The sequence below is a fragment of the Pelodiscus sinensis genome, chromosome 15, assembly GCF_049634645.1.
Source record: "Pelodiscus sinensis isolate JC-2024 chromosome 15, ASM4963464v1, whole genome shotgun sequence".
NCBI lineage: Eukaryota > Metazoa > Chordata > Testudines > Trionychidae > Pelodiscus > Pelodiscus sinensis.
Genome location: NC_134725.1, coordinates 19,509,340 through 20,048,124, shown reverse-complemented (window position 1 = coordinate 20,048,124; position 538,785 = coordinate 19,509,340). Strand labels below are relative to the sequence as shown.

At 43.9% G+C, this 538,785-nt stretch overlaps 5 protein-coding genes and 2 long non-coding RNA genes across 11 annotated transcripts; 3 read left to right on the top strand and 4 right to left on the bottom strand.

Moving 5' to 3' along the window:
- Positions 1-15,347: 15,347 nt before the first annotated feature.
- Positions 15,348-98,058, bottom strand: LOC102456507 (uncharacterized). The gene is made up of 7 exons (XM_006134607.4): positions 97,909-98,058; positions 56,157-57,154; positions 30,408-30,459; positions 30,215-30,317; positions 27,695-27,858; positions 17,121-17,366; positions 15,348-16,215 (listed from the first exon to the last, which is right to left on the bottom strand). The coding sequence occupies exons 1-7, from the start codon at positions 97,990-97,992 to the stop codon at positions 15,478-15,480; spliced, it is 2,385 nt and encodes a 794-aa protein (XP_006134669.3). The 5' UTR covers positions 97,993-98,058; the 3' UTR covers positions 15,348-15,477.
- A 14,944-nt stretch (positions 98,059-113,002) lies between these two features.
- Positions 113,003-162,693, top strand: GOLGA3 (golgin A3). 3 transcript variants are annotated; one of them, XM_075898357.1, is made up of 24 exons: positions 113,003-113,177; positions 118,247-118,529; positions 121,387-121,665; positions 122,538-122,650; positions 129,575-130,269; positions 131,284-131,395; positions 132,069-132,375; positions 133,142-133,344; positions 133,675-133,812; positions 134,987-135,148; positions 137,803-138,171; positions 139,387-139,464; positions 140,048-140,311; positions 142,095-142,189; positions 143,961-144,177; positions 147,914-148,057; positions 149,159-149,356; positions 150,489-150,605; positions 150,765-150,904; positions 152,382-152,514; positions 152,721-152,843; positions 153,721-153,885; positions 156,494-156,657; positions 157,315-162,693. In XM_075898357.1, the coding sequence occupies exons 2-24, from the start codon at positions 118,397-118,399 to the stop codon at positions 157,520-157,522; spliced, it is 4,557 nt and encodes a 1,518-aa protein (XP_075754472.1). In that variant the 5' UTR covers positions 113,003-113,177; positions 118,247-118,396; the 3' UTR covers positions 157,523-162,693. The 3 variants fall into 3 exon arrangements, with proteins under 3 accessions (XP_075754472.1, XP_075754473.1, XP_075754471.1); XM_075898358.1 differs by having other exon boundaries at positions 113,003-113,531; positions 121,387-121,542; XM_075898356.1 differs by having other exon boundaries at positions 113,003-113,531.
- A 6,807-nt stretch (positions 162,694-169,500) lies between these two features.
- ANKLE2 (ankyrin repeat and LEM domain containing 2) lies at positions 169,501-233,707 on the top strand. 2 transcript variants are annotated; one of them, XM_075898360.1, is made up of 13 exons: positions 169,501-169,664; positions 178,574-179,062; positions 185,695-185,889; positions 186,629-186,822; positions 196,749-196,937; positions 197,580-197,702; positions 198,586-198,652; positions 199,343-199,524; positions 204,864-204,970; positions 205,951-206,144; positions 214,862-215,666; positions 216,886-217,017; positions 230,329-233,707. In XM_075898360.1, exons 2-13 carry the CDS (start codon positions 178,585-178,587, stop codon positions 230,567-230,569), a joined length of 2,907 nt encoding a protein of 968 aa, XP_075754475.1. In that variant the 5' UTR covers positions 169,501-169,664; positions 178,574-178,584; the 3' UTR covers positions 230,570-233,707. The 2 variants fall into 2 exon arrangements, with proteins under 2 accessions (XP_075754475.1, XP_075754474.1); XM_075898359.1 differs by lacking the exon at positions 169,501-169,664 and adding an exon at positions 169,675-169,984.
- A 3,233-nt stretch (positions 233,708-236,940) lies between these two features.
- Positions 236,941-261,181, bottom strand: PGAM5 (PGAM family member 5, mitochondrial serine/threonine protein phosphatase). Of its 2 annotated transcripts, none has more exons than XM_075898361.1 (6): positions 260,880-261,181; positions 251,318-251,496; positions 246,734-246,859; positions 243,333-243,421; positions 240,628-240,761; positions 236,941-238,658 (listed from the first exon to the last, which is right to left on the bottom strand). In XM_075898361.1, the coding sequence occupies exons 1-6, from the start codon at positions 261,098-261,100 to the stop codon at positions 238,508-238,510; spliced, it is 900 nt and encodes a 299-aa protein (XP_075754476.1). In that variant the 5' UTR covers positions 261,101-261,181; the 3' UTR covers positions 236,941-238,507. The 2 variants fall into 2 exon arrangements, with proteins under 2 accessions (XP_075754476.1, XP_075754477.1); XM_075898362.1 differs by having other exon boundaries at positions 240,628-240,758; positions 260,880-261,180.
- A 5,981-nt stretch (positions 261,182-267,162) lies between these two features.
- On the bottom strand, positions 267,163-292,103 carry LOC112547679 (uncharacterized). The gene is made up of 3 exons (XR_003091471.2): positions 288,839-292,103; positions 277,860-277,988; positions 267,163-275,095 (listed from the first exon to the last, which is right to left on the bottom strand). It is a non-coding gene; the product is annotated as an uncharacterized LOC112547679 (long non-coding RNA).
- Positions 292,104-294,700: 2,597 nt separating this feature from the next.
- Positions 294,701-536,886, bottom strand: ZDHHC8 (zDHHC palmitoyltransferase 8). Its single transcript, XM_006134609.4, has 11 exons — positions 536,444-536,886; positions 349,560-349,681; positions 345,336-345,493; positions 339,773-339,945; positions 335,938-336,040; positions 331,530-331,621; positions 329,124-329,256; positions 327,436-327,553; positions 324,882-324,991; positions 320,547-321,583; positions 294,701-307,348 (listed from the first exon to the last, which is right to left on the bottom strand). The coding sequence occupies exons 1-11, from the start codon at positions 536,545-536,547 to the stop codon at positions 307,165-307,167; spliced, it is 2,334 nt and encodes a 777-aa protein (XP_006134671.1). The 5' UTR covers positions 536,548-536,886; the 3' UTR covers positions 294,701-307,164.
- Positions 519,244-524,324, top strand: LOC142818492 (uncharacterized). Its single transcript, XR_012895983.1, has 3 exons — positions 519,244-519,517; positions 520,108-520,255; positions 524,286-524,324. It is a non-coding gene; the product is annotated as an uncharacterized LOC142818492 (long non-coding RNA).
- Positions 536,887-538,785: the final 1,899 nt, after the last annotated feature.

Genomic DNA, 538,785 nt, shown 5'->3' with positions numbered 1-538,785 from the left:
ATCAAAACAGCCTGTCCCCACTATGGGGGGATCTTTGAAATTAGTCTAAGACAGGCTCCGTTATTGTGGATACACTACCTCAACTTAGCACCAGGGAGTAATTACTTTGAGGAGTAGTTATTCTGAAATAGCGGCAGCGGAAAATCCACACTAATGCTATTTCGAAACAACTATTTCTATATAAGCATTATTCCCAAGTAAAGCAGAAGTACAGATTTCAAAATAACCAGCCCTTTATTTCTAAATACAGGCAGTCCCTGGGTTACATGGATCCAGCTTACATCGGATCCCTACTTACAAACGGGGTGAGGCAACCCCGCACTAGCTGCTTCCCCCCAGCAGACCAGAGAGACGCGAAGCTGGTGCCACCTCCCTCCCCCCCAGCAGACCAGGGAGACGCGGAGCGGCTTTTCTCAGCAGACACCTCAGCTTGAGAATAAAGGACTGAGGGAAGTGAGGTGTGGGAGAATAAAACAGCTCTGGAGAAATGTTTGTATCAGTTCCGACTTACATACAAATTCAACAGGGACTGCATGTAACAGGCTTAATAGTATGGAGACTCTGCTTATTTAGAAAAAAGGGAGGTTATTTTGAAATAACCCCAGTGTAGACCAGGGCTAAGATGACACAGGACTACTTGTTTTCAAAATTGCAGACTAACATGACTACTCCTCTGAGACGTTTTCATGATAACTGAGTGTAAGAATCCTTATCTGTGGCATGTGAGAGATCTGACTTAGCTTCCCTTATAACTGTTAAGATAAAATTGCAAAGGATTTCCAGTCTCTGTAGAACTAATAACAAATAAGCTGTAATACAACACAGCTCCATTGTACTTAGAAGTAACTACAGAGACACAACTCTGTTTTTAAATAAGAAAAAAAAAACAAAGGCCAGGAATTTTGTAGAAATGTATTTTCTTCTGCCTTCATGCAAGAGTATCTAGATACTATGGTCACTGTCATGCCAGAAATGCTGACAGAACTAAAATAAGATTTAACAGCAAGCTTCAGAAAATGAATATTGTAGTGTTAGAAACCAATCTAAATAAGCTAGTTGTATATGTACATGTGAAAAGATTCTGAATGGGTACGACAGATGGAAAAGTTAAGTCTGTTGTAGGAAGTTGCATACTTAGCAGCTTGGAAATTTTTTTATCCACACTATACTTCATATGACTATTGAGTGAAAATGGTAAAGCCAGCCAAATTTGTTATAGTTTTAAGTTTTTATGAGCTAGGATTTTAACACTTCTGAATTCTTACAGCTCTTACATTAACATGGAAATTGAATCCTTTAATATTATAGCTAATCCTTATGGCTGTTTTTTAAGCCATCTGTCATTCATTCTTCAACTAAATTTGAAAAAAAAATTAATACCCACACATTAGGCAATATAAAGTGATAGTATAATCCTGCTCTGTGAGCTATAAGAACAAGAGACCTGTAGACATTCAGACCTGTTCTGCTTTGGATGTCCTACCAGCTTTGGTGGATTTAAATACTGTGCGCTCTATTTTAGCATCAACTGTCTTGTACCTAATACGATTTAAAAGGAAGCAGTTAGTTTTTGGCATTACCAGAGTGAAATCCAGTCACTTAAATAGCTTTAGCATCATACAAGCAGCTGTGCCTTACTCTATTTTTTAGTGTAACAGTCTTTTAAATGGAGACTTTAATTTTGATGGCTTAATTTAGTGCTTTTGAATTTTTTTTTTCTTTTGAGGTGGGAATTGGGGAGTTCTTTCTAAGAAGATCATCACCATTAAACCTTTTATTTACACTTGCTAGTAAAACTTTTCTGGAAAGCAGTTTTATTTCATGCTGTCTGTCTTCATGGAAAAAGAAAATACAGCACAGGGACTTTTTGCTTGTTCTCTTGTTTTCACTATCATTACATTTTAGCAATTTAAAGAACACATGTAGGTAATTTTCCCACCTTCTTTTGCCTGACAGCCTTTCTGTACTAAATTTGGAAACAATGGTCTCAATTACAATGTAAGGGAAAATCTTCTCTTTGGAAATGCCAAACATGCCAAGATTGTTTCTAAATCTATATTGCAGATCATATTGCTTTTTTTATGGTTGGCTGTTTTGACTTTTGGTGAGGTAATTTCATTGCTAGAATCATAGAACCATAGAACTGGAAGAGACCTCAGAAGGTCATCAAGTCCAGCCCCCTGCCTTAGGCAGAACCAATCCCAACTAAATCAACCCAACAAGGGCTTTGTCAAGCGGAGACTTAAACACCTCTAGGGATGGAGACGCCACTACTTCCCTAGGTAACCCATTCCAGTGCTTCACTACCCTCCTAGTGAAATAGTTTTTCCTAATATCCAACCCGGACCTCTCCCATCACAACTTGAGACCATTGCTCCTTGTTCTGCCATCTGTCACTACTGAGAACAGCCTCTCTCCATCCTCTTTGGAACCTTCCTTCAGGAAGTTGAAGGCTGCTATCAAATCCCCCCTCACTCTTCGCTTCTGCAGACTAAACAGACCCAACTCTCTCAGCCTCTCCTCATAAGTCTTATGCTCCAGCCCCCTAATCATTTTGGTTGCCCTCCGCTGGACCCTCTCTGTGTCCACATCCTTTTTGTAGTGTGTGTGTGTGTGGGGGGGGGGGGGCAGAACTGGACACTACACTCCAGATGTGGCCTCACCAAAGCCAAATAAAGGGGAATAATGACATCTCTGGATCTGCTGGCAATGCTCCTCTTAATGCAACCGAATATGCCATTAGCCTTCTTGGCTACAAGGGCACACTGTTGACTCATATCCAGCTTCTCATCCACTGTAACCCCCAGGTCCTTTTCTGCAGAACTACTACTTAACTGGTTGGTTCCCAGCCTGTAACTATGCTTGGGATTCTTCCATCCCAAGTGCAGGACTCTACACTTGTCCTTGTTGAACCTCATCAGATTTCTTGTGGCCCAATCCTCCAATTTGTCTGTCATTCTGTACCCTATCTTTGTCCGTAAGCGTATCTACCTCTCCCCCTAGCTTAGTGTCATCTGCAAACTTGCTGAGGGTGCAATCCATCCCCTCATCCTGGTCATTAATAAAGATATTGAACAAAACCGGTCCTAGAACTGAACCTTGGGCCACATCCTGACATTGAGCCATTGATCACTACCCACTGGGTCCGGCCTTCTAGCCATCTTTCTATCCATTTTACCGTCCATTTATCCAATCCACATTCCCTTAACTTGCTGGCAAGAATGTTCTGGGAGACCGTATCAAAAGCCTTGCTAAAGTCAAGGTATATCATGTCCACTGAGCCAGTTACCTCATCATAGAAGCTAATCGATTGGTCAGGCACGACTTGCCCTTTGTGAATCCATGCTGACTATTCCTAATCACTTTCCTCTCATCCAAGTGCCTCAAAATGGATTCCTTAAGGATCCTTTCCATGATTTTTCCAGGAACTGAGCTAAGACTGACCAGCCTATAGTTCCCTGGATCGTCCTTCTTCCCTTTTTTGAAGGCGGGCACTACATTTGCCTTTTTCCAATCATCTGGGATTTCTCCCGATCTCTACGACTTTTCAAAGATAATAGCCAAAGGCTCCTCAATGACATTTGCCAACTCCCTCAGTACCCTTGGATGCATTAAGTCCGGACCCATGGATTTGTGTACGTTTAGCTTTTCTAAATAGTTCCTAACCTGTTCTTTACCAACCACGGGCTGTCCATTTTCATCTCATTTTGCATCACTTAGCGCAGAAGTCCAGGAGCTGACCTTGTCCGTGAATACAGAGGCAAAGAAAGCATTGAGTGCTTCAGCTTTCCCCACATCATCTGTCACTAGGTTACCTCCTTCATCCATTAGGGCCTGCACACCCTCTCTGATCACCTTCTTGTTCACATGCCTGTAGAAACCCTTCTTGTTCTCCTTCACATCCTTAGCCAGTCGTAATTCCATCTGTGATTTTGCCTTCCTGATAACCCCCCCCCCCCCCCCCGCATTCTCGAGCTATACATTTAAACTCCTCCCTGGTCATTTGTCCAAGTTTCCACTCTTTGTAAGCTTCCTTTTTGTGCTTAAGTTCACCAGCGATTTCCCCTGTAAGCCAATCCGGTCTCTTCTCTTCAATCTGTTTGCTTCTCTTGCTACGCGTCGGGATGGTTTCTTTCTGTGCCTTCAATAAGGCTTCTTTAAAATACTGCCAGCTGTCCTGGACTCCTTTCCCCTTCATGTTAGCATCCCAGGGGATTCTGCCCATCAGATCTGAGGGAGTCAAAATCTGCTTTTTTGAAGTCCAAGGTGTGTATTTTACTACTCTCTTTTTTTCCCTTTGGTCAGGATCCTGAAATCTACCATCTCATGATCACTGCTTCCCAAGTTGTCACCCACCTCCACTTCCCCTATTAGTTCCTTCCTGTTTGTGAGCAGAAGGTCAAGCTGCACGTGGCCCCTGGTCGGATCCTTCAGCACTTGTGTCAAGAAGTTATCCCCAGCATTCTCCAAAAACTGCTAAGTTCATTAGTAGCTATAGCATTTTTTGTAATTCATTTTTCTAAGGTACCATATGAGATTTGACATCATACATTTCCAGAAAGACCACTAATGTGTTTTGAAACTTCGATCTTCCTGTCAGCTATTCCTTCTAATGCTGATGCTTGGATGGGTTAAGTGACTCCTTTGGCTTGGATATTATTTACATTTTATCCAAGCAGTACATTCTAGCTTTTTGACAAATTGTGTTAATATATCCAAATATTTCAGATGTTTCAAGAAGTGAGATTGGGCCAGACAACCCAAACTGTTTTTTTTACCTTCAAGTGAGGGATGGGTGGAGGAGGAAAGGAAATAAAAGCAACAAAAAATTGGTAAATTTTCAGTCATTTTATAAAATGCAGTCAAGAGAGCTGAAAGGCGGCTTCTGCTAGCAAACTGACTTCATCTTCCTGCTCAAGCAACTCCTTGTATTAAAAATTCTAAATACTAATTGTAGTGAATATAAATATTAAATCTCTCTATTAAAAAAAAAAATTTCCTGAGGGACGTCATCTCGTCTTTAGACGTCTCACCTGCATCTTCCCCCCCACCCCTTTCCCCAGTGCTTGAGACTTAGGGCTGCCATGCTGCTGCCTCCCTCCTGCCCCCGCCCCAATGCTTCAGGGGGAGAGCATAGGATCTGGCAAGGCCTCAGCCCAGCACCCTCCCTTCTCCCCAGTGGCCAGGGGAGAGTGCATGGCCTGGCCTTGGTCCAGACCCCTTTCCACTGGTGGTCTAGGAGTGCAGGGCCTGGCAAGGTTCTCAGTCCCCACTCCAGAGGTCCGGGGACAGAGAACACGAGCTGGCCTGGCCTTTCCTTGGCCCTGCCTGATGGCAGAGGCAGAAGAGCCAGAGCTGCCTATCCCTAGAAACAGGAGGTTGGTGAGTGTAGTGAGCAGGGGATGCAGCCCCCTAGTGATTGTTTAAAACAAAAATGTTAATCTTCAGGTTTAGTGTGACAGTAACCACATACTTAACTGTGATAGGTATTTAATTCCCTTGAATTTCTAATTTTAGTTATTGGTGAGTAGCTGAATCAAACTAGCATCACAAAATTTTGTTCTGATATTTGGTGGTAGGATGGTTTCAGAGAACTGCAGCTACTTTGATGCTCTTACTATCAGTGAGCAAAACTGGGCCCATGCCTTTTTAGGGTTACCATTTGTCCGTTTTTCCCTGGATATAGCCTCCTTTTTGTCTTTAAATTTCCATCTGGCCGGGTTTTTTACATATCTAAAAATGTTCGGGATTTTGCCGTGTTCATTCAGTGACCAGACACTTCTCTGCTCTGAGTCCATCCTCTCCTGTGCATGCTTCCTAGCCCCACCAATAGCCTCCCTGAAGGAAGTTTGGCCTTTCTGCGGCCTATAGACTCAGCAGGGTTTCCTTAGCAACGAGTGGGAAGGGTTGCTGTGAGTGGACCTGGTGAGAACAGTGGCGCGCAGCCAGTAGGTGGGCTGGGGGCTGCATGCAACTCGTCTGTTAGTTATGGGCCAAGCCCAGCTCCAGAGCCACCATATACTGCATGGAGGAGACCTCCAGGCTCCCAGCAGCGCCTCAGAGACCCGCTGCCCTCACCCCCCCGTAGACCTGTGGCTCCCAGAGCCAAATCCCGCAGAGCCTCTTTAAACCCCCCCTAATACTGGACCCTTGTTCCCCAACCCGGAGTCCCGCTAGCACCCCCTGGGCTTGAACCGCATGTCCTCACCGAAGCTGTGCAAACATCCACATAATCCAAACCCTGTGTTTTTCTTGAGTCCTGCTTATGCCCCCATTGTCATGCACCCCACCAAGCCCTAAAATGGCGCTGTAGCTCTAATCCTGCATCTCCTTCCAGAGTCAGAATAAGTTCCTAGGGGTGGAGGGTCCAGGATGGGTTATCAGGGTCGGGAGTAAGTAGTACGCAATATATTATATACTCATGGGCTGTGTCTAGACTGGCAAGTTTTTCCTCAAAAGCAGCTGCTTTTGAGGAAAAACTTCCCAGCTATCTACACTGGCCGCTTTAATTTCCGCAAGAACACTGACTTCCTACCGTCTGAAATCAGTGCTTGTTGTGGAAATACTATGCTGCTCCCGTTCAGGCAAAAGTCCTTTTGCGCAAAGCTTTTGTGCCAAAGGGCCAGTGTAGCCAGCTCAGATTTGTTTTGCACAAAAAAGCCCCGATCGCAAAAATGGTGATCGGGGCTTTTTTGTGGAAAAGTGCGTCTAGATTGGCACGGACGCTTTTCCACAAAAAGTGCTTTTGCGGAAAAGCATCCATGCCAATCTAGATGCTCTTTTCCGCAAATGCTTTTAACGGAAAACTTTTCACTGTTCTCACCGGGTCCAATCACAGCAACCCTTCCCACTCGTTGCTAAGGAAACCCTGCTGAGTCTACAGGCTGCAGAAAGGCCAAACTTCCTTCAGGGAGGCTACTGGTGGGGCTAGGGAGCATGCACGAAAACTTTTCCGTTAAAAGCATTTGCGGAAAATCATGCCAGTCTAGACGTAGCCATGTTGTATACTCACTGTTACTTGTATATGCACACGTTGTATTCATGTGTTGTGTATATAGTATAACACATGAATACAATCCCTCTCAGGAATGTCCTCTTTTTTGAAAGTTTGAATAAGGTAACCCTAAAATAACTAACACTGTGGGTAAGGGAGAAAGTTGGAAGGCACACTTCAATCTCATTATGAACTACCATCTTACTGTGTTTCTGACTAGGAAGACTACAGCTATTACGTAGCCCAAAGCTATATTTTACTTTATCTTTCTAATAAAATATAAAGTGAAATGTAGAAAGGCTTCCATATCAAGTTTTACTACAAGTTAACACTATAGAAGAACTTCCAAATTATGAACACCAGAGTTACAAAGGGACCAGTCAACCACACAATATGCAACCAGACAGCAGCAGAGACCACCCCCTCCAAAAAACAAAACAAGCAAACAAACAAAAAGAAATACTTCTGTTACCATTAGGTACTGTGTTAAATGTATTTTTAAAAAGCTATAATAAGGTAAGGAAGCATTTGGTGTTTGTTTAATTTAAATTAAGTCAGTTAAAATCAGCATTTTTCTTCTATATTGCAAAGTTTCAAAGCTGCATTAAATTAATGTTCAGCTGTAAGCTTTTGAAAGCACAGCCTTAATGTTTTGTTCAGTTATGTTCAGTTTGTTCAGTTGTTTCAGTGAGATGAACAATCATTATTGCAGAGGTTTTGGTAACTCTGAGATTTTACTTGTACTTTTCTAGGATTTAGATTAATAGTTTATTCTCTTACAAAGTAATTTCAGGAATCAACCAGAGAGAATGTGCGGAACTAGCCTTTATGTGCAAATCTAACACTATCCTCGTGGCTTGAACAAGACATGAATTGAGTGGGGGCTGCTATATTCAACACCCAAATGGTATCAGAAGCTAAGTATCTACTGTCCACACTATTAGCTTTATTTAGCATCGACACTTTAATTGACAGAGTTATTTTCTTTCTTCCCTTCCCAACTCACCTCTTTCTGTTTTTTATGTGAAGGTCCATGCCTCTTTGTCCATATTTGTCATCTAAAAAAGTGGGTTGTGCCCTGAAAGCTCATGATACTATCTTATCTAATCTAATCTAATCTAATCTAATCTAATCTAATCTAATCTAATCTAATCCTAATCTAATCTAATCTAATCTAATCTATATTTTAGTCTCCAAGAGTATGTCTACACTACAGGGAATGATCAAAGCTGCTGCTGTCAGTCTTCCAGGATTCAAATTAGTGGGTCCAGTGAAGATGCCTAATTCTAACTGAGAGGGGTACTCTGGTCAATGCCAGTAGTCCTGCTTCCACAAGGAGTAAGGGAAGTCGAAGGGAAAGTGTTCTTACTTCGACTTCCTGCAGCATGGACAGGACCAAAAGTTGAGTTAAGGTATTTCAACTTCAGCTACACATTTAATGTAGCTGAAGCTGTGTATCTTTATTCAACCATATCCTGTAGTATAGACATACCCTAAGGTGTTACAGGACCATTTTGTTTAAGTTTTTTTTTTTTTTAGTTCTAGACAAGCACAGTTACTCCTCTGAGAATTTCCTCTTGATACTTTTTTGCAAATAATTGTTAAATTACTTTTCTCTTCTTGTTAGTGGTTTTTAATCTACTGTACCTAAGAAGAGTACTATGTAAATAAGAATAGGCTAGCTATAACTATGCCAGTCAAAAGTAATCAACTATCATGGTCCAAAAGCCAGCTGTTGAGCAGGCATCCTAGTTTTAGCCTGCCTGTACCACTTTTGTCCTCACTGTACCTCTGTTTCCTTATTTACAAAGTGGGGTAACATCTGTCTAAGTCAGGTGTTGATTGATAATGTTTTTTAAGGGTACCATGGGAACTTATGTCACCCATTACAAAGATAGTTTCCCCAGTTATCACCCCTAATATCATTACCTCACAGATACTAACCTTCCCCCCTCACTCTTCCTCTGTTCTAAAATCTGATTTGTCAATTTTATATGTGTTTACTTTTTTTTTATTGTATCACTTTGGTATATATGGTGGTGTCAATTTTCTTCCACAAATTGATTTGAGGAAGTGGGTCTGGCCCACGAAAGCTCATCACCTAATAAACCATCTTATTAGTCTTTACAGTGCTGCATAGTCCTGACTCTTGTTTCAGCATCTCTAAAGTTTGCAACAGAAGCTATAGCTAGTCTGAAAATAAGTATATTCAAATTTGTATCAGTCTTCAAGAAAAGGAGAGCCTTGTATGTATAGTATTCATGCTGGTAATCTCCCTGCACTCCACCAGAGTCTGTTTGCCTGGTTATTGAGTGGTTGTGTATCATTGTAGTAGATATTATGGAGGTAGCATATGCTGTCAATGAACATTAGAGGGTTATAGACTTAGGAGAAGGCAGACATGTTTACTCTGTGGCGACAAGGCTAGCTATGACAGGAAATCAGTGTGGATAATGTAGGCAATAACTTTGTCTTATGTAATGTAATTAGATAAACAACATGTAAAGATACAAATCTTGCTTCAAGGCAGGAAGAATCTGGAATGAGCTTATTATGTCAAAAAAGTTCACCATAATATTTCTTGATCTTTCTATGTGCACCAATTCCATTTGGAAACAAGACATGGGAATGAATGCATGTGAATTGATTCCAGTGCCAGACAGGACAATTCTGATCTAGTTTAGTGTTTCTCAACCTTTTTTATAAAGTATCCCTTTTATTTATTTATTTTATTTATATAAATAAAATAGGTACCCCCAGTACCTAGTTTTCAGATGCACACAATTTTTTGTCTACCATTGCAACACATTTGTTTAAACAACTTATTCGTAACCGGATGGGCGATGAAATTTCTGGGTGTTAAAAGTAAAAAAATAATAAATCACTGTAAAGCTTAAAACAAAAATTCAATTTTCCCCAAATTTCAGTTGTGTTGATGTACCCCCAGACTTCTCAAGTACCCCTAAGGGTACTTGTACCACTGGTTGAGAAACACTGGTCTAGTTTGATCACCTGCATAACACAGGCCAGAGAATGTCCTAAAAATAATTCCTAAATAATACATTTTAGTAAAAACATCCAGTTTTTATTTTAAAATTTTAAAATTGCCAAAGATGGAAAATCCACCATAATTGATTCCAATGGTTAATCAATCTCACTGTCAAAATTATGCCTTTTTTCCAGTTTTAATTTGTTTAGCTCCCACTTCCAGCCTATTCCCTGTCTAAAGCAGTATTGTAGTTACTAATTACTCCATGGAACACAAGTCATTCAGTTCAGTCTTAAAACACAAAAAGCAAACAATAATACCAATGCAATTTATTAAACTAAAGAAATTTGCATATTCATAAACACAGATGGAGGGAACCCTCATTCTCCCTCTGTCCACCAAAGCAATTACTGAAGGTAAATGGTCACTCAAGCCTTTTTGAAAAGTATTTTTTTAAATACTTTTATATTTATTTTGCAAGTTGAAGTCTAAAAACAACAAAGCATAATGATGCTGTATTACAATGCAAGTGTTACATGTGAAATTCAATACATAGGGAAAGAGTTAATTAGAATATATAGAACATTGCAGATTTCTCTAAATATATTAGCTCTTCCCTTTAGCTCTTGTCACGTGAATAAAAAAAGCAGAAGGCAGATTTTTTTTATACTTAAACATTCAGCTAAATGCAGGCTGGCAGTAATAATATCTAACTGAAATCTTGTGTAGTTCTGTTTTTTAAAAAAATAAGGTGCTATGGGATATTCTTTCCTTTCAGCCACTATAAAAACAGTGCTTCTATTTTTACACATAAAGCATGCCAGACAAAATTAAGCCCATGTGTTGTTCCTCTCAGACATTAATAGGTGTCAGATGGAAGCTGGAATAGCAGGTGAAATCTTAAATAAATCAGGGCCAAACTGGGGTTAAATATTTCAAGAGGCAGGTTTAGATGTCTATGAATAGAAATATTAATTTCCACTCATTCAACTCCTAGTATAGTGGATACAGGGTAGATTGCATGAGGATTTTTCCTACCTTTGGCATCTGTTTATCACATATTTAGAGCCTTCTAGCAATTTTTAGAACAACTTAAACCAGCTGCAGTCAGCTTTATGTGACATGATCCTTTCAGTTAGGAAAGTGAAATGCTTTTAGTTGTGGGTTAAATATGCACACATTTCTTGCTAACATCGGAAAATATCAGTGGGAGGCAATTAAAATGCTGATTGGGTTGTTAAAGGCAATCGAATTACCAGGCTTCCCTTTGATTCAGTCTTTCATTTCATGCCCTGAATTTGTAATCAGGGAGGCACAGCTACTAAGGAATTCATTTCAAAAGAGGGCTGTGAAGTCTGTCCCACTTGTATTTGCTTGCCTTTTTAAAAAAAACTTGCCTGCTAAAGGAAGGAATTCTGTAGTCAGTGAGTTAACAATACCTGGTTTGATACATTATTAAAACAATAGCAGCTGCAAGTATTACAAAGCATGAGATGCTGAAGCCTTTATTGCAAGTGAATACATGTTTGTTTATAATATCCTATTGCCATGAGGAATGTTCCCTTAATTATTCAAACCTACACAGCTGTAGTAATAAAAAGGCCTAAAATGCAAGTCCATATATCACAGGCCTGCTGTGAAGTTAGAGGCCTAGGCAACAATGGTCAAGACTTTGCTAATATAGAGCAAAATTAAGTTGTGAGCAAGAGGCAGGCTTTGCTCACAGAAGTTGGCAAGAATTGGGCAGCTATTGCAAAAACACTCCTCATATCAAAGAGGTACTAGGCAGAGGCCACTAACACATTCCAGAGGGATGGTAACAGAACACGTAACTATGAGGTATCTTGGTACTACTGCATTCCCTACAGATAACAGACATACTAACCCAGGTTCAGAATGGGATCTAGCATGTCAGCATGATGGATAATAATGTTTTAACACAGTGGCTCCTAACTGCTGGACTGATGCTGGGCCAGGGTGGATGCCAGAACTGAAGCCAGCTGTTTGTGGAAGCTCTATAGGCTGGGGCCCTCTGAGCCATCATTCAGCAGTTGGCTTCAATTCTGGCAGCCATGGTGGCTGATTTTGCCTAGTGGCGGCGCTGAGGAAGCAGAACAGGAGGCGTCTCCCCTTCTCCCCCAGGTAAGATGGCAGTCTGGATGGAGGTTCTGTGCTCCCCTCCCCGCCTCTACCCATGGGGGTGCAAAGGAGGAGGGAGCGTGCACCGCCAATGGCCATGCCCTCTTTCTGCACCGCAGTAATGGCCACACTCCCTGGAGGGGGCTGCCGCACTCTGGGGATTGTGGGGATGAGGTCAAAGGACAAAGGGCTGTTGGGTGAGCATGTGGTGGGGTCACAGGGCAAGAGGTTGTTGCCATGGGCAATAGGGGTCAGAGGTTAAAGGGTGAAAGGGCATGGGGTAGAGGTCAAAGGGTGTTAGGTGCTGGGAAGCAAGGGGCTGGGTTGGGGTTAGCAATAAAAGGGCAAGATGGGGTGGGTTGCAGTGGGTCAGTGGTTATGGAGACAGGTGTGCAGCTCATGCTTCTGTCTTACGGGGCAGCAGATCTGAGGGTGTCTGAGCAGGGTCAGGGAGCCTCAGAGCTTGTGAAACAGGGTCAGTGGGGCAGTATCAGGGTTTGGCACAACAGGCAGTGATGGAGTTTGTGGAGCAAGGGATACTGGGGATAATGGGGCAGGATCAGGGAGCACTGGGAGTGCTGGGGCAAGATCCAGGGAAATGTGAGGTTGTCAATTTAAGTCAGGAGTTGCCGGGACACAACATGCCAAGCTGACAGTGGATGCAGGACAGGCTCCAAGCAAGACAGAAGAGGTTGACAAAAGGAAGGGGGTGTTGGGAGGCGATGGGCATTGGGATGATAGGCTTGTGGGGTAATAGTTAGTGGGATATAGAGGATATAGATGATGGGTCTGGCAGGTTTAATAATTCAGAGACATAGTTGGCTGGATGGAGTCAGAAGGCTGGAAGCAAAGGCATGTTCAAGATAGGGTTGATGGGTGAGTGGGTCAGTGGACAGGTAACATTTTATTTGCATATTTGTATATTCATTATTCATGCAAATATGCAAATAAAATGTTGCCAGTCTGCCAAAAGTTTGCTGGTCCGCAGTTTAAAAAATGTTGTGAACCCCTGATTTAACGGAACCACCATTTACAAGGTGCATCAGAGGGTGGTAGTGATACATCAGGAGCCCTTCCAAACCCCTAATTATTTTTGTTGCCCTTTTCTGAACCTTTTCCAATGCCAATATATCTTTTTTGAGATGAGGCGACCACATCTGTATGCAGTATTCAAGATGTGGATGTACCATGGATTTATATAGAAGCAATAAGATATTCTCTGTCTTATTCTCTATCCCCTTTTTAATGATGCCTAACATTCTGTTTGCTTGACTGCTGCTGCACATTGAGTGGATGTTTTCAGAGACCTATTCACAATGACTCCAAGATCTCTTTCTTGATGAGTTATATATATAAAATGATGGGGACTTAGTTGGGATTATTTTTTCTGATGTGCATTATTTTACATTTATCAACATTAAATTTCATTTGCCATTTTGTTGCCCAGTCACTTAATTTTGTGAGATATTTTTGAAGCTCTTTACAATCTGTTTTGGTCTTAACCATCTTAAGCAGTTTAGTATCAGCTGCAAAGTTTGCCACCTCGCTATTTCCCCTTTCTCCAGATCATTTATAAATAGATTGAATAGGACTGGTCTCAGGACAGATCCTTGAGGGACCCCACTAGTTACCTCTCTCCACTTGGAAAACTTACCTTTTATTCCTACCTTTTGTTTCCTGTCTTTTAATTATCAATCCATGAAAGGACCTTCTCTCTTATCCCATGATAACTTACTTTATTTAAGAGCCTTTGGTGAGGGACCTTGTCAAATGCTTTCTGGAAATCTAAGTATACTATATCCACTGGATCCCCTTTGTAGACATGTTTGTTGACTCCCCTAAAAAAACTGTAGCAGATTAGTAAGCCATGATTTCCCTTTACAGAAACCATGTTGACTTTTCCCCGATAAATGATGTCCATCTATGGGTACGTCTAGACTACATGCCTCTGTCGCCAGAGGCATGTAGATTAGGCTACCAGGCATAGGAAAATGAAGCGGCGATTTAAATAATTGCCGCTTCATTTAAACTTACATGGCTGCCGCGCTGAGCCGACAAACAGCTGATCAGCTGTTTGTCGGCTAAGTGCGATAGTCTGGACGCGTGGGTGTTGACATCAAAGGTATTTGTCGACCACCCAGGTATACCTCATCCCAGGAGGCATACCTGGGTGGTTGACAAATACCTTTGACGTCGACACCCGCGCGTCAAGACTATCGCGCTGAGCCGACAAACAGCTGATCAGCTGTTTGTCGGCTCAGCGCGGCAGCCATGTAAATTTAAATGAAGTGGCGATTATTTAAATCACCGCTTCATTTTCCTATGTCTGGTAGCCTAATCTACATGCCTCTGGCGACAGAGGCATGTAGCCTAGACGTACCCTATGTGACTGACAATTCTATTCTTAACTATAGTTTCAACTAATTTGCCCTGTACTGATGTTAGACTTACAAGGATCACCTCTAGAGCCCTTTTTAAATATTGGTGTCACAAAACAGGACTGAGGTACAAAATATTGGCATCACAAAAGCAGAAATAGATATGAACAAGACTTTGTACTGAAGTGGAATGGTTTCCAACTATTTGAACACTTTACAGTTAACTTTTTATGTATAAAAATGCAAGTCCAAATTCCACTCTTGGATACCTAGAGTCCGCTTTAGCTGACATCAGCAGGAATTATACAAATGTACCTGAGAGCAGAATTTGGTTCATAACTTGCAGCAAAGAAAAAAGTGACACCACAGTAACCCCGAGAACTGGTCTACATTTTAAGGTACGTGACAAGCAATGTCCCCCTTTAATTTTTTCCATCTATATGTGGAATAAATTATATGTGCACTGATATACATATGGATGTGCACCATCAGTAGAAATACATGGTGTGCGGCTGTGGGTGTTCTGCTAATCAGCTGGGTAGAATCTGAATCCCTCCTGGGTGGCTGTCCAAGCTTACAGGGAACAATGATGCCAAGTAATCAATCAGATCATTGATTTTTTTCCCCAAAAATACCAGAAAACAATTACTTAGTATTAAATACCTTCTTAGAGGAATCACTTGCCACTCTTTCATAAGCTACAATTAAAATTCCATGTGGGAGAATAGGACTGAGAACATGATTGTCATGTACATTAGGTCCAACTGAGTGTGCGAAAAGACAACTTTGTTTTGTGCTTTGTTAGGTTACCTTTTCCCATAATTCTAATCTGCTGATGGGGGGCGGGAGGGGAAGTTTCCTCTGTCCATACTTGCTACTCTCTGTAAGCACAGAAGCTTCTTCTCCAGCCAAAAAGGGAACCGCTGTGGTCCTTATTGGATCTGTTCTCTCAGATTGCTTTAGTTGCTCTGGAAGGTTCACTGAACCAATGATTGACAGAGTGTATGAGCAGCTAACGAGTCAAAATTCTGCAGTGACTCAATTGTATCCACGTCTGCAATAGGCAAGCTGCACTGGACCCTGGAAGAGCTGTGGGTTTTCATGTGTTCTCCATACAAATTGGGAGACTTTTCCCAAATGGGGAGATCCAGTGAGAAATTGGGAGGCCTGGCTGAGCTGTCTTCCTGAACAGTCAAGACTATTGGCTGTTTATCAGGCATAGCTTTCACTGAAGCATATGCAACATTTTGCTCAGACAGAGTATCTCTACACTGACTCAGGTGCTCTGCTAGGACCAAAGGTTGCTGGTCATCTCCTTCTTCAGAAATAGCAAAAGTTGGTTTGGATTTGTCCATTTCTAATGAGAGCTCCTTGGTTTTCGAACAGTTGATTAAGTTGCTTTTGAAGCCAGCAGGGCCCAGGCTTTGGCTGTCAAGTGGAGGTGTCATCCCCACATGTCTTGAGGAATCCAAGGACCTCATCTGCTTGCAATCAGGAGAACTAGTTAAAAACCCAAAGTAAGGGTTCCCAAACCTGGATTTCTTCAAGCTAGAAGAGCTCAGTTTTCCCTGCCTTTGTGTAGACTGAGTGAGCAGATATGATGCAGTGCTGGCGGACGAGTCAGAATAAACAGCATCTGAGATTCCCTCTATTTCAGTGGCTGAAATTACTTGTCTGGTTGTTGCACTCTGGTTTCTTGTAGATGTAGAAAGACCCTATCAAAATAATAAAGTTAATACTTGGAACACCATCAGTCTAAGAAACCTTTAACCTTAGGGAATTAAGAACTGAAATTTCATGGTGCACTTAGCATGACCAAGAACAGAAGTTGTGAGATTCAGGCATCATGCTCCTAATAGTATTAAAGACAGCTTCCATAGGGGCCCTTTATGTCACATGGCAGCTGAAAAGGGTGAGGCCCTGGATGCATGTGCATAGGCATACGCAGTACATTTCATTAGAGTGTGCATCCAGGAAATTTTATTTTTTATTGGCAAACATTTATTGAATACTCGATCATAAAGGACATGCTGCGAGCGAACGTGGGCTTTCTCTACATTTATGCATTCGGTGCTTATTGAATAATACAACAATCCATACTCTAAAACTAAAAGAGCATATCATGCGATTAAATTAAAACGCAAAGCCACTTTTTTTTTTGAGACATTAGGGTGTGCCTGGGCACACCCAGCACACCCCCTGTGCACACCTATGTGCATGTGTGTGCACACAAGAGAGACAGAGACTGTTAATTCACTTTATCATAATACACTTCATTTGGGATTTGATACTGTAGCACTGAGAAGCTGCAACTCAGGGCTAAGCATCTGAATGAAGGATTATTTTCCTTTAAATTTGCTAATTATTTCTATAGAATGGATCATCTTGAGTCATTCTGCACAATTTTATGATTATATTTTAGGTTTCTATTAATTTACATATTACTGCTACACTGCAAGGATTCCACAGACCCATGGTGAATAGCTGTCTCTCTGATTCTGCAGATGTCATGCCAAGTGTGCTTGTTATAGAGTTAACATTATGCTTCTGTATTTTCTCATGCATAAAGTATTGCTTTTTTGGGAAGGGAAGGAAACATGTAGTTCTTGTGGATACTTACACTGCTGTCTACCAGCTTAGTGAAGGGGCTGTTAGTAGTCCAGCTATACCATTTTTTCTGTAACTGAGGTAATGGAGCCAGCAAGTCATGAAATGTGCGGGCACTCCATGTCCGTTGCCTTGGATGATGGTTCTCTGCCTGCATGTTCCCTTTATCCATAGTACTTGCTCCTGGCGCCATGTTACCAGAAGTCAGCCAGTCTGACACAGAAGCTGGACTTGTGACACTTCTTTTTAGGTTTTTGTCCTGAAAAATAGAGAAATCTTTCAACATCTTCAAGTCATAGAGCTCAAATGCACTTTACATGATAAGGCCCTCGTGATATTCAGAAACAGTGTGAAAGTGATGGGTTCTTTAAATACGTCTTTCCTTGGGACAAGATAGATCAATGAAGAAGCTTGTTCAGAATCTCCCTACAGTATGCCAGAACAGCATACCTACCATGTTCACCATTACCTTGCCCCCACACAAAAAATGTTTACTGTTTTTGGCCAGTGTTAAAATATTCCTAATTCAGTTAAAAAATCCTTATATGCCAGAGAGACTCCCACTGTCCTCCCAAGTAAATGCATAAGGATTTGTTTACATCTCCACACAGTGACATTTATCAAATAGTCACTTTCTCAAAAACCTCTTTAGGACTTTTAAAGACTGATAATGTCTATCGCAATTAATTTGACTATTTGAATCCAATCTAGTGTTCAGACTAATTTGTTGATTTTTAAGTTTGATTGGGTAGTTGTGTTACTTAATTTGCAATTTAATATGAGTAATCTCAGCGTCACTTTGGCACTATGTTTTATTGATTTTGTTTATGAGTTTTAATAAGATTTATTTAAAAAAAATACAAAATTTAATTTCTCAATAAGAAGTCTGGGTCCAGAACCCATTGTTCAGTCTTTGGTTCTCACAGCTCTCTTGATCTAAAATCATGAATGTTCCAGCCTGAGCTAAAAGTCCTAGATTTGATAACCAAAGATTTCTTTAGTTTTGCCCCATGTTTTGCACTCAGTGGGACAGACACCATGGGCACTTACAGCTAGATGTGTTTACGGTTGCAGCTCTCAGCACCCAGAAGATGTGGGGGATCAGGCAAAAGAGGTAGGGCTGGGGGCAAACAGCCCTCAGTGTTGCTTGGACCATGGTGCTAGGTCTCCCCCAGTCCTCAGAGGCCCATGGAGCATTTGGGGCAGTACTCTGGCAGGGTGCGTTTATACAGCATAGTTATTTTGAAATAACAATGGGAGTGTCTACACAGCAATTCTCTATTTCAAAATGATTTCAAAATAAGACGGATTATTCCGAAATTTGTAAACCTCATTTCATGAGGGATAATGCCCATTTCAAAATAGCTATTTCAAAATAGGGAGTATGTGGATGCAGCAGCTGGAGTTATTTTGAATTAAGGGGCCTCCAAGAAATCCCACAGGTGCCCTGCAGGCCTCTCCATACAAACTCCTCAGGACTCTATAGCTCCTCTTCCCTTCAGCCCTCAAAGCTGCAGGCACAGGGGAAAGAGCTTATGGCAGGAAGCTGACATGAACAGCCTCCAGCCACACTGCTACTGCCACAACCACTCCAGGCACTATCATGAGTGACTCTTGAACCCTCCAAGAGCTCTTTCCCACTCCCAGGGAGCAATCTGATGGCTCCCAGGAGCCTGCTAGGCAGCAAAAGAGGCATGTGCCATCCTGGTCTGGGGCGGAGAGCCTGACCCTCACTTAGGTGTGGGACTAGGAGGAAAACCTCCAGGATCTCTGCACCATACAGTCCAATGACAATGTCTCTGGCTGCATGGCTGACAGTCTGGCCAGAAAGGGCCACATCCAGACACAGGAGCAGGTCTGTATTAAAGTGAAGGAGATCCACAAGGCCTATTCCAGTGCAAGGGAGTGCAGCTCCCGCTCCAGGGCAGAAACCACAATCCTGCACCTATTACCTGAACCTGCATCACATCCTGGGGGGTGATGTAGCCCCTTTCCCACTCCTGGTGGTCAGCTCAGAGCTGCCTACCCAGGGGGCAGAGCTGTGGGGAGGAGGAAGAGCCGCCCAACACCAGGGGAGCTGCAGGCACTGGAGGACGCAGAAAGAACTGCTTCAGGAGCACATCACTGTGCTCCGGGCCCTGCATGAGACACGGGACCAGAGACTCCAGGTGGACATGCAATTGTGCAGAGAGACCAGGTGGGAGATGCTGCAGCAGGGCCACACCATGTGCACAACCATCAAGTCTCTCCTCGACCACCTGGAGCCAGTCCCTGCCCCTCCTACCATTCCTGACCCTGTTCCAGCTCCACATTCTGCCTCTCCTCCTAGCTTTCCCCCTTCCTGTGGTCACTGAGATCCCTGCACTCGAAGCAGTGGAACCATTCGACCCAGGCACCAATCCCAATCCCACCCCTGAGCCTCTCCTCCTCACTGGAAGTGTCATCCGCTCCCCTCCACCCTCCCACCACTTTCCTCTCCCAGTTACTTTGACCCCAAATAAAAATCACACACAGTTTATTGTTTGTTTGTTTTTTGAAAGTGTCAGTTTTATTGTCTTTGCGGGGAATTGGGGAAGGGAGCAAGAGAGGGGTGAGAGAGGAAAGGCAGAGGGGCAAGGCACAGGTCCCTAGTGGGGAGGCCCTGGGGAGAGTGTCACTAGGGTCCTTGTGAGAAACTCCCTCAGGGTCTCTTGGATGTGCAGCCCTGCCAGATGCGCCTGCCAGATAGCAGCTGTGCCCAGCTATTCAAAGGCCCTGCCTCTGCCCTCCACCCAGAAAAGAATGCCTCCCCCTTCTGCTCATATTTGTTGTGAAGCACTCAACATGTGGCCCAGCATCCAGCTGGGTGACGAGGCATCTGAACCTCAGCTTGAGATGCCCAAAGGTGCCCTCTACAACCATGTGGGCCCTGCTGAGCCTGGCATTAAAGCGGTCCTTGCTAGGGTAAAGGCTTCATAAGCCACAGCATGAGAAGGTAGGCCACGTCTCCCTTGAATCACAGGAACATGTCTATGTCTCTGACTCGATGATGCACTTGGGGAAGAACGTGCCAGCCTCCAGCTTCTGGAAGACGCTGGAGTTTCTGAAGACACAGGGGTTGTTCCCCTTCCCTGACCATATGACATAGATGTCAGTAAGCTGCCCATGGTGGTCAACCAGGGCCTACAGGACCATGGAAAAGCAGCTCCTGCGGTTTATGTAGTGAGATGCCCAATGGTTGGGGGTCTGGATGGGGATGTGGGTGCCATCAGCACCCATGGTGGCAAAACTGATGATGATGGAGCCCACAACGCCCAGGTGGATGACTCTGCACAACAGGATGGTGTTGATGGCCTTCACCACCTGTAGAAGATGACAAATAAACAGATAATCACAGTAGTGCTAGAGCAGTGTTTCCCAATTTTATTTGGCCAAGGAAACCTTTTCAGCTTTTCAGAATTTCAAGGAACCCCTAGGTTTGTTAAGCAAAAAAAAAAAAAAAGAGAGAGAGAGAAAGGGGAACCCACCAATATATAAAAATCACATTCCTTCCCTAATACCCCACCCCTCTGAGGTCCCACCCTCTCTATTCCTTCCCTAATACCCCACCCCTCTGAGGTCCTACCCTCTCTATTCCCCTCCTCTCCATCACTTGCTATCCCCAGCCCTTATACACTCTCACTGGGTTGAAACAGGAGGTGCGGGCTCTGGGGTGGGAATGAGGGATTTGGATGTGGGAAGGTGTGAGAAGTGCAAGCTCTGGGAGGGAATTTTGGTGCAAGAGAAGGAGATGTTGGCTCGGAGAGGGGGCTGGGAAGTATTGGGCTCAGGTGGAAGGTTGAGGTGCCGAGCAAGTCACAGGCTTGTGGATGTGAGGGTGCAGGAGTTTGGGTTGGGGTGTGTGAGGGGCTTAGGGCAAGGAGGTCGTGAGTATGATGGGCTCAGGATGCAGATTTGTGATGTGTGGATGGTGCAGGAGTGTTGTGGCAGAAGATTGGGGATGTGGGGATGCAGGAGTTTGGGGATGTGAGAGGCTCAGGACAGGGGGTTCCAGTGTATGATAGGCTCAGATTTGGGTCAGGTGGTGAAGGAGTGTTATGATGCTGCAGCGAAATGGGGCTTTGGCCCCAATTGGGGGCTTGTTGGCCAGGCTTCATTTTTAAATAAAATATGTCAAACTCAAAATGTTTCAGCTTTGTCTTTATTTATGAGAGGGGTGAGGAACCTGTTTTGAGTCAAGGGCCACTGACCCACAGAAAGTCAGTTGAGGCCACACCAGTGAGATGCAAAAAAAACCCCCAAGCCTCACTAATGTGGTCCCAACTGTGCTGGTGCAGGCAGGAGACAAGGTGCTAGTGGGTGCTGGAGCCGGGGAGAGGGTGCTGCTGGGTGGGAGGATGCTGGCACAAGTGGCGGGGTGCTGGGAAAGGATGCTGGGGTCAGGGACATGGTCCTGCTGGGCACTGGGATGGGTGGCAGGGTGCTGGGGCCAGGGACGGGGTGCTGCTGTGTGCTAGGGTGGATGGCAGGGTGCTGGGGCCAGGGACAGTGTGGTACTGGGTGCTGCAATGGGTGGCAGGGTGCTGGGACAAGGAACAGGGTGCTAGGATGGGTGGCAGGGTGCTGGGGCCAGGGCCAGGGTCCTGTGGTGGGTGACTGGGTGTTGGGGCCAGAGACAAGGTGGTGCTGGATGCTGCGGTGGATAGAAGGGTGCTGGGGCCAGGGACAGGGTCCTGGGGTGGGTGGCAGGGTGCTGGGGCCAGGGACAGGATCATGCTGTGTGCTAGGATGGATGGCACAGTGCTGAGGCTGAGGACAGGGTCCTGCTGGGTGCTGGGGTGAGTGGCAGGGTGCTGGGGCCAAAGCCAGGGTCCTGGGGTGGGCAGCATGGTGCTGGGACTGGGTACAGGGTGCTGCTGGGTGCTGGGGACAGTGCTGGTGGGTGCAGGGAACAGGGTAGCTGTGGGGGGTTTGGGCGGGGACAGGGGCAGCTGAGACCAATACATGGCAATTCTGCAGCACCTCTGGGTTCCAGGAAGTGTGCGACTGCACTCCTCCTTCCCAAACAGCTGGCGTGTGTGCTGCCTGAGCAGTGGGGGCTCTTGCACTCCAGCAACTTACTTTTGCGATGCCGTCCTGTGGTTGGGGGAAGGGCACGGTGAGTCCCAGGGCAGAGCGTGCTGCCTGCACAGTCAGAATTGCACAGACCCGGGTCTCCTGACCTCCTCCCCCATCCTGCACCATGCAGAAAGTCCCCAGAACTAAGTTGCTGGGTGCCACACCCCAGCTGTTCAGGAAGCGCATGCCGGCTCCTTTGGGTAGGGGAAGTGCTTCTCTCCCCACTGTGGGTCACGTGGGGGTCACCCCTGTCCAGCACCCACCTAGTGTGCTGGCTGGAAGCAATTGTTCCCTCTGCCCCCACCTCGCTATGCCTCTGCGTCGCCAGGGAGGAATGGGAAACAAGCTAGCTGGCTCTCTTTCTTTCAGAAGGGGCAGGAGAGTGCTGGCTCTTCATGGAACCCCTACTTTCAATTAGTGGAACCCCAGGGTTCTGTGGAGCACCAATTGGGAAACACTGTGCTAGAGCCCTCAGCAGGTCCCCGATCCCACCCATCTCTTTCCCCCAGCCAACCACACCAAGAGCAACCCCCTATGTAGTCTACCCCCTTGGCAGAGCTGTGAGAGAGCGGGACAGGTAAACCCTCGAGGAAGGAATCTTCCCCCATCTCCCCATTTCTATAGGGTTCCCCATTCCTGCACTTCACACCTCCCTCTCTCTCCCCACCTGCTCCCAGGACTCTAGCTCATGAGTGCCATACCTGCATGACAAGGGTTCTGACAGTCAACTTTCCCATGCCGAACTGGTTCCTGACAGATCGGTAGCTGTCCCACATGGCGAATGTCCACAGAGTGATGGTGACCCACTTCTCCAGGGGGATGGCGCGTTGCATGCATGTGTCCTGTCATGTGAGGTCAGGGGCGAGACAGGCACACAGTACCAAAAAGGTCTCCTTGCTTATGCAGAAATTCTGGAGCCACTGCTGGTTGTCCCACTGTTCTATAATGAGTCAGTCCCATCAGTTAAAACTGGTGTCCAGCTGCCAGAAGCGATGCACGGTGGGGTGCAGCTGGAAGAGCTGTGTTCCCAGACAGATGGGGAGGGTCTCTGCAATGCAGGTTGTGTTCCTGCAAGGCCAGGAGGCCAACGCACAGAAACTGCTGCAGAAACTGAAGCACAATAGATACGGGCCATTGTGTGTCCAGAGGCAATTCCAGCTCCATGGTGGGAGTGCTGAGGTGTATGCAAGGAGAACCACAGCAGTCAGAGAAAAGGCTTTGCTGTCCCTCAGAGAGGTAGGCAAGCAGGAGAAGAACCTGAGAAATTGTTGTATGGGGGGGTCCCTTTAAGCACGAGTCTCAGATAGTCTCAGGCAGTGGCTGCAGGAAGTAACTGTGTCCTAATGCCCTGCCTGAAGTGGTTCTGGATGGCCTTACATGTGAGTTGAAGTCTAATCAGTGTAGACACTCTATTTTGATGCACTTTTTGTGTATAGACGCCCTATTCCGAAATAAGCTATTTTAGAAAAAAAATAGCTAATTTCCAAATAAGCATGCAGTGTAGATGCACCTTCAGTGAGTTAAAGGGATCTGGGGTTCTGGACGCTGCTGCAGGAACAGCAATGTTGGCAGGAAGCCACAGAATCTTTAGAATCACTGGGCCCCAAGGTAACCATCTCCTTTGCCCCCCCAGGCAGCAGGCCTGTTGGCACCAGTTCCCGAGATATCCCTGATGCAATTTAAGAAGGCAACAAGTTCTAGCCAAGAGAAGGGGCAGGGCTGGCCTTACCATGAAGCGAACTGAGGCGGCCACCTAAGGTGCCAGTTTGTGGGGGAGGTGTCACTAGGACCCAGAGTGTAGAAAATTGTGTCTGCTACTGGTGCAGCGAGGGGGCATCGGGGCGTCATTTGAGCTCCCCACCTCAGGTGCCAAAATGTTGTGGGCTGGCCCTGACAAGGGGATAGCTCTACAGTGTAAGATCTACTCAGTTTATATGTAGAATTAAACAAGTAAGATCAATAGAGATCACAACGTGTGGGAAGGGAAAAGATGGTGGAGCAAAGGCAATAAACATGGGCTAAAAGTGGTTACATAAATAAAGCAGTCACACGATTTCCATTTTTTTTAGAAATTAGCTACATGCCCTATATTTTTCCCTGAAAAACATGTACAGGATTAATGTAATCCATTCTTATCAGTTCTCTCTCTCCTCTACTCTTCCCACATCTTAACAAATGTACTGAGGCACTGCAGTGAAGTTTGTCTCCCCAGCACATTGCCTAGAGGTACTCTGGACTCCCAACAGCAGATTAGTTGCTGGGGTGTGTGTTTAAGCCCAACCCTACCCCACCCCAGCAAAACTCAGGCTCACACTCAGTGGGAGGCATGGGAGCTGCTGGCCAGCTACTATTTCTCAGTAAAAGGATTTAGATAATCTTTGAGAAAAGCTTCTTATGATTCACTTTGTCTAGACTAGCATTTTGGGTGAGGTGAGTCTGGAATCCTTGTCTACTGTAAAAGCCCAAGATTTCACACCTCCATAAACTTTAGGATAATGTCAGCATTACAGCCAAGAAAGTTGATGCATGCCAGTGGATAACAACATACACAATTTGCATAGGGTATCCTATGCACATACAAACCATATACTAGCACATACAAACCATATAACAACAGAGGGGAAGACACAGAGTGAGGGCCACAATCTAATCTTATTCAGAGCAATATATAGGAGGCTTAGAGAGAATATTTTTCAGGACAGCCTCCTTTCTTCAGATGTAACTTGTGGCCCCCATCTGTATATATTGGGAGCATTTCAATTGTGTGTGTAAATACTTCTAACTTCTTCAATGGTGATGGAACAATATTTAGCGTGAGGGTGTTGAGCTGGTTATCCCCCTTCTTCTGCTTTACCCATCCACATCCCTCTCTGCTCCAGGCTAGGACCACAGTGGATTCCATGGGACTTGCAGAAGGGACTCCTAGAAGCAGTGGAGCCAGAAAGTGAGACCCCAGGCAGCAACAGGGACCCAGAATGTCAGCTGGAACCCTGCTGTGGCATAGAATCATAGAACTAGGACTAGAAGGGACCTCAAGAGGTCATCGAGTTCAGTCCCCTGACATCATGGCAGGATCCAGTACTGTCTAGATCATCCCTGCTAGACACTTATCTAACCTACTCTTAAATATCTCCAGAGATGGAGATTCCACAGCATCCCTGGGCATGCAGATCTAGTGAGTATGGCTGTACACCTACTTCCTGCACCTATGAATTTCTTAGATAGCTGCACTTCTGACTCCCATATTGAGGGTACAAATATCACTCATAGAATGAGGATGCACATCAGCTTGTTTGAAGTGCAACTGTTTAGATAGGGGCCTGCAAGCCATTTTGTAGGCCAATTTGCTTCCAAATCAGGGCGGCTGGGCCCCAACCATGCTGAAAATCTAGCATTTATATTAGAAGGATTTCCTTAGCTTTTTCCTATTCAGGCCTTCCACCATATCACACAAGTATGGATTCATTAACCCCCTAATCCAGATTCTTTAGCTATCTAGCTAAGAACATGCTTTGGGAAAAATTATTTAGCAGTAACATTCCTTCTAAGCCTTTGGTCCAAGATCAAGTAGGGAATGAAGAGGGAGAGGAAATAATGGCATGATTTTGGAAGGTGAGCATTCATATTTCAATAATTTCTATTAGATTTGTGGATGCTCAACATTTTTTTTAAGTGGGAAGAATGAGAATGTGGATTTTCCATTATCCAAAACAAACTGAGGTTTTATCTGATCACCACCAGATAGAGCTCTCACCAAAAGAGTCATACTTAAGAAGAATCATATCTTGCCAATTTCCACTCTATCTTCCTATGCAGGGTGTGTGTGTGTGTAGGAAATTGTGCCATAGATTGTTTCAGGTGGAAAGGAAATGTTAGATAATGTAAAAATTTTAAAGCTAAAATTTGACTTCTGCCTATGCAAACTATTTCTTTTCTTTTACACCTTAAATATTTTAAGATATAATTCAGCTAAAGAATGGTAGATTAAAGTGGTGTTTCCCAACGACTGCTCTGTTGACCTGGGCTCATCCTGATATAGTTTAGGAAGTCAGTCACTGGTATCAAAAAGGCTAAGAATCACTGGATTATAGTATTAAAACATTTTTACTTGGGTTTTAGAAAATAAAACCTGTCTATCATATAGAAAGCTATTTTAAGAAAAACTAGGAGGCTGTGCCACTGCTCACTATGCTCGCCACCCCCACCCCCCTTTCTCTGGGGGTAGGTGTCTGTCCAGGTGGGAGGGGGAAGGAGTGGGCTGGGGGTAGGTGTCTGGACAGGGAGGAGGGGCAGAAGTGGGCTGGGGTGCGGGGTCTCAATGGAAGGGGTGAAGGGGTTAGAGTGTATTGGGGTCAGATGATGGAGGGGATGCGGGGCAGCCAGGAGGGTTACGGGGAGGCCTTGGATGGCAGAAGGGACCCAGGGTGGCTTCAGGGGGGGTCGGGTGTAGATGGTGGAGGGGATCTAGCATGACCCGGAGGGTGGGACAAGTCAGGCTCAGATGATGAAGGGGACCCAGCCCCAGCAGCTCCTCCCCAGCAGCACACCCCACTGGGACATGAAGTGAGAGCCAGACCTGGAGCAGCCCATTCCTGGAGGGGTACCGAAGCTGACCACAGCAAATGACTGAGGATGGAAGCAGAGGTGGGAAGTGGCAGCAGCATGAGGACATAGATGACATGATGATGTCATTCTGTCATCCCACAGGACACACACACATATATATATATATATATATAGAGAGAGAGAGAGAGAGAGAGAGCAATGGTCCATATTCATTTGTTTTCACTGTTCTATAAGTTGGCTGTTTTTAACTAATGGACATAATTCTAAAGAGGTCCATGTACATTATTAATACTCTAGGAAAATCCTAATCAATACTGCACCCTAATACTGGCCTCCAACTAAGGCCATGGATGCAGACACTCTATACTTTGTATTCCAGGAGAAAGTCCTATGAGATGCATGAAGTACTGGTATGCACATGCACTAGTTCATACTATACCACGTTTAGACAGCAAGGGTTGGCCCCAGAAAAATTTCAGAAACATACGCTAATCACCACCCTTAATCAACACAAGCATAAGGATTTTTGAACCATATGAGTTTCTGAAGAAACATCAGTAAGAGCTGTAAGGGTGTAAGCTAAAATAAAAGAGAACCCCCCTCCTCCAAAAGTGAAACTTCTATATAATATTTAAATTTTAAAAATTTAACGAAATATTTGTAAAGCGCCCTAACACATAAAGCAACTAATTTACTGGACATCATTTATTAAGCTTCACAACTTAAGAGCTATAGTAATACAGCTAACAACAGTGCTGCATAGTACATAAATAATATGATGGAGTGAGGAACTGTGGGGTTATATGACATGCCCACAGCAAGTAAATGATAGAGCCAGGAATGGAACCTGGGAGTTTTCATTTTCAGTGCCTTCCTCCAAACTCTAGAGATCTTTTCCTGCCATACTCTCTCTGGTGTCTCTACCTGTATTCTGTAAGTGGTAAAACTCAACCCGCTGGCACCAGGACTGGCTGAAATAATAAAGACTTCATCGCTCCCAGTTTCAGTGGTCACTGCAGACACAGAAGAGGGCATGTCTGGGTCAGTATGCTGCAAAGAGTGTTCTGCGTTGCCTCCAGAGGAAGAGACTAAGGGAAGGAAAGACACGGAAAGATTTTTTTAAGTGACAGTATCCTTTTATTTAGCCTGGGCAAGTAGACCACCTTCCTTTTCACATTCTAACCCAGCCTAAAAAATGAATCCATGGCTGCTAGTCATTGAATCACTTGTCTTATCCTAATGGACTGAAATTTGGCTAGGAATCCAGGACTTAACAGCAAAGCCCTTTTTAAAATAGAAATGGGCCCAAAGTTGTAAATGCAACCACCTCTGAGAAAAGTTCAGCTCTGAATCCAAAATTTGCAAGCTGGCTAAATTCATCTTGTTTTTATCTGCATGTAAAATATCTCAGGGTAGCAAGTGGGATTTTATGGGGAGATAAGAGGGCAGTTCGGGCATCTGCACCTGACAACCTGTCCTCCCCCACCTCAAATCCTAAATTCTGAAGAATTCCAAAAGTTATATTCATGTTATAACTCACTGATCAGCTGGGGACTTAGACTGCCAGAACTGTCTGGTCACAATCCTCTCAGTGACCTTTCCCAACAAAGGGAAACTGTTGATAGTTAGCAAGACTGTGAGAGCACAGTGTTGGGATTTTGAGCTAGGATCTTACAAGAACTGTGATACAGGGCACCACTAGTGCCAGCTGGCAAAGGGTTCACTGGTCTATAATAGCAACTACTAACAGGCCTGACAAACTCTACTCAGCATAAGTAGTTAACACATATTTCAAGTTCCAATTTCAATGGTCCATTAATGGTTTATTTCACCTTGCAACAGATGTTAACTACTTATGCCAAACAGTATATTTCACTTTGTATTGAGCAGTGACACTTTGAGGACACACCTACACTTCCAGAAAGATCGACACTTTGGAGGTCAATCCTCCGGCATTCGATTTAGTGGGCCTGTTAAACCAAATACTAAGGGCACCCCTGTTGGCCCCAAAACTCCTCACAGTCTTGAGGAATAAGGGAAGTCAGTGGGAGAGAAAATTGATGCAATGTACGTTAACTCCAGCTACACAAGTCACATAGCTGGAATTGCGTATCTTGCATCGATTTTCTCCACCTGATCTGAGGGTTAAGTCTACACTGATGCTTTACTGTGCTATAACTTTCTGACTCAGGGGTATGAAAAACATCCCTGCCACCCCTGAGTGCAGCAAGTTGCAGCTCTCTAAAGCGCCAGTGTGATCCAGACTACAGCTCTAGGAACTGTATGCTTAGTGCTGTTATTTACCCTCCTCATGGAGCACCTCATAGAGCTCTCTCAGCACTGCACTGGACATGCTTTTTAAACTTTTAAACATAAACAAAGCCTGACTATGTTTCCCAGACCTGAAGAAGAGCTCTCCATAAGCTTGAAAGCTAGTCTCTTCCCAACAAAAGTCAGTGTTATAAACAATATTACCTCAGCTATTTAGTCTCTCTGGAGAGAAACGCTGATGAACAATCTTCACAAACGTTAGATCCAGTGCCTCTGTATAAGCTTTTATCAGCCATGAAGGACATCGCTTACAAGTTATGAGTTGTAGTCAAAGCATCTCAGCACTTACTGCTTTTACTTGCTGGGGTTTGGAAGATGGCTCACTCTAGATCAGAGCAATTTTAACCACACTGTTAATATAAAAAAGCTTTGGACCTATGATTGCTCTAGAAAATCTGAGACCATGTCTTCACTCAGTGGAAGATCAACACAATCGATCTTCTGGAGTTCGATTTAGCAGTCTAGTTAAGTCCCACTAAATCAAAATCAGAGAGTGCTCCCGTTGGCAGCTGGGACTCCTTCTCCTGCCACAAATAAGGGAAACTGACAGGAACATTTGCTCCTATTGGCCTCCCACTGTGGGGATGGTGGAGAAATTCAAATCAAGGTACATCAACTCCAGCTATGTAATTAACATACGTGGAGTTGTGTATCTTGATTCAACCTTCCCCTTTAGTGTATATCTGGCCTGAGTGTTCCAAACCCAGTGCTTAGACAGCCATGCTCTCCAGGAGACACAAAGAGGAGTGTGGTAGGCAGAAAATCACAACTCTTGGAGATTTCATCACAGATGTTTTATGGCCAGCAATATGACAGAAGAACCAAGGCCACATTTGCCCTGCTAACTAAGCATCTGCACTGTGCCCCTGGATATGACTGTGTCTATTGGCAGGGTTCAGAAATGACACTTATGAGTATTCCTTGTCAGGGAATTACTCTACCAGTAAGTGGAAGGGCAAAAAAAGAGTAATTCCACACCAAACACTTTCTAATATGTGATAGCTTGCGCTGTGCCTCCTCACATACAGCTGAAGAGGAAGATCCAGGAAGAGAGACTGACTTGATTCACTGAGCAAAGAGCTATGGATTGAAACAACATGTTCTCCTACTTACCCACTTGGTCCCGGCTGACAGTGTGATTGTTGTTTTCATTCTCTCGAGTTGGCACCACAAGCTGGAGCTCATTGATATCAATGGCGGAGTTCTGGATCCCATTCTACAACTCAGAACATGCCCCAGTAAACATCTACAGTTAGACAGCGTAACAGCCAAGAGAAACAAAATCACCAAAACAAGTAGCACTAACCTCCTGCTCACTGCGTGCATTGGAAGGGTTCCTTTTGGGACACGTTTTTTGCCTGAGGAAAAGATAGCAACAAGCCCATTAATTAGTCTGAGGATCCATAGGAGAAAGTTCACATCCATGTTCATTTCAACAAGAGAAAAGATAACAGAACAACTATGCACCAGCACTTCTATTCATGAGAGATTCCACAGCTCTTAGTATCAGCGCCTGTGTGCTAGGGAGAAGTTGTTATCCCCATCTTAATGGGGAGTCAGCTAAGTTATCTTGTTAAGAATGTGCCAGGTGTCTGCAGCAGCACCAGAAATAGGTGCCTGATATCCCAAGTGTCTCCACCTATCTTCCCCAGAAAGTGGAATTTGGATTTATGTAAGTAGAGTGCACTGCCAAATATGTAATCATCTCCCAGTTGGTCTCAGGCTATGACCTAGTTCATTGGCTTAACCATACTAGACATTTTATTACCCAGTGAGTCAAGAAGTGGCAAATTTTATTTATTTCTATGAAAATGATATGAAGGAAAACAACAGCAGCTCATTCCCAAGTAAAAGAACTTGTCAAAGACTGAAAGAAACCAAAAGAAGATTCCTTAACCAGATCTTACCAAACCAGATCTTTTAAAACTGACATTATAGAACAGCCAGAATCACTAAAGTACTGGTGAAATAGAACTTGAAGACTCCTCTGAAAGAATCAAAACACATCCCTCAAAATGCGCCAGGGACTAACAGAGATCAAAGGTCTCCAAAGAAAGATAATTATTTAGGTACAAGCGGGAGTTATCTGGCGTTGCTCGGGAAAGTGGAGGAACAAAATTTAGAAAAACAGTACTCCATTATCATTTTTTTGAATGGTAGAAAAGTTGCACTGAGTTCTATAGGGATTAAAATATATATAAAAAAGTATAAAGCAACCAATTTTACATGTTATCATAAACAACTTTATTGTAAACTATATTTTTTGTTTCATTATTCTTAACAAATATGTACAAAGTTTTTCCATTTCCAACTCTTGAACACGCAACATAGAGTTGTCCATGTGAAAAGCAAGATATCTCCAAAACAATTCCAACTACTTTAAGTTACTGTCCTTGTGCTTTGTCAGTATACATTGTCAAAATATAAGTTGACAGTTGATATAAGTGAGGTGAGGAGTCTGAGGGAAAGGAGGGGGAAAGGAGCCATGCGCCTGTTGCCGGTGCCTGGTGGATCTTAGGACCCACGGAAAGAGGCAGCAGGGACGCAGCAACATCACCCGGCCACCCCATAAAGCGAGGTGAGTTTAAACCCCAGGCGGGAAGGTGGGGGGGTGGGTGCCCCGGGCAGGGGATCGGGTGCAGCACGGCTGGCCTGGGGGGGTGGCTGGGGTCGGGGGCAGCGAGGTTGGCCTCAGGGAGGGGCCAGGGTTGGGGGTAGCATGGCTGGCCTTGGGTAGGGGAGGGGTCGAGGGCAGTGCGGCTGGCCTAGGGGAGAGGAAGGGAGGGGAGGGGACTGGGGGTGGCATGGCTGGCCTCAGGGAGGGGAGGGGAGAGAAGGGGGCCGGGGTTAGGGGCAATGCAGCTGGCTTCGGGGAAGGAGGGGAGGAGGCCAGGGTCGGGGGCAGCACAGATGGCCTTGGAGAGGGGAGGGGTCGAGGGCAGTGCAGCTGGCCTACGGGAGAGGAGGGGAGGGGAAGGGGTTGGGAGTGGTGCGGCTGGTCTCAGGGAGGGGAGGGGGCCGGGGTCGGGGGCAGCACGGCTGGCCCTCCCCCCAGAGCTGCTTCCCATCCTCTCTTTCCTCCGGCACCCAACTTCCCCCCAGCCAGTCCCGGCCCCCCAGTCAGTCCCTCTTCCCCACCCCCCCCCGCCCAAGATCAAGTATGTCCGTTTTTTTGGGGGAGGGTCTACTTGGCAACCCTACGAGTTGGACCCCGTGCAGGCACCAAGTGATGGGGAAACTGCCGGAACTTTGGAAACCAGAGACTGTGGGGTGGAGGTTTGTGGCCCAAAAGGGGGTTGAGAAACCTAAGACAGACAGAGTAGGGGGAGCACCAGAAGGGTGACAGTCAGGGCGACCCTAGAACTCTGTTACAGACCAGTTGGCGGCTGCTGGAAGAGGAGGGAAAAATAGGGGGTAAGGGTCAGAGTCTTGGGATGTATTAGGCGAGGCATTTCCAGTGGGGATAAGGAGGTGTTAGTGCCATTGTACAAGGCATTGGTGAGACCCCATTTGGAATACTGTGTGCAGTTCTGGTCTCCCATGTTTAAGAAGGATGAATTCAAACTGGAACAGGTACAAAGAAGGGCCACTAGGATGATCCGAGGAATGGAAAACCAGTCGTATGAAAGGAGACTCAAGGAGCTTGGCTTGTTTACTTTAACCAAAAGAAGGCTGAGGAAGAACATGACTGCACTCTTTAAATATATTAGAGGGTAAATACTAGGGAGGGAGAGGAATTATTTAAGATTAATACCAATGTGGACACAAGAACAAATGGATATAAGCTGGCTAGTAGGAAGTTTAGACTTGAGATTAGACGAAGGTTTCTAACCATTAGAGGAGCGAGGTTCTGGAACGGCCTTCCAAGGGAAGTAGTGGGGGCAAAAGATCTATCTGGCTTCAAGATTAAACTAGATGGATTTATGAAGGGGATGGTTTGATGAGATAACATGATCTTGGTAACTAATTGACCATTCATTATCAGTGGGAAATAAGTCAATGGAGGGATGATAGGAGTTACTATAGAGAACTTTCTGGGTGTCTGGCTGATGAGTCTTACCCACATGCTCAGGGTTTAGCTGATCGCCATATTTGGGGTCGGGAAGGAATTTTCCTCCAGGGTAGATTGGCAAAGGCCCTGGAGGTTTTTCGCCTTCCTCTGTAGCATGGGGTACAGATCACAGCTGGAGGATTCTCTGCATCCTGGGGTCTTCAAAGTATTTGAAGGCTTCAATATCTGAGATATAGGTGAGAGGATTATTCTAGGAGGGGTGGGTGAGATTCTGTGGCCTGCACTGTGCAGAGGGTCAGACTAGATGATCATAATGGTCCCTTCTGACCTTAAAGTCTATGAGTCTATGAGAAGAAGAGGCTTGTGCTGAGAAGAGGGGGGCAGGTCATGAGAAGAAAGGGGAAGGCACCAAAGGACAGGGTGTAGAAGAGAGACAAATGCCAGGGAGCCAAGTGGAGACAATGAGGAAAAGGGCAGGAGGGGAGGTGTCAGTGACAGGGGGGACAGGATGATGCTATGAGAGGAGAGGGGAAGGGCTTTGGGGGCTAGAGGGGAGAAGGAGAGGTGCTGGGAGAAGGCTTGAAAGAAAGGGTGGACATGAGGAAGGCGGAGATGGAGCAAGGCATGTGTGAGGGCACAGGAGGGGCATGAGGGGAACGGGGGCAGAGGGTGGTGAGGGGATGGGCATCAGGGAAAAAGAAGGCAAAGGGGGCAGGGGCAGGGGCAGTGAGGGAAGGGGGAGGCACCAGGAGGGTGCAGGTCTAAGGGAAGGTGCAGGTGCCAGGGGATTCCGCGGAGTGAAGCAGAAGGGCAGACACCTGCAGGGGAGGGACGAGCAACAGAGGAGAGAGGCAGGGCAGGTATGCAGAGGGAGGTGTTAGGAGAGGGGATGAGGAGGGGTAGCTCACATGATCAGAGTGAGGCTACTGGAGGAGTGGGCACAGGGGGAGAGGGAAGGGCTGGTGGAGGAGGGCAGGTCTCAGGAAGGCTGAGGGCAGTGAGAAGGGCAGGAGTCAGGATAGCATAGGTGGATGAGGGGCTGGGGGAGCAGCAGGCACCAGGGGAGCTGATGGAACAAGGGGAGGAGACATGGCAGCAGAAGGGAAAGATAGAGGTTCATAAGATATTTATTAATAACTTGGGTGCCACAGTGGCACATCCAAACAAGCCGCAAACTCAGTACTGGTGCACAACACAAAATTTATTGTGCTCGTAGAGGGAACACTTCCCCCAGCCTCTCTGCCCCCGAGTTAATGTCACACACATTGGGGTAATGCAATTGCAGGATAGTTGCATGAGGGGGGTTTGGTGAGGGCCAAACTAATCCCTATTGGTAAGAGGATGGTGGGAAAAGTCTTTGGGGAGGAGGGGGGGGTCACATGACACCTTTTATTTCTGGTCATGTGTCCATATTGCCCCAAAAGTGTTACTTCCAGAGGCGTGGCTAATGGGGGTTAGCGGGTGTGGCTAATGGGAGTCAGGAGTGTGGCTAATGTGGGTCAAAGAGTACATTTTTAAAAAATTCTTTGGGTGCACACCCTAATAAAATGTGCTGCGCATGCTTATGCTGCCAAGCTCTGTGCAGCCCCGGGGAGAGGTGTCGGTCTCTTATCTCTTCCCACCCACAGTACCTTAAAGCCTTCTCCTGGATAAAAGGTTATTCATACAAATATTGGTTGTGGTAGCTCTTATAGTGTCCAAGTTATTAGCGCACAAACATACAAACATTCTTCTTTATATATTAGATATAGCAGGACTGCACAGGCATCTTACAGACAGGTAAAAATCCTAAGGTCTAGCTCTGAAACCTTACAGTCTAAAATTAGACACACAGCATTTTCCTCCACATACAGTTTACTAAATGTAATAAAGATTTTTAATCATTCATTAGCTAATGTTTCCTTTTAGGGTTGGTGAGGTGGAACATGAGTTTACAGGCAATTTGGAAGAAATATGGGTTTTTGTTACTGAGGAAGTAAATGTGTGGTTGTGCAGGTGGCGTCGGCGAAAGGGCTTTGGTTTCTTCAATCACAGGACTCTGTTCTGGGCACAAGGATTGTTAGGAAGAGATGGGATCCACCTAACCAAGAGAGTAAAAAGCATCTTCGCAGGCAAGCTTGCAAACTTAGTGAGGAGGGCTTTAAACTAGGTTCATTGGCAGACGGTAACCAAAGCCCTGAAGTAAGTGAGGAAGTCGGATACCGGGAAGAAACACAAGGAGGAATGAGCAACAAAGGAGGACCCCTGATTTGGATGGAGAAGGTAGGCGATCAACTGGTTATCTAAGGTGTTTGTACACAAAAGTGAAAAGCCTGAGAAACAAACAGGAAGAAATAGAAGCCCTGTCCCAGTCAAAGAACTATGATTTGATTGGAATAACAGAGACTTGGTGGGATGACTCGCATGACTGGAGCACTGTCATGTAAGGGTATAAACTGTTCAGGAAGAACAGGCCGAGAAAAAAAGGAAGAGGAGTTACATTGTATGTAAGAGAGCAGTATGATTGCTCGGAGCTCCAGTATTTAGAGGGAGAAAAGACTGTTGAGAGTCTATAGGTTAAGTTTAGAGGTGGAAGCAACAGGAGTAATGTTGTGGTTCATGTCTGCAATAGACCACCGGATCTCCTGGATGAGATAGACGAGGCTTTCTTCAGACAACTGAGAGAAGCTTCCAGATCGCAAGCCCTGGTTCTCATGGGAGACTTTAATCACCCTGACATCTGTTGGGAGACCAATACAGCAGTACATAGACAATCCAGAAAGTTTTTGGAGAATGTTGGGGATAACTTCTTGGTAGAAGTGCTGAAGGAACTGACCAGGGACCATGCACAGCTTGACCTGCTGCTCACAAACCAGGAGGAACTAATAGGGGAAGTAGAGGTAGGTGAAAACCTGGGAAGCAGTGATCATGAGATGGTAGATTTCAGAATCCTGAGCAAAGGAAGAAAGGAGAGTAGCAAAATACACACCCTGGACTTCAGAAAAGCAGACTTTGACTCCCTCAGAGAACTGATGGGCAGAATCCGCTGGGATGCTACCATGAAGGGGAAAGGAGTCCAGGAGAGCTGGCAGTATTTTAAAGAAGCCTTATTATTAAAGGCACAGGAAGAAACCATCCTGATGTGCAGCAAGAAAAGCAAATATGGTAGGCAACCAGATTGGCTTACCGAGGCCATCCTTGGTGAGCTTAAACACAAAAAGAAAGCTTACAAGAAGTGGAAACTTGGAGAGTTGACTAGGGAGGAGTATAAATATATTGCTCAAGAAAGCAGGGGCGTTATCAGGAAGGTGAAAATGCAATTGGAATTGCAGCTAGCAAGGGATGTGAAGGATAACAAGAAAAGTTTCTACAGGCGTGTTAGCAATACGAGAGTAATCAGAGAGGGTGTGGGACCCCTACTGGATAAGGGAGGTAACCTAGTGACAGATGATGTGGGAAAAGCTGAAGTACTCAATGCTTTCTTTGCCTCTGTCTTCACAGACAAGGTCAGCTCCCAGACCAATGCACTAAGCAATGCAGTATGGGAAGGAGGTGGATAGCCCTTGATGCGGAAAGAACAAGTTAGGAACTATTTGAAAAGCTAAACATACACAAATCCATGGGCCCAGGTTTAATCCATCCAAGGGTACTGAGGGAGTTGGCAAATGTCATTGTGGAGCCTTTGGCCATTATCTTTGAAAACGTATGGAGATCGGGAGAGATCCCAGATGACTGGAAAAAGGCAAATGTAGTGCCCATCTTTAAAAAAAGGATGAAGGACAATCCAGGGAACTACAGACCAGTCAGCCTTACTTCAGTCCCTGGAAAAACCATGGAGGGGATTCTCAAGGAATAAATTATGAAGTACTTGGAAGAGGGGAAAGTGATCAGGAATAGTCAACATGGATTCCCGAAGGGCGAGTCATGCCTGACCAATCTGATTAGCTTCTCTGATGAGGTAATTGGCTCTGTGGATATGGGGAAGTCAGTGGATGATCATACCTTGACCTTAGTAAAGCTCTCCCATAATATTCTTGCCTGCAAGTTAAGGGAATATGGATTGTATAAATGGACTGTAAGGTAGATAGAAAGCTGGCTAGACTGTAGGACCCAGCGGGTAGTGGATCAACAGCTCGATGTCAGGTTGGCGGTTGGTTTCTAGTGGAGTGCCCCAAGGATCTGTTCTAGGACCGGTTTTGTTCAACATCTTTATTAATGACCTGGATGAGGGGATGGATTGCACCCTCACCAAGTTTGCAGATGACACTAAGCTAGGGGGAGACGTAGATATGCTGGCGGGCAGGGATACGGTCCAGAGTGACCAGGACAGATTAGAGGATTGGGCCAAAAGAAATCTGATGAGGTTCAACAAGGACAAGTGGGACGAAAGAATCCCAAGTATTGTTACAGTCTGGGGACCGAATGGCTAAGTAGCAGTTCTGCAGAAAAGGACCTGGGGATTACAGTGGATGAGAAACTGGATATGAGTCAATAGTGCGCTTGTAGCCAAGAAAGCTAATAGCATATTAGGGTGCTTTAGGAGGAGCATTTCCAGCAGATCCAGAGAAGTGATTATTCCCATTTATTCAGCTCTTGTGAAGCTACATCTGGAGTATTGTGTCCAGTTCTGGGGCCCCCACTATAGAAAGGCTGTGGACGCATTGGAGAGGATCCAGCGGAGGGTGACCAAAATGATTAGGGGTCAGGAGTGCATGACTAATGAGGAGAGACTGAAGGATTTGGGTTTGTTTAGTCTGCAGAAGAGAAGAGTGAGGGGGGATTTGATAGCAGCCTTCAACTTCCTGAAGGGAGGTTGCAAAGAGGATGGAGAAAGGCCGTTAACAGTAGTGATGGATGGCAGAACAAGGAGCAATAGTCTCAAGTTACAGTGGGAGAGGTGTAGGTTGGATATTAGGAAAAACTTTTTCACTAGGAGGTGGTGAAGCACTGGAATGGGTTACCTAGGGAAGTGGTGGAATCTCCATCCCTAGAGGTTTTTAACTCTTGGTTTGACAAAGCCCTGGCTGGGTTGATTTAGTTGGGATTGGTCTTGCTTTGGGCAGGGGGCTGGACTTGATGATTTCCTGAGTTTTCTTCCAGCTCTATGATTCTATGATTTGTGCTGAAAAGAGAGAGACACTGGCCTTGCGGATCTGGTCGGTAAAATAGTTTCAGGTAGGTGCAATAACACGACAGGACAGGAAGAAGCAATGAGAAGCATGGCTTAACAAAGCAGTGCTAAAAGGATAAATAAAAAAATGCAAGAACAAGATTGTGCCTTGTTTAATCTACAGAAGACATTTTGAAACAAGGGTGCAAATTATCTGAAAGAACATTTACTCCTTTCTACAGTTTCTACATTGATGCCAAAGAAGATTTCATCAGAAACATCTCAGGCCCCTGATGCTGTCTGCTCTGTTCATATCTCTATTTGTCTATGCATTGTTCCTGAACTGAAATCCTTTAAATGCTTCTCAGACCAGTCTCACCCAGACTATGGGGAAGTAGTGTGTATGTCTGGAAAGCTTACAGCCAAGGATGCAATCCAGAATTGCTCCTACTACTCCAAAAAGATTCCCACTTCATACCATTACATCTCATATCACATGCCATTTATCCTATTTGATGAACTCAGAGGAGGACATTCTTCCTCAACCCAGCACCTTTACAAAGTCCTGCAATGGGGGGGAAAATGTGCTCGGAATGATCATAGAATAATAGGACTGGAAGGGACCTCGAGAGGTCATCGAGTCCAGCCCCCCGCCCTCAAGGCAGGACCAAGCTCCGTCTACATGATATGGGGATCCGTTGTTACAGGAGCATGACATGTTCCCATGTGCCTGTACAGTATGATTTGAGAGGACTATGATCAAGTGATGGCACCCAGGAATATGAAGATTTCACATGAAGCCTGGCTCTTTTTTTCAATCAATCAATGTTTATGGCTGTCTTCTTCATAGAGAGAACTACTTTCTATTCAGATCTGTCCCTGCCTGTGTCTTCAAAGTTATATCTATGCTGCATGAGGTACAATTCTGCTTAAGGAGGACTGAAGTGTTTTTACTTAGATTTGCCAATCCCCACGCTTTCAGAGTTTTATTACAGCCCATTCTGACAATATGATCTGTCCATCTAAGCTAGGCTTTGATGGTCATTGCCTCAATAATTGTTGCTTTTGCTCATTCAGGCATGTCGATTGTTGAGACTCTGTCTCACCAGTGGACCTTTGGAAAAGAGCTGAGACAGCATATGTGAAAATGTTTCAAGTTGTTTAGTGTGTCTAGGGTAAATTGTCCATCTTTCACACCCATTTTAAATAGGCTGCTGTTACCACTGCATTATATATCCTCAGTTTTGTTAACTGTTTGATGGTGCATTGATTGAGTATCCTCTGGAAAAAAAGTCTTTCAAAGGCCTGCTTGCCTTTCATATTAATCTGGTATTTTATGAACCAGGGAACAGTCATTGAGATGGTATTGCCAAGGTTTATTAATTGTTTGACAATTTTTAGTTGGATACCATGGGGGAGGGGGCAGATATGATGTCCCCTCGTCTGGCAAAATCCCTCATCTGGGACTAGTTAAGTCCCGAAAGTGCCAGACCATGATGTCCAACCTGAAGATGCCCTTTTGAAACTTGTCCATTGTAGAATTCAGAATTGCTATAAAAAAAGAGAACAAAAAGGGCACACAGACTTGCATCACTCCATTAGCTATGGGAAATGGTTTAGAATGGTACCACCTGAGATTTCTTGACCAGTATGCCTTCATGGAATTGGTGTAAATTTGATGGGGCAGACAAACTTTTCTAAAATTTTCCAGAGGCCATTTCTTCTTATGCGTCAAATGCTTTTTTTTAGATCAATGAAGACTGCATATAGATCCATGCTTTTGTTCCTTGCAGCTTTTTCCTGAATCTGTCTCACAATGAAAATCAGGTCCATGTTGCTTTGATCTGTTCTAACTATACATTGAGTCTCTGGATGAAATTTCTCCAATACTATTTTGACTAGCCAACTGAGCAAAATAGGAGCTACTGAAAACTAAGAGATACTCTTGCAGTTACCACTGTCACATTTGTTTTTTTTAATTTGAAATATTTTATTTATGACTGCATCTTAAAATCCTGTAAATTTCCTTGGCTCCCCAGTTATCCCTCTCGATTTCAAATAGACAGTTGATAGTTTGGGGGTCTGCAAATTTAAAGATTTCATCTGGTATATTCTCCTTGCCAGTTGATTTACTTTACTTCACTTCTGTGATAGCTTATTGCACTTCCTAAATGGTAGATGGTATATGAAGAAACTGCACAGGTAAGTGCTAGACAAGTTCCTTTAGCACCCATAGGTTGATAGTAAAGGATAGTAGAGGATGGTTGAGTAGCTCAGTAAAATGGCTGAATTTATCTTCCTTGGATATTGACTTTTTGTCATTTTGCCAAGACTTAAACCCAGCATTCTTTTCATAAAAACATAAAAATAGCTACAAACAGAAGATCCATCTAGCTCAGTATCCTGTCTTACAACAGTGGCCAATGCAAAGTGGCCCAGAGGGAATAAACAGAAGAGGTAATCAAGTGATCCATCCCGTTGCCCATTCCCAGCTTATAGCAAACAGAGGCTAGAAACACTATCCCTGCCCATCCTGGACCTATTCTTCATGAAATTATCTAGTTCTTCTTTTGAACCCTGTTAGGGTATGTCTACACTAGCCACCCTAGTTCGAACTAGGGTGGCTAATGTAGTCATTTGAACTTGCAAATGAAGCCCGGGATCAAAATATCCCAGGCTTTATTTGCATGTTCCTGGGCCCCACCATTTTTAAATGCCTGGTAGTTCAGACTCCCTGCCCACGGCTACACGCAATGAGGAGTAATGGTAGTCCGAATTAGGGGCTTTAGTTTGAATTACCTAGTCCATGCCGCGTGTAGCCCTGGGCAGGGAGTCCAAATTACTGGGCATTTAAAAATTGCGGGCCCGGGAACATGCAAATAAAGCCCGGGATATTTTAATCGCGGGCTTCATTTGTAAGTTCGAATGAGTACATTAACCACCCTAGTTTGGACTAGGGTGGCTACTGTAGAAATACCCTTATAGTCTTAAGACTTCACAATATCCTCTGGCAAGGAGTTCCACAGGCTGCATTGTGTAAAAAACATACTTGCATTTGTTTGTTTTAAACCTGCTGCCTATTAATTTCATTTGGTGACCCCATGGTTTTGTATTATGAGAGGGAATAAATAACCTTTATTTACTTTCTGCAGATGAATTATGTTTTTATAGACCTCTATTATATTTCCCTTTGTCATCTCTTTTCCAATCTGAAAAGTCATAGTCTTATTAATCTCTCCTCATACAGAAGCCATTCCATACATCATTTGTTGCCATCTTCTGAGCCTTTCCAATTTCAGTATATCTTTTTTTGGATAGGGTGATCACATCTGAATGCAGTATTCAAGATGTGGTGTTGTAACATTTTGTACCATGGGAGAGCATTCTGTACCCCCACATAGTGTATTCCCCATTTTTATGTGATCCTGCAGTCAAAGCATGCCATGGTACTGGGGAAAGGTTATGAATGGCAGAAACCCACTGCTCTATCTAAATACATATTTCTTTAGTGCATATGAAGTTAGGAGAATTGCGTTGTATGGTTGTCACTAAAACATGCAGTAAGTTGAGAAGCCAGCCAGATCACAGAATCAGTATACTGGAAGGGACCCTGAGAGGTCATTAAGTTCAGTGCCCTGCCTTCATGGCAGGACCAAGCACCATCTAGATCAGGGATGGGGAGCTTAAGGTCTGGGGCCTTTTGTGGGGTTGGAGCACACAAAATCTACTGGTCTGGGCTATCCTAAGCTCTGGTGTGTGAGGGAAATGTGGAAAGTGTCTTTTTCCTCAGTCAGGAGCTTTATCAGTGAGAGGTTTTTTTCTGCAGCCCCCAACTGACTTTTCTGTGGAATAACAGCCCCCGACCTAAAAAAGTTTCCTCATCCCTGATCTAGACCATCCCTGATAGATGCCTATCTAACTTGCTCGTAAATCTCTCCAATGATGGAGATTCCACAATCTTTCTAGGCAACTCATTCCAGTGTTTAACTGCCATGACTGTTAGGAAGATTTTTCTAATATCCAACCTAAACCTCCCTTCCTGCAATTTAAGTTCATTGCTTCTTCTCCTATCACCAGAGGCCAAGGAGAACAATTTTTCTCCCTCCTCCTTGTAACATCCTTTTAGATACTTGAAAAATACTCCAGAGGCAACAGGTAAGGAAAATAACCAACACGCAGTCAGGGCGACAAAAATCCCATCAACAGCCATTGTCCAGCAAGCAGGGTTGCCAGGTGTTTGGTTTTGAACTGGACAGTCCAGTATTTCAGCTTTCTGTTCGGGAAACAAATTGAGAAAATATAAGTGAGAAAATAGAAATGTCTGTATTTTCTAAATAAGATGTAATATTGATTGTGATGTAATGTCAAGTGTGCCCGGTATTTTTGTTGAAACCATCTGGCAACCCTACCAGCAAGGGGACTACAATGCTATGACTCACCTGCATGAGGTCACCAGGGATCTTAGTGATGCCCCCCCAGACATGCCTTTGCTTGTGCTCTCCATGCACATGGGATTGAGGGTATAAAACAGAACACACTACCACATGCTGAAACTTTCTCCTGCTCCCACCTATGCTGCAAACAACAAGGACACTGGAAGACTAAAGACTCCAGAGAGGAGACTGGTCCAAGTTTAAAGCCTGTATATAAAGGGCAGAAATATTCAGTGGGGTAGGAAAAACTGCTTAATCTAGTTATTGCCCAGTCTAATAGGGTTAAGAGTTTAGATTGTGTGCGTATATATTTTTTGTAACTACTTTGACTTTTTGCCTATCATGCATAGTTACTGAGAAGGCAATAAATTGTGTTACTGTTCATCTTTACCAGTGATTTTGCCTGAAATGTCTGGTACAGTTTCTCAGGAGCTTTACAAAAGCAGGTGTATATCCACTTTCCATTGATGAAATAATGAATTAATTAATACATTAGATGGTGTATTCCTGAGGTACAATACTGGGAGCAGGAGGATGGGGGCAGAATTTAGCTGTTGCTTTATTCTGAGAGATTTATGAGTGGCCTGGGAGCATTCATGCAATCTAGCATCTGGGTGTGGGGCTTCACATATAGTTGTGCTAAATAATGACAGAACGGGAAGGGGTTGGCTGCTTGTCACTAGCAAAGCATTGCAAGAGACAGCCCAGGCTGGAAAGTTCCCAGGGGACACCCTAAAAATCCTGTGAGAGGTGTTCCATGGATTTATGTAGAGTCAATATGATATTTTGTATCTTACTAGCTACCCCTTTCTTAATGATTCCCAACATGCAGCTTGAGCATCTTTTCAATTTCATTGTCACTTTCATCAAACCAATCCTGGGGCCAACTTTCCTTTTATACCTAGAGTGTCTTCTTGGGCTTGAAGAAAGATCAATTTGCATTAGGGATGTTAAAATTTGTTTAATTAAGTAACCATATAACCGCTGTAAATTTCAGTGGTTACACAGTTACATGGAGGGTGGCAGCAGGACTTATCAGGAGGAGTCTTTTTTAACCTCTTTGAACCATAATTAAAAAAAAAATCCCATAGAAAACCTCCAAGATCCAAAGAAAGTCACCTCTATGTGTCTCTTGAGTTATGGTCTCTTAAAATTCAAATAACAATGATCAGTGGAGCACAAATGTATGTAAGTTTAGAATAACTCCCAGTTTATTAGTTTTGCCTTGCCATAATGTTGAGTAAAAGGTATATATTAATACCAAATATAAAAATCTCAGTTACTTAGCTGGTCTGAAAAAACAAGCCTCCTTGTTTTAATACTAGCAAGCTCTCATATAGAACTTTTCATTGGTAGCTCTTGACATGTTTTCCTGGGAAGGTCTGTGTCATTATTGCAAATTTAAAAAAGGGAACCTGAGCCCTAAGCTATGTCTACACTGCAGAAAAGCTCTGCCGCATCCAAGGAACATGTCCACTTTTTTGGAACAATTTCCAAAAAAGCAGGTGCATTCTTTTGCCATCCCTGTAATCTTCATTTTACAAGGAAGAAGGGATGTGCCTAAAGAAGAGGATTATCTGAAATTTGGCCCCGTGTAGATGGTCCAAATTTCGGAAAAGCCTCTTCTGAAAGAAAAACGGAAAAAGAAACACAAAATGCAATTCACAATTTGCATATCTTTCCCGACTTTTCTTTGCAGTCTAGACATAGCCCTAGAAAGGAAGTGACTTGCCCAAGGTCACCTAGCAGACCAGTGGCAGAACAAGAATATAGCCTGCATCTCCTGAGTCCCAAACCAGTGTTCTATCCATTTACCATATAACCCCTCTTACATTCCTCTTCTGAAAGAGGAATGTAAATGAGCCTGATCAAAAATGGAAATGAAGCGCAGATTTACAAATCTCGCATTTCATTTGCATAATCACATGAGAGTGCTTTTTCGATAAAGGGTTTTTCGAAAAAGAAACCGGAGTCTAGAGAGAAGATGCAAGAACCTGAAAAAATGTGTATGGGTTCTTTTGAAAAAGGGGACACAACAATACCATTTCTGAATCAAAGGGTTTTTCGAAAAAGTGCTTTCACACAATTATGCAAATGAAGCGTGAGATTTGTAAATCTGCGCTTCATTTGCATTTTCGATCGGGCTCATTTACATTCCTCTTTCGGAAGAGGAATGTAGTTTAGACTTGCCCTTAGTAAAGCAAACACTTTGTCCTATGTGAGCCAGCATATTTGGGGCTGAGGAAAGCCAAAGAAGTATGGCTTTTGTTTTCAAACAGATAATTCTTTTGCCTTAGAGAGCCAAGCAATTAATATAGGATCCCTTTCTGTAGCCCACTTTCCTCTGAATGAACTGTTATACACACAAGTGGAAAGAGTAAATGATTTAACGGGCTCACGCAGTGGTGACTATTATAAAGTCAACATTCACTAGCAGCTACCACACCACAGTATTCAAAATACCGCAGATATTTCCTCTTCCAAATATAGAGGAATAACTGCAGTATCTATTAGGCAACTAAAAAAACGAGTGCCCCTGTGCTACTCAAGACTAAAGTACTGATGTAATACAGGCAAAATACTAACTAGGGCTGGCTGAAGTGTTTGTGGAAACTTTTTTAGTGGAAAATTGGGTTTTTGACTAAACTAAATTTTGTGGGGAAAGAGAAGTTGCTTTCCACAGAAATGTGTGACTGTTCATAAAAATAAAATGAAATTAATACCTGAAAAAGTAATCTTTTGTCCAGAAAATTCCCCCCTCCTCAAAAAAAATTTAAATTCAGAAATGATGCCACAGTTCCTCATACCCCTATTCTTCTTTTTGGGCCTGGTTATCCATTGAGATTACATCTCCCATGATGCATTGCAGCAACTTAGCAACAAGGAGACCATGGTGCATCATGGGAAATTTAGTCCGGCCAGGTAGCCCCATCCACAGTGTAGAATGATGCTTTATAACCCCAGACTTCAGCTCATGTGAGGCACAAAAATACCATTTCTGAATCAAAGTTTTTAAAGGAAAAATTACGGGTGGTATTTTTTTCTGAAATTGTAATTTTCTGTAGAAACTTTTGAAAAGGCAACTTTTTCCCAGCCCAGACAGACTTTGCTGAAGTAGCAATAGCTACCTTTAATGGAAAGAACCAACGTGTAGAACTATGAGCTAACCCATGGGTGGCCAATAATTTCAGAAGTGGCTGCGGGCCAACCCGGAAAGGGTGGGGCCTCGGGCAGAAGGGGCGGGCTTGAGAACTACCGTGCTGGGTAAGGTAATCTTATTTTCTGAACCAGCTGCAGCTAGTAAGAACAGTTTAATGAAATTATGAAACAGATTAAGCATTTTAACTTTCTCGTGTTAGTTTATCAAATTTCATTTTAAATAAAGTAAAATATTATGTCCAACACAAAAGGTTTCCATGTATTATTTATGGGATGGATGAGGAATCCTTTTCAGGTCTGGGATCACTGACCCACAAAAAAATCAGTTGGGGACCACACAAATGAGAAGCAAAATCTCCTCCAAAACCCCCCAACACTCACTAATGTGGCCCCAATTGAGACACCTCACTCCTCTGGTGCCCCGGCCTCACGGGGTAAGAGGAAGGGAAGAGGGAAATTGAGGTTCAGGGCTTCCTATAGACCAGATTTACTTATTTTTTCGGCCCTCCTTAGGCTCTGGGGTAGGGACAAAAATGAGGGGTACGGTGTGCGAGACAGGGCTGCCAGCAAGTAGGATAAGGATGGGGTGCAGGATCTGTGAGGGAGCTGGGGTGCAGAAGCAGGTTGGGAGTAGGGTGTCTGGCCAGGTGGAGGGAGCAGGACAAGGGAGGGTGCAGTGTGTGTCTAGGAGAGAAGATGCAAGAACAAGGGAGGGTGTCGGAGAAGGTGAGAGTGCTGGGTCTTGGAGGAGAAGGTAGTGATGGGATTGGGATGAGGGTAAGGGGGTCTGGGCATGAGGGGAAACCTTACTCGGCTTTGTGCTCCCTTGCAACAACAACTGCAGCCACACTGTCCCAGCTGCCCCGGAGTGAGGTCCTGCTGCCGCGGCCATGCAGTCCTGGAGACCAGAAACACCACTGCCACAGCCATATGATCAGGGGCTGGGCCAAGGCCATAGGCCACCCGAGAGGCTGGAGGTGCTGCTGCTACAGCCACACAGTTGGCCCCAAGGCCACAGGCTGCCCTGGAGGCACTGCATCCACAGGCCGCCCCAGTGGTGTCACTACAATAGCTTGGGGCCAGCCTCGAAGGCACTGCAGCAACATGGCCTTAGGCCGTTCCGGAGGTGAGGTGGTGACGCCACTATCGTGGCCAGGAGCCACCCCCAGAAGCAGCCACGGCAGCAGCACTGCCAGTCTCCAGGTCCAGCCCCAGATCTGTGGCCCTGTTGAGAAGCCTCAGACCCAGCACTACCTCCTCTCCAGCAGCAGCACAGGGGGTGGACAGGTGGGGCTAAGCTCCTTTCCACCCTCAGTGGGGCCTGTAATTAGGGGATGGGGCCTGTAATTGCCTCTCGGCCCAGATCAAAGCCCAAGGCGGGTCAGATCTAGCCTGCTGAGAGGTTTTTGCCCGTTCCTGGGCTAACTAATGGTCAATGACATGCAGGCAAGGAGAAAGGGGCTTCTTGGGTTCTGTACCCAGCACAAAGCTGCAGCACTTGGCAGATAACCATTCTGTTTTTAGAACACTCTAAAAGGTCAGTCAGATTCCCCAGAAACATATTACAGCAGTCAGAAATGCTACCTGGCAACCAGTTGGTCAGTCCTGCTTTATATCCTGTCCAGTCATTATGTGGGTCTTGTGTTGGATGAAATACGGCAACTTCATTTCTGCCCACCAGCTGGCAATACAGGGAGGGTATTAACCTTTAAATCAGTGTCTGTGGGGAAAGGTGGGAGTAAAAGGCTTCCCTTCGTGTGAAATAGTTGTAAATTATGGGGCGATAATAAGAATCAGCTCTTTGGCAGTGTTCACCAATATAAAATGCCACTTCCCCATGAGCTGCAACCATTGAGCAAAAGTCTTATTGCACTGGGCATGATTAAAATTAAATAAGGTGAACATGTCTCTTGTTCCTGGGGGCTTGAGAAAGAAAATAACCCCCCTTGCTACTCAAGCCAGGCCTCCTGGCCAAAAGTAATTAGAATTATTGGCCATCTAACAACTGACTCTTTCATTCCCTCCCCAAACACTAAACAAAAGCAACAGTGTGGCAGAAACTTGGAGTCTCCCCAGAGAGCTTCACTCTGGCTGAATGGACTCAACCTGGGCTGGCACTGCAGATGACTCCAGTGCCAGATGATGCCGGGTGCCAAGCCTGTCCCGTGTCATTTTATCATTGGCAAGGCAGAGCCTGCTACTTCTAGCTGAGCAACAGTGGCAGCTTAAGAAAAGGGGATGAGGTGGGGAAAGCATAACACAGCTAATCTTCCACTTGCTCCAATATCAGAGCAGCAGGTGGAGTGGAGAGAAAGGGAGGCAGAGGACAAGTTTAGAAAACAGTCTTCAGGTTTATTATTAGTAGCTTCTGTTGAGGTTTCCTCTGCAACAGCACATTCCAGTCAGAGCAAGTGTAATTCCTCTGAGAACTAATCCTGTTTCTGAATGTCCTGCCTCATCAGAGAGCCTCCTAGAGTGGTCTCTTACCTGTGCACTAACTGGATGCTCTCAGGGACAGTATCTGCCATTATGGGCTGTACAGGACATTGCCATAATTTCTGTAAAAAACCACCTTGTCCTTAATTTTGAACTTTGGTATGCTCTGGGTAATGCATAGCTGCTGGAACTATGGGTTCTGGGGGTACAGCTTGTAGTGGTCTCCATCATAGAAAGTGTTTATGGTCAGGTCCAATGGCTCTCAGCCCCCCTGCTGTAATTCGGTGGCCAGCTTCATTATAGAAGATAGATCTAAACTGATACCCCAGATCAAATCCTTATAACCATGTAGCAGGCACTTCTCCACATAATGGGCTCAGGAAGGACTCTGAAATTCAAAACCACCTTTTTAATCAATCTAGATTTGACCTTTCCCCAAACACTGTAGTGTGGGCATGTTCCTTCTTATTTTCCCATCCTTGATTTGGAGTCAGTCCCCCTCTCTCTTAAATTTGACTGATAAACATTTCCCGGAGAGAGAACCAAAAAGGGGGCTAATTTAGGCCATAGAAAATTAGAAGTAAGTTTGGTGGTCTCATTCTGAGGCAAATTTCTGATGTGCTTAATGGCTATCACATAATTTTACTCCTCATCCGCATATACCAATATAGGTGAATAGCACTGGAAAGCTCTTATCAAAATAAGCCCCAGATTAATATCCTGGAGGTGCATAGACAGAACAGGAAGAAAAAAAATCTTACAGAGCATCTGCCAGTACTATATAAATTGGCTTAATCAGCACTGTGAGACCTCACTTTCACAAGCATCATGTTTCACTCATGCATACGAGTTTGACAAGAAATCAGCATATGCTCAAAATAGCCTATCCCCTGAAAGACAGGGAGGAAGAGCTGCACATGAGTACAGATAAGCAAGATAGGAAATGGCTTTAAAAATACAAATCTACAGCCTAACTTAAAGAAGGCAATTTTCCCGGAAACCACATCAATGCAAAGATGCAGGAGTCAAGCTATCTGGGACAATTATTTCCTGCAACTTTAGTTCAGTAAGCATGATGAGATACGCTCACAATAACTATATTTTAAAGAAATTAAAATTTTGTAATTCATGTGTTAGCATCCAGCTAATTTCCCATTTTAAAAACATCCTGGTTGGAAAAGCCAATTAAAACACAGTCTGCCTCTTACCATCAGAACCATATCTGTTGCAACTGTATCTTTAAATATAGGGTTGCCTTTCAAAACAGGCTTAGTGTTTTCAAGTGGTCTGAAAGCCAAATCCATGGTTTACAACCCTCATCCATTCGTGCTGATTATTATATTACACCTGAAGAAGTTCCACTGAAATTATTGGTAGTACTTAAGGAGTAACATTCTACTCAAAATGAGAGAGTACTGTATTGGAATGTGGCCCAATATGAGCTGTAACTGCTATTATAGCAAGGGAAACAATTACTAAAAAACCTGGCAAGAGCTTAAAAATAAAAAAAAACATATGTAGACTGTAGTATTTTTCTATTGTATACAAACTATTTAAGAGCAGGCAAAACTGTGAAGTCTAACTTTTGTATTAATTGGGGTCCTTTAAGATGGACTATGTCTAGATATGTGTCTAACTCTTAAAGTGTTGCAAGATTTAGTTTGCTAAGCAATACAAAATAACAGCTGGATTCTGAAGAAGGGAATGTCCATTTATAGCAGAGAAGATTATGTTTAAACCTAATCACCTTGTGTATATCTGTTTAAATGTAGTGTGGCTGTAGAATATACTTTGAATCTATTCAGCATATCCAGGGACTCACCCTCCAATAGGAACACAATAAAAGTAAGTCTTATCACAAATTCTTGAATATTATCAAAAGCTCTTTGAAAATTTTGCAATCTTAAGGAGACATTTTACACACACACACACACACACACACACACACACACACACACACACACACACAGTTAAAAACATTAAAATGTTTCAAAGTCTATACAACTGTAATTTGGCCCCCTTTGCCATATGCATGGTAATGATACAATTTTTAATTACATGAGCATATGACTTTTTTAACTATATTGTCAAGATAGCCTTGCTCTGATGAGGAATCAGAGATGTGCAGTAATGGAAACTGTCTCCAGGACCCTGGCTTTGTTTGTTACAGAAACTGGAAGGTATATCATCATGAATTAGGCAGAGAATTTCAAGGGAAGAAGAAAAAAGACAGTTTCTTATTTAAGATAGTTGAATGCTGCTCTGGAAATCTGAATTCTGTTGTTGCAGAGGATCTGTACAAGGAATACAATTTGTTGGACTTTTTTTGTCACAACCAAAATACCTTGCAAAAAAAGCTAGATTTCAGATAAGTTTATTTGGATAAGGGAGGAAATCATACCAAAATTTTGTTTCATTTTCAATTTGTTAAGAACAAAAAGAAGTTTCTGAACAAAGAGATTTTGAGGAAAAGCAGAAATAAGACTAGATTTTTCAATTTCAATATGCAGCAAAAGAAAAAACATTCTTCTGCAGGGCATAGAATATTAAACCCACTCCAGGAAGAATATGCTACTTGTTATAGGATAACACTGATATGCCTCCCACTTGATAGAGGAGGCATGAGTCAAAGGTTTGATGACCTATATAGAGCTATTTAATTTAATCCCTATTTTACTAATTAATTTGGGATTTTGAGGAGTTCATAAAAATCTTAGTTCATAAGACAACATCTCAAAATTACAGTGTGTCCAGACCATAAATTGCAATATGCTGTCCTTCATTGTTTTTTTCTTATCACTCAAACCACTGCAAATTAGTGCGCTGAAGGCATCAGAATGTGAAGGCATATTGACTTGCTTGTCATCAATATTACTTTTATTGTGGCTTCCTCCCCCATCAAGGAAAAATGGTTTGTATAACTGATCATTTATATGGGGATTCATAAAGTTGAGGTTCTATTGTAGCTTCCTATAACTGTTACAGGCCCATCCAAAGAGCAGCCAGGCATGTGGCACTCTGAAATGTTCTGAAGTTCATTCTGACTTTGGTGTCCCTTCGGATACTTATCATTCCTAAACAGTCATCCACCTGCTTGTTGTACAACATTAATCTAAGAACAGAAAAAAGATAATAGAGCAGAGAAAGAAAAATAAACACTGATAGAGGTGACTTGGGTTTGCTTTAGTTCTCAGATAACTCAAAAAATTTTAATGGTTGGTTAAAGCAGGGACCTGGGAACTAGAAATCCTGAATTCATCTTGGTATAAGGTCTTCCTCCAGAAGATTAAATGACACAATGTGGTCCTTAATCTCTGTTCCCCAATTTTCCCTATCTTTAAAATGAGTATACTGAGATATACTTACCTCATAGGAAATGTTAGAATTAAATGTTTTCATAACATTTTGAGACTCTTGGATAAAAGGTGACAGAGAAGGGGGAAACTATTATTTAATGTAAGTAACTTTATCATGATTACAGGCAGTCCATGGGTTACGCGGATCGGACATACGTCGGATCCGTACTTATGAACGGGGCTTTTCTCGCCCCGGAGGACGCGGGCGGCGGGACCGCCCAGACGCGCTGCGGTCCCGCCGCCCATGTCCTCCGGGTCGAGAAAAGCTGCTCCGCGTCTCCCTGGTCTGCTGGGGGGCCCCCCAGCTGCTATAGAGGGAGTCCCAGCAGACCAGGGAGACGCGGAGCAAAGCCGCAGAGGACCCGGGTGGTGAGACCGTCCAGACGCACCACGGTCCTGCCGCCCAGGTCCTCTGTGTCTTTGCCCCATGTCTCCCTGGTCTGCTGGGGGGGTCGCAGGTAGTGCGCCTCCCCCCCACAGCAGACCAGGCTTTTCTCGCGGACGCCTGGGGCAGAGCAGCTGGGGCACTGCCGGTTGGTCCCACAGCGCCGCTCCTCGGCACTACTGGACCAACCCGGCAGCACCCCAGCTGCTCTGCCCCAGGCGTCTTGATTCAGCCGCTGCTGAAACTGACCAGCAGCGGCTGAATCAGGACGCCTGGGGCAGAGCAGCTGGGGTGCTGCCGAGGAGCGGCGCTACTGGACCAACCCAGCAGCACCCCAGCTGCTCTGCCCCAGGCGCCCCCAAGTCAGCCGCTGCTGAAACTGACCAGCGGCTGACTACAGGAAGCCCGAGGCAGAGTTGCTCTGCCCTGGGCTTCCTGGAATTAGCTGCTGATCAGTATCAGCAGCAGCTGACTTGGGGACACCTGGGTAGAGCAGCTGGGGTGCAGCCACCGGGTTGGTCCCCGCAGCGCTGAGGTGCGGCGCTGCGGGGACCTACCCGGCAGCACCCCAGCTGTTCTGTCCCAGGCGTCCAGATTCAGCTGCTGTTGAAACTGATCAGCGGCTGATTCCAGGAAGCCCGGGGCAGAGAAACTCTGCCTCGGGCTTTCTGTAGTCTGCCGCTGGTCAGTTTCAGCAGCGGCTGAATCTGGACGCCAGTCCTGACTTACGTACAAATTCAACTTAAGAACAAACCTACAGTCCCTATCTTGTACATAACCCGGGGACTGCCTGTAATGTCGCCTTAAAACTTTAGTGACAGTTATAATTAAAATATAGAAACAATATCCATGCTGACAATACTTAGATTGGACACTACTGGGGAGAGGGATTAGTATTTTGTTGTGTGTCTGTGTGGGTGCATAGCACAATGGAGGAGTTCTGATCCAGGATTGGGGGTCAAAATGCATTACTTCAGTTCAAATGAATACTCAAAAAAGCTTCCAATCCCCCCACTTTTTCTTTGAGAAAAAGATAATGGAAAGTAAGTGAAAAGGAAACAAATGTACAAAATTGAAGATATACATGGCACTTGGCATTGGGTTCATACTTATCAGCAGAAGCAAGTCAGAAGTTTAGGTTAAATTTCTGATTCTGATCTTCTTGTGCCCAGGATAGATGAGTACACATGCTAGCTGCTCAGGTATTAAAATGGAGACTGCAATTTAGATATTGGCATAGAAAGTACGCTTATTAAGTTTGCAGATGATACCAAGCTGGGAGGAGTTGTGACTGCTCTGGAGGATAGGGTCATAATTCAAAATGATCTGGACAAATTGGAGAATTGGTCTGAGGTAAACAGGATGAAGTTTAATAAAGACAAACGTAAAGTGCTCCACTTAGGAAGGAACAATCAGTTTCACACATGCAGAATGGGAAGTGACTGTCTAGGAAGGAGTACAGCAGAAAGGGATCTAGATGTTATAGTGGACTACAAGCTGAATATGAGTCAGCAGTGTGATACTGTTGCAAAAAAGCAAACGTGATTCTAGGATGCATTAACAGGTGTGTTGTGAGCAAGACACGAGAAATCATTCTTCCGCTCTACTCTGCACTGGTTAGGCCTTAGTTGGAGTATTGTGTCCAGTTCTGGGCACCGCATTTCAAGAAAGATGTGGAGAAATTGGAGAGAGTCCAGAGAAGAGCAACAAGAATGATTAAAGGTCTAGAGAACATGACCTATGAAGGAAAGCTGAAAGAATTGGGCTTGTTTAGTTTAGAAAAGAGAAGATTGAGGGGGGACATGATAGCCGTTTTCAGGAATCTAAAAGGGTGTCATAAAGAAGAGGGAGAAAACTTGTTCATCTTGGCCTCTGAGGATAGAACAAGAAGCAATGGGCTTAAACTGCAGCAAGGGAGGTTTAGGTTGGACATTAGGAAAAAGTTCCTAACTGTCAGGGTAGTCAAATACGAATAAATTGCCCAGGGAGGTTGTGGAATCCCCATCTCTGGAGATATTTAAGAGTAGGTTAGATAAATGTCTATCAGGGATGGTCTAGACAGTATTTGGTCCTGCCATGAGGGCAGGGGACTGAACTCGATCCTTCCAGTCCTAGTATTCTATGAAAACAGCTGCCAAAAGAATACAAAGCCAAGGCTATCATTTTTTGCAGAAATACCATACTACAATAATATTAGTAAATTATACATAGTATTAAGAAATACATCAGACTGGAATTTAACCATATATTCTTCTGGTGGTCAGTTTATCTAATCAGGTTTGGTTCTGAATTAAATAAAGTTAAAAAAAATCCCTCGTTGTACTTTTCACCATGGCGCACCAGTTATATTTCAGATTTCAAGGCAGGCTCTGTCTGAGAAGTAGGGATGTCAACCAATAAGCCTAGGCTTATCAGTTAATCTTGTCAATTACACACATTTCCTACCCTCCTGCTGGCTTTGTATCAGAGGCAGCAAGAGGTGGGGGATCAGAAGCTTGTGCTGAGGGAAGCCAGCTTAAAAGCAGATTGTGCTTTAGGAATGGGAAGGCTTCCTTAAAGCAGCCTCTGTCTGCTTCAGGCCCAAGCTCCCCACAGACAGAGGCTGCTCTGCCTCTCACAGTGTCAGTTTAAAACCCATCTCCCTGCACAGATAAGCTCCCTGCCATCCCGCCCAGCTGCCTCTGATACAGAAGCAGCAGTGTAGAGTGACAGCAGCCCCTGTCTGTGCGGGTCTGAGCTCCCCATGGACAAAGGCTGCTCCCATGGAGGAGGGGATGGGGAAGGCTGCCACAAAGATGCCTCTGTCCGTGGCAGTCTCGGTTGGCCACAGACAGAGGCTTGTCCCTGGCAGCAGAGCCCCTGTTCTCAGATGTACAAGGTCCCTCTGGACAGAGGCTGCTCTGTGTCTTACGGTACCAGTTTAAAAACCAACTTCTCCGTGCAGACCATGTGCCTGCTGGCCCACGCTGCTGCCTCTAAAGTAGAGGCAGCAGTGTAGGGTGGCAACAGGCCCTGCTGGTGGGTGGGGGGGGGGGAAGGTCTAAGCTCCCTGCAGACAGAGACTGCTCCTACGGTTACCAGGTAGGTTTAGAAAAAATACCGGACACACTTGATGGGGGGAGGGGACTGCCCGGGAGGGGGATGGGGCTGTCTCGGAATGAGGGGTGGGGGCAGCATGGCTGGCCACAGGAGATGGGGGAACGATGGGGGGAGGGGCTGGGGGATGGGGAGGCAGGGGCAGCATGGCTGGCCGGAGGAGATGGGGAGGGGATCGGGGCAGCACGGGCACATGCAGATCCCGGGGCACTGTCAGTCCCATGCACAGTCCTGAGAAGCGCGAATGAGTCCGGCTGCGGCTCCACCACGCGCTCAGGAGCAGGGACAAGGCTTTTCCTCCTCCCCAAGGCAACAGAAGCAGCCAGGACTCCCAGCACCGATTGCACCCCGCCTCCCAGCCACTCCCCCAGCCACTGCCATGCTTCCATCCAGCACCCAGCCAGAAATCCAGGAAATACCGGACACTGCACATGTGCAGTTTTGTCTGGATTTTTTTACTGGACAGAGGGCCCAAAAACTGGACTGTCCAGTAGAATACCGGACACCTGGCAACCCTAACTGCTCCACCTCCCACGGTGCCAGGTGGGAGCTGGTTTGCTAGGGGAGCCAGTTTAAAAATCAGCTTCCTATGCAGACTGGCTGCCTGCTACCTCACGCTGCTGCCTCTGATACACTTCCCGTGGAGCAGCTACTGTCTGTAGCAAGCCTGGGCCCACTGCAGACAGAGGGTGGTCCAGCAGCCCCTGTCCGCGGGGGTCCTAGCTCCATGTAGATAGAGGCTGCTTTGCAGCAGCCCACACTCCCTCCACAGCAGCCTCTGTCTGTGGAGAGCTCAGACCCCTGTGGACAGGAGCTGCTGCCACCCCTACTGCCACCCTGCACTGCTGCCTCCCCTCAAGGACTGGCTCCTGCCTTGTACCCAAGCTGCTTTCTCTGAGACAGACACAACAAGGTGGAATGACAGGGGACTCCTCAGGAGTGGGGCCAGAGTGCACTGGCTGCTGGACCCAACCCCTAGACTACTGAATAGTCATGTTACTGATAAGAATTAATGAGGTTTCACGACTATTCAATTACCCGATATCTAATATCCCTACTGAGAAGTTTAGATCATCAAGAATTTCTTACCTGCAAGTTATGCAGAGAGTAGACAGAAGAACCAGGGCAAAGAAAACTATTCCAGTTATTATTGCCAGCATCATTGTGCTTTCCTTTTCATCCTGCATCACTACATCCAGGACATTAGTTTCTGTGATGTTCTTGTATTCAAAGAGCATTGCAAAGCCCCTCCCACGGTCTGTGGTAGTTATGAGCTCCATAATTACCTCTACCATCTCCAGAGAGGAACTGAAGACCATGGTCTTGTTTAAAGGCAAGTTTGTGCCACAGAATCGAGAGGAAAATGTGATGAGGTCAGAAACATATAATACATCATGGGGACACACATCTGCAGATAACTGCTGGGTGGTGGATCTAATGTTTGGTAAGACAGTTGATACAGTCTGACTCTGTCCACTGTCCTCATCTCTCCTTCTAGCAATGTGGTGGGCAAGCAGGACTTTCCTTTTCAAATCTCTGTTCATCTCTAGACCACTGATATCTTGCTGCACAACAGTGGTACTGCCAGCCACAGTGAATGGCAGTCCATCTGGATGCACCTTTGCTATTTCCCTAGGTTCTTCCATCTGTCTGAACGGTTTTTCTTCATATGTTTGTTTGTATTCTTCTTTTTTGGAGGTAGTTACGGGGAATCCATCATAGTGGCCAGCAAGACTCTTTGGCTGGGCTCCTGAGCTGCTATGTTTCTGGCTCGCCTTTGAGAATTCTGCCAGACCAGAGGTTTGTGTAGTAGCAAGAGCGCTGGGAAGGTCAGAGTTTTCTTCAATAGGAAACATCTCTTTATTGTTTCTTTTAGAAGAAGAAAAAAAGTCATCCCATGGGTCTGGAGCTTCATTTGAGCTCTCAAATACATCAAAGTCAAGAATTTCCAAGATAAGATGGGTCCTAATAGGAATGAAAAACTGCCAAACACAATGTGTCCCTGGGTAGTAGTTATTTGGAAAACCTGGTGATAAAATAAGGCCTCTTTCCATGGATTCCAGTACTGCACCACAGGAATAATATACCTATGAGAGAAGGAGAAATAGACAGACAAATAAAAAGCAAATTGAAATTAAAAATCACGTTTTAAAAAAATTGATGCGTATTAGTGCTGTAAACTAAGGAGATGATACTGCTACATCTACTATCTTAAAAGGACCTATCTTCAATTCATTGGCATAAAACATCCCTTAAGAAATGAAAATTCATAAAGCTTTTAAAAAGCCAATCTTCTACATTCACCATTTGGAGCATTAATATTTAATACATTTTTGGAAGTGTATGGTGCATGTCCAGTCTCCCTTTAAGTGACACATGTTTCAGACGACAAAAGCTTTCATAGCATCAGTGCTTGTGACAGAGAAGGCAAAGTGACTTCTCTCACATACTTCTCTGTCACAGCACTTTCATTCTAGATTCCTCCATAGACATAGGGAAATCTCACCTCCACCTTGGGCAATATTCTTGAAAGGAAGAAAGTTCATAAATAATCAGATCACCAGTCAATGTCTAGGAGGCATGTATTCACTAGTGTTACAGAAAAAAGGATTTTTTTTAAATGTAAAATGATTAGTCATTTTGGCCTGTTATCTGTTCAAACACAAAAGGAGCTTGGCAGAACAACAGACAAATCTGTATATAATAATAACAATGTCAAAACATTCCAGATTTTTATTCTTGTTCCTCTTCCTTTGGTTCACTGAAATTTTAAAATCATTTCTTTGAAATTCAAAGAATTATTAAATCTCCTCAAACCGTCACCAATTTTGCTCTCCTTTCCACATTTCCAGCACATGAATAAATGACTTTCTGCAGGTACTTTCAATTTTTTGAGCAGTGGAAAATGAAGGTGGGTCGAAGTGGGGAAAGAGAGAGCAACAATATTTTATGCTGGAATGAAAATATTCCATGGCCAGATTTAAATAACAGTCAAAATCTGTTCTTATCCTGGATCAAATGAAATAATTATTTAATAATAATAATGTAATATGATTTTATCATTTGGGTTAAATTAAAGCATCAAGTCTCACGTGATTAGTTTATTTATAGAAATGAAACTCTGCACATCTTCATTACCTATGCTCCATGCAGGCCTGATCATCTGTTCTAATTGTTATTACTGTAAAGTTGTTTACATGGGATTATATGGTGATTTGGGGAAAAATTAGCTTATTCATTCTTCTTACAACCCAGTCACTGGAGTGTTCTACAAGCGTCACCTGAATTGGCCACTCTTTGGTAGAGCCCCAATATGAATTAATCTTTTATTTGAATTTTACGAAACGTATGAAAATTTCTAGAGGCAAATAGGCTGTGTCTACATTGGCGCCCTTTTCCGGAAAAGGGATGCTAATGAGACACTTCGGAATTGCAAATGCCGCGGGGGATTTAAATATCCCCCGTGGCATTTGCATGAACATGGCTGCCGCTTTTTTCTGGCTCAGGGTTTTGCCTGAGAAAAGCGCCAGTCTAGACGGGATCTTGCGGAAAATACAGCCTTTTCCGGAAGATCCCTTATTCCTACTTGAAAGTAGGAATAAGGAATAAGGGATCTTCTGGAAAAGGCTTTATTTTCCGCAAGATCCCATCTAGACTGGCGCTTTTCTCCGGCAAAACCCCGAGCCAGAAAAAAGCGGCAGCCATGTTCATGCAAATGCTGCAGGGGATATTTAAATCCCTCGCGGCATTTGCAATTCCAAAGTGTCTCGTTAGCATCCCTTTTCCGGAAAAGGGCGCCAACGTAGACACAGCCATAGTGTTTATCTTGGATCTGAAAGATCACTGGCCTAAGTCTACTTGAAGTGGCCACGTGAAGTGAATTAATGGGCTCCATCTAAGTTCTACTGAACAACTTGGACATCACCAGAACAACCACTGTCAGATGCCCTGATTTACAGATGATTTCTCATCTCAAAAAGTTGGCAGAAGAACTGTGTCTGATTTTACATACAATATAACAGTTCAACAGTCATTGAACTTTCAGTCCAGTCCTGTCCATCCAGCACTTTTGACAACTTCATCCCTTTTTCTCTCAATTTTGGCTTGTATGTGTTGTTCTAGGTGGATTGTGTTTCTCCTTAGCAGAAACCCCCATCAGTGAAGTCTCAGACTAAAAATCAGATATTCAAAAAGATTTCTTTTGATTCCCAGAACTACCTGATGACTGTAAGTTGACTCCAATATGTAGCTGAAGGATTGCTGAATATCAGCAAGTAAAATGCATTTCACTTTAAATTGCAAAATTATGCTAAAATAGTCACTTACGCGGTGCAAGCATTTATTTGCTATAGCCTGGATTCAAAGCTCTGTCATAGAAGAAAGGCAACAAGAGACAGAATATGCAAGACCGAGCTACGAATAAAAGATTCCTGAAGAAGAGACAAAACAGATGCATTTATAATTCACAAGTGAACGACTAATAAACCTTTCAGTGAATTTGAGTCATCTGTTAAGACAGTCACCACATTTACCATGTTATAGAGTCATAGACTTGCAGAAACAGGCAGAGAATTTGTTTGATACATTTTATTTCCAATCTTTCCAGATTATAGGATTTATTTTTTAAGGTTGTGAAATGCCCGACATCACTCAGATAAAGTGCATCTCCTAAGAAGATTTTAGCATATAGTCACAGATAGGGAGGGAGTCTCACATCAGTCTTCTGAGTTTTCATGAAGAATATTACACAGAAGAACTGCTGTAGCGAAAAAGAGCCATCAAAAGATACCTTAGCACAATGAGAATGGAGAGGTCACAATTTGGATTACTTATCCCCACCAGTCTATGGAACTGAGCAATCTGCTCAGACAGATGAAGGTTCCAAAGGATGAAGTGAGGAGAATAGCTGGCATCAGGGGTCAGTGAATGGGGTTTGATGGCTTCTAGGCTCAATTATGGGAGTTCCTGTAAGTAGCAAGAGTTATGAAAAGAAAAAGAAAACCAGGGAAAAGGCGAATGGGAAGATACCCCGTACCTAGTAAGTGTTCAGAGCATCACTGAACACAGTTATAGAGAAGGTACCTGGAGTGTTGTGGGTTGTTCATTACTTGTAAGTGCTCCCAGAGTCTCATAGTTTTTAAAATGCCATTGAAAGGCTAATTCTCAGTTCACTGTGGCCAGGAATTACCCTGCTTACTTCTTGAACTTAGACAGTTACTCTACACAGATGATGAAAGTATACATGTGGGCTGGAGAGGCCAATTTACACACCTGAAGAGTGTGCCAGGCCCAATGAAACCAGTTAGGGAGAGGTGTGGTGGAAGTAGAGGCAGAGGAAGTTTAACCTACAAGAAAGCTGTACGAAGAAACTCTGTAATCACTTCCTTGTTAGTATCAAGTGAAGACTCCAGAAGGAAACAAAGTTTGCTCTTGCAGGTGAGGAGAAAGACCAAGGCAAGACTTGGTAGGACATCCATGGAAGGGACAGAAAGGAGTCTGCTGGAATGACCCTGATAGCCTTTCCAGTAGTCCCTGGACTGGAACTCAATGTAAACATCAGACCTCAGTTCTCCTGCTTCCCACTCAGAGAGATAGAGTACTAGAAAAGGAGAACCACTATGCCACTCACAGCTGACAGGAGGGCAATACAGAAGTCAATGCAGTTTTCTACAAATGGTATTATCCTGACTAAAAAAAATATATCTTAATGCTTCTATCTAAATCCATGGTACACCCACATCTTGAATACTGTGTTCAGATGTGGGTGCCTCATCTCAAAAAAGATATCTTGGCATTGAAAAAGGTCAGAAAATGGCAACAAAAATAATTAGGGTAGGGAACAAGTGCCACATTAGGAGAGGTTAATAAATCTGGGACTTTTCAGCTTAGAAAAGAGGAGACTAAGGGGGGATATGATAGTGGCCTGTAAAATCATGATTGGTATGGAGAAAGTGAGTAAGGAAAAATTATTTACTTGTTCCCATAACCCAATAACTAGGAGTCACCAAATGAAATTAATAGCTACCAGGTTTAAAACAAACAAAAGGAAGTTTTTCTTCATGCAGCACATAGTCAACCTGTGGAACTCCTTGCCAGGGGATGTTATGAAACCAGGACTTTAACAGGGTTCAAAGAAAGAGCTAGATAAATTCACAGAGGATAGGTCCATCAATAGATATTATCCAGGTTGCTCAGGGGTTGTGTCCTTAGCCTCTTTCAGAAGCTGGGAACAGGTAACAAAGGGTGAATCACTTGATGATTACATGTTCTATTCACTCCCTTTGGGGCAGCCAGCATTGGCCACTGTCAGAACATACAGAAGACTGGGCTAGATGGACCTTTGCTCTGACCCAGTATGGCCGTTCTTATGTTCTAAAAAGGAGTCTTTTTCATGTTTCAGGAACAGAAGTATAGTGATTGTAATGGCAGCATCCCATGATACCAAGATAATATATTTCCTTATTTCACTTTTTAGAAACCCGTTGGAAGCAGAAATCTTTTCCCTTATTTAAAATACAAGTTTAAGATATTATTCTGGGCTGCTAAAGGGTGACTTACTAACTTTTGGCTCCAGAGAAATCAGGAGGTTGAGGCTTAGTTTTGAGTTATATGGATTCTACAACGGGATACAGTTTTGTGTAATATGAGATAGAACAAATCTTACTCCTACTACCTTGAATAAACCACTCTAATAACACTGTCTGAACAATGTAGGATTGCTCTACACTGTGAAATCTATAACAAAACAAGAGCTTAATATAAGTTAGATTGGTCATACCTTAGTGCTTAACTGGCATTGGAAAAAAGAGATAAGATGTCAGCTAAGCCCTGAATGTACAATAGCTGCCCTTCTGTCAAACTTCCACAAATTTCAGATACATGAAGGGGGAGATTCCAGTACTAGGATTAAAAACAGTGATGCAGAATCTGAGTATTTTCACCACATAATTTGAGTTAGTTACAACAGTCCTGGAACAGAGAAGGTCACAAATGACAAGCTGTCAATCCCGTTCAGAAATCTCAGGCTGAATTGATGTTAAAGTCCCAGGATGCAACTCTGCCCCAAGAATGACCTCTGTTTAAAGGAACTTAACTAAAGAGCAAATTCAGCTGTTCTTCCACAACGCTCACAAATAGTCAATCTTCCTTCAAAGACTAAATGTGGTGCCCATGCTAATAACTGACTTGTAAAACTATGTGCAACAATGCCACCTAGTGATGCCCACCAGAACAATGCTTTCAGGTGGCCACAAGTAACTGAATGTGGAACTGCCACTACTCTCCCCTTTGAGAGACTCAAATATCATCTAGCTACACTAGCATCATCTCAGCAAGAAATCTACTGTCAGCCAATTAAGCATATTATAATAGAACCCCTTGCCTTATGATCAATTTATACAACATTCAGACGTTGATTGCTCTAGTAAAATCAGTCACCCAAGAGAGATGCATGCATCAGAAATGTACAGAAGCCAAATCTCCATCTTGCTAAGACAATGAATTTCACAAGGCATTTTTCATGTGGAAGCCAGGTCATTCTAATTATTAGTATTAGCTCTAACTGATACTCCCACAAGCCACAACTTTTTTACCAGCACTCAAATGGCTCTTCAACACTGCTGTGAATTTTTTCCCTAAAACTTTGGAATTTTTTTTAACCTCAAAATTGAATCACTTCCAATCCAGTTCCTAAAGCCAAAATTGTACCAGTGATCAGTGGAAATAAGTAGCAAAAATGCCATGCAGCAGTGGGAAATGGCTTATGGAAAGTAAGACTTGAGTCAGCTGAATGGTCTCCAGAAGAAATAAATTACTATACACAAAGCTTTCCTGTGATTTCTATAGCGTTACCATTCATGGACCAAATCCTGAAGTTCTTATTTAGGCAGAAGCCCAGAATGAGGTGTTGCCAGCAAGTTAAAGGAATGTGGATTGGATAAATGGACGGTAAGATGGATAGAAAGATGGCTAGAAGGCCGGGCCCAGCGGGTAGTGATCAACGGCTCGATGTTAGGATGGCGGTCGGTTTCTAGCGGAGTGCCCCAAGGTTCGGTTCTAGGACCGGTTTTGTTCAATATCTTTATTAATGACCTGGATGAGGGGATGGATTGCACCCTCAGCAAGTTTGCGGATGACACTAAGCTAGGGGGAGAGGTAGATACGCTTGAGGGCAGAGTTAGGGTCCAGAGTGACTTAGAAAATTGGAGGACTGGGCCACAAGAAATCTGATGAGGTTCAACAAGGACAAGTGCAGAGTCCTGCACTTGGGATGGAAGAATCCCAAGCATAGTTACAAGCTGGGGACCAACCAGTTAAGTAGTAGTTCTGCAGAAAAGGACCTGGAGGTTACTGTGGATGAGAAGCTTGATATGAGTCAACAGTGAGCCCTTGTAGCCAAGAAGGCTAATGGCATATTAGGTTGCATTAAGAGGAGCATTGCCAGCAGATCCAGTGATGTCATTATTCCCTTTTATTCGGCTTTGGTGAGGCCACATTTGGAGTATTGTGTCCAGTTCTGAGCCCCCCACTACAAAAAGGATGTGGACGCATTGGAGAGGGTCCAGCGGAGGGCAACCAAAATGATTAGGGAGCTGGAACATTTGACTTCTGAGGAGAGGCTGAGGGAGTTGGGTCTGTTTAGTCTGCAGAAGAGAAGAGTGAGGGGGGATTTGATAGCAGCCTTCAACTTCCTGAAGGGAGGTTCCAAAGAGGATGGAGAGAGGCTGTTCTCAGTAGTGACAGATGACAGAACAAGGAGCAATGGTCTCAAGTTGTGGTGGGAGAGGTCCAGGTTGGATATTAGGAAAAACTATTTCACTAGGAGGGTGGTGAAGCCCTGGAATGGGTTACCTAGGGAAGTAGTGGAGTCTCCATCCCTAGAGATGTTTAAGTCTCGGCTTGACAAAGCCCTGGCCGGGTTGATTTGGTTGGGATTGGTCCTGCCTAGAGCAAGGGGCTGGACTTGATGACTTTCTGAGGTCTCTTCCAGCTCTATGGTTCTGTGATTCTATGACATCAGTGCAGTTGCATATAGTAACTCCAGTTCTGACAGAACTGTGCAGATAGTATGAACTCTTTCCATTCTCGCAAGCTCTGAATGATCACAAAACAGGCAAATGTCAAAGTGAAGCAAAGGATCAAGTGGTTTGTGCCTGGTCACTCATCCTTAACTCATGAAGACAAAGTGTATTTCATGTTCTCTGTAACAGGTAAATCAATGTGAGGTTGTTAATGTCTATATTTTTGGGTACTGCATGGGATCAGGGCTGGACTGAGCCATTGCGGCACCCTGGGAACATAGTTTAATTTTGCATCGGGTTGGGAGAGGACGCTTGTGCAGCCCCACCCCCGCCCAGCGTGTAGGGGAGGGCGCGCGAACCTGGCGGCGGCAGGACACACATGCCTGGCCTGGCCTAGCTCAGCTACCACCACTGGCATGCAGCCCGTGGCCGCCCAGGGAGGGGCGGGCCGAGCCTGGCCATGCAGGGCCCCGCGGCTGCAGGGGGTTAGGGCACTGATGGCCGGTGCTGCGGAGGTTAACGCATCCCCCGTCCCAGGAGGCTGCTGCAGGGTGGCCACTGGGAGCTGCTATAGCCCCTTACAGCTGCTCAGGCGCCCCCCATAGGTTGGCGGCCCAGGCAGCTGCCCAGCTAGCCCATGCCTTAATCCGGCCCTGCATGGGATTTTAGTTAAATATCTGCAAAGCCTGCACTTAGGTGAAGGGAATAGACCTTTCAAGATGTCCTCAACAAGTACTGGGTGACGACCTTTGGCTGACAAGCTAGGTTAACCAAAAGAAGGCAGGGTAAAGGAGCTTGGATGTATGAGCTCTGCCCACGCACAAGTGAGAATGAGGTAGTATAAGTGTCACAGAGGGAATAAAAGGAGGCCATTGTAGCATGTAGCTAGTAAGAAGGGTGTGCAAAGAAGCATATTAGTTTCTGAGCTGTAAGTTCCAAAGGGAAATCCAGGTGATCGGGGGAGACATAAAGGTAAGCGATTAGCTCATTTCTAGCAAGAATTGTGTTTGAGCTCGATTCTAAAAACCATGCCAATACATTTTCCTTGTCTACACTAGATGTAGGGAACTGCTGCTATCTGCAGCAGTCATTGCACATAGTTCTCCCAGCATAGCAGGAAGGATCCAAAAATAATCATTTTTAAAAAGGGGGAGGAAGATACAAAAAAAGAGAACCCCTCCTCCTGATGTTTGTGTAGTTTCTCATTTTCAGATCTCAGATTCCCTATCTTGGGACCTCTCCAATGTAGTTTGTTTTCTTTTATATTTACTCACCCAGAAATATCAGCTCCCTTGGAAATGCACCAAGAAGCACAGTGAAATTCTGCACAGAGAAAACAGAACACACACACTACTAAAGTTTTAAACAAACACAGAAAAGGCAATCCAAGTTATTGGTAATGATAATCTACTCTTTGCCCTTCCTGTGACCAAAAACCTAGGAGTCCCAAATAACTTCTTTTTCCTCTAGATCAAAAAAGTGCTACTACAGGCAGTCCCCGAGTTACACGGATCCGACTTATGTCAGATCCGCAGTTACGAACGGGGTTTGCTGCCCGTCTCCTTGGTCTGCTGGTTTCTAGCAGACCAGGGAGACGGGCAGCAAAGCCGCGGAGCACGCGGGCAGCGGACAGCCCAGACGCGCCGCAGCTGTCCTGCTGCCGGCGTCCTCAGAGGCTTTGCTTCCCATCTCCCTGGTCTGCTGGAAACCAGCAGACCAGGGAGACGGGGAGCAAAGCCGGGGAGCACGCCGGCAGCGGGACAGCCGCGGCGCGTCTGGGCTGTCCCGCTGCCCCCGTGCTCCGCGGCTTTCCTCCGGACGCCTGTGGTACAGCAGCTGGGGCGCTGCCGGTTGGTCCCGTAGCACTGCTCTGGGCGCTACTGGAGCAACCCAGCAGCACCCCATCTGCTCTGCTCCAGGCGTCCCCGATTCAGCCGCTGCTGAAACTGAGCAGCGCTGACTACAGGAAGCCCGAGGCAGGGTTGCTCTGCCCCGGGCTTCCTGGAATCAGCCGCTGATCAGTTTCAGCAGCAGCTGACTTGGGGACGCCTGGGGTTCTTAGGTTGAATCTGTATGTAAGAACTGGCAGCCAGATTCAGCCTGTTGAAACTCATCAGCGGCTGATTCCAGGAAGCCCGGGGCAGAGCAACTCTGCCTCAGGCTTCCTGTAGTCAGCCACTGGTCAGTTTCAGCAGCGGCTGAATCTGGATGCCAGTTCCGACTTACATACAGATTCAACTTAAGAACAAACCTACAGTCCCTATCTTGTACGTAACCCGGGGACTGCCTGTACATAAGTTCTAGCTTTCTGGAAAAGGTCTCACATTTCTGTTGTGTTTATTCACAGATCCCAGTTACAGACTGAGCAAATGAACTGAAATGTCACTTGGCTCTGTACAGGCTAAATAAATGCAACCTCTTCTCAAACCTTCACCCATCTTGGTTTTATATGCGGTGAAGAAGGAATAGGGTTGATTACTCTACAACTGGTCACCTCCTCTAACTTTTCATAATGGATATTATTACTTTCCCTTCCAGGAAATTATTGTTATTGCTTTGCTTTGAACAGAATATGAAGAAACCAATAATACTTAACATTAGGGGTAGAGAAAGGCAAAGGGAAGATACACATGCACAGACTTAGGGTATGCAGTATTGTAAGGCCCCACCCAGAAATTCAACTAGTACCTTGTGCTGTTCTATCCATTTTGGAAAGAGACTTCACTTTGAAGCTTTGGTAATTTTTCCACAGTGAGGGCAGAGAATATTGCATGGGGTTTCTTTTATGTGTTTGTTTTTAAAAGTGTCTCTTCCAGGAACAGCAGCCTGATCCTTCTCAATACAATAAGAACCATCTGAGACCTATAGGATCTATAGTCATACTGCAGCTAGCTCAAGAAGTGCTATAGGAGGGTGCAATTAGGATCCACTTTTGTCAAAAAACCTATCTTAAGGGCCAAGGTTTTCATGTTTGGTTGCCTAACTTTGGGTACCTGACTTGAGGTTCTGGGCACCTCCAGCTCCCATTGAAATCACTAGAAGTTCCCAGATTGTGCCACACCAAGGCCAAAATGCAAAGTTTCTAACATGTCTTATTTTATTCTGGGGGTGGGGAAGGGGATAGCGGAAGGAGGTGACAAATGCCAGGTCCCTTGGCCAGGTGGAAAGACTGGCTCCATGCTCCCAGAAAAAGCAGGGCCTAGGACAGAAGGGGTAGTGGTGGGAATTAACCTCACCCTGGCCAGTCCTTCAGTGCTGCTAGGAGAACACTGCCTGGGACTCTAGTAGCTATTTAAGGGGCCCAAAGCTCTTGCAGCTGTGAGCCTTGGGCTCTTTCAGATTGGTGGGCCTTAGGGCAGTTTCCCCATTTTTTGTCCCCGATTGGCAGGACTGCCTTCTCTCATCAGTGTAATCTTCTACGTCTGTCTTTAAATCCCAATCTAATGGCTTGTACCTACAGCAAAAAGTTAGTGTAGGAACACAGATGGATGCCTCAGACAATGTCTACATGAGAAAATTGGATTGGCATCATAAATGCTGAAATATTAGCTGGTGCAACTCCTTCCCTGTCCTCCCTATGCTTTTGGAATGCCATGAACAGCTGATTCGTGGCATTCAAGTTCTGGGAGGGAAGGGGATGAACAGAGATGGGGTGTACTCATGGCAGGAGGCAAGGAATAGGCAGGATAAGAAGAGGAAGGATAGGAGCTTAGGGAAAAGGGTGGTGTGGGGGCAAGGCCTGGAATAGACAGGGAGGTCAAGAACCCTCCAGCAAGATGAAAAGTTGACGCCTACGGTTGACATAACAATGTTGCACAAGAATGTGAAAAATCCACATTCTTGGATGACATAATTAAGCCAACCTAAATATCTATGTATACCGTGGTAGGTCAATGGAAGATTTCTTCCTTTGACCTAGCTACCACCTTTCGGAGAGAGGGATTACTTATACCAACAAGGAGTTTACATTGCAGCAGCTTGAAGTTTTGAGTGTAAACAAGTCCTTGGTTTTGTTGTCGTACTTCAGTGAAGTCTCGCTATTCAGAAATATAAGCTTGCTACACTGACTCTTCCTCACCTAGCCAATTTTCCTCACAGCTCTACAAAAGCTCTAACTATCTCTTTAGGATTCCCCCTCCCTCCTGTTTTTAGAGCCACACACAACTTCAAATGTTTTTCAGAAAGGAAGGAGAATTGACAATTGACCTGTGTGGATCCAAAATTTGCCTGTATATAATCCAGACTTTGGTTAGTAAAAGCTTATTTCCACACATGGGTCAAAAATAAGAGCAGTCTTCTGATCTATGAGGAGATTTTTTTAAAATTAAACGTAAGTTAACCTTGAACATGCAAAATGAGAACTAACTTAATCAGTGAGCATGGGAAGGAAAATCTTTTTGTTATTATGACACGCTGGCAGCTGATTATCAGCAGCAAAGCATGCCAAGTTTAATATTTACAGTCTTTCTTGATAAAGAACTAAGCCAGCTCCAGCTCCTGCCCAGAAATCTGGGAAAACTAAAGGCATCTTTCCAGGCTGCCTGTAACACACAGTACTTCCCCAATGGCAAGCATTTAGAGTCTGTGTAGATATAAACAAAATGTTTATGGGGAAAAGGAAACAGTCATAAACTTGGGAAAACACAATGACAATATACAGTACAAATGCAATTAAAGAGTAAGAACATGAGGACATAAAAATGAACATACTGGGTCAGACCAACGATCCATTTAGCCCAGTATCCTGTCTGCTGACAGTGGCCAATACCAAATACCCCAAAGAGAGAGAACACAACAGGTAATTCTCATGTGATCCCTCTCCTGTCACCCATTTCCAGACAAACAGAGGCCAGGGACACCATTTCCACACTTCCTGGCTAATAACCATTGATGGACCTAACCACCATGAATATATCTAGCTCTTTTTTGGACCCTGTTCAAGTCCTAGTCTTCACCACATCCTATGGCAAGTAGTTCTAGAGGTTGACAGTGCGCTGAGTGAAGAAAAACTTTCTTTTGTTTGTTTTAAACTTGCTGGCTATTAATTTTATTTAGTTACCCCTTAGTTTTTATATTATGGGGGAAAGTAAATAACTTCCTTATTCACTTCTTCCATAAAGTGATGATTTTATATCTCTCCCCTCCTAGTCTCCTCTTTTCTAAGCCTAAAATTCCCAGTCTTTTTAATCTCTCTTCACATGGGACTCATTCCAAATTCCTAATAATTTTTGTTGCCCTTCTCAGAGCCTCATCCAATGCCAGCATATCTTGTTTGAGATGAGGCGACCACATCTGTATGCAGTATTCAAGATGTGGGTGTACCATGCTTTTACATAGAGGCAATAAGATATTCTCTGTCTACCCCTTTTTTAATTATTCCTAACATTTTATTTGCTTTTTTGACTGATGCTGCACACTAAGTGGATGTTATCAGAGAACTATCCACAATGACTCCAAGATCTCTCTCAAGTAATTGTAGCTAAATTAGTCCCAATCATATTGTGTGCATAGTGGGGATTATTTTTGCCAATGTGCATTACTTTACATGTATCAACATTCAATTTAATTTACCATTTTGTTGCCCAATCACTTAGTTTGGTGAGATCTTTTTGAAGCTCTTCACAGTCTGCTTTGGTCTTAACTATCTTGAAAAGTTTGGTATCATCTGCAAATTTTGCCACCTCACTGTTTACCCATTTCTCTAGATCATTTATATTTATAAGTTGAATAGGACTGGTTCCAGGACCAACCCTCGGGCGACCCCACTAGTTACCTCTCTCCACTTGGAAAACTTACCATTTATTCCTAACCTTTGTTTCCTGTCTTTTAACCAGTTATCAATCCATGAAAGGATCTTCCTTTTTATCCCATGACAACTTACTTTACTTAAGAGCCTTTGGTGAGGGACCTTGTCAAAGGCTTTCTGGAAATCTAAACTTTAACTACTGGGGATACCCCTTGTCCATATTTTGTTGACCCTCTCAAAGAACTCTAGCAGATTAGTAAGGCATCATTTACAGAAACCATGCTGACTTTCCCCCAACAAATTATGTTCATCTATGTGTGTGATAATTTTATTCTTTACTATAGTTTCAACTAATTTGCTCAGCACTGACATTAGACTTACCAGTCTGTAATTGCCAGGATCACCTCTAGAGCCCTTTTTAAATATTGGCATCTCGTTAGCTATCTTCTGTATCATTAGGTACAGAAGCTGATTTAAAGGATAGGTTACAAACCACAGTTAATAGTTCTGCAATTTCACATTTGAGTTTTTTCAGAAATCATTGGGTGAATGTCATCTGGTCCCAGTGACTAGTTATTGTTAAGTTCATCAGTTTGTTCCAAAGCCTCCTCAAAAGGAACCTCAATCTGGGACAATTCCTCAGATTTGTCACCTAAAAAGGTTTGGGAATCTCCCCAATATCCTCAGCTGTGAAGACTGAAGCAAAGAATTCATTTAGCATCTCCACAATGACTTTATCATCTTTGATGGCTCCCTTAGCATCTCAATTGTCCAAGGGCCCCATTGGCTGTTAAGCAGGCTTCCTGCTTCTGATGTCCTTAAAACATTTTACTATTACTTTTTGAGGTTTTGGTTAGCGGCTCTTCAAACTCCTTTTTGGCTATTCTTATTATATTTTTACACTTAATTTGACAGAATTTATGCTTCTATTTTCCACAGTAGGCTCTGACTTCCACTTTTTAAAGATGTCTTTCTATATCTCACTGTTTCTTTTACTTACTTGTTAAACCATGATAGCACTTTTTTGGTTTTCTTACTGTGTTTTTAAATTTGGGGTATACATTTATGTTGGGCCTTTATTATGGTGTCTCTGAAAAGTTTCCATGCAACTTGAAGAGATTTTACTTTTGTTACTATCTCTTAATTTCTGTTTAACTGACTTCCACATTTGCATGTAGTTCCCCTTTCTGAAATTAAATGCCATAGTGTTGGACTGCTAAGGTGTTTTTCCCACCACAGAGATATTAAATTTTATTACATTATGGTCACTATTTCCAAGTAGTCCAGTTATATTGATCTCTTGGACCAGATCCTGGGCTCCACTTAGGACTAAATCAAGAATTGTTTCTCCCCTTGTGGGATCCAGAACCAGCTGGTAATTTTATCTCTGCATCCTGTCCTGAGGTGATGTGTACCCAGTCATAGAATCATAGAACCATAGAGCTGGAAGACACCTTAGAAGGCTATCAAGTCTAGCCCCCTGCCCAAGGCAGGACCAATCCCAATTAAATCAACCCGGCCAGGGCTTTGTCAAGCCAAGATTTAAACACCTCTAGGGGTGGAGACTCCACTACTTCTCTAGGTAACCCATTCCAGTGCTTCCCCACCCTCCCAGTGAAATAGTTTTTCTTAATGTTCAACCTGTACCTCTTACACCGCAGTGTGAGACCATTGTTCCTTTTTCTGACATCCATCACTACTGAGAACAGCCTTTCTCCAGCCTCTTTGGAACCTCTATTCAGGAAGTTGAAGGCTGCTATCAAATCCCCCCTCACTCTTCTCTTCTGCAGACGAAATAGTCAATATTGGGAGAGTTGAAATCCCCTGCTATTGAGTTTTTAAAATTTGATTGCTTCTCTAATCTTCCTTAGGATTTCATAGTCACTATCACGGTCCTGATCAGGTGGTCGGTAATATATCCCTACTGCTATATTCTTATTATTGGAGCATGGAATTACTATCCATAGAGATTCTATGGAACATTTTGGCTCGTTTAAGATTTTTACTTAATTTGATTCTACGTTTCTTTCATGTATAGTGCCACTCCGCCATCCGTATGACCTGTTCTGTCCTTCCAATATATTTTACCATGTATGATTGTGTCCCATTGATTGTCCTCATTCTGCCATGTTTCCATGATGCCTATAATATCAATATCCTCCTTTAAAACTAAGCACTCTAGTTCACGCATCTTATTATTTTGACTTCTAGGCTGTGTCTAGACTGGCAAGTTTTTCTGCAAAATCATGTGATTTTGAGGAAAAACTTGCCAGCTGACTACACTGGCCGTTTGAATTTCCGCAAGAACACTGACGATCTCATGTAAGATCATGTAAAATCATTTGCGCAAGAGGGCCAGTGTAAACAGCACAGTACTGTTTTCTGCAAAAAAGCCCCGATCGCGAAAATGGCGATCAGGGCTTTTTTGCGGAAAACCGCATCTAGATTGGCCATGGATGCTTTTCCGCAAAAAGTGCTTTTGCGGAAAAGCCGTCCTGCCAATCTAGACGTGCTTTTCCGAAAATGCTTTTAACGGAAAACTTTTCCGTTAAAAGCATTTTCGTATAATCATGCCAGTGTAGACGTAGCCCTAGTGTTTGTGTATAAGATCCACTCCCTTTCCCAGTAATTTTGTCAATTGGTCATTTAACTGCCTTCCCATCTGCCCATGATATTATCCTCTGGTATCATCTCACCCAGCTCCCAAATCCCACTTTTGGTTTGGATCAGCGAGTTGCAATGTTTCTTTAGTCCTCTCTCCAGTGCCAAGGAAGTTTTCTGCCTTGTGTAATCCAGAAGTGTCATCACCTAACCTAGTTTCATGATTCAGATTTATTTAAGGTGCTGGGTGAATAGAGCCTTGCCAGAATCCACTCCGCTTTGCTGCTGTGCTCTGTGTTATCCCTCACCACGGGAGGGGAGCCTAAGAGCAATGGAGACTTTTGAATGAAGTCCTGGATGCCTGGGAATAAGCTTTTCCCTCTCTTTGGGAGCCCATGCTCCTGCACAAATCCCATGTTCACATTATCACTTGACCACTGACTACCAGTGTCTCTAGGGCTGTGTCTACATTGGCATCCCTTTCCGGAAAAGGGATGCTAATGAGACACTTCGGAATTGCAAATCCGTGGGGGATATTTAAATATCCCCCGTGGCATTTGCATTTACATGGCTGCCGCTTTTTTCCGGCTCGGGGTTTTTGCCGGAGAAAAGCGCCAGTGTCGACGCGATTCTGCGGAAAGTAGGAATAAGGGATCCTCCGGAAAAGGGCTTATTTTCCGGAGAATCGCGTCGACACTGGCGCTTTTCTCCGGCAAAAACCCCGAGCCGGAAAAAAGCGGCAGCCATGTAAATGCAAATGCCACGGGGGATATTTAAATCCCCCGCGGATTTGCAATTCCGAAGTGTCTCATTAGCATCCCTTTTCCGGAAAGGGATGCCAATGTAGACACAGCCCTAGGAGAATTGGAAGTAGCCGGCCTATGCAAGTGGGGCTCTATTCAGCAGCATTTGATAGAGCTATGGTTCTCAGCCTTTTTCTTGCTGAGGCTCCCGCTCAACATGCAAAACACTACGGCCCTCCTGTGCCACAACTGGTTTTCTGCAAGGTCTGCAGATGGGGATGGGGTGGTAAAGGTATCAACTATCCCAGAACCCAGATGATTTAAAACAGTCTAGGGCTATGTATACACTCGCGGCTTCTTGTGCGATAAATATGCAAATGAGGCTAAGCGTGGAATATCGCCAAGCCTCATTTGCATACCTAATGAGTCACCATTTTTGCAGAAGAGACTCTTTTGCCAGAAGGAGCTGTCTACACTGCCCCTTCTTGCACAATGCTGCTACGCCGATTATTTTCAGGAATAACAGCATTGTGCAAGAGGGCAGTGTAGACAGCTCCTTCTGGTGCAAGAGCCTCTTCTGCAAAAATGGCAGCTCATTAGGTATGCAAATGAGGCGTGGCAATATTCCACGCTTAGACTCATTTGCATATTTCTCTTGCAAGAAGACACAAGCGTAGACATAGCTAACAGCACAGGGATAAGGCCAGCTTCCTCTGCACTGCTCCTTGAAGTGGCCAGCATGTCCTTGCAGTCCCTGGAAAGGACAAGAGGTGCCTGCATGCTGCCCCCACTCCGAGCGCTGATTCAGCAGCTCCCACTGGCCAGGAACTATGGCCACTGGGAGCTGTGGGTGCAGTGCCTATGTACAGCGGCATGCAGAGAACCCCTGGCTAGGGTTGCCAGGTATCCGGTTTTGAACCAGACAGTCCAATATTTGAGCTTTCTATTCGGGAAACAAATTGAGAAAATAGAAATGAGAAAATATAAATGTCCAGTATTTTCTAAATACGATGTAATGTAGATTGAGATGTAATGTCAAGTGTGTCTGGTATTTCTGTTGAAACCATCTGGCAACCCTACCTCTGGGCCCTCTGCCTAGGAGCTGCTACCAGAGGGGTGTGTCAGTCACTTTTCAGAGCCATCTGAGGTAAGTCCCATACCCCTAATCCCCATCCCACACACCAACCCCCTGCCTCAGCTCAGTGCCCACACCCAAACTCCCTTCCAGACCTGCTCGTGGCCTGCCAGAGAGGCCCGGATCCCTGGTTGAAAACCATTGTCACAGTGGCAGTAGAAAGCATTGAGCCACTGAGCTTACATTTGATTATTTTTTAAGAAGTGATTGCTCCTGGGTCTAGGACCTTTGACATTAGATGTAATACTGACAACGGTAATCCAGGCTTGGGTCCTAAACAAGTAGTGAACCATATTGCTGCCATTGTGTATGACACCACAGTGTTCCAGAAAAAGGCATATAATATCACATATAATATCCCTGCATATAATATCACATTGCATTCAGACTCTGTCACAAGTGGGAAGTGTCAGACATTGCCAGAGCCTCAAACTCTTCAAATTGCCTCCAGAGCCCTGGGCTGCACATTCCAGCAGCATTAAAGGTTGTTTGGGGGAAGGGAAGGGGTGGCATTGGGGTCTGGATGCTGCTCCAGACCATCTCTTCTTCTTGAGGCCCCAAACCTTCTGGAAGTATGGCACTGCATGCCCAGGGGGCCAGCAATTTGGTTGGCTCCCATGGGAGATGTTGGATAGTCCATTTCTGAGACAGAGAGCTGTTAAATGTAGAAAGCATTATAGGTTGGACAGGACAGTGGTTCTCAACCAGGGCTTCTGGGCTCGCTGGGGTTAAGCAGCCCCAATGTTACACTCCATGGAGCCCAGGTCAGGCAATTGAAGTGCCAGTGTGCAAGGCTGACTCATGGGGCCCTAAGCCCTGTCACCTGCAGCTGAAGCCTGAGCAACTAGTTTTGTGGCACCTAGGCAGTTACCCTGCTTGCTACTGTCTAATGCTTAACCTGACTTTTAATTGCAGAAAACCAGTTGTTTTGGCACTGCTGGCCATGGAGCTTTTATAGCATGTTAAGCAGGCTTCAGAAAGAAAAAGAGTGAGAATCCCTGCGATAAGAGACAGATTAATAGGTATGTACTTGCCTGTCCACAAATGTTTGCCAGAATATGTGAATATCAGGCTATAAACAAAGAATGAATTGCTGCTTTGGTAGAGGCAGGGGAAGAGGTGTCATTCCTTTTCAGATCCTCAGCTAAGATTTAGTTGGACTGACCCTGAAAAAGTTCTTGTCAGTTACAAACCACAGTTCTCTCCACTTTGTCCATTTGATAAGAGACATACACATAATACTTTCTGCTACACTAGTAAATTCACCCAGAATGGTGTTTACAGGATTCAATCTTGTGTTTTTGAAACAGGGCTGAACAGATTTCAATCCTGTCTACAAACTGCCTATTGCATACACATGTTCTCAGCAGTGGGTAACATTTTCTCAAGTAGATTAAAACACTTTGGGATTTGACAAAAAACCAAGACTGCATTTTTTAACAGATGCTCTTGTTATTTTGATAGGGAACAGCAGTTTCACTACATGAAAGTGTTTATGGGATGTGACATTTCCACTCTGCAAATCCTATTTCTAGGAAATGGTCCAAGCGTTTTCAGAGTCCTTCTTGGCACATATCTGACAGCTTTAAAGATCCTGTTTTCTTGTGTAGCACCAAATTTTGTATTATATTTTATCTAGTTTACAGGAGAATGAAAAATGCAGGTAGGACTCCTAAGCAAAGTAAGGCTAGAAAAAGCCTTGATCTGGGAATGAGGAGTTTCACATTTGAAAGAAGGGCAAACCTACCTTCCTCACTTCTTGGGAGAAATAAACAGAAGAGCCTAACACTTTCACAGCTCTCTCCCAATAATATGTGATGGTCCACGGGCATGGTGGGAGAGGGGAAGGAGAAAGAGCTACAGGGCTCAGCGTTTCCTTACCGACACGAAAGGAGTATCCCCATTTGTGCTCAGGGGAAGAAAAACGAAAGGATTCCCAAATGGGAACATCTCTTGGAGACAGGGGACCAGCAGATTTGCCATGCCCTTGGGCCTCAAGTGGAAGGGGTGAGGCTGGGGCAAGCAGTCCTCTTCTGCACTACCTGGAGCATGCCATGCCCCCATAGCCCACCAGCTGGCTCTCAGAGCCACCCAAAGTGTACTGTGCATCATTCTAGCATCAATTTAAAAGGATTGTGGCTCTGGCCATCGCCACTTTGGTTGCCCTTTTGAATCTCCTGAATCTCCTGGATTCAATCCCAGGAGCAGCTGCTTTCCCTTTACCTGCCCTGTTATCTGGCCTGGTTGGAGACAAGCAACTTGCTAGCCAAGAACCACCAACCAGACAGCACTGTGGCTATGACAATTGCAGTCTATCCCCTTTAATGGGATTTTCTATGCATGGTGTCAGGGCATGTCTGCACAGCTGGCTGCAAACATGGAAGCAACCACACATTCTAACTGATCTGCTGAATGGTAAGACGAGCCATCACCAAAGTGTGTATCAATCAAAAGGTAACCCACACAACTAGTGGGTGTGGTTCACTGTCCCATGTAGTGGCACTTAGACCACTTACAGAGAGAGATAAGAATGAGTGAGCTCTACAGCCCTGAGCCACAAATCAGCTGGCTTTACAGATCAAGCTGTAGAGGCTCCTACACTGAGATCCCAGGTTCAAATCCACCTTTATGTGGTTACAAAAGCAGCTACAGAAGAGTCAAGAGAAAGTATTCACAAACCTTTGGTATCCCCACTGCCAGCTTCCCAGTGCAGACTAATGTATTGTGATACCTGGTCTCAGGCAGATTGTATATCTGTACCATGAAACCACTGTCCTTCCACTCCCTCACATTTGATTTTCTCAGACAAACCAATCTGGGAAAAGGCATTCCTATCCCAGAATAAGTAGACCCTCGTAGGCTGTCTACACTATGCATTTATTTTGAAATAAGCTGTTCTGAAATAACCAATCCCAAAATAACTATTTCAAACTATTCAAAGAGGTAGTCAAGTTAGTCTGTAACAGGAAAAACTTTAAAAAACCCCAGATAGTGAGATAGCACTTTAAAGATGAACAAAATATGTAGATGGTATCATGAGCTTCCATGGGCACAGCCCACTTCTTCAGATGACCGGAGTGTTGGATGTCCAGAACCCCAAAAATAATAAGGGCGGGGGGGGGAGGGGTGAGAAGGAAAAATGGGAGTACAAGGGGGAGAGAGGAAGAGGCAGTGGGTAGATAAATTTCAAAGGGAAAGCAGAGCCAGTATGTAACAGGAAAAACTGAAAATCAACCAATAGTCTATTAGCACCTAAAGACTAGATAGCTAAAAGAGGCAGATGAGAATCATTAGTTTGCAATGTAAAGGAAGAGTATTAACACTACGGTGGGCAAAAGCCTTCCAGTGGGCTGGATCCAGCCCCCCTAGGGCTTTGATCCAGCCCTCAAGGCAGTTTCAGGCCCTGTCCCCTACCTCGTTACCTCAGAGCAGGAGACAGGCCCGAGCCCTTCAAACTGCTTCTATTTAAAAGGCTTGCATCTTTCCCGCACCTTGCCTAGCAGTTGCAGGGAAGTCACAAGCCCTTTAAATAGAAACAGTTGAAAGGGATCACAGTCCAGAAATGTGCTAGAGGCGAGGGGAGCTGAGAGCCCTCTCAGCTGTTACTATTTAAAGGACTTTCCTGTTCCCCAGGCTGTTAGGCAATGCGTTGTCTAGCAGTCCTGGGGAAGGCACTAGCCCTTAAAATAGAAACAGCTAAAAGGGCTCAGAGCTCCCCTCACCTCTAGTGCATTGCCAGACTGCGATTCCTTTCAACTGTTTTTATTTAAAGGGGTCTTGTGTTCCCCGACTGCTAGGCAATGGGTTGCATGACAGACACAGGGCAAGTGCCGGCCCTTTAAATAAAAGCACTTAAAAGACTTTGCAGCTCCCCCAGCCTCTAATGAGTTGTTAAGAAGCCAGAGATGTGAGCCCTTTCTTCTATTTAAAGGACTCACCTGATGGGTGGCTGCATTGCCTGGCAATCACCTGGCAGGCACAAGCTATTTAAACAGAAGTAATTGGAAAGGCTTGTAGCTCTCAGTCCCACTGGCCCATTGCCTGGAAGCTGCTCAGGAGGTGTGAGCTCTTTCAACTGCTTCTATTCAAAGGGCTTTGTGACTGCCGGGCAGCTGCCAGGCCTCAGGTTAGAAGAGAGGGGCACAGCCTTGTTCTCCTCTCCTTTCACATATGCGGTGGACAATGCTCCAAGTGACCTCCAAATTGAGTTTATTGACTTTCAGAGTGATGCCTTGCTTGCAGAGCAATTCAAATCAACCCCACTTCTGGAATTTTATGTATCTCTCAATGAACAAAGCCTTCTGAAGGTCAAGGTTCATACCCAAAAGATGCTTGTACTGTTCAGATCAACTTACATCTGTGGGCAGACATTTTCTGTTGTGAAATTCAATAAATTTAAGAACAGCTTTTCTATCACTGATGACCACCTTGCAGTAGTGCACCTTGCAAAATCAGAAATGACACCTGACTTCACGTCCCTTGTTAATGCCCGACATAGACTTTCTTCTTCACACTGAGTTGCATTTTTTATACTTAAATTTAATCCACATAAGTTGCATTAAACTCAGGTGGGCAATAAGTTGCATGTGGCTTCTTCCAGTGCTTATTAACCTGTGCCTCTGTAGATACGGCCATTTAAAGCTCCTGTTGGCTGTGTATCACCATTCCTAGCCCACATGAGCTGTAGGAGGTGACATCCCAATTCAAGCAGTGCCCATTGGCTAGAGATGGTGCTCCCCAGTGAGTAGGAGGTTCAAGCAGCTGTACCAGTGGAGGTGCATATAAATAAAGCACTGGTGGCCTGCAGGGGCTAACCCTGGTGAACTGTGTCTGCTCCATGGGTTGGACCCTGCCCACCACTGATGTAACTAAAAGTTTAGCATTAGTGTTATTACAAATCTTACAAGTGTTCTCAAAATGCTAGTGTTATTATTACAAATGTTACAAGTGTTGCCCTCTATGATAATCTTTGGATAATGTTGTATGCATTTAATTATTATTAAAATTTAATTACTTTGTTGTGTAAAAAATATTGGCATCTTTTTACAGTATATGGACTGCCCCTTCTGCCCAAGGTCCTGCCCCTCCTACCCGAGGTCCTGCCCCTTCTGGGTCAGCCTGTGGACACTTCCGAAATTTGTGAAGTCTTTAAAGTGAAGTGGCCCCTCTTCAAAAATTATTGCCCATTCCTGTTCTACACACACATAAAGAACCATTGGCACCTTCATTGGTTGGTTGGTTGATAATGTCCCAGCCATCCAATATCGCGATTTAAACTATTTACATGAGAATTAAACTTGTGAATGAAGTGGAGTTCCAAACCTTCTCTGTGTATTTGGTTTGTGGAATTGGTTTGTACCAAAACAGCAACTTGGCGATCCCTTAATGAGTGTCTAATGGAGGTTAAAGTATTCACCAACAGGTATGTTCCCTTTTTGGATATCTGATTTGTGTCCATTAATTCTTTCCTGTAGCAAAATGCAGGACAATGTAGCACTTTAAAGACTAACAAGATGGTTTATTAGATGATGAGCTTTCATGAGCCAGACCCACTTCCTCAGATCAGCTTTTGATCTGAGGAAGTGGGTCTGGCCCACAAAAGCTCATCATCTAATAAACCATCTTGTTAGTCTTTAAAGTGCTACATTGTCCTGCATTTTGCTTCAGCTACCCCATACTAACACGGCTACATTTCTATCACTTCTTTCCTGTAGGTACTGTCCAGTTTGGCCAATATACGTGGCAGAGGGGCATTGCTGGCATTTGATGGCATAGATCACATTAGTGGATTTGCATTACATCCATAGTGGCCAGGATGGTAGATTACTGATGTTTTGAAGTTTCCTCAGAAAGTAGGTGGCGTCGCGGAGGTAGCTAGGAATGCTGGTGACATGGGATCTGAGAAGAGAGTCGATTTAGTCAGATAATCCTGTTGTAAGTGTGCCAATGCTTGAAATGATGGATCGTCTGGGATTTCCAGGTTTGTGTATCTTGGGTTACAGATAGAAAATCCTGGTCGGGGATTTGGAGGGGGTGTTAGTATAAATTTGGCCCTAAGCAGCATCAGGGGGTTCATGAGCAGTTGTTTCAGACTTTTATGGTATTCTTTAGTGGGAGCACAGGAGAGAGGCTTGTAGACTCTGGTATTGGTGAGTTGCCTCCTATTCATAATCTGTTCTGTTCATGATGACTACAGCACCTCCTTTGTCAGCCTCTTTGATTATGATGTTAGGATTGTTTTTGAGGCTGTGTAGAGCAGGGGTCTCAAACCTTTTTACGCACAAGATCACTTTTTGATTTTAAGTGGAACCCAGGATCTACTTCAGACCCAAATACCCAGGCCCTGCCTCCTTTGTGCCTCTCCTCCAAGGTCCTGCCCCTGCTCACTCCATCCTCCCTCCCTTTCACCAGGCAGGGACAAAGGGTTAGGGTCTTGGGCTAAGGGATTTGGGGTGTGAGAGGGGCTCTGAGCTAAGCCTGTGGCAGAGAGTTGGGGTATAGTAGGGGGTTCAGGCTCTGTAAGTGTTTGGGTCCAGCGGGCTCAGGACTGGGACAGGGGTTTGGGGTGCAGAAGAGGGTTCATGACTGGGGCAGAGGCTCGGAGCTGGGTCTAGCTGGACACTGTTTACCTCAGGTGGCTCCTGGGAGATTCTGGTGCCTCCTCACCTGCCTGGACTTTGGTGACTGTAACATCCCCCAGGTGGCCTGCTGTGTGCTCCACAATCTTTGTGAAAATGTGGGGGAGACTTTCCTGCCAAGGTTGAGGGCAGCAGTTGAATGGCTCACCAGGGTTTTTGAGCAGCTGTGCACTAATGCCACTCAGTGAGCCCATCAGGGGCTGTGCTTATCAGGGAGGACCTGAGGGAGAGTTTCTGCCAAAGACAGCTATGAGACTCTCCTCCAGGCCTCCCTACAAGGGACCTCTGTAGTGCCTGTGTGTGCCTTTCCACCCACATCCCTCCCTATGCCTACCCTTCTTCCTCCCCCCTCCCCCCGGCCACCTGTAGATCAAATAAAAAATACTTTTTGATTTGAACACAAAACTCTCTTATTTTTATTTGAGGAATACAACAGGGGAGGGACTTGGGAAAGAACCGAGTATGGGGGAAATGGGATGGAGGAAGGGCTCAGTGATGTGGCTTGGGTGTCTCTGGATGCCTTGGCTGCCAGAGAGGTCCAACTACCCTGTGTGCACAGCCCTCAGCCATGGGGGCTAGGAGGAGAAGCCAGAGGGATGGGGGGGTGTCATGTTATTGGATTTTGAGGGGAGCAGCCGGGTCACTGCTGCACCCGTGGGCGGGTGTTCGCCCCAAAAGTGGTACAAAGAGAGCCATGTGAGGTGTCAAACAAAAGCTTACTTTCCACTGATTCTGTATATGCTCTTCATATATCTGTATAATGTCTGTGTGGAGTTATGAATATGTACTCTGTATGGAGACTGGAAGTTTCTCTGTATGTGGTTGAGTAATGAGCCAGGAATGTTTGCCTATGGACATATTAATGAGCAAGTCTCCAGGGAACAATGGATCTCCGGAGGCCAAAGACACACCTGACCACTTGCCATGTGACTCTAGCCAGCTTGGAAGAAACCAGGAAGGAGATATAAATATGCCATGTGGATGACTCCATCTTGGTCTTCAGATCTGCTTCTGACCCCAGATGTGGCCTCACAGGGAATCACAAGCCGGAAAGAACTGTGGACCCATCCTGGCATAGGATGTGCACCAAGGACTTTCAAGCCAGCAGCTGTAACATCTCTGCTGCAAGCCTACATTGAGAACTGGGAGATTCGATGCATGTAATGTATGATACTTTAACAACCTTACTCTCATGCTTTTCTTCCTTGTAGTAATAAACCTTTAAATTGTAGATTCTAAAGGACTGGCTCAGCGTGATTTGTGGGTAAGATCCAGGGAGTAAATTGGCCTGGGATCTGTGGCTGGTTTCTTGGAACCAGACAGAACTTGTTCAGGGAAGGTGAGATTGGTCTCTAAAACCCCTCACCTGTGTATGAGGCCTGGGGCCATCTGGAGCATGGATATTTCTGGGGGGTGGGAGGGGTTTTGCTCATGAGGCTTCAGATAGGCAACTGAAGCGCTCTGCAGGGCTGGTTTGTGGCCTGTTTGGAAAGGTCTCCAGTCTGGGGGCTATAGAGAGCCCCGAATTTGAGCAATTCTCCCTGAGCGGATGCCCTCAGCTGTGCCCAGACCCGGCCCGGTCCATCACAGGGTGGGTGCTGGGAATTGGGGAGGAGTGAGTCCTGGGGGTGGGGATTGGTGGACCACTCAATGGCGATGGCGAGGCACTCCACAGTGGTCATGAAAGTGGGGCACATGATCTCGTGCTGATGGACAGCTGCTCCTAGATGCATCGCCTCAGCTCCCAGTCAGCCCAGCACTCTTCAGTGTTGGCAACCCACCCCTGGTGCTCCTCCTCAAAGTTTCAGTTGAGGGCACACAGGTAGTCCATGTGTTTTCAGACCAGGTCCTCATGGGGTTGCCTGCAGCTGAAGGTCTCATGGGATTAGGAAGATGGCACAGGAGGTGTTGGATGGCCCTGCTATGAAGAAAAGTGAGAAAGGCAGTCACCCCAAGAGACATTAGCTATGAAGCCTAGCCCTCATCTCTGAACCAACACTAAAAGTTTCAATTCAGATGATGGCAATATGCTTTGAGCAAGGCCATCTGTTGCCTAGACAGTAGGCACTTTCCTGCAGGGGCACAGATGACCTAGGTAAAGATGTTAAGAGATGGGTAATCATGTAGTTGATACGATTTATACTGACTGCATGATTAGTTGATAAGGGAAGGCATGGCACTTAGAAGGAGCAACCCCCACTGTGACTTTACAGTTTAAACCCTAAGTAAGAGCCGGCACACAGACAGCTCAGCTCCTGCCACATTTTAATTGCAGAGCTGTAGCGGGGGTAGCTCCTGGACCCAGCGTGAACCAGGATTGAGCCAAGCTTGCTTAGTCCTGGCTCATGCTGTGTCTAGCAGCCCCTGTCTGCAGTCAGCTCAGAGTGGCTGGGAACAGAAGCTGGTGCTGGAAGAAGCTGGCTTAAAAGCTGGGTCTCCCCAGCACTGGCTCGTGCTCCCCCCTTGCTGCCTCTGATGTAGAGACAGTGGGAAAGAGGAAATGTGAATAGTTGACTCAACTATCTGATAATTGACTACTCCTTTACATCTCTAGTCCCAGGGGCCCTTACTACCCTCACGTGCTGGGGGCAAGCAGGCATGGGAAGGGGAGGGGGGGGGAATGCAGGGAAGGGGGATGTGGCAACTTAGTTTCTTTCCATGTCCCACACATGCCAGGTCTGGCAGTGGCAGCATCCTGCAAAGAGAGAACTTCTATCCCTGCTGGAAGAAAAAGGTTCCTATGCAGGGAGTCAGTGTCGTCTGCCTCACCACACTTGACTGGGAGCAGATGGTATGTGAGAGTGTGGGCATAACCTTGTGCCACGTGTGGCACTGCTGTGTGGTTCCACGAACCCAGCCTCCTTAGTGGTCGCTTGTCATAGGAAGATGTCCCACCACAGAGGCCAGAATAAGGCAGGCCTGTGCAGGAACCTTGTGAGAAGGGGTTCTTATGTGAGAGCCTCGTGGGACTGGGTGCTCTGGACTGGTACTCCATGTGCACCCATGTACACAGGTTGTTGTGCAAACCGCAGGCTGAGAAAGCCAAGCAAGGAGTGCACAGCCCTTTATAGCCCTTTGCCTTCCATCACATGTAGATAGGAAAAGTCATGGTACTCACCAGAACTGTCTTCCCTGGCTTCATCCAAGCCCTGGGAGACATCCTGGGAGGGGGGTACCGGCTCCAGGGAGATGATGAGCTCCTGGCTGGTAGCCATGGTGTCAAGGCCTGTTCCTCCTTATCATTCTCATCCTTATTATCCTCTTCCACAGCCCTATGCTCCTGGAGGCTGACGATGGGGGTGTCCAGGCTGAATTGATGATGGGGGGGGGGAGGGAGTCTCCCCTCCCAGGATGGCATCCAGCTGTGCATAGAAATGGCAAGTCTGGGCTGTCATCTCAGAGCAGGAAGTTTCCTCCCTGGCCTTGATTCAGGACTGCCTCAGTTCTTTTATCTTCATCCGCACCTGGTCAAGGATGTGCCCCTTCTGGTCATAAACACCAGCATTTCTGCATCTGGTATGGAAATCCTGGAGGTTAGACTCTTTGGTCCAGACTTCAAGGTGGCCTAGTATCTCTGCACCAGTCCAGGCCCGCACTCTCTTTCACCCCTGACCAGGGGCTTCCAAGCTGGCTGCAGCTGTGCTGGCAGCCATGGGGGGCTTGGAAGGAGCACTGGGGTAGCTCATGGCTGCAGTGAAGGCTGCTGCTGTGTGGCATAGGGTTAGCCAGCCCAGTGTGTGCCACAAGTCCTTTCCCTTCTGACTACAGCTTTAAACCTTGCAAGAGAAAAGAAGCTATAGAGTTTTCAAGGGTGTGGACAGAGGAGTGACCAGGATAGCTGTGAGAGGCCCTGGAGGTCAATTATTTCGAACAACAGCTGAGCATCCACACCAACCCTATTTTGAAATAAGCGTTATTCCTCATAGAATCAGGGGTAATTATTTTGCTATAACAAGCCCATTATTTTGAAATAATTTCAAAATATAGGGCTTGCTGTGTGGATGCTTACCTTGTTATTTTGAAACAACAGGAGTTATTTCAAAACAACTCCCCAAAATAACTCCCCAGTACAGACATGCCCATAGGAAGCTATAGCAGTATATTTATGCTATAAATACACCTTACTATATTTATAACAATATAGTTAGAACAGGAGATTTCCTTGTGTAGATAAATCTGAAACACCCATGAGGGAGAAAGAGTAGACCTATTGAGACCGTGGCTGGAATAGTGGTCAGTTCTGGGTTCCTTTATTATAGGGAAGACGCAGAGAAATTGGTAGTTCTGAGAAGAGCAACAAAATTACTGAGATGGATGGGAGACTGCAAAGAGCTACATATGTATAATTTTGCTAAGCCGAAGAACAAAGGGGTGGGAAAACTTTTTTTCCTGGCATTTGGGCCAGGATCCAAAGTTTTCTCTCTGTGTTTAGAAGGAGTCTTCTTCAGTGTAGACATTAAAGCAAGCTATATAAATATTTCTAGGTACAATAGGTAGTAATGGGATGAAGTTAAGAGACAAAGGTTTTGTCTACACTATAAAGATAAATTGGGAAAAGATATGCAAATTGCGAACCGCAATTTGTGTATCTTTTCCTGCTATTCTTCCACAAGAGGCTTTTCCAAAATTTGGCTCGTCTGTACAGTGCCAAATTTTGGAAAAACCTACTCTTTTGACAAATCCTTTCTTCCATGTAAAACGAGGTTTACAAGTATAGTGAAAGAGCACATCCATTTTTCTGAATTTTTTTTTCAGAAAAGCAGACACATTCCTTGGATGCATCAGTGCTTTTCCAACATACCTCCAGTGCCCCAGAAAAAAGCTGCAGTCTAGATGTAGCCAAAGTTGAGATGGGATTTTAGCATAATATTCCTGGCAGTGAGAGCTGTTAGGTTGTTGAATAATCTCTCAAAGGAAGTGAGGAAGCCCCAGTACTGGAAACATTTGTAATCTAGATAAAAAACACTAGAAATAAAAGTTCTGCGCTAGAAAAGCAGCAAACTAAGTCCCAGAATTCATGTTTGATCCTTGAGAAAACTAGTTCTTGTATGACTGTGAAAGCAACAGATTTCAACCCTATTAGGTTCTGAAATTACTGCAGTGTTTATTGCTTTTTTTAAGAAAGGTTTGTGATTTGCATGCAAAATGCCATATCAAATATGATCCTACCTCCATACAAAGATGCCATCTGTTTTTCCCCATTTTTTTAAGCAAATGCTAATGCCAAGTGCCCTCATCCCCAAAAAATTAATGCCTTAGAAAGAGAAACAAAGGCACTATTTAGAGAATCTCCTCAGGCAAATAATCATGAATTTGATGGGAGCACCATAAATTACAAAAGTAAAGTGGTGTAATGAAGAGTTCAGGATGCCATGATCATTTGCTTCAGGGCTTCAATAGGTCAATATAGGTCCTTTTTCTACTAGAGTGAGCTTCAATTAACAAAATGTACACAACCCACTATAGAAAAATGTAATAGTAAACGATATGGCTGATGGAAATTGGGGGAGGGGTGGAGAAGGAACTTTCATAAGGTCAATCTGGTTTTCATTTTCTAGAAATTGAGCAGGCCAAAGCAGTAAGTAAGTAACTCACATTAAAGAATAAGGGAATATGGACAAAATATGTTTGGATTTCTCATCAACAAAGAAGAATGTACATCAACCAAAATTTATAGATTTGTAGTAAAATAATCTTTTTTGTTGTCCACTATAGGTCAATAAGACAAGCTGTGTATTTATAAAAGCAGTCTTTTGTTATGGAAGTCTTTTGTTGAAAAAATTCCAATACCTAATCTACATTTAGTTCCACTGTCCAAAATTTAAAAAAAAAATTATCAAAGCAGACGTGGACTACATGAGTACATCTCTTTCAAAACTTTAGTACAGAAAGTGAGTGGGTGTTTTGTTGACTATTTCATGTTCAAAAAAAGTTCTGAGCTAAAAAAAAAAAAACAACCTACAGTTACACACTTAAAAGCGCCTTGCAAATCAACAAAGGCTGGTTTGAGCTTGGATTTCTTTTTCAGCCACATGAAGTGATTGTTCTTTACCCCCAGACCTTTGGATGTTTCACATGTTTGGTGTTTATGCTGTAAAACCATATGGAGAAGAAAACATTCCACATGTGAAAGCTCATCTGCAAACATTCCGTCTCACCACTTATACCTCAGAATCATCCCTGTGCCTCTTCTGATATTCTCCTCATGTCACACAAGGAAACAAGTTCAAGATAAAGAAACTGGGATAAGGATTTACAAGACTCCTGCTCCGCCAGGACTTCAGAGTACAGGATGCTTGTAAATTGCATTTTACTGCCTGCACACAAAGACAGAATATTTTGGGTAATAGTGGGAGGGTAGAGGGAAAGAGGAAGAATATTAGGAAACCTCCGGGGCACTGCTGCCAGAGGGGAAAAAATGGAGCATTGAATTTGTTATTATATGGTCCCAACCAGAGAACAGTTTATTTTTCCAAATAAATCTGCTTTGCAGACACCCTTTCAAGTTATCAGGAAACTTGGAATCAGTTACTGTTACTTTCAGAAGCAAGTCAAAATGTTCAGCCTACCAGGCTTGACATTGCCAAGGTCAGCTTTAAAAACAAACAGCTACATGGGGCCGTGAAACTCAGACAGGCAGGTCTTAACTCCATTTGAAAACACAACTCCCAGTCAGACACCCTCTCCCCATCACACATACACACAGACCTACAATGTTGGCAGCAAACTAAAAGACAAGCAACTCATGGCTTGATCCTCAGTTTCAGCAGCTTGAGGCCCCCTACATATTATGCAAACCCTGCAAAGAATCCTTTTAAAAGAGCCTGAACTATCATTTGGGCTGAAGAAGATTTAATAAGAGAGACAGCTCAGAGTCCTGCTAAGTGGAACATATATAGGCAATTAATCCAGGAGGGCACCTGCCAAACAGGTAAATTGAAGATGTTTAAAGAACCGGTGATCAGTCCACTTTAGATGCTCTCTTAACGCTGCAATAGCTCTGAATGGAGATTTGCATATGTCCTTTTGATCTGATGTTGCAATCTGGCAGCTAATAAAAAAGAATGAAAAGAAAATTGGATGAAAAAGCAGACAGTAATAGGTCAAGGCTGATTCGTCAATTGCTTGCATCTAATTAGTTTGCCTTTGTTTTTGGAGCTTTGATGCCCACCCACGCTTTGTATTTAAGAAGGAATGGTGATCCATGTGCTCCTCTGAATTAGGGGTTTCTTTTAGTTTAATTAGATACTTGTAAAGCTCTCTGAAATCCTAAAATAAAGGTGCTGTGAAAGCAAAGTATTATGACTGTTCTGTTATTAAAGGCCTCTGCCTGTACGGAGTACACCCCCCCAGTGTCCAACTACACCAATAATCAGCCAGATTACAACTCACTGAAATCCAGTAGACTGTAATTGATTTAAGTGAGATCCTAGAAAGAAAGGAAGCACACCAAGGGGACATAGCTTTTTCTTCTCACATTACATCACTTCTTTTTCTTAGTGTATGTGCAATATACCTCATGTGGCATGTGACCAGGATTCATCATCAAAATTGGTTTGCTGGGTAAATTATTAGATTGCCTGGCTTGGGCCAAGTAATGATGGGGAGTGCAACATGAATACTGATCCATGGCACCTTTCCCACACTTGGATTTCTTCTCACTATGTTTCATATATGTTGTATTGGGCATGGAATGAGTAGGACAATGTACTACAGGTTGAATCTTTCTAGTCCAGCTCCCTTGGGACCTGATGGGTGCCAAACCAAAGAATTTTCCAGACTATGAGAAGTCAATATTGAAGCAAGCGGTCCACTTTATATTTTACTGAGGTGAATGAATGGAACAATGCTTGCAATGCTTCTTAATAATGAATGAATGCACTGATACATCATATATTAGCCTGTGCTTAGCCATGGCTTATCAGCTATCTAAATAACTAAGTGTTAGTGTTGTTACACAATTTTATTATATTGACACAAGGAAATAAGTAGATAATGCCTAAAAATCATCCTCATACTTAGTGGCATTACCAGCACTTCCACTGTTTATTGGGCTCTTAGAAGACATTTAAGGGTAAATTAGAGCTAAATAACAGCACAGAATACTGAGAGCCAGGACTGGTGGTCATAAACAAACTTCATGGGGCTACAGGACACTTGACCACACCCATGATAAGTGAACATGCGGCTATCTAAAATCATGCTGGACCATGGATGCTGGCAGATCAGAGAGTGCTGGACTAGAGAGTATCAACCTGTAACAGGGATTAAGATGTTCTCAAATGGGGGTCTCAGTGATTTCAAAATTGCTAGTAAATGAAAAGTATTAATACATTATTTTCAGGATAACTAATCTACACATAATTCAAGATACTATAAGTTACCCACCAGTAATATTAAAGGACTTTTCTAAGCAGAAAATAGTTTTGTTCTATTAGCATCTTTCATATTCAAGGCATAGCCTAACCCCACCCTCCCATCTAATTAAGATTCATACTAATTACAGGCAACAATACCAAAAGTAAATCTGACATTTAATGTTCAACGTGCATAATCCTAAGGCACAAATGCAGAGCTGTGTTCTACGGCTGAGTTTTAACTTTGAAAAAAAATCCTACATGGCTTCAAAAATTCACAAGTTAAATCATAGTAGCAGACCAACCATCCACATATTCAAATGAGATCTGCTCAACACAGAAAAGGACATAGCAGGAGGGATCTGATAATAGTCTTCAAATATGATAAGGGATATTATAAAAATGATGGTGATTAACTGGCCTTCATGTCCACTGAAAGTAAAACAGGAAGTAATATACTTAATCAGTAGCAAGGGAGATTTAGATTAGATATTAGACAATTTTTCCTAACTATAAAGCTAGTTACATACTGGAATAGGTGACTAAGGAAGATTGTGGAATCCTAGTCATCGGAGACTTTTCAGAACGGGTTTGATAAACACCTTTCAGGGATGGTCTAGGTGTTTTACCCTGTCTCAGCATGAGAGAGGTTGGGGGGACTAGAGGATTTCTTGATGTCCTCACTGGCTTTACATTCTATGACCGTAGGAGAATTCTGTGATGCTAGGTATAGTCATTGTTCCATTTATGCCAGAGTTTGATATCCATCTTCTGGTAGAATTTGGCACCCAATATTTTAAGGATAAAACAAAAATATAATGTCCCCCCAGTCTATCAGGTGAAACAAATAAAAATATCCAGATACTACTATTATTTCTTGAGTGTCCCAGAAGTGAAGAAAGAGTCTCTTCACTTTTTAAAATAGCACTATGGGATCATTTCCTTCAACCTGAACATCTACCTAAAGGCATGTCTACACCAGGAAATTATTTATTTTGAAATAATAACTCCCAAAATAACTATTTTGAAATGGCATGTCCACATTGCAGGGAAGTCTCAAAATTAGTCTGAGGCAGGCTTCCTTAATGTGGATGCGCTACCTTGACTAAGAGCCCCAGGAAGCATTGGGGAGTGATTACTTTGAATGACTCTGGGGAGTAGTTATTTTGAAATAGCAGCAGTGGAGCATCCAAACTACCACTATTTTGAAATAACTATTTTGAAATAAGCATTATTCCGTGTTGAAAGCAGGAGTTATTTCAAAATAACCAGGTCTTTATTTGAAATAGTGGGTTTGTAGTGTGGACACTCCACTTATTTTGAAATAAGGGAAGTTATTTTGAAATAACTTCTCAGGGCAAAAAGTGAGAAAGGACTTTGATTACAGTTTTCTCCTTAAGGACAGTTTGTATCTCCAGTGGTGCAGAATCCCATTAACTTCTATAATGTAAGTGATTCTGTATAATTTCATGATTCCTCCACTCCTAGATTAGATCAAGAAGCCAAGGGATGTATCTTAGAATGTTGGTGGGGGGAAAAAAATCATGGTCCAACTCTAAAGAGTTGGTATGCAAGACTTGTGATATGCAAGACTTGAAGCCAAACTTGTAAATCTTTCCCATTTTCAGCCTTTTCAGTGCTTAAGTAATTAGAGCTATGACAAAATTATCTTTGGATCACATTGCTGATCAGTGCAACATTAAAGAAAAAGAACTTGACTCAAAATATTCTCATACACATAAATTTGCCTAGAACTAGGCATCCAAACTCCAGGATATTATTTCTCCAGAACTTCCACATGAACTTTACCCTGTAAAGATGCATCTACACTGCAGTGCTAGCACAAAATAAGCTACACAATTTAAGCTATGCAAATGGTGTAGCTTATTTTGAGATAGTCTATTTTGAAATTTAATTTTGAAAAAGACCACTATTCTGACCAGCCCTTTAATCCTCATGGAATGAGGTTTACCAGGACGTCAGAATAGCATGCCCATTATTTCGATTGCATTTTGAAATAATGGGTGTGCAGTAAAGACACAGAAAATGCTATTTCAGGATACCAGATGTATCCCAAAATAGAGCCACAGTCTAGATATACCTTAAGGGAAAACCTTCCTACATTATTGTAATTGAAATACCAGACTAGTGGCAAGATGCAAACTAACATGCATGAAAAAATAAGGATTCAATGATCTAAATTCAATTATGTTTTCAGAACACTGATTTGGACTCAGTAGGAAATATTTTAGACCAGAAAAAAAAACTAAATGGGATTATTCATTGAACTGATGTGGAAATGAAGCAGAAATTTTGTGAATAAGTTCATTGCATATCAGTTGGAGCGGGTTAAAAAAAAGCAGAGATTTATTATATAACAAATGAAATACTGCTCCAGATTTGTGATATACTTTCCTGAAGTGAACTGTAAAGTAAAAGTCACCATTGCCACTATAAACAAGTTCCATTCCTGAAGATGGATAATATAGAAACATTTATTGCCCAATATAAACAAGTACCTTATAAGAGCTCTGAAACCATACATTTTGATTGATCAGGAGAGTACATATTAGGGATGTTAAGGACTAGCCAACTATTCAATAAGCATTTAGTTATTGGCTAGTCTGCCAACTAGTTGATTCCAACCCCCCCCCCCCCCCCCCCCCCCGCACCCTACTGACTCTATGAGCGGTGCAGTGCTGCCCCTTTAAAATGCCAAAAGCGTGCCCGGAGTCAGCTGGGGACTTCCCAGTTAACCCCAGCTCCATGCAGCATTTCCTTAGAATATGGGGTCAGCTGGGGCTCTTGTACATTTCAAAGGAAGAATGCAGAAGTGCCTATTGACTAGTCCAAGAGTTGATGGAAATTCTATTGACTACTCAACTAGTCAATTAACCATATTTTAACATATTTCTAGTGTATATACAAAATAGGTGATTTAATTTACAAGGAAATTTTAAAATTTAAGAAGCAACTACTGAAGATCAGAATCAAATACTGTCATTAGAATATATTTTATTAAACGCTACTAATATTGGGGTAATCAAGTTTCTTGCTTCTGGATGTTAGGGAATTCCCCCTGTGGATTTAGGAAACATTCTCACTCACTCCACATATACAAGTCAGTACTCTAGACCTGCATGTTAACTAGCAAGATAGGCCCAGTATCAAAACACTCCATGAAACAAATACCAGCTAATGCAATACTAACAGATATAAAGGCATTGTAAACAACAAGAAAAGCTAGTGCAGTAGAAATATTACCAGATTTATTTAAACTTTATAATGTTCTATTCTACTGCTCAGTAGTACTGATAATGGATACAGTAAAGGATCTTGAGCTCACTGACAGGGAAATCTTTAGCTTCTTTGAAGATGTCTTAGCTGACATCTTGTCTTACATATTTGTAAAGGTCTACATATCCTTGCAGTAACCAATAAAGTAATAATTATATGGAACTGAAAAACCAATTAAAATAATAACTCACCATACACCTGGAGAGACAAGGTTGGTGAGGTAATATTTTTTATTGGACCAGTTTCTGTAGGTGAGAGAGGAGACAGACTTTTGAGTTTACAGAGCTCTTCTCAGGGCTGGGAAATGTACTTCGTATCACAGCTAAATACCACGTGATGAAGAATACACCTGGTTGTTTGGCTGAAAACCAGATTTGTAGTAATAGCCTTATTCTTTATCACTTTTAATATCCAATATTTAGCAAGGGACATTCTTTGAATACACAACACATATGGAGATACTTGAACAAGCTACCTATTTTTCCTACAGCTGTAGCTGAATTGCAATAGATAACTATTGTGTATGTTTTTAAGTGTTTCAGGTTTTACATACTCTGCTAAGGTGAATATTTTGCTGCTCCAGTTGCATAATTTACTAATACAGATGCATGCTTGGCTGACTGGCAGGATGCTATAGTTCAGTCGTTGAGATTCCGGATACATTGCCAATTGTCCAGCACGCTTTGTTGATCAGCTGCAGACTTTAATAGCTGAAATTTCATACACTTTACTAATCAGGCCACATTCTTTGCTAATTGAGGTGCATATTTTAGTAACTGCATTTTTTAATACTTGACTGGTCTTGGGAAGGATTCTGCTCTCACTCAAGACTATGGCAAAACTCCCACTGGTTTCAATGGGATGGGATCAAGTTCCTAGCTAGAGAGTCTGGGATAGTAAATAACCTCTTTCACTTTTTTAAAATAAAAACTTTTTTTGAATGCAGCAAGTAAATAGCAGTGTGTTTTGGATAAAGAGAGATTTTCTCTTTTAGGATTTTATTAATAGAACTGTACTTCACACTGAATTGGAATTTTGACTGCCTCCTATGTTTGGCTTCAAAGTTATATTTTTCTCCAGGATAAACAATTCATAGACCTGTAGATCTTGTTTCACTTGCTGTAGACAAACAGAAACAATAATCTCCCACCACTTCTTCAGTTTCTCCTTCATTTGATTTTTAGATCTATTTTTTTACTTGTTAATGTAGTGCTTCATTCGCATTCCTGGAGATAAAGTTCTATTTACCCACAAACCAGACACAGACTTCAAACAGTCCCAGCTTCTCCACATGAGCTTCCCAATGTGTCTCGGCTCTGACCTGAAATACAGACCACCTCCAGGGGTGAAAGGGCAGTTCAGTCTCTCTGGTTCACACAATACTTGACCTCTGTACTGAAACCAACAAGGGGGCCAGTTAGTGTCAATTTTGGATACAATTTTTAATTATGCAAACTAGATGCCACCTAACAATTCATTTGGAGCAGGCCATAATACAATTTCCAGATGGCAAGAGTTTTTTACTCTGCTAACCTGGTTAGGATTTGAACTATCAGCTTAGAGGGAAACTACAAGTCCCACTCTTTAAGAATCAGAATCCAGACAAATAGGATAAAACCAATAAGACTTCCAGTTTCAGGACCATAATACAATCCTTGATAATACCAAGCAAGCTCAGCCTGCTTCACATAAACACATGTTGTAAGACAGTTTTCAAAGGCCTGTCTTGAGATGTCATTATAGGATGCCTGCAGAGGTTAGTGAGACTTAAAAAAAAAGCATAGAGATCATGCTGAAGAAAATTGTTCTGTGACTGTATTTAGTGTGCTACCATAAAAAAGGCAGCTTCTTTAAAAGTCAGTACATAGCTAAGCTAACCATCTTAAAAGAAACCAATCAAACTGATAGATTTCAATGTGCGTGAACATTGACCTGCAAAGCTATTTTGCATCCACCAAAACATACAGCTTAAACAAACATTCCTCCATGTCCGACCCACATGCATGTAACTCAGCTAACACCAATTCCATCTAACTATACGGAAGAAATTACAATGCCAAACTAGTTCAGGAGTATCTAAAAAAATCAGGCATCTTGTGAATTACACAGCTGGACAAAGAATGTATCTATCCACATTAAGAAAACAAATAATACTCTACGTACCTTTTTAGTAAATGACGCAATTCCATATGAAGTGTTCCCAGTCAATTTTTACAAGATAACTACCACACATTAATTATCTTCCATACTATACTTCACACTTTTCTCGGCACCATTAACAATTGTTCCAAAAGGATTTGATTCTGCGCCTATTGAAGTCAATGGCAAAAGTCTTGTTGACTTCAGTGGGACCAGGGTTGTCTATTACTGCATTTAAATGGTTAGTGATCATCATTTTTTGACCATGTGAGAGTACATTGAAAAGGGAATATATATATATTCAAGCTGATGATTTTCTGGTCTTACCTATTTAATATAACCCATCTTACACCTATGTCCCTTTAGGGAAAGCACCATACACAGCCATTTATTGTTTAAATCCTGGACATATTCTGGATTACACACACATTTAAGTAATAATAGATGGTAAGGCAAGTTTTTACACCAGGCTACCCACATGTCTCAAGCACTTTATAAAACATTAAATCAAAGGGGAGGTTCTCTAGTAGACTTCATTTCATGTTATTGCATTTGTATGTTTGGATCTATGTTTTAGTAACTATAAAGGAATGGGCACAAGCAATACTCTCACAATCAAGAGTCTGCATTAATAAAATTATTTTTTCTGATCCATTTTATAGACAGCGTATTATCACAACTGAGGAGCTCTTCTCTCCAAATCATCTTCAAAGGACAGATAAGGGGAAACCATATGAAACATCCGAATCTTTAGCTTTAGATTTTGTATACCTGCGAGTTTTTTCCAGTTACATTTACTACTATTCTAGTTATAATGAAACCATTTTAATTTCTGCATGTGGTTGCACATATTGCACAATACAAGCAGCTTTTGATAATTCAGCATAAGCATATTCCCAAGTGACAAGTTAAACTGGAAAGAGATTCAGCACTCTTATTTTAGAATAACTCCTCACAGGAAGTTACACAGGTGTAACTATGGCAGTTTACCCTATACCCAATCATATCCTATTAGCTACTCTCCATGTAAACACACCCTTTCTGTTTCCTGCACATTGCCTGGTAAGGCACAAATATGGAAAAGGAATACAAAAATGAATACAAGATACTTTATATTAGGGCCCAGGGATTACTTTTCCTTCATATACATTGTGCCTTCTACAATCTCAATTTTCACCACTCAGCATTTCTGAGGCCCATAATTCAGACATAAAAGCAAGATACTACAAGCTAGATGTGGGTCTGGGCAAATTTGGATATAAAACAATAAACTATTGAGCATGATAATAATAGTCACAGCAGAAAATCCACAGCAGCAACCCACATAATAGGTAAAATCTTTGGGACAAGGGCTTTAGCTTTTTATTTTTCTGTAGAGCTCCAAGCATGTTTTGGGCACTACAGTTATACAACAAAGCAGAGACATAAAAAAATTATAAAAATTAACCAGAAAAAAGAAATAATGTAGTACAGTGATTTAAACAAGTCTTTGGCTCAATGCTGAGCCTTGCTATGACCCCTTTGTTCTGCCCCGGCAATCCTTGGTTGGCAGATTAGTCCATTGGGTAGTTTAGAGGTGATTTAGCCTCCTGCTGCTCTAAGCATCAGCAAGACATATCTGACTCTTGTGTGGCATGCTCACCTCAGCAGCACAAGCTCTTGCAGTCAGAACACTAACCTTCCAGTTCCGTCTCTGTCACACTTGTGTAACTGGGGATTAAGTACTGCAATAGAGGGCAACCTGTGGCCCATCGGGGTTCTATGCGTGGCCTGTGGTGTAAGACATTTTGTTTACAGTTGCCCATTTGAAGTGAGGCCAAATTCCACTGGTTTCCATCCACATAGGTTTTTTCCTACTAAAGTAACATACACACAAAGCAGGGGAACATAAAATGAGTTGCATGCTGATTGCACACTACATTGCCTAGGAAAGCCCTGCACTCTTTCTGCATCTAATTTAAGTGTTGCTATGGTTCAGTGGGGATACCCTGCAAATTCTAGGTACACAAGTGCAGTTAGCAAAATGACCCTAGCCTGGGAGACTATTTTGGTTAGAACAATCTTGAGCCCACTAAGATTGAGGGCTACTCACTAGCCTAGGTTGCCCATTACTGATGTACAGCTTCTCTACCTCAGGTCCCTCATCTCTACAATGGGGATAACAACACCTGGTGCCATTCCAAAGGATTAGTAGCTTCAGGAGTAGCCAAGTTAGTCTGTACAGGATAAACATAAAAACCAACAAATGGTCTGGTATCACTTTATAGACTAACAAAACATGTAGATGGTATCCTGAGCTTGATGATGGGAGTTTTCTCAGATGTTTTCAGATGAATTCTGATCATCCATAGAAGTGGGCTGTCCCCAGGAAAGCTCATGATACCATCTATATGTTTTGTTAATCTATAAAATGCTACCAGACCGTTTGTGTTTTCAAAGGATTAGTGTTAGCTGAGCCCTTGGAAAATATGAACTATTTTATACCTATAGTGTGATCATTAGCTTATACACTACGGGGACATGTACTTGGCATGACTTTTGTCTCTCAAGGGCTCATAAGACACAGCCAAGAGCTCTCGGTCACTTTCAGAACTAATTAATTGGCTCCAGCAGTACACTGTCATCTTACCAGTGCCTCCTACTGAGCACTAATCGGGTTTCCCGACACTGCGCTGGCTGCCAGGTGCGAAAAGCCTGTTAGATCTGGATGTGGCCGCGACTTAATTAAGAAGAAAAAAAGTCAATGACCAGAGAGACTTGTGTCCCGAAAGAACTTTTCCCACCTCGCCGCGCAGTTCACTCCGAGGCAAGGAGACGGCGTGGGGTATGTGGAAGAAGAGACTGGTGTCATTACTGTAGAGGGAAGAGGGGAAATGTGGCCCATCGGTGACAAAGCGGGGGCCAGACTCTCTCCACCCCTTACCCATTTACAAATCAAAGCGCCCACCAACCTACCCAGCCCCTTTAAAAACAACCTCCGCCAGACACACACGGGCAACCACACCTGTCCATGCACCCTCCTCTTCTAGCCAAACCAGCTCCTCCGCACACAAACCCACTACCTCCCCAGCTGTACGGCAGCCGCAAGGGTGTCCCCAAAGTCTGGGGGAAAGGGGAGCATGGCAGACCCGTAGTGGCGGGCGGGGAAAGAGCAACCCCGTTTACCTTGCCTTTGGCCCCACATAAGCAAAGCGCTGCTGCTGTCAGGAAGAACCACCTCGAGCTGTACTGGGCGAAAGTTTTATCCATGCTGACTGGCTGTGGATGCTCTGAGCGCTGCGTTGCGTGTTGTGCCCTGGCTGCAGCAAGCGAAGGCTGGAGCAGCTGTTCCTAATACCTACTCCCCCCCTCCCCGGACCTCCCTCCTTTCCCTCCCTGCCTCTGTCCCACTCGTAAACGCCCTCCCTCCTCCTGCATATTACTGCTGCCCTCCCCCCGCTCCTCCAGGGAGTCACCTGCGGGAGGGGTGGAAGCAGGCAGGGGGTGTGTACAGGGCAAAAGACTGGTCCAAGTCTTGCATTTTTCGCCCCACGCACTGTGCTCTCCAAAGTAGAGAGAGACAAAACCGAATTTAGGTCTGAAAAAAAATCCGCGTGATTTTTCAAGCTCTGGGAGGGAATCGGGGAGGCTGCTGAGGATGAAAGCAGGGAACGAGGGGAGAGAGGGGGAAGAAAGACGTGTGTGAGAGAAAGACGCAGAAAAGATGCTCTGCTGTCTCTCCCATCACCTTGATAAGCTGGCGGTTCTTTGGGAGTAATTTAACTGACAGTGGAGGTGGGAGAAGGTAGGGTAACCATATATCAAATGTGAAAAAAAGGGGCATGGTACCTAAAGAAGTCAAAGCCCCAAATACTGGGACTCTCCTTATATAATCAGAACAATTAGGGGGCTGTATCATATGACCTACCAGAAGCGGCTGAGAGATTTGGGCTTGTTTAGTCTACAGGAGAGTGGGGGGGGGGGGGGGGCGGGATTTGATAACAGCCTTTTACTACCTAAAGGGAGGTTCCAAAGAGGATGGAGAGAAGCTGTTCTCAGTAGTGACAGATGGCAGAACAAGGAGCAATGGTCTCAAGTTGCAGCGGGGGAAGGTCTAGATTGGACATTAGGAAAAACTATTGCCCTAAGAGGGTGGTGAATCACTGGAATGGGTTACCTAGGGAGGTGATGGAATCTCCATCCCTAGAAGATTTTAAGTTTCGGCTGGACAAAGCCTTGGCTGGGATGATTTAGTTGGGCTTGGGGTTGGTCCGAAGCCCCCAGATGCTGCCTCTTCTACATAGGTCAGAGTGCCAGGCTCTTTAAATCACTGGCAGCGCCTTAGGCCACATGTGCCCTGTGGTCCTGATGGTGCTAGAGGACGGGCTGGGGGATGGATGCTAGCCTGTAGCCCCACTCCTTCCACTGAAAGTCTGGGGACTCAGAGCTGGCCCATCAAGGTCTCTGTCAGCCCAGGGGGCTGGAGGTACCACAAGAATCCCATTGTGCTAGCTACTGTACATACATAAAATAAAACATTAGTCGCTGTCTCCAGGAGCTTACAATCAACTATATATTGGAGTTTGTCCATTTGTCTGCTTGTTCAAGAACTCCCTCTAAATATTAAGAACTAGGATAATCACATTCTATGTACAGTTTCCCTTCATCATAACTTAAAGCAAGGTCAGGGTTTGGTTGTGTCAGGGAAACAGGATGTGCCTGGAATGAGATTTTTCTGTATGCTTTTTATGAGAAGCAGAGATAGAATCACCAGACAGGTAAAAGGGTGCAGTGCCCCCCACATTCATAGAGCAGCAGTTCCCAACCTTTTCCAGATGGGGACACATTTTGACAATTCAGAAAGACTTGGTGACCTAGGGCAATTCAAAAAATGTGTGAATGGCTCCTTGAAAGCAACCGGGGGAGATAACTGGTGACCCTTTTGAAAGGTAATGGAGACCCATATTTGAGTCCCGACCCATAGGTTGGGAAACCCTGTTCATAGAGGGACACTGTGGGCTGTTCCCCTTTGACACAGAGTGAGGGGTAGTGTTTTCTCCATTTGCATTCTACTGGATTGTGCTGCCTCCCAGAGGAGGAGTGGGAAGTTGCATTTGTTGGTATCCAGATACTCTGTTAGCATAGTAGCAACAACTTAATAGATAAATGAGTTTGCCTGCCTGCCTACCTTAACACTGGCAATTGCAAATAACACCCAGTCCGCAAGACTTTTCCATTCAGAGAATTGTCACTGTTTTATTTTTAGAAAGTCTCTATGAAAACCAGTATTTTGGTTTCTGAGCTAAGATGTTGTCAGTCATTTATTGCAGATCCACACTGGTTTATGTTTTAATTTTAGATCTTGCTCTTCTTGTAGACTAGTCCATGAATTGTCTGTCACAATGTATTGTATTACTGTGTAGGACCTATTCTGGATAAATACACTTCCAGTCAATTGGAAGTCTTGCAGTATATTTTTTACAACAGTGCTCTCTGGCTCAAAGCATACTCTGATGTTTATAATGTAAGAGTGAGATTCATTGCTTTTCTAACACTCTCAGTTAAGTCCCTGATTTCAACATAAATATATGTTAAGCTTTCAAAAATCCCTCAAACAAGGAATATATTATTTCCCACAAAGGCTCAGTATGACACAAGTAAATAAAGAGATTCAGTCTGGTGCTTTCTTATGCTATGGTTGCTGAGGATGTAAGTCAAGAGCTAGCAGAAAGGGGTATTAGAACAATTACTTTTCTTTATTTTGACTGGACTGGAATATTATAAAACTAACTAAAGGAAAGGGAGAGAACATGCCCAAGTCTAGCTCTTTTTAAGGATCTTACTTCCTTGTTAGTTGGATTCCTTTCCAAAGGTCATCTGAGTGCAGGCACCCTTAATCCTTTTAAGGCAAGTAGGCTGCCATGTGGACTGTGCTATAGTTCCAGACAGTAGACCTCTAGCATGTACCACAAAGAAACATGGGTTGCTTTCTTGAGCAAGCTGTATTCAAACCTAGCTACTCCTCCATTCACTTCAGAGTTTCTTTGCTCTTTTCAACATCCCTCTGCAGCACAGATGTCTCCTTTGTGGTTTGTAATGTTACTTCCTAATTACTAACTAGTCAGAATTACAAATCTGAAGATACACAAATCAATTTGTAAATAGTTTCACCCAGGGCTGTTGAATCTCTAAAGATTTTCTTTTTATTCTCAACTTTATGAACTCCCCCTCCTCAGATAACAGAATGTTAGGTGTGCACAGTATCCACACTTAAACATCCTCCTTAGCACTCCTACTGCAAGTTGTCCCATGAGAGTAAAGTCACTGGGCCTCCAGATGTACAGTGGGACTCCAGAATGCCTTCCATGAAGAATAGTTTATAACAATAAGTCTTAAAATTCATCTACTGTACCCAACATTCCTTATAAACTGTGTGCTTATGCAACCACTCAGGAGAGATTCAGATAACACCTAGATGATTAGCAGAGTGCTCCCAGCTAGGTTTTTTGTTTTCACTGGTGGTACACAGTCACATGTGCTTTGGTGCACATAAAATTATTTCACATGTGGATGAAAAATATTAGTGGGAACTTTGACTGAAACTCACTACCTAATAAAAGTAATTTGCTATCTACTCTGGCTTCCCATTGACTACTGAGTCATAATGTATGCTCCATGTTCATTATGAAACCTCTTCACTCGACTGGCCTCAATTACTTAAGAAATCATCTTTCCTAGGAAGAACATAAGTACCCATGACAGCTACGTTTCACTGGAACAAGGGCGTTTTGTCAGCTTCAAGACACACATACATGTAGCCAGACAGCCTCAACAATTGGTCCACAACTTTGAAATTAACTTTAAAAGATATTAGAATGATTACAAACAGTAAACTAGTACTCACAGAATAAAATGTAAAAACTCTCTATTGTGAGAAGGCAAGGCCAAATAATAGTTTTAAAAAATGATATATGGCCTTGGTTAAGGAGACAGAACTTTGCAAGTTTACTCCTTTAGATATGTAAGGCATTCAGAAGAAATGGTCATAATGATTGATCATGATTGATTGATGTGAAGTTAACAAATTGATTTTTATTTTCTATGTTTAGTACAAAATAAATGTTTTCTCCTTAGTGAGTTGTAATGGGGAACTGGATGCCTGAGGCTGAATACAGCATACCAGGCTGGTTAGTTATTTAACCATTTGTGCTTTGTGTGTGGCCATTGCAGTTTTAAAAAAATAAATGAAGAAAATATTCTTGGAGCCTGAATAGAACCAAGTAAGAGGAACTGTAAGGGGGAGGAGGGGAGAGGATCTAACAAGCTCAGGAAACTGCAGCATGCATATAGTATTGTTGATGGTGGTTAGAGAACAAGGACTGTTAAGATAATTAGGAAAGCAAATCCACTTCTGTAACTGGAAAATAGGCACATCTGTTGTACTGTACACAGAGAGCCACCTCCTGGCTCTGAGGAGTACATAGTTTTTCCACTGCATGTGTTTTATCTTTTTTGATAAGGAGCTGGGTAAAAATGAAATGTTGATGATCTTCAGTCCTATGAGACTCATAGCTACGGCCAAATGTAAACTGTTTATCATCCAGGGTCTGTCACTTGGAAGATCTCACATTCCCTTCTTTACTAGTGCATTTTGAGGGTACAGTAGACTTCCGATAATCCGGAACCTATGGGACCTAGGTGGTGCTGGATTATCAGATATGCCAGACTATCAGGAGGTATTATAAACTGGTTATATATATACTGTATACAGTATATACTGTATATAGTGTTCTTAACCCTTTTTTAATTGTACATACTGTATACAGTATACTGTAATGTTTTAGTTTTTTTAAGCCTTTTTTACCCTTTTTGCTCAGTTCTGCTGCTGCTGCTGTTACCTTGTGACTCTTTTTTTGCCGAAACTCACTCACTAGACTCTTGCCATTTTGATGCCAGACTATCAGGAATGCCAGACTATTAGATGCCGGACTATTGGAGTTTTACTGTACATACAAAAAAAGTTATGGTGCAAATATCTTCAGACAGATTGCATCTTAAATTGCTTTACGTGGTTTAAATATGTTTATAGACTTAGGCTGCAACCCTGCAAAGATTAACTCATGTAAGTAGTCCTACTGAATTTACAGGGTGAATGCCTTAATAGGGAGGAACAAGCAAATAGTAAGTAAAGAAGAGATGTTTTCAACTGAGATTACTGTAGTGAGTTTGGAATCTGCAGCCTCTCTAAACTCTGATCTTTACTAGGGAGTTATTTCGAAATAAGTGGAGCATCCACAGTACCAAGCCTATTATTCTGAAACAAGCTGGTTATTCTGAAATAACTCCTGCTTTACATCAGCAACAACACCTATTTTGAAATAGCTATTTCAAAATAGTAGCAGTGGAGTGTCTACACTACCCCTATTTTGAAATAACTGTTCCCCAGCGCTTCCTGGGTCTTTAAGTTGAGGTAACGTGTCCACTTTAAGGAAGCCTGCCTCAAACTAATTTTGAGGCTTTCATGTTGTATGGACATGCTATTTTGAAATAATTATTTGGGGATTTTTTTATTTAGTTTCAAAATAGTTTCCTAGTGTAGAATGCCTTTAAAGGGTTACTGTACCACATCCTTGTTGTTCAATAGGTTAAATTAGAAATAATTTCACATACTACTATTGGAAATGTGCAGGAATTTGACTTGCACCCCATGTTTCTTTTCCCCAATAACTGGTTTAAATGTATTTATCCCCACATTAATGATTGAGACACACCATTAATTAAATAAGTAGTTAGACTATACTAATATTTTAACTTCTTAATGTATTTTTTCCAGGAATTTTCTTTCTATCCTGTTCCCAATGAGTGGTACTTGTATATACACATTATATTGTTGCCTTAGGAAGTGTTTGTCTATACAAGACCGCCCTAAGCACTTACATAAAAATTTGTGCAGGATCACACATATGTTGGGAAACGAATGCTTCCTTCCACTCTACAAAGTTGACCAGAAATTACTTTTAAAGTGATTTATTGTGATTCTATAGACCAAGGATCTCTACTATATCAGAGGGCAGTAAAACTAGAACTAGAGTACCTGAATTTGTTTTAGAAAATACAAAGAAGCAGCCTTCAGATGAATACTTGTTTAAAAAAAAATCAGATACACAAATATGCAGTAAATGAAATGGCTATGTAAAGGGATAATCTGATTTATCAAATGCATCTAATATGCAGCAATTTATTGCACCACATACATGTACTCTGTGGCTGTGTCTAGACTGGCATGATTTTCCGGAAATGCTTTAAACGGAAAAGTTTTCCATTAAAAGCATTTTCAGAAAAGAGCATCTAGATTGCTCTTTTTGCGGAAAAGTGTCCGTGCCAATCTAGACGCGCTTTTCCGCAAAAAAGTCCCGATTGCCATTTTCGTGATCGGGGCTTTTTTGCAGAAAACAAATCTGAGCTATCTACACTGGCCCTTTTGCGCAAAGGGACTTTTGCCTGAACGGGAGCAGCATAGTATTTCCGCAAAAAGCATTGATTTCAGACAGTAGGAAGTCAGTGCTTTTGCGGAAATTCAAGCGGCCAGTGTAGACAGCTGGCAAGTTTTTCCGGAAAAGCGGCTGATTTTTCAGAAAAACTGGCCAGTCTAGACACAGCCATTATGTATACTTCCCACTGGTACCCAGGGCTCTCAGGCATCTCACTACCACCAGTCCTTTACATGCGAATGCCTTGTTTATGCATGCTAGGAGTCAGGTTCCTAACTCTGCTGGCTATGGGCAACACAATATGCACCCAGTAGCCCTCACAGGCCCTCTACACAGATTAGTTATAGGCACAATCCAACCCTCAAGACCATCAAGTGTCTTCCAGGAGCATCCCACTCTGGTTCTATTAGATACTCTTAGGGCTTGTCACCACTTATCAGGAGATGGACTCTGCAGAGATTGAGCTCCTGGGGTTTGATTTAGTGGCTCTAGTAAGAACCCACTAAATCAACCACTGATGGCACCCCCATTGACTCCTGTACTCCACTGGGTTGCTAGGAGTAAGAGAAGTTGACAGGGGAGTTTTTCCTGTTAACCTCTTGAAGTGGGGATGCTGTGGAAATTTGACCTAAGGTACATCAACTCCAGGTATGCTATTCACATAGATGGAGTTGCGTATCCTAGGTCAGCTTTCTTCCCTAATGTAGACAGTCTCAGTATTCACAGATTTGTTGCTACCAGAGAGACAGTAGACTCCTCCACTTACTGTTTCCCCCTCAAATCAATGTTCCACTAAACACAGAGTACTTAGATATATTTATAGTGAAATCAAGTACAAGTTTATTTAACAAAGAGTGACAAATAATATTAAATATTGGAAACAACTGCTTAAAATAAAACAAAGTTATAACAAACATAATATAAAGCCTAGACTTCATTAACATGATATTTTCAAGTCTTGTAGAATACTGTTCACCCAAAATCCTTGCAATGTGCAATAGCCTGATGGTCTCAGTGCTTCCTGTTATTAGATAAACACACTTTTAGCTTGCCTTCTTGAAGGACCCTGCATATTCCTTTGCCTCCCCAGACATATGTCTTGCCTGAGATCAGGCACAATCTCCAGATTGGTTACCACTGGGAGACCAACAATGCACAATACACACAACTAAACAAAGATACATGTCTTTTCCTCCTTAGAACATTTCCAGAGTGTATCATCTCCTGGTGATCTGCCTTAATTCCAATACCTTAGGAACATAATTTTCAGTATAGACACATCACTTCTTAAATATTGTGTTTCCATCCATTTCACAATAATTATGACGACCAGTCGGCTGCTCTCAGTAGAACCCCTACATGCCACCCTTTGGTAACTAGTTTCCTTAGATCTGACCCAGGAAATGCCTATAACATCCTATGTACCAGTTGGGAATAAGATGTCTCCAAGTCAGAGTAGGAATCTAGACCTTTTATTCCCATTGTTCATTCCTTTGGTGGACACAGAAATACAGGCAGTCCCCGGGTTATGTCAGTCCGACTTAAGTCGGACCCCTAGTTAAGACCGGGGGGGCCGCAGCTAGTGTGGGGTGCCTCCCCCATGTCGCCGCCTCCAGTAGCGCGGGGGGCGCTTCCCCCCAGCAGACCAGGGAGACGCGGACCGGCTTTTCTCGCTGCGGAGGACACGGGCGGCGGGACCGCCGAGATGCGCCGCGGTCCCGCCGCCTGCGTCCTCTGCGGCGAGAAAAGCCGCTCCACGTCTCCCTGGTCTGCTGGGGGGGGGGCAGCTAGTGCGCACCCCCCCCCCCCCCAGCAGACCAGGCTTTTCTCGCTGACGCCTGGGGTAGAGCAGCTCGGGGGCTGTCGGGTTGGTCCCACAGCGCCGAGGTGCGGCGCTACTGGACCAACCCAGCAGCACCCCAGCTGCTCTGCCCCAGGTGTTCCCAAGTCAGCTGCTACTGAAACTGATCAGCAGCTGATTCCAGGAAGCCAGGGGCAGAGCAGCTCTGCCTCGGGCTTTCTGTAGTCAGCCGCTGGTCAGTTTCAGCAGCGGCTGACTTGGGAACACCTGGGGCAGAGCAGCTGGGGTGCTGCTGGGTTGGTCCAGTAGCGCCGAGGAGCGGCGCTGCGGGACCAACCCAGCAGCACTCCAGTTGCTCTGCCCCAGGCACGACCAATTCAGCTGCTGCTGGTCAGTTTCAACAGCAGCTGAATCTGGACGCCAGTTCCGACTTACATACAAATTCAACTTAAGAACAAGCCTACGATCCCTATCTTGTACGTAACCCGAGGACTGCCTGTATACACAAAGAGATTGACTTTCCAGAATCTCTTCTGACACATGGGCTACTTCTAGACTGGCATGATTTTCCGCAAATGCTTTTAACGGAAAAGTTTTCCGTTAAAAACATTTGCGGAAGAGCGTCTAGATTGGCACGGACACTTTTCCGCAAAAGTACCTTGCCAATCTAGACGCGCTTTTGTGCAAAAAAGCCCCGATCGCCATTTTTGCGATCGGGGCTTTTTTGCGCAAAACAAATCTGAGCTGTCTACACTGGCACTTTTGCGCAAAAGGACTTTTGCCTGAACGGGAACAGCACAGTATTTCCGCAAGAAGCACTGATTTCTTACATGAGATCGTCAGTGTTCTTGCGGAAATTCAAGCGGCCAGTGTAGACAGCTGGCAAGTTTTTCCGCAAAAGCAACTGCTTTTGCAGAAAAACTTGCCAGTCTAGACACAGCCATGGGGTATTGAGGGTGCCCATGCCTGGCAGTATGAGGCTCAGACACCACATTATGAGATTAAACAATATGTGTGATTCCGAACATACAGAATGAACTATTGGGATAGTTAACTATCTGATAAGAGTATTTTGAAGATTAATCCATTTGAGATGAATGTTACATATGCAAAACAGTAGGAACCATGGGAATGCTGGAGGAAGATGCAGCTCTATACCATTGGCATTTTAATTAGGAAGCAGGTTTTTCTCCAATTATTGGGGCTTCTAGGAAGAGCTATTTAGAGTACCCCAAAATCACTACTTTACTTATATGATAGCATCATACTAAATACCTGGTAACTGCCTACCTAAATATCATAAGAGTGAGCTATTGCATGCAGTCTATGTTCTTTAGTAGTGGAACTCCTGCAGAATCTGTTTTCTTGCTCTTACCTTTATAGGGCTGCAGTATGACTGTCTCTTTCTGAGGACAGCTGAATGCAATCCACAGAGTAGCCTGTTAATATCACCATAAACTTTGACCATTCAGGTTTTTTTTAAATGATTTAAAATGCTCAGGAACTAAATATCTGATCTCTAATGGATATCAGCTTCTGTTGGCAATAGTAGCTCAGACCTTGAATTTGATGCTACAGGGAGCTGCTCTGCAGTTTACTCCTGGAGGAATTCTGCACCAAAAATTAAATATTCCATGTAAAATGTTCTAAAATTTGGCATATTTTATTCCTTAAAATAATGCAATATAATCATGCTGGTTTCTATTATTTTGGAAATTTCATTTGAGCTACAATACAATGGAGGAGAAAGAAATTGGAGAGTATTGGAGGAAATCCCCAAACCTTCTCTGTCTAATAGTAATGTAGCTAGTAGTGACCCTTTATTTCTCATTATTAATCAACAAATATAGGCAGCCATATGCTCAGTGTCACCTTGAACAACCAAAGACCAAGTGAGGATTGAGATCTCAAACTCACAATTTATATTGACTACTGACCATCCTCAGAAAGGTCAGTAGCATACAATTCATGGACTATATTTTGATAGGATTTTTTTTCAGTCCAAAAATGTAGAATAGTGCTAATTACTGAAATACCATAAGAATTTACAATGCATTATTGTCCTTTAAAATAAAGTTCCTTTACACCGTTCTGGCAACATAAAGAAGCCTTAACACTTGTACACCTGTTTTATTCTCCTGGGGGAAATCACTAAGAACAATGGAAATAATTCCATTATTGCTACAATTCCAATACTTCAATAATTCCACTAAGCTGCTACATTCTTCTCTGCCTGATGGGACAGAGCCTGTCCTCCGCCTACCTTCATCTCCTCAGAAACACTCCAGAATCCTGCCCTTCCATTTTGAAAGTTCTGCAAGCATGGAGAACACACACCTGCCCAGCTTCCAGATGTCAGCAGTGATTTTACATCTCTACCAGATGCTCTGGGAATTCAAACTGACCTGTCTGCACTCTAGGGAAGAGACTTGTGACTGCTCTGTGACTTCCTTTTACTTCTCCATCCCAAGTTAATTTTTTTTTTTTTTAGGAAAGCAAAAAAATCTTCAGGGGCCATGAATTCTGAACAGGCACAGTGACAACCCTCTACCCCCTCCTCCCACAGAATTAAACAAAGTGGTTAAGCGGGTGTTCTCTACCTCTGATTTTGAGGAATCTCTGAACTTTGACTCCTTTTTTGTATTAAGGATGTGAATGGGTTAACCAGTGCCAGGAATAGCCCTCTCCTGTGGCCTGCCACAGATGGAGGACTGCACCAGCACTGAGAACTGGTGATGACAGCCCAAAGCCAGTGCTTGCAGCCAGCACCATGCAAGGCTGGGAGCGGGAGTTCTCCGGGATGGGAGTGCTGTAACTGAACTGGAGCAGCCCCTCCGCCCAGGGTCCTACTTAGTTGGTTAACCTGTTAAACCAAGAAGGATGGCACAATAGGAGTATGTCTACATTGCATTCCTCCTTCGAGAGAGGAATGCAAATGCAGACAAACAAAATTGAAAATGAAGTGCCAATTTGAATTTCTCATGTTTCATTTGCATAATGGTGGCTGGCTGCTTTTCCCAAACAGTGTATTTCGAGGAAAAAACCAGGGTTATTTTGAAAAGAAACCCTTCCTTCGAAATAACCCATACTCCTTAAAAAAATGAGGTTTAAGGGTTATTTTGAAGGAAAGGTTTCTTTTCGAAATAGTGTATTTAGAGAAAAAGACGGGGTTACTTCAAAAATAAACCCTTCCTTCGAAATAACCTTAAATCTCATTTTTAAGGAGTAAAGGTTATTTCGAAGGAAGGGTTTCTTTTAGAAATAACCCTGTTATTTTCCTATTTTGGAAAAGCGGCTGGCTGCCATTATGCAAATGAAGTGTGAGAAATTCAAATCCGCGCTTCATTTGCAATTTCATTTGTCTGCATTTGCATTCCTCTCTCGAAGGGGGAATGCAGTGTAGACATACATGTATCCTGAATGAACAGCAGCCAGGCTACGTCTAGACTGGCATCATTTTCCACAAATGCTTTTAGCGGAAAAGTTTTTCCGTTAAAAGCATTTGCGGAAAAGAGCATCTAGATTGGCACAGATGCTGTTCAGCAAAAGCACTTTTTGAGGAAAAGTGTCTGTGCCAATTTAGACATGGTTTTGCGCAAGAAAGCCCCGATCGCCATTTTCGCCATCAGGACTGTTTTGCACAAAACAGTTTTCAGCTGTCTACACTGTCTCTTTTGCACAAAAACATTACCGGAAAAGGGCTTTTGCCCGAACGGGAACGTCAAAGCATTTTCACAAGAAGCACTGATTTCAGACAGTAGAACGTCAGTGCTTTTGCGCAAAATCAAGCGACCAGTGTAAACAGCTGGCAAGTTTTTCCGCAAAAGCAAATGCTTTTGCGGAAAACCTTGCCAGTCTAGACACAGCTCCAGGGTAAGAAGCCATTACTGTGCTTCTAGAGTAAAACAGCTGAAACAATAGGAGATACTACCTAAAAACCACATGCAAAGCTGGGCAAAACAGTTAGGTGGGAAGAAGAGTTATGCTGGTTATTTTTTGGGTGGAGGTGCATATATCTTAGAGCCCTGAGTAGATACAAAATATGTATCCACATTGATATCTCTATCTGCAAAAATGAACCATGGATATTTGCATCCATTTCCATGAATACAGATTCCCATAGATAAAGCAGATAGCCACGGGTTTGCAGGGCTCTATGTATATCTATAAAAGCAGACACACTCAGAAGAGGGTCCAGAAAGTAAGAGAGAGAAAAAAAAAGTGTTTTGTAATGTGAGAAAGAACACCGTGAAAAAGCGTTTTGGGTAGAGTGCAAGCTTGTAAAACAGGTGAGGGACACCAAGGAAACTGTCTCAATGTTATTTCATTCCTACAATGTTAAAAGATGGGATCATATGTTCTTTGTAACAGGATTGCATCAAAGAAATATTTGACTCCATCCATATTTTCCTGCCAAAGGAAACTACTTGCAAATCCTCAGTCATAAGCAAAATGCTTGGGTCAAAAGGGAGAACATTAAAATTCCTGTGCAAATAACATCAGACATTGCTTGTAGCAGTTACTAAAATAATACCGCAAAGCATGCTCCACAATTTTATCAGTGTAACTCACTGATTAATGATAAAGAGCTCTTGAGCAAGAGGGCTTATGCCTGTCAAAAAAAGAGCGTAGCTCTTGCGCAAGGAGCCTTCTCTTACCATGCCGTACTGTAAATTTACTTGCGTAAGAGCGGGCAGGCAGTGTGGATGCTCTGCAGATTCCTGTGCAAGAACGGTTGTAGCCATAGAGTTTGTTCTAACACCCCCTTCTCCCTCCCATCTGGCAACGACTTCCCTGAGCCACTTCCCCAAATGATCCCTCCCACTAACTTTTCATCTGGAACCTGATTCTCCAACACACTCTTCCTGTCTTGCAGCACACTCAGCTCTCACCCAAATGCTTCTCACTTTCAGCACTTTGGCTCCTTCTTTCTCATATGCCACCTAAATAAAAGAAGAGGAGCCCTACTAAACCAGTCTGGATTGATTCTTGATTGATTCCAGGTAGTCTAGCTCTCTTTCCTCTGGAAGGCTCCTAATTAACTCCAGGTGTTCTGACTGGCCTGATTGTCCAGACTTCTTCTGGAAAGTTCCTGCTGGTTCTAGGCCAGAACTTGGACTGTGCCTCCTGGGTCTTGCAGTTCCCATCAGGTTTGTATGTGTGCCCCTCAGAAGCTTGCAATGTCCCTATTACTGCCTACATCAGCCAGTCACAGGTTGGAGACAGCCCCTCTAACTGTCCAAGGATCCTTTTTCCCACGTTGGCAGCCCACCAGTCCACTTGCTCCAAGTTCCAGGCCAGGGCACTGCATGGTAGCCACAAGTTGGGCTGTGAGATCTTACCCTAGCACCCCATAGAACAGCAGTCCCTCCCTGGGCTACTTCCTCAACCACTCCCTTTGTACCTCCTCCTTGGCATCATGGAGAAAGGCCCTTTTTGGCTTGCAGCCTGCAGTTTTTGCCTTTGCTCAGTCTTTCCTTTTCTCTGGCCCATCACTCTTTTCCCTCTTTTGTCTTGCTTGAGGGGAAGGCTTTTATAGTGCACCCACAGGCATTAACTGGCAGCAGGTGTTTCAATAGGCTACATTTAAGGCTGACTCCTAGGCTATGTCTACATTGAGCATTCTTGTGCAAGAAGATATGTAAACCCCCTCTCTTGTGCAAAAGCCTCTTGTGCAAAAATGGCAGCTCACTAAGTATGCAAATGTTCATCACCACACCTCATTTGCATATCTTTTTGCACAAGAATGTGCAATGTAGACATAGCCCTAATGTTTCAGGTGCCCATCTGACCTGATGGCTGAGTAGCAGTCTCTAGAAGCCTGTTCAGGGAACATAAGCCCACACCCATAACTCCCCGTGTACCTGCCCTCCACCAGACTCCTGCAGCCCACATACACAGTTTCTCACAATTTTAGGCATTTGCAGTTGAGTGCTATTACACAAGTACAGGCAGTCCCCGGGTTACATGGATCCGACTTACATCGGATCCCTACTTACAAACGGGGTGAAGCAACCCCGCACTCGCTGCTTCCCCCCAGCAGACCAGGGAGACACAGAGCGGCTTTTCTTATCAGACACCTCAGCTTGAGAATAAAGGACTGAGGGAAGTGAGGTGTGGGAGAATAAAACTGAGCTCTGGAGAAATGTTTGGCTAGAGTTTCCCCTACAATATGTACCAGTTCCGACTTACATACAAATTCAACTTAAGAACAAACCTACAGTCCCTATCTTGTACGTAACCCGGGGACTGCCTGTAATAAAAGCAGAGATCTGGCTGCTTTGCTTGCATGAGTTTTTCTAACTCAGAAGATTTCTACCTCCATGATCACTGAAGTGGAGAGCAGGGTAAGCAATGGAACTGAGGGAGCAAGTAAATCCCCCTTTTTAAAATGGTCCCTTTGCCCCAGGGGTTTCCATTCACATAACTTGAGGGAACCCTCATCCCTGGCATAGGAGAATAAATCAGTGTCCACATTAGTTTACAGCAGGGGTGGGCAAAAGGGCCTCTGATCCAACTCACCAAGTGAGTAGATCCAACCGTGCTTCTAAGGAGACTTCACGCATACCTCACACATACTCCCAGGCCCTGATTGGCCTAAGAGTGGAAGGAGAGTCTCCTTCTGCCATGCAAGCCTCTCAGCACTTAAAAGTAAACCACCAGCTGCTGCTCAGCTGGCAGTTGACTCTAATTGCAGCGCTCCCTTGCAGGGTAGGGGTAAGAGATTTCATGTGTTTCCCCGCCCCAGGCCCTGATTGATCTAGGGGCAGTAGCGGGAACCATGGGAATCTCTACCCAGGGCCACGGGACTATTTGAACCCCGGGGAAATCGCCAATTGTTCAGAACAGCTGGTGGTTCTCTCTGGGCGTGGCAAAGACTTTGCGCACTCGCGCTCCCCCATCACCAGACCAATCAGGATCTGTGGGCGGGGAAGCATAGAAGTGACCTGGCGTGCTTCTTCCGCCTGATGCCCCACTCCCTTCCGGGGCTGCTTAGGGCCACATCAAAAATTTCTGAAGTGGCTCCTGGTCAAAAATTATCAGCCCCCTTCTCCAGCTTACAGAGCACCTACTGCCCTCTTCTACTGCTGGACAGAGGAGCACGGCGGGGAAGACCAAGGCCTTCCATCGTGATCCGTCACGACACAGGGCGAGAGGGCGCGGTAACAATACCCCACCCCCATGCCAACACCACCAATTCCCCCCCTTTCCCCTCCCCCATCCCGGAAGGTGCCGGCGAAGCCCGTCCCCGCCGCTGGAAAACAGCGGGCCCCTCAGCCATTCCGCCCTGCCCCGCTCCCGGAGCCGCGGCAGCCCCAGGCCGGGGGGAAGAAGGGTCTGGGTGCGGGAGGGATCCCGGCCCGGCGCGGATCGGCACCACCCGGGCCCTCTGCGGCGGCCTTGCCAGCAGGGGGAGGAGAGGCTCGCGGCACCGCTCCCCCGCCCCCGCCGTGGCGCCACGTCTCGCCCTGGCAGCCGGAGGAAGGAGCCAGTCGCTCGAGCGCCGCTGGTGCCAGGTCTGTGGGGAGGGGCCGGGCCTGAGCGCTGCGCTCCGAGCGCCCCGGGACGGGGTGGGGGGCAAGAGCGGGCTCCGTGCCCGGGGGCACTCGGAGGGTGGCGCTGGGGAGTCTGGCTGAGACGGCTCCGGCCTGGGTTGGGCTCTGGGCTGGACGCGCCGCGGCTGGAGGGCCGAGGAGGGGTCCGCGCTCTGGCTTGGCCGGGGCGGCCCGCGGAGGTGCGGGCTGGGCAGGCCGGGGGCCTAGCTCCGAGTCCGCGGGGGGCGGGTTCAATCCCGTTGCTGTTTGCTTGTATGTCTCGATCATCCTGTCCCCACCTTCCCCGCACCCATCGGTGCTGGCGCTAGGGGGGCGGTGCTGCAGCCCCCCCTCCCCCCCTTGAACTGGCTTCCGTAGGTCCAATTTGTGTCAGCTGCCCGCAGTCCCCTCTCCCCAATAAAATGGTTCCAGCAGCCACGTCCACAGGGGGTTTCCAAGGCCGGGTGGTGGATGGCTCAGTGGTGCTGAGTGTCTCTAGTTTCTTTGGGGTAGTTGGTGCTATGTCAGTGCAAAATACTAATGTGTAATCGTATCTCTTTGCCTAATATCCAGTCTTCTGGGATCAGATTGGAGACTCCTGTCATCGTAGGAGTTTCTAGTTTATGCTTCTGGTCCCTTTTTCCCCTGTCTCTGATACTGTGAAACTTGGGTGTAAGGTTACCAGTCTGTGTTGTGCTTTTAAATACTTTTAATAAAATGGGCTGTTTTAGGGGGGATTTTGGTTTGGTAAACTCGTTGGTTTTAGTGCTGGCTAGAACCCTCCTCCCACCACTGTGTAAGGTGTCTGATAGGAGTCTGTGATGTGTCTGTTATAATGGACTTTAATAGTAACTAGAAGTTACAATGTGATGACATTACATGATTAGGAACAGAGTATGGTATAGACTCTGCCCTTTTGTTATCCCTATATATAAACAACAACAAAATTCTGCAGGATGACAGTGGTGTCATCACATCACTGTGCACACTGTGTATCTTCCCTCCCCACCCCTTTTCCTTTCCCCTTCCCCTTCCCCAGTGCTCAGCTACCACGCAGGGCCTGCAAGGCCTCAGAGCAGCCTCCCCCTGCATCTGGGAGTGAAGAGCTGGACCCACTACAGCTGAGAGAAGGGGGTTAAGATTAGGTTACCAACAGGAGGCGGGCAGGTTGTGAGGGGGTGACAGAAAGGGCCTGGGCTGGCGTGCTGGTGGGGGGAGAGAGAAAGGACCCCAGGGGGAAGAGGGAACATGGCCAGATTCGGGAGAGTGGGGAGCGAAACAGGGCTCTGGACTGGCAGTGTGGGGCAAGGAAAAAGGGCTTGGGCTGGAGTGGCTAGGGGAAGAGGAGGATCTTTGAGTGGCATGACTGGGGGCCGGGGAGAAGAGGCCTGGGCTGGCACTGCCACAGCCTGGCCCTCCCCAGTGGCCAGGGAGAGAGCCGGAGTTGCCTGCTCCCCACAAGAGGTGGGTTGGGGAGTTGCCTGCCCCCCACAAGAGGTGGGTTGGGGTGTATAGTTAGCAGAGGGCACTAGTTTTTAAGTCTCTCTGTTCAATGCCAATGTTTATGTACAGGGCAGACAAAAGTATTTGTAGTTGCCAGGAATGTGTAATAAATCATTTAAATTAGACTGAATTATGTAAGGTGTAACTATGGTGATTAACTGCCTTTATTGCTACAGTTGGGATCTGTGTTAGGGATGTGAACAGGTAATTGGTTACCCGGTAAGCTTCACACTTAACAGGTTATGCTTACCAGGTAACAATTAATGGTTACCGGGGAGCAGCCCCCTACCCATGGCTCACTGTGGGTGGAGGGTTGCTCCAGCCCTGTGGGGCTGCTGGCTCCCAACCCACATTGACTGGGAGTCAGCCACCTTGAGCAGGGGAGGGGTCAGAAATGGCAGTGGTGGGGATTTGCTGCCTTTTGCCCCATGTGATGCTGCTGACTCCCAGTCCTAGCAGACTGGGAGCCAGCAGCTGAGCTTAGGGTTGGAAGCATCTGGTCTGGAGAAGCCCCTGCCCATGGTGCGGAGGCTGCTCCAGCTCAGCTGTGGCAGGTGGACGGGAGGCTGCTCCAGCCACTGGAATGGCCTCCCACCTGCCCACCTCCATTTAATCTGTCAACCAGTTAATCTTAATGTTTATCTGGTTAACTAAACGGGATTTTACATTCCTATTCTGTGTACAATATGTGTTGTGATTTCAGCATTGGTAGCAGGCAACTATTAATGAGTTGCATGTAGTTTTAAAAAGTCCATATCAGAGCTTTTGTAATGTATTCATCTTTTTTGTGGAGGGAAATTCCACCTTAAAATGACTATCCCAGTCCAGATACCTGTCTTTCTAGAGTACATGGACAGGGCTTATTGGTTTTGGGATAACACTGAGTCCAGTCCTATGCATGTTAAACTACTAGGCTACGTCTAGACTGGCCCCTTCTTCGGAAGAGGCATGCTAATTTCTAACTTTGGAATAGGGAAATCCGTGGGGGATATAAATAAACATGGCCGTGGCTTTTTTTCCGGCTTGGGGAAAAGCCGGAAAAGAGCGTCCAGACTGGCGCGATCCTCCGGAATAAAGCCCTATTCCGGAGGATCTCTTATTCCTACTTGTAAGAGGAATTTAAATTTAAATTTAAATGTTTATTTAAATCCCGTGGGGGATATTTAAATCCCCCGCGGATTTCCCTATTCCAAAGTTAGAAATTAGCATGACTCTTCCGTAGAAGGGGCCAGTCTAGACGTAGCCCCTATTGTTTTCAGAGAGAGTTTAGCCTACATGACTGGTCTTAAATCTGGTGTGTGTTCCTCTTGAGACTATTACTCTCCAACGAAAGATCAAGTGGTGTGACACCTTAGAAATTATTGATGTATTCTGTGGAGATGGAGAGGGAATAAAAGATTAAGTTGCTCAAATTATCTGATTGTGTTTGGAAGTATAATTTACACTTAACAATTTTTATACTGTTAGCTAAAATTCTGGATTTAGTCAGTGCTTTTTAGTGTCTTGTGTTTGAACAGTAATATATATATAATTTTGTAATCTACACTCCTTTTATATTTGTTATTTGAAATTGAAATACATGCAAGTTTATGTTTATAATTTAACAAATTATCAGTTGGTGTCTTGCCTCAAATTTTACCATTTGGCTGTTTGACATAGCATTGGTTGTATGTGGAGGATTTTGTTAGGGCAAGACTACAGAGGATTTCCTAAGAAAAGGCCAGCCTTCATTGGCTGCTAATTTTCATTTTAACTGTCAACACAAGCTGTAATTAGTAGGTCATGCTCCTATAAAGTTCTGTCTGTTGGATGCTGTGCGGGAACCTGAGCTACAACTGCATAAACATTATTTAAATGAAAAGTCACATTCAAGCCTCTTTGCATTCATACTAGTAAAATAACAGACTTCAACTGGAATAATTCCCCCAAAAGAAAAATATAGCACAGGAGTCCAGATCAGGAATTATTAGGGTGACCATATGGCCCCTTTTGGCTGGGATGGTTCCCATTTTAAACCTCATCCTGGATAGTTTTACTTTGTTTGGCAAAACTGGGCAAGTTTTCTCTTGACAATTGGGATACATGCCCAGTTTTGCCCCAAAAGAGAGACGTAACACTCCCCAAGAGGGTGTGTAGAGCAACATTCATGGAGCTCAGGCAAGTGATCATCCCTAAGTGAAGGAGCTCAGGCTAGCCCTGCATGGTGGTACAGGTTGAACCTCCTAATTCTTGGATTTTCTGGTCTGGCAAAATCTGTGGTCTGGCAGGGCCATGGATGTTGCTGGACCAAAGAGCCCCAGAGCAACACAAGGGCTGGGGAGCTCTGGCTGAGTCAGGTGGCATGTGGGGACCCCCCCAACTAGGCGAGAGCCCTCAGCATCAACAGGGCTAAGAAGTGGCTGGGGAGCCCCTAGTGTCAGCCAGGGGTCAGCTGGGGAGCTCCACTGCGGCTGAGGAAGCCCCAGTGTTAGCAGGGCCATATGATCGGGTAGTCCCTCAGCTGCAGCAGAGCTACATTCAGTCTGGTGGCCCCAGCCAGGAATCCCAGAATACCCTCAGTGGCTGCGGGGTGGGGGTGACTGGGCAGCTTCTGTCAGTGAACCCCTGGCTGAAATGGGGCTGGAGGAGGCAGGTGGCATCAGTCGGGGAATCCACGGACTCCCCAATGTCAGCAGGGCAGCCCCAGCAGTGGGTCAGGATGGCTGGGTCACTCTGATTGACAGCAGGATGGCTGGGAGGGCCCCAATTGGGAACCACAGGAAACACCCTGTAGCTGTGGGACTTACAGCGGCCAAACAGTCACCTCTGGAAAGAGGAGCCTGGGAGTACGGCAGCCAGCAGGGGAGCACTGACCTCCCCTGGTCCAGCAAACTCCCTTGTCTAATGATCTTAAATCAATTGTCTGGGTGCAAAACTAATTGATGTAGTATTGCAAAGGTCTACATACTGAAAGTTGAGAAATATATTGTTAAATAATGCACTCCTTGGGCATGGAAGTAAGTACTTGGTTGTATTTTGTTGTCTCTGCTAGTATTTCATACCCTGATTCTGTACATTGAAGTAAATGGATGAAGAGCTATTTGTAAGTGCTACTTACTGTCTGTCCGGTATCTTTAAAGTTGTGAATGTTTTTGAAATGAATGTATTTGTTTCCAGTGAATGAAACATCTTGGTAATTGCTTTTTTGCCTTCAGGCTATTTTCATGACCTTCTGAATATTCTCAGCTGCATGCTGTAAACCAACGAATGAAAAGCCCAATATTGTGCTACTATGCAGCATCTCAAATAGCACTGCTGCAGATGGAGAGAATCTGGACTTGAAGGCAAATTAATTTTCTTGGATCATGGACTCATCTTCTCTTCAGCAAGGTGCCCTGTTAGAGAACAGAGCTAGCAATGGGGCCCCTCATAATTCTGAAGGACATCCGGATTATAAGACCAAATCAGATCTGCCAACCGAAGGAGCTGAAAGTAATTGTGAGTTGTTTTATAAGAATTGGGTCACTTTATTGTTATTAGAGGGTTTGGCAACTTTTTCAAACCAAAGAGCCAAACTACATAAACATTCAGAACAAATGGTCAAAAAAGAGGGGGTATGTAAGAATACCCATTTGCATGACTGAAAATATACAACTTCATATTATTGATAATTGACATGATGATTAATAATATAAATGAAGCATTACATACACAGACTTTATTTAATAGGACTTTTGCTGCTTCTTGGGGTGCAGTTTGAGGATGGGGGTGCAGGAGTCAGGTTTGGGTGTAGAAGGGGCTAAGGGTAAGAGGTCAGGGTTTGTGGCAAATGTGGGAGGCAAGGCGCTGGGGGTGGGAAATAGAGTATGTGGCTGGGCTCTGGGGCTGGATTACCTTACCTGGCCCGGGTTGGGCTGCTGCACCAGAGCAGCAGTACCTGGATGAGGGGCCAGGCCAGGAGAATCGTGTCTTCCCCTCCTACCTGTGCTACACCCATCACCTTTTTTTAGGTGAGGGGCCATTGTCCCATAGAAAAATCAGTCAGGGAATACACAAGTGAGAAGCAAAAAAACAACCCCTCCAAAAACCTCCACTGATGTGGCCCCCCAACTTGAGACATCTCACTCCCCTGGTGCTCCAGCCCCATGTGAAGCGGGGGCAGGAAGGACTGAGGTTCAACTCTTCTTCCAGGGTTAGTTGGTTTTGTGACCCCCCAGGCTCTGAGATGGAGCCAAAAATAAGGGGTCCAATATGCGTGATTGAGCTGCCAGTAAGTGGAATAGGGATAAGGATTGGGGTGCAGATCTTGCCAGAGGAAGGATGCAGGAGCAGGATGGGAGTAAGGTATCTGGCTAGTGGCTGGAAGGGTGCAGCAGCAGGTGGGAGGAGGGTGTAGGAGTAGGGAGTGGGCTGGGGTAGGGTGTCTGACCAGCGGGGAGGGAGCAGGAGCAAGGTGTGTGTGTGTCTAGCCAGGGACAGAAGCAGGGTGCAGGTGCGTGTCTGGGCAGTGGGGAAGGGCAAGAGTGGGCTGGGAGATGCAGGGTTTTGGTGTGGGAGGGGACGGGGGTGCTGGGTCTGGGCCCCATTTACTTGCCTTTGCATTCCAGGCTGCTCTCAGGCTACTTGGCCCAGGCATGGCTTCCTGCTGCTCCATTGGCTGGATTCTGGCTAATGGAGCAGCAGGAAAAGCCTTCAGGCAGCATGTCTGTGCACTGCTGGATCCTCTCAAGGAGGGAAGGGAAGGAGAGGGAATGCGCACACATGGAGCTGTTTGTGGCTCCACTTCTATCTCGATCGCACAGAGGCTCAGGGTTTTCTCCATTCCCTTCCCCACTGCAGGAAGCTGGCGCTGGATCTGATTTTGCGGGATGTGAATGTCTGGAGTGCCAGTGTGGGCTTCCTGTTGCGGGTGGGCAGGAAAGGGGGGCTGAGTTTGAGCTGCGAGCTATATTTGGCTCTGGGGCCTCAGGTTGCCAATCCCTATGCTAAAACCTCTCTCTCTCTCATGGCTTTCGCTCATGAAATTTATTGACCATTATTTTGTTGGATTCAGTAATGCGCATAATGCTACAGAATGTCTTGTGAAAACTATAACTTATCTGTCTTAGAAATTCAGAAGAGATCTGTCTTTGTAATTAAAATCTACTATTTAATATTGTTTTAAAACCATTAATTAAATACAGCTATTAATTTTGAGAAGGATTGCTCAATCTATGTTGTATTTTTCTTCCCCTGAAGTTAAGAGTCATTAAGCATTTGTCTGCATCTTGAGTTATTCTGGAATAACTTCATGTGTGGACACTCTTATTCTAGAAAAAGTGTTTTTTCCCCCTTAGTTAGCTTAATCCACTAAACAGTTCCACTTTACAAAATAAAGTAGAAAACTACATTTTTCACAAGAAATTTGGTAATGTGCTGACCTAAATACTCCAACTGGAAGTAGACAACATGGGATGGATAACTCAATGATTGCCTGTTCTATTCTTACCCTCTGAAGCACCTGGCATTGGCTTTTCTTTGGCAAACAGACAGTAGGGACACCTTGAGCATGGGATTGCATCTCTGACCAATTTGGCTAAAAGCCAAACCTAGTCTGCATATGTGAAACTGATTTAATGTTGATTGGAAATGGTCAAGTAATGAATATTTGTGACTCCCACCTATCCAGTTCTAGTTTGGTTTTGATCATAGAGCTATCATAAGGAGAGCCAAATGTAAATAAAAGCTCTGATCAGACAACCTGGAATCTGATATTCAGGATATAATCATAAAATGAATCAATTTAACTCTATCCTGTCCTTCTCTCCATCAGATGCCGTCCTAATAATCATGGCTTATAAATAGATTAAATACAATATTTTCTTCTTGTTTTTAATTGCAACTTCCAGTGCTTTCAAAAGATTTCAGACATTTATCAAAATTATTGCAGCTAAAATAACCTTTAAAATACGAATAATATTTAAACGGAAAAATGGCTCTTTCCTCTTGACAACTTCTGATGCAGTTAGGCATTGCCAATACAAAAAACTGAGATGTATAAAAAATTAGCGAAGTGAAACTGTAACCGTTTATGTAGTTAATGGATGAGCCAGGGTTCATTGGTGAATGTGCATGGTTACACCCAGCCCCACTCCCTCTCCCTTGCCCTATAGCCTCTGTATTGGCAGCAGTGTGGGAGGAGCCAGTGCTCATGGGGAGCATTAGCCTTTCACTCTGCGTGTAAACTAGGGATGTGAACATGTATCCATGTACTTGGTTAACCAATGGCTTGGTTTGGTTTTGGAAGTGTGTAGAGGATTGAATGGGATCACTTACAGCTGCCGGTGTGAATAATGTGATCTAACTTTCTTTTCAGTAACTTGTATTAATGCCAACAAAGTGTCAAATGAAGGAGAGATCCTGGAGATAAACAGCAAAGAGGACACTTACCAGAATGGACCAGAGGCTGTCTATCCTGACCTCCCTTTGCCTTTGGAACCCACTAGCAAGCTACATGGTCAAGGGTCTCCAGGTGTGGCTGGTTTCCATGACAACCTAAGGAAGTCTCAGGGAACTAGTGCTGAGGGCATAGTTCTTAGAAAAGAAGCTTTGCAGTCACTCAAACTAAGTCTTCCCATGCAAGAAACTGAATTGTGTAAGCATCTGTTTAATGTAGAGCCCCTGCTTCTCTTGCTGCCTAAAGCTTTTTCCTCCGAGCGTGTCTGCAGAATTTCCATGATAATACTTAAGCTTGGACTAAACTTCATGTTTGCAATAAACAAATTTGGACAAATTAATTTTTTGCAATAAAACTCTCTTCTTTCAGTAAAGCATGTACACTAATGTTTAATAAATTTGGTTGTTCTACTGACCTGTTCATTATAGTGGATAGGAGGCTAAATTGCCCTAGATTGTCCCACTTTGGAAGTAATGGGATGACACTGAAAAACTGACACATTTTTGTTAAATAATAGCAAAAGCTTCTTACAGTGGGATGTCTTAGACTAGAATAGGCTCTCAAGGGAAGTAAAGGAAGCTGCGTCGTATAATCAATATTAGACTGGACAACACAAGAAAATGAACTGTAGAGAGCAATCATTCACTAGACTCTGAGGGATGGGACTAGAAATGAAGTAGATTTTGCCTATTTCTGCCAATCTCTAAAAATGTGGGTTCTAAAGCAGGTGGGACTTAGAGGGTAAAAGTATTTTTGCTCTTACTGTGGAAGATTTGTCTCAGATCACTTGAAAGTGTTATGACATTTGCAAATATAAAAGGATTAAATTAAGCATTCTAATCTCTATGCTTACACAAGGTTAGCATGGAATATGTGGGGAATATTCCTGAGCTGCATGCTAAGGTTTGTCCTTGTGAATGATGCTTGCTCTGCTTATGCATGAATGTTGTGTGTATATATATGGTGCTGATGGGGAAAGTGGTTAATGTGAGGATATTTTCCACCATTTGTGTTGTGTCTGTGTTTTTTGAAGTTTTCTATGTGACTTCAGAGGTAACTCTTTTGCATAGGTTCAGCAGAGTCTTCACTTCCATTGGAAAAAGAGGAACAAATCAGACTTCAGGCAAGAAGGCGTTTGGAAGAGCAGCTCAAACAGTACAGAGTGAAAAGGCACCAAGAAAGAGTAAGAACTTAGCTGATTCCATGTTTCTAGGTGATCTCTATGTTGGTGGGAAGCTAGAAAAATGAACCTCATACCTGACCCAAATTGTCTGTTTTCCTTGCTGTAAATATTCAATAACCTTCTAGCCAGGAACATGGTTTTTTTTTCTACTTTTCTGTTTGTGCCCAATATTGCCTTCAGTTGTGTCATGGTAATCCATGAAGGATAAAGGGATGCATTAATGCAGTTGAAGGAAGAATTTGGTCTTTTTTTCCCCCTTGAGGCCTGACTGATTATTTGTTGTATATACTATGGTGACCTATTTACCGTGGTCCACAACTTTGAGACTTTGAGTGACTTCCTTTGCTCATTAGGAATTTCTCAATGAAATGGTTGCTTCTAGGTTTTGTTGTGATAGTTTGGAAAGTCTAGTGTGAAGAACAATAATATATATTTGGAGTAGGAGAAATTTTAAATCCCTTGTTAAGACTAGTGGAAGTTTACTCAAGACTATGCTTTTCTTCTCAGAGTGTACAGGTTGGATCTCCCAGGTCTGGCACCCTCAGGACCTGAGATGTCCAGGTTAGGGAGTTTGCCAGACCATGGGAGGTCAGTGTTGCCCTGCTGCTGCTCCTCTCCCTGGGGCTCTCCACCCTGCTGCTGCCCCACTAATGTTGGCTCAATTAAGGTTCCCTGCCCTGCTACCTGTCTGCTGCTGCTAAGGTTTCCCAGGGGTTTCCCAGCCAGGGACACCTGACAGCTGCCAACCCCTTTATTGCTGCTTGCCTCTGCTACTTCCAGGGGTTCCTTGGGGTTCTCTGGGTTACCTGACTGCCCTGCTGTTGCAGCCTGGCTCCACTGCTGCCAGGGATTTCCCAGAGTTCCCTGGCCGGGGCCACCAGGCTGACTTTGCTGCCACCGGGGATTCCCCTGCTGGGGTGTGACTCCCTAACTGACTCCTGGCCCTGCTGCCAGGGTTCCCTGGCTGGGGCTTCCAGACCACCGCCAATCCTTGCTGCCCCTGGTGGTTTCCAGGGGTTCCCTGGCTGGGACTCGTCACTGGGGACTTCCTTGTTGGGACCAGGCCTCCCAGGCGGCTGCATGGCCCCGCTGTCCGGCTACCAGGCTGCTGCCAGTCCCGTTGCCAGGAGCTCTCTTGACTGCGTGGCCCCCCCCCGATGCCAGGGGTTCTCCAGCTGGGGTGGAGGCTCCCTGACACTGCCTGGCCCTGCTGATGCCAGGGTTCCCCTGCCTAGCCATTTGTGCCCAGCTGCGACTCCAGACCCCACATTCTGCTGGGGCTCTTGGGTCCAGCAACCTCCATGGCCTTGCTGGATCAGAGTTGTTGCTGGACCAGAGTGCTGGATGTGGAAGGTTCAGCCTGTACTGTACAAGGTTTCCATGTATTCACTATCTGCAATAACTGTACACTTTTCATCATCTCATTAGACCAACTCACTTTATTTGTTTATAGTGCAGTAGAGCTCTAAGCCCGCACTGAGGACTAGTTCCATTCAGCTAGATAGAGTTAGTACATTTTAGTCTAAAGTAACAGACAGGAAGACATAGCCCCTAGTAGGGATGTAAGTGACTAATCAACTAGTCAACTATCAGATAAGCAAGAGCTTAGCGGATAGTCTACACACTAGTTGCGCTCTTCTCCCCCCTTCCCCCTGGCTGCCTCTCTCAGAAAGAGGCAGCAAGGCAGAGAAAAAGGAAGGAGTCCTGGGAGGAGTTGGCTAAAAAGCCAGTTCCCCCCAGCTCTAGCTCCATGGGAGGGGGTAGGGGCGCAGCAGCAGTGTTCCACCTTTGAAAAGTACAAGAGTCTCCTCTGGGGCTCTTGCACATTTCAAAGCAGAAACACCACATGGAGCTTGAGGCCAGCGGGGGACTCTGTCTCCCGCTGGCCTTAAGCTCCATTCCACGATTCAGTCTTTGAAAAGCACAAGAACCCCTCCTGGAGCTCTTGTATATTTCAAAGGTGGAAACCCCTACGGCACTTCTGCCTTTGAAAAATAGCAACAGCCCAGCAGGCTCTTCTACATTTCAAAGCGGAAGCTCCCTTTTCGACTAATTGAATAGTCGATGGAAATTCCATTGACTATTCGATTAGTTGATTAACCTAATTTTAATATCCCTAGCCCCTACCCAGAGAACTTCCAATCTCAAATACAAAAATAAAGCCTGCGGGAAAGAGGCACAATACCAAGCAAAGGCCTGATCCTATGATGACAGGAACAGTCAAAATCTGAATTTAGTATGTAAGTAGACCATTGAACTCAAATGAGACTCCTAACATGCATGAAGTTACTAATGATTATGTTTGCTGGACTGGGGCAGTAAGATCAGGATAATGATGGGCAAATGTCTATTTCCTTGATTTGCAAAAAAGAGAGTAGGCCTATGGTGTAGGTGAAATGATAGGGAAAGAGGGGTAAGTGATGGGATCAGGAAGTGGAGAAGAAAGAAGAGGGATGGAGAGGAGCATGCTGGATAGATTAAACCTTTTGACAATAAGTTTTGAATGACGGATTCTACAGTTCGTATTTGAGCAATACTAAGGGTACTTCTAGACGGCATTGCTCTTTCAGGATACTGTAAGTATCCTAAAATAGCGACGCCGCATCTTTAACTGTGCCTGCTATTTCCTGAAATAGTGTGCATGCTATTCTGGCATCCCTGTAGCCCTCATTCCATAAAGGTTAAGGGATTTGTCAGAATAGTGCCATATTTTGAAATTTGGCACTGTGTAGACAGCGCCAAATTTCAAAATAAACTTTTGATTTAGACTTGGAATAAGTAACGCAGTTTGCATAGCGCGAATTGTGTAGCTTATTCTGACAGAAGGGTGCTGTAAGTTGACCTTGTGCTCATGATACTTGTGATTATTTCTAAGCTTTTTTGCTCTTACATATTTATCTCATAACATGACGTTTAGATTGACAGTTAGGAAGCTTTCTAAAATAGAGTGGTAAAACACTAGAATAAGTTGCCTAGGAAGGTTGTGGAATTTCCATCTCTGGAGATATTTAAAAGCCGGTTAGATAGACATCTATCAGGGATGGTCTAGATCAGCATTTCTCAAATTGTGGGTCGTGATCCCCCTGGGGGTCACGAGCAACTTAGGGGGTGGTTGCAGCTGGATTTGGTTTTTCACTTGTGACCCCTCTTCCCCTGGGCTGTGAAGGGTGATGGAAGGCAGCTGCCGGCAAGCTGCACAGCGTGGCCGAGGCCGTGGGATTCCAGGAGCGTGGCTCAGCTGCAGGAGGAGGCAAGGCTAATGATGTTAAATTCTCGGGAATAAACTTGAGAATATTCTCCAATGCGAGAATTTTTGAGAATTTTCTCTTAAATACTTGTTAAATAGTTTTAAAAAGAGTTTTATTATTTATAATAATGTCTTTAATAAAATTTCAAGAATCATGAAAGCTTCCAATTGTAAAAATGTAAATTTGGGAAAGTAAAGGAAAAAGAAAGGTTTAAGTTACTAGAACTCTTATTACAAATCTTCTGGTGCAGGATACAAATATTTTTAACTTTCTGGATTGTATACAAATCTAATCAGAATCTGCACTTTCCGAATCTGACCCATATATTTCTCTCTCTCCTTTCTCATACATATCCTCTTCTTTGACTTCTTTTTTCTCTTCAGCATCATCAATTTCTTCTTCCTCATTTCTCTGGTTCTGTTTCCTTTTTTCTCTTGGAGATTTCAACGGAGCATCATTTGGGTTTTTAAGAAGCTTTATATTATGGGCTATGAATGTCAGCTTGCCTGCCCTTTCTTGTGTCAACTTGTTTCGTTTTGCATTATGAATGATACTGTAAGTACTGAAACTTCTTTCAGTTGCTGCTGCTGTTGGTGGCGGCATATTCAATATGTTGATTTCCCTAATTTTGATCCATAGTAAATACCTTTCTACCATGTTACTGCATCCTATTGAGCCAGCTGATTTTGTTACATATGATTTTCCAAAAAAACCTTCTTTAGCATGATACTCTGAAAGCTCTGCAGTGACTTTTGCTGAGTGATCAGTGCCATACATTCTTGTGACTAATCTATCGATGAATTCAGTTCCTTGTATGTGTTCATTTCTAGTAAGGCACTCACCATTGAATTTTGGATCTAGAATATTTGCAGCATAGTGAATGTCTTAGAGACATATCTTTATTTTTTCAAAACTTTTCATCACATGCTGCTGTTCTTGTTTGGTAAGTGGACTTTCAGGAAGTAGCCTATCAAAATGATCGCTTAATTCCCTGAAACATTCAGGAACTTTGCTCATTTTGGCTGGTCAGATTCAAGCAGCGTAATCCATTTAACAGGACTTATCAGTGCATGCAGTTTTTGGACCCGTACCCAAAATACATCTTCATCCAGGATTGAATTCCTGGTGTGTTTGCTCAGTTTAGTCTGTAAATCTTCATGGACAGCAAGGCATTTTAAGACTTTTTTTTAATTTCAATAAGCTTTTCAAACAATATAAAATGGAACCCCACCTAGTTTTAACTGGCAATGTAAGTGCACAAGTTTGATTTTTCTCTTTTGAAAATGCAATAAAATGAGCTCGTAAAACTTGCAGTTTGTTACTTTCCTTCACAGTAGTTTTATAGGTAGCTTCAGTTTCTTGAACAGATTTTAAGTTACTGGTGTCACCAATTAACAAATTTAATGTATGAGCAGCACAAGTGTACATATCAATGCTTAACAAAAAATATAATCACATTGCTAAGGATTTCACCATTACTGCAGCATTATCAGTGACAATGGCACCACATTTTTCTGTGCCTATTTCTGTCATTATTTCTTCCACGCAGAATGCCATATGCTCAGCAATATGGCGTTCAACATTGGTTGCGACTGTCTTGTAAAACACTTGTTGGGATGTTGATATAATAAAATTTATAACGGATTCATTCCTTTGGTTGCTCCAAGCATCACACTGCAGTGCAAGAGAAGAGGGTTCAGCAATTTTTGTTTTTATAAGAGCATCAACATGTTGATACTCAGCTTACAAAAGTTTGTTAGAAAGTGTGTACCTGGATGGCGCATCTTGTAAGATGGTCTTATTTTTTGCATGAAAGTAATCCAATCTTTATTTTCAACCAGTGAAAGAGGTGATCCGGATGAGAATATAGCTTGTGCAAAAAATTCATCCAAAACTTTTTCACTTTCATTCATAGAATCAAAGTAGCGACTTATAGAGTGAGACGCCTTGGCTGAACTAGATGTGGAAGGTGTTGTAAATTCACTATCACAGTATTCTATAGATGTTGAGGTGATCTGCTTCTGGACTCTGAGAATTTTGTAGTCTTTTCTTTGATGTAAGCAGGAGTCTTCAAACAATTGGAAATATGCTTTCTCATCCTTGTCGCACTTCTAATGTATTTAGCCTTGCAGTACTTACATTCATATAACACTTTCCATTTAACTGTTTTATGAAGGAAATAATCCCACACATCACTTTTAGGCTTAGTTCTTCTTTTCATACTGATGAAAACACAATTACACCTTTCACAAAAGAGAATAAATGTGTTATTGCCTCTTTATATACTTTTTGTGATGCTTCCAGAAAGTTACTTAAGTCAGAATTCCTGACTCATGAATGTTATAGAAAGTTCCATAACATTCTGGAATGTTATGGAACGTTCTCAAACTACCTGAATGATCAAGAAAGCTCTTTAACATTCAGGGTGTTCTAAAAGTTGAATACAATATATTATTTCAAGAGGAAATGAAAAATTCTCAAATTCTCGGGAAATAATCTTTTGGAGAATATTTTCCAGAGAATATTCTCACCTCACATCATTAGGCAAGGCGGCGGAGCAGACGCATGAGGGGCCGGCCGGGGCATGGTTGCCGGGTGACGGAACGCTTCCCCAGCTGGGAGAGGGCGGGATCCCTCAGGCAGCGGGCTGGTGGATTGGGTTGGGGCAGAGGACCCAGAGGTAAATAAGGGCACATGGGGGTCAGAGGAGGAGAGGAGAGGAGAGGAAGGAACCAATTAACCAACCAACCAAAGGGACACAAAGCGGAAAAGAGGCACAGAGGAGAAAGAAATGGGGGGGAAGGAGACTGCAGGGTAGGAAGGGCGTTGAGGACCGCAAAGACCTTGAAGGAACCCCAGGAGGGTAAGGAGTCTGGTGAGAAGGAGGAGGAAGTGATCCAGGGCAGTGAGGGTGGGGGGGAGGTCACACAAATGTATTTAGCATTTTAGGGGGTCATGGTATCACAAAGTTTGAGAACCCCTGGTCTAGATGGTACTGGGTCCTGCCATAAAGGTGCGACTGGACTCGATCTTTCAAGGTCCCTTCCAGTTCTAGTGTTCTGTGATTTTAATCTAGTACTTATGAGATTTATTTGTGTACATATATATTTAATCAATACAATTGTATTTAATTTGTCTAGTATCAACATATAACTTATTCTATAATTAGAATATGAAAATTTGATCTAATATTATATTTTAAAGTTTAAGTTTTTGCAGCTGCACTTATTTAGTAAATGCTAAATACAATTAGTACCCATGAATTTACTTTCCATAATTTTGTTTTTAAATGTACACATCTAAATCATAATGTTCTGAAAAGCATCTGAAAATACATATTCTATTCTTTGCTTTCTTATAATAACTTTTGGAAAGATTACAGCCGTTATTCAGATGCTGAAACCTTTATTAAGTTGATTAGCTTTTACAGTTTACCTATATTACCATCATCATGTTTAGATTGAGCCTCCGTCAGTTAGCTCTTCTCCATATCCAAATGTGAGCCAACGTTAACTAGCTAATTAATATTAGACTGTTTGTGAAGTGCTATTTAACTACTATTATAAAAGAAAACTGAATCTTATATACCTTTCTAAATACAATTACAAGAAAAAATTGATGCAAGTTGAAGTGGTGTTGTGTTCTAGAACTTATTATTTCTTCTGGTTTCTTTTAGTCCAGCTACTCTACATCCAAAAACCGACCCTCTAGTACACTAGATCCTGAGCTGATGTTAAATCCAGAAGTCTTGCCAAGGGCCAGCACTGTAGCTTTGACAAAAGAGTACTCCTTCTTGCGGACCAGTGTCCCACGGGGGCCAAAACTGGGCAGCTTAGGACTTCCAGCCACTTCAAAAGAGAGAAGAAGCTCCAAATCTTCCAAGTCAAGTAAAATCCGGTCCTTGGCTGATTACAGAACTGAAAATTCAGATCCTGAAAATGATACTAGTAATTTTGTTACTTTTGATGCATCTGGTGGATCTCTAAAGCATAATAGAAGTGGTCTGACATCTGTTGTATCTGAGATCAGTCTCCACTCTGAAACAGATGACCGACTAGAGAGTTCCTCCTTGGCAGGAGACAGTGTTTCAGAGATTGATGGAAGTGAATTAGGAATAAGGCTGGATGGAAATGAGAGTGACAGCTCTACCTACAGCAGTGTTTCAGGAAGGGGGCCGAATAACATTTTACTGATTGCAGAAGGCAAACAGAGCATTTCATATACAATAAGTGGCCAGGAGATCCCTCCAGATGGAGTTGGGCAATTTCCTTCCATCAGAGAAGTATTGCAGGCTGCAGAAGCAGAGCATCATGCCCAAGAGCAGGAAGTTAATGGGGAAGTGCGAAGTCGGAGAGACAGTATTTCTAGCAGGTAAGATGTTGTATTGCACAATACACACACGTTGAACTTCTTTGGCATATGCAACTTGAAGCTTTATATCCAAAATGCTGTAGGGAATTAACTAAACTCGTGTTCAGTATGATCACATTTTTGATGACTAATTACTCTAGTAGCCCATAAAATCACATTATTTATTAATCTGGGAACACCCAGGGTTCAGAGGAAGAAGCAGTTCTCCATGTTGCTGCTCTTTCCCTCTGACCCCAAATTAGAGGAATGGCAGCGTGTAGAATCACTTACCCTGAGGCTTTTTCTTGCTGCTCCCATTGTGGTCAGGGATGATGCCTGGGAGTTGCAAAGCTGCAGATAAGTGCTCCACTCCCACGTGCAACCCATCCCTTACAGGAAATCAGAGTTGCACTAGCAAGTGGAAAACTAGTCAAAATCACAATGCTATTGTTGTCTAAAGATGCAGTTACCAAAACAACTTGTTCAAATTCAGAAAAGACAATTATTTTCTTGTCCTCGAAAGAACTACCCAACCTCCCAACATTCTTAGAGCAGTCAGTTGTCATTAGATAATCACAATCTGTGCCTAATTCTGGATGCGATAAGAACAAAAGCGAAAGTTCTTCCCCCACTTTCTCTAAACTTAATGGATATACTGGGGAAAGGAAATAGGGGATTCTCCATGCTGTAAATCTTTTGGTGAGGAGTTATTTCGAGTCTGAAGTTAGCTCATTACTTTCTTTCCAGGAGACCAAACATCAGTCAATGATATGCTTGTTTTTGGGAATTCAGCTCTCTTTCAGGCCAGTGTTCTGTGCGTAACAGCTTTTTCTCTGTCAGTGGCAAGTGAGATTTGTTTAGTTCTTTTTGTTGAGTCTTTCACAAAACTAAAAAGACTGCCCACAGTTCTATTTCATTTACAGCTGAGTTTAGTGGTGTCTGAACAGCCTGTAACTTCAGCTTCACTTCCCTGTAAATGAGTGATTATAAAAAATTCCTAACTCTTTTTAAATGTGCTTGTTTTATTGTTTCCAGTGTGTCTATGGAAAGCTCTGTTGCAGGAACACATGATGAAATGTTGCAGGTCCTAAAAGAGAAGATGAGACTAGAAGGACAGCTCGAAGCACTGTCATTAGAAGCTAATCAGGTAGAAAATGAATCTGAATTCCTGTATTTCCTAAACTACAGCCATATGCTAATTACAATTTTGAAGTATTTCACACAGTGTTCTCTGAGAGGTGGCTTTAATGAATGTTGTATAAGATAAATGAGAAGATTGTTTAATTTAAATAGTTTCTTAAGCTACCCCCCCCCCCCCCCATACTAAAGGCATCCAGAAAGAGAAAATAAACTAAATGGAGTGATAAGGAAAGTAATAAATGTTGAGGCAATATACATTATTTTTTCTCCTTAAAGTGAGTAGCAATTTCAGACTTCCTTCAAAAAAGGAGAGAAGGTAAGGATGTGACTGCCAAATGGGACATTGGGCCAGAGGAATGAATACATGCAAGCGTAAAATGGGTATTTAAAGCAAGACTTTCTGTGTCTAGCAGGCTATCTTAAGTACCAAATACCTGTGTCACCTCTTTTGTTTAAAGGGTGCAGTTTATTTTGTATCGGCACTTATCTATATTTTTCTTCATACTTGAGACATTTATTAAATATAGTGCAAATTTTCCTCCTGTTACAAGTAATTGTTATCCAGCATAGCAAAACCTTTTTGGAGCTGCTGTTTAGACAGCATATTGATTTCTCTTTTTTGCTAATATGCTACACTTATTTAATTTTCACAAAATTATTTTTTGTTTGGATTTGTCCAGGCACTCAAAGAGAAGACTGAGCTGCAAGCTCAACTTGCAGCCTTGAACATGAAGCTTCAGGCACAGATGGAGCACAGCCAGAACAGCCAACAGAAGCAGGATTCTTTGAGCTCAGAAGTGGCTACCTTAAAGCAGTCTTGCTGGGATCTTGAACGAGCTATGGCTGACTTGCAGAACACCTTAAAAACCAAGAATGCTAGCTTGGCTTCCTCAAATAAAGATCTGCAGTTGGCAGAAGAACAGTACCAAAGACTCATGGGAAAAGTTGAAGATATGCAAAAAAATGTTCTCAGCAAGGATAGCACAGGTGAGCTGATTTAAACTTGAATCTTGAGAACTTACTTTTTTCTGTTCTACAAGCACTTTCTTTAAATCTTCTTTCTTGTGTGCACCGTCAATTACCAATATAATTTCCTTTTTTGGCAGGTTAATCATTTTCTTGTTTGCATCAAAACATTGTCTACAGGATCTCACTCTTCAGACAAGGAAGAAATTGGTTTTCATTTAGATAGGTCCTTCCTATTCCTTCCTTTTTCAAATAAAATGTATCTATCAACTTGGACCTCATTGATAACAGATTCTTATACAGAGTTGTATGATTTATTTTTTATTACTATTTCTTGTTTTATTAGAGAAATTCCCACAATGTGCTAAACACTAACTGGATGCAAATGAAGGCCCAGTCAGAATCTGCAGTCTAAAAACTGTTTGACAATTCATGAGCTAGTTTTTTTCTCAGAGATGCTTTGGTTAGCCTCAAGTACCCTTTATGTTTCCCAGACATGTGCATGTTCCCCAATCTTTAATTTTATTTCCTCTCTTCTTTATGAACCTGAGGAATTTTGCATATGAAAAGAAGTGGCCTAAAAAGTCATATTCTGCTAATGATCCTAATTCTGTGTATCCTGGAATTTTTTTCTGGTTTATGGGAATGAATATTCTTTGTTTTCATGTGCATACTTGTATTAAAAAGTTTACTATGAACCAATATGTTCATGGTTCGTCACTAAACTTAAAGCTATCAAAAATTGGACATTGCAATCACATAGTTAAACTACATTTTCCTTTTTTAGTTCACAATCTGCGACAGCAAATGACTTCCCTACAGAACCAGTTTCAGCAGGTGCAGTTAGAACAGACCATGCTGACCAATAAGTTAAAAGCGTCTCAAGCAGAGATTGTGTTGCTGCAAAATGTGCGACAGTGGTACCAGCAGCAGTTGGCATTGGCGCAGGAGGCTCGTGTTAGGCTACAAAGTGAGATGGCTAATATGCAGGTAAATGTGAGCTTTCCATCCTCACTGCTTTCTTTCTTATACTAGCTGTAGCCAGTGGATAAATTGTTTAGACTTTTAAGGGGGGGCAATTTCATTTTTACGTTAGCTCTGTCCCTTTTACTTATTGTTAGGAGCTACTTCATGTCAAATAGTGAGACTTAGCTTAGTAAACTTTTCAACAGCATTGGTTTTCTCAGGGATGTAGTTCTGTAAAGCCATTACATGACAGCGAAGGCCCAGGTAGACTAAGTCATCTACTTTAAAACTTTTTTCATTATCAATCCATGTTTTGAGTATTTGTATTAATCTGTGACTTTCTTCTTCCTGTAGGCTGGGCATTTGACCCAAGCAGGTATGGTGGAGCATCTCAAACTTGAGAATGTTTCGTTGTCTCATCAGTTAACAGAGACCCAGCATAGATCCATCAAAGAAAAGGAACGTATTGCAGCACAGCTGCAAAATATTGAGGTAAGATTGTAGGTGGCCTGTATGAAAGGCCATATATACTGAGTGAGTCCTTCTGTGGTGGGAGAAGCTAAGATTGCCCTCTCCCATTCAGGGCCCATGACTTATCTGCTCAAATGTCTCGAGGATGGCATCTGGATTATCTGTTAGGCCTACTTTACTGAGCCCAAAGCATGGCAGTTGGGTGCCAGCACTTCCTGTAGGATTTGCTTCTGCATATTCGTCTGCCCTTAAAATCTTGCAGGCTGTGGTGGTGGTCTGCCTGCCAGGTTAGTAAGGCCTATATTGGCCTGCTGAAATCTTTGCAGAAGATTCTGCATCTGCTTTCTGCTACTTGATGAGTCATTGTAGGATCTTCTCAATCTCTGGGCTGCCAATCACGTCCTCGGACTCCAGGACAAACCTGCATGTGTAATAGGGCACACACACGCTTCTTGCCTTTCTGCCACTTCTGTGCCACAAACCAGCCAAAGACTTCTGCTTTAGTGCAGTCACCCATGCTCTTTATTGACAGTGTCACTTCCCACCATCTTCACACTCTGCTCCACAGATAGGCTTCACACTCGGAGAGTCCAGGGCTACTAGCCTCTGTTTCTAGAAAGGGAGAATGGCCTTTGGCCCCTCTCTTTCCTCCACTTCCCCACTTCTTGCTGCCTTATGTAGTCCTCTGGCTGAGGCCAGCAGCTGCTCCCCGTTTGCTGCTTGGGCTTGCTCAGATGGCTCTAACTTTTCTTCATTGGAGCTGATATGACAGAAGTCTGGCTGAGGGCTTTTTAGCCAGCATGTAATTTCAGAGTTGACTTAGGAAGCTAGGCTCCATTGAATATGAATTGGATTCAAACTCAGGTCACCTAAGTGGTGTGGTGTATGCTGTGACTTCAGAAATGTTTGGCCTTCCTTTCTTTAGTATCTTATACATGAAAACTAGTCAAGAATTAAAAGGATGTAGCTGGAATTCTGTCCCTTACAAATGTATAAAATACATTCTAGTTTTTCTAAGGGGCAGGTTCTAAGAAGCCCAGTAATACTCAAATAATGAGGATTCCAGGTGCATAATAGAACTGAAGAATGTTTGCTTATTTTGTTCAACACCTTTTCTAATTTTTAAACACAATTTCATCTATATTTTACCATATTCCTATTTCCTCTTTAAATATGTCCTACTTTTTCTGTGCAGGCTGACATACTAGATCAAGAAGCTGCATTTGTACAGATCCAGCAAGCTAAAACTATGGTGGAAGAGGATTTGCAGAGAAGGCTGGAGGAGTTTGAGGATGAAAGAGAACAATTGCATAAAATGGCTGATTCTGCAGCAACTTTGGAACAAGAATTGGAGCAGGTATACTTGATTACTGAATAGTTTTCCAAAGTCTTCCCTAGAACACTTAAATTGAAAGACTGTAGTACATAGATTTTTAGCAAACAATGTTCAAAGTGACTGAAAGATTACTCTAGAAATGGCATGGAAAAATAAGCATCTCGTTGAGTTCCTGCTCATCCTTGCTCAGTTACATTTGAAAAGAGTCCACTTCTAACCACCAGCCCTTCAAACTTTATCTGGGATTAGAAAGTTAAACTTTTGTTTTTCTGGCTTATATATCATTAACTAGGAATGTGACAGTGTATTTGTTTAAACAGTTAACCAATGAGCCTGGGCTTATTGGTTAATCTTCACAGTTACACGCAAGACCATCCTGACCCCACATTGCCTCTGTATCGGAGGCAGCGGGGGATGAGGGGTAGCAGGCAGCAGCTGGTGCTTGTAGAGATAGCTCCCATGGAGCCACCTCCCTCTTGTGTGTAAATGTGTAACCGCTGAAAATTTCCTTTAAAAAACCTGCTTTTTACCTTCTCCATCCTTAAAAATACAGGCAGTCCCCGACTTACGCGGATCCGACTTATGTCGGATCCGCACTGACGAACGGGGCTTTCTCGCCCCGGAGGTCGAGGTAGCGGATTGCTACCTGCGAGCTCCAGGGCGAGAGAGCCCCGTTCGTAAGCTGCTCCGGTGCCCCTGGTCTGCTGGAGACCGTCTCCAGCAGACCCGGGGCACCGGGTGGGTTCCCGCGCTTCTGAGGCTTTGCCAGAGCAAAGCCTCAGAAGCGCGGGGAACCGCCGCTGCTGCCGCTTGAGACCCGGTGCCTGTGGTCTGCTGGGGACCGTCCCCAGCCGCAGCCGCGGGGGGGGGGGGGCGGGTGTCCCGCGCCTCTGAGACTTTGCCAGAGCAAAGCCTCAGAGGCGCGGCACCCCGCTGCCGCTGCTGCTCTGCTCTCCGTGTCCCTGGTCTGCTGGGGGGGCGGGGCGCGGATCGTGTGCCCCCCCCCCCCCAGCAGACCAGGCTTTTGTTTTGGACCCTGGAGCAGAGCAGCTGGGGCACTGCGGATTGGTCCTGCAGCACTCACTCTGGGCACTACTGGACCAACCCGGCAGCACCCCAGCTGCTCTGCCCCAGGTCCTGATTCAGCCGCTGCTGGTCAGTTTCAGCAGTGGCTGAATCAGGACACCTGGGGCAGAGCAGCTGGGGTGCTGCTGGGTTGGTCCAGTAGCGCTGAGGAGCGGTGCTACTGGAGCAACCCAGCAGCACCCCAGCTGCTCTGCCCCAGGCGTCCCCAAGTCAGCCGCTGCTGAAACTGACCAGCGCTGACTACAGGAAGCCCGAGGCAGAGTTGCTCTGCCCCAGGCTTCCTGGAATCAGCGCTCATCAGTTTCAGCAGCAGCTGACTTGGGGAAGTTTGGGGTTCTTAAGTTGAATCTGTATGTAAGTCAGAACTGGCGGTCAGTTTCAGCAGCAGCTGAATCTGGACGCCAGTTCCGACTTACATACAGATTCAACTTAAGAACAAACCTACAGTCCCTATCTTGTATGTAACCCGGGGACTGCCTGTACTGAAGATCTGGCAATTCAGAGTATAGTTAGCAATTCTTTTGAGGTGTGAACTGAAGTAGAATTGAGCTTCCTCTCTGCAGTGTCAAAAGAACTAAACTATAGTAGTTCCTAGTGAACTCTGCAGACGAATCTGCGCGCGTATATATATATATATATATATATATATATAATGTGCATCCCTCGTCAAATTATCCTTTTAGGTAGTCATTTTCCTAAATGCCACATCACTTTAAACTAGTGTTTTTTGTAAAGGGTTGTATTTTATGATGTTGGAAGATAGGGGTACAGGGTAATGGAATGGCGGTCCGGTGCATAATATAGAGCTCAATGTTATGGCCAGGAAGGATGGAAATAGTAATTAAAGCAAAAGCTAATATGTTTATATTTGCATTAGCCATTTACATTTAAAATAGAAATTAAAAAGGCCAAAGTTTTCTAGGAATGTCAGCTTAATCAGTGTCTACTCTTCAGTGTTCTAGCTATGTCATAGAATGGCCCTTAAATAATCAACACTGAATAGAGAAAGCGGCGAGGAGTCCTGTGGCACCTTATAGACTAACTGAAGTGTAGGAGCATAAGCTTTTGTGGGCAAAGACCCACTTCGTCAGATGCATGTAGTGGAAATTTCCAGAGGCAGGTATAAATATGCAGGCCAGGATCAGGCTGGAGATGACGAAGTGGATCCAATCAAGGAGGATGAGGCCCACTTCTAGTAGCTGATCTGGAGGTGTGAATTCCAAGACAGGAGAAGCTGCTTTTGTAGATAGCAAGCCATTCACAGTCTTTGTTTAATCCAGAGTTGATTGTGTCAAACTTGAACTGTAGCTCAGCAGTTTCTCTTTGAAGTCTGGTCCTGAAGTTTTTTTGCTGCAGGATGGCTACCCCTCTGATACTGAATAGAGAGAATCAGTGAAATATAAGATCACTTTCCTTAGTTACCTTTGAAGGAATAATAGAAAATATTAGGTGGCGTTTGTTTGGGTTTTTTGAAGTACATTCTTCAATAAAAGTAGGTGGGTTTTTTTTGTTTGTTTGGGGGTTTTTTTTGTAGTTTGAATTTCACCTGAGATTAATTAAATCTTTTCAAAAACTATTTTTTCCTTCAGGTGAAATTGACATTGCATCAGCGAGATCTGCAACTTGAATCATTACAGCAGGAGCATCTAGAACTCATGAAGCAGCTCACCTTAACCCAAGAAACATTGCACACCAAAGAGCAGACCTTAAATGACCTACAGACTCAATATGATGAGCTGGTGGCTAGGATAGAGGAATTCCAAGGTGATGTTATTTCCAAGGATGACACAATCCAATATTTGCAGAATGAGAAAATTGTTTTAGAGGTAGCTCTGCAGGCAGCAAAAGCGAGCAAAGAAGAACTTGATGAAGGAACAAAATGCTTAGGTGAAAATACTGAGTCAACTTTTGAAATTTTGGAGCAGTTGAGACAAGAAATAGCTATAAAGTCAAGCCAGGTAACACATTTCTGAAATTATTCTATTGCAAATAAGATCTAAGTGGTGACACAGGCTTTTGACAGTCAAATATGTGACTGGAGTAATGCAAACCAATAGTGTTAAAGTTCATACATACATGACACTAAGATTTAGATAATGGGAATAAATCTAGCTGTTTTATGACTGTTCCCCAATAGTGAATATTGCTCATTTATTATTCTGTTTATATCAGTGGAATATTTTATTATTTTATGTCCGTGCTCTATTCATGAAGTTTGCAATTTATAGCTGAGTCATTCTTGCATCCTGAAGACTTAATAGACATGGTTTTTCTTTGCCAAGAGGCACATGTTCATGCGTAATATTAATTTTGAAAATTGATAATTTATAACTTCTTGTATAAAGCATGCTTTTTGGAAACAGAATTTTTAGTCCACTGTTTCATGAGGCACTGTGTGCCAAGAAAATTTTCTTGTGTACAGTAAGGTTAGATTCTCTGTGGACACTTCTTTTGGAAGGAAACTGCTACTAATTCTAACTTAGAACATACCAGCTCTCAATTTTGTCCGTTACTGCATGCTGACAGTAGTTTCCAGGTTTTTTGTCCTGTATCAGTTTACCAGAGCACGTATGTGGTCTACTCATAGTCAGATGTGTATGCTCTTATCCCCAGTGGAGCTTTAACTAAACAAAACTCTATTTTCATGATCAAGTTTGGACCCGCAGTTTGTGTAGAATACCTCAAACTTGAGAGCAAGGCGGAACATCTACACTTCTATCAGAGACTTGCACTGGGACCCAGCAAAAATTTCCCATTTAAGGTGGGGAGGCATTGGTCACAAGTCCAAAGTACCTCTGTTGGCGTGCAGTATGAAAACATTTTTTAGCTCTGTAAATTATGAAGCACCTGTTACTTATTTTGGTTTTTAACTTGAGCATGTAAACTTGAATCTGTCACCTGGATACATCAGACTGTGTCGAGTATAACCTAAAATGTGCATGCTGGTATGTTGTATCCTTGATGTTGGCATTGGGAAGATGATTATTCTGATTCTGTTTCTATTTAGATATCAAATAATAAACTGTTTTATAAGGATAGTGACTGATGGCACAGTCAAGATCAGGGCACTTATTAGACAAAGCACTATGTGTCTCTTGTTACACACATACACTTTCTGCTCCAGAGAATTTATAATATAAGTAAAACAATGTGTATGCATTTTTCTCCAATAGGTGGAAAATCTGCAACAAGAAAGTGCCAGCCTGAAGAAACAGACCCAAAAAGTAAAGGAACAGTTCCTACAACAGAAGGTTGGTATACATAGCCATTTCAAAATTGTATTAAAAATGAAAAAAGATTGTGTTGCAGGGAAGTTATGTATTAATAGGGACATGACATCTTACTTCCTCATGAAAATGGTGCTATGTAACTTTCAGGCCATTATACCAAATAGAAGGAATGTTATGACACAGTTGCTATGCGAGGTATATTTCTGCAGATTATACTTTGATATTTTTTTAACTGAAATTGACGTAAGAGCATACACATAGGCCACATCATGTTCCCATTAGTCTGGCAAATTTGGCCTACAATATATTTGTACTAGATGACAACTTTTACAACAATAGTCATTTTTGTATAGACAGTTGGGTAATCCTTCCAAGTGTTTTTAGTGTAATGCAACTGTATGAAATACTGTTGGCCTGGGCATTTTAATTTGAAATAGTTTCCTTTAAATCTTGTTTGGATTATATAGAATATAATTCTAATTTTAAACTGAAGATGAACCAGGACTTCAGAAGTTCCCTATATTGGCACCATTGACTGTTAGACCCACAATTGCTTCAGAAATCTTGTTCTGGTAGATCTCTCTAATTCTGACATGTGCACTAGGTAATGGTGGAAGCTTATCGAAGAGATGCAAGTTCTAAGGACCAGCTGATTAGTGAATTGAAATCTACAAAGAAGAGGCTGGACTTGGAAGTGAAAGAGTTAAAAAGAGAGCTACTGAAACTTCAAGGTGAAAAGCAATCTATTGATGTTGAATGTTCAAAACTACAGAAGGAAGTAACCCAGGTTCATCAGCAGATGATGGAGTTAGAAAGCCATCTCCAGGCAGTGCAAAGAGAACGGGATGATATGGAGACACAGCTCCAGGTGAGGAGGAAATCTAGTGACGTTATTTCCAGGATAACATACACTTGAGTTGCAGACAATCTTATTTATTGAGGTGTTGCAGGTAATCTTTTAAACTAAGGTGATCAAATACATATTGAAGTTAGTTGTATTTAACTTACTTTTAATGGTTAACCTGGATGATGATGATGATGTAGTATTATATACTGATATAGGTTGCACCTCCCTAAATCAGGATTCTCATATCCAGCAACATCCGTGGACTGGCAGGACTGCGGATGTTGCTAAACGGGAGCGCCCTGGGACAGGAGGGCCATCAACTGAGAGCACTGTGAAAAGAGATGCTGATAGTAGCAGGGCTAGGTGCTCAGCAGACTGGTGACAGGGGCAAGGCCATGGTAGCGAGGTGGGGTAGCCAATGTGTGCTGGCCCAGCAGCAGGGTTATGCCGCGGCAGCCTGAGTGTTCCGGCCCTGCAGTGGGGACAGGCCCACAGCAGCCTGGTTGGCAGTAAGGCCAGGCTGAGGCAGGGTAGCAGGAGAAGCCCATCTGGACCCTTGGCTGGTTGGCAGCCCAATTGGGGTCATATGCCAGCCAGCAGTGGGGCCAGGGCTGTGTGTTGCTGTGCCAGTAGTGAGGCTGGAGCGGCAGCTATGTCAGTGGGGCCAGGGCAGCCGTATTGCCCAGCTGACAGTGGGGCTAAAGGAGCTGGTGGTGGGGGAAGAGTGTCAGGCTGAGCGGGCTGTAGGCAGGGGCCTTCCCTGGGCCAGAAAATTCCCTCATCTGGGACCATTTAGGTCCTGAGGGTGCCAGACCAGTGATGTCCAACCTGTACTATGTTAATTAGAGAAATTAAAAAGTAGTTAATTAGGTAACTAACTTGAAAATCTCAGCAGAGAGTTACATGATGTGGACTCTGCGGTATAAAGCTTATAGTGCAGAGCCTGCAGCATAGCCAGCTCCCCAGGAGCAGAGCTGTCTGGCCCTACTTCTGGAGGCTGTCTCTGCTGTGGGTTCTGCAGTATAAGCTTTATACTGTGGAGCCCACAGCACGGGGTGGCAAGTGGCTCCCCAGGAGCTGGTGCATGCTGGGAAACAGCTTTTTTTTAAACTGGCTCCCTGCATGTACTGGCTCCCAGCCCCATTCCAAGGGAGCTGGCTGCTGCCCTATGCTGAGGACTCTGGTATAAACCCAGCAGCATGGGTGGCAGCTGGCTTCCTAGAAACAGGCTTGGGAGCCTGCATGTAACCATTTAACAATTTCCAATGAACCTGGACTTATTGGTTAATCATTTAAAGGGTTATACTATTACATCGCTAATATTAACATTGAAGTTAGTGGAGTTACACTAATCTTATGCTATAATTGAGTGGAGAATTAGACTGTGGAGGCAACAGTCTTAGCTCCCAGAGTTGTCAGGAAATGCAGGTGTCTTATTTTGCTCAACAATAATTCTTCATGTTAAGGGCATGTATTAGCAAATGCTAAGGGGAATACTGTCCAATCAGTAGTTGTCACATAAAATGGATTAAAAGGAGATTGGGTGAGGAAGCTTTTTGGTAAATGAAAGGAAACATCTGGCCCCCCTCATTCTCAATCTTTGTATATAGAAAAGGAGAATTTTTAAAAGCTACCACAATACCTTGTTACTGAGTCATTAAATTAAACCTTGTCTCATAATGGTTGCCAAATACATAAAAAAGTAGTCCTGTTTTTACCGTGTGTGCGTGTGTGGCGGGTGAGGATTCTTTTTGTGCTTACCATATTTTCTCCTTTTTCTCCCCTTCCTCGCCTCTTTCTCAAGTCTTTGGAAATTGATAAGGAACAAATTACATCTCTTGCTGAAGCAAATGAGATATTAAAACTACAGGTTGAACAAATGCAAGAGGAAGCCAAAAAGTAAGTTAGATTTTAGCATAGCCAGAATAACTTTAGCACTTGCTAGTCCTGTTATGCTTTTGATTTCAGAGTGCTGTACAAAAAATAGTTTGTTTTTTTCCCACCACCCTTGTGAAATGGCTGTATTTCCATTCTATAACTCTATTTTCTTTCTGTGCCTCTGTGTACTCTGGGTAGAGGAGTTGGTGGGGCAGGAACTCTTGAATTTCTGGTGAACAGACCTCTCCTGTGACCATTTCTCTAACACGCTCATGCTTTTAAAACAGCTACTGAACCTATTAATTCACCCTGAAATTAATGATCAAAATATTGAAAATAACTTTATCGTGCTTTGAAGAGAAAGGTGCTGAAGCTTGGGCTTTGTTTTTTAATTAGTTTTTTCTCATTTTGCAATTTGACTTGTTGCCTTAATATGTGATGTACCATATATTTTAATATCCTAACTTTGATACTCCATTTGTAGTTAAAGTACAATAGAATTAGTTGTACCATTAATTTTTAGGGTGATTGCCAACATTCTGCTCATAATGATCTTAGTTATGCAGCATATGTTGGGTAACATATACTCTCCTTTGTAATTCTGTTCACAGTTACCAAAATTAATCTTAGTTCGTGATCCTGGGATATCAACCAGTACTTGCCAGCTTTTTTGAGTTGGGGTATACTTTAATAACTTTTTTACAGTTGTGTTCACGGGAAGAGATTTCTCATGATATATGGTGACATGCACTAAGGATCTGATATTCTAAAATACTACTATTCCATTTATATAGGGGAAACAATATTATTATATTTTCTTTATCTGCATTAGTTTTCAGAACTCAGCAATGACAGTTTTATACCATAAGCAACTTTCTCAAAATGTAATTTATAATGTTTTAATCATTAGTATAGAGTTCCATGATAATATTGGAACTAAGGATAAATGTATTAGTGTACTTCTATTTAACAAAAAGCAATTTTGGCTTTGGAAATCAGGGGTTTTTTTGTAACAGATAAATATCCTATTAGACTATCCTCAATGTATTTGGTTACCAGGTTATACTAAAAATCTCCTCTTGAATCAAGGCCCTTATGGGTGTTTTTACCCAGCTTTTTGGTGTATGGCATGAGGCCAAAGGCACTTGAAATTTATCCTGTAACTAACTAGTGCTCACTCAAAGAAGCTTTTTGCCATGGCATATATTGAAACCATTCCCACTTTTTCTTTACCACCACCTTTCATAATCGCTAAATTAAGCACCACAAATATTGTTACTATGGCTGTAGATATAAGAATGGAATGGAAGAAAACCTACGTAGATGGCTATTGGGAAGGAGAAGAGGAGCATTACTATAGGATCCTACACAAAAGTGAATTTGACAAACAAGGAGAGGATTTATGCGAGAAGTGAAACTCAGGACTAGTTTTCCATACGTGTGTCTACAGCCGTGCTGCCCAAGCCATTCACTCTATTGTAACTAATGCACAAGAACTGTGACATCACCAGACATCAGAAAATATCTTTCTCCAATTAATATACTAATTTTGTGGTATAAACTACTTGGTATTTTCTCTTAATATTAGAAAGCCAGGTATATGTGCTGAGCAAATGTTTTAGTTCTTATATCGGTCTGTTTGATTTTGTGTAACTTTGGGAATAAATAGCTTCTTTGGGAATCAATGTCATGTTTTGGATGTCTGCTATGATTTTTCAATAGAATTGTATTAATCTAAACATTTAATTGATCAATGAAGTTTTTTAGGGAGTTCTGTTCTTTCTCATTCTAGGGCCATCACTGAACAGAAACAGAAAATGAAGCGTCTAGGGTCAGATTTGACCAGTGCACAGAAAGAGATGAAGGCAAAACACAAAGCTTATGAGAATGCAGTTGGCATTCTTAGCCGCCGGCTGCAGGAAGCCCTCACTGCAAAGGAATCTTCTGAAGTGGAGCTGAGCAAACTAAAATCAGAAATTGCTGATGGAGGGCATAACCAGGCTTCCCATGTAAGATGATGTCCTGTAACTTTGTTAGTAGACAGATAGGGTTATCTTGCATTATTGCTAAATACTTACACATGATGTTTCCTACAGGTTCATTTGTCATGCAGAGAAAAATGTTGATAATGAGATGATCATCTTTGGGCTGGATTGTATTTTACAGGGGTTTACTTCTATTGAAACACTTTTTTTCTGTGAATCTGATATTAATTTATACCAAAAGGTTCACTTTGGTAGCTAGCTGTAAAAACTCCTTTCAGGGCTTAAAGGTAATAGCTATGGTGTCTTTCATACAAAAATAAACTAGAAGTTTGCCCTTTAACATGCATTTAAGTTAGTAGTAAAGATTCCTTATGCTACATATTAGTTATAGGGGGATTTACTCTGTGTGCCTTGAGTTACTGCAGAAGTGATTTTCTTTAAATAAGGTATTACTTGAATATTGTGAAGATACTGCCAATGTTCAGTTTATAGACCCATCGTCCATGTGCCAGTGTCTTAAACTGAGAGAGAATTTCCTTTATAAAAATGTGTTGGCAGTTTCCAAATATATGAGTAAAACAAACAGCCAACCCTCAAGTATAGCCACACTTCAGAAGGACTGTTTGCCTTAGCCCTGAATTCCTGTTTACGTTCCTCTTATTTAAGCATAGGTTTTCAATATTTTTTTTCTTGTACTAAAATATAATGAAGCCTTTTTTTTACTTAACTAATAGTTTTTCCTTTGCTTGCACTGTCCTTGAAATCTCTCCTTAAATTCCAACTATTCCCAATAACTTTAAAATACTAAAGCTCTTTTTATGCCGTGTGAAGAATTAATTCTGTTCTGTTGTGTATATATTGTCTCAGTGAAAGAATGCAACCTTTCCAGGGCAGAGATATGACTGTATATGTATATTTTAATCTATCATGCAATATAAAAAGGGAATAAATTAAGAGTAATTTCCATTATAACAAAATATTTTTTAAAAAATCTATTAAATTTAGTAAGTTTCTTTTTCTGACTCAGAATTGCTCAGTGAAGAGGGAAAAACAATAACAGAAAACTTGAAAATGGCAGAGATGCTTACTGATTTTTGTTTCAGTTTTCACCAAGAAGTTTGTTGGTGACGGGATGCCTAACATAGTGAATGCTAGTGGAAATGGAATAGGTTTAGACCTTAAAATAAAAAAGAACAAGTTAAAAATTACTTGTTTTCTAGTCATCCGGGCCTGATGAAATGCATCCTAGAATACTCAAGGAGCTGACAGAGAAGGTATCTGAGACTTCAGCTATCGTCTTTGAAAATTCATGGAAGTCGGGAGAAATTCCAGAAGACTGGAAAAGGGCATATATATTGCCCATCTATAAAAAGGGAAATAAGAACAATCCCGGAAAACTTATTGGTCTGTAGTTATCTTTCCTGGCATACAAGTTAATGGAGCAAATAATTAAGGAATTCATCTAAAAGATAAGGTGATAGGTAACAATCAGCATGGATTTGTAAAGAACAAAATCATATCAGACAAATCTGATAGCTTTCTTTGATAGGATATCAAGCCTTGTGGATAAGGGAGAAGAGATGGATGTGGTATACCTAGACTTTAGTAAGGCATTTGGCACAGTCTTGCATGACCTTCTTATCAATAAACTAGGGAAATACAACTTATTTAAGGCTATTATAAGTTGGGTGCATAACTGACTGGATAACTGTTCTTAGAGTAGTTAACTCTAAGAACATAATCATGCTGGAAGGGCATAACAAGTGAGGTTCTGCAAGGGTCTGTGATGGGACCAGTTCTATTCAATATCTTCAACAATTTAGATGGTATAGAGCAGTGGTCCTCAACACAGTGCCCACGGGTGCCATGGTGCCCGCTGGGCCATTTCTGTGCACCTGCCAAGTGATCAGGGCCGTCCCCGTCCCCAGGCGTGCAGCAGATGGGCGGTGCCGGCCCCAGGCACGCAGCACGTGGTTAGTGCCTGCCCTGGGCGTGTGGCGGTTAGGCAGCCCCACTCCCGGGTGCACGGCGCAAGGTCTGTGCCAGCCCTGGCCCTGAGCGTGCAGCGTATGGGTGGTGCTGGCCCTGGGCACGTAACACATGGGAGGCCCCGCCCCCAGGTGAGTGGCATGAGGGCTGTGCTGGCCCTGGGCTTGTAGCGTATGGGCGGCACCGACCCGGGTGCGTGGCATAGGAGCGGTGCCAGCCTCAGGCGCACAGCACATGGGTGGCCCTGCCACTGGGCACGCGGCGCATGGGCAGTGGCGGCCCTGCCCCCGGGCGCATGGGACATGGGCTGTTCCGGCCCTGGGCATGCAGCACAGTCGCGGCGCCAAACCAGGGAGTGCGGCGCATGGGTGGCACCAGCTCCAGGCATGCAGTGTATGGGTGGCCCTGCCCCCGGGCGCGTGCGCAGCCCCACCACCGGGCACCTGGTGTGTGAGCAGCCCCGCCCCTGGGTGCCTGGCAGCCCCAAAAAGTTGGGGACCACTGGTATAGAGAGTACGATTAAGTTTGCAGCTGGGGGGAGTTGCAACTAGTTTGGAGAATAGGGTCATAATTCAAAATTTTGTAGACAATCCCATTTACTTCTCTAGTTTAAATTTTATAAGGACAAATGCAAAGTACTCCACTTAGGACGGAACAATCAGTTTCACACATACAGAATGAGAAATGACTGTCTTAAGAAGGAGTATTGCAGAAAGAGATCTAGGGGTCATAATAGCCACAATCTAAATGTGAGTCAACAGTGTGACACTATTGCACAAAAAGCAAATATGATTCTGGGATGCATTATCAGGAATGTAGTAAGCAAGACACAAGAAGTCATTCTTCTGCTCTACTCTGTGCTATTTATGCCTCAATTGAAGTATTATGTTGAGTTCTGGGCACCACATTTCAAGAAAGATATAGAAAAATTGGAGAAGGTCCAGAAAAGAGCAACAAAAATTAGTAAAGGTCTAGAAAACATGAGCTTTGAGGGAAGACTGAAAGACTTGGGCTTGTTTAGTTTAGAAAAGAAGACTGAAGGGGACATGAAAGCAGTTTTCAAGTATCTGAAAGGGTGTCAAGAGGAGGTAGAAAAATTGTTCTCTTTGGCGTCTGATGATAGGACAAGAAGCAGTATGCTTAAATAGCAGTAAGGGAAGTTTAAGACATTAGCAAAAACTTCCTAATTGTCAGGGTGGTTGAATACTGGAATAAATTGGCTAGGGAGGTTGTGGAATCTGCATCACTGGTGATATGTATGAGCAGGTTAGATAGACCTCTATTGGGGATGATCTAGACCAGGGGTTCCCAACCCAGAGAACGCATACCTCCAGGGGGTATGAGAAGTTTGTCAAGGGGGCATGGGGAATATTTGGTAAATAACTCGATTATCCTAATTGAAATATTCCAGAAGTAGTAGTGTTAGTGAAAAAAGTTGTGGATTTTAGAGTCTAGAATTTATTTCCTTTCATATTGAATAGGGGGTATGGGAAGATTTACTAAAAGCCAATGGGATATGGGGACTGAAAAAAGGTTGGGAATCCCTGATCTAGATAGTGCTTAGTCTTGCCAGGAGGGCAGGGGACTAGACTCAATGACCTCTCAAGGTCCCTTCCAGTTCTGGTATTCTATTATTCTATGAAAATATTGTTCATTAAGCAATAATAGGCCCTTTAAACTTATACCTGTTGGAGGAATAGATTCATTAAAAACAACATTATTTCTTCAAAACATGATTTACTAATGAGGCTTCTGATCTTTCTGCCTTTAGGAAAGGATTCAAGCTCTGGAGACGGAGCTGCAGGCTGTTAGTCACAGTAAGATGATGTTGGAGAAGGAGCTGCAAGAAGTAATTTCTCTCACCAGCCAGGAGCTTGAGGAATACAGGGAAAAAGTGATAGAACTTGAAGATGAGGTAATTGACTGAGCTTTTCTGGCAGACAGGAAGTTTCAGTGTGCAGCCCAAAGGCAAAAGAAGATTTGGAACTGCATTTCTCTAAAAACATTTAAAGTATGCTATAATCTTCCAAAAGGAGGACTATGTAAGCCAGAGGTTTTCAGACTGTGGATTGCAACCATGTACCAGGTGGGGAATGTCAGGTACTGGGTCTCATTGCAGCAGGCATGATCAGGTAACCTGTGGGGGGTGCTAAAGCAGTTATCTGCCTGTCCTGGTACTGTAGACTGCGCTGTGACCCAGAAGCATCCGGCAACAGGCCTGGCTCCTTGGTGAGGGGAAGGAGAGTGCACAGGATCTTACAAACTGCCCCTGCCCTGAGCACTAGCTCTGCGCTCCCATGGACTGGGAGCCTGTTGTTGGCTGATTCTGGGGTGCAGTATGGTCTATGGTGCTAGCAGCAGGAAGCCTGCCTTAGCACCCCTGCAGCACCGCTGACCAGAAGCGGTTCAAGGTAAGCCCCTGCTGTCCTAGCCCTGATATCCTCCAGAGCCTGCTACTCCCCAAAGTGCTCATCTTCACCCCATCCCAGTGCCCACACTCTAGTCAAATTATGTTGGGTTGCAGACATCAACGATTTTCTTCAACTATGTCATGAGAGAAAAAGTTTGAAAACCACTGGTGTAAGCCAGGCTTGCTAATTTTGCTGCAAGCTGCCAACTCCTTGTGGACTTATTGGGCCCTTTATAATATCGGGAAAAAAAGTGTAGAGGTGTATGAAAAGATGTTCTTGCATGAAAGAGACCAAATAAACCTGGTCAAGAGATGCTGAGCATCTAGGATTTCTGTTAGTTCACGGCTGAAACTTGTAAGGTTGCACTAGCAATATGCAGGATTGTCCTCTACTTTCAGCAGCTCATCCCTTTTCTTCTTCTATAGAGACAGTACTTAAGCACTCTATTTCTTTAAAGAAAATTTGAACAAGAATCTGATTGAACTAAATTTTAGAAGCATCCATTGTGGAAAATTTTCTAACACTATATTCACAAACCAGTCATGTTAATTTACCTTCCAACTTATTGCACTAATACTGTAATTTTTATTTTTCGGGGGTTGCAGCTTCAGGAATCTAGAGGTTTCAGGAGGAAGATAAAACGGTTAGAGGAAATGAACAAGAAATTGGCCCTTGAACTGGAACACGAACGAGGGAAGCTCACTGGTCTTGGTCAGTCGAATGCCGCTTTGCGGGAGCACAACAACATCTTAGAAACAGCACTAGCAAAGAGAGAGGCAGACCTAGTACAGCTGAATCTCCAGGTATTCAAAGCATTTGGCATTTAGATGTAACATTTTAGAAGAGAAGACTCATATTCTTCTGATAGCAGAAGATACAGAGGATTGATTGTATCTGTAGATTTTCATTCAAAACATGTTTAAAGAGAAATTTGTGTGCTTTCTTCAGGTCCCTGTCTTGTGCAGCTTATGCTAGAATAATAATATAGATCATGGACATGTCATATTTAACCCAGCAGAATTTTTTTATGAACTTCCTCAGTGAAAACAATAATAAAAATTTGCAGAAGTGAAAATGGCAAATTTAATACAGCTCTTGTTAATGGGTACCTTGTACCACATAAAGATCTGATATAATTGTTGATGCTCTTACTGATATTAATATTTTTCAGTATAGCACCTTCCCTCCCCCCCCCGGTCTATGTTCATAATCACTGAAATATAGCCATTTGGGGAATGAAATGGCTGTGTGCAGTGAGGGAACAGTAGTAATGAGAGGGGAAGTTTTGCCAAGTATTCTTTCGTGAACTTTTACTCTTTCATAGGAGCCATGGAATCTTTAAAATGTTCAAAAAGATCCACAGGCCTAATCAGTGCCATGTTAACTTCCTTTCAAAGGTTTTGTAGCATTCTTTTTTGTTTCTGAAAAGCAGGTCCTGTCTGCATCCTACCGTACTGAATTCTTAAAGTTAAATAACTCAACTTTTCCCACATTCCCCAGTGCACTTGTGACTCTGTCATGAGAATATTTCTCCCATGTGATGGTGTCCACTTAAAAGCATTGTTGTATTCTCTCATGGTCATGTTGAGTGCAAGGAGTGGCACTGATCCCCTCACTAGATAAGGCATATTTTTACAGTGCACTCAGCTCAAGGCACAGGTGGGGAGGAAGAAGGTTGCCCAAGGTGTGTGAGTGATTTAAAATTATAACCTAAAACAAGGATATATTTTATTCAAAGCCAGCCTCTTATAAACCCTGAACCTTCATTTTTAAAATACAGTAGACACTTCATGTCTTATACAAAACTGCACGCAAAAGAATAATATCTCACTTGTCAGAATTGGTACTGCTGCCCTATCTTTTCCTCCCCATCTTCCAGTTACTGTGCACAGATCCTGTGCTGAGCATTGAACCTCTGGTTCTGTGATACCATAGGTTCAAGCTGTCCTAAAGCGTAAAGAGGAAGAGGATCACCAAATGAAACAACTTATTCAAGCCTTACAGACTGCCTTAGTGAGAGAAAAGTCAAAAGTTAATGATCTTCAAGAGCAGGTAAATGCTCATATTCTGCTTTATTACTTCATTGGTGATTTAAATACAAAATACTGAATTAGTAATTCTGTTTGTGTGTGTCTCATCCATGGATCATCTGGTTTTTTTAATCCTATAAACTGGTCAGATGAGGAAAAGCTGTTTGTTTTGCATATGTAGGTTGTGGCAACCAAAGTAGAAGCAGCACATAACCGTCGTCATTATAGAGCTGCTGTTCTTGAGCTGAGTGAAATTAAGAAAGAGTTACAAGCCAAAGAATTGCTTGTCCAAACTCTTCAGGCTGAAGCAGACAAACTACAGTAAGTAAACAATAACCTATACTAAACACTAAGTTTCTTTAGAAGGTGAATAATTTTGTCAGTCTATTAAGAAATCTCAGGATATACGTATGTACAGGCAGTCCCCGGGTTATGTACAAGATAGGGACTGTAGGTTTGTTCTTAAGTTGAATTTGTATGTAAGTCGGAACTGGTACATATTGTAGGGGAAACTCTAGCCAAACATTTCTCCAGAGCTCAGTTTTATTCTCCCACACCTCACTTCCCTCAGTCCTTTATTCTCAAGCTGAGGTGTCTGCTGAAAAAAGCTGTTCTGCGTCTCCCTGGTCCGCTGGGGGCGGGGCACTAGCTTCACGTCTCCCTGGTCTGCTGGGGGGAAGCAGCTAGTGCGGGGTTGCCTCACCCCGTTTGTAAGTAGGGATCCGATGTAAGTCGGATCCATGTAACCTGGGGACTGCCTGTATTCGAATTTTTGGCTTTGTCCCTCTGGTCTGAATCTTATCACTGGCCACAAGTGTGGACTGCGTTGTTAAATACTTTTATTTTCTGTATCATTCTTTTACTCTCTTTGGGGTGCTTCTTCTTCAGACCATTTCTCCTGTACTACTTATAGTTTTGATACCATACACTATCTTCATACACTAGATAGAGTTAACACTTTACACAATATCTTTAACTCCTTTGCACTTCCCTTTTCCAAATTCCTGAGACCTTACTTGCAGGCGACCTTTTCTTCTGTATATTTATTTGTCTTGTTACGTGGGAATTTGAAGTGGCTGCCTGGTGCTGAACAAACTGGGTATACCATCATGTTCCAATATCTTCAGTGGCATAACCTCAGAATTCAGGATGTGAAAATTTTCAAGTACAAGACCTCAGTTGAAGCTGCTAGTGGGATTTTGAGTTCTTTAGAATAGTGCTGTTTTTCAAAGTCCAGTAACTTCTTTTAGGCTTTGTTTAAACATGTGCTTTGTTTAACCATGTACTAATAAAACTCCATCCACTGGATGGAATAGCTTATTCCCACGTGAGAAGGAGAATAAGCAATGCTGATATAAGCACTTTTATACAGCTTTCAGTAGACGAAGCCTTATTCCCTCCACCATAGAATTAACTTGTAGTCATCTCCTAGCCTCAATCTTATAGATAACTTTGACATCAGTGCCAGAATATATTAGTATGAAACTGCTTCTTTTAAAATAACCCATTAACAGCTTTCTTTCCATATGAATTGTTATTCACCATCAAGGGATTTGTCAAGAAATATGTAGCTATTTATTAATGCATATATTTTACTGTAATTGTCTTTTGGCTGAAATTCTGGGTTCAGAGAAAAAGCCTGTCAAATAGTTCACTAGCCTGTACTGCTAATTTTATTAAACATAGACTATTTTGTGCCTCAATCTGAGCCACATACTGTTTAATATTTCCTTTTACTAGCTATATAAAGGGAGAAAATACAATGGCATTTTGAGGTTTTCTGCCACTTTCTTACTAGGGTTAAAGATGGGAAACATTCTCAAGAAGTATCACAGTTCCAGCAAGAGTTGGCAGAAGCCCAGTCTCAACTCCAACTTTTACAGAAACAGCTGGATGAACAATTTAGCAAACAGCCTGTAGAAAACCAAGAGGTAAAAGCTTCTAGTTAATTCTTTACTTCCATAGTAAATGTCTCATTTGGATGCATGAAGTGGAAGGTTTCATTAAAACAATTTGTGTAGATTTCGTTTTAATCTGTAGTCTAAAAAGTGGGATATGCAACAAATGAAACTATTAAAATATTCAACAAATTTGTGATTGCTCTTGTAGTGAATTTTAAGGTACTTTTTTTCTGTAGGTTGAAGATTTAAAATGGGAGGTGGAACAGAAGGAGAGAGAAATCCAAACACTGAAGCAGCAGTTGGACATGACTGAGCAACGCAATCAAAAGGAGTTAGAAGGAATACAGCTGGTATTACAGGTACTTGACCTGGCCTGTATTACTTTACTGTGCACTAAAGAGTAGATCTACAATGGGGATGAGACACTTAGTAGGATAACACTTAAAAGGGCAATGCAATGTTAATAAAGCAAAGTACTTTATCAGTGTTGCATATGAAAATGTAGATAATTAAAACTGAGACATATTTTTAGTTTTATCAAATTTTCATTGTTTTTGTACAGAAACCAGCTTGGGATGATAAAAATAGGCTTGTCATGTATTTCTAATTGGTTTCACTCTCTAGTTCTGCATGAGCACAATGCTGCTGTGCCCAGTTCAGAAATAATGGTAATGGAGCGAGATTAGGGACACAAGTTGCTATTCAAATTAAAGAAATCATGGAAACATTTTTGTTGGATTTTGTCAAAACTTTCTTTTTTCAGCATCTACATTTCACTTGATAGTGCCTCTTCAAGAAACCTTGTCCTGGTGAATTATCAAACAACTAACTTAATAGGAATACATAGTGTAGAATTTGTAGATATAGTTTAAATGATGCCAGTGTCTGTCACTGCAAGGAGGAACAACAATATGCTGTTTAAATAGGTTGTCCTGTTACACTTTTTCAAAAGGTAACAGATAGAATTCAAAATTTCTTGCTTATATTAGTGGCATACCCTACACTGGCATCTCACTTCAGAATTTAGCAAGTAGCTGAAATATTTAATATTTGAACTAATAGAATATCTCAAAACACTAAAGTCATTCAGCTTGCAGTTTAATAGCTTTCAGTTTAATGTTTTTTAGCAGTTAGAGTATATACTGTAATAAACTATAGTATATACTAATAAACTGCAATTTTCCACTTAGGCTGTTTCCATCATGCTTTTTTAATTGTTAATTTTTCATTCTTTAGAATATCAAGACTGAGTTGGAGTTAGTGCGGGAAGATCTGTCAATGACTCAGAAGGACAAGTTCATGCTTCAGGCTAAAGTGATTGAATTGAAGAACAGCATGAAGACACTGTTGCAGCAGAACCAGCAGCTGAAAACTGACTTAAAGCATGGCAAGATGAAAAAGGTATTTAAGTAGGAAAAACACTTCTTGTAAAATAATTAGAATGTGACATGAGAACATAGTTTTCCCCATTAGAATCCTGATACAGTCACAAAGTCAGAATTACTCTGTGACTGAGATCCTGAGGGGGAGACACTGAGATTATTCAATAAGGGTAAACCCCAAAGAATGGGGTAGATAATCTCCAAAGATGGTGAGTTATTCCAATACTTAGATTTACTAAGACAGTGCAAAATAGCTTCTGTATTTCCTTACTTGTTAGCCAGAAGCCAACAACAATTCCCTTTAGAGTAACCCAACATTTGGCCTTCACCCAGATGACCAAGTCAGATATGAGGGTCACTGAAAATGTCATTTATCATATAACATTTTATGAATCCCAAAGGATCTGACACATTACCTCCCAGATGAATTAATATTTCAGATCTTACCTAATAAGGATTGGCTGTAATCTTGTATTTAACTAAACTTTATTGAGAAAGATTTTAAAAAGAAAACAGTGTATTGGTAAAAGATCAGTATGCTTGCAGAAAGTACAGTTTTGAGATCACATTTATAGGTGAGCTGGTAACCTTTGTAGCTGCAGAGAGTTGTTTCAGAACTAGACCAGAGATTGTAGTCCAGCATCAAGATGAGACTGGAGATCTGTCTTGAAACTCAAGCTTCCCTTGAATCAAGCAGATCTTCAGTAAAAAGGATCAGGACCTAAGGGATTTGTATACAATTTCAGGCCTTCTCTTGACAACTTTGAGTCCTTAGGTAATCATTAAGATGCTGAAGCAGACCTATTTCCTAAACCTCATTGGAAATTGCTACATGGGTTAACATAAGACAGTGATCTGTTTTTCACCATTCACAGGTCATTTGCTATATACTTCCAAAAGAGATTGAATACAATGATTACTATATTTACTGGAAAAACTTAAAAACCAACAAATACGTGTAGTAGCACCTTAAAGACTAACAAGTCATGTAGATGGTATCATGAGTTTTTTGGGCACAGCCCACTTCTTCAGATCACCCCTTCAGGGTCCTGCACCTTCAAGGTCATCTGAAGAAAGTTTTGCCAATGAAAGCTCATGATACCATCTACATGTTTTGTTAGTCTTTAAGGTGCTACCAGACTATTTGTTGTTTAAGTTTTTCCTATTACAGACTAACTTGGCTACTTCTCTGAAACTATATTTACAGTTCATTTACATGTTAAGATTTCCTTTTGATCTCCGAGAAAACAGAATACAATAGACAGGAACTGTTTGGTTTATATTACAGGGAAACCCCTGACTTACGACGGCTTGAGTCGGGGGCTGCCTGTATTAACCTCTAATCCGGCACTTAGGGGAATGGCGGTTGCTAGTTAACTGAATGTGCCAGATAACTGGGATTGCCCCAGCAAGGACTGCTTTAACCAGAAAACTTAACAGAGTGCCAGATGATAAAGCTTGTACTGTATAAGTAGACACAAAAACACGAACATCTACCTATATGTCCCTAAAGGTTGAATTTAGGTCATTTATCCTACAGCCACAGTGTCCAACTAGCAAACTAGTCATGCTCAACCTGTCACATAGCCACATGTGGCTAGTGACTAGCATATTGAACACCACAGTCCTATAGGATACTTAACCCTTTCTAGCCATGTGTCACATACATATGGGGATCAGTGGTTTTCTTATATTTTTAAACAGTAATTCCTAGGGAATTTGCTGGTTTGTAAACGCATTTAACTTTTTCAGAAGAGTATCTTTCTTTTTGAGTATTGCAGCATCATGTTGCATTCCCATATTGATTCAGTACAACAAACCAAAAAAGGGGAGAGAGAAATAGATTGAGCAAATCTTCACTCTTTTATATAAGCCCTTAAAAGTACATGTGCTTATGCAGCCTGTCCAAATCCTTTCTGGTCTCTTTCACTCATATTTTCAAAAGTTTATGACTGTTTCACTAGTTCCTATATTTAGTACATATAAAGAAGGATATTAGTATCATGGTACATTTTTATCTGCTGACATAGTAAGGAACTCCTTCACAGAAAGGAAGTCGGTCCAGTGTCCCAGTACCTGATTATCAAAATTTTTCCTCTTGAGAACAGCGGGAAGGGTTGTGCAGATCACTGGCGATCCGCTGATTGCAGTTTGAAAATCAGTGCCCTTCAGTGTAGCCCAAAAACATGATTTCCTTGACCTATGCCAGTATTTTGCCTGAACTGGTCTCTTGAATACCTTTTTTCCCCCTCTAGTTAAATTTACCACAGAGGACCAGGGTATTTAATTGAATTCCATACTATCTCAGTTGCCTAGTCATTGGTCCCTTAATATTATCAGAACTTGACTAGATCATGTCCTCTTATCCAGCATATAGAACTAACATTTGACTCTATCTCACGGATTTGTCTAGAATGTATGTTACTCACAAGTATGGCTGACAAACTAGACTGATTTTAATCTGTTATGTAGCAATGCCTATTCTTTGAGTAACCTATTATCCTCTGAACTATCTCCATTATGCAAATATGTAGCTATGAAGTAGGATTTAATATTGTTTCTGTGAGGTAAGAGTGATGTAAAGTGGTTTATTCTGTTTGTTTGGGTTTTGTTTCTCGTTTAAATAGAGGAAAGAACCGAAGGGGGAGACTAATTCTTCAAATCCTGTGACTCCAGTGAAGATTCCAGACTGTCCAGTTCCTGCAGCACTGCTAGAAGAGCTATTGAAACCACCAACAGCTGTCAGCAAGGAGCCTTTAAAAAACCTAAACAGCTGTCTCCGGCAACTGAAGTATGATGCTTTTTAAAATCCAGATATTATATAATCTTAAAAATATTTTTTTAATTCTGTTATTAGTCTTCATCAGGAAGGTGATCCTTGTGTTAACAGTCTGAGGCACTGTGTGGATTCCTGTCTGTTACAGAATGTTCATTAAACATTTCAATTTTTGTAGCAGTTTTCATACAAAACTCCAATTGACGGTATTGCTTTAAAAAAAGACATGCTTGGATGCCAGGTTGAGTGTGTGCTAAGGTTTTTGTTTGTTCCTTATTCTGTATTGCTTTCTTTTCCCCATTATCTTCTACTTACAGAACTATTTACTCCGTCATATCAGTATGCTAATAGATGTACAAATTGCTATCATCCAGTTGCTTGGAGGATAAAATGCCTTCACTGAAAATACAGTTCTGCTTGATACCTCACTAGGGGGATGTATGGAAAAAACACACTGCTATGTTGCCCTCTCTCTTTGGACTAAGTGTATACTCTCCCATGTTGCTCCCAGCGCAGATATTAAAAGCCCTGAGTTTCTTGGAGACTTAGACTATATCTGTACTTAAAACACTGCCGTATCTATAGCCGCACTGCTGTAGTCCTTCATTGTAAGCACTCATTACAGTGACCAGGAGATAATATTTCCACTTTCTCTTCCACCATTTTCAAAAGGCAAGAAATGGACAGCCTTCAGCGTCAGATGGAAGAACATACCATAACAGTACATGAATCTATGTCGTCATGGTCTCAAATTGAAGGGCAATTAATGGACCTAACTTCTACCTGTCCTGCAACAGTACCAGGTGAGCGGGAAATTCCTGCTGTGGATATGAAAGAGCAGAATCGTAATGCTGGTGACAAAAAAGCATTGAAACAATGACCACCTCAGCTGTTTCTCATCACAACTTCTTTAAGTGTATTCAAGTATCTTTGTCACTTATTTGTTTCCTTTTCTTTCAGAGGAATTCTTTGTTTAAAAGCAAAATCAGAGCAAATGAATGGTTTCAAGGAGTCAGCAAAACACTCATTGCAGATCATGCTATATCAAAGTTTCTTATGAAACTATCCCTCACCTCACTGAAGTAGTGAATCCATGTTGAGGACAGATGATAAATTTGGCCTTTTTTGAGTCTAGGCAGAAATTCAGAAGAAGGATTAAAAAACTCTGAATTATTTCTAGAGCTAGGCCAAGATGGTAGTGTTAAGAGCCTGGATCTGGATTTGTTTAATTTAGGTTAATTTTTTTTTAACCTTGCAACATCAGATTATCTAAAATTTTCCACCATCTTGGACTGCACATTAGGGATGTAAAATCCCATTTAATCAATTAACCAGTTAAACATAATGTTTAACCGAATAACCTTTAAATAGTCAAGCTGGAGCTATGGTGGGCTGGTATGGGTGGGACCTGCTCTGGGTGGTGGCTGCTCCAGCCAGGCTGGAGCAATCCCTGCCCTTGGCAGACCTACCAAACTGGAGCTGTTCCCTATCTGCAATGGGTTGCTTCAACCCCTACCAGTTAACAATTAAGCATGACCTGGTAAGAGTGGTGCTGACTAGTTAACCAGTCACAGCCCTACTACATATCTAAATCATATCCAGAAAAGTAAGTCTCTTTCTCGTTCCAGCCCTTGGCACTGTGCCAGGCCTGGCAATCTGAATCCAAAACCTCCACCCTCTTGAATTTAGGCTGTAGATGTCTGGATTTCAGATTTTGGTTCAAACCTGCACTAGAGTTATGACAAACACTATTGCCCTACATTAAAAGTAATTGACTATAAAAGTTTGTCAGTGCAGACCAGTAACTCTTTGGCAATGTTTGCCCAGGACATTTTCTGGAGTGCCTGATTTCCCTCTTGCATTCTCAGGCCAGTAGGGAGCTTTAAATTTCACTGCACAAATGCTTTTTTTTTTTTTTTTTTTGCACTTTTTAGTTAATTTCCAAAGTAGACATCCCCGGTACAGGGTATGTATATAAATAATAATAATTTGACCCGGAGTGTCTGTTTTAATATGCTTATAGAGTCAATTAAGATTGACATGGGTGTTTCTGTCTTTGTTTTACTATTACGACATTTAAGTTTGCTGTTGGAAAATATTGTACATAGACCTTAGGAAAATTAGTCCAAAAAACTCAAAGCTTTTAGAAATGTAACTATTTTATTTGTATCTTTTTAAAGACAAAATTATAATGCCTATGAAATTATTTTTATTTTCATTAGCTTTAATGTTCTCTTTTCTCATCATGCTCCCAGCACGTGCACATTTGTTTCTGAATGGGAGTATAGGTACTACTGCAGCCTTGCTTGCAGAGGCACCCTGCTAGATGACTAAAGCACTGCCTTAGATTCATTTTTCCTTTGATCATACCCCTTTCCTGTTGACAATGCAAGGATAGGCTATCCTTTCCTCTAGAAGCAACTGACAAGCAACATTATCAAATGTTTGCCTACTCTGCAGTCTGAATCACACTTTGCCACATGACAAATCTATATCAGGAGAAATCAGTGGATGCTTTTTGTTTTTGTTGAAAGATGTAGGAAATAGGGACAGTTACATGTTCAATAGTTTGGATTTTTGACCAATCAGTACAAATAGATTAAATTATTGAAAAAACTGATGAGGTTCTCCTGAGATAAGGATTATTTATATTTAGGTTTTGCATATACCAAGACACATCATCATCCTTCTCTTTGTTCCACACATGGTCAGAGTTAATTTTTTCCCTAGTGAAGCAGTTACCTTTTTCCTTTGAGGGGGCTGTCAACAGGAAAGGGGTATGTTTTGCTATTGCAAAAAAGCTAAAACAAGTTTAGCTTTAAAAATTTAGTTCACTAAACCTCTTTTACTCAAGTTCTATTCCTGCTGAACAGTTTATGTAATACAGCAGTACCTACACTGTGAAACTCCAGTATTGGATTATATTTTTTTCAAAAATAAAATATGAAGGACTGGTACAGTAAAACTCCGACTGTCCGGCACCATCAGGAACCCGGAAGTGCTCCGGACAGCCGGACCATTAGAGCTGCTCTGCCCCCAGCTTCCCCGATCAGCCGCTGCTGACCAGCGCTGAATCCGGGAAGCAGGGGGCAGAACAGCTGGAGTGCTGCTGGGTAGGTCCAGTAGCGCTGCCCCTCGGGGCTGCGGAACCAACCCAGCAGCACCCCAGCTGTCCCGGATTCAGCCGCTGCTGAAATTGACCAGCGGCTGACTCCAGGAAGCCCCAGACAGAGTTGCTCTGCCCCTGGCTTTCTGGAGTCAGCCGCTGATCAGTTTCTGCAGCGGCTGACTGGGGACACCTGGGGCAGAGCAGCTGGGGTGCTGCTGAGTTGGTCCAGTAGCACCGAGGAGCGGCGCCCGTCAGCACCCCAGCTCCTCTGCCCTATGCGTCCCCAAAAGCAGCTGGGGTGCTGATGGGTTGGTCTCGTGGTGCCAAGGGTCGGTGCTACTGGACCAACCCAGCAGCACTCCAGCTGCTCTGCTGCAGGCATCCCCGATTCAGCCGCTGCTGAAACTGACCAGCAGCGGATGAATCGGGTACTCCTGGGGCAGAGCCGGACTATCAGAAGGGAGGGGTATGAGGGGGTCTGGGGTAGCATCCCCCCACCCCACCCCCTTCATAGCCCCCCCTTCTGATAGTCCGGCATATCTGATAATCTGGCAGCCCCTGGGTCCTAAAGGTGCCGGATTATCGGAAGTTTACTGTATTAAAGTTAAGTGAAGGATTTCAGGCATGAGAAGAAAGGAATGATTTAATGTGGCATTAGTTGCCAATCAAGTAGGATTTAACTTGATTCTGAAATCAGAAATCAACTGTTTTAAAAAAAGCCAAAAGCTTTACTGACTTGCCCACATGTGCTAATGGTTATATACTACTTAAGTCTTATTTTACAGAGTAAATGGTACTGAGTAATTTTGCTGCTGTTCATGTTCTTTAAGTTACCTGTATATTGTGCTCTAAAAAAAAATAAAATAAAACATACTGTTAATTGATCAAATTAAAACTATATAGTGACTAATATATTCAGTGCAAAAAATTATCAAATGTTCAGGTTTTAAGTAAAATACCATTTGTGCTGGGTTAATATTACTGTTCTGTTTGACTAACTGCATTATCTACAGGTTAAGACACCGTTACATTTTAATTTGTAAGTTTTTGACATTTGTACATCCAGAGCATTTATCTGAGATCAGAGAAAGCAGAATCATATTATATTAATAGTTTTTTTCAGAATGCCTGCTTCTTTATATATTGAACTACCTATTGTAATATACTCTTTTTCAGGGCAGTGCTGCATTTTTTTCTTGACAGCTTTAAAAGACAACCGTGTATATGAATACAACAAAGTAGCCATAAGTGTATCATTTTCCTCTTAAGAGATAATTATGTTAAGTTGTGAGATACATATGTGAACAATTATTTCTCCATTACTGCGCCCACCTGTCTCTGGGGTTACCCAGTTTCTTTTAGACCCTTAAGATCACACTATTTGTTCCTGTAATTTATATTTAACAACGTTTAAAAAACAAAACTCATCCTCTTGACCAAAGAGGGAAGGATGACACTTGAGGATCCTAACTCTAATGAAGTGCTGAACACCTCCTATTCCTTGAAGTCAGCAGGAGTTGAGGGAAGACAACATGCTCTAGATGCTCAGCACATCACAGGTGTAGACCTTCACTTTAGAGCCCATCAACCCTCTTCCTTAATTCAGAGGTGGCAAATTTTTTTTAAAGGTACTCCCTTCCACTCTTGAACTCAGCATATCTCCTCATATCTCCTCAGCAGTCCCAAACTCATTTCCTAGGCCAGTAAAAATTTAGGAGAGGGAATAAAAAGCCTGGTTCCTCCTGCATGTATAAGAAGACTGATAAATAATTAAGAAAATGGGTGCCTCATTGATATTGTACTTTTAGAAACTAAAGAAATAATCTCAAAAGGATCTATATTTTGCTGTTTTGCATGTAATGGAATGTAATTTCAGTGTGTTTCTTCACTCCTAGTAGTTGCTATTTTCGCCCAAGTTTTAATAATGAAAGACAAATGTTGCTGTATTGTGAAAGTATTTTCTAAGTGATGAAGGCTGCAGCACTATTTTTCAAAACCATGTATTGGTTTTGACTTTGAAGAAACTTGCCCAGTTGTCTGTTTAAACCTATGTTGGAAAGAAGCTTCTATAGTTCGTCTTTGGTGTTGTATTTTGCATGAAGTTTAATTCCATTGTCTTCCAGGTTACTTGGAAATTTTGGTGTATCACATTAGGTGGACAACTCAGGCCTTTTTGTGAACAGTCTGATCCCCTGTGCTTCATTCAGGAAATACCCCTACTGAAATCTGTGGGGGTTTCATGTGTGTAAGGAATCTGGTATAGTTCCCAGAATGGAAATTCTGTATAAGACATATATATTCATGTATTATATATTCCTCCTCATAAGTAAAATTCAGTTAGCTTGCCTGCTTGTTAAACATTTGCAATCTCACAGGGTGCACTGATGACGATTGGTCTGGTCAATATAAATTTGATTCAAAGATAGCAAACTCACTACTGGTTTAATAGATGCATAAGCTGGTGATGGACATTCTATTCATTTTGGCAGTGAGGTGAAAATTGTCACACCCATAGTGGTCAAAAGCCTTTCTTTATGGGTGCAGTGTTTTCATTAGGAAAGCAATGACAGCGCAGAGTAACTATTAATGGCAGCCAGATGGCATATTATGACATTTGACTCCCAATAAAGCATGTATCACTCCAGTCATGTAGAACCTTCTCACTCAGGAGCTGTCTTGTCCCTGTTACAAATGCACAGATTTCTTGGGGAGGTCATGTTCTAAATATTGTAAAACAAATGCTGTCATGTTTTATATGTAATTTGCAGTCATCTACTGTCTAATTTGATTATTTATAAAAATATTGTCATTTCACAAAGGGGAGGCAAGAATTATACTATGTACAACTAATAATGATCTTACAAAGCATGTAATTTAAAACACAATTAAAATGTGCATAGGAAATCCTTACAAGGTTTGTGCAATAAACTATTTTTGGTAAAGGGCTTCATGTTTTTACTTTGATAGTGAAATTAGTACTTTTTTGCAGTAAACTTTTATATATAATTTTAATGATGTTGTACAGAAAATTAAGATTTATTTATTTTAAAGGAATATTTTATTGTATATTTACAGTGAATCTGAAAGCATTTTTACTATTGATTGTAATTACGTTTTCGCTTAATTTACTGAATTTGTGCTGAACATGTCAGGAAAGATGAAAGATAAGTTAGATGCATCTATTTTGACTGGATTTTGCTGACATTTCAAGTCAAATGTACAAAACTAAACAGTCAAATGTCATCTTGGTTTTAATTTAAATACAGAAATTTGAAATGGAAAACTAATGAAAATGACTGTACCTTGCTTTCAGCATTAAATGGTAAAAGTTAAAGGGACACTGTCAACCTCTACTTCAGGCCTCTCATTTACATTTGTACATACTAGTTGGTTTTTTTGTATAGTCATGACTCTGCAATCCCTATTAATTCTCAAGGTAGATATGCTGTTCATAATAATAGCATGGGCAAGTTAACTAAGTGTCCTGAAACTGTCCAACAGTAATGTTTTTAATGTGATTTCAGATCTTATGGCTGTGCTGGCCAGTGTGAATGAAGCCTAATACCACTTTTTAAAAAATGCTGTACTATCACAGTGGATTTGCAGTCACGTTTACTAACAATCTTGAATGTTTCAGAGGAGTAGCCGAGATAGTCTGTAACGGGAACAACTTAAAAAAATATAGTTTTTAAGGTGCTACTAGACTAACAAAACATGTTAGATGGTATCATGAGCTTTCATGGGCAAAACCCATTTCTTCAGGTGACAGGAGTATAGCAAGTACAGATACAAAAATACATGGAGGGAGGAGGAGAGAAGGAAGGGTAGGTAGGGGAGGAAGAAAGACAGTGAGTAGATAGTGCAAATAGTTACAAGAGGCTGTTAAGAACCATTAGAACGTCCATTGTTTGGTTTATTAAGCCATTAAAAGGTTGAAGATAGTGTGCGAGCCATCCTGTATTCTGGCTTGAATGGCGTTCAGCACTTTAGTTTTGACTACAATATTATAAATCATACATTAAAAATATTTATAAGATTTTTTTTTTTGCATATCACTAAGCAAATCATTTCTGTAACATAGGCAGGAATAATTAGTGGATGTAATTTAGAGCAATTTATTTGCAGTTCAAAGAGAATTAATAGAAAAAAATCAGCTTTCATGATAAGTTGCCCAAAAAACACTCATTTTCTACATTTCAGTCAAGTGATTAAAATCTGAAATCTGTATCCACATCTCTTGTCTATTTTTCCCCTTTGGCTCACTTCCCCACACTGTCAACAGTACCCATTTCAAGGCACTCTGATATCTTAGAGTAATCCATAGGACGTAGTCTGTTACAGATCTATATATGTGCGAGATCAAGTTAGCTAGGAATGTCATGAAGTAGATTAAAATTCAGCCTTGCCTCTAACAGAAAAACCTTGGAGACTGATTCTTAAGAGGGTTGCTGTCTTTTTAATTTGCTGGAGCCTTTTAAAATTTAGTTTTAGCAAAAAGATAGCTCTCTAAAATCACATTCACTTTCTATTCTAGAAGAGCAAGTTATAAACAACTGTATAACACCAGAGCCACTCACTGCTGAGTTGATCAGGAAACAATCATAGGAGCCCACCATTCACTGTCAACAGCCAGCTCCAACCTCTTCTTTTTCCACTTCCTCCAACAACCTTGCTGCTTTTGTGGTACAAGAAGCTGTATGTTAACTCCTTTTCTGGATTTCATATAGTATCATGTCTTGTGGCTGTCTGAGTGTAAACTTTTGGACACAGAGGCTACGTCTAGACTGGCATGATTTTCCGCAAATGCTTTTAACGGAAAAGTTTTCCATTAAAAGCATTTGCAGAAAAGAGCATCTAGATTGGCTTGGATGCTTTTCCGCAAATGCACTTTTTGCGGAAAAGCGTCCATGCCAATCTAGACGTGCTTTTGCGCAAAAAAGCCCCGATCGCCATTTTCGCAATCTGGGCTTTTTTGCGCAAAACAAATCTGAGCTGTCCACACTGGCCCTTTTGCACAAAAGCTTTTGCCCAAATGGGAGCAGCATACTATTTCCCCAAAAAGCACTGATTTCTTACATGAGATCATCAGTGTTCTTGCGGAAATTCAAGTGGCCAGTGTAGACAGCTGGCAAGTTTTTCCGCAAAAGCAGTTGCTTTTGCAGAAAAACTTGCCTGCTGACACAGACAGATTGTTTACATTTGCTGCTTTATCTAGCTCAAATATATAGTTGGAACTGACACTGAAGAAGAGTAGGGCTTCAAAAGGTAGTAAAAGAAGTGGCCATGATCAGATTCTGAATGTACTAAGTGTAGTGAATGAAAAATACTTTTTTATAATTATTTTACTGAAAGAGAGATCTCCTGCACCTATCATCTCATTTTTAAAGGGAATAGTGTAGTATCTTTGGTCTTATTTTTAATTTATCTGTATAACCTTTGTGGTGTCACTGATTCCTAAGTTCTGTGATCTAGCTGCAATAGCAGTGACTCTTGTACTGTTAGCTAAACATGAGCATGAACTGGACTACATTTCTATTAACCAAATTTTATCAACTGAATAAGTGACAAATCTTCAGCATTAAACTAGAAAAAACTTTCAACGGATTTTTAATAAGTTCTTTATTCTTACGCTGATACTTTCACTCTTTAAAGTGTGATACAGCCATGCTGCAGTGTTACTGTACAAGACAGCTTCCGGAAGGGCAGTTCCAGGCATATTCTGCACAATAAACAAACACTTGTTCAAATCAACTTGCACCTAGCAGGAAAACCCCTGTGGCCGAAGAGGGCTTGGCTAGATCTTAAGAGAAGGAATTAATCTAATCATATGGTATGCGCACATCTTCAATATCTTGTGCAATTCTGGAACCATTTCAAAAAAGATATAATTGGAAAAGGTACAGAAAAGGGCTATAAAATATTAAGGATATGAGAGTATGTCTATAGAGTAAGGATGTTAAATATCAGTTAATTGAGTAGCTGATGCAATTTCCATCAACTATTTGCTTTCAGCCTTTTGGCTTAGATCATGATTAGCAATGCTGGCGCTCTTGTACATTTCAAAGGAGGAATGTGAAACTCCACATGCAACCTGGGGCCAGCGGGAAGTCCCGCTGACTCTGGGCTGCATGTAGTATGCCAGCTTTGAAATGTACAAGAGTCCCCAGTGGGGGCTCTTGTGTATTTCAAATCTGCAGCACAGCAGGGAGCTTGGCGTCAGCAGATTTGAAATGCCATGCAGTGCTGGGGTCAGCAGAGGCCTCCTCAACTGATCCCGGTCTCCTTGCAACTCAGCTGTGCAGCACGGCCCCTTGAAGTACCCCCTTTTCTGCCTATCTTATCCGATAGTTAACTAGTCCTTAATATCCTTACCACAGATATTAAAAAACATTCACTTTAGAAAAGAGATGACAAAGGGGGACTATGATAGGTCTATAAAAACCATGACTTATATAGTGAATAAGGAAGAGGTATTTACTCGTAGCACAAGAACCAAGGTCACCCAATGAAATGAATACATAACTGGCTTTAAAAAAAAAGGAAGTACTGTTTCACATAATGCCAAGTCAGCCTGTGGAATTTGTTGTGAGGTGATGAGTGAAGTCCAAAAGGCTAAGTTCAAAAAAGAATTAGGTCTATAAATGGTTGTTTGGCAGAATGGTCAGGGATGCATTTTCAGGGGACGATGGTCCATTGGTTTGATCTAGCCTGGCTGCTCAAAGTCAACTAATCACAAGAGAACAACGAGCAGTCCTGTTTTGGTACCTTAGAGACTAACAAATGTATTAGGTCATGAGATTTTGTGGGTAAAACCTGTTTCACTGGATAAGTTGGAGTGGAAATTAGGGATGCTAAATTTAGTTTAATAAACTAATTTTTCATTTATTAGTTAATTAGTCAATAAGCTGGGGAGCTGCAGTGGGGTTGGCTCCTGCCCTGGGAGCAAACCCTGCTGCCACTCTCTTTTAAATATCTTAAGAGCTGGCAGGTTCTTCATGCATTTAAAAGGTTGAAGCGCAGCAGAGCAGAACCCGGTGGGGGAACTAGGACAGCTGACTGGGTCCCAGCTTGTGCAGGGTCCTCTCCTCCCCCCCCCCCCCCCGCAACTGTACTTTAACCTTTTAAGTGTATTAAGAGCATGTTAGTTCTTAATACATTTAAAAGACTGGTTTGCAGTGGGAGGGATCTGGCCCAAGCTGGGAATCAGCTGTCCTGGCTCATACTGGGTCCTCTGTGCTGTTTCAGCCTTTTAAATAGTGTGCTCCACTTAGTCTCCTGCCTTGAGCTCTGCTCCAGCTTTTCCTGGGGGGAGGGGAAGAGCAGCATCCATGCGCTTCCTTGTAAGCCATGTGTGACATTGAGCCTCAGGGCTTAATCCTCCACAGGAATCTGATGCTGGCTTGCCAGTATGGGCTGGGTTCAGGGTGGCTCAGGGGTTGGGGGGAGGGGGTGACTCTGGGGCACCCTCACCTTCTTGCCAGGGATTCAGGTGCCATGGGGCCACTGCAGCTTTGGGGCAGGGGAACCCTCGTGTTTTCCTCTCCCCTTAGCTGCTCCCACCACTATCCAGCCCCAGAGCTACAGCTGGGGTAGCACTCATCCTATAGCATAGCGGTTCTCAAACTGTTTGGGCTGCAGACCGCGTGGCTCAATGCAATTTTATCTGTGGCTCACCAGTTGCTAATGGAAACTCACCATTAATTACATAATTATGCCTGAGCCATTTTGCTAGTGCTGCAACTAAGGAGAATGGTTTACATTATTAAATAGATTAAGTATTTTAACTTATTTTATCAATCATTTTAAATAAAGTAAAATATTAATCTGTGACCAACAGAAAAGGTTCCCATGTTTACTTTATGACAGGGGTGGGGAACCTTTTTTGGGTTGGGAGTCAATGACACAGAAAAATCAGTTGGGGACCACACACAAGAAGCAAAAAAGCCTATAAAACCCCCCCAAAAACCCTGCCTGATGTGGCCACCGATTATGACAACTCACTTCTCTGGTTCTCCAGCACAATGAGGTGAGGGGAAGGAGCAAGGAGGACTGAGTTTCAGGGCTTCCTGAAGGCCAGATTTACTTCTTTAAGATTCCGGAAGTTACCTTAGGCTCTGAGGTCAGAACAAAATAAGGGGTTCTGTGTGTGGGACTGGGCTGCAAGAAACTGGGATAGGGATGGGATGCGAGGTCTGGGTGGGAGGTAGGGTGTCTAGCCGAGGGGAGGAGGGGAGAGGAGGGAGCAAGAGAGGATGCAGAACATGGCCAGGAGGGAGGGTACAAGGAAAGATGTAGGAGTAAGCTGGGGGTGGGGGGTCTCGGCAGGGGGAAGGAAGTGAGTGAGTGGGATTAAGGTGCATGTGGTCTGGGCATGAGGGAGCCTGCTTACCTGGCTTTGTGCCCCATTGCAGTGGGGAAAGTCTCTGGTCAGTGCGTCACTGCACTGCCATTCCCTCAATGGAAGGTTGGTGAGGGTGGACGGGAGATTAGCTTCTTCCTGGCCGGGAAGCGGCTCCTGGGCTCCCCACTCCCATGACTCTTCAGTTCATTTACCCTGCCAGAAATATTGGCTCCCAGTGTCCCACCACAGCAGAACTCTCCAGAATGCTTCATAGGTTACAAAATGGCCAGGGACTGACTGTGCAGCATTGACATTAGGGCTGGTTATATAGGGATCCCTCACCTGGTGCAGAGAAGCAGCTTGCCCTGAGAGCAGGCCATGCCTTCACTCTCCCCAGTTGGTCCAGGGATAATGCTCTGTCAGTGCTCTGCTCCCTGGCATGGGCAAGCTCTGACGAGTCCATGGGATCTGCTCCTTGCACAGTCTTGCCTAAGGGGAGGGGTCACACTTTACTGTGTGCCCCCAGATCCTACCATCTCTGAGCCTAACCTCATCACACACCAGTCCCCAATTCCTCCATTGCCTCCTCACCCTGGTCCTACCTTCCCCAAGGGATGGAGGATTGGCTCTGTGCAGGATCCCTGTGCTGTCCGCAGGGCTGGTGAAGCTCTCCGGAACACCAGGGATAGATGCGAATGGGGAGCCAGGTTTGGTAGGGGCTTTCTTCACCTCCCCCCCCCCCCCCCATGAACCTGGAAGCTGAAGCTCCTAGCCTTGAGGCTATGTGGGCTCCCCTACTCGCTTGCCGTTGGTAGCCAACCTCTGCCTTAGATTGTTATATCCGCTCCAACTCATCTGATGAAGTGAATTTTACCCAGGAAAGCTCATAACCTAATAAATCGCTGTCTCTAGCCTGTCACAAGACTGCCAGCTGTTTTTAAAGTTACCACCAGGGCTCCCCCTCTGAGGCGCGTCACCAGCACAGCTGCAGCCTGGCTCTGCTCCTCTCCAGCGCCTGCAGCTCGAGGGCTTAGCCCCTGCCCCGCAGCAGCTATTGGGGGTGGGCGGACAGCGGGCGCAGGGCTCCTGCCCGCCGGCCCCGCTGGACACCATGGCTTCAGGAGCCGGGGAAGGGAAGGACAAAGCCCAGTCAGCCCCCGACCCCTCCGCGAGGAACCCGCTCCCCTCAAGCGCCACTCCCCATCAGTCGCTGTGGGAGCGGCCAACATCTTGTTTTCCCATTAGGCAGTGCGTCTGGCGCGGGCTGTTACGTTCCCGTCAGGCAGTAGCACAAACAGCTTACTATTGTGTGCTCTGCTTTCCCATCAAGCACTGCGGCAAGAGGTGTGGGCGGAGCGGACTAGTCGCCTGACGGGCACCTCAGTGGCGGGGGAGGGAATGTTTTTCTCTCAGGCAGTGACGAAGACAGTCTGACTGTCACGCGGGTGGGGGCGAGGGTCCTTGAGAAGCCCGGTGGGGTCCGGCGCACGCGGGGAAGTGCGGGCACGATAGCAGTGCCTGTGAGGGGGGCGGCGGGGGGAGGAGGAGACGGAAGCCGGGAGGCTGCCTGAGGTACCGTCCCTAAAGGGCGTTTGTTAGGGGAGTGTCTGGGTGCGAGGCGGTTAGGCCGAGCTTGGCCTGAGCGCGAGACGGGACTGGAATGGAGCGGTGGGCAGGGGCCGGGGCGGTCTGGGGGTCTCTGTGGGGGCCCGGCTGGGCCCGTTGGCCGGGCTGGGAGTTGTTGGCTGCCTGTGTGGTGATCGGCCTGGCTGGCTGGCTGCTCCGCCTGCGGGACAGGAGGGCGGCCCGAAGGGCTGTGGGGCCGGGAGGGCCGCTTCTCTCCCAACCCCCGCTGTCCGAGGGGAGCCGGCGTTGCAGCGGGAGCCGCCCAGGTGAGATTCTGGGGAAGTCGGGCGGGGGTTGCCTCCCGTCCTGCTGGATGAACGGCCGGGGCCGGGCCGGGCAAGCCGGTAAGCGCCATTGTTGGCCTCCGCAGATCTCGGAGCCTCCGGGTGCTTTACCCCGGTTCTTCAGGGGCCTTTCACCCGTAAATTCCCTCGGGGACTCAGCCCCTCCCGCAGAATCCCCAGTCTCCGGGCCTGCCCACTGTGCGCCGTGCAAGACCTGTCTTCCCCTATGCGTCTCTGTGCAGCAGCTGCTGCTGCTTCTCTGGCTGAGCCTGCCACGCCCTAGCTCTTTGTCGCGGGGCTAGCCTGTCCCAAGCATCTTCACTCTCTGTTCCTTCCAGATGCCTTTGGCTAGATTTCCCTGCGGACAGCATGGCTGTTTGCGTCTCCAGTCTCTATCAGATGTTGTCTGCATCACCCCCAGACACCATACTCCTTTCTAAGAGCTCCCTTTTCCTGTTTTTCTCTCCTATCTTCAGATCCTCTTCCATGTTGTCTTCACCCCCTATTTTCTCAATATAGTGTCACCAACCTCACTGTGGTAATTATCCGTCCTTTTTTCCTGGACAATCAATTCCAGACGCATTTCCCATATATATACTTTTACCACAGATGTGGGTGTAATACTCTTTGGTGCCATAGTGACAGGCACATTAGAAATACAGTATCCAGAACAGTGTTCTCATACATATATACACTGTTCTTCTGTTGCACACAAATCTCAGTTACTCCTTCATCTGATTTGTAGCTAAAGACAGACTTGAGTTTTAGGATTGTGCAGGTTTAGTATTGTGCAGGAGGGAGGAATTAAATGATCTCCTTGCAGTACTTATCACATAGTTTTTTTTCTTCAAACTTTAAAAACTTATAGTTGTGAATAAGAGTCCTGTAAGTTTTTGTACATTTGTTAAATGCATGTTCTGCTTCAAGTTGTATTTCATTATTTAGAAGTGTATTTAGTGGCTAGTGAAATGGCAATTAAGAGTGTCCTGGGGAGATGAGTTGTTGCTTTATCATCAATTTGCTTTAATGTCTTTGAAAAAGGGGATAATAATGTGTTAGGCTTTGATTTTTCTCATGTCTTATTTATCCTATATTTCAGGGATGGGGAACCTACGGCCCAGGGGCTGGATGTCACACATGGCTTGCTTGGATCTGGCCTCCAAGGCTGGGGGCTTTCCCCCCCCCCAGCACTGGGGAGCTTACACTGGTATTCTAATGCCCCCCATTTCCCTGTGGGGCTGAAGCACGCACAGTCTACTAGCCTGGGCCCCTGTAGCCTTTGGTGTGCAAGGGGAATGTGGGGAGTGTTTTCTCTTTCGCAGTTGGTTTTTTTGTTTGTTTGTTTTGGTGTGTTCCCCCCCCCCCCCCCAGTTGTGTGCAGCCCATGACTGACTTTTCTGTGGGTCAGCAGCCCCCAACTCCGAAAACTCCTGCTGTTCAAAGAAACAGTTCCTGTAAGGTTTTCAGTTGCAAATCTTGGGGATGTGAATTCCTATTTCATATATCAGTTAACACTTAAGTATTGAACCTCATTTTGTGAAGCTTGATTAAAATAACCGGCAGGAAACCTATACATTAACAGTTGTCTACACTTCAAATCATTCCATGTTTAAAGTTGATAACATTTCAGTAAGAGAAAATTTGAAAGCAAATAAGGATACATTTTCTCTCCTGATAACTAAATGTGTCTGTCAAAGAATAATTTAAATTTAAAATTTAAAGCACTATTTTTTGGGATTAAAAGTTTAAAGAATTAAATTCACAGACTTTTTGTGGTTTGCACTGCAAATCAGTGTTGTTACTATTATGACAAATTTTGAATAGCTGCCAGCTTGTATAACTGAAATGGTAATTACATATGACAAAGGTGATTATATCAAAAGAAACTTAAGTATCACTTGAAAATACCACAAGGCACATGTCAGTTGAAAATCACATTTACATAAATTCAAGGTTTGACAATCTGTGCTGCTGTAACACATTACTTAGGCTGCCTTTGGAATTATACTTTTACTTTCAGAACATAGAAAAAAATGCTTTTATGAAGACATAGACAAGTTGAAGGAGAGTGGTGAAGCACTGGAATGAGTTACCTAGGGAGGTGGTGGAATCTCCATCCCTAGAGGTTTTTAAGTCTCGGCTTGACAAAGCCCTGGCTAAATTGAGTTAGTTGGGATTGGTCCTGCTTTGGGCAGGGGACTGAACTTGATGACATCCTGAGATCTCTTTCAGCTCTATGATTTTATAAGTTCAGTTACTCATTAAAAGTAATAAAGGTTTTTTTAACATATAAAACTAAAAATCTTTCAGAATGGCTACAGGTTGGTTTTTTTTACCAGATTGCTGCTCTTTTTCTATAGTAATCCATTTTAAAGCTCTTTGCATGTTAGTAATAAGGCCTTGAAACTAGACATATCTACTTTAGCGTTTTTGTCAATTAAACTTGTAAGGGATGTTGGAAAAAACCAACCCCTACCAACATAAGTTTTGCCTGTGAAAGCACTGTGTGGTCAGGAGATGCCTTCCCACTGACATAGCTACTGCACTTCCTGAGAGTGATTTTATTTATAGAGTAGCTACATATGAGACCTTGCAACAGTGCATCTATGCCAGTGTAAGGTTTGTGGTGTAGACCAGACATGTCAGACTCAGAGCCTACTGAGGGCTGCACAAATGAAAACTGATAGCTTTTAGGACCACAAAAAATAAAATACAGGACTATGTAGCACTTTAAAGACTAACAAGATGGTTTATTAGATGATGAACTGGGGAGTCTCCATCTGATCCCAGGTTCTGGGGAAATGCAATGGGGAGCCCAGGATCAGCTGGGGAGTCCCAGCTCCACGTGGTATTTCAAATTGGCAGCACAGCATGGAGCCTGGAGTCAGCGGGGGATTCTCAGTCCCCCTGCTGACCCTGGGCTCCATGCTACACTGCAGCTTTGAAATGTACAAGAGCCCCCACTAGGGACTCTTGTACATTTCAAAGCTGGCAGACAGAGTTCCACATTCCTCCTTTGAAATGTACAGGAGCCCCTGCTGGTGTAGCCTATCAAGTTACTTGCCTATCATGCTAATAATATTGTTGTGTTAATTAAGATGAATTAGGTAATAGTTAAGAGCTGTAATGCAAGAAATCTGCACAATGTGCCCTGCCTGCCCATTGCCTCAGACTGGAGCAACTGGGGGGTGGCATATCTATCTGGCCAGAGGGCTACACTCGGGGGAGTGGGAGGCAGGCATTGTAAAGCTGCTCTCAGCATTCCCGCATGCCCTTTGGGTTAGCTTGACTGATATCTGAGTTCACGTGTAATACACTAGACTTTATGTCTGTCTGCCCATTGCAGTTTGTGATGGCCCACTGAATAATACCACAGCAGCGCTCAACTCCTTTGGGGGCCTTTCCCATTGACCCACCTGGGTACAGGTGTGTGCCCCTTCTTAGCTGGGGCCAGGACATGTTTGTATATACGAGTCTAGCAAGAGCCCCAAATTAGTGATCCTGTTGCTTGTACCTGTCTGTGTGCATTCTCTGCTTGTCTTCCCCCCCACAGTCAACCACAAGCCTGTTGGTGTCATGCACTGCCTGGGCTATGTGGCAGACCAGATGCCATTAGGTGTAGGAGCAGCATGGGTGCAGTACAGTCCAGCCCAAGGGCTGTCTGGTGAATTGGGTTCCCCTGCAGTGCCACTGGTGCCTGTTTTAGGGTATAACAAAATGGTTCTGCCTCTGAATGCACTTTTCAGTGTGTGCCATGTCTGCATTATTACCAATTAGAGGGCAGGGTTTCACTTGAATGAAAAAACACACATAAGCTCACAGTCCAGGTCAAGTAATATGGGGTTATATTTTATCTTTTGTCCATGCTGTAACTGGCAGTTGCAAAATCAGCAGAAGCTGAGGTTAGCAGATTTCCGTGCTAGATCCTGGTCATAGCTTATTTATTGTTTCCCAGGATTGAAAAGGGGAACTTAGGTATGGGACCTTTCATGCCACAAGAGGGTAGGAAAATTACCCTTATACTCAGCAGATGCATCATTATATAAAAGTCCCAAAATAATTTGTTCAAGCTGAGTTAAGTAATCAGGACACAGATTGCGATAGATAACCACAGAGGCCCATGGCAACAAATTGACTTATATGATGATAAGTTGAGTGCAATGATACATTGACCAATAGAAAAAGAACACTTCAACATTAGAAACATTCCCTTCTGAATATGCATAAAACATGTCAATATCAGCATCACGTACTATAAAAGTGGGACCCAAGCCAAGGGGCGATAGGGAGAAGATGTAGTCCTTGGAAGGGCCAGTATGATTGCTTCTGGTGATGGGGAAGGTGAAGGTAATGAACTATATGATGGGCTAACACCTAAGATTGTTCTAAAAGGAATGATGTAAGTATATGGTATGGTACATTCCCCATCTTATGAAATTGGGGTGTTTATGACTCTAACCATATTAATAAACTATATTTGTAAATATACAAGAGTTTCTATAGTGTGAGTGTTGCAACCATGCTCATCAGGGTTCCCAATCATAGAATAATTGAATACTGAGCCTGATCCTGGCACGAAGAACCTGTTGACCCTAAAGGTGGGTAATTAGAATTTAAACATAATCTTAGATCAGGCTACATTGCGGCTCTTAGACATTTCCACATTTCTCCTTTGAAATGTACATCGAATAGTCAATGGAAATTCCATCAACTACTCAACTAGACATTTTATCGATATTTAACATTCTTAGTAGACAGATCCTAATATTAATTGCTATATCTACCTGTTTACCACTTCACATTACCACAGTTTGAAATGGTGCGGTGATAATAGTTATAACGTGCACTTGAAGTGTATTCTCTAATTGTTGCACATTTCAGAAAGATTGCATTGACCTTAAATAATTCAGTACTGTCTGGAATGTATTTCTTCTATGTTCCATAGAAGGATTATAATATTTGCTTTTACTATATATTAAACTTGTTGAATCACCAGACAGCAATAAATGTAGGATTTTTGCTATTTATATAAAGCATAAGAGGTCTTAGGTAGATGGCTGTACTGGTTCTTTGACTTAGGCTCTGGAGAAGTGCTCAGAGCAGCATTCATTCCTTGTTGCATTAAATTACTAATACATAATCCTTACAAGAATCATCAACCAACAGGTGAGGCCTGTTGGACAAAATCATTTGGCATAGATTACACTTATAGGAAAAGTTCAAGAAATTAAATATATGTAATTAAGAAAATTTTTTATGTGCTTGGAAAAGGAAAGTAAAAGAACAGTTTTAAACGTGTAGGATTTCAACTTCAAACTTCAATTATTCATTTTATTGAATAATTACAATAAATAGTAAATTTGAATCAGGAATTTGTAAAAACTTGTATTACTTTTTCTATAACTAATTTGAATTATTTTGTGATTTTAACTGTAAAAATGTTCTTTGCACTAAAATGGCAATTGAATAGGTGACATGGGATGTTGGATATTGGTTAATTGAATAGTTGAACTGCATGAATTCCTATCAGTTATTCAACTATTTTGTGGTCCCCAGGGGCAGGGCCAGCAGCCAGTGTGCCCCAGCTCCATTCCTGGGAGTCCCCTGATAATCCATGCTGCTTCCTCTGTATCCTAGGCAGTAGCTCAGGGTACCAGGTGGGAGCCAGTCCACAAGGGGAGCCAGCTTAAAAACCAGCTTCCCTTGCAGACTGGCAGACGGACACCCTACACTGCTGCCTCTTGCTGTATCAGAGGCAGCGGGGGAGGGGGGGAGAAAATGCTTGTAGTTAACAAGGTAAGTCGATAAACCTAGGCTTATTGGTTAATCATATAGTTGGCTACATGTCAACATCCCTATAGGAGACTCAACTTTAACAAATATTTTTTATGAACTCTAATCATAAAAGTCTTAACTTTTTTCTGGTGAAAAACAATAATAATTATTTAAACCAGTGTTTCTCCAAGTAGTCCACAGACCCACTCTTGACAGAGCTGCTCCTGGGCATTTATTTTTGGCTCTGAAGCCTCAGAGCCTCAACTCCCATTGCAGTTCAGTGTTTGAGAAACTCTGATTTAACCATTCACCCAGCATATTCTGGTGTAAAAAGTGGTGCATTCAAGCTAATTTAAGTGGCAGGATTGTTTATGTGAAATTTGGTATCTGTAGGTAATCGTGAAGTGTGACTTTATTTTGTACAAACAGATCAACAAAAACTTTTCAAAATATATAGTAGATATTCATTATCCAGAAGTCTGTACATTTAGCTTTACAGGCAGTCCCTGACTTACACGGATCCGACTTACATCGGATCCGCAGTTACGAACGGGGGCTTTTCTCGCCCCGGAGGACATGGACTGCGGAACCTCGCGGTCCCGCCGCCCGTGTACTCCGGGGCGAGAAAAGCTGCTCCACGTCTCCCTGGTCTGCAGACCAGGAAGACGCGGAGCAAAGCCGCGGAGGGGCTCGGGCAGCAGGGCAGCCCAGGCGCGCCTGGGCTGTCCCACCGCCAGCTTCCCCCGAGGCTTTGCAAAGCCGCGGAGGGGCTGGGGCTGCGGGGCAGCCCAGGTGCACCGCCGGCTTCCCCCAAGGCTTTGCAAAGCTGCGGAGGGGCTGGTGCTGCGGGGCAGCCCAGGCGTGCCTGGGCTGCCCGGCTGCCCGAGCCTCTCCGCAGCTTTGCAAAGCCTCGGGGGAAGCCGGCGGCGGGACAGCCCAGGCGCGCCGCGCGGCAACTCTGCCTCGGGCTTCCTGTAGTCAGCCGCTGGTCAGTTTCAGCAGTGGCTGAATCTGGAAGCCAGTTCCGACTTACATACAAATTCAACTTAAGAACAAACCTACAGTCCCTATCTTGTACGTAACCCGGGGACTGCCTGTACTTATTTCTCAGCTTGATTGCATTTTTCATCTTCACTGAGAAAATTCAAGGGAAATAAAACGAAATGGTATAGCAGGTTTTAATGTGACTCCAGATCACATAGCTGCATTTTATAACTCTTTAAAGTTCTTATTATTAAAATGTTTTGCAAAGGAAGAATAGTCTTGCAAGTAAGATTCAGCATGGAGACTGAGGACCTATGACTTATTTTCAGCTCTGCTGTAGACTTCTTGTATGGCCATGGGCCAGTCACTTAAGACATGCTGATGTGAGAATCCTGTTGAAGTAGATGGGAAGTAAGCAGGCTTGGTGCCTTAATAGGAGGCTCTTCAGAACTCAGGAGTCAATATCTTGAGCTTTCTGAGACTTCAATTCTTTGTCAGAAATGGGAATAAAGGTCTCTTATCTCATAGTGTCATAGTTAAATTTGTTAGTTTGTAAAAGAACAGTAGTATGTAAGATTCATGACTGGAAAATGTTACGTAAGTAGTATATTTTTATCATATAAGTATTTCACAAAAACATTTTTATTCTGTTTAGCAAACAACTGGTTTTAAATTCACTTTATGAATTTCACTTCAGAATACTTTGTCCTTTGTTATAAAATTGCATGGTATTTAGTGGTGTGCATCATATAGAATCATTCTACATCTTGTGACTGCATCTTCTGGGAGCTGCTACCTTTTAGCTGAAATAAAGATATATTTTATAAATGTTAAAAATGTGCGCAGATGAGCTATAGACAATTTTTAAGTAAAGTTACATATTTAAAATCCATCTATAACTTTTCCAGTACATAATAAGGATGTTAAGTAATGTTTAATTGACTAGTTGAGTAGTCGATGGAACTACTCGACTAGTCAATATTCACTTCAGCATTCCTCCTTAGAAATGTACAAGAGCCCCAGGAGGAGCTCTTACACATTTCAAAGGAGGAATGCAGAACTCCGTGTGCAGCTCGGGGTCAGCTGACCCTGGGCTCCATGCTGTGTTGCTGTTTTGAAATACCACATGAAGCTGGGACTCCCCAGCTGATCCTGGGCTCTGCGTGGCATGCAGCTGACCGCGGGTTCCCTTAAAAACAAATTTCTGTAAATTGTTGTAGAAAAAAGCTGTAGCCTTTATGGTATCTGGTAGTATGCTGTGATGTGATCTTATTTCAAGAATAGATGTACCATTTAGCTCCTTCTGACTAATTATAAATCTTATATTTAGTTATCGTCTTCAGCAATATGTCCCATGTATGGATTTTTATTATAAGAAATATAAAAGTTTACTTTGTGATCATATTTGCTTTCATACTACGTCCTGATTGAATGCAAAATCTGGGAGCATTGACTAGTAGAGCAGAAGCATAAAAAGTAACAGGCAGTGTATCTCACCAGTGTCACCCCATAATTTAGAGGTGGGCATGTCAGAGGCAAAATGATGTGTCATTGGGGGAAAGTGAAATCTGGCAAGGTGACCACACTTCCAGCTGCTTGCCCTGAGAACATGAAGAAGAAAAAAGAGTTTTGTTTCTAAAAATATTTTTGTCAGTGTGTTGACTGGAAAAATATCGCACTGGCTTTGTGCAACCTTGATAGTGCTCAATTTCATGAGGAAATGACTGCTTTTAGTTATGTCACCCTTTCCCCTGCATTTAATAAATTAAAAGTGTTTTAGCTACAGTTAATGTCACTTTGCATTTTTTCCAGGTGAAATAACAATGGATTCTATATTGTCTCAACTAAAGCAGCTAACTCCTGATGATCTTAGAGAAGAAATTATGAAAGCTGGACTGAAGTGTGGACCCATTACCTCGACTACCAGGTTTATTTTTGAAAAAAGATTGGCACAGTCTTTGTTGGAACAACAAGGAGGGTTGGAAATTGATGCAGCCACTGTTGCCGAGAAATTTTCTGAAAACACTGCATCTGATAGTGACCAGTCAGAAATACAAAGAGCTTTGAAATCTGCCACAGTGAACACCAAGAGTCATATAAACTTCTCTGAAGACGGAGATTTTGGGTACAATATGGGCCTGAATCCCCCAGAAGAGGAAGCTGTAATGCACAAGTCCTGTTCTGCATCAGTCTGTGGAGCAGTAGATACTGATGCACAAATAAATGCTCATACACCATCTAGAGACCCTCCTGTATACTATGGTGTATGTCCAGTTTATGATGACATTTTGGCAAGAAATGGTAATTTGCTTTTATAATTTCATGTGTTACACTATTTGTGAAGGACAGAAGTAGCATGTGCCTTTCACATTATATATTACAAAAGAGACTGTTTTTCAACTGTTGTATTCTTTTTGTAGGGATATAGCTTACTGCTTTTGGAAGAATTCTGTGCCAAAAATTCTGTGCACTGTATTTTAAAATTTTCTTAATATTTTATTTCTCAAATAATGCAACTTAATCACTCCACAGTTTCAGTTATTTTGGTAATTTATGTAAACTACAGTACATTGGTTGAAGAATGATAGTGGGGAGCACTGACGGAATTCTCTAAATCTCTTTTATCTACTAGTGATGAATCTAATTTTAACCTTTTATTTCTAGTTATTAGTCATCAAATGTATGCAAGCCATATATATGTTCAGTATTACATCATATGCAACTGAAACACAAGTCAGTGCTGGGGAATCAAACTCATCATTTAAATTGTACTACTAGGCATCATCCAAAATCTAGGTAGTAAACAGTTGAATTCATGGAACACATTTTGGTAGGAAAATTTTTCAGTGCCTACATTTAAATCAGTTCTAATCATAAAGCACCGTAGCGTTTGTAAGACCATACTGTCATTTACAGTAATGATCTTTTACACTGCTGAGGAAATGTATGTTGAGAATCCTTAAAACATTTTACTCACATGGAATTAAACACACACACACACACACACAATATTGTAAAATTCTGCAAATTTTATTTGTCAAAATAATACTACATAATCGTGCTAGCTTCAGTTATTTTGGTGATTTATTTTAAAATAATACCTGTCAGCAAGAACGTCTTTAACAATACAGATGCACACACAAATTCCCCCCGGGAGTAGAAAGTTAAACCACTATGACAACCCAGTTCCTGTTTCTCAACCATTCCTCCTCCACCCCTTCAGCCAATATTTTTATACTCTGACCCCTGGAGCCCAGCTGCAGGGCCTACACTTGCTTACACGTTTGCCCTCCTATCTCATAGTGCCTAGGAATACAGAGGGAGAAACAGCCTCATCCTCAATCCTAAACCTGTGTAATTTCCTGCAGACGGCCATCTCCCTCCCTCAGGGCAACTTGCCAGCTTCTGGGAACTTGCTAGCTTCCTCCCCCTCTCTGGTAGCATTGCCTATATGCAAGCTTGACTCTTCTGGGTCCAGCAGCACCACTGCCCGTTTCCATGAGGGAAAAGAAAATCTGCAACCAATGTTAACTTCTGCAGCATTCTGCATTGTGCAGTGGCACAGAATTCTTCCAGGAGTAAGGTTTTTTTTCACCTATTTTATGCCCTTGGGGGAATTTCCCAAGAATGGGAATAGTTCACCAACAACAATGGCTACATTATATTCTGCCTGATAGAAAATCAGGGAAGCTCTTTCCTATCTCTAAACATCCTGAAATCAATCTCCTTATGCTGGGCATCCTGCAATAGCAAGCCAGAGGAACAGTGTCTCTCATTTGGCTATGTCCACTAGGAAACCAGGAGGGGATTTCGGTAATTGGTGTCTACTACTGCATACCCAGCTGGTCCCCCTGTAAAATCTCTGCTGACCGTTGGGGAGGGTGCTGCTTCTCTTCAGAAGTCATTTTTGCACAGGGAATAGGGTTGCCAGATGGTTTAACCAAAAATACCGACTCCCACCCTCACTTCTCCTGAAAAAAAAAAAAAAAACACTGGGGAAATATTTGGGGGGGGGGGGGGGGTGGACCAAAGTTGTTGAGCAAAAAAAGAAATTAATTTAAAAATTAAAATAACAGCAGTGTAGCCCTTTTAAGAAACGCTTTGGAGGCTTATTGGCCCTTACAGGCTGCCAATGGCTGCCCGCCATCTTTCCTCCCTGCACCGGGCTGGACAGCTTCCCCGTGGAACCCGGTAAGCCAGGAAAAAAAATCAGAAAATACCAGACATTTTAGGTACCTGGTAGTTTCTGAATTTTTTTTACCTGACAGGAGGCAAAAATACCGGACTGTCTGGTTTAATACTGGACACCTGGCAACCCTAACAGGAAAGTAAAGAAATCTGCAGATGGCATGAATTCTGTGCCTGTGCAGTATCACAGAATTCCCCCAGGATTAAACTGTTAGTTCAACTGAGGAAGTTATTGGGCCAGCAGAGTTATAATGTAACTTACATTGCCTTCTTTTAATCTGTTGTCAATGTTCATGATATTCATTTTTGCTTTTCAATAGGTACAAGTATCCAAATTAATCACAGCAAGCCAGTAACCTGGCAGTAGCCATCTATTTTGGTGTGGGTTGAGCGTGCTTTGATAAACGAGAAGCTTACAGTTGCAAATGATTATTGAAATACTATTTTGAAATTATTAAAATGACCATAATAGCACTTAAGAAAACCCAAACAAACTAGGATTACAGACATGATAATCCTGCCCACCTGGAAGGGACTTGTCAAGCATGAAAGATTTAAAGACAGTGTGAGGGTGCAAAATACTATTGCCTCTTTGTTTTTATCATCCTTTTGACAAGGCTTGTGTAGGGCATGGGTTTTCAAATCATGGGAGAGGTGGCAGTACAAGCTTATCAGTGGGCATGAGGATCTGAGATGAAGTAGAACACTCTTGCATCTTTCTTCCCTTTTGAAGAGCTGAAGGCAGTGCCTTCCACAGATAGGAGCTGCTCCTCCAGGTTAGGCAGAGGCGGTTGGAGAACAAGCTTGTCCCCAACTACCTATTACTGGCCCGGTGTGGAGAGACCAGAAAATCAGAGAGGTCGAAATGCCAATAGTTATCCTTGGTGACCCAGCCTACTAGGGATGTTAGAAATCATTTTAGTGATTGAGTAGGCACAACAATTCTTAGTGGATATATGGTTACTAAAATGTGCTTCTGGCCTGCTCCCTTTGTGTCAAAAGCAGTAGCGCAGGATGGCTGATGGGGAACCAGTCCATGAGGGAAGCTTGTTTAAAAATCAGCTCCCTGTGCAGACTACCTCCCTCCTGCCACCCTGTTCATGCTAAAGAGGCAGCAGCACTGGAGAAGGGGCAAGCAGCTGTTAACGTGCAGGAAGCTAGCTTGAAAGCCAATTTCCCACATGTACTATACATGTACCAATGCCTTCCTGCCCCCATCACTCTGCGTTGCTGATAGAGGGAGTGCAGGGAAGATGGGGAGTCTGATAAGCCTAGGCTTATCAATTATTCATGTAGTCAATTACATGTTCACATCCCTACCAAGAACCTCAACTTTTTCAGTGTTGGGTGTACACTACTGTGAATTCAACCATTCAAGGTCAAAACTTGTGTTACTCCTCATGAAAAGCGGGAGTACCAAAATAGACTTCAGCAGCCCTTAAAGTCAACAGAATGGATTTGGTAGTGTTTAGAAAATCAACCTTCTGCAGCTAAATTTGACCTGTACTCCTAGTGTGGACCAGGCTTCAGCCTGGCTATGAGGGGAGAGGGGCTGTCTGGGCTATAAAAGAAGGAAACTGGCTGGACAGTGTGAGAACAGGTCAAGCTTGGGAGGAGAGGAAAGGGGTAAACACAAGGGACATGAGTTTCCAAATGGGGATGTAACAAAGTTGGGACTTTCTGATCTAGAGCACTGATTATCAAACTGTGATACATGGAGCACTTCTTCATGGTCTTCAAAACGAAACACTGAAAATTTAGTGGTATTTAATTAAATTTAGGGAGGTAAGTTTCTGAGACAATGTTGCCAAATGCTTTTACAGTATTATAAGGTTTGAATACTGTTGATCTAGAATAATGTGGTTAATTTGAGTTTAGAGCAAATCTTGTTTTCCTGTAATATCAACCATTGTTACTATTGGAATATCTTTTACTATTTGGTAACAGTTTTCTCTTTCTCTCTCAGATAAAATGTAGGGTATGTCTACACTACAAAGAAGATCTAAGCTGCTGCTGTTGGTCTTCCGAAGTTCGAATTAGTGGGTCTAGTTAAGACATGCTAATTCAAACTGAGAGGCACTCCGGTTGATGCCAGTAGTCCTGCTTCCACAAGGAGTAAGAGAAGTCGAAGGGAGAGTGTTTTCCCTTTGGCTTCCTGCTGTGTGGACAGCACCAAAAGTTGAGTTAAGGTACTTTCAGTTTAGCTATGTAATTAACGTAGCTGAAATTGCATATCTTAATTCAACCTTATCCTGTAGTGTAGACATACCCATAGACAGGACTCGACAAACAATGTAATCTACTCACACATGTGAGTAGATTACACCCCAGGAGAGCCGGAGCAGAGTGATCTGTGCATGCGCAGAATGATCTGCGCATACGCAGAGCGCAGAACCGCGCAGCTGGCGAGCCCTGCCTATAGAGAGACAGCATTTTGTTTTAATGCCAAGGGCAGTATCCATGTGATGGAATGTGTGTAAAAATGTCTTTTATGAAAGATTTAATGTACATTGAAACTTTATGAAGATAACATCATTTATCTTCAAAACTTTGAGTAGTTTTGGAGTTTAGTATATTAATTCTGAATTACTTAAGTTATATAACATTGTACATGTATATAGTACTTCAAAACATTAACTCATTATTTTGCCCCAAACAAACATATACTGTACATTATTTTGTTGCTTCTTCTAGTCTGTGAAAAAATTATCTCAAAGTCTTCACATATTGTTTTAAATTAGATGTATTCACTGATTCTCATTTTTGGTATTAAGAATTTATAAACAGTGCCACTCTATAAATCTTGATTTCTTCCTTTATTTAAGAAAATTCATGTCTGTAAATGGGTAAATATTAAATTTCACTGACTTGAATGGAATTAATTTTAGTTTTACAGACAATGCTGATATTTTTGATCTTTTAAAAAAGGAAAACAACAAGCATTGGCAAAACCCACTTCCTCAGCTGAGCAGAGTGGAGAGTGTTTCGCCCATGAAAGTTCATGATACTAAATACAGATATACATGTTAGTCTCTAAGGTGTTGCAGGAATTCTCGTTTTTAAAGTTAAAGTAATTCGGCTGTCCCTCTAATATCAGTCATTGGGAGATTTTTATGTGTTACACTGGGCACTGCTTATGAATTCTAGTCTGTTTTTAATTATATTATGTATGAATTTCTGATATTTTTAATGGCAGTTTGTCATTGTGGAGGTTTTACATATTTTGCTTGTTTTAAGGTTATGTTTAGAAAGTGATAGGAAATAAATAGTATACATCAATTCCAGTGTTTAGAATAATGGTTATAAATAATCCATTTGACCTACCATAAGAGCCTGCACTGAATGAGGGTCTCTACTAGATATTATTCAGAAGAAAGAAAAATGCTTTCTCACCTCATCTTTTCTTGCTTTTACACCACTTCTCAATAAGAATGTTAAAAAAGCAATAAGAAAGTAATCAAAACTTATTTACATAGGTTTGAACTGATGTCATCAGTACTTTGTATTATAAAGTTCTATATATTCCTTCACATCTCATAGCTACATGATGTTCCAAGGCCTCAATCATAATAATAATAGAAATGTAGCCGTGTTAGTCTGGTGTAGCTGAAGCAAAATACAGGACTATGTAGCACTTTAAAGACTAACAAGATGGTTTTTTAGATGATGAGCTTTCGTGTCTTGATCTGAGGAAGTGGGTCTGGCCCACGAAAGCTCATCATCTAATAAACCATCTTGTTAGTCTTTAAAGTGCTACATAGTCCTGTATTTTGCTTCAGTCATAATAGTCTTTCTTATTTATGCATTTGATACACCCTACAATAAGATATTACCTAATCAGTTCCAAGTTGTCAAGGTAGCAGTTAGAGATGTGAAAGGTTAGCCTATAAACATCACCCTTAATGGTAATGTTAAAGATTAACCTGGGGGGGGCTGGGGCAGCTCCGTGCCGCTACTGGCAGGGAGCTGTTCCAGCTCTGTGAAGCCATTGTGGACAGGGGCTGCTCCCAACCAGGGCATGGTGGGTAGGTAGCACTCTAGCACAGCAGGGCTATAGTAGTGCCCCTGCCCATCTTCCTTTAATCAGTTAACTGGTTAAATATCACATTTAACTGGTTAACCAATTAATTGGGATTTTACATCCATAATAGCAATTCGGAATATCTTCTGATAGAAGATAGGGGCTCTTGCACTCTGAAGCAATGATAATTTATTCTTTTCCAAGAATGCCATGCTCTTTAAAGTAAATCTAATGTCCAACAGAATAGAATACTTTTTACTTAATAAAAAGCTTTAGACACAGTGGCAGGTTCTCTGGTGAGAAATTTAAGAATTATGACAGTAAGTCACTTTCATAGTATATCTTCCTATATGAGACTAATTAATTACTGTGGTGATAAGTCATCTTAAAAAAATTACAGATTGATGCTCTTGGGGTTGTGTTTCTCCCTCTAGCAAAAGTTCCTGAAAGCATTGTAGTGATGCCAGATATGCTCCAGCCAAACCAACACTGATTAGAAGTGATGAAATTCTGCCTACCTAGTTTGTTAGAGGTAAAATTTATAAAGGTCACTTGAGACATTAGTAGGGATGTTCTTTATTACAGACTGCATCGAGAAGACCATTTTTGGTAGGTTTAAGCTTTAAGGCCAGTTTGACAACTTTTGTAATCTCATTCCATGATTAAATTTGACCTTGATGTTACGAAGAGAACTTAATTTCTGGCTCTAATCTTTCTATTCCAGAGAAAGTGCATGTTTATGAGGACAAAAAGGAAGCTCTACAAGCTGTTAAGATGATTAAGGGCTCCCGATTTAAAGCTTTCTCCAACAGAGAAGATGCTGAAAAATTTGCAAAAGGAATATGTGATTACTTTCCATCTCCTAGCAAGACTTCCTTATCTTTATCTCCAGTGAAAACGGGACCATTACTTAACAGAGGTGAGTAAAAGCATACATCTCTGTGTAGATTAAACGCATGCATCTTTGTATCAGAACTTTTTGGGAGGAGAATTTTGAAATTGCTAGTTAATCTGAAGGTAGCAGATGAGCCCTTCACAAATGTAGAATGCACTGTAACTTTTCTTTAATTTGGAAGATATTTTAAAAATCACAGAAATTGTACATTCAAACTTAACTGAGTTGACAAACAGATTCCTAACAGAGGGGTAGCCATGTTAGTCTGAATCTGCAAAAGTGACTAGATCTTTGCCCATGAAAGCTTATGCTCCAATATATCTGTTAGTCTGTAAGGTGCCACAGGACTCTGTCACTTTTGCAGATTCCTAACAGGTTCAGAAATAAAATCATTAAATGTAATCTTATCATAATCTTAATTGATAGAATTGAAATCAAAAGAACAAATAGCTTACAAGTTCAACATACATTTTTAGCTTTCTCTGTAAATTTTTGATTTTTGCAAAATTGTGTATATCTTTTTGTGTGAAAAGACTGACAAGGATCAGTTTCACCAGTTAAAATCAAAACCTTAAAATTCCATGCGTATACTACCTTACAGCGAAAGGAATTTAGAGTTTTCCAACTACAAACCACTAGTATTAAACATTTATGGTTTTATTATAAAGACTCGAGATGAAAATCATATTTCAGTGACAAGATATGAAAATAACATATATTGGAAAAAATGCATCAAGAATAATGTAAACTTTTGCTTTTTTAGAAGGCTTATGCTCCCCTGAGACAGAAGCAGCTAATAAAGAAAGAGCCAACAGTTATAAAAGTCCTCGTACTCAGGACCTTACTGCCAAACTTCGGAAGGCTGTAGAGAAAGGAGATGAAGCAACATTTTCAGAGCTTATTTGGAGTAATCCACGTTATCTAATTGGATCTGGAGACAACCCAACAGTGGTACAAGTAAGAGTGTTTTCTAGCTGTGATCAAAGTAGAATTGGAAAAAAGCCCTCCTTTCCCTTCTTCCCAGCCTCAAAACCAAATATAATTAATAGAAATAGTTAATAAAGAGCTACTCTTGTCCAGCTGCCACCAGAACGGAACCATCCAGTTCTGTGGTTAGTGAAGCTGGGTGACTTGCAACTGGCTTCTTCCTCTGTGTTTTATCTATTCTAAATTCATGCTTCATTTAACTCATTCTCATTTGAAATTGACCTGGTTTTGTTAACAGTATGAAGTTTTTCTACCTTAGTCAATGGCCAGAACCTCATAGTTTGAAGTATTTTGGCTCCCCAGCTGATCCCAGGCTCCGCATGGCATTTCAAAGTGGCAGTGCAGCATGGTCAGCGGGGGACTCTGAGTCCTGTGCTGGCCCAGGGTTCCATGTGGGCACTTTTGCTTTGATCCCACTTTTTCTTGTGCATTTCAAAGCTGGCTCGCCTGCATGCCACCCAGAGTCAGCAGGACTTCCCACTGGCCCTGGGATGCACATGGAGTTCCGCATTCCTCCTTTGAAATGTACAAGTGGCCCAGCAGGAGCTCTTTTACATTTCAAAGGAGGAATGCAGAAGTTCCTATCGACTAGACCATCGACTATTTGATTACCCCATCGACTACTCGACTAGAAAATTAACCAATATTTAACATCCTTAGCTCAGACCCCCATGCTCCAATTTCCCCTCACTCATCTCCTGTCCCCATGTTGATACCCTGCACCCCCACTTTGCTTCTACACCCTCCCTCACTCCTGACCACAATCTGCACCCTCCTTTGGTCCTACGGCCTCTCTCCTGATTTCCAGCCTGCTTCTGCACCCCATCTCCCACCCAGACTTCACCCCCTCACCTCCTTCTTCACTCCACCTCCCACCCAGATCCTGCACCCCCATCCCTAGCCCACTCTCTGGCAGACTTATCCAGCACACTGAACCCCTCATTTTTGTCCCCATCCAGAGCCTTAAGAGGTCCACAAAACCCACTTAACTCCGGAACCCCAGAAAAGTAAATCTGGCCCATGGGAAGCCCTGAACCTCAGTCCTCCCTGTCCCTTTTCCTCATCCTGTGGGGCTTCAGTGCTAGAAGACTGAGGTGTCTCCGTTGGGGGCCACATCAGTGAGGTGTTGGGGGTTCGGAAGCGTTTTTTGCTATTTGCATATATTTGAATATATATTTGCATGTATATGCAACCACACTTAAGTTGCAGCCCTCGGCATGTGCTGTAGGTATCATTGTGGCCTCTGGGGCTTCCAAAGTTGAGTAGCTCTGATTTAAAGTAAACTGAATTGGCGAAATATTAACTGTTAATATAAAGAAATCCCCTAGTAGTGAAAGTTTGCACAAGTTCAGAGCTCTGCAACAATACTAAAAATATCTTTGGCAGGTGTTTCAGTGTAGGCACAAATCAAAGGGTTAGGTGTTGCAGTGCTTAATATATTTTTACTTTTGTTTTCAGATGAGAACTGTATGTTTAAATTTCCTGCTAGGTGTCTAAGAAATAACCAAACTTTTAAGCCATTATCTGTAAGAGTTAGGTTTATAGGTATGTCTTTTTCTTAAAGAATGTCTGATTCAGTTTTCAGAATACATAAAATGAGACCTACACTGCTTCTTTGAATGCTTGCCACGTGCATGAATTCTACGCATGCTAAGTATCACTTAACTAACTAATCAAATAGTTGATGCATTTTTGCATCAACTACTCAATTAGTCTATTGGATGGCATTTAAAGGGGCAGCATGGCAAGGAACCTGGGATCATCTGTGCGGTGCTGCTGCTTTGAAGTACCCCTATCTTCACCCCCACTTGCTGCCGTTATCTGACTAGCCCTTAACATCTCTAATGGATTCCAAAGCTTTTTTTCCATTAGCAGTACCGGTTGAGCCAACCAACAAGCCCCCTGGAGTGGCACTGCTATGTCAGCACATACAGACCTCTGCTGGACCTCCACCTCCTCAGTTCCTTCTTTCAGCTTGTGACGGTAGCTGGAGTGCTGACTACATTTAGTCCCTACCCTTAGTGCATTTACACAGGTGTTCTTCCAAATTATTTAGTAATTAGTTTAGATAGTGTCAGTAGTCTAGATAAGAGAAGGGAGTTTTCACCCCCTTTAGCCTCTTCCCAGCTAGGGAGGGGATGCTCGGGCCACGGGGGTTCAAGCCAGGTGCAAAGTGCTTGAAGCCCATGCCCTGCAGCAACCTGCATGACTCTTGCCTAAAGTATGTGAAAGGGCCATTGTACAGACAGTTGCCACATTTGTAAGAGTTTCAAGCCAAGAACAAAGCATGAAAGAGCTTTCTAAGATTCTAAGCTCAAACTCATCCTCATTGAGTCTGCTTTGCAGCCACCAGCACAGGACTGGGCACTGTCAGTGAGAAGTGCACCAGACTTGGTGTGGGAGACCTCATGGCACCGACCAGGTAGGCACTACCTTTTCAAAGTCCTTGGCAGTGCTCACAGTTCCTCGCACTAAGAAGAGAGTGAGACCACAGAGAGAGATCTCCAGAGAGGCGCAGCCACAAAGTGTGCCCTAAGGAGAGTGCTTGAGTTTGAAAGTGCACCGTGAGGCCCCAGGACCAGCAAGGTGCCCAGCAGAGCTCAATGCAGAGGGAGAATCCAGTACCAGAGCTGGTAATTGAAGGAAACTCTGGCAACTGTAAACTCCAGAGACATTTGACGTGGCACAGGAGCATATTGAGTTGATCTCGTCCCCGCACCTCAAGACCTTGGCACCGTGTTGGCAGGCACATCCCGAGCCTTGGGCACTTACCCCAGCACAGGCTGAGGTGCCCCAACCGGTACCAAGCACCCACTTGGGCCCAACACCATCAGAGCCAGCACTGGTGAAGTTGCCAGCACCAGGACATTCGTGGGGACCACTGCTGGCACCTATGCCTACGCCAGCGGCACCGGGAACTCTGGCACCGCAACACTTAGCTGCCTCTGACGGCACAAGGAAGTTTCCAGTCCGGCCCCCACTATCGCTATATGGTGTCCCAACAGCACCGTATCAGTTAGTGTCACCCAACCAGTTACCTCCCATGGTCACCATGACACAGATAATACCTCTGCCAACACTGGGCCAGGTGCACAGGCAGAAACCCACGGCCATGCACTGACAATCACATAGATCCCTAGCACCACCATAGTCGGCATCCAATTATTCTTTGGAATCGGAAACATAGCTGGTGCATTCTAAGACGTCTTCATATTGGTCCAGATCTCAGCATCGCTCCCACTGCGGACATAGGCCTCGTCGCCGAAGCCCATCAGTGAGCCAGATTTGGCCACCCCAGTGACAGCCGCAACCATAGTGGACGCCTTAGGCCTGCCACCAGGTCCAGGGCCCACCACTGTCCAGATGGCTGTTGGTAACATCACACCCGAGAAGTGCCCCCTCAGCTACTCCTTTCCCTAGAGTCCCCACTTTGGAATTGGCCTAGTCCTGAAGTAAGGATGTGGTGAGACTTCCTATAGAAGGGAAGGGCCCTATGCTTTTGGCAACAAGGTGAGTGGCAGGTAAGGATACCCCTTCTGCTGTAGTTCATGGACAGCTGGCAGAATTGACAGAGGAGCAGCTGGGGGTCAAGGAGTCATCGTACGCCTCACCTGACAAGGCCTTGGCAAACTGTGCCCTGCCATTTCCATCTATGCCAGGGCCCACCAAGACTTTCTTAGAAGGCTGGTAGCCAATTTGGGGTGCAGGCAGGAGGTTTAGGAGGAGTCTGATCCAATGGTGGACATCCTTATGGCAAACACCTCGGGTATAGTGGCACTATCGATCAATAAAATGGTGGACTAGATATCCAGAACTTTATGGCAGATCCCTGCCTTTATTCCCCCCACATAAAAAGGGGTTGAGGCGCACTACTTTGTGCCCCAAGTGGGGCACGAGCACCTCTTCATGCACCCTCCTCCGGGCTCATTGGTGGTTCAGGCTGCAGGTCAGAAAGAGCACCAAGGACCTGTGGGGCCCGCGCCAAAGTCTTAAGGAGCCCAAAAAACTTGATTTTCTGGGGAGACAGGCCTTTGCCACGGAGGACCTGCAACTCTGCATCACGAATCAGCAAGCGACGCTGAGTAAGTACGCCTACAACACGTGGGTGGCCATGGATAAATTTAAGGATTGTCTCCCCAAGAATCAAGAGTATGGTGCTCTAGCAGAGGAGGGTAGGACAGTGGCCCATACCATAGTCATGGGTATAGTGATTAGGAGGGGCGCCTTGATATCACTTCCAAGGTCCAGATTACCCTGCAGGACCTACCATTCGAAGGGTCTGGCCTCTTCTCGGACCAGACGGACTCAAGGCTGTATAACCTCAAAGATTCTAGGGCTACCCTAAAGTCTTTGGGGATACATACTCGGGCACCGCAGAGAAGGCCACTCACCCCCAAGCCAGCCCCAAGGCCCTTCCAACAAGGGTTCGACCCTGATGGGGGTAGGAGGAGGAGAAGGAAAAATGGCTGTAATGGGGTATGTTTGAGGACAGCATTACTGTCTCTGTCCCGTTGCCCCTTTTGGTTGTCGATTTCCCTTTTCTACCAAGCTTGGTTCCAGATTACGTCCAATGAGTGGATTCTAGACCTAGTGCAAAGAGGTTATGTCATTCCCTTTCTTTCCCTCACTTCCTCCCGCCCTCCTTCCTCATCCTTCTTCAGAGACCCCTCTCTTGAGCACCTGCTGAGGCAGGAAGTGTCCTTGCTTCTGCAGCTGTGGGCAGTCAAACTTGTGCCAAAGGGATTTCAGAGGGAAGGGATTTTACTCCCCCCTATTTTTTTATTCTCAGGTCCAAAGGGGGACTATGCCCCATTCTAGACTTAAGGAACTTAAACTCATTTGTAAAGAAAACAAAATTTCAAATGGTCACCTTGGCATCTATCATCCCTTTCCTCCAGAAAGGAGACTGGTAGGCTGCCCTTGATCTGAAGGACGGGTACTTTCACATCTCAGTGATCCCCATCCATAGGAGATTTCTGAGGCTTATACTGGGTCAGGATCACTTCCAATTTGCCTTCCTATTGTTCGGTCTCTCCACAGCCTGAGGGTCAATACCAAATGCATGTCTGTAGTAGCGGCTATCCTGAGGAGGCATAGGATTCAGGTTTTTCCATACTTGGACAATTGGCTGGTAAGAAGGTCATCCTGGGAACAAGTATTAGGCCATATAGCTCTGACCAGGAAATTGTTCTCCAACCTAGGCCTCCTTATAAATGAGGAGAAATCCATGCTCAACCACTTGCAGATAATAGAATTTGTTGGGGCCCACCTAGATTACACTGTGGAAAGGGCGTCTCTTCCCCAAGCCAGATTCATGACTGAGTTTCATGGTCCAGAACCTCCAAAGGTCCCCTATGACAACAGCGAGAACATATATGAAGTTGCTGGGTCATATGGCAGCATGTACACGTGATGAGGTATGCCAGGCTGAAGCTCTGACCCCTAAAGAAGTGGTTGTTGAGCATACACAACCTGGCACGAGCACCACTAGATGCTCCGCTCACTGGACTAAGTGGCTGCAGGAGAGGATGGTCTGTGCGGGAGTCCCATTTGTCAGACAGGTGCTGCTGCTGTTGGATGCATCTGACATGGGCTGGGGGGCCCATCCGGGGAATCTCAGTACTCATGGTATGTAGTCCCCCAGGGAGAATTCCATACACATAAACGTCAAAGAGCTCAAGACAGTCAGGTTGGTGTGCCAGACTTTCCTTCCCCAACTGAAATACAGGATGGTCTCGGTGTAGACGGACACCACGACAGCCATGTATTATATCAACAAACAGGATGGAGCTCACTCCTCTCCCCTTTGCAAGGAAGCCCTATGTCTGTGGGAGTTATGTATCGCACAGAACATCTATATTGAGGTGACCTATCTTCCGGGAAACAGCAGCGTTTAGGTGGACAAGCTCAGCAAGTCCTTTTGGGCCCATGAATGGTCTGTCAGACCAGATATCGTATCAGAGGTCTTCCAGAGGAGGAGCTATCCCCGTCTGGACCTGTTTGCCACACAAGGGAACACCCAGTTCCAGAACTATTGCTCATACATGAGTCAAGGGCGCCTCTCTAGGCGTAGAGTGGAGTTTTGGGAAGAAAACCAGTAGGTAAATGTCTTGGGGCATATGAAAATGTGAGACCGCCTTAGGGAGGAAAGCTAGATGGGCACATAGACTAACCTTAATGTTCATGTTCAGTAGCTACAGGAGCTATTGTGCACTTGCCCCCTGTTCCCACTGATTCACAAGGTCCTACTCGGGATCAGAAGACTCAGGGCTGCGATCAATATGGTGGCGCCGGCATGACCCCAGCAGCAGTGGTTTACCACCATTCTAGACCTGGAGCTGGGAGACCCAGTGATACTGCTACTGGTTCAAGTCCTGATTATTAGGACCTGGGGAAGGGGAAGCTATGCCACCCAAACCTATTGTCCGTCCACCTTGTGGCATGGAACTTTCGTAGTTAATGGGGACAGAGCAACTGTGTTCAGAGGAGGTGTGGAAGGTCCTCGAGAGTAGAAAGCCTTCCACAAGGGTGGTATATGAGGCCAAGTGGAAATACTTTGCCTCGTGGGTGGAGCAGGCGGAAACAGACCCAAAGGGTGCCTCAGTCCCTCTTATTTTGGATTACCTCCTGCACCTCAGACACCAGGGCCTTGCTGCATCTTCCCTGAGTTGGCCAAAGTTGTGGCTTTTCACCTGAGGAAGGGAGATAGGACAGTTTTCATGAACACAATGACTCACTTCCTGAAGGAGATGGACAAGTGGTTCCCCTACATGTGGCCACCTGTACCCCAATGGGATCTGAATTTAGTCCTGACAGGTCTCATGCGGGACCCCTGTGAGCACTTGGCCACCTGCTCGCTGAAGCACCTATCTTGGAAAGTGGTTTTCATGATTGTAGTCACTTCAGCCAGGAGAATTTCAGAGTTGAGGGCCCTTATATTGGAGCCTCCATACATGGATTTCTTTAAGGACAGGTAAAACAAAATACAGGACTATTTAGCACTTTAAAGATTAACAAGATGGTTTATTAGTCTTTAAAGTGCTACATAGTCCTGTATTTTGTTTTAGCGACACCAGACTAACACGGCTACATTTCTATCACTACTCTTTAAGGACAGGGTTAGTCTACGTTTCCATCTAGCTTTCCTCCCTAAAGTAGTCTCAAATTTTCATATGCCCCAAGACATTTACCTACTGGTTTTCTATCCGAAACCCCACTCTGTACCTAGAGAGCAGGCGCTACATTCTCTAGATGTTAGACAAGCACTAGTGTTTTATATAGAGAGAACAAGAGAGTTCGGTAGATACCCACAATTTCTTATTTCTGTAGCAGAGAAGATGAAGGGCTTACTAGTCGGCCCAGTGCTTATCGTCCTGGATCACTTCATTAGAGCTTGCTATAACCTTGCTAGTAGGCCAGCATCCCCGCTGACGGCCCATTCCACAAGGGTGCAGGTGTCATTCATAGCATTTGTTGCACAGGTGCCCATTCTTGACATCTGCAGAGCAGCTACATGGTCCTCTGTTCACACATTTTCTAGTCATTACGTGATTGCTCAGCAGGCCAAGGAAGATGCGGCCTTTGGAAGGTCTGTGCTGCAGTTCATTGTGAATTAGGTGTTGAAAGACTCTAACTCCACCTCCTAGGGTACTATTAGGCAGTTACCTAATTGGAATGGACACAAGCAAACACTTGAAGAAGAAAAAACAGTTACTTACTTCTGTAATTGTTGTTCTTCAAGATGTGTTGCTCATGACCATTCCAGATCCTACACACCTCCCCTTCATCAGAGGATTCCGGCTAGAAAGAACTCGGAGAGTGGAGGGCCTGCAGGGATATATATGCTCTGATGTAGCAGCGCCACTCCAAAGAGCTCCCTGGCTGACCTAACAGGTACTGCTAAGGGAAAATAGCTCCAGAATCTGTGTGTGTGGCACGCGCACACCTAATTGGAATGGACATGAGCAACACATCTCAAAGAACAACAGTTCCATTTGTTAGAATGAGTAACCATTTTTTCCTTAATTATAAAAAGAGGGCTTAGAATTTAAAAATATTTTTCATTTCATCCAAGTCCTGTTAGTTCATAGTACACCTGAACCTCTTTAATATGGCTAAACTGGGAAATAAGGTATTCTCGATTAAAGAATTTTCTGATCCAGAAAGGGCATTGTGAAGTCTGAACATGGGGAGAATAGTGCTTACCTGGTGCCCTGCTCGTGGGGGCATGCATATGTCCACTCCTCCCTACCACTTCCAGGCACCGCCTCCCTATCATTATAGGAGCAATGGGGAAAAGCCTCAGGAGAAGCTCTCAAGCTTGGGTGGGGAGAGGGAGAGTGGGAGCAGCAGCACACACAGCTTTCTTCTCCCCCTGCCAAGGGTCATGTCATGAGGCATTGTCTACACTGCGAACTTTTGCAGCAGAAAATATGCTAATGAGGGATTCATTAGCATAAGTCATGATCTCATTAGTATATTTTCTGTGTCCCTCATTAGCATATTTTCTGCTACAAAAACTCACGTAGCCTGGGTGTTTCCGGAGTAGCAATACCTGAAGTACAGAGGTTCAGGTGTACTAGTAAATGTTAATGTCCTCGGATAGAAAGGTGTTGCTTAGGAGCAGAGTTAAATCCAAGCCTATAGTTGTATGAACACTTAAAGGTGTTGCCGAGAGTGTAGATCTGTTAAAATAGGATCTAATATTAGTTGAAAGCAAACAGAATTCTGGGAAATTCTCTAAGGGTATGTCTACATTGCATTCCTCTTCCGAGACGCTGTTCCAGAAAAGCAACAGTCTGCGATTATGCAAATAAAGTGCGGGGAATTCAAATCCACGCGTTATTTGCAATTTCAGGTGTCTGCATTTACATTCCTCTCTCGGAAGAGGAATGCAATGTAGACATACCCTAACTTTTCCTAAGTATACTGTTCCTACTTTTTTCCTTTCATACATTATTAATTGGCAGTGGTTTTTTTTTTTTTTTTTACTTGTTGGACTGTTGCTTAACTATTTCTGGAAATAAATTTGCAGGTGTTGTTTTAAGACAAAATATGTAAGAAACTATTCAGAAAAGGCTGGAGTGCTGACATTGAGTATGGTGTCTGAGTGTATGGGGTTAGCATCATATATATAATTCAATAATAATGAACTCTTACCAGCCACGTAGTGTTAAGGAAGACTGCACATGTTTAAAATCCATTTAGTGGAATAACTGTAGCACAGGATAAACTTAAAAAACAACAAATAGTCTGATAGCACTTTAAAGACTAACAGAATATGTTGGTGGTATCATGAGCTTTTGTGGGCCACTTCTTCAGATGATAGGACAAATGCTGAGATGTTAAGCAGTTCATATGGTGTCTTGAAGCACTAACGTGTTTTCCTCTCTGGAAAAATTGACAAGATGCTGCACTAGACCCAGACTTGTTAGAGCTGGACAGATTTCCCAATATACTTATGCTTTCAGAGTGAATTTTATATACAGCATACAATAAAATTTGTGGTATGTGTATCCAACGGAACTTTACATTTATGGCTTTAATTTTTTCTTGTTGAAGCCATTATGAAGTTCAGAATGTATGGGGCTATTTGGCAAATTATGAAGACATTCTGACCTCTTACTATTTAAATTTGTGTTAAGTATTTGTGAGTTTAAAGCCAGAATAATGTCAATTGTTAGATTGGTAAGAATAACTTGGATAACTTAAAAAATAGTGCAATATATCATCTCTTAAACTACTTTTTTTACAGAAAAAATATTTTTTTTAAAGCAAAAAAATCTAAAAAATTAGATTGAAAAATACTTCCCCAATTAGTTTTGCTGTCAGATTACTGGAGTTTAGCAAGCTGCTTAGATTTAAAATAGTTATTAATGTTTGTATTTCATTTTCAGGAAGGGTGTAGATACAATGTCATGCATGTTGCTGCCAAGGAGAATCAAGCTGGTATATGCCAATTGTTGCTAGACACTTTGGAAAATCCTGAATTTATGCGGCTCATGTATCCAGACGATGATGAAATAATGTTGCAGAATCGCATTAGATATATAGTTGACCTCTACCTTAATACACCCGATAAAATGGTGAGATTAAATGTCTGCTAGCAGTTTCATTGTTATGAAAGGGGGAGAGTGAGTGTCATGAAAATAGTGGTAGAAATGTAGCCATGTTAATCTGGTGCAGCTGAAACAAAAAACAGGACTATGTAGCACTTTAAAGACAAACAAGATTATTTAATAGGTGATGAGCTTTCGTGGGCCAGACCCACTTCCTCAGATCAAATAGTGGAAGAAAATTGTCACAACCATAAATACCAAAGGATACAATTAAAAAACTGGAACACATATGAAAAGGACAAATCAAATTTCAGAACAGATCTTCCCTATTTGATCTGCGGAAGTGGGTCTGGCCCACGAAAGCTCATCATCTATTAAACCATCTTGTTAGTCCTTAAAGTGCTACACAGTCCTGTTTTTTATTTGTGTCATGGAACATTGTTATGTCTTGTATTCTAGTAGCAGAAATTAATAGGTTGTGTTATGATTTTTTTTAAATAAAATATTTTTAAGAGCACTTGGAGATTAATCGTAATGTGGAAGGGGGGAATAAAATAAATATAGGTTTGGTAACATCTTATTTCTAAATACATACTAAGTGTGGGTAATGATTGAAAAGTTGGGAATGTTCAGAGAAGATGCATGCATAACTTTTTTTCTGTGTTGTAGGGATTTGATACTCCATTGCATTTTGCTTGCAAGTTTGGGAATCTGGATGTGGTTAATGTGCTTACCTCACACCCAGATATTGTAAAAAATCCGAAAAACAAGTATTATCAAACTCCAGCAGAAGTAAGTTTTTCCACATTGGGAGCAGATCTATGATATTTTCAGATGTACATAAATACGGTTTTGATTTTAGGGTTCAAACAAAGATCCCCTGACTAATGTAGTTTAGTAATCTGATGTTCTCAGACAAGAATCTAAGATTAGAATACATCATTACTAATGCTGGAATTTTTAGTACTCATTGCATCTGTGGGAAGGTTCTAAATCAGTGGTGGGCCAAAACAGTGGCAGTGGCTAAGCCACCGCCTCTATTTTTACCTGTGCTTCCTCCACAGGAACGGGCAGTCATAGCTCCCATTGGCTGTACATCATTCTTCCTGGTCAATGGGAACTGTGGGAAGCAGCGCAGACTGGAACACCAGTTCCTGCAGCTCCCATTGGCAAGGAATGGTGATTTGCAGCTAAGAGCAGTGATTGTCCATACCTGAAGATGCATATGAAAATATAGTGGCAGCAGTCTGCCACGGGCTACTCTGGGAAACTTGGTCCGGCCTGCAGACTGGTAGTTTCCTACCCCTTTCTAGTTTGTGGCTCCCTATAATTTCCTGTCTCCACGTTGCATTATATTTAATGACCTATTTCAACTTGTAGATTCTTTTAGAATTGAATGTGAAAGCTGCAAGTTATGATTGGGTGCGCAGCACTCTACATTGGTAGAGGTGAATTATATGTGTTTTTACTGGAGAGTTGACAGAAAACTTACTTGTAGAAAAGATTTAAACGTGTTTCCAGTTATTTAAAAAAAAAAAAAAAAAGCAAGGGTGGGGCAAGAGAATGTGTGTCTGAAGGAGCAGGGGACTTTTGTATCTAAAAAAGACATGAGAATGGGAATTACAAGATAATGTTCAGGGCTTCGCTAATTAAGAGTAACATTTTTTTCTAACAGGTAATCTGCGAAAGAAACAAAAATAAATCAGTCGAACTGAAAGAGAAAATAAGAGAATATTTGAAAGGTTTGTATTCAGAGGTTTCATACATAATCTTTGTTGTGTATGTAACATACAAATACTTAATTTGTTTGCGGTTTAGCCTTATACTTTCATATTTATTTTTAGTTGTGTTCATGTTGACCACTAACCTTGATTTTGATGTATAGTATTTTTATGAGAGAAACTTAACTACTACCAAGGAACAGAAAAATATCTGAAATTGACCCGTTGATCAGTATTTAGAAATTACAGAATAAACAATAATCCTCAAATCCTTGTGAGGTAGGTACTATGCCCTTTTTACAGATAAAAATGCGGAGGTAGAGATTTTAGGCTACTTACTTGCAAGAGGCTGCAAAGAGAATCATCACAGGGATTCATCTTGTTTCCTAGTGCTTGTTCTTAAATGGTAGATATGTGGGTGCACATTTTTGCAGCAAACAGGTTTTGACAGTGCTAAAGATGTCAAGAAGCATATATGTCAGTACAGCAATTCCTTTTTTTGTGAGAAAGGGTCCTAAAATAAAGTCTTCAGCATTTAATACGTATTAGAAGCATGAAGTTTTAATGAAAAAAGATGAAGACTTTCTCTAATGAAATTAAGTAAAATTTCTAGTTGTGCAGATGTAGTGACATTTCTGATATATTCCAGAGACAGACAACAAATTATTGTAATACTAGGTTCTTAAAAATCATATATTTTTGTATTTTTAGGTAGATATTATGTGCCACTCTTGAGAGCGGAAGACAATTCCTCAGCTCCAGTGATTGGTGCACCTTGGTCACCTGATCAGTCAGACGACAACCCCCTTACAGCTTTACCTAAACATGGTGGCAGTCCAAAAGATCCAGTCTTGTCCGTGAGAGCTTTTGCAGGCCCAATGACCCCCTCCAAGGTAAGGAGATAATACAAATGTCATAAAATCAAATGCTTTCCTGATTGTGGCTTTCCAACTAGTAATTTGAGCCCAAGCTGATGTTTACTTCATAGGTATAGCTTGTTAATTTTGGAGGCCTCAGTTGTGGGTTCAGCATCATTGCTCTTTTGTTTCAGGAAAAAAAAAGAATTTTTACTATAAAGGGAAAGAAAGGGGGAATGATTTGTACCTTTTGGGAACCCTCTTAAGATATTATTGAGGAGCATTGGTAACTGAGGAGACTGAGTGTATCAGGAAGTGTGGAAAGGTGATTCAATTAATAGAATATTTGAAAACTCTTGTTTACCTATGGGGACACAGTTATATATTTTGAGATGCAGATGACTCCTGATGTATCTCAGTCCTTGAAGATAAGTGCCCTTGTTTCCCATTCCTGAAACAAAAACTGATTTTAGAAATATTTATTAATTGTGAAGATTAAAACATAGCTAAAAATGGCAAAAATCTAGCCTATTCTAACTAAAAGCTGATATTAAATGTTTGAATCACTTTAGTGCCATTTAATCTTGCTAGAAAAGACTAGTAAAATGTTTATCCAATTGAAAATATAGTAATTCCTATTGGATTATAATAAAACAGTCTAATTATAGCAAGTAGTTACTATTCATTAATAGTAATCTTAATTACAAACATCACTGTGTACAGGTCAGACATTTCATCACTTCACTAACTGTACATATTACTCCAGGGATGAGCAAAAGCTTCCTCAGCGAATTCGGCCCACCTTGGGCCTTGATCCAGCCCGCAAGGCAATAACAGGCACTGCCCCCTAATTACAGGTCCCTCTGTGGGAGAAAGAGTTCAGCCCTGCCTCTCCGTCCCCCGCGCTGCTGGCTCCTCAACAGGGCCTGCTTCTGCACCCCAGCTCCCTCCCATATCCTGCACCCCATCCCTATCTTACTTGCTGACAGCCCTGTATTGTGCACTGTACCCCTCATTTTTATCCTTACCCCAGAGCCTAAGAAGGTCCATAAAATCCACTAACTCCAGAACCCCGGAAAAGTAAATCTAGTCATGGGAAGCCCTGAATCTGTTTCTCCCTTCCCTACCTCTCACCCCAAGAGGTTGGGGCACCAGAGGAGTGAGGTGTGTTAATTGGGGCCACATCAGCAAGTGTTGGGTTTGGGGGAATTTTTTTTGCATTTCACTTGTGTGGTCCCCAACTAATTTTTTTGTGAGTCACTGACCCCAGACTCAAAAAGGGTTCCCCGCACCTCCCATAAATAAAGAACACGTGGAAATCTTTTGTGTTGGACATAATATTTTATTTAGCTTATCAAACTTCATTTTAAATAAACATGAGAAACTTAAAACACTTAATCTGTTTCATAATTTACATTAAACTTTTCTTACTAGCTGCAGCAAATAAGGTCACTGTACCAGCTCTCAACCTTGTCTTTTCCACCCGAGGCCCAGCCCCTTCCGAAATTTGATACAGAGACAACAGTGTAGGGTGGCAGGATGCCCTGTCCGGGGTGGTTCTGAGCTCCCAAACATGGCATGAGTCAGAACTGAGCTGGGCTGCCTGCCCACCTAGCTCCTAATATGTTTTAAATGCAGAGCTGCAGCGGGGGTAGGTCCTGGACCCTGTGCAAGCCGGGATTGAGCCAAGCTTGTTGGCCAGTCTCCTAGAAAATGTACTGGCAAGGAGTGGGAGGGGAAAATATGTGTAGTTGGTAGCATTAACCCAGTGGTCCGCAACCTTTTGTGGCTGCCGGGCGCCCAGGGACAGAGCCGCTCACGTGCCGGGCATCCGGGGGTGGGGCCACGCATGCGCCGCGTGCCCGGGGATGGGGGCCGCCCATGCGCCCTGAACCCAGGGCCGGCACCACGCATGTGCCGCGCAAGGGCTGCCCCTGCGCCTGGGGCCGGCACTGCGTGTGTGCTGCATGCTGGGGGTAGGGGGCTGCCCACGCGCCCTGATCCCAGGGCCAGCACCACACATGTGCCGCGCAAGGGCTGCCCCTGCGCCCGGGGCTGGCACTGCGTGTGTGCTGCATGCTGGGGGTAGGGGCTGCCCACGCGCCCTGATCCCAGGGCCAGCACCACACATGTGCCGCGCAAGGGCTGCCCCTGCGCCCGGGGCTGGCACTGCGTGTGTGCTGCATGCTGGGGGTAGGGGCTGCCCACGCGCCCTGAGCCCAGGGCCGGCACCACACAATGTGCTGCGCACCCAGGGCAGGGGCCGCCCACGCGCATGTACCGTGAGCCCGGAGCAGGGGCCGCCCACGCGACCTGAGCCCAGGTTTAGCACCGCGCATGTGCTGCGCTCCCGGGGCAGGGGCCGCCCACGAGCCCTGAGCCCAGGGCCTGCACCACGCATGTGCCGCGTGCCCGGGGCAGGGTCTGCCCATGCGCCACGCGCCCGGGGCGGAGAGCCAGCCCAGATGTTTCGGCGGGCGCACATAAATACCCCGGTGGGCGCCATGGCGCCCACAGACACCGCATTGGGGACCACTGCATTAACCTATAAGCTTTTACTTATTAGTTAATCAACTACACTATTACATCCCTAATTGAGAATGTGATTTTCTCCCTAAATAGTCTTCTTTTTTTTATTTTTATTTTTTTTTAAACTTGTGGCGTTTTGACATAAATTGCAAATGCATTATATTAGGCCACAGACATGTATTCTTAATCTAAATGTAGTGCTTGGCTATGAATGTTGGCTGGATCGTGTATAATGAGATAAAAATGTAGTTGAGTTTGCAGAATTAACATTTTAGAAGCTCCCTTAATGAGTTTAAAATCCTATTTTCTGTGTTAAGATAAGCAGGTAAATAAACTCAGAATAAATTTGGACACTATGCCATCTCATAAGTGTGTAATTGTTTAATATATAGAAAAAAATATTTACTGTTAGAAGCTCTAGCCAGAAAATGGCTATTGTCTTTAAATATAATTATATTTATGTAGAACAAAGTTGTATTTCTTTTGCTCTCTGCGCATCAATAAAATAGACTTCATTCTGTGCTATTGCCTGGAAAATAAATTAAATAAATTAAATAGCTTAGGTGTGGTGGTGGTGGTGGTGATGATGATGGGCAATCATTCATTGCCAAGTGTGATTATCTTCCATGGGACTTATGGACAGTCAGGTGGCTGAAAAGGCTGATCCTTGAACCATAAGTTTTATTATAGTGAGGATGGATGTTTCTAGGTACAGCAGGAGGCTGTTGACCTTGACTAGAAGCCAGTCAAGAACCTTGTGCTGTAAATGAGCAAAGGCTGCCTTGGCACAGTTTGGGCAATGTTGGATTCCTCCATCAATATCTGCCTTGGATGAAAGATAACTTCCAATGTAAAGAAAATGATTGACATTCTCCAATGCCTCTCCATTGATTTTAATAGCTATAGTGCATAGTATCTAATTTGGAGAGGGCTGATGGAGCACTTTGGTTTTCTTGATGTTGAAGGAGAGACCAAGACACGCATAAGCATCAACAAAGATAGCTTGAAGATCTTTCTACACATTCAAGATAGCCTGAAGATCTTTCTCAAAGTAGCCAAAAACTGCATTGTCATCAGCATACTGAAGTTCCATGACAGATGTGGTCGAAATTTTACTCTTAGCGTTCAGCCTGCTAAGCCTAAACAGCTTTCCTTCCATTCTGTAGATGATTTCAATGCCAGCTGAGAACTTCCTAGCTATTAGGTCAAAAATGACAGCAATAAAGACTGCAAATATGGCAGGGGTGATGATACAGCCCTGTTTGACTCCTGTTTGTAGTTTAAAAGTTTCACTCTGGGACCAAGTGCTGCTCAGAACAGCCACTTTCATGTTGTCATGTAGCAACTTTAGGACATTGATGTATTTAGAAAGACATGCCATCTTTGAAAGTATAGTCCAAAGAGCACAGTGATTCACTGAATCAGAGGCTTTAGCTAGATCAACAAAAGCCAGGTACAGTCATCTGTTTTGCTCAATGAAGGTATATCTGCAGTTTTGCAATGTGGTCGGAAGCTACTCTCTGATTCTGGCAAAGTTTCTTCTGATGGGGCAGAGGATGGGTTGCAAGTACCTGTGCCAGAACTTTGCCTGCAACAGCAAGGAGAGAGATACCATGATAGTTTCCACAGTCCACTTTATCCCCTTTTTTAAAAGAGGGTAACAATCAAGGCATCCCTCATTTCACTGAGTATCTCCTCCTTTATCCAAATTTTAAGGATAAGCAGGTTAAGCTGCCAAATTAATTCTGGTCCACCGCCTTTAAAGATTTCAGCGGGGATCCTATCTGGACCTGCTGCCTTGCTCCTCATCTGCTCAATGGCACTGTATACCTCATACAAATTGGGAGGGTCTCTGAGCTCATTCCTACAAAATTTTTGTGGGATTTGCTCTAAGGACGTTAAGTATCAGGTAATTGACTAATTGAATAGTTGATAGGGTACTTCCACCTTTGAAGCGTAGCAACAGCCTTAAGGCTGTTGCTACACTTCAAAGGCGAAAGCACCGAAGCCCAGGGTCAGCTGGGGACTACCCTACTAAATCTGGGCTCCGTGCAGTGCTGCTGTTTTGAAACGCTGCAACAGCGTTTCAAAGCAGCAGTGCTGCACAGAGCCTGGGGTCAGTGGGGGAGTCCCCAGCAGGCACGGGGCTCCTGGTGGCATTCAGTGGCAGCACCGCACAGAGCAGCTGATCCCAGGCTCCATGTGGCACTGCTGCTTTGAAGTACTACTCACACCCACACACACACACACACACACACACACACACACATACCCGCCTCTGTCTGATAGAGGCAGCAAGGAGGGGAAAGTGACTAGTCGACTATCCAATAAGCATTTGCTTATCAGATAGTCGACTAGTCCTTCACATCCCTAATTTGCTCAGTAGCTTTATCTGCAACCATGTAATTATGATTAAGATGTTCAAAATGTTCTTTTCAGTGAAAATTAAAGTCTGTCAAACCTCGTAAGTGACTTCATGTAGTTCAAAAATTAATACAGTATTAGAAGCTTTAAATTGTGGTTACTTTTTTTATCATTCATAGTTATGCTTAATATCACTTTCAAGATCTAGTGCTTCTGAGACGAGTCATGTACGGTAATAAACAAGTCTGTTGGGGTAAAAGCAATTTTGTGTTTAAAATGAAAGATAGATTGTAATTGGGTATAATTGAGCAATGTGTATAATAAAAGTTGAATTGTATATGCAATTTAACAACTGTTAAATTCATCACTGAACAACCTAAAGTGTGTCTTTGAAGCAGAAAAGTTTTTAGATAGGGACTTTAGCGACACTGTATGTAAAGGTATATGGTATAGTTTGTCTATGTTTTGAATTTGTTTTAAAGGCAGAAGAATTTCGGAGGCTTTGGAAAACTCCACCTCGAGAGAGAGCAGGTTTCTTTCACAATGTCAGGAAATCTGATTCGGAAAGAGGAGTTGAAAGAGTTGGGAGGTACTAAGAGAATCTCATCATGAAAAATGTGTTGGCTGTAACCTAGAAAATCATTTACAAAACTCCAGCAGTAAAGGCACATTAATGGTTCACATAAGGACAGGCTTCATAAAGCAAAACATTTTTATACAGACATTTTACAATGTATATTTTGTTTGGATCCTTATATTTTTCTGTAAATAAATGCTTTCATTCAAAACAATGAGGCTTATGCACCGTAAGGTTGAGGTGGGAAACTTTTTTAAGGTTGGGGACCGCTGGCCCACAGAAAAATCAGAGGCCGCATACAAGCGAGAAGCCCCCCCCCCCCCCCCCCCAAAAAAAAATGTGGCCTCCGGGCTTTAGGTTCTCCATTCCTGCTTTAAAGTCAGATAGGACCATTATGATCATCTAGATCTGCACATTGCAGGTCATCTACCTGACTACTTTGAAAGGGGAAAAGAAACGATATATATATATTTGCTATTATCCACCTTATGTCCAGAGCTCTCTTCTCAAACTCCACCTACTCTTTCGCCTAATTTCTCAGAATATTTCAGATGAGAAATCAATAAATATATGTATATTTTAAATCAGTGTGTCAACTAATTGAGTAATAGATCTGAGCATTGCTTTAGTTTTCTGGAAAAAGCTGGGAGATTATTATTAAAAGTTTGGTATGGGAAAAGATGTTAAGGAATTCCCATATTTTCTCTCCAGCCTCTCCCATATCCTCTCTTTATATGTACTATAAAGTGTTCACCTTTGTGAAAGGAATTGAGTTGATTAACTTCTGTTAAGAAGCACCAAAGTCAGCAATTGATTCATTTCTCCACCTGATGCCTAAATAGTCCTCATTAAAAAAGTCTCAAACTGAGGTGTGTCACAGTTAATAGGGGAAATGGTAAGAGGCCTGGAAATAGGTAATAAAACATGTTCAGTATTATTGTCATAATATATTATGTCTTCACAAATGATTCGTTTTATCTTATTTATTGCAGGGAGTTAGCTCATGAGCTGGGGTTCCCGTGGGTTGAATACTGGGAATTTCTGGGCTGTTTTGTTGATCTGTCTTCCCAGGAGGGGTTGCGAAAATTAGAAGAGTACCTGAGTCAACGGGAAATGAGCGAAAAGGCTCAGCAAGAAACAGGAGAAAATGAAACCTGCAATAGATATAAAACTCCACATTCTTCTGGTAAGAAAATAGCAAACATTATTATAAACAAAAATCGTGATTACATTCAGAAAACAGCTTAGAGCAGTACTTGGAGTTCACACTTAATTCATCTTTTTTTGGTTTGCATATATTATCTGTTACTCAATTATTATTTTGTTTTCAATGTAAAAATGTTAATTTAGAGAACTGTGAGCATTCAGTTAGGGTTACCACATCATATCTCATTAAACATTCTCCATCTTGCAGATTCTGGATTAAAATGCTGGCCTTTTTGAAGTCAGTGGCAAAACTCTTGTTGACTTTGGGGCCAAGATTTCACGCAGCATGTACTTTGAAGTACAATCAGCTTTTTAAAGCAGAAATAATTCAGTCCAGTTGTGGGCAGAGGAGATACAGAAAGTTTGGTTTTAAGTCTTTGTTAGTGTATCAATTTCATGCACTGCAGGTTGCATAACTCAATTTCTATTAAACAGGAAATGCTAGCATTTCAGGATTTGGTTTTGTGCCTAATTGGAATGTATTCTGGAAAACGTTGGTTTTTTCCTTTTTACATTTTCATTGTCATATTAATGCACAGTATGACATGCCACTATGTCAGTTAAAAAAGACTATTTTGAATATTAAAGGCTGCTTCATAAAGATTCTTTTGGAATCATATAGAATCTGCTTCAGATAGAATTTTCATATGGTTTGAAACATCTTTTCTTATTTTCTAGACAAGTGTCTCCTGTTGCAGTGTAACCAGTATTTTGTCATAGTTTTATTAAAATACATTATGATGTAACTTGATGTATGTCATGTCATGTCATGTATTACTACTACTGATATGTGAAGTAATGTCAATATAAATAATGTAAAAGTGAAAAAAATTCTGAAACAAAATAGAACCAATGATTTTTTTTTAATTTTTTTTCTTGAAAATTTGTTCTTACAGGAATTTTCTCTTAAATTGGTATGATTTCACAATACATTTTGGTTTTATTGAAATAGTATTTTCTGATGGATATCTGTTTTGGCACAGAGTTTTTCATCAGCTATAGGCACAGATGCCTTTTCAAAGTGGTTCCACATTAGGGAAATATTTTTTCCTGTAATCAAGGCTATACAAGACTCACTGTGCCAATTGTTCCCGGTTTCTCTCTTCATTAGTTTGAGTGGCTGGACACATAACCCAGTCTTACAGAATTTCTCCTCTTACTAGTTAGCTATTTGTGGCTTTAACTATTTATATCCAAATAAATTTGTATATGAAGTGATGTTATGCTAAGTCTGCAGAGGAGTATGAATATGGCAACTGGTACAGTGTACTTAGAGAGGTGGACCAGAAAAGAAAAAGCGCTGCTTCCACCCCACCCCTCCATCCCCATTTTTTTGATTTAATATCTAAAAGTCCAGCATTCTCAAATCACCAGACTTGATTCTGAAGCAGGTACTCTAGTAAAATTCCTAGCCTAGTCATTGACCAAGTGACTTGAAGTGTGAAGGTTTTGTCCAATATTAAATTTCTTTCCCACACATGCTCGTAATGTACTTAACGTAGAAAAAGTGGACTCTTATTTTGTCTCCAAGAGTAAAATATAGTTCTTCTTCGAGTGGCCCCATGGGTGCTCCACTCCTGGTGTTGGGTCCTGTCCCGGCGCCGCGAATCGGAGAGCTATCAGAGCCATGGTCTGCCAGACCGCGCATGCGTGGCTGCCTCTAGTGGCGTTCACACCTTTGATGTGTTGCGCGTGGTCCAGCCTCGCTCAGTTCCTCTCATCCACCCCCCAGCTGTTCCCACCTCTGGAACGGTAGTCCATAAGCGACGGGCAACGTCTTCTGGGACAGCTGTTACAAAGAGAAAGAACTCTCCCCAACTTGATCTCTGCCGGCGACCACCAACACAAGATGCCCTGAAAAATCATTTGGGGCAACTACCCCAGGATATCAATAGGCTGCCAAGGCAAGGAGATTGCCTGAGCCAGGGCTGAGAGCGTGAGTGGCATTGGCACTGGCAGCAGCGCAAAAGCCGGCACTGCCAATGGCTGCTCAAGTGGCACCGGCTGTGGCAGGGTTAACCTCCTTGGCGCCGAATCCGCAAGTCTCGCCCGCAGCACCGCCGGCATCGTGTGGTGATGCTGGCACCGAGCTCATCCTTGGCACCATCAGCACCGCCCCCATGTGGAGTCTCTTCGGCACTGCAGCCACGTTCGGCCCCCGGCTCTCCAGCAGCATGTGAAATTGACAAGGCTTCCCTGCCTTGCAAAGCTGCAGAAAAGGAAACTTACAGAGTATTATCTCCCTCGCCTGCCTTCTCTCCGGGACCGTCTCCGTCTCCACCCAGGTACCGAAGGCACCAAGACTATAGCCTTTCTCCTGCTTACCAAATACTTAAAAGACCCACACATGAGGACACTGTCTATATAGAAACAAGATGCTCTCCATCGCATTCTCGTTCACCCAGGACGTCATCAAGGAGTGGATCACCTTCACGATCACCGTGGTGGGTCTACTATATCTGCAATTCAATATCCTCCAGATACTCTTCTCCAGCACAGTCTGAACAATACTATGGGCGCTACTACAGGGCTGTCTCTGGTTGTTCCCACCCTGGGCACACTACCCACTCTTATAGGGGTTCGTCATGTATCCGCCCATCACCCAGTGCATAATACTTACCTGAGCGTCCACAGCAGTTGCTCTTGCCGCCCTCCATCAGAAAACTTGACTGTCCATCAAGAACACTTGGAACCAGAAGAGGGACAGTTGTCCGAAGCAGAAGATCCTCAACCGCACATTTCCCCAACCAACTGTTCCTCTTCTTCACCAGATGAGGCAATGATTCCAGATGACACCTCTCCATTGGATAACCTGAAGCAATTCCAGGATCTGTTCAAAAGAGTTGCAAACACACAGGAAATACAATTAACAGACATTCCCATAAAAAAACATCGTCTCTTGAAGAATCTGTGACAACAGCGAGCAAAAATTGCCCTTCCTATTGATGAGGCAGTCATGGAAGTGGCAGATGAAATATGGCAGACCCCTAGATCGGCTTCCCCAACAAGTAAGAGGGTCAATAGGAAATATTTTGTGCCCGCCAAAGTGTTGGATTTCCTTTTCAGTTACCCCCATCCCAACTCTGTTGTAGTTGATGCGGCGCAGCGCAGAGCTAAACCACCTCAATACAGAAACACATTGCAAGACAAAGACCATAAGAAACTAGATGTTTTCGGTAGAAAAGTTTACTCTTCAGCTGCGTTGTTATTACGTATTGCAATCTATTTTGCCCATCTCTCTAACTGCAATTTTGATAATTATTCAAAGTTTACGGAACTACTACAACATCTTCCTGATGCCAAGAAGCCCTTACTGAAGGCCATAGTCCAAGAGGGATATATATCCTGTAATACTACTTTGCAGATGGATGTGGCTGACAAAGCTGCACGGGCAAGGGCTATGGGAGGGCGATGAGACGGTCTTCCTGGTTATCCTCTGCAGGAGCCCTGCGGGAGCATCAGAATGAAGTCGAAGACCTACCTTTTGATAAGCAAAAACTCTTTGCTAATAACACCAACGAAGTTCTCCATTCTGGCAAGGACTCCCGTACCACTTTATGTACACTGGGAATGTACACACCTCCCTATAGGCACAAACGCTACTATCCCTATCAACGAAGGTACAACTATAGTTTAATAAGAATCAACCACATACCCAAGAAAACCAGCGCTTCCGACAGCGTCCTCAATGTAAATGATCTCTAGCAAACTGCTCATCCAATCAACCTGCACCAAAGCAGCAAATTTGACTTGCCCGTCGGATGCAAACACGACTCCCACATTCAACATACAACAAAATTCTCTCCACCTTTTTCACCATCACCTAAAGCAGTACCACCATCTTTGGTCCAATATCATCTTGGACAAGTGGGTACTGGAAGTGGTACAATCAGGTCTCTCCATCCCCTTTCTATCCATTCCCCCTACCACTCCACCTACCCCGTCCCTTTTCAGGGACACCTCTCACGGGCACCTGCTAAAGCAAGAAGTTCAGCATCTTCTGAACATCTGTGCAATAGAGAAGGTACCAAGTTAATTTTTGGGGAAAGGATTTTATTCCCGATACTTCCTTGCCCCAAAAAAGTCAGGAGGGTGGAGACCTATTTTGGACTTACGGAAATTAAATCGCTACCTCAGGAAACTTCGCTTCAAGATGATGACCTTAAATGCCATCATTATGCCATTGAACAGGGGAGACTGGTTTGCAGTCTTCGACTGCAGGAAGTCTACTTCCACATAGCAACCCATGTGGCACACAGGCGTTTTCTCCGTTTCCAACTAGCCAAAAACATTTCCAGTACAGAGTACTGCCTTTCGGTTTGGCATGCGCACCCAGAGTTTTCACCAAAACCCTAGTGGTTGTGGCTGCCCACTTATGCAGAATAGGAGTGACAGTTTTTCCATACTTGGACAGTTGCCTCATAAGAGGGCTAACATATTCAGAGGCCAGACAAATGGTTGCAACAGCCTCTCAGGTCTTCAGTTCTCTGGGTCTCCTCATAAATGTGCAGAAGTCTTCACCAGAACCTACACAGGACCTGATTTTCTTAGGAGTCAGGCTCGACTCAAAAACAGTATGCACTTACTTACCCGCTGAACGTTTCACCACAATCCGAGACCTTGTACACACACTGACACATGTTCCGACATTTCCCGTTCGAGTGTCTTTACAACTAATGGGACACATGGCTGCTTCAGCTGCTGTAGTTCAGAATGCAGGGTTGCATTTTCGCTGCCTCCAACACTGATTGGCCACAGTATATATTCCAGTGAAAGACAGCGTCCACAAGGTGGTTGCACTACATGTGCAATAATCCCTGCAGTGATGGTCCAAGCCACACAATCTTATGGTGGGCATTCCTTTCCACCGCCCACAACCGTCAAAACAAATAACGATGGATGCGTCCCTTACCGGTTGGGGAGCGCATACGGATGACCTGACGGTTCAAGGTCGCTGGCCTTACACATCAACATTCTCGAGCTAAGAGCAGTACGGCACGCATGTCAGCATTTTCACTCCCATATAAGATATACGACTTCCAGAATCCTCATGGACAGTATTGCTACCATGTATTACATGAACAGACCGGGAGGTGCTTGATCTTGATCCTTCTGTGTAGAAGTAATGCGTTTGTGGAACTTGTGTATCCGCAGCAACACCGTGCTGATGGCATCCTATCTGCCAGGCATCCATAACTCTATTGCGGACTCACTCAGCAGGCTTTTTTCCCACGACCCTGAGTGAAAAATTCGCACAGACATTCTGCATTGTATTTTCACCCAGTGGGGCTTTCCTACGATAGACCTGTTTGCAACCCCAGCCAACGCCAAGTGCCCGAATTATTGCTCCAGAGTGGGAATAGGACATCACTCTTTGGGAGATGCTTTTCTCCGTCACTGGGGAGCATCATTATTATACGCTTTCCCCCCGATCATCCTAGTTCCCAGAATTCTGGAAAAGATCAGTATGGAAAGGGCTCGAGTAATCCTCAAAGCCCCAGCATGGGCGCGTCAGCGCTGGTATTCAATACTCCATCAGATGTGCATCAGAACACTGTACACCCTTCCTCTGCTCCTGAACCTCTTGACTCAAGACAGCGGCTCCCTGTGTCATCCAAAACCAGAAACCTTGCACCTCATGGCATGGATGCTCCTTGGTTCAGCTCTGCTGAATGTTCATGTTCACAGAGGGTGAAGCAAGTATTAGTACACAGCAGGAAGGATTCCACTCGAAAAACTTATCTCGCTAAGTGGACCAGATTTAAAGCCCAGTGTGACAGTGATATCACGGATCCCCATGTGACAAATGTATTCCAGATACTTGATAATATTTTACATCTTCACAACACAGGCCATGCGATAGCTTCCTTGCGAGTGCATTTGGCAGCGACTAGTGCATTTCATCGGGAGCAGGAGGGGTTCTCCGTATTTGCTCACCCCACCACAAAGAGGTTCCTGAAAGGACTTACAAACCTCAACCCACCACGATGACCACCACCACCATCCTGGGATCTGGACCTTGTTCTAGATTAATTGACTGCCCCGCCCCCTGTTGGAGCCCTTAGCCATGATATCATTATAGCTTCTTACTACTAAACTACTGTTTCTGCTTGCCTTTACATCAACCCACAGAGTGAATGAGATAGCAGCATTCATGTCATCACCACCCTACACAGTTTTTACTAAGGAGTCGGTGACTTTGAAGTCTCATCCAGCGTGTATTCCGAAAGTTTGCTCGGATTTTCACATCGAGCCAGTTGTTCTTCCCTGTTTCTATCCCAAACCTCATGCTTCAAGGCAAGATGCAGTACTGCACACACTCGATGTGAGTAGGGCACTAGCATTTTACATTGAAAGAACGTGGCAGTTCAGGAAATCAGACCATCTAATAGTGTCACTAACGGACCAGTCCAAAGGACAACCCTTAACTTCCCAGCGAATTGCAAGACTAATAATCTCATGTATTACAACCTGCTACTCCATACATAACAAACCCCTTTTGTGCCCACCTAGGGCCCATTCTACGAGAGCAGTTGCCACTACTACAGCCTTTCTAAGAGGTGTCCAATTTCGAGACATTTGCCGAGCAGCAACATGCTCCTCCTATTCTACCTTTATGAAGCACTACACTGTAGTAAATCAATTTGTGGCCGATTCCTTGGTGGCTACGGCAGTCCTGTCTCGTATCCAAAAACCTTAATTCTGGAGCCCTCAAATGTTTGGGTACTGCTCCAAAGTCACCAGGAGTGGAGCACCCACGGAGCCACTTGAAGAAGAAAAAGAAGTTACTCACCCTGTGAAGTAACGATTGTTCTTCAAGATGTGCCCCGTGGATGCTCCAAAACCCGCCCTTCCTCCCCGCTCCAGAATTTTATGTTTCTCATTTCAGGGAGCGGCTGAGAGGAATTGAGTGAGGCTGGACCACACGCAACACATCAAAGTCATGAACGCTGCTAGAGGCAGCCATGCATGCGTGGTCCAGCGGACCACGGCTCTGATAGCTCTCCGATTTGCGGGGACGGGACCCGACACTAGGAGTGGAGCACCCACAGGGCACATCTCGAAGAACAATCGTTACTTCACAGGGTGAGTAACTTCTTTTTGTACTCTACCAAACTCCTGAGTACCTTTCAGTAATCTGAAACAAAATACAGGACTATGTAGCACTTTAAAGACTAACAAGATGGTTTATTAGGTGATGAGCTTTCGTGGGCCAGACCCACTTCCTCAAATCTGAGGAAGTGGGTCCGGCCCACGAAAGCTCATCACCTAATAAACCATCTTGTTAGTCTTTAAAGTGCTACATAGTCCTGTATTTTGTTTCAGCTACACCAGACTAACACGGCTACATTTCTATCACTTTTCAGTAATCTCTAATTGCAATATTGTATTCGATGTAGGATCTTCAATATTTTGTGTGTCTAAGTCGAGCCATGTTGCAGAAATATATTCTGCATAGTATCATTAGCTATTTTTGAAAGAGTTATGTACTGATTCAGAAGATGACTTAATTTAGCTTCTTTTGTGGGTTTGTCTTAGTACCAATATAATTTCAGTGAAGCCTTTGGTGCCTAGGACATGGCAAGCTTACTATCTCGCGTAGGTATCTTTTTTTGCCTTTGTATTGTGCCTTCTGGTTTTATCTTCATACTTGGTCAGATTCTATGACTCAGGCTCTTTAATTGAAACTTACAGGAAACATGCCTCTCAGATGTATGCATTTATCCTTTTTTAGCTTATTCAAGATGTGCATATTTTTGACAATAGGATTACTTAGGCTAACTAATGCCATTGCTTAGATCAGATTATAAAAGGGTCTACATAAATGGATACTATAAGGTGGGTGCCTAATTGGCTGGATAACTGTTCTCAGAAAGTGTTATTAACGGTTCACAGTCATGCTGGAAGGGCATAACAAGTGGGTTTCCACAAGGCTCAGTTTTGGGACTGGTTTTGTTCATTATCTTCACCAGCGATTTAGATGATGGCATAGAGAGTACGATTATTAAGTTTGCAGATGACACCAAGGTGGGAGAGGTTGCAAGTGCTTTGGAGGGTAAAGTCATAATTCAAAATGATCTGGACAAACTGAAGAAATGGTCTGAAGTAAATAGGATGAAGTTTAATAAGGCCAAATGCAAAGTACTGCTCTTGGGAAGGAACAGTCAGTTTCACACATATAGAATGGGAAGTGACGGTCTAGGAAGAAGTACTGCAGAAAGGGATCTAGGGGTCATAGTGGCCACAAGCTAAATATGAGTCAGTAGTGTGACACTGTCACAGGGAGGAGGGGGGAAATTTGCTGTCCGTGGCCTCTTACGATAGGACAAAAAGCAATGGGCTTAAACTGCAGCAAGGGAGGTTTAGATTGGACATTAGGAAAAACTTCCTAACTGTCAGGGTGGTTAAACACCAGAATAAATTGCCTAGGTGGGTTATGGAATCTCCATCACTAGAGATATTTAAGAGCAGGTTAGACAGACATCTGGCAGGGATGATATAGACCATGCTTGGTCCTGCCAAGGGGTGGACTGGACTTGATATCTTGAGGTCCCTTCCCGTTCTAGTATTCTGTGATTCTGTGCAATAATGGAATTACCATCAACCATAAAAACCATTGAGCTGTTCTTAGTTTATCTAATAGGATTTCAATTATGAAGCTTCTTGTTTATGTCTTTTTATTAAAATTGTTTGTAGGCAAGAGTAAAAAGTGCTGCAATTCCATTTCTGTTGGAGCATTTTTAGATGAAGATGATGATGACATGAGCTTGGAAGAAATTAAAAACAGACAGAATGCAGCACGAAATAACAGCCCGCCTGTTGTGACTGAGGAATCTAATATAGATGCCATTGGAGATGTGGAGTGTGACATTCTGTCGATGGAGCACAAATTAAACATTATAGAAACACCGAATCTCTCCATGAACTATGAGAAGGGGGTTTCTTCCCATAAAAATGGGTTTTGCAGCCCTGTAACTAACGAGAGGATAACTAACGAGAGGATAACTACTGACAGAAAACATTCACATGGTGGAGAGGAGTGCCTTATATCCCCAGTCTCCAACTTAATGACAGAATTTGAACGACTGTCTTTCCAAGACCAAGCAGTGACAGGGGAATGTTTGTTGGAGAAACCAAACAAAATTACTGCAAAAACTGAGAATGAGAGAGTTTTGATTGAAGGAATGAACCAGGTCAGAGTATCTATGGACCAGCTGGGTAATACTTGCTCAGCACTTTCTATGGCAAGCTGTTCTTCTGAGTCAGCTACTACTGGAAAGTCTGGAGATACAAAATTAAGGACAGAAAACAAAATGCCATCAGATGCTGAGACACAACCGTCATTGGACTGTGGTATTTGGGACAAAAAGACACAACAGCTTAGCAGTCTTTCTGTGCAATCTGAGTGTGCTGCTTCTTTGTGTCAAGAGCCTTCTTCTGAGAGATTTCTTTTGAAGACTCCACCCACAAATGAAAATACTAAGAAGTTATTCCTCTTTGGGTATGAATCAACTTGTTGTTTAACATTATTTTGTGTATTCTTTGGTCCATACATGCAAAGCTTTTTCCACACACTCTTAACCTTACTGTAAGAAATTCTTCAAAAAAGTTTCAAACGCCAGTTAGAATTACAGTAAACTTCCAATAATCCGGCACCTTTGGGACCCAGGGGGTGCCGGATTATTGGATATGCCAGAGTACCGGAAGGGAGGCTACGAGGGTTCGGGGGGGGGGGGTCATCCGGGAACTGCGCAGCGTGGGCAGCACTCCAGCTGCTCTGCCCCATCTTCTCCAACTCCTCCGCTGGTCAGTTTCAGCAGCGGTGGACTTGGGGAAGCCGGGGGCAGAGCAGCTAGGGTGCTGCCGGGCTGGTCCCTTCTATGACAAGCTGTTCTTCTGAATCAGCTACTACTGAAAAGTCTGGAGATACAAAATTAAGGACAGAAAACAAAATGCCATCAGATGCTGAGACAACTGTCATTGGACTGTGGTATTTGGGACAAAAAACACAGCAGCTTAGAGCACTTCCAGGTTCCAGTTGGTGCCGGACTATCGGGAGTGCCGGACCACTGGATGCCGAACAATTGGAGTTTTACTGTCCTTGACAAACCTTTAAAATTAGGGATGTAAAAAGTGATTTTAAAAAGTAATCATATAACCATTAAATCTTAGCAGTTAAACAACTGTGTGCGCTGCAAGTTCAGTCCCTCAATGTGGGGCAGCAGCTGGTAGCAGAAGTGACTTCTGGCTGCCAGACCTGCTCCCGGGGAGCTGGTTGTACTGAGGACTCTATAGTATAAGTCTTATACTGCAGAGCCTGTGGGATAGCAGCTAGCTCTCAATAGCAGGGCCAGCAGCTGGGAGCCAGCATGCACAGATAGAAGTGTTTAACTACAACCAGGACCAGTCAGTATCAGCTTATCAGTTAATTGATTAATCAGTTAAACTCTTACATACATGCTTAAAATGCTTTGCAGTTTCTGCAGTTAAGATGCAGCCTTTTCATGCTCTCTAAAGATTGTGTGTAAAACAGTTGGCTATGAAGAAAAGAGATCTGCAGTTTTCTTACAGTACTAAGGATTCAAACAGATTCCTCAGTCTATGAGCTAGCTCCTATGCATCAAGCAGGCTTGTTCTTGATTATGAACCTTTCTATTAGATAAGACATTATCTTGTCTAAAAATTTTAACTGTTTTCATCTAGTTCCATTTGTATTTTAGGGAACAGCCATCAAAGCTGGATAGTGATGTCCTAGCAGCTGTAGAAGGAGTAGAGATTGATCCACAGAAATACCCTATTACTTACAAATGGAAGAATGCGGTACAATCCTATGCTACTTCTGACAGGCAAAGGTAAGTATTAGATTCTATAACATCTAATGTATTTTAACCAAATTTTTGGGCTTATACCCATTGCTGACATAACTCTGCTTACTGGTGCTACCATGTTAAAGACTGGATATCAAAGCCAAGTTGCTTTACCATACCTTAGAAGGCTATTCAGGTAAAACATGCAGATTACAAGATTATCAAAATTGATTTTGCTGTACTAGCCAGTCTCATAATGCTAACTGCTCTGTTAATACTCAACATATAATAGTGGCCACATTTGCTTAGTTCAGGAGTGGGCAATAATTTTTGATCGGGGCCCACTCCAAGATTTTGGAAAGTGGTCTGGGACTGCCCTTCTCTGTGGAGTGGGTGCAGCATTAGGGTTGGAGGTTACGTGCAGAAGGGAGCTCAGAGTTGGGGATTGAGGTGCAGGAGACAGTGTGAGGTCTCAGGAGTTCATGTGAAATGGAGGATTGTGACCTTGGGCAGGGGCTTAGGATGCTGGGTCTGGGAGGGAGTAGGGGTGTAGTAGTGAATTTTGAGTTGGGGGAGGATTATAGAAGGGGGTGCAGCATCTGGAAGGGAATTGTGATCTGGGACAGTGTGCATGAGATTTGGGTGGTGACTTAGGGCAAGAGGGGGGTGATGACCTGGGGCAGAGAGATAAGAGGGAGAGAGTGGGGTGCAAGAGACAGGCGCTTAGGTGCTGGAGGCAGGCTCTAGCCAGGAGCCTTAGGTGGCTCCTACCCACTCCCAGCCACATGGGTTCCCTCCATGTGCTGTTCAGAGCTGAGCATCCCTGGGGGGCAAGAGACTTCATGCGCACTCCCCCACACCCATACCCTATTTTGAACAGCTGGCTGCTCCCTCCATGTGGCATGCTCCCCTGGCTTAGTACCGGTTTCTAATTCATAATCATGGGTGCAATATAACAACATAATAGAAATGATTTGGAATATCTAGATTATGCAAGGTGCTATATAGAAAATTTTTACTTTTAGATTAAATTTATCTAGATGTCTTTAGACATTGTTACCCTCCCTCACCTGCCATAGTAGATACAGGTTTTGATATCTGCAGAGGGGGTTGGTGTGCGGATAGGTTATGGAAATACTCTCAATGGTCGTCTTGAAAAATGGTACTTAAATTTTGCTAGGCTAGCAATCTGAACAGTAGGTATTTCTGAGCATGACTACGCATGTGGTATGAGGTTACAAATTTTACTATGAAATGTAGTTGATGCTTCAAAGTCACATTAAGATTTTTCATGAGAGGGCAAAATGGTAATAGTGAAGACTTTTTATATTTTAGTAATTCTCAGAGGCCTCAGACAAGACAAAGTCCCATTTGATAGATATGCAAATGTATAGTAGAGCAAAGTCCCATGTCCCCAAGATCCCACAACTTACCTATATAGGACAAACTAAATAGGAAGGTTAAAGCATAGGGAAATGACTTGCTTAAATCTATGCAGCAGGTCAGAGGCAGAACTAAGAATAGAACACAGTCCAGTGCCCTGTGTGCCATGCCGACTCCTGTTTTCTTCTCTTTTTTCCCCCCCCTTTTGCCTTGATATAGTCACCTTTAAGTTCATTTGAATAAGACTGCTGAAAATGGGATTCCTATATAATATGGAAGTTTTATCACTGAAATACTCTCAAAATATTATGTAAAAAAAACCCATTGGGGTTCCTGAAGCTGGCTCCTTTTATGGGTCAACCAGTGTTGACGGTCCTGCTGCACCCAAGACTGGGGGTGGGGACCAATATAATTTAACGTACTATATTGGAACCGAGCATAAAAGCACAAATACTTCTTAGAAAAGTCAAGAATGGGAGTGAGAACATGCAACAGCCAGGAAGCTAATGATGGTGCAATTTTGATTTGAGTGAGAAACTTTGGGAGAAGAGCTGAAGCAGCAGAGAAGGAGCGAGGAGCACAAAAGGATAAAATAAAGATAGGGAGAGAAGCTGCCTGCTGGCTGTAGTTATTTGGGAAGAAGAAAGATAAGAATATGGCATAAGCTAAGAAGAACTCTTTCCTCGCCCATTTTCTAAGATCATAAGATTTGCATTAATTCCCTTTGATCTCAGAGTAGAAATGGTATACTGCAATAAAGGAATGGCTTTTTTTTCTTTAAAGGATTTTTAAGTCATGAAGGTATTTCTGTAATTAGAGTAGAAATTGGTCTATGTTGTCTCATGATGTGACCTGTTGTCACTTTTCAAACACACCCTCCCTCTTGCAATAAAAGTCTCAGCAATGGCAATTGTAAAAATAAGCTATTCACAAGTGAATGTCACACTTCAGTCAAGCTGAAGAAGTCCTGCCTGGTTTTTAGTAAACTTTCAGGTGTCTGGGTTGAGCAATCAGCTTCTTAACTTTTGTGAATCCTTTCTTTGAAGATGATCTATTCTGTAGGACCTTTTTATTCTTATTGTGCACACTTGATTTTAAAGGTGTGTTTTAAAATCCTAAATCAATATTAAGTGTTTAAACTTATTACAATATATTTACATAATAAAGCATTTTTAAAGACTATTAGTTCTTAAGAACCTTTTTTGGGTTGGGGCCACACACAAGTGAGAAGCAAAACCCCCCCCCCAAAACCCAAGTAACCCAAATTCTCACTGACGCGGCTCCCCTCCCCACATTCCCCTGACATACCAGAGCCTAGTTGGAGGTTCAGGCTAGTAGATTTTGTGTGCTCCAGCCCCATAGGGGGAAAGGGTACTGGAGGGGCTGGAGCTCTAGCATGGGTTCCCCAGTGCTGGGGTTGGGGGAACTGTGGGCCTCGGGAGCCAGATCCAGGGCTCTGTTCAACGGCAAAGAGCAGAGCTATGTTCTCTTTTGTACATTGCCAGGTCAAAGTTAGTTCTTAATGTACATAATATTTGGAAATCAGTGTTTTTTCATTTGCTTGGCAAAACCAACGTTGGCTCTGTTTCCATTTCAGGTGTTGCTGGTGCCAGTGCCAGCAACATCTAGACCAGAGACAGTGAATACAGAATCTTACTCTGATTAAGTATTCTCTGTGTCAGAGTTTGGCAAGAAAAACGGCCTGTCAGTACAGGTCTGGACAAGTAAGAAAAGAGTTTTCAGTATCTATGCATGCAAATGAATCTAAACATATTTTTGTAGCTTTCTAAAAATGTAGGGTATGTTAAACCCTTTCATTACCCTTTTTTTAAGGCTGTTAGTGTTCATATAGTTCAACATCTCTTTCTGGTAGAAAAATATATTGTCAAATGAGATTCTTTAGATATGATAGAATTAGGGATGTTAAAATCCTGGTTAATCAGTTAACAGGCCAAACATTAGGTTAACTGACTAGTGAAATCGCACAGCTCCAGCCTGTGGAGCTCCCGCTTCTTCGTCGAGTAGTGTCTCCGAGGGTGCTCCACTCGAGGTGCTGGGCTCGTCCCGGCACCACAAACGGAGAAACTTCCTTAGCAGTAGCCCTGCCGGCCCACGCATGCGCTCCTGCTGTCTCACACTGTTCGAGCCGTTACAGCTGAGCACGGGCTGGTTCATCTGTTTCCTTTCAACCGTCCGCGGCTGCAGATGGACCTAGGATGTTCTCCCTCTCCAGCCTGAGGAGAAAAAGGGATTTTTACTTTAGAGACTTTAATTGCCACTTGTAGTTAGTGTAGTTGTTAATAGTTAGTCTAGTTAGTTTTCAAAATCTTTGTTTTCCTGTCCTAATCTTATAGTTGGTGTTCAGTAGCCTTAACTTAAAAAAAAAAAAAGCTGTTTTCTTGTTGTTTGCAACTTGCAAAGACCATGCCTGGCTTCAAGAAATGTTCAGTGTCAAGATGCCATGCCCGCATCTGATGAGCACTCACGCTGTGTTAAATGTCTGGGGGACAGGCACATCCCAATGAAGTGCTCGCATTGTATGAAACTGACAGCGCGTGCCAGGCGCGATCGTAAAATGCAACTGAGAGTAATTTTATTCAATAAAGCCCTCCAGACTGATGTGAGCAAGCCATCCTCCATTGCCTCCGGGACTCATGCAGCTCATTCACCCACAAAGGAGCTCCACAAACCGGCTGAACTACCGCAGCGAAGGAGCATGGGAGACAGACCAGGCACCTCTGGCTTCTTGCCGAGGCACCCAATGGAGAAGATGGGCAAGGGCCGCAGTGCCTCAGCCCTAAGCCTTGCTCATCACAAAGACCGAATGCTGGCTCCTTGCAATGGGCTACGGGCGGAATCGGCACCGGCAACGGCTCTAACAGCCAATGGCGGCCCCGGTACCTGCTTATTCTGCGCATGCACACACAACTACAGCCCTACCAACACCCACGCCTGCGGGGCCGGCTGCTGTGACTACACACTCCACGGTGCCGCAAGCAACAGCGCCGACTCAGGCACCGCAGGCAAGCATCGGTGTCACGCAGCTCTCTGTACTGCAGCCTCCTCCGGCACTGGCACAGCTTTTAGCTCCTGTGGCACCACTGACTCATCCTCATGGCAGCTATTCAACTGGGGCCACCCAACTTTAAACGGCACCATCTTCCCCTCTTGATTCTTCAGTGCTGACTAACGCACTATTCAAGTCAAGACGTGTTCGGACCCATTCCCTCACGCCAGACCGAGCTGGGTTCTCCCCGAGACCCTGGTCACCAGCTTCATCTTGCTTGTACAACCATCACGCTCCTCGTTATGTCTCCACCGGGGATCACTACCATAGATCACTTCATCATCGCCATCATACCATCACTACCGCTTTCACTACTCTTGCTATTCTCGTTCTCCATCTCATTTTTCTGTTAGATCTGTCTCACCAAGATCCTCAAGAAGCTCAGGATATTCACATCGATGCAATGCGTCCAGAGGCTACTCTCCAAGACGCTCCCCAACTCACCATCAGAGATATGACCATTACTATGATGACTGTCTCCCTTCTCATAGCACACGATGCCCACATTCGTGATCTCCACAATCCACTCGTCCAGTGTCTCCACTTCATGCACCCTCGCCGACAGTTCCACCAGTGCCTACGGAGGACGCAATCTCAATTTCTAATCACTATGAGCATGAGGACAATTGTACCCCGAACAGAGAACCACAAACCCCTGAGTCTCCGGCCAACCATTCATCATCATCACTGGACGACGCTGTCTTCCTTGGAGAGCTATCTCCCACGGAAGATCATAAGCAATTTCAAGAGCTCTTTATGAGGGTTGCTCAATCTCAGGGCATTCAAACTACGGACATACAGCAAAAGCAACACCCCTCGCTAAAGAACTTACAGTCTTCACAAAAATCGAAACTGGCTCTCTCCTTTGATGAGGCTGTCCTGGAGATCGCCAACGATATATGGCAGACTCCAGCTGCTTCCTTACCAACTAACAACTACACAGCGGCTAGAACAGCACTGCAGATTGCCCTGGACACAGCTGATGCAGCAGCTAGAGCCACAGCTACTGCTGTAGTCATGCGTCGTACATCCTGATTACACCAAGCTGCTGCCCCGAAAGAGTTGTTGAACAAGGTAGAAGACTTACCCTTTGATCGTCAGTCACTCTTTGCCCAATCCACTGATCAGGTGTTCCACTCAGTCAAAGACTCCCGTACGACACTGAGAATGCTTAGGATGTGTACACCTCTGTATAAGCGTAAGAGGTATACGCCCTATAACAGTCAGAGACCCTTCTCTTACGCGACATTCCCTGCCAAACCATATGAGTAGCAGAGGCCAAGACAATGCCAACAGAAACTAAGACAACAACCTAGCAAGGCGTCCAGCCACCAGCAGGGTCAGCAGCAAGTTTGATGGGTCAGTCGAGTGACTGCACATCACCCCTTTGTCGGGAGCTGTCAACTCAATCCCTCCCTGCTCCCCACCCTTCCTGTCCCTTTTCAGGGACCCCTCTCACGAGATTCTTCTACAGCAAGAGGTGTCTCGACTACTTACTATAGGAGCAGTGGAGAGGGTACCCATTCAGTTTTGGGGAGAGATTTCTATTTTCGGTACTTCCTCACCCAGAAGAAGTCAGAGGGTTGGAGGCCTATCCTGGACCTACGTCGACTCAATCATCATCTGCGGAAACAGAAATTCAAGATGGTCATGTTAGCCTCTATCATTCCGGCTCTCGACAAAGGAAATTGATTCACGTCCCTCGACTTGTAGGATGCCTATTTCCATATAGCAATTCATCCGGCCCACAGGCGATTCCTTCGTTTTGTAGTGGGTTCAGATCATTACCAATACCGAGTGTTACCCTTAGGTCCGTCAGCAGCGCCATGAGTGTTTTTCAAAACTCTAGCGGTGGTAGCTGCTTACCTTTGACGCCTCAATATCACGATCTTCCCGTATCTCGACGATTGCTTATTGAAGGCCCCTACTTGCGAAGAGGCTACATGGGCAGTGACCACCACCATGACAGTGTTCGAGATGTTGGGCCTCATAATCAACTTCAGCAAATTGTCCCTGACACCAAGTCAGGACTTTGAATTTATCGGCGTGAGGCTCGATGCACTGAGTGCAAGAGTATACTTACCCACAGCAAGGTTCGAGTTGATTCGGGATTTGATTCAGACTGTGTCAGTTGCTCCCAGATCCTGCATACTTACATGACTACAGCTGCTCGGACATATGGCTGCCACCACATACGTGGTGTCACATGCAAGACTTCACCTGCACAGCCTCCAGCATTGGCTTTTCACTGTTTACACACCAAGGGTACACAGCATGGGCAAAACAGTATCTATTCCCAAACACATCAGGACTTCGCTAACATGGTGGAACAATCCCAAAAATTTGCTATCGGGTGCTCTTCCACGGACAAAGGCCCTCAGTGCAGATCACAACGGATGCTTCCTTGATTGGCTGGGGGCCCATTTACAAGAACATCGAGTTCAGGGGCTCTGTACGCCATAGGAATCCCTTCAGCACATAAATTTCCTTGAGTTGCGAGCTGTATCCAATGCATGCAGGCACTTCCTCCGCAGGATCCGAGGTCTTACAGTCCACATTCTCACTGACAATATATGCATGGTGTACTATATCAACAGGGAAGGCGGTGCACGTTCACGCCCCCTTTGCGTGGAGGCTATACAGCTGTGGAACTGGGCAATCCGTCACCATATAACCCTTACCGCATCATACCTTCCCGGCAAGGACAATATCATCGCTGATGCCCTCGGCAGACACTTCCTTCCTTAGCACGAGTGGGAGTTACACAACGAAGTTGTTTGAGATCTTTTCCATCTCTGGGGGTTCCCGAGTATAGACCTCTTTGCCACGCGTCACAACAAAAAGTGTCATCGTTATTGTTTGCAAGCGGGCGTCGGCATTAATTCCTTGGGAGATGTTTTCCTACTCGATTGGGGTCTTCACCAGCTACTCTATGCGTTTCCTCCTCTTCCTCTCATTCCGAGGGCGCTGGAGAAGATAGTGATGGAGGGCATGGCGGTGATTTTCATAGCACCTTTTTGGCCCCGACATACTTGTCGAGAATGTCGGGTGCTCAACCACGACAACTGCCGTTACAGATCAATTTGCTGTCTCAACAGCACGGTACGATGGTGCATCTGGACATCAACCCCATGCACCTCACCGTGTGGCTCCTAACTGGCTCCAACCACCAGAAGTGACCTGCTCTCAGGCAGGAAAACATGTACTGATAAACAGCAGACACCATAGCACTCGCAAAACCTACCTCTACAAATGGCATCGGTTCCAAACGTGGTGTCTGGAGAGGAACTTTAACCCTCTCTCTTTGCCGGTGCAGCAAGCTTTGGATTACATCCTCCACCTAAAGATGGAGGGGTTAGCAAATGCTTTGCTGAAAGTTCACTTGACAGCAGTCTCTGCCTTCCGTCCTCCCATTGACGGTCACTCGCTGTTCGCTCACTCGTTAGTTAAAAGATTCCTAAAGGGGCTCGGGAATCTGTACCCAACCTACACAATTCCACCGGAGCCGTGGGACTTAGCCCTGGTACTAGACACGGTAACTCGTCCTCCCTTTGAGCCGTTAGCAACTTGTGACTTGCACATGCTCACGATGAAAGTGTCATTCCTGCTGGCTCAGGGAGGGGGATCCTGACTGGAGAGTGTTGGGGTCTGGTGAAGCTTTGGGGTGCTGAGCAAGCCACAGGCTTGTGGCTGTGAGAATGCAGGAGTTTGGGCTGGAGTGTGTGAGGGGCTCAGGGCAGGGAGGCTGGGAGTACAATGGGCTCAGGACACAGATTTGCAGGGTGTGGATGGTGCAGGAGTGTTGTGGCAGAAAACTGGGGATGTGGGAGTGCAGGAGTTTGGGGATGTGAAAGGCTGAGGACAGGGGGTTCCAGTGTATGATAGGCTTAGGTTTTGGGGTGGGTGTGCAGGAGTGTTATGATGCTGTGGCCAACTGGGGGCTTGATAGCCAGGCTTCGTTTTTAAATAAAATATTATGTCAAACACAAAATGTTTCAGCATTGTCTTTATTTATGAGAGGGGTGGGGAATCTGTTTTAAGTCAGGGGTCACTGACCCACAGAAAAGTCAGTTGGGGCCACACAAGTGTGATGCAAAACACGAACCACTCCAAAAAACCCCAAGCCTCACTAATGTGGCCCCAACTGTGCTGTTGGGGGCAGGAGACAGGGTGCTGGTGGGTGCTTAGACAAGGTACATGTGAGGGGGGAGGGGGAGGATTGTCCAGTGGGAAGAGGACATTCACAGCTGGGGCCAGTACCTGGGGATCCTGGGTCTCAGGAAGCGCGCTGGCTGCTCTCCCCTTCGCTCCCCTCCCCTCCCCTCTCCTCTCCCGGCACCTCCCCCCTCCCCCGTTCTAACCCAATCCCCCTCCCCTTAGCCAGGCACACATCCCCCAACCCAATCCCCTTCCCCAGAGCCAGACACCGCCTCCCCCTCTAACCCAATCCGCTTCCCCACCAACCTAATTCTCAGGTCCCGGAGGCAGAGCTGCCACTGCTACAGCCACATTCGTCTCCCTCCAGGCGTTGGGGTGCATGCACTGAGTGGCCAGCATGCCATGCACCCCCTCCCCCAAGTCAATCCCCTTCCCCAGAGCAAGACACCTCCCCTCCATGCTCTAACCCAATCCCTCTTCCCCCCCACTTTATGCTCGGGTCCCAGAGCCAGAACTGCTGCTACCACCAAGTGCATCTGGGACGCCATGCGCAACCCCTCCCACACCCGATTCCTCTCTCCTTCCCTTCCCTTCCCTTCTCCAGAGTCAGACATCTCCCCCATGCTCTAATCCAATTTCTCTTCCCCACTAACCTTATGCCCAGGTCCCGGAGCCACCACTGGCACCGCCACCTCACCCGGAGCCCTCTCCACTGCCTGTGCTCAGCAGCCGGCTGCTGGCACACACAGGCTGAACTGCTGTGTGTGACCTAGCCTGCACGTGCTGAGTATAATGCAGTGTGCTGAGGACTGTGAGTGGAACTGCATGAGCCATGAGCACACATGCAGCTCACAGTGGCCCTGCCTTGAGAGTGGCTGACCTGAGCAGTTCTGGGTTCCATCCCAGTTCTGTCAGGGCTGCAGTTTTTTTCTTTGTTGATTAATCTAATTTTAACACCCCTAGTTGTGTTGAAAAGTCAGTTTGAGCTTTAGAAAACAAAGTGTACCTGCCATTTCTTTGATACTTCATGGTACTAAGGCCACCTGTAATTATGAGTTCTAAATTTTATCCTGTGATTAGATCAGATATAGAAATTATTATGGTAATAAGCAGGTCCTGTCAATTTGGTATATTCAATACCTTCATACTATATGGGCTCATGTAGACTACAAGGAACGGTCCTGTGGAATTTGCATATCTTCTTCCGATTGCACTTTCAAAAGCAGAAAGTGAAAGTAATTAAGATGTGGCTTTTTTGGCAAGCCACTCTCCCCTTCATCGAAAAGCAGCTCTTCCTCAAAAAAGGAGGTTTACACGGATTTTCGACGGGGGGTTAAGTTGCATCTAAACTACTTTCATTTTTGAAAGTCCGCTTTCAAAAGTGCAATTAGAAGAAGATATGCAAATTCTCATGGAATTTGCATATCTTCTTTTGGTCATTTTGCACAGTCTAGACATGCTCTATGTGTGTATTGAATTGTAGTTGGCCAGATGTTTCAATTAAGGCTGTCAAGCAATTAAAAAAAATTAATCATGATAACTTGCACTGGGAAAAATAGAATTCTATTTATTTAAATATTTGTGGACATTTTCTACATTTTAAAATATATTGATTTTAAATTACAAGACAGAATATAAATTGTACAGTTCCCCCTTTATATTTTTTGTTTACAAATATTTTCTGTAAAAAACCCCAAAAGAAATAGTATTTTTCAATTCAGAAAGACAAAAAAAACAGCCATACTCAGTCAGCACAAAGGTCTGTCTAGCCCAGTATCCTATCTGCCAATAGTGGCCAGTGCTGGGTGTGCCGAGGGAATGAACAGAACAGGTAATCCAAGTGATCCATCCCGTTTCCCATTCCTAGCCTCTGTTAGAGGCCAGGGATACCATTCATGCCCATCTGGCTAATAGTCATCGATGGTCTATCATCCATGAATTTATCTAATTATTTTTTTTAACCCAGTTAAAAGTCCTAGTCATCATAACATCCTCTGTCAAGTTCCATCAGTTGACTGTGCACTGTGTGAAGAACTTCCTTTTGTTTGTTTTAAACCTGCAGTTTAATTTGGTGAACACTAATTCTTGTGTTGTGGGAACAAGTAAATAACTTTTCCTTATTCCTAGTCTCGCCCCTTTACAAGAACTGTTGTGAAATCTCTTTATCTGAGAGCTGAACTTACAAATGTAGAGATGTGTACCTAAAGGTGTACCTAAAAACAACTGCATTCAAAAATAAAAGTGTAAAACTTTATAGTCTCCAAATACATTCAGTCCTAGTTCTTTTTCAGCCAGTTGCTCAGACAAACAAGTTTATTTATATTTGCAGGAGATAATGCTGTTTGCTTTGCATTTACAATGTTGCCTGAAAGTGAGAACAAGCATTTGCATTGCATAGTTGTAGCTGGAATCACTAGATATTTACATGAGAGATGTGGTAAGGATTCATATGTCCCTTAATGTTTCAACCACCGTTCCAGAGGGCATACTACCATGCTGATGATGGGTTCTGTTCAGTGTTCCAAAGCAAAAAACAGGACTATGTAGCACTTTAAAGACTAACAAGATGGTTTATTAGGTGATGAGCTTTCGTGGGCCAGACCCACTTCCTCAGATCAAATTGTGGAAGAAAATTGGCAAGACCTGTAAATGTCTGTAATGTTATGCCGAGGTCTCAACAAAGATGCTAATTATCTTACCCATTACAAAGATAGCTTCCCCAATTATCACCTCTAATATCATTAGCTCACAGACATTTACCTCCCCCTTCTTATCCCCCTTCTGTTCTGAAATTTGATTTGTCCTTTTCATGTGTTCACTTTTTTTTTTATTGTATCCCTTTGGTATATATGGTCGTGCCAATTTTCTTCCACAATTTGATGTGAGGAAGTGGGTCTGGCACACACAAGCTCATCACCTATTAAACCATTTTGTTAGTCTTTAAAGTGCTACACAGTCCTGTTTTTTGTTTCAGCTACACCAGACTAACACGGCTACATTTCTATTACTGTTCCAAAGCAGTGTGAACCAATATAGGTTTGTTTTCATCATCTGAATTACATGCTACCAGCAGAGGTTGACTTTCTTTTCTAGTGCTTTGGGTTCTATAGTTTCCACTTGGGAGTGTTGTTCTTTTAAGATTTCTGATAGAATGTTCCACAACTCCTCAAAGATTTTGGAAAGCACATCCAATTCTTAAACCTGAGGTCTAGTGCTTTAGCTGTCTTTAGAAATTTCACATTGGTACCTTCTTTGTGTTTTGTCAAATCTGCTGTGAATGTGTTCTTAAAACAAACGCGTGCTGGCTCATTGTCAGAGACTGATGTTGGTAAAACAGCAGATGTAAAATTCTCCCCCAAGAAGTTCTGACACAAATTTAATTAATACTTTTTTCGCAAGCATCATCAGCATTGACGTGCTAGAATGGAGGCCAGTTCATGAAGGAGAATACAAATACTTAGCATATCTGGCACATAAATACCTTGTAATTCTGGCTACAAGAGTGCCATGTCAACACCAGTTCTCACTTTCAGGTGACATTGTAATAAGTTGGGATGTTAAATTTAGATTAATTGACTAATCGAATACTCAATGCAGTTTGCATCAACTATTCGATTGAACGATAAGGGCACCTCTGCCTTTGAAGTGTAACAGCTTTCCATTGCTTTTGCTATACTTCAAAGGTGAAAGTGCTGCAGGGAGCATAGGGCCAGCGGGGACTCAAGCAGTGCCCTGCTGGCCCTGTACTCCCTGCAGCATTTCAAAGTAGCAGTTCCGCATGAGTCCAGGGTCAGCTGGGGCTTCCCTCACTGACCCTGAGCTCCATGTGGAGCTGCCACTTTTAAATGCCGTGTGCAGCCTGGGGCCAGCTGAATGTAGTGTTTCAAAGAGGGCTGAATTTAGTGTTTCAAAGTGGCAGATCCTGGGGTTCACCTTGCGCTGCCGCTTTGAAGCACCTTCTTTTCCCTTCCTCATCCTTACTGCCTCTTTCTGATAGAGGCAGCAAGTGGAGTGGTAAGCAGATAGTCGACTCGTCATTCAGCTCCATGATAAGAAATGTGCAACATTATCTCCCATAAATGTAAACAAATATGATTAAGTTACTTCCTGAACAAGTAGTAGTACTGAGGAGACTTGTATTGTTTTGTATATTTTTGGCATAGAGTGCAAAAAAAATCTACATTTGTCATATGTACTTTCATGATAGAGATTATACTACAGTACTTATTTGTATGAGGTGAAATGAAAAATCTATTTCTTTTATCATTTTTAGGTGCAGATATTTATAATGAAAAATATCAAGTTGTCACTTGTACAAGTTTGTATTCTGATTTGTAATTTAAATCCATATAGGAAATCATCCAAAATATTTAATACCATGTTAATTGATATTCTATTTTAACAGTGCAATTAGAACTGCGAATAATCACAATTAACTTTTTTAGTTAATAGCATGAGTTAGCTGTGATTAATCAACAGCCTTAGTTTCAATCAAATGTGCACAAACAGATTTTTTTTAAATGAGCCCTTTTGGAGCAAAAGACATTTGCTAGTTCCAGTGTCATATCTGTGTGACTTAATATGCTGTTCACTTGTTTTTCTTTGTGTCCTGTCTGTCTCTCTTGATCTATGAAAATTTTCTGATGAATCCCCATCAAGCCCACAGGTGCTATTGATAAACTATTTTTCACCCCATTAAGATTTTCTGAAATATTATACATATGGTGATTCTTTTTATTTTCCTGTAGTTGGTCAAGTCCAGCATTGAAAGGAAGGTTCAAGATCCAGCCTCTTTCAGCAGGCCCACCAAATGGTTCAACGTACTCTAGCCCAAGAAGAAATAGTCCAGTGATGGGCAGCCCAGGGAAATATGGCAATGCTGCTTCATTTTTTCCAGATCTCGGGAGTCCTGGGCGGTATAGTCCAGCTTATGCCAACAATATCCTGTTGTTAAAACTACATCATTTGTCAGGACCTCCTGCCCATTAGAACATGATTCATCTTCCTGGGACTCTATATTTTCATTTCAAGAGTGGAGGAAGAAAATTGTAGCATTGCTAAAGTGACATGAGGAAGTGTCCTTGATTATTTTATCCTCATTTTGAGGACAAATATTCACTTAGTCTTGACTTCATGTACCAGATAACTGGTGATTTGCAAGAAGTAAGCGAAGCTAACTTCTGTTCAGTAATTATAAAATAAATACCCTGGTTCTTTTTAACAGGAGTCCATGATCTGAACCTTTCATTTAGTGATTCCTATAAGAAATGGTGTTATTGACTGTAGACCAAATATGATAATAAAAATGAACCCACAAATGCATTTTTTCCCACTTGGATAACGGTGAAGCATCTTATCAATAAATAGAATTCTAGGTTAGAGGGAACTCATTCAAGAAATCTAAAGCATTTATATTTCATTGAACAGAAAAAAACAAATTAAAAAACTGAAAGATTAACTTGAGTTCTCTTTCCTGTTCAAATAAGAATTTGACTCTCAGTGCCCAATAGGGAAGAATTCATCTATGGCCAACAATTCAGTTTAAACAGTAAAAAATATCTAAAATGAAGAGTAGCCAGAGAAACTGTTATGGATCATTTTGCATTCTGAGTATGATAAAAATATATCAGAGATTGAGCGTTGTAAGGAAAGAGCATTGTAGACATTAATTATCTATGTTTGTGTTACTTTGAAAATAAAAATCCTGAAGATAAAAGCTCAGCTTTTTTTCACCAAAGCTTTTTCCATTTGCAGTTTTTACTAATAATTACACACAAGCACAACAGCAATAATTTTAAGCTGGCCAGTGATCTGTTAATGGTCCAATTTAATGTGATATATTTTGGAGATAAACAGAAATTCATGAAGGAGGTTCCTTTCCTTATTGATGGGATAAATAAAGACTGAGACAGTTTTTATTGAAATACAAATTCTTACGGTCTGTAGTCTAGTTATAGTAACTTATTTTTTTAGCAACAATTAAAAATAATTGAATTCCTCAGTATTCTTTAAAGTTAGTCCTTTCATCAGATAGTGGAAATGTTTCTAAACTTGAAACAGAATACCCGGGATGTAGATTTTGAGAGTTGGGTTGTTGTTATACTAGTTGAGAACATTATCCCCAACGTTGCAAGGAAAAAATAGAACCTCAATGAGCTTTTGTAACATGCATAGAAGTATCTCAAGGAATCTTAACAGTAAATAGGATGTCATAGTATATTGGTATCCAACTGTGGGACCTTTACATCACAGACACTGGATTAAATTATATAAAACACAGCTGTGTTGGTAGCTGTTGCACATTAGAGTAAAATGACTGTTTTATACACATTGTATCCTATCCTAAATATATTCATTGTTTGGTACAAACTTTAAAACTGCACTTAATGCTTTTGCAAGCTTAACGGTGCCTTTTGTAACAATTTTAAATTTAGCATTTTTGTTTATGGTTTTAAAAGAGGCATCCACTCATGTGGGAACTTAAAATATAGTTTTCCCTCTAAGATTGAATGAAAAAGTATTTTAAAGGTTCTTTCTGCATATCGTTTTGGTGAAATAGCTCTGGGCTTCGGAGTTATAGATGTATTTTTGGAACTATGTTTTTACAGATGACTTAAATGGAAATTAATAGATTACTACGAGCTGAACGTTAGGAATGAACCACTAGCTTCTAACAACTGACCATCATTCAAATATTATCCACTGAAGTTGCTTTATTGTGGAACTCTCCAATAAAACCTACTATAGTAGTAGTATCTTTTCCAGCAGTTATTAAACTAAGTTGCTGTAGGAGTCTACACTTTCAGTTGCTTTAACTTCTAAATTATTAAAAATCAATTTCTCTAAACTTTTTGGACTGTGCAGTAATTATCCAGTCTGTCCAGATACGCAGGTAATTATTTTACTCATAAATCATATGTGTGTATATATACAAAAGCTGAAAACACTTCACAATTAGTTGTACTGGTGCTAACACATAAACCAATTACTGCATTATATTTTTTTCCCAGTACTTCCAACATCTAAGGCAGTGGCCCTCCAAATGATGGAAAATCCTATTTATATCAATGATATAAGCTGCATTCCTGTTTACAAATAGCTTAAAAACTTTGGTAAAAGAAATTCAGGAGACTGAGAAATTGATGCTTTATTACTATTTTCTGTCCTTTTCTTTTACACTTGTTATATGCTTTTTTGTATTAAAATCCAAATTTCTGGCACAAACTTCTACCAGTTTGTAACATTTTTGTTTGGGATTGTGGGGGAGGGGATTTGGAGAGAACACTTTGTGACAAATGTCTTATCAAATTTGCATTTTAGTCTGTGGTGTACTCAGTTTTTAAGTAAATTTTTAATACAATAATTCATTTCTTTAGAAATAAACAATTTGTTTATTCACAGTCTTGGAAAACCTTTTAGAAGAACATCTGATACTAAATCTAGACTGGGACTGTTTCATGAATTTTTTTTTTGTTATTTTGGGTAATAGTTGATCTCCGGTGCAAAGGATCTTCACATTATTTGTCAGTATGACATAAAAGTGCTGAGGTTCAGCTGCTATTCTTTCCATTCAAAGTAAATGTGTAGTTAAGGTGATATAAGGTAATGGTAATTGGGAATATGCATTCATGTTGTGAAATTGAATGCAGCATTTTTGCTGTGTGATATAAATAAAACATCTTTCTTTTAGATACCACATATCTTCAAAGCTTTATTTTTATGATTAAATTTAATGGGTGCCTCAATTGGGGGACATAAAACTAAAAGTTTGGAATATTTCACAATCTGCAAGATGTGAGTTTTGTCCCTTGATCACTGCACTTTTGACATTTAAAAGAAATGCCTATCTTTAGGGAAAGGGGGTAATTTATGCTCCCTGTTGTTGAGAGCAGAGGGGTATTTTCATGGTACAAAATCTATACCCTAAACAGGGATATTATATTGCCAGCTTAATTTTTATATTAATTTAATTCTTTTGGTTTTAAACCTTAGTGCCAATACAAATGCTGATTTCAGAATGTGCAAAGATATGTTGTATGTGCTCTGGCCTTCCTAACTGTATTTATGGTTCTGTCAATACTGTGTATGTAATTTGTGCTGGAGTAAATAAAGTGCACAAAATATTCAGCATGAGATACCCTGCTAATGGTTATATATAGTGGGGATTTTCAAGATGCCCATCATCTGGAACTTGAGCTTGTGTTGTTTTAGATGGTCAAAGATGCTTTTAAACTGTTGTAATGATGTGAATATTTTTGAGTTTAGTGTTTGTGTGAAATCATGAACCAGCCATAGTGTCTATAGGGGATTGTGTGTCTGTTTTTTTTGGAGGGCAGTCCTTTTTTTCATGTAGCAATGTCATGCTTCAGTTCATCATTAATACATAAGATCGACTGTGCTCTGGGTCAGACCAAAGGTCCATCTAGCCTAGTATCCTGTCTTCCAACAGTGGCCAATGCCAGGTGCCACCAGAGAGAATGGACAGAACAGGGAATCATCAAGTGATCCCACCCGTTGCCCATTCCCAGCTTCTGACAGAGGCTAAGGACACCATTTCTACCCATCCTTGCTATTAGCTGGATAGACCTATTCTCCATGCATTAATCTAGCTCTTTTTTAACCCTGTTTAAGTCCTGGCCTTCACAACATCCTCTGGCAAGAAGATCCTCAAATTGTGCATTGTGTGAAGTACTTCCTTGTGTGTTAAACCTGCTACCCATTAATTTCATTTGGTGATTCCTAGTTCTTATGTTCTGGGAACAAGTAAATAACTTTTACTTTTTTACTTTCTGCACCCCAATAATGATTTTATAGACTTCTATCATACCCCCTTATTCTCTTTTTCTAAGGGGGGAAGTCCCAGTCTTTTTAATTTCTCTTTATGGGGTTGCTGTTCCAAACCCCTAATCATTTTATCACCCTTTTCTGAACCTTTTCCAGTGCTAATGTATCTTTTTTGTGATGGTGACCACATCTGTACGCAGTATGCAAGATGTGGGTGTACCAGGGATTTATACAGAGGCAATGAGGTATTCTGTCTTATTCTCCATCTCTTTTTTAATTATTCCTAGAATTGTTTGTTTTGAATCTGCTGCACATTGAGATGTTTTCAGAGAACTAGCCATAGACTCCCAGATCCCTCTTGAGTCATAATAGCTAATTTAGTTCCCATCATTTTGTACATATAGTTGGGATTGTTTTCCCCTATGCATTACTATAAAATTCATTTGCCATTTGTTGCCCACTCTCCTAGTTTTGTGAGATCCTATTGAATGTCTTCTCTTTTAACCAGTTATCATGACATCCAGGAGAAAACCTTCCCTCCTCCGATGACAACTTACTTAAGAGCTTTTGGTGAGGGACCTTGTCAAAGGCTTTCTGGAAATCAAAGTATACTATATCCATTGGATCCCCTTGTCCATGCACGTTGATGGACTTGAACTCTAGTAAGGCATGATCTCCCTTTACAGAAACCATGTTGACTTTTCTGAAACAAGTTATGTTCATCTATATTTCTAACAATTCTATACTTTAGTATAGCTTCAACTAATTTGCCAGGTTAAACTTTCTGATCTGCAATTTCCAGTATCGTCTCAGGAGCTGTTTTTAAAGATTGGTGTCACATTAGCTATCTTCCAGTCATTTGGTAAAGATAATTTAGGATACAAACCACAGTTGTTAGTTCTGCAATTTCACATTTGAGTTCCTTCAGAAATCTTGAATGAATACCCTGTGGGCCTGGTGCCTTAGTATTGTTTACTTTTTTTCTCTTCCTCCCCTCCTTCCCTTATATATTCTTGGATCTGGACTACTTATACTCCAGTCATCTAAAGAAGTGGGTTATGCTCACAGAAGCTCATGATACCATCTACATGTTTTGTTAGTCTTTAAGATGCTACTAGACTGTTTAAGTTTTTCCTTTTACAGACTAATTCAGCTATCCCACTGAAACTACTGTTTATCAGTTTGTTCTAAAACTTCCTATGACACCTCAATATGAGAATTCCTTAGCTGTATTCTAAAAATGGCTCATGTTTGGAAATCTCCCTCACGTTCTGAGCCATAAAGACCAGTGCAAAGAATTCATTTAGTTTCTCTGCAATGACCTTATCAAGTGTTTTGAATACTGCTTTAGCATCTCAATCATCTAGTGACCCCACTGTTGATTTAGCAGATTTCCTCCTCCTGATGTACTGTACTTGAGTTTTTGGCGAGCTGTTCTATACTTCCCTCTTAGGGCTTTAGAATGTGATGGCTGCTAATTGTAAGGAGCTGTCAAATTGTTAGAAAAAAAAACTATTAAAATGTAGCCCATATGCTACTGTAAGCTAGGCTTCCTTGTATACTTTTGCATGAGATTTTTCTGGCAGTGCTCATTAGTGGGTATAGTTATGGAAAGGAGGTCGTGGGGAGCTACAGACGAGATGAAGCATATGCTGAGACAGCTGGTTAAACTGACCATACAGCTACCCATAGGCTCATGGACATTGAAATGTAGTTTCCAGTAACTGATTCTCTACCCTTAAGAACATAGAACGGCCATACTGGGTCAGACCAAAGGTCCATCTAGCCCAGTGGTCCCCAACTCGGTGCCCATGGTCACCATGGCACCCGCGGGGGCATTCGTGTGCACCCACCAAGTGCTTGGGGCTGGCCTGGCCCTGGGCACGTGGCGCACACATGGTGCCGGAGCCAGCCCTGGGTGAATTGGCCAGGCACGCGGCGCTTGGAGGAGGCGCTGGCCTCGGGCACGCAGCACTTGGAGGGGGGGGCGCTGGCCCCGGGCACGTTATTTTACAGGAACAGTGAAAACTGGTTGAAAATTTGAGCTGGTACAGGATAACTACAAGAAATTCCTTCTCCCCCTCAGTTTAAGGGTAACCAGCACTGAAGAGCTTGAATGATGTGTACGGGAAGGAAGCATATTCCTGGTCCTCTCAAATAAAAGTAGCAGATATTTCAAATCCTTCCTAGATTTTAAATTATCACTCTTAAGATTCTAAAATACTTCAAAGAGTGTTTTTAGTTAGACAATTTTCCATATTCTAACATGGCAGCAATGCTGATAATCCAGAGCTTTGTTTGTAGCTGTTATTTAGGAAATAACAAATAGGTAACTCACAGGCTGTTCCTCCATGAACTAAATAAGGTGTTTGTCCAGTTTCAATGAAATGGTTTTGTAAATACTGTTGGTGATTAGGACCAGGCTCTGTCTATTTTCTAAATTGTATTTTTGGTCTCATTTAGCCAACTTTTTCCATTGTGCCTATAACAAGGAATACTCACTTTCACTTACAACACTCCTAAACCTGAAATACTTTTATTGTTAGAAAGTAAGAATGACTAGTTGAGTCCACATACACTTTAAATTCTACACAAAGACCACACATTTTTATTCAAATGTTTAAAATTTGACAGTTATTCCAGTTTCCTGTAGTGATTGCTGAAGACAATTCCCTTCCCCTTTTTTCCCCCCCATATACAAAGTTATATTCTTTAGTAATCCGTTTCACTGAACTAAGCCAGCTCTCTCTAACAACTGAATTAAACAGCCTGGAGAGAGTTTAGTTTCAACTGCATATGTTGCTAGGTGTTGAGTTTCATGATTTAAAACTTCACATAATTTGGACAAATTCTAGATACTAACTTGGCAAACTTGTTCTAGTGCAAATCCTGTTAAAATAAATATCTAGTTACTTAGCATGAGCCTTGTGCTAATTTGACTGGATGTTGGAAGAAAGCAAAAAACTTCCCAAAAACTTATTTCACCTTTAACTACCATATTAATTTGCCATAAAATGAGTATAGCACCACAATTTTTTCCCCAACTTTCTACTAGTGACTGGAGTGTCAAGGCAGACATGAATTAACAGCATCAATAAGCAATGACAAAGGTACTTGGAGAAGTCTGGGTGATGTGGAAGTGAGTGTAGATAAACTGTTTATTCTCAGTCACAAATTTTACCTGCATAAGTAAGCACTTGCACTACTTCACCAACAAGTCTATCACTGCCTCAGAATGCTCTTCTACAAGCCCCATTCAGGACTAAGAGCAAAATAGCATTACAAAACTAGGTTATGGAATAAGTTATTAAACATTGTACCTGCTCCAGAAGGAAAGTTAAAAGACTTCTGCCATTGTGAGATACAGTTGCTACGATTATTTTTCAGAATTAGGGAAATGAACTTCCCAAGCAGAGAGCAATGCAGTCACTCTCCAATATTTCTAACACCACAGCTCTATGTTTCTGTCCTCCTTTCGGTATGCCCGCTGTTTGATAAAGACATAAATTTCAATAAGGGACAGCACCAGTAGTTATATTATATCCCACTATAGCATAGGAATCCGTTCACCAAACCTCAACGATTTACCTCAGGAATCCGTTCACCAAACCTCAACCATTTACCTCAATATAGAGAAATTCCCTCACCTAACTGAAAATCTAATCCTCTTTTCTACCAGAGTTGCTTATCTTTAAGATCAAGTGCAGTGTGATAAAGGACACCTGCTGCTGTGCCTGTACTGTTTTGTGCACCAGTACAGGGAAAGTATAAAATCCCATCTCTTAGAGCAAATTTTGAAGGCAGCAGAGAAATTTTCACTTTACAGGCAGATGTGTTGAACCTTTTGAAAGCATAAAGATTCTTTTATCAGTCTTTTCCTGTTCCACGTCTCAGAGCAGGGAGTCGTCACACTTGGTTTTATGAAATGGGAAAAATAAAATCCATAGAATGCTGAAGCAATGCAAGGTCTTCTTTTCTGGACTTAAAAGCAGACTGAGTCTGTGATGGATGCAGAGGGTGTTAAAGTACAACTTTAAAACTGCATCATACCCTGATTTACAAATACAATTTAGTGGTACTGTAGTTGGATTTATTAGGGCAGCAAGACTAAAGGCAGCTCCAAGATGGCCATCACCTGCACAGTCAGGTGCGTGTGATTTTATCCGGAGGCATGAATCCTGTGTCTCCAAGAGTTCTAAGTGCCACTCTTCCACTAGGACGGATCACCAAGTGGGTTATACTGCCATTATTAAGGGACATCCGAAGCCAGCCTTCTGGGGGGAACTGTAATGCTCTATAAAAAAAGAAAGCAATTACAGCAGTTTAATCCACAAGCATAAATGAAAATTAGCATGCATCTGACAACACTACTGTATATAATTTTTTAATCTAGAACAATAAACAGAGCCATCAATCTGTACAGTAAGCAACTCACATGCAGAATTTGTGCCTAATACTGTCTTTCATATTGTGCAGATGCAGCTATAAATTCAAAATGAAAGCATATATGGCTTTGGATCCAGGACCCCAGCAGGCTTTTGTAATAGTGTAACAGATGGATATGATTAACGTAGATAGGATTAGTTCAAACAGACATCAAAAGCTTCAAAAACCCTGTATCCATGTTGCCAGGAGTGTTTTGAGTAACCTAATAAACAGGTGACAACTGCTCAAGATTCAAGACCATGGAGCCAGTGCAGAAGGTTTCAACTTTGGTATATGGTATTGTGTTAACTTTCCTAGAAGTGAAAGATTTTCAGGGGAAAGGCAGCTAACAAACAGCTGATACTCCTAGAGGAAAGGACAAATTGTATATAGAGGCTCTCATTTAGGAGTCCTTTCCCAGTTCTAATTAGGTAAGTAATTTGGGGGGTTGGTGATTGTAAACTAACAAACTGACACAAATTATAGTACAACATCTGGAGGCAACATTAGAATACTGTGTCAATGTAAAAATACAGCTTCAATTGCAGCAGCTCAAACCATTAATAGCCACAAACATCAAGACCAAATATCAGTTATTTAGATTGTGGATTTCCACAGAGTGCAAGAAGTGTTTAGCAGCTGAAATCAAACTAATCTTAAAAATAGAAAGCAGGGAGGGAACGGAGTGACAGGGAACCAAATATAATTTAAACAGAGTCCTCAGCTTTGGAGAGTTGTTGAGCAGAGAAGATTTAAGGCCTGAGGTTCACAGTGAGGAGGACATAAAATTAAGGAGATGGGATTAACCACTGAGAACTTTAGGAAACCTGGCAGGAAAATGAATTGAATTCATAGATTTGCAGGAAGTCAGTGAAGATGATGAGATATAATTTCCTCCGATGGAGCAGAAAAGTAGTCTGGCTCTAATCTCATCTTTCTTCCATGAAGGGAAAATAGCTTAGTTTACATTGCCAATAAGTAATGTTGTGCTGTAAACTACATTAATATCCTCTCTGGTGCTTTTAAAAACTCTAGTACTAAGACACAGATTTAATGTTTTAGCAGAGTATCTACTTCCCAGAATAGAATATTGTGAACATTTTGGTGCTTGTAAATGGCAACTGTCTTGCCCAAAAGACAAATAATTTGTTAGGCCAGAGCTTGTAGTGAAAAATAGCCTGGTACACTGTGGTGGGTAAAGACCTAACATTGTTCCTCCCCAGTACCAAAGTCACCTTGATGCAGTAAGGAATTTTTTCCCCTTTCACAAACATTAAATGCTTTTGGAAAATAAAATATATTTAGCTGCAGGAGTCCTGAACTGCTGACACCAAGATACTAGTTCCATTATAATCAAGACTGAGCCCAACTGAAAGCCACCTCAAAATACCTGCATGTCACCAAGACCTGCATAAAATTAAACGTTTATTACTCTACAAACATTTTGTATTTGTCCATGTTTGACAGTAAAGTTGTGTGCAAAAATCTAGAGTATTCTGTGACAGTATTAATGATCTGATAATATAAAATCTTGAAAAAAAACCCAGTCTCAATTCTCAGTAATCTGTACTAGTCTTTTCATTTTTACTGCAGAATTAATTCTGCATAGGATGTTGAAAATTTTAAAATCCTTTTTTCATGTCTGTAGATTAATCTACTAATCATATGTTAAGCACAGTTGCTCAAAAATCAAGCACTCATCTTTAGTCACATCAAACCTGCGAACTGATTTTTTAATCTGTAATGCACTAGAAATAGTGCAATGCACTAACCCAATTTTAAAAGGTTAAAGGTTTGACATTTAAATATGCAGGTGGATATTTGGTCATTCGAATTACCTGCAAACTATGTAGCGGATCACATTGGCATGACAAACAAAAATCTCATAGCTGTCCTCTTCCTGCTTTGCATCAGCCCTATGAATATAGTTTCGGAAAGCAGCCTCAATACGAGCCCCATCTTCATAATACTGCTAATGACAAGAGAGAGTATGTAATTAAGACACAAACACATCATACTAACCAATGAAGCTACCAGCACCTTTAAAATGGGGTGCTGCTTTAGGCTGCGGCTACACTACTGCTTCAATTGACATACATTATGTCACGGTGTAAATTAGCCAGTATCCTGACTGACAATTTATGCCAACATACACAGTGTTGGACAGTATTGTGCTGGCAAGAGAGCTTTTTTCTGCTGGCATAAGTACTCCAGCTCACAGGCTAGAGCAGGGGTTCCCAACCTTTTTGGTCCCTGCACCCTCTTGGCTTTTAGAAAACCTTCCTGTACCCCCTATTCAATATGAAAGGAAATAAATTCTAGACTCTAGAATCCACAACTTTTTTCACTAACACTACTACTTTTGGAATACAATTAGGATAATCTAGTTATTTATCAAATATTCCACGTATCCCCTTGACAAGCTTCTCGCACCACCTGGGGTACACGTACTTATTTTCCCCTCAAAGATTTATAACTATCTAAGGCTACAGCTATTCTCTGCTGTAAGCTGATGGCAGAGAGCTCTCCTGCTGGCCTAATAGCTCTAGCCAGGGGTTCCCCACCTGGGGTACGTGGGGAACCCCTGGCTAGAGCTATTAGGCCAGCAGGAGAGCTCTCTGCCATCAGCTTACAGCAGAGAATAGCTGTAGCCTTAGATAGTTATAAATCTTTGAGGGGAAAATAAGTAGTCCTCAAACCTGTCCAGGTAGTGAATAGAATATTGCCAGATTACTAAAGGAAATTTAAATCTATAAACAAATATTTTAAATAGAGGATGGGTGAAAGGTGATGCCTACTGGTAACCGGTTAACTGGCACCTGATTTGGCCATGCCCATTGCACCATAGCCAGAGGTGTGGGGAGCCCTCAGTCTCATTATGGGAGTGGAGGCACTTGGTGATGTTAAGTAGTGATTAATTTGCTAGTTGAGTAGTCGATGGAATTTTCATCAACTAGTCATTAAGGAAGGTCAGCTACAGCACTCATTTCTGGGTCTCAGCACAAGCCCCCTTCCCTCCCCCACTGCCACTCTACATTCTTAAAGGGACCGCATGCAAAGATTCTGGCTAAGTCTTTAGTCCCCCGCCAGGGTCTCAGGGTAACACTGTGGCCCTTCAGCTGCCCCTCTGCATTCTAAAAGGGACAGAGCAGCAGCAGTTGGTCCCATGGGTGTCTCAGCACAAGTGCCCCCACCCTCCTCCTGCAGCCCCGTCCACTGCTACTCTGAGATCTTAAAGGTACAGAAGCAGCAGTCCATCCTTCAGTGTGTCTCACTTAAGAGTGCAGAGCAGCAGTTGTGCGGGGTGGGGAAGCTTGTGATGAGAGAGACCACAGACCAGCTGCCACTGCTCTGTCCCCTTAAAAATACAGAGTAGCAATGAGGGGGCAAGCAGGAGGGCTTGTACTGAGACACACCCATGGGATGGGATGCTGCTTCTGTCCCTTTAAGAATGCAGAATGGCAGCAGGGAGGGGAGGTAGTCCTGGGGGGAACCCACCAGAGAATGAGTCAGCATCTTTGCATGCCAGCTGCTCTGTCCCTTTAAGAGTGAAAAGCAACAACACAAGGATGGGGAAGGAACAGAATAGTCGATATTGCTACCAGATAAGGTCCTGCTTATTGGGTGATCAACTACTCATTCATATCTCTAAGGAAGCACTCCAGCAGCAGGCAAGTTAACTGGTTAAACATAGTTTAACTAATTAACATTTTAAGCAGGATTTTGCATCACTAGTAAAAGATATGGAGTGATCCAAGGCCTAGGACAAGGGTGGGCAAGAGGGTACCAGCAGGCTGGATGTAGCCCACAGCTGCCTCACTGGCATCCTCCAGTGGCAGCCGCTTTGAATGTGGCTATTCTATTGTGGGAATGAGGAAGGAGGCTTTGTGCTCTGTCACACCTCTCAGCAAAATATCTCAGCTCCCATTTGGTCGGAAACTGGCCAGTCACAGCTGAGATATGTTGCTGGTGTCAGGGGCAGTCAATTAAACCTCCTCCTTCTCCCCCCCACTTCAGTCTGCCGGAACAGACAAAAAACATGGAGCAGTTTGCGACTGCAGCCTTCAGGTTCCTATAGGGCTGCTGACTGGCAGCTGCATAGGTAAGTACCTCCCAGCCCACCCTCTTATCTCCCACCAACTATGTGCCCTAGGGCACCACCCAAACTTTCTGTTCCTCTTTCCCTCCAGGTCACAACTCCCACCCAGGACCCTGCATCTCCTCCTAGGGCCCCTCCCTCAGGCCAGAATTCTCTCTTGAACTCATACTCCCTCCTGGACTCTGCGCCCAAGCCTCTGCCCCAGATCACAACCCACTCCTTCTCCCAAACTCCCTCCTGCACCCAACCTCTGTCCCAGGCCCCAAATTCCATCCACAGAAATGAGGCCCTTGACCACTTGCCAAAGTCTTGGAATGGTTCCTCATTAAAAATTATTGCCCACACCTGGCCTAGAATATACAACCTGCACAACTACATGAACAAAGTACAGTTAATTAAAGATGGTGTGAAATAAACAGATTTATATATAAGTAACAAACTTACCACAGCTTCTGGTTTCCAGTGAGATACTGGAGGGTCTGGTTCTATAGGGGCTCCCTCTCTCAGCAGATCAGTGCTAATTTTTTTTACCCCTGGAAATAAAGTGAAGATAGCTCAGATTAATTCTAATAGCTCATTTTCTCACAATTCAGTGTGAAAAGCCACTTTATAGGCGAGTTTGCAAACAGGTCCTCAATTTCAGTCAGGAAGTAAGTCCTTTATATTTATTCCAAACTTCAATATATAGACTATGAAGGAACCTTTAGGATACAGCCAAAAAATTAATTCTAAACATTACAGTCTTCATGGCTCCCATCAGAGAATGTAAGTGAGTCTCTCCAAGCCTAATGTGCTCAGTTATCTACGGAGAACTAAGGTAGCCAAAATATTTGATCCAGGACGCCTTCATGAAACCGAAGCACTAGTGCATTTTGAAGCGCTGCATTTACAGGTTGAACCTTTCTGTTTCAGCAACATCCAACTAAAGAATCCCTGAATTAGGGAGCCCCTTTACTGCCCTGCTGGGTGGGCTGACAGACCCCAGGAGAACCCAGAGTCCATCAGCAGAGGGGTAGAATTGACCTTGCCCTGGTCTGGCAAACTCCCTCCTTTGGGACTGGTCAGGTTTCAAGGGTGCAAGCTCTGGGAGGTCCAACCTGTATTATGTTGTTACTCTGAAACCTCTTACGTGTGTAAGTTTAGTCTGTTAGAAAGATGTTACTTCAGTCTGATCTTTGATAATTTGTCTACCAATTGACAAATTCTTGCAGCCCTCAATTAAGGTCAGATCAACAAAGATTAGCCAACATGTGGAAAACTCCCATTGTAATACAGGCAATCCCCGGGTTACGTACAAGATAGGGACTGTAGGTTTGTTCTTAAGTTGAATTTGTATGTAAGTCAGAACTGGTACATACTGTAGGGGAAACTCTAGCCAAACATTTCTCCAGAGCTCAGTTTTATTCTCCCACACCTCACTTCCCTCAGTCCTTTATTCTCAAGCTGAGGTGTCTGCTGAGAAAAGCCGCTCCCTGGTCTGGGGGGGGAAGGGGGGCGCTAGCTTCGTGTCTCCCTGGTCTGCTGGGGGGAAGCAGCTAGTGCGGGGTTGCCTCACCCCGTTTGTAAGTAGGGATCCGATGTAACCCGGATCCATGTAACCCAGGGACTGCCTGTATATATGTTAAAAAGTTCACCTCCCTGTAACGTAGCCTCCTTTAGTTAGAAGGAAAGTCTTTGTTCTGCTTTAAGCATGCTTTCTATTTTATTAGACCTGCATTCAAGGATTGCTATAAGATTAAAAGTCCATTCATCTTCCCTTTTTCCTCTTTTGAATGAACCACATCTAAGCGCAATTAAGTCCACCTTGCAACACTAATAGAGAGGTTCTTATAAAACCAAGAGGAGGTATGTCAGATTTTGTCTGATCATCATGGGGGATTTTTGTTCCCATAGTTCAGTGGGAGGGATTAGAATTAATCTGGGCTTTCTTGACACCAACCTCACTCCAAAATTAGGAAAAGAAAGTTACCTTGTGCAGTAACAACTGTTGAAGGTGTTCAGCTGTTCAAGTCCTCCTCAACAATTGTTCAAGTCCTCTTGTGGGTGCTCCACTGTTGTTAGTTTAATCTCCCAGATTCTCCATCACACTCCCAAACGGAATTAAAAAAACGAAAAGGAAAAAGAAACCAACAACAAAGGATTGGAGGGGGAATGCACTTTATACATTTCTTGAACTCATTGGGGGAGGGCATGCTGAGTGATTTTTGGACTCGGACAGCCCTACTGTTCTTCCCCCTCCGATCCCTTGTTTGTTGTTGTTGGTTTCTTTTTCCTTTTTTAACTCCATCAGAGAATGTGATGGAGAATCTGAGAGATTAAAGCAACAGTGGAACACCCATATGGGGACATCACCCGAAGAACATATATTCCCACTACTATCTACAGTGGATGCGAAACTACCCCTCAGAGCAGCTGCTATGTTTATCCAACAAAATCTTTCAGTATGCCCCTCCTTCCTCTTCTTTAATTTGAAGTAGTAAGCACTGCACATTGTGGCATCCAATATTCCCTTTCCATACAAGATTGGCTAATCCAGTCACAACACTGTCCTGTATTCATTCCAACATGTTCTTGTAGAAACGATAGTTAGCATTCTCTCCCTGTCAGGAGAGTTGCATTGCTAGGCATAAATCTGTGGCAGTCTGTAGGCTTTCCTACAGCTCTTCCTCTTAAACATTCTGAAAGTACAGGCAGTCCCCGGGTTACGCGGATCCGATTTATGTCGGATCCGTACTTACGAACAGCGCTTTTCTCGCCCCGGAAGACGCGGGCGGCAGGACCACCCAGACACGCCGCAGTCCTGCCGCCCCCGTCCTCCGGGGTGAGAAAAGCCGCGGAGGACCCGGGAAGCGGGACCGCGGTGCGTCTCGGTCCCGCCGCCCGCGTCTCTCTGGTCTGCTGGCAGACCAGGCTTTTCTCGCGGATGCCTGGGGAAGAGTAGTGCTCCTCGGCGCTACTGGACTAATCCGGCAGCACCCCAGCTGCTCTGCCCCAGGCGTCCTGATTCAGCCGCTGCTGGTCAGTTTCAGCAGCGGCTGAATCAGGACGCCTGGGGCAGAGCAGCTGGGGTGCTGCGGGGTTGGTCCAGTAGTGCCGAGGAGCGGTGCTACTAGACCAACCCAGCAGCACCCCAGCTGCTCTGCCCTAGGCGTCCCCAAGTCAGCCACTGCTGAAACTGACCAGCAGCTGACTACAGGAAGCCCGAGGCAGAGTTTCTCTGCCCCAGGCTTCCTGGAATTAGCCGCTGATCAGTTTCAGCAGCAGCTGACTTGGGGACACCTGGGGTAGAGCAGCTGGGGTGCTGCCGGGTTGGTCCCCACAGCGCCGAGGTGCGGCGCTGCGGGGACCTACCTGGCAGCAACCCAGCTGCTCTGTCCCAGGCATCCAGATTCAGCTGCAGTTGAAACTGATCAGCGGCTGATTCCAGGAAGCCCGGGACAGAGAAACTCTGCCTCGGGCTTCCTGTAGTCAGCCGCTGGTCAGTTTCAGCAGCGGCTGAATCTGGACACCAGTTTCGACTTACGTACAAATTCAACTTAAGAACAAACCTACAGTCCCTATCTTGTACATAACCCGAGGACTGCCTGTACAACAAGCAAACTCACAAGATCTCCTACACAGTAAGACACTGAGATATTTACTACTAAGGGTCAGCTCAATTTTATTTATTTTTAATTCTGCTTCATTTGTATTAATCTTTGTGACTTTTTAAATTCCTTTTTAAATTAAAAGTGAATTTGAAAAGCGCAATGCGGTCTAGGAAAGGCTACATTTCAACTGAACATTACAAATCAAAAGCTGATACATAAGCAAGAGATAGCATTATGCTATCAAAACCCTCTTACCTGGAAGATGTTTGCTGATTATGTTAGTGGTTTCTGTTGCTCTGGTCATAGAGGAATGGATAATTGTATCAAATTTCAATCCCAAACTTGCCAGCCTTCGCCCAGTCAGCTCTGCCTGCTCACGACCTTAACAGTGAAATTAGCTATAATAAATTGCTGATAAATAAATTGCAAACTCTTTATCTTTAACAAAAGTTAGCCCATCATCCTATGCCAACCCTAAGAGTAAGTAATGCATCCTTCCTTCCAGCAGGAGACAATGCTTATAGTAACATCAACACCAAGAGACCAGATTCGCTAGCTGCCAAGTTCCATTTCACATTTCACCAGCTAAGGATGTTAAAATGTGGTTATCAGGCTTATCGATTAGTTGATAGGACCGCTTTGCAGAGCTGCAGTGAAGGGTAGCTCCAAGAGCAAGTTCGAGATGGGACTGAGCAGTCCTAGCTTATGCCGGCTTTGGGAACCACCCACGCTGCAGCTCTTGCATTTTAAATGTAGTGAGAGCTACCAGGCTGAAGTGGCTGCTGTGGGAACAAGGGGGAGCGGGAGACTGCTTAAGCGCCCATGCTCCATGCAGCACTTCTGCTACTGAAATGTACATTTCAAAGGCAGAAGCAGCCACAGCTTCAGTCCCTGCTTGCATCATTTCCCTGTTGTGCCCCTACTTCCCCCTCCTCCCTTTTAAGCTAGCTCCCCCCAGCACCGGCTCCTGCTCCCCCTACTCGCTGCCTCTGATAGAGGCCAGCAGGGGGAAGGGAGAAGTGACTTGTTGACTATCCGATAAGCATAAGCTAGGGGGGATTTCTAGAAGGGATTTCTGTTGGTTAGGCGAGATCCAGTTCTTTTAGTTTATAGTTCTCCACTTCAGTGGGAGGCACTGAGGAAAGGAGTTCACCCTTAATCATGGTCCTTGCTTCTACCACTAGGTGAACCACTTCCACACTGTTACTGCAGATAGGTGTTCAATTTGCAAGTCACTTTCCACCACACCTACATTCTAGGAGTGCAGAGAAAGGAGTATGTGCATGACTGGTAGGCCTGCTTGAAATAGCTGCAGATGGGTTAGCTTAGATGGAAACATGCATTATCCACCAGTTAGGCTTCATTGGATAAGATGTTATCTGAAGAAGAGGATAAGATCTTACTTACTGTCCCAGAGTAATTAAATTTTAATTAAACATAGGATAGCAGGGTAGATGGTTGAAGTTGCTTGCCCAAATATATATGCCAGACAATTTGAGAGTCAAGGCAAAACTCTTGCATTCTAATCAGTTACTGTCTCAATCATCCATTTACTAGTGTCACACCTTTAATCAAATTTGCTTTTGAGCATGAAGAATGTAGGTGGATTCTTCCTGAGTTTTAACATCTAGCACTATGATTTCAATACAAGAAGCAGGACCACATGTGGAAAATTCTTGCTTTTTCAAAGAATAAAGGTATAAAAACATCAGGGTGTTCATAACACCTTTTGGATTAAACAACTACAGAATTCTAGTCAGTGCTACTTATTTTTTATATCCAGACATATGCATTAGCCAAATACAAAGCAATTTAGGTATCAGCATACAGAGTATTTTTCTCAGCTCAACAAATGGGAGTTTAACAACATAATTCCCAGCAGATTCATTAGAGATAAGGATGAAACAAGGAGCATATGTAATGCTTCTGTAATTAGGAGTACTCTAACAGAAGACACACAACAAAGTCAGTGGAAAAAAAAATCTAGTTAACAGCTACATGAAATTCTATTTAGATATTTTCATGACCACAATCAAAACGTTTTTTTTTCACAATAAACTATGTAGAAACCCCTCCCTGTAGCAGGTTAGGTTGCAGTGAGAGGAGACAGTGTTGGGGCTGAGGTTCCTTAGCAGCATCTCGGCTGGGACCAGAGGCACTTCTGCTATGGCCACGCGGTCCTATGAAGGGCCCTGGACCACGTGGGGCTAGACAGCTGCAGTAGGACCTCTCTTCGGGGCATCCCAGAACAATGTGGCTATGGCCATTGTTGCAAGGGGGCACAAAGCCAGGTAAGGTCCCCACTCGTGCCCAGACCCTCCCTCCTACCCCCCCTCACACCACAATCCTCTCACTCCCCTCCCCACACCAAGATCCCACATCCCCAGTTTGGTCAGACACCCTCTCCCTTGTTCCTGCACCCTCCCTACTGGCCAGACACCCCATCCTGCTCCATTGTTGCTGCACCCTCTTTCCTGGCCATACACTGGACCCTCCCTTGCTGCTGCTCCATCTACATGGCCAGACACCCTATTCCCAGCCTACTTCTGCACCTTACCTCCCATCCAGAGCTCACACACTCTCCCCCCGCTTCTGCACCACACTTCCCTCCCAGATCCTGCATCCCATCCCTATCCTACTAGCTGGCAGCCCTGTCTCGCGCACTGAACCCCTAATTTTTGTCCCTACTCCAGAGTCTAACAGAGGTTCATAAATCCACTTGCTCCAGAACCCCCCAAAAAGTAAATCTGATCTATCGGAAGCCTGAACCTCAGTCCTCCCCTATCTTTCCTCTTGTCCTGTGAGGCTAGGGCACCAGAGGAGTGAGGTATCTCAGTTGGGAGTGACTTTTGGGAGTTTTTGAAGGAGTTTTTTTGCTTCTCACTTGTGTGGCTCCCAAATGATTTTTCTGTGGGTCAGTGGCCCCTGACCCATAAAAAGGTTCCCCGCCCCTGCCATAAACAAGGAACACATGGAAACCTTTGTATGTTGGACATAATATTTCACTTTATTTAAAATGAAGTTTGACACACCTGACTGTTAAAATACTTAATCTGTTTAATAATCCAAAATTAAACCATTCTCCCTAGCTGCAACTGGTTCAGAAAATATGGTCACTGTATCTAGCCTGCCCTTGCCTTGCCTCCCCTCCTTACCGGCACACAGATCCATGAATAAGTTAAATTTTGTTACACTGTTTCTGAAAGGTAGCCAACCCCTGCACTAAAAGGTAAGATCTGCATCTTTCTTTATTAATGAAGCTGTTGTAAGTAGGACTATCATTGACTTTAAAAAGTATCACGCGCACTCAGACCCGTACATAGAGGCAAATACAGGCAGTCCCCGACTTACGTGGATCCGACTTACGTCGGATCCCTAGATACGAACCGGGTGAGGCAACTCCCGCACATGCGCAGCAGCATTCCCAGGGCTCGCTCACCTGGGTCCTAGGATCCTCCTTCTCCTCCGGCCAGCTCCGACTGGAGTCCCGCAGAGCTGCCGGGCAGAGGAAAAGTGCCTCCCCACGCCCGCTGCCCCCCCCCCCACCGCCCTGCCAGCAACAGGCTGCCCCCTCCCCTGAGCAACAGGCTGCCGAACAGCAGACAAAAGCAGCCTCTCTGCCCCTCCTCCCCTCTATACATGCCGGGCTCCCGGAGCGCAGCAGCGTCCCCGGGGCTCGCTCACCTGGGTCCTAGAATCCATCTCCTCCTCCTCTTCGGCCGGCTCCAACTGGCCTCTGCCTGCAGCAGCTGGCCACAGGGACAGGGATCCCACAGAGCTGCCAGGCAGAGGAAAAGTGCCTCCCCACGCCCGCTGCCCCCCCCCCGCGGCCTCGCATCCTGCACGCCTCCCCCCTTCCCCCCTGCCAGCAACAGGCTGCCCCCTCCCCTGAGCAACAGGCTGCCGAACAGCAGACAAAAGCAGCCTCTCCGCCCCTCCTCCCCCTATACATGCTGGGCTCCCTGGGCAAACAAAGACTCCACCAAAACAAACAAAGTGCTGGCCTCATTGTGTTAGCAAAAAAGGACCCTCCTCCTAGAACCCTGGGTGGTGTGTGGAAATAAAGCTATTAGCTCAAAGCATGGTGCAGAGCTGTTTGGTATTTGATGAGTTACTCCTTTAGTCCTGAGTTTGTCACAGGGACAGAAATAGATGTGAAATCTTCTGAACAGGGGAACAGACAGCAAAACAAACATTAGAGGGGAGTTAACCTTTCCCTATGCTATCCAAAACTAAAAAAAATGTTTGGCTAGAGTTTCCCCTACAATATGTACCAGTTCCGACTTACATACAAATTCAACTTAAGAACAAACCTACAGTCCCTATCTTGTACGTAACCCGGGGACTGCCTGTAAGTCAAATCTCTGCACTCCACATCTGAAATCTGACCCCTTGGCTAATCAAATAGTCAATGCAATCTGCACTGACTATTCAATTAACTGATAAGGGTGCCTCCCCAGGGCTGTTGCTACACTTCAAAGGTGAAAGCGCTACGGGGAGCCCGGGGCCAGCAGGAGACTCAAGCAGTCCCCCACTATCTCTGTGCTTCCTGCAGTGTTTCAAAGCAGCAGCCTAGCATGGATCCTGGAGTCAGCGTGGGTCCCTAGCTGACCACAGACCCCACGCGGCACTGATGCTTGGAAGCACTCTCTCCTCGCTGCCTCTTTCTGATAGAGACAGTGTTGGGGGTGGAGAGCAACTAGTCGACTAATCATTCATATCCCTAGTTGGCAACAGGATCCAGAGCAGAACTGGTTGATTTTACATAAGATTAGTGACAGACAATAACGTCTCTCTCTAAGAAACTGAACAATCAAGTAAGATCCTAATCACACATACCCAGTTCGGTGAGAGTTCTGTCTTTATCAATCCGGCCATCCAAGTTGTACTGAGAATGGCGGATAAGGAATATGTGTCTGGTAGCTTTTGCTTTGCAGTGATCTAGGCGAGAAGCAAGCTCTTCTTCCCCAGTCTCTTCATTTTTCTTTTTCAGGTTGATAAGAGCCAGTGGTTCACGTCTAAAAATATTAAAAGAAATTATTTTAATGTGTGGGAGAAAAGCATGGGAAAGTTAGAAACAGTGATTCTTGCCTCAATTGATTTCAGTACTTGACGGATCAAATGACTTTTCACCAATTATGTGAGCAAACATTTGATCAAACATTTTAACTCTTCTCAAATACCCCAGAACTTGCATACCATTGTAGAGATTTACACCCCATCTAGCTGAAGCCAAGCTAGCATCACCAGCCTACCGAAGACTCATGCTACCTATTAGCCAGAATATATTATAGTTGTAATTTAGAGCTCAGAAAATAAAGTCCCAATGAATATTGGTAAGGGATGAAGCCATACTCTGATTTTACGGCCTACACTAATGTACATTCAACTTAAATTCTGTTAGTCCGGAGGAGAGAAGCAAAGGAAAAGCACATCTAAAATGCGATTACTGATTTTCCTCTTGCCTATTCAGTAGTTACCATTGGGTTTCCATTGGAGTGTGAATGTCATTGTAGATGCTATTTTATGCTTAGAGAAAAATAAATCTGAATAGAAGATTAATGTTTGGCTGAATTTTACCTGTCCAATCTTGCAAAACTCTATTCCATACTTGATTTTTAAGTGTGTAAGTTAGTTTGGATCAGCTCTCCCAAGCTTACACATTACATTGTTCAACAGTAGGGGTAGCTGAGTAACACATTCAAAAACATGATTCACACACTAAATCATTTAACTAAGAAAACTCAGTCAATGCTAATTCTAGACAGCCTAACATCAATTTTTGCCTTATGATTAACACAAAAGTACATTTCTAGCTTCTAGCCTAGTGTTTCCCAAATGGTGTTCCATGGAACCCTGGGGGTTCCACGAAGTGAAAATATGAGTTCCGCGAGAAAATTCCATTACAACCTGAATTATTGTAATGGAATGGAATTTTCATTCATCAATTTTATTGAAAACAATTTTCATTTGTGTTTGCCACAATAAGTGTCCCTGTGTAATGCCAGCTTAGCCAGAAAGTGGGGATGATGTCACTACTCTGTGCTGCACACGCAGTCAGTCAGGGTTCCGCAAAATTCTTTCAAGTTCAAAAGGGTTCCGTGGCCAAATAAAATTGGGAAACACTACGCTCATCAATAAAGCAGGAATGCCAACAATATGTTGACACATAGCAACCTGTACCAGGAAAACAAAATCCTTTGTATAGATATCTAATTCATTGATCTTGTTTATGGAAGCATTGGTTAGGGGACACATTGTATCAAGAAATCTGATTCTCTACTCCGGGTCTAAACATTTCTTGTATCCTACTCTATTTTTACCTATTTTGATTAGGGATGTTAAATTGCATTTAATCAGCTAATCGAGTAACCTCACTGCAGCTCTGCCTTTTAAACGTACGGAGTCACTAGGTGCAGAGGTGTAGTGGGGGAATTGAGAATAAGTAGGGAATCAGCTGTCCCAGCTAGTGCCCTGTCCCCCACCATATGGCGAAAGTACTGAGGGAAAAACAGCTTTTAAGTTGGCTCCCCACACACAGGTTCCTACTCCCTCCCTCCTCACTCTTGCTGCCTCTCTCTGATAGAGGCAGCAGTGAGGGAGAGTGAAGCAACTACTCAAGTCACTACTAGACTACCTGATAAGCATATGCGTACTGGGTAGTCAACTAGTTACTTACATCCCTAATTTTGATATGCTACTATGCTAAATTAAGACAGAATTAGACATATGGCTCAATTAATTTTAAAAATACTATTCAGATATATAGAAAATTCAGCTGAGCATAAAGTAATCCATTTCTTGGTGCTGCAATACACTGGCTGTCACTTACATATCCAAGATCAACCACTGATGAATCCTCCTACACACTACTGCTATAATAGCGAGAGCAAGAGCAATGTTCTTGGTTTTAGGAGCAACTGGTGGTCAAAAAAAGGACAGACTTCAATAATTTGCAGGAATTTTAAAAAATGAAGGGTTTAATCATTAAGTTTAAGCAAGAGATAGAAGAATTTGATACCTATTATAGCAGGAGTTAAAGAATTTTACATGCATTAAACTTTTTTTTAAAATATTTTAATGGTAAAAAAATATGTCTAGATTCTATTTATATAGAGAATATATTAACTGACCATTTGAGGGGGACAGCAGCCTGGTGGAATCGGTTTCTCAGGAGGAATTTGCAAGATCTGGGATAAAAGTGCAAAAATACTGAAATAGGTGGAAATAAAGTGCTCTGAAATACAGGAGCAAGTTAAAAAATAATCCTGCATGGGGCTTTTGTATATGTCAAAAGCAGAAGCCCTGCAGGAGCATGAAGCCAGTGGGGGACTCCCGCTAGCCCCATATTCCCTGCAGGGCTTTTGTTTTTGAACTGTCGCAATAGGTGCTGGAACTATAGCAAAGGCAGAGGCACCCTTATAGACTCATCAAATAGTCGATGGAAATCCCATCGACTATTGGATTAATTAATCTAAATTTAACATCCCTAACAAGAAAAATAAAATGCCCAGTACAATTTTGATATACAGTAATTCCTCATTTAACACAGTAGATATGTTTCAGAAAATGATTGTGCTAAGTGAAAACATTTTATTCGGGGTCAATTTTCCTATTGAAAATAATGGAAAAAGTGGGGGTTGCGTTTCAAGCGCACGTGCTCTTACAGCTCCAACCTGTATTTGTTAACAGCTGGGACCGGGACATAAGGTTGGGGGAGAAAGGGGACTGGGTTATAGCAGGGAAGGAGAGGTGTTTGGCTCTGGGGAAGGGAAGGAAAGGGTAAGGGAAGGGTAAAGGAGGGTACTTCAGCCGGCAGCTGGGTTTCCCCAGCTGGCCAGTCACCGGCAGCTGCCCGGGGCTTACCCTGCCTCCTGACAAAGCTCGCCGCGCAGTTCCTTGGTGACCCCTTCTGGCCAGATGCAAGGCGTCCGGCCAGAGGGGGGTCACCAAGGAACTGCGCGGTGAGCAGAGAACCTCCGCCACATTGTAAGCAGGCAGACGAAGCCCTGCGTAGCTGCCGGTGACCGGCGAGCTGGGGAAACCCAGCCGCAAGCGGGGGGCAGAGAAGAGGGAGTGAGGCATCTGGCCAGAGGGGGTCACCGGGGAATGGCACGGCAAACAGAGAACCTCTGGAGGCAGGGTAAGGCCCACGCAGCTGCCAGTGACCAGCCAGCTGGGGAAACCCAGCCGCCAGCTGCAGGCAGGGGGCGGAGAAGAGGGAGCGAGGCATTCAGCCAGAGGGGGTCCCCAGGCAATAGCACGGCAAGCGGAGAACCTCTGCTGATTTGCAGGGAAAGCCTCACGCAGCTGCCGGCCACCAGCTGGCCCTAGGGAAAATTGTGTTATTACGGGGACGGGTCATGTTGTTCGAAAAATGTTCCCCCCCCCAAAAAATTGTGCTACCGCGAAAACATGTTAAGCGGGCACGTGTTAAGCGAGGAATTACTCTACTACCATAAAGCAATTGATGCCTTAAAAAGCAACAGCAGTAGGTGTTCTGGTTTCTCCCAAATGTTGCATCTTTAAAGAGGCAAATTTCTGATGATGTACTTATTAATAAAAAAATGTTATCTGTAGGAGACTCAAAAAAAAAATTTCCAATCCTCTCTAAGACGACTCCAAGTCATATACTGCCGTAAAGCACTAACTTTAAGCAGCTTTAAGAAGCTGAAGCAAAACTATGGGAAACAATCCAAAGCATGATAATTCTGAAATAAGATTTTTTTTCTGCACGTTAATAACTAGAAATCTTATTTTCCATTAATAGAAACTCTCAGGTAAAAAAAGTAACAGTCTAAATGGAGTAGAGATACAGTCAGTCTTATTTAGACAATGTAGTTCTTAGAGAACCAGATTTAGATCTAGTCTATGTTTACTGCAATAGAGTGTTTTCAAATTTCATGTAAAAGCTTATTGGAATTAATATGCATTAATTCTTTCTTAGTTTGTAGTTTCTAGCTTCAAAAACTAACCTTGAAAACTGTGGCAATTATGTTTCTGCTCATTATCACAAGCATGAATTAGGAGGTCTCCTGTGGGGAAAGCAATCAAATTTGCAAAAGTAAACTTTTCCAAGAAACACTGACCAATTGGCAGAAGGTGCGGGGCCAGAACATTTCTGTGCTCCCCTGCCCACAGACCCTGATTGGCCTGGGGGTGCGGGGAGCACTTGATGTCTTTGCACTCCCAGCACCTAGAGAGAACTGCCAGCTCTTCTAAATAGCTGGCAGTTCTCTCTAAGCACTACATGCCCCTTGAATGGTGGGAGGAGACTTCACAGGCGGGGGAGTGCGTGAAGTCTCTCGCTTCCTGTCCCCGCTCTGCAAGGGGTGTGATATGTCTAGATTGAACAGATGGCAGTTCACAACAGCTGTTCACTGTAAGCATCACGCACCCCTGGCAGAGGGGAAGAGACTTTGCCACTCCCCCATTTTTCCAGGTCTCGATTGACTTAAAGCTAGCTAGGGACGTGAAGGTCACCCTTAGTGGATGGGACTACCAGTTAAGGTTAACAGATGGGACTGATGAAACTCCCTGCCTGCCCAGAGTGCAGAGGCATTCCAGCCCAGCAGCAGGCACTAGGGATGTAGCTGATTAACTGATAAGCAAAAGCTTATTGGTTAATGCTATAGACTACACACATTCCCCCCACTCCATCCCACCTGCCAATGCATTTTTTTATCAGGCAGGCCAGCAACCCAGATCAGTTCTATGCGGCTCTGCATTTAAAGCATATTAGGAGCCAGGCAGGCAGCACATGTCAGTTCTGACTCATGCGGGGTCCATAAGCTCAGAACATCCCCTAGACAGAGGGCTGCTGCCACCCTGGACCGCTACCTCAGCAGCGCAGAGTGACAGGCAGTCAGTCCATGAGGGGAGCTGGTTTTTAAACTGGCACCTCTTACAGACCAGCTCCCACCTGACTCCCCATGCTCCTGTCTCTGATACAGTGGCAGCAGCACAGAGTGGCTGGGGTCTTCTTGGGAATGAGGCCAGAGCACACTGACTGATAATTCATGAGGTTACATGACTATTCAATTAACTGATATTTAACATCCCTAGCAGGCACCCCCTTTTAATTGGTTAACTGATTAACAATGATTGGCTAACCAGTTAAACGGGATTTTACATCTCTAGGGAAGCAGGGCATTCGTGGGCCGCATCAATCCACTTGGTGGGCCGGATCTGGCCTGTGGAGACTCTTTTGACCACCCCTGAGTTAAAATCACAGAGGCCAACATTGTCAACCTCCTCTATACAACATATCATCACTAGGGATGTGAAGGACTAGTAGACTATCCAATAAGTAAATGTTTGTCGACTAGTCGCTCCTCCCCCCCTTTGCTGCATCTGTCAGAAAGAGGCAGCAAGCAGGGAGGAGAAAAGAAGAGGGTACTTCAAAGTGGCAGGCTCCTGCAGCACTTCAAAGTGGCAGCACCACAAGGAGCCCAGTATCAGCTAGGGACTCCCCAGGTGATCCTAAGCTCCACTGCAGCACTGCCGCTTTGAAATGCCAGGAGAAGCCTGACACTGGGCTCTACAGCATTTCAAAGCTGCAGCACCGCATGGAGCCTGGGGTACGTAGGGAGTCCCTAAGACTGTTTATACACTTCAGAGGTGGAGACGCTCTATCAACTAGTCAAACAGTTGATGCAAAATCCATTGACTATTCGATTAGTCAGTTACCTGCAATTTAACATCCCTAGTCATCACCACCACCACAACTGAGATTAGACCCAAGTATCCCAGTCTAAGGAAACTAGACTATTATGTGCCACAAGCAGAGATAGGAAGGAACCACATCACCTCAGTGCCCAAAGCCCACACAATGGCATGAAATGATTGAGATACTCCCAGACAATCCTGGCAAATAACCTGCACCCACATACTGCAAAGGAAGCCAAAAAATCCCAAGATCACTGCCAATCTGACCTGGGAAAAACTTAAGAGCAAATGGTCCTGCAGCACCTTAGAGACTAACAACAAATGTACAGTAAAACCTGTGTTATCCAGCATGCTCAGGGATTAGGGCATTCCGGCTATCTAAAAGTTCTGGTTATCTGATGGTCCCATCAACCTAAGAAAAACCAGTGGATAATAATAGTAAAACTCAAGTTTTTGATACTGGTAGTTTTGTAGTGTGAGGCAGTTGATCTCACATTTCTATTTTGAGTTAAAGATGATTAGTACTGTTTAAATAAAAAATTGTTAAGCCAATCATGGTAAACCAAGCCAGGCCTGTGCACCTGAAGATGTGACAGTATTATGGCTGGGGGCAATGCCGGTTAACAGAGTTTTCTGGTTAACAGAGGTTTCACTGTAGATGGTGAAATTCTTTCCTGACATCACACACATGGCAATAAATTCAACTTTGAGCACATCAGGGATAAAAAACAGCCATCTAAGCACCTGAGAGAATACTCATTGCCATTTGAGTACTCTGGCCTTCTCTATTCAATGCCTCATTGCTGGCCATGGCTATCCCTGGTCCTTCTGAAGAAGACTATTCAAAACAAAACAAAACCCCAGAATCAACTGAAGGTGGGGGAATCTCTTCATGACCCCATGCATGAGACCCTGATGTATGAGCTTTTAGGAACAAAACAAACTGCAAATAAGCAGCAGGGTTGCCATTTCAGCAACAAGCTAATGAACGTCTTATCACATGTTAGTGCGCTGAATAGTATATCAAACAATGCAAATGTAGTATTTAAACCAGCTCCTCAAATTGTGGCATTTAACTTGGCTATTCACTCATCCCACCAATAGACAATGTCTGATCAGCTAACAGCAAAAAATATCTAGATCTCACATTTATATTGCCACAAAAATATGTACTTTTTCAACAAGTCATTTCCCCATCTTCAGAAATAGAGATAAGTTGAAATCTCAAGGATAGTAGTAACACTTAGAGGACTCAACTAAAATCAGAAATCGCCTTTGTGCTAAGTATAATAAATAAAAATTCAGAGCTTTCTAGTGTCTCCTCCTTTTAGTTACTTAAAATGGCAAAAGGGCGGGAGTAAAGAAGTGCTAGACTCACTTTACAGACGGACAACAAACAGATAACACGTCACATAGCTAAGGCCACCCAGAATGTCTATAACAGACCTAGGAATTGAACCTGAATCTCCAGAGTTCAGTATCTTAACTTACAGAGAGGAAGGAGAGACTTTTTCATGTCTGAAAGGGCTTGTCCATTAGGAAATAGATTTTAAGTCCCACAATTCTCCTACATTCACTCAAAACAGTTTGCTTTTGGAGCATAACTTGCCACTGTACTTTATTTTTTGGTTATTATTCACATGGGCTAGAGATTCAAGTTAGCAAAGTGAGTAACCAATGGTAGCTGCTTTGAGGTCTGTCTCAAATGATTTCCTATGGTGTCAACTAAGGTCATTACAGTAAATAAATGGCCTTATCACAAAGTTCACATCTGATTTTTATGATGCAAGTCTGAATACAGCAGCCACGACTGGACTGGGAATAAATTGGTCTACTTGCTGCACTGCAAGAAGGCCCCCGGGTCATGGAGATGGCATACTAATGGGTATATTAAGTTTGATTTCAGTGTGCTACTGTTGTTACATAGTTAAATAAACTGCTAGTTAAAAGGAGCAAGATTGACTGAAGTATTAGAAATAAACTTCAATTGCACACAGAAGTAAATATGGGTAATAATTATGTAGATTAATGAGCACATGAATTCTACAAAAATCAGATATGCAATTTGGCCACATGCACCCACACCCTTGGCCCTCTAAGGTAACTAAAAATAACTATGCCTTATTGCTTTGAGATTTTTAAATGACATCTATCTAACACCATCTTTAGCGCATTAGATGGTATTAATGCAGCATGTTTTGATTCTAAAATATTATACAATCAAAACAGCCTGCTAGGTCTTTAGTTTGGATTTACTGTTATTAAACTGGAGTCTGGCAGACAAATCTCTCTTGAGAGATAATTCCTCCAGACAGGGACTCAATGAGCTAAAAGCTTGATACTTATATTTGCCCATTTTAACTGCAGAGTATTTATTATAATAAATTTATTATAATAAACAATACAGATGGTTAGTCATTAGCTGAATAGAGTCAGGTCCCTAGAGAGTGTAGCCAAATTAAATTAGAATTAAAGAAAAAAATCTAAACCTGATTTGCAGTTTCAGAGATTAACCAAACCATATGTTTGATATATGCATAATCAGAAGCTTGCTACCCACAAAAGCATTCTGATAGATTCAGCACTATAAAAAGTAAGCTTTTTTTTTACATAAAATATTAAAATAATTTTTAAACAAAATGATTACCTTAATAAAAACTGAATAATCCAAACAGGTTAACGACTGCAATTTCTGATACTGAATGCACTTGGGAGTTCACAATCTCCCTATTCCAAAGAATTAGCAGGATACCCTTATTGAGCCAAAAAGGATAAATGACTTGTATGTCTATAGCACAGAGAGAACTTTATAGGAATACCTTTCACATTTTTAATTTATGCAATTCAGAATATTTGTGCCCTATAAAGACACAAATTACTTAACATTATTTAACCTCGGGGTTTTAGCTTTATTTGGATATTTCTACCCATCTGCAGTTCCTCTTGAAATTTCAGTTATTTACTTTCACTTCCTGTTTTAAATTGCAAGCAGGCAGAGTTGCTAAGAGCTATTAGTTTCCACATGCAACCTCTATGGCAGCTGAGTGGACCCCTCTGTATAGTTTGTGGAATGTTTTAGGAAGCAATGAGTATTAGTTATTAATTTCTCCTTCCACTCTGCTGTGAAGTTGGTTATGTATCACATTCTCTTAAAAACTCTTTCCAGTAGACCTATACTTACCATCCCACAGAGGCCTGCAGTAGTTTCACTTTCATCAGTGTATCTTATTTAGATCAGAAAGGGGAATCAAACAAAGGGTGTAAATATCAGTGGCTAAAGGACTGATCACACAAGTAATTATGACTTGTGCATGCTATTTTTCTGTGTCAGTCGTTTGGATGGAAGGCTGGTGAAAAGGCATCGTGCTGTTTATCGAAACACCAGTACTCCAGAGGTGGCTGCGTGTCCTGGATACTTGCATAATTTAACTTATGAAGTAATTTGGAAAGGCAGGTGCTAGCGCTCTGCCCTTCTCTAGCCAATTTTTCGGCCCCTATTAGTTTGGAAAGGCCAGTCCCCCCGCAGGGAGCGGGAGGAACCTGGGGTCCCGGTGCGCACCGCCTACACGGAAGGAGAAGTCCCTTGAGGGACTCACCGGGAGCCCAGGTCTGCCCGGTGACGGGGAGCCAGGGGCGCAGCCCGGAGGCGGCTCTCGCTGCCAGCGGGGTCCCCTCTGCCCAGAGCCTGCGGGCCACGCCCCGGCCCCGGCTGGCAGACGCGGCTCGCTCCTACCTGTCCCAGTTGCTGTCCCAGTAGCCGCTCCCGCCGGCCCGCGCTGGGAGGCTGGGGGCGGGGGGCAGCAGCAGCCCAGCGGCGGCTGTTCCCGCCGGCCGGGCCTCCGCGTCTCCGCCGGCGCCACGGGCCGGCTGCTTGCCCACGCCCACGGCGGAGAAGAGCACGGAGCCGCCGGCCAGCCCGCAGGCGGCCAGCGCCAGCGCCCGGCGGAACGACATGGCCGAGGCAGAGCCGGGGAGCGCCTCCGCGGGAGCCAAGAGCCGGCACTTCCCGCCCCCCCTTCACAGCTCCGCCCTCGACGGGGCGCGGCGCGGGACACGCTTCCTCGGCGCAGCGCGCGCCCCGCCGGGAGGGGGAAGAGGCGACAAGGGGAGGAGAGGGAGGGCATGGCGGGAGAGGAGGGACTGAAGAACGTATGGGCAGGAAGGGGTGTCCCTATGCATTTGCATTGCAATAGCACCCAAGGCCCCAGTTGTGAACACAGAACAAAGAGGCAGCCTTTGTCCAAGAGCTCTGAGCTTCCCTTTCCACGTGGCTGGCCCCAAGTTCAGATCTGGACCCTGGTCCCTGGCCCCAGCCTTCTCCTGGGCTGCCCCGCTTCCTGACATGAAGAGCATTGTAGCGTCTCTCAGACCCTTAAGCAATACAAAGTGTATCTACACACAAAGCGGTAGCATATCCTACCCCAAACAGTGTCAATTTCGAAAAACCAAATAGATTATAATGGGTACTTGACTTTGGGCTTTGAGTCAATAGAATTGCTGGGGAGGACTGACAGACTTGCTGGGCCCCTGGACAAGATGGGGCCTGACTCCCTGCTCTCAGAAGGCATGGGGCCTCAAGCAGAAGGGGCAGAGCTGGTAGCAGCCAGCCTTCGATGCCACTTAGTGCACATTCCTCCCTCCTCTGCGAGCATTTAGTACTGCCCAGAGTGCATAGTGCAGTGCTCCAAAAAGAGCCTGGGGCTCCAGTGGCAATAGTTGTGTCCAGGAACCTGGCTTTTTGAATCATGGGTTATAGGGCAACTGCTTATTTTGACCCATCTTGTTGGCAGGCCTAAGAATTGCTGATGGGTTTAAGCCCTCAACTGTATTGTATTGTTATTTGAGCCCAGACAGTAAAAACATAGGCCTTGATCCTGCACAAGTAGTTACCCTTGTGCCCATATTGATCACATATTGATCACTACTTGAAGCCAGAGACTCCATAGTCCACCCTGAGAATAAAAGCCCTAATGTGTCACTTGGCTACATTTAGACCCAGTGTAAAAAGAGGAACCAATCAGTTGAACTTAATGGATTTGAGCTAATTCACCTGCAGTGGAGTGGATTTGTTGCTTAAGAGCTACAATGGATGTGGGTTTAAATAAACCAAGCAATTCAGACACATTTTAAAAAACTGTCTTGCACAAATAACTTGCCAGTATTCCCTTCTCCCCTCCCCCTTAGTTTCTTGACAAGCTATTCAGCTACCACACTCTTGTTCCTCTGCTGCTTATGAACAAGGTATTCCTTTACAAAACAAATTGTGCTCCATAATTATCCAATAAATATTAACTAAGCCCTAGTACAAGTCTTTCTTCTTGAATCAGGATCCCTGTTTAGTTCTGTCAGTATTCCAGTATGCTCAGGTATAAGACAGTCAAACAGGGAAATTAACCATATACATTATCCTATCCTTTGTCCTATATCACGATACTACATATCCAGAATTCAGTCATATTCTTTTCCTATCACTGCCCCTCAGGACACATACCTTGGGAACAGCAGAGGAATCCATATAGGACTGTTACACAGGAAGTTACACAATAACAATTTAAGAATGTTTGCATAAGGTTACATCTAAATCCTTTACTACAGCATATTACTGTTTAAACCTAGGTGCATTTTAACCTTTGAAACCTCAGAACACAGAATCTGGCTGTGCTTTCGATAACCCCCACAGAATATGCCCTAGCTATGGCACCTCCAAAACTTTAGCATATCTATACAGGTCTCTATGCTGTTTTCTTAGCAGAATTAAATTCTGTCTTGCTTCATTCTAAAATGAGAAATTGTCAAGGAAACCACTATAAACTAGGTCAAACATGAGTTTTGTAAACTTTAACTATATAATGTATTTTAATATAGAGGGCCTGGCTAGTGGTGGTGACTTGAAGAAAGAAAACAGAAGGCCTCCATAAGAATAATACTTACAATAATTGTTCTTACAAATACTTACAAATTATGTATCTGATTTCAAGGTTAGGGCACTGTATAGACAATACCAATACCCCTGCTACAAACCAAACAAAACAACAACAAAACCTAATCCAAGCAGTATTTTTACCCCCAAAATAGAAGTTCCCAAAACGCCATGAAGTCCACTGAGGTTTCACTATTGCTATTAATTTTATATAGAAATCACCCAGGTATTCAGGTAATGGGAAGCTAGATAAAATCCTAACTTAGGGGCTAGCTGCTTCATGCATATTCTTAGAGTCTCCATACAAGCATGCACTGAGGGAACTAGCTGCTCCTGAGGGTCTTGCAGCTGTGGCTATATTCTATTTTTAGTGCACTGTCTTGATGAGACTTAGCTTGAATGTGTGTCCTTCAGCCAATAATCACAACACCATGTGGAAGTGCAGACATACCCATAGAAGAGACAGACGTAAACTCTTCATAAAAGCAGGCCTCCTAAATAGTAGCTGCTTCTCTTCAGTCCCTGATTGTGCCCCTCCTTCCCACTTGCTTCTATATTAGGACTCCAGAGCTGGTTTCATTAAGACTAAACCACAATATAAAAATTAACTTCAAACCAAGATGAGCTTAACTCTTCAGAGTCCTTTATGACAGGTACTTTCTCCATGACAAGACATACAAATGACCCAAGCATTCAAAAAAGGTTCTAAGTCCTAAAATTTGCCATTCAGAGTGTTGCTGTTCTCAGAATATTGAAGCCATACTATCACCCGCTATGAAGTGTTGAGGATTGCAAAGGAAAGCAATATAGTCTCTCCCTTTCCCAAATCCCAGTTGCACAATCAGAGGTTACTAAAACCTAATAGCACTATCATGTCCAAACAATCACTTGTAATGGTTTAACATTTTGTGAATTTATTTGCAAACTATAAATTACAAGTCTAGGGATAAGATAAGCAGAACAGAACACAGAGTGCTGAGCTGGCTTCCAAATTTCATACTTATCCAATGAGATGACCTAGAAACTGGATTAATCACTGATTTACACCCAGTGAACTCAGTAGTTTGCAAAAGGGTAAAAGGAATTCTGTCAAATTTGAGCCTCAAGCTCTTGAATGATTTTAGAAGATAAAAGCGTGTTATGGAGATGGAGTCTTTGTATATTTGATTGTGCATTCTGGTTATTCTCAATTTGCCTGGTTAAGATGCACTCTGCCCCTCCTAAATTCCATGATAAAATTAACACTATTTATAGCAGTGTTTCTTAAACTTTTTAAGACCGAGGAACACCAAACAATATGGTGGGTTTTTGTAGGGAGAACACCAAGAATTTTTGTTGAGCAAAAAAAAAAAAAAAAAAAAAAGGAAGCTTGCCCCTTTTAAGAACGGCCATTTGAACTCTGTTCTCTCCACATATAGTGACCATGTGAACCAAAGTTAGGGACACATTACCTACACCTTCGACCTCTGGTTACTATATCCCTGACTCTCGGGGTCAAGATGGACACATAACCAGAAGTAAAAGTAACTCTCTCTAAGAACTTTTCCCACCATCCTCCTACCCATAGGGGATGAGTTTGGCCCCCACCGAATCCCCTCTCCTCTTTTGTTGGTCTCTCCCCTGCAGGTGTCTGACGTTCTGCTTCACCCCCAAAATCTCCTGGCACCTGCACCTTCCCTTACCCCTGCACCCTCCTGGTGCTTTCTCCTTCCCTTACTGCCCCTGCTCTCCTTGCCCTCTTTTTCCCTGATGCCCATCCTCTCACCACCCTCTGCCCCAGTTCCTCTCCCCTCTGTGCCCTCACACATGACTTGCTCCATCCCCACCTTCCTCATGCCCACCTAGTTCTCTCTGAGCTCCTCCCCCACCTTTTGCCTTCCAGTTTGCGGAGCTGGAGTTTGTGGTCGGGCCCAGAAGTGCCTCAGCCCCAGCCCCAGCCCCAGCCGCTTCCAAGGCAGGACTGCTTGCCAGGCCTAGAGCTGGGCTGCCCATGGTGCTAGTGTTAGTGCTGCATTCCAGTCCCAGCACCAGCTGTCTCCCATTAGGCGGAGCGTGGGGCAAGGGGGAGAGAAAGCCCCCACCCTCCCAGATCTGACTTGCAGAGTGCAGCAGAGCGAGCGGGTCCGTGCACTGCCACTTCCCCAGCAGATTGGGAAGGGGCGAGGGAAAAAGGGCCATGTACAGAGCACACCAGCAGAGCCCGAATGTAACCCACTCTGCAGCGCTCCAGATAGGCTCTGTGCAGTCTCTGCTGGGACTCTGGTGGCAGCTCCCAGGAGTGGTTCATCGGTTCCAACCAGCACCCTTGCCCCTCCGGCAGTGGTGGCGGCCACCTGTGGATGGAGGAGGCCAGGCTGGTGGCTCATGGCGGAGGCAGTCCCGCAGCAGGAGGGAAGGGCCACACAGAGGGGCAGGGGTTTGCTGGACGGCAGTGCATGCTGCATGGGAGCTGGAGCTCTGGACACTGCATGCCACCCGCAGTGGCCCTGGCTGCCCATGCAAAGCACCAAGGGAGCCGCTAGCGCTGCGTGTCTTTAAATCCAGGACTGTCCCAAAAAAAAAAGGGATGTATGGTCACTATATCTCCGCAGCACACCTCTGATTGCCTCATGGCACACTGGTGTGCCACAGAAAACAGTTTAAGAAACACTGATTTATAGTATTCTACCAGCATTTCAACTGGGAGCTCAGCGTCCAAAGGCCAGATTCTGATTTCAGTCTCAGTACATTCCATGGAGAATCCATGAGGAGTCCTCTAGCACCTTAAAGAATAATGTATTTATTTAGGCATAAGTTTTTGTGGACAAAAAAGCCCACTTGGTCAGATGCATGATGTTGCATGACAGTTGACAAAGTAATCTTTACCCACAAAAGCTTATATCCAAATAAATCTGTCAGACTTTAAGATGTCACAGGATTCCTTGCAGTTTTTGAAGTTACAGACTAACATGGCTACCCTCTGATACTTGACTTCCATAGAGTTATTCTGGGTTTAAATTTATGTAACTGAAAGCGGAGTCTGCCACACTCAAGTAAACTTAAGTTGGTGTCATCATACTTTCATCATTCTGTGAGATTTACATCAGAAGCACCAAATCATTATACCAAGGCTATAGAAAACATTACATATAACTTTTCCATCTAAGGGCACGTCTGCACTGAAGGGCTAAAGCCTAAATAAGCTACACGACTTGAGCTGCGTAAATTGCTTATTTCAAATTGAAATAGCTTATTTTGGCTGTTGGCGCTGTCTACACAGCAGGTAGTCCGAGTTAGAGCACTTTTCATTTGACTTCCCTACTCCTCGTAAAATTAGGGTTACAGGAGTCAGAGTAAGAATTCCTCAAGTTAGACATTATTTTGACATTATGTCAAAATAATGGCTTGCTGTGTAGACGCAGACTATATTATAATAACACTGCTGTGTTGACATACACTAGCGGGTTCTTGTGCAAGAATGGCCATTCTTCCTCAGAGCATCCACACTGCCTGCCCGTTCTTGCACAAGAAGATTTACAGAAAAGTGTGGTAAGAGAGGGCTTCTTGCGCAAGAGCTACGCTCTTTTCTAACAAGTATAAGCTCTCTGGTGCAAGAACTCTTGCGCAAAAGGGCAGTGTGGATGTGCGGCAGGAGTTTCTTGAGAAAGAAAGCCCTATGGCTAAAATGGCCATCGGAGCTTTCTTGCGCAAGAAAGTATCCACACTGCCATGGGTGCTCTTGCGCAAAAGCACATGGCAGTATGGACGTGTTCTTGCGCAAGAGTTCTTGCACAGGAACTCTTGCGCAAGATGATCTTGTACAAGTACCTGCCAGTGTAGACATAGCCTAAGTGTTTTTCTCTTGACCTCCTCTTTAGGTCTTTATCTTCGACTTTCACTAGGCTTCCTATTCCGAACTACCGTTACTAAGCCTAGTCCGAACTACCTAGTTCGTGCCGCGTGTAGCCGCGGAGCACAGAGTCCGAACTAGCGGACATATAAAAATGGCGGCACCCGGCAACATGCAAATGAAGCCCGGAAAATTCAAATCCCGGGCTTCATTTGCAACTCCGGTTGACTACATTACCACCCTAGTTTGAACTAGGTGGTAGTGTAAACATACCCCAATAGATTAGTGGTAGAGATGTAGCCGTGTTAGTCTGGGGTAGCTGAAGCAAAATGCAGGACAATGTAGCACTTTAAAGACTAACAAGATGGTTTATTAGATGATGAGCTTTCGTGGGCCAGACCCACTTCCTCAGATCAACTTGTTAGTCTTTAAAGTGCTACATTGTCCTGCATTTTGCTTCACCTAATAGATTAGTAAGATATGATTACCCTTTACAGAAACCATGCTGACTTTTGTCCGACACATTATGTTCTTCTACATGCCTCACAATTTTATTCTTTACTATTGTTTCGACTAGTTTGCCTGGTACTGAAATTAGATCCTGTAATTGCCAGGATCGCCTCTAGAGCCCTTTTTAAATATCGGTGTCACATTGGCTACCTTCCAGTCATTAGGTACGGAAGCCGATTTAAAGGATAGGTTACAAACCACAGACATTGTCTTTATGTCTATTTCTGAATGACAATCTTTCTGAATGATTCAGTTCTTAGTTTCCTCTTAAACAGTTTTAAAACTAAACTTAACTTTTCTTTCAGTTTATCGTGGAATAATGTACCATAATCATACTGATATATACTGTGTATGCTTTCTTATAAATTACTTTCAAACAATGATGGAAAAATATATTAATTCTCAAATCTTCATCCTATACCCTACTTCCCCATACATTTTTATCCCTTAAAAGCTAGACTCCCTCCCAGCTTCCAAAAAATACTTCTGACCACTCTGCCTCCCCAATGCTCGTTCCCTCTCTTTCTTCCAGAGGCAACTATTTTCACCCCACAATTGTTCTCCACCCTGTGGAGGTCCCACCTGGCTCCCAGCTACCACCTCTCCAGTTGATCACTCAAGAAGGAGGGGAGACAAAAGGCTTAGCTCACGATGGAATGTCAGTGCTGTTAAAGGTATGTCAACTGCAGTTCTCATTAAATGTCCAAAGTTTAGGGTCACATTCTTCTTTTGAATAGGAAAATGTAGCTCTACTGATTTTACTGAAGTAACACCAATTTACAGCAGGATTGAAATTTCCCCATTGTCAGAAAAGAGAAACAACTTTTAAACAGCGGATCAAATTTATCCCTGCTGTAGAAATCAATGGAGTTACAACTGAGATGAACTTGCATCAACTTCAGAATAACCTCATTGTGCTAGAATATGAAATACTATTGATTTGATGGATGCAGCATTTAATTGTCATTCCAGTGTAATTACACTCAATCATCAGCAGAAGTCTCTAATACTCTGTCTCTTTGGATGGGTACACGTGTGTATTTTATTTATCAAGCTCTTTGAGAATCTCTCATACTCTGTGTTTAATAATGATTATTAGTATTTTAAAAATACAACAGATTTGGAACACCACCACAAAAATGTAAAGTATTTATTTAAAATGCTCTTTTTAAAGTTTCAGCCCATCCTGAACATATCAACTCGAGTGTTTGTTAAGTTCCATACATTTCTATTTAATTTCTAGTTGTTTTATTTTTTTGTTTATTTTGCTGCTGCTGCTGTAACATATGTGTTATTTGCATATGTGTTATAATTTTAGCCTACAATTACTTTCAGCAAATAGAATGAGTCTTTTAGATACCAAAGCAGAAACCTGGGCTATGAGTATCAGGCCCATACCCAGGTATTTCTGTGTGAGGAGATGCACTTTTTTTGGTAAATGTGGACCACGATTTTTTTAAATATAAAGGAGTTCAAAATAGTCATGCAATGAGTGTGCATAAGAGAGGTTAATGAAAAATTGGAGTGGAAATGGTGATTGGTAAAATGATTTTGCTATAACGTACTAAAAATGTAAACAGCAATAAAGGTTTTATAGAAATTATCCTCTGGACTCATGATGGGCAGCGTGGCTGTCATGGCCCCCACACTCCCTCTCCAACTTCTGCCTGCTGCTGCTATGCCTGCTCAGTGAGGCCAGAGCAGGGTGAGTGCAGGTGAGACTTCCACCCAGCAGGGCTAGGCCCAGGCCACTCTGCATGGATGAGGGTGGTCCTGCTGCACTGCCACCAGCCCTGCCTGCCCTCTACAACACAGCACTCTCCCATCCCCCCCAACACAGTGATTCTCAAACTTTTTGGCCCATGGCCCACCTGGCTCAATGAAAACTTCTCCATGGACCACCAGTTGCAAATGGAAACTTTCTGTTAATTACATAATTATGCCAGAACCATTTTCTAGTGCTGCAGCTAGGCAGAGCGGTTTAATTTAACCAGTAAGAAAGGAAATATTAATTTAAATTATTAAAACAACTGTAAATGTGGACCACTTTAACTTGCTCATGTTAGTTTATCAAACTTCGTCTTTCTTATGAATATTTCTGAAAGTTTGTTTGTTTGTCCCTAGCTCCAAAACGGTAAGAGCTAGAAACACCAAATTTTGCACGGATACTACTGATTTCCTAACTTAAATAACTGGATGGGTTATATCTCAAAATCGGTTCCCCTGGAGTCCCAATTGGGCCCACTGATAATTCCAAAAGATCTCAGAAATGGTAAGAGCTAGAAACACCAAATTTTGCATGGATACTCCTGATTTCCTAACTTAAATCACTGGATTGGTTATATCTTGAAATCGGTTCCCGCAGATCCCCAATTGGGCCCACTGATAATTAGCTTTTAGTAGCACCTGATCATAGGCATTTGCTGGACTCTTCCCTATACTAGGGCACCAGCAGGTTTCCAGGGGAGACTCAAATGTGGCTGATGCTGGCTGGGATCTAGCCTGGCTAATTTGTGGCCTCCAGCTATCACAATCTCTCAACATCTTCACGCAGCCGGGCTCCGACTGAACCCCTTCTGGAAATTAAAGTTGCTTCCTTCCCCCCACATCCAAATGAGCCATCCTACCACTCGCCCTCCTTTGGGCTGCCTGCGATCTCCTGGCAGGGCTATGTGCATTATCAGCAAGTGCCACGGGCATTATGCACTTTGCAGGATTTAGCTCACACTACAAAGAGGTGGTGGGAAGGAGGACAAGGTGTTGAGCACTGTGGAACCTGAAGAGGGCACAGTACACTCGGAACAGCCCATTCTCATTAGAACAGCGACGTTCAGGTGCTGCATGTTCTGATCATCTAGATATCACTAATTGCACCTGGTCTGAAGGTGTTTCGCTTTGTCTGATTAATGCAACTGGTCCAGCTGCTGCTAGGAAGTCCATTCAGGTTGCCTCATGGGGCGTGCACTAAAGGCATTCGGGGAGTGGCTACTTGGCGATCAGTGATTTCCTGCTGATGGAGAGCCCAGGAGACATCCCCTCCATTTCTAAGAGCTTCTGGCAAGGAGGCTGCAGGTATTGGTATGCACAGAGTCTTTAAAGGAAAATGGGCCTTCCTGATTGAGAAAGGAGACCCTGTGGGATTTGTCGTTTTGTAAGCACATCACTAGCTATGTTAATTTCTTAAAGTAATTTCTAATAAAATATGCTATGTTAATGTAATTGACATAGTTTATTTGTCACACTTTTACTATATTTTCCATGGGCAACGCTGGGTATTTTTGCTAGTTTTAAATAAAGTAAAATATTAATTTATGTCCAATATAAAAGGTTCCTATGTTTTCTTTACTTATGTCAGGGGTGGGGAACCTTTTTTGTGTTGGGGGTCAGTGACACACAGAAAAATCAGTTGGGAGCCACACAAGTGAGAAACAAAACAAAAAAATCCTCCACTCCCCCCCTCACTCTTGTGGCCCCCAACTGAGACACTTGCTCCTCTGGCCCTCCAGCCCCACTGGGGAGGGGGAGAAACAGGGAGGACTGAGGTTCAGATTTACTCTTCTGGGGTTCCAGGGTTAGTGGATTTTGTGGACTCCCCTAGGCTCTGGGTGGTTCAGTATATGGAACAGGGCTGCTAGTGAGAGGAATGGAGGTGCAGGATCTTGGCGTGAGGTGGGGTGCAGGAAGGAGTGAGGGTGTAAAGTCAGGATGAGAAGTAGAGTGCAGGAGTAGGTTAGGAGTAGGGTGTCTGTCCAGGAAAAGAGGGCAAGAGCAAGAGAAGGTGCAGTTTGTGGCCAGGGGGGAAGAGTGCAGAAACAAGGGAGGATGCAGGAGCAGGCTGGGGGTAGAGTATCTGGCCAGGGGACAGGGTGTGAGGCCAAGGGGGAGGGTGCAGGAGCAGTCTGGGGGCAGGATTTAAACTGCAATAAAGTTTAAACATCTGCACATCTGCAAAATTAACTCTAACCTTTTAAAGTCATTGGCTTAAATTTCAACAACAATAACCAGTGCCTCTACTAATAGAGGGCAAAATCCTACCCTTGCTCAGAAGAGCAATGGAGACCTAAGGTCAGGGGTGGGCATAAGGGCCTCCATGGGCCAGACCCAGCCTGCCAGGGTTGGAGTTTAGGGAAAGAGGTGGAGGGGGCAGAGTGGGGTGGATCTGGGTTGTTTGCTGCTGCTGGCACCAGGCCCCCACTAACCTCCCAGGCTGCCCTGTATCCCACATCCCTCTGAAGTGTGAGGCTCCCCAAAGCGTGGAGCCCAGGGCAATTGCCCCAGTCCTCCCTATGGACAGGATGATTCTGAAAATATAAGCCCAAACTTAGTGAAGCTAGGCCCCTATAACTCGCCACCTATGGATGTAGGCACTCACATTCAGCATATGTATCTGACTGCAGCACATATGCTAAGTTGGAGGAGGGGTAGGGATAAGACCTTTTAGGACTGGGACACACCTGTGGGCAGATTAATCACCCCCTAAATATAAGGCCTATTGCCTGCCTTCCTCCCAGTGCAACTAATTCAGCAACTGAACAGGATATGGCCCCCAATACAGCTACCCATAAGGAGAATGTTTGCCTGAATCTTTTCTCACTCTAGCATAAATCAAGAACAATTCCATTGAAACCAGTGGAGTTAAGCTTTGTCAGTGTAAAATGATAACAACTGAGATCAAATTAGAATCAGGACCTTGAGTAAAGAACTTTTTGCTGACCAACAACCCAGCATAAAGCAACCATAAGGCCCCCTCCCATTGCAGGAGGTATTGCCAAGAAGTGCAGAGTTAGCTGTTCGGCCTGTGGTCATACTGGCACAGAGGTTGGTTGGAGTATTGATTACCGTAAGGCTCATAGGGGCAACAGCACACATTACAGCAGCTCTCCGGATCAGACTCAGGATCACAGTGCATGATTCACTTCTGGAATTTATGTGGAATCTCTGGGACCACAATGGGGCTGAGCCAGTGCCTGGGGTTTTTAATCACTAACTTGAACAAAAGCAGGAGTAGGTCTCTGGCCTGGAGTTTGTGAACCTTTCGAGAAAAATTTTAATAATCAATTATGGTAATTAAAACACATATAAAAGGATAATAATGTGTTTTTAAAAGCACTCCCAGCCGCACCAGGCATATTTTATTACCATCCAACATTCCCCTCTTTTAACAATTACAGTTGACTATCTTTTTTTTCTTTTTTTTTATAAAGAGGAAACTGTCTCCTTCATTTGATCCAAATGTGTTCAGACATATACTATGGGCCTATTCTTGGCCTTCTTAAAGGAAATATTGATGATATTCTGGGCTATTGCAGATCCAGCATATGCTAAACATTATATTAGTTTTAACTGTAGGGTTATGAAATGGGACATGTATAAACTCATTAAATTTAATTTAAAAAAGCTAAGGATAACAATGCATTGAAGCAACACTCCACTTGTGACTCAGACTCTCCAAAGAAAGGAATTTTGAAGTTGGGCCTCACTCTTTGACCTTATCAGTCAACATCATTTAAAAGGAAGCATAAGATATTTGAACTGAGCAAATAGGCACAATTTTCCATTAATATTTATCTGCTTGATTCAGCCATGCTTGTGCCTCATTTGTTTTTGCTTTCCACGAATGACCGAGAGATCATGTTTTGCTTGGGTAAAGCAAATTGCAAAGTTTCATGGAGGAATTGTCCGTGGCAAGTGAATTTCAAATACGCATGTAGAAGTACTTGTGCCATCCTATCGATGTGGAAGTGCTAGAATGTGATTTATCTGACTAGTCACTACTATTTGAAAGAGTATTTATGAAATATTCAAGTAAATCTGCTATGATTCAACTCTGTAGCATGAGAATGTCTCAAAAAGAAACTGTCAAAGAAAATACATATACTGTATCTGGAAATTATGACCAGGTATATACAATGAGCAGAAAAAGGCTAAATTTGATGGCTGCATTATTGTACTATTGTTCCAAGAAACAATAGTGCAATGTGCAAAGAAAAGGTAGCAGTGGAAGCAGAGCAGTGAGGTCTCACTTGAAAAGACAAAAACAATGGTGTGTGCTGAGCACTTAAAAGATCTAGGCAGCATTACTTCAAGGCTGGGGGGTGCGTGGATGGTACAACAGCAGTTGGAAATCAGAGTGAATTGGAAGCAAAAGGGAAGTGCATAGAATTGGACTTGCAACTGCTAAGTCACATTTGGAGAAACAAAAGTATTACCACTTTTGCTTGGAGTTTGCCACCTCCTGGAGTTGGACTGAGCTTCTAGGGATGTCCAGCTTCTGGACTACAATAGCAGTTATCAGTGCTCACTGACACCATTTCAAAGCATGCAAGAGGAAAAAATTGATTCAAAATTTCTGCTGAGGCTAATAAGGAGGCTTCTGCATAGGATGATATGGGGAAGTAGTTTTCTGGGCCAATGATGAGCCAAGGATGCTCAAGCTTCTCAGTGGGAGAGAACAGCCTGACTGACAAAGAGGTTTTAACTTTAGTTTTGAGCTTGGGAGCTGAGAAGCAGAATTGCTCAGAGAACCTCCCATTAACTCCCATTCCCCAAAACAGGAGCCTTTGAACAGCTGCATGATCAGTGCCTGGGTTAGGCAGTTCAAGTCCTGCTAGGACCACTGTCCAGAATGGCAGAGATCTGACATGGCACTGTCTACTGAGAGGCAGTCAAGACCTTTGCATCACTTCAAAGCAGAAAGCCAGGCACCAGTCCCACCTCATAGGAACTGCTCTGTGCCACTTAAAGCCAATCCAAGAGTCTAGTGCATTGACCAGGACTACCTCGTAGACTTACTGCTCTATTGGATGATTATTTCAAGCCCTATGCCACAATTCCACACGGGCTGTGTGTCCTTTCGTTACTCATATACCTTAGTGGAGATTGAGATGCATGAATATGATGTTGCTATGGAAGTCTGAAGTTGTATTTTTACTTATAACAAAAGGGTTCCACCATCTCAGATGACAGGAGACTCCATTTTTCTGCTTTAAGAATTCAACCATTTCCTTCTTTTAAAATCCCAGGCTCCAGGTCACAGCCACTGTCCTTCCAGCTGAGGAGGACGGGAAGGAACTTCCTTTAGCAACAGCCTTAATCAACTAATGCAACTGCTAACAATTGATGTAAGGCACTCCACCCCTTCCAAGGGCTGAGTTTGTCACTTCTACAGCATATCCAGACCCCCATTAAACCAGACAATGAGAGAACTTCCCAGAGTGTCCTGAATTTATTGATACCAAAGTTGTTTATTTAAATGATGTCACTGAAGAGTGAGCATGACTAAGAGAATTGTATATGTCTTCTGCATATTATAGTCATGAAGCTATTGAATAAGACAGGAATAGAAACCTACAGATCTTAAGGGAGATCTGTGTTGGTACAAATCCAGTTGCCCCCAGCATCCTGTGATCGATCCTCTTGCATAGTGCAGAGAGTTTGAAGTATGAGGCTTGATGTTTGCCCTTCATGCATGGAAGGCAAGAGACTCCTCCAATCAAAAAAATTATTCATATGCATAAGACCATGTCTAGATGATTCGGAAGATCAATGCTGCCATTGTCGATCCTTGGAGTTCGATCTAGTATAGACCCGCTAAATCAAATGGAGAGGCGCCTCCATCAGCACCGGTACTTCTGCTCTTCACAAGGAGTAAGGGAAGCTGATGGGAGTGTTTGCTCCTGTCAACCTCCACCTGTGTGGATGGCACAGAAATCGATTTAGGAGATGTCAGTTCCAACTACATAATTAATATAGCTGGAGTTGCGTATCTTAAGTCAATTTTCTGCTGTAATATATACTAGGCCTTGGTGAAATCATCATGGAAGATAGCTTCTGCTATAAACTACTTTTCAACATCATTTGTCATTTAAATGATTTTATCTATGAACTATGAACCAACAAGCTTGCTAAATGGCACTTGTGACACAAGCCATTCTTAAGTCATACAGGTGCAAAAATAAAGTAATTCCCAATTTTTAAACTTATTATATATTTTGATTAGACCTTTCATTAGGTATATACATCCAATTCTGCTTCTGAAACTAAGGCTTTGTCTACACTGCAGGGTTTTTGCGCAAGAAGCTTTTTGCGGAAGAGATCTTCCGCAAAAACTTCTTGCGCAAAAGCATGTCCACACTCAAAAGCAGAGAGCGTCCACACTGCAAGGACACTCTTGTGCAAGACAATTCTGATTGTTATTCACAGAATGGCCATCAGAGCACCTGTGCTTTTTCTGATAGGCTCTTTTTGCACAAGAAACTCCTGTTGAGCATCCATAGACACCTTTATGAGCAAGAACTCTTGTGCAAAAAGGAGTTATTCCTCATAGAAAGAGGTATACCTATGCCGCAAAAAGCCCTCTGTTCTGCCTTTTTACTTTAAATTTTCTTGTGCAAAAAAGCTCTTGAGGTGTGGATACTCCACGGGTTTTTGTGCAGACATAGCCTAATAGTTTATTAGAGAGATGCTGAAAGTGTGTTACCCAGTGTAATGCTATAATAAATAATCGTGTGTCATCCCAGGAGGGCTTAATTAAGAGCAGATGACCTAATGAATGGAAATATAATCAATGGATTTTAGTGTGGTCACTAGGGAGAAAAACCATGATTTGATTATGTGGTGTCAAGCAACAGTGAACATTTATTTTGTTAACTAAGCACAAGTACTGATGGTTTGCAATGATGCAGTATTGAATGGTATAAAAATGGGTTGGCATCTTACAAATGCTGATTATTACAAAGCAAGATCCAGCTTTTGAAACAAAGTTTTACTTTTCAGAAATCAAAATTGTTAGGATGGCCATATTTTGTTAACTGAACATTTAATTTTTCACTTTTAGAAAAAGATAAAGTTGGGCCAGATGTTTAATTTTTTTTTCTTTCAGGAAAAAATCATTTGTTGATGGCTGAGTATTGGTAGGTATGGCTGAAATTTATTAGATTCTGGTGAACTGCATGAGAAGGTGATTTTCTGCCTAGGAGGCAGAACTGTGGTTAGACTACATTCCTAAGGATCTGAAATTCTATGTTCTGTTTCTGGGCAAGTGACTTAAAATATATCTCAGCCACCCAGTTCATGAAATGGGGCTGCTAATATCTACTCAACAGTGCTGTGAGGCTCAATGTTTGTCAGGCCTGATGTCAGGGGGTGGAAAGGGTGCAAATGCAGAGCAGCCTGGTGTTTTGAAGGTGCCTAGAGCTCCCAACCGCTGCTGCAGGTGGTGGCCAGAGCCCTGAGCTCCTCTAAATTGCCACGGGAGCTCTGCTTTGCCACTCTGCGCAGCTCTGAGGACCTGAGGGAGGGTCCAGTCGCACACTCCGAGCGGCATTAAGGTCTGCCTTTGACCCCACCCTAGACTCTGCCTTTCCAGGGTTTGGAGTTGGCCCCCCCACACTTTGTCCCCAGGCCTGCAGTGGCTGTCGGCTCTGCTGATGTTTGTGGATGTTTGAGATTACCAGATGAAAAACACTACGTACTTTAGGCCCACCATGTGCTAGATGCTTTCCAGACAATAGGAAGGCAAGGTTCCAGCACTGAAGAATTTATACACTCCACTTTTCCTAGCCTTGTCTCCAAGACTAGTTCAACTGCTATCCATCACTTCCTTACCTCATTTAAATGATTCCAGGCATGAGCTTGACTTAGAATTTCTAAATCCTATTTTGTCTCTTTTCATGTTCAAGCTGCAATGAAGTTCTATATGTGAAACCCTGCAGTGAACTGCTTTATGAGAAAAATGATGCTAATTATGAGCCTGGAGAAATTACAAAATATGCAGCCACATATATGACATTCTTGGCTGGCAATACAAGAAAAACTAGCAACTGCAGACAGGATTTAGCCAGTCAAGCTTTTCAAACACTGCTGTTAATTTGCAAGACATTAAGATCCTGATGCAGCGAGATGCTTAAGAACGTGCCCAACTTTAAACACAAGTAGGCCCATTAAAGTCAGTGAGATTACCAGTACTATCATGCACTAGTTCCACATCCACAAAGGTACTGGCAATCAATTGGAATACCACTGGCATACCTTTGAAGACATGTGCCTCTGCACTTGAATAAAGATAACTTATTCAATAGAAAAAACAGGACTATGTAGCACTTTAAAGACTAACAAGATGGTTTATTAGGTGATGAGCTTTCGTGGGCCAGACCCACTCCCTCAGTTCAAAGAAAATGGGTCTGGCCCACAAAAGCTCATCACCTAATAAACCGTCTTGTTAGTCTTTAAAGTGCTACACAGTCCTGTTTTTTGTTTCAGCTAGACCAGACTAACACGGCTACATTTCTATCATTATTCAAGAGAGATGTATTTGGACCAATGTTTATAAGAGTGGATCTGGGTTTCTCAGCAGAAAGGGAATTTTATGCATGACTGGTGGTAAGAGAATTAGTGAAAACAGACTTGTTTGTATAAACCTTTTAGGAACAGAAAATAGCCCTCTAGTTACTTACAAAATAGGACACTGCAAGAGACCCAGCCACACAAGCGTCCCCACACAGCTCCCGCCAGCTTACCCTGGAGGGATTACTTTCAGTTATCAAGAATTAGTGCAGTGTCTATGTCCATTCAGTTTTGGGCCTCTGCAAGCAAAAGCCAAAGTTAAGGACAGTTTCTGATCTCAGGTGCACCTGAGTATTTCCATTAAAATGAATGGAGTTATTCCAACTGTACACTAATTTAACCGAGAGCTGTTTTACATTCTGATGTATTGTGTGTACCTCTGTTTTGGCCTGTTTGTGTCCCACTAATATTATTTCAGCTGAGACTTATTGGAGTCTTGTTTTCTGGGGACAGGAGTTGTTCAGTGACTGGAAAATTGTGACAAGCTTCTTCTCCTGTTACAAATACTCATTGTAGTACATCATATTTCTGTCACTCAGTCCCAAGCCTAATAAGTGTAAGGCATAAATATTTCCATTTATAAATAACTTTTTCATCGCATCTCTTTTCTAAAATATTTGGCAGACATCCCAGGTAGAAGATTTGAAATTATGTCCTGCCAAAGACAATTGCTGATGATGAAACACAGCACACATGAGAAGGTTACTGGTTGCTGAATATATAGCTGTATTTTGAAGGCAATTTGGAAATGCTACACAATATTTTCCAAATGTATCATAAAGTCACAAGAAAAGGCCATTTGGACTCAAACTGAGTCTGATTTTGGGTATTTTTGCTGGCCAAGGTTAACATTTTATACAACTCTGACACAATTCTCAACACAGCCAGATTACTCATATGGAGTTTTGCCCCCGTTAAAGGGTAATTTACGATGTAAATTATGCTGCTGCCCTTATTGGGCCAAAGTTTTGCCCTCAGATATATTCACAAAACTTCATATGGCATCAGTGGGAGTTCTGGATGAAAAACCAACCCTTTACAGAGAGCTAGCACATCAGTACAGCACCCCCTATACACAGATGCACATCAATAGCCTAAATCAATGTCAGGGTTTACAGTATACATCAATTTACACCATCAGACGATAGACTTAAGTGAAACCTTTTGCATATGTGCTGCAGCAGAGAAATCTCTCCTATATGCATAATACAACTACCTTGGTGAATGGCAGAAACTATGTCATCAGGAGACACTCTCCAACTGACCTAGTGCTATGTACATGGGCACTTATGTTGGTGTAACTTATGGTACTCAGGGAGGAGTTTTATTTACACCCGAGTGATGTAAGTTTTGCAGACATAAGCTGAAGTGTAGTTATGTCCTTAAATAGTCAAACTTAAGAGGTAACTCTCAGCATAGGGGTGAATTTAACACTTTGGATGTCCCTCTGATGACATAATTTGTCTGTTAGGCTGCACACTAAGTGGAAAATTAAGTGTGAAATGTAATGAGGTTGCAGGACACAAAATGAATCCATGACCCCTTACTCAAGCGAGCATTGTGCATGTGTATTTCAGATCAGAATGTGGCTAAGGACTTCAGAATGTATGTTGTTTTCTTCATTTGTTGCTCTTCCTTCTACCCAGTGTCTTTGAGCAGGGAACTAGCAGTCCATCATCTCTGCAACTGAACTACTGGTAGCACTGGATCTCTGAGAACCTTCCCTTATATTTCCTAGGGCATGTCTGCATTACCTGTCACATCAATGGGCAACAGTCGATCTGGAGGGAGTCAGGTTATTGTGTCTAGCATAGATGTGATAAAACAACCAACAACCACTCTCCTATCAACTCCAGTACTCCACCAGAAGGAGAAGCATGGGTGGAGTTGACAGGAGAGTGTCTGTCACTTACTCACCACAGTGAAGACACTGCAGTAAGCAGACCTGAGTTATATAAACTAGGCCTGTGCAAATTTGTTATGTGTGAAGGGTGACTTTTCCTTGTGTTGAAAGACTGCCACATGCTATGAATTTCTGCCACCTGTGGCCCTGAAACATCAAACATCAAATTAAGTGCATGCTTAAATTTGAGCATGCAAATGCTTCCATTGACACTGAAGAATATATGTTAGTGCTTTGCAGAGCTGAGAACTATATGAGCAGATTTTACTGTTTAACATCCTCATAGATAATACCAGTTAAACAGTAAAATTAAATGTTTGCCATTTACATGGATGTTTGTCATTTACATGAGCAATTTGCATTGAATTAGCCTTAGACTGTTATTAACTCGAATGTGATAAATTATTATGAGGCAGGTCTGAAAACTGCAGCTGTTGCAGCAAAGGGAAACTGCTCTACACACCAAGCAGTGTTTCTTTTTTTAGGTGAGATCTGTGCCTACAAGACTCAGTAATATACAAGCATGGCTGAGGATACTAAAGCTGCCTAATTGACACCTTAAATTATTAGGAACTGGGTGTATAGACCTCATAGATGAATATCAAAACCAAACAACTAAGTCCTGGCCCTTGTTGCCATCTGGCAAACATAGTCCCAGTCAAGGCCTAGCCCCGGATTGGTGATGGTGGTCTGTCCCTGTCAGGATATACTCAACATTTCATGTGAGTGTTTTTAATTGCTAATTGCAAATTGTCTTATGATTTTTTTTTAAGGGGAGTGCTGGTCTTTTCTGAACATCCCAGCTTTTAGTAATCAAAGGGTTAAACTCAGGTAGCTAGACGGTATTGGTAGGGAGCCTGGACAGCCAATGGGGGAAGGTGTTAAGATTTGAAATGAAAGAATCCTTGCTTGCTTTTTCTTCTTTGCATGAGTTTTAAGCCAGGAGTTGGGGGAACTAGATGAATTGAAACAGGCAGAACTATTATGTCTACAAAGAATACTGGGCACAGAAATGGACTGGATTTCAAAGCATGGATCAGTGAGTAGATAGAGAATGGAATGTCATTTAAATATGATCAGGGGTTTTTTTGTTTGTTTTATTGTTTGGTTAAACTTCTCTGTCTTAAATCCATGTGCCCCTCTTCCATACACTGTACTTTAAGCTGTATCCCAGGGATGGAATTCATCTGTATTTTTAAATTGTTCTTAGTTGCTTTTAAACACCTACCAACCAAGTATGCTTTATCTAGTATATATTTTTTTGTTTTGTTAATTAAATCACTTTTTTAAAGGTGGTGATTTGATTCTCGTGTCCTGGAAGGTAACAGGAAGTCTGTGTATACATGCCTAAGACTTATTTGTTTGGTTTTTTATATTCATTTGTTTTGAATTTGTTTTCTTTTTCTCAAGTGCTCTTGTGGTAAAAGATCTTGGAGTATCCCTCTGGAAGAAGTTCCCAAATGCCTCCTCCTGGACTCAAGAAAAAAAAAGGGGGGATTTCCTTACTTGGGTGGTGGCAGCTACCTCCCAAGGCCAAGGAATCTGTGATCTTGGAGAACTTTTAAGCAAAAGCCTATTGAGGCAGGGTATTTTTAAGGCTGTGGTCACCAACTCAATCATGAATGACTGGTTCATCGAGGGGGGGTACAACCAGTCGATCTTGAGGCAATCCAGCCACCCCCACTATTCCTCCCCACCCCAAGAAGGAGCCTGTGCTGGCGCTACTTCCTGAGAAAGGACTGCATGTGGTGGGGGGAACATCCTGCAGCTGTACACCAGAGCCAGTGTCTCAGGAGGCATGTGTGCTGCTTTCCCCCTCCCCAAACAGCTGGTGCATTTCCTGAAAACCAGGTCTGTCACGCTGCCGGGGACTTCCTTCCCCCTGCTGCCTTCCTGCAGGGGGCAGGGAGAGAATAGGAATTGCAGGACTGCGCCAGCTCCAACTGCTCAGGAAGCATGCAGCTGTCGTGGGGAGCAAAGGAGGGCGCGCACTTCCTGAGCAGTTGGAGCTGGCGTGGTCCCAGGACTCCTACTCCCCCCCCTCCTCCCACATAGGATGGCAGCAGGGGGAAGGAAGTCCCCACATCACAACAGACCTGGGTTTTCAGGAAGTACACCAGCTGTTTGGGGAGAGGGGAAACAGCACACATGCTTCTGAGACTCAGACTCAGCACCTGACCCCTGCCGCCACTTGCACCTTGCCCTGGCCCCCAACAGCACCCTGTCTCCTGCCCAACCCCCCCGCCAGCCTCCTGACCCCTGGCCAGACATGATATAGCACCCTGCTCCTGCTCAGGGCCCCATCTGCTGCAGCCACCACTAGCCTCTGCCCAGGGCCCTACCAGCGCCCTACCACCTGCCTCGGGCCTCACCAGCACCCTGCTTCTGCTCCCTGCCCAGACCTCATCCAGAACCCTGCCCCTGCCTCCTAGCCAAACACCCATCAGCACCCTGCTCCTGCCCCCTCCCTCCGGGCCAGACACCTACCCCCAGCTTGTTCCTGTAGCCTGTATTTTCCACACAGATTCTACACTCCATCCCTGTCCCACTCACTGGCAGCCCTGTCCCACACAATGGATTCCTCTTTTTTGGCCCCATCTCAGAGTGTAGAGGGGCCCACAAATTCCACTAACTCTGGAATCCCAGAAGAGTTAATCTGGCCTGAGGCCTTGAACCTCAGTCCTACCTACATGGGGATGGAGTACTGGAAGGGGAGGTGTCTCAGTTGGGGCCACATCAATGAGGCTGGGAGAGTTTTGGAGGGGTTGTTTTTTTCCATCTCACTTGGGTGGTCCCTGACTAATTTTTCTGTGGGTCAGTGACCCTTGACTCAGAACAGGTTCCCTGCCCCTCTCATAAATAAAGACAATGCTGAACATTTGTGTAGGACATAATATTTATTTTAAAATGAAGCCTGGCCAACAAGCCCACAATTGGGGCCAAGCCCCCATCTGGCTGCAGCATCATAACACCCTTGCATCCACACACACATTCCAAACCTGAGCCTCTCAATCCCCAGTCTTCTGCCACAACACTCCTGCACCATCCACACATCACAAATCTGCGCCCTGAGCCCATCGTACTCCCAACCTCCCTGCCCTGAGCCCTCATACACCCCAACCTGAATTCCTGCACCCTCACATCCACAAGCCTGTGGCTTGCACAGCATCCCAACCCTCCACCTGACCCCAACATTCTCCAGCCTGAAGCCCCCTCCACAAGCCAGCATCCCCTTCTCTACTTCCTCCTGCTCCCAAATTCCCTCCCAGATCTTACACCTTTCACCCCTTCCCACACCCAAATCCCTCATTCTCACCCCAGAGCCCGCACCTCCTGTCTCAACCCAGTGAGAGTGAGTTACGGCTGGGGACTACAAATGATGGAGAGGAGAGGAACAGAGAGGGCAGGGCCTCAAGAAAGGGGTGGGGTCTTGGGGTAGATCTTGGCTTGCACTGACACTGAAAAAGTGATCTTGAGTGTAAAAAGCTTAGAGACCACTGTTTTAAGGTCTCTTGCAGGCCCTCACCTTCTGCACTCGGAGTACCAGAATGGGGGGATAGCCTTGTGACAGCGCGTTGGGGGTCCCCCGTCTCCTGCACCCCAAAATGGCACAAACAGACTGCTCCAGCCGGTGGAATAGAGCAAGTTTATTGCCTCTCCAGGATACAGCACAGCACAGATGTAATCTGGTCACAGAGCTGGGCTAGGATGCCTCAGGCCCCCTTGAGATGGGGGAGACTGGGCCCCTAAACTCCAGCCCCTTTCCCTAGGATGTCTCCTCCATGCTCCCAGACAGCAACTAACCAACACTCTTCCAGCCCTGCCCCGCCCCCCCCCCCCAGCCAGGGCAGCATTCCACCTTCCTTTGTTCCTCTCCATGGGGGGTGTCTGGCCATACTGGTTGAGAGATCCCTTTGCATAGTGACTCATCCTGTTTTGCTGGGTTGTGGTACCCACGGCAGCCAGTGGGGGTTACCCCAGAGCCAGCAGCATAGAAACCAGCCAGGTACCCCCACTACGTCACAAGCCTTGACAGGCCCTGTCCAAGTCTGTGTCAAACCTAAAGTAATCAGCCCTTGCTGTAACTATAATCAGAATACACTGAACATTTTGTGCAAGGCTTTTGATTGTTAATTGTAGATTGTCTTATGATTCTTTCATAAAAGAAATAATGATATTGGTTCTCTGTCCATTTTACCTATCAGAAATGAACCCCCTCTTGGTTTTATTTTGACATTATATATTCCCTTTGCTGTCAAGTTGCATGCTGCCCAACTGCTAACCACTTTGGGATCTTGCTTGCATGAAAAGCCATGGATGACAGGAAACTGTATTTTACTTAATAAACTACAGTTCAAATGATCTCAAAACACTATTCAAAGGTTGGTCAATATCATGCTTCCAGCCTAAACTTTCACAGCTATATTCTTTGATTCCCAGGGGCAGCTAAGCTGAAACTCTGTCTTCCTCACTCCAAGTGCTAGCATCTGTGTCAGATAGGAAAGGTATTTTGAAATAGGGATAGTTCAAGACAGAATCAGTCACAAGAGTCTGAAAATACTAAATCACACTTTATTGTCTGCTGAAGTAGTTTTTCCTTCTTTTATGATATATTGCCTGTCAGAAATATTCAGGAAATGAATAGGGATCTGTTCCTGATTCAGTTTCACAAGAGCTTTAGCAGCTAGAGGTATGTGCATACTGGGATAAAAGACCCACAGTACGGCCAAGGCTGGCCCAGGTCAGCTTTTAAAAAGTGGAAGTCAATCCTAGTGAGGAAAATAAAAGGGAGCATAAACGTAGTCAAATTAAGTGCAAAAATTATATATATATATATATATATATATAGTACAATGTCTGTGACTCTGTAACGGTGTAACATTTTCTGTTGCCTCTGGGTGGCGCTATTGCCTCTGTAACATCCTTCGCCTCCTGCCGTGGCGCTCGACTGACTTCTGTGCCGTTCAGCCGGACTGCCATGTAAGAGCAAGCAGGGCAAATGGCCGCTTGCTCTCACGTGGTGGCCCGGCTGAACGGCGCAGAAGTCAGCCGAGCGCCATGGTGGGAGGCGAAGGGGGGTGGGGCGGTAATGTACACGGCCAAGGGGCGGGGCCTGGATGAGCGTGCATACCCTATGGCAGCAGAGGGGAGGGCAGAGGAGATGAGAATGGAGGAGACAGAGAAGAGGTGGAGGAAATGAGAACAGAGGAGACGGAGAGGAGGTAGAGGAGAGCAGAGGGAGAGTGAGAGGCAGGAGGAGGAGGAGAAGAGAAAGAGAGAGACAAAGAGAGAGGCAGAAGGCGGAGGAGAGCTGAGAGAGAGGGGGAGGCAGTAGGAGGAGGAAAGAGAGAGAGAGAGAGAGAGATGGAGCGAGAGACCAGTGGCTCAGGAGAGAAGACCGAGATAGAAAGGGAATAGGACGTGGAGGAGAGACCCGAAAATCCCATCTTATGACGGGCTATTGGCTAGTATAATAAGAAAAGCCAAAAAGAAGTTGAAGACCAGTTAGCCAAAAGTCAAAAAGTAATAGTAAAATGTTTTTTAAGTATATCAGAAGCAGGAAGCCTACCTAACAACCACTGGAACCCTTGGATGTTTGAGATGCTAAAGGAGCACTCAAAGATGATAAAGTCATTGTGTAGAAGCTAAATTAATTCTTTGCTTCAATCATCACAGATGAGGATATTGGGGAGATCCCCAAACTTGAGCCATTCTTTTTAGGTGACAAATCTGAGGAATTGTCCCAGACTGAGGTGTCATTAAAGGAGGTTTTGGAACAAATTGATAAACAGTAACAAGTCATCGGGACCAGATGGCATTCACCTAAGAATTCTGAAAGAACTCAAATGGGAAATTGCAGAACTGTTATCTGTGGTTTGTAACCTAACCTTTAAATAGAGAGAAGCGGTGGATGTGGTATACCTAGACTTAAGTAAGGCATTTGATATGGTCTCGCATGATATTCTTATCAATAAACTAGGCAAATATAACTTAGATGTGGCTACTATAAGGTGGATGCATAACTGGCTGGATAACCGTACTCAGAGAGTAGTTATTAATGGTTCACAATCCTGCTGGAAAGGTATAACAAGTGGGGTTCAGTGGGGGTCTGTTTTGGGACTGGCTCTGTTCAATATCTTCATCAACGATTTAGATATTTGCATAGAAAGTACACTTATGAAGTTTGCAGATGATAGGGGTTGCGACTGCTCTGGAGGATAGGGTCATAATTCAAAATGATCTGGACAAATTGGAGAAATGGTCTGAGGTAAACAGGATGAAGTTTAATAAAGACAAATGCAAAGTGCTCCACTTAGGAAGGAACAATCAGTTTCACACATACAGAATGGGAAGCTACTGTCTAGGAAGGAGTATGGCAGAAAGTGATCTAGGGGTTATAGTGGACCACAAGCTGACTATGAGTCAGCAGTGTGATGCTGTTGCAAAAAAAAGCCAATATGATTCTGGGATGCATTAACAGGTGTGTTGTGAGCAAGACACGAGAAGTCATTCTTCCGCTCTACTCTGTGCTGGTTAGGCCTCAGTTGGAATACTGTGTCCAGTTCTGGGCACTACATTTCAAGAAAGATGTGGAGAAATTGGAGAGGGTCCAGAGAAGAGCAACAAGAATGATTAAAGGTCTAGAGAACATGACCTATGAAGGAAGGCTGAAAGAATTGGGTTTAGTTTAGAAAAGAGAAGATTGAGGGGGGACATGATAGCAGTTTTCAAGTATTTAAAAAGATGTCATAAAGAGGAGGAAGAAAACCTGTTCATCTTGGCCTCTGAAGATAGAGCAAGAAGCAATGGGCTTAAACTGCAGCAAGGGAGGTGTAGGTTGGACATTAGGAAAAAGTTCCTAACTGTCAGTGTAGTCAACCACTGGAATAAATTGCCCAGGGAGGTTGTGGAATCCCCATCTCTGGAGATATTTAAGAGTAGGTTAGGTAAATGTCTGTCAGGGATAGTCTAGACAGTATTTGGTCCTGCCATGAGGGCAGGGGACTGGACTTGATGACCTCTTGAGGTCTCTTCCAGTCCTAAGTATTCTATGATTCTAAATCAGCTTCTGTACCTAATGACGGGAAAATAGCTAATATGATGCAAATATTTAAAAAGGGCTCTAGAGGTGATCCTGGCAAATACAGACCAGTAAGTCTAACGTCAGTATTGGGCAAATTAGTTGAAACTACAGTATAGAATGCAATTGTCAGACACATAGATAAACATAATTTATTGAAAGAAAGTCAACATGGTTTCTGCAAAGGGAAATCATGCCTTACTAATCTGCTAGAGTTCTTTGAGGGGGTCAACAAACCTGTTGACAAGGGGGATCCAGTAGATATAATATACTTAGATTTCCAGAAAGCCTTTGACAAGGTCCCTCACCAAAGGCTCTTAGGTAAAGTAAGTTGTCATGGAATAAGAGGGAAGGTGCTTTCATGGATTGATGACTGGTTAAAAGACAGTCCCTCTTCAGTGTGTTCCCTGTAAGTTGAGCTCTCGGGCAGCCACCCAGGAGAGATTCAAATTCCACCCATCTGATCAGAGGAGCGCCAATGGCTGGCAACATGTTTTTTCCACTGGGGGCGCAAATGTGATTATCTGGATGGAATTTGAATCTCTCCTAGGTGGCTGCCCAAGAGCTCAACTTACAGAGAACACACTGAAGAGGGACTGTCTACCTAGTCTCCGCCATTCAGGCACATCTGCCCTGTCCCCAAGTGTGCTTCCATCCTCATTCTGACACCAAATCCTCCCACCCCCATGTAGCCCTGCTCCCTCATCCCTATATGCCTCTGTGACGTAGTGAGGGAACCTGGCTGGTTTCTATGCTGCTGGCTCTGGGGTAACCCCTACTGGCTGCCGTGGATACCACGACCCAGCAAAACAGGATGAGTCACTATGCAAAGGGATCTCTCAACCAGTATGACCAGACACCCCCCATGGAGAGGAACAAAGGAAGGTGGAATGCTGCCCTGGCTGGGGGGGGGCAGGGCTGGAAGAGTGTTGGTTAGTTGCTGTCTGGGAGCATGGAGGAGACAGCCTAGGGAAAGGGGCTGGAGTTTAGGGGTCCAGTCTCCCCCCATCTCAAGGGGGCCTGAGGCATCCTAGCCCAGCTCTGTGACCAGATTACATCTGTGCTGTGCTGTATCCTGGAGAGGCAATAAACTTCCTCTATTCCACCGGCTGGTGCACTCTGTTTGTGCCATTTCGGGGTGCAGGAGATGGGGGACCCCCAACGCGCCATCACAGCCTCTGTGCCCCACTTAGCCACTCCCCCATCTTCATGTGGCCCGGCATCCCTTTCTCTTGTCCTTACGTATCTCTGTGTCCCCACTCAGTCATCCCCCTGTCCCCTGTAGATTTTTACACACACACCCTCTGCCCATTTGATCCTGCACCTCTTCCCCCCATGGCCCTGCATCTCCGTTTCCCGTTAGCCCATATTCCAATCTGTCCTTCCATACTAATCCTTATGAGCCCATCTGACCCCCTCAGAATTCCATGCTGTCTGTTTCCCTGTTTCCCCTGTCTCCTGAGCTGGCGTGGCAGATACAGCAAAGAAGGCTCTGCAGGGCTTTTTTTCTTCCCTACGTGGCTGAGAGCTGCTGCTCTCTTCTAGTGTCACACCACTTTCTCCTGAGCATAATATGGAACTTTAGCAACGTTCCAGTAGAAGCTTTTTTTCCTAGGCAAAAGATTAAAAACATGCTCAGCTCATGATTTATTCCCACACTCAGGAGCATGGACTTTCCCCAGCAGTATAACTGGTACATTTGCAGCTGTGTCAACTATCTTTGTACACATCATAAATCCTATCACTTACCCAATAACCAAACTCCCATTATTGTTGTTTAATTGCCCAGATCTGAACAGAACCTGTGGGGCTGATCCCTGTCCCTTCAGCAGCTTTACCCCTTCAGTTGGCATTCCCCTATTTCTCAAAGTGTCTCTCTAGACCCCTGCAGTAGTCTGTCTTGGCCTACCTTAGATTTATAACAATCCTTCTTTGGCCAGTTTTATCACAGTAGTAGCATTTGACACAACTGTTTCCTTTAGTTTTTGCATTATTTCCAATTTCTCTTGTTTTACAAATCAAGTTTATATTCTGTTATAATTCAATATGAATCAAATTAAAATCCTCTCTTTTATTATGCATATTAGACACAGAGCTGTACTTACAAGGCACATGGTGCTCATCTTCCACACTAGCAGCTGTTTCTTCTTCTGTCACACTGCTACAAGAAAAGATTCAATTTCTGTGGCAAAATTCCCCAACTTCTCCAAGTGTCTTTAATCTCCTTTCATTGATCTGGATCTGCAAGTTGAGATGAATGTCTATAAATTAGTCCATTGTCACCCTATCTGGAAGGCTCCAGAGAATGCCAGGAACACAACTGTCTTCCTTAGGTCCTCTTCCAGTTCAGATTGGAGCTTCTTCTTTACCTCTTCTAGCACTTAGCTGTGTGCTGGCCAGCTGAGATAGATAGCAAGCTCCAAACTGCAATTCAAGACCTTTTATCAGTTCTGGATAACACTATCTCTTTCCTAGGGGCAGGGCCGGTGATGGACCTGGGGGTGGGTCTTGGCCTTGGGTCTTTGGAAGGGGGATGGCCTCGGGCGGAAGGAACGGGGCTAGGAGAAGCCAGACCTCAGTGCTACCTGTACCACACTGTGCCTCCCCAACTCAGCCCTCAGTGACACCTGGACAGCACTGTGTAGGGTTCTGGGGGCAATTTAAAGGGGTCCAGAGCTCAGGGCCCCTGAAAATTGCTGGGTCCTGTGGCAACTGCCCCCTTTGCATCCTCATCAGCAGCTCTGCTTAGAAGTAAGTTCTGCGGCACTATCAGTGCTGGGCCACCAAGCTGGCTATTAGAAAACCCCCTTTCTGTCCTTCCCAGCCATTCATTTGAGATTATCATGTTGAATTGAGCCAACTAAGCCTCCCAGGCACGGGTATGGAAACAATTTTTATAGTGGGGGCACTGAGAGCCATTGAACCAAAGTGTAAACCCTGTACATAATGGAAATCACTTCGAGCTGGAGTGCGGCAATGGTACTTCCATTACCTATGCTCCCCAGGGTGTATTCACTTCAACGATAGTGAGGCTGTTGCATTATTTAGGCTGGGAAAGTCTGACTTTGCCACTATGAATTCAAACTGGAATAGAAAACTGTTGTAAATATTCAGTCTTATTCAAGTCAAGTAGAAATTGATGGAACCCTGCTATTTCTGAGATGCCATCTTGTTTATTTACAAGAAACATACAAAATCTTGTGTATCTAAATGCAGAAGAAACCATGAACAGAAGGAGCAGTTTCTTACCTTACAGTTCTGTAATAGGACTGTTGCTCAGTGAGCATTCCCTCTTGACCAGGGGTATCGCTGCAGGCTTCCCACCTCTGTCTTTCCTCACTTCAGAGACCTTTAAGAACTCCTAGGAGGCTCTCTCTGGTTAAAAATACCTCAGTTTGGGGGAGTTTAATATTAGAACCAAACAACAACATTTTAACAACACAAATAAAAAGTCCTTAGCTCTTCCATTGTGGTCTGATCTCCCAGGTCCAACTCCCTGGACTTCTGACATCTGATCCTAAACACAGTAAGGGTCCCCCCACAAGCAATCTCCTGCTTGTCATGGTCCTCCCGGAGGGGTATCCAACAGCATAGCTGCAGCTATCTGGGGCTCTCCCCTTTTTATTAGAACTGACTGGCTAAACTCCAGCCCATAGGATAAGCCAACCTGTTATATATCATGCCCCCTTTAGAACTTTGCCAACAGACTCCTAGAGGGAATACCCTTTTCCCAATAGCCATTTCATTGGTGTGGCTGGCTACATTCCTGAATGGCCTGGGTTCCCAGACGCTCCAGCTCCAATTCCAGTTCGCTCACCTTTATTAGCAGACAACCTCTTGCATCTAAGATTGCTGGTCATTCCTCAGCCAATTGTTCTCTGAAAATTGCTTGAGCTACTCACATTTCTCCTTTTACCTCACAGTTACCCATTTGAGTGGCCACTCCTTCCCCTCCTCCTGTCATCAGGGTCTTTATAGCAGCCCTCTGGTGCACCATTTGGGTACCAGCTTTCTCCCCTTGGGCCCCAGTTTGCATTGTGACTATTGCCTGGACTCACACATGCTTCCCAGGATTTATTTCTGTTTGGAGTTCCTCAGATAACTTTGGCACAACTTCTGTCATTTAGCTTGCGCCCATCCTCTTTGGGTAGCCAGGATATAAGCATATAGTCTTTTATATTGGTAACTGATAGGCTTATGCTTATTGGTTACCCAAACAGCAACATGGCTACACACAGCTCCTGGTCTGGCTCCTAGGAAGCTGCTGCCTCCCTACACTGCTGCCTCAGGGAGCAGCAGTTGGGAGTCAGTATACATGGAGAGCCAGATTAAAAGTCAGCTCCCTGCATGCACCTGCTCCCAGGGAGTGGGCTGCCACTGTATTTTATTTGTAAAATAATGTAACCATAATATGCATGTAACCATAATACAGCTGGAATTTTCAGCTGTTATAGAGTTAATCAGTTGGGGTATGTCTACACTACAGCGTTATTTCAAAATAAGCTATTTTGAATTTTGCGTTATTCCTTGTAGAATGAAGTTTACCAAATTTGAAATAAGTGCTCCTCTATTTTGAATTTATTTCGTAATAGCAGTTTGGCTGTGTAGACGCTAGGAAAGTTATTTCAAAATAAGGGCTGTTATTTCAAAATAACTTTGCTGTGTAGATATACCCTCATACACATTTTAACATCCCAATTGGGTAGTCTGGTACCCTGATCTAAAATATCTGTTGTTTCTGTGTGTAGTGCTTTTCCTGTCCCTTTTCACATAGAGGGGCTTACAAAATCCAGATAACCAATTATATACTACACAAGAGTTTGATGGGCTGTTCCAAACGTTTGTCTTTTCTCACCATCCATCATATGCCCTTCCCCCAGTGCCAATCTTCAATAGGGCAAGTATTCTACCTACAATCTTCTGACCTGCATGGGAAACATACCTCAGAGGGGCTTGTCTTTGTCTTTGAGAGGGGACTCCAATCTCCCTAGATGGCTCCCTAGATGTATTGCCTGCTGCTTTTATTGACTCTATACAAGTTGTAGGAGAGTTCCAGTCTTTAATTGCTGTTCTGCTAATAAGCAGACAATTTCCTCCATCTTCTTTTACAGTTACCTCTTCTAAAGTCCCATTGCTTCTTGGTGGTAGGGGGTGTTGGAGTCTACCAACTATGACATTTTGTAACAGGGTTAACTTCTGCCCCCAAACAGTATTTAATCAAAAGAGCCTGGGTAAGTGCACATACACTTTTGTCTTAGGCAAGGGCTTAGGCTTACAGTGAAGGGCAAGTTCACAACTATCAGGTTCCATGGGGTTTTAATTTAGCACATCACAAAATTTCACCCAGTTTATAACAACACCCTAACTTTCGAAGGGTACGTCTACACTACAGCGCTAGTTCGAACTAACTTAGTTCGAATTAGTTAATTCGAACTAAGCTAGTTCGAACTAACGCATCTAGAACTAAAAACTAGTTCGAACTAGCGTTTTGCTAGTTCGAACTAGTAAGTCCACATTGAGTGGACTCTGAACAGGGCTTAAGGATGGCCGGAAGCAGTGCCGGCAGGGCATCAGAGGAGGACTTAGAGCATGGAGATACTGTCTCAGGCTAGCCAAGGGCTGCGCTTAAAGGGTCCCGACCCCCACCCCGAACACACAGTTCTAAGGGGTGCCCCGCTTGCAAAGAAGTTCTGGCTTGGAGTGCCCTGAGTGCCCACACTGGGCACATCACAGCACTCGGCCATCAGCCCGGCTGCACTTGCCGCAGGCTGCCATCTGGGGAGAGGGAGTAATTGGGGGGCTGCAGGAGAGCTTCCACCCCCAGAAGCCCGCAGAGCCAGCCCAGTCCTCCCCATCGGGGGCTCGTACCCCATTCCTCCCTCACCTCCTTCCACTTGCCCTTCCCTAGCCCCCCTTCTTATTGATGTACAAAATAAAGATAACGTTTCTTCCAACATTGACTCTGTCTTTATTGAAAAAAACTGGGGGAGACTGGGAAAAGGAGGTGGGAGAGGGGAAGAGAAAGGCTGGGAGAGGGGAGGGCAACTAACATGATCAGGGGTTGGGAACAGGTCCCAGATGAAGAGAGGCTACAGAGACTGGGACTGTTCAGCTTAGAAAAGAGGAGACGGAGGGGGGACAGGATAGAGGTCTCTCAAAGCAGGGGTTGGGTGGAGAGGGTGCATTCAGAAAAGTTCTTCCTGAGTTCCCATAAAGAAGGACTAGAGGACACCAAAGGAAAGGAATGGGTAGCAGGCTTGAAACTAGTAAGAGAAAGTTGTTGTTCTTGACAAAGCAAATAGTTAACCTGTGGAACTCCTTGCTGCAGGAGGCTGTGAAGGCTAGAACTAGAACAGAGTTTAAAGAGAAGTGAGATCAAGTGATGGAGGTTGGGTCCATGGAGTCCTATTAGCCAGAGGGTAGGAGTGGTGTCCCTGCCCAAAGTTTGTGGAAGGCTGGAGAGGGATGGCACGAGACAAATGGCTTGGTCACTGTCTTCGGTCCATCCCCTCCAGGGTCCCTAGGGTTGGCCTCTGTCGGCAGACAGGCTACTGGGCTAGATGGACCTTTGGTCTGACCCAGGACGGCCATTGTAAGCTCAGGGCTCAGTGTCGGGGGTCTCAGTGGACCCCCTTGATTTTCATGCACACCTGGTCCTGGGTGGCCAGGCTGGCAGCTCTCCTGCCCTAGACGGCCACTTTCCTGTGCCTAGTGCGGAGATCGTGGACGAGGTCCACGATGTCCGCACTAGCCCAGGAAGGTGCCCGCCTCTTGCGGTCCAGGGCAAGCTCCCGGGAGCCGCCAGCCTGGTCCCGGCAAGAGGGGGTGGGCTGGGGGGCATCGGGTGGGTGGCTCTGTGCCGTGCCAGGTGCAGGGTCTGCTAGCTGGGTGCTGGCAGGCTTGCACCTGGCACGGGCACCGTAGCCAGCCCGTGCCCCTTTAAGGGGTCCGGGGCCGGGAGGGGGGCATAGAGTTTCCCTGGTGTTGGCCAGAGTGGCCACCAGGGAAACCTGGGGAGGGCTAGCCTCCCACTAGTTCGAACTAAAGGGCTACACAGCCCTTAGTTCGAACTAGCTAGTTCGAACTAGGCGTTAGTCCTCGTAAAATGAGGTTTACCTAGTTCGAACTAAGCGCTCCGCTAGTTCGATTCAAATTCGAACTAGCGGAGCGCTAGTGTAGCGCATAGGAAAGTTAGTTCGAACTAACGTCCGTTAGTTCGAACTAACTTTCTAGTGTAGACATACCCGAAGGGACAAATCATAAAGGGTTTGATGGTGCAAACTCTTCCTAGTAAGGGGTTGTACAGAGCTGCACTACCCTGGTGGGAACACTGGAAAGCAGTCTCCTTCAAGAATGAATACATAAAAAAATGTTATTATACTTTAGAGAGTTCAGAGAAGATCCACAAGAATGATTAATGGCTCAGCAAATATGCCTTCACAGTGATGGACTCTCAGAGCTCAATCTATTTAGCTGAACAAAGAGAAGGTTAAGGGGGAGGGGAGAGAAGACTTGATTCATCAATCTAGCAGAGACAGGTATAACAGGCTCCAATGGCTGGAAGTTGCAGCAAGACAAAGTCACACTGGAAATAAGGCGTATATTTTTAACACTATAACAAATTAGCAAGAGTAGTGGTGGATTCTCCATCACTGACAGTTTTTAAATCAAGACTGGATATTTTTCTAAATGACCTGCTGTGGGAATTATTCTGGATAATTTCTATGACCTGTGTTGCACAGAATGATCACAATGTCCCTTCTGGTTTTCTATGAATCTATGAAAGAAGTGAGGATATTTCTAGGGGAATAGAGATTGTGGGTATACCCTATAATTCCTGAGAGAACTAGGCATTGCTCTGGCCCTTCTTCCTTGTCTTTTAGTAACACATTACCAAAATGCTAAAATGGGACTCTGCAGTCTCCAGCACTTTAAAAGAATCTGCATAGATCTCTAAAGAATGCATGTAGGTAAAACACAGGAAAAAATTTATTTTGGAAAATAAATGAAAAGTAAAATACCCAGATAGAACAGTATTATAAATTCTGTGAAAAAAAATAAAGGCAAAATACAGTAAATTACCATGGTATATTTTCTGACTTAAGGTTACAGGTTTTGAAAAATGCAGCCATTCTGTGCTTTAATACAATGAAAATAAATATATTTATTTTGCCTTTACATTTAAATAAACTCATGCAAATGGTATTTACACAAACACTCTCTCTCACATACACGCCTAAACAACTAGCCCTTAAAAGCAGGGTGTTTTCATCTCTTAAACATCCCAAAGAGTGATTATTTCTACCCCTCCCAACTACTTTCAAATTATGATTAAAAATAGTAACCTTGAGAAAGGACCATTTTAGCAACAGACATATTTTGTACTCCAATATATGATTTTATTCCTTCTTTGATATTCTTCATGTGCTATGAATACTGGGCATCAGATAAATATATATTTATATGTATTTCTGTACAACATTAAAATGGACACAAAATGCCAGGATGTAATAACTGTTTTTTCATGGCAACATACACTAGCATTAGCTCTCTCTCTCAAAAAAGGTTGAACTTCCTCAGCAACCCATGCCATGGCAGTGGCACCAAAAGCCACCATCACACTGTAGTCTATGCTACAAACTCACAGTTGAGTAAGATGTAGTATCTCCTTTCTAAGGCCAACCAATCTATTGCAGTTTGTTCTACTGTATTTCTGTTCATTGTTTGAAAAAAAATATGTACAACTATTTCAATAAGCAGGCAAAGGAGAGCTAAATTGCTTAAGGCAGTCATGCATGTGCCCTTATGGAATAAATAAGACACTGTAAAGCAGGTATTATTGGCAGAGGAATAAACATTATAAGGAAATATTCAAAAGGTCAAGGAAAGACTCAAGGTAGAAAGTTGTTTAGGATCTGTACTCAACTGGACTTTCAAAGTCAATCTTAGAGATTCCCATAAACAGCTTCCATAAACTAATAGCTTCAAAACTCCATCACTAAGGAAGTGGTTTAAAAACATTCTAAAATCTTTAGCTTGAGGTTGAAGATGCACAATTGCTCCTGGATACTTTTGGGGTGTATCTATCTAGTCTTCATCCCTATAGATTTGAGTCCTTGCAAAGATTCACAATACCCTTCTGAAGTCAGAAGGTGATTTCTCCCCATTTGAGACACAGGGACCCCAGGCACAGAACAATTCATGACTTACCTAAAGTCAAAAAGAAAATCTGTGGTTGAGCAGGAAATGAACCCAGTTCTCCTGAAGCCCTTTCCAGCGCCTTATCCACAAGATCATCCTTCATATTGACTATATAATTACTCTAGCGGATTTCTGAAAATCATGAAGTTTAATACTGGGAAAATGCCATAGGCTACTAGTGCAAAAATGTGCACGTTGTATGCCATTAAATTGTAATCTGTATATTTGTATTTTGTTCTATAATTTTTTTTTGAAAAAAAATGCCCTAATCCATTTATTTAAAGCATTTTTTCCTACTTTTAAATCTGTTACTAGACATCTTTCACTAAGATAATCAGGAGCTGATCTAGTGACCAACTGGATTAGCAGTGTAAAAACTGCAGGACTGAGCCCACAATGGTATTAATTGAATTTACTTAGATATGCTTTGACAGCAATGGGAGTTGGTCCTGATTTTAAGGCTGCAAGATCAGACCATTAATTTGTATCTACAAATCTTATATCAAATGCCTATCCAGAGGTTTAACAAAACAAAAAAGAGCAAAAGGATATTTGAAAAGATTTTTGTTGGTACTGTGAAGTAAAGTAATGTGTGATTTCATAAGAGGAACAATCAGAACAGCATTTATTCCTGCCAACACCTGTGGTTTTTTATTATTACTGTGGGCTTGGTCTACCATAATAGAAGTTACAATATTAAATTGTAATCCCCTAGTGTCCCTCATCCAAGGATCCTGAAGCATTTGGAAGACATTCATTAATTTAGGACCATTGACTGATACTCTCTTAAAATGGGTGAAGGAATCTTTAATCATGGGGAACCTGTGTGGTTTCAGCCTATGTGAACCACAGAGATAGTATTCACCTCCATACGCACGATGCTTCTCACTGCAGTGCATGTGTTCTGAGGACATGATACAGGAACTGACCTGTTATCAGCCACTGTCCAGGATCCACGGGTGTAAATTTCCAGGGAGGTATATATAGGAAGCTTTGCTGCTCCACTACCAAAACCCTACCTTGTGGAGGAAGGAGTCCTTCCTCATCCCAAGCCCTCTTAGATCCCCTCTAATGAACCCTTTTACGCAGGCATTGTGGGAGAGCAGGACCATTAGAAGTAGAGCTAGAGAAAAAAAAATAGGGAACTATTGCTGAAAGTTTTTTTTAAATGTCTTTTTTTTTAAATAATTTTTGAAACTTTTTGATCAGCTCTAATTAGAAGCCCTAAATGTTGTCCTAATGCTGGATAGTTTATGTCCTAAATGTACCACTTAAGAATTACACATTGGCTACATCTAGACTGGCATGATTTTCCGCAAATGCTTTTAACGGAAAAGTTTTCCCGTTAAAAGCATTTTTTGCGTCCATGCCAATCTAGACGTGGTTTTGTGCAAGAAAGCCCCGATCACCAATTTCGCCATCGGGGCTTTTTTGCGCAAAACAGTTTTTAGCTGTCTACACTGGCCCTCCTGCGCAAAAACATTTTCGGAAAAGGGCTTTTGCCTGAACGGAAATGTCAAAGCATTTGCGCAAGAAGCACTGATTTCGGAAAGTAGAACGTCAGTGCTTTTGCGCAAAATCAAGCAGCCAGTGTAGACAGCTGGCAGTTGCTTTTGTGGAAAAACTTGCCAGTCTAGACGCAGCCAATGAGTGAAATCCAAATGATATTGAAGTCAGTGGCGAAACTTTCATTTGTTTTAAGGATCATAGATTTCATCCCTTCAGTGAGAGCTGTGCACGTTTCATTTATTAGCTTAATGTGTGGTGGTATCTCTCTATGGAAACAGATACTCTCTCTTATGGCATATCTAAGAGAATTATTTCTTTATCTCAGGTGGCCAACATCTGTGGTTTTGGAGTGGAAAGCCTACGAGTAAGTCTCCACTGATGCCCATATTTGCAGCTATGGTTCAATATATACTAATTCAAAGATACACTTTGGTTCCAAAACATGGAAGGTAATTACAAAGTGATACATTACTCAGGCTACAGCTACACTGCCTTTTTTTGTGGAAGAAGATATGCAAATTGCGCTCGCATTTGCATATCTTCTTCCGATTCTTTTGCAGAAGAGGTTTTGCCGCTATTTGGCACTGTGTAGACGAGGCAAAATGCTGGAAACACCCTCTTTCACAAGACTTTGTAAACCTTGATTTATGAGGAATAAGGGGTCTGGTGAAAGTGGGTATTTTCCCCCCTGACATTTGGCCCTGTCTACACAGGGCCAAATAGCGGCAAAACCTCTTCCACAAAAAGAATCAGAAGAAGATATGCAAATGCGAACACGATTTGCTTATCTTCTTCCACATAAAGACAGCAGTGTAGCCATAGTCTCAGATGGGAGCCTAACTGTTCCTTATATTCTTATTCAGGCATCAATTTTGTCTAAGGCAAACAAGATAAATTCTCTTAGGCAATGTCTACACTAGGAAACTAGTTCAAAATTACTACATTCAACTTAAGAATTCCCAATTCAACAAGTTCGAACTAGCGTGTCCTCCTGACTGGGATGCATTGAAATTAGTCTGAGGCAAACTCCATTAATGTGGACGTGGTACCTCAGACTTAGAGCTCCAGGAAGCACTCTGGGGAGCTGTGGGAGATCTCTTGGAGGCCAATAGGTTCCAATTAGCAGTACCAGAGCACGCACGCTATAATGTTATTTCAAAATTACTATTTTGGAATTAGCGTTACTCCTCGTGAAAAGGAGTACATAGTTTGAATTCTGCAGCCTGTTACTTTGAAATAATGAGCTTGGTAGCTTGGTAGCATAGATATACTGCTTATAAATTTAAATTTGGGGGTGTTATTTCGGAATAAGATTCTAGTGTAGACCACGGCTGTATTTTTTCCCTAAACTATCTCAATAAGAGTTTCCCAGTAGGCACCAAGTCTAGACAATACCTTAAGTGCATCTTCAGAATTATACTCTGACTCAATGGGGCAAAAGCATGCCAGTAGGTATGTACTGTTACGGAGTAGTGGGATTTTTAAGAGATTAAATAAATCCTGGGAATTTCAATAAGGTCTTGAGGATCTAATGTGGCAGGTATCCTACATGCCTTGTTACAAGAAAGGCTTTTAAACCATTTAAGTTTGTAATGTGTGTGTGTGTGGGGGGGGGGGGTTGTTTTTATAAAGAGGAAATTTTTAAACTATAAAATGCCTTATTTTTGTTATTAACCTTAGATAATTTAAAACTGAAATAATTTAAGAAATCTAATCAAGTTTTCATTCTTTGCTTGCTTGGTGCGCTCTGATCTCAAAGTGAAAATACATGGGGCAATTTCTTTTTTGTTTCCTGTCAGCTTCTTCATTTGGTTCTCATGCACTGGCATCAGGATTGTCTGGGGATGTTGAAATCCAAACAAGAACATATTTTGCTGGAATTCTAAAGAGAACCTGAATATAAACTTTTTTGTCTCAACTAAGTTTAAATTCGTATGAATACTTTCAAAGCTGTATAAGGGATTGTATGTCCAATTCACATTATCTGGCTTTGAAAGTCCCAAACTTGAGTCACACTAACCAATGGATTCCTTATCATATAATCAAGTAGTTTCTTGTTCAGGGTAGGAAGAAAAATAATTAATATATATATAATTTTCAAAACAAACAAGTATAGCAGAATTGCAAAAGCATTAATTTTGAACTAAGAGTTCTGCTCAGCACAGAGATAGATATGGGGCTCATTGTTTCTCAAAGTGTTCCACAGGCACATTTTGGGAAAGCCGCTTGTGAGCCCATGCCTCTTCATGGCTCCAGTTGACCATTTCCAGCCAAGGGAAGCTATCACTTCCTGCGGCTTCCCTTAGCTAGAAACAGCAAACTGGAGCCACTGGGAATCAATGGTAAACAAAGCAGTGTGGGCCTGCTAGTGGCTTTCCCAGAGCAGGCGCACAGAACACTTTGAGAAACACTGATCTAATTTGTTAGAGTGTAACTCAATAGAGTCACTGGCATAATATTGTGGTGAGTCAGGCAGTAGGGCCAGCCACTATGCAAAGCAGAATTTCATCAAGAGTTTGCTAGGAAATTAGAGACTTGGTATTCAAGGTGCCTTGCTGCTGTGCATGAGCCGGCTTTTCTGAAGCTGCTTTGTTTAAGAAAATTACTTCAATTTTCTATTTTCCTATCCTCTTTAAGGAAAAGTAACCCATCTTTTCACACTCACCCTGCTTTATTCCTTTGAGCACTGGGCAAGTTTCCTCTTTGTAGATCCAGTTCCAGGAAAAATGCTAATAGCCATTGTACACAAATAAGACAGCCATATTGCACACACTTGTGGGTAGGGAAACTTGCATAGAACAGAACTAGAGCATGGCATTTATCACAGCAAGTCAGATCACTTGGATCATTGGCTCTTATATCCTGCTTTCAACAATGATTTTGCAGTGAATACATAAGATGAGGAGCAATGGGAGGGTATAACAATTGAAAATAAATATATGGAACTAGGCTGAAGGACAAAGTCTAAATTAACAACTTTGGTTTCCCTTAAGTCTTCATAACCACCTCCCTTCTTTAATGTTCCTCTAAAGAATCTTAAATTGCTCTTCCACCTATGCAATTTTACTTTTCCAGAGCATTCAGCAGAACCCCTGGGCAGAGATGCTGTCACTGATCTAACCTTTTATTGTATTTTCAGCTTGTATATCAACAAATATATATATGTATGAATGACACATACATACAAACTGCAGCTGACATGGATTCTAATTTTGTTTCTGTAAAAGAAAAAAAAAGTTCTGCATTTAAAATATACAAAATAAGCAGGTCTGTAACAAATTTTCTTTGACTATATATACACACTTATGTATATGTTATATACATACAGAAAGAATATACTGTATCTTTATAAGGCACTGTCAAATGTACCGTAAGTTCTTTAGAATTCTTTTCAACTATGGAAGTAGATCATATTTCACCATGTAGTTCGAAGTGTCTGAGACATTTTTGAAATGTTTCAATGATACAGGTTCACCAGCTGTTAAATGTCTTCTTTAAAAACTCCAGTAATTGTGATAAGACGAACAAAAATTATTTTGACAGTAATTCAAATCCACTTAGACTATAATTGTTCTTCCCCTAAAAGCTATTTTCACCTGCACAAATAGTTCCAATCTGTGTCTCTGTTTGTTTCAAATATTACGTTCTCATATCTGGTTTAAAAAGTGAACTGTAACTTGATCCACAGAACTGAAAAAAGAAATCAGAATTTTTTAATGCTCATAACGTTTAGCTATGTCTTATAGAAAACATATGCATAAGCTGGAATGATTGTATAGGTTTTGATGCAACTGAAATCAATGGACCTATGCTGATTTATGTCAGCTGAGAATCTGATGATGATATATGTAGCCTAATCTTTATCACTGAAAGAGACACAAAAGCATGACAAGCATTTACAATGAGCACTCTTCATGAATGAATCCTCTCTCACCGTCTGCATATTGCACATTATGGCTTCTAAGATCCCACTGCAGCTGCTCTTAAGAAGGTTTGGCAACTGTATCAACTGTATCACAGACTTAACTGGCATGTTTTTACAGACTAGAAACGGGAGTTGATAGAGGTGGTTAAACAGACTAGAATTTGGCTGTCAAGACATACACATCCTGCTGCAATGGATACCATACTTAATCAATGGTAATATTTGTGTCTTCAGAGATTACCACAAGAAGTAATCTAGTTTTCCATACTCTTTTAAGCATATTGAAGAAGGTACTTAAGATACAGTTAATTCCATTTATGATTTACCAACATAGTTTTTCCCATCTAGATTGACTTTCATTGTTCCATGTCACATTTCATGCACTTTTAAGTTTTACAAATTCACAAAGGCCAGGCTATGAATAGTGCTGAGTATCTGAAACTCAGTGCAGCAAAGCTGCTCCATGCCACTCTGGATTTGGCCCATGGAATGCAATGAAGGAAATATTAAGAGGGCCTCAGAAAAGGGGTAGCATAGTATTTATGAGCCTCTGAACATACTGCACCTATACAGTCTGATGCAGAAACACCAGGAAAACGTGACACCTTAAAATACCAAAATAACTCAAGTGATTATAAATATATATGTATATATGTATTACTAGAGCCACAAAATGCTTACAGATAGAGCTCCACAAAGCCCGCACAGATACATTCCAACAGTTCAAGTGAGCAGAACAGGTGAAATATAGATTGTAAAATGTGTCAATATAAACTTCCCAAACTGTCTATGTGACAGCATCATTGACTCCCCATATGCTTCCCCTCTTCAAATATATATCTCTAGGCTGGACCTGAGGTATAGTAAAGACAAAACCCAATCACGATTTCCATATTATTTAAGTTTTATAGGAGTACAAACATCATCTGAAGAAGTTCCCTTATAGTACCCATGATGTAGTCATCCTAGGCAAAGTTCAGATAATACTTTGTTTATATTTTCAAAACAGCAACACAAACAGCTCATTTGCTACATATCAGATTATGGACATTAAAACATAGATCTGGGTAGCTCTTACAGTTGAGGATAAACAAGATATGATTGAATTTGGGTTTTCTTTAATTTAAAGAGCAAACTCAAATATGCGTTGGCTGTGTGCTTCCTGTTATAACCTCCTAAAACAATGCAAGGTAATATATTTAGTGGCCAACATATCTTTGTAATTTTATTAGCCAGCTCCTGAAAATACAGAACTCTTAGGGTTTTTTCCTTTGGGTTACACAAAAATATTTTCTCACTTCAGTTACTTCTGCAGTCAGTTTTCAACATACAGAGCCAAATGATCATTGAAAATCAGAACAAAATTTGGCTCAGCATTTCAAATTCATTGCTATGCGGGTTGTTCTATTAAGTCAACACACAAATAAGTAAAAAAACAAAAAAGAAATATTGTAAGGCTTCAAGTAAAAACATTTCCTGTCTCACCCATTCGCAGAGTAAGGCTCATTTAATATTATGTTACTCTATGTATTAATACAGTTAATTAAAGCTACAGAGATTCTGCTCTCTCAAGATAAACTGTACTAAAATGAAACTTGGGTGTTAAACTGGAATGAACAGTGAAATGATGCTAAAAATGGGATTTACAATGAAAACTCAATGTTTCTTAAATAAGAAATAGACATAATATATAATCTACTGCTAAAAGCGTATTAAAAGCTTTAAGACTTTTGAAGCCTTTTTTTAAGAAAGACAAAACAAGAGGCTATTTTCAAAAAGTATTAACCTGCAGTGGATCTTCTGTTATGATCCAGTGGGTCAGATCCTCAATTAATGTAAATTAGCATAGCTCTATCCAACATAAAGAGAGCTAAACCAAATCACACCAGCTGAAGTTCTGGGCCTCACTATCTATAAAAACTGAAGGACTGTGTGAGTAAAAGTAGCACATAATTGATTATTTGTAAAATGTGTGAAGAATATAGTTTTGGAAAGCTTGAAACTAGAGCATGGGCCAGACCTTGCTCCCAAAGTCAACAGCAGTTTTGCTAATGTGTAGGTCCCCAATTCTCCAAATATGCAGATATTTGCTTTATATCTGCGGGTATCCGCATCCGTGGATGTGGATGCGGATATCCATGGTTCATTTTTGTGGATACAGATGTCGATGTGGATATACATTTTATATCCATGCAGGGATCTACCAATAAGAACTATGTAAGCAGATGCTCGTGCTCATGTGCTCCAATTACAGGACTGGAACTTTAGATGGGAATTGGGCTGAATTTGGTGTGTGCAATTTCAAATTACTTCTTACATTACTACTTCCAGGAAGAGTTCACATATTTACTTCCCTCTCCAAGTCATTCTCACTACTCCAAATGCAAATTTCAAAAAAGAATTTTAATACCATCATCATAAGCCTACTAACATGCCAGGTGAGTCTCAACTTTAGTTAAACTACCTTCAGAAAAATATATAGAACTTGCACCTTAACCTAATTATTTGTACCCCAATTTAATCATTTTTCTTCCTCTTTCCACATGAGTTATAGCTAAATGACCTGGTCTATACCTGTTTGAAAGGCTAGTACATATAGTATTGTATTCAGTGTTAGCCATTCCTGTTCAGGAATTTATAGTCATTTCAAAGGCTGATTTGCCTTTAAGAGCTGTGATTTTTTTTTCTTTTTTAACATAATACAGCATATTCAAAGAATAGTGTAATGGGATGCAGATATTCAAAGGTACATTGGTGCAATATCAAAGCCTCACTTAGATGGCTTGCTTTTATAATCAGTTGGGGTGCTATAATCTGCCCCTGTGCAGACTTCTAATGCAAGGTCTATGTTCCACTTAATCCCTATTTTGATGTCTTAAGTTTCTTAAGTGTGATGTATTACGTGCAAAATAAGTGATGCATAGGCCTTGTGCTACTCTCTTCACAAGGATGACTATCAACTCCATAAGGAGTTAAATTTGTGCTGGAAATGTGTAATTAGAAATTAAATATGGAAGAGAATTATGAGGACATTTAGTCCAGCCCCTTGGCAGCATATAATTGCTCCCTGGAGAAGGCTCACTAATGCTTTGTCCACAACTCTTGTCCCTGCTATTCAGTTTAACGCTTTTCTTTTAAATACAAGTAATTTGTTATCAGTTTGCATTATCTTTGGGACTATATGCTTTAATTTAAATAACTATAAATTTTTCATATCCCTTCCCTTAATCATTGCTCAGCCAATTAATTACACATTTTTAGCTCTTAATCTTTTTTGTCAATCATCTTCTCCAGTTCTCTATTTATATTTGTTCTTCCCCTCTGAACTTGATCCAATTTGTCTCTATTGTTCTCACAATAAAGTACTGTAACTAACGACAATACTCCAGATAAAATTATACCAAAGCTATATAGAGGGACTATTACCCCTGTGTCCTGTGATGCCTCTGTGCAGTTCAAAATGTCACTGGGCCATTTTTGCTATCATATTGCACTGCAAGCTCACCTCTACTTTTCCACTAATACTTTAGGTCTATGTCAGCTAGTTACTTTCCGAATTTCTCCCTTCAGATGGTCTGGCTCAAGCCAAGAACATTACTCAGCAGCACGATTAACCCCATTATGAATTTCTAGCTGACTTCTCAAAAAAAAAAGGTGATATACAAGGAACATAATAAGCAGATTCAATAAATCTTGACAGAATCATGGTATCAAGAGGGAAATGTTAACTAAGGCAAAATTGAAGTCAATATTTTCCTCAATAGACAATAAACCTCAGTGTTCCTGAAAACAAATAATCTTTATGTGTTCTTACATAAATTATGACTATCAAATATCTGGAGTTCTCTTCATTATCAGCATGGTGAACAGAGAAAACATTACTCTCTTTGAAGCCAACATCCTGAGATGATTTTAGATGTCCAGCAAAATCTATTTACCTCTGAAGAGCCAGTCAGAAGGCAGAGATTTCATGTGGTATGTTCCTCGCTCTTTTGTGATTTTTAAAATAATGTTGCCTCAAAGCCCAACAAGGTAAACATAGCTTTGTGGGGGCAGGAGAAAGAAGAAAGCCCAGAGAATTAAATGGACATCACTCATATTGGGGGGAAAATGTTACTGACTTAAAAAAAAAAAAAAAAAAAAGCATTCTTCCCAGCAATACTGAGGACCAGTGGTCATTAGACAGGCAGCACATTTGTAGCCTCTAAGGTATGTCTAAACTACATCCCTCTTTCAAAAGAGAGATGTAAATTAGCAGATTGAAAGTGCAAATGAAGCAGGGATTTTAAATATCCCCGCGCTTCATCTGTATAATTGCGTCACAGAAATACGCGTTCTTTCGAAAAAGGGTATTTTGAAAGTGAAACCATCGTCTAGAAGTGGATCTTTCAGAAAAAAAACCCTTTTCCAAAAGATCCCGTGCTCCTGAGGCATACAGGATCTTTCGAAAAAGAGTTTGTTTGTTTTTTTTTTTTTAAAGGAACAGCAGTTTCACTTTCAAAATACCCTTTTTCGAAAGAACGCTGATGCAATTATGCAGATGAAGTGCGTGATATTAAAATCCCAGCTTCATTTGCACTTTTGATCTGCCTAATTTACATCCCTCTTTCAAAAGAGGGATGTCATTTAGACATAGGGTTGCCAGGTATCCGATTTTGAACCAGACAGTCCAGTATTTGAGCTTTCTGTTCTGGAAACAAATTGAGAAAATATAAATGAGAAAATATAAGTGTCCAGTATTTTCTAAATAAGATATAATGTAGATTGTGATGTAATGTCAAATGTGTCCAGTAATTTTGTTGAAACCATCTGGCAACCCTATTTAGGCATGCCCTTTTTATGTGCTTGGCTCAGTCACATACACTGCAAATTCAACCTTCCTCTAAGATTAAATACACTGCACCACTTCAAGACAATAAACCATGTTGCTGCATACATCCCATTAACAAAAAGGAGAGATATCATTTCCCTTCTGAATTTGTCATGTCTTAGACTTGAGGCTTGTATTTCAGAGTAAGAAGCCTTTAAAAATGGGGGAGAGAGGGACAACAAGGAGGAATGAAAAATCCTTATTTATGTGGCAGTGCGATGCCATGACACAAACACACACAGAATTTCACACACAGGGAGTCGAATGGTGGACAATAAGAAGCTGCTGCTATTCTTTCTCCTCTCCTCCCGAAGTCAGGGGTGCGGATGGGAAGAGAGAGAGAGACTTAAGAACACCACACTATGCTTGTGGGCCACTGCACCCTGCCTGGTTCTTTTAAAGAAGGAGGTATGCCACCAACAAAGCCTTGGGGACAAAGAGTAGTTCTCATACATACAGACTGCAAACAGGCAGTCTGGTCTGCATGTCTATAAGAAAATAGAAGTCAGGTCAGTGGCTTGTCCAGACATTTTGCTGGCCAGAAAACTTGTGGAGAGGAAATGACTCCTGATAAATTTTTCATCACAGCACAACTTCTACACAACAATTTTGTCCGATAGACAAATACACAATGGCTTCTTCACTCTCTTTCATGAAAGAAATAATTGTTATGGTTGTAGTGCTAGGTGGTAGCCAGTTTTGTAGTCAGTTTGAGACAGTTTCTGATGGACTGTATAATTTTATTCCCATGAGAATATGGCTGCAGCTCTTTTTGGCCAAAAGAGAAAGATGAAAACAAAATAAAACAAAAGGACACTGGCAGCTGCTGCTCCATTTGTGGCTGATGTTGTTTGAGTCTTCACAGTGCACCTAGCTTCATGGCTGGCTTAATGGATGGCTCTTTCCCTCACCCCCACCTCCTAATTTTACACTGAAATTTCATAGGTTGTTCCACCAACGCCAGATACCTTCTTAACGTTTGAGTGTCTAGCAGGACTGACCGGGCCCCCCTGGAAACTTGATGTTGAACCCAGTCGACAATCTGCCCTGGAAATCCCTTTTGGCTGTCCGTTTATTTTACTGTGAGGTGTCTTCAACTGCATGTCTTCCCTGCAACAAAATAAATATAAAGTGATCCAGGGTTAGTGATCACAGTGAAGGCAGCCAGATAGTCAGACAAGGAATTGTCTTTATTGCTTTACATCGTGATACAGCAAAACAGTTAATCATGGATGTTTCCCCACTGAAATCAATAGGCCCAAATCAAGGCTTGCTGAAATTAGAGATAGCAGCTTAATTCTGCCTTTAGACCAGGTCCAGGGGAGCTGACAACCTCACCAGGACCCTGGGCAAAGTGAGGGAGGCCCAGTTCTGCACTCCAGGAAAGTGAGGGGCTGGTGGCAGCCAGCACTCAGTGCTGCCCAGACTAAAGTTCCCCTCCTGCCCCATCCCTCAGTGGAGCCCAGAGCAAACCACAGGGTGCTGCAGGAGTGATTTAAAAAGCCTGCAGCTCCAGGAGTCACCACTGCCAGAGTAGTGGCAGCTGGGGGGCTCAGGCCCTTTAGAATTGCTGGGCCCTCCAGCAGCCATTCTCTATGTCTCCCCCTGTCAGTGGGCCAGATCAGGCCTATTGGAAATACTCACATGCTTGAATGCTTTGCTGGATCAGATCTTATTGCATAAGAATTTGCTTTTTGAAAGGTCTCTTCTGTATTGTTGGCCTTTGCTCAAGCTACATTTTACTAATGTTCAGGGAAAAAAGCACTCGGAAAAATCACTAAAAAAAGGCACCGGCAAAACATTCCTAATGAAACAACAGAATGGTGTTAATAACTAAATCTTACCGCATAGTTTAGAAATGTGAGTCTGTCTATCCATCTGTGAGTCTGTTTGTTCAAGAACTACTCCTAAACTGTAAGAGCTAGGACCACCAAATTTCTATGCATCTTCCTCTTCTCATAACTCAAACGTCAGGATTTAGACTGTTTCTCATAAAACAGAAAGAAAGGGGTCTGTAGAATCCGGTATCCACAGAGCAATTATGACAGATATGATTATGGATCTTTATGAAAGAAATTACCATATTGAAAGTGTTAACATATGTCAAAGTAGAGTGTAAATCCTTTGCCAATGACAATCCAGTAGCCCTCAGGTAAGGCATAAATGGAGCATGAATGGAATATGCTGAAACAAACAAGGTTAGTTTGTACCCTAGGGCAGATTCTTTTACTTGGCTGCTCTTAATGTCAATCCCATCAATCTGTCAATTTCTCAATACTGCCTTTCAGAGATAAGAAGGCAGGTGAAACTGCTTTATAGGCAAGGGTATGGCTTACTCTTGTATATGGACAGATTGCATCATTGTGTTTTAAAAAGAACATCCAGCTAATTTCAATAGAGAGTACTGTTTTAAAAAAAAGTTATGACATTGAACAAGCTTACAAAGTATTTTTTTTCTGTCCCCATCTAATGGATAATCTATGGAGAGGCTCATAGCCAATATGCAGCTCACCAAGGATATGTCTACACAGTGGCGCTACTTTGGGATAGCGTCCATTATCCTTAAATAGCGTTCTGCATGTCTTAACAGCAAGTCTGTTATTTTGAAATACATTCTAAATAATGGGCTTGTTATTCCAACATCCCATAAACCTTGTTGCATAAGGGATTCATTAGAATAGCACTCTGTTTTGAAATTAGCACTGTTTAAACAGTGTTAAATCTCGATATAGGCTATCTCGAAATAAACTATGCAATTTGCGTAGCTCAAACTGCGTAGCTTATTTTGAGCTACACACTACTGTGTAGATGAACCCTGAGTTACTACTTTAACTCAAGTATGATAAAAAGCTGTAAATGGTATTGATGATCCCAGGTTCAAACTCTGCTGATGACCTGGGGATAGGGCTGTATGTGATGGTGTGCACACTTAGGCTGTGTCCAGACTCCATGCCTCCGTCGACGGAGGCATGTAGATTAGCCAGATCGGAAGAGGGAAATGAAGCCGCGATTAAAATAATCGCGGCTTCATTTAAATTTAAATGGCTGCCCCGATCTGCCGATCAGCTGTTTGTCGGCAGATCGGGAGAGTCTGGACGCGATGCCCCGACAAAGAAGCCTTTCTTCATCGACACAGGTAAGCCTCGTGAAACCAGGTTTACCTGTGTCGATGAAGAAAGGCTTCTTTGTTGGGGCATCGCGTCCAGACTCTCCCGATCTGCCGACAAACAGCTGATCGGCAGATCGGGGCAGCCATTTAAATTTAAATGAAGCCGCGATTATTTTAATCGCGGCTTCATTTCCCTCTTCCGATCTGGCTAATCTACATGCCTCCGTCGACGGAGGCATGGAGTCTGGACACAGCCTTATTGTCCTTCCCAAAATGGGGGAGTGGAGCAGGGGGGAGAGAATGGAAGGGAAGATAAGGGGAGGAATTTTTCTTGCTTTCATCAGTATTTTCACTTGGAGCCAGATACAAGGTCAACTGATATGAACTGGAGTTCTTCCCCTGACTTCAGTAATCTTTGGATCACCATCTTGGTATTCCTACTCAGTATCCTAGCTACACCACAAGCCCCCTCCCCTCACCCCATGCATTGAAGCCATTTTATAACCATGAATCTTTAAAAATGATTTTTTCGTTTACTATTTGCTGCCATAGTGGATGGAGCATAAGTTTCATTTTACCCATTCTTAAGCTAAGTTACTACATTACAGTATTGGATATGTGTTCATGATATGTACATATTGTAGCAAAAGTAACCTTGTGTCAAGAACATTTTTAAGAGGAGTGTAGTGTCCATATTGGTGGAAAACCTGCAAGCCAAGAACTTGTCAACTGGTTTAGAACATGCATGGAAGCAAAGAATTTAGATGGTAGCACAAGGTAGGATTTAATACACTCAGCTGCTGAGCCTTTACTTCACACTGCCACCATGTGCTCCCAAAATAATTTGTCTCCCTCCACTGGCCAAAGTTTCACAGGATGTAGAAGCAGGGATGTCTGGTCATCTGAAGAAGTGGGCTGTGCCCATGAAAGCTCATGATACCATCTACACGTTTTGCTAGTCTTTAAAGTGCTACTAGACTATTTTGTTGTTTTTTAAATTTTTCCTGTTACAGACTAACTCGGCTACCCCTCTGAAGAATATTGGGAATCATTAGGAAAGAAATAGATAAGACAAAATAACATATTGCCTCTATTTAAAGGTATTGCATGCCCACATCTTGAATGCTGCATGCAGATCTGGTCACCCCATCTAAAAAAAAAAAGATTTATTGTATTTGGAAAAGGTACAGAAAGGGCAACAGAAGTGAGGAGGTAAAGAACAGCTTCCATATAAGGAGGGATAAATAAGACTGGGACTTCATCTTGGAAAAGAAATGATTAAAGGGTGGAGAGTATGTTAGAAGTCTAGAAAATCATAATGTTGTGGAAAAATAGAAAAAAGGAAATGTTATTCCTTCCTTCACTTACATAACACAAGAAGATGACCCAATTACATTTATAGGCAGCAGATTAAAACAAATAAACAAAATATTGGAACTTTTTGCTAAGAAATGATGAAAAGGCGCAAACTATAACAGGGTTCCAATACGAACAAAATAAGTTAAAGGAAGATCGGTCCATCAATGGCAACTAAGCAGAATGGCAGGGATGGTGTCCCTAACATCTGTTTTCCAGAAGCTGGGAATGGGCAATGGGATCATGAGGGTTGCTTGTTCTGTTTGTTCCTTCTGAAGCACTGGCATTGGCCACTATTGGAAGACAGAATACAGCGCTAAAATGCCCTTTTATCTAACCCAGTAGGGTCATTCTGATGTTCTTTGAGGGTATGTCTACACTATAAGACAAAGCTGAATTAAAATATGCAACTTCACCTACATTAATTGTGTAGTTGAAGTCGAAGTTGCTTAATTCAGCTTTTGGCACTGTGTACACTGCATGAAGTCAAAGGTCAGTCTTCCTTTGACTTCATAGAATGATAGAGCTGGAAGAGACCTCGGGAGGTCATCAAGTCCAGCCCCCTGCTCTAGGCAGGACCAATCCCAACTAAATCAACCCAGCCAGGAGATTCCACCACCTCTCTAGGTAACCCATTCCAGTGCTTCACCATCCTCCTAGTGAAACAGTTTTTCCTAATATCCAACCTGGACCTCCTCCACTGTAACTTGAGACCATTGCTCCTTGTTCTACCATCCGTCACTACTGTGAACAGCCTTTCTCCATCTTCTTTGGAACCTCCCTTCAGGAAGTTCCCGCCATGAGGGCAGAGGGCTGGACTTGATGACCTCTTGAGGTCCCTTCCAGTACTAGTATTCTATGATTCTAAGTTGAAGGCTGTTATCAAATCCCCCCTCACTCTTCTTTTCTGCAGATTAAACAAACCCTAATCCCTCAGTCTCTTCTCCAGCCCCCTAATCATTTTAGTCGCCCTCCGCTGGACCCTCTCCAATGTGTCCATGTCCTTTCTATAGTGGGGAGCCCAGAACTGAAAACAATATTCCAGACGTGGCCTCACCAGAGTCAAATAAAGGGGAATAATGACATCTCTGGATCTGCTGGCAATGCTCCTCCTAATGCACCCTAATATGCCATTAGCCTTCTTGGCTACAAGAGCACACTGTTGACACATATTCAGCTTCTCATCCACTGTAACCCCCAGGTCCTTTTCTGCTGAACTGCTACTTAGCCATTCAGTCCCCAGCCTGAAACAATGCTTGGGATTCTTCTATCCCAAATGCAAGACTCTACACTTGTCCTTGTTGAACCTCATCAGATTTCTTTTGGCCCAAACCCCTAATCCAGTGTTTCCTGATTTTATTTGGCCACGGAACCCTTTTCAGCTTAAAATAATTTCAAGGAACCCCTAGAGTCCCCAGAGTAAAATTTGGCAAGCAAAAAAAAAAAAAAAAAAAAAAAGAAAAAAAGCCCCGCCAGAATTGGTCGAGCAAAAGAACCTGCAAAATACTCTGTCTCTTTACGAGGGGGCTGGGCAATGCCCCATTCTCACGGAACCCTTACTTTCACTTTGTAGAACCCTGGGGTTCCACGGAGCACCAATTGGGAAACACTGCCCTAATCTATCTAGGTCACTCTGGACTCTATCCCTGCCCTCCAGTGTATCTACCTCTCACCCAAGCTTAGTGTCATCTGCAGACTTGCTGAGGGTGTAAGCAGGGGCTGAACTGCTAAAAGGAGAGAGCTGCCATGGGCATGGTGTGCCCACTCCAATTGTTTAGCTCGTCAAGATAATTAACTATTAACTGTTGATATTTAAATACAGCTCAAGCCAGGATGGGGAGGGAATACGAGGTGTCGCTATGTAAATCCAATTCAGCCAGGGCTGATGGAGGATCAGTGTTGGAATGGAATGTGGTTTATTGTAACTAATTTGGGGCTGTTGTGGGGGTCACAAATCGTGCTACCCCTAAATGTGGGAACTGTAAAACATGATACTAGTGCTTGCAGGAGACCCATCATTGTAAGAGGTCTCCAAGAAACAAGCCTCCCCCCTTCCAGAATTGAGTGGGCTGAGCTGGGGGGAAGGTCTAAAGGACTTGAGGCAGCCTGCTGCACACCTACTAGCTATGAGCTGTAAGACTGGCCTAACCTAACCTTTTTCCCCCTTCGTTCTGAGGACTGACCTAAAGCAGACTCCATCAGGAGTGCTTTTGCTAGTCCAGTGGAAGCTGGAATCCTTTGCCAGTCTAGGTGGTAGTTAAAAGTTGAAATCACTACAAGCTGAAATCACTGGTTTGGCTGGGAGCCAGACCCATTGCAGCCAGCGAAGCAGCGGGTGGCCGGTAGGAGCGGCAGCCAGTAGAGTGGCTGGTGGGAACGATTGGCAAGCGGCCAGTAGGAGCGGCTGCAGGCGACCAGCGGAGTGGAACGAGACAGCTTATGGAGCGTGGCAGAGTGGCTCACGTTAAAGACTGCAGCAGAACCCTGCGGAGAGGTGGGGCCGTCGGCTTTGGACCACATAAGGTGCCCCTATCTATCCCCCCACCCCCATTTCCACCCAGGTTGGGAGGTAAAATCCTGCAGGTGAACTTTTGGACTCTGGGTGCACTGACCAGGGACAGAGACTTTTGGGGTGTCGGACTTTGGGACTGCGGGTGATTCTTGGCTGGGGGAGAGGGGGCCTTAGCTCATGTTTGGGCTATGAACTCTATGGTATTTTCCCAAGTTAATGCCATATGACTTCTCTCTCTGTTTCATTAAATGTTTCTTTCCTACACTCAGACTCTGTGCTTGCGAGTGGGGAAGCATTGCCTCTCAGAGGCGCCCAGGAGTGTATAAATTTCCCAGATTAGTGGGTGGGGGCTCGAGCCGGTTCTGTGTGAGATGGACCCCTAGATATTGAACCTGGACCTGGTTGCTGCCGGGTCTACCCAGCAGGATTACAAGGGTGCAATCCATCCCCTCATCCAGGTCATTAATAAAGATGTTGAACAAAACCAGTCCAAGAACCAGTCCTTGGGGCACTCCGCTAGAAACTTACCACCAACCTGACATCAAGCTGTTGATTACTACCCATTGGGCCTGACAGTCTAGCCAGCTTTCTCTCCATCTTACAGTCCATTTATCCAATCCATGCTCCCTTAACTTGCTGGCAAGAATATTGTGGGAGACCATACCAAAAGCTTTGCTAAAGTCAAGGTTTATCACATCCACTGACTTTCCCACATCCACAGAGCCAGTTACCACATCAGAGAAGCTAATCAGATTGGTCAGGCACGACTTGCCTTTCGTGAATCCATGATGACTCTTCCTGATCACTTTCCCCTCTTCCAAGTGCTTCAAAATGGATTCTTTGAGGATCCCCTCCTCATGAAAGCAGAGTTCCCGGCATTGACCAGAGCAACACTCTCACTTCAAATTAGCGGTCTTAACTAGAAGACCCTAGAACAGTGTTTCTTAAACTGTGTTCCACGGCACACTGGTATGCTGTGAGGCAGTCAGAGGTGTGCTGCTGAGAACAACAGAGTTCAAAATAAAGGAGCAGGTAACTTTTTTTTCTCAATAACCAATAACCTTCCCCTCTCCCCTGACCCACCCTTTTTTTGTTTTGTTCAACAACAAAAATCTTGGTGTTCCTCATAAAAAAAAAATATTGTTTGGTGTTCCTCGGTCTTCAAAAGTTTAAGAAACACTGCCCTGGAAGATCAACAGCAGCAGCTTCAATCTTCCTCTGCAGAGTAGATGTACCCAGTGCTTTTTTTGTAAGAAAAATGGTTCTGGTACGCCAGGGTCAAAGCTGTTGAGCAAAAAAAAAAAAACACCCACAAGCCACACCGGGGGCTGAAATACAGTTCCAGCCCCTTTAAGAGCTGCGTGTCCCAAGCCAAACCACCCCAAGAAATAGGTGCCAGTACGCCAAGGGGGAATTCCATTCAACTCGAGTATGATAGGAAAGTAGGGGCATACCGGCACAAAAAAAGCACAGATGTACCCATATAGAGCTGAAATGTATATGCCCCCTTGCTGTAACCCACTAGACCCCACTCCTCTTTCAGAGCTGAGAGAGAGCCTTAGAGTCCTGACAGGGTCTCTCGCTTCCCAAAGTTAGTAACCGGCTGTGTGTAGACTACATCCTTCTTTCGACAGAGGGATATAAATTAGACACTTGGAAATTGCAATTGAAGCGGGGATTTAAATATCCCATGCTTCATTTGCATAATCGCATCATGGCACTCTTTCGAACAGGCGCCATTTCAAAAGTAAAACCGCGGTCTAGATGCTGTTCTTTCGAAAATGGCAGGCTTTTTCAAAAGATCCTGAACTCATTTTTTGGAGTCTAGACTTTCAAAATGGTGCTTGTTTGAAAGAGCGCCATGATGTGATTATGCAAATGAAGTGTGGGATATTTAAATCCCTACTTCAGTTGCAATTTCAAAGTGTCTAATTTACATCCCTCTGTCGAAAGAGAGATGTAGTCTAGACACAGCCTAAGTAAGAATATACATTCACATTTTAAGCCTAACTAGTGTTCCTTAAGTGACTTGCCACAAGATGTCAGAATATGTTAGTGTTAGAGCTGAGTGAGTCTAATACAGGTGACCACCACCTTGCGACATGATTGGTTCCCGGGGAAGCGTCGCAAGTCCGGGGAGTCATACCTCGAACCCTCATTAAGGATAAATGCCATGCACTGTTGTAAACGTGGGCCAAGGACTTAAGTCAGGGGGTTTCGGCCCTTTACACACTTTAAAAAATAGTTGTAAGCATGTGTGTGTGCACGGGGGGGAGGGAAATCGCACCGTGGGCAGTTGCAAGTTAGGGGTTTCCTGTACTTTTTTAATTTTCTTTCTTTTATATTGGACTTAGATACAGTGCTCCTGTCAGCTAAATGCTAAGTTGCCTGCAAAAAAAAAAGCAGTTTTCCAGTGCTTTAGTAGCCCGTGGTTATGGATGATGTGTGTGGGAGGAGGGCAGATAGGGTGGTTTCCCTCTTCCCGTTTGGTGCTTGGTTTGTACGAAGCATGCTCAGTAACACTGCTGAAACCATTATCCTCAGTCTGCCTCCCTTGCACAGCATGCACAAGTTGGCTCCTCCCTACCAAAATCTGAAATGGTGCCTCTGCTGGGCACTTCCTATCTTGTGCTGAACCAGCGGTATGTTAGAGGAAATCCAAAATAAGACAGAATAGGCTGGATTCTTCATTCCCCCTTTTCCAGGCACAGCCATAAATTATCTTTACACTGCCCTGATTTGGTCCCTGTCCTTCTAATGCCATTACGATTGCTCTAAAATAGACTGGCTTGTACTGACCCTTTGTGGGCCATGTAACTGGCAAAGAATAGTAGGAATGCAGCGCATTCCAGGCATGTATCTTACATTGTTTGCACAGTGCCTATCTCAAGGGGGTTGTGGGGCTTCTAAGAGCTTCTGCAATAATAAAAATGTAGGAGAGGGCCAGCAAAGAACTGTTACTCCAGACCCACACTAGCCAGAGAATCTCCTCCCAATATGTGGGTTTTCAGTAGTACATAAAACATCTGCTTCCTTAGGAAGGATGCTCCCAACCTGTATGTTTCTTAAAGTTGCTTCTCAGCTTCTGAATCTCTTGCTTCCCAAAATCTGTATCCCAAATTTAGGGAAAAATACTTAGGAACCAAATTCTGCATTGACTTACACTATGCTCAAACTTACTGAAATCCAGCCGGGTCTAATTCAGAACCAGTTTTCTATTTTTTTCATCCATGTGCAAAATACATTTTGTTATGTGCACCAAGGCATGTGTGAATATGCACCACCAAAGAAACACATGCTGCAGATTCTGGGCTCCATGGGCTCACTGCTCATCAGTTGGGCAGCATTTGAATTTCTCTTAGGTGACCACCCAAGCACTCAGCTTATTAAGAACACTCTCCAGCACTAATTTACCTTTTAAAGTAAGCCATTGAAACAATATAGAAACAACCCTGCCCAGGCCTTAAAATCCTGTGTCAGAAAGTTTCTCCAATGTCTATTTGTGAACTGTAGTTGTTAAAATGATTTTTGCAATGGCAGAATAGTGAACATTCAGCAAAAAGACACTGCTGTCCTTTTCTCTCCTTTTCATATACAGGCAGTCCCCGACTTACGTGGATCCGACTTACGTAGGATCCCTAGATACGAACGGGGTGAGGCAACTCCCGCACATGCGCAGCAGCATTCCCGGGGCTCGCTCACCTGGGTCCTAGGATCCTCCTCCTCCTCGGGCCGGCTCCGACTGGGGTCCCGCAGAGCTGCCGGGCAGAGGAAAAGTGCCTCCCCACGCCCGCTCCCCCCCCCCCGCATCCCCCTGCCAGCAACAGGCTGCCCCCTCCCCTGAGCAACAGGCTGCCGAACAGACAAAAGCAGCCTCTCTGCCCCTCCTCCCCTCTATACATGCCGGGCTCCCGGAGCACAGCAGCGTCCCCGGGGCTCGCTCACCTGGGTCCTAGAATCCACCTCCTCCTCCTCTTCGGCCGGCTCCAACTGGCCTCTGCCTGCAGCAGCTGGCCACAGGGACAGGGATCCCGCAGAGCTGCCGGGCAGAGGAAAAGTGCCCCCCCACACCCGCTGCCCCCCCCCGCGGCCTCGCAGCCTCCCCCCCCCTGCCAGCAACAGGCTGCCCCCTCCCCTGAGCAACAGGCTGCCGAACAGCAGACAAAAGCAGCCTCTCCGCCCCTCCTCCCCCTATACATGCTGGGCTCCCTGGGCAAACAAAGACTCCACCAAAACAAACAAAGTGCTGGCCTCATTGTGTTAGCAAAAAAAGGACCCTCCTCCTAGAACCCTGGTGGTGTGTGGAAATAAAGCTATTAGCTCAAAGCATGGTGCAGAGCTGTTTGGTATTTGATGAGTTACTCCTTTAGTCCTGAGTTTGTCACAGGGACAGAAATAGATGTGAAATCTTCTGAACAGGGGAACAGACAGCAAAACAAACATTAGAGGGGAGTTAACCTTTCCCTATGCTATCCAAAACTAAAAAAAATGTTTGGCTAGAGTTTCCCCTACAATATGTACCAGTTCCGACTTACATACAAATTCAACTTAAGAACAAACCTACAGTCCCTATCTTGTACGTAACCCGGGGACTGCCTGTATATTAAACTAATGGGATTATTTTAGTAAAAAGAACTGTTTTCCCTTCCAAATCTGCCTTCAGTGTGAACCCTGCACATGTCAACTGCTGCTACAATAATTGTTATAAGGAGTCTGAAGAGAAGATGCTGATAAAATCGCTGTTTGTATCACATTGGTCTCTCTCTCTTGGTAATACTACCATCACGTTGATCACACAGCTGTCACCTTAGGGGCGAGTGGTATACAATATTCCCTTTAATTTTTTCATCCATGTGCAGATTTTTTCCATCCAGGTGCAGAATAAATTATGTGCACCAAGGCATGTGCAAATGTGCACCACTAGTAGAAACACAGACCCTAACTATGGGTGCTCTGCTTATTAGCTAGGTGGCTTATGAATTTCTCTTGATCACCCGCACAAGTGCACAACTTACATGGAACACTACTAGTGAATTCTGTAACCTGGAAACTAACCAGAGTGGATGACAGGGTACACAAAGCACAAGGAAAAATGCTGGCCTTTCCTGATATACAGAATGAGATTCTTCCAGTGTGCCCTCAAAAGAAGTTTTTACAGTACGTGCTATGTATTGTGAGGTCTTTTCAGACCTTCAAACTCAAGACTCATAGACTCAAGACTCAAGACTCAAGACCCAAGGAAGCGAGGGAACAACCAAGTGACAGATGCTAGCACTTCAAAAGACTGCTCATACACCAGTTATCCAAGTTTATATTCATGTCAAACCCAAACTAAAACCCTCCATTCTTCTGTACAACTATTCTTTTGTACAACTGTAGTACAGGAACAAGAGGCACAAAATTTCCAGGTACTGCTTGCTAGCTATCCTCAATTCTCTTTTACATGCTCTCCGTGATGAAATTACCAGACTCTTAATGTCTTATTCTTTCTGCTGAAATTCATCAAGTGACAGCTGTGATGTGCAAATGGGAGAGAGATTTTATTTATTAAATCATTATTAACTTCATATTTTTAAACAAAATCACTTTGCCATGCTCCCTGCCTCTTATTCTTTTCTTTTGAGGGAACATTTGTACAATAAATTTACTGGCAAGAATGTTTGAGAAAGCTGATTTCAAATGATAACTGCAAGTATTCAAGGAAGCCAAATTATAAATTCTCACATGCAAATGTTCACATACTCAACCAATTAGGAAACAGAAATAATATTGTGTGACTTATCTTATTAAACACAACAATAAAAAGTGGTTATCAAACTCTCAGCTGATTACAGTCAAGCCATACTTTTAAAAAACTTCTCCAAGAAGCTCAAATAAGTTCAAAGAAATACTTGTGAGGAAATTCTATAATCTGTTTAGTGATATGCACCAATTCAGAAGAGCTTAGATTACTTTATTCCATTATTTGTTGCAAATTGTTATATCATCTCTATAAGAAAGTGAAAGAAGGCTGATTTCACCTAGACGGTTTTCAAAATGAACACATACTTTTACATAGAAACAGGCTAGCACCTCCACTTTAACTTAGAAGAGCAATATCTGTAACCAATACCTCATACAAATAATATAAAACAATTTTAAATTGCTAATTTTAAATTGCTTAACATGCAAGCCAGCTTTCAGAAAACAATCTGGGCAAATTATCTAAACTGAATGAAGAATCACACTGCTAACGGAGTTTAATATCCCTGCTTGGACATCACTGCCCCAATCAATCAATCAATCAATCAATCAAACCATTTGTAGGCAAGAGAAATACACTCCGAATTAACAGTTCAGTAACCCAAGAGGAATATAATTTTTTAATTAAAAGAGGGATGGTTTTGGGGCACAAACACTTTCTCTGCTCATGGACAATACAAATAATATATGGGATATAGCTGAAAATATAACTGCAACATAAATAAATAATAAAATAAATAAAGTTCCACACAGAGTGTTTTCTTCCTTATGCCCAGAAACATACAAGAATATGTGGCTAGATTCTAATTGAGCAGCACTCTTTATTACCAATTCTACATTACTGGGCATCCAGCTAATCATTAAGGCTGAGATTTTATAATCTTTACCCAAAGTGCATTACCCCGTAAACTGCAAGCTGTCCTAGAGTAGAAGGCAGTTGTTAGTGCGGGTACCAATGGCAGAATCAGTCCCATAATTTTAAAATAATTATCTAATTCATTCAATTAAAAGCTTGTTTATGACTAATTCTGTTAGAACTACACAGCTTCATGGAATCATCAAGATTTTTCTCATTTTACAGTTTAAACTCTTCTTTCACAAAATGGTGTTATACAAGCTCAATCATTTGTATAAAATGTTCATGTCAATAGTCCACCATTACTGGAATATGTTATCAAGAACAAGAGGAAGGGCTCTGAAGAAGCACTTCTGCCTACTGAAACTCCTTATTACAACCAACCACCTGATACAAACAACAAATGAACAACTGTTCAGTGATGATAAAGTTGATATGAAACCCAGAATTAAAGAGATACCCAAGCACAGGGCTTGACAAACCCAGAATAGCTGGCACAGAGCGATCTGCGCATGTGCAGAATGATCTGCGCATGCGCAGAGCGCAGAACTGTGAGAAACTGTGCAGCTGGCGAGCGGGGCTCGCCGCCGCTTGGCAAGCCCTGCCCATGTACATCACAATACCTGCTATCTTAAAGCAAAGAAGCAAGCTGGATCCTGACAATTAATAATGACTATTGTAATTGCCTGCATGCACCATCTTGTTAATCATAAGCTATTTAAGCAATTCATACCTTTGTACTCCCACCGATTGCACTTCCGTTATTTCCACAGTGTTCACAAATGAGACGGCCTTCAGACCTCCGTATGAGGGTGACCTAGGCATCCCTGTAGGAGATGATGGGGCCTGATGGCCTGGTGACTTGTAGGAGCCATTGCTCAGCCTGCCCTGTAGTGCCTGATGGGACTGGACATTATTATTGGCTAAATCGGCTTGAAGGGAAGTTGTGGAAGTCCTTGGTGCCCTGGCCATTGCACTTGAGAGGGAAGACACAGAGGACTGCAGTAAAGGGTTCCTTGTGCTAAAACTGGTTCCAGTCATCAAATTGTCTCTGGAGCCATATCTTATCACCATGTTGCGAGCATCTTCAGACAGCGCATTGACTTGTTGAAGGCTATAAGAGCTAGGGGTGTCGTACACACCTGAGTCTGCAAACACCGAATCTGGGTGAGAGTGGAGGAGCTTCTCCCTCTCTTCCATTTCTTTCCTCTCCTGGATGGATGCCATGATGGTTTTTGAAAGGTTGTCATAACGGACGGGAGAGGGGTCCCGCTGGTGCGGAGCTGGGCCTCCCAGCACTGGGCTGAAACTCTGTGGAGCTTGGCGCTGCAGCTCACTCCCCCGGAGGTGGCACATTTTGGCTGACAAATATGGCGAATGGTACCCAACGGAGCCGACAGCAGAATGGGCTATGCATTTCCTCCCAGAGGGGGATGTGGGGTTTAGCAGACTGTCATAAGACAGACTTCCATTTCTGTTTGACAGTGAGCTAGGGGAAAAGACGCTTTTGTAAGGGGTGGAAGCAGCCCCTTCCGATTTTATTGGATGAAGTGGCACTTTGTCTGTCCCTCTCCTGCTGGCAGACTTCAAGCTCAGGGATCGCGAATTGACGGCAAAGGAGTCTATCTGGAGTGGGGAAGATTGATAAGTCTTGTGAAGGGAGCTCTTCCTGTAGTTCGGGATGTCCAGGTTGGGCTCTGATTGGAAATCAAGGCTCTGGTTGTTTTCTTCAATCAAAACTCCTTGCTTGTGTCCCTCCTGCATGGTGATCTAAAACAGAGATGCTTATGAGAAAGGGAAGGCACCCCATGATAGGACACAGCACGCTGCACCAATTTGCTTCCCCTGATGAGTGAAAAGTACATAGCAATTCAAAGGGACGTGTGGTTCCTGGACACCAGCACTGCTACTACAGCAGCGGTACTGACTGGAGCCCCGGGTACTTTAATTGCCGTTGGAGCCTCGGGTGGTGTGCTCTGGGTGGCACTGAGGAAGGGGTCATGGTCCAGACGGCACTGAGGGACAGCTGCCCCACCCTGCCACATTCGCCTGAGGACTTGCCCCTTCTGGGAGTGTAGATCCAGCCTCCAGCCCCACTTTGCCCAGGGGCCTAGCAAGTCTGTCATGTGCCTGTGATTTGGTTACTGTGACTCTGCAAAAAAAAAAAATGCTTATTTAATCAGAAAGTCAATCAATACGTATTTTCTCCTTTCACTTATTTATAGAAAAGGAATAATAAAAAAAATGGACACAAGGGAGCTTTTATACCCCTTTTTACTTCCAGGATGTGTTTTTGAGCTGGAAAATAGAGAAATGTACTACCTTCCTCTACCATGGAAACAGATGGGCTTCTTCTCTGGAAAAAGGAATGATAGACTCTGCTTAACGGGGAAGAAATGATGCAAGTGGTTGGCCTCTTCTTCTCTCCCCTCCCCCGTTGACTATTCTACTCTCCCTCTCCCCATTAGATTTTATTGCTTATGAATGGTGCTAGATTGACAGGCTGAAGGACAGGTACAGCTCAGGCAGCAGCAGCACAATCTTTTTCACACCAGTCTGCCATTGTACTTGAATCCTGAAGCAAGAGGAGAGTTACATCCACCCCCCCTAGATGTGGTATGAGCACCATATATTTTCAATGCTCTAAGACTGCCAGTAAGGTTCCCATTTGGTACCAGGTTTTGTGATGTGGCCACTTGCTTGGGCAGCATGTGAACCACTGGCTGAGGGAAGCAAGCTCCTGGCCCTGTACATGCTGCCCAAAACCCTGCCCATCCTGGCTCCTCTCCTTCCCGGAGCCAGGAGCCCTCCCACCAGGGCCACTAGATCCACACCCCAACTGAATGCCCTTAATCCAGGAGTGCCAAGTTGTGCTGAGACCAAGTAGGCCTCTGCAACTTCAACCCTGGAGTGGCAGACAATGAGTCTCCAGCTGCCCCAAATCCCAGGCCAGTTTGCCCTAGTCCCAGCCCAGACCACAGAGGAAAAGCAGGTCTGGGGATTAGACCACTAAACTCATTTTACACAGGCCAGTCAGCTAAGGTAACTTTGTATTCTAGGCTAGACTGGAACTAGAAACCTAGCAGTTAAAAGGCATTACACCCAATTACCAGAACTTGCCACTTCCCTGGTTTGATTAGAATTTATACTGCAGTATATTCTTCAGTTCTCAACTGGAGAAAAAGGTTCATCCATTGTAGGTTATGTCAAGCACTGGAATACTGTCAGTGTTGTGCTATCCTGCTTGCACACATCAAAATTGCAGGTTAGGTGCTAGCTGATGCCTATAAACGTATTTGGAACTCACTGGTAAGCCATTTGTCAGGTAATAAGGTGAAGATGTGATAATAAGATTTTCATACAGCCAGCTATGTGAAGTACTCATGTTCTGAAATGCTCCATTTCACAAGGCAAGTTAAGACTTATTCTGAGGACAGATCTGGAAAGCCGGATTTACATGTAAGATGGCAGTAAGACTAAAATCTCTAGTTTTTAAAGCTGCTGAAAAATCAGAGATATGTAAAACGAGTAGGCACAGCTCTCATTTCCAAAATTAATAGAATATTGCCAAATCCTTTCTTTCCCCCATCTCCATCACTACTGTTTAGAATAACCCCTTGGAAGCTTGAGTATGATTTCTTCTACTTCTACCACATTCATTTCCTTGATTGAAGTTACACCCTGGATGTTATTGTAGGATGGCAGTTGGTGTTGCTCCTAAGATTAAATTTAAGGAAATAGTATTGGAGCACAGATTGAATCACTATAGTCTGTAACTCTCTAGTTCAGCAACATCCGTAGTCTGGCATGATATTACTTAGTCAGATGTCCACTTATCATGAGTATGGCAAAGTTTCACGCAGTCCCCAAAAGTTTGTTTGCAGCACCAGTCCTGGCTCTCAGTGTTCTGAGTTATTTAGTTCTAATTTACCCCTAAATGTTTTCTAACAGCCCAGGAAGCAGAGGATGTTTTGGTAATGCTGCTAGACAATATTTACCTCCAGTGGTCCAGTAAATTCTATGGTTTGGCACTGGACAAGTCTTGATGGTGCTGGACTAGAGAGGGTCAACCTGTATTTGTTTAAGGGAAAATATCCCTCTATATATAAACATTTGCTTGGAATTTGCTAATGTACAAGATAGGACAAACAAGCAGCTTCAGATCCTATTTTCCAGGACAGTGTTACTTTAACTGTTATTACCTTAATTTTTTTTCTGTTGGCAGAAAATATAAGGGGTCATTTTTAAAAACTTTGACCCAAGCTCTAAACATCTGTTAAGGCAGAACATATGTGCATAACCATATATTCATTTTAACAATAATAGGCACAAGGAATCCCACAAATAATTCCTTTAAATTATTTTGTTTTGTTTTGTGAGTTGACATGACCCATATCATCAGAGCATATAATCTATTGGCCTAAAGGGCTCAATCCTAAAATGTACTAAACAGATACAAACAGCTATTGGCATGAATGGAAAGTAGCTTTCATGTCATGTAGTTGAAGCTGATGGGAGTTGAGACCTCTCAAGATCAGGTCCATCATTTGGTAAAGCAACTGGACATTTTTCAATAGGGTATGATAATAATTACAGTAATACTGAAAAAAAAGATGACTGAGCACAAAAAGTATGGTACGGTCAGTGTGTACAACACCAGCCTGTACAAAAGCTATTAATATGTAGTTCTGTACTAGTACATTCACAACTGCCATGAGATGAGTTTATCACCAAGTTGAAGTATCCTACTCAGGCCCACTGATGAGGAGGGAAAAGGGAGCAACTGCCCCAGGACTCAGCTATTCAAAAGGGCCGTAGAGCCCTACACAGCATGTTCCAAGTGGCACTGAGGGCTGGAGAAGGAGGTGGAGCAACATGGTCTGTGCAGTACTGAGGGCTGGCTACCCCAACCCTGCATCTTCTGCCTGAGGTCCTGCCCCTTCCAGAACCATGGAGCTGGCCCTCCTCCCCCGCCCAACTTTGCCCAGGGGTCTGGCAAGTTTGTTGACTCACCTGAGCCTACTGCTAGTTTGGGACAGGTTCTTCTAGACTATTATGACAAGCTCACCTGCTCAGCTGCAGCATGATAGTGGACTTTGGGATTGTTGCTGAAAGCTGGTCGATACTTATACATGGCAGGTGTTGGGGGACTGATCAATTTAGGTGAAAGACCATTCTCTGGAAAAAAAGATATTAACAGACAGTGTGTATTAACAGTATGTCTAAAATGGCACACTCATAAATAAGATTACAGAATTCCATATAAATCCACAAACCCGATAAATATACTTGACAGTTTATAAAGTGTGCTCCAGACCTGCAAAAGATTAAAGCTCAGTGGGTGTGTGCGTGCGCATGCACAGTACCACTGAAATCAATGGGACTCCACACAGAAGTAGCTATACACTTGCCTGTAACTCTTTGTAGGACTGGACATGTATACATGACACAGTCTGTGGCCCACAGAGCTTACAGTCTAAATGAAACAAGAAAAACATAAATGTCCTTGGCAGCTAACTAGTGCTGTCAACTTATAATTCCCCCAGTTGCAAAACACAGTTAGGTGCAAACAAAAGAGCCCCACATTCAGGAGTGTTTAGCTCTACAAAGTTCAGGCCACAATCCAAGCCCACCAATTCAGGGGAAGAAGGGAAGGGATGGGGCAAAGGGAGCAATAGCCCTGGGGCCCAGCTATTCAAAATGTCCCATGGCTCAGACTGCGGCCACTGCTACTATGACAGCAGCCAGAGCCCAAAGTCCTTTAAATTGATGGAGCCCTGGCTGTGCAGTCCTGGTGGTACTGAAGCCCCACCCCAGCCACCTGATGCCCCACCCCTTCTAGGAGCACAGGGCCAGCCCCTCCCTACCTTGCCAAGATCCTGCCAGGATCTGAGCTTCTCAGCTGTTTCCTCTGGCCTAATCATAGACCTGAATTAAAACATTTTGGCTGTGTCTACATTGGCATCCCTTTCCGGAAAAGGGATGCTAATGAGACACTTCGGAATTGCAAATCCGCGGGGGATTTAAATATCCTCCGCAGCATTTGCATTTACATGGCTGCTGCTTTTTTCCGGCTCGGGGTTTTTGCCGGAGAAAAGCACCAGCGTAGACGCGATTCTCCAGAAAATAAGCCCTTTTCCGAAAGAGCCCTTATTCCTACTTGAAAAAGGGCTTATTTTCCGGAGAATTGCGTCTACACTGGCGCTCTTCTCCGGCAAAAACCCCGAGCCAGAAAAAAGCGGCAACCATGTAAATGGAAATGCCGCGGGGGATATTTAAATCCCCCGCGGATTTGCAATTCCGAAGTGTCTCATTAGCATCCCTTTTCCAGAAAGCGATGCCAATATAGACACAGCCTTTGGGTTCTGGGAGAGTTCAGATCCAGATCCAACTTCTGAGTTTAGGAGCTTCTCACTAATGTAAAGCCAAACCACCCTCTGTCTAGAATTCTAAATTATCTCTGCCAGGTCCTCTCCTATCTGTCATCCCAGGTGAAATAAAAACGCACTCACTGGCCTAACCAGTATCAAATAGATGTATTCTGAAACAATTGCAGTATTTTCCTTTTAATGTGTAGTGAATTCTATACTGTGATGGACAGGAGGAATGCTGGCTAGCATTCAGTCACTATATGGTTAAACTAAGGTAACTAGGGGGTGTTGGTCAGGTGCCAGGAGAGACAAAGGGAAAAGGTGTTGAAATTTAAATTGCAAGATATGCCTGCCTGCAGTTTTCTTTGTGAGAGTTTTAAAGCTGGGAGCTGGGGGAAGCACGATGAAGTGAACATGGCAGAACTACTATGCCTACAAGGAATACTGGACATAGAAATAGAGTGGACCTTGAGGTATGGAGTGTGAGTAAATAGGAAAAACGTGTATTTAGTCATGATCAGGTTTTTTTTTGTTTTGTTGTTAGGTTAAACTTCTCTGTGCTAAGTCCATGTGCCCCTCCTTCACTATATTAAGCTGCACCCGGAGATATAATTTTTCTCTGTTTTTTAATCTGTTATTTTCTCAGTTACTCTGTAACACCTAGCAACCAAGTATGTTTTATCAAGTATATCTCTTTGTTAATAAAATCACCTTTTTTAAGGTGATAATTTGATTCTTATGTCCGGGAAGGTAACAGAAGGTCTGGGTATGCCTGTTTAGACAGAGAGGTCAGCTATCAGAGACTGCAGTTTGTTTTTTCGTTTTTTCTTCAAGCTCTTTTGTGGTAAAGGAGCTAGGGCGTAGCCCTTTGGAAGAAGTTCAAGTGCTTCTTCCTAGATTTAAGATGAAGGGTTGGGTTGGTTTTGTGTTGGGTTTTTTTACAGTTGATGCTGGCAACTACCTAGGGAATCTATAACCTTGGGCATTTTTTAAAGCAGAAGCCTATAGAGATACATTATTTAAGATCTCTTGTGAGCCCCCACCTTCTATACTCAGAGTGCCAGAGTGGGGAACAGCCTTGACATATACATATATCAAATCCTCTCTCAAAGTGAGAATTAAGAGTTTCCCCAAAGAATAAAGAAATCAACCTTCCATTAAGGTTCTGTAAGAACAATGAAAGCCCATTTACACTAAAATTTTATAGCATAAAAAAAAAGTATTAATCAGGTATTTATCAAGTATTGATACCTTCATTGGTTCCCAGCGGCCCCTTTAGTTCAGAGTACTTGCTTGGGTCTCCTTTGGGAGGCAAAGGTGGCTGGATGTCCATGGTTTTATCCTCCAGATCTTCCAGGCTAACTTTAGACTGAAAATAACCATGGAATCAATCATTCCCCTCAAATGGTTTAGACAACAATATATACTAAAGTATTACCGAGTCTAAAGACTTGTCAACACTGGAAAATATTATAGTAGTATATTGTGTGTTAATGAACATGGGAATAAACACCATCTAATACTCTATGGCTGTGTCTAGACTGGCAAGTTTTTCCGCAAAATCATGTGATTTTGCAGAAAAACTTGCCAGCTGTCTACACTGGCCACTTGAATTTCCGGAAAAGCACTGACGATCTCAGGTAAGATCGTCAGTGATTTTCCGGAAATACTATGCTGCTCCTGTTTGGGCAAAAGTCTTTTTCCGAAAGAAAATGGCGATCAGGGCTTTTTTGCAGAAAACCGTGTCTAGATTGGCCACGGACACTTTTCCACAAAAAGTGCTTTTGCGGAAAAGCATCCTGCCAATCTAGTCGTGCTTTTCCGAAAATGCTTTTAATGGAAAATCATGCCAGTGTAGATGTAGCCTATGTATACAGGCCTGTTACCTCTAAAAGCTAATTTAAGTGCAATCAACTGATATGATTTTAAACCTAACAGTCCTTATCCACACAGAGTGATCAATCATTCTCACATGACCATTAACACATGTATATCATTGTCAGTAGTCCCATATGCAGAGAAACCCTCAGTTCCATATGCAGAGAAATCCTCAGCAAATGAAGCCATTCCAGGAGTTCAGTACACAAAGTTTGAGAGATTATTTCTAATGACTATAACACTTAGCACCATAAATCTTGCAGCACTTTGCTAAGATATAAGCATCATTATATATAAATAAATAACATTTTAAAAACAACTAATAGTCCTACAGCACCTTAGAGACTAACAAAATATGTAGATGGTATCATGAGCTTTTGTGGATACAACCCACTTCTTCAGATGAATGGAATTAAGGGGTCCAGGTTACAAATAAATATTGTAAGATGCTGCAGGACTATTCGTTGTTTTTTACATTTTTTCAGGTACAGACTAACACAGCTACCCCTCTGAAACTTATAAATAGAGAGTCAGACACCAAGACGCAGAATGATCTGCCAAAGTCACACTTGCAGAGCTAGGAATAAAACCCAGTCCTCCTGGGTGCTAGTCCTATACTGCACATTCTGGACAACAATGTTTGCTGTAGGGCTAAGCCTCAGTGCTTTCCTCCAGTAAGCCAAGTCACTCAGTGGTACTTGGACTCCTGCCATCAGAACAAAGTGGTGTATTAATAATAATAATAATAATAATAATAATAATAATAGCCAAAAAGTGAAAAGACCTGTGCCAATTCTTAACTAACTGCCATAAAGAACAATGCTCACTCTCCTCTTGCTTTCCAATTAGAGTACTAAATGAAGGATCTTCAAACAGCCAATAGCTCTTGGAACTATTATTCCTCATTTACTTTCAAAATGCAGGGAAGAAGACTTGACTTCTTTCACATTCCTCCAGACACGTATTATCTCTAAGAATCTCCCAATAACAAAAGTTATTTTCAGCCTACTACTGGTTTTCAAGTCCTACTCAGAGACAGAGGGTACTGAAGGCTGCTTTACCTTGCTTCGGTTAAGATTAGCTTGGATTCCATTGTCACTTATTTTCACTGTGATCTGTCGCTCAGATAGATCTGGTCTGAAGAAAGGAGGCTTCACACTCACCACCTGCTGTTGCTGTGGCTCAACAATGTACCTGATTGATTATTCAATAATAATTATTTAAAAAAAACTCGGAGGCATGCAGACAAGAAAACCCCCATGTGTTCAGTGTATGATTTAAGAGATCTGGCAAAATCAATACAAGTAAAGGACATTTATCTCCATGGATGTCTTGTCCAGAAGATACAAAAATCAAAGTGAATCAGTAGTTGAATAGTAGATGCCACCAACAAAAAAATCCCCTGCAATTTTGAAACATTGGATTCCACTGCAATTCAGGGGAGGAGGCAAAAGAGGGGAAGACACAGCTACACAACTAGTAAAAGCATTTCCCAAGGATTTCAACAGAATTGCATGCCAAGTGTGTATTGGCAGATGACTTGATTTATAAACACCTAGAAGTGTTTAGTTATATCAGCAGAAATGGGAAAGTCAGACCTTTTCTAAAGATGATAACACTGGAACACAGAAATTATTTTGTACAAGTGTAACTCTCCACATTACACTTCTCCCCAAGAGAACCCCACATTTGAGTGTGAAAGGAACATTCCTAGGAGCTGGTTGAAAAGTGATAGACATTTTCACTGCTGAGGGATTGATAAATGGATGCAAAACAATTTGAAAAAGTTAAAGGAGATAGCACGAACATATGATACCCAGTGACATGAGATCAAAATATCTGCACTAGTTTCTTCTAATTTGGATCATGGGTGAGACATCACAGCAGTGATGGTTTACTTGGTTATTCTCACATTTTCATGGGGGAGAAGATATGTGACAATGTGAATAGGCCTTGAGAAAACACTAGGACTGTATTTTCTAAGTCTGTCTGAGTATAGCCATGGCATTTTAAAAGTTAAGATATTATCCCATACTTTATCAGACCAAAGAGACTGCAAAGGAAAAATAGTTCTCTGGTTTAGGCACCTAATAGGTTTTAACATCCTGCTCTCCTAACATCACTTGACCTCATTCAAGTGCTCATAATTTTGGGCAGTTCAGGAAATCTACCACTTTAATGCTAGGAGTAGTCTGCTAAGCTTAGTTTGCTGTGCAATCAAGAAATTGCATATAGCAGAGATAATAGTGGCTGTGTCTACAATGGTGCAATCTTGCGCAAAAGCAGCTGCTTTTGCGCAAAACTTGCTGCCTGTCGACACTGACCTCAAGTTCTTGTGCAAGAACACTGACATTCTAATGTATGAAATCAGTGCTTCTTGCACAAGAACTCTGATGCTCCCACTCAGGAATAAGCCCTCTTGTGCAACTGTTCTTGTGCAAGAGGCCAGTGTAGACAGGCAACATGAATTACTTGCACAAGAAAGCCCTATGGTTAAAATGGCCATCAGAGCTTTCTTGTGCAAGAGAGCATCTACACTGGCATGGATGCTCTTGTGCAAAAGCACATCTCTACAAAAGCACATGCCAGTGTAGACGCTCTCTTCTGGAAGAGTTTTTGCACAAGATCATGCCAATGTAGACGTAGCCAGTGTGTATATTCAGCCCACTCATACTACAATTAAAAGGACAAGTCTATGTGCTGGACAGCTTGGACGTCTATGTTCAATCTTTTCTGTCACACAGCAACATTAATGTTCATGGCCATTGTTTCAAAGGACACCAAGACAAATAAATCTGCTGAAAAGTAAGGAACCATAAATAAAATCCAAAATGGCAAACTGTAACACCACATGGAAAATCATATTTGTTTGATGATGACGAAAGAAGTTGTGAGACTGAAAGCCACAGCTGCCTTGAATTAATTATAAAGCTAAGGGGCAAAAGGCTGGTTTTAGATAATTCATTACTTTTCTGCAGTGACTAGAATCTTCAATGTGTACTTTGGAAAGCAGCATACTGCATAGAAAATAGGTTGTGTTAGGAAGATTACAGCTGACACAGATCTGTCCAGTTATTGAATTTCACTGGATAAGCAACATAATGAAGCAATGTTACAGAGAAGCATTAAGCAGGAATAAGTTTTCATACCTAACTACAGTTTTTCCCCAAAAAAGATTAGTTATATTATAAAATGACTCAGTAAATATAAAAAGCTGTCAATATGTCCTGCCAGCCACAAAGACTTGTTTTGAGAGTGAAGATTGTGAATTATGTTAAGTGACAATGACAAGATGAGGCAGAACCGTGCTTCCTCAGAGCTCTGCCAATGAAATACTGTCTTGACCTACCATACCTCTCCTCAGAAGATACTACTAATGCAGATGTGTGCGGATGATCTCTAGGGTAACTCAGAACATTGTTTTGTTCACCTTGTGACCCAAGTTTAAGAATAACATTCTTTCTTACCTGGGAGCCAGAGGGCTGCAGAGCACATGTTCCACGTTACCACAACATCCTTGAGTGAAAGGATTCACACCCCCACGGAACTTACCCGTCACCTGGAAAAATATTCAGTGCAGTGCTCAATGCTCTAAAATAGGTAAGAGGCACCAGTTAACACTTACAATCTCAAGAATGAGTATTCCTGTCCTCTCTCTTCTGCATATCTGGCATTCTTCTCTTTCCTTAATTGGAAGTTACTCTTTCTTGTTAGCGCAGCTTCCTCCCTCTACCAGCCCCAATAGCATAAGAAACCTTAACAATAAACTTCTTAAGCCCATGTCTCCCCATTGTGTGAACATCTGCATGCTGGCTAAAGGCCCTTGTCCAAAAGTCCAGAGAATCTGAGGCTCCCTGTCTGCAATACACATCTCCCCATATTCTTTCTATTCCAGAGTCCTGTCTGCCCTCAGCCTGGCTGCCTGATCTGGCCTCCTTCTCCTTTGTCTGCCCTGGCAAGACATACTCTAGTAGAGGGGTGGGTAATAATTTTAGAAGGGGGGCCACTTCACAAATTTTTGAAGTGGCCCCTGCCCCACAGGACCTCGGGTAGAAGGGGTAGAGCCAGGATAATTCCGTGATCCCCTGCCAACAGACGCTGATTGGCCTGGGTTAGGAGACCACATGAAGTCTTTGTTATTGCGGTCCTTCTCTACCCTCTCCCCCCCCCAACAAGAACCACCAGCTGTTCTGAACAGTTGGCAATTCCCTACAAGCGCCTGTGCCCCAGATGGCAGGTGGAGACTTTGTGCACTCCTCCCACTCTCAGGTCAATCAGGGTCTGGGGGCAGGAGAGCATGTGAAGTCTCTCGCTCCTTGCCCCCATCCTGCAAAGGGTGCATGTAGGGTTGCCAGGTGTCCGGTTTTTGCCCAGACAGTCCAGTAATTGAATCTTCTGTCCAGTAAAAAAAAACAACCCAGAAAATACCAGACATGTAAGTACTAGAAGGAAGCCTGGTGGGGACATTCTTCCCCTGCCGCATCTAGTGGGGGTATGGGTAGCAGGGAGGAATTTAAAGGCACAGCGACTTTTTCTTTTTTTTTGGCTCAATCAATTTTTTTCCCTGCAATGTTGGGAAAACTGTCCCCCACAATGTTGGTTTGTGAAAATATCTGGCAACCATAGATGCATAGCACTTAGAGTGAGCTGCTAAAGGTTCGATGTAAGTATCGTGTGCCCCTGGCAGGGAAGGAGACTTTGTGCACTCTCCTCACCCTCAGGCTGTGATTGGCATAGGAGCAGGGGAGCAGCAGGGCATCCGCAGGCTGGATCTGGCCAGCGGAGTTTCTCTTGCCCACTCCTGTACTACACCATCAAATACATGAATTTTGTACAAAGGGACTTTGAGATCCTCACGTGGAAGGTACTGTGGAAGAGAAGGGTTCACTCTATTCAAGACGTAAAAATACATGGATAAGATGACATCTTATATTGACAAATGACTTCCTGAGTCATTCAAAAAGCTCATGAAAAATATAAACTGAAATATTACAGCCCCTGAAATAATGCTCTCTTCAGCAGGAGTAATAAGAAACAGTGAAATCTGGCATGGGTGCACTAACCAAGGATTTCTAGCAAAACACCAGAAATGTGCACCATCAGGGTATAAAAGTAACAGAAGAAAAAGGGGATAAATGTAGCTGAGTACATTTTGCTTGTTCATAATTTCAGATAGTGAGGAAACAGAATCAATACTAAGGCTGCTGGAGAAATGTGAATGGATTAACAAGTCAGTGCCAAAACTAGAAGCTAAATCCATATTATCTCATTCCTGGGCCTGTGCTTTAATTACTAGAATGAGCTTCCTCTGGAAGAGAGCAGATGGATCATGGAGTCCATCCTCCAATCAGGGTTGCATAGTCTACATGACAGAGAAGATGAGTTGTTCAATGAAAGCTACATTTGATCATGGGCAAATGGCACAGTGAGATAGAAACTTCATTGCAGATAGGTAAACTTCAAGAGATTTGGCAGTTCAGGTCAGTGTACTAAGTTTGGATTCATTATCTAAAGCCTATCTGAACCTCACTGTCCTGGAACTGCTGTGAATCTTAATTGCAACAATTTCCAACACTTTTCAGTTTCAGACTAGCTAGAAATACAAAGAGACTAGAATTTTCTAGTATTTGTTCTTTCTGTCCTAGATGATAGGCATGAGGCCTATGCACAGAACTACCAAGTCTTGTAATTTAATGTGAGCCCCTGCAGACAGACTTGCTGTGAGGCATGTAGCTCTGGGCCTCATGCAATTTTCATGCTGCCATAGAGAAAGTCCCCTCTGAGTTGCTGCCACTCCCCAGTCACATGGGGGAAGGACAGCCAATCCCAACAGGAGATAAGCAGAGCATTTCCCTCTCTCCTCAGAAATGACATGAGGGTTCAGGTAAGAGGTGTGAGATGGTATGAAAAAAACAGCCAGACCATTTTCACAAGAAGGAAGGAGGAAGCAGAAAAAGCAAAGGAGTGCCACCCAGAAGAGTGGGACCTCTGAAGCTTAGTATAAGAGCCTCTACAGCTTGAGCTCATAAGGATCAATTCTCTCTATATTCATTGTTACATGCAGCTATTGGGTGAGCTGGTCCAATGACATGGATTCAGGTGCCAGCAGCATGAAGCTGACACAGATCTCTCCCTAGTTTTCACCACAGGTGACCATGCCACTACCACCAAGAGGGTCCATAGATCACACAACCACCTCTGGAACAAAGTACCGGTCTAGCCAAGGGTGCTGGACATATACTTTGTTCCAGAGGCTAGGCAAACCATTAACATTTTATTTGCCAGCCCACCAAATGTTTGTGAATGGGTTTGTGGGTCCGCAGCACTAAAAAGATTGGGAACCACTGCTCTAATACACAGAGCATCATTACATTTAAAGAGAATCTCCCAAACAAAGCTCTATCAAAACAAAACACTCTACTGCAATTCTCCATTTGGTAAGAAGATGAGAGAGTGGACAAAACACATGCCAAACATTAGTTACATCACTTAATATGTTCTTGGAAGATAGTAAGGCACTATGGTGAAGAGGGCAGTACTAGGATCTATATCAAATAGAGGTCCCTTCTGGAGCTGCCTCTTTGTCTACACCCTGGAAGGGCATGACTAAAGACTTTCCGTGGCAGCAGGAGGAGAACAGATGTGTTGGGGGAGAAAGGGCAGATGTATGGGCACATAAATGATGTGGATCTGAGGGTTGGAGCCAATGTTAGCTGAGCACAAAGCTAACTATTAGGGATGCCAAAGTGTGGCAGGGGAAACACAATGTTAATTAACTAGCATTTTGAGACAATGCTGATGGATTCCCTGCATTATCTGGCAGCCCATTTTACACATTTGAATTTTGTAGAAATGCAAGTTCTCCTAAATATTTTGTTGCAAGATATTGGCAAGCACAGGTCTTGGAGAAGCAAAATTAACTCGTATGAGTGTATATGTGGCAATGAGTTAGTGCAGAGCTGCATACATTATGGGAAGGCAGGGGCCACTGATAGAATAAAAAAATAAGGAGACAGAACAAAGCACGATTTAGACTTTTTTTTTTTAATATGTAGCAATTCTTTTAAGCCTGATTCATGAATTTGGAGCTTTGGAGGTTGGCAATACTCCATGCACCACTTAAACATCATTTTGGAGACCTGCCTGGTACACAGTCCAATACTGTTCCTGGGAGCTTGCCCAAACATCAGTCAAGCAGAACCATACAATCATAGAACACTAGAACTGGAAGGGACCTCGAGAAGTCATCAAGTCCAGTCCCCCGCCCTCACAGCAGACCAAGCACCATCTTAGATCAGAGGCAGGCAATCATTTTTGATGGGGGGCACTCCAAGAGTTTGGTCAGTGGCCAAGGGCTGCACTTTTCTATAGAGGGGGTGCAGGGTCTGGGACCGAGGTTGAGTGCAGAAGAGAGCTGGGGTAGAGAACTGGGGTTTAGAAGAAAGTGTGGGGACTGAGAGGGAGTTTAGGTGAAAAAAGGGGTTCACAGAACACACAGCTTCTCTCTACATTTGAAGAGAGGCAAATAGAGCATCCAGCCATTCTGAGCCCTGGGGCTGCTCACTGCGTGTGAGTCTGTAGGGTGGGCCACAGGCCAGACTGAAAGGTTTGGCAAGCTGGATCCAGCCCCCAGGCCATATCTTGCCCACCTCTGATCTAAAGCATCCTGGACAGATGTTTATCTAACCTGCTCTTACATATCTCCAATGTTTTTAAGCCCTCTGTAAAGCATGAATTTATCTGGATAAAGCAGCAGGTCAATCTGATCTGCCCATCTTTAAATATTGTATCTTCTCTTTATCCTCTCCTAGTAGCGAGAGCCTTCTCAACTCCTACATCTCTAACAGGAACATGGAGGCAGAATTGTTCTCTTACCTGCTCATTGGTTGTGCGCCCTCGTGCCACTAGAACAATATGGAAACCTGTGAGACCAATGACTGGGATAAAAAACAATCCAGCCACACACATGACAGCCATGCTGCATCCTAGAATTAAGGAAACTGTATCCAGAGGCAGGAAAAAGGAAAATGTGTGGGGGAGAAATGGAAGGGGAGAGAGAGTTCCCTAAACTAGAAATCTAGGAAATACTCTCCACATTTCGTTCCATTTCTTTTTAATTAGACATTAAAGTATGTCTTGGAATTAAGTATTAGAAATTACTTCAGACTAAGGGTGCTGTTAGTTTCTTGTTTAACATGAGTCCTAAAGTTATTTGCTTCTCATTGTCCAACACAGTATTGCGTATTTGGAATCCATGAGGTCTTTCTATAGTAAAAATATTGTACTTTATTTCAGTCTTTCTATAGTCTCTAGTAGCTTCTAGGAGCTGGTCAGCTAATCCATTCCTTTGCAAGACAGAGGAATACAATCACCGGGGGCTTAATGCATCAAGTTGTTTTCTCATTTTAAAATGAGCACTGGAACTTATGGAGACCATCAATGATTATCACTGACCAGTGGTTTAGGTCAAATTTATACGTGGTATCAGATAGTGCAACTAGAAGCTCTTCAGTGGAGCTGCTTGTGTTTACACTACATACTAATCTGGCCCATGTGATGTAGATTTAGATAAATGCAAAAGCTCAGCTTCCTCTTTGTTAAAAAAGCCATCCCTTCCAGGGCCATCTCTAGGCACCAGCAAACCAAGCACGTGTTTGGGGCAGCACATTGCCAGGGGTGGCAGAGAGACACCGTCCAGAGAACTCCTGAACTCCTAACCCTTACCACCCAACGCGGGCCTGCCTATGGCTGCCCAAGGCAATGGATGGGGAGGTGGAACACACGATGGGCCAGCAGCGAGTCACCCTCCGCAGGTGGGGTGCGTGGGGCAAGACGCGCTCACAGGCCCGCAGTGATGGCTGAGACACCATGACATCACGGTTCCGGGGCTGCCTCGCTGCCTTCCCTCAGCACCAGAGAGAAAAGTGCGTCCCCTAGTTACCGTGAGAAGGCATTCGGGCGAGGCGGGGTGGGACGGCCCCGACAGAAGCACTGGCCACATGCCGCTCCTGTCACCTTCCCGGCACAGCTGCTGATGCCCCGCACCCAGCGGCCGCGGAGCAGGAAATGCCCGAGGGAGCCTCTCATGAAGCAGACTCCAGCGCCTGGGGATAGTTCACGCTCCTCTGACAGGCACCAGACAGCGCGGCCCGACATGCAGGGGGTGCACCATGGGCTTTGAGAACAGCAGCAGCACCGGAGCGCTACTGCCCTGCTGGGCGAGCCGCTCTCCCCAGGCTGTGCGGGGCAGGCTGCACACAGTGATCCGGGGCTGGGCAAGAGGCAGCCCGGGTCACTGCAGCCACGTTGTGAGCCAGGTGCCTTTGGTCATCTCACCGCCTGCCTTGCACTTACTAGTGACCCCTCCAGCCAGAGCAGGCACCCTTGGCCAAGGAGTTTGCAGGAGTGTGTGTGTGTGTGGGGGGGGGGTCAGCACACATTGGCAAATGGGAGCGACTCTCTCCCCCTTTCCTCTGCCTCAGTGCTGATCATGGAGGGAGGGGAGAGCTGCAGCCTTAGTGGGGCTGGGCAGAAGAAAAGTCCTGCCCAGGCCATGGTGCTTCAAGCAGAGGCACCTAGGCTAGGGGGAAGGGAGAGCTACTTTGCAGCCAGAGCTGGTTGGTCTGGCGCTGAGGAGCCGCTGGAGGGGGCCTTGCCTGCCCCGGCTCAGAAATTTTGGGGGGGAGGAGGAGGGAGAGAGGTGTCCCTGGCCTTGCCTGTTACATTTCCCGGCTGTGTCCACACACATCCCCAGGGGGACACGTGCCACTTTCACCCCTCCCCCAGGGCATTCCGAAGTTTCCGCATGTGTTGTGGGGAGGGGACATGAGGGTTTGGCGGGGAGAGGGAAAGGAGATGGAGTTCGGTAGGTGGGAGAGGGGAGCGGACTGGGTCCATGGGCGGGGGAGGGGCAGATCGGGCTTGGCTAGGAGGGAAAAGAGGGCACAAGGTGGATTAGGTAGGGGGACAGAAGGGGGGGGCAGACTGGGTCCGGTCACTGAGGGGTCGGGTTTGCCTGGGAGGAGAGAAGGTGGAAACTGGGTTTGGTGAGTGGGTGGGAGGGGGGGGGTCAGGATATGTGTGGAGGGGAGACAGGACATAGGCTGGGTTTGGCTGGAGGGTGTGGTGGGAGTCAAAGAGCCGCAAGGTGAAAGGGGCGCTTTCCTCCTCAGTGCCTGTCCTGCAGCAGCGGGACAAGGGGGGGGAGGGAGGGGCGGCCAAAAATGTTATTGCTTGTGGCAGTAAAAAACCTAGAGCCGGCCCTGATCCCTTCACCAAGCACTCTGAGATACAGAAGCTGACTAATACACAATGAGTGTTACTGGTGTTCAACAATTATGAAGATCAGATTCCAACTGTGCTCCCCAGTTCATATAGAATTTTGAAGATTCTTTTTGTTCCTCTTTGATGTGCTTAATTAATGATAATGTTACATTGACATAGCACTTGTAAGTCCTCACCACACAGGCTAGTGGGTCCTCAACTGGTATCCTCTCTCTTTCTAGCTCTGCGTCTTCCATCTCTTTATATCATTCAGAGAAATGAAAATAAAGATAATGTTTTCTAGAAACCAAGATAGACAGATAGAAATTTTTAATCCTGAAGGATAACAAAGCGCTTAACAACACACGTACAGGGATATAATATAGCTACCTCTTAGACACAACCACCTCTGGAACAAACTACAGGTTGGACCTCCTTGGTCCAGCACCCTCAGGTCCTGGCCAGTCCTGGATGAGGGATTTTGTTGGACTGGGGAAGATCATGTCTCAGGAAGGTCATATGCCATGGCCTCACTCCAGCCTCTCAGCTGGCTTCCCTCTATTACCAGCCCACTTGCATGCAGAACTCCTGGCCCCACCATGGCATCCCTACCCTTGGCATATACAACCCATTACTAGGCTACTGGCCCCCCTGCTGGGGTCCAACTGTTCTGCCTCACTCAGCAGCCCCATTACCTCCCAGCCTGATCAGGCAGGCCCATTGGGCAACAGCAGGGATGCCAGGCTCTTTGCTGCGCCACCAGGCAACAGCCCCACTCCCAGCTTCCTGGGCCTGCTGCCAGACAGCCCTGCAGTCAGGATCCTGGCTCTGTGGGGCAGCCGTGCTCCTTCCTAGTGTCACTGGGCATCTGTGCCACTTGCTGCTTGGATCCAGCCTCGCTGCCTCTCGCCCCCCACACCCAGCAGTATCGGTACCTAGGCAGCAGCCCTACTGCTGGGCTCCCGGTTTCGCTGCCACAGGGCAACCCCTCTCCTGGGCTCCAGCCCCATTGTTTTGATCCCAGCCACCAGATAGACCAGGGATGTTGCCGGATCAGAGAGTCCCAGTTAAGAGAGATTCGACCTGTGGTTGTTTTCAACGGACTAATATTACCCAACAGACTTAGGCAAGACAAGCAGGAGAACAATATCCACCTGAAATTAAGTGGGGGGGCGAGGGTGGGGGGGATTTTAGTGAGGCAGAATGTTGCTTTGTGTTCTAGACACTGGTTGACAGAGATGTACAGAAGCAAAACTGCAACTTTAGAGGAAATCAAGGCTTCTGAAACCAGACAAATGCTGGGGAGAAATTAGATTGGATTTTGCAATAAAAGAACATGGGAATCACAGAAAAGAAGTCAATCCCATAACTTCCTGAAAGGCAAATCTGCAACCTCCATTCTTACAGTTTCCTTATGACACCTCTTAGAGATTAAAAGGAAGGATACGTAATGGTGTTGTGAGCTGCTCCCAGATTTTCCATATGGTTTAAAACATAGATCAGTCCAAAGGTGAACACTCCGACCATGTGTGTGCTTAAGGACAGCAAGAAGAGGAAAAAATATCGGTAGTTCCTCCGTCCTATGCAATTGTTGACCCAAGGGCAGTGGTGGTCAAAGTCCTTGTAAAAAGATGGAGAGACAGGGAATAATACCCAAGCAGTGAAAGAAAAACATCACCTTAGAAATAAATGCAAACCATTGTGTTATAGCCAACCACACCCCAAATTTGGGAATAATCAGATTAGGTTTGGAGTTTTGCGGAAAGGCTCCATCCTGGCATTACCTGGCTGCCCATGTAATATAACAACATGCTACATCCTTTTTATAAGAGTGGCATGGAGGGACTCATATGGCAGTGGATACACTTATTGGTTTAAAAAGGGGACAAAGCTGTATATCACATTGTGGGGTGAAGACAGTTTCTCTTCTTTTCTGGCACCTGTAACATTGTATAATTATGAACCAAAAGATATCATAGTAAGATTATCATAAATTGTAGTATCTTGAACCTGTAACATCCCTGCCAACTCTAAATTCCCCCCTCCATCATAATCATCATCTTCTCATCATCTTCTATATATTTTAGAAATGTGTCTGCCTGTCTGTTTCTCCATCCACCTGTGAGTTAGTTTGTTCAAAAACAACTCCTAAACAATAAGGGCCAGGAGTACCAAATTTGGTATGCAGCTTCCTCTTATCATTACTTAAAATAAGGTCAGAGTTTGGTTGTTCCATGATAATGAGATGTGCCTGGAGTTTGATTGTTTCTCATAGAATGGAAGGGAGAGGTCCGACAGGAGGGAGTTATATTGTATAATGACCAGATGGGCAGCTAGGGGCAAGAGACTGGGACCGGGACAGCTATAACCCAATTGAGTCAGCATGGCGCAAGGGTGAAGAAAAGGACAGCTAGATACAGCTGCTATACATCCAAGATACATTTCAAAGAACATAGACATACAGTGAAACAACATGCAGCAGGGAATTTTTCCCCCATGGCTGATGTCCTTTTGCACAAATTGGGGTGGAGGGTGCAAAGTAAGTGCAGGGAATATAATGCATCGGTTCCTACAAGCATCAACAACACTAGTGCGGAATGTATGTATACCAGAGCAACTTATAGCGGGGATGCCCTGTGCTATATATTTCAGAGAGTTTGTCTGTTTGAGTGTCTGTCTGTGTCTCCCCCAGCCAGGAGGCATGCACCCCTCCCCTACGCTTCATTTGCATAGGCTTTGCATAGCAAAAGTCATAGGGTAGCCATAGCCTAATTGTATCCAGACACTACCAGAATGTACAAGGAGATAAGCAACCAAGTTTGAGACTGCAATTTATTGATTAATGAATCATAATGTCTTTACTTATATCTCTCAGTAAGTTTCACCTTTTAATTATACAGCAAAAGGTTCTCTGTTAGCCAATCCAATTACCAAGTAATACTGAGTTGGTTTAGGCATAAGTAAAATTCCTCAGAACTAGAATCTGTAGCAATGAAAATGTGCCTTTTGATTCAATCTGAGTTCCAAGCCATTTTATTTGTAATGGGAAGTTACTCTGGGATTCCTTCCCACTTTTCATTCTGACAAGATTGTGGCCATGCTCCCACTAGAGACATGGATGGAATTGCAAGACTTCATACAATTTAGTTTCAGACAATGTTGGGCTGTCAATACTTCCTTTATTGAAAATAGAGATTTCACACAGACACTGAAAGGTGGGAACAAGAATTTCAAATCTGTCTGACTTGAAATTCACTTGGTTAATTTTAGCCCATTGCCAACTTGGGATTCCAATTATTTTAATTATGTAGTTGAATACATTTTAAAAATATAGTAAAGATTTAAATCACTCTAATAAAAATACACCTTACAATAGAAATTATTCTTAAGAAGTGGAATTTGTAGCTTGATAATAAAAATTTCCATGGCAATAAAACACCAGGGTTATAGTCCTCTCTATTTATGAGTCTGGGAGATGTTTACAGCCCAATAACATAATCCATTACTTTGGGGTTATTGTTTAAATATGCTCTGTGTTTCACCACAACCTCAAATATATCAATATGTAGCCAAGCCTCGTAACTTAGAAGAATTAGAAACATGCAAGAGGACATGGCTGTAGGATTCCTAATTGCAGTTCATATATGGGTATGTAGTATATTAATTTTAGACTCAGGAATTCTTATTTTATTCTTCCTAAAATTCATATGTCACTGAGTGTTATGATTTACAATAAAAAAGCACATTCCTTTAGTTAGTTATATTTACATATTTAATAGGCAGCTAAGCAGTAAGATCAGGAATAGTGCAAGTCTCATCCTAAATTCTGCCAATGCACAATAACCTTCTCCTGAAATGCTTCCAGTTTCATAAGCATTAGGCTACTCCTGAGAAGAGACAGTTCATAGAATCATAGAATAATAGGACTGGAAGGGACCTCGAGAGGTCATCGAGTCCAGCCCCCCGCCCTCAAGGCAGGACCAAGCTCCACCTACACCCTCCCTGACAGATGTCTATCTAACCTGTTCTTAAATATCTCCAGAGAGGGAGATTCCACCACCTCCCTTGGCAATTTATTCCAATATTTGACCACCCTGACAGTTAGGAATTTTTTCCTAATGTCCAATCTAAACCTCGCCTGATGTACTTTAAGCCCATTACTCCTTGTCCTGTCCTCAGAAACCAAGAGGAATAAATTTTTTCCTTCCTCCTTGTGACACCCTTTTAGATATTTGAAAACCGCTATCATGTCCCCCCTTAATCTTCTTTTTTCCAAACTAAACAAGCCCAGTTCATGAAGCCTGGCTTCATAGGTCATGTTCTCTAAACCTTTAATCATTCTTGTCGCTCTTCTCTGTACCCTTTCCAATTTCTCCACATCTTTCTTGAAATGTGGCGCCCAGAACTGGACACAGTACTCCAGCTGAGGCCTAACTAGTGCAGAGTAGAGCGGCAGAATGACTTCACGAGTTTTGCTTACAACACACCTGTTGATACAACCTAGAATCATATTTGCTTTTTTTGCAACAGCATCACACTGTTGACTCATATTCAACTTGTGGTCCACTATGACCCCTAGATCCCTTTCCGCCATGCTCCTTCCTAGACAGTCGCTTCCCATCTTGTATGTATGGAACTGATTGTTCCTTCCTAAGTGGAGCACTTTGCATTTCTCTTTATTAAACCTCATCCTGTTTACCTCTGACCATTTCTCTAACTTGCTAAGGTCATTTTGAATTATGTCCCTATCCTCCAAAGAAGTTGCAACCCCACCCAGTTTGGTATCATCTGCAAACTTAATAAGCGTACTCTCTATCCCAATATCTACATCATTGATGAAGATATTGAACAGTACGGGTCCCAAAACAGACCCTTGAGGAACTCCACTTGTTATCCCTTTCCAGCAGGATTTAGAACCGTTAACAACAACTCTCTGACTACGGTTATCCAGCCAATTAATGCACCCACCTTATCGTGGCCCTATCTAAGTTATATTTGCCTAGTTTATCAATAAGAATATCATGCGAGACCGTATCAAATGCCTTACTAAAGTCTAGGTATATGACATCCACCGCTTCTCCCTTATCCACAAACCACGTTATCCTATCAAAGAAAGCTATCAGATTAGTTTGGCATGACTTGTTCTTCACAAACCCATGCTGGCTATTCCCTATCACTTTATTACCTTCCAAGTGTTTGCATATGATTTCCTTAATTACCTGCTCCATTATCTTCCCTTGGACAGACGTTAAACTGACCGGTCTGTAGTTTCCTGGGTTGTTCTTATTCCCCTTTTTATAGATGGGCACAATATTTGCCCTTTTCCAGTCTTCTGGAATCTCCCATGTCTGCCATGATTTTTCAAAAATCATAGCTAAAGGCTCAGATACCTCCTCTATCAGCTCCTTGAGTATCCTGGGATGCATTTCATCAGAACCTGGTGACTTGCTGACATCTAACTTTCCTAAGTGATTTTTAGGATACACTTGTTCTTTGTGTATCCTATCTTCTAAACTTACCCTCTCTCTGCTTGTATTCACTACGTTAGGCACACCTCCAGACTTCTCGGTGAAGACCGAAACAAAGAAGTCTCTGCCATTTCCAAGTTTCCTGTTACTGCTTCTCCCTCCTCACTAAGCAGTGGGCCTACCCTGTCCTTGGTCTTCCTCTTGCTTTTAATGTATTTATAAAAGGTCTTCTTGTTTCCCTTTATGCCTGTAGCTAGTTTGATCTTATTTTGTGCCTTTGCCTTTCTAATCTTGCCCCTGCATTCCCGTGTTGCTTGCCTATATTCATCCTTCGTTATTTGTCCTATTTTCCATTTTTTATATGACTCCTTTTTTATTTTGAGATCATGCAAGATCTCCTTGTTAAGCCAAGCTGGTCTTTTACCATATTTTCTATCTTTCCTACACAGCGGAATTGTTTGCTTTTGGGCCCTTAACAACGTCCCTTTGAAATACTTCCAACTCTCCTCAGTTGTTTTTCCCTTCAGTCTTGCTTCCCATGGGACCTTACCTACAAGTTCTCTGAGCTTATCAAAATCTGCCTTCCTGAAATCCATTACCTCAATTGTGCTGGTCTCCCTTCTACCTTTCCTTAAGATCATGAACTCTATTATTTCATGATCACTGTCCCCTATACTGTCTTCCACTTTCAAGTTCTCAACTAGTTCCTCCCTATTTGTTAAAACCAAATCCAGAACAGCTTCTCCTCTGGCAGCTTTTTCAACCTTCTGAAACAGAAAGTTGTCTCCAATGCAGTCCAGAAACTTATTGGATAGCCTGTGCCCCGCTGTGTTAGTTTCCCAACATATGTCTGAATAGTTGAAGTCCCCCATCACCACCATATCTTGGGCTTTGGATAGTTTTGTTAATTCTTTTAAAAAGGCCTCATCCACCCCTTCCACCTGGCTAGGTGGCCTGTAGTAGACTCCTAGCATGATATCACCCTCATTTTTTACCCCTTTTAGCTTAACCCAGAGACTCTCTACACAGCTATCTCCTATGATGTTCATCTCCACTTCAGTCCAAGTGTGTAAATTTTTAATATACAAGGCAACCCCTCCTCCCTTTTTTCCCTGTCTGTCCTTCCTGAGCAAGCCGTACCCTTCCATACCAACATTCCAATCATGCATCCCATCCCACCAGGTTTCTGTAATACCAATGATATCATAGTTGTATTTATTGGTAAGCAATTCCAGTTCTTCCTGCTTATTACCCATAATAATTAGGAGTACCAATTCATGCATTGAGTTTTGGTGGAGAAAGTGGCATTGATGACAAGGATCACATCTAATTCAGTTTCCACATGTGACGTCAATCAGATGGAGAGTAGGAGTCTTAGGAAATGGATTGTCATTAGTGGAGCTTTACAGTAATTTATGCTCACTGAGAATTTGGCTTTTTCTCTCTAATTATTTTTAGAAGTGAAAGATGGGGAGACATCTAGCTGTTCACACATATCCACCACCCAAATCCCAGCCAAAAGATCAAATCAAGCAGACTTACCTCAACACAGTTGTCACAGACACTGCAATGGGAGCAACGGGGTGGGCGATAGAAATGGCAGGTGGCACACCATTTCATCCGTACTTGGATTCCTTTAATCTCCACATTCTTGTACAGCGGAGCTCGGAAGTCATCATCTTTATCTTCATCTTCATCTGCTGCTCAATGCAAAAATATAAATACACAAAATCAACAGAGTACCATTAAAAGGTGGGAGCTCTAATACTGTCAGGGTCAAACACATGAACACTACATTTGTTCAGGTGTTTTTCAGGGAAATAAAAAAGCATTAGAAGTGATGTAGTATCAGAAAGGGGTGTGCTGATTGCAGAAAGACTGAATGTTCCAGGCTCATTTTAGTAGCCAAGAGAATATTCCCATTACAAGTATTGCCTTGCTAACCAGCCCACAGATCTCACATGATTCTTGTTTTAGACACCATTTGCTCCCAGAAAAGTATAACTTGAGCTCAAATGGTTTCAGAATGGGGAGGAAATCTACAGTGCTTCCCAAGCCCTTGTGGTGAGAAGTTTGTTGCATATATTAGCAGACTGAATCTGACCACGAAGTGATCAGTTAATTAGAACGGCAATAAAGAATGTCAAGAGAAGACTGAATTAGCTTAAAAACAAAAACCCAAACACGTTTTCCCAAATAAACTAATTATTTGACTCATTAGTACTAACCCAGAAACCAGCTTCTCCAACATAGTCTGACATGCTATTCTGATCAATGAAACATTCCATTCAGAAGACACATACACAGTCTGGGGCCAGCAAAGGGCTAAACAGGTGGGGCAATAGGATTTATTTCATTGTAACACTCTGAATGCTATTACATTAGCAAAATTACAGGACTGGAAAGATCTCACCTCTGTGAAAACCAGCATGGTCTAGTGAGCTGAATCTGGGACTGAGATGAAAGAAGTTCTAAGTCTGACTCTGCCACTACCCCACTATGAGGCCGTGGGATAGTCACTTAACATCTGTTTGCTCATTTGTAAGATGGAAATGGTATAATATAGCAAAATCCTCTTATTTGGGACAATATGCTGGATGATTCATCAGCTCACTAAGCAACTGCCCTTATTAAAAGGCAAGAGCATTTACAAGTAAATAAATGAAAGCCTGTCTTGAAAAGACATAAAGAAAAGAAAAAAATGTTTAACTGAAAATTCTTGTAGGAATGAGAGTGATGTTTGTGACATTTAATCTTTTGTTTCATGTTCTTTTAACCTTTATTTGGCAACTGAATGAATTTCATACTGAATCAGCATCTCATTAAACATAACACAGGCACCTGGTTTTGGCTGAGTGGGTGCTAAATAGGTGCAATTTGAAAATATTGTCCCAGTACCAATAGTCACTGCCATTCATTCCTGTATTAAATTTTACTTGGAAGATGTCCCAATAGAGGGGCTGTCAGAGTTAGTACATCTCTATTAAAATTATCCAGTGTCCAAAGAAGTTAGTGGCTTAGAAAAACTTTGATGCTCTTCCCACTTATACAGATAAAACTCAACCCCATGCAATTCTGATCCAGCATTGGACTTTGCATCTGGCGTTTGGTTCAAGACCACTTCTAATTGTTTTTTTAAGAGTTTGTTCCAGTTTAATCCACTGCCATTTAGCTCTTCCTTTCTGAGAACTAATCACTCCTATTTTATATGCTCTGGAAGCCTGTTTGCTTTCCAGTGCTGCATGGAAATAACACACAGAGAGGGAACAATATCTTATTGTGAGGATTCTCTCACTCTCATTCACTGAGACAATGTTGGCAATTCTTATAATTTTATCACAAGTCTTGTGATATTTGGTGAGTCACCCAAACTCTGAAATCATGTGATTACATGAGGAACTCAGATTATTTTTCTCTGTATGTTTCTACTCCTTATGGATGTAGTGACAATTTTGAGAACATTAACTCTAATGGCTCAAAATCCAGACGACAAATATATTTATTCATTTCATTAGTGTGACGATTTTTGAACTCCTGGTACTGGCAGTACTGTTGAGCAGCTTTTGCAGGGTACAGCATGTGTACCAAAGAAAACCAAAATGGCATTTTTTCCTTTTTCCAGGTTGGTTTGACAGATTGAGTCTCCCTTCAGTTTTCCCCCTTCTTCTCAGACTTTGGCTATACTTCTAAGTTCAAAGTGCTGTCATGGCACTCTGATCATGGGACCAGCACTGGAAGAGAGCACTTCCAGCGTTCTTGGTAAACCTCCTGCACGAGGGGAGTAGAAAGGTGATGAGAGAGTTTCCCTAGATAGATGTTTCTTCTTGACTTGCCTGTGTTGCTTTTTCTTCCTTTGAAATCAGAGGGAGGAAAAAGGTTCTTTCTAATGGAAAAAGTGTGACAGTTTAAGAGACAAGGGCTGGTTTATCCTATGAAGAAGGAACATAAGAATTTATTTCTTTCCAGAGCACCAACATAAGGCTCAGGCAGAATGGAGACACCAGCATTCCCTGTGCACTGAAGAGAGACTGGCAGTGTTGCCAAGTAGATCTTCAGTCCTGTGTGCCTGTAGCTCGAGGTCTCCCTCCTACAACATCTAGAAGCAGGTGGCAGTGGAGAGCATGCTACATCTTTCACCAGCAGCTCTGTAAACAAAACATCTCTTTTGTCTGTCTTGAGCAACCAGAATGCCTCAGATCTTTTCTGTTTGGCCAATACAACTCAACCACAACCCCCCACAAGTCCAAGTAGGAACTAGGGCATGATATACACTAAAGATGTTAAGTATCATGTAATTGACTAATTTAATAGTTGATGCATTTTTGCATCAACTATTTGATTAGTCAATAGAGTGGTGCTGCCTCTTTGAAATGCCACAACAGCATTTCAAAGCAGCAGCGCCACATGGAGCCCAGGGTCAGTTGGGGCGTCCCCAGGTGATCCCGGGCTCCGCACAGTGCTACCCCCTTGAAATGCTGTGGTGGCGTTTCAAAGTGGCAGCACTGCACAGAGCCTGGGGTCAGCTGGGGACTCCCCACCTGACCCTGGGCTCCAAGCACAGCTGCCGCTTTGAAATGCTGCCCATGGCATTCAAAGAGGCAGTGCTGCACAGAGCAGCTGACCCTGGGCTTTGAAGTACCCCCCTCTATCTGAGAGGCAGCAAGTGGTGGGGGGGGAGTGACTAGTCAACTATTCGATAAGCACTTGTTTATCAGATAGTTGACTAGTCCTTAATATCCCTAATATACATCCCTCCACAAAAACCTCTTGCGCAAAAGGGATCCAAGGAGGAAATGCAAATGAGTGCTCCATTTGCATTTCCTCTTGCGGAAAAGGGAAACAATCAGACATAGCCTAAGTGTGATGCTGTAATGCTTCATCAGCGTTTGCTAACAGTGCTCTGAGCCCCTCAACTTAAAGAAGCGACAAAAATAGAACAGGTTTTTCACTAGCCCCCCTCTGGGAAGAACTGGCATCACCTGCATGAGCAGCTGTATTGCTCAGCTCATTCAAAGGAATAACACAAAGAAGGCAGGGGAAGAAAACGCACTTTGCAAGGGATGAGGATCCATTCATTTCGCAGCTTCCCCCAAAGCAGGCTCTGTTGCAAGCTGTGTGAGAATGACTATTGGAACAGGGACAAAGTCAGACAGTAATTCTCTCATTTAGATGGTTTGAAAGAAATAGCTACATCATCATTCCCATTACAATAGACAAGCCGTTTTTTTCCTGTTAAATCAGCTCTGCCCCAGCATTACATTAAACAGCCATTTCTTTTACAAGATATATTTAAAAACCTCCACTCTACCAGAGGCCTCAGTCATTATCCTTTTTAGGCATTAAGTACTATGACATTTGTTCTAAGCCTGCTAGAATGAATTGCTGGTTTAATGCAGCCACTTTCAGAAGCTCAGGCCTCTTCTGCTCTGTGTTGAGCTGCCAATGGTGAAGACAATGACTTAAATCCAATGTGCCAGCATGACACAGGAGATGCTAATCGCAATTGCATCAGTCAGGTGAGCTTCTCAATGGGAGCTGCGTTTTCCAACACCAGGCCCCCGATTGCCAGTTCAAGCAAATACAAGGGAAGAAAAAAAAACCTTTTCCATTTCAGAACTGAACAGAGAGTATACACAACTTAGCTATAGACTCCATTTACAGCCAGCTGAGGTTAAAAATGAGAGGGAGAAGGGAATAAATGGTACACGTGCTGCTTCAGAAATTCCACTGTTTGCCTTGGCTTATTTTTTCCCCCACCCATCTTACCTCGTGGAAAAACTCCAGGGTCCATGAAAGTTGCCATGCTGAAGTTTGCAAGTACGAACAAGAACAGGAGCCCATTGTACACAGGAATGGCTGGGGAGATGGCTCTTGTTAGCCAGGGGCACCTGCAAACAGAAAGAATGATACATGAGGTCTTTTAATGATGTAACTAGCTGCAGCTTCCTGTTCAGAGCATGAAAGCAGAGGCCACCCCTTAATAGTTCCCACTGGTCATACAATCATTGAATTTGTTTACCCAGGAATTAAAGCTGGTTCAGTGATCTATAGTACATGTCACCTGCCCTCTGTAAAGAAGAATAGTTCTACAGGACAGACAGGACTCAACTATTTGTAGGGTTTTTGAGTTATGGAGCAATCTTTTCTTTTTCCGATGATCTAATACTTTACTTCTTTGTGCCATTGCTGCACCTGTCATGGCACTTCTCTTATCAGTGGCAAAATTCTTTTTCAGTCATTAAAACAAAATAACTTTATGCCTTCAACTGGGGTTACTCCTCATTTCAACTAGTGTTAGAACCAAATTTTTCAATCACCAATCTCCTGAGGATGTACAAATAGGAAAACAAATCATTTCCACTAAGCTCTTCTATTTCCTACTCAATTCTCCCCAAGGAGAGCCTTAGGCCCATAAATATCACTCATGGATGTCAATGCACAACCTCTCTTGATAGGGAAAGTGCAGGGTAAAAAGCATTAGGTAAAATTAGTATTAGCTCTGCAGGGGTCAGCAGAATGCAAGCATTTAAATTATTGTGCATTCCAGAAGCAAGGAGTTTTGTAAAGAGTGTAGAGCCAATGAGTCAAAACACAGAAGGGTTGTTCTAGCTACAAAGGAAAAGGCTCGAGCCAAGTGGGATAGGAGTACAGGTTGGACCTCCCTGGTCCGGTGCCATCAGGATCTCAGCCATCCTGCACCAGGGAATTTGCCAGACCAGGAAAGGGAAAGTTCAAAGCTCCCCAGTTGGCTGCCCCACTGATGGCTCCTCTTCCTGGGGCTCCCAAGGCTGGGGCTCCCCACCTTGCCATTGCCCTGCTAAAGCTGGCCCAGTTGAGGCTCCCTGCCCTTCTGCCTGCAGGCTGCACCAGGAGTTCCAGGGGTTCCCCAACCAGAGCCCCTTGGCTGCCACCAGTCCTGCTTCTCCAGCAGTTCCTCAGGGTTTCCCAGCCCTGGGCTGCCCAGCCACTGCCAGTCCTGCTACCAGGGACTCTCCAGCCACCTGTTCCCAGATTCCCTGATTGGGACAGAGGCTCCCCGATGCCATCTGGCCCCTCTGATACTGGGGTTTACCTGCTGGGGCCAGGATTCCCCGGCTGCCACCGGGCCCTGCTGCCGGGGTTCCCCAGCCAGAGCTCCTGAGCTGCTGCCTGGCCCCACTGCCACCACAGTTTCCCAGTCAGGGCTTCCTGGACCACCCATCCCTTCTGTTGGGGTGAGGGTTCCTGGGGTTTCCCGGCTGTCAGTGGTCCCACCAACAGGGACTCTCCAGATGCCTAACCCCACTGACACTGGGTTCCCCGGCAGGGGGAGGTTCCTCGATGATGCCCGACCCTGCTGACACCGGGATTCCCCTTCATAGCTGCTGCTGACCCAGCCAGAACTCTGCAAACTGTGTTCTCTCAGCTGGCTCCAGCTCCTGGGGCTCTTTGGTTCAGCAACATCCATGCCAGGCCACGGAAGGTTAAACCCATAACAGAGAAGAACATAGATAATTTCCCTGTTACATAGACTATGCTTGAAATGATTTTCCTTGACAATGTAATTTACTTATTTGCTCTGCCATTTATAGCCTCTTGTAAGCTTAACTAGGAAACCTAAACCAAATTTACTCTTCTCTATTGTGTATATAGAGGTTTGTTATTGTTATTTAGAAATGGGAACAAAGAGAATGTGAGGAATTTTAGACCATTCAGCCTAACTTCAATAACAGGAAAGATACTAAAAGAAATTATTGGACAATTAATTTGAAAGCACCTAGAGGAGATAAGAAATAGTAATTTGTCATGACAAATCATGTCAAATCAAACTCATTTCCTCTGACAGAGGTACTGGCCTAGTGGATGGAGGGAAGCCACAGACTTTGCACATCTTGATTTTAATAAAGCTTCAATTTCACATGATAGTCACATAAGCAAACCAGGAAAATATGGGCTAGATCTGTGGTATCAAACCATTGCTGAAGCTATAGTCACTGGAGTATAGCCCAGCATTCCTGTGTTTCAGGCATTATCAGTGGCCATAGCAGCTTAGTGCCCTTTGCCCTTTAGTATATTTCACTCATCACTCTAGGGCAGTGGTCCCCAACCTTTTTAGGTTGTCGGGCGCCAGGGGGCGTGGCCATTTGCCCGCCAGGCGCCAGGAGGCGGGGACCAAGGGCGCCCCCCCCATCCACGCGCCCGGGGGCGGCCCCCCCCCATAGCTGCGTGCCCGGAGGCAGGGCCCCCTCTAAAGGCCGCGCGCCCGGGGCCGGCGCTCCCCGCCCCTCCTCCCCCCGCCGAGTGCCGAGTGCCGCGCGCCCGGGGCTGGCGCTCCCCCCCTCCCGCCGAGTTCCGCACGCCCGGGGCCTGCGCTCCCCCCCCCGCCGAGTGCCGAGCGCCCGGCGCTCCCCCCGACAAGCGCGCTCCCCCCACAAGCGCCCGTGTGCCATGTGCCTGGGGCCAGGCCAGCCCTGAGCACCTGGCGGGCGCATTGAAATGCCCCCGCGGGCGCCATGGCGCCCGCGGGCACCGTGTTGGGGACCACGGCTCTAGGGCTATGTCTAGAACTTTAGGCTTTTTTCAGAAGAAGTTTTTTTCAGACGAGATCTTCCAAAAAAACTTCTTCCGAAAGAGAGCATCCACACACAAAAGTGCATCGAAAAAGTGAAGTGGCCACCCAGAACCAGTTCAAGCTGGGCTTTAGGTCACCAGTTGCTTTTTAATAATGGAGATTGCCTATCTCCTAGAACTGTAAGGGACCTTGAAAGGTCAATGAGTCCAGTCCCCTGCCTTCACAGTAGGACCAAGTACCACCCCTGACAAATTTTTGCCCCAAATCTTTAAATGGCCTCTGCAAGGATTGAACTCACAACCCTGGGTTTAGCAGGCCAATACTCAAACCACTGAACTATCCCTCCCCCTTCTGAGTGCTGGTGCCAGAGCCTTGTAGAGACACACACTCAAAGAGACCCCACCCCACCCCACCCCAGACAGCCGTTTCTCTGCTTCTGCTGTGTGCTTGCTACCTCTCTGAGGGACAGCAAAGCTCTCGCAGTGCCTGCTGTGGTTGCCCTACTTTTGTCGGTGTCACAGCTTTTTCCTTTGTGCCATGAAGCCGGAGCTGCCCCATGGCATGCAATGGCCCCACATGGCCATGCTACAGTTTCTGCAGCACTTTGTGTCAGCTGCCTTCCTGGTCCTGCATGAGCTTGACCCTGAGCTCATTCTGGGGACCCTCTCCCTGGGTGCAGGAGCTATGCTCTGCAACTGCACCCCACAGTGGAGAGGCGTTTCTGGAGGCTGGACACCAGTTTGGACCCGTGGGACTGGCTGGTAATGGAGCAGTGGGACGACCAGCAGTGGCTCCAAAATTTCTGCATGTGGAGGCCACCTTTTTGGAGCTCTGTGCCTGGCTCACCCCTGCCCTCTAGAGATGCAACACCCACCTGCAACCCGCCATCTCCCTGGAGAAGTAAGTTGCCATCGCCCTATGGAAGCTCGCCACCCTCGACAACAACTGGCCAGTGGGCAACCAGTTTGGCGTGGGGAAGTCCACTGTCGGGGCCCTCCTCATGGAGGTAAGACACCCTCAGGCTGCAGTTCCTGCACAGTGGGGAGGGGGACAGTGCTGTTACAGAGTACCTACGGGAAAGGGGGGTTGGGTGCTGTGGAGGGTGGGGGGAAGCCCTCACAAAGCCCTGCTGCTGGGGAGGTGCAGCTTCATAGGGGATGTCTACTAGGGTGTTTGAAGAGGGCGTTGAAGAGAGACGGGCACCTCCCAAGGGCTTAGGCACTTCCCCTCTCATTCTCTGTTTTGTGTGTTTATTTGTCTCCTTCTGCAGGTTGTGAAGACCATCAACTCTAGGGAGGATCATCCACTGGGGAGGCCTGGACCCAATAGTGGCCAGATTTGCTGCTCTGGGGTTCCTGAACTGCAGTGGAGTGATTGATGGGACCCATATACTGATCTGCGCACCAGAGCATCAAGCAGCTCAATACATTCAGCTGTTGATTCATCCATCTTCCCCAGGGAATGAGAAAAGACATCTCAACAATCAAAGATTGTAAAGTTGCTCTTCACTTGTGAAGCAGGGAAGAGACAAGTCAGCAAAGCAACGGACAGGAAAGTCATTCTTACAGATAACCAGTCACATACGGTAGTCACATACCAGTCTTTAATAACTGATACGGTCTTCAAGACTAATGTGATAACTATTAATGTTCTTGTGTGTGATTTACCTTATCATATTTCCAGTAACCACAGCATAACACTAAGAAAACTATAACCAATATGTGTGTTTGTGTATGTTTAGTGTGTTTGTGTGTGTACAGTATATGTTTGTGTTTGGGGGTTACTTGCTAGTTGCCTGAAAGAAACTGTGTGCTGAGCTTGTGTTTGTCTGTTTATCTGTCTGTTTGTTTGTTTGTTTGGAGATTCATGTACTGAGCTATTTGTTTGAAGGACTGTGCGCTGTGGCCAGCAGTTGGAAGCTGTGAGCTTCTAAATGAAGATTTGAAATCTAAAATCCTCTGTACATTGATAGACCCTTAGCCAGGGGGTGGAGCTATCAGCAAAGCCAGGGCTTTATAAAGCTTATGAGTAAGTAACAGGGAGCTTTGTGAACAGGGACAGCTCACAGGGAGTTTTGAGAGGCTAAACTAAACTAAACTCAACTAAAACTAAACTAAAAACAAAATTCCTGAGTTAAATAAAAACTCTATCAATAACCTAAGTAGCTGTAGGAGAGAATGCAGGCAGAAGCCCAGCAGCAGAGTGGGGGCTATCCTGGTTATGGCACTCAATGCAGCATGTATGATTACCTGCCCTGTGGGTGGGTGATGTATGTGTGCATTTGGTACAAGGAGCTCCTGGCCCTCAGAGACTGCATACGGGTTTTGAAGCCAGGGTGGCTGAATTAAGAGGAGCTAAGGGGGGGCCAAGAGGTGCGTAGATGAAGTTTTCCAGGACACTGTAGAACTGTCCCACCTCCGGTCAGACAGCCCCTGTACTGTTAGAGTATGTCTAGACTACATGGCTCCGTCGACGGAGCCATGTAGATTTGTTTTTTTGGCAAAGGCAAATGAAGCCACGATTTAAATGATCGCGGCTTCATTTAAATTTACATGGCTGCCGCGCTGAGCCGACAAACAGCTGATCAGCTGTTTGTCCGCTCAGCGCACTAGTCTGGATGCTCCCCTGCCGACATCACAGCCCTTTGTCGGCAGCCCTGGTAAACCTCATCCCACGAGGAATAACGGAGCTGCCGACAAAGGGCTTTGATGTTGGCAGGGGAGCATCCAGACTAGCGCGCTGAGCGGACAAACAGCTGATCAGCTGTTTGTCGGCTCAGTGCGGCAGCCATGTAAATTTAAATGAAGCCGCGATCATTTAAATCGCGGCTTCATTTGCCTTTGCCTATGTGTCTAATCTACATGGCTCCATCGATGGAGCCATGTAGGCTAGACACAGCCTTAGGGAGGATGAAAGGCTCAGAGAAAGAGAACTGCCAACTGGAATGAAGGGAAATGATCCCATAGTTGGGACCCTCCTTCCAGAGAATGTTGTCATATCCTCTCGCACTGAGGATACATCTCCAGAGGAGGGAACTCCAGTTGCTAGGAAAAGGCAGATGTTAGTGATGGGGGATTCGATCATTAGAAACATAGATAGCTTGGTTTGTGATGAGTGGAAAAACTGTATGGTGACTTACCTGCCTGGTGCAAAGGTTGCAGATCTCTCGAAACATCTAGATAGATTTATGTATAGTGTTGGGGAGGAGCTGGTGGTCGTGGTACATGTAGGCAGTGGGTACTTTTGAAAAAAAAGGGTGCTGGTACTCCAGGGAAAAGTTGTTGAGCAAAAAAAACAACAGCAGCAGCAGCAGGGCTAGCATTGCCCTTTTAAGAGATGTGGCCCCTTTAAGAGCCCAGCTAACTATCAGCCATTTTTATTACAGAGGTGACAGTACACTCCGTTCTGTCCAGGTAAGTTCTAACTGGAGGTGCTGATACTGTGTCCCAGGAAGTACCGTCTAACCGTGTCCCGGGCAGTACCGTCTAACCGTGTCCCGGGCAGTACCGTCTAACCGTGTCCCGGGCAGTACCGTTTAACCGTGTCCCGGGCAGTACCGTCTAACCGTGTCCCGGGCAGTACCGTCACAAAAAAAGTACTGCATGTAGGTACCAGTGACATAGGGAAGGTCAGGAGAGAGATTCCAGAGGCCACATTTAGGCTGCTAGGAATGAGATTGAAATCCAGGCCCTCTGTGGTGGCATTCTTAGAAATGCTTCCCACTCTACGCACAGGGCCAGGTAGGCAGGCAGAGTATCAGAGTCTCACTGTGTGGATGAGACAATGGTATAGGAGGAGGGGTTTAGATTTATTAGGAACTGGGGAAACTTTTGGGATAGGGGGAGCCTATACAGGAAGGATGTGCTCCACCTAAACGAAAATGGAAGCTGACTGCTGTAACTTAACATTAAAAAGGGTGTAGAGCAGTCTTTAAACTAAGAGCTGGGGGAAAGCCGACAGGTGGGGAGGAGCACATGGATTGGACAGAGACATCTATTAGGGGCAGTTCTATTAATAGAGATGCTCTATATTCTTGTCAGGAGGAGAAGATGGAAGTATGGGTCAGATCAGATGAGACACAATCAAATGAAAATGAGTCTAACACATCAAGAAATGGCAGACAGATAAATAGTGACAAATTAGTGCTTATACACAAATGCTAGAAGTCTAAATAGTAAAATGGGTGAACTAGAGTGCCTAGTTTTAAAGCAGGATATTGATATAATAGTCTTTACGGAAACTTGGTGGAATGAGGACAATCATTGGGACAGTCATACCAGGGTACAAAATATATCGGAAGGACAGAACAGGTTGTGCAGGTGGGGGAGTGGCACTATACGTGACAGAAAATGTAGAATTAAATGAGCCAAAATGTTCCATAGAACCTCTATGGATGGTAATTCCATGCTCCAATAATAAGAATATAGCAATAGGGATATATTATCAACCACCTGATCAGGACAGTGATAGTGACTATGAAATGCTAAGGGAGATTAGAGAGGCTATCAAATTTTAAAAAACTCAATAATAGTGGAGGATTTCAACTCTCCCCATATTGACTAGGTACACATCACCTCAGGACAGCATACAGAGATAAAATTTCTTGATACCTTAAATGACTGCTTCTTGAAGCAACTGGCTCTGGAACCAACAAGGGGAGAGGCTATTCTTGATTTAGTCCTAAATGGAGCACAGGATCTGGTTCAACAGGTCAATATAACTGGACCACTTGGAAATAGTGACCATAATATAATAAAATTTAACATCCCTGTGGTAGGAAAAACACCTCAGCTGCCCAACACTGTGGCACTTAATTTAAAAAAGGAATTACACAAAAATGAGGAAGTGTTGGGCAGGCGCATTCTGTGACACCCTTAGTACTACAAGGACCTAAACATGCACAGATAAAGTGAAATAACACGCAATTCCCGAAAACTAATATAAAGAAAGATAAGGGAGCCCCAAAAAGTTTACATAAATATCCAAACTGAGTTGCTTATCCAAATGAAATCAGAATCTTCAGAGGTTTGCTTATAGAACTACTGAACTGTATCTAATGTTTGATCAGAGTTTCGCATACATCCTTCTCTGGTAGAATGAAATAATTTCTTTCTGTTCAAACCACAAGGTTAACAGCTCAGAGAGAATATCTTTTAACTCAAATCAATTTACACAGAATTGGGGTGATGCAAGAACAATGTGAAGTAATTGGCTCAGTGCTGTTTAGCCACGCAGACAAACATCTCAGCAATGTAGAGCCTAATTAGATAATGGGATGGGTCAACAACAAGGCATAATTTGAATAAGCCCTGGTATAAACTTCACTGACGATCTTCCAATTAGCTCTTTTCTTAGATTGTACCAGTCTGTTCTTATTTGGTAAATTCAGAATTTATTTTCCTACAATTTCTTTGTTAAAAACAATGGTTTGACATAAGTCAGATGTTACTGCACTTTATAACCCCCAACTAAGATTGGAACCTTATTATCCTAGCCACATTACAAATAGTGCCTGCTCTGAAGACCTGACAGTCCAAACAGATGAGACAAAGATTAGGAGAGGAAATGCCTGAAAAATTAAAAATGATTTGTTTCTGATTACATAGCAGGCCAGTAGCATAGCTGGAACTAGAACCCAATTTTCTTAGCTCCCAGACCAGCAGCCAAGCCACTAAGCTATACTGTTTTCTTATTTTTGGAAGTACCTGTATTAGAAATAGACCAGACCAGACCAAACCAAACAAACTTTGGAAAAGTTCAGACATGGATCTGAATTTTGCATACCTGCCCCATCTCTGCTATCAAACAGAGCAGAGCATTTAAGAGGGAGAGTTCAAAAGTTGCTTGGGAAAAGTTTGAGGTCTGTGGCACAGTCTGCATCTTCCAGTGGGGAAACACATCAGAGCCCTCTTAGCTGTAAGTGTTGAAGGGATGATGCAAGTTGAAGTAGTTTTATGATGATGTGCAATCAATATAGTGACAACAAGAAAACTTCTTCCATTTTTGGCCCCACTGAAAATCTTGGGGAATCTCTGTACATCTAAATACATAGGACCTGATTTTCAAGTGTGCCAAGCACCTCCAATAGTAAATAAAGTCCTTTATATATATAAAAAAGATGTCACTAGAATTTTTTTGGATAAAAGAGTAGGTCTGAACATCATATACAATACATGCTCCTGGATCAAAAGCACAAGCCTGAGATTCAGGAGACCTGGGATTTATTCGCAGCTCTCGCAGGTTTCCTTTGATAAATCACCAATTCTCAGCACTGCATTTGTAAAAATAAGGATAATACAGTAGCTAGTCTAGCAACTCACCACTTCTAAGAGGTAAATTAGGGATACAAAAGAATATAAAATACTTGGGATGTTATACAAAAAAGGGAGTTGGGGGCAGAAGGAAAGTAGAAATTAGAGAAATTACCAGTTTAATATTGAAACTGATGAAGAATGGACTCTGAACCTGGTAATTTGATCAAAAATAGCCACATTGAACTGGCAGGTGCAGTTATCCATCACAAATGGGTTTTTTATCATCTCTTTCATAGTGAAGCCAGAGCCAGAGGAAATCTACCTCCAGCTTAACTATGTTCAATTATTCAAAGGAAATGCACTGGATTGAAATTTAGTGAAGTTTAACAAGAGCTGATGGGGTTTGTGAACTTTCCATTACATCATGGACTTATTCCAAAGGCTTGTGGTGCATGCCTGATATAATACAGATCAGAGGAGCCAACTCAATTAAAAAGTCAACTTGAGATATAATGCCCTTTGGTGGAAATTCCTATCTGGGCCATATATCATCACCACCAAGTAACATGCTCAAAGGCCTCTTACACAGCTGCTTGAAAGTTCTATAGCATGCTTCCTTCCTCTTTTTAAATTCCAGTTTAGCTGAGAAAAGCAACTACTGTCATATGAGCTGATGCAGCTGAAGCATGGAAATAATCCATTTAGATTCTAAACAAGCAAGCATAGATGAGGTGTGCATTCTGTTCTTTTCACTTTGACATCTGTATTGCCTCTTGTGCAATGAAGGATAAAACAGACAGTGTCTTGTCCTCCATAGTGGAGAACTGCACTAACTCCAAATGAATGCTTAAAGCTACCCACAAAGCACCTGACTAAGCCATACCAAGTTAGAAGGAGAAAAACTTGCTTGACTCCATTTGGTAATCACCTCAGTTTGTAAGCTTTGGAGCAGGGATTTTCCTCTGCTAGGTTTGTAAGACACAGCTGGTGCTATAAGAATAACATTGCTGTAAAAGTGTATGTCCCTTCATCCATTTAAAAAGTGAAGCTTTTCAATTTCACCAAGTGCTGAAGGCTTATAGTTTACTCAGGGTCTATGACATGAACAAGTCAGACCTAAGAACACACTTAGTCCATTCCTCACTCCATTCTTATCTGACTGTGGGTACCACGGAGCTCTGTGCCAGGTTGCATGGGAAGAGCAGGAGACTTCAGCTCACTGCTGTTCATGGCTTCCCAGGCAGCCCCACATGCAGCAGAAATGGCACGATGCTCTTCCACTGCTTCACTTCCAGATATGAGCTGTATCACACTCCTGCTTTTAACTGTGAAATGATACTGTGTGTTATTAGGTCTTACTTGTACATGTCATAGACCCTGAGTAAATTGAACATAGTTAAGCTGGAGTTATGTTCTCACCAACATAGTCTCACCATTATTTACGGATTTTAATCCCACTGTGAGGCAGGGAAGGATTGTTATCCTCCATTTTACAGATGAGCAATAGAGATACCTGACAGACTCTGGCTACGTTTACACTGCATCCCTCGTGTGCAAAAGCCTATGCAAATGAAGCATGCATTATTATATTGCCATGTTTCATTTGCATAATTAATTAAGGGCCATATTTGCACAAGAAGCTTTTGGGCAAAAAGGAGCCATCTACATAGAATGGCTCTTATGCAAAAGCCTCTTGAGCAAAAATGGCCCCTAATTATGCAAATGAAGCATGCCAATATGCTAATCCATACTTCATTTGCATAGGCTTTTGCACAAGAGGGATGCAGTGTAGACATGGCCTCTATGACTTGAGACAGACTTAGCATTGTTATTTAATAATTTTAAAACATAGCTCAGCAATAACATTATGAACACTGTGTGTTGTTCAGAAATCAGCGTTTTTATTTAGGAGACACGGCAGTGACAGGAAAAGAGCTCAGGACAGGCGTTTTGGAGAGCAGGTGTTATCACAACTTGGAGGACAGCCTTTTGCTTTGCAAGGCATCTCTGTGGGTTGAGTATGAGGCTGCCCTTGATTTCCCCTCCCCATATTCTAGGGCTCCTGGGAGAGTAGGCTATGGAACTCGGTGAAAAGAGAACACTGGCTTGCAACAGCTGCAGGGGGTGCCTGTTCAAGAAGGCCGTCGTGCAGTCCATCACATCCATCATGGGTGACAACACTTTCTCCTCTTGCCTCACTTCATATTCCTTGCACACCCTCCTGTGCTCATGCTCCACTCGCATCTCCTCCAGCAGCGTATTCCTCCACTTGCTTACGCACCCTGTCCAAGTTGATGGATTGCCGTTGCTCCTTGAACATCTCTTCCTTAGTCCATTTTCACCAATAGATCCAGCTAGCTGGATAACTGGTGGGATTGGGGGAAGGGGCAGCAGGCTCACTGCTGTAATGAAAAGTGAAGAGCAGATATAGCAGTGTAAAGACTGTAGAGTGTAAAGATGCATCTGTTAGAATAAAAGGAAGGGCTTCTAAAGACAAGGTATGCATTATGTAGAAGGCCACAGTTACACTTTTAGGTGGCCACTTTGCAGCAAGTGTACCACAAGGACAGCTAGACTTGGTTCAGTGGCAAGCATGGTAAGCGACAGGCTGGGGCACAAGCCTGTGGGCAGGAGGAAGCAGGGGTCAGGTGTGGAGGCAGAGCAGGGCAGGGGCTCACACAGCACCTGTATGTTCGGCACTCCCATTGGCCAGGAGAGTGCAACTTTCCCTTCCCACAGGAGTGGTGGATGGGAAGGAGGGTCCAGGCATGGCGGCAGGGCTTCCTAGTCCAGTCATGCTTCACTGGAGGATGAGCAAATGGAGGTTTACTGCAGAGGCATCAGCTAATAGCTTCCCCAGCTTCATCCAGGTTGCCATGAGAGAGATCAGTCTTCTCAGAATTACGCAGAGAGATAGGGAGCAGATGCTGACTGAATGTGACCAGAAACCTGGACCTTATGCTGCAATGCTTTCTGCTGCAATGATGCCAGACCACTTCCTACTGACTTGGTGTAGAAAGGTGTCCTACTGTGGAGGACAGAATAAGACGGGCCTCTCCTGAAACCTTGTGAGCGGGATCAAATAATTCCTCTATGAGAGCTGTATGGAGATGTGCAGGGATCAGGGCTGTAAGTAGGTATTTTTGCACCTGGGGCAAAATATTAAGTATGCACCAGCTCTCCTTAGGTTAATGCACATCATGCTCTTTAATGTTGCAGCTTATTATTTTTACTTATTGCGTCTTTGTGCTCCTGATTATGATGCACCCAGGGCAAGTGCCCCACTTGCCCCACCCTAGTTATGGCCCTGGCAGGGAGGATTCTCCAGACATATTAACAAGCTGTTCCAGGGGACCTCCCCACTGTGTAGACACAGTAGCTGCCACAGATCACACCCAATTGCCTTAACCTTAACAATGTGAACTCACCAAACCTGCCTCCTCTGGCACCAGTGCCTGGCTGCAAGACAACTTGGGAGGAGGGGATTGTATACAAAATTATAAAAAGTTCTTGGTTCTCAGTGACCCCATTCGCCTGCTGACTATTCCCCTCCTCCTTCTCCTCTACCAGGCTGTCCTCCATGCTGTTGCCTGAAGTTGCCTAAATGTCTTGGGAGGAATCCATGGCCTGCCTAGGGAAGCTGGTTGGGTCTCCCCAAGGAACACATGCAACTGCTCCTAGAAGCAGCATGTTTGCAGCGATGCTCCAGACCATCCATTTGCCTCCTTTGTCTTTTATTATGATTGCCTCAGCTCCTTTATTTTCACACAACACTGCTGGGTGTCCCTGGAGTATCCTTTCACCTCCATGTCCTTTGCAATCCTGGCATATATATCTGCATTCCTTGTACTAGTTCATAGTTCTGTGGGCACAGATTCCTTTCCCCACACAGCAATGAGAACCAGGATCTCCTGCACACTCCTTACTGGTGCTTGTCTTCAACCCTGGAAATTCATGGAGCCCACAGTACTTAAAATCAAAGAGCTCATGGTCAGTTGTGCTGCCTGCTCTGAGGTCTGATCGCCATGCTGGCCACACAGGAAATGAAATTCTAATTTTTCCAGGACTTTTCATATTCACCTGAAGAGCAGAAGAATTCAAGGTCATAGCCAGAGTAGTCACCGTGGTCACTGAGGGACACTTCCCAGAGGCAAAGAACATCGACTTTCACAGCTCTACATCTGCACTTCTGGAAAGTCAGCCATGCAAGATCGAATTTATCAGTTATTCTTGGTGAAAGCAGGCATACAGAAATCAACTTTTAACAGCCCTTAGAGTCGATGGAGTGGGCTTGATAGTGTGGACTCATTGTTTAGAAAATTGATCTCATGTGGCTAAGTTTGAACTAAACTCCCAGTGTAGACCAGACCTTGGTTAGAAATTGCTGGGGTTACAGCCCAATGGGATAATCTTGTGTTATGTAATATTACTGCAGCAGAAAACTACTGGATTTCTATGCATCCGTGAATGAATAATATTGCCCTTGAATGGCTGGCTCACAGAGCAAACCCTAATGACATATTAGTAGAATCTGGCAAATCAGTGGATATGAGCTTTATATTCATTGGTATCCACCTTTATGGATATGGATGTGGATAAAAATTACGTATCTAGAACCAAGCAAATGTGCAGATATCTTCATTATATCCACAGGTATGCACATCCATGGATGTCAATGTCATTTTTGTGGATACAGGTGCAGATGTGGATATAAAATTTTATATCTGCAGAGGACTCTACCTATTAGTACTACTAGTAACAAGAGTACATGTTTAACTTGAGCAACGGAGTATTTTTTGGAGCTGAAGAAAGAAAAGGGTTTTCATCCTAGCTCTCCACATATTTGGATCACATTTCTGAGATAATTGTGTAGTATGTCACAACTAAATTAATCACACAGATGTGAGCACACATATGTGTTGGAAATGACATAATTGGAACCATAAGTTTGATGTTTGGGGTTTTTATGGCGCCTTTGAGAGCAGCTGCCCATCAGCAACTAGAAAGCCTTTCACAACATAGTCAATGGGAAATATACAAGATCAGTAGGACAGATTTTGGTTTTAAGCTTCCAAGAGAATTATTGTAAGATCCAGGCTCATTATTTTCAAAACATTACATAATTAAATGTTTTAAAATAATAATCTTGTGTGTATTCATAAATTATATATAAACATCATAAGCATTATATATATATTGATATATAAAATACTGAGACACTGTCATGCCATTATAAAAATAATTTGCCTAATGAGATTACCAGGCAGCATTTTATCAGTAAAGTGAATTAAGTCTCACACATCAAAATGGTCAACCATGAAAAGCTGCTTTGTATGCTGGAGGTGCAAGAGGCTAGGATATAAACCACCACCTGTGAAACAAAGCTTAATACTGTGCATTATTATAGGGATGACAGCCCCATGATGAATATCTGTTTTGCATGCTGTGATTTCTAATAGATCAAACAGAACAGGATTCTAATCTTGACATCGTCGGTGCATACAAATGAGAGAGAATTTTATAAAGATCTGTATTTATAAATTACTTTTTTCCACTATTCTTTGTGAGTAATGCCCTCCTAGACGTCCATGGTGATTCAGCAAAGTTCTGCAATCCCAGGTGACCATTTAGCATTGAAGTATCAATAGAGGAATAGCAAGCAGCCTGTATTGCTCCTTTGGATTTCTTTCTTGAAACTATAAATCTATCATGAGCATGTTTAATATAACAGATAACATCAGCAGGCCACAGGTGTTAGAATAACCTACCCTTCTCAGACTGATAGGATATTAGAGAACAAATCTGGAGCATTTTTTAAATATGTGGAGTGTTTATTGCACCAGGGGGTATATCCTAGGGCCATGATCAACAACCCATCAATCGCGATCGACTGGTTGATTTTGGGGGCACGACTCGACTGCGAGGTGTTCCAGTCCCCCCACCCCCAAAAAGTAACCCGAACTGGCACTATCTACAGGGAAAATGGAGATAGCACTGGCTTCCTGCAGAGTGGGTAGAGAAGTCCCGCAGCTGCGTGCCAGACATAGCATCTCAGGAAGTGTGCAGGCTACTTCTCCTCTCCCCCAAACAGCTGGCACGCTTCCTGAAAAGCTGGGTCTGGTGCACGGCCGGGGACTTCCTTCCCCCTGCTTCCTTCCTGTGATGGTGGCAGTGGGGGGTTGGGTGGGGTAGGGTGGGGAGGAGGGAAGTCTTAGGCTGCAGGGACATCCCCTTCCCCCTTGCAGGAAGGCAGGCAGCACAGGGAAGGAAGTTCTCAGCTGCAAGCCACATCCAGCTTCTCAGGAAGCACGCCAGCTGTTTTGGGGAGGGGAGGAGTAGCCCACATGCTTCCTGAGATGCTGGCTCTGGTGTGCAAACCCGGGACTCCTCTCCTCCCCCCATGATGACAACGACACATGAAGGAAGGCCAGCAGCAGGGAGAAGGAAGTCCCTGGGGTTATGTCTACACTACCACCCTAGTTCGAACTAGAGTGGTAATGTAGTCAACCGGAGTTGCAAATGAAGCCCGGGATTTGAATTTCCCAGGCTTCATTTGCATGTTGCCTGACACTGCCATTTTTAAATGTCCGCTAGTTCGGACTCCATGCCCCGCGGCTACACACGGCAGGGACTAGGTAGTTCGGACTAGGCTTCCTATTCCGAACTACCGTTACTCCTCGCGGCATGAACTAGGTAGTTTGGACATACCCTATCTGCATACCAGAGCTGGGTTTTCAGGAAGCACGTCAGCTTTTGGGGGAGGGGACATCCTCAGGTACTGGCCAAGCTGTTCCTGTCCCTGCCCCCTGCCAGACCTCCCCCAACAACACGCTGCCCCCTCACCATTCCTAGACACCCATGAATACCCTGCCCCCTGCCCAGGGCCCCACTTGCACCCTGCCGCTGACCCCAACAGCACCCTGCCCCCTGGCCAGACCCCCCCAGCACCCTGCCCAGGCCCCCACCTTGCCCCTGCCCCCTGGCCAGATGCCCACCTTTCACCAGCCCCCACCAGCACCATTCCCCCTGCCCTGGTTGACACCAGCACCTTACTCCTTGGCCAGACTTCCATCAGCATCCTGCCTCTGCTACGTGGCCAGACCCCCATCCAGCACCCTGCCTCTGCCCACTGGCCAGATCCCATCAGGCACCCTCCTCCTGCCCTAGCCAGACACCATCCAGCACCCTGTCCCCTGGCTGGACACCCACCAGCACCCTACCCCTGCCTCCTGGCCAGACACCCACAGCACCTTGCATCTGTCCCCTAGCCAGACACCCACCAGCACCCTGCCCCTGCCCCTGCCCCTACTCCCTCCCTCCTGGCCAGACACCTACCCTCAGCTTGCTTCTGTACCCTATTTTCCACCCAGATTCTGCACCCCCATCCCTCTCCCACTCACTGGCAGCTCTGTCCCACACACTGGATCCCTCATTTTTGGCCCCTCCTCAGAACATAGAGGAGCCCACAAAATCCACTAACCCAGAACCCCAGAAGAGTAAATCTGTCCTGAGGCCTTGAACCTCAGTCCTACCTACCCTCCTCCCACATGGGGCTGGAGTGCCAGGAGAGGGAGATGTCTCAGTTGCGGCCACATCAGTGAGGCTTGGAGGGTTTTGGAGGGGTTGGTTTTTTTCATCTCACTTGTTTGGTCCCCAACTCATTTTTCTGTGGGTCAGTGACCTCTGACCCAAAAAAGGTTCCCCGACCCTCTCATAAATAGAGACAAAGCTGAAACATTGTGAGTTTGACATAACATTGTATTTAAATATGAAGCCTGGTCAACAAGACCCCAATTGGGGCCAAACCCCCATCTGGCTGCAACTCCTGCATCCCCTTGACCCCAAACCTGAGCCTATCATACACTGGAACCCCCTGTCCTGAGCCTCTCACGTCCCCACATCCCACATCTTCTGCCACAACACCCCTGCACCATCCACACACTGCAAATCTGTGTCCTGAGCTCATCATACTCTCAATCCCCTTGCCCTGAGCCCCCCAACCCAAACTCCTGCACCCTCACAGCCACAAGCCTGCGGCTTGCTCAGCACCTCAACCCTCCATCTGACCCCAACACTCTCTAGCCTGGAGCCCCCTCCCAGAGCCCACATCCCCTTCTCCACATCCTCCTGCACCCAAATTCCCTCCCAGAACTTGCACTTCACACCCCTTACCACACCCAAATCCTTCATTCCCACCCCAGAGCCCGCACCTTCTGTATCTACCCACTGAAAATGAATAAGAGCTGGGGACAGCAAGGGTATGTCTAGGCTGCATCCCTCTGTCAGCAGAGGGATGCAGGTTAGGCAGGTCGACATTGCAAATGAGGCAGGGATTTAAATATCCCGTGCCTAATTTGCATAAAAATGGCCACCGCGTTTTGCCAACTCAGCACTTTGTCAGCAAAAAACAGCAGTCTAGAAGGGGATCTATTGAGAAAGAAAGCCTTTTTCGACAGATCCCTTATGCTTCCAAGTGATGTAGAGGAGAGCAACAGAGAAGGCGAGGCCTCAAGGAAAGGGTAGGGTCTTCTTGGCTTGTCCTGAAATTTAAAAAGTGATCTTGGGTATAAAAAGGTTAGAAACCACTGTCTTAGGGGTTACCATTCATCTGATTTTTCCCGGACATGTCCTCCTTTTTGGTCTTTAAATTTCCATCTGGACGGGTTTTTTAAATAACTAAAAATGTCGGGGATTTTGCTGTATATTCAGTAACAGACCAGATGCTTCCCTGCTCCACTGAGTCCATCCCCACTCAAGCATCCTCCCCCAATCCCACTGTAGCCTTCCTGAAGGAAGTTTGGCCTTTCAGTGGCCCGTATACACAGCAGGGCTTCCTTAGCAGTGGGCGGGAGGGGTAACTTGAGTGGGCCTGGTGCTTCCCTGGTGGGTTGGGGGCCGCATGGAACTCGTTGCTTAGTTACGGGCCAAACCCCACTCCCCCAGGTCCAGAATCTCTGTACTCTGCATGCAGGAGACCTCCAGGCTCCCAGCAGTGCCTCAGAGACCCACCACCCTCTCGTAGACCTGATCCCTGCAGCCCCCAGAGCCTTATAAATACCCCCATGGATGCAAATCCCACAGAGCCTCTTTAAATCCCCCTAGCACTGGACCTCTGTTCCCCCACCCTGAGTCCCATCAACACCCCCTGACTTGAACCACACGTTCTTACCAGAGCTGTGCAAACATCCCCAAAATCCAAACCCCGTGTTTTTCTTGAGCCTTGCATAAGCCCCCATTGTTATGCACCCCGCCAAGCCCTAAAATGGCTCTGTAGCGCTGTAATCCTACGTCCCCCTCCAGAGTCAGGACCGGTTACTGGGGCAGGAGGAACCCGGGGCAGGTTACTGGGGAAGGAGGGGCAGGAGCCTCAGGCAGGTTACCGGGGTAGGGGCCCCCCAGGAAGGGTTACCAGGGTGGGGGGATCAGGATGGGTTACCGGGATTGGGAGGAGGGCTTAGGGAGGAAGGCTTAGGGCGGGTTACGTGGGGTAGGGGTAAGTAGTACACAGTATATTATATACTCATGTTGTATACTCATGTTACTCATTGTATATGCTCATGTATTCATGTGTTTTTTATATATATAGATGTATAATCACGTGAATATAACGTGAGTTGGTAGATGATGATACAGATCTCAGGAGAATCATCTTTTTTGAAAGTTCGAATATGGTAACCCTAGATATCCTGACGTCCCTAGAATCTAGTCCCCCAAAGGTGCTGAGTGATCCGTACTACTACTACTACTACAGAAAGTTTCCCCTTAAAATGAATCCTAGGTTTTTACAAACAAGCCTTTATCTACTTACCAGCTTTAACACGGCAGCGGCTTCACACACAGAGGAAAAAAGCCTTGCAAGACTTCAGCAGCATTCTAAGTTTTTCCTTAACAAAAATGCAGTGGTGGTATCTGCAGCTGCAAAAACAATCTATACCAGGAGTGGGCAAAAGGGACTCTGCGGGCTGGATCCAGTCCTCCAAGTGGGTGGATCCAGCCCACAGAGGACCTGCCACTCTCTCGCCACCAAGCCAATTAGGGCCTGGGGACAGGGGAGTGCGTGAAGCCTCCTCCCACCCTGGCAGGAGATGTGTCCTTTTAAGCACTGGGTGTAGTGTTGCCAGATGACTCATCAGTTAACCTTTTACACTATCACAACCCTAATCTGAACACCCAGTAGAGGCCTGTGGTTTTTGAAGGTGTCACTGTATTATCAGGAGAGATGCAACTGTGCTCTAAGAGCAGCACCACTCCAAGACTCATGGCCATGCCAGCAGTACTGTCAGATTCCTGGAACATCAAGCAGGATCACAATTTCCTGGTCTGGACTAGCAAAATATGGTACAGTCCCAAAACAAATGGGACCTTTGGCAAATACAGATGCAGAAAGTTATGCAAACTGTCACCACAGAGCTGTTCACCGGCTACTAATGGTATGGGATGAGCAAACCAGGCGGGAAAAAACAAATACAAAACCTTCCTTCTGAAACTCACATTCATTTCCGAGTACCAAACTCAGATGACTAAAGGAATGTTCAGCTCAGCATTATAACTTCCAAATTCATATCCAGGCCTAGAATTAGAAGTGTCAGCTGTCTCCTGATTAACACAGTTAGGAAATTTCCAGTTCAATCTTACAGGCAGCGGACTGGGGAGCAGGGCAGTAAAAATGTTTAGAGTGTTTCATACTGGTATTCATCACCATAGCATCAGAGCATGTGAAATTTTACCACTCATTTCAATGGGAGCAGTTAGGTCAATGTTTAAATCCTTTAGAAAACTGCCAATCCTTGAATTAGGTTTAGGTTCATTTAGAACTTCTTGAATTAATTTAGTTCTTTACAAATTACAGAGTTGGACCAAGAACAATGTTCCCCTAATGTTTTCCATCCATGTTTGTAATAAATGTTGTTATGTGCATCAAAGCAGGTGCGGATATGCACCACCAATAGAAACACATGCTACAGGCTATGTGCACTACAGGCACTCTGCTAATCAGCTGACTGGCATTTGAATCTTTCCTGAGTGGCTGGCCAAGTGCTCAGCTTACAAGGAACACTGATCAAAAGATTTTGCACTTAGGACTGAAAGGAAAATCTTTTTTTTTTAACTGCCACTTTACAAGAGATGTCATAGTAAGAGTTATATATAATCTATACTGTGGCATGAACAGCTCCAAGTCTTTCCATGTTCATGTCGATGCTTTAAATAGCTATTGGAAAGTGCAGATATAAATCTATAACCTACATTCATAAGACAAGATGAAGGAACAGGAAGGAAATGTTAAATTCTCTTCAGATGGCTACTTTGGAGATTTGGGGATAACTTCTTGGTACAAGTGCTGAAGGAACCTATGAGGGGCCATGCGCAACTTGACCTGCTCCTCACAAACAGGGAGGAACTAGTAGGGGAAGTGGAGGTGGGTGACAACCTGGGAAGCAGTGATCATGAGATGGTAGATTTCAGGATCCTGACTAAAGGAAGAAAGGAGAGTAGCAAAATATACATCCTGGACTTCAGAAAAGCAGACTTTGACTCCCTCAGAGAACTGATGTGCAGGATTTCCTGGGATGCTAACATGAAGGGGAAAGGAGTCCAGGAGAGCTGGCAGTATTTTAAAGAAGCCTTATTAAAGGCACAGGAAGAAACCATCCCAATGCGCAGCAAGAAAAGCAAATATGGTAGGAGACCAGATTGGCTTACTGGGGACCTCTTTGGTGAGCTCAAACACAAAAAGGAAGCTTACAAGAAGTGGAAACTTGGACAGTTGAATAGAGAGGAGTATAAATATATTGTTCGAGAATGCAGGGGAGTTATCAGGAAGGCGAAAATGCAATTGGAATTGCAGCTAGCAAGGGATATGAAGGATAACAAGAAAGGTTATCCTTTCAAGGGATGTGAAGGATAACAAGAAAGATAACAGACATGTTAGCAATAAGAGGGTGATCAGAGAGGGTGTGGGACTCTTACTACATGAGAAAGGTAACCTAGTGACAGATGTGGGAAAAGCTGACGTACTCAATGCTTTCTTTGCCTCTATCGTCACAGACAAGGTCAGCTCCCAGACAAATGCAGTAGGCAATGCAGTATGGGAAAGAGGTGCACAGCCCATAGCAGGGAAAGAACAAGTTAGAAACTATTTAGAAAAGCTAAACGTACACAAATCCATGGGCCCAGATTTAACGCATCCGAGGGCACTGACGGAGTTGGCAAAAGTCATTGCGGAGCCTTTGGCCATTATCTTTGAAAACTTGTGGAGATTGGGATAGATCCTAGATGACTGGAAAAAGGCAAATGTGGTGCCCATCTTTAAAAAAGGGAAGAAGGACAATCCAGGGAACTATAGACCAGTCAGCCTTACCTTAGTCCCTGGAAAAACCATGGAGGGGATATTCAAGGAATCCATATGAAGCACTTGGAAGAGGGGAAAGTGATCAGGAATAATCGACATGGATTCATGAAGGGCAAGTTGTGCCTGACCAATCTGATTAGCTTCTCTGATGAGGTAACTGGCTTTGTGGATATGGGAAAGTCAGCGGATGTGATATACCTTGACTTTAGTAAAGCTTTTGATACAGTCTCCCACAATATTCTTGCCAGCAAGTTAAGGGAATATGAATTGGATTAATGGACTGAAAGGTGGATAGAAAGCTGGCTAGACTGTTGGGCCCAATGGCTAGTCTAGACATCAACGGCTTGATGTCAGGTTGGCGGTCAGTTTCTAGTGGAGTGCCCCAAGGATCGGTTCTAGGACAGGTTTTGTTCAACATCTTTATTAATGACCTGGATGAGGGGATGGATTGCAGCCTCAGCAAGTTCACAGATTACACTAAACTAGGGGGAGAGATAGATACGCTGAAGGGCAGGAAGAGGGTCCAGAGTGACCTGAACAGATTAGAGGATTGGGCCAAAAAAAATCTGATGAGGTTTAACAAGGACAAATGTAGAGTCCTGCATTTGGGACGGAAGAATCCCAAGCATTGTTACAGGCTGGGGACCAACTGGCTAAGTAGCAATTCTGCAAAAAAGCACCTGAGGATTACAGTGGATGAGAAGCTGGATATGAGTCAACAGTGTGCCCTTGTAGCCAAGAAGGCTAGTGGCATATTAGGGACCATTAGGAGCATTAGGAGTAGCATTGCCAGCAAATCCAGAGAAGTGATTATTCTCCTAAATTCAGCCCTTCTCTCAAAATAACCCTTATTCCTCATACAATGAGGTTTACCAGTTATTTCGAGAGAAGGGTTTTCTCTCGAAATAACCGTGTCTTAACGGCGTCTGTTATTTCGAAATAGCGCCATAATGTGAATATGCCAATGAAGCATGGGATATTTAAATCCCGGCTTCATTTGCATTTCAAATGTCTTCATTTGCATCTCTCTATCGAAAGAGGGTGCAAGTGTAGACATACCCTTAGTCTTTAAAGTGCTACCAGACTTTATGTTGTTTTTTAAGTTTAACCTATTTTATATGAGTTTAGGTGATTTACCTCATCTTGCTCACATGTAAAATTAGCTGTCCAAGGTTGTATGGCGTTCTTTTCAAAATACTTTGAGCTCCTCTGATTAAATGAATTGTAAATACAATGTAATACATTCACTGCTTAATAGAACTTCAGGAATCATTAGTATAATTGGACAACAGGAGCCAGTGCTTGCAGAAATTAATCAGGATTTAAATTATTATCCTTAGCCAGGTACAAAAGGAAAAGCAGAGACTCTTTGCAGTGTTAATTGTACAAATCAGCTCATCAGTAGTGAGAAAAAAAATCAACTTTCTGCCACAATTTTAAGTAATTCATCAGCAATCAAATCGAAATTACTTCCTTTTACAGATTCTATTTATTCTGAGTTTTAGTTTCTCTAGGGCTTTTGTGAATTGCTTGAAAAACAATTACAGAAAAGACATGCTTTGATTTCCTTGAAATAATTGTATTATTGTTAAATATATAGGAAACATATCCAAGCTGGAGGATTTAGTCTACTTGAGTGTCTTCATTATGAGAAACAACACATACACGGAAAGCATTACATAGCTTCAAACCAGAAAATAATTAAATTCTTCATTCTTTGTTCTTGCTAAACTAGACAAACTTTCAAGTTTATTTATTGAAATACCTGCAATTTCTAACAAAGCTTTCATTTCAATTCAGGGACACAGTATTGGAAGACAGTTAAAAAACAAACATTGAGTGGAGAAAACCTTTTCTTGAAAGGTTTCTTAAAAGCTGTTTTCTAAACTTTGCACAAAGTTTCATCACACCACAATTGCCACTGATTGGCCAATGGACAGCATGGTACTCTATAGTGCAGGGCTGCTCAACTTCGGAAGCCCAAGAGGCCACAATGATACTCACGGCAGATGCCAAGGGCCACAACTTAAGTGTGGTTGTATATACATTCAAATATACATGCAAATATATGCAAATAGCTTCTTTCACGCTGACGGGCATGAATATAAAGATTAATCCTTAAGCTGCGGCATTGGACCCAAACGTGGCCAGGGTGAGCCACTCAGCACCTCTCAGGCTCTGCCCACAAGACTAAGCAGCCAGCACTTCCCACAATGTCCCAGTGCTCACAGCACCTCTCCCCTGGGACTAAAAGCGCTGACACCCTGTACCCATCTGTTCCTGCCAGCCCGCCCACTTTCAGTGCTCACCCTGCCTGGGAGACATCTCACCGTTGTGGAGCATGTTCCCAGTGGTGGCCATGTTCAAAGGATCCCACTTGCAGGCTACATGTTGAGCCCCGTGTAAACCCAAACTGCACTGTGAGCTGCAAACAAACAGGCTGCAGCCCACAGGCCGCATGTTGAGTAACCCTGCTATAGTGAAATAGTGTTACTAGTCCCTTGTTTACAGCCCAGTTGGGTGTGAAGATTTAGCAGGAAGCAATCAGTCAACAAGAAATAAGCCTCCTTTCCATGATGGTTTATATAGATATCTACATATCTATATATATCTTTTATTGTTCCTTTAATACTGCAGAGCCTGTGTTAAGAAAAAAGGCTTAACAAATTCATCTCACTTCAAACAGCAAAAAAAGAGTGTGGTGACTAACTTCTGTCTCAGTCATTCATTTTTCCTCCATTAATACCACATATCTCACTGTTTGTAGGTGAGCTTTCTAGCAGCACTGTATACATCATCTAATTAGTTATTTGTGCTAAGGTATAGTAGCTGAATAAGTCTTAAGAGGTTACAAACAAACTGCTTTATGACATCAATCCTACAAACCTGTGCATATGTCTATTCCCTGAATGATTCCACTGACTTAAATGAGCTTAAATTATTCATGGTAGATCTTTAGACTGATATACAGACATGGTAAAAGGCAAGAAAGATGTGGTTTATAATATATAATTTGATGGCATATGGTTTCTCCTGCCAGCAAAATCACCACTTAAAAATGGTATTAGGCAGGATTTGCCTGTGTTATAGGTAGTTATAGCATCTTGCTTTACATGCAAGCAATACTGCACAGGATCAATTGCTTGCCCTGGCAGCTGGTCTTACTCCAGTGTGAATCAGGAGTAATTCCATTGAAATCAGGTGGAAAATCCATGCAAGATCTGAAGCAGGCTCCTTGCTTAAATTTCAAACAAAAGAACAATAAAAGTTTTTCAGAGAAGAGGGAGAAAAAGCAACTATCTGGGCCAGTTTATTTCTTCAGTGGCAGCTTTGTTGCATTTTGATCACTTCTGAACTGTCATCCAATAAGTGAAGAGTCCTTTTCTTCCTTATCACTTGGACATTTTAATAAGGATGAAAAAGGCCAGATCTCCATCTTTAATGAAAAGCAGCCACCCTGTACAGCTGAGTTGTGTTATCTTCCATTTCCAAAGTTCACATTTTAGGCAGTCATTTATCAGTAGTGCCATTAACTTCAATGGAACTACTTGTGTAATAGTTTGCATGAGTAAAGGTATCATGGTCCAGCACTCAATAGTTAGATCTTGTAAATATTAGAAAAATTGCACTGATGTAATTAAATTTAACATTGATCTACTTAGAGCAATACAAACCAACAATGTAGATTGCATAATGATTTAAGCAGAATTTTTAGCAGTTTTGCTTCATTTGGAAATTTTTCTGATGTTTCATTTAGCACCTTCTGTTGTGTTAAGGGTGGACTATGGATTAGGATAGAGGACCAGGCACCAGATTCCAGGGTTCTCCATATTTTACCACAGTTGTAGAAAAGTTGCATCCCCTGACTCTTGTGTCTTAATTTAGAACAGTGGAAATAATTCTTGACTATCTCAGAGTATTGTGAAAGCGTTTGTAAACTATTTTGAATCCCAGATAAAAGGCACCATGTGAGTGAAGAATAAGGATGTAATAGTGTAGTTGATTAACTGATAAGCAAAAGCTTATATGTTAATGCTATAGACTACATGCATTCCTGTCCCCCGCAATTTTTTAGCAGGCTGACCAGCATCCCTGCTCAGTCCTGGCTTGTGCAGAGTCTGAGACCTACCCCTGCTCCAGCTCTGTATTTAAAGTGTATTAGGAGCCAGGCAGCCTGGCTCAGTTCTGACTCACGCAGAGTCCAGGAGATCAGACTCCCCATCCAACCCTGCCAACGCTGTGCTGCTGCCTCTGTATCAGGCAGCCATTCCATGAGGGGAGCCAGTTTTAAAACTAGCTTGTTTTTAAACTGGCTTCCCTTGCGGACCAGCTCCCGCCTTGGTACCCCATGTTGCCGACTCTGATACAAAGGCGGCAGCACAAGGTGGCAGGGTGCTCCTTGAGATTGGGGCCAGAGCACACTGGCTGCCGGCCCCACCCGTGAGGACTATAGAATAGTCGAGTCACCAATAAGAATTCATAAGGTTAATCGACTATTCAATTAACTGATATTTAACATCCCTAGTGGAGAGTATTATATGCTTTGAAAGAGAATATTAAATCCACTAAGAATCTCATCCGTCCAGAGCACTGCTGTAATCAAGGATGATAAAAACAATTGTGGATATTAAAAGAAGTTCCCTAAATTCTTAAATACTCTGATTTCCTACTTTATTATTTGTCTGTGCCATAGCCAGCCAAACCATGGTCTTTCAAGTGACATTTTCAGAGTTCATGCTTCAGGGACTATTCCCTATTCACGGTTAAGACTCAACCCTTAGGTTAATGTTTAAAATGGAGAGTTGTACACTTTGGAAATCAATTTTAATTTTAAAGATGCCTAAATTGAGCTCAATGGGACCAGCAGTTTGGAGTTGTTTTTGCCTTTCCTGGAGGTAGGATAAAGTGGGAAGACTTGCAGAGTAGTCAGCAAGAGGGCCCTGAATATTCCTTCTTTCTAAATTACAATATCACACTAAGAGGTCCATGGACATAGCAGCAGCAACAGGAGGGTAGACAGCTATAGGCACAGTTTGTTTGTTTTTCCCCACACAAAATGCCCTTCTACTTGTGACCTGGGTCAGCAGTCCTGTTGGAGATGACAGAACAGCTTGCTCTACAGAAAATGCATTTTGCTTGCTGTATTTTGTCTATTTCACAACTTAGTAGGTTACTTCAAAATCAGATGCAACATTTATCAGGGTAAGAATAACATTTGCACTGAAGCTAGACAGGATAAAAATATGATGCTGATTCTCTACTGCTCTCTACAAAACAACCATAAACTGCTGTAACACACTTACCACTGTTGGTGGCTTCTTTATACCCTTTTCACCCAGCTGTAAAGGACTGCATAAATTGCAAGGCAGTGAAGAACTGGGCACAATGGCTACCACTCCTCATGGTTTATAGTTAAGGAAGGCCATGCCCTAGTCAAAGATATTTGTAGTAAAAGTCATGGACAGATCTTGAGCAGGAAACAAAAATTCATGGCCATGACCTGTCCATGACTTGTTCTATATACTGCTGACTAAATCTTGTGGATGTGGAAGGTGTTATGTTATGTGCAGTGCTGTGGGTGTTTAAGGGGGGCATCTCAGGGTGCTCAGGTGGCTGGGGGCAGCCCAGGACAACCAGTGGTGCTGGGATGGGAGACAGCACCTTGTAGCCCAGGACCACCAGGAACTGGGCAGGGCTGGCACGCTGGTCAATGCAGAAGTAACAGAGGTCCCAGAAATACATGGAATCTCTGACTTCTGTGACACACTCGCAGCCTTATTCATGGCATGGGTTGAACTCCAGTTGTATACAGGAAGAATTTTCCCCCATACTAAAGTATAGCATAATAATAGCCAATAGAGGGTTTTAATCTTGGCTGGGCTGGGGGAGGGCAGGTCTTGTGTTTCCTCTGAAAGGAGTGGCCAGAACTGGTTCAGACCCATACCCAGAAACCTGCCCTGACTGTAGGAAACTATGCACCCCACCTCCTGCCTCTACTGATCCTCAGCCATAGTGGTGAGATCACTGTACAATATGCTGCCCCCCTTCTCCTCACTTTCATGGAGCTCGGTCATCCCATACCCAGACCCATCTACTGAACTTCCCCCTGACCTATCATTGGAGCTGAGGTCTAACTAAACATGGAGCAGATGCTTGGAACACATATGGGATGAACCTCTCTAATCTGACACTCTCAGGTCCAGCAACATCCATGGTCCAGCATGATTTTAGTTACTTACCCAGATGTCCACATATCATGGTTGTGGCCAAATTTCTCACAATCCCATAAAGTTTGTTTACAGCCACCAGTCCTGGCTCAGTCTTCTGTGCTGTTATTTAGCTCTAATTTCTAAAAGCCCAGCAAGCACTGTTAGTGTTGGTAGTGCTCTTAGACAATATTGACCTCCTATGGTTCAGCACTGGATAGGTCCCCAAGGTGATGGACTAAAAAGATTCAGCCTATATCTGTGGTCACCAACCAGTAAATCGGGATCTGCTGGTAGAACTTAGAGCTTCTGACAGGCAATCCTGACTGGTTTGGCCAAGAGGTTATCAAGTGCCGGCACTTCAGTTGCTCTTCCTCCCACTGCTGCTCATTTCCTGCCCTTTGCCTTGGAGCTGCCCCTCCTCCTGGGGAGCCTACTGCTTTCTTGGCAGGGCAAGGGAGGAGGAGGAGGGGTGCTGATATCTGGGTGCCTCCTCCCACTCTGTATCCTTTCTCCACAGAGCAGAGAGGTGGCACAACAGGATTTGGGATGGAGTTTGCTGGCTGCTTTAGGGAGTGGTCCAGGGCCAAGGCAGGGGAGAGCCTAAACCCCACTGCACCAACCAGGAGCCACCTGAGGTAAGCAAAGCCCAGTGGGGGCCCACATCCCAAACTCCTATCTCACTCATGAACCTACATCCTACAGCCTAAGACCCTGCCCTAACTCTGAGAACCCCTGCATCTAAACTGCCTGAGCCAAGAGTGGCTCAGAGCTCCTCTCACACTCCAGATTCCTTAATCCAAGACCATCCTGACCCTCTGCCCCAGCCTGACGAAAGTGAGTGAGGATGAGCAAGAGAGGGAGGATGGAGTGAGCAGAGGCAGGGCCTCAGAGAGGAGTTGGGAGCAGGTGAGGCAAGAGTATCTGGGTTTGAGGTAGATCTTGGATTTCACTTACATTAAAAAAAAAACTTTTCTGTGCTTAAAAAGGTTGGAGACCACAGACCTATATTAATGCCAGACTGAAATAAAGGGAACAGTTACCCACTTAATCATTTGTGTCCCTTTCCACCCCCATTGCCTTTCCCTGTGGAATGGGAGTCATGAAATTCTTTTTGGTCAAATGCTCTTGTCTAAACCAGCAAAAATCCTTCAAACAATAAAGGTATTCTATTTAATGTTGCTGATCTTTCAGAAATCACAAAGGTTACAAAACTCCTCATGGCAGGCAGGCAGCAGCTGCAAAGTTGCTATCCTAATTCATATTTACAACATCCAAAGTCATCATTTGTCTGACTAAACTTTTAGGAATCAACCTTTTTGCAACCTTTTCAAACCAAAGAGCCAAACTACATCAAAATTCAGAACAAGTGGACAACAAAGATCCATATAAGAATGCCCATTTGCCTGACTGAAAATATGTGATTTAAAAATATTGATAAATGACATGGTGAAACATTATACTCGCAGACTTTATTTAATAAGTTTCTGCTACTGCATCTTTTTGCACATTTCTTTGAAGTTTACATCATAGCTGATCAAATCCAGCTTCATGCAGGCATTTAGACTGTCTTCTGTCAACCTTATGACAGAGGGATGTGGATGTGGGGGTGCAGGAGTCTGGGTTGGAGTGTATGAGGGGCTCAGGGCAGGGGGTTTGGGTGAATGATGGGCTCAGGACACAAGTTTTGGGTGTAGGGGAGCGCAAGAGTGTTATGGCAGGGGGCTGAGATGTGGAGGACGCAGGAGTTTGGGGATGTGGGAATATGAGGGGCTCAGGGCAGGGGGTTCGGGTGTATGATGGGCTTAGGGCTGGTATGTGTGGGGGTACAGGAGTGTTATGATACTGCTGCCAGATGGGGGATGGACCCCAGTTGGGCACTTATTGGCCAGGCTTCATTTTTAAATAACGTAAAATATTATGTCCAACACAAAAGGTGTGAGAAACCTCTCAGTGACAGGGGGCCACTGACCCACAGATATATCAGTTGGGGACTACACAAGTGAGAACCACTCCAAAAACCTCCAACCCTCACTGATGTGGCCTCCAACTGACACACCTCACTCCAGCACCATGGCGGGGCGTGAGGGAGGGAGGTAGGACTGAGGTTCAAGGCCTCAGTCCAGATTAACTGTTCTGGGGTTCCAGTGTTAGTGGATTTAGTGGGTCCCTCTTGGCTCTGAAGTGGAGCTAAAAAATGAGAGGTCCAATGTGAGGGTCACAGCTTCCAGTGAATGGAATATCTATGGGGATGCAGGATCTGGGTAGGAGGTAGGATGCAGGAGCAGGGAGCGGGTGGGTGTCTGGCCAGTGGGGAGGGAGCAGGGTGCTGGTGGGTGTCTGGCCAGGGGCAGGAGGCAGGAGCAGGGTGCAGGTCAGGTGTCTGGCCAGGGAGAGGGCGTAGGAGTAGTTTAGGGGTACAGGGTCTCAGTGCGGGGTGGGTGGGGTGTACAGGGTCTGGATGGCATGTACTTGCTTTTTGTGCCTGCATTGCTCTTAGGCTCCCTGTCCAAGGCACAGCTTCCCACTGGTTCATTGGCCAAATTCTGGCCAATGGGTTAGCAGGGGGATCCCCAGTCTGGGAGCCAGGCATGAGCAGAACCCGACCTTCAGGTGCCCCCTCAGCCTTGTAGACACCGCCTGCATCCCACTCCCATCTCCTATCCCGCTCGGCCAGTGCCTGCTGATCGCAGCTCTCAGGCAGGATCTGCAGGCAGCGCTGGAAGAAACACATGTGCCGTTTCTTCAGGAAATCCACCTGCTCCTCTACCCCAAAACCTAGATCCTCCGCTGCCATTTAGCCACTCTCCCCACCCAGCCCTCATTTGCTCAATGTGCATCACCACCACATCTAGCACAGCTGGGTCACACACGGGATCACCAGGCAGGGGGGAGGCCACACAGCTTCTGTGTCCTGACTCCCTGGAGGAGGGGGAAGTTAGGGTGGATAAGGAAGTACACCCTGTTGCAGCACAAGTGCTTCCTCACAAGCTAGATCCAGCGCGGAGCCTCAGTAGGGTTGCCACATGTCCGGTATTCTACCAGACAGTCCGGTATTTGCGCTCTTTGTCCGGTAAAAAAAATCAGAGAATACTGGACATGTGCAATGTCAGGTATTCTCTGATTTTTCCGGCTGCGCACCGGACAGAATACCATCATGCTGGGCCAGTAGAGTGACTGGAAGGTAGGGCCATGATCGGCTCTAGGAGCCTGTGATTGCACAGAAGCCTGGCGGAGGTGGGGGGAGTGGCTGGGACTTGCCCATCCCCGCAAGGCTTCTGAAGTGCCCAGATCAGCGATTGCGGCCCCGCCTCCCAGGTGGAGAGTCCCAGCTGGGAGGCGGGGCCGCAATCGCTGATCTGGGCACTTCAGAAGCCTAGCTGGGGTGGGGCAAGTCCCAGCCACTCCCCCTGAAAGGCTTCTGTGCAATCACAGGCTCCCAGCACCAATTGTGGCTCCGTCTCCCAGCCTGGGACTCCCAGATGAGACATGGGGTTGCGATTGCCACTCTGGGTGCCCCAGAACAGGGGGGAGCTTACTGGCCCATGCTCTCTTTTTTTTTTTGCTCCACCAAAAAATTTTGGGAGACCAGTGTTGGCTCCAATCTTGCAGGGCGCACTACGCTGGATCACCAGCACAGGCTTCCCATTGAGGGGCAGTTGAGAGGAGGCTGAGCTCAAGCTGCAAGCCTAAGTGAGCCATATATGGCTTGCAAGCCTTAGGTTGTCGACCCCTAGTCTAATGAAAGAAATAATTCTTGGATGCAACTCCAGGAAAATGATGTGCAAAAACAGTAACTGCAAAACAAGACCATAACTGGACACCCTTGCTTCCTAAGGAAGCCAGCTTGGTATACTTGTGTTAACATCTCAGTTTACTGTATAGTATCTTTCCCTGTGACTGTTGGTCCTTTCATATTTAGAAACTATTTTATCTGTACCAGGCCTGACGATGGAATAGTTGGGGGGACCTGAAGGAGAGATAAGGGGGAAGGTTCCCCAGGGTGATTCAGAGGTGTTTAGGACTCCAGCCACTGCCGCTGCTGCCACTGGAGCTCTGGTCCCTTTAAAACAGTGCCAGAGTGCCATGTGCTCCATGGGTAAGGGGAGGGGAGAGCACTGCACATACTGGGCAGCACTGAGGGCCAGCTGCCATTGGCTCTGCCCCTTCCACTCTCAGTCCCACCCATTCTGAGAGGACAAAGTCACTCCCCCCACCCCACCTTGCCCAGGGCCTGCAGGATTTGTCAGCTTCGCTGATGTGTAGTATAGGTTAACTGGCTTAACCCTGATTTGTAATAATGCTGGAAAACTATTAACCAGATCTATGGCTTACCATTCTATTTATTGATCTTCACCACTAAGCTGAAGAGAATACCACTGCCGTCAGGTCAGCAAGCTAAATCTGTAAGCAGATACTTAAATGGAAGAAATGTTAAACTAAAAGCACATTATCGTTCCACGCTAAACAGTCAGGCTCCATTGTCTGCCTTGAACAGCCATGATTATTACAGCTCATGAGTATTACATCTTTGACTTACTTAAGTAAGTGTGAGTGTGTGTGTGTGTGTGTGTGTGTGTGTGTGTGTGTGTGTGTGTGTATAGATGTTATGCCCATTTAAGTTTTAAAATACACAACAGTCCATTAAAACAGGAGGTTCGGGGATATCACAATACTAAATTTGTTATCCAATGCAAATTCTTTCAATACATCGGTTTGTGAAGTCATCAGAATACTTTAACAAGAGCAGGCTTACTGATAAGAGCTTAGCCATTTGTGCACATGTAGGAGCTCTGCTAATCTTTCCTTTCTGTGCCCCATAGAGGTCCCCAGACTGAAGATTAACTGGCACTGTTATTGGAAGACTTCAAAGGGAACAGAGAAAGAACTACTATCTTGCCCTCGAGAAGCGGCCTCTCCCCTACTCATGTTTAGAAGGGCAAGCTAAGGAAGCACACATGTAGGTACAATTGCAGAATCTAACTCCTATTATTTATATTATTGTATTACCTCAGAATCCCAACAATGGACCAAGAAGAATACCATCATGCTGGGCACAGTACAAACATAGAACAAATAATCTGTGCTCCAAAGAGTTTATAATCTATGGATAAGACAAAAACCAGACTGACTGATGAGAAGTACAAGGAACAATAAGACAGTATTTGTTGGCATGATAGGCCCCGCTGCTCGCAGGGCATGGCAGCCCAACAGTTGCCAAATTGTCTTTAGGGGTGTAACCTTGTGAAAACACTAAAACAATTAAATCTTTAAAATCTATTGTGTAAAAATATTCCCACCAGCCCTGGTCACCCAGAGGCATTAAGATAAGTACAAAGCTTTAAATCTACTTGGCTGAGCTATATTCTACCCTTAGAAACCTGAATGAAAGGTCACTTCAGCACTAAAGCAAATAAAACTTAACCTGAGCCATAAAGATGGAGAGCCTTCCCATTTGCATCAATGACTGCAAGAAACAGACTACAGTTTCACAGAATAGCACGAATGCAGTGAATTGAAAAGGCTGCATTATTTTCAAGTAGCTGAATACATAAAGAAATAATTCAATAATTTAACCTCAAATTATGAGTCCAGTCAATTTATCTTCATAATACTAAATTACTCCTGCTGTAAACACTATTACACCCTGATTTAGGAAAGTGTCCCTATTTAAGACAGCATTTCAGCCATGTTTAAGTCCCAAATCAGGGCCTTTATGTACTAGCAAGGAACTGATCAAGACCAATTTGCATTAAGCATTTGTGTCATTCTAGAGACAGGCCCCTATCGTATAAGCAGCTATGAAGTCAATGGAGAATCCTTGTCCATATAAATAAAGGATCAGGTCCATAGCTTTTAACCTCTTAACTTACTATTGAAATTGCTACAGGCTTCTTTTGTAAGTAACTTCCATAAGAAATGAAGCCATTGCTGGCAGCTCTCCTAGACAGTGCAACTTGCCCCCTCTCCCTTTAGTTCTTCACAGTGCACATGGCAAATCCTTTGCTCATTCATCGAGAAGTCTGCTTTCTCTGCTTGGTTTCCTGGGAGTCTGTATGGGCTGCTTGTCAGCCAAATGCTCACTTAGCCATCTACATAGCCAGAGGGCTCCATGGTGCCAGCCAACATTTGTTTAACTTGCATTACTGTTTTGTGCCACTGAAAGGAAAAGCCAATAAAAGGAATATTTAAAATAGAGATTAAACACAACACCGCTTGCTGGCTGCTGAAACTGGCAATATTTCACCCCTGTCAGCTGCCTTTGCACCAAAAGGACTATTTTAGAAAATCAGGCCAGGTCTACACTACAGAGTTTTTCTGCAAAAAAGCTTCTTGCACAAGAAGCCTTTAGGGTAGACATAGCCTCAGGGGGCTGGGGTACTGGGAGCTGTACTTTTAATACTGGGGCATGGACATTGCAGAAACCCCTGTTCTGTTATGCACAGGCAATTTGGACAGCATTACTGAATAGAGAGGACCTCTTCCAAGCACTTGACACCCAGCATCATTACCAGAAACCACAGCTTCCTTGTTATGAATGATTAAAATGAGTAGATTTGCAAGAAAAGCTGGCCAGCCATCAATAAAAGTTTTGGTCCATCATGGAGTAAAGCTGATGCCATCCATTTCCAGAGCCAGAAGTAACCAGAATACAGTTATTTTGCAAGATTTTGGCAAAGCATAAACTCTAGAGCTGTATGTATCCACACTACAACTTATAGTGAAGAATTTATTCCACAAAGATCTCCTTCCTTCCTCCTGTTCAGTGCTCCCTGTAAGCTGGGAACCTGTACAGCCACTGAGGAGAGATTCAAATGCCACCCAGCTAATCAGCTGATTATCAGAATGCCCACAACCTTTGCGCTGGCTGTGGCACAGAGTTTCCATGCTAAAGACTTGGTATCATAGACTCACTCATAAAACACTAGAACTGGAAGGGACCTCAAGAGATCAAGTCCAGACCCTTGCCCTTATGGCAGGATCAAGCACCAGCTAGATCATCCCGGACAGATGTCCGTCTAACCTGCTCTTAAATATCTCCAGAGATGGACATTCCACAACTTCCTCCTTCCATCCCCCCACCGCTCAGTAATTTATTCTAGTGTTTACCACCCTGACAGGAACTTTTTCCAAATGTCCAACCTAAACCTTCCTTGCTGCAGTTTAAGTCCATTGCTTCTTTTCCTATTATTAAAGGCCAAGGAGAACAATTTCCCCCCTCCTTCCTATGGGTATGTCTACACTACCCTCCTAGTTCGAACTAGGAGGGTAATGTAGGCATACCGCACTTGCAAATGAAGCCCGGGATTTGAATTTCCCGGGCTTCATTTGCATAAGCGGGGAGCCACCATTTTTAAATCCCCGCTGGTTCGAACCCCGTGTAGCGTGGCTACACGGGGCTCGAACTAGGTAGTTCGGACTAGGCTCCTATTCCGAACTACCGGTACACCTCGTGGAATGAGGTGTACCGGTAGTTCGGAATAGGAATCCTAGTCCGAACTACCTAGTTCGAGCCCCATGTAGCCGTGCTACACAGGGTTCGAACCAGCAGGGATTTAAAAATGGCGGCTCCCCGCTTATGCAAATGAAGCCCGGGAAATTCAAATCCCGGGCTTCATTTGCAAGTGCGGTATGCCTACATTACCCCGCTAGTTCGAACTAGCGGGGTAGTGTAGACATACCCTATGATATCTTTTAGAAAACTGAAAACAGCTATCATGTCCCCTCTAACTTCTTTATTCCAAACTAAACAAGCCCAATTCCTTCAGCCTTCCCTCATAGGTCATGTTCTCTAGACCTTTAATCATTCTTGTTGCTCTTCTCTGGACCCTCTCCAATTTCTCCACATCTTTCTTGAAATGTGGTGCCCAGAACTGGACACAATACTCCAGTTGAGGCCTAATCAGCACAGAATAGAGCGGAAGAATGACTTCTCATGTCTTGCTCTCAACACTCCTGTAAAGAGGTAAGTTTCTGCTCCATTGTGAATATTTGTGATGGATGCTAGGATGGTTAGTGAAGCAAAGAAATATTGTTTCAGTCCCTGGAATTCAAAAATCCTTTAAAAAAAGGTCTTACCTGCAAATCAGAGCATTGGCTATAGCAAATGAAGGGAAGCAGAAACACAGTGTTCACACACAATTGTACATAGGGGCAATAGGAAAGTTCTTCTGGTGGCACTCTCTTGACTATTGCTATTATGCTAATACCATTGGATGTAACCTTGCAAATGCTACCCCCCAGAGCTGGATTACTCAATAGACAGACTAAGCACATGCTTAAGGCACCAGCAAAGCAGGGCCACCAAAAAAAAAGAGATTTTATGAATTACATGGGGGAGGGGGCCACCATAATCTTTTCAGTGCTTTGGGCCTCTAAAGCTCTTAATCCGGCCCTGCTACCACCTGAGTACTTATTACTGTGTATCATTCCACTGGTGTCTCTATTCATAACAGTAAGCACCATACCCAGTAGTGTAGGGGCAGGAAATAAGCGACCTGCAGGCCAGAAGTGATTCACCAGGATTAGTCCTTGGGGGCCACCACCACATTATTTACTTGCATGTCCACAGGTATGGCTGCTTGCAGCTCCCATTAGATGGGGATTGCCCTTCATGGCCAACAGGAGCTGTGGACTCAGACACCCATTTCCCACAGCTTCCATTATCTAGGAAGGATGATCCGCAGCAAACGGGAGATGTGAGTGGCTGTACATGCAGGTAAATAAAGTTCTGGGGCAGTCAATCGGGGTGAACTCTGGTAAACTCTGTCCAGCCCTCAGCCCGCTTACTGCGTATCCCTGCAGTAGCATATGCTTGCAGGCACAAGATTCAGTCTGATCTAGTTCATAAATACAGGTAAGACAGTGGATTGGAGGATCCTTCTAGTTGCTCCTAATGCTGCTGCTTCTAAGACTGAATCTTGCTGCTTCTGCAGCAGTCACTTAGTTTCTATAAATTGCCTATGATCTCTTGCAGAAAATTAGAGAGGGATGAATAACCTAACACCAGAGAGGAACAATTGAAAAGGTTTGTAGAATGGGGAGAGGGGAAACGTTAAGGGAAGAAAAAAGCATTTCATATTGCTACAATTAAGAATGTTTCTATTGGAAAAACCTACTCTTGAGAATTCATAAACCTGGACAGAAAAAACTTGCTTTAGGCTCACTTTTTGCCTCCAGAAAATGTATACTTTTCATTCATCTAAAACACCCAATTACTGACATGGATCCTCTGAAGTTTTCAGCAAGGAAAGTTTATAAATATACACTGCAAAAGGATGGAAGCTTATTTCTGTGTCAAATGCTTGTTTCCAGTAATTCAACAGCACCTCTCAGTTCTATTCATAGTATTTTGCAAGTGCTCTACAGCATAGACTGGCTGAGCTTTTTGATATTTATAAAATAAACTCAGCAGTGGACTGCTTGCACATGTTCAATACCTTGTTTTCAGGCCATCTGCCATGCATATCTATTAACAATATAACAGTCAGTCTAAAGTGGAACAGAAATGCTTCATGATTATGGATTTTCATAACTGACTGAAGTAACTCATGGTTAATGAGGGCAGTGAATGAACAGGCCTCAAAAAAGTGACCAACCCTACAGAACAACTCAGTTTCCCTAATTTCATTACACATCTAAAATATCAACCTAAGACTCAAGCCTCAGATAAATAAATGCAATATTTTATTGTTGCATTTTCATGTTACATAAATAATTGTAAAGGCATTTTGTGGTTGTACTAAGCCATGATGACAACTATGACCTTACTGTAGTAGCAAAATGCCAAGAAATCCTCTATAATTTAGCAGTATTCTGACATTACAACCTTGCAACCACTTCCATAAGCAATTAAACTAAAATGCTGCATTGATCCCTGCTGTATTCAAGAGGATTATGTCAGGGTAACTCTGTTTGTCAGAGAAGAAAGGTGAAGCTGTATAACTAGTGGCTGATAAAAGCAGAGCAGTTCACAAGTGGTGTAGCAGGAATGATTGCAATGAAAAGTTATTTCTTCTAGCTCTGACAAGATCTACCTGTATAGGAAACACATATTGTTAAAGAAAAAGTTGGTGATCATAGTGTCATGCGCCCTCTCCCCCCCCCCCCCCCCCCCCGCCCAAGCTTCATGAAATTTGGCTTAGGAATATGCATAACGCAAAGATGCTTTATGCACAGCAGGTCATGTAACATCAATTTTACAGTTACAACCTTCTGAGTGTATATATCCTATTTTTGTGCATGTGTCATTCTTGTATGAGAAGTTAGAAATATGAAGTGTGAATTTGCTTATACTTCTAAATATGCTAATAAAGTACATTAATGATACTTATTAATGATACTTATACAAGTATCTAATGACTCAATATTAAACCAATGACTAGTGGATGGTCGTGTTTGTCTTTGAAAGCCCAAACTGTGATTGGTTGTGGAAAGACATGACCACGCCACCTGGTAGTGGAATCACTCATGAACATAGTGTTTTTCCATGGGGAATGGGGTGTGCCGAATAAAAGGGTTCCCACGCTGGGGGAAAATCTATTTAAGCAATGGGAAGTCATTAGTCTTTTGTCTTCAGCTGACCTTTGAAACTCCCTTCCCTATCCTAAGAGTAGGTCTACACTACAGCGCTATTTCGAATTAACATATTTCGAATTAGTTAATTTGAAATAAGCTAATTCAAAATAATGCATCTAGACACAAAAACTAATTCGAAATAGCGTTTTGATGATTGGACGCTGGATCGCATTTAAAGGCAGCTGAAACCAGTTCCAGCAAGGCATCAGATCAGCAGTTGCTTTGTGTGGATGCTGTCTGAGGCTATCTGAGGCTCGTGTTTAAAGGGACCCCCCTAGACAGCCAGTTCGCAGCTTTCCTGCTTGCTTGCCAACCTCGCTGAGGGACAGCAAAGCATTTTCCTCTCCGCCCGCTTTGGTCACTCTCATTTGGGACACCACAGCACTCGGCACCATGGAGCCAGAGCACTCTGGTGCTCATGTTGAACATCTTGCTGCAGGCCTGGCAGCAATTTCTGGAGGCTACCTGGCACCTTCTGCTGCAGGCCAGCCCCCTGGCCCTCCCCCTGATACCCTGGGGGCCCTGGAGGAGCGGCGCCCAGACACCAGTGTGGCCCACCGCATCTGGCCACCAGCAGCGGCTGGTGGGACCACATCGTCCTGGAGCGCTAGGGAGACCAACCGTGGACCCAGAACTTCAGGATGAAGAAGGATACCTTCCTCGAGTTCTGCGAGTAGCTCGCCCCTGCTCTGCGGTGACAGAACACACAGGAGGCCCGCCATTCCCCTCCACGAGTGAGTGGCCATCGCCCTCTGGAAGCTCTCCATGCCGGATAGCTGCCAATCCGTCGGCAACCAGTTTGGCATGGGGAGATCCACCGTCGGAGCAGTGCTCATGCAGGTACGGCACTCACCGACCACTGGGCCAGGAGGGGGGGCTGCAAGGAGGACATGGGCTGCCCCAGGGAAAACAGGGGGGAGGTGGTGTAAGTGCCCTCCCCAGAAGAGGTCAGTTTGTCCCGGCCATGCTACAGACTGCCCATGGTGACCAGGATTGCAGTGGGGGTTGCTCCTGGGAGTAGGGCGCAGGGCAGTGGCGGGGAACGAACACTCCCAGCCACCCGGGCACCACAATGACCCTTGGTTTTGTGTGTCTCTCTGCAGGTGGTTAAAGCCATCAACAGGGTGCTGTTCCGCAGAGTCATCCACCTCACCAACCTGGACGCGGTCATCCAGAGGTTCGGCGCCCTGGGCTTCCCCAACTGTGGGGGGGGGGGGGCAATCGACAGGACGCACATCCCCGTCCATGCCTCAGACCACCAGGCCTCCTTCTACATCAACAGGAAGGGGTACTTCTCTGTGATTCTGCAGGCTCTGTCTGACCACCGGGGCCAGTTCACGGACATCAGTGTTGGCTGGTCCAGCAAGGCACACAACATGTGGGTGTACCGCAACTCCTCCATATGCCAGAGGCTGCATGCTGGGACTTTCTTCCCCGTCCACCACATCAGGGTTAGGGACTTGGACATGCCAGTGCGCCTGCTGGAGGATGCGGCCTACCCCCTACAGCCCTTGCTGATGAAGCCCTACACGGGACACCTCAACCCCTCCCGGCAGGCCTTCAATGCCAGGCTCAGCAGGGCCCGCATTGTGGTCAAGGGGGCTTTCGGCCGACTGAAAGCATGATTTAGATGCCTCCTCACCCGCCTTGACCTCTCCCAGCATAATATTCTGCACATGGTGGCAGCGTGCTGTGTGCTGCACAATTTATGTGAGAGGAAGGGGGAGGCTTTCCTGCCAGACTGGATGGCAGAGGCTGACCACCTAGCTAGCCAGGACACACAGCCCCACACGGCTGCCAACAAGGAGGCCCTTCGGGGGGCTGTCCGCATCTGGGAGAGCTTTAAAGGGGACGAGAACTGAAGTCCCCCTGGCGTACCCCACTGGGGCCTTGTGCCTTACATTCCACCCCCAACTCCTTCCCCTTTCCCCTTCCTAACGCCCCTTCCTGATATACAATAAAAACACCTGTGTTACCACAAAAAACTCTTTATTTAACATAACTGGGGTGGGGGAGGGGGGAAACCTGGGGGAGGGAGCTGGAAGTGGGAGTCAAGGGGAAGAAGGGGGAGGTGAAGCTCAGGGTTGGGAGTCTTGCTGGCCCTCTCATCTCGCAGCACTGTGGGTGTGGGAGCCTCGGCATTCCCGGGGGAGTGGGTATGGAGTGTGGAGCAGGAGGGATGGGGGGCAGAAGTAGCAGGAGAGGGAGCAAGGGTGGGAGGAGGCGTGATAGCTGGGGTGGCCACAGAGGCTGGAGCAGCAGGAGGTAGCAATCAGTCCGCCAGGGCACGGCCCTACTCCCGCAGCTCCCGCAAGCTCTCCCGCCACAGCTGTAGGTCCTCTTGGACCCACTGCTCCTGGCTGTGGTCCTGCAGTCCCTGCAACCACAGCTGCTACCTCTGGAACTCTTTCTGGTTGCGGGTTCACCTGCTGGCCTGGGTGTGGGTGGATGGTCCCGGCGGAGTGGTGTGCCCTGCACTCACAGGTGCTGCGGCTGCAGTGAGACAAGAGAAGTGGTCAGTTCTCCCTGGGGACACAGTGGGTGGAACCCAGCCCCGCTCTGCAAGGTGTGGACGGCAGGTATCCGCTCCATCACATCCTGCTATCCCCAGGAGTATGAGCTGGCCCAGGACTGCACCCCAGCCCCTGTGCTGCCTATAATGTGGTGGGGGGGGAGTGGAGATGTGCTCTGCCTCAGTGTAGAGGGGGCGTCTGGAGGGAGGGCAGTGTGCAGTGTCTCTCCCCAGGGTCAGGAGCCTGCCATGTGCATTCATGTGTAGACGCATGTGGGGAACAGGCCAGGGCCCCTGCATGGCACCCAGCTGGAGCCACATGTCCTGGATGGCACGGCAGAGGCACAGGTTGCTGCCTGCTCTGTGGTTGGCAAGGCTGACGCGCACAGTCCCTGGGCTCTCCCTCCTTCCCCCACCCTGCATAAGGGGACCGTGATGTCACTCACATGTGGAGGCCTCCCCGGCCTTGGATGAGGCTGCTGATGGGCTCTCCAGTTTGGCTCGGGGGTCCTGGGTGCAGGGCATGCTCTGGGCAGGCTCCTGGCTGCCATCCTCCTCCTCTTCCTCCTCTTCCCCTGTGTCAGGGGCAGGGCCCTCTGCCCCAGGGTCGATGACGACCGGGGGGCACAGACCATCTGACCAGTCCAGTGCCTCGAACTGTGGGCAAGCCTCCGGGTCAGCAGGCCTGGCATAGGCCTGCCATAGTTCTTTTATTTTGCTGCGCACCTGCTCCTGGCTGCGCATGTGGCCTCTGGTGGCCAGGCTGGCAGCCATGCAGCTGTAGACAGCTGCATTCCTGCACCTAGTGTGGAGATCATGGGCACAGGTGGCCTCCCCCCAAACCTCAATGAGGTCCACGATCTCTGCACTAGACCAGGAAGGTGCCCGCCTTTTGCGGCCCCTGGCACACTCCTGGGAGCAGTCAGCCTGGTCCTGGGGAGCGGTGGAGGGCTGGGTGGCAGCGGGTTGCTGGCTCATGCTGTGCCAGGTGCACAGTCTACTGGCTGTGTGCTGGCAGGCTTTCAACTGGCACGGGCACTGTGGCCAGAGTCTGCCCCTTTAAGGGCTCCGGGGTTGTGGGGGGGAGCAGACGAGTTTTCCTGGTTGTGCCCAGAGTGGCCACTAGGGCTCTCTGGGAAGGGCTGGAGGCCCCCTAATTCGAAATAAGTATCTACACAGCACTTATTTCCAATTAGCTATTTCAAATTTGGTTTTATTCCTCGTAGAATGAGGTTTACCAAATTTGAAATAAGGGCTCCACTATTTCAAATTGATTTCAAAATAGCAGTTTGGCTGTGTAGACACTATTAAAGTTAATTCAAAATAACTGCTGTTATTCTGAATTAACTTTGTAGTGTAGACATACCCTAAGAGGACACTTGACAACAAAGTACACTGAAAAGCCATAGACTCAAGCCAGAGAAAAGATCAGCTCTGATTTGATGCTTTTTACCTGTGATAAGAACAGCTGATTAGGATGAGAATTTATATGTAACAGGTTTCTTAGTGTATTAGAACTAGCTAAGCATTTTTTGTTCATTTTAATTTAATTACTTACTTTGATCTGACTGTTTTCACTTGCAGCCACTTAAATCCTACTTTTTGTGCTTATTAAAAACACTTTTGTTTATTATCAAGCCCAGTGTAAATAACTGTTATGGGAGGAGGGGAAGGAAGCAACCAACCACTGTGCATAAATCTCTTTGATAAAGTGGGCAGACCTTATTAGGTTTCAATGTCTAAAACTTTTATACAAAGTAAGGTGGATTTGTTTGGGGATTTGGCCCTTTAGGGGTTTGGTTTCTGGGATGCTGAGCCCTCCCACTGCTCAACGGGTTCAGTGTCTGTGTTGCTCTGCAGGTAGGAGGTAACCCCAACTCTTTGCCTTGTCTGAGGGAGACCAGAGGATCTGGCCTAGCAGGACAGGGTAGTGCGGAGCCTCAAAGATCAGGAAGGTAGGTATCATTGGCATGATCAGCACATAAGGATTTCTGTGATTCAACACATCACACATAGATTAGGCCAGACTTGCCTAAAACTATGTGGTAGCTCAGGCAGAAAAGAAGTCAAAGGAGTTGCCTAAAGATATAAAACAAGTGGTGTTTTTCCCTAATTGCGGGCACTGCATGTGCTGGATGCAGCACACCTCAGCTCCCTTTCTCTGCACTTGAAGGAGGAAGCTTGGCACACTGTGTGTTGAGCAATTGGTAACTGGGCCAGAAAAGCAGCTAGGCTGGTGACAGAAAAGAATGATTGCTGCAATATCCTAGATGCAAACATAACAGATATGGATTGGGGGGAATAGGAAGACGGTGATGGATAGACACTAGGGAATAAAGAGGACTGATGAGGGTAAGACATTGATTAGAAAGAGGAAGAAAGCAGAAAAGAGAAGACGAATAAAAACATGGGGAGAAACAGGATGCTGTCAGAAGCCTGTATCCCTAGAAAAGGGAAAAAATTTATAGGCAGGTGTGTTAGACCAAGCTGGATGAGCAAGCATCTCAGAGAGGTGATTAAGAAAAAGCAGAAAGCATATAAGGAGTGGAAAATGGGAGGGATCAGTAAAGAAAGCTACCTTATTGAGGTTAGAGCATGTAGGGATAAAGTGAGAAAGGCTAAAAGTCAGGTACAGTTGGACCTTGCAAAGGGAATTAAAACCAATAGTAAAAGGTTTTATAGCCATATAAATAGGAAAAAAACAAAAAAAGAAGAAGTAGGACCATTAATTACTAAGGATGGAGTGGAGGTTAAGGATAACCTAGGAATGGCCCAATATTTGAACAAATACTTTGCTTCAGTCTTTAATGAGGCTAATGAAGATCTTAGGGATAATGGTAAGTTAACAAATGGGACTGAGGATAAGGAGGTAGATATTATCATATCCGAGGTGAAAGCCAAACTTGAACAGCTTAATGGGAGTAAATCGGGGGGCCCAGATGGTCTTCATCGAAGAATATTAAAGGAACTGGCACATGAACTTGCAAGTCCATTAGCAAAAATTTTTAATAAATCTCTAAACTCAGGGGTTGTACCATTTGACTGGAGAATTGCTAATATAGTTCAGATTTTTAAGAAAGGGAAAAAAAGCGACCCGGGTAACTATAGGCCTGTTAGTTTGACATCTGTAGTATGTAAGATCCTGGAAAAAATTTTGAAGGAGAAAGTAGTTAGAGACATTGAGGCTAATGGCAATTGGGACAAATTACAACATGGTTTTACAAAAGGTAGATCGTGCCAAACCAACCTGATCTCCTTTTTTGAGAAAGTAACAGATTTTTTAGATAAAGGAAATGCAGTAGATCTAATCTACCTCGACTTTAGTAAAGCATTTGATACAGTACCACATGGGGAATTATAGGTTAAATTGGAAAAGATAGGGATTAATATGAAAGTTGAGAGGTGGATAAGCAACTGGTTAAAGGGGAGACTACAGCAGGTTATATTGAAAGGTGAACTGTCAGGTTGGAGGAAGGTTACTAGCGGAGTTCCTCAGGGATCAGTTTTGGGGCCAATTTTATTTAATCTTTTTATTGCTGATCTTGGCACCAAAAGTGGAAGTGTCCTAATAAAATTTGCTGATGACACAAAGTTGGGAGCTATTGCCAATTCAGAAAAGGATCGGGATATCATACAGGAAGATCTGGATGATCTTGTAAATTGGAGTGATAGCAATAGGATGAAATTTAATAGTGAGAAGTGTAAAGTTATGCATTTAGGGATTAATAACAAGAATTTTAGTTATAAGCTGGGGACACATCAGTTGGAAGTAACGGAGGAGGAGAAGGACCTCGGAGTCCTGGTTGATTATAGAATGACTATGAGCCGCCATTGTGACATGGCCGTGAAAAAGGCTAATACGGTCTTGGGATATATTAGGCGAGGTATTTCCAGTAGGGATAAGGAGGTGTTAGTGCCATTATACAAGGCATTGGTGAGACCCCATTTGGAATACTGTGTGCAGTTCTGGTCTCCCATGTTTAAGAAGGATGAATTCAAACTGGAACAGGTACAAAGAAGGGCCACTAGGATGATCCGAGGAATGGAAAACCTGTCTTATGAAAGGAGACTCAAGGAACTTGGCTTGTTTACTTTAACCAAAAGAAGGCTGAGGGGGGACATGATTGCACTTTTTAAATATATTAGAGGGATAAATACTAGGGAGGGAGAGGAATTATTTAAATTTAATACCAATGTGGACACAAGAACAAATGGATATAAGCTGGCTAGTAGGAAGTTTAGACTTGAGATTAGACGAAGGTTTCTATCCATTAGAGGAGTGAAGTTCTGGAACAGCCTTCCAAGGGAAGTAGTGGGGGCAAAAGATCTATCTAGTTTCAAGATTAAACTAGATGGGTTTATGAAGGGGATGGTTTGATGAGATAACATGATCTTGGTAACTAATTGACCATTCATTATCAGTGGGAAATAGGTCAATGGAGGGATGATAGGAGTTACTATAGAGAACTTTCTGGGTGTCTAGCTGGTGAGTCTCGCCCACATGCTCAGGGTTTAGCTGATCGCCATATTTGGGGTCGGGAAGGAATTTTCCTCCAGGGTAGATTGGCAGAGGCCCTGGAGGTTTTTCGCCTTCCTCTGTAACATGGGGTACAGATCACAGCTAGAGGATTCTCTGCATCTTGGGGTCTTCAAAGTATTTGAAGGCTTCAATATCTGAGATATAGGTGAGAGGATTATTCTAGGAGGGGTGGGTGAGATTTTGTGGCCTGCACTGTGCAGGGGGTCAGACTAGATGATCATAATGGTCCCTTCTGACCTTAAAGTCTATGAGTCTATGAGTCTATGAGAATGGCCACAAGAAGCCTGAGAAGATAAACACCAACAGCATGTAACATATGACAGAAGGAAACAGTGTACCAGATAGAAAAGTTTGTCATTGGAATACAGCAGATTGCTGCACATGGCAGGGCTTGTCATTCCCCCACTACACCGATTGTTATTATGCTCTCAGGAAGTGCCCCAAAACTCCTTTTGGCCCAAATTCTAAGTAAGTGCCAGGGATAAGCAGCTTCCAAACACTCACTCCCCACCAACATTGTGCAGCTTGACCTCTGCTCACAAACAGGGAGGAACTAGTTGGGGAAGTAGATGTGGGTTTCAACTTGGGATGCAGTGATCATGAGAAAGTTGAATTCAGTATCCTGACCAAAGGAAGAAAGGAGAGCAGCAAAATACACACCATGCACTTCAGAAAAGAAGCCTTTGACGCCCTCAGAGAACTGATGGGCAGGATCCCCTGGCATGTAACATAAAGGGGAAAGGAATCCAGGAGAGATGGCTGTATTTTAAAGAAGGCACAAGAACAAACCATCCCAATGCTCAGTAAGAAAAGCAAATGTGGTAAGCGATGAGCTTAACTTAGCAGGGAAATCCTTGGTGAGTTTACACAGAAAAAGGAAGCTTATAAGAAATAGAAACTTGGGCAGATGACTAGGGAGGAGTATAAATATATTGCTTGAGAATGCAGAGGAGCAATCAGGAAGGCGAAAGCACAATTGGAATTGCAGCTAGCAAGGGATGTGAAGGGTAACAAGAAAGGTTTCTACAGGCATGTTAGCAATAAGAGGGTGATCAGGGAGGGTGTGGGGCCCTTAGTGGATGAGGGAGGTAACCTAGTGACAGATGATGTAGGAAAAACTGAAGTACTCAATGATTTTTTTTGTCCCTGTCTTTACAGACAAGGTCAGCTCCCAGACTACTGCATTAGGCAATGCAGTATGGGAAGGAGGTGGGCAGCCCTTGGTGGAGAAAGAACAGGTTAAGAACTATTTAGAAATGCTAGACATACACAGATCTATGAGTCCAGATTTAATGCATCAGAGGGTACTGAGGGAGTTGGCAAATGTCATTGCAGAACCTTTAACCATTATCTTTGAAAACTCATGAAGATCAGGACAGGTCCTGGATTACTGGAAAAAGGCAAATGTAGTGCCCATCTTTAAAAAAGGGAAGAAGGACAATCCAAGGAGCTACAGACCAGTCAGTCTTACCTCAGACCCTGGAAAAATCATGGAGGAGATCCTCAAGGAAGCACTTGGAAGAGGCGAAAGTGATCAGGAATAATCAACATGGATTCACAAAGGGCAAGTCATGCCTGACCAATCTGATTAGCTTCTATGACGAGGTAACTGGCTTTGTGGACATAGGGAAGTTGGCAGATGTGATATACTTTGACTTTAGCAAAGTTTTAGTATGGTCTCCCATAATATTCTTATGAGCAAGTTAAGGAAGTATGGATTGGCTAAATGGATTGTAAGGTGGATAGAAAGCTGGTTAGATTGTCAGGCCCAATGAATAGTGATCAACAGCTTGATGTCTGGTTGGCAGTCGGTTTCAAGTAGAGTTCCCCATAGATCGGTTCTAGGGCCAATTTTGTTCAACATCTTTATTAATGACGAGGATGAGGGGATGGAATACACCCTCAGCAAGTTTGTGGATAACATTAACCTAAGGGGAGAGGTAGATATATTGGAGGGCAGGGATAGAGTCCAGAATGACCTACACAAATTAGAGGATTGGCCAAAAGAAATCTGATGGGGTTTAAGAAGGACAAGTGCAGAGTCCTGCACTTGGGATGGAAGAATCAGAAGCACTGCTACAGGCTGAGGACAGAGTGGCTAAGCAACAATTTGCCTGTCCACCTAGAAAAGGACCTGGGGATAACAGTGGATGGGAACTCAGAATATGAGTCAACAGTGTGCCCTTGTAGCCAAGAAAGCTAATGGCATATTAGGGTGAATTAGGAAGAGCATCGCTAGCAGATCTAGAGAAGTTATTATTCCCCTTTATACGGCACTGGTGAGGCCATATCTGAAGTACTGTATCCAGTTCTCCTCCCCCTCCCCTCAGAAGGGATGTGGACACATTGTAGAGGGTCTAACAGAGGGCAACCAAAATGATTAGGGAGTTGGAGCACATGAGCTATAAGGCAAGGATGAGGAATTTGGGCTTGTTTAGTCTGCAGAAGAGAAAAGTGAAGGAGGATTTGATAGCAGCCTTCAACTTCCTAAAAGGAGGTTCCAAAGAGGATGGAGAGAGACTTTTCTTGGTAGTGATGGATGGCAGAACAAGGAGCAATGATCTCAAATTGCAGTGGGAAAGGTCTAGGTTGGATATTAGAAAAAACTATTTCACTAGGAGTGTGGTGAAGCACTGGAATGGGTAGCCTAGCGAGGTGGTGGAATCTCCATACTTGGGCAGGGGGCTGGTCTTGATGACCTCCTGAGGTCTCTTCCAGCCCTAGGATTCTACGATTCCCACGATTGATCAGCACTATAGAGCCAAGTTTCTCAAACTGTGAATCCCGATCCCCTGGGGAGTTGTGAGGAACTTGGGGGAGGGAGGGTCGTGGTATCACAAAGTTTGAGAACCCTTGGTTAAGAGGAGTTTCTTAGTCTCTCAACAGTCAGTGAAGTCTGTGTTCATTCTGAACTGAAGGCCAAATATCAGTAGTGAAATTTGCTTAGAGTTAGTTTTTAACTAGTATACTTGTTTGTCCACTAAGAGCTGAGCTGACTCCAAAACAGATGATAGCAATATTACTTGGGGCACATCTAGGCTACCCTTGGATGTCTAAAGAAGATATGCAAATTAGGCAAGAATGTGCATATCTTCTTCCAATCCCTTTTTTGGAAGAGGTTTTTTCGGAAAAAAAAAGCAGTCTAGACGGGGTTTTTTGTGCACTCCCTCCCTTTTTTGAAAGAACCCTTATTCCTAAAAAAAAATGAGATTCACAGGGTTCTTTTGAAAAAGGGTTTTTTTGTGCGAAAACCCCCATCTAGACTGCTTTTTCTTTTAAAAAAAATCTCTTTTGAAAAAGGGATTGGAAGAAGATATGCAAATTCACACCTAATTTGTCTATCTTCTTTTGGAAGCCGAGGGTATTCTAGATATGGCCTTGGTCATTCCTGATTTTTTGTTACGTCATTGATTGCCTTATACATACAGACATCTTGGTCAACAGCCAACTGCCTACTACATGAATAGAACTTGTGATAGTCTATCCCAAAAACTAACTCCTTGGCACGTTGAAGAAATGAGTGTACTCACTCACTGTTTAAGGAAACTAGCTCAAACAGATGCAGGAAGATGTAAAATAGGAGATTATTTGTCCAAAGTTAAAGTAACAGGCTCTAACTTTTTGACTGGTTTCTCCAGTGCAATTTACCATATTTTAGTGAATATAACCCATGGGTTATATTTGTTTTTACAAACCCTGCACCCCCCCTGCAGGGTATACTCGGGTACGGGGTATACAAAAATTTTTTTACTCACCTAGTGGTGAGTGCTTCCTGGTCCCTTCCCCTGCTGCACAGCCACCAGCCTCTGGGTGGGAAAGCGCTCATTTCCCGGTTCCTGCAAAGGGGCGTTCCCCCTATCCCTTCCTGCAGCTGCGCAGGAACCGGGAGACGAGCGCTCCCCCGCCCGGAGGCTAGAGGCTGCACAGCCACAGGAAGGGGCAGAGAGAGTGCTCCTGTGCAGGAATCGGGGGATGAGCGCTCCCCCACCCAGAGGCTGGAGGCTGCAGGAAGGGGCAGGGAAGCACTCTCATTCCCCCGCCTGGAGGTTGTGCAGCCGCGCGGGACCCAGGGGAGTGAGTGCTCCCCCACCCGGAGGTTGTGCGGCTGCGTGGGAACCAGGCAGGATGAGTGCTCCCCCGTCCGGAGGGTGGTTAATCCCCCCCCCCCCGGCACAGTTTGAAAAAAAGTCTTGTATACCCTGTGAGTTATATTTGTGCACGGGTATACAAGATTTTTTTTACTCAAACTGCAAAAAACCGCGGGGTATGTTCAAGTGCAGGGTATACTCGGGTGTGGGGTATATTTGCTAAAAGACGGTAATAACTTTCTACTCTAAGCAAAAGTCACTATCTCAAAATATTAAAGGGTTAGTGTATTGGCATTGCACATGGACTACAGTCCCACCTTGAGCAGTTTATATTATAAGATGCTTGAAAAACTGAAGGTAGTTTGCTAATCAATAGCCAGACTATATATATTGGGGGGGGGGAAGGATCGCTCAGTGGTTTGAGCAGTGGCCTCCTAAACCCAGGGTTGTTAGTTCAATCCTTATGAAGGCCATTTAGAGATTTGGGGCAAAAATTTGTCAGGGATGGTACTTGGTCCTGCTGTGAAGGCAGCAGACTGGACTCAATGACCTTCAAGGTCCCTTCCAGTTCTAGGAGATAAGCAATCTCCATTTATGTATTTATTTGCTCAGACTACATAAGAAGCATCTGGCAGAACCAATAATAAAAGCAATGACTATTTATTTTGTCTTTTTAAGAATATCACACAAAGCACACACAATTTTAACTTGCATTTGAAGTCTGTTGATCAAATCCTGCTTTCAATGGCTGGATCAAAAACTTGCTTCACTGCTGGGCCTAGTTTCTGATGGAGTTCTTTCTTAAGGCCAACAGCTGGGGGCAATATGTCCTTATTGCTCATTAAGTTGTTTTTGGCCCAAAGCTGCAATAACCTTAATGCAGTCTGCATTCACATGATGCTAATGGTAAGACCAAGGCCTGACTGTAAACAGCAGGCTAAGTATTTATGTATATCAGTGGTGTGGGCAACCTGCGGCTGAGAGCCATATGTGGCCATTGGGGTTCTATGTGTAGCTCATAAGACATTTTATTTACTTTTGTCCACAAGCAGGGTTACCAGATTCTGCTGGTTTTAATCTGTGTAGTTTTTCCCTACCAGTATTTTTAAAGTGACACGCACGTAAAGCAGGGGTACTTGAAGTGAGATACATGCTGATTGCACACAACATTGACTGTGAGAGCCATGCACTCACTCTGCATCCAATCAAAGTGCTGCTATGGTTCAGTTGATGCAGGCTGCAAATGTTAGCTATGCAAGCACGGTTCACAAAACTGCCCTACCCTGGTTAAGACAAACTTGCAGCCCATTGAGATGAAGTAGGAACACTCATGCAGCCCACTCACTAGCCTAGATAGCCCATTGCTGTTGTAATATGAATCATATGTAGATACCTAAAATGTATCGGCTAGCAGTTTTGGCTGAAAAAGGAGGGGTAGTAGGATTTGTGAAGTTTCTACTCTACGGAAGATTTAGCTTTAGTTATATCCAAAATACAGACCAAGTAGTGAGTTCTAGCTTCCATACATATGGTAGTTCTACAGATTAAAGGAGCTCGGTTCTTATAGCACTTTCCCTTTACAACTGGGATGATGTCACTCTTTTGGTTTTATTATAAAAGTGAAGTAGCTCTTTTGGTTTTATTATAAAGTGAAAAAACACAAAAGTTAGATTAAACTGAAGTTCATTTGTTTCTTCACTGAAAGGTAACATCCCAACTTAATCCACAGCTGCAGGTGTCTGAATTAAGTCTGAATTTAGTTTCTAGGGGTATGTCTACACTACAAAGTTAATTCAAACTAACAGCCGTTAGTTCGAATTAACTTTGATAGGCGCTACACTAGCGAATCGCTAGTTCGAACTTAATTTGAACTAGCGGAGCGCTTAATTCGAACTAGGTAAACCTCAATCCACAAAGTCTAACACCTAGTTCGAATTAACTAGTTCGAATTAAGGGCTGTGTAGCCACTTAATTCGAACTAGTGGGAGGCTAGCCCTCCCCAGGTTTCCCTGGTGGCCACTCTGGGCACCACCAGGGAAACTCTTCTGCCCCCCTCCCGGCCCCGGAGCCCTTAAAGGGGCACGGGCTGGCTACGGTGCCCATGCCAGGTGCAAGCCTGCTAGCACTCTGCCAGCAGACCCTGCACCTGGCACGGCTCGAGCCAGCCACCCACTGCCACCCAGCCCTTCGCCTCTTCCCGGGTCCAGGCTGGCGGCTCCCAGGAGCCTGCCCAGGTCCGCAAGAGGCAGGTGCCCGCCTGGTCTAGTGCAGACATCGTGGACTTCATCCACGACCTCCGCACTAGGCACAGGAAAGTGGCTGTCTAGGGCAGGATAGCTGCCAGCCTGGCCACCCAGGAGCAGGTTTGCATGAAAATCAAGGTGGTCCACTGAGACCCCCGACCCTGAGCCCTGAGCTTACAATGGCCGTACTGGGTCAGACCAAAGGTCCATCTAGCCCAGTAGCCTGTCTGCCGACAGCGGCCAACACTAGCGACCCTGGAGGGGATGGACCGAAGACAATGACCAAGCCATTTGTCTCGTGCCATCCATCTCCAGCCTTCCACAAACAGAGGCCAGGGACACTATTTCTACCCCCTGGCTAATAGCACTCGATGGACCCAACCTCCCTGACTTTATCTCACTTCTCTTTAAACTCTTTTCTAGTTCTAGCCTTCACAGCCTCCTGCAGCAAGGAGTTCCACAGGTTGACTATTTGCTTTGTGAAGAACAACTTTCTGTTATTAGTTTGAAGCCTGCTACCCATTCATTTCATTTGGTGTCCTCTAGTTCTTCTATTACGGGAACTAATGAAGAACTTTTCTTTATGCACCCTCTCCACTCCACTCATGCTTTTATAGACCTCTATCATATCCCCCCTCAGTCTCCTCTTTTCTAAGCTGAAAAGTCCCAGTCTCTTTAGCCTCTCTTCATATGGGACCTGTTCCAAACCTCTGATCATTGTAGTTGCCCTCCCCTCTCCCACCCTCTCTCTTCCCCTCTCCCACCTCCTTTTCCCAGTCTCCCCGAGTTTTGTTCAATAAAGAGAGTTTCTATTTTTGACCACGTGTCCTTTATTTTGTACATCAGGAAGGGGGGCTAGGGAGGGGTAAGTGGAAAGAGGTGAGGGAGGAATGGGGTAGGAGCCCCCAATGGGGAGGACTGGGCTGGCTCTGCAGGCTCCTTGGGGTGGAAGCTCTCCTGAAGCCCTTCGACTGACCCTCCCCTCCGGATGGTAGCCTGCAGCAAGTGCAGCCGGGCTGATGGCCGAGTGTTGTGATATGCCGAGTGTGGCATTCAGGGCACTCCAAGCCAGGACTGCTTTGCTGTCCCTCATCGAATTAGACAAGCGAGCGGGGAACCCCTGAGAACTGTCTGTCCAGGGTGGGGATCGGGTCCCTTTAAGCACAGCCCTCGGCTAGCCTGAGACAGCAGCTCCACGCTCTAAGTCCTAATCTGATGCCCTGCCGGCACTGCTTCCGGCCATCCTTAACCCCGGTTCAGGGTCCACTCACTGTGGACATGCTAGTTTGAATTAGCAAAATGCTAATTCGAACTAGTTTTTAGGTCTAGATGAACTAATTCGAATTAGCTTAGTTCGAATTAACTAATTCGAATTAAGTTAGTTCGAATTAGTGCTGTAGTGTAGACATACCCTATTGTATATACACATTCTTCACTTTCAAAGGTGAAAATGGAAATTGACTAAAGATCTAGTGCCAGATGCTTCAAACAAATTTATTAAAGCTGTTTCTTGCCTGTTTGATCTAAGGCTACATCTATACTATGAGCCTCTTGAAAAGAGCAAATGCAAATGGAGCACTCCTTTGCATATGTTGTGCTCCCATTTGCATTTCCTCTTCCTTTCCCTTTTGCGTGAGAGGTTTCTGAACAAAAAAGTGCTATGTAGACAGAAAAATGGCACTAGTGCAAAAGGGGGTTTTTATGCAAAAAGGCGTCATCTACACAGCACTTTTTTGTGCAAAAATCTCTTGTGCAAAAGGGAAACATAAGAACATAAGAACGGCCGTACTTGGTCAGACCAAGGTCCATCTAGCCCAGTATCGTGTCTGCCGACAGTGGCCAGCACCAGGTGCCCCAGAGAGGGTTGACCGAAGACAGTGATCAAGCGATTTGTCTCCTGCCATCCCTCTCCAGCGAAAGGAAGAAGAAATGCAAATGAGAGTGTGACATATGCAAATGAGCACTCCATTTGCATTTGCTCTTCCACAAGTGGCTCGTAGTGTAGACATAGACTAAGAGGACAGACTTCTGAAACCTAGGTTTATCCAAATCACTACAATTTCCTTTACAAGCCACTTGTCTACAGTAAAAGACCAGGAGAGCATCAAGATTTATGGTTCATGACACAGGTTTACCCATGGGAGCTCATGATATAACATATTTGTTAGTCTCTATTGTGCCTCAAGCACTGCTCATTGTATATAAATCTTGGGTTTTAGTTAGCAAGTTAAATGGTTACATGCGGAGTCTGTCAAACTGTGTAACTTTTGATCCTTTAATCACATGTGAAACAATTTAATAGAGTAGAAGCAGCATTTGTATTCCCCCACCCCTTAATGTATATATTTATCTTTCAGTTTTCTGCAAGTTTGCAGGGCAAGCATATAGCAACTTGGGATACAACTGACAAGTTAAATGGCCTACATGAGCTACATTTTCATCTGTGCCTAACATTTCCCTCCATGGACATGTCAGCAGTGGCTTCCCCAGCACCTCTACACCCCTAAAGAGGCAGTTTAGTAGCTTGCCTGGCTATGATGATGGCTCTGCATTCTTCAATGATGCTAACAGTTGTCAATATTATCATCAATTCTATTATCATAGTAACTCATTAGCAGCTAAGATCTTTAACAGCAGCTGAAGAGGAAATCTGGGGCCTTGTTTACACTAAACAGAAGATCACAGCTGTTGTGATTGATCTTCCAGAGTTTGACTTAGCAAGCTTAGTTAAGACTCACTAAATGGAACTCAGAGAGCTCCCCCTGCCAGCATCCGTTACTCCTGCTTTTTCAAGAAGTAAGGAAAGCTGATGGAAGCTCGTGTTGCCAACTATCTTAAACTGGAGTGGACAATAATTTTTGATGCATAGTGGGCCCAGCTGAGCCAGGTGCCAGTTAAACAGTGATTGATAAGCATAATCTGGTAAGGGTGATGCTGACTGGTAAGGATGTTAAATTTAGTTTAATTAACTAATCGAATAGTTTATGGAATTTCCATTGACTATTCGATTAGTTGATAAGGGCACCTCCGCCTTTGAACTGCCAGGCTTTTGATACAGTTCAAAAGTGTAAGCCCCGCAGAAAGCATGAAAAACTGGACCCGCATGGTCTGGCCCTGCACTCTCTGCGGCGCCTCAGCTTCTGAATTGCACAAGAGCCCCAGTGGGAGTCCCCTGCTGGCCCTGTGCTCCCTGTGGGGCTTCTGTTTTTGAAACGTACATTTCAAAAGCAGAATTGCAATAGAAGTGGCGCGAGTGGAGTGGCTTCAGTCTCCACTCACACTGTTTCCCACTGTGCCTTTACCTCCCAAACAGCCTGGTCTAGTGTAGATCTGGCCTTAGGGTGTTATTTTCATGGTATAGGTAGGGTAAGAGTTTGAAACAGTGACTGTATATTACAGATTGAACCTCTCTAATCTGGCATTCTTGGGACCCAAGAGGTACTGAACCAGAGAATTTGCTGATCCATAGCAGGTCAATATTGTAGCAAGTGGGTCTTTTTATTTTTATTTCACCAAGGTGAATAAATGGAACAATGCTTGCAATTTTGCTTAATAATGTATGATTGTATTGATACACCCTATATAAGCCTATGCCTAGTCAAGGTTTATCAGCTCTCTTTATATCACAGTGTTAAGCATTGTTACACAATTTTCTTGTATTGACACAAGGAAATAAGTAGATAAAGCATAAAAAATGCTTATACTTAGTGGCATTACCAACACTTCTACTGCCTGCTGGGCTCTTAGAAGACATTTGAGGTAAATTGGAGCTAAATAGCAGCACAGAACACTGAGAGCCAGAATTGGTGGCTGTAAACAAGCTTTATGCGAATATGGGAAACTTGGCCACACCCATGGTAAATAGACATCCAGCTAACTAAAATCATGCCAGACCACGGATGTTATTAGACCAGAGAGTTCCAGATTAGAGAGGTTCAATCCAAGCTTTGGTTGATTTGTCTGATTTGCAGAGGTGTAGAGTTCTCACCACTGCAAACAGAAACCAATAAATGGTAGTTTTGCTTTGAACACACAGTCTGCTATGTAATTCCTACTTCTCTGAAAAGCCAGATCCTAAGTGTCAAACTGGGTACCCATAATTAGTGGAAATTTTTAAATCTCGGTGTCCCAATTCTCCACCTGTAAAATGGTGATAATGGCAGCTTGTGTGAGAGTGTGAAAAAAGAAAGAATGGTTTTGAAACACCCTGTGTCTATAGTGATATGCACTATAGACAAGCTAATGAGGAAATTAAAAAGTTCTGTCTTCTGATCACTGTTTGGACAGTAAGCAGTTAATACAGCATAGGGCCACATAGTGAACAATGAGGAAAGACTAACTATTGAATAGTTATTCATTAAGAGCATGTTCACATGAACACTTGCTGCACAGGAAGCTGAGAAGAATGTCTATAGCTCTCTAGTGTGCTGCATGCTAAGCGTGTGGACCATGCTGCTGAGGTGCACTAAAAATTACCTATTGCCAAGGCATACTTGGGAACTTTTAGTGCACAGCAGCAGAGTCCATGCAGTGTGTGACATACTGAACGCCTGTACTTCAGCATGCTGTACAGTGAGTGGGTGTGTACATATGGCCAAAGAGAGCATTTTCCGTCCTAGGCACTAAATGAGGCTAGAAGATAGTGGGGGGAAACAGTATATGATCATATAATTAAAGACAATCATAATGTATAACAATAATGGGGTGACATTAAAGCTGCAAAGGTAACAAGATTCTGGGGCTTCCTACCTTTTGAGTTCTACACTTTGCAATCTTGCACATGTTCTTTTAATGTACCATTTGTGTATTTGTATTACAATAGCCCCATAAGAGATCAGGGCCCCATTGTGCTAGGTACTATATGAACACATTACAGCTGGAGAGAGTCTGACTGGTGCAGACTGTGCCATTGTGGCTGCAAAGAAAGAAAGAAATTGCAGATAAAGGTCTGATAATTGTCCCAGATTTTTTTGCTCATAGAAGATAATGATGTGTTCAAGTTACAAATAGTTATAATCCTGCTCTATGTTAGTAAGAGTCAAACATTCATTTCAGAGAAAGTCAAAGCCAATGTAGGCTGGTTGATGGAGGCCAAGAATGATTTTAAAAAAGTCAGAAGTCACTGCTTGACAGATACACAAGTTACCATTTGGTATAGCAAAATGTATCAAAATACTATTTTGTGTTAAAAAAAAAAAACCTGTGCATGCTCTGAATCCTACTAGAGTAACCAAAAAAATGCCTTGCCACAGTCTAATAAATTAATTACAATGTTGCAATAAAGAAGTTCACATCTGTGTGACTGAAAAAGCTATACTCGTGAGGTTACTTTACTGGCTATATGAAGTACAGACTGAAAGGAATTTGAGGAAAATATGTTTGCTTTAGATGAAAATCTACTTACTGTAGAACTTTATATACCTATACAGTAGCATTTATCTCTGCTGGAACTAGAAGTCCTACACTTACAAGAGAACAGAAGAACACTTCAGTATTTTGTTGCAAGGCTGAAGTTGCTATGTCATATAAGATTTTTGCAAAAATAAATACTTTCCCAATTAGTGTTTTTCTGGGTGCTGGTGCCCCTATAAATAAATTGATGGATCTTAAAATTCAGAGGGAAGCACAGGGAAAAGATAAAGCTACAGCTCAGATACTAAATGTTGATATAAAGAGGTCCAGGGCGGAAGGCGGTGTCATGCACTCCCCCGTCACCAAGCCCTGATTGGCCTTGGGGTGGGAGAAGCGCATGAAGTTTCCTCCCCCCCTTCCCCCCACACTGTGAGGGGCACAGGTGCCTAGTGGGAAAGGGGCGCAAAGGGGCTTCCCCACCCCCAGACCAATCATGGTCTGTGGGTGGGGTAGCCCAGAAGCATTCTGGCTCCGCCCCTTCCAGTTTAGGCTTCATCCCTTCTGGAGTGGCCCAGGACCACCCTCCGGCCCAAAATTGCCCATCCCTGTGTTAAGGTAACAATGGCAGAGTGAACAATCTTGCTTCCTGTATGTCTAGATTTATGGTTAGCTCCTACTACCTGGCACACAACATAGAAAGAGTCTAGTGATAATGTCTGGATTAGGTTGTTTTACTTAAAAACCATTAGCTCTGTAGATGGGAGGATTTCATGCAGAATGAATTTCTCATTAGTCCCTTCCACACAAACCACACATTCTATACTATTTAAGTTTATCCAGTGGAGTTGTGTTTCCATTTAAGTGATATCCAAGCTCTTGAGTCCACTCCTGGGGTATTCCTTATTGGCAACATAATATGCCACTGTCTGTTCGTGGTACCAGATTTTTACAATATGCAGTCTGCTTTACATAAACTATTTGCACCTATTAGAGAGAGCTGTCACTGACAAGGACTTGCACTCCTGAGTAAATATCCTTTGACTCACAGTCCTTGAGATATAGATTTTTGTTTGTACTTGACTGAAGAAATTTTTCCATATGAGCCCTTTCAGTGTTTACAATTGACCTAATTGCCTACTATTGCTTTCAAAGTTATCTTATTAATAAAGTCTCATTATGAGCTACAGAGAATGCCATGGTGGGATTCCTAGTCACAGGGAACCAGCTAGTGTGAAATATAACTACGGCTGTGTCCAGACTCAGGGTTTTTTTTGAAAAAAGTAGCCTTTTTTTTTTAAAACTTCACCTGCGTCTAGACTACAGCCGCGTTCTTTCGAAATTAAATCGAAAGAACACGGCTTTTCTTTCGACAGTGGTAAACCTCATTTCACGAGGAAGAACGCCTTTTTTCGAAAGTGCTCTTTCGAAAAAAGGCATTCTTGAATGCCAACAGGGCTTTTTAGAAACAGAGCATCCAGACTCACTCACTGCTTTCTTTCGAAAAAGCGGCTTGGTTTTTCGAAAGTTCCGCTTGCAGTCTAGACGCTCTTTTTCAAAAGAGGCTTTTTTGAAAGTATCTTTCGAAAAAGCCTCTTTCGAAAGAGGCTTGCAGTCTAGACATAGCCTACATGTTAAATATGTAATATATGTTTTGCTGCAGTGTGAGGCTCTTCTTTCACACACTGTCAAATTCATAACAATACACACAAGCAGCAAACAATGTTATCCTACTGTACACATTAAATACTGGTAAATTTAGAGGGCTAAACATCAAACCCATCACAAGCAAGCCAATGCACTGCAAGATTCACTCGTGTGTTTTTACATACACTTCTCTTTATAAAGGTCTTTGTGTTGTATTTGTAGTTAATTTCATGAATTAATTTCATGGGTTGCCAGGTGTCCGGTATTGAACCGGACAGTCTAGTATTTTTGCCTCCTTTCCAGTAAAAAAATTCAGAAAATACCAGACACCTAAAACGTTTGGTATTTTCTGATTTTTCCCAGCCAGGAGGCGAAAATCCTGGGTGCTTACCAGATTCTGCAGGGGAGCTGTCCGGCCCAGAGCTGGGAGGCAAGATGGCGGCTGGCCGCCAGCAGCCTGTTTAACAACTCTTGGGGTCCTTTTTTCCATTTTTTTTCTTGCTCAACAACTTTGGTCTCCCCCCTTTTTTTTCTCAACAGAATGTTTCCCCAGTGTTTTTTCTTGGGGTGGAGGGGTGTTCAGCATTTTTGTTATACCATCTGGCAACCCTATATCTTTTGTAGCTGCAAACTACTAGAAATAGAGGATGTTTTCTTTCTATTGGTACATTTATCTATGATAAAACACTGAGCCAAGTTCATCCCTAGGCATAAAAGTAGACTTCACTGAAATTATACCAAGAGTTTTATAAAAAAAAAGCTTTTCCAAAAGAGTTGATGGATTGCTGAAGACTCATCATGTCTCTCTTGCTAATAAGCTACTTAAAAAGAATCATGCTGCATCTACAGCGTCTACAGCAAAATGAAGAGATTTGTTTTCAGTTGTAAAATATATATAGTGTGTATATATATACACACTAACCGGGAAAATCTTTAAGGTGGTTCTATAAATGGTTACATTCCAGTTAATCATCTGTAATTACACCTAAATAAAATTCCTGCCACAATTGAATTTTTAATTATGATTCCAAGTGATTATTCAAATAAAGCCTTTGAGATTTCATAAGTTTGCAAAACATGATTTGATTATATCCACCATTAACAAGATGACTTTCTTAAAGTTATTTCACATAGCTCCTGTCCTTGTAGAAGTATTTATTTAACTTTGTGATGTGAAAAGAATTGGATTCACAGCTTTGGGAACTGAAGAGTTCTGTATTCTGAATAGACTGCAACAGTGATATTTCATTTCATTATAGGCCAGTCAATATGCCTCGGCTCTGCTTGGGGACAGTGAGGGAAGTGGTGCTTCTATATCCGTGGCGTCCAACACGTTAGCCACTACACACTAGTGGTTATTTGGCCGGTTGATTATGGCTAGTTGGCTTGAACAGTGTGGCTATTTGGCTGGTTGAGTGTGGCTAGTATAGTGGCTGCTGCTATAGCAAACCAGCCACACTCAACCAGCCAAATAGCCACATTGTTCAAGCTAACTAGCCACACTATAGTGGCTAACTGCTTCAGAACTGGTTGGACACCACGGTTCTATATGATGAGGCCTTTTGGCCCATTCTATTGATCTCTCCAAATGGTTTTAAATAAGTAAAACTTGACTATGGAGTTAAGCCAAATTCAAGCTGGTAACTTGGAGGTGACAGAGACCATCTTGGTAACAGCAGTTTTTGAGGAACTACGCTCCAATTCCTGAAAGAGTAGTTTGGCAGAGAGAGGAATATTCTTTCACCCATTCACCCAGCACAGGTGCTATGGATTTAAGGCAGTAGATTTCAAACTTTTGTTCTCATGATCAAGTTGAAGAAAATTGTTGATGCTCGCAACCCAACATAATCTGACTAGAGTGTGGGTTCCAGAGTGGGGCTGAGGATGGGAGTTTTAGGGTACAAGACGGGGCTCTGGCTATAGGGGGTGGCCAGGGCTGGAGCAGGAGGGGCTTACCTTGAGTGGCTCCAGATCAGCAGTGCAGTGGTCAAAAGGACCTGCTACACAACACTGTGCACCCCAGAAGGAGCAGGGCCTTAGACAGAAGGGGTGATGCTGATGCTGTTCCAAGATAACCATAGAGGGACTGGCTGTAGGAGGAGTTTATATTATTGTTGTATTGACTTTCTTTAATGTATGTTTTATTTGCATGCTATGTTGTCTTAAACAAATCAGAGACAGTAATTTAATATAATCAAATTGTAGTTAATAAAGTTTGTAATTGGTTAAGTACATTTAAGTTCGGGCTTTTCTCCTTTGCGGCCCCAGTCCCTTACCACAAAACACCACCCCTAGACCATCTTTTGGGCCTCTGGTTCATCACACAAGTGCCCCCCCAGCCTTGCTAAGGGGCCCAGTGAGACTGTCATCCCTGCTGCATAAAAGCTTATCTCTCACACACCAAAAGATGCTGGTCCAATAAAAGACATTACCTCACCCACCTTGTCTGAGGAAAATCTCAGCTAAGAGTTCTATGACAAAACTACCTGCACACTCTGACCTATCCTGTGAAGATAGATGGTAGGACAGTCATTCCCTTTGTGGGCTGGAGACTGCCCCTTAGATCCCATCATCTGCGTTGCCCTTTTATAACCATGAACCTGCACTCTGTAATACACAACCCATCCATTTCAAACAGCCCCTGAGTATTGTCCCACAGAGCTCTGCACATATAGGGGCCCCTCCACTCACTACTCCTTCTCATGGCTCACAGGGGAAAGGAAAGTTGAAGTACAGACTGGATAATTGCTAACACATTGAGAATGTCTCAGAGGGGTAGCCATCTTAGTCTGTAACTTTAAAAACAACAGTAGGCATGTGGCACCTTAGAGATTAACAAATATATATGTGGTATCATAAGCTGCTCATGATCTTATATATTTTTATTAGTCTCTAAAGTGCCACAGGACTATACACTGAGAATGATAAGAAATGTAGCATGTACTTGTCCCAGTTTTGTTCAGAGCTTTCCATTCCTTCAGGGCCAGAATCTGTATGTAACAAGATATCCAAGCACTCCAAGGGTATGTCTAAACTACAGTTTGGCAGAGGGATGTAAAATAAGGATGTTGGCAGAGGGATGTAAATTAGACATACTGAAAGTGCAAATGAAGCAAGAATTTAAATATCCCGTGCTTCATTTGCACAATGGTGGCTGCTGGTTTTTTTTAGAAACGGGGCTTTTCGGAAAAAAAACCCGGCAGTTTAGATGGGACATTTTCAACAGAAATGCCCCATTTCGAAAGATTCTGTACTCCTGAGGATCTTTCAAAACAGGGTGTTTCTGTCAAAAATGCCTCGTCTTAACTGCCAGGTTTTTTTTCGAAAAGCCCCTATTAGTAACTCATCTTTACATTCCCTTTAACAGTAGATTGCTTTTGTAATTCACGACTCATCAAACAACATAGAACAGTAACAAAACCCCAGATAGTCACTAGTGTTCCCTCTAAGATTTTCTATCTTTGAGCGGAGTGAGTTTTGTCTTGTGCACCAGACAATTGAGTTCATGTGCCTTTGTTCAGTTAAACAAGGGATAATTAACAAGGTGCAGGACCCTCCCCCCCGCCACACACACACACAGAAAACCACCCAGCTTGAGTGGCACCCAGTCTCACTCGCATCCAGATTTGGTCCCACCGTTCTTGCATCCATGGGCACCCCCTGCACCTCCATCCTGTGCACCTCCATCCTGTGCACCCTTTACTACTAACCCTGCATTATGCCCCCTTTGTCTCTATCTTCTGCACAGGGCCCCCTTTATCCCAACCCCTACAGTTTCCCCTCAGCCCAATCCAGTCAAAAAAGTGTAGCAATTTGTAAAGCATAAAAAAGAATGCATCGTCATTGACCATTGACTCTAAAAGCTCAGTTTAGTGTTGGAAGTTAATGACATTCAGAAAATTAATGTAGGGATATCAGCAGAAAATTTCATCCAGCTCTTTTTCTTCAGTTCACATTACTACACGGTACACAGTACATAATCTAATTATTGATTACTAGCAGGAGTTATCTGGCGTTGCTCAGGAAACGGGAGGAACAAAATGTAGAAAAACAGTAGTCCATTATCTTTTTTTGAATGGTAGAAAAGTTGCACTGATTTCTATAGGGATTAAAATATAGGTCCACATCATCCCCGGAGGACGGGGTATGCAACCCCGGGTGGAGGGGAGGTTACACGTGGGAGGGACGCCCTAGCTTGTGCCTGGGGCTGCAGGTGCTGCGGGGGGCAGCGCAGGTGCCTGAGCCACTGTGGGGGGGGGGTCGGGGCACTGTGTGCCGGTGCGGGGTGGGGGAAAAGAGGGCCACTTATGTAACCTCGTGGGCAGGAGGGGGCGAGTCCCATATGGCGCTGAGGGCCGCAGGCGGCATGCACGGGACCTAGGGTGAGCAGGGCGGCCCCTGCAGTGCAGCATGGCGGGTTACTTTTTTTTTTTTTTTACAGCTTTAGCTTGGGCCCAATCGGGTTCAAAAATACTTTAAAACCTTCTCCTGGATGAAAGTTTGTCCCATGCAAAGTTTGGTTGTGGTAGCTCTTATAGTGTCCAAGTTATTAACGCACAAACTTACAAAAATTCTCCTTTATATATTATAGTATCTGCATTCTTTAGACCCCCTGTGAATCATAGAAAAGTCCCTTTAATAAGTCATCATCAACTGCATATTGATTTAGCATCAATAAAAAATAATCCCAATGGGTGGAATGGGAGAGGGAAACTCTTTGAAGACCGGGCAAATTTTGCTCCCTGCAGCTTGCTTCCTATTGTTCCAGCATTTGGGTCTTGACCTTGATGCTTTTGATTGGACAATGACTTTGCTTGGTGAGCAAAGTGCTGCTCTACTCCAGGGAAGTTTGTTGTTCTCTAAACATGCCCCTGCAGATATTGATGTGCAAAGGGAGTTTTCCTGCCTCTGTCCCAGTCCACACAGGAGCAAAATCTTTCTCTAGCTAGAAACAGATAAGGAGAACCTGCAAAGTTCTCTCTCTGCAAAATGAAACCTGTCTTATTAACTGCTCTTCGCAATGCCGGGACTCAAGCTGGGGCCACAGTGCTATTTTTAGTACCACAGTCCCAACCACAAAAGCCACCATGCAGCCATGGCCTCAGCTGCTCCCGGGGGTACAGCCATGTGGTGGGTGGCTGCCCTGTGGACTGCAACTGGGGCCACAGTGCTATTTTTAGTATCACGGTCCAGGCTAGGATTACCAGATGGCTTAAAAAAAGATACCGGACACACCTGATCTCAAATGGGGGTGGGGTGGGGACCTGCCAGGAGGGGAGCAGGGCTGGCCAGGAGGGGAGGGGTCGAGGGCAGCGGGGCTGGCTAGGGGAGATCGGGGGCGGGAGACCAGCCGACGGGAAGCAGGGCTGGCTGGGAGGCGGTCAGGGAGAGCGGAGATGGCTGGAAGAGATCGGGGGGAGGGGAGGGGGGAGAACCAGCCGGTGGGAAGCATGGCTGGCCAGGGGGAGCGAGGGGTTGAGGGCAACGGGACTGGCCGGGAAAGATCAGGGGTGGGGGGACCAGCCGGTGGGAAGCAGGGCTGGCTGGGAGAGGGTCAGGGGGAGCGGGGCTGGCCAGGGGGGGCAGTGTGTGTGGGGGGAGAGAATTGGCTGGTGGGGAGCAGGACTGACCCGAGCACACACAGATTCCGGGGCACTGCCTGTCCCATGCATGGTCCCGATGAAGCACGAGTGAGTGTGGCCCCAGGGATTCCCTCCCGCCCCGGCGCCACCCCCGCCTCCTGGGTAGTTGTGTACTGCTTGGCTGGTAGACACACTCATGCAGCATGAGCGTGTCTACCAACCAGGAAGTTTGCAATTACGTACTGATACTCCTAATAATAATAAAGCTTACCTAACTGGAAAACACCGGACATTTTATATGTCCGCTATTTTCTCAATTTGTTTTCTGGACAGAACCCTCAAATACCAGACTGTCCAGTTCAAAACCGGACACCTGGCAATCCTAGTCCAGGCTCTAGCTCTGGCAGCTGCAATGCAGGCTGGCCAATGGCTGCCCCACTACTCCTGGGTGGGACAGCCACACGGCCCTGGCCCCATAGCAGCCAGGATCATAGTTGTGCAGCTCTGTTGAGATGGATCGGAAGAAGATATGCAAATGAGAGCGCGAAATGTCAAATGAGTGCTCCACTTGCATTTCTTCTTCTGCAAAAAACACGGGGGCTGTGTCTACACTGGGCCACTTATTCCGGAAAATCAGCCGCTTTTCCGGAATAAGCTGCGAGGGGTCTACACTGGCCCTTGAATTTCCGGAAAAGCAACGATGCTTTACTGTACAAAATCAGCCGCTATTCCGGAAAAATTATTCTGCTCCCGCTCAGGCATAAGTCCTTATTCCGGAACACTGTTCCGGAAAAGGGCCAGTGTAGACAGCCCAGTAGTCTTTTCCGGAAAAAAGCCCCGATCACGAAAATGGCGATCGGGGCTCTTTTCCGGAAAAGCGCGTCTACATTGGCCACAGACGCTTTTCTGGAAAAAGGGCTTTTCCGGAAAAGCAGCCTGCCAATGTAGATGCTCCTTTTCCAGAAAAACTGAAAACGGAATAGTATTCCGTTTTAAGCAGTTGCGGAAATTCATGCCAGTGTAGACACAGCCATAGTGTTGTTGCCTCTGTGTAGCCAGAGCTTTGGAGACTAAGGGTCCTTCAGTTGTCCAGAGCGCTTCACTGAAATGACAGCTCCTACCTGAGCTGGCATAATGTGGAACACTACTGCTGATCAACAGGAACTCTGTTTTTCCTGCAGTTATTGGGTATGAAGCATCCTGGACTTCATCCAGGTACAATGTAAGAAAAACATCCAGAAAGCTAGAAAGAAAATGTGGAGCAGCCCTGTACACAGAAGAACAGCACTTCTCTATTAACCCTATTTTAACAAGGTATGTCATCTTGGTCCCTAAATTATCTAAGGCCCTGCACCCACCCAACATCCAGCCATCATATTACTGAATCCAGGTTCCTTTTTAGGGTGCGTGACTCATCACCTCCACAGGAAAAATAGTCTGAGCTGAAATGTTTTACACCCAATAGGAAGGGAGAATGCTAAGCTTATTGAAGTAAGGAAGGAAGGGGGGGGGGACATTATAGCTAGAAAGGAAGCACATTTTAATAAGGTTGCTTTCTGACCTTTGAAAAAAAGGAAAGCAAATACAGAAACATATTCTTTTCTCTACACAGTGGTGTTTATATGTTTGGAAAATGTTTAGTTTCTGTAAAACTAGGCAGAGGAAAAAAATATTAATTTTCTTAAGCACAAAAACCTTTCAGATATGTAGGGCCACTCAGATCTAATCTGGAAGAGGCTTAACTTAAGACTGTCTCCTTTTATGTAACTACTGTAGAAAGAGTCAAGAACTGTAAATTTATAAGTGAACAGAATGGACAAACTATTTTAAAAGGTTATACTTTATTACATATGCTTAAATACCAGCATCAGGTCTACAAGTTTCATCAGGCACAAGAGCCTGTACAATTTTTGGTGGTAACAACTCTCTTCCTCCACTTGTTTGAGTGCTATCAGATTTGTTCTAACTTCTAATGTCTTAGGAACCAAAGGAGCAAAAATATATTTCCCTTCCATGATCATACTTAATATTCTTGTATTATTTTTACATAAACTTTTGGATGTATTTCTAAGAACTCATACCTTCCACACAGCACTTTGCTGAAAAGTATTTTCCACATAGTACATGAGGCAATGTAGCCCCATGATGGAAACATGTCTTACTGCTTTGATGAAAATTAAAAGAATCTCTTTATCACTTCAGTAGGAGCATAAGGCCATCCAAAAACTCTTTTTGCTGATTTTTTATTTCACATTTGCAACACCAACTGAATTACCATTCAGGGTGTGGCAAGCAAGTTTGAGATCCAGTCTAAACGGTTGTGTAGTAGCATAGACCAAGTCAGTTTAGATATTAATTGTTAAATTAGAGCAACTCCCATGTGTGTTACCATATTATGGATTACAAATACCCTATGTTGATTGAGGTTAAAGTCAGTAAAACAAAAACAAACAAACAAAAAATCCCAACAGACTTATGGCAATTTTAAGAGGTGCCTTAAACTAAAATAGATGTAGTTTCCACATAAGGAAGCTGTTCCAATGTAAGTAAGTTCAGGTCTACACACAATCTTTCATTTATTTAGGAAAGCTTTAAATGGGTTTAACATTACAACTTTAAACAAAATGCAGGACAACGTAGCACTTTAAAGACTAACAAGATGGTTTATTAGATGATGAGCTTTCGTGGGCCAGAGGAAGTGGGTCTGGCCCACGAAAGCTCATCATCTAATAAACCATCTTGTTAGTCTTTAAAGTGCTACATTGTCCTGCATTTTGCTTCAGCTACCCCAGACTAACACGGCTACATTTCTACAACTTTAAACAACTGTGTGTACAGATGCATATGTGATGCGATGTTCAACCCACAAAGGTTTGGAAGAGTTTAACATGACCAGGCTGGCCCATTACCTCCCCAGCATACTCCTGGAGGAACAATCAGGAAGCAAGGAACTACTTAATTGTACACTGGTTTACCTGTACAGGGAAAAGTGAGTCCTAAAAAGCCAGGATGCTAGCTACAGATGGAGGGAGAGGTTTGCAGACAAGAACGTAGGCTGCAGCCACTCCCTCAGTGAACGGAGATGGGAACAGATAAGTAAGAAGAAACCAAGGGAAACCACAACAAAGGATAGAATCATGCAAAGACCATGGCTACTTGTTCTAAGAGTGCCTGGACTAAAATACAGTGTAGCGAGAAGGGTTGGATTCCCCTACCAACCACTGGGAAATGGCAAAGATGTTGGCGATGCTAATTAGGCAGAGGGTCCAGAAGGACTGGGGGAAGAGCCTTATTGACCTGGCAGAAGAGTCAAGTTACAAAGAAGAGACTGCTGTCCCTAGAGGAGAAGGGCCCCACGGCGTGAGAGAAGACACATTTGGAAAGGGAATGCAATGCCTGACAGAGCTAATTCTCTGAGCACTGAGTGAGCCCCATGACAGTGTATGAGAAATATATTTTAAGTAATCACAGCTCCTCTGAAAATGCCCTAGTTCCCCCCCCCCATTGTATGCACTATAAACACCTAAACACCCAAACTTCTCTTCCAAGCCACATATACAAACCTCCACTTTCCCCATCATTACTACAGCTTGCAGAACTACCAAACCCCTTATCACTTTCCCTTCCATGAATACCATGTTTATTCAGTCTCCTAGATCAATTGATTCATCACCATGAATCTATGAATTAATACCAAAAATAGCCTACACCTAGCTTATCACTGATTCTTCTTTTGTATGTTTTTCCTCAGCCTCCTGGGTTTGAGACGTTCAAATATTTTGAAAAATCTCAGTGAGCAATTTTAATGTAATTCAGCACTCTAGAAAGATGTGGCCCTTGTTCTGACTACAGAAAAGCAAGAAGTGAAGAGATGTCATATTTAAAGCCTTGGTAGATTCATTATCTGTATTTCATTAGCTCAGTCTTTTTTAGTTTTAAGCTCCAATTAGAAAGCTATTTTCTCAAAATTGTTCTAATCTGTTTTCTATGAGAACTAATATTTTTATTGTAAACACCTTCTATTTATTGTAGCATGGGATGATTCAGGACCAACCATTTTTCATGGCATCTTGAATTTAATTCCCTCCATCATCCCAACGGTCCATAGTCCATAAGCTAATGAAGTTCCCACAAATTGGGACATGAAACAGAGACTGAGATTGAGAAGGGTAGATTTTGCTCTTAACACATGCAGTGCACAAGTGTCTTATTAGCAATGGAAGGGCATGTCTACACTTGCACCCTCTTTCAATAGAGGGATGCAAATGAAGATATTCGAAATTGCAAATGAAGCCAGGATTTAAATATCCTGTGCTTCATTTGCATATTCGCGTTATGGCGCTATTTCAAAATAACAGACACCTTTAAGACGCGGTTATTTCGAGAGAAAACCTTTCTCTCGAAATAACCCTTATTTCTCATACAATGAGGTTTACCATTTATTTTGAGAGAAGGGTTTTCTCTTGAAATACCCATGTCTTAACAGCGTCTGTTATTTCAAAATAGCATTATTTCGAAATAGTGCCATAATGTGACTATGCAAATGATATTTAAATCCCGGCTTCATTTGCAATTTCAAATGTCTTCATTTGCATCCCTCTCTCGGAAGAGGGTGCAAGTGTAGACATACTCGAAATGAGTCGTCCTCTAGCACTTTAGAGACTAACAAATATATATATATAGCATCATGAGCTTTCATGAGTAAAACCCATGTCTTCAGATGATACCTGTCAATTTTAGGACCTGTATCAATGAACCTAACTAAGTGGTCTGGTTGAGTTCCATTCATAGCTTTTGATATGAAAATGTGGATGTGAAAGACAGGGGAAATAGGCTTTGTAGTGTGTTAACTAGTTTCTGTCCCTGTTCAAGTCCAGGTAACAGTGTCAAATTTGAAAATGAATTGCAGATCAGCAGTCTATCTTTGTACTTCTGGAGTAAAAATTACAGAGAGAGACTGCTGAGCTGGAATTAATTCAAGTGTCTCTTCCCAGACAACCACGCACAGTATACTGATATGTTGACAGCAAACACTGACTAGAATGGAGGTAAGTCAGATGGGAACCAAAGTGCCTTGCTATTTTTATTATTAAGGCAATGTACATCTCGTCTCACTGTGCTTTCCATCTATCTATGCATCTTCTTACTGATGTGCATATACTAACCACAACAGTCACTTTTGGAAAATTTTCCATTTACATCATCTATATAGGGAGATGCAGCTAGGCAGTGTGCTGCAGCAACAAAGAAGTGTTGGTTATATGATTAAGCCAAAAATGCACGCCAGACACATGCAGTAGGTTACTAGTAACAAAAACAAAGAGACAGCCAAAAGTCCTGAGTGCAGACATGTCTTTCCATTATGTTTTTCCTGACAATAAGGGAGCAGGAAGCCATCCCACTCACCACTCCTTCTACAGTGTCAACAATATGCCTACATCCTCTACCTTTGTGTAGGATTTCTTATATTTAAAAATAATCAGTATATATAAAAGGTGTTTCCCAATAGAAATAATTCTCTTAGCAACCCAGTGTGTAATGGGACAATGATTTTCCAATTTATGTCTCCACTCCATTCCCTCAGAAAAGTTTCCTTTGTTCTTCAAACATCTTGTTCACAGCATTAGGGCCAGATGGTTGGGTAAGCATTAGGTCATATTGCCCTCTGACTTTGAGAATCCAAGAGGGAAGGGATACGGTCCAAAGAAACCTGGATAAATGGGAGGATTAGGCCAAAATAAATCTGATGAGATTCAACATGGACAAGTGCAAGGTCTTGCACTTGGGATGGAAGAATCCCAAGCATTGTTACAGGGAGGGGACCAACTGGCTAAGTAGCAGTTCAGCAGAAAAGGACCTGGGGATTACAGTGGATGAGAGGCTGGATATGAGTCAACAGTGTGCCCTTGTAGCCAAGAAGGCTAATGGCATATTAGGGTGCATTAGGAAGAGCATTGCCAGCAGTTTTAGAGACATTATTATTCCTCTTTATTCGGCACTTGCAAGGCCATATATGGAATATTGCATCCAATTCTGGGGCCCCTATTACAGAAGGGATGTGGACACATTGGAGAAAATCCATTGGAGGGCAACAAAAATGATTAGGGGGCTGCAGCACATTACTTATAAGGAGAAGTGGGGGGATGTTGGCTTGTTTAATCTAGAGAAGAGAAGAATGGGGGGGGGATTTTATAGCAGCCTTTAACTATCTGAAGGGTGGGTTCCAAATAGGATGGAGAGAGGCTGTTCTCAGTAGGGACAGATGACAGAACAAGGAGCAATGGTCTCAAGTTACAGTGGGAAAGGTCTAGGTTGGATATTAGGAAAAATTATTACACTAGGAGGGTGGGGAAGCACTGGAATGGGTTACCTAAGGAGGTGGTGGAATCTCCATCCCTAGAGGTTTTTAAGTCCCAGCCTGAGAAAGCCCTAGCTGGAATGATTTAGTTGGGATTGGTCCTGCTTTGGGCAGGGGGCTGGACTCAATGACCTCCTGAGGTCTCTTCCAACCCTGATTCTAGGAGGGAAACCAGCTTAACAGTGGAACGCTTAAGGAAAATGAAGTGAAGATACAACTGCCCACAATTTGTACTATGAGGCAGAATGACTGCATATGAAGAGGACCAAACAAAAAGATCTTTGAGAGACTGAAATAAAGCAGAGTTGAATACTTGACATTTTTTAAACATGCAATGGCTTTGACAAGCTAAGCAGAGGCGCATTCTGAACAAAACCCTTTTAGAAGAGACTGAAGCAAGCCCACACATCACCCATCTCAAGGCCTTCATGACAAGTTTTGAACTGAGACTTGATTGTACAACACAGATCAAGATATTGTGCCAAACAGCTGGGACAGTGAAAGGCCCTTTAAAGTGATCAGTATAGTGCTGTGTGCAAGAAGTGCAGTTCAGATAAAAATCCCTCTGCCCACTAGGAATGGAGGAGCCATAAGAGAAAATGCAACAAAAATCTAAAATGCCATCCAATGCTAAGACCCATATTTGCTCACTTGAGAGCAGCATGTCTTAGCAGAACAGCTAGAGTTCCTTTGGATTTTCCTTTTCTGAAAAGAGCTGGTTTTTGACTTACATCATCTCCATACTTTTAAAAGAATCACAGAATCATAGAAAACTAGAAAGCGGAAGCGATCTTGAGAAATCAAGTCCAGTCCCTTCCCTCACAGCAGGACCAAACATGGTTTATATCATCCTAGACAGGTGTCTATCTAGCCTGCTCTTAAATATCTCCAGAGATTGAGATTCCACAATCTCCTTAGGCAATTTATTCCAGTGCTTAACCACACTAACAGTTAGGAAGTTTTTCCTAATGTCCAACCTAAACCTCCCTTACTGCAATTTAAGCCCATTGCTTCTTGTCCTATCATCAGAGGCCAAGAAGAACAATTTTTCTCTCTCCTCCTTATGACATTCTTTTAGATACTTGAAAACTGCTGTCATGTCCTCTCATGAATTCTTATTGGTTAGTCAACCATTCTATAGTCCCCAGGGGTGGGGCCAGGAGCAGAATGGGGTGCCAAGCGGGAGCTAGTCCATAAGGGGAGTCGGTTTTAAAACCAGCTCCTCTTGTGGACCAGCTGCTTGTCACTCTGTGCTGCTGCCTCTAATAAAGAGGCAGCAGTGTGGGGTGGCAGCAACCCCTGCCTGGGGGCAGGATCTGAGCTCCCAGACCTGGCGTGAACCAGAAGCTGCCTGGCCGCCCAGCTCCTAATACACTTTAAATGCAGAGCCACAGCGAGGGTAAGTCCCAGAATCGTATGAGCCAGAAATGAGCCAGGCTGCTGATTAGCCTGCTAAAGAATTCACTATTGGGGGACAGGGAGGAAAATGCATATAGTCTATAGCATTAACCTATTAGCTTTTACTTATTGGTTAATCGGTTAATCGACTACACTATTACGTCCCTATTTTAGATACTTAAAAACCACTATCATGTCCCCTCTCAGCCTTCTCTTTTCTAAACTAAGCAAGCCCAATTCTTTCAGTCTTCCTTCATAGGTCATATTTTCTAGACCAGGGGTGGCCAACCCATTAGAGACGAAGAGCCAAAATAGCGGTGGCTAGAGTGTGAAGAGCCACGTGTTATATAGTTATTTTTATGAATCTATCTATATAGGTACCAGTAGTCCAGGGGAGGGAGAGAGTTGTTGAGCAAAACAAAAAACAAAAAACACAAAGCCCTTTAAGACCCGCGTGTCCCCACAAGTGGGCTTCCATCGCAAGCCCAGCCACCCCAGGAAAAGAGGTGCCAGTACGCCCGAGGGGAATGCAATTCATTTAAGTTATGTGGGGAAAATAGGTGCCGCTACGTCGGCCCAGGGCATACTGTCACAATAAAAGCACTGGGTAGATATATAAAGTACACAAAATATAGTGATAAAAATAACATTACAGGACATTTTGCACAAGAGCCACTCTCACTGGGCTGAAACAAGCTGCCTTCCATTTTCAACTAGTTCCTTCTTATTTGTTAAAAATCAAATCTAGAACAGCTTCCCCCCAGCTTCTGAGATAAAAAATTGTCTCCAATGCAGTCCAAGAACTTATTGGATAATCTGAGCCCTGATGTGTTAATTTCCTAACATATGCTTGGATAGTTGAAGACCCTCATCACCATCAAATCCTGCGCTTTGGTTGATTTTGTGAGTTGTTTACAAAAAGCCTCACCCACCTCTTCTGCCTTGCAGAAATAGATTCCTAGCATGACATCCCCTTATTTTTTACCTTTTGCTGAAGAAATTAAGAGCTAACATGGAGTTGTTGGCTTATTCAGGCTCAACCCTAATAGCTATTTTTAACTTTAATCCACTCTCTTCCCCTGCTGCCAATTTATTCTTTGTTCCTAATGGGGCAAATACTCAGCCTCCAGCACTGGTCTGATAGTCAGTTTAGGTGTGGGGAACTGCACAATGGTTGGACGATGAGCAGGGAGGAGCTATAACACCTTCATGGAGGCTGTTGTAACCTAGCAAGAGATATAGCTTACCCTGGCCCCTAGACACAGTCCATGTAAAAAAGAGATCGGTAGCAGCTGATTCTCTGGTTTCAACCTCTGCACAGGGAACTTGAACAGGGCAGGGGTCTCAGAGAACCACCTGTCTGGTACCTTCTGGCAAAGTTCTACCATGATTTGTACAGTGCCATCATGCCAGCTGTCCTTCCAGATCACCTTCTGCAGCTGTTATGGTTGTATTTTCCCCATCAGATACCTGACATGAGCCAATAAGTTAAACAGGTACACCTTATGCTGTAGATTTCTGTGCCATTAACATGGATGAGGCTCTGGTGCACTGATATGCTCTGTTGATTAATTTATTATGAACTTATACCAGGGAGTGGTTTGAGCACTGAGTTTCAGAATCTCAGCTCAGTGGAAACACACATCCAAATACCAACAGGCCAACAAAATTGGCAGGCCGTTGGGCAAAAATTAGGGGAAGCTCCATGCTCCTGGAAGGGGTGGGGTCTTGGGTAGAAGGGAAGGGATCTTGGGTGGGAGGGGCAGGGCTGGGAGAGCCAGTCCCTTAGCAATGCCTGGAGCATGCCACCTGGGGGTCTGGCAGTGATTTAAAGTGTATGGGGCTCCAGCTGCTGCCACTGTAACAGCAGCAGCCAGGAGCCCTGGACCCTTTAGAAACACCAGATCTTAGGGTATTTGTGCCCTTTGCTTTCTTGGCAGCGAGCCTGCCAACAGGTCAATTCATTCTAGAGATCCACACCCAAAATAATGGAAGACTGAGGCTTTAGAGATTTATTCATGGATTCCAAGGCCACAAAAGACTATTGTGATGATGTATCTGACCTACTTTAAAGCAAAGATAATAGATCTTCCCCAAAGTAATTCAGACAGCAGATCTTTTAGAAATACATCCAATTTTGATTTAATAATTGTCAGTGAGGGAGAATCTACCCTGACCCCTGTTAAATTGTTCCTGTGGTTAGTTACTGTCTTAGTCAAAAATGTACATTTATTTCCAGTCTCAATTTGTGTATCAACTGCTTCCAGCCTGTTGATCAGGTAGTACCTTTCCCTGTTATACTGAAATGCCCAATGTTAAATATTTATTTCCTGTATAAAAATATTCAAAGATTGTAATTAACTCGTTTTTTAGTGTTGTCTTTAGTAGGCTAAATAGATTATGCTCTTTGAGGCTATCACTAAGAAGGCATGTTTCCTAACCCTTTAATCATTTTGTAGCTCTTCTCTGAACCCTCTTCAATGTATCAACATCTTTATTGAATTATGGGCAACAAATATGAACATAATATTCCAGTAACTGTCCTATCAGTGCCAAATTCAGAGATAAAATAACTTCTCTTCTCTTACTGGAGTTTCCCATTTATGCATCTCAGGATTACATTAGTTCTTTTGGCCACATGGGAGCAAGGGTTCAGTAGAATATCCATTATGACCCCCAAATCCTTTTCAGAGTCACTGCTTTCCAGAATAGCCACCCAGAACATATAAACTGCATTCTCTGTCTCTAAATAGATACTCTTACATTTATCCAAGTTAAAAAGTCTCAGAGGATGTCATAATCAGGAGTGCTGACCAGCACCTGGTGACTAAAGTGTTAACTAATGCTTCCTGTATCTAGCCAGGTATCGGGTGGTTATCCAATAACAATTCAGGTCGGATTTTCAAACTTCAAGAGAGCGTTTTTTCTCTCTCTCCTTTGGGTTTGAGATTTTAGAACAATTTCTTCCAAGACTCAGGGAGATGGGAGACACTTGTGTAAGCAGGGAAAAGTTTAGCTAGTCCATCAGGATTTGCTGTTTTCTTTATTTAGAGATAATGTCTGAGTATGGGGGGGGGGTTTCTTTGTAATTAAGTTTTAGCCTAGGGGGTTTTCCTGAGTATCTTTATCAATTGGTGGCTCTTCCCATCTAGCCACTTTACTATGCTTGCAACTGTAACTTTGTTTTAATAATAGAAGTTTGTTTCTTTTTTTTAAATTAACCAGTATTCGTGTATCTGCATGCCTGCATACAGCTACCACGGAGCTTCTTTTTTGCTTTTTGCTTTTATTTTTTCAAGCTCTTTTGGGGAAATGAGCTTGGGGTACCCCAGGATTGGTTTCAAGTGTCCACCCCTGTTTGTGGATTCAAAAGCACTTGATGATGGCAGCAGATTCCCCAAAATCTGGGTATTAGGATTTTTGGGGGGAGGTTTCTCTTACCAAAGCCTGTACTGGCAAGGTTTTAGAGTGCTCTTGCGGGCCCCCACTTCTGCATTCATCGTGCCAGAGTGGGGAACAGCCTTGACAGAGGGGTAGCTGTGTTAGTCTTTAAGGGTATGTCTACACTACCCCGCTAGTGCGAACTAGCGGGGTAATGTATGCATACCGAACGTGCAAATGAAGCCCGGGATTTGAATTTCCCGGGCTTTATTTGCATAAGCCGGCCGGCACCATTTTTAAATGCCGGCTACACGCGGCACGGGGTTCGAACAAGCCGGCATTTAAAAATGGCGCCGGCCGGCTTATGCAAATAAAGCCCGGGAAATTCAAATCCCGGGCTTCATTTGCACGTTCAGTATGCATACATTACCCCGCTAGTTCGCACTAGCGGGGTAGTGTAGACATACCCTAATAACTTTAAAAATAAAAGTTACATAAACAATACTTTATACTGGAAATCTACTGATGGCTATTCATACCTACATGCCTCTAGCTTCCATCCAGGATACATCATATGATTCATTGTCTGCAGCCAAGCTCCAAAATACAACCGTATCTGTTCCAATCCCGCAGACAGAAAGAAACACAAGACCTGGGGAAGTGAGGAAACAGATTGACAGAGCCAGACAAGTTCCCAGAAGTCACCTATTTCAAGACAAGCCCAAGAAAGAAAATAACAATACACCACTCAACATCACCTGCAACCCCCAACTTAAATTCCCTCCAGCATATCACTGACAATCTACAACCCATCAAGGAAAATGACCCCTCATTCTCACAGACCTTGAGATACTGGCCAATCTCCTCACCTACAGACAGCCCACCTATCTTAAACAAATATTTTCCAGCAGCCGCATACCATACCAAAGATACATTCACCCAGGAACCTACTCCTGCAGCCAGCAACATTGAGAACTCTGGCTCCAGCTGGCCACTCTCTTCCTTGTGCACCTTCCCCCTGCCCCTCATATAGCTGTCCCTTATGCTCGCTGCCTCCAGTGAACACTCTGCAGTATAACCGTCCCTCCTGTGAGCCCTCTCCCTTTCTGTGTTGTGGAAAACAATCCCATTCCATTCACATCCTGTTTTCTCGGCACAAGCAAATCCTGATTTTGCATTAAGTTAGGATAAGAGGAAGCTGCATACCAAATTTGGTAGTCCTAGTTCTCGCTGCTTAGGAGGAGTTCTTGAACAAAGGGTCTCACAGACAGATATACAGATGCACAAATTCTCTAAAAGATAGATAGATAGATAGATAGATAGATAGATAGATAGATAGATAGATAGATAGATAGATAGATAGATAGATAGATAGATAGACACCAAGGAATGAGCATTTCCACCGCAGAATAATGGATTCAAGACTTGCATTTTAAAAGGGATCAGGGTGAGGATGCAAAATCAAGGCAGATTATTTCCTAGGTGTCAGTGGGGAAATATGTTGCCCAGAAGGACATTGGTAGTGATGGTGGGTGTGACGGGGCACTCGCGCCCCGCACTGAGAGCGCGCCGGGAGGCCCCGGGCGGCGCGACGGGGCACTCGCGCCCCGCACTGAGAACGCGCCGGGAGGCGCCGGGCGGCCATACCGGGGGGCGGGGAACGCAGCCCAGCCCGCCGCGACGGGCGGCAGTAATACGCCGGCTGGCAGGGCCCGAGAGGGAGGGGCCGGCGAGGCGCCGGGGGATGACGTCACGGGGGAAGGGTGGCTGGGAGGCGTCGCAGGGGAAGTGACGTGGAAGGGGAATGGAGCCGGCGGGGGATTTAAACCCGGGACCGGCACGGTGCAAGGGAGCGCGGCGGACCGAGCTGGAGGAGGGGAGAAAGAAGGAGAGGTGAGGCCAGCGGGGTCAAGGGAGACGGGCCGGGAGGCCTGGTGGAGTAGGAAGCGGCCCAGGGCGGGGTCGTGGAGCCCGTGAGCGGGTGTGTTTTGGGGCGTTCCCCCATCCGCGAGGGAGGGACCACGGGTCCCTGCCTTTAGGGCCCTGGGCCGGGGTTCGGAGAGGGGGCGGGCCCGAACCCCCCTACTCCGCCAGCAGGCCTACCCGGCTCGGGTGTCACGCGAATGTGCGTAATAAAAGGGCCACCGGCCTTAGTGGTGACCGCTCAGGCTGATCTCTCTGTAACACAATTAGCTCATAGTGGACGCTGAGGGACGAACCAGTTTACACGTGGTGGAGAATGTGGGCATAGGTCCCTGGGCCCCGGGAGTGAGAAGGGGCCCCAGGAATTAGAGTAACTCACAAAAAAAAAAAAAAAAAAAAAAAAAAAAAAAAAAAAAAAAAAAAAAAAAAAATATGGTGGTGGGCATAAAACAAGGGAGGTAGGGTGATTGATCCGTTTGGGTGTTTGTTTGAAAAGAACTAGGTGTTGACCACCTGCATCTTACAGTTGACCCCCTCCCGAGCGCATAATGGAGGTCAACAAGATCATAGAATGGCTGGTAGACAACCAGAAGCAGCAACAGCAGCATCAGAATCAGGTGTTGCGGGACATGATGACCCAATTCCAGGACCAGCAGCGGCAAATGCTGAAAGAAATCAGAGAAGGGGCGACTGCCCGAGGAGCCGCGCCTGGAGCAGAGCCGGGCTCCCCAGGAGATGGAGAAGGTGGCGCCATCCCGGGCGCCCAGCTGCCGCTGCGATTGACGAAGCTGGGACCACGATTTGAGGTACGGGGAGAGCGACTCTACCGAGTGGCGGTGGGGGCGGACGGACAGGAAAACCCACAATTACTAGTGCCACGCCCATACCGATGGAAGGTACTGGAGCTAGCGCACAATCACCCTTGGGCGGGACACCTGGGCAGCGAGAAGACCCAGCAGCGAATCTTGCAGCGATTTTATTGGCCCGGGGTATACCAAGAGGTCAAGAATTTCTGCATGTCTTGTCCCCAATGCCAAAGGACCTCTAGCAAGAAAGTGGCCCCCGCCCCGCTGGTTCCCCTACCCATCGTGGGTGTCCCATTCGAACGTATAGCCATGGATTTGGTGGGGCCCTTGGATAAGTCGGGGAGAGGGCATGTCTACATCTTGGTAATCGTGGACTACGCGACCCGCTACCCCGAGGCTATCCCGCTGCGGAAGGCCACCGCTAACGTGATAGCGGAGGAACTGGTTAAGGTGTTTTCAAGGGTAGGCCTGCCGAAGGAGCTACTGACAGACCAAGGCACTAACCTGACGGCGAGGGTAATGACTGAGCTGTGCAAATTCCTACGAATCCGCAAGATCCGCACCTCCGTCTACCACCCCCAAACCGATGGCCTCGTCGAGAGGTTCAATAGGACATTGAAAGGTATGCTTAGGAAATTCGTACAGGAGGAACCCCGGGGGTGGGATAAGCTACTCCCTGCTCTGATGTTCGCCATCCGGGAGGTGCCCCAGGCCTCGGTGGGTTACTCGCCGTTCGAACTGCTTTATGGGCGGAAGCCCCGGGGGGTCCTCGACTTAGTGAGGGAAGGGTGGGAAGCTCAGGTTACCCCGGCCCTGGGGGTAGTCCACTACGTAACACAGCTCCAGCAGAGACTAGGCTCCCTGGCCGAATGGGCACGGGAGAACTTGCAGAGAGCCCAGGAAGGGCAGTGCCAGCAATATAATCAAAGAGCCCAGGTCCGAGAGTTCGCGCCAGGCGACCAGGTGTTGCTCCTCTTACCAGACAGAGAGTCCAAGTTGTTGGCACGCTGGCAGGGGCCCTTCAGGGTGTTAAGGAAGGTCGGGGAGGTGGATTATGAGATACAGCTGGATGGTCCGCGAAGGGCCACCCAGATCTACCATATTAACCTATTGAAGCGGTGGGTGCCCCGGGAAGCCTTCCTGGTAGAAACACAGATGAAAGATGTGGAATTCGGACCATGGGGAGACCCGGAGGTGACGGTCAAGGAAGCCACGCTGGGGACCGAACTCACGGGACAACAACAACAGGAGCTCCGGGACCTACTAGAGAGGCACCGGGAGGTGCTGACGAGCAGACCGGGACGGACGCATCTGGCCCAGCATGAGATCGTCACCGAACCAGGGAAGCGGGTATTGGACCAGGTGAGACCCCTCCCCCGTAAGATGTGGGACGTCGTAAAGAAGGAGCTGGGGGACATGCTGGACTGGGGGGTAATCGAGGAGTCGCACAGCGGCTGGCGGAGCTCGATTGTGCTGGTTCCCAAGGCAGAGGGGGCCCTCCGGTTTTGTATTGACTTCAGGAAGGTGAATGCGATCTCTCAGTTCGACGCATACCCTATGCCACGCATCGATGAGCTGCTAGACCAGCTGGGGAAGGCCCGGTATCTCTCCACGATCGACTTGACAAAAGGCTACTGGCAGATCCCGCTGTCGCCGGCGGCCCGAGAAAAGACGGCCTTCTCAACCCCCTTCGGCCTTTACCAGTTCCGGACCATGCCGTTCGGCCTGCATGGGGCAGCCGCGACGTTCCAACGCCTCATGAACCGGGTCTTGAGAGAACACCAGCCCTACGCGGCCGCGTATATTGATGACATCATAGTATTCAGCGAGACGTGGGAGCAACATCTGGGACACGTGGCCGCAGTTCTGGAGGCCTTGAGACAAGCTGGCCTCACCGCCAACCCCAAGAAATGCCAGTTCGGGAAGAAGGAGGTGACGTATCTGGGGTACACGGTAGGGCGGGGGACGGTGAGACCCCTGGTGGATAAAATCCAAGCAGTACGGGACTACCCTACCCCCACCACAAAAAGACAAGTAAGACAGTTTCTGGGATTGGCAGGGTACTATCGCCGATTCGTGGCCCACTTTGCATCGTTAGCCACCCCGCTAACGGACTTGACCCGCAAAGGGAAGCCCCAGAGAGTCCAGTGGACGGAGCAGTGTCAGAAGGCCTTTCAGGCTCTAAAAGAGAGACTGACTCAGGCGCCGGTGCTCGCCCAGCCGGACTTTTCAAAACCCTTTATCCTCCAAACGGACGCATCGGAAACTGGGTTAGGGGCGGTATTAACGCAGGAGATGGGGGGGGCCGAGCACCCGGTACTGTATCTAAGCCGGAAACTGTTTGACAGAGAGAAGGGATACGCCACTATTGAGAAAGAGGCACTAGCCATTAAGTGGGCGGTAGATGCTCTACGATACTTTCTTGCAGGGGCCTGCTTTACCCTGGTAACGGACCACGCCCCTCTGAAATGGCTCAATACCATGAAGGATACCAACCCAAGAATACTCCGGTGGTACCTAAGTCTGCAGCCATACAAGTTCGAAATCGTGCATCGACCGGGGAGTGCCCACCAGAACGCGGACTGCCTATCGAGAAGGTCGGAGGGAGCCGCAGGGGGGGGGGAGAGTATAAGTAACGAAACGAGGGGGGAGTGGTGTGACGGGGCACTCGCGCCCCGCACTGAGAGCGCGCCGGGAGGCCCCGGGCGGCGCGACGGGGCACTCGCGCCCCGCACTGAGAACGCGCCGGGAGGCGCCGGGCGGCCATACCGGGGGGCGGGGAACGCAGCCCAGCCCGCCGCGACGGGCGGCAGTAATACGCCGGCTGGCAGGGCCCGAGAGGGAGGGGCCGGCGAGGCGCCGGGGGATGACGTCACGGGGGAAGGGTGGCTGGGAGGCGTCGCAGGGGAAGTGACGTGGAAGGGGAATGGAGCCGGCGGGGGATTTAAACCCGGGACCGGCACGGTGCAAGGGAGCGCGGCGGACCGAGCTGGAGGAGGGGAGAAAGAAGGAGAGGTGAGGCCAGCGGGGTCAAGGGAGACGGGCCGGGAGGCCTGGTGGAGTAGGAAGCGGCCCAGGGCGGGGTCGTGGAGCCCGTGAGCGGGTGTGTTTTGGGGCGTTCCCCCATCCGCGAGGGAGGGACCACGGGTCCCTGCCTTTAGGGCCCTGGGCCGGGGTTCGGAGAGGGGGCGGGCCCGAACCCCCCTACTCCGCCAGCAGGCCTACCCGGCTCGGGTGTCACGCGAATGTGCGTAATAAAAGGGCCACCGGCCTTAGTGGTGACCGCTCAGGCTGATCTCTCTGTAACACAATTAGCTCATAGTGGACGCTGAGGGACGAACCAGTTTACAGTGGGTAACAAGGGATGAGCCCAGCTTGATATTTGGATTATATATTAAAAGGCTGCCTACCAGTTTGCAATCTGATTCAAATCTGAAATCTCTAAAAAGCCTTATTGATCACAGTTACTCATATTAAATAATCTGTTCACATGTAAAAAAAATAATTTTTGAGTTGAAATGATTTAAAATTGTGAATTTACCACCAAAATAGTTTATTTTAAAGGAACAGGCAGGAAGCAGTCCACTCTTAAATCATCAAGACTCCACAGCCTGTCCCATTCTACTTTACTGAGACAGTTCATCTCCCCTTCCCTTATTGCACAATTAATCAACTGTCATGGTAAAGGTTCTTTTTTAAATTACTGTACATTCTTACCAAAGCAAAACACAAGGAGGACTAATTTCCCTAAAAACTTGCAACAATTACAACTGAAACCAGACACCTACTTGTACATGACTTCATTACATTATTATTTGATTTATAAGCCCTCATATTCTAGGAGCACTTTGATTTGGATGACAGCAAATAATGAGGAATTAATTAAATGGAAACTTCAGGAAACTATAACTCACCATGCTGGACAAGAGTAGGCCAATGAGTTTGGTCAGCCTCATTCTGGATAGTGTCAAAAGCTTATCTTGTGATTACAGCTACCAGAGTGGACACTGTCTACACATATAGTCTACATCAAGTAATTTACAATCCTCCATCAAATTCTGCATCTCTCAGGTACACTGTAAATAGTTCATTATATTACAAAATCCACATGGAAGAAAGTTGCTAAATAGGCCAATGTCATCTGTGTCAAATTTTTTTTTTAAAGTGACTAAGATTACTTCACAGAAAAATTAGTTGTAATTAGACGAGAAAGTCTGAGATTGTATTTTTAATAAAACAAATGAGGATTAGCTGGATTCATAAGCCTCATGTGCTCTAGTGTGAAAACTGAAAAGTTTTCTATTCAGATGAAGTCATTAATAAGACAACCTATTAAAGTCTCCTCACTTCCTACTATTATATCACAGGATAGCATATTGAATCCATAAATACTCATACTTTAAGATGCTTCAGTAAGTCACTTTAACTATTGAAATGCATCTTCACAACAAATATTGAGGGGGGAAGAGGTTATACAATAGAAAATGGATCCCAAATACAGGGGAGTAACTGACATCAGAACTTTGTTCTTCAAATAATGACTGGGTACAAGTGTTAAAAAATGGTATTGTCCCAATGTTTGGGACAAAAAGAAACATTTATTCAGCCTCCTAAGTAGGTAATATCCACTGGAAGTAAGGTGTGGTCAGTAAATAATATAAATTTTGAAAGCACTGTTAATACTACACTTTTCTCCGAGTGGAGCATATTAGCAAATGAGTTTCAATCTACTGTGCAAGGTTCCATATGAATAAGGACACTGGGAAATCCTGAAACACTGTGTACATCCACACAGCACCCAGTGATGGGAAAAGGGAATGACTTATATGGCAAATGTTGAATACAAAAAATATAAAATACAAAAAATTGGATCCGTTACTCACATAGAATCCATGTCTCCTTTGAATAATAAGTGTTTGAAGTGCAATCTTTATTCAAAATGGTGTCTAAATCACTTTGATGCCTCTCTTTAATAAGTTACTCAATTTTTATCTGAGGTAAGAACTTCTGAACTATAGTTTTGGAAAATAAGTGTTTGGTATTTAATACTTCTTAGGAATGAACCAGAGAAAGCAAAACAGAGAAATGATATGTTTGAACGTAGGAAACAGTTAAAATCAGATGGCTAAAAGATCAGTCATTGTTGGGTGCACAGAAGTGGGAATACTAGACATAAAACCTTTCCGTTTTTTTTCTTTCCCCCTTGATATATAAAAAAGTCTGCCGTTTTTTCTTCCTCTGCTTATAGGAAGACTGGTTTCCCTAGGGAGCAGTGCATCATCAATAGGGCCTTTAATTTTAAAGAGTTTGTGTTTTCTCTTCTTGGATTTCAAAATTCTTAAATAGTTGTGCCTTTTACTCATCATATCCAAGTTTTATTCTGTATCCAGTGGAGGGATCCAATGTCTTTCCCTCACCAACAGTTTAGAGCTGAATGGCAAATACCTGATCTGGGTGGTCCAGGAGTTGATTAAATGTATCAAGTTTTACAGCTGCATAGCTATTTATCAACACGTACAGGTAACATTTACAGGCTCTTGATATTTAGGAGTGTGGGTTTTTTTTAAATAGCTTCAGAAGGGTAGCTGAGTTAGTCTGTAACAGGAAAAACTTAAAAAACAACAAATAGTCTAGTAGCACCTTAAAGATTACCAAAACATGTAGATGGCATCATGAGCTTCTACATGTTTTGTTGGTGTCTAAGGGAATGTCTACACTTGCACCCTCTTTCAAGAGAGGGATGCAAATGAAGACATTCAAAATTGCAAATGAAGCTGGGATTTAAATATCCCGTGCTTCATTTGCATAATCACATTATGGCGCTATTTCAAAATAGCGCTATTTTGAAATAACAGACGCTGTTAAGACATGGTTATTTTGAGAGAAAACCCTTCTCTCGAAATAACCCTTATTCCTCATACAATGAGGTTTTCCAGTTATTTCGAGAGAAGGGTTTTCTCTCGAAATAACCATGTCTTAACAAAGAGCACATGATCTTCCAAAGTAAAGGAGAACATCATAGAATGCTTTATTCTTGTTTATGAGATTGTATTACATATTGCATACAACTGGCTGTGATTTTCCATAGAACTTGAGCTTACCTTTGAAGCAGCATGGCAACTATGTGTACAGGCAGTCCCCGAGTTACACGGATCCGACTTACATCGGATCCGCACTTACGAATGGGGCTTTTCTCGCCCTGGAACTCGCGGGCGGCGGGACCACCCAGACATGCAGTGGTCCCGCCACCGCGTCCTCCGGGGCGAGAAAAGCTGCTCCGGGTGTCCCTGGTCTGCTGGGGGAGTCCCCAGCAGACCAGAGACACCCCGAGCAGACCAGGGAGACCCGGAGCAAAGCTGCAGAGGCGGCGGGGTCCCGCGCCTCCAAGGCTTTGCTCCGGAGCTAGTGCGGCTAGTGCACCCCCCCCCCCCCCCAGCAGACCAGGCTTTTGTTGTGGACACCTGGGGTAGAGCAGCTGGGGTGCTGCCGGGTTGGTCCTGGGGGGACCTACCCGGAAGCGCCCCAGCTGTTCTGTCCCAGGCTCCAGATTCAGCCACTGTTGAAACTGATCAGTGGCTGATTCCAGGAAGCTGGGGGCAGAGCAACTCTGCCTCGGGCTTCCTGTAGTCAGCCCCTGGTCAGTTTCAGCAGCGGCTGAATCTGGAGCCAATTCCGAGTGACGTACAAATTCAACTTAAGAACAAACCTACAGTCCCTATCTTGTACGTAACCCGGGGACTGCCTGTACCTATGGATACGAGGAATGGAATATTTTGATTAGGGATATTGGTTCTTGTGTATTATAGCAATCGTGTAGCTGCAACAATTTTTAGTGGTTATAGGTTGCTAAAATAGTCCCGGGGTAAGGCCAGCAGCCAGTACACTCCTAGCTCCCAAACCCACTCCCTGGGAGACCTCTGCCAGAAGCAGCAGTGCAGGATGGCAGGCAGAGCTGGTCCAGCTCCTGCCTGCTGCCCCTTGAGGCTGCCTCTGGTACAGAGACAGCAGCACAAGGCAGCAGCAGCCCCTGTCCATGGGGGATCCAAGGTCCCCACACACAGGGGGCTGCTCTGGCGTCCCACCTAACGACCACACCCACTGCCACTGTGGGAGGCAACAAGGGGAAGCAGGTGACTCTGCAGAGCCAGCATAAATGGAGAGCCAGCTGAAAAGTCGACTCCCCACATGTATTGGCTCCAGCCTGCCCCCCCTCCCAACCAATGCTGCTGCTTCTGATACAGAGGCAGCAGCATGGCAGGCAGGCAGCTCCATGGGAGCTGATATGTGTGGAAAGCTGGCTTGAAAGCTGGCTTCCTGCAGATACAAGTTTCTGCCTGCTGCTCTCACCCTCCATGCTGCTGCCTCTCTATCAGAAGCAGCAGTGTGGGTGTGGGGGAGCAGGCAACTTTGCAGGATCCAGTGCTCATGGGGAGCTGTTTTTTGAAGATGGCTCCTTGGAGCACTGGCTTCTACCTGCAACTCACAATGCTGCCTCTTTGGGAGGCGGGAGGGGCAGGGAGCAGGCAGCTCCGTGAGAATCAGCATGCACAGGGAGCAAGCTTAAAAGTTAACTCCCCATGGGCACCATCTCCCACCCCATCCCCCTTTGCTGCCTCTGATACCAAGGCACCAAGGCGGGAGGTGCGTGTGGTCATTTGGATTAGCCCATGCTTATCAGTTAATCATTTAAAATTTATATGCTAACATCCCTACTTTTGATTTTTGGAAGCAATCAGATTGTTAGACATTTGTACCTGGAAGTGACATCTATTTGCACAGTTATAGTTGAAAACAATTAAGTGTGTAATTTTAGAGGTTTTTTTTAAATGGTGCACAAAGCTTAACATTTAAATGTTTGGATGATTACTTTTATTATGTTTCAGGGATATTGAGACTCTTATTTCAAATATGATTTGAACTGAACCTCCTCTTATCCCCCTTCCACCTGATGTTATGGGTGTGTCTAGACTACATCCCTCTTTTGACAGGGGGATGTAAATTAGGCACTTCGAAATTGCAAATGAAGCCAGGATTTGAATTTCTCGTGCTTCATTTGCATAATTGCGTCATGGCGCTCTTTCGAAAGTAAAACCGCAGTCTAGATGTGGTTCTTTCAAAAAAAGGAAAGCCTCATTTTTTTAGATTTACAGGATCTTTTGAAAAAGGCTTCTATTTTTGAAAGAACTGCACCTAGACTGCAGTTTACTTTCGAAATAGCGCTTTTTTAAAAGAGTGCCATCACGCGATTATGAAAATGAAGCACAGGAAATTCAAATCCCAGCTTCATTTGAAATTTCGAAGTGTCTAATTTACATCCCTCTGTCGAAAGAGATGTAGTCTAGACACAGCCTTTGTGATTTAAATGTCAACGCTATTGTATTTTAATCAGACTCTGCCAAAACCACTTAAAAAAACTTAAAAGCAGAAATTCAAGATGGAGTGGCTTATATCTGTAGTTAAGCAAAATCTGTGCAGTGTATTTAACATAAAAGCCCATTAGGATATATTACTTAGAAAACAATCAGCTGCAGTGATGAATATTCTTAAGCCTTTGCAGACACAGGTCTGTACAAAATGGGATTATCTCAAAACATCCTTATCAACAGAAATTCATATGGCACATTTTACTGATTCTGCTTTGCAAGGTTACATTTTATGCTATCTGGCACAATACGAGGGAAAAATATACTTTTTTTTTAATTGACTGCACTAATGATCTTCAGAGCTTAGTTTCATCCTTCAGAAAATTTGCTATTTTATTGTGACTAATGAAGCCAGAAAAGTCAAAAGAAACAAAATACCAAAACAGGGAGAGTTTGTTGCATACACCATCAAGGATGTTCACAAATTATAAAAAAAATACCAGTCTCTTAAAATAATCTTTAAATGATTGTATTCGCTGTTCAAAAAGAGAGAGGTTTTGTACCTTGAAATGAAGATTTGATCCATGTTACACTTTTAGGATAGCTATTCATTGCCAACACTTCATGGTTTTATTTAACTCTATCCTTCTATTACCAAAATGCAAATGAAGAATGTATAGCCTGGCATTGTGCCTTCTGTATACAGGCAGTCCCCGGGTTACATGGATCCGTCTTACATCGGATCCCTCCTTACAAACAGGGTGAGGCAACCCCGCACTAGCTACTTCCCCCAGCAGACCAGGGAGACGCGAAGCTAGCACCCCCTCCCCGCCCAGTAGACCAGGGAGACGCAGAGCGGCTTTTCTCAGCAGACACCTCAGCTTGAGAATAAAGGACTGAGGGAAGTGAGGTGTGGGAGAATAAAACTGAGCTCTGGAGAAATGTTTGGCTAGAGTTTCCCCTACAATATGTACCAGTTCCGACTTACATACAAATTCAACTTAAGAACAAACCTACAGTCCCTATCTTGTACATAACCCGGGGACTGCCTGTACTTCTGTATAGCCTGGCATTGTGCCTCATGTCCTTTTCCATTGAACACATGTGCCTCTTCTCCACCTTCCTAGGAGAATAATTTTACCGATAGACAAATTATAGACAAACAACCGATAGAGATGTTAAGGACTAGTCAATTAGTTGACTATCCGATAAGCAAATGCTTATCGGATAGTCAGTTGACTAGTCAATTTCCACCCCCCTTGCTTCCTCTATCAGATAGAGCCGATGATCAATTGTGCAGCTGCCCCTATGAAATGCCGAGACAGCGTTTGAAAGGGACAGTGTCACACAGCTGAGCCAGCTGAACTGCACAGCTGAGCCTTGGTGTTTCAAAGTGGCAGGGCTGCAGAGCTGAGCCAGGGATCAGCTGTGTGGCGCTGCTGCGCATGGAGCCTAGGGTCAGCTTAAGGACTCCCCAGATGATCCTGGGCTCCAGCGCGGCATTTCCAAGGAACCCAAAATCAGCTGGGGAGTCCCCAGCTGACCCAGGATCAGTTGGGGAATCCCTAGCTGACCCCTGGTTCTGGGGAAATGCTGTGCAGAACCCAGTCAGCTGGGGAGTCCTCAGCTGACCCCAGCGCAAAGGGGCAGCACAACATGGAGCCCGGGGTCAATGGGGGACTCAGAGCCCTTGCTGTGGACTCTTGTACATTTCAAAGCTGACACGCCCACATGCAGCCTGGAGCAGTGGGACTTCACACTGGCCCCGGGCTGTATGTGGAGTTCTGCATTCCTCCTTTGAAATATACAAGAGCTCCAATGGGAATGGACAGCAGGCTCCTGAGTTGCTGGCTGAGGGCTGTCCCTAAACTTTTTTTAAAAAATGTCAAATGTTATAAACTCTCTCCGTTCTTCTTACTCTAGTACATAGTCCTGTTTTTTGTTTCTATTATTCAGTTTTGGAGTTTTGTTTCTATTATTTAATTTTGGAGCAAGCCCCATTGAACTCGCTGGCACTTCTGCTTTTTTGAATAAACAAATACAAGATAGGGTTCCCTTGGGAAAGCTGAGTTATGTTGAAGTAAAATAAAGAATAGACTTTTGGCGTCCCCATTATGGTCTGTGGCTATGATGTGCCAAAATAAGGGCATGTATTATATAATATAAAATAAGGAAATGACAAATCAGTGGCAATTGGCAACTCTAGATTTCTCTTACTGCAGCTTTCTATACTGAATACTTGGTTTATGGATTCTAAAACTACTTAACTAGTTAAGGATTAGCTAAGCTAAACTTTTTTTTTCTAGCAACATCCAACACAGAAACAGCTTGGGAATTTACTTGTCAAGTCACATTTATACCAAAAGGCATAGATAGGATTGCCAGGTGTCCGGTATTGACCTGGACAGTCCGGTATTTTCACCTCCTGTCCAGTAAAAAAACGCAGAAAATACCAGACTCCTAAAATGTCCGGTATTTTCTGATTTTTTTTTCCTGCCAGGAGGTGAAAATACCAGACACCTGCAAGCATATGACACTCAGCAACCAGCCCCAGGCTTCCCCCCTCCAACTGCTGGGTCCCTCCTGGTCCCCTCCTCGCCCGAATCCCTCTCCTCGCCTCCGCTTACGTGGTTCCGCAGGGAAGCTGTCTTCTGGCACAAAGGAAAAAAACAAGATGGCCACTTGCAAAAAAAAGCCCCAAAGGCCTTAAAGGGTCCATGCTGGTTTTTTTCATATTTTCTAATTTTTTGTTGTTTGTTTAATAATTGTTGGGGTCCTTTTTTTTTTTTTTGGTCTCTCCCTTTTTTTTCTCAACGGTGGTTTTTTTGGGGGGGAGGTGTTCGGTATTTTTGGTTAAACCATCTGGCAATCCTAGGCATAGAGTCTTGAAGAATGATGTGTTGCAAAGTGAATTATTGAAGTTACTAATCAGTTGATCCACATTTTTCTTCAAACATATCCACATCTTCTCCCAACAAGCAGTTTTCCTTATGATGTTTCATTTGTGAAACTAGACCCTGCATCTCCTTGCACTGCTTTCATTTGACATATTTTCCTTTTTATCCAGAGAATGACTTTATTCAAAATATTCCCAGATAGGGTCTCTCTCTTATGGAAGCTGTGTGTGTGCTGAATAATGTCTTGTTTTTTTCTTCTCAATTCACTCCATTGTTCCTTTCTATGTTGTCTCTATCCTTCCCTAAACATTGTTGCTCTGTCTTCAGATAAAGTTTTAATTAACCCTCTTCTGCCAGGCTTGGCTCACCTCTACCACCACATAAGCACAGAACAAAAGCAGTCCTATCCAGCCTGTGTCTCTCTTTGCACATGTAGCTTTAGTCTGCTCAGAAACTGAAAGCCCAGAACTTTGGAGAAGCAAGAGCTGGTTGTTAAGCTTGACAGACTAGAGCCATTAACTCATTTTTATGAGACTGTAAGTTAGATTTAGTATGTTTGTGATGAGAATTAACTGCAACTTATTTTTAAACGAGAAATTTGGTTTATTTTTTATATTTTTTAAAATAAAAAAATCTGATTTAAATTTTAAAAATTGGTTTTTTTAATAATTCATTTTTATCCACTCTGTCTAAAACCAAAAATGAGAATCCATACATCTGTTTGCAACAAGTTAACAACAGTTACAAAAAAAACAAAACCCACCTTCAATTACAATATACACTGGTGCAATTCTGCCAGCACACAAGCGCTTGGATATTCCAGCACCTCAACAGTATTCTTCATTAAAAAGCAACACAAAGCAACTTATCAATTCTGTTTTCCCTCCCAAACTCCTAAGAGCAATAGCTGTTAATACTGATGTTCCTACTCTGAGATCCTGGCATCTGGACAGCTGTTGCAACAGTTGTTACACATGAAGATTCACACCAACAGAGCAGAGCTATAGATCAAACTAAAATATACACCAAGGGGAGAGGCACTGTACACTGCTCCCTCTCGCAACACAATCTCTTAGCTACCATTGGCTGGAAATCTAGAGGGTGCCATGAGTACAGGGAATTAGATTTGATGCCCTCTCAAAGTCCATTCCAATTTTAGTATTCTGTGATTCTATGAAGCAGCCAGCTGCTTTGATCCCTGGAGTTATGGCATGCAGGGAGTCTGCCAGAGGGTCTTGCTGGGAGCTATTTAGGTAAACACCCCCTGTCCAAAGCCTGCATTTGGCATCCCACCCTCTTCTGCACCACTGCCCTAGGTCACCACTGCTTCCTACACCCCACACCCAGGCCAGAATTCTTTCCTGTACCCATACCCTTCCTACACCCTGCATCCATTCCCCTGGCCCAGGTCACAATCCCCTCCTTTCCTCAAACTTCCTCTCAGTCCCCACACCTTCTTCTGCACCCCAATACCCTACCTAAGCTCCCTTCTGCACCCTACCCAAACTCTGCACTCCCTCAATAGAAAAGTGCGGCCCTTGACAACTATCAGACTCTTGGCGTGCCCCTATCCCATAAAACGTTGTTGCCCACCCCGATCTATTTAGAAACTGTTCTCTTCACACTGCTTATATGTTGTATCATTCCCATTTTTCTCTTCCCATATTTATCAGCTATTACTAAGGGCAAATATAGCACATGAGTTTTAGTATCATCAGCTCCTGATATCTGTTCATCATTTTCATTACAGTTTTTTTGTAACAAAGGCATAGGACCAAGAGTCAGAGGACCCTGGTTAATTTCTAGCTTTCAGACTTATTCTGTTGTTATCCTACCCACCCCCAACCAATGAAATAGGGATCATACTTATATTTTTAATGGAAATGTATTGTTTTAAGTGCTTCAACACCCTTGGGAAAAAGACACTACAGGCAGTCCCTGGGTTACGTACAAGATAGGGACTATAGGTTTGTTCTGAAGTTGAATTTGTACATAACTCGGAACTGGCTCCAGATTCAGCCGCTGCTGCTGAAACTGACCAGGGGCTGACTACAGGAAGCCCTAGGCAGAGTTGCTCTGCCCCCAGCTTCCTGGAATCAGCCACTGATCAGTTTCAACAGCAGCTGAATCTGGAGCTTGGGACAGAACAGCTGGGGCGCTGCCGGGTAGGTCCCCCCAGGACCAACCCGGCAGCACCTCAGCTGCTCTACCCCAGGCATCCACAACAAAAGCCTGGTCTGCTGGGGGGGGGCGCACTAGCTGCGCTCCCCTCCCCCCCAGCAGACCAGGGAGACCCGGAGCAAAGCTGCAGAGGCGGCGGGGTCCCGCGCGTCTAAGGCTTTGCTCCGGGTGTCCCTGGTCCGCTGGGGGGGGGGTCCCCAAAAGACCAGGGACACCCAGAGCAAAGCCGCAGAGGCGGCGGGGTCCCGTGCCTCCTAGGCTTTGCTCCGGAGCAAAGCCTTGGAGGCGCGGGACCCCGCGCCTCTGCGGCTTTGCTCCGGGTGTCCCTGGTCTGCTCGGAGTGTCCCTGGTCTGCTGGGAGGGGTCCCCAGCAGACCAGGAACACCCCAAGCAAAGCCACAGAGGCGGTGGGGTCCCGCTGCCTCTGAGGCTTTGCTCAGGGTGTCCCTGGTCTGCTGGGGACCCCCCCAGCAGACCAGGGACACCCGGAGCAGCTTTTCTCGCCCTGGAGGACACGGTGGTGGGACCACTGCGCATCTGGGTGGTCCTGCCGCCCGCAAGTTCCGGGGCGAGAAAAGCCCCGTTCATAAGTGTGGATCCGATGTAAGTCAGATCCGCGTAACTCAGGGACTGCCTGTATAGTATATGGGGGTATGTTTACACTAGAAAGTTAGTTCGAACTAACGGACGTTAGTTCGAACTAACTTTCCTATGCGCTACACTAGCGCTCCGCTAGTTCGAATTTGAATCGAACTAGCGGAGCGCTTAGTTCGAACTAGGTAAACCTCATTTTACGAGGACTAACGCCTAGTTCGAACTAGCTAGTTCGAACTAAGGGCTGTGTAGCCCTTTAGTTCGAACTAGTGGGAGGCTAGCCCTCCCCAGGTTTCCCTGGTGGCCACTCTGGCCAACACCAGGGAAACTCTATGCCCCCCTCCCGGCCCCGGACCCCTTAAAGGGGCACGGGCTGGCTACGGTGCCCGTGCCAGGTGCAAGCCTGCCAGCACCCAGCTAGCAGACCCTGCACCTGGCACGGCACAGAGCCACCCACCCGATGCCCCCCAGCCCACCCCCTCTTGCCGGGACCAGGCTGGCGGCTCCCGGGAGCTTGCCCTGGACCGCAAGAGGCGGGCATCTTCCTGACTAGTGCGGACATCGTGGACCTTGTCCACGATCTCCGCACTAGGCACAGGAAAGTGGCCGTCTAGGGCAGGAGAGCTGCCAGCCTGGCCACCCAGGAGCAGGTGTGCATGAAAATCAAGGGGGTCCACTGAGACCCCCGACACTGAGCCCTGAGCTTACAATGGCCGTCCTGGGTCAGACCAAAGGTCCATCTAGCCCAGTAGCCTGTCTGCCCACAGCGGCCAACCCTAGGGACCCTGGAGGGGATGGACCGAAGACAATGACCAAGCCATTTGTCTCGTGCCATCCCTCTCCAGCCTTCCACAAACTTTGGGCAGGGACACCACTCCTACCCTCTGGCTAATAGGACTCCATGGACCCAACCTCCATGACTTGATCTCACTTTCCTTTAAACTCTGTTCTAGTTGTAGCCTTCACAGCCTCCTGCAGCAAGGAGTTCCACAGGTTAACTATTTGCTTTGTCAAGAACAACAACTTTCTCTTACTAGTTTCAAGCCTGCTACCCATTCCTTTCCTTTGGTGTCCTCTAGTCCTTCTTTATGGGAACTCATGAAGAACTTTTCTGAATGCACCCTCTCCACCCAACCCCTGCTTTTACAGACCTCTATCCTGTCCCCCCTCCGTCTCCTCTTTTCTAAGCTGAACAGTCCCAGTCTCTGTAGCCTCTCTTCATCTGGGACCTGTTCCCAACCCCTGATCATGTTAGTTGCCCTCCCCTCTCCCAGCCTTTCTCTTCCCCTCTCCCACCTCCTTTTCCCAGTCTCCCCCAGTTTTTTTCAATAAAGACAGAGTCAATGTTGGAAGAAACGTTATCTTTATTTTGTACATCAAGAAGAAGGGGGGCTAGGGAAGGGCAAGTGGAAGGAGGTGAGGGAGGAATGGGGTACGAGCCCCCGATGGGGAGGACTGGGCTGGCTCTGCGGGCTTCTGGGGGTGGAAGCTCTCCTGCAGCCCCCCAATTACTCCCTCTCCCCAGATGGCAGCCTGCGGCAAGTGCAGCCGGGCTGATGGCCGAGTGGTGTGATGTGCCCAGTGTGGGCACTCAGGGCACTCCAAGCCAGAACTTCTTTGCAAGCGGGGCACCCCTTAGAACTGTGTGTCCGGGGTGGGGTTCGGGACCCTTTAAGCGCAGCCCTCGGCTAGCCTGAGACAGTATCTCCATGCTCTAAGTCCTCCTTTTATGCCCTGCCGGCACTGCTTCTGGCCATCATTAAGCCCTGTTCAGAGTCCACTCAATGTGGACTTACTAGTTCGAACTAGCAAAACGCTAGTTCGAACTAGTTTTTAGTTCTAGATGCGTTAGTTCGAACTAGCTTAGTTCGAATTAACTAATTCGAACTAAGTTAGTTCGAACTAGCGCTGTAGTGTAGACGTACCCGGGGACAGTCAGCCTCACTCCAACTTAAGTTGCCACACTAGCTGAGGTTCCAGTGCTGCATACCATATATATATATATATATATATATAATAAACTCTTCAAAGTAGAGGACATTTTATCTATTGATTCTGAAAGCATACCCATGTATATCCTCATGTGAATGCAGGTTCACTAAAATCAGTCAGGATGCATGTTTGTTTAGTATTCAGATGCTGTGGTAGCAGGACCATGTTAGTACACAGATAATGTAGTCAGATTAGACAAAGCTAATTTAGGCAAATCTACATTTGCTTATTTGCCTTATCAAATGCTAAATTAATTTTAACATGTAGCAAGTAATTTTGTTCAAGTAATTTCCATGTTATTCAACCATTGATCTACCGTCTCTACCAATTCTACAAAAAAAAATAAAAGTTAGAGTAGTATTTTGTACAGCTTCAGATTGTTATGTATTCAATTCTAATATTCTTCCCATTCATTTATCATTTAAATGCTATGTACGTTCAAATCCAGAAGAAAATAATTTCCTATTTTGCCAAAAGGAGACAGATTTAATGAGGAGGCTTCAAAAACTGTATCCTTTAAACATTTTCAGTTTGCCCTTGTATGCTTAAAGTTAAGTTTAAAAAGGCTTAAATATTCCTTTGTTTTACATATTCAAAAAATACCATATTTTGCATAAGTGGTATAAAGTCATCGTATTTTCCTTCAGCAGAATTACCAGCTGTCAGTCCCAAATGTGACATTTAACCCAATTCCTCAGTATTTGGGCTACCAAGCTCTACTTCACTATTTGGGAACCAAAACAAACCAAGCTAAATATATTAAGAGTTATCTAATCTAAACCTCATAATTATATTATTTGAGCATGTGCAAGAGGCAAAATGTGGACATATCAGGCTCAAGCTTACAATATTTGTATTGAGGACAGAACACTGTATATCCCTTAATGTCAGGTTCTACATGCCCCAAACAGGATGTAATGGAAGAATTTAAGCCGAAACCAAAGAAAATGGAAAACATGCCCAGAAAAATTGAGGTTTCACAAAAAAATTATCCTATCCATCTCTGATGACCCAATCCAGACATGATTACATGTTACTGTTTCCCCCTTCTTCCTTATGTCAACGTCAAAGTTCATTCCATCATCCTTTTCAAAAGAGAGTAATACAATTGTAATTAATTTTCTGTCTCGTTGCTTACAAAGCTTTTGTGCAAAAAGCTTCTTAAAATTATAATTGAAAGCTTCAAAAGTTATAAAGTATCAAAAGGGAAGCCAGCTAGTAAAGCTGCTGAAAAACAGAACAGTTTCATATGGATAATGTCCTTGGGAGGCAAAGCATCGCTGTTGCTTATGATATGCTATATAGTAAGTTCATACTTGATCACCCTTATAAAAAACAGAACAGACACAAAGAGAAATGGGCAGAAAGTTTAGTTTGTCACTGGAGAGACTGAATGACCTAAAAAATCTTTATTTACTATTGCCCCACCCACAAAGATTTCTTTTGATTGTTTGTTTTTTAAAACATAGCAAGATGACCAAAGTCCAGCAACTTGAGATCCCTGAAGTAAGATCTGGATAGTATGGAGGATAGGTTTAACTGTCCATAGTTTTAAAATACCTGCACTGTACATGATACATGTCAGCCTTCATCCAACTCTCCACATTTCTGATCAGCCCCTTCTATCAAGAGGCAGAGACTGCTGAAAACACTGGAGAAAGAACAGTAGGGTATGATTATTCTGCAAAGCTTGAGAACAGAGCAAGGGTTATATGTCAAGATTTCTTACCGTCTGTTCATTTGCCAGTAGAAATTCACAGTACTCTCCTAAAAATACAGCTGAGGTGGATCAGTGTTTCATTTTTATAGATTCTCTTTGATATGTGAGCATAAAGAAGGAAGAGAACATTTGCCAAAGCTGGCTGCCTAAATGAGAAAAATGGCAAATATTGTGTGACAAACACAAGAACAATGTGCACCTAACCATTAAGGCTATGTCTAGACAGCAGTTTTCTTTCAGAAGAACTTTTGGAAGAAATCTTCCAAAAAAACTTCTTCCAAAAGAGAGTGTCTACATACAAAGCGTATCAAAAAAGTGATCTGCTTTTTCGAAAGATAGCGTCCACAGTGAATGGACACTATGTCACATTTAAGCTGTGATTACTATGGCCCACCAGGGCACCTGTGCTTTTTCCTGTTTCCTCTTCTTTTGAAAGAACTCCCTTTTCCCTTTAGAAAAGAGCTCTTTCGGAAAAAGACTTCTTCCTCATAGAAAGAGGATTACCAATACTGGAAAAACCACTTTGTTCTTTCGATTTACTTTCAGAAAAACATGATTGCAGTGTGGACATAACTCAGGTTTTGTTGGAAAAACAGCCATTTTTCCAACAAAACTTTGTAGTGTAGACATACCCTAAGCATTTACTTGGGAGGAGAAACATGGCGTTTTCTTAGAAATTACAGTCTCTTTCCCTAGAATGTCCATAATGCAATACAGTTGTCTGTCTTTACAGAGACGGTACTGCACTTCTATGTCCCATGCAAACAATGACAGAGAAATAAAGCACATTTTGAAAAACCATGAGAGCAGAAAGTTGAGCCTATTATGTACCACCTGCAGTAAAATCCTCCCAATCAGCTATTCTACTTTGAATGCTGAACAACAGGAAGATTTGACAGTTTTCAAAGACCAGATGAGCAGACAGGTCTCTCAGTCAATTATGTCTAGATTTGATAGTTTTCTGCAGGGGAATGGATTTGATCATGCCTGAAGTCCTCCCTCATAATAAGATCTATGAATCAAAGCACAACACTGCATTTTTCTCCCACAACCTAAAAAGATTTAGACCAACAGAAACTCCAGAAAAGGATCTGTATTTTAAACAGACCAACAAATTAATTCCCTCCTTATTGTTAGCAGGAATACTCCATCTTGCACATTATTGGAAACATGTGGCCCCTCCTCTTATGGAAGCTGTGATATAATAAAATATGGACTGCTTTTGTAATGGAAAAGATTTACCATCACATACATACACAAGAGAAGGGCTAAAAAGACGACTGGTATTAAGTTATTTGTTCATCTAGCATACTCTGAGAATGAGGACTTCCCAGCTGGCAAGACAGACATGAGCCAGATTTGTTTGAATATTAACCTGATTTTGATCAAGTAACATATGTTAATATTTTGTGGTAATATTTTGCCTTAATAATTTTTTTAAAATATTTCAACCAACAAATAAGGGAAAAATCCAGGTATGACATCTATATTTCAGATATGGAATTTGACCCTGTGAGAGATAGTCACCTCCCCATCTCACTTAAATCCATCAGAAACAATCCCAAATTTCCAGAATTTGATCTGGTTTATCAAATACATAATATATTGGTGGAGGAAGTTACACAGCTATTGATGAGATATTCAGTATGCTACCATTATGGAAATTAATCATAGAATGGTAGAACCATAGAGCTGGAAGAGACCTCAGGAGGTCATCAAGTCCAGCCCCCTGCCCAAAGCAGGACCAATCCCAACTAAATCAACCCAACAAGGGCTTTCTCAAGCTGAGACTTAAAAACCTCTAGGGACGGAGATTCCACCACCTCCTTAGGTAACTCATTCCAGTACTTCAACAGTGAAAGTTAGTGAAATAGTTTTTCCTAATATCTGACCTAGACCTCCCACGTTGTAACTTGAGACCATTGCTCCTTGTTCTGCCATCTGTCACTACTGACCTTTCTCCATCCTCTTTGGAACCTCCCAAAGTTGAAGGCTGCTATCAAATCCCTCCTCACTCTTCTGTTCTGCAGACTAAACAAGCCAAAATCCTTCAGCCTCTCCTCAAAGGTAATGTGCTCCACCACCCGAATCATTTTGGTTGCCCTCCGCTGGACCCTCTCCAATGTGTTCATGTCCTTTCTATAGTGGGGGGGCCCAGAACTGGACACAATACTCCAGATGTGGCCTTACCAGAGCCAAATAAAGGGGAATAATCACTTCTCTAGATCTGCTGGCAATGCTCCTCGTAATGCAACCTAATATGCCATTAACCTTCTTGGCTACAAGGGCACACTGTTGAGTCATATTCAGCTTCTCATCCATTGTAATCCTCAGGTCCTTTTCTGTTGAACTGCTACTTAGCCAGTTGGTCCCCAGCCTATAACAATGTTTGGGTTTCTTCTGTCCCAAGTGCAGGACTCTACACTTGTCCTTGTTGAGCCTTATCAGATTTTTTTGGCCCAATCCTCTAATCTGTCTAGGTCACTAATATGTGTAATATTAAAATAACTACTTGGACTTATTTGCAACCAAAATTTTCTACCAAGTTCTATAAAGAAATCCTAAGTTTTGAAAGCCCATCAACAAGAATATTATCAGTAATTATGAAAAATGCCACTTCAACAAGCCTGAATGCCATAGTTTAATGAATTGTTGTTGATGGATCCAGAATATAAAACTAACTTTATGAAAAAACAGCACAAGGATCTAAAAACACATTGTTACTTTAGAACAATGGCAAAATACCTGATGATAGACCAAAACTTAATCTATTTGTATAATTAAGGAAAACTTCAAGACACTATCAATGATACTTCACTGTAAGTCAATGTTTCTCAGATTGCGGTATGAGGACCACTAGTGATCCGTGGTCACCTTCCAAATGGGCCACAGCTCAAGCTCATCTCCTCTTTCTTCTCTCCATTGTGGGGAGCCTGCGCTGACACTTCAGTCTCACTCTCCCTCCCCTATGAGGTTGAAGCACCAGCATTGTCTTCCGGGTCTTGGGGGGGGGGATCTGCTAGAAACCTCAATTTACAAGTCCAGTTGCACAGAAGTGGTGCAGGATACAGTCCACATCTTGAAAAAAACTGTGCAAGTTTTTACTAGTTGCTCTACTCCTAATACTTCACTAATCTCTAGAGGTTTATCACTTTGGCAGATACTGTTTCCATTCTTTTCATTGAGCAAGAGGATACATGGATTAAGTCTGCACACACAAATAAGAAATGTACCCAGGACAAAGCACAGTTTCACATTTCGTCATCCTCTCACATGAGACTGAGATATGGAGTTTTCTGTTTGCTCTACAAAGGGGAGACAAGAAAAACCAGCAGCCTAGAGTACTTCAGTGTTGGAAAGTGAGGTGTTCCTGTATTCACGTTTATCTACTGTTCCATGCCTCATAACACTTGGTTAAGATATATGTCCCACTTTCCAGTTATATTTGATAATCTTTTAAGACAATTATTCCAAAGAATACCAATACATGCCTTTTGTCTAGACTAGGTATATCATTTCTGTAATATATGAGCATCATGAAAAGCATTAGACACTGGCTCTTAGATAACAGAAAAGTTGTGCAGGATAGAACTGGAAATAGAGAAACTAGTAAGTGAAACATCATTAAAAATCTCTTCGTTCAGTTTCTCTCCTGCCTCCAAAACTATATACCAAGTATCAACACCAACTGTGTTTTAAAACTCACACCAGCTGCTATGCAAGAAATTCAGGCTCTGCAGTCTCCTAGCAGCATCCCTATTAATAAAATCTATTTAAACATAATCTTCTATTTCAACCCCATCAGACTCATCAAAGGTTGAAATTCAAAAGCCAATATTACAAAGCCCATTCATAACACAGATCCTCACTTAGTATTCAGGGACTGGCAGATGTAACATCACAATTTGTTTGCTAAGCAACAGCTTCATAAGTAAGATGAACAGACCAGAGGGTTGGAAGAAAGATGATTTTAGTCTGACAGAATGCAAGTTTAGTGGTCAGACAGGGATATGGCATGTCTACTACTGTTGAGAGGTGATCAGAGCATATATTTCTATCAAACCAGTCAGCTCCCAGCATTAAAGCAATTCATGAGTGTATGTTTGTGTGTTTTTCAAAATTGTAGCACTCACACATCTCCATCTTTAAAATAATCCTGTTCATAGCTTCACAAAGGGAATGGAAAGTATTACCGTGCAAAGTTCTGGAACAGTCTGGAAGATGAGACACATTAGAGAAGGGTGCCAAAAGTGGTGATTGCATCTATGTGCATTTCAGATAAGGCTTCGTAACCAAGGCTGAAACAGGATTAGAGTTTAGGATGGTTCCAAAAATCCTGTGGTATTTCAGCCCACAAATGCAAGAGTCCCATGCAGATTTTAGCCTTGTGAGGCCAAATGAAACAGACATAACATAAACAAATGCTAGATAAAATATTCTGCTTATATACTGACTTCAGCCCAATTCTCTTTCCATGTTAGTGTAATTCAGAAATAACACTGTTGACATCATTAAGTTACAGTGGTGCTGTGGGTTCAGATTTAAGTTTCTGGTTTTGCATATCTTTATCTAACAAGGCTAGAAAAATCTGGTGACGAGCCACTAGATGTTAATGTGATGTTTTTGTGCTTATAAGAATTCAGTGGTATTGACTCAAGACATTTCATCTCCCAGCCCCTGTAATAAAAAGGCAATCTGCCTTTGTTGTAGCGTAAGAAACATAGATGATAAGAGATAAAATGGACTATGCCCTATTCCACAAAATCAAGATACTTCCCCTTATTGTTTCTGGGAGTTCTTGGTTCTTCTTTATTTTGCTCCCTAAGGGTACATCTGCACAGCAGGACTAAAGTTGAATTAAGCTACACAACTTCAGCTATGTTAATTGCGTAACTGAAGTCAAAGTACCTTAACTCAGCTTTTGGTGCTGTCCACACAACAGGAAGTTGAAGGAAGAACACTTTTCCTTTGATTTCCCTTCCTCTTTATGAAATGAGGGTTACAAAAGAAGCCTGTTATTTTAAAATGATTGCTGTTTAGACACACACTCTGTTATTTTGAAATAATGTGTAAACATGTCCTAAAACAAAATTTGTTGGTGACTTGTACCTAATCTGTGTTTGTATAGCATGTTCCAGTATACACGTGAATAATAGGTATTACGCCACATAAACGAAGATTAAAAATGTATTGTTTAGCAAGTTATAAAGCCAGGATTTGGGGAGGAAGACTGTCCATACTGGTCAATATTTAGCACATTTCCCCAGTATCTGCCATCGTGGTCTGGCACTGACCTTCTCAGTCATCTAGACATGAGTGGCTAGAATGAGGTAACGACACACCATTCAAGAACAGCTTCATAGTCCAAAGGAACCTCATGAGAGGTGCTAGACCTTGATTCAGCAGAGAGAAACTCTGGGTAGAGGACAGCTTCAGAGATGGCAGCATCAATATGGCCCATTAAAACCATATTCAGGGGATCTGACTTTGAAGAGGGGTTTCCAAAGGCTAGGCCTTATTTCCAGAATTGGATTACAAATATCAGTCTAGTTCCCTCTCCCCGATAAAATAAGCCAAACTGTATTTAATACCTATGGTCATTACCAGTGTTCCCTGTAAGCTGAGCACTTGGGCAGCTGCCCAGGAGAGAGTCAGAGAGCCCACAGCCAGGAGCATATGTTTCCATTGGTGGTGCACACGTGAACATGCCTCATTGCACATAACATTTATTCTGCATATGAATTGAAAAAAATCAGAGAGAACACTGGTCATCACCATCATGTTTGCATAGCTAAGGCTTTACTCTGCAGATGCCATTGGCCAATTTCATACTCAGACCAATATTTAGTATCTTGGGAAGCCAAGAATGAGCAGAACCAAGAAAACTCATTGAAGTGATGGTATTTTTGGCTAATCTCAGAAGTACCTCCTATATGGAAGGAAAATCTCATAAGAACCAAAAGGGAAGTTTAGTTTTTACGCCTTGCAGGTGGCACAAACAGTGGTGTAAGCAGTGTATCAGTAGATCAGCCTGCGCCCACAGCTGCAGGGCCATATGCTCTGTGAATTAGAGCCTGAGAGGAGGAGGAGTGGTGCTTCGCATGCTGCTAGTTTTTCAGACAGGCAACTTCCAATGGCCAGAAACCTGACAATGGGATTTTGCTGGGGGCGGGAGCAGCCATGAAATGACACCCCCCACTGCCCTCTGGGCTCACAGGCTGAGCACAAACAACTTAGCAGCTGCTTTTCTGAGCAGAGGGTGGGGCACGGCGGGCAGGGAAGTCTGCCTGAGACTCCCTACTGTGTCCATAGACAAGATCAAGTGGCTTGGCAAGCCAAGATCCAGCTTGCTGTGGGTGTTTTGCCCAGGCCTGCCTTAGATCTGCCTAGAGCACATGGCATGGCACTCTGGCAGCAATTTAAAGGGTTCTGGGTTCCAGGTGCTGCCGCTGCTACAGGAGCAGTGGCCAGGAACCCTGGGACATTTGGAATTGCCAGGCCCCAAGGAAACTGGTCCCTTTGTCCCCCCTTCCCTGTCAGCAGGCTTGGTCAAACCCAATAGCACAGTTGGAACGGAGCTGAACATGATCATCATGTTCTCATGCATGTTTCAAAAGTAATTAAAAAGTCTAATTCCTTACAGTGCCTCTTTAAGCATCTTTCCTAAAGCAACTCAACCTTTCAGAATCACCATATTACTTGAAATTGGTAACTTCCCTGTATTGTGATCCCCTTTTTTCAAAGGAACTCTAGCATTCTCTGGAACCACTAACTTGTGGCAACCAAAAATATACGGAGGAGGTTAAAGTACTCTGTCAATCTCAGAGTAGTCTGCTACCTGCCATCAAGAAATACTGAAAATGATCATGACTTGTGGTTCAACAGCATGTGCTGCCTTGTTTTATTTTTCAAATGCAGCATGCCAGCAAAGTGCACTCACTGTTCTGTAATTTAGTGCAGTGTTACTCAAAGTGGTCCGTGAAACCACTTTGAGGAAGCTGTTAACTGGCCGTGCTGGTGTGTTTATTTACTGGTGCCGCAACCATGGAGCCTCACAGCTCCTATTGGCTCCTTTTCACTGTTTGCAGCTAAGTGGAGCTGTGGGACGTGGTGGCCCAGCCCAGGCTGCTTCCTGCAGCTCCCCTTGGCTGCAAATGGAGAAACAGAACCAAAAGGAGCCACATGGAACTATGGCCACAGTGTTGGTAAATAAACAAACAGGTGTGGCCAGTTAACAGGTTTCTCAAAATGGTTTCATTGACCACTTTGAAAAACACCGATTTAACAGTCCTCATGACTCTGTTCACTGTACTATACCAGCCTATGCCTTTAAATTGTATGTTCTTCAGGGCAGGCATCTTGCTTTTTGCTTAGCATATTTTATCTATTGTAAAGTGCAATATAAATAATTATGTTAAAAAGGAGCATTGTCATGTTTCGGCCCGCAGAAATGTAATCCAGCTTTAAATTTGTGTAGCCATTTCAAATTAGTTGGGGACACCAGTGCTGTTTTACTCTCTCTAGATCAAATTGCGCCAGAAGAGAGTTTAACACACAACCTCAAATACATAGGCCCATAAGAATGTCAGGACGATAGCTCATGTTATCCACATAGTCAGGCTAAAGATGATTATAGCTGTCTTCCTAGCATTAAAAATCCATTAATTCTTGCATGCGCCCTTTAGGACATGAGTCCTGGATAATCATGAGTACAGAGTTATTTAGGTTTATTTGCTATTTATTATTCTTTCCTACATTAATGTAAACAAGACTGGTATTTTTTAAAAGGTAAGAATTTCCATATTATAAACTATTAACCGTGTACTTTAAAAGCCTAACAGGACCTTTTAGCTTTTTTTCTCACTTACATGGGCTGTTTGACATCTAAATTTAAGAAAACATGCTTTGCTCTCCTACGGAACTGACACATTTGTAGCTTACCTCTACAATTAAGGTGTTTAAAATGATCTTTAAGATGAGGGATAAGAGGGTTGAGAATATGCACAACATGACAGCATTTCAGTTAAATGCATAACAAATTGGTGCCAGGCATAAATGTTCTTTTGCTAGAATCTTTGTAAGTGCTCTGAATGCCCAATGAATCCAGCAATGATAACTGCTAAGACCACATTGCTTAAATGGTTTGTGTTCTCCGGATAGACAAGAGGGAAAAATTGTGTGGGCAAAAAGTTCATCGTTGGAATCTATTCAGCACACGCTTCCAATGCTTCCTTCAAAATCTTCAGTTTTCCACTGAGGAGACAAATATTGGGTGTTGGGTGTTGCCCACCACCCATCTAAAAGTCCTCTGCTTTTTCTCTTTCCTCTGAACCCAGGAAATCTAGGGAGGAGTGAAGAGGAATAATTGAAGAGGGAATACTGCATGAAATACCATTAGTTCATTCCTGACTGGTTTGACTTATCTTTTGTACAAAAAGATGCTTTAAAGAGCATATGTTTTATATTTGGAATATTCCTCATGTCCTATAAAAAGAGGATACAAAGTAGAAATGGCCTGGGTATGTCTACAAGATGGCTGCATTTGCTTTACATCCTCAGCAAATTAAATTAAGGAACTGGATTCCACTGTTCCTTGAAAATTGAGTGCTTGGGCAGCCACCCAGGAGAGATTCAGATGTTGCCCAGCTGATTAGCAGAGCAACCATAGCATGTGTTTCTACTAGTGATACATATCTGTACATGCCTTGGTGCACATAGCAAAATTTATTTTGAGCATGGATGGAAAAAAATAGAGGGAACACTGGATGGGACTCTGGAAATCTGGATTAAACTTACCATTCTGGCAGATTTTATTTAGCCCTGAACAAGTCACATACTATTCTTTAGTGACCCAGCTGTAAAATAGGGGTAAAAATCTTCCTTTCTCCAATACTTTGATGAAGTTGGGGGTGGGGTGGCAAAGACAGTCGTACTATGTGTTTAGACAGTACCTAGCCTGATGGATCTACAGTAGGCTACTATGACAAATATAGCATGATATAATATACCCAGCCACAAAGGAACATATTTGTTCTGACTGCAAAGATTTTTAGAGTACTGTTTTGAGCACAGACATTCATTAATACTGAGGACACCTACAGCCTTTTCAATGGGGATCTGTATCCTCGAGAGTTTTGGGGGAGTGGGATAAGAAAATGTGTTTATTCTTTTTTGTCCATAGCTTTGCAAGACTCTCTATTGTGGCCAACTTAATTTGTATAGGATGTGACTATTACAGAGTTCCAAACAGAACATGTGTATGTAATAAGGCTTAGAGCAGAGGTCTCCATCCCTTTTAAGCACGAGATCACTTTTTGAATGTAAGCACAATCCAAGATCTGCCTGAAATATAAACACCCTTGCCCTGACTCCTTCCCATCCCTTCTCCAAGGCCCTGCCCCTGCTCACTCCATCCTCCCTTTCTTGCCCACCATCCTCACTCACTTTCATCAGGCTGGGGCAGAGGGTTGGAGTTCTGGCTCTGATATTGGATTGAGGGATCTGGAGTGTGAAAGGAGCTCTGAGCTGACCTCAGGGCAAGCAGTTGGGGTGTTGGAGGGGGATCTGGGTGCAGGCTCTGGGATGGTGTTTGGATGCAGAGGTGCTCGGGGATAGAACAAGGGCTTGGGGTGCAGGAAGGAGTTCATAACTGGGGTAGGAGTTTGGAATGTGGGCTCCAGCTGGGCACTGCTGGTATGGCTCCTAGTTGGTGGTGCAGTGGGGCTAAGGCAGGCTCACCGTTGAGCTGGCCCAGCACCACTCCCTAAAGCAGCCAGCAAACTCCATCCCAAGTCCCATTGTGCCCCCTCTCTGCTCTGTGGAGAAAGAAGGGGGACACCCTGACATCAGCACACTTTCTCTCCCCTACCCTGCCTTGCATAGAAAGCAGGAGGCTCCCAGGGAGAGGAGCAGCTCCAAGGCAAAGGGCAGGAGGTGCACAGCGGTGTGGGGAAGGGCAGCCTCTTTGCCAAACCAGTCAGGATCACCTGTCAGAGGCTCCAAGATCTACCAGTAGATCCCAATCTACTGGCTGGTGACCTCTGTCTGAGAGCAATTAAATGCAAAGAGAAAACACGCTTTGGGCCTGCTCTATTTTCAGATAACCCTCTGCTCTTTAACATGTTTTCCTTCTGAAATGGGGACTCAGTAGAAAATTTTGTTTCATTTGGTTAAATGACTGTGCCCACAGCAGACTTTCTAAGCCATAAATAGAGATATCATATTTTCAGACTCAAAAGACCAAACTACTGTTCCTTGAAATGGGTCTTTCAGCTAAGGTTTCTTACCATTTCTTCTTTCACCACCAAGCTTAAAGACAAAATTCTACTAAGTGCATTACCCAAGCATAGGAATTTGAGCCAATTCAATCCCACCAGATAGTTTAAGTTCTCCTAAAGCTAAGATTTTATTCTCATGAAAAGACCGAAATCTGCTCATTAACTTGTGCAAAAATCCTGTATTTCTGTAGGATTGCAGACAGGTGACCTAATAGTTAATATACAACTTGCAGGGAACTGAGGTCATGACAATAAAACAAGTCTCAAGTCTCAACTTAGTACTTGATTCACATTTGAGAGCTTCTGGCAAAGTTCTCTGGCACTCCTCTTTCACAGTCCCCAGTCTTCCCATTAACAAGTCTCTTCATTCTCTTATTCTATTCTCATGCAGGACTCATAGTTCCATGAATTATTTGGAACTATCCTGCAGGTTTTCACCTTCATAAAATTGCAGTGAATATGCCAGCCAGTAGATTTGCTGCTTCCTTCCCTTGACCTGTGGAGCACCATGGGCCTGCTAAATTCAGAGATGTTTCCATGGCTCCCAGGAGGATTGTTGGTTAGGACTGGGTCAATGAGGCATTGTACCTGGGTGAGATTAGGATATTTGACATCAACAGAGCTTTGAACTGGAACAGCTGCCCAGAATTTGGAAATCAAGCCAAGCAGAGGTGGAGAACAAAGGGGAACCTGCATTGGAAGAGCTACCCCAATAAGATGTACTGCTTGGGGCCAAATGCTTAAATACCTTTAGCAAAGGGAAGTACTAAGAAAGAGCAACCTAGGTATTAAGACCTGACAAGCACTTGCTCTCTTTTGAACTGCTCCTTAAAAAACAACAGTTCTGCATGACTGAGGTTGTATACTATATGTTGTTTGCTGATAATGTCAGTTCAAGCGCGTTTGCGGAAGCAGTCAGTGTAGCAATCCAGACTTTTGTTACATCGGTGGTGGGGGTCCACATAGAAGCCTTCTTCTTGTGGGAGTGAGGTCAGTATGTTGTATATAGGTGTGTTGGAAATATTCCTTCAGGTGGAGGCGGCGAAAATAGGATTCCATATCCCCACAGAACTGAATCATATTTGTGGCAGTGGTGGGGCAAAAGAAGAGTCCATGGGATAGGACAGATTCTTCTGCTGGGCTGAGAGAGTGATTAGAGAGATTAATGATGTTGTTGGGTGAGTTGAAAGTATCTGTTATGAAAGATCCTGAGGCATGTAGCCATTTGGATAGTTTATTGTCCTTTTTCTTCTGAAGAAAGATGATGTGATAATGTAGGTGGTTTGTTGAATAATAGTAAAGATTGTATACAGCCAAGCCCTACGATACAACCGGATTTGCTCCGACCCCACAGATAGGGTATGTCTACACTACCCCGCTAGTTCGAACTAGCGGGGTAATGTAGGCATACCGCACTTGCAAATGAAGCCCGGGATTTGAATTTCCCGGGCTTCATTTGCATAAGCGGGGAGCCACCATTTTTAAAACCCCGCTGGTTCGAACCCCGTGCAGCGCGGCTACACGGGGCACGAACTAGGTAGTTCAAACTAGGCTTCCTAGTTCGAACTACCGTTACTCCTCATTTCACGAGGAGTAATGGTAGTTCGAACTAGGAAGCCTAGTTCGAACTACCTAGTTCGTGCCCCGTGTAGCCGCGCTGCACGGGGTTCGAACCAGCGGGGTTTTAAAAATGGCGACTCCCCGCTTATGCAAATGAAGCCCGGGAAATTCAAATCCCGGGCTTCATTTGCAAGTGCGGTATGCCTACATTACCCCGCTAGTTCGAACTAGCGGGGTAGTGTAGACATACCCTCAGAGTCCTTAGGAGAAAAACCTATTCTTGCTTACAGACAACCCCCTAACCTGAAACATATTCTTTCTGATAATCATGCCACACAACCACATCATAAGCATCCAGGAACCCAGCCCTGCAACCAAAAAAGATGCCAACTCTGCCCACATATCTACACTGATGAATTAATCACTGGAGCAAACACCATTACCCACAAAATCAAAGGGTCATTTGACTGCACATCCAGTAATTTGATCTATGCCATCAAAAGCCAGCAGTGCCCCACTGCTATATATATTGGATAAACTGGACAGTCTCTGAGGAAAAGAATCAATGGACACAAATCAGATATACGTAAAGGGAACACACAGAAGCCTGTTGGTGAACCTTTCTGCTTGCTTAACCATAGTTTAACAGACCTGCAGTTGGCTGTCTTGTCACAGGCCAGCTCCACAAGCCAGATTCATAGGGAAGGACTGGAATCCCAGTTCATCCACAAACTCAATTCACATGCTCATGGACTCAATCGTGATATGGGCTGGCTAGACACTACCTACTTACTAACCACTGAAGGTGCTAACATCTTTCTGAGTGGTATCCTTCCTGTCTTAGCAATCTGTCTATTGACTTTGATTTTTATCTGCTTAGGTTTAAGTACCCATTCTCCAGATACTTAATGATGCTCTGTTTTACACACACACACTTCCTTTTTTCTTTTTCTCCACCCTTCCCTTCCCCTCTCCTATTTATTTTGAGTTTTCATATCCCCTACTCATAACTCCGGTCATCTGAAGAAGTAGTCTGTGACCACAAAAGCTCATGATACCATCTACGTGTTTTGTTAGTTTATAAATGGCAAGGAAATGTATTCTTAGGCATATGATTAAGACATGGAGAACAAGGTATTAGTAACATTTTCTGCCGGTCCTACTAAATCATCCTTTGGTTTGAGCTACACATCAGTGTTTATTGGGACTGACCAGGTTCTAGAGTCCACAGGCAGGCACGCCATCAAGAGAGGATGGGAGGGCAAGCAGGGGAACGGGGCAGGCAAAGAAGACAGTTGCACCACAGCCTGGTGATTCAAAAAGGCCTGGAGTTCCCAGCCATCACTACTGCTACAGCAACAGCGACAGTAGCTGGAGACCCAGGCCCTTTAAATCAATACGGGAGCATGGTGCCGCATACTCCAGACCATGCTGAGGGCTAGCGGGGAGACTGAAACATGTGGTATGATGTGCTCCTGATGGTGCTGAGAGATGGCTGCCTTCAGTCCTGCACCTTCTGCCCAAGGCCCCACCTCAGGAGAATAGAGCCACCACCCCCTCATTTTGACCATAGGCCTGATAGTTTTGTCAATACCCCTCCCTTGCTCCCATCCACAGATCTAGAAAGACACATAAGCACCCTTAACACTCACCTCTAATTTATGGTACAAGGGACACACTATCAATATCTGTCCTGCAAGTTCTACCCTCCTGATTTGTCACTAGGTCCCATTCCAGGCTGGCCCTGCCTTTCATTTTTGTGCTTTCAGAGATGTAAAAATAGAACATTTCAGGGAGTCAGTAATAAATTACTAGAAGCTTTTTACTTTGAACGTGACATTAGCTTAGTAACAGCTAATTTTATGTTGAGCATAACCTACTTTATTAATAGCAAGATTCCATCATGATTTAAGAAGTCTGGCTTTCAGCAAGAAACAGAATGACTATTTTAAGAATCTGTTTCCATACCCTTGAAAATGGAACTTTCCCGTTTTTGCCAGTAAAACAAAATAAACCAAGTAACATACTATAGGTTTTATTAGAGGATCCATGAACAAGTCTGCAAGCCACTACTTGATTTATTAATACACTCTGGGATAAGATCCAAGCATCCAATAGAAACCAGTCTGTAGCTATTGACAGTTCTCATGTTATAATTTGACCTTTATAACTAGATTGTACCCATATTGGCATGCACTATTCTTTTAAACTATGCTCATGAACAGTTGGGATAGTATTTTGTCCTTGCTTTTGGGTGACAAAAACTGCAAAATTTGTTCTCTGCATTTAGGCCTTGGGTAGAGATATGGGGATGAAGACTCTATCCTCAGGCCACTTAATTCAGCCCTATAAGGAAACATCTGGAGTAGGAAGATACACTAGAACCTCAGAGTTCCAAACATCTTGGGAACGGAGGTTGTCCGTGACTTATAACAAGTCAAAAGTTTACAACTGAACATTCACTTTTTAATACAGCTTTGAAACTTCACTATGCAGAAGATAAAAACTACTTTAAACCATCTTAAATGAAATTAAACAAGCACAGAAACAGTTTTCTCAGCTTGCCAAATCTTTTACTTTTAGTAGTTTAACAGAGTACTGTACTGAGTGTGTGTTTGTGTGTTGCCTGATTGTGTTGGCCAGTCAGTTTGTAATTCTGGTAGATTCTACTCTAGTTTTAGGCCTTAGAAGACAGATGATGAGCTCTTATTTGTAAAATAATGCAAGATTATTTTTAGAATGGCAAATTAAAAAGCAGAAGTCTTCACTTACAAGTGGTAGCCAAATTTCTGGTATTTCACAGCTTTCAACACTAAGGAAGGGTGCCTAATTCCACTTTTGTGTGGGCCTAACTTTCCAATCTAGGGTATTCAATTATGCCTTTGATAAGAGCGTTCAGTATTATGAAAATGGTGGGGAAGTGAAAACTCAAATCTCAGAGCTCCAAAAGCCCTAAATTAGTATTTTGTGTTTTTGAAAGTCAGAAGAGATGTAAGTTTTAGGGGGTATCCGAGCTAGTCTGTACAGAAAAAAAAATGGTCTGGTAGCACTTTATAGACTAACAAAACATGTAGATGGTATCATGAGCTTTCGTGGGCATAGCCCACTTCTTCAGATGACCAGAGTTTTGAGTTTAGCATGTGCAGACCCAAAATAAATAGGAGAGGAGTGAGGAAGGGAGGAAAAAAAAGAGGGACGTGGGAGACAGAAGTTAGAGGGAATTAGTAAGTATCTGAAGATTGGGTAGTTCAAATGAAGCAGATAAGAATCAAAGTCATAGAATCATAGAATAATAGGACTGGAAGGGACCTCGAGAGGTCATTGAGTCCAGCCCCCCGCCCTCAAGGCAGGACCAAGCTCCGTCTACACCATCCCTGACAGATGTCTATCTAACCTGTTCTTAAATATCTCCAGAGAGGGAGATTCCACCACCTCCCTTGGCAATTTATTCCAATATTTGACCACCCTGACAGTTAGGAATTTTTTCCTAATGTCCAATCTAAACCTCCCTTGCTGCACTTTAAGCCCATTACTCCTTGTCCTGTCCTCAGAAACCAAGAGGAATAAATTTTCTCCTTCCTCCTTGTGACACCCTTTTAGATATTTGAAAACCGCTATCATGTCCCCCCTTAATCTTCTTTTTTCCAAACTAAACAAGCCCAGTTTATGAAGCCTGGCTTCATAGGTCATGTTCTCTAAACCTTTAATCATTCTTGTCGCTCTTCTCTGTACCCTTTCCAATTTCTCCACATCTTTCTTGAAATGTGGCGCCCAGAACTGGACACAGTATTCTAGCTGAGGCCTAACTAGTGCAGAGTAGAGCGGCTGAATGACTTCACGAGTTTTGCTTACAACACACCTGTTGATACAACCTAGAATCATATTTGCTTTTTTTGCAACAGCATCACACTGTTGACTCATATTCAACTTGTGGTCCACTATGACCCCTAGATCCCTTTCCGCCATGCTCCTTCCTAGACAGTCGCTTCCCATCTTGTATGTATGGAACTGATTGTTCCTTCCTAAGTGTAGCACTTTGCATTTCTCTTTATTAAACCTCATCCTGTTTACCTCTGACCATTTCTCTAATTTGCTAAGGTCATTTTGAATTATGTCCCTATCCTCCAAAGAAGTTGCAACCCCACCCAGTTTGGTATCATCTGCAAACTTAATAAGCGTACTCTCTATCCCAATATCTACATCATTGATGAAGATATTGAACAGTACGTGTCCCAAAACAGACCCTTGAGGAACTCCACTTGTTATCCCTTTCCAGCAGGATTTAGAACCGTTAACAACAACTCTCTGACTACGGTTATCTAGCCAATTATGCACCCACCTTATCGTGGCCCTATCTAAGTTATAATTGATAGTATCCTTCCTGACATAGGAATCTGCACGAAGAACAGTTTGCACCTTCATCGACTGTTAAGTTGATAGTGTCCCAACCATCCTTCCTCACGATTGAGTCCATTAGCATGTGAATTGAATTTGTGGATGAACTCTAATTCCAATGTTTCTCTGTGTATCTGGCTAGTAGAATTGGTTTGTGATTAGACAGCCACTTGAAGATCTTTCAAACAGTGATTAGGAAGATTAAAGTGCTCCCCAATAAGTTTCTGTATGTTTCCTTTATGTATATCTGATTTGTGTCCATTGATTCTCTTCCACAGACACTATCCAGTTTGTCCAATATATATAGCAGAGGGGCATTGCTGGCATTTGATGGCATAGATCAAATTACTGGATGTGCAGTCAAATGACCTTTTGATTTGGTTGCTTATGTTGTTGGCTTCAGTGATGAATTCGCTAGTATAGATATGTGGGCAGAGTGGGCATCATGTTTAGTTTCAGGACTGGGTTCGTGGATGCTTATGATGTGGTTATTTGGCATGGTTACTGGAAAGAATTTGTTTCAGGTTAGGGGGTTGTCTGTAAGCGAGAATAGGCTTTTCTCCCAAGGCCTCTGAGAGTGAGGGACCATTTTCGAAGATGGGTTGTAGATCGTGTATAATGCACTGGAGGAGTCTGAGTTGTGGACTACGTGTAATAACAAGTGGAGTTCTGTTTTCTTTTTGAGTCTGTCTTGAAGTAGTTCATGGCTGGGTACTTTTTTGGCTCTGTCAATTTGTTTTTTCACTTCTCTAGGTGAGTATTTCAGTTTTAGGGAAGCTCTGTAAAGATCCTGTAGGTGATAGGGTTGCCAGATGTCCAGTTTTGAACCTAACAGTCCAGTATTTGAGCTTTCTGTTTGGGAAACAAATTGTGATAATATAACTGAGAAAATATAAATGTCTGGTATTTTCTAAATAAGATGTAATATAGATTGTGATGTAATGTCAAGCGTGTCCAGTATTTTTGTTGATACCATCTGGCAACCCTAGTAGGTGATTGTCTCTGTTTGTGGGGTAGGAGAAAATCCAGTTGTATCTTAGGGCTTGGGTGTATACAATAGACTGAGAAATGTGTCTGGGATGGAAGCTAGAGGCATGAAGGTAAGTGTAGCGGTTGGTGGGTTTCCAGTATAGGGTGGTGGACATTTGTCCATTATTTAACTGTACTGTAGTGTCCAGGTAGTAGATTTCTCGTGTTGATTGGTCCAGGCTGAGGTTGATGGTGGGATGGAAGTTGTTGAAATCCTTGTGAAATGTAGTTCTTTGGAAGTGAAGGAATCAGATTCAGATACTCATCCGAGAAACAGCAGGATGTTCCACTTCTGTCTTTCACACCAACCCTCAAAGTTTTAGCAAACGCTCCTGTCGGTTTCCCTTACTCCTTGTGAATTGAGGAGTACCGCTGCCGACCAGGAGCGCCCTCAACGTTTGATTTAGCACATCTTTACTAGATCCACTAAATTGAATGCCAGAAGATCCTGCTCTTGCATGGTAAGTATAGAGATCTACTTTGGTTATTGAGTCCCTGGGGAAAGGGAGGGATAAAAAAAATCTTTGGGTTAAATTTACCCCTTTGCTGGTCCTTCTCACAAGGTATATACAAACACACAAAGTCCTATTTTGTGTGCTGTATATGACTGTGCTGGCCTTCTTCACCATTTAAGAAGAGCCATCTTAACTTTTAAGATTTGTTTTCTTTTAACTGCTAGTTAAAAAAGAGGGGTGGGCAATAACCAGACATCGTTTGCCAGGGTTAGCTCCTTGTGGGCCATCAGACTCTTTATTTACCTCCACGTCCAGAGATACAGCTGCTTTCAGCTCCCATTCTCTGCAATTTGCAATTCCAGCTGCAGGAAGTGGGAGGCAACTGCCTTGGAGCCCAGCAATACAAAAAGGCCTGGAGCTCTTTGCTGCTGCTACTGCAGCTTCAGCGGCTCCAGAACCCCAGGTCCTTTAAATCACCGAAGGAGTGCACACCACACATTCTGGGGAGCACTAAGGGCAGCCTCGGGGAGGCATATAGCTCATAAGGTGGTGCTGAGGGCTGCCTTGCTGGAGTCCCGCTCCTTCCACCCAAAGCACCACCCCTTATGGAGGCCTAGAGCAGAGTCCCTCTCTCTTCCCCCTCCCCCGACCTTGCCTAGGAGCTGGCCAGGCTGACAGCTTTGATTATTCTTTAATTATTCTTGTGGCTCTTCTTTGAACCTTCTCTAATTTATCAACATCTTTGTTGAGTTCTGAGCACAGAATTCGACTCAGTATTCCAGCAACAGTTGCATCAGAGCCAAATACACAGGTAAAATAACCTCTTTATTCCTATTGGAGATTCCCCTGGTTTTTTTCACCCCAGGATTAAAATTAGCTCTTTGGCCACAGCATCACATTGGGAGTTCATATTTGGCTTATTATCTATGACACTGAAAAAGTTACTGCTTCCCAGGATAGAGTCCTTCCTCCTGTAAGTATGACCTACATTCTTTGTTCCTAGATACATTTACATTTTGCTGAATTTAGGACACATATTGTTTGCTTTTAACCCGTTTAACAAGCAATTCAGATTGCTCTGAATCAGTGACCTCTCCTCTTTTTTATTTTGTTTTGTCTCCACTTCCCTATTTTTGAGTCATCTGCAGTGATGATTTTATGTCTACTTCTGGTAACTGATAAAAATGTTAATCAGCTCATGGCTAAGAACCCATCCTTCAGGAACCCCACTTGAAACATATACACTCAATGACAACTCCTAGTATACAATTCTGAAATCAATGCATTAGCCAATTTTAATCTACTGTATGTGTTCTGTGTTAATTTCATATTGTTCTCATTTTTTAATAAAAATGGTAAGACAGGCAGAAGTTTACTATTCAAACTGAAATTCACCCAGAACATCTTTGCCCTTGTGAAAAGTGTCATAAGATCTTCAATGACCTAGCCAAACTTCTGACACCTTCTGAAGAACAGAACCTAATACACAAGGATTAAGTTAAAAATTAAAAAGGGGATCAGCTTTCATGGATCCAAGAGGATCATGTCTGATTAGTTAATCTAAAAAAGATAGCAGAGATGTTGGCCACTAAATTATCTCTCTCAAAACATGAAATCATCTCTCCCATAATTAATAGTCTGGTATAAGCAACTTCAGTATTAGCAACACTTCTTATATCTTCTAGGAATCACAGTAATCTGTTTGAATCTTAGCCAAGAATATTTTTTGAAGGACATTGCTACTTACTGGTAAGGAGAATCCAAAGAGTTCAAGATGCTGCTTTCCAGGCATCAGGGGGATTTTAACACCAAGAGATTCTGGCATGTAAATCTTAAAAGTAAAACTATGTCCCAAACTATATTGAAAATAATAAAAAAAAAGGATAAATCCTTGCCATGGAAAAATTTACATTAGCGAGTCAGAAGAGGGAAGGAAAAATTAAACAGTTTTGACGTTTCATACAAAATGCAGTTGATCTGGGCTTTCTTGGCTGCCAAGATTTCATCATGTCTGAGTTTTATTTTTCCTTTTAAAGCTAAGCATCCATGCACATGGTTACATGGTATGTGTTTTGCTGTCACAGAACATTTATTTGCACTATTATAGCACCTGCCACCTGATATTACAAACTGCTTTAACGGTAGGTTGATATTCTTCAGTAAAGGTGGAAGAGATTCTCAAAGCACCAAAAGGTTAAATGACTGGCAAGCTTTACATAAAATATGCAACAATCTGGAACAGAACTTATCTCTCTTAGTCCCATGCTTTAAACACTAGATAATGCTTCTTCACTACAAATATAAAATGACAATTCCTTTAAGTTTTATTTCTTAATGTAGTTTGAGATCCATTCAAATTTTCCCACTCAGAAACCCATGTTTTTTCCTGTATTTGTATAGCTAAGAACTGGTTTCCCAAATGGAAATGGCAAGGTGAAGTGGCCATTATCTTTGCCATATTCACTGCTTTTCTATGCTGTACTGTATCTGATGCCCCAGGCTGTTTTCATGCCAAGTCTTTTCAGTCTTATCTTGCAGCACAAGATGCTAAAATGCATTTATCAGTACAGAAATACATGATCTGATTTACACCTGCCCAGTTAAATATTTATAGGCAATTCTGACTCCTTGCTGAAGTCTGAATGGCTCTTCTTGAAAGTATTCAGAAGAGGTAAAAGAATTATCCAAAGAGTGACATATCTCTTATCCCCAGTCAGCCCCACACTTACAACACAAGTACCCTATCCAAACCTGTAGCTTTGATAGAAGAGATAGTAATTATGCTGCCCATGGAAGGACAAAGCAGGTGGCAGGAGCCAAGACCACATGAATGTACAAAGTCTGGCAAATGTCTTATGAATCTGTGTGCATTTAAAACATAAAATAAAAAAAATCAAAGAGTAAGAGTAGCCAGCAGGAATCAGCCATAGAGGGCACATGGTCACTTGTGCTGCAGGCATACTAATTTCACCCTGAGCTAACACTCCACCTCCCAGGAACAGCACCTCTTATCCAATCAGTCCTCCTATTACACTTCTTCCCTACCCCTGGAAAAAGAGCAGTGATTCATTTACTGTAGAAAGCAATTCCAGGTTCTTTTCTGCTAATGTAGAAAGGCAGAACAAAACCTGAGAACTCTGAAACTTAGTGTATGAGTCTTTACAGCTTGAGCTAAAAAGCCAGCTCGCCCTCAGCTAAGGCTGTAAGGAAACTCACTCTCTCTCACTGTAAGTGGCCTAAGTGCCACTATATGGGACAGTGAACCACATCCAGCAGGTGTGAGGGTTACACTCGGTGCAGAGAAGTTATAGCTCCTTAGGTCTGAGGACAAGATGAAGAAGAGCTCACTTTCATACAGGTTGTTGAAAATATTAGCACAGTATGATTTAGCCCAGACTACTCTAGTGTCTTCTGCCTTTACTGTAGACCTAACAGCATATTAAGGTGTCTGGAGTCAGAAGCCTTGTCACATAACCCAAATTGTGAGAAGGAACTCTACCCTATCAGATTAGCTAGCTCATTGGATCTTCCATCTAGAAGAGGAAGACATTGTAAGTATTTATGAAGAAGACTAGCCAGTACATGGCTGACAGACCCCACTCATCTATGGGTGGAATTGAACCTGGAACCTCTGGAGTTTAGTGCAATGAGCCCCTACCTCATGAACTAAAAGCCAGCTAGCGCTTAGCTAAAGCCATAGAGGAGACTTGTTATTTTCTCAGTAAATGGTCTCAGTGCTACTAGATGGGACCGTGTACCATATCCAGTAGTATGTGAGTTACACCAGGTTAATAGAATCACTCTGCTTACATGCTCCACTGAAGGAACAGAAGCTTGGTTTGGAGGGGAAAGGTCAGTTTTTTTCACAGAACATGAATGCTATGTGTGGACACAATCATAGGCATGTGCACGGGGTGTGCCGGGTGTGCACACCCTAATGTCTGAGGCCAAACAGCAGCTGCTGGAGGAAGAGGAGGATTTGTGACGGAGCGCCACAACCCCTTACTTTAAATTCCCCGCAGCCATATACTGGGTACTGTAGGGCAGAGAGAGCGCATGTGCGACGTCCTCAAATGCCGTGCAACAGGTGAAAGGGGAAAGCCGGGAACTTTAAAACCCAGCAGCCCAGCTCCAAAAGCAGCTGGGGCCTGACTACAGACAGCGGCCAGAGCAATTTTTGCGGCCCGGGCCCCACCCTACAGCACCGCCCCGGTGCCCCGGGGGCGTCTCCGCCCCGCCCTGCAGCACCGCACAGTGCCCTGGGGGCTCCCCTGCCTGTCCCGGCAGCACCACATGGCGCCCGGCCCTGCAGCACCGCACAGTGCCCTGGGGGTGTCCCTACCCGACCCTGCAGCTTGGGCTGGCTCTGACTCCAGCCCTTCAAGCTGTAAGGCAGAAGCTGAAGGTAAGGGGGGGGGGGGAAGAAGGGGCTTTTGCAGTGTGGGAGGGGGGAGGAAGAAAAAAGGGAAAGGGGTGGAAGGGGCTTGTACGGAGGGGGCGGGGAGAGAGGGAAGAAAGGGGAAGGCACCAAAGGGACAGGGTAGAAGAGACACAAATGCTAGGAGGCGAAGTGGAGACAATGAGGAAAAGGGCAGGAGGGGAGGTGTCAGTGGGAGGGGGGACAGGGTGATGCTGGGAGAGGAGAGGGTAAGGGCATTGGGGATTGGAAGGAGAGGTGCTGGGCGAAGGCTCGACAGAAGGGGTAGTCATGAGGAAGGTGGGGTTGAAGTAAGTCATGTGTGAGTGCACAGTGGCATGAGGGGAACAGGGGCAGAGGGTGGTGAGGGGATGGGCATTAGGGAAAAAAGGGCAAAGGGGGCAGAGGCAGTGAGGGAAGGGGAAGGCACCAAGAGGGTGCAGGGGTAAGGGAAGGTGCAGGTGCCAGGGGATTCTGGGGGTGAAGCAGAAGGGCAGACACCTGCAGGGGAGGGACCAGCACCAGGACAGAGAGGCAGGACAAGTGTGTAGAGGGAGGTGTTAGGAGAGGGGATGAGGAGGGGTAGCTCACATGATCAGAGTGGGGCTACTGGAGGAGTGGGCACAGGGGGGAGAGAAGGGCTGGTGGAGGGGGCCAGGTCGCAGGAGGGCTGAGGGCAGTGAGAAGGGCAGGAGTCAGGACAACAGAGGAGGGTGAGGAGTTGGGGGGCAGCAGGCACCAGGGGAGCTGATGGAACAAGGGGAGGAGACATGGCAGCAGAGCGAAAAGGTAAAGGTATATAAGATATTTATTAATAACTTGGGTGCCACAGTGGCACATCCAAACAAGCCACAGTACTGGTGCACAACACAAAATTCATTCTGCTCATGGGAGGAAACTCTTAGAGGAAACACTCCCTTTCTCCCGCCCTCCTCCCCCGCCTCTCCACCCCTGCATTAATGACACACATTGGATTAATGCAATTGCAGGATAGTTGCATGGGGCGTTGGTGGGGGCCAAACTAATTCCTATTGGTAGGAGGATGGTGGGAAAAGTCCTTGGGGGGCCCAGGGGTCACATAACACTTTTTACTTTTGGTAATGTGCAGGGCTGAGTGAATTATGATGGATTTGCTATGAATAATTAGGAGATGGAAGAAATGAATGATTGGTACAAGCTCAAAACATGCTTTGGCGGTTGCTCCTATACTAGAGTGAAGAAAAGGAATTGTAAGCTTTTGGGAGCAGGAGCTGTCTTTTTGTTGTGTGGATGTACAACAAAAGCGTAGTCCATGACTAAGGCTTCTCAGCCCTAACATGATGTAAATAATAAACAGAAAAAAATTATACTCAGATATATTAAAGTCAACTTCTTTTAATCACCTTAAAATCTTGTCACAAAAAAACTGCCTTTGGGTGACAAAACATGAGAGCATTCACACTACAATGTAACTTTGTTAGGAAAAACACAGTTTTGGTGACAAACTTCCAGCCCTGCGAGAGAATTTTGTCTTTTTCTTTCCCTTTATTGTTGACAAAGAACCAGTATGGACTCTTCTGTTTGTTTTGTCGAGAGAACTAGTTTCCACCAGTACCCCACAATACCTGCCCTGATTGCTGTGTTCACATGCACCCTTCCTCTTTCAAAGCTCCAGGAAGTATCTGATAGCTGACAACTGCATTAGAGGAACAAACAAAGAGCAAATAACTGGAATGCTTCTATTCTGCCCTGCACAAGGATCACAGCAGCAGGGAGACTGCTGCTTCAGGAGAAGGATTGGAGTAACTGCTTGTGCTGCGGAATGTCAGAGCAGCACAGAGAGATCACAGAGCTATGAGGAATCTCAAGAAGTGCAGAGATTAGCTCGGTGTTCCCACAATTCAGCGCTGTAGGATGCTTATCCACATTGCTTTGCTCTATCTGTCAATAGGGCATGTGGTCAGGGACAATGGGAAGCAGAAAAACTGGTTTGATTGTTTTTCACCTTTGGTGCCCTTTGCATGACCACAGTACTTTCTTCACCAAACCTTCCCAGTGTAGACGTAGCCCTGGTGTTTGAAAGACTTCTGCACCTTTAACAAGACACATCCAGAGATATTTGAATAAATGCCATGGTTTGAATGGCATTAATACAAAAAATGTTTAGTACTCTTGAAGTTCCATTAAAGCTAATGAATCTAATCTTCTTCAAATCAGGACAGTGTCAACAGCCACAACGTTACACAAAAGTGGCTTTTACTTCGTTGTGACGTTAAGAGAATGAGGTTGAGCTCTGCAGTGAGGGATTTTAGCTGGTGGTGAAGTAAGCATTGGAAATGTTTTGATAAATGTGGATTTTATGATAATCTTTTCCTGTACATTATGGTATTATCCTCAATCTTTTCTCCTTCCCCACTTCCAATGAACTGTAGCACCTGAACAATGAATGCATCACAAGGTGTAATTTGCTTTAAATCTTTCCAACAGATTCTCAAAGAAATTAGGGAATTTAGTGACTCAGAAGTATTATCTGTGGAGCTGCAAATTAGAATAAATAAGCAACACTTATGCAACATTTTTGCCTCTCCAAGGACTTTAACAAACATTAACGATCACAGCTCAGAGTTCAAAGTCTGTTGGAGCTTTGATTAGACATCCTGACTCTCACTCCCACACTTAATCCAAATCTAATCCTCAAATGCAGACTAAAAGGATCCCATACATACACTATTTTAGCCTAAGGCCATTCAAATACAGAGCAAAAGATTATGCAGACTATAGCCAGAAACACTACCTTCAATGCCGTATATTCTCTTCCAGGACATCAAAAGGGCCTTCAAAAATACATACTCTAGATTGTGTGCACTCATTCACTTCATAGTTACAGAAACATAGATGTGTAAACTGTATATTTAAATTCCCAGTTGTGTAAGCAATTGCAGGACTTTGTGTATCTGTCAATATTGTAGCTGTGATTTTGGTGATTTAAAAATTGCTTCCCTCTCATGTCATAATATCAAACACAGGGTTGGAACCCAATTGTTGACAAAATCTTTAACAAGTTATGTTTAGGAAAATACTCCCCACCCATAAATTATTCTTTATATCTGTAATTTGGACAGACATTTTGTACTCTTGCTTTATTACATTATAAGCTATAATAGTACTATGAAGCCTGCTTGCTAGTGGTTTTGGGGGGAAATCAAGCTTATACCATATAGGGTGGAACGGCTCTAAAAATAGCATACTGTAGAACTATAAGAGAAAACCCAGATGGGGGGCAGAAAGTACAGTACTGGCAAATGTTTGTGTGCTGCCTTTGAATGTAGCCAGTTATCTGTTGCTAGCAATCATCACCTGCATTGCTTTCATAGGACTGGATGTAAAAACCATCAAAGACACTGGAAAGACCTCAGTTAAGTTCAATGGGTTTTGAATCAGGACCTCAGTGAGTAGTGAATAAATGACCACTCCTCTGATTAAAAAAACTCAACAAGTGGTGAGAAGCAGTGTTCCCTGTAAAATGTGCTCTTCTGTGGCCATGCAGGAGAGATTCAAATGCTGCCTAGCTGATTAGCAAACTGCACATAACTAGCTTTGTTGTTTCTGCTGGTGGTGCACATTTCCCCATGCATCTGTGCACATACAAAAATTATTCCACACATAGATGGGAAAAATTCATATGTGGATGGAGAAGATTAGAGGGAACATCTATAAGAACAATTTCCTGCTTTACTGTATGCAAAGCAGAGTAATGTTGATTTTTTAAAATTGTTCTCCAGAGACATACTCTTATGGTGCTTCTACACTGCACCCCTAGCTTAGAATAAGATACGCACATTGCATTTCTTATTTTGTTCTAATTTTGAAATAGCTTATTTCAAAATTTGGCACTGCCTACACAGCTTACTGCTTAATAAATAAGGAAGAACAAAACAGTTAAAAAAAATCAAGTTGAAAGCTTTAAATTAACCTAAATGCTGAGGGAATTTCTATAATACACAATTACGTAGCATTAAAATTTAAAGCAAGGAGACATATGCCAAGAATTAGCTTCACTATCAATCTGTCTCAGATTACAGAATACACATTTCTCTTAGGAGATCTACAATGCTATGGGTAAATAAGGCCGTCATTCACATCAGTATATAGCACTCTTCAAGTATTAGATTACAGATTTGTTATAATTAAGGGTAGTCATTCTAAATCCCCACAGTCACTCCAGATGTTTATAATCAGTAAAGTCTGTGAATATAAAACTGGATCCTAAGACAACCTGGGTTCTACTCCATGTGCTGCCATTGACTTCACTCAACAGACCTGTACCTTTGTGCCTCAGTTTACCCATGTGTAAAACAGTGCTAATACCAGCCTTTCTTAGCAAAGCACTTTGAGATCAATGCATGAAATGCACTGTAGAAAAGCTAAATTTTGCTAACATTATTCTGTTCCAAGTGTGGAAGTCTTGTTACTAGGTCTTAGCCAAAAATCTAGACTAAACATGCAAGTAATGATGGGACTGCTATGAGACAAGCTGCTGGCATTTTAATCCATAATTTTAGTGTGCTCAAAGCAAGTCTAGATAGTGGTCACAATAACAGCAGCTGGCCTACACTAGCACTCACAATGGCTGACACTGAGTAGTGAATATTGTCCTCTTCCAGACAACTGATACTAAGGCTCTCAGATTGCACTTTTTCCATGAACATCCCATCTTGAGAAATGACTACTGTTATATTCTAGTCACAAAAAAGTCAAATACTTTTGGAGATAAAGTAACCCAAGCTTGCACAGTGAATATGGCTTGACTTCCAAACTCCATTTTAAAGCCAAGGAATGAATAAGGGATGGTTACTCACCTGTGCAGTAACTGGAGTTCTTCAGGATGGTTGTCCTAGTGTGTGCTCCACCTTTAGAACGCTGCTGGCACTCCACACATGTGGCCGGCCATGGGCACTGCTGTCACAACTCTCCGGTCAGAGGCACGGCAGCGCTGACGCACGTAAAGGTGGAGCACCCACGGGGACGTGCCTTGAAGAAGTGAAAATGATCGCTGATCCTGATATCAGTAAAATCAAAGTTAGTACGCTCCTCCCAAATGAGTTTTAGGGAGGTTAGTAGGAAGCACAAGATGAATGAGAGAGCTACAAAAGCAATATTCTGCACTTCATCAACTAGAGCAGAGCTCTGGCTGCAGTGATTGGTTTACTGAAAGACCGCAGGAGAACTGTAATGAGACTAAGTTATGATTTGTCATTCTGTCAAACTGCTCTTGAAATGAGACTAAATTATTGCAATCCTGGAAGACATCATAGCAGGATTTTTTATATCCTTCAATATGATGTTCCTTCCTTTTTCTACTGCACTGATTTAGGAGACACTAAAATATCCAGATGAAATGGGATTTTTTCCCCTTGTTTTTAACCGGGGACGAAGGAAGCAAAATAAGGCCTGCCAAGCCTTTATATCTGCCCTGCAATGACCCTCAGATAGGCTCCATGCCTGCCACAAAGCAGCTGGGTGCTAGGACCATGTGACTAGGCACTGTGCAGCCCTTGCAGGAGAGTGGTGAGAGAGACTGCATGCTGCCCTCTGCACAATCATCACAGCTTCAATTGGCTGGAAACCAATTAGAAGACCATGCTCAAAGGCAGCTACTGGGAGATGGAAACCATGCAAAGATTGATGAGAGATATGACCCAACTGAACAAGTGGCAACATAACACAAAATATGCAAGGGATGGAATCAGAGATATCTTATGTTTCCTGCATGAAATATGCCTCTGAAACAAGAAGTTTCTGCCCCACTACTGATGAGAGGAAGCATGAAGATTTCACCCTCTAATTTCATTTCTACCAGAGAGGAGGGCCTAAGGTCCCTTTGTCACCTCAAAGTCCCATTTTTAGGGGACAGGAGGAAATGAGGAGGAGAAGTCAGGATCTAGCTATTTTTTCCCACCACCTCCCCAATGTGGCAGAGCATGTTTAGCATAAGTCATCTTAAGGAGTAGCATTAGCTATTATGTGTTCAATAGAGAGGCAAAACAGAAAAACCTTCAGAAATTTAGGTCCAAGTGGCAGATTAAAATTTGAAGCTGCTGGGGTTGTTATGACTCCACTAGCAAAAAGCTTGGCTCTAACTTGTATTTACAAAATCTTGTGTGTGTTTGGTTCCAACTAGGAATTCTTCTTTTAGGGTACGTCTAGACTACATGCCTCTGGTAGACTAGGCTACCTGGCATAGGCAAAGAAGCGGGGATTTAAATAATCCCCGCTTCCTTAAAATAAACATGGCCGCCATGCTGTGCTGACGATCAGCTGATCTGGCACAGCGCGGTAGTCTAGACGCGGATCAGTTGGCCGAGGAAGCCATTGCCAACCGATACCTTATTCCTCGTGAAATGAGGCTTACAGGATCAGTCGGCAAAGGCTTCCCCAGCTGACTGATCTGCGTCTAGACTACAGTGCTGTGCCAGATCAGCTGATCGTCGGCACAGCGCAGCAGCCATGTTTATTTTAATGAAGCAGGGATTATTTAAATCCCCGCTTCTTTGCCTATGCCTGGTAGCCTAATCTAAATGCCTCTGTCACCAGAGGCATGTAGTCTAGACATACCCATACTGTTTTAGAGGCCAAGGGAAAGGATATGATATGTAGCCAATGACTCCAGAGCTTATCCCTTTATAGAAAAACTAGATGTATCCCTGCTTATATTGTCTTCTTAGTGCAGAAGCCCCTATGATTTCCAACAGAAACCATCTTCATGAATACTTATATTTTATCTTTATTTTCTAGCCAAGTGACCTATACCACTTTCTGAAACTAAATAAAAGAGGCTGTCTGATAGGACCCTAAAGAAACTAATCTTTCCTTATTCCAACGCTTTGTCGAGCACTAGTGAAAAAAAAAACTAGCCAAACAAAAAAATACAAAACCACCATCAATGGGAGGAGGGACAACAGAGACAGGATTGGGGACCTTAAACAATTCTACACAAAATTTATAAGCACTAAGCACAAGAGTTAGGATTGTTATTTTACTGGGATGCTATGAAAATATGGCACTGTTTGTAAGTGGAAAAAGCAATACTGGACAGCTGTATATTCACTTTATGCTCAATAAATATTCCAGACCAAGGAACCTTTAAATTAAATCATCCTGGGTTGGATTATTTTCAAAAGAAAAGTTAGCATTTTTTCTCTAGAAAAAAGCAGTGTTTCCCTTAATAAGCCCCTATATGAGAGCAATAAAACACTCCAGGGTGTGGTGATTTGCTGTCTAATAATCACCACACTTACAGTGAATGAAGTCACTGTGCTGCTGCACTGCATAGGTGTGGCAATACTAGACAGCATCACCACACCCTGCTGTGACTTATTACTTAATAAAAAGAGCTGTTACCAATTTTTTATGGTGCTGCACTGAAACAACTTTACATATATAGCACAGCGTAGTCAAGGAACAGGGAAGAAGGGAGAAAAGAAACCATGCGTGTGTGATTAGGTCTGAATATATAAGAAATAAGCCTGGGAGAGAATTTATAGGAAGTGATAGCAGATCTCCCCCAGACACATCAAAAAAAGTATTTCTGTTGATAACATTCCCACAACATGCACTGTGTTGTCTCTCCTACACCAGACAAGCATAATTCTGTGGAGAATTTATTTTAAGTTATAGACCATTGCATCCTGTATTTTAAAAAGCAAAGTCACTGCTTCATTTAGTGAAGTACCGTTAAAGCTTGTCAGAACATTTTTGTCAAAGTATGCTGTTAGATCAAAGCCAAAACATTCTGTGGAGACATCATCAATTGCAACAGGAAGATTTCTGAGATTTAGGTAGAACACTCGTTACTTCTAAGTGGGGAGAGGTTCATCAAAAGACTGATCTTTTCTTTCCAAAATAGACACTTAGCCCTGGTCTACACTAGGGAGTTATTTCAAAATAATCCCCCTTATTTCAAAATAATAAGCAGAGCAACCATACTACCAAGCCCATTATTTCAAAATAACGGGCTAGTTATTCCAAAATCTACACTCCTGTTTTCCTCGGGAATAAAACTTATTTCAAAATTGTTATTTGAAAATAACATTAGTGTTGATGCTCCGCTGCCTCTATTTCGAAATAACTACTCCCCGGAGTAATGCAAAGTAATTACTCCCCAGTGCTTCCTGGAGCTCTAAGTTGAGGTAGCATGTCCACAGTAATGGAGACTGCCTCGGACTAATTTCAAAGCTCCCCCATAGTGGAGCCACACAATTTCAATTTTGTTATTTCAGGAGTTATTTCAAATTTAGTTATTTTGAAATAATTTTCTAGTGTAGACATTCCCTCGGACCATTCCTTTTCATTAAAACTTGTGAAAATTTTGCATTCTAAAACAGAAAACAAATTTTGCTGCTTTGAAAGTGGTCGCAACATAGCACAGTTACCCTCCCGCCTGTTATAGGATTACCATTTTTCTTAGTCTACTAAAGTTCCTTACTCAGTTTTAGAAGACAGCAGTGTTCCCTCTAAGCTAAGTGCTTAGAATCATAGAATCATAGGGCTGGAAGAGACCTCAGGAGGTCATTGAGTCCAGCCTCTGACCAAAGCAGGACCAACCAGAGCTTTGTCAAGCTGAGACTTAAAAACTTCTAGGGATGGAGATTCCACCACCTCTCTAGCTAACCCATTCCAGTGCTTCACCACCCTCCTAGGGAAATAGTTTTTCCTAATATCCAACCTAGACCTTCCCCACTGTAACTTGAGACCATTGCTCCCTGTTCTGACATCCCTCATTACTCAGAACAGCCTCTCTCCATCCTCTTTGGAACCTCCCTTCAGAAAGTTGAAGGCTCCTATCAAATCTCTTCTCACTCTTCTCTTCTGCAGACTAAACAAACCCAAATGCCTCAGACTCTCCTCATAGGTCATGTGCTCCAATCCCCTTATCATTTTAGTCGCCCTTCGCTGGACCTCTCCAATGCATCCACATCCTTTCTGTAGTGGGGGGCCCAGAACTGGATGTAGTACTCTATATGTGGCCTCACCAGAACTGAATAAAGGGGAATAATCACTTATCTAAATCTCCTTACAATGCTCCTCCTAATGCAATCTAATATTTCGTTCGCCTGCTTGGCTACAAGGGCACACTGTTGACTCATATCCAGCTTCTCGTCCACTGTAATCCCCAGGTTCTTTTCTGCTGAACTGCTACTTAGCCAGTTGGTCCACAGCTTGTAACACTGCTTGGGATTCTTCCATCCCAAGTGCAGGACTCTACACTTATCCTTGTTGAACCCTATCAGATTTCTTTTGTCCCAATCCTCTAATCCACGGCTATTCAATTTGGGAAGTCCAGAGGCCATAATGATACTCACAGCACATACCGAGGGCCGCAACTTAAGCGTGGTTGCATATACATGCAAATAAATATGCAAATATATGCAAATGAATTCGTTCACACTGACAGGCATGAATAAAAAGATTAAGGCATGACTACACAACACGCAGGCCCTATTTATGTCAGTTCTGCTGATATTAATAAAATGCAATATTTACCCAATTTCTACCCATATGACAGCACTTTTAATGAGCAATGACAGTCCAGGAATCTAACTACTAAAATACATATCAACAGAAGACCATTATATTGACTATTTTTTTGTTTTGGCTCCCACCTGCAGGCCACATGTTGAGCCCTGCATAAAACCAAACTGCATCTTGGGCCGCAAACAAAAAGATGTTGAACAAAAACGACCCTAGAACTGATCCTTGGGGCACTCCACTTGAAACCAACCGACAACCTGACATTGAGCCGTTGACTAGTACTCGTTTTCAGTCATCTGGGATCTCTCCCAATCTTCATAAATTTTCAAAGATAATGACCAAAGGTTCTGCAATGACATTTCCCAACTCCCTCAGTACTCTTGGATGCATTAAATCTGGACCCAGGGATTTGTGCATGTCTTGCTCTTCTAAATAGTTCTTAACCCGTTCTTTCTCCACCAAGGGCTGCCTACCTCCTTCCCATACTGCATTGCCTAGTACAGTAATCTGGGAGCTGACCTTATCTGTGAAGAGAGAGGCAAGAAAAGCATTGAGTACTTCAGCGTTTCCCATACCACCTGTCACTGAGTTACCTCCCACGTCCAGTAAGGGCCCCACTCCCTCTCTGATCACCCTCTTATTGCTAACATGCCTGTACAAACCTTTCTTGTTACCCTTCACATCCTTTGCTAGCTGCAATTCCAATTGCACTTTCGCCTTCCAGATTATTCACCTGCATTCTCGAGCAATTCCAGGCCACAGTTTCCTGCTTGTGCGGCCACTCGGGAGAGGATCTACTGACGTCCAGCTGATGAGCAGAGTGCCAGTTTTGTTATCTGTTTCTACTGGTGTTTCACATTCACACATGCCTTGGTGCACATAAAATGTATTCTGCACATGCATGGGAAAAATTCACCCATCGATGGAAAAGGGTGACCCTCACTCTTTATGATTGTCACAGAACAATAATTGTATGAAAAGAGGTGCCTGCCTTTAAAGATCTATTTATTTGAACAAAACAACCTGCTGGTTTTTTTAAGGCTGTTTTTAAAGTTAAGCATGCTAGTGCAGATTTGAACTAGAGAACCTCTGGAGCTTAATGTAGGAGCTGCTACTGCTTGAGCTACAAAACCAGCTTGCTTTATAGACCCAGCAACAGAGGCTGCTACACTAGGCTCCAGAGGTCCCAGATTTGAATCCGCCTAGTGTGGTTACAAGGTGGGGCTCATCCAGGATCTTAACTGGCTCTCTGATGCTTAGGATGCTCTTCTTCAGCTAGAAGAAGCATGTAACCCTCACACCTAGTGGGTGTGGTTCACTGCCCCATGTAGTGTCACTTAGATCACTTACAGCGAAAGATATGAATGACTTAGCTCTACAGCCCTAAGCCGAAAGCCAGCTGGCTCAAGCTATAGAGGCACCTACACTAAGGTTCCAAGTTCAGGTCAAGTCCCCACTTATAATCACCAGTAGGTGGATTTGAACCTGAGACAGCAAACCACAGCCACTAGTTGTGTGGTCTACTGGCCACAGCTAGGAGTTATATCTCCTAGCTAAGGAAGCTGGACGATCTCCTACTTGTAATGGCCACAAGGTGTCTCCAAACCTGGGATCTCTGGAGCTTAGTGTAGGAGCCTGTGCAGCAGAGATAAGCAACCTTCCCAAAGTAGTATGCCAAGATTTAACCTTCCTGCCCTGGCATGCACCACTCTCCCAGGAGGGGAGGAGGAGCTCTCTCCACTGCATGCCCCACTTCATCTTCTGCTCAGGCTTTTTCTATGGCAAGGGGAGGAGCAGTGCACATTGGCACTGGCCCTGCCTTGGGCAGGAGGCTGGACTTGATGACCTCCTGAAGTCTCTTCCAGCTCTATAATTCTAAGCCAGATGTCTCACAGAGCCTTGGGGCTTCCCCCTTACAGGAAGACAGTGCTAGATCCAATCTTTCAGGGGGCGCCATGCTGGCTGGCCAGCATGGGCTGGAGTCAGGGTGGCTGGCGGGAGAGGTTCAGAGAAATGGGCAAGGCGGGGGTGTCCAGCCCTGCTGGGGGTGGGATTCTGTGGGATTCCACTCTATGGCTGCCTTGCCTTCCTGCCAGGAATCCAGGCACCTTGGTACCAACATGGCTTTGGGGTAGGAGACCCCCCTCCCATGTGTTTTCCTCTCCCCTCAGCAGCCCCTGCCATCACCCAGCTTTGGAGCTGCAGCCTGGGCAAAACTCACCCTCTAACGCTTCTCACACTTTAGGTCTGTGGACCACCTGGTTCAATGCAAACCTTTCCACAGACCACCAGTTGCTAATGGAAACTCACCATTAATTACATAATTACACCCAAGAGATTTTGCTAGTGCTGAAATTAAGGAGAATGGTTTAATTTACATTATTAAACAGATTAAGCATTTTAGCTCTCTCATGTTAGTTTATTAAACTTCATTTTAAATAAAGTAAAATATTAATTCATGTTCAACACAAACGGTTTCAGTGTTTTCTTTATTTATGGCAGGAGTGGGAAATTTTGGGGGGGTCGGAGGCCACTGACCCACAGAAAAATCAGTTGGGGACCACACAAGTGAGAAGCAAAAAACTCCTAAAAAAAAACCTCAACCCTCACTGACGTGGCCACCAACTGAGACACCTCACTACTCTGGTGCTCCAGCCTCATGAGGCCAGGGAGGACTGAGATTCAGAGCTTCTCATAGGGTTCCAGAGTTTGTGGGTTTTGTGTTGCCCCTTAGATTTTGGGTTGGGGACAAAAATGAGGGGTTCAGTTTACAGGAGAGGGCTACCAGTGAGTAGGATAAGGGTGGGAGGTGGGATGATATGAGGTCTGGGGGAAAGGTAGGGTGCAGAAGCAAGCTGGGAGTAGGGTGTCTGGCAAGGAGGGAGGGAGCAAGAGCAAGGGAGGGTGCAGTACATGGCCAGAAGGGATGGTATGGGAGCCAGAGAAGGTGTAGGACAGTGTTTCTTAAACTCTGTTCCGCAGCACACCCCTTGTGCCGCGAGGCAGTTGGAGGTGTGCTGCAGAGAACAACAGAATTCAAAAAGCCGCCCTTAAAGAGGCAGGTGACCTTTTTGGGGGGGCTCAATAACTTTCCCCCGACCCTTCCCCCTCCCTCCCGACCTTTTTCTTTCTCGCTCAACAAAAAATCCTTGGTGTCCCTCATAAAAAATATTGTTTGGTGTTCCTTGGTCTTAAAAAGTTTAACACTGGTGCAGGAGCAAGCTGGGGCATGGAGTGTTGGCAGGCGGAGAGGAGTGAGTGAGGGGGATTCGGGTGCGGAGGTTGGGGCACGAAGAGGGATGCTTACCTTGCTTTGCTCCCTGTTGCAGCAGGAAAAGCCTCCAGACAGCTTATCACTGCACTGCCATTCTCCAAGTGGGGGAGGGAAGGGGTCCCTGTGCCACCCAGTTGAGGTGGTTGGGGAGTCGGATTGACTCTCAGGGACACTGGGGGCAGATGCAAGTGTGGAGCTGGGTCTCATTGGAGCTTTCTTCACCTCCCCTCCTCCCATGCATCCAGCAGCCGGAGTTTATGGTCCAAGCCTCATGGCTATATGAACTCCCCACTGGATGGGAGAAGAGGGGGAGGAGCTCAGCTTCCACTGCAGACTGTGCGTGCCACTCAAAATTGGCTTGCATGCTGCACATTGCGGACCCCTGCTCTACAGCTTGAGCTATAAAGCCAGCTGACTCTCAGCTAAGGCAGTAGAGCGCTCTCATCTCTGTTGATGTAAATGGTCTAAGTGCAACTACATGGGACAGTGAACCACACCCACTACCCACAAAATCCCACTCAAGAGGGATTATCCAGAAAAGGAACTAAAAACTGCAAGTTAAGTAGACCGTACAATTAACATGTAGCTAACATACAAAATACGCAGAATGGCAGAAATAGCTGTGAACCATTTTAAAGTCTTTCCCTTACCAATCTTCCTTCAAAAACGTAGTGTCACCCCATTAGCATTACAGATTTAAATTGAAAGAGAATTCTATGCCTCTGCATTGCAGCTGATGATAAAATGACCTTATTTTATTTAGTTTAAGAACTTAACTATGCCATTCTTACATAACTAATTTCAGTACTTGGGTTAAAGCAATGAGTCACTGAAATGTCAGTTTATATAGCAGCTGAGAGATGGAATAAGGTTATTTTGTTCAGTTTGTTTTGGATAATGGAGTGCAATTGCCACCAGAATATTAATGTTACATAGATGTGGAACTGCAGTAGATGCAAACTAGTCTTTTTACCACATTTACCTTAGTTAACTGCCATCTCCTTTTCAATTCCATGACAACATTAAACACAATGGCTGTGTCTAGACTGGCCAGTTTTTCTGGAAAATCAGTTGCTTTTCTGGAAAAATTTGCCAGCTGTCTACACTGGCCGCTTGAATTTCCACAAAAGCACTGACTTCCTACTATAAGAAATCAGTGCTTTTTGTGGAAATACTATGCTGCTCCCGTTCGGGCAAAAGTCCCTTTTGTGAAAAACTTTTGCGCAAAAGGGCCAGTGTAGACAGCTGAGATTTGTTTTGCGCAAAAAAACCCCGATCGCGAAAATGGCAATCGGGGATTTTTTGCGCAAAATCGCATCTAGATTGGCCACAGACACTTTTCCGCAAAAACTGCTTTTGCGGAAAAGCGTCCATGGCAATCTAGACGCTCTTTTCTGAAAATGCTTTTAACGGAAAACTTTTCCGTTAAAAGCATTTGCGGAAAATCATGCCAGTCTAGATGTAGCCACTAAGCTATGTTTCTTTGGATTTCCTGACTATTGGCTGTTTGCATCACACCACAATTTTAATTTTAAGGTTTTAACTTGCAGCAGTAAGAGAGTGAACAGAGAGGAAAGGTTGTGAATCAGGGCTGAAGCAGTATAGTTCACTTCAGATTTCCTTGCTTTCTTGGTTTGTATCACAATTTGAACATTTAAACCAAGGGTGGAGAACCTTGGCCTGGGGGCCGCATGTGGCCCTAAAGGTACAGGACTCCCACCCAGCATTAGGAAGCCCACTCTGGCACTGTAGTTCCTCCACCATGGGGACAGAGCATTCAAAATCTACTAGCCTGGGGCCCCCTAGGTTCTGGTGTGGGAGGGGAATGTGGGGAGTGTCTCTTTCCTTCTCAGTTATGTTAGAGGCTACATCAATGACAATTTTTTGCTTCTCATTTGTGTCTGGCTCCCAACTGATTTTTCTGTGGGTCAGTGGCCCCCCAACACCTCATTAAACATATGATTTCTTCACTCCCAAACCTCATTCTTCGATTTAAAAAGAAAGGAAAATTTTGGTTAAATATACAATTCACCTGAGTAATGGCAACTTCTTTTGGAGTGTCAGTGTCTCATATAAACTATAGTCTGAGCTGTTTACGTAAAAACAAACAACTAACCCTGGAGAACAAAGATGCCACAACTGTAGGCCATCATAAAATACACTGCATGTATATAGTGCACTTTACAAAAATGGAAAAGTACCACTAAGTGAAAGTAAAAATAATTTGGCATGCTGGAATAGGGTGCAAAGCTGCCTCTATACCACATTACAGTTTCTTACACATTTATTGGATTCCTTGGTAACAATCAGACAAAACCAACCAACTATCCTTAGGAACATATGTGTAGGTAGTAACTTGGGATTTTAAGATACAGTACCTCACTTGTTTATTGTAAGCACCATGTTCTTGTGGGAAAATGTTGTGTAGACTTTCAATAAGATAGATTAATTTATTTAATGGATGAATACATTTGCATAAAATAAGCTGAAATCCTGGGTTCTTTAATTTTGACTAGCAGCTATGCTCATAACTATTTCAAAGCAATAATAAAAATAGACAATAGGTAATTAATCCAGGATATAAAGTAAATCAACTGTCAGGATAAAGGGGATAAAATAATAATTTATTAGTCACAGAAGAGTACAAAGACTAAAACTTATTTTAAAAAGTGTAAAAGCTTGTTTGCAACTCAGTACGGGCCAATGAAAATTTTCTTCTTAAGCATGAGACGTAGAATCTGGTTAGTTAAGTATATTGGTTTTGTGGGGCTGGTTTATTATCTTCACAATAAAATTATCGTATTATTATTATCAAATTTCTGAAAAGTATCATGTTACCCTGTGTTAGAAGTATGTGTTGTAATGGCCCAAAACCTAATATAAAAAGTGAAAGAAGGACAAGTGAAGTTTTAGAACCCTGTAATTGCTCTTAAACAAAACCCCATGCACTAAGTTCAATGGTCTTTATTACAATATACAGGGAATTAAAGGAGGAGTTTGCATGCTTTAATATTTCATGCCTGCAATGCAGGCAGCTATTTTTAGCCATGAGTCTGAAATAATACCAAAGTGAAAGTCCACTCTGTATTATTTCATGCTAGTCAAACCCTCTTCCAAACCTTTAGGTTTCTCCAGTTTTCACATATAGTATTTCTCACCCTCTACCTCCTATCTAGAAAGCTCAGAAGAGCTGATTTCAATCAGAAAAACTTGCTTTGGAGTACCAACTATAGAAAAACGTAGTATGCATTCACTATTGTATAAACAAAATTAAGAATATTAGTATTAGAAAGTCAAGCACTCAGACTTTGAGAACATTCTTGAGCAACCTTGATTTGGCCTCTTTGTGCATATACATTACACAGATTGTAATTCCAAGACCACACTTGTTTGCTACAAGACCCCTGCTTCATTCAGTACACTACGGATGTATGATACTCAGTGAATGGGCAGCAATTCAAAATTTCTTTGTATCCTTACCATTTAATGTGTCCCCCTAGACCTTATTTATTACATACCATTTAAGCCCTGCACTAAACATGGAATTAATCTCCTCATGAGCTTTTCTATGTTTGTGAACCATTCATACTAAAATTGTTCATAAGTTTATCATTATAACACCCAATGAAAGTAAAAAGATACTTTCTGCAGATGGGAAATCCTATTCCCCATCTGCAAACTGGAATTCCAAGTTGGGGCAAAAAATGAGGAATTTAGATGTGGGAGAGGATTCTGGGCTGGGGCAGGAAGTTGAAATGCAGGGGGGGAGGTGGTTGAGGTCTCCGACTGGGGGTACAGCATTTGGGGTGGGGCTGGGGATTAGGGAGGATGCAAGAGGGTGCTCTGGCCTGAGATCAGGAGGTTCGTAAAACAGGAGGGGATCGTGATTAGGAAAGAGGATTAAAGAGTTGGGAGGAGGAAGGGGAAGCTCAGATGCAGACTCCAGGTTTTATGAGATTATTTGGGAATGTAGCAATCGTCTGGTTTCACCCATATAGTTATTATTATGGTATCTATTGCTGTGTAAGGATGTTAAATATCGAGTAATTTACTAGTCGGACATCGACTATTCGAGTAGTCAGTAGGCTCTTCTGCACTCCTTTGAAATGTACAAGAGCCGCAGTGGAGCTCTTGTACATTTCAAAGGAGGAATGCAGAACTACCTTTGAACTACATTCAAACTAACAGAATGCAGCAGAAGTCCCACTGATTCCAGAGTGCACACAGGTGCTAACTTTGAAATGTACAAGAGTCCCTAGCAGGCTTTGATAGTAGGGTTGCCAGGTGTCCGGTTTTCAACCAGAAAACCCTCAAACATCAGAAATTCAACCACAATGATCCCCAATTGCCTCCTACCCCACATGCACACTCGAAAGGGTATCTGCAGGGTTGAAAACTTTAGATCCAGTATAGACATCTCTATCATTTGAGGTGAGTATCAGCTCTCTACTTAGGGGCTGCTGTAAGATTTGGAATACAAATTTAGCCTGATTGTAAGCTTAACAGCACAAAGATAAAACAAGTATTGAGGGAAAATAGACCAAATTCTTTTAAAAAATTAATAGGTGCAAGAGAACTAGAAAGAGACTTAAATTATTCCAGAAACAAAATGAAGTCCTCACTGAAATCATGCTTAGAAAAACAAAAGATGTGGAACCAGAAATTAAGAAGCCAAAGGCAGTAGGTTAGATATTAGGCCTATCATGAAGACAAAATAATGAGAAAGGCTATTCCAAATAGTACAAATAGAGGTTACAGAAGCAAGCTTCACTATGACAGCTGCTATTACTGACATCTCCTGGGACCTCAAGCTTTTTTCACCTGAATCCTAAGAGATATCCTATCCTAACGAAACCAAGCCAGAAAGAGGTACTCAGACAACATTGCCTGCCAGCTCCAACTGAATCCCATCCACTACCTGAATGAAATAGGATAAGACTTTAACAAATCAGCTCATCTCAGCTACGACTACATCTATACTAGGGATGTAAAATATCGGTTAATTGAATAGTCAAGTAACCTCATGAATTCTTATCGGTTAGTTGACTATTCTATAGACCCCGGAGCAGGGCCGGTAGAAGCGTGGAGTGCCAGGCAGGAGACAGTCTGCAAAGGGAGCCAGTTTTAAAATCAGCTTATCTTGTGGACCAGCTGCTTGTTGCCCTGTGCTGTTGCCTTTGATAAAAAGGCAGCATCATGAGGTGCCAGCAACCCCTGTCTGAGGCAGAATGGGGTCTGAGCTAACGGACCCACGCAAACTGGAACTGAGCCAGGCTGCCTGCCTACCCAGCTCCTAATACACTTTAAATGCAGAGTCACAGCAAGGGTAGGTCCCGCACTTGGTGTGAGCCTGAACTGAGCAAGGATGCTGGCCAGCCTGCTAAAAAATTTACTGCTTAGGGGAGATGGAGGGAAATGCGAGTAGACTATAACATTAACCTATAAGCTTTTGCTTATTGGTTAATCAGTTAGTCGACTACACTATTACATCCCTAATCTACACTAAAATGTAGACTGACACTCTGAGATCAACCCATCAGCAGTTGATTTAGTGGGTCTAGTAAAGGCCAAATCAACTGCAGATTGCTCTCCTAACAACCCTGTTACTCTACCCCAGACAAAAAGAGTAAGGGAATTCAATGGGAGAGTTTATCCCACCATCCCCTGTAAAGCCCACAGTAATTCAAGGTACATCGACTCTTGCTACATTATTCGTGTAGCTGGAGTTATGTAACTAAAGTCGACTTTCTGATGTAGTGTAGATTAGGGATGTGAAAAGTTAAGCAGTGGGGGCTACAGCAGCTCCCGGCCTGCCGGCCAAGAGCTGAGCCAATCCCCCGGGGCCCACCATGTACAGAGGCTGTTCTGGCCATCCAGAACAGTCTATGTCCGTAGCAGGCCCAGAAGCGTTGCAGGAAGAGGCTGCTCTAGCTGGGCAGTGTATATATTGCCTATTTTCCTTTCCTTTTCCTAATAGGACAGTTATTCTCTTTGAAACCATGTAAGCCTGAGACTGTGCAACAAAGGGGTTATCCCTTCAAAAATGTTCACCATAGCTAAAGGGAAAAGGAACAAGAAATGCTGTTACAGCAAAAGCCTTACTTAATACTTGACATTTCAAATGTTTTCCCTCCTTTTCTATAACTTTAATAAAAGTTTAAATTGATTGATAATGGTATATTTTTCATGATAAGAAGCAGGCTGATGTCTCTGTATACCAAACGTTCTTTAGCCCCATTTAATGTGGGCAGTGGCAGGGTTATGTTAATACCTTTAGTCCATTTATTCCTTCTACATGTATGCGACATTTTTGGCTTGAAGGGTTAATACAATGGTTCCTAATCTTTTTCATGCTGGGGATCAAGGACAGGTAACATTTTATTTCCATATTTGCACATTGCCTATGCAAATAACGAATACCCAAATACCTTGCCTGACCACCTAGCCCCAATGCAGTCACTTCCCCGTGCCTAACACCCTCTGACCACCACGCCTATGCCCTGTGCTCTTTGATTCTTTAATCTCTGACCCCAGTAGTCCAAGCAACACCCTCTTGCCCCATGACCTCACCACGCCCTCTCCCAACACCCCTTTGCCCTCCCAGCCCAGCACTCCCCAGAGCGAGGCTGTTACTGTTGCGTGCAAAGGGGACTGAGCAGCTGTTGGCAGCGCGTGCGCTCCTTCCCTCCCCAAACGAGTCTTGCGCCCCTATGGGTAAGGGCGAGAGCATGGAGCCCCGGCAGAGCCGCCATTACCAAGGGGGGGAGGGAGGCACCATCCCCTTCTGTTGCTGCAGCCACGCAGGCAAAGCACGGAGCTTCCTCTGGCTGCCGTTACCGAGGAGGGAGGTGCCTCCTCCTCCCACTCCTCCTGCCGATGCCTCAACCCTAGCGCCGCCTCCGGCAAAAGCAGGTAGGAGGAGCAGCCGTTGGTGGTGCACGTGCTCCCCCCACACCTCCCAAGCGCGGAGAGGGGAGGCACTTCAGCTGCCGCGGCTGCCGGTACTGAGCCGCCGTGAACAGCCGGCTTGAGCTTCGGCAGCCATTGTGCCCCACTGGGTTGACGCTTGCTCGGAAGTTGATTCTTTTTGGCAAACACTTTGCCAGTTATTTCAGAAGTTGGTGATGAAATGCTCCAATGAGTTGAACTTATTTGAGATAAGACTGCAAAGCAAACGGTGTGTTTTGCCTTTTTAAAGGAAAAGGGCAGTTCATCTAAAGGCTTTTTAATGCTTTTTTCATTTTTTTCTTTGATTATGATGAAGTCTGTAGTCTTTGTGATGGGTAATAATGTTGAAGGGTTAGTGGTAAAAAAAAGTGTTTTTTAACAAAAGCAAAAGTGATAGAAATGAAGTTTTCTACATTTTTGAACGTTACATTGCTAGCAAACTTCTGTTTAAATAACATCTTGGGTAACTTTCCCTTCTTAATAAAATACCAGCTTAAGTCATGGCTATTACTGCATTCACTAAATCAAACTGCAAACCACTAGAATAAAAATCTCTTGCAACTCCAAACTTCTTGGTGATTTTTTCTAATTGCTTTGTTTTAACATTTTTTCTTATTGTCAAAAACAAAAACATTTTCTCCTTACTTTTTTTTTGCCACTTTCAATATTGCAAAAGGCTCATGAATGCAGAAGTTCCAAAAACATCATTTTATTGTGTTTTTTTAAAAGAAGGCAACACTACAAAAGCCATCAGGGTTAGAATTTTTGTCCAAGTAAGGAAGTTTAACCACCAATGCATAACATTTTCATAGTTTTATGTAAATGCACACTTTGTGCAAAAAGCATGGAAGATATTTTCCATTTTTGCCTATCCTGGGAATACAGCCAAAGTAGTAATAAAAGATGGATTGTTCTTAAACATCTTATAAATATATAGAAGCATCAATTTTAAACTTTGTTTTAACTACAAAGAGTAAGTAGTAAGTTCTTAACCATTCTCACCATCTAATAAGTTTAATTGTCAATGTATTATTTAATCAAGTAATTTTCATAAATATCAATACTGGTGGAAGTAGTTTGCAAACTTAATATAGCCAGCTTCTCCCCCTTTCTTTCCTTTATATGCTCATTGTTAATTTTTTCTTTGCAACTAACTGATCCAATGCAGAACTGGCTCATATAACTAACAAAAAAGACATTATTTTGTAATCAAGCTTAACCGATTGATTTCCAGTAAATATACAAGTTTAACCAATTGATTTTCCAATAAACTTGGTAATCAATTGGAGATATGAACAAGTACAAGTTAGTAAATGGCATACTCCTAGAACTCAAATTTTACTACAAAGCTGTCTACACTGTGAGTTTTTTTGACAGAAAATATGCTAATGAGGGACTAATTAGCATACGTCACAAACCATTAGCATATTTTCTGCCATTTCTTTTTGCGCAAAAAGAAACAATGTGGCTGCTTCCATTTTGCACAAAACCCACGTTTTGTGCAAGATCCTTATGCCTGTCTCCGTCTCCGTCTACACAGCGCTTTTTTGCGCAAAAACCTCTTGTGCAAAAGGGAAAAGAAGAGGAAATGCAAATGAGAGCGTGACATATACAGATGAGTGCTTCATTTGCATTTTCTCTTCTGTAAGAGGAGCATATGTAGACATAGCCCAAGTCACACATATAGGAAGAATATATATTCATTTTCCTGAAAGCAAGCTTCTTCAGAAGTTTTGGTCCTGCCAAATAAAGTAACAAGGATGTTGCTTTATACATAAGAATTTTAAACCAGATAAGGTCTCCCCAATTTGGTCAGTAAGGATCCAAGGTCCTACCAAATGTCCTTTCAGAGTCTTATTTTTTAATTAAAACATGCAGATCAATAATTATATACCGAAGTGGACTGAAACCATTTGTCCCTTGATTTCCCACATCAATAGATGAAAAACAATGTTATTGATTAAGAATAGGTTGGTACTTAAAAATTCAAAGTAAAATTGAATCATTGAAAATTCTAGGGCTTCCCAGGACAAACATTTTTGTGGACTCAGAGTATGGTCACCAACTTATGCTGGCAACCACTCTCACAGTTTTTCCTATACTTATGTTTTTTCTTTTCCTAAAGCTAATTATGTACATATAATAGTCAGGGGAACTACAGATGTAGACCCTGGAAAGTCATGAAGTAGGTACTCAAAGAATCCACTTTGAAACACTTGACCAGGAGATGAAGGTGACCAGGAAGAGTCAGCATGGTTTCACCAAGGCCAAAACATGCCTGACCAACCTAACTGCCTTCTATATTGAGATAGCTGGCTCTGTGGATATGGGGAAAGTGGTGGACATGATATTCCTTAACTTCAGCAAAGCTCTTGATACACTCTCCCACAATATTCTTGGCTTAGGTGAATGGACTTCAAGGTGGAGAGAAAGCTGACTAAATCATTGGGCTCAATGGGTAGCGATGCCTCATTGGCAGCCAGTATCAAGTGGAGTGTTCCAGGTGGTCAGTGATGCAATGCTTTTGTTCAACATCTATGTTTCTCATTGTTTTTGCTGAAACAAAGATTAATATGACTACCCCTCTGAAACATATAAATACAAAGCAGGACAATTACAATCTCATCTCTTCTTTCTGTTGAGTTCCATGACACCCTCAGTTCCTCTGGTAATGCTGTTGTACATGCAGTTGCTGTTCTCTCAGAAAGTAATCCTAAAGGAACTCCAGTACGTTTGTGCCTGAACAGTGGTTTCTAATGGAATTTCAAGTGCTCTTTTACACTAAGTGAAATTGTTTTTCTAGAGAAAAAACTGATGTCAGCACCAAATGCTTGAGAGATGGTTTGATTTTATTCCATTTTAAAATGGGTAATAAAAGATGGATTTCTTTAAAATAGCTGGGCATACATGAATAAAAAATGTGTACGAGTTAGGAGTGGAATTTTGATAAGCAGCTCCTTTTGGCTTGGTGATTTTTTTCCCACCTATCTCTGGACACATGTGGTCGCATTTCTCCCAAGATCCAAAGCAAAGTTCAACAGGAAAAAGGCCATTTCCCTTCCCCTTCTTCCAAGATCTTTAGAGGATAGGCTCTCCTAGAACTCTCATTTCAAACTGGGTCTCATGCCAACCATTTGATTGCTTTGCTTTGAAATCCTATGAGACCAAAGACCCTGACATATGAAGGTGATGGTTCTAGTCTTTCTTCCCATCTTTCCCCCCATGATCTGCAGATGTTGATAATAAACTTAACAGGTGAGGCTTACCAGTTGTGGTTAACTGGTAGGGTCTGGAAAAGCTCCCCGCCTGCCCTACCCATGGTAGATCTGGACACACACCCTGACCACAGGTTATACACTGTGGCTCTCTGAGCTAAAAACTGTAGTGGTTACATGGTTACACACACTATGGGGTTCTGCAGTATAAAGCTTTGTTTAGCTTTATCAGGACTGGCCCAAGGCTGGCTGCGGCAGCTGGCGCCTTAGGTGGAAGGTGCGATTGGCGCCCCCGCCTGCTCGGCCGTCAGTGGCTGTGATGTTATCACAGGGTGCCTAGTCTGCCTAGGCTCACGGGCCACCCCTGAGCTTTATACTGAGGCGCCCGCATTAAAGCCTGTCCAGGAGCAGGGGGTGCCAATTCCTGACAGTCCTGCTCCCAGGCTATGTCTAGACTGCAGGCTTCTTTTGGAAGAACCTTTTTTCGAAAGAGATCTTCCTGAAAAAGTCTTCTGAACGAGAGAGCGTCCACACATAAAAGCACACCAAAAAAATGATCTGCTTTTTTGAAAGATAGCATCTACACTGAATGAATGCTATCTTGCATTTACGCAGGGCACCTGTCTGTGCTTTTTCCCTCTTTGCTCTTCTCTCGAAAGAACTCTCTCTTCCTCACCCACACATGCCTTTTTCCGAAAGAGCTCTTTTGGAAACAGGCTTCTTCCTCATAGAAAGAGGATTACCAATGCTGGAAAAATCCGACTGTTCTTTTGATTTACTTTCAGAGAATGCTACGGCAGTGTGGACGTAACACAGGTTTTGTTGGAAAAATGGCCATTTTCCCCACAAAACTCTGTAGTGCAGAGATCCCCCCAGAGAGGTAACTTCGCTGTGGCAGCTAAGCTTTAGACTGCAGCACCCCACAGCCCTAAGGTTTTTAGCATTGACATGGTTATCTTTTTAAATTACTTTTTACGTCCCTAGTTGATAATCCCCGTAATTCTACGCATCCAGCATCTGTGAGGCCTACAGTAATTGTTACATGGAAATAGTTTTTTCACATCATGAATTCAACAGCATGGGCTTTCTTGGATAACAAAAGGGCTTTACATTTTTGTTCTTCATTCTGTCTCCCCTTGCCACCTGTGTCCTATTCCCTAAACCTCCTCACTCCCTATATAGCCTTCCTCTGCTGCACATTTCCTTTACCTCTTGGAATTGCTGTGTGCATCCTTCCTTGCAGGAGGAGATTATCACCTTCAGGGGTTGGCTCTTACTTCTTTTCCTCACCTAAAGCATCAGCCTATGCTGTTTGGTTCTTGTTCTAGCTCCTTCTATGGACCTGCAGAAGAAGCTAAAAATAAGGACTATCAACACCATGTGACCTACCATCTATTCATGGACCACTGTTTGGGAACCAATGGGTCAGCATGGAAACATTGCTATTTAGCATCCTCTCTGCAGCCTAAGCGTGACTAGTTTATAGTCAGAAGGTCAGAAATCAAGGTAGTGTGGGCAATTCTGCTGTACAAGTAACCTAGGGCCAGGAGTTTCACGAAGGAAAAAAAACTGACTTGAAACTTCATGAACTGCAGTGCTAGATTTAGGTTGTACTTCTAGTTGTTTTGGAAAGCTATAATCTATCAGTAATAGGTGTGTTAATGGTTAACCAGTTAACCAGTAAACCTCACCCTTAATGGGTGAAGCTTACTGATTATGTTTAACTGGAAGGGGCTAAAAGAGTCCCCCATTCACCCTGAACAGGTGGCCATTCCAGTCCCCCAGAGCCCACTGAAGGCAGGGGGCATTCCAGCCTGGCTGACGCAGTCCCCATCCACAGCAGGGGGCTGCTCCAGCCTACTACTTGTCACCCCATTTAATCAGTTAACCAGTTAAACTTAACACTTACCTGGTCAACTAATTAAATGGGATTTTAAATCCCTAATCTATGAGCACTTTCTATAAACTTGTTTTGAGTAATCTCTTTGCAGTCTTACCTCCATTTTCAGCAGATGACACCAGGTTACCTGCTCCTGTCCAAGTAACTTCTGTTTGAAAAGAGAGAGCTTAGCGGGGTAATGAGTAAAAAAGGTTTTTACACTTTAATGAAAACAAGACACAGATTATCTGGCATGAGACTTGCAACAATGGTTCTATTATGTAGGTCAGGAAGTATGTCCAGTACTGTACAAAACAGATAATAGTTCCTGCCCGAAAAAGCTTACTGTCCAAACAAGCTTTTGGATGCAGCCGCATTAGCAAGGGACATTCCAATTCTGTCACTTCTTAGTCTTGGTTACAACAAAAGTTAGAATAGCGTCAGTAAGGATGTGTCTAGACTACAGGGTTTTTTAAAAAAAAGTGGCCTTTTTTTGAAAAAACGTCACCTGCATCTAGACTGCTGCTGTGTTCTTTCGAAAGTAAACAAAAGAACACGGCAGTTTTTTTGATCGCGGAAAACCTCATTTTACAAGGAATAACGCCTTTTTTCGAAAGTGCTCTTTTGAAAATAGGCGCTATGTAAAACAAACTGTGCTTTTTCTAAAGAGAGCATCCAGACTGCCTGATGGCTTGCTTTTTCGAAAGTACTGGTGGTAGTCAGCTATGTCTAGACTGTAAGCCTCTTTTGAAAGGCTTTTTCAAAAGATTCTTTCGAAAGAGAGCATAGCATCGAGACTACAAACAGCCACTTTTTTGAAAGAAAATCTAGATGCTCTCTTTTGAAAAAGCACAGTTTGCATTCACTAGCCCCTTTTTTCAAAAGAGTGCTTTCGAAAAGAGGCATTACTCCTCGTAAAATGAGGTTTACCACAATTGAAAAAGCTGCCGTGTTCTTTCAATTTACTTTCAAAAGATCGCGGCTACAGTCTAGATGCAGGTGGAGGCTTTTTCAAAAAAAGGATACTTTTTTGAAAAAACCCTGTAGTCTAGACACACCCATCTAGATACTCTTTTTCGAAAGAGGCTTTTTCAAAAGTATCTTTCAAAAAAGGCTTGTAGTCTAGACATAGCCTAAGAGTTTACTGCCAAAGCCAAATTGTTAATAAAGGCACTCCCTGAGTTACAAACATCTGCCTTACAAACAAAAGCTCACCTGCAGCCTTGGGGAGCAAGCAAGAGGCACAGGTGGTGACAAGTAGTACAAGTGCTGTCTGGAGGACTCCAAAGAAACGGGGTGGTTGTGCAGCCAGTGGGCAGAAGAGAAGTTGCACATTGAAGGGGAAACCAGTACTTCTCTCTAGGCACCAGCTGCATGACCACCCCATGCTCCTCCAGAGTCCTCCAGAGTACTCCTGACCCCTGTGGGAGAAATGGAGGCATCTAGGGGATGCCTAGAAGTCCCCTGCAGAATCTCTACCTGATTCTAATAAACCATCTTGTTAGTCTTTAAAGTGCTACATTGTCCTGCATTTTGCTTCAACTACCCCAGACTAACACGGCTACATTTCTATCACTATTCTACATGCAAGGCACTACATTTAGCCGTTTGGAATGGAAATCCATCAACCATATGAAGAAACTCTACCTGATTCCTCATTCTCCTCTAATTAAACCTGTTTCTCCTCAAGCATCAGCATTGAAGATTAAATAAAAAAACTATTTCTACTATTTTTCATTGCAAATATCAAGTATTTTAGCTACATTATAGGTTAAATAGGCTTTTGTGGGCTAGCCTGGGAATCTAGCTACCATTTATAATGTTATTTCTATGGGAAAGCACATTCTGAGTTCCAAACAACTGACTTACAAACAAATTTTTGGAATCATTGCTGCTTCTCTATATGCTTTGGCTCCACCTATGTTATAAAAAATATTTGTTTAAATTCAGTCATAAAATTATTATGGCCCAAGCATATTATAGGCATAAGATAAAATTTTCAAAAGCATTTCAGTGGACCTGGAACCAAAGCTCCATTGAAACCAAAAAACAAAAGGACTTAGATCAGGGTGGGCAAGAGCACCTTCGCAGGCCGAATCCGACTTGCCAAGCCAGTGAATCCAGCCCACAGCCACCCTGCCATGCCCCTGCCTCCAGGCTAATCAAGACTTGGGTACGGGGGAGCTCATGAAGTTTCTTCCCTCCTGTCGGGGCACACGGAATCAGAGGGAACAACTGGCTGTTCTAAAACAACTGGCAGTTCTCTAGATGCCCCATGTCCATAGCAGATTGGGGGTAGGAGGCCAGGAACTGATCAGGACAGAGGGAGCACACAAAGTCTCCTTTTTTAAAACTGCTGGTGATTCTCTTTAGGTGTCAGAGTGGAGGCCAAGGCTTCATATGCTCCCCCACCCCCAGGCCAGTCAGGGTCTTGGGGAAGAGGGAGCACAAGAAGTCTCCTGGCCTCATTCCTTCCGCCCAAGGCTGCACCCCTTCTGGGGTGGCCCAGGGACACCTCAGAAATTTGTGAAGTGGCCCCATTTTAAAAATTATTGCCCACCCCAACAAATTTTCCTCATGGTGGCCAGTTTTTTTTAAAAAGTATCATAATCATGTAAAAGAGAAACAATGAGGAGTCCTATAGCACTTTAGGCTATGTCTAGATTTCAGGCTTCTTTCAGAAGAAGCTTTTCTGGAAGAGATCTTCTGAAAACAATTATTTCAAAAGAGAGTGTTCACACTTCAAAAGCGCATTCTTGCATGTACACTGTAATTACTATGGACGGAGTGGCCACCAAGGCACCTGTGCTTTTTCCTCTTTCCTTTTCTTTTGAAAGAACTGCCTCTTCCCTGTCCACACATGCCTTTTTCCAAAAGAGCTCTTTTGGAAAAGGCTTCTTCCTGGTAGAATGAGGATTACCAATGTCAGAAAAACCCCTCTGTTCTTTCGATTTTCTTTTGGAAGGACACGATTAGAGTGTGCATGTAATTGAAGTATTTTCAGAAAAACAGCAATTTTTTCGAAAAAAAACCCCTCTGTAGTGTAGACATACCCTTAGAGACTAATAGATTGATTAGGGCATAAGCTTTCATGTGTAAAACAAATTCCAACAGAGGAATTGGAGTGGAAATTACAGCGGCAAGGATATATATAAAGACAACAAAAGAAAGAGGGTGCTTTTGAAAGAATTTATGAACTAATATATCAGTTAGTCTCTGAAATGCCATGGGACTCCTTGTTATTTTTTGCAGATATAGAATAACATGACTACCCCTCTGAGATAGTTAAGCACAGTTGATCAAAAAGCTGACAAAAATGCTTTTCTTTAAGTCTTTCCTTTTTCCAGTCAGCCCCAACATTAAGGAAGTATGTGGTAGCTACACATTTCCTAACCATTGTAACATGTTTTTATTGTCTGAACAAGAAATTATTATGTTAGTTTAAAACTATGTTTCAAGAACAGTTTTAAACATTGTTATCTTTATAATATAAACAGATCTTAAAGCAAACAGAAAAGATAACACTCTTCAGAGATAAACTGGAAGAACTGAATAATGATGTTATCCAACGGATACAGGTTCTTAACAAAATGAACTTCTCCATTCTCAAGTTCAGTGCCAAAAACAAGGCAAAGCCATCATCAGCAAGCTGCCACTTAGGTAAGACCAAATACTTTGGACTACAGCAGGGGTGGCCAACCCATTCTGGATGAAGAGCCAAGATCCAGCTGGATCCAGCATGAAGAGCCAGGGCAAAAAAGTTGTAGAGAAAAAAAAGGGACTAGCCCTTTCAGAAGGCATTTTGGCCTCAGCAGGCTCCATATTGGATTCACCATTTTGATCAGGATGGCTCCCCTACCCCGGTGAGCACAGGGGAGCCAGGAGACATGGCCTGTGTTCAGAGGGGGCGGGGGCGGCTTTGCAAGCCTCAGGGGCAGCTTCGCGAGCTGCAGGTTGGCCACACCTGGACTACAGCCTCAAGTTTATCAATTCAGTGCCTAGCATGCTGCCAGTGCGTTAATAAAATGTATGTGTATTTCACATATCAACTGAATAAATAAATTAATATTAGAAACCTATAGATTTTTAATACTTTCCAAAATATTGATCAATTTAACTTAATGTTATAATCTCTATATATACATTTTAGAGCGTGTCTGCCTCCCTGTGTGTCTGTTTGTAAGTCCATTTGTTCAAGAACTTCTCCTCAACATTTAAGACGTAAGGCCATCAAATTTGGCATGCAGCGTCCTCTTCTCCTAACTTAAATTAAGATCAGGGTTTGGTTGTGCCAGGAAAACTGGAAACCCCGGGAAAAGGACAGTTTTCTATAACATGTAAAGGCAGGGACTACTGTTCAAAGGGATGCGGTATGAGATTGTCCACTGGGGGCAGCGAGCACAGGGAAGAACTATCTTGCAGAGTGGCCACTAGGGGCAGCAGTACCACCAAGGGAGTGGCCAGCAGGGCTGGGGCTCTCCCATCTTGCCTGCCAACAGACCCGGTAAGTAGGGGCCTGCCTGCCCAGGAGACAGCCCCCACCACCCAGGAGGGGTTAGGGGAGAAGGAGAGAGAGCCCCTGCTTCCCCTCCACCCCCTGCCCCAGAAGGGGTTAGGAGAGGGAGAGAACCACTGTTGGCACCCAGAGACAAACCAGCAGGCAGGATGCACAATAACTGCTGCCCTGGGCCACTCCAGGGAGAAACCAATGGCCATCTCCACCCCCTGCCCTGAGCTTCTCCTTACCCCGCTGCCCTGACTCCTGCACTCTCCCATGCTCCCAGCCCCCTGCAATGAGCCCCCCTCATTCCCAAGGCCCTGCCCCGACTCCCGCACCCCCTACCTTGAAGGACCCAGGTAATGCTGAGTAAGTCTTCTAGTTTACCATGTTCTCTCTTGAGAAAATAAGTCTTACCCTTTATACATCTTTCTCCAACTCTCTGCATTGAAACACTCACAGAGAGGGGCAGAAGGTAAACACTGCTGCTCTTGGAATACTACAAACATGTTGAGTAGCAGCTTATTTCCAGGCTTAGTTTTCTCCTGAAGCAAGTTGTGCAGCTACACTTAAGCCAATGGGAATATCACTACTATCAGGTGTTCATGTTTTTTTATGTCAACCCAAGGCACATTTGCTGGAACACAAGCTGGCAAAACTGACCTAGAACTACTGCTTCATAGCTTCAGGCATGGGACTAAAATGATTTTACATTAAGTTTAAATACAAATGACTTCATCAAAATATAATTAGTAACATTAATATAGGTCACATGTTGCTAATTATAGCACTATTAAGCTGTTGTAGAACTAAATGCATCACTAACTAGCAGCATTATGTATCATATGCTTAAAAACAGAATTGCTGTTCAAGCTCTTAAGTAGTATTAAGTAGCTCCCTATTCAATTCATAGCATCAGCCATTAGTTCAAACTAGTGTTTGTGACAAACACATTAGAGAGAGAGAACCAGCCATCAAATACAGTGCAATCTTATGATGGAGACTTTACACACTTCACTGTAATAAATCAAACTATAACTACATTTCTAATCTGCACATGACATTGCGTTGAAATACTGAAGGGTTCTACTGTATTTTTAAAAGGTCTAGGGAAAGGATGATAAAACTGGAGTGTATGTCCTTTTTTTGTTTTTTTAGTGATGAATGCATAAGGCCTGAAAATTTAAAGGATGAACCTCTTTAGTTCTGGACTTTCTGATCCAGCAACATCCATGGTCTGGCAAGATCATGGATGCTGCTGGACCAAAGAGCACCAGCCAGAGAGCAGTGGGTGGGACCTCAGCTGGTCTGGCAGTTGGGAGCCCTGGCAGTTGGGAGCCCCAACAGCTGGGAGATGAGGGGGAGGAAACTCTGAGACCAGGAACACCTGCAGCCGGAAATGCGGAGCCGCTGTCAGCTGGGGTCAGGGAGTCCTAGTAGCCAGAGATAGGAAGCCATCACAGGCCCGGGGCAGGGAGCTCTGGCAGTCGGTAGTGCAGAGCTGATGGCAGCCATAGGCAGGGAGCCCCAGTGGTCATGGGCAGGGAGCCCCACGGGCCAGAGAGGGAGAGGGAATGACCTGGAGTGGAGCCCTGCCATTGCGCCTGACAAGACATCGGTTGGGCCAACGGAGAGGAGGGGAGCCTAGGGAGATCTTGAGGCCTGACCTCCCCTGTAATTTCCCTCTTTCAGGTCTGCTTAGGTCCCAAGGATGCCAGACCAAGGAGGTCCAACCTTCTTTTGTATTAAGTTTAACAGTGAACAAATAATATTTTAAAAGGCATCGAGATCTGTTCATCCCTCATTTGCTGTCCCCCACCTCTGAGAGTTATTGGCCTTGGTTTTTTAACATCCATTAGCTAACACGTTAATATTTTAGTGTGCATGTGCATTATCTAGCACATTAATATTCTGACAAACTAAGCATGATGTAGCATGAACATATTAGCTGCTTGAGGCAAATCCCCAGGTGGAGCCATACATGTTAGCTAAACCCTCTTTTTCCCCTCTACAGTAGCATGGACATTATAAAATCAAACTAACTGAAAAGAGGGGGTTTTAACCTTGAGGTCCCTTTTCTCCAGTATTCATCAGTAATTAACATCTCATAGATGTTCAAAACTTGAATAGGTTGACAAATCTTCCTTCCTCTCATTGTTACTCAACTTTTACAGTATAATTTCAATTTAGCTAAAGCCCTACTTACACTACAACTTTTAACCATGATTTTGTGAGAAAATAGGAGAACTATCACTTCAGCCTGTTATAACATGATTCAGTTCATATTAGGGGTGTAAAATCTCATGTAATCAGTTAACTAGTCAAATGTTACATTTAACCAGTTAACAACTTAAATGGGATCCTGCGTGTGTGGAGGGGCACTGTTCCAGGCAAGGTGGGTTGGGCCCACTTCACCGCAGGCTGCTCAAGCCAGGCTGGGTCGACTGCACCCGGTGGGGAACTGCTCCAGCCCTGCCAGGCCACCAGTTAACCACTGACATATCTAGTTTATATGCAGTCCACATTTGGGGCATCACAACCAAGTTCACCTATCCACATTAGCCACCCTATCTGTAGTGTTGGTATCAGTGCATTCTGGGACATCATGCCAGCAGTGATTGCTTCAGCAGGAGGCAGAGTTCCAAAACATCTGCACAGAGCACTATCAATCACTATGGAACGTCCTGAGGAAGGAAGAATAGCCAAAAGTCAGTGAACACATTATGGTTAGGAGTTATGTTCCCTCTAATTTTTCCATCCATGTGCAGAATACATTTTATTATGTGTCCCAAGGCATATGCAGATGTGCACCATTAATAGAAACACATGTTGCCGGCTGTGGACAGAGCTAAATCAGCGGGGCTAAGTGCTCAGTTTACAGGAAACACTGGTTAGGAGTCACCTCCATACTAGAAAAAGCATAGTGTATTATGTTACATGAAGGCAACTATGTGTCAACTCCATTTCGGATAGGAGACACCATAATTAACAGATTTTTTTCCATGTGGCATGTAGGAATAAGACAATGAGGGTACGTCTAGACTACATGGCTCCATCGACGGAGCCATGTAGATTTGTTGTTTTGGAAAAGGGAAATGAAGCCACGATTTAAATGATCGCGGCTTCATTTACATTTACATGGCTGCCGCGCTGAGCCGACAAACAGCTGATCAGCTGTTTGTCGGCTCGCGCGCTAGTCTGGACGTTCCCCCTGTCGACATCAAAGCCCTTTGTCGGCAGCCCTGGTAAACCTCATTCCACAAGGAATAACGGGGCTGCCGACAAAGGGCTTTGATGTCAACAGGGGGAACGTCCAGACTAGCGCGCGAGCCGACAAACAGCTGATCAGCTGTTTGTCGGCTCAGCGCGGCAGCCATGTAAATGTAAATGAAGCCACGACCATTTAAATCGCGGCTTCATTTCCCTTTGCCTCTGTGTCTAATCTACATGCCTCTGCCGACAGAGGCATGTAGTCTAGACACAGCCTGAGAGTCACAATGAGATTTACGACATAAATACCCAGAATAATACCAGAATACCCAGACATGAAATACTTCAGGACAGGCCAAGAAAAGAAAACAACAGAACACCACTTGTCATCACCTACAGTCCACAACTTAAACCCCTCTAACGCATTATCAACAATCTACAACCTATCCTGGAAAATGACCCCTCTCTTTCACAGGCCTTGGGGAACATGCAAATCCTCACCTACAGACAACCCCCTAACCTCTAACATATTCTTTCCAGTATTCATGCGGCACACCTCTATCATAATCATCTAGGAACCCATCCCTGCAATCAACCCCGATGCCAACTCTGTCCACATATCTACACAAGTGATATCGTCACAGGACTAACCACATCAGACACCATATCAGAAGCTCATTTAACTGCACATCCACTAATGGGATCTATGCCATCAAATGCCAGCAATGCCCCTCTGCCATGTATATTGGCCAAACTGGACAGTTTATATGGGAAAGAATTAATGGACTCAAATCAGATATCCAAAAAGGTAACACGCAGAAACGTGTTGGGAGACGTTTTAACTTGCCTGGGCACTCATTAATGGATCTCAAAACGTACTGTTTCAGGCCAATTACATAAGCCAAATACACAGGGAAGCTTTGGAACTTAACTTCATTTACAGGTTTGATTCCTATCACAAAGGTACGAATAAAGACATTGGCTGGGTGGCCGGTTACATTCCACATCCTAATGACAAAAAAACAAACAATGGACAAAGAACAATTTTGCATCTTCTCTGTCACCTTACAGTAGCATAGAGACTTGTCTAATCCATTTTTTCCTTCTCCCTCCCCTCCATCCCCTATTTATTTCTAAACTGGACCTTTAATAACTCCATTCATCTGAAGAAGTGGGCTGTGCCCACGAAAGCTCATGATGCCATCTACATGCTTTGTTAGTCTCTAAGGTGCTGCAAGACTATTTGTTGTTTTTTGTAAGTTTTCCCAGGAATAAGATAGTTAATGCAAATCATGCTATTACACTTTTTTGAAAATTGTAGTGTGGACAGAAGCAGCTACCATGGCATCCTTCGGACTGGACATGGGACTTTGAAGGGTGGAGTACGGAAGGGAGACAAAAACAAACCCAGCAAGCCAAAACTTTAAAAATAACGAATAGTTTAGTACCACCTTAAAGAATAACAAAACATGTAGATTGTATCATGAGCTTTCATGAGCACAAGCCACTTCTTCAGATGACCATGCCAAGCTTAGGAAAGCTCTCTATTCACCACAAATAACATAATGATTTTAAAAGAATCAACAACTCAATTATTTTCTCTTTGCAAGTCTTCTTTAAAGTCTGCTTCCCCGGCATAGTGGTCCACTGGCCATCACCCTTCTCTTCTTTCAACCTTTGGGGAGTCATCCTTTCCCCTCACCTTTCTTTCCAGCAAGTTGCACATCTGGAACTTTATTTCAAATTGCCATCACTGTTCCTTGCAGTGAGTAAAGCAGCTTTTAAGCAGTTGGTAAAGATCACTAAAGCTGGCCACATCTTCCCTGAGAATTCTAATTGGGAAGAAGGGGAAGATGAGAAAGGGGTTCTTAGCCAAAAAAGCTCTGCTCCAAATCTAGTAAAGACCCTGATAAACTGAACTCTGATGGCGCCCCTGTTGACCGTGGTACTCCTCGCAGTTGCCAGAAGTAAGGGAAGTCAATGGGAGTATTTCTCCCATGACCTCCGGTTGTGGGGCCGCAGTTGTTGTAGTTGGAATTGCAAATCTTACATCGATTTTCTTCGCCGCTGTAGACCTGGCCTGAGCTGCAGCCTAAAACGTGTCTTCCCAAGTGGCCTATAAACACCCAGCAGTGCTGCTAGAAAGTTAAGGTTGACAATTCTGTTACATAAAGCCCAGTTTTCCACAGAACTTATGATATAGATACCTGACAGGCTTCTGGATTAAACTGAAAGTTTCAGTATAGCCCAAAGTACAAATTTAAATTAATTATACCAGTTTAACTTTGCATCAGCATTAGCCTACTCAGAGAGACATTCTCATTCCTGCAATAGTAGTATGTCCGTTTAAACTAACAGTTAAGTTATATCCAAAATCTTTTGTGTGTATAAACAGGTGGCTGGTGCTTGCAGAGGGAGGAGATGCATGGAGGGTGGCTCAGAGGAACAGAGAGTGGGTATGATGGGAAAACTCCATTTAGCAATTAATATTTTGGCAGCGGCAACATGAGGGCAGAGGGAGGTAAAAAAGGGACAGTGCACCTCCTGAATGCTACCATGAGTCACCTTAGCATGTACACAAGGCAACCTACAAAAGCCTTTGCCCAGAAATAAGCTTTGGAAGCTGCGATTTAAATATTGATGATCCTGCATGGCTAAACCTTACCCACATACTAGGTCCCACCCTCTCCATGCTTGTGAGGCAATTGCTCCTTACAGTGTGGTGCTTTTACAACAGCTCTAAAATGAAACAGAGCCTTGTTTTCTGTTCTCATGACTCCTTCAGTAAATGGGAGTCCTGAAGCTCTGAAATGAATCACACGAAACATGACACCAGGCAGCATTCCCTCCTCCCAGGGCATGATTTAAATAGTAATTTTGCCACTGACATGGAAGGGGCCTTATGTTTTTATTACTTTAAATAACCTGGAAATTTTTCTTCCTTATACATCCTGTTATCCTAAGGGCAAATATACTATCCCCATTAGCAGGGCTGGCTCGAGCCATTCCTGTGCCCTGGGCAATGGACGCGTGACACATGCGCAGCCCCGCCCCCCAGTGCACTACGTACCTTACAGCTGCCATCTGGCACAGCGCCTGATTGCATCTCCATGGGGTGCTGCGCAGCCCCTGGCCCCGGGCGCATGGCGCCCCTTACAACTATCATCAGGCGCCCCCCATAGGTTGGCGCCCCGGGTAGCTGCCCAGCTAGCCCCCCCCTTAATCCAGCCCTGCCCATTAGTTACAATAACACAGCCTCTCCTGCTGTGAGCCCTTCTCTTCCAACTAGTAGCAAATACTGTCAAGGCTGCATGCATCGAAGCTCTCAAATCCTTACCTTGTACCCAATGCAGCATTCAACAGAGCCAAAAAAGAATCAGTATTTCCCTGAGGTTAGCAAAACCACTAGTCTTTTATAATGGTAAGTGAAGCTCCAGGCTAAATGCGGTTGGAGTTTTGATGTTAAGAGCTATGCATCCAACCAGCACTGGTAGAGACCTCCATTTATATATTATTTAGATTTTCAGAAATGCCTTTCTCCAGTAGAAGTTCTTTGCAAAGGGCTTGCAGGCATCAGGTCCAATTTTAGAATTTCAAGGTGCTGCAAAGCCTTTGATGAAGTTTCCATGAAGTGCTATGTTGAGGCAGATAAGTTTGGAAACTAATGCAAACTTGTATTCTGTGCTGTAGTGCAATTCTTAATTTAGGCACCCACAGGTCAAAAGAAGAGAAACCATTAAAGCGCTTTTATAAAAACAGGATGTCCATACTGAAGTCACAACTGAAAAGTTTTAGGAATTTCAAAGCCAAAATAAGCCATCACTATTTCAGTCACATTAAAAAACTGTTTCTTATGCCAAAGTCTCTAATACCAAAGTAAGCTCTCTTTAAAGCACTAAGTTACACCATCATCAAAACTTGAGGTGAGGGATGGAGGTATTAAGTAACTTCATGGTGAATACCATGAGCTTAAAAAACAGACAAATCATAGATATAGAAAAACATTTAAATGTTATTCAAGTCACAGAGGATAACAAAATATATGTCCTTTAGAGCAGAATCTTTTAGTTTTATGGCTCACCTTTGAATGAGTGGTTTTTGCCCATTAAATCTGCTACAGAAATTATATCTAGAGTGATAAGTAATGATTCTATATTTTCAAGTGTTTTATCTCAAAAGTGTTACAGTATACACTGGATGCAGAATTCTAGCATCCAGAAAGAATAAACTATTTGCAACACCAGTGCCAGAAGGAATTGGTTTCTCATTTAAAGCAAGCAAGCAGAAGAGATACAACTGATGCTGTATAAGAAAAGAATCTAAATTTCTAGTTTGAAAGAAAAGAAATTCAATGGAATAGTTAAGAGTCCAAATAAACTGACACCAGTGCAGAAGAACAGTTAAGAATTCAAAGGCACATGCATCAAGCAATTCAAACTTATATCTATAACAACTATGACTTGTGATTCATGATGTCTCATTCACAATATTGCCAACCTCCACCATTCAAAAATCATGAGCCAACCTTTAAAAAGTAACAACATTTTAGTGAATAATAGACTGGGACTTTATTTGCCTTTAGAATTCTTGAGGCTTTGAATGATACGTCATATTTTTAAGCATTTATTTTTAAAAGTTGCTAGTTCTTATGTTTGAAAGAAAAAATGAGTTTCTTTCATAATCACAGAACTTAAAAAAATTGGAATATTAAGGAAAAATCCTGTATTACTAAGCTAACAATAGAGTCACGAGAGTGGCCACATACAAAGTTCATAATAGAAACAGGGAGATAAGAGGAGAAATTGAGTAGTTTATTAAGAATTTAGGTGTTATACATAAACATATTAGTCCAGTTCCCTACAGTCTTCTCCAACATATAAATAATTTTGCAAAAAGTGTGATGGTGCAGTCACAGAAGACCCCCTGGGATTGTTTCCTAATATGCTGATCATGCCACTGACACCTGCCTGCTTGCTCTTTGGGGATCCCCACCATCCTCTCCTGGCCAGATCCTCTAGTCTCCCCCGACAAGCAATGCAGACAAGTTGGGGCTACTGTCCCCTGAAGACCAGTGCAAACACTGAACCACTTCAGCTTTAGGAGAATGCAGTTCTAGGCCATAACACCCAGAAAACCAACCCCTCAAAACCCCAAATAAATTCATCTTTCTCTGTGTAAAAGTTTTACTAAAGGAAAGCTCACGAGGATGTTTGCCCACTTTATCGATAAAAGAGGGATATGCACACTGGTCATTCCTCCCAGTTAACAATTATTTACACTTGATAGTAAACACAAGTGATTTTATTAAATACAACAGTAGGATTTGAGTGGTTGCAAGTGAAAACAGACAGATGTAAGTAAGTTACTAAGTTAAAATGAAAAGAAAATGCATAGCCAGTTGTAATAAGTTTTGTGGTGAATTACAAGCAGATTCTTACCCACAAGAACTGCTCTTGTTCTAGGCATAATCTCCAGGTCAAAGACTCTTTTACCCTGATCTGGGTCCTCAGCCCTTTGGATGATTTCAGGGTTTTCCAGACCAGGTGAAGACAAAGGGCTTATAGCTTCCCATTGCTTAAACAGACTTTTCTCCAAGTCAGGAACCTTTTGTTCTACATCCCCTCTTCTAGGGAAAGATTTCAGGGTCAAAATGGAATTCTAGTATTAGGTGGTATGGTCACATGTCTTCCTTGCCCAATCACCTTTGAACTTACAAGGCAAACAAGGCTGTTTACATCATTATGTTGATCACCAAGTAATTAAGACTTGGGGAAAGCACCAGTGATGGCTCTTACTAGCATATTTAAAACTATAAATAGTCTCCTACTTCATATTTCTAACTCTATATACAAGAATGATACATGCACCAAAATAGGATATACAGATCCAGCAGACTGTAACATTAAAATCAATAGGTGTTCATGAGATATTTTGTTCAAAGCATCTCTGATTTGTGCATATTAATATTCATAAGTCCATTTTAATAAAGCATGAGCAGGCATTACAGAAAGCAGCAGCTCCATTGCCCTATATGTAAGTATCACAGAAGAAAGTCTGGAAGACAAGCTTTCCAAACAATTTCAGCAGAACAAGCCTGCTGTACGCAATACCATGAAACTATTTCCCAGATAAGGACAACTTTCCAGGACACTCTTACCGATTCTCTCTCTCCTTCCAGTCTGATTGCACTGGAGAATACAACGCCCTGGCTCATTTTTGTCTCAGGGGACTCTTAACAAGTAAATGAAAAAAATAGTCTGAATTGCAAAAAAGAGAAAAGGGGAGGTGGGAAAGTAAAGCATGATCTTTTCTTCAAGACTCTTTTCTAATCACCACCAGCAACAGCTTGCTTTGTCACAATCCTCACTACCTAGCTACAGTACTTAATTTTTTGCCAAGGCTTGCCCAGATCTCTTTGCTTGGCCATTCATAGCCTTGGTGCCTATATGCTTCTCGCATAGGTTTTGAAAGTAAAAAAAAATTGTTTGAGCTCTAGCACCTCTTTCATTACAAATTAAGCACTGCTGCCTATATGTAAGGCTTTTACTTCTATGGAAACACTATCTACCAATAAGTAATTTACATAAGTAGAACCTCTCAGTCTGACGCATTATTAACTTTCAAATTTTCTACCACCAATCTCCACAAACACACACAGAAATTAATTTTGAACTCTCCCAATCACCACATCCTCCCAAATTCTTCTTTGGGCAGATACATTATTTAATTTTGGTGGGGTTTTTTGTTTGGTTGGGGTTTTTTTTGTTTTTTACAGGGGAAGGGGAACACGTGAAGTGGAGGATTAATGAAGTCTGATTTACATTAGAAACATTTATAACCTAAGGCCTCCATCCTTTAAGCCGCTCTGCATGGATTGACCTTGGCATCCAGATCTGCCCACATGGAGTGACTTCCAAGACTGAGGCCTTAGCTATGAGGTAACTACTGTAATTCAGTTTGGCTATGTCTACACTGCTGGCAACCAGCAGTGCCTATGCAAATGAAGCATGGATTAGCATTTAGCACACTTCATTTGCATAATTTATTCAGGCCATTTTTGCACAAGAGCTTTTTGCACAAAAACAAGCAGCCTGGACAGGATTTTTTTTTTGAACAAAAAACCCATTTTGTGCAAGATCCTTATGCCTCTACAAGACAGGCAGAGCCTTTGACTGAGACATAGCCTTTGACTGAGTAAGAGTCCTATGTATTTGCAAAGGCATGGGATTACAGCTCTAGTAGTCATGGTAACTCAGAGTTACCTAACTTTGGTACGTCTGTATTTCTGTGACAACTGTGCAAGGAAAACAAAAATAGCAGGTCTAGCATGTGAGGCATTAAGGGAGCAATTTTACACATTTATTGCTCATAAATCTCAAAGACCAAGGGAGGAAAAAAAATCCTCCAAAGAGCAGCATTGTTTAGATAATCCTGAAAGTGCTACCAGGATCCATTATGATGATTTACAGACATTTTCACTTCCTTCCATGATCTTTGCCAAAAAATCTGTTAAAATTACACAGAAAGCTGCTTTTGTTTTGCACATTTTTAAAAACTGAACTAAAGCAATTTGCTTTAAAATAATTTAAATTAAATTTGGCTTCTACATCATTTATGAAATAGAGGGCAGAGAAAAAACAAAAACTTAGAATTTCTTTTGAAGATTAATGACATTTGAAAAGCTTATGATATAACAATTAGTGTGCACTGAACCCCTTTGGAAGGAAACAAGGCATGTTGTTGAGAGTAAACGAACAAAAGTAAACACCAGAAATATTGTTGTACTTAAGCTGCAGCAGTTTGTATGGTAATAAGTGGTATCATATGTATACAGTATTAACATGATTTAGTTGATCATTTCCTGTCTCTTTAGGACTCAGCTGAGACTTTTCTAAATGCTATTTTATAGTATAAATAAATATATTTAACCAACCCTACAAATTGGATACACTTGAATACTACAAATGATCCTGACGGGTAACTATAATTGGGACCACTGGGGCTGTTCTAATTCCCAATAAAGTCCAAGGAGAGATTCCCTTTTACTGTAATAGGTGTGTTATGAGGTCCTTGTTATGGAGGTGATTGATATATATGACAGAGGTAATGATTCTGAATGTGTGCACTGGTCCTTGAGTAATGTTTCTCACTCCCAAATGCATTTTGGCACAAACCAAATTTGCTAATTCACAGATGATCCCACTTGTCACTTGTGTTTAAATTTATCTCTCTGCTTCTTAGGACTCGGATATGAGGAAATGTTCAAAGGATGGGGGCAAAGATTTTCTCTAAGCTTGTTTTGTAAATGCACAGGTGAAATCTACAAAGTGCTAGTACTTGGATTTACCATGGTTTGAGGACAAAATAATGTTGCATTCCTGGACAGAGAACAAATAGCCCTAACATTTCTGATGATGTGTACTACCCTTACATCACTACCAAGCTACTGCGAAATCTGAAAGCAGTAAACTGAAAATGAAACTAAACTTTCCTTATGAACACAGACACCAGCCATTTTCTTCTCTGATTTGTTACAGCTTGTTCTGTAGGATGCACACACAGTACTTCCTCATAGAATTTTGTTATTTTCCTCGGACTAAAGCAAGTCCTCTAGTGCTTTTACTTTGAGTGTGGAAAAAACAGCAGAACATGCAGAAAATCTCTGCAATGATTCACTGCCTATTCCTTTAAGAAGTTATTGCCAAAAGACTCCAGAAAACACAGTAAAACTCCATTTGGGACTCCATTTTATCAAAAACCTTATTGTTCCCTTTAGGGTAAATGAAACCATAAGTACTGAGGAGAGAAAACTAAATCTCTCTGCAGAACATTAATAGTTTAAAAATTCACTGCAGATCTACTTACTTTTGCCAGCTCCTGCTTTTTAAAGATGTAGTCCTTCAAGACTACCCTGGCAGGGAGAAACAATTGGGCAGTGCAAATTATTTTGTGCATGTGCGCTCAAAAATCAGGATACACCCATTATACAGTCTCTTCCTTAGTACACTGTAATTTCCATACTCCAGGTGTTCCTAATTCAGGAACACCCATGGTACAGATCCTGGCAGGCACAGCCAGAAGGGTCTGCATGCTGCTACTGCTCCTCCCACCCATCCCAGCTGGGAGAACCGCAGCACAATGACACATACTGCCAGAGGATTTTCCTTGCCACTCCCATAGCAGTAAGGTGCAGTACCTGAGAGCAGCAGGGGACATGGAGCACAGGTAAGCTCACTCCCTAGGCTAGCAAAATCTTTAATCTGGCAAAATCTGTTTCCCAGGGTTGCTGATTAAAGAGGCTCATGTGTATACACTATTTTTGGTTCTGTTACTATTGTTATTTGCTAATTGCTATCTCAGAATGCATTTTCTCATTTCCTAAGTAGACTGTTTCTCCAGGACATCTGTTCCTCACCTTTTCTTAAGCAGCTAGAATAGCACCAGCCTTGACAACCTCACAGTCATGAACAAAATGTTATTCATCACAAACATGTAGGATACAGTTCATCACTTCTGAAGGCATGGTTCTGATTCATGTGTTCAGACAACAACCTCCAAAATTAGTAACTTCACAGACATCTGATGTCTACATATTTCACATCCAGAAAAAGCACAATCCTGTGTTCCAGTTTATCATAAAAGGGTTGCCTTATAGAGCCTTTCTAAAATTAGGTCCACCATATGATTATATTAGGGAACTTGACAGCAAATAGCTTAACTATTTGCAAATTATGTTTAATAAATTGTGTATAGTTTAGTCCTGCTGGATCTGCACAATCATTTGTAAATGGAAGAGAGAATTAAGTAAGATGGAGTAATAGCAACGACTGGGGGAGGAGGAAGGAGCAGTTGCCCCTGGGTCTGGCAATTCAAAGGGGTTTGGGGCTTCCAGGCTCTGCTGCTGCTACTGCAGCAGTGGCCACAATCCTGGGCCCTATAAATCTCTGCTAGAATGCCATGCCGTGCACTCTGGGCAGCTCTAAGGGCTGGGGGTGGGGGAGGAGACGGGGACTGTGGCGCGCTCCCAGTGGTGCAGAGGGCAGGCTGACCCTGGCCCTTCCACCTGAGGCCCCAATCCTTCTGGGAGCACAGAGCTCTCATTTTTCCTGGCCCTCTCCTCCCCCCAATGGCCAGGGGCCTGTGAAGACTGTCAGCTCCCCTGTCTATGAGTTATAGGAAGCCAAAATAATGAAATTACGTGCACATACAAACCACTCTGGCCTTCTGTCCACACTCAAATTGTACTAATGTAACTACATCAGTTTAGAACCTGTTGACTAAATCAGTGATATTCACTTGTATAGACATTCTTAAATTGATTTCAGAACTCCTATCAATTTAGTTTGAATTGGCTAGGAACAAAGACACAGTGAACCCAGCTGCTACTGGCATCCCAAAGCGACCCCAGCCCAGTGTTGCTAGCTTGTTTCACTGCAATAGTAACAGCCCAACTTGCTGCAGAGTAGCTTGGGCAACTGTCCTACCACAGTGGAAAAAACAAGGCTGCCATCTCTAGAAGTAGTGGAGAGAGGACTGCAGAAAATGTCTATGGATGTTCCACTGAGATAACTCAAGGGGAAAAGGGGGGCATCCCTGTTCAGGTAAAGAGACTGCACTAAATGGCCCTTCCCACTTAACCCAACAAGCCCAAGAAATAAAAACCAGACATCAACTGTACCTCTTTACCCAAACACAGGGCACTGATACGATGTAGCCTGTATAACCAGACTCCCATGCAACCCTTTCTGATTTTTTCCCCAAATTTTTATTTTCTAATCTTATATCAGTAAAGTAATGAAAAGTCAATACTTTTGTCTTAGCTAGCAGATGATCCAGTGCCATTTTTAAATGGGGAGCAAAGGCAGGAGGTGGGGCAAGGAGTGTAGAGTAGATGAGGTCTGAAGGAAAGGGAAAAACAAAAGCAAAAATTAAACCAAACATCACCGCTGCCAAGAATACAGCATGTAAACATTTACCTGCGCTCCCATCCCCTTCATCTGCAGATTTATCTGCACTTGCCCGGCAGGCCTAACTGGACTTCTGTAGAGTTTCAAACAGTTCCTGGTTCACAGCATTGTTTGAATCTGCATCCATATCTCCCCTTCATCCCGTCCATAGCAGGGGTCTTCATCTCAGGATCCTCCAGAGTGATCCTCCTTCCGCAGCTGATCCAAAGTATCCACAGTTGCTGTCAGCATGCTGGTGAAGTCACCCCCTTGAAAGTAGGAATAAGAAATCCTCCAGAAAAGGGCTTATTTTCCGGAGAATTGCGTCTAGACTGGCGCTTTTCTCCAGCTTATCCCCAAGCCAGAAAAAAGCAGCAGCCATGTAAATGCAAATGCCGCGGGGGTATTTAAATCCCCCGCGGATTTGCAATTCCGACTCGTCTCATTAGCATCCCTTTTCCGGAAAGGGATGCCAATGTAGACGTAGCCCATCTGTCACAGGACATGAGCATTGTGGACAGCTGCTGGAGGAACAGCAGTAGTGTTCGTACAGGTCATGCATGATCTCCTCTCACACTGTGTCAACCTAAGTAGACCAACAATTACTCTGCTTCATTCAGAGAGGTATGTTACTGCATCACAGAAACAGAATGCTAATGTCAACTGCAGACACATGCCTCACCCAGGCAACAGCATCAATTGACCTAAATAGACTAAGCTTCCGGCTAAATTCACTCAGGGGTCTCAAACCAAATTAAGTTTTCACACAAGAGGTTTGCACTGATTTATATACATTATTTTCTAAGCTGTAGTAATTAAATTATTGCAGTCCTTGTGTGTAGAAAATATATAAGAAAGTTCACTACCATACTAGGATGTTTTGTTGGGGTTCTTTTTTGTTTGTTTGTTTTGAAGAACAATTAAAGAAAAGTCTTCCAGTATTGGTGAGTGAGGAAAGGGAAAAGGAACCCATTTGCATGTACTTATGAGTCAGACTAGGAGCACGAAAGTCTATTTGTAGGTTGTACTACAGAATCACAATAACAAGGAAAAGTCCTTTTATGTCATCTTGTCAGTGCTTCTAACAATGCATCATTTTCCCATGTAGTTTATCCTCCAGGGTTGAACTTTATAAACAACATAGCAATTTTCTCAGTGGCCTTCCACGCAGGGCCATCCTTAAACTTTATAGGGCTCTATGCAACTGATGTAGCCCCTGCTCCCACAGCTTCTGCCTGGGGCTTGGGGCTCAAGGCTTCCTCTTCCCCATACAGTTGCTGCCTGAGGTTCGGTATTTCCCTCCTTCCCTCACAGGTAGCTTCTGCCAGGGCTAAAGGCTCCCCCGCCCCATGTATCTTCTACTGGGTCTTGGGTCCTTTGGGGGTCAGAGCAGATCCACAGAAGCTGAGAGATCCTCTTTGCCCCCTGCCTGGCAGGAGGGAGATGGAGCAGGGAGAAAGGCAGTCCTGCTGCTACAGGCAGAAGAAAGCAGAAGGGGGGGAGGGGAGGAGGAAGGGCAGCAGACAGGCTGCAGTGGGGAGTAATAGGGCCATATTTAGACATACAAGCAAACGCAGCTGTATAGGGGCACCCAAAAATTTGATGCCCCAAATTTTCAGGTGCCCGAAGCAGCCTCTATTTTGCATATGCCTAGGGATGCTTTGCTGCCACTCAGGTATTGATCAGACCCAATCCTATTTACTTAACATGAGTCATCAAGTTCTCAGCCCAAGATGGTATGGCCTACAGTGGTGAAAGACACTGAAATGGTGGTTCGAGACATAAGTTATGAATGAGTTACAAAACGTTATTGACTCCAATGGTAGAGATTAGCATACACTGATTGCAGCAGCTATTGTTAAAATGGGAAAAGAAAGCTAGCTTATTCTACCCATGGTAAAATAGCCCTGGTGCAATACATGGAGGAAAGTTTTGGCTTTGTCTGCACTCGCAATTGGGCAACAAAGCTTTTGTCATTCACAGGTGCTTAATGTGAAAGTGTGGCCATGACAAGCGCACTGGGACAGAGCTCTCCCAGTGTTCTATGTAAACCACCTCCAGGAGGGAAGTAGCTAACAGTAATGGAAACCCAGAGCTTTACTTACAGCACTGTAACTTGCTACTCTCAGGGGATGTTTTTTTCAACTAATCCATAGGCACTTCCTCCCGGTGGGGCTCTTGTACATTTCAAAAGAGGAATGCGGAACACTGCCTGCAGCCTGGGGCCAGCAGAAAGTCCCACTGACCCTGGGCTCCATGTTGCACTGCTGATTTGAAATGACACGCAGAGCCTGGGGTCAGCTGGGGACTCCCCAGTTGACTCTGGGCTCCAAGCAGTGCCGCTGCTTTGAAACACTACCTCAGCATCTCAAAGGGGACAGCGTCACACAGTGAGCCTGTGCTCAAGAAGAAGTACCCCTCCTTCCTCCCCACTTTGCTGCTTCTATCTGATAGAGGCAGCAAGGGAGGAGAATCGACTAGTCGACTGACTATCCAATAAGCATTTGCTTCCCTGGCCCTGCCTCTTCTGCCCGAGGCCCTGCCCCCTCCAGGAGCATGGAGCTGCCCCACACACACAGTGCCCAGGGGTGTGGCAATTATGTCAGCCCCCTTGACCAGTAGTTACATAAACTTCAGTCCCTTGAAAAAGTACCTAGTTTCTGTTATGGTAGCTATTGAGAGATTTTTGCTCCTTTCAGAGGACTACTGACTCATGCAGTGGTTTATAAAAACTCATATCTAATTACTGTCCTTGCACAATATTTAACTGTTTCACCTGCTTTGATAAAACAGAATAAAAAAGGGGCTCCAACTTTATCACTGATAGGCACAGTGCTGCTCCAAAGTACCTGTCTCTCTATCTTTTGCCAAAATGCCATTTGTAACTGACCATTACTATTTGGTGAAGAATAAATAAATATCCCTAGGCCTTCAACTATGCAAAAGTTCTTTCTTACTTTATTAGCATCATATGTATGGAAGTCACAAGTAAAGACAGGTCCCTGCCAATGTTCCCTCTAATTTTTTCCATTAATCTGTAGAATAAATATGTTATGTGCACCAAGGCATGTGCAGATGTGCACCATCAATAGAAACACATGCTACCAGCTGTGGGTGGCTATGGGTGCCTTGCTAATCAGCTGGACAGCATTTGGATCTCTCCTGCGTGGCCACCCAAGCAGTCAGCTTAGAAGGATCCAGCTGAGAGAAAGAATTGTTTCCCCCTTTATCAAAAATGAATTGTAAATCAAATACAATGGACTGGAGAAAGAATCATTCATTTTGCAGTTCTTGACTCACAGATCTCATGATTAGATCTGTCCCCCTGGCCCCGTAATACAATGCAAGAAACATAACTTGGCATGGGAGATTAGGCAGTCTAGAATGAAAATAAATGAATGTTTAATGACTACAGTGTTACAGCATTAAACATTTGACGTTAGCTAGTAAAATTTTGAGAGAGGAATCTCCCCATTCCTATATCCATATAGATTTACTCATTAAAATAAAAAAGTCCAGATGCATCACATCAGAAAGATGTACTAAAGGTCCTCTTGTTTGGACTCTGGCACACAATGAACCTGTGCAGGCCAAAGGATAGAACCTTTGGAAGAATGTTTCAGCAGCATCTTGGCCAGGACTCGATGCATCGATTGAACAAGAAGCCCAGCAGCAGCACACATTTGTGACTCAATAGACTACAGTAATTCCTCATTTAACACTATAGATATGTTTCAGAAAATGATTATGTTAAGTGAAAACATGTTATGTGGGGTCAGTTTTCCCATTGAAAATAATGGAAAAGGTGGGGGTTGCGTTTCAAGCGGTGGTGTCTGTTGGGACCAGGATATAAGGTTGGGGGAGAAAGGGGACTGGGTTACAGCAGGGAGGGGAGGTGTTTGGCTCTGGGGAAGGGAAGGAGAGGAGGGCGCGGGGGATTGGGTTGGGAGTATGCTCCTGTGACGGGTCCTCCGGGACACGCACTGCGTCCAGCAAGAGGGGTTGTTGGGGAACAGTGCGGCGAGCGGCGAACCCTCTGCCGCTTTGCAGGAAAGCGGGGGAAGCCCCCCTCAGCCACCAGCAACAGGCCAGCTGGGGAAATCGTGTTATTCCGGGGACGGTCATGTAATTCAAAAAACGTTCCCTAAAAAAAATCGTGCTATCGTGAAAACGTGTTAAGCAGGCACGTGTTAAATGAGGAATTACTGTACTAAAGTAGAAAGCTGTCACACAAGGAATGGAACTTTAGGTGAGGTTATTTTTTTTAAGTGAATTGCCTGAGGTCAGGCAGGAATTAAACCCAGAGCCTATGAAGGTCAATGCATTAGTCAAAAGACGTCCTGTAAAAATGACTCATCCTGGCTGTCTTTCTGCTGACTCAGAATTATTCCCTTTAATTATATTTGCCGTTATGGTGCATTAATGCTAAGCATTAATTTTGAAGGAGGATGCTGGTTTAAACACCTGTCCACAGGGAACAGGACTGCAATGACAATTCATTTCACAGCCAATGAAGAAAGATTATAATGACTCATTGATTACTGATCTATACTAGCTAGACAACCCAGCACTTTCAGAGGAATTTAAAAGCCTCTCCTGCAAGACATCTGTATCCACACTAGTCGTCCTATCAGAATGCATAAGAACCATTTACCAGCACTCTGAAAGGTGACTCTTGGAAAAGATCTATCATAATTAATTGTTTCACCATTTTAAACACTGACCAAGTCCCCTTAATTGGGACAGCTCACTGCATATTTTATCATCAACTCCTGATTAGGTATAGATGTAAATTCCTGTTTAATTAGTTAACCAGTTAAAGTAGAACATTAAGTTTAACCAGTTAACCAATTAAATAGGGCTGGCTGGAGCACGCCTGCCTGTGATGTGCAGGACCTACTGAAGTTGGGGACAGCTCCCGCCAGACAGAAGTACCCTCCACCCATGATGGGCCCCACACAGCTGGAGCAGCCCTCCACCTACAGCAGGCTGTTCAGCCCCTACCAATTAACTGTAAGCCTCACCCTTAACCATTAACATGCCTACCCCACAGTTCTGCAGTGAGCTTTGCACATGCAGACCTCCATGCTTACATGGATTCCCATTTAAATCAGTGAAGTTCCATACAGGTACAGGAGTTTGTCTGGGTGAAGCTCACTGCAGGAAAGAGACCTAGACATGAAATAAAAATAAACAAGGAGAGGAGGTTCAGGGCAGTCTATCTTTAATCTTCTTCAGCTCGAATGTTAGCAATGCAGTGCAGTGATTTTCCCACTTCTTCAAAATGTCATTTGTACCCACTGGCAGTAGCTAAATGCACTTGGTTGGAAGAATTTGTAGACAACAGTCAAACACTATGCCCTGGCTGGGACATGGCCTAACAAGATGTGAAGAACATTATATTTAAAAGAAACCAAAACTTATGTGCAGGAGAATTCAGCATGTGACATGTGAGATATTTCTCCCACATTTTTTACAGGTACATCTACACAGTAGAGAAAAACCTGCAGCTGGCTTCTGTCAGTCAGTTTGGGCTTGTAGGCCTCAGGCTGCAGGACTGTTTCATTGCTGGGTAACAATGGTATTCAACTCGCAATCCATGGGATGTGTGCAGCCTAACTGGCACACAGCTGGGCCACAGCTGTGCGCAAAAGGCCATTGGGTCTGCAGGCTACACCATCACCTGATGTGGTGGGGCCCGGAGGTCCTGACTATACTTACCACTCAGTCCAGTGTCATCACGGCATTGCCTTTCCAGGAGGAGTCTAGGTCGAAGGGGTGAGTCTAGGGGGTGAGGAGTCTAGGTCGAAGGAGTCTAGGGGGTGAGGTATCACCCTGAAAAACTGCTTCATTTGGAGAGCAAGAGGACTCGTCATAGGAGATCGGGCCGAAGAGACATCTTGCGTGGTAACATGTTGCTTGGCTTGTGCTGGAATGCCAGATGGTGTCTGCAGTCTTGATTGGGACGGTGAAGAAGATCGCTCCCATGGTAATGGAGAGTGGGAATAAGATCTTGACCTTGGAGAGGGTACACCTTGTCGGTGGTAAAATGAGGAGTGCCGGTCTTGTTGCGGTGTATGGGAGAGAGCCCGGTATGATCGGTCACGCCCGGTATGGTAGGCAGAATATGGTGACCGATCTGATCCCCTAGGCGATCTAGATCTGTCCCTGGGAGCGCTGGAATGGCTGCGCGATTGGCTGGTATGATGACAGCGACATGGCGCGTGATAGCCTCTATGTGAGTACTCCGGTGATCGTACGTAGTAAGGTGCACCCACTGGTGAGGACTGGGTGAAAGACTTTGTAGGCATTGTGTCTTATGTTGAAAAGATGGAAAACAGTCGGAAGATGATGATGCCGGTGTAGGAATTCTATCCGGTGATCGGTGTCGCTCCCGCCCGGATCCGTCGCCCGCAGGTGGGGACGGCACCGGAGAACGTGTCGGTGCTGGTGAACGTCTCGACACCATCGACCGTTCCATTGCCAGTGAGCGCCTTGATGCCAGCGAGCGCCCCGGTGCCGGCGAGCGCCTCCACACAGGAGAACACCTCGGTGCCAGTGATCGCCTCGGTACCGATGGCTTCAGTGCCGGCGAGCGCCTCCTGACCGGAGAGCGTCTCGGTGCCGGTGAACCTCTTGGTTCTAGCGGTCGTCCCCGTGCTGGTGAGTGCCTCAGGGTCAGAGAGCGACTCAGTGTCGGCAAAGGTCTTGGTGCCAATGAGTGGCTCAAGACAGGGAAGCGTTGTGGAGCGAGAGTCGGGTTCGGTACAGGCGAGTGCCTAGACACCGAAGAGGGGCTTGCCCCATGGGAGCGTCTCGGTGTAGGAGAGCACTGGGGAGCCGCAGGGCGTCCCGTCAGAGAGATTTGTGTTGGAGACGGGACCTTGGCAGATGAAGTCAGCGAAGATACTGAGGGAGTAGGAGCTGATTTGCTGCGGCTTATCTTCGGATTGCCCGAACCACTTTTGGTGGTAAGGGCTCGTTCTCTCAATGTCGCGTCAGCTCGAGTGAGGGGTAGCGACGGAGACAGGGAAGGTCTCTTCTTCGCCCGCTTGGTGATGGTTTTGGAAGTGGCTGCCGTCGGCTCATCAGAGCCCTGAGGCTGTAAGGCCTTGTCGAACAAAAGCATTTTTAACCGCATGTCTCTATCCCGCCGTGCTCTGGCCGTGAGTTTCGAGCAATGCAGGCACTTTTGAGGTATATGGCCCTCCCCGAGACAACATATGCAACGGGAGTGGCCATCGGATGCCAGCATTGCCTCCCAGCAAGTCTCACATTTCTTGAAACCAGGTGAGGCCGGCATGCTGACTAACTATATACAAGGAACAAAGAAAAAAAAATTTTTTTTTTGACTACAGCTATGAAGAACAAACTAACAAATACTATATAACTAAGTAACTAGAATTTATAATATAAAGCCTCTCTCTCTATCCTGACAGGATTCTGAGGAGAGCACGTTAACTCCGTCCGCGGCCGAGGACGGTCAGGAGGAACTGGCGGGCGCCGGACCACGCGCACAAGAAAGGCGCGAAAAGACACGACCCGCGCGAGCGCATGCGTGGTCCGGCGGACTACGGCTAAAAAGATCTCCGAACTGCGGCGCTAGGACAAGCCCGACACCTATAGTGGAGCACCCACGGGACACCGCTCAAAGAAGAATAAGGTTTTTTTTTTTTTATAGGCACTGAGACAATGGAAACAAAAACCTAACTATGGGCACTCTACTAATCAGCTGAGTAGCATCTGAATCTCTTAGTGGCCATATAAGAAAGAGTTACTCACCTTGTGCAGTAACGGTTGTTCTTCGAGATGTGTCCCCGTGGGTGCTCCACTCTGGGTGCTGGTGCGTCCTCGTGCCGGCGACCGGAGACTTTTCTAGCTGTTTCTGCCGCGGCGCGCAGGCGCCGTGGCGCCCTCTAGTGTTGTTCGAACTGAAGGGCACCTGCGCGCACGCGGCTCCTCCGTTCCTTCTCTACCCACCAGAGCATCAGGCTCCAAGCAGGGGAAGGAGGGAGGGTAGTGGAGCACCCACGGGGACACATCTCGAAGAACAACCGTTACTGCACAAGGTGAGTAACTCTTTCTTCTCCTTTGAGTGGTCCCCGTGGGTGCTCCACTCTGGGTGACTACACAGCAGTTGTCGGCTCGCGGAGGTGGGTTTGGAGCCGTGTGGTAGTAACTGTAGACAGCACTGCTTGCCCAACCGCCATAGAAGATGCTATCGAGGTGGAGAGAGCATAGTGTTGTGCAAAGGAATGGTCGGATGACCAGGTAGCGGCGTTGCAAATGTCTTGTAATGGCACATTATGGAGAAAAGCGGTCGTGGCAGCCACTGCTCTAGTGGAATGAGCTGTGATAAGTCCAGGTAAATCTTTGTTATATAAAGTATAAGAGGTCTTGATGCAGGATGTAATCCATTTAGAGATTCTTTGAGATGAGACTGCTTGTCCCTTAGATCTATCCGCGTATGAGATGAAGAGTCTAGGCGAGGCCCGCCATGGTCTCGTGCGATCTATGTAAAACGCCAAAGCTCGTCGGACGTCGAGAGTGTGCCACACGGCGTGGGACGGTTCAGTGTGTGGTTTAGGAAAGAATGCAGGTAAGTGTATGGGTTCATTCACGTGGAAGGGAGAGAGTACTTTGGGTAGGAACTTAGGGTGGGGTCTAAGTACCACCCTGTCCTGTAAAAACACAGTATATGGGGGGTCAGCCATCAGAGCTGCAAGCTCACTCACCCTCCTACTGGAGGTGATGGCGACTAGGAAAGCCACCTTCATCGACAAATGAGAGAACGAGCAGGTTGCTATCGGCTCGAACGGGGGTTTTGTGAGGCTTTTGAGGACATGGTTCAGGTCCCAAATGGGGACTGGCGGACGAACCGGAGGAAAGGTGTTCTGCAGGCCTTTGAAGAAGCGCTTGGTTATTGGGTCAGCGAGGAAAGAAGAGCTTGGAGGGTGATGGTGGAAAGCTGCTATGGCTGCGGCATGGACCTTAATAGTACTAAGTGCTAGACCGGAATGTTTCAGAGAGAGTAAGTAGTCCAATAAGTCATGTATTGGAGCAAGGTGTGGTGGGTCTGCATGAGTCTGAGCATACCATAGGGAAAAACGTGTCCACTTGTAGCGGTAGGTCTTCCTAGTAGAGCGTCTGCGACTATTAATTAATATGTGTCTTACTTGTTCTGAGCAGGCAGTTTCGGCATCATGGAGCCATGAAGGAGCCAAGCGTGGAGCTTCAGCCTGGTGATGTCCGGGTGAAGGGTTTGACCGTGATCTTGTGAGAGGAGGTCGCAGCGTGGAGGGAAGGGATACGGTTCTGCTATCATCATTTTGAGGAGGTAAGGATACCATGTTCATCTGGGCCAAGCAGGTGCCACCAAAATCACGCGTGCCTGACTCAATCTGATCTTGTCTAGGACTCTGTGCAGGAGTGGGAGGGGGGGAAAGGCGTAGAGGAGGGAGGCGTTCCATGCGATGGAAAGGGCGTCTCCGAGGGAATTCCTGCCCAGGGCTCCCCTGGAGCAGTAGAGGTGGCACTTGCGATTGTTCTTTGTAGCGAAAAGGTCCACTTCTGGATGGCCCCAAAGACGGAAGATCGGTGTGAGGGCGCGTTTGTCGATCTCCCACTCGTGCTGGTCCATGAATGTGCGACTTAAGGTGTCTGCTGTGACATTGAGTATTCCGGGAAGGTATACTGCAGAGGGGGTGACCCCATGGGATAGGCACCAGGTCCAAAATTTGGTGGCTTCCGAGCATAGAGAAGGGGAGCGAGCGCCACCCTGACGGTTGATGTAATACATGCATGTGGTATTGTCCGTCATAATGGTGATGGTCTTGTGAGCTATGTGCTGAGTGAAATGCTGGCATGCGTATCTGACTGCCCGTAGCTCGAGAATGTTGATGTGGAGTGCTTGCTCTACGAACGACCATTTGCCTTGGGCTGTGATGGTTCCCAGATGAGCCCCCCATCCCATGAGTGATGCGTCTGTTATGAGTGTTAAAGTAGACGCTGGACGTTGAAAGGGGACACCGTGTAGCATGTTTCGAGGGATTGTCCACCAGAGCATGGAATTGATAACGCGAGGTGGGATCGCAACATGCTTGCTCATTTGGTCTCTGAAGGGTTTGTATACCGTAGCGAGCCAGGACTGAAGGGGCCTCATGTGGAGTCTGGCGAGATTGACGACGTAAGTCGTAGAGGCCATGTGCCCTAGGATTTTGAGGCAATGGCGGATCGTGACAGTAGGTGCCGCCTGTGTTGCTCGGACAAGGTCGCATATCGTTGCGAACCTGTGATCGGGAAGAGTGGCCCTTGCTGTGATTGTATCGAGGAGGGCGCCTATGAATTCCAGTTTCTGTGTGGGACGCAAAGTGGATTTTGCGTAATTTATGTGGAACCCGAGACTGAGTAGGAGGTCTATTGTGGTGTCTGTCATGGCCTTTGCTTCTTGGAAAGACGCAGCTTTTATGAGGCAATCGTCCAGGTATGGAAATATTATGATGCCTTGGCGTCGGAGAAAGGCCATTACGACTGATAGAGTCTTGGAGAATACCCTGGGAGCCGTAGAAAGGCCAAACGGGAGTACTCTGTATTGGTAATGTTGGGTACCCACTATAAATCGTAGAAAGCGTCTGTGAGCAGGATGAATTGTAATATGGAAGTACGCGTCTTGAAGGTCGAGAGCCGAAAGCCAATCGTGTTGGTCGAGAGAGGGAATGATAGTTGAAAGGGTAACCATCTTGAAACGGTGGTATGTGATGTATTTGTTGAGGCGCCTGAGATCTAAAATGGGACGCCAGCCTCCTGTCTTCTTCTGGGTTAGGAAGTACGTCGAGTAGAATCCCCGGCCGCAGAATTGTGTTGGTACGTGTTCTACTGCGCCCAGTTGAATGAGGCGTGAGACTTCCTGTAGGAGTACGGTTTCGTGAGAGGGGTCCCTGAAAGAGGGAAGGGTAGGAGGGTTTTTGGGCGGGGTAGAGGTAAAGGGGATGACGTAGCCAGACTGGACTAGATTCAAAACCCACTTGTCCGAGGTAATGAGGGACCATTGGTGGAAAAAGGCTCGGAGGGGGTAGTGAAATTGTAGGGTAGCTATCGGGAGGGTCGACGGATTGGCCTCCTGGCTCTCGACCAGGCCTTCAAACCTGCTGCTTGCCAGCCGGGGGATGAGGTGTGGCATGTTGCTGTTGACGCTGAGGTCTACGGCGAAGTGGTCTTTGTTTACGGAAATCGTATTTGGGCTGTTGACGGAATGGTTCCCTGGGTCGTTGGTAAGGCTGATATCTATTCCTTCTAAAAGGAGGAGTGTACATTCCTAGAGTTCTAAGGGTTGTACGGGAGTCCTTCATAGAATGTAGCACCTCATCGGTCTTGGATGCAAATAGATTGGTGCGATCAAAGGGTAAATCCTCGACCTTTTGTTGAAGGTCCCTAGGGACGCCAGAGGGTTGTAGCCATGACATTCGGCGTAGGACTATTGCGGAGGCTGTAATTCGAGCCGCAGTGTCTGCCACGTCCATGGCTGACTGTAAAGCTGTGCGTGAAATGGCCAGGCCCTCCTGCATAATGCTACGGAGGGTTGGGCGTTTATGCTCCGGGAGATGTTGAAGAAGGTCCTGGAGCTTCGCGTAATTGGCATTATCATAGTCTGCCAGCATAGCGGTATAATTGGCCGCTCTAAGGAGTAGTGTGGAAGAAGAATAGACCTTTCGGCCCATAATGTCCACCTTTTTGTGATCCCTGTCTTGTGGGGTTGATCTTAAATTAGGCTGTTTACCCTTGTGTCGGACCGAATCTACTACCAGGGAGTTAGGGGGTGGATGGGTGAACAGAAAGTCCATATCCTTGGGAGCGATAAAATATTTGCGGTCTACTCTCTTGTTTGTTGGTGTAATGGACGCTGGCGTTTGCCAAATGTTGTTGGCTGGGTCCATAATAGCCTCATCCATCGGGATGGCGATTCTGGTAGCTGTTGGGGGTTGAAGTGAGCGGAGAAGTCGATATTGTTTGACCTGGACCTCCTGAAGATCTTTTTCTTGAGCTAGTGCTACTCGTTTAAAGAGCTCTTGAAACTTTTTAGTGTCATCTCCCGACGGTGGGGCATCAGTGGTGACCGCTTCGTCTGGGGAGGAAGAGGAGTTATGCATCGGAGATCTGGTCTCGCCGTCAGAAAGTGAATCATGGCCATCTGAAGGAGCAGGAGAGTTTGGCTCTGTAGCTGATGTGGTAGCAGGAGGAGAGGCTGGAGGTGGCCTAGAGACTGTAGATGAGGGTCGGTGGTGAGACCTCTTTGGGTGTGGACTCCACGGTTGCCATTGTGTGGCGTATGGCGGTGGTGGATATGGGTATTGGTGTGGATACCATTGGTGCGGGGGGGGAGGGTATGCGTACTGAACCGCAGGCATTTGCCAGGATGGAAGTCTTTGAGACGGGCTGGAATGTTGTGATGAGAATCTGCTTCTAGGTTCGGTTCCGATGCCACTAGCTGAAGAATGGTGTGATCTGGTAGAATGGATGGAGGAAGCCGGGGATGGCGGTGCCGACGAGGTGTGACTCCGCACCGGGGATCGGTACCGGCTTCGGCTTTGAGAGGGTGCCGAGCGGTGCGGTTTCGGCGGTGATGTCGGTGCCGACGTACCTCTCTGCACCGAGGTTTTACTGGATAGGCTTTCGGTGCGGGCTTTCTTCAGTGCAGGGCCCGGTGCCGTTAGGTGTTGTTTCGGTACCGAGCGCTCCATAGACGGTGCCGTCGGAGCCGATGACGGCTTAGGTGCCGAAGCGGCCGGTGCCGTTGCCTTTTGATTCGGCTCAGAATGAGCTCTCTTATGCGGTGCCTGCGTCTTAGACCGCGGCGCACCGGAGGTTCCCGGCATGTCCATAGTGCTCACCGGCGATCCTGAGGACATAGCTGAGGCCGGAGGAAGAGCAGATTTTGGTGTCGTGGAGGAAGAATGGGTAGGAGGCTGATCTTTCTCCATACCCTTAGCTTGCTGAGGCGAGTCGTCTGAGGAGGGACGGAGCGACTTCTCGTATAAGAGAGTCGTGAGTCTGTTGGCTCTGTCACGTTGCGCTCTGGCTGTTAGCTTAGAGCAGTGCTGGCACTTCTGCGTCTGGTGTGCCTCCCCCAGACACTTAATGCACGCAGAGTGTCCGTCGGACGCCGGCATGGCGTCCCGACATGATTCGCAGCGCTTAAAGCCTGGCGAGCCGGGCATGAAGGGCTGGGGAACAAGCGGCGAACCGCAACCGGGGAAAAACTTTTTTTTTTTTTTTTTTTTTGGTTTAACTGGTTAGGGGGGGTCTAAGAACTTGGATAATGAGGAAAGAGGGGGGTAAAAACGATAATTTTAACTGTTTTTCTCTGACAGATTTGGCAGAGAGAGAGCTCCGTCTGCTGCCGAGGACGGTAAAGAAGGAACAGAGGAGCCGCGCGCGTGCAGGCGCCCTTCAGTTCGAACAACACTAGAGGGCGCCACGGCGCCTGCGCGCCGCGGCAGAAACAGCTAGAAAAGTCTCCGGTCGCCGGCGCGAGGACGCACCAGTACCCAGAGTGGAGCACCCACGGGGACCACTCGAAGGAGAAGCACCCATTTAGCAGGGGGAAAAAAACAGCAAGTAAATAGTCTGGTAGCACTTTATAGACTAACAAAATATGTAGATGGTATCATGAGCTTTTGTGGGCACAGCCCACTTCTTCCAGTCATCTGAAGAAGTGGGCTGTGCCCACGAAAGCTCAGGATACCATCTACATGTTTTGTTAGTCTATAAAGTGCTACCAGACCATTTGCTTGCTGTTTTTTTTCTGTAACAGAGTAACTCGGCAAACCCCTGAAGCTCATTTAACAGGAAACACTGCTTCCCAATGACGTTTAAGTGTGATATCAGGCAGCATGAAAACAACACTCAAGATGCTTGAGCCAACCTTTTTCCTCTGATGTGTGTTCCTCTTTCAGTTGTTACTAGTAACCAGCAAAGGTAGGGCTGGGAGACCAGCATGCACTGAGCCAAGAGGTGATCGAGGAAACCAATGATTATAAACAAATAAACTGACAAGGAAATAGAGTTCCCTGCTAACTTATTTCATTTCTAGTAATTTTGTGTTAGCTTCTATGATGAGGTAACTGGCTCTGTGGATATGAGAAAGTCAGTGGATGTGATATACCATGACTTTAGCAAAGCTTTTGATACCGTCTCCCACAATATTCTTGCCAGCAAGTTAAGGGAGTATGTATTGGATAAATGGACTGTAAGATGGATAGAAAGCTGGCTAGACTGTCGGGCCCAACGGGTAGTGGTCAATGGCTCGATGTCAGGTTGGGGGTCGGTTTCTAGCGGAGTGCCCCAACGATCAATTCTTGGACCGGTTTTGTTCAACATCTTTATTAATGACCTGGATTGCACCCTCAGCAAATCTGCAGATGACACTAAGCTAGGGGAAGAGGTAGATAAGCTGGAGGGCAGAGATGGAGTCCAGAGTGACCTGGACAGATTAGAGGACTGAGCCAAAAGAAATCTGATGAGGTTCAACAAGGACAAGTGCAGAGTCCTGCACTTGGGATGGAAGAATCCCAAGCATTGTTACAGGCTGGGGACTGAATGGCTAAGTAGCAGTTCAGCAGAAAAGGACCTGGGGATTACAGTAGATGAGAAGCTGGATATGAGTCAACAGTGTGCCCTTGTAGCCAAGAAGGCTATAGAAAGGATGTGGACGCATTGGAGAGGGTCCAGCGGAGGGCAACCAAAATGATTAGGGGGCTGGAGCGTATGACCTATCAGGAGAGACTGAGGGATTTGGGTTTGTTTAGTCTGCAGAAGAGAAGAGTGAGGGGGGATTTGATAGCAGCCTTCAACTTCCTGAAGGGAGGTTCCAAAAAGGATGGAGAAAAGCTGTTCTCAGTAGTGATGGATGGCAAAACAAGGAGAAATGGTCTCAAGTTACAGTGGGAGAGGTCTAGGTTGGATATTAGGAAAAACGATTTCCCTAGGAGGGTGGTGAAGCACTGGAATGGGTTAGCTAGGGAAGTGGTGGAATCTCCATCCCTAGAGATTTTTAAGTCTTGGCTTGACAAAGCCCTGGCTGGGTTGATTTAGTTGGGATTGGTCCTGCCTTGGGCAGGAGGCTGGACTTGATGACCTCCTGAGATCTCTTCAGCTCTATGATTCTATGTTACTTGCAACTACACTGGCTAACGCATTATCAAACTGAACTGATTTTCTTTCCAAACTGACTGTACCCTTCTAACATTAGCCTAGCAAAGCAACCCTAATTTTGTAGCAACTTCAAAAGTATTCTCTTAAGGGTATGTCTGCACCACTCAGACTTTAACCAACACAAGTTTATCACTAATAGATATGTGGGCACAACCCAATAGTGTATATGAAGCCTACACAAAAACAAGGGGGTTTTCCATTTGTGTAGGAAAATCACTCCCTGAATGATGCCATGTTGACAGCAACAATCTTCCAATGCCATAGTTGCATTTATAGTGGAGATTAGACTGGCATAACTTCAGGATGTGACCAAGGTTGATCTTTACATATGAAGCAGTGTTGCCCTTTCATCAGGAAACAGTTTCAGAGAAAAAATGAAATATTTGAGCTTTGAGCCAGAACTAAGTCAATGTTGAAAAATTTAAAAAACGAAACCGAGAGGAAATATTGGCAATCCCTTTCCAAAGATGGTAACATCCTCACAAGATTTATGATCTACTAAATAAGACATGACATTACACAAATAAAGCTCAGCAGGGTGGGTGAAGATCTGGCACTCCTTTATGGGAATTAATAATAATATTCCTCTTAAAATCAGGAATAAGGGACCTTTCGGAAAAGGCTTTATTTTCCGAAAGATCCCCGTCTAGACTGGCGTTTTTTTCCAGCAAAGCCCCGAGCCGGAAAAAAGCGGCAGCCATGTTTATACAAATGAAGCGGGGGATATTTAAATCCCCTGCTTCATTTGCAATTCCGACTTGTCTCATCTGCATCCCTTTTCCGGAAAAGGGGTGCAGTGTAGACACGGCCTTGGTGTCCCAAGGATTTCACAATCCAGCACATACAGGCAAAACAATTCTGAAGTTGTTAGCACACGGGATAGCAAGATCTTGTTTTGGGTATTTGAAAGAAATTGCACGGTGAAAGGATGGAAGGGAATTTGTTAAAGTATCATATAACCAACATCAGACATCCTCTTGGAGGTACAGATATATCAGGGCACAATCATTTATTATTTGTAAAATGTGTCTTTTGGGTCTCAAAATATGCCACAGCTATCATTGTCTAATGTAGGGCATATCTACGCTAGGAAACTATTTCAAAATAAGTTTTTTGAAATAATAGCTCCCAAAATAACTATTTTGAAATCACGCAGCCACACTACAAGGCACCATTGAAATAGCATGTCCACACTGATTGGAGCCTGCATTGAATTTAAAGCCCCCATAAGCACTCTGGAGAAGGCACTGGGAGAGCAGTTAGTTCCAGCAAGTCAATACAGGAAGTAGCTGAGACTTATGCTTAAAGGGGCTTCACTCTAAAGCAGTGTCTCAGAAATCACTTCTCCACTGCCAACACCCCTGTGGCACACCAAACTCACGCCACAAGCTGTGGTTGCCCTTGTGGACATCCCAGCACGGAGCCAGAGATGCTGCAAAGCAGTGCCAGGCTCATGGGCCTTGTGTTGTACCTCATGGCACAGTTTGTCCAAATTTCCTATATGGTGATTCAGGAGCATGATGACCAGCACAGACTGGGGCAACCTCTTTACGCAGGCCCTGGCACTCCTGATGCACCAAATTCTCTTCCATCCCCTGCACACCATGGAATGAGACTTCTGGTGTAGGAGACTAGTTCTAACTGGTGGGACTGTATCATACTGCAGTGCTGGGACAACCAACAGTGGCTCCAGTACTTCCACACATTGCAGGCCATGTTCCTGGAGCTCTGTGAGTGGTTCCCCCCTGCCTTCAGGCTACAGGACACCTAGATGAAACCTGCTATACCCCTGCGGAATCACACCATCATCCCCCTATGGAAGCTTGTAACACCAGACAGCTACCACTCTATGGGAAACCACTTTGATATAGGAAGATCCACACGGTCGGGGCCGTGCTCATACAGGTTTGACTATTTTACTAGGAAGGATGGTGAAGCACTGACTGGAATGGGGCTAGCCAGGGAGGTAGTAGAGTCTCTATCCCTAGAGATTTTTCCACTCCTGGCTTGACAAAGCCCTGGCTGGGAAGATATAGTTGGGATTGGTCCTGCTTTGGGTAGAGGGTTGAACTCTGATCTTCCAAGGTCTCTTCCAACCCTATGATTCTATAGGTGGTCAAGGCCATCAACACAATTCTGCTGTGGAGGGTCAACAATCTGGGCAATGTTGACCCCATTGTTGCTGGCTTTGCCACCATGGGCTTCCCCAACTGTGGAGGGCCATAGATGGCACCCACATCCCTATCCTGGCTGCTGACCACTGTGCCTCCAACTACGTCAAAAGAAAGGGTACTTTTCAATGGTGCTGCAAGCTCTGGTGGACCGCTAGGGCCGGTTTATGGACATTTACATTAGTGGGTCAGGGAAGGCACACGATGCCTACATCTTCTGGAACTCAAACCTATTCCAGAGGATGCACACCGGCACTCCCCCTCTCCTCCCAATTACATCACCAGGGTTGGGACGTGGACATGACCATGTGCATTATGGGCAATGCAGCTTCCCCCTTGCTGCTGAAGACCTACTTAGGATTTCTGGACCCTACTAAGGAGCATTTCAATGCCAGGCTCAGCAGGTGCTACATGGTGATGGGGGGTGCCTTCAACTGCCTAAAAGGGAGTTTCAAGAGTCTCCTCACCCATCTGGACCTCAGCAATCAGAACTTCCCTTATATGGTATGAGCCTGCTATGTGCTCCACAACAACTGTGAGCAAGGGGGAGACTTTCTTGCCAAGATTTGGGGGGGGCGGGGAGGGAAGAGAGGAGAGGGAGGAAGAGGGAGAGCAGGTGGCCAGGGCTGATGAGCAGCCAGACACCACTGCCATTTGAAGAGCACAGTGGGGGTGGTGTTCATCTGAGAAGCCTGAGGAAGAATTTCAGCCAAGGCCACTTGTGAGACTACCCCCAGGGCTCCCCACAAGGGGCCTTTGCATTGCCCCCATGTACCTTTCCTCCCACTCCCCCTCCCTTCCAACCTTCTCCCTCAAGTTCAAACCAAATAAAGAAGCCTTTTTGTTTTGAAAAAAACTTTCATTTTTTATTTGGGGAATATACACCAGCGGAAGGATTGAGGAAAGAACCAGGGAGGGGGGACTCAGGGATGGAGTTGGGACTCGTGACTCCTTAGGTACCTTGGGAGGCTTGTGGTGGTGAGATCTCCCAGGCACCCGATTTTCACAGGCCCCAGTAGACCCTGAGGAGAAACCAAGGGAGTGGGGGCACATGTGGGGAGGTGGCTGGAGGACTGCTCCATACATATGGCCATGCACTCCATAACAGATGTAATTGAGGAGCACTGGCCTTGTGCTGGTGTGACAACTGTTCCCACATGGCTTTCCTCAGCTACCATGGTCAGTCTGGCACTCCTTGCAGTTGGTGGCCTGCTGTTGGCACACACAAGCAGGGGCGGCCCGTGAGCCTAGGCAACTGCCTAGAGTGCCTCTGGCCCGGGCACCTAATGACGATGCCACAAGGCACCCAGTGATGACATCATGGCCATTGACAGCCGTGCAGGCGGGGGCACCAATTGTGCCGCTTTCCTGGGGCGCCAGCTGCTGCAACCAGCCTCGGGCCACTCCTGCACATAAGAATGGTCATACTGGGTCAGATCAAAGGTCCATCTAGCCCAGTATCCTGTCTTCCAACCATGGCCAATGCCATATGCCCCAGAGGGAGTGAACAGAAACAGGTAACCAAGTTATCTTTCTCCTGTCATCCATTTCCGAACCCTGACAAACAAAAGCGAGGGACACCATTCCTACCCATTCTGGCTTATTAAGTATTGATGGACCTAACCTCATGAATTTATGTAGTTATTTTTTGAACCTTGTTAAAGTCCTGGTCTTCATGCCCTCTGGCAAGGAGTTTCACAGGTTAACTGTGTGCTGAGTGAAGAAAAACGTCCTTTTGTTTTAAACCTGTTGCCTATTAATTTCATTTGGTGACCCCTAGTTCTTATGTTATGGGAACAAGTAAATAAAAGGAAGTTATTCACCCTTTGCAGTAACAACTATTCTTCAAGGTGTTCCCCCACCCCATGGGTGCTCCACTGTTGGTAACAGGTTATCCCTTGAGCCACAGTTTGGAGGTTTTTTTTAGCAGTTATGAGCCAGGCTCCGCATGTGCTGAAGGTGGCTCTTGCTATTGGCAGTTTGCTGCCCTGTCTGCACAACCTGGCTCCCCCTTTCAGCTAACCACCTTCGTCATAGATGAAGCTCCTCTCTCACCTCAGGTGTTCACTCTCTTGAAACAGTTTTTCCCGTTACTATTTCAGTTTTGTAACCACTCCAACCTTAGACTTAGTTGTTCATGGCTAGTTTGTTTTTGGTATTTAAGCACTTTGGCCCTAATGGACCGCCTCACAGTGGCTTTAATAAGTGCAGTCGGTATAATGACCCTATTCTGGCCTCGGACAGGCATGTTTTTTGTTTGGGGGACTTGCTGTTTGCAGGACTCTCACCCCCCAAAAAATACAATTACTGCCAGAGCCTTATGACAAGAGCTAGAAAGGACTGGGAGCTTCGGATCCATACGATTCTTTTTGAGTAGGGTCTGCAGCCCACAGAGCAGCCTCAGGCCTCTGTAACCTGCAGTTCCCAGGGGACCAGTCAAAACACAGATCTGTATCTTCCTCACCTCAAACATCGCATGGTGAAGGTTTCCCCAGTGAGGTCATTGGCCCTGAACTGCTCCACCAGTCTAGCCAGTGGGAACGTGCCAGGCACTGCAGACAACTCGGTGCTGAGGTCTCTAACAAGCGCAGCTACAACAGCACCCCACACTCGCTCAGAGCTCACACACTCAGTGCCAGAGAGATTGTATTGGCAAGCCACAGCACTGCCACAAGCAGCACTGCAACACTCAGCACCAGGGATGATAGGGAACCATCTGTCAAACAGCCCCACAAGACTTTAGCACCACCTTCTGATGTGCCAACACCAACATGGATACCTTCCCCGCCAGACTGCAGCACAGGCACCACTGCCTAACCACACTGGCCAAGCTGAGAGCATTCACGTATAATCAGCTGATGTTGAGAACACCCAACCTTTGCCGCCGCTATGTCTCCCTGTCCAGCTCCACGCTACATTAAGTTTCCGTTGTAACACAAATGCTGGAGTTGCTGACTATGATCTGAGGAGCACCTTCCAACAATAGTGGAGCACCCATGGGGACATCATCAGAAGAACTTTTCCTCGTTCACTTTCTCCATACTGGTCATGGTTTTATAGACCTCTATCATATCTTCACCCCTACTCCAGTCTCCTCTTTTCTAAACTGAAAAAAGGCCCAGTCTTTTTAATCTCTCTCCATATGGCACCTATTCCAAACTCCTAGTCATTTTTGTTGCCCTTTCTCAAACTTTTCCAGTGCCAATATATCTTTAAGATGAAGCAACCATATATGCACACACTGTTCAAGATGTGGAAGTACCATAGATTTATATAAAGACAATAAGATATCCTGTCTTTTTCTGTATCCCTTTTTAAATTGTTTCTAACACTGCTCTCAATGAGGGAACAGTAGTAGTCCAGGTAAACCTGCAAGGACCTGCTGAGAGAATGCTTCCACCTGTGAGTCATGCTGATGGTGTCAGAGCTGGTGGATGCACCATGCTCACAGCTAGCCAGCTGTGAAGAAAAGTAACAAGGGCAGTCATCCCAGGAGATACTGAGCCCTAATCTGAGTCAACACCAAAGTCTCAGTTCAGACAATGATGATGTGCCTAAACAGTAAGCACTTTACTTCAGAGCACTGACCTCCCAGGAGAGAGTTACTATCCCCATAGCCCAGTGACAAGCAGGCATGGGAATTTGCCAGCAAGACCAGGAGTCAGGGGCAGGGGAAAGGAGGGGAAGAGAGGAGGATGAAGCAGCTCAGCTTCCTACTATGTCCAGCACTCACCAGGTCTGGCACTAGCAGTGTCCTGCAGAGAGAGAACTTGTACCCCTGCACACTGGAGGAAAAGGTGGGTGATTTTGGGGAGGTATGTGAGAGCAGCAGAGGCCACTTGCCAGAGAGTGCTACTGGGTACCCCTCTGCTTCCTCCCTGCTGACAGGTTCCCATGAAGAGGATCGGTCTCCTCCATATCACCACGCTTGACTAAGAGCAGATGGTGCCTGAATACAAGCATGACCCTGTTTCATGTGCAGCATGGCTGTGTGTGTCCATGACTCCAGCCTCCTTCACGGTGGCTTGTCATGGGAAGGTGTCCCACCACGGAGTCTGGAGTAAGGCAGGCCTGTGCAGGAACCTTCTGAGAAGGAGTGAAGTTCCTGTATGAAAGCGTCATGTGGCTGTGTGCTTTGGACTGGCATTTCGTGTGCACAGGCTGTATAGGGAAAGTGATAGAACTCACCTGAAGAGCCTTCATTGGGATTATGCAAGCCCTGGGAGATATCCCCATAGCCCAGGAACAAGCAGGCACGGGAATTTGCCAGCCAGAGCAGGAATCTGTGTGTGGGGGGGGGGGGGGGAGGAGAGGAGAAAACGAGGCAGCTAAGCATGCTCCTCCTTGACCCCGCCCTCATGGAGGCTGATGCTGGGCATGTCCTGGCCAGAGTCAATGACAATGGAGCAGGGGGAAGTGACCACTGCCCCACCCAGGATGGCATCCAGCTTCTCATAAAAGCAGCAGGTGTTCAGTGCTGCCCCAGAGCAGGAACTTTGCTCTGCAGTCTTGGTGTAGGACTGCTAGAGTTCCTTGATTTTCATCTGCATCTGATCCAGGGTCCTACTGTGCCCCTTTTGGGCCAGGCTGGCAGTCGTAGACCTCAGCATTATGCCTGCTGGTGTGGAGATCCTGGATATTTGTCTCCTCCCCTCAGACCTCAGTGAGATCCAGAATCTCTGCACCAGTGCAAGCCGGTGTCCTCTTATGCCTCAGGTCACTCAGAGAAAAATATTTTCTGTATAGAAGTTCAATAAGAGGCTTGGATGTGATTAATTGATTTAATCAAACTATACTTTACCTAGCTTTAAATCAGACCCTCTCATTACAAATAAGTTTAAGATCCTGATTAGAGCAGGGGTGGGCAATAATTTTTAGTAGGAGGCCACTTCAATGTTTTGGTAAATGGTCAAGGGCTGCACTTTTCTGCGCAGGGAGTGCAGGGTCTAGGTTTTAGGTTGGGAGCAGAAGGGTGCATGGAGTAAGGGACGGGTGTGCAGGAGACAGTCTGGGATCTGAGAGTGTGTTTGGTTGGAAGAGGGGGTTATGACCTGGGTCAAGGGATTGGGGTATAGGGTCAGCGTGGGAGTATAGGTGCAGGACAGGGTTCTGGCCTGGGGGAGGAATGTAGAAGGGGGTATAAGATCTGTGAGGGAGTTGTCACCTGGGTTAGGAGGTGTAGAGGGTTTGGATGGTGACCTGGGGGAGGGAGTTGGGGCACAGAAGGGGTCGGGGTGCCAGAGGCAGGCTCTGGTTAGGAGTTTACCTAAGTGTCTCCTGGCCAGCAGGCTGCAGTACAGCCAAGGCAGGCTGGGCTCCCTGCCTATTGCAGCCCAGCCTGCTTGAAAATGTAGACTGCTCCCTCCACGTGGCTCTCAGCTCCTGGTGGGGGAAGCTGCACCAGTCTTAGGCCAATCTTTCATCTCCGATTCCAGTCAAATCGGAGCTAAGAGATTGGCTGAGGTCAGTTCTTATTGGCTGGTTGTTTCCGGCCAATAGGAACTGATGATTGGGCTGGGGGCAAGGAGATTGCACAAAGCCTGCCCCTCCCTACAGAGCAGAGAGCTGCAGGGACTGTGTTTTAATCTGCGTTTGAGGGTCCCGGCAGGGTGGTCTGTGGGTTGGATCTGGTGGCTTGGCGGGCTGCATCTGGCCCCGGGCCATATTTTGCCCAGCACTGGATTAGAGTGTCCTACAGATTTATATGCTAACTTGGTGTAGTACACAAGCATATTTGCTTTCTGACCTCAATCTGTTACTTGGCAGGATACTGAAGTTCATGTCACAGGAGTATCTGCTTTAAGAATTGAATGTTTTAAATAAGGAAATAGACAATCTTAAAACTGGAGCTCTGCAACAGATAAAACATTCATAAATCCAGTCTTGCTAAGATTTAGCCATTTAGGATCAGTTCCTCAGCTGGTGTAAATCAGAGCTCCAATAAAGTCAAAAAAGGAGATTTGGTTCATAGTTCAAGCCTTGCAGATATTCTGGGGGAAAAAAAAAGTTTAAAACCAGCCACCTAATGTTGTGAGAGAGTTGTTGGGGAAGCCAAACATTTAAGGTATCTTAATTTATCCAATGCAAGTCCAACAGCTTGTTAGTATTCCAAGATAAATATTTATTGAAAAGCTAGTGCAAAATGGAAAGCCAATTATTTAAGAGATCTTGTTTGTGCAAGTGTTTATCTGGCAAGGACAATATAAACCCTGTCCATTCACACCTACTTACTCCTTATTATAAACCAACTTTCCAATAGCTGGCAAGGGTGTGTCTGGTACTAAAACTATTCTCAGAAAAGTGAAGTGTACTGGAAGCCTACTAACAACTGTAACAAGTACATTTAAATTGCTCCTCGCTTGATTCAAGATGCAATACCATGAGGGCCTAAAAGATTATTTGTCTGAATGGACTTGTTCAATAACAGTAGGAATAACCAGATTTAGATGCATATAACAGATTAAATGTGACTTTAAAAAAAACCTTGTTCTCTCCTAATAGAGAATTAAGAATACTTCTTTTAGCACAGACAAAGGCTACAATGAGTATTATAAACTTTAATTGCTTGAGGAATACTTAGTCATTGAGAATTCATAGCTATATGTTCAGTCTCTTATTTAACCCAATACATACTCACTTCCAAAATGATAGTCATTCCTTTGTATAGCTTTGATACAGTGAAACAGCAAGAGAGCATTTAAATTGCAAGCATACTTCACACAAAAGTTACTGTAAGCTTTCCTCCCTTCCCCCTTCCATTCCTCAGTAATTAAAACTGGACACCACAGACGATTAGTATGAACGGTTCGAGGTCACAGAACCATGAAGACTACTTCTTAAAATGTCACACAATACGAGTCTGAAATATCTGAACCAAATCTACCATATAAGTCATCTTCTGCCTCATGTTTGTCAGTGTATAGTCAACTATAATTAGCTACTAAAATGATGAATGGCAGGCCGGTAAAACTAGCAGCAATTCTTTGACAGTAGTCTCAAGGAAGTACAGTATTAAAGCTGGCACTTTCTTCTAATCAAAAGCACTAATAAAAATAAAGAATGTTTAATGGTCAAGGACATTTGTATCAGCATCAAAAGCTCCTTGTGTAATGCAACATAACAATTGTATCTTATTTCAGAAATTCTAACTTCAGATTACTACAAAAGGCTAATGATCACCTTAAACTGCTGGCACAGGACTGAAAATCATATCATAGCCTATCCAGACACGACCGTATATTTCCACTGTTAAATGGCAATTCTGTTGCTGACAGTTTTCCTGGGCTCAATATAAAATTCAACCATGAAACAAGACACATGCAAAGTTTCAAAATAAAGCAAGGAAGTATAAATCTTCCTTTCCAAGTAGAAAGGTTTCTCTCTCTACAAGAGAGGGCTTATTAATTAAAAACACATTTCAGTCAGCTACAACAATCCACACCACCAGTCTGGAACACATACACTTGAATTAAGTTATTGTGACACCACTCTAAAATATATAACAATGCCATTGCAAGCAAACCGCATTATTTCAAGACAAAAGGCATACCACTCTCAAACTAAATTTAAAGAGAGAGAAGGGAAACAGCTAAAACACCACATAACTCTCATATTAATATGACTACTGGAAAACTGCAAGCCAGTACCCTCAGAGCCAGAGCATAATTTTGCATCTAATGGAGGGAGGGGAGAAGAAATGAGCAAAATGCTGTGGGGATAGGGGTAGGAGGTGGCAGCATTTCTAATATAACAAAAGCCTTTTAGGTCTGCAGAGCTATATTTCACAGAGACACACAGATCAACCCTATTGCATATAAGGGGGAAAGGATTTTAATTGGCACCTCTGGTGTGCAGACAGAAGCTACCCCAGTCTGATAGAGCTACAATTTCATAGCAACAATAACACACATTTATGCTTGGGAGCGAGAACCTCTAAACTGAAGCCAGAGAAGGATGGATAGCAAAAGGCATGGAGAGAACAGAAAAGCAGCAGCATCAGGGCCTTGAGGAGCTGTCAATCCTCAAACTCTCCCTCCCTAGCAACCCAGACATTGCAAGCAAAGCCCCAGCCAAACTGCCCCCGAGCCAGGCCCCACAGTTACCCATTCTTTTACCTCCTACAGTGAGAAGCCCACTTTACTTACGTGAAAACGAAAAATAAAGTAGTCGAACCCACTAATAAAGCAGCTGCTGTAGCGACAGGGACATATTTAGTAGGTTTAAATCTCTTTCCAGTGCTGCTGGGCATCCTGTAGTTTACACATCACTATGTATTCCAATCCAAGAGGCACCAGGGAGGGAGGGAAAGAAGGGAGAGAGAAAGAAAGATGCAAAGACCCTCCAATGCAGAGGCAAGGCAGGGAGGGGAGGGGGGAAAGAAGGGACTAGACAGAAAGAAAGGGAGTGAGAAAGAGGGATTGAAAACAGCTGACCTCCAGCACAGGAAATCCCACCCACACAGGCCAGCCCACTCAGCTGATGTCAGTGAGCCCCTTAAGGTAGAACTGTACTGAAACAGAGAACACTCACCCCAAGCTGAATAAAAAAGACATACAAGACCAAAGATACTTAGCATGCGCGCGCGCACACACACTCACAGCTGCAGTTCAAATAAAAAGACAATACAATGTACAAGAGTTATGATACAGACAAGCCACAAACACATTATGGGCAGATACGAACAGGCAGATAAACAGAATAAAATAGCACACTCCCCTCCTCCCCCAATTCTTTCCACACTCATCCCTCATATTGATAGTTGTTCTATAGAATATTTAAAACCACCCTTTAGAATTCAGTAGATACCTATATCTATCAGGAATAATAGGCTTTGAACCAACCATGTGGAAAGAATGGATTTAACTATTTCCTAATGGCTTACGTTCTATGGGACTTTTACGTGACATTCAAAAGCTAAAGTTATTTGGTTACCAAGCTGTACAACTCAATCCAGACCTTCACATCAAATACAATGGCCTCTGAACTGTGAGCTGCTGCTTATGGACAAGCTTCTGCAAAAGCCCCAAGAAACTCTGCAGGGCTCTGTATACAAGGTGTCCTTCTGCACCAAACAGCTTGCATGATTAGGACCTGTAATGAAGAATAACAGCACTACAAGCCCAAGTTTGATATATAGGCAGTCCCTGGGTTACAGGGATCCGACTTACATCAGATCCCTACTTACAAACGGGGTGAGGCAACCCCGCACTAGCTGCTTCCCCCCAGCAGACCAGGGAGACGCAAAGCTAGTGCCCCGCCCCAGCAGACCAGGGAGACGCGGAGCGGCTTTTCTCAGCAGACACCTCAGCTTGAGAATAAAGGACTGAGGGAAGTGAGGTGTGGGAGAATAAAACTGAGCTCTGGAGAAATGTTTGGCTAGAGTTTCCCCTATAATATGTACCAGTTGCGACTTACATACAAATTCAACTTAAGAACAAACCTACAGTCCCTATCTTGTACGTAACCCGGGGACTGCCTATACTATTAAGTCAGGAACCATAATCACTGGTATTTAAATAACAGCTGGGATCCTCTAAGTATTTGGGAGTCTTGGGGTCTTTTGCATGAATAATTTAATTAATCCAGAATTGTGGTGTTCACTCTTCTGTTGTTTAAAAGGCATTTCATTCAGTCCAGTCAGTGGCAGAAATAATATGTGATTTAAGAACGACAGAGTGGAAAATTTGCCACACGGTTCTGTGTAAAGCAGGGGTAGGGGATAGGGATGTTAACTATTGATTATTTTACTAGTCAAGTAGTTGATGGAATTTCCATCAGCTACTGGATGTACATTTCAAAGGAGGAACGCAGAACTCCGCGTGCAGCCCGGGGCCAACGGGAAGTCCCACTGACTATGGGCTACATGCAGTGTGCCAGCTTTGCAATGTATAAGAGTCCCCAGCAGGGACTCGTGTGCATTTCAAAGCGGCAGCAGTATGGAGCCTGGGGTCAGCATGGAGCAACATGACGCCGGGCTCTATGCCATGCTGCTGATTTGAAATGCCATGTGGACTCCCCAGCTGACCATGGTTTCGCACCGTATTTCAGTGGAACCCAGGATCAGGTGGGGAGTCTCCAGCTGACTCCGGGCTCCACGCAGGGCAGGGTTGAACAGTTGATCCCAGGCTCAGATGTGCGGCACTGCCCCTTTGAATGCCACCTTGGCATTTCAAAGGGGCAGCCGCACAGCTGATGCCCAGCTCTGCTGTGAGGCTCTGTCCCTTTCAAACGCTGAGGCAGCGTTTCTAAAGGGCAGCACTGCACAACTGATCCCCAGCTCAGCTGTGCAGTGCTGCTCTTTTAAAGCACCCTTTTTCTCCTTCCTTTTCTGTCTCTGATGGAGGAAGCAAGGGGGGGGGGGAATCTACTAGTCAACTTACTCTCCGATAAGCGTTTGCTTATCCGATAGTCAACTAGTCTTTAACATCCCCAGTGGGGAATCTTTTTTGGGGCCAGAACAATTGACCCACAGAAAAAAGAATTCAGT

Coding starts and splice junctions, on each gene's coding strand:
- LOC102456507 (XM_006134607.4), bottom strand. CDS start 97,992: ATGGATAAAACTTTCGCCCAGTACAGCTCGAGGTGGTTCTTCCTGACA. Junction 30,318..30,407: donor ATGCACGCAGTGAGCAGGAG/GTTAGTGCTACT, acceptor TCTGAGTTGTAG/AATGGGATCCAGAACTCCGC. Junction 27,859..30,214: donor TGTCAGCCGGGACCAAGTGG/GTAAGTAGGAGA, acceptor TCCTTCCCTTAG/TCTCTTCCTCTGGAGGCAAC.
- GOLGA3 (XM_075898357.1), top strand. CDS start 118,397: ATGGACTCATCTTCTCTTCAGCAAGGTGCCCTGTTAGAGAACAGAGCT. Junction 130,270..131,283: donor AGAGACAGTATTTCTAGCAG/GTAAGATGTTGT, acceptor TATTGTTTCCAG/TGTGTCTATGGAAAGCTCTG. Junction 152,844..153,720: donor GAATACAGCTGGTATTACAG/GTACTTGACCTG, acceptor TTCATTCTTTAG/AATATCAAGACTGAGTTGGA.
- ANKLE2 (XM_075898359.1), top strand. CDS start 169,753: ATGGAGCGGTGGGCAGGGGCCGGGGCGGTCTGGGGGTCTCTGTGGGGG. Junction 185,890..186,628: donor GGGACCATTACTTAACAGAG/GTGAGTAAAAGC, acceptor TTGCTTTTTTAG/AAGGCTTATGCTCCCCTGAG. Junction 217,018..230,328: donor GCTACTTCTGACAGGCAAAG/GTAAGTATTAGA, acceptor ATTTTCCTGTAG/TTGGTCAAGTCCAGCATTGA.
- PGAM5 (XM_075898361.1), bottom strand. CDS start 261,100: ATGTCGTTCCGCCGGGCGCTGGCGCTGGCCGCCTGCGGGCTGGCCGGC. Junction 251,497..260,879: donor TGGGACAGCAACTGGGACAG/GTAGGAGCGAGC, acceptor TAATATTTTTAG/ACGTGAACCACTGGCTCTTA. Junction 240,762..243,332: donor ACTGGAAACCAGAAGCTGTG/GTAAGTTTGTTA, acceptor TCTTGTCATTAG/CAGTATTATGAAGATGGGGC.
- ZDHHC8 (XM_006134609.4), bottom strand. CDS start 536,547: ATGCCCAGCAGCACTGGAAAGAGATTTAAACCTACTAAATATGTCCCT. Junction 329,257..331,529: donor TGCAGCCCTCTGGCTCCCAG/GTAAGAAAGAAT, acceptor ATAATCAATCAG/GTACATTGTTGAGCCACAGC. Junction 324,992..327,435: donor GCCGCTGGGAACCAATGAAG/GTATCAATACTT, acceptor CTTTTTTTCCAG/AGAATGGTCTTTCACCTAAA.